Source organism: Neolamprologus brichardi, chromosome 11, assembly GCF_056152115.1.
Source record: "Neolamprologus brichardi isolate AB-2024 chromosome 11, ASM5615211v1, whole genome shotgun sequence".
In the NCBI taxonomy this organism is placed as follows: Eukaryota; Metazoa; Chordata; class Actinopteri; order Cichliformes; family Cichlidae; genus Neolamprologus; species Neolamprologus brichardi.
The window spans coordinates 24118402-24695117 of NC_142114.1; the positions used below are offsets into that span (position 1 = coordinate 24118402).

General features: G+C 38.9%; 16 protein-coding genes and 2 non-coding genes across 23 annotated transcripts in view; 3 read left to right on the forward strand and 15 right to left on the reverse strand.

Annotated features, from left to right (window-relative positions):
• Positions 1-1482: 1482 nt before the first annotated feature.
• On the reverse strand, positions 1483-4216 carry LOC148100568 (uncharacterized). Its single transcript, XM_087847826.1, has 7 exons — positions 4030-4216; positions 3391-3483; positions 3089-3304; positions 2738-2884; positions 2184-2338; positions 1858-1976; positions 1483-1621 (listed from the first exon to the last, which is right to left on the reverse strand). Exons 1-7 carry the CDS (start codon positions 4214-4216, stop codon positions 1483-1485), a joined length of 1056 nt encoding a protein of 351 aa, XP_087703952.1.
• A 4570-nt stretch (positions 4217-8786) lies between these two features.
• On the reverse strand, positions 8787-18051 carry LOC148100569 (uncharacterized). The gene is made up of 4 exons (XM_087847962.1): positions 17985-18051; positions 16639-16731; positions 15215-15562; positions 8787-9181 (listed from the first exon to the last, which is right to left on the reverse strand). The coding sequence occupies exons 1-4, from the start codon at positions 18049-18051 to the stop codon at positions 8787-8789; spliced, it is 903 nt and encodes a 300-aa protein (XP_087704088.1).
• Positions 18052-22782: 4731 nt separating this feature from the next.
• LOC148100570 (uncharacterized) lies at positions 22783-26445 on the forward strand. Of its 2 annotated transcripts, XM_087847828.1 has the most exons (3): positions 22783-23029; positions 25693-26025; positions 26241-26445. In XM_087847828.1, exons 1-3 carry the CDS (start codon positions 22960-22962, stop codon positions 26246-26248), a joined length of 411 nt encoding a protein of 136 aa, XP_087703954.1. In that variant the 5' UTR covers positions 22783-22959; the 3' UTR covers positions 26249-26445. The 2 variants fall into 2 exon arrangements, with proteins under 2 accessions (XP_087703954.1, XP_087703953.1); XM_087847827.1 differs by lacking the exon at positions 26241-26445 and having other exon boundaries at positions 25693-26072.
• LOC102784066 (tripartite motif-containing protein 16-like) lies at positions 23372-24904 on the reverse strand. Its single transcript, XM_035908126.2, has one exon. It carries the CDS (start codon positions 24902-24904, stop codon positions 23372-23374), a length of 1533 nt encoding a protein of 510 aa, XP_035764019.2.
• A 679-nt stretch (positions 26446-27124) lies between the features above and the next one.
• Positions 27125-32005, reverse strand: mettl6 (methyltransferase 6, methylcytidine). Its single transcript, XM_006791780.3, has 5 exons — positions 31535-32005; positions 30935-31069; positions 30614-30784; positions 30197-30338; positions 27125-29904 (listed from the first exon to the last, which is right to left on the reverse strand). The coding sequence occupies exons 1-5, from the start codon at positions 31823-31825 to the stop codon at positions 29762-29764; spliced, it is 882 nt and encodes a 293-aa protein (XP_006791843.2). The 5' UTR covers positions 31826-32005; the 3' UTR covers positions 27125-29761.
• Positions 32006-32207: 202 nt separating this feature from the next.
• Positions 32208-38583, forward strand: eaf1 (ELL associated factor 1). The gene is made up of 6 exons (XM_006791781.3): positions 32208-32492; positions 32866-32960; positions 34088-34224; positions 34342-34514; positions 34756-34977; positions 35148-38583. Exons 1-6 carry the CDS (start codon positions 32390-32392, stop codon positions 35195-35197), a joined length of 780 nt encoding a protein of 259 aa, XP_006791844.1. The 5' UTR covers positions 32208-32389; the 3' UTR covers positions 35198-38583.
• On the reverse strand, positions 37206-74135 carry bmper (BMP binding endothelial regulator). The gene is made up of 16 exons (XM_087848406.1): positions 73254-74135; positions 67644-67729; positions 57344-57443; positions 53319-53401; positions 52624-52714; positions 51491-51573; positions 50323-50422; positions 49857-49966; positions 49634-49768; positions 47490-47594; positions 43242-43287; positions 42332-42501; positions 41437-41638; positions 40651-40993; positions 40347-40477; positions 37206-39964 (listed from the first exon to the last, which is right to left on the reverse strand). Exons 1-16 carry the CDS (start codon positions 73357-73359, stop codon positions 39783-39785), a joined length of 2073 nt encoding a protein of 690 aa, XP_087704532.1. The 5' UTR covers positions 73360-74135; the 3' UTR covers positions 37206-39782.
• Positions 74136-87319: 13184 nt separating this feature from the next.
• bbs9 (Bardet-Biedl syndrome 9) lies at positions 87320-261867 on the reverse strand. Of its 2 annotated transcripts, XM_087848407.1 has the most exons (23): positions 261832-261867; positions 260082-260200; positions 258895-259045; positions 255062-255126; positions 254570-254683; positions 247266-247440; positions 242513-242597; positions 241877-242060; positions 237547-237676; positions 234419-234600; positions 233363-233439; positions 233199-233252; positions 232988-233090; positions 218529-218633; positions 211425-211439; positions 204949-205089; positions 203973-204068; positions 201837-202009; positions 201496-201648; positions 170573-170755; positions 161790-162039; positions 152584-152694; positions 87320-89978 (listed from the first exon to the last, which is right to left on the reverse strand). In XM_087848407.1, exons 1-23 carry the CDS (start codon positions 261861-261863, stop codon positions 89650-89652), a joined length of 3027 nt encoding a protein of 1008 aa, XP_087704533.1. In that variant the 5' UTR covers positions 261864-261867; the 3' UTR covers positions 87320-89649. The 2 variants fall into 2 exon arrangements, with proteins under 2 accessions (XP_087704533.1, XP_087704534.1); XM_087848408.1 differs by lacking the exon at positions 211425-211439.
• Positions 261868-262505: 638 nt separating this feature from the next.
• Positions 262506-262577, reverse strand: trnap-agg (transfer RNA proline (anticodon AGG)). The gene has a single exon. It is a non-coding gene; the product is annotated as a tRNA-Pro (tRNA).
• A 426-nt stretch (positions 262578-263003) lies between these two features.
• Positions 263004-263075, reverse strand: trnap-agg (transfer RNA proline (anticodon AGG)). Its single transcript has one exon. It is a non-coding gene; the product is annotated as a tRNA-Pro (tRNA).
• Positions 263076-263594: 519 nt separating this feature from the next.
• Positions 263595-279104, reverse strand: nt5c3a (5'-nucleotidase, cytosolic IIIA). 2 transcript variants are annotated; one of them, XM_006791785.3, is made up of 8 exons: positions 278860-279104; positions 267946-268044; positions 267346-267415; positions 267094-267226; positions 266884-266973; positions 266626-266788; positions 266133-266333; positions 263595-265610 (listed from the first exon to the last, which is right to left on the reverse strand). In XM_006791785.3, exons 1-8 carry the CDS (start codon positions 278995-278997, stop codon positions 265509-265511), a joined length of 996 nt encoding a protein of 331 aa, XP_006791848.1. In that variant the 5' UTR covers positions 278998-279104; the 3' UTR covers positions 263595-265508. The 2 variants fall into 2 exon arrangements, with proteins under 2 accessions (XP_006791848.1, XP_006791849.1); XM_006791786.3 differs by lacking the exon at positions 278860-279104 and adding an exon at positions 270995-271045.
• Positions 279105-280992: 1888 nt separating this feature from the next.
• On the reverse strand, positions 280993-284880 carry dctn3 (dynactin 3 (p22)). The gene is made up of 7 exons (XM_006791787.3): positions 284707-284880; positions 283339-283423; positions 282807-282893; positions 282557-282640; positions 282285-282343; positions 282139-282198; positions 280993-281914 (listed from the first exon to the last, which is right to left on the reverse strand). The coding sequence occupies exons 1-7, from the start codon at positions 284806-284808 to the stop codon at positions 281828-281830; spliced, it is 564 nt and encodes a 187-aa protein (XP_006791850.1). The 5' UTR covers positions 284809-284880; the 3' UTR covers positions 280993-281827.
• Positions 284881-284908: 28 nt separating this feature from the next.
• On the forward strand, positions 284909-331281 carry atg5 (ATG5 autophagy related 5 homolog (S. cerevisiae)). Of its 2 annotated transcripts, none has more exons than XM_006791788.2 (8): positions 284909-285192; positions 285628-285786; positions 289720-289847; positions 291104-291182; positions 291518-291680; positions 295102-295196; positions 307775-307892; positions 329507-331281. In XM_006791788.2, exons 2-8 carry the CDS (start codon positions 285679-285681, stop codon positions 329641-329643), a joined length of 828 nt encoding a protein of 275 aa, XP_006791851.1. In that variant the 5' UTR covers positions 284909-285192; positions 285628-285678; the 3' UTR covers positions 329644-331281. The 2 variants fall into 2 exon arrangements, with proteins under 2 accessions (XP_006791851.1, XP_006791852.1); XM_006791789.2 differs by having other exon boundaries at positions 285631-285786.
• A 20623-nt stretch (positions 331282-351904) lies between these two features.
• Positions 351905-366235, reverse strand: prdm1a (PR domain containing 1a, with ZNF domain). Its single transcript, XM_006791790.3, has 7 exons — positions 366098-366235; positions 362739-363068; positions 360749-360868; positions 359249-359501; positions 354595-355673; positions 354324-354452; positions 351905-354207 (listed from the first exon to the last, which is right to left on the reverse strand). The coding sequence occupies exons 1-7, from the start codon at positions 366122-366124 to the stop codon at positions 353602-353604; spliced, it is 2544 nt and encodes an 847-aa protein (XP_006791853.1). The 5' UTR covers positions 366125-366235; the 3' UTR covers positions 351905-353601.
• A 128089-nt stretch (positions 366236-494324) lies between these two features.
• Positions 494325-496535, reverse strand: LOC148100571 (protein S100-A1-like). Its single transcript, XM_087848409.1, has 3 exons — positions 496430-496535; positions 494995-495144; positions 494325-494649 (listed from the first exon to the last, which is right to left on the reverse strand). Exons 2-3 carry the CDS (start codon positions 495133-495135, stop codon positions 494503-494505), a joined length of 288 nt encoding a protein of 95 aa, XP_087704535.1. The 5' UTR covers positions 495136-495144; positions 496430-496535; the 3' UTR covers positions 494325-494502.
• Positions 496536-497541: 1006 nt separating this feature from the next.
• Positions 497542-513465, reverse strand: tlr18 (toll-like receptor 18). Its single transcript, XM_006791792.3, has 4 exons — positions 513332-513465; positions 502057-503052; positions 500070-501252; positions 497542-499544 (listed from the first exon to the last, which is right to left on the reverse strand). Exons 1-4 carry the CDS (start codon positions 513373-513375, stop codon positions 499098-499100), a joined length of 2670 nt encoding a protein of 889 aa, XP_006791855.3. The 5' UTR covers positions 513376-513465; the 3' UTR covers positions 497542-499097.
• Positions 513466-517837: 4372 nt separating this feature from the next.
• On the reverse strand, positions 517838-559331 carry si:ch211-113g11.6 (semaphorin-7A). Its single transcript, XM_006791793.3, has 14 exons — positions 558890-559331; positions 547653-547792; positions 544976-545038; positions 541554-541649; positions 541104-541209; positions 536762-536869; positions 536362-536501; positions 535423-535601; positions 533499-533607; positions 533105-533315; positions 525924-526039; positions 523828-524000; positions 523316-523371; positions 517838-521946 (listed from the first exon to the last, which is right to left on the reverse strand). The coding sequence occupies exons 1-14, from the start codon at positions 558966-558968 to the stop codon at positions 521600-521602; spliced, it is 1923 nt and encodes a 640-aa protein (XP_006791856.1). The 5' UTR covers positions 558969-559331; the 3' UTR covers positions 517838-521599.
• Positions 559332-564128: 4797 nt separating this feature from the next.
• The window catches only part of lingo4b (leucine rich repeat and Ig domain containing 4b), an 18118-nt gene continuing 5530 nt past the window's right edge, over positions 564129-576716 (reverse strand). Inside the window, exons 1-3 of one of the 2 annotated variants that reach the window (XM_006791795.2) lie at positions 568690-568786; positions 567423-567528; positions 564129-567269 (exon numbers count right to left, since the gene is read on the reverse strand). In XM_006791795.2, the coding sequence (XP_006791858.1) occupies positions 565443-567257 (1815 nt within the window). In that variant the 5' untranslated portion in view covers positions 567258-567269; positions 567423-567528; positions 568690-568786 and the 3' untranslated portion in view covers positions 564129-565442. Of the gene's footprint in view, positions 567270-567422; positions 567529-568689; positions 568787-576716 lie in introns of those variants that run through there. The other variant, XM_006791794.2, reaches the window with a different exon arrangement.

Here is a 576716-nt window from a genome sequence, read left to right on the forward strand (position 1 = left end):
CTTAAGAAAGCAAATTTCCCTAAATCGGCGTATTCTGAACCTTTGGCTGAGTATTATCTGTTTGTGTCACTCCCGCCACTGATGCATCAAAGTCACTCTGTAATCAAACAATATTTGACAACCTGGTAAAAGAACATGCAGCAAAATGTGCTGAAGAACAACATGGCAACTATTTTATAGGGTGTTTTCTACAACTTGCTTCAAGCTCCAGAATATCATCAAAAGAAAGAGGGGGGGGGGGGGAATATAATTAAATACATGTTTAGTTCTCAGAATTGAGTGTGACATCCTTGGCAGCTAATTGATTTTCTTAATCCCAAAGCTCTTGTAGCGTTACCTAGAAGGTCATCTTATAAAACAGTTAATGATAGCTAACTGGGTTAGCTGTTTCCAGGAAGGAAAAAAAAAATCCAGAGAATTGTTCCCCTTTCTGGATTAAAACGTACTTTTCTTAGAAGTAAGAACCAATATATTCTTTGAATCATCCACTCTTTACTTTCCTGGGGATTCATAATGTTGTGAGTTTGCTTTTTAATAACATTTTGCTGTCAGAGACAGAGAAAATTGAGAAAAAGAAAAAACAAAAGAAAAAAAAGGGAGAGATCTGTCTCATAAAGACTAAACAACTGAAATATCAGAATTACCTTTGAGAATTATTGCATATGATGTTTTATCATGCAATCTACAAACCAAAGTACAGCACAGAAAAGCAAGGAACAAACTGCATTTAATATCCAATGTATTGTTATTTGTTTATTTTTGAGCACTGAAAGAAAAAGTATAATCTTTACTTTAAAAAAAATAAAGGGTTTCAGTTTCTTTTTCTATCATGAAGCATATAGAAAATGGGACAGGCTACAGGTACACCCTTATTAGATCTTAAAAACACAGAAATAAAACCTTGTCAAGTGGCCACATATGGTCAGTACAACTATTATACAAAGTCCTTTATTATCACTTTATTTAAAATGCAGTCTAATATAAAAGAAAATGGCAACAACGAGCAGTGTCAGATGTACATAAGAAATAAAGCAGCTTTGTCATATTACACAGAAAATTGAAATAAACTGCACAGACACATTTTACATGTATCAACATGCTGCATGTACAAGTGATTTAGGGGTTAAATGATAATTAAATATTCTGGGAGTGTTTTGGATCTTTATTATTGCAATTACTAACGTATACAGTGTCCTTCATCAGATTCTACTTAGTGACACACGCTTTTGTCATGTGGGCAAGGTTAGAACTCTGAATTCAGGTATCAAGTATTTACATGTGAATCTGGTATGTGTATGGTTTAATCACAGATCAATTATACTCTCTTATTTCAGGGCACTATAATATTTGGGAGATTCAGAATGGTGTGTGTGTGTGTGTGTGTGTGTGTGTGTGTGTGTGTGTGTGTGTGTGTGTGTGTGTGTGTGTGTGTGAATAATCAGTTTTGCTGTTCTATGCTTTTTTCTATTTACTAAAGTCAAGCTAGAAGTTTAACTCCTTCTCACACATCCAGGAGTAGTTTTTGTTACATTTAGCAGTATCCCAAATGTACCAAGTTGCCCTTTGGTACGCACAAGTCCAGGATGTAGGATGTTTTTCTGAAGTTGCTAGAAGAAAGTTGCTAGAAGAAAAAAACAAAATGTGTTTTCAGTGCATGAGGCTTTGGAGTGTTGAAATGAGTGGCTCTACTAAGGCTAAATGGTTAATAATCGTTGCTTCTCTGCTGCTCTTAACCAGCTAACTACAATTGAAAAAGGATTCCTTTGGTGTGTAGCTCTTGCCTCAGTGGGCAATCAGACATTTTATAGTGTAAAATAACAGGATCGATGTGGTGATTTAAGATTCAAAGGGCCTCACTTATAACACAGTTGGCTTCCATCCACCCATTTCCATGTCCCCATACTGCTCATGTAGTTCCACTCATATTTGAAGCCGATCCAAAAATTTACAGCCTGTCCATAAGAACTGACAAAATCCTGTTTTGAGGGAAAGTGGTTTTAATGTTTTATTCACTTTGGTTGGAGGATGACAATAAAAGAATTCAGACATTTCAGAACATGGGAGTGCAGAACACACCAGAGACGAAATCAAATGATAACTATTGTTATTGGAATACAAATGAGAGTGGCTTTATTCTGCTACACATTTTAAGTTTATAGGGGAAAAAAAGTTTATCTAAATACCTTTTCTGCATCATCACTGATAATCACCAAATGAGCTCCAAGCCTCTCACAGTTTTGTTTGGCATTCCCCCAGGTGGATGTAAAAAAGGAAAGGTGGTAGCAGCTTGACCTGAATCTTTTCCATCCCGGGGAACAACTTGGAAGGTTTTGTAGCGCTAAATAAATTAGCAAAGGAAAAAGAATATCAGGATACTGAATGGAACAGAAACAATCCAATGCAACAGGGTAAAACACAAGTCAAATTCAAGTCAAATACAAGTCAAATAAAAACAAGACTGAATCTTTATGAAACGGTTTCCATCCCATTTATCACCAAATAAAACATTTATAGCTCACTTGGTGCAGAATTTTCAATCACATTCATCCATCGCCATAGGTACTGGAATAGACAAGTAATGTTTGAATTTTCTGATTTATTTCTTTTACTTACTAATTTTAACTTTAGCTTAGTTTAGCTAATTTTCACTGAAGTGTTGTTTGATGACATTACACGTGTACGTGCCTTTCCAATTTCTAATGCAAGTGGCTTGACTCTTGAATCAGTTTTGTTTTACCTTGATTCAGTCTGCTGTTTTCTTCAAGCAGTTTCTCTTTCTCTTGAATGAGCTGACTTTTATCTCGATTCAGTTGACTGTTCTCTTGATTCAGTTGACTGTTCTCTTCAAGCAGTTTGTCTTTCTCTTGAAGGAGCTGATTTTTATCTCGATTCAGTTGACTGTTCTTTTCATTCAGTTGACTGTTCTCTTGATTCAGTTGACTGTTCTTTTCATTCAGTTGACTGTTCTCTTGATTCAGTTGACTGTTCTTTTCATTCAGTTGACTGTTCTCTTGATTCAGTTGACTGTTCTTTTCATTCAGTTGACTGTTCTCTTCATTCAGTTGACTGTTCTTTTCATTCAGTTGACTGTTCTCTTCATTCAGTTGACTGTTCTTTTCATTCAGTTGACTGTTCTCTTCAAGCAGTTTGTCTTTAGTCTGCAGCAGCTGATCTATAAATTGATTCAGCTGCTCTTTCTCTCGAAGAAGTTGGTCTCTCTCTAAAAGCACTCCTCTGATGTCATCAGCTGACACTGAGGTAAAATTGCAAGTTGAACTGTTTTTTGATTTGTTGGAATTCTCATCTACAAAGTGAATCAGATATGGGTTTGTTTGTTTGTTTTTTTGTTTAGTTTTTACTGTGATTTGTAAAATGTGGGCTGATACATACCGACTTGTAGCCACATATAGACATTGAGCGATGATTGTATGACACATAGCAAGCCGAAACAGATTCCAACCAACTTGTAAATTCTTGATCCTCCTACAACACACACATCATTCATCAAAAATTTATCATCAGCATAAAGAAAGTTAATTTTTTTGTTTTCTCTGAGTTTTCATGATGTTTAAATCTAATTATAGAATCCAGCTGTCTTGCATGTACATTTTGTTAAAATTGCTGCATTGCATATTTTTCATCATCTTAGCTATGGGCCTGGTGCCCTACATTCTTCCATTACATTTATACAACTTTGTACACTAAATTATTTTTATTGTCATTTCTTAATGTAATTATGCTAGTATGTAGCTTCATTTTTTAAACACCATATAACAACATTTTTATGTGGATGTCCCTCACACTAAAAAAACTTTTTGCCTTTGAATGCAGATGGCACATATCTGGACCCAGATTTCTCTGCAGTGGTTATTGTTCACAAAAGTAGATTAATTAAGAATAAAAGCTAAAACTATAATCCTTGATTAATTTGCCTTTTGTCAAAACTTTTGTAAACTATCAATTTAGAGAGAAATGTAAATTATAATGATCATACCAGAGATGAAAAGAATAAAATAATTTAAGAGATACCTGGCTTGTGATTTGCTCTTGTTGTTTCTCTGCTATCAAGAGCTGAAGTGACAGAATATTGAGTTTCCATTCTTCTTACACCGACGATCTGAGAAAGCACTGTTTCATCATGTAAGCTGAATCTCTTATTGTGGCTGTTGCCTTTAGTTTCCTTTAGCCTTTTATTTCCTTGTGGTAAATTAATCATCTCCTTTTTATATTCACTGATCTTTAGATAGTATAGTTATAGCGGTTGTGTCATCAACCACAAAAAAAAGTGTAAACAAAGGAAATTATGATAAATCTCCCCATTTTTTTTAAAAAAAATATAGAGCAAGGCCTATCGGTGCTTGCATAATTATTTTCCTATGTTGCCTTGTTTTTATGTTGCCATAAATAACCTATTATGTTTTTCTTAATGAATAAAGAAATAAATAACATTTACAAATTTAAAAAGTATCTATACACACCCTATACCACACAGTCATGCAGTTTTACTTCCTATGAGTTCATATCCTGTCTTTAAGTTATTTGACATGTTTAACATTATTGCACTGCTATAACTGTACACTTCTTATTTTGCAGTGTTTGGGTTGTACATATACATTTAACTTAAACAATTTTCTACCAGATTTTTGTGTTTGTTGCTTTTTGTTGACCATGATGTAGTATAAAATAAACCCCAGTTTAAAATGCATTATATATCTTGTGGTATGCCTAACCTTTAAATCAGTAGAATACAGCTTAGATTATGTCCAACAGCAGAAAATTACATAATAAATTCTACAATAAATGAGGTGCATTAAGTGGTATAGGCATAGGAATATTGAACTTAATTATATAATACTTTGTATTAATATCATCTATGTTATATTTACTGTACGTTTTATGTTCATCTGAACTTGTTATTCAACGCACACTTAAACCTTACTTTAAGTCTTAAACTTAGCAAAAATCCTCACAGGAAAAGCTTACTGCTAAAGATTCAATAGATTTTAAACTCAAACTAGAGTCCTGAGTGCTTGATAAACTGGACTTCTTCTGGGTCTGTGAAGACGTTTCGAGGTTATTTCAGTTCTAAAACAACTGATGGAGAGTTATTATAACTCATAGTGAGGTTGTAGACATGTTCCTGAGGGTCATTACCCACTATGACTCATGACAGTCATCACATCAGTTAAGGCATAAAACGGGACTTGGATAATTGCAGTCCCCACTCACCAGCCATGAGCCATATTTTTCATAACATACGTCTGTGTTATGAAAAATAAGTTTTCAGAACTGCATGATGAGTAATGAGAATGATTTTTCTGTTGTGAGAATTGATTGAGGAAAAACTGTAATGAGGAAGGTCTTCAAACCTGCATTCTTTCTAAAAGTCATGAGGGGGTGACTTCACCCCACTGAAGTCAATCCCATGGTGGTACTTTCTGGTTTTTAGACAACATCTGCATGCTTTTTCACAATTTAACTTTAAGATTCTGTTACGTCCCCTGGCTAGTCTAGGGGGTTGAAGGGACGAACATAAAGGTGGATAGTGAAGGAGGAGCCAAGATGGTAACTTTAAAAGGTTTTAAAAGGTGCTGGTGATGAGATTTGGGTTCAGACTGAGGTATAACTTCAGGGAGAGCTAAGGCCAACATAACAAACAAAACATCCCTGATATAAAAATAAAAGAAACTTACCTAACTCCAAAGAAAACAAAATACACAACCTATAACCATAACCTACCTAACAACACATAAACAGGAGAAAACGGGATGTCAAAACAAAAGGCAGCTCTCCCCTACAAGCAGTCTGAACATGAAAACAACAATGCACATACAAATCAGAAAGGCATGCAAGCCTGTACAGGTATGGCAACCAAAATGGCCAGAGGGCACAGAAGCACAGCTCCACAGGCCTTAAGTAGTGCTCTGCTGATTACCAATTAGCTGGACTCTGAGCAGCATCCAATCAGGACAGAGGAGGTGGAGCCTAGACAAAACAAACAGTTAGTAGGGAGAAGAGAAATCCTCCTGTGGGATGTAACAATTCCATAGTCTGCCTTGTGTAATGTAATTGCTATCACTGAACGGCTGTACTTCTCATTTTTGAGCAGCGTTTAGTTTGTGAATATTTACCTGAGAATGGATCCCAGCTCTTTTATCCTTCTTGAGGAAAAAAAAGTCTTTGCTGGACTTTCTTTACCAGGTGAAATGTATTCAAAGCCAAGGTCAGATCAGCTGCGATGTCAAGGCCCAGGAACTTATTGGCAATCTGTTCTGCTTGGAATTCAAGCATTCCTGTAGTCTGCAATGACCTCCTTGGTCTTGCTGGTGTTAAGGACCAGGTTCTTTGATGAACACCATTGGGTCAGGCGCTGAACCTCCTCTCTGTTGCGAGTCTCATCAGCAAAGCCAATGGAAAATCAAACTTGTGGAGTTATTCAGTAACGTCTTTTATAGGCCAAACATTTATAAAAATTAACATTAAATTAACATTAAAGTATTAAAGTTGTTGCAACATAATCAGCTTCCTAGAGAAGAATCAATATTTAAAATTGCCTACTGTATATTCTATACGTTCCCTCACAGCTATCTTTGGCTCTGCTCATACACTTATTGACAGAGTGACTAACTGACAGCCATCTTTCTGTCATAGATCCCAGTTCTATGACTATGGTAATATAGATAGTATAATTCTAATAGCTTTCTTAGTAAGGTAAATGGGTTCAAGGGTGCATTGTGTTCCCAAATAAATTTTTGCAAATCTGAGTTATGCGAAGTATTAACTTGGTAAATTACTCTTACTACAATCATGATCCAAATTTGCCTCGAACAGCAGGTCTATTTAAGAGCTTTGGCTCCTATTTATGGAACATGAATGTTCTTCACATTTTTCCTGATGATAATTTCACATAATCCAATAACACCATACCATAACCATACTGTATATAAAGAGTCTAAGCATCTGTGTGGTTGACATGCTAACTTGTAGCTAACTGGCAAACATTTAGCAAGTTACAGATTTCCCCACAAGGGGAGCTATTTGTATTCCTCATTGCTGGCGGGGTTTTTTTTTTTCTATGAGTCAACACCACGAGATAAAGCTGTATTTTTACTGCATGCGAGCCACATAGAACTAAAATTCCCATGATGGTTCTTTTTTTCCACTGAAACCAACATCCAGATATGTATACACACTCTATACCCCAATGTCATGCAATCTTACTTCCCTTATGATGTCATTTCCTTATTGAGGGTATTTTAAAAAATATCTACTATCATTGCAGTGCATTAATATGGTTGCCCATCTTCAACAGGTTTCTTTCAGTGGAAGCAATTGACTGTGTGGCATGTTAATGGCGTAAGGAAACAAATGCAGACAAGTGGAGATTAACTGAAAGTATGCTGTTTATTTGGCTGAAGGCAGATAATACACAAGCAAAAAGGAACTGAAGGCTATAAGTTAATGAATTCCCCAAAAATTGGGAAACATGCTAGAGCTGGAAACATTGAGGCTGGGAACCACTGGGAGAGTGTGGAGATCGAGAGGGGTGGACCCAGGCGCTGACAATGAATCGGAATAAGAAACAAAAACAGTCCACAGAAAACAGTGGAGCACACAAACACAGTTTATATATAGGTCAGAGGGCCGGCCCGGAGATTGACAAAGCAGGGGTCCATTACGGAGCAGGTCCGGAGGCCGAAGGCCTGTTTTACTTTGAAGGTCCATGTGTGGTATTCTGTTTTGCTTCCTCCCTGTGATCATTTTAATTATTTACAAAGGCGTAAAACTATCTAAAACTACATATATATTAGTAGTTTTAAATGCAGACACTTTATTGTCATGAATGAAATGTCATAATAGGGCACAACAGAAAGAAAGATTAATTTCCTTTTGATCTAACTTAATGGTTAATGGTGCTGCAGCAAGAGTACTGACAGGGACTAGAAAGAGAGAGCATATTTCTCCTGTTTTGGCTTCCCTTCATTGGCTTCCTGTTAAATCCAGAATTGAATTCAAAATCCTGCTCCTCACATACAAGGTCTTAAATAATCAGGCCCCATCTTATCTTAATGACCTTGTAGTACCATATCACCCTATTAGAGCACTTCGCTCCCGCTCTGCAGGCCTACTTGTTGGTCCTAGAGTATTTAAAAGTAGAATGGGAGGGAGAGCCTTCAGTTTTCCGGCCCCTCTTCTGTGGAACCAGCTTCCAGTTTGGATTCGGGAGACAGACACTATCTCTACTTTTAAGATTAGGCTTAAAACTTTCCTTTTTGCTAAAGCATATAGTTAGGGCTGGACCAGGTGACCCTGAATCCTCCCTTAGTTATGCTGCAATAGATGTAGGCTGCCGGGGGATTCCCATGATGCATTGAGTTTTTCCTTTCCAGTCACCTTTCTCACTCACTATGTGTTAATAGACCTCTCTGTATTGAATCATATCTGTTATTAATCTCTGTCTCTCTTCCACAGCATGTCTTTTATCCTGTCTTCCTTCTCTCACCCCAACCTGTCACAGCAGATGGCCGCCCCTCCCTGAGCCTGGTTCTGCCGGAGGTTTCTTCCTGTTAAAAGGGAGTTTTTCCTTCCCACTGTCGCCAAAGTGCTTGCTCATAGGGGGTCATATGATTGTTGGGCTTTTCTCTGTATCTATGAAGCGCCTTGAGGCGACATTTGTTGTGATTTGGCGCTATATAAATAAAATTGAATTGAATTGAATTGAATTCTATTATGCTCTCTGCATGATAAATCAGGTGAGATATTCAGTATTGGTGGCAAAGGCATCATTAGTGGCACAGGCAGCATTCGGGGGGCTCAGGCATCATTGGTGGGACAGGCGGCATTGGGGGGAAAGGCATCATTGGTGGGACAGGCGGCATTGGGGGGAAAGGCATCATTGGTGGGACAGGCGGCATTGGGGGGAAAGGCATCATTGGCGGCACAGGCGGCATTGGGGGGAAAGGCATCATTGGTGGGACAGGCGGCATTGGGGGGAAAGGCATCATTGGTGGCACAGGCGGCATTGGGGGGAAAGGCATCATTGGTGGGACAGGCGGCATTGGGGGGAAAGGCATCATTGGTGGCACAGGCGGCATTGGGGGAACAGGAGGCATTGGGGGGACAGGCATCACTGGTGGGACAGGCAGAGGGTTGCACTGCAGTGGGCGGCACAATTCTTTCACTGAAAAACACCATAGAACACAATGCATTTTGTCATCAATATCATGTCACATTTAATGTTCATGTTCAGCTAAAATTGTTATGCATAGGACACTGCAACTTAAAATTTGATAATTTTGCCTTTGTGTGACTCAAAGTCTTGCAGTAAATGTCTGATCACTGAACTTTTTCTTCAGTATAACACCATATTAACATCAAACTGCAATGTGCTACTCATGGATGATAAATGAGCCAGAAAAACACTTTGAATGTCTGCTTACTTTTTAAAATGCAAAATTACACTCTTACTTTCTGAATTTGAACCTTTCCACCAGTTTTCAAAGATAGTGCAAAACAGAGAAATTTCAATTTATCCCCTGTGGATCTGAATTAATTCAGTTCATTTCAACTCATTTTTATTTATACAGCGTTAAATTACAACAACAGTCGTCTCAAGGTGCTTTATATTGTAAGGTAGACCCTACATTTACTCCTCCATAAATCACTACCTTATTGTGGTGGAGAGGAGTATGCGTCCTATTGATCCAAGAAGCTATGTTTTTGAGGTCAATTTGCCCTTGTAGTGTAGAAGAATTTGTTCTAGATGAAGTGTACTAAGTGGAATTCTCAAGACCCTTATTGAAGGTAAACCAATGTACCATAACATCTTGCCTGGATAGGGGTTACCAGGGCCTTAATACTGGAACTAGGCCTGGGCAAGAGGCTCATTGGTGAGCATTGGGTAGTTGGCCCCTAGGCCATAGAGCCTGGCAAGGCTCAGCCTGAATGAGCCACATGGGCCAATCCTACCAACAGGGCAGAGATAATAATAATAATAATAATAATAATAATAATAATAATAATAATAATAATAATAATACATTATATTTAAAAGGGCCTTTCAAAACACCCAAGGACACTGTGCAGAGCAAATAAGACAAGCATAAAAACAGGAAATAAACACAATAAAAGGCAGAAGTCTTGGTGGTCTGATGCCAAATTGCTGAAACTGGCTTTAGGTACATGGAATGTAAGTTCTCTGAACTAGTGTTTGAGACCAAGCGATAGCAGTTGGATATAGTATAGCTCACCATAACACACACTGGGGGATCCAGAACCAGTCTCTAGAGAGGGATTGAACTCTGTTCCACTCTGGAGCTGCCCTTGGTGAACGGCAACAAGTAGAGGTGGGTATACTTGTTCAGCATCTATGTGCTGGAGTTTCCCAAGTGGATAAGAGGGTTGGCCTGCTCAACCTGAACCTGAACGGTGTTTTGTTGCCGGACTTCTTTGCCAACCATGCTTTGTCAAAAACAAATACTATATATATATTTACATAAGTGCATGTGGCACCAGGGCACCATAAAAGTGAAGGTCGATTTTGTAATCGTATTACCAAATCTTCGTCCACATGTTCTCGTGAAGAGCAGAGCTGGAGTTGGATCAAGTGGGCATCTTTTGGGGGATTTCACTTCTCAGCTACTTTTACACTACCTTTGCTGGAGCTTGGTCCGCATTTCCATCAATAATTCAATCATTCAATCATTCTCGATGGGTCTTGAATTCTGCTAGTGCTGCTCATTCAGTTTTAAATTTTTATGGACAGAATTGGTCACAGAATGTCATCTTTGATTTTTGCAGATGATGTTATTCTGTTGGATGATGAGAATTAGAATCACAAAATCTGAGGCAATAATTCTCAGTCAAGTTGAGAACAAGTTCCTCCCCCAGGGTGGAGAATTTCAAGTACCTTGGGGTACGTTCACCAGGTGGGGAGAGTTGAATGGGAAATTGACAGATGTATTAGACCCTTGTCTGCAGTAATACAGATTCTGTATCTGTCATGGTCCTGGGTCGGTGACCCAGCGCTTTGAGTTTTGTTATTAGTATTTTCTAGTTTATTCTGTTTTGTATTGGTGGTTGGGGTTTGGTTGTGTTTATCTTCCCTACCTGCGTCTCCCTCGGTGCTCTGTTCATGTCCTCGTGTTGTTATGTAAAACAGTCTGTGTGTTTCCTGTTTTACTTTGTAGGGTTGTGTCTCGTTATGTCCATTAGTTCCAGCTGTGTCCCCTCCTGTGTGCCATTTCCTGATTACCTGGTGTGTGTATTTATAGTGGGTGTCGGTCTGTGTTCGTTGTCGGCTCGTCTGTGTTTCATGGTGTCTGTTCCTCATCTGTGTCTCTCTGCCTCCCACCCCATTTGTATGATCCGGTTTGTTATTTAGCTCACCCAGTTTAGGTTATGTTCTGTCCTGCCCTCAGTTCTGTTATTTGTACACTGTAAATTAAACCCTCACTCTCATCATCATATCGGCTGTCTGCATTTTGGGTCCTCCGTTTCCTCCACACCACACGGCTCACCCCGCCAGCCGTGACAGTACGAGCCGACCACAAGATGGATCCAGCAGCTTTGTCTGGGGAGAGCGACCTCGCACGCATCCAACGCCTAATGGACTGGGTAACCCACACCACCAACGCAAGTGCGAAGGTGGTGGGGTTAAAAGCCATCGAGGCGATCCTGGAGGGAAATTCCTACCTCTGCCGGTTCAAGGGACTTTCGGACTTGATTCGCAACCTGCATAAAGCCCGGGAGGTGGTGCAAGCTCGGGAATCCACAGACTTTGTCCAGCAGCAGCGGACTACGGCCGCCCCGGAACAGCCACGTCAGCTTCTCCCGCCGGAGGTTTTGCCCGGCCCGCCGGAGGTTTTGCCCGGCCCGCCGGAGGTTTTGCCCGGCCCGCCGGAGGTTTTGCCCGGCCCGCCGGAGGTTTTGCCCGGCCCGCCGGAGGTTTTGCCCGGCCCGCCGGAGGTTTTGCCCGGCCCGCCGGAGTCGTCCGCAGGGAGGAGGCGACGATCGCGCCGTCGGCGCGTCACCCCACAGCCGGATACTAGGACTATAGCACTACAGGCTGTGGTGAGTGAACAAGACACTCTTTTGGTTTCACCAGAACTAGTGACTGTTTATACCGGGGCTGTGTTTTTTGAGCCTGCTGCACAGCCGCACGCTCGTTCAGCTGCACAGCCGCACGCTCGTTCAGCTGCACAGCCGCAAGCTCGTTCAGCTGCACAGCCGCATACAGCTCGGCCCCGGTATCCCCACTAGCCCAGTCATCTATGCCATCTTCACCGACTCCCTCTGTACAGCAGGCTGCGTCTCTGCCTCCCGTTTTGGACTCTTTTTCTAAGTATTTTTTGCAGAGAGACAAACCACACAATCCTGAAAACACTCCTCAAGAGCTGGCCAGTTCTGAGATGCACTCCAGGGCCTCCCCAGAGGCTGGGTTTCAGCCCCCAGCAGACTCTGGACCCCTGGAGGTAAAGAAGCCAGCTGAGGACTGCACCCGGCTGTCGCTGCCTGAGCTGAGGCAATGCTCGGGGCAGCTGCAGTCAGCCTTGTGTTTTCCAGAGGCCCGTGCGCCTGCTGGTTCTGATCCGTTCCTGCCAGAGGCCCGTGCGCCTGCTGGTTCTGATCCGTTCCTGCCAGAGGCCCGTGCGCCTGCTGGTTCTGATTTGTTCCTGCCAGAGGCCCGTGCGCCTGCTGGTTCTGATCCATCCCTGCCAGAGGCCCGTGCGCCTGCTGGTTCTGATCCGTTCCTGCCAGAGGCCCGTGCGCCTGCTGGTTCTGATCCGTTCCTGCCAGAGGCCCGTGCGCCTGCTGGTTCTGATCCGTCCCTGCCAGAGGCCCGTGCGCCTGCTGGTTCTGATCCATCCCTGCCAGAGGTCCCCACGCCTGCTGGTTCTGATCCATCCCTGCCAGGGGCTCCAGTGCCCACTGGTTCTGAGACTGTTTTCGCTGGGGGGCCCGTGGAGCCCGTCCAGCCTCCTGTCTCGTCCGCTGGAGGGCCCGAGGAGCCCGTCCAGCCCCCTGTCCCGTCAGCTGGAGGGCCCGAGGAGCCCGTCCAGCCCCCTGTCTCGTCCGCTGGAGGGCCCGAGGAGCCCGTCCAGCCCCCTGTCCCGTCAGCTGGAGGGCCCGAGGAGCCCGTCCAGCCTCCTGTCCCGTCAGCTGGAGGGCCCGAGGAGCCCGTCCAGCCTCCTGCCTCGTCCGCTGGAGGGCCCGAGGAGCCCGTCCAGCCTCCTGCCTCGTCAGCTGGAGGGCCCGAGGAGCCCGTCCAGCCTCCTGCCTCGTCCGCTGGAGGGCCCGAGGAGCCCGTCCAGCCTCCTGCCTCGTCCGCTGGAGGGCCCGAGGAGCCCGTCCAGCCGCCAGCTGCAGCCTCATCATCCTCGCCGGCTGCCGCTCCATCCACACCGCCGGCAGCAACAGCAGCTTCATCCACACCGCCGGCAGCAACAGCAGCTTCATCCACACCGCCGGCAGCAACAGCAGCTTCATCCACACCGCCGGCAGCTGCAGCTCCGGCTTCACCCACGCCGTCGCCAGCTGCAGCTCCGGCTTCAGCGTCGCCTGGTCCAGCCTCTGCAACAGCGTCGCCTGGTCCAGCCTCTGCATCCGCCTCGCCTGGTCCAGCTTCGCCCGCATCAGCTTCGCCTGGTCCAGCCTCTGCATCCGCTTCGCCTGGTCCAGCCTCTGCAACCGCTTCGCCTGGTCCAGCCTCTGCCTCCGCTTCGCCTGGTCCAGCCTCTGCCTCCGCTTCGTCTGGTCCAGCTTCTGCCTCAGCTTCGCCCGCTTCGCCTGGTCCGGCCTCAGCTTCCGCCCCGTCTGGTGCTGCGAAGGCCACGCAGCCTTCAGGTCCCCAACTGCCGCCTCAACACCGTCGGTCATCTGCCAGGCCGCATGATCGGCATCTTTGTCACCGTGGCCGGCCCCCGGACTTGCAGTCCCGCCGTCGGCACGGTCGGCCCCCTGAACTGTTTCCACGTCACCGCCGCTGCCGTGTGCACGGTCGGCCTCCTGACCTGTTTCCCCTTCGCCGCCGCTGCCGTGTGCACGGTCGGCCGCCTGAACTGTTTCCCCGTCGTTGCCGCCTTCCGCACGGTCGGCCCCCGGAACTGCACTGTTTTGGCCTCCGGCGCTGTCGGCCTCTGGGTCGGCCCCCTGAACTTGTCCGTCTGGGCCTTTTTGGACTCTGTCCCTCCGTCCTGGACCCCCGCCACCCGCCCTGGTCGGGTCGTTTTTGGTTTTTGGGGGGGGGGTTTTGTGTTTCTGTTGGGCTGTCTGGAGCCAGCCCTTGAGGGGGGGGTACTGTCATGGTCCTGGGTCGGTGACCCAGCGCTTTGAGTTTTGTTATTAGTATTTTCTAGTTTATTCTGTTTTGTATTGGTGGTTGGGGTTTGGTTGTGTTTATCTTCCCTACCTGCGTCTCCCTCGGTGCTCTGTTCATGTCCTCGTGTTGTTATGTAAAACAGTCTGTGTGTTTCCTGTTTTACTTTGTAGGGTTGTGTCTCGTTATGTCCATTAGTTCCAGCTGTGTCCCCTCCTGTGTGCCATTTCCTGATTACCTGGTGTGTGTATTTATAGTGGGTGTCGGTCTGTGTTCGTTGTCGGCTCGTCTGTGTTTCATGGTGTCTGTTCCTCATCTGTGTCTCTCTGCCTCCCACCCCATTTGTATGATCCGGTTTGTTATTTAGCTCACCCAGTTTAGGTTATGTTCTGTCCTGCCCTCAGTTCTGTTATTTGTACACTGTAAATTAAACCCTCACTCTCATCATCATATCGGCTGTCTGCATTTTGGGTCCTCCGTTTCCTCCACACCACACGGCTCACCCCGCCAGCCGTGACAGTATCGGTCTGTAGTGGTGAAGACAGAGCTTAGTATAAAGACAAAGCTTTCGATTTACTGGTCCATTTATGTCCCAGCCTTCACTTATGGTTATGACCTTTGGGTAATGACTGAAAGAATGAGATCAAAAATACAATACAACACAGTGGAAATTAGCTTCCCCCGAAGGGCGACTGGGCTCAGCCTTAGAGCAGCTTGGCTAATTGGGCAAACCTCAGAGTAGAGCAGCTGGAGAGATTATATCAGATTATATATGTCTGGCTAGGGAATGCCATAGTGTGACCATGAAGAGCTGGAGGAGATGGAGGCCAGGGCATCTCTGAATCATATTACTAGCATAGATTGCAAAATTTAACTTTGTTTATTTAATTCACTTACCCCTGTCTATTTCGGACTGAAGATCCCTTATCTTAACTTGTTGACTGATGATATTGTCATTACACATCCTCTTCTGTTCAATTAGGTGTCTATTGGTGGCCTTTAGCTCATTGTTCTCCTTCTCCAGTTGTTTTTTCTCTTGAATGAGTTGTGTTTCATGTTGATACAGCTGGCTGTTTTCTTCAAGCAGTCTTTCGTTATATTGATTCAGCCGATCATTCGCTTCACTAAGTTGTTTTTTCTCCTGAAGCAACTGGTCTCTCTCTAAGAGTACAGCTGAGATGTCATCAGGTGACAATAGGGTGATATTGCACGTTGAATTGTTTTTTGAGCCATCTGAAGTCCCATCTGGAAGAGGAATTCAAGGAAATGTTTGTAATTAATTACATGTTATACATTGACTTGCTACTCAGTGTTATGGGAAACGCATTTGCATTGAGGTCGGGGCTAATTTAACACTGTTCTTTCTGAAATTTCATCCAGGACTCATAGTCTTCGAAACTAATTAAAGGGTGTTAGCTGATTGAATTTAACGAAGTCAACAAGGAAAAATAATGTAGTTAACTTGAAGATAGCATCAGATCGTGTAGCCCACTACAATCAGTCAATAGAACTCCAGTAAGTGTTTGCTGTGTTTTTATATTTAATGTGATCTAAGGGGTATGTTACAAGTGAAGCTCAACACAACCAGACGTTTTTGTGTTTCTTGTGTTTGCTGCCTTGACAAAACCTAAAGCTCCAGCCAAAGATAACAGCTATTTCTATGATGTTTATCAACTTTCTCTGTTTCTGCCGTACATTCTGTGTGCGCTTAAATAAGAACAGGTGTTTTATGAGTGATTTGATTCTTCTTCTGCACAAAATGATTCCTAAGCCATCTCTCCAATCAGACATCAGAACGTGATAATGATGATGGGATTTAGTGCAGAGTGGTAAGATAACAACTTTAACTGAAGTTAATTATTTTATTGCTCAGTGCTGCTGTTTATTTCTAAGGTTATGGCTACAGATTAGTGCTCTAAAGCCTAACACTGGATACATTTAGACATTATAATGTCTAAAGAATAACATTTATAACATTTATAAATATAAATAACATTTATAAATGTTATTCTTCCATAGCTTAATAAAGGAGGCTTTTTTTAGCTGACAAACTAAGATGAGAATCACTTTTCAGCAGATTGAACTGAAATAAATTTTATTAACTTGGCATGTGCTCGTAGTGCTTCCAGCTAATTTTAGACTCAGACATGGAACATAACCTACTCCCAGTCAGGTTATGTGTTTTAAGCAGGTTTCCAGCAAGTAAAAAGATAGTGACCCTAATGATACAGAAAACTCCTACTTTAAACACAACATCGCTCGTTAAGCCATCAATCTGGGTTTGTAGTACATTTCTGTGGAAGGTGTGGGCTGATACGCACCAGCCTGGAGCCAGATATAAACATTAACAGCAGTATGGATGATGCACAGCAGACCAAAGCTGATTCCAACCAACTTGAAGATTATTGCTCCTCCTACAGGTAGGCAAAAACACACATATACAATCCAACAAGATTCTGTTATTAGCATTATAAAAAAAAGAGTAAATGTTACTTTTCAATATTTTTTTGAAGTTATTAAATCAAATTATGCAATCCATGTCTTGCCTTCACAATTTATTCATAATTTTTTTTAAAAACTGTGTGCCTTTGAAGTTCTGTGGTGATTCTTTACTTGTTAAGGCCTGGGCAACATTTAGCTATTTAGCATTATGTTTGATCATAATTTTATGATCTACTGTCTTCCTTTTGTTGTTAATCTTTTTCTTCTTGGGTTTTCACTTCCAGGAGGACATCGCCCATTCATTTTTGTTAAATAGATTTATAGTTGTTTATTGTCTTCCTTCCCTCAACCAGTCACAACAGATGGCCGCCACTCCCTGAGCCTGGTTCCGCCAGAGGTTTCTTCCTGTTAGAAAAAAATAGGTTTTTCTTCCCACTGTCGCCAAAGCGCTTGCTCATAAGGGGTCATATGCAGAGGTCTCGCACTCCAGGCCTCAAGGGCCGGTGTCCTGCAGGTTTTAGAAATCACCCTGGGTTGACACACCTGAATCAAATGATTAGTTCATTGCCTCTGGAGAAATTCAAGACATGTGGAGGTAATTTAGCCATTTAAATCAGCTGTGTTAGATCAAGGACATATCTAAAACCTGCTGGACACCAGCCCTTGAGGCCTGGAGTTCCCCCACCCCTGATCTAAATATTTTATGACTGTACTCACCAAAAAAGAAAAAGAGCCTCAGGTAAAATGAAGCTTTTCCAAAAGAAATGACATTCTCAAAGACTCAGAGAAAGTCAAAGTTTTCTACTTTCTCAAAACATTATTATTATTATTACTACCCTTAATTCATTTTTCTGCACTACAAATTTAACTTAAAACAAAACACGCTGCACAAAATATGCTGGTGGAATAAATATTTCACTGGCTGGGTTTGGAAAAACACAAACCAGAGCTTTTTTGTGGCATTTGGAATTTAAGGAATCCTAAATGTATTACAAGCATATAAAAATGTATGCACTTCAAATAAGCACAGACACACATTTAGTAAATTTAGTAAACTACATAGTTATTTTTGTCTTTTAGAGATGGAGCAAAACAAAAGAAGCTTGTAAAGAATGATTATAAACTGCTTATTTGAAGTAAAATGTAAGTTCTATAAATTACAGCAATGACAGAAATGGTTGACATAAACAAAACAAAACAAAGTTTAATTATTAAAGATTTAGACCTGACTGATTGTCTCTGGTCCTCGCTCTCCTACCAACAGATGAATTGACATAGTGCCGTAGTTCCATTCTTCTTTATTGACAGTCTTGAACTGATGTTCAGCGAACGTGTTCTGGCTTGTAAATTGTGACTGTAATAGTTTCTAAAGTAGTTAGTTCCTTGATTTGTTCAAAGGGGAGGGTAAATTCATCATTTCCTTTCGTGGCCAAGTGATTTGAGACTAAAATTAACAATGAGTAAATGTGACATCATCACTTGCTTTTCATTTTGCTTTGAGTTTTTCAGAGGGGCAACTTATTGTTTTAGCTTGTTTTGTATTGCTTAAAAAATGTTAAAAAATTTACCAAAGTGAAAGCTTTGAAAAGAATGTTCCGTCATAACATTTACTCTACCATCATCGGTAGCACGTGAAAGAACCTTACACAACCACAGCGACTTTTGTTGTGATTTGGCGCTATATAAATAAAATTGAATTGAATTGAACCTGGCACCTCCTCCTTATGCTGGTCACCAGTTTGGTCCCACACTGCTGTGAGATGGTATCCAATTCTTCAACCAGCATTAAGCGCAAGTCTGCCAGTATAGCTGTGTTGGTCGCTCTTGCACAAAAGTCAAGCACAAGCTGATCCCACAAGTTAGCACGGGACTGAATGCAGTAATTTTTTACTCCCAAATTCTGGAGGTAGTCAGTGGTAAATCCTGCTTTGTTGGGGCAATGTTGCCATTTTGGAGGATAGAGTTTCTCTGGTTGAGGAAATGCCATATCCCATCTCAGTATTTCTGTGGATGAAATCCAGTGATGACAAGCCTCGTTTTTGGTGGAGATGAGAAAAACTGTTACCCTAGCAGTCAGCATAGCACTCTCCGTGTCTTTTCCACGTTTTAAACCTGCGATCCAACTGCCATAGGCCGTATCTGGACTCATCACTCAACACAACATTGATCAACATGTTCAGGTTTCAGTGCACGTGTTGCAGACACCAGCGCAAATGAGCGTGATGGTGTAGGGCAGTCATTGCAGGCCTCCTGGCAGCCATGTGAGACCAGAGACTGGCTGTGTGCACTCTGTTCTGGATTGTCTGCATAGAAAGCTCAAAAATGCTCCCAATTTTCATCTGATAGTAAGTTGTTTTTGACAGCATTGTAGATATTTATTTAGCTATACAAATAATGATGTTTTCTAATTCTTCAGCCATGAATAAATGAAGAAAAAGGGACGACGTCATTTAGATGACGCAGGAGGCTGTCAGCATAAACAAAACACAAAGCAGTATGTTTTCATGTAGTAAAAGTAGTGGAAGCAGATTTCTGTGTGGATGCGTGTTTTTGTGTGTGTGTGTGTGTGTGTGTGTGTGTGTGTATCCTTTCCTTTCTGCAAAAGTCATTGCATGCCATTACTCTGTATCACACTGTCATGCAGTTTTACTTCCCTATGAGTTCATGAACTACACTGTTGGTATTTAAAGCACTTAATGTTGTCCTGCTATATATACATCTATATATAATGTTAATATATAGATGTAATTTCTGCATGTTTTTACCAAGCCTAGTGTTTATTTGCTGCATTTTTGTTAAACATGAGAAGAAGAAAAAAACAAGATAAACTAATTATATACTCATCACATCTAATCAGCGGTAGAGTAAATGTTGTCTGAGTCAAATCAACTGTCTTCCTTTTTTTGTTCATCTTTTTCTTCTTGAGTTTTCACTTCCAGGAGGATATCGCCCATTCATTTTTGTTAAATAGATTTATAGTTTATTGTCTTCCTTCCCTCAACCAGTCACAACAGATGGCCGCCACTCCCTGAGCCTGGTTCCACCAGAGGTTTCTTCCTGTTAGAAAAAAAGAGTTTTTTCTTCCCACTGTCGCCAAAGCGCTTGCTCATAAGGGGTCATATGCAAAGGTCTCGCACTCCAGGCCTCAAGGGCCGGTGTCCTGCAGGTTTTAGATATCACTCTGGGTTGACACACCTGAATCAAATGATTAGTTCATGCCTCTGGAGAAATTCAAGACATGTGGAGGTAATTTAGCCATTTAAATCAGCTGTGTTAGATGAAGGACATATCAGGAAGAAAATATAGAAAGAACAGATGCTCCTTTTGGATTAAAACTGTTTCTGAAAACATGAAAAACACATTTTACTAAACTGTTCATACCTTAATTTTCTTAACATCCAACATTTTGCTGTGTGATGTGGAACATGAGGGTGAATACTCACTTCCTCTAATACAGTTTGGGCCCTTTTTAAATCTGTCTCTCACATCTGACCAAAAATATTGGAAGTAAAAGAGTAATAATAGAAAGTAGCAAAATTATCATTAATTATGACATGTAAGACAACATGGATAACATGTAAGGTGTTTTAAAGTATAATTTCAACATAGAACAGAATATTTATTTTTTTCAATTCAGTGTTTGTTTATTCATCACTCAAATTATGATGTAAAATGAGTAACAGAAGCAAGACTATAATATGCATATATTTCAAGCCCCAAACCAAAGTTGTTACAGTTATGACGCTATATGTCATCTGAAGTAACCTAATCCATACTTAGTATTTTAAAACTGCAAAACTAGTATTTACTAACATGAACTGAGGTGAATTGCCACAGTGGTTTTCCGACTGTCGTCTAAAAATATTTAAATACAAACAGCCCCATCTAGTGGGCACATGTGCTCAGTACAACTATTAACTTGCACAAAGCCGTACAAATAGGTTTGTTTCTTTATAACGTATAATACCTCTGTATTGGTGAGCAATTCATTTTTCCAAGAAGTCTTGTGGATGACTGCACCAATAAGGTTATACAGAGTAAAATTAATACTGGACAGAAATTTGTTCATTTTAGAGGTGCAGCCCTCAACAACAGTCCAAATTTCTCATGTGGCCCCTTAAAAAAAAATTAAGCCTCAAGTTGTTTATCAGTGGTTTATGTAATGTAAATATTTTCAAACTACAGTTGTTTACACCAACAAGATGGGAGATTAATTGATCGTGTCTTTATTTTTTATAGATTATTAGGTAATAGTTTTTGTTGTTGTTGTTGTTTGGTCCAACCCTGCTTGAGTTTAGATTGGGAGACATGTGGCCATAAAATAAAATTAATCTTAACAGGCCTTCATTTCAAAAGTAAACATTCTTTACTGATTGAATAATTACTTAGAAACCTGCAGACATATGAGTATAAAACAATGTGCGGGGGCAGTTGTAGACACGATAATTGGTGCCCGATATCAGTCACCTCTTAGTTCAGTGCCTCCCACTCCCCACCAGTTTTAACCAGTTAAATAGATACACAGTCTCATATAAAACCATGTGAACTGTTAGCAGAGGTTAGTCTCTTCTGGGAAGTTGGCTGCTAACAATACATAGTGATTTCATTTCAGGCTAACATATTATTTGGGACACAATGATATGCCTAGAGTTATATTACTGGAGCTTGCTGGAGGCAACTCTGTACAGTCCACAGCCACCATGGTGATTCACAGATAATGTGGGAAGGTTTGGATCTTGGGCTGTTACTTCATGCTTCCACATTGTCATCACTAAGCTCATTAGTCACTTATTGCCTAAATAAGATAAGCTAGGTTTAATTCTTGCTGTCACACTAATATCAGAGCCATGACTATGGTGGTTTAAATAATGTGATTCAAATGGTTTTCCTAATAATGCCATGTTATATTCAAACAGTAACTGAGAACCAACTTTTCTGAGTTGTTTTAGGCAATTTTCACTTTAAAATATGTGTAACTGCCTGATGAAACTAATAGGAAATAAAAAGTGTCTGAATCATTATGAGCTAGCCCACATATTGGTAAACGTACATGGATGCTGATTTTCTGGTAGCAGCAGAATCCTTTATCATATCCTCTGTGGATACAGGACTGTTGTATGCAGTGGATCTGGAAAAGGTATACAGAATAGAATAGAATAGAATAGAATAGAATAGAATAGCTCTTTATTTTCACTGTTACAAGAACAATGAAAGGCAGTTTGGCATCTCTCCATGTGTGTGAAATACACAATAGCTTAAGTATTTAAACAATAACACAAACAAATGTACATTTACACAAGAAAGATATGTGCAAGTTATACACACACATGTGTACATATGGATACACCCAGTATTCTTCTATACAGTATTCTTCACTAAGATTTATGTACACCTACTTCTACTAAAAATGAGATCTACTAGCTCGAATATTCTGACTGGCTTGGCCATCAAAGAATATCTAATTTCTTTGCTTTGAGAAACACTTGGGCTGCTTTAGTAGTATGGATTGGGTCATATCCATTTACAATGTGAAGTGCTGTCTGACACTGTACACTACTTCTATCAACAATTTGCTTGAAGTCACGAGTTGTTCTAGTTCTTCCCCACACCTTTCTCTTCCATCAGCCTGGTGCAAGTTATTCTTGGTTTCAACTGACTTAGAGTTCAGTCTTTGCAGTGCGATCCCCAGTGAAAAAATAAAAACAAAACAATTAGTCACAATTAAGATGGTGCAGGGATTAAAAAAATAAAAAAATAAACAAACAGTCCACCTCGGGTTTGGGTAAGGTTCTTAAGAAAATCAAATGAAATTAAAATATTCAAATACTTTTTTACGTACGGTAATGAGGCTGTTATATCATACACCGGGTTATCTGTAACAACACAGACAGTGGCAAGACAGACTGAATTTTAACTGTAGTGCACAGTAAAAGTGAAAGCTGCATTCAAGGCAACAAAAAAGTGTTTTTTCAACAGAGCGCAAAGAGAGGCAGTAGGTTTGTGGTGGTCAGATGGAATGCAGATACTCACACATAGCTGAGCACAGAGTTGCATATCCTCCACCCACGCATCTGCAAACACACTCACACATTGCCAGTGGTGTTCATGCATCTTATGTGAAACCTATAACCTAGCCTGCCATTTGTGCTGTGGTCCTCGTGTTCATCTCTGGTGATTCCTGCTGTTGTATCTTATCAACAATGTCATGGTTTACTGGCTTTGCAGTGGTGCTGTTGATGACTTTTTCGCTGTTGTTTGCTCAGGAGACAGGTTAGTAAACAGTTTTTAATTTTTTTCTCTATATTTTATTTTCTTGTTAATGGATGGTGTCATCGCCAGAAAATCTATCTCAATAAAACCATACACGATACGTCATTTCTAATTATACTCATAGATTAAGCCAAGAAAATCATCTAAATATAAAAATATGTATGTAGAAATATCCGTGGCAGTATAACCTTGTTACAATCAAATGTGTGTTAATAACAGCTTGTAGTCTGACCATTAACCGTACTTGAAAGTGAGGCTTAAAGGTTTTGGGACTAATAGAAAATGTTACAGTATGTGAAATATTTATTCTAATCTTTTCACTGACTTAATACCAAAGAAGCATCACTCATAAATGTTATGTCTGAAATAGTAATTAAAGTCAAAACATCCTAATGCCCAAGACTTGTCGTTGTTTCCAAATCCACTCTCATCCCCAGTTCTGCTAATGTCCTTGTATGCAACAGCTACTAAAATTCCCCCACCGCTTCTCTCAACCTCCCAGTAACAACGTCCAGTCAGACTCTCTTTGCTGAGGCCTTGAAGCCAGTGAGTGAATCTGTCTGGGTGACAGTCATATATTTGCTTTTCCTTCATCACTGTTGCTTTTGTGTTGCCTTCAGATAATGATATCCACGGGTTGACAGTCTGGGGATCCAACGTGATTTTACGAGAATATTGTAGGAATTCTTCTCTTGTCTCTGGCTCTGGGATTGGCAGTAAAACATCCACTTCAGTCACTTTTAGTGAGATTTTTGGCCATTCCTCATTTAGAACATTTTCCAGCTTACCTCTGATCTCTGACAAAGCCTCTGTCACATGCTCAAAGTACAGAAGAGGATGGACATCTGAGCTGGGCAAGTCTGTGGACTCACTTAAATGTGACAGTGAAGGGTAATTAAGTAGAAACTGGATGTGGTCATCAGTATTTGAGAGCAGCTCTAGTTCCGCATCCTTCACCCACAACTCAGCAATTTCCTGCTCCAGTTTCTCCTTTAACTCTGTAACTCGATTAACTTCAGCTTTCTGCCGGAATCTGATTTGTTCATTTAAAGCAGAGCTCATTTTCTCAACAAGACAAACTAGTTCTGCGAAGATCTTTTTGCTGTCGTTCACTATTTTATCTGCAGAGAAATTGATGGCCTCAATCTCCTCCTGAAGAACTTTCAGATCTTTTTCTCTGTTCTGAATTCTCATCCGGATTTTTTCCCGACTCACCCCAAGCTTCATCTGCTTACTGTTTCTTTCTGCTTTAGCTGAGACTGTGTCGTGATTTTTGTGTTCATCAACGGAGCACAAAAAACAGATGGCCTGCTGGTCAGTGCGACAAAAGATCTTCATCACCTCATCATGATGAGAGCAAAATTTCTCCTGTAGATTTTTTAGCGGTTCAACCAATTTGTGCTTTTCAAAGGCAGAGGATTCGTAGTGAGGCTGAAGGTGGAGCTCACAGTAGGAGATCCGGCACACCAAACACGACTTGAGGGCTTTCAGCTTTTTGTCAGTGCAGAAATCACAGGCTACATCTCCATGCTTGGCATAGCAGTGATCAGCTGGAGCAAACTGAAGTCTTGTTTTCTTCAGGGCTTCAACCAAATCAGCAAACATGGCACTTTTCACCAAGTCTGGCTTTGGTGCAAAGGTCTGTTTGCAGTGAGGGCAGCTGTAGCTTTTATGTTCCTCTTCAGTCCAGCGGCTTTCAATACAATTCATGCAGTAGCTGTGCCCACAGGGAATAGTCACTGGCTCCTTAAGTAAATCCAAACATATGGAACAGCAGAGCTTTTCTCGGTCTAGCTGCAACGCCATTTCACTTGATAATACATTTGAATATAACTCCGATAGGGAAAAGGGTGTGGTAGTCAGCTTACACAACATTCCAGTAAGAGGAGTGGTTTATTAGAAGAGGAAGCGTGCTTTGAGTCCCTATTTTCTCAGTGAAAGTTGCATGACCTCATAAGTCTTTTTAGTGGTAGCAGAAAAAAAAATATGTCTACATATCAGAAATGATCCCACTTTTTAAAGATACAGTTTCACTTTTCTTGATTTATTTCTGTTAGAAAAAGTAAGCAATTCAAGGAAGAATGAAATATAACCACAATTTATCTGACAATTACTGATCTGTTATTTTGTTATGAAGAAAACCTAGACTTCTGGTTTTTACTCTTGCTGTAAAAACATAAGCAATAATATTTTGATTAGTAATCCTTAAAACTGCAGATAGCAGTTGAAAAAAAAACACGCACTGTTTGATCGACAAAGCGCACAGCAGTGAGTAAACTTCCAGACAGCTGTCAGGAAATTCAACCTGCCACAACATGGGTGGTGTCGTTTTTGAGAGTGTCCTGACCTATAATGTCCTGATAATGAGAAGCAGTAGCTCTGGGGCTCACAAAAAGGCCCTTCAGAGAGTTAATATAACTGTAGAGAACACAACACACATACCTGCTCCGAACAATATCATAACATCCTGCTGTCTCTGGAAAGCAACAAACATCATAAAAGACCCATCACACTCAGTTTACCATCTCTTTGAACAGCTCCCATTGGGCAGATGATATTTTAACACACACCAGTAGCACTGACTTGAAGTGACTCAAAAATGATTTGGGAATTCAATTTATTTTCATGAAGTGAGATATTAACACTGTTTTTTTATGTTCTAGATAATTTGGAAGTCCGCTACCTACAGAAGAGATTCACTCCGTCTATAGGCTCATCAGTCACACTAACTTGTGAGGCACATTATAACTTCGAATCGTGTGGTGTGGTGCATGTTGTGTGGCATGATGTCACCAGTGGAAGTGTTGAGCTAATTAACCCCAAAAAGTACTTCACAACAGTGAGTGAGACAATCTCTGAAGGGAAAAGACGCAGACTGGTTGTGACAGAGATCCTCAACGTGACACCAAATGACACCGGTACCTTTCAGTGCAAAGCTATGTGTACAGCAAGTGGAGAGACAGCCATGGGCCATTTTATCACTGTTGATGTCAAAGGTATTTTCATGATCAGAGTCACTAAATATGTCATTATCAAAAATTAGAGGATTGTCGTTTTTGAACTTTGAGTATAACAATCTACTCCTCAGTACAGCTTTGTATTTGAGGAGTTGAAATATTTGTAATTTTTTAACTTTGTGGGAAGATGGGGAGATAAACTCAATTTCTACTACATATGGATTTGATGTCTTATTCTGTCTGTTCTTTTACAGATCAGTGACTGAGGCAGCTGTTTTTTTGGGATGGATACTTTGATGAATATTGTTCAAAAAGCATTTCGAGAACACCTCTTTGCTCTGTTTTGGCTGAATGAAGTAAATGGATCAAACATATTTTTCACCATTTTTTTATAAGTTTAATGTTTCATCATAGAGTATAACTGCTTCAGTTGCATATTAAAGATTTATCGTATAACTATGTCTCCTCTGTCTGTAATCTCGTTAATATACAGTAGTAGTAGTCCCAAAGCAGCTACTTTTTATTTTAATTGTGTCATTTATAATAGGGGAGGCTCATATTATAATACAAATCAATTTTACTATGCATATGTTAGGTTGTATTTTACTGGTGCTGTGAATTTTGGACTAATGTAAGGGAACATTAAAAATACATTGAGAAAGAATAAAGCAATATGTTGCTAAACTGACCAAAATAAATGCACTTCTTTTTGGATATCAGATTCAGTCATCATTGCCAGAATAATTTAGTGTGGAAACTGAAATCAAAACTAAAAAAAAAAAAATGTAGTTTGGAAGAACAAATTAACAACAATCAAGTGTTAAAATTGCACCTGGAAGCCATGCTATGAACACATGTTGAACGTGAAAGCAGAGAAGAAAAGAAACCCAGGCTGCTGCAATGTGGAGAGATTCAGTGGAACAAACAGACCTTTAAGTACGTGCTGGTTTGACTGTGTCGGTGCAGTAGCTGGTTGCAAAAAAGGTGTGAAAAGCCACAGCAACCATCACCAGGTTTAAAAAAAATATCAAGGTTGGAACTTGCCTCTATCTCTCAGACCACAATGTCATCATGCAAATTCATACTCACAATTTTATTTATTTTTTAAAACCACACACTACAGAGCACGTAGCCACGGCAGAAATAATTAACCTGAATGATGATTAATAAATCATAAAGAAAGAAAATGTAATAAAAAAATAAAACTCAACAATACAGATAATCCCCACAAAATATAGCAGAAAATTAATAAAACATTAATTTCTCCAACAGAATTAGTTAGTTGTATTTATTTTGACTGATCAAAATCATTCATCATATTTTATTTAATGATTGTAAAAACAAAACAAAACATAACAACCAAGAATGAACTTGTGCTGCTTTTAGCATAGATCACGAGTAAACGTGCAGGTACGAGCATCTTTAACTGTCTTGGCACTTTCATTTCTCGCTTTACTAGTAGAAAGCTCGAAGAAGCCAAACCACGGGACAGGAAACTGTATCAACTGCACTGTACTGCTTTGAAGTCAGTCTTAAAGCAGCATGCATGGTCAGATTAAATAGGGCACCTCGCTTAACATATCACCGGATCTCACTAATCACAATTTTCAACATTTTTAAGGGTGACTGAGCAGTTAAGTCATGAAAAAATTTGTTACATAGAACTGAAGCAAATGGCAATTTCTCAGGAATGAAACTAATTTTAATTTCGTTACATTTTTGGTAACCACATCTTTTCTTCCAGAACCACAGAAAACGTTTTCAGAATATTACATTGTGTTGTTTAATTAATGACACAATCTTCATGATCGTAATCTAGTACTAGTCCAGCTTTACTAATTAGCAAATTATGAAATTACTGTCATGAAAATGAATAATATTTGTTCATGTTTAAAAACATACATGAACTGTTTAAACAATATAGCCCACTTTACTAGCTCAATATATTACAAGATTGAATTGTGTTTTAATATAAATATTTATTATTTTAATCTTTACCCACATCCCATTCACTCAAATAATTGTCATTTTGGTTTATTTTATTTGACTACATTAAATTTTACTGGGATTCATGCAATTTTGATACTCAATGTGATTTCTAAAGACGCCCAAAATCTTTGACTTTTCACCACTGGATAACATATAAAATCTGAAAATGGTAATTTCATATCTGTGACATGAAACACTGTGATGCCAATAAATTGCACTGTGTCAAACACCAAATTACATTTCTGTTTTGAGAGGCACAACAAATCTTTAATGTGTTCTAAACTGGGAAAGTCAGTGGGCGACACAGCTGCTGAACAGGAAGCCACATTTAGTGCATGTTGCAAGTAGCTTGACAGGCCCTAAACCGATTCACCACAGTGGTCTTTTCTTAGCAGAATGTACTGTACAATGAAGGCAAACATACATGAATGCAAAACTTAACTAAACTGCATTCACATATAAAAGCTCTTATATTTGTTGTTAAATCGAAACAACGGCAAACATGTTGATCTTGGGAGCAGCTTATGGTATTGTAGTAAGGGCAGTTCTCTTTTAGGCCTTTGTGTGTCACAGTTGAGAACCTTGATAGATTTGTGCTCATACTGCTTACAGGTGTTTATGCTTCAAAAGACCTTTTCCAGTGCGATCAATGTAAATTTTTTTATCAACTAAATTGTTTAATATGGAGTCCTCCAAATGGGTACAAGGAAGAAAAAATAAAATAAAATAATTTTCCTGTCATTAATTTTTTGTTATTGTGTTTTCTCCATTAAATAGATTTTTAATTTATGCATTTTTAGTAGCCCGTGTTACTGTCTTTGAATTGATTGCTACTCAGAAATCAAAGGAGGAAATAAAGTGTCTTCACAATAAATATTTAGATTCAAAGGTTGTTCACACACTTGCTCATCTAGTTTTTCATATAGACTGAAATGTCTTAATCTACAAGTTGAAAAAACATTACAGAATAATAATTTAGAATTCAAAGATAATTTAATTATCTATTTTGTATTTATGCTTTGGGCAATGTGGGTTTCTTCTCTGTTTCTATACAATGAACATTCAGTGACATCTGCCAGGCAAGACATTTTCATTTAATCGTCTGAAGGAGAGATAGTTAAGATAGTTTTTAAAAAAAAAGGCTCAAAATTTAGCATGTTTATTCTTAAACGTGGAAATATCCATACATCCACCACAGGGATTCATGGCCCATAAAATGTGAACCTCAAACAGAATGAGAGACTTTAAAATTTCACATAAAAAAGTGGGAAATTATAAAACACAGATTACCATGTCCTCTCACAGTATATGTGGGAAAATAATAAAATACATTTATTTTAAAAAAAATACATTTTTAAATGATGACTTGAAGTCAATATTAGGGGAATGAAGGGCAAGAAAGTCATAATTCTATTAGCAATCCTATTACTGGTTTATATTTAAAGTGTTTCTCAGAACAGTATCACAAACTGTGAACGTTTAAAAAAAAAAAAGTGACTTCAAACTGTTCACGCTTAAACAACCATATTTAATGCCTTTTCTTTCCTCTGAAAAAAATCCAATCAAATCCCTTTAGATGTTGGCAGCAGAGCTTTTCTGGGAGCCTTCCTCAGGTGGTTTGGTCAGCAGATAGCAGGAGTACATACTGCTAAATTACCTTGATGGCCCATTCTGGTAAAGTTTTGGCACATATTTCCCTCACCTTTTACTGTCCAGTTTTTATCTGACATTTCAGTGCTATGTTTTGCCAAACCTCTGTAGATCTGTGAGACGACAAACGCAAAGTTCAGCTCTCTGGTTTCATAAATTTGCTCTGCAGGAACACTCTGGGTACACAAAGTCCCTCCTTCTTGTTGACAGTCTCTCTAAGAACATAGTCATTAGAAACGCACTTGAAGCCCGTCTTCTCAAACAGCTCAGCCAGGAACTCTGAGGGCAGTTATTAAAAAAAAAAAAAAGGTTTAGAGATTTTCTGATGTGTCATAAAAAGATGAAATGCATAAATTGAGCATTCTCTACTTGAAAAGGTTATCTCAACAATGAGTGACCAAGGAAGGAGAGGTCAATGTTCTTGCATATGAATGTGCTGATATTCTGAAATAAAAGGTGTGAAGCCTCAATTCACACATTTCTAAACCGGTAATATATATCTATCTCTAATTATACAGATAAGCTAAGTTAGTATCAACAAAAAATAACTTCCTTAAAATAAACTACTGACCTTTAGAGAAAAAGTAGGACCTAGTTCCATCTTGCCGTACATAGAAGTTCTCTCCCAGCTTATTTCCGGGTTTAAATCGGAGCATGGCATGGTCATAAAGTCCGTAGTCCCTGAAGAGGATAAATCCCCCAGGCTTCAGCACCTTAAGATCACATGCAAATCACATTAAACTATTTCAATCTGACTAATGTGGCACATTAAAAGCATATCTAGAAATTAACCACCAAATACATCATCATATTAAAGGCTTCTTTCAATCAAACATTTAGTTTTATCTACATTATGAGTACAGAAAGCAAGTGCTTGTGTAGTTCCAGTAGGAGAGAACTCTCCCACCGATCATAACATTTAAACTTTACAAGCTGTTGGGAGTACAGACTTATACTAAATCTATCCACACGCCATCTCTGCTCTCACCCTGCTAATGTTCTCCAAAACCAGCTTCATTTTGTCAGGATGGACAGCTGACAGGACAAAGATGAGTGTGATGACATCCACACTGCTTTCTGGCACATTTTCCATCAGGTCATCTTTAGTTAAATCACACTGGAAGGCACAACAGCGGTCGGGGCAGTACAGAGGGTTTTGCTGTTAAAACAAAGAAAAAAAAGGAAAGAATGTTATTTACAAAATTCAGTGGTTTTTTTTTCTCTTTTTGTTGATTCCAAGATTCTCAGGTTAAAATGTCTGAATCCATTGAATGTAAAGTAGTATTACAGCTTCACTAATAGAGCTTACTCTGACAAATTCAACAGCTCGTGGTGAGAAGTCACAGGCATAAACAAAGATGTTGAGGTCATCCTCGAGCAGAGGGAAGATGCAGTTTCCAACACCACAGCCTGCCTCCAGCAGCACCAACTTCTGGGACTCAAACTGCAAGCCAGATGGGACAAAGATAAATTAAAAATAGCCACAAACACAAGGTATTAGTCTACTCATGTCTCTCAACTCAGCTCAATAATTTTTAATAGTGAAAAAACTCACTTAAAAACTTTTACAATATCCTTTATGCTAAATTACTGTTTAAAGTTGCAAGCTTTGTGTTTTAACTGACCTCTAAATATCAGCTCTAGAGAAAAGCATTTACTTTATTAGGTGGTAATTAAGTAAAATCAGAAACTACACAGCTGATAATGTCAAGTCATGTCCTGTGAAGCCTCAATTTTCCTTTAGGGTGTCCATTGTACACGTTAAAATCAGTACATTTTTTATCTATTTCACACAATACCACATGCATGTCAGTCATACAACTCAAATATTTCAAAACATACAGATGTTATGTTTAATATCCTGTAAAAGAATCTCCTCTGGTGTCGTCTGTTGTAAATATTTCCTCACCTCTCGGCATGCCTTGAGCTCTTCAAATTCCCTGGTGGTCCAGTGTCTATCCTTGAAGAAATTAGTTGTGTTTCTTTTGTAAAACAAGTCCCAGTTTTTCTGCGCTTCTTTCTCCAACTTCATCAGTTTGAAGTCAGACACCAGAGCCCGCTCACCGTTCAGTCTTTCCTGCTCCTCCAGAGTTAAAACCCTGGCAGTGGGGGTGTTCGCTTGGTCTTTTGACTCCTCTTCTTTTCCAGGATGTGTACAGTTAATATCACCACTCAAAACCCCACTTTCTGACAATGCCATGATAAACTGCCACAAAGTGTCTCCACGTTCTGTTTATACTCGTTTATGAAAAATAGACCTTTCAAACATGCTAACCCCAATTAACTGATTTAGAGTTTTATTTTAAAACCAATTTGAGGGTAGCCGTACTTTTTCCACATTTAATGCATCCATGTTGTCCGTTAACTAAATAATGTCGTGTAGTCTTTACTACTTAATTCCGTTTCTCATCGAGTGGCGCGTTTTATATAATTACTCGTTACTGACTAAATTAAAGCACTGAAAACATTTTCATAGGTTATTATGTAGTGAAATGCTTTGTTTGTTTGTTTTGAAAAATCTTTTACTTTAATGAAAACAGGCTAAGTTGCTAACACAACCCGCTTTCGGCGATATTTGAGAGCCGGACCAAAAGCGGAAAAGGCGTGGCCACGTGATGTTTTGCTAACTGTTAGCCACAGCAAGCTAACTTTGTGTTGTAGTTGGCATCTTATTTTGATCCTGCTCAACTTGCCAGATTGCTCTCGGCTCTTTGTGGGATTTGACCTAAATGCGAGTTTTAGTAACTATTAAACCAACGGAGCCATGAACGGGAGCACGAATCCGCTGCTGGACAAAGAGGAGCATGTTTTGAAGCTCGGAGAAAGCTTTGAGAAGAGGCCAAAGTCTTCCTTTCACACCATCAGATGTAAGTGTGACAGACTGCGCGATGTGTTAAATAAAACTTTGGCACCATACAAAGCGCACTGTTAGATTACTGTTGTGTCAGACTCTCTTTCTCACATGGACGGAGAGGCTGTGTCTTACACAGTCTGTGTATGGATAATTATATGGAGAAAACAATATAAGTAAGTATTTGTTGCAAATGGTGTGGCAGCATTATACACAATGAATTTTATCGTTTTACTCCCCATTCTCAGGTTTTAAGTCTGGGTTCGTCGGCTCATAATTTTTCAATATTTGTTTAAGAGACTTAATAAAATGTCTATGTATTTGGAATTACCTACATACAATGTCTCCTAAAGCATCTGATTAAATTATCTGTTGCATCTCCTTTTCAGATGACTTCAAACCAGCATCGATTGACACAAGCTGTGAGGGAGAGCTTCAAGTTGGGAAAGGAGATGAAGTTACCATAACACTACCTCATATTCCAGTAAGACTGCATGATGTGCACTTCTTTCTGTAAATTAAGCAAATAATAAAACAATTTCCATTCTTCTAGCATCAAATTCATCACCCTTAAATACTGACTGAATTGGTACTACCAGGAAGTGTGGCACTTGCATGTCAGATGAATATCTGTTCACAGTCTGTACTGTGCAAAAGTTTATAAACACCTTTTCATTTCCTTTTGCTTCCAAGCTGTGAGACTTTCTTGTAGTTTTTTTAAGTTGGTTTGAGCAATACTTTTCCAGGTTTTGTCAAGGTCTTTTTGATTGTTCTTTTGCTTGTTTTTTGTTTTTTTTAAATACTGGCTGCATTTTTTTCCAGTCCTTGTATCTGACCATTTCCAGAGGCAATTTGTTTCTAGCATTGCTAGTATTTTATGCCAGTCAATTTATAACAGATTGCCTGGCATAAAATACCATAACATTTGCACCAATTAGGTGATTCCCAAATAGCTATTAGGTGTACACTTGACATATCTCAGCATGGTTTGCAGGGAGTCCTTAGAAAATTAGTTGAAAAGTGAACATTTAGAAGATAAAAGAATAAGTGGTAGGCCTAATAAAACCCCAAAAAACTACAATCTACATCAGATGAACAAAATCTGAAAGTCATGTCCTTAAGAACAAGTTGTGGAATGACCTGGACCTCAACGTTATTGAAGCAGTGTGAGATTATTTTGACAGAACAAAACAAAAGGCAGCCAACATCCAAAAAGAGCTTTGAATGTCCTTCAGGAAGCATGGAGAACTATTCCTGGAGGCCACTTGAAGAAATTACAAGAAAGCTTACTTAAGAGAGTTCCGGCTGTGTTGAGGAAAACAGTGGTCATACCAAATACTGATTTTTCAAGCTTGTTTGATTGTACAAAGTCTGTTTTTACCTTAGATACTACATTTGTATTTATGTTTGCACATTTAGAAATCCAGTATCTAGGGTAAAAACAGACTTTGTACAATCAAAGCAATTCAAACTGAAGTCAGTGAGTCAGTCACACCAGGAATAAGCACCGTATAATGATACCTTCTTCCACTGTTTTAATGTAATAGGGTCTGGCAAAATTAGCCAAGACTGTCCATATTTAATTCTTACATTTTCTTTTTTTTCTTTCAGGGCTCTACCCCTCCCATGACAGTATTCAAAGGAAACAAGCGGCCATACCAGAAGGACTGTGTGCTCATCATTAACCACGACACTGGGGAGTTTGTACTGGAGAAACTGAGCAGCAGCATCCAGGTCAAGAAAACTAGGTGAGATATCAGTGATTACAAAATTAAGGTTATTGAAGTGGGAAGTTCAGACTGGCTTCTATGTTACTCTTAAATAAATCCAGGTGAAATCCCATCTGTTGTGTGTGTGTTTTACAGGGCAGAGGGCAGCAGTAAGATCCAGGCCCGGATTGAGCAGCAGTCACTTCGGTCCAGCCAGCCCACCTCTCAGTTTAGGGCCCCCACTAAACCCGGGGCTGGGATCAAAACCTCTCCTTCCCCATCTAAGGACAACCCCTCCCCAGAGCCTCAGCTCGATGACATCAAGAGAGGTAAGGAAGGTGATGCACGGCCACAGCTCATAATAGAAGAGATTGTTTTCCTGGCATAACTATAGTTTATGACTAACATCACAAATAACATATTCTATATTAAACATATGCTACGTGACACACTTAAGTATCACATAGTTCTAGATAAATATAAGGACATTACAGTTTGTTATAAACAATTTTTCAGTAAATGCTGAATGTCTTTGTGTTAACTGTAGTGATTCTCTGCTGTTCTTAACAGAGCTGCGAGCAGAGGTGGAGGTGATAGAGCAGATGAGCAGCAGCGGCAGCAGCAGCTCCTCCGACTCGGGCAGCGCCTCAGGGAGCGGCGATGACAGCAGCAGCAGCGACGGAGAGCTCGAGACCCCCCGACCCCTCAGCCAGACGTCACCCAGCCGCCACCCCATGGCCAACGGAGGACCTGACAGGCAGCAGGGGAACAACCAGCTCATGAACACACTCCGTGAGTACCTTTGGGTCATACTTAGACTTGGTCAGGTCAAGAGATGGAATTTATGCATGCGTGCATTCGTTTTCTGTGCTGCTGCTAATCTTGCTCATTCACTGCCAGTGACTCTGTGCTACCACACTGCCTTTTTGGTATTATGGTCATTTATCTTGTGCTCCCCACAGGAAATGACCTTCAGCTCAGCGAGTCAGGCAGTGACAGCGATGACGACTGAGCTCCGCTGGTCAGTCTCTCTGTCCACACTCCTCCTCCTTTCTGCCTGGTTGACTTGTTTCTTTGCTGTGATAGCTGACCCCAGCTGTGTAGGTTGGTTTGACTACATATATTTTTTTTAATTTGCTTTAGTATATCCTGAAAGCTGGCCAGCCTGGAACTTAAGAGTGTATTTTTTATTAGATGTATATCTTGTTTTGTATAGCGAAACTGGAGACAAAGAGAAAAATTCTTCAGAGGTTTGGAAGATTATATATTAGAGTGCACATACATATTTTCTGTACTTAGAGCAGCTAGTTTTATTTACTTGTATCATTAATATTTTTTTTTTCTTTCAGTTTTGTTTATGGTTTGGCAAGCAAGATTTTCTGTAGCTGTACGATCATCGCTGTAATATTTGTTTTTTGTTTTCATTTTGCTAAGAGTACAAAAATAGCAGAATTGCACAGATGAGCTGCAAATAGCAACAAAGCAAAGAAAACAAATGCCGCAGGTATTTTGTCATCCACTAAGTTTTTGAGGTCATTGTGGAACATGATGCAGAATCAGTATCAGTTGCTGATGCTAACTTTAGTTTGCTGTTTGCTGGTCATTTTTTTAAGTAGCAACACTACACTCACTAGATGTCACCTTTTAGCAGGTTGAGATTGTGGTTTGCTTATCTACGCTCATGGAAAATTAACAGGGCAACATGCTGCATGTTGTTTTAAAGCTCCAATTAGTTTGTTTTATGTCCACAAGGGGGCAGAAAAGAGTCAACAACGAGCAGAAACTCAGATTGCTGGTATGAATAACATGTAAGTAAGCTATAGAATGTAAGTCTAGTGTTGTAGCTCTCTTTTGATTTCAACTGCCACCCCCCCAAAAAATGTCAAACTAATTAGCTGCTCAACTTTCCTCACCAGCTGCGTTTTACTTCCACTGTCTACTCTGTGGTGCCAGACACACAAGCTTTTATTTTTCTAAGCTTATTTATATGAAACAGTAGTTACAAACACACATGTTTGCTTTTTTTTCCTGATGGTCAGAGGAAAATGCAGATTTTAATCCTCCAGTCGGTCTGTGAGGCCATAACTGACAAGTTAATCATATTTGAAAGGAGACAGGTGCATCGGGGTCGGCTTCTACAAAATTTCTGTCAAGATTAAAATACTGAAATAAAATCAAAGAACCAAATTAAACTCGCTTAAAGGGGGAAACTAATTTGCCCCAGAAGCATGCAATGTATTAATCATCACTTTCAAGTTTGTTGTATCAGCTATGTATCATTTGCAAACAGAGAACATTTTATTTTTTTGCTCCAGTATTTTCATATAAAACCTATACCATTGTACCATTCCACGCCTTAAAGCATTCTAGCTTGGAAAAAATAAGTGAATGTGTCATTTTCTGAAAATGCCAAAGAGTTGAAATGCCCCTCGTCATGTGCAAGATGTACAGGAATGTTCGCAGTGTAACGCCTTTTCCATGCATTGACTGCAGCTCTGAAATGTTTCCAGGCATCGCCTGCAGTGGTTGTATGTGACAATGAAAATGTCTCAGTCGGTCAAACCACAAGTCAAACAGACTTTAACTGGTCAGATCCCTGTTGCACTGTGGTTGTGTGTGCATAGAGCTGGTAATATTAATTTTCTATCATGCTTCCTGCACCCTCTGAACAGGTGCCACCCATTGTATAAACTAAACATAGTGTTTCCAGTAGTTAGAACACAAACAGATCTCTTGCTGTGTCCTAAATGTGTGAAAATCACTTAACGACACCAGTGTGTAATTGTACTTTTAATTTTTTTCAGTAGTTTATGTGTAATTGTGATTTGTATCAGTGATTTTCTTCCAATTTCTGCTAGAGACTGTGAAGATACTGTTTGTGATTATGAATGCAGTATAACAAGCCACAGTGTAGAGAAAACCGAGGAGTTTTATTACAGAATGATTAGACTTAAAGGTCACAGTATTCGTTGTTAAAGAAATTTTGACGAATGCAAAATTTTAGGATGAAACTCCAGATGATTGTCATTTTTGAAATTGGTAACAAGTTTTGGGTCATATTTAAAGGAAATTTCCATAAAAATAATTAAATAGTTACTCTAAGATTAACATTAGATGTACTTTATTATAATTGGTGTGAAATTTGAGATTGTAAGGGTCTATTTTAATCAATACAGCTGTCTGCAGAGACCCGCTTTATGTGACCCAACGCGTCTTTTTAGGTCTATTTTCTATTTTTAAGGCTATTTTCTTTGGTTTAATGCTTGCAACCACAGTAATGTGTGTGGCCCATATACCATACTGTGGTTCGGGACCGAGGCTCTGACATGCTACTTTTTCAAAAGCTTTTTGTGTGACTGCATTCATTTGCAGAGGAAGAAACAAGTGTATTCAAATAATCCAGCTGCCCCTTACATACACATCACTCTGTACAGACGGCTTAAAACTGAACTTTCATTTACTTAAAAACCACATTTAACATAAGGAACAACTACAGAATGACTTAGTGTATTTTCTGAATCCCATGCAGACACATACAGATGCTGTTAAGCCTCTTCTCAGGACTGTGTGGGAGTGGATGGACCATTCTCCATCCACTCCAGCCACCACACTCACATTTTGCACCTTTTAATGTTGAACAAACTTTGAAACAGCTGACCTCATGTAATTCCCAGCATAGCACTATCCCATATACAACCTCAGCAATACAAGGCTTGCAAACTGAAAACATCAGCAAGGAGTTGAAAACACGTGTGACTGGCATCCCAGTACTTGCATCATTTATTCAAAAAGATGTCAGCTACCAAAAAGGGTAAATTTGCTCTAGTTTTCTGCTATCCTGTACTCCTGAAATGAGAGATTTTATGAGTGGATGTGCAGCATCAACATTTTGATGTTTGACATCGACTCATAGCTACGTTCATTTTAAGGGCAGTGTTCTAAACAGAAGCTAGTCTTTTCTTCATTAACTCACATAACAAAGCAGACATGATTGTGAGTTATAAGACTGTCATACTGTGCAGTACTAGGAAGAGTTACAGTAGCAGGTGAAATGTAAGTATTTCTTCTTGAACAGGGGGAAAATTCACTATCTTCCATGTGTCAGTGTTTTGTTTCTCCACCCGGGTCAGACTGCAGTCTTTTTTTTTTCTGCTTTTGAACATGGCTTGAAGTGAAAGAGGGTGGCGAATTGTCAAAGTGAGTGAAACCACTGAAACAGGTGGACACACGTCGAATCCCCTAAAACCTGTACAACCCTGGAGACTCAGTTTGCTGTTGAATGAACTCCAATGTATTTGGTGCTTTTAGTCCTTATGTTTTATTTTAGAGATGTGTTCATGTGAAATATGTTTGTATAAATTTGAAGTGTATTAAAGCTGTGCAAATGTATTTAAAATAGTTTTGCATCTTTTTTTTTTTTCAAGATTCGTGTCTTTTATCTTTAGTGGAGATAAATCTAAGGAGCCACAGATAAACATCCAAGTATGAAATCAGCTTTACTTCAGTTTTTCCAACACTGGCTTCTTTTGGGATTTGAACTAGCAGCCGTAATCTCGATTTTTCTCCAGCACTACATAGATGAAGGACGACAGTCGAAAATGAACTTCGAGAAAAGATTATATTGCTGGTCTTAAATAATTATCGTCAAGTGAAACATATGCTTACACGAACACCTTCAGTTTACTAACCACTACAACCTGTACACTGAGCATAATACAATACAGTACTTAATCCCTGCGATGGTGCAACAGCTGAGTCACATTTGGGCATTTCTCTTCAAACAGTAACAAAAAATACACAACAAATACATAAATAGCTTTTGTTTCCCTTTAAATCATTTATAACACAATTATATTCATGATTCTGGCTCTTGCTACGACATTTCATTTGACTGATATATAAATTAACATCAACAACAAATAATAACAATAATATTAATAATTAGAACAATAATTATATAAAAGCTTGTCCGTCTTTCATATAAATCTGGCTAGCTTACAGTATGAAATGATGGAATAGAGATGATAAGTTCAGTTTTGATATGATGAATCCGAGTTTCTCTGACTTTGAATCTCACTATTCCAAATGCAGATGCTCTGTTGTTCACTTTAATGTGTTTGCGAGAGAAACTCAGTCGCCATGTTGGCTCTAACAGGAGTCCGCTGGCCCCAGACTGTTTCCTGGGGGGCCATGGCAACATGCCGTAGTTCCTGTAATTCGTGAGTTGTAAAATCTCCAAATGCCACTTAAGTTGTCGCTTGAGATTTTAGTTTTTATTCTCCAAAACTGTAATTGGTGGCGACTGGTGTAGTAACAGTGTGACAAAGAGGCGTGAGGAAGTCAGAAATCGAACGCTCCGTGATCAGATGATCATCTGAGTTTCCCTTCAGTCCGTCACCATTGGTTGGATCGCTGGCATCGAAGTCACGACAGCGTACTTCCTTGTGAAGTTATGGACCCTGAGTACCTTGTTGCATCTTATCTGTCAACTTGAGACCCTTTAGTGTCTTCCCAAACTCTTCTTTGCTAGTTTGGACCCTTAGTTTTAGTTCAGATGACCCTCCCTAATTCAGTCCCCTTCCCCCAGCTCATAGGGGTCACCGTCCAGGGCATGCTGTGGGTTTGATGCACCGTCCCTGGAACATCACCAGGTTGGCGGGGCAGTGGCAGCCGGCCACGCAGGGCTTACGGCACGGTCCGATCTCATTCCAGTTGTCACAGGTTTTGGTGCAGCCTGGACCACAGGTGTCGTACACTGCGTCGTGTTTACACTGGGTGGCTGATGAGAGGAAGAAAAGGTAGAAAGGGGGGGAAAGTTAGGACTTGATTATGTCAACGTGAGCAGATTCTCAGCAGCTTCTCATTGGAATTAGCTGTTTCTCATGCACTCATACCAAACCCAATGCATACTGTTCATTTTATCAAGGTTGAACGATAATGTCATGCAAAAGAGGGAATTTAAGCATACATAAGGTTAATCCTTTTCTACTTCTCTAAAAGGGAGTACTATGAACTGGAATGGCAGCTGCAGTAAGTGTCAGGTTTGCTCAGAAGTGAGCAGAATTTTCTTTAAACAAAAAACAAAAAGCCAAATAAGACTGGCTCCAATAGTCAAGAGCACCTCTCAGAAGGCTCTGCGATTTATGAGTGTTGCCACTCACCCATACAAGCAGCTTCGGGTTTCCAAAGGACGGGCACACCTTCCCTCTCACAGGCTCTGCTGTAGGCGATGAAGGTCTCGCAGTAACAGTTTTTATGGACCGGACACTCACACATGTCCGTCACACACGACCTACAGAGGGCAGAATTTGGTTTTGTTTAAGATTAAGTTCTTGTAATGAAAAAAGATTTTACCGAAAGCCTCGTACAAGTATGGTTATGGTAGGACAGAGAAATGGATACGTGTGACAAGCTACAGTGTTTGGCACTTTAACAATTAAGTTGTCACTTGAGACTTCTCCTCACCTGTAAAAAGACCCGAAGTCCACCACACTGTGGCACTTACTAAAAAGCCACGATTTTATCTTCTGGCACTCCCGGTGTGCCCTGAACTTGACTTTAACGCTGCCGGGGCACAGGAATGAAGTCGGCCTGCGAGGCGGGTGATGTTTGGTGCAAACCTCATTTCCCTCGACCCTCCACGACTCTGCGAACTCGTCCACGTCAAACTTGAACTGCCCGTCACCGCCCATGGTATCGTCACGCTTGTGGCCATTGTAGTTGCCGCAAAGGCCGCAGAGGCGCCCACGCAGATGGGGAGCAGCTACAACCTCCACAAAACTGTCACCATCCCATGTGATCTCCAGACCTGCAGAAAAAGGTGGAGGTTAGAAACAAAATCTTTATTATTTGTAACCATCTCTTGTAAATTATCAACTAATTTTTCAGATATGTGGTTTTCATCTGCAAAGTTTGTGCTGTTATTCTTAAAGCTGCTTTAATTTTGGACAAAAAATTCATAATAACCTTTCTGCATATTTTATTTGAGTGGCATGAGAGGGCAGAAGACTCCTGCGCTTCTGCTGACGCTTAACAGAAGGCCACACACAGGTACAGTCAGACCAAATCAGGTGAAAGGTCCACACAGAATGTTAAATAGACGATCATACATGGAAAACCAGGCTCCACTCACTGAGCTATGCCATATTTTATCAAGAACTCTCCAATGATTAATTCACCTTCAGCTGAGACCACAGATAGAGGTCAATATTTGCTGATTTAAAAACTTGGATCAGAAAGACGTATACTGACCTGCAATGGTGGTGAGTTTGAGCAGGTATCCATCCAGGTCTACATGCACCCCAGGACCATGGTAGGGCAGGGCGATACGAGTACCATTCTTCCGTACAGTTAAGTGTTGGTGCAGGCTGAGGATCAAACTGCCCAGCCTCACCTCGACAGACTGAGTCCAGGAGAAGGAGCGAGTCCTCCGGGCGTGATTCTTCACCAACACCTAAAATCAAAGTAATGAGATTAAAAGCCAATAAAACAGGACAACTCAGGATCTATTGAGGTCTCAGAAGTCCTGATGTCTTTATAAATTTTCAGCTTCTTTTGGTTTCTAATGTGTGAAAAAAGTCAGCAGAGATGAGCAGTTTCCCAATTTTTTCATCCCATTCTGAGTACACATGTGATCAAATCCTAGTGTATTCCAAATTCTATCAATAACATACTATAATACAGCTTGGCCTAACTTTCAGGTATTTCACTCCTTTTGAAAATTATATTTGACCAGTGATGGTGAAAGAAAACCATCAAAAAAGTTCCATCATTATACTGTAACATTTTGACTGTATTTAGTTTTTTGTTGTAAGTTGGTAAGATAAATGAATAATTGAATAACAGGACATCCAGCATGCACATCAACATAACAAATATAAAATAAAGATTAATTCGCTCTGTAATAAGGCCTGCGGCCTGAAAAGTACAGCATGCTTATGATATAAGATGGGGAAATATGGTTTGTTTTCCTCCGGCATTACCATGAAATTGCACACTACTTAAAATTACCAACCCAATATCTAAATTTACTTACAATATAATTATTTATTTGTTTCCTGTATATACACTCAAATTCCATTTAATTACAGAGGAAGTATGCCCTCAGTTGTGGGCTATATTATGAAGTGATACCCTTCCATTTTACCGTGAAGCTCGAATCTGGGCTGTTGAGGTTGATGTTATTCCCAGGCCCTCCAGAGGGAATGCTACCACAATCACGAGTCAGAACATACTGACAAGTTCCCTGAAAGTTAAAGGTCCTGCCGTCAAAGGTGTTGTAGTGAGGGTCGCCAAAGACTGTACACACGCCTGGCTCTGAAGTAGGACAAAGAAAAAGAAAGCTCTTGATATGTTTAAACAAGAAAGATAGAAAGAAGTCAAAGAAAGCAAATGCCTTTTTTAACCTCAGTGGCCTACAACATGAACTTTGGAACAGCAGTAGGTCCCTGGACAGCACGAGGCAACCCAAAGTTAAGCACTTTATAAAAAAGGATACATGTTGAAATCTGACAGCTAACAGCGGAAAAATAATTTACGATAAATGCTGAAATATGTGGCACTAATATGACTCACTGTGGTAATACATCTGCCTGACCAGCTAAATCTAAACTCTATATTATACACAAGTGGGGTTTATGGAGTATTTGTAGTCCTGAAATAGAACATTTTGGGGGATTTTTTGCTGCAGTTTGAAGCCAAAAGCTAAAGTAAAATCACCCAAAGGGTAAACCACAGTCTGGACTGAAGTTCACGGGGAACACTCAAGTGAAGTGCAGAGGCCAGACTGAGATTTTATTTTTTATTGCTCATAAAAAGAACAATTCATAGGTTCTGACGTATAATTAGCTTTCTAAACATTCAGTATCAATAACTCTGATTCTTGTGCAGCCACAAACAAAATATATATATATAAATATATTTGAGATATTTTAAGACTTTGATGGGCTCAAATTAAAGGGCTTCCCTAGATATATAGATTAGAAGACACTGCAGTGAGAATCCCACAAATCACTGTGTGGAGGGAGAAGGATACGGGTGGAGAAGGACTTACTCACTTTCAGTGCAAACTGGGCAGCAGCCAGTTCTGTTCAGGATTTTATTCTGCAAGAGAACAGACACAGAAACACTGGATTAGATAAGTGACAGAGGAATAAGCTTAAGGGAAGATGACAAGAAGCCTGAATGTGGAAAGGAAACTTGTTTTGACAGAATGTGGAGCAGTGTCACGAGCAAAGCGTAGACACATGGAATAAAAACCTAAAAGAAAATTACAATAAGAAAAAACTGTTATGCTTCTGACTAGCTTTGCAGTTTACAAATTTCAACTGAACTGTACATGAATCAGAATGTCCAGGAAAAAAGCCTCTTTTGATAAATGTTTCTAAAAACCATTCACTTTTTTGCCCTTGTTAAACTTTCTTCTACTGATTAAAGTCAGATTATTCCTAGTTTTCTGTATTTGGGAGAAAAAGAAGATCAGAGTTTTGTAAATGCAAGAAAACTAACAAAGTAAAATAAAAATAAATAAAAACAGTAAAATAAATCAGAATCAGAATACTTTATTAATCCCGAAGGAAATTGTAGGTTACAGCAGGCAGCACGCTAATGGCGCATGCACACTTACAAAGGAACCTTCTGACCAAACTTTACACAAACCCAAAAGTTGATTCCTGATGGAACCCTGTTATTGAATGTAGGTCTGCCACATAAAATACAGTATTATAATGTATGACTTAGAATATGATGACTATTATTAATAATCTCTCATAATGTTTTAACTTGTTCTTTTTCCTCTAATTTAAAGTCTTGTTTCCACACAGTTGAGAACCAAGTACTGGTGGTCAAACGATATATATATTTCCCATTTTTGTTGGTAGAGATTATCAACAGTTCTAATTTTGTGCTGTCATTCAAGCAGAGGTAACAGAAGTTAAATGAAAGATGGCGATACAGGAAAAGTTCACGTTTTGACAAGTTCACAGCAACACCGGGAAGGTTTCAGAGACACACATACTCCAACTTCAACCGCTGAACTTTGTCTGTGTAACAGGACCCTCTGTGTGTGTGTGTGCGTGTGCGTTCGCTGTATGTTTCAACTTCCATCAAAAGTGCAGATCACAGGGCTCTTTCACACACCTAGTTTTTTTGCCTCAGGGAAGCCCTTTTTTATCACACACACACGCGCGCACACACACGCACACACACACACACGTAATTCTATCTTTGTGAGGACCTTCGCTGATACAATGCCCTTAAAACTACCTTAACCAGCCTAACTAAATGTTTTAACCCCAGCCCCTACCCCTGTTAACCACCCTTTGAGTCTAGACTAACCAAATACCCTCCCTTTTGAAAAATGACTCTACTCCCAAGGTCTAAAACTGGAACCAGTCCCCACAAATAGACATAAACGTATACGCAGTCTTTTTCCCCTGTCTTCCAGACATACACAAACACACACACACACACCACTCATCTGTCATCTCATAAAGAAGTTCTCTGTACCCTCAATGCAGACTCCAGAGTCCTAACCTCGGCACAAAGGGCATTCTCTCTCTTTGAAGAGGGCTGCCTTTTGACAGACTGATGACACAAACAAGCACACACACACACACACTCATTCAGGCACACACAGTGTCAGAGATTGGTTTTCAGGGGCCTAAATATAGGGAACCTCTTCTTTGCTGTCACTCAAATGCCACACAGACAAAAGGCTGTTCGGAGACACACTGTCTCCAAATGGGACCCACACGCTCTGTCGACCTGCTGCTGACCGCAGGATGATGGCATGGGAAAGAGTATGCGTGAGTGTATGTGTGTGCGTTTTGAAGGTGATGTGGACTGTAATGACCTCTGTGAGAGTGATAAACCACACTAGATTACATTTACTAATATCTTTTCATATCAAGAATAGTGCAAATGTCAGATTTTTCATTGTTATTTAACTGTGGGACAGATTGTTTAAAACACCTGCCTACAAATCAAACCTGACTTTCTGTTTTCATAAGAGAAACATTTTCATAAGAGAAACATTGCAACAATTTTATTGCAATCAGAATTTAATAAATCCACAAATTATGCTTAATATCAACATATTTTTTTACAAGAAATGATGTTTACTTTATGTAAAGAGCAGAAAAGTCAACCCAAGGGTTTAGCGGTAACCTCTCCACTGGTCCTGAAGTGTCCGATTTCACTCACTGATATCAACCTCACAATGCAGCACACACGTGTTATCCGATATCGTGCTATATATTCCCCACTGAAAATCTGTTTACATCCTTTTGCATTCCTTTACATACAACTACAAGCATCTGGGTAACTTTTTCCTGTGTCACTTCTTTCATGTTGTTTTTTCTTATACAGCTCTCAAAAAATGATGTCACATACTGTCTCAATGTTGTGTCAATGCTCTAAAAAGTGCATTAATATGTTAAGAATAGAGACTGTAACTGTATATAAAAGATGGCCACTGTGAAATCACTTACTAGTTAGGAAAGTGCCGGATTTAACCAATTAAAACCAACTGGAGCATCTGTTCTCCCATAGGTTTTAGGTTAAACTTTTAGGTCAAACTACCATAACTCTTACACCATTTGTGCAATCACAAAATTTCAGTGGTTTCTGAAAGTAGAAACTGTTCTTTTCAGTGATATAAAGGTCATTACAGTAATCCCAAGCAAGGCCCACATTCAGTACTTGGCAAATAACACAGAAAACAGGAAAAAGAAGAAGAAAACAACAAAAAAGAACCCCAAAAGATCAAAAGAAAACAGATAAAAAGGTCTGTTTTCTGTTGAGCTCTTTCTCTTTTTTCCCTCACTCTCTCTTCTCTCAACCAACCTTCATCTTTGCGGGGCAGTACTTGAGAAAAATCGCAGAGTCTGTGCTTTCAGGAAGTTTTGGAATTCTTTCAATTGAGCATGAGGTTAAGGAGTTACAGGAGTTACAGATGTTTTTAAAAAAACGCTGTAAAACACCTGTCTGACGCCAGCGATGGAAACAGAAATATAATACACACCCGTATGGCAGCAACTTGCCAATCTCCCTCTGTTGTTTCTTTTTTTCTCCCTTTTTGATGAGTATGTCATCAAAACATCTACATCATTTTGCAATCAGTAAGACTAGAAACTTGTGACTGAGACCATAGAGGAATCAGAAAAGTGTTTTCTAGGATCACAGTTTAAGGAAGCAGGAGGGTTATTTTCTTACAAACATTTCAACAATCTGGCTTTTTTTAGCAACCAGGAAAGTCGCCCCCTGCAGGCCACTAAAAAGAATGGCTTCTGTATTCACTGCACTTTTTCAACATTGAAGATACAGTCCTTAAAAAACTATTTGCCCTCTTCCACATTTAAAGTGACTTATAAAACTGCTTTTTCTCTGGAGACTAAACTGAATGTGGACCACCAACGGCCCTGTGCCTGTTCTGACCGCAAACAACAGGTGAGGGCTCGTTGTAACCACTGGAAGCGTGTGAACTTAGACCAACATTGACACCGGCTTTGACTGCGTGACGGCCACCGGCATGCCAGGAATCCACTCCATCACGAAACGCACGACAGATAACCTCAAAGCGACCTCTGCAACAGGTGAACGCACCATAGACCCTTCTCTTGCCAGCAGTTCCCCGAGTTCCCAGCTAATGCCGCATTTCAGCTGTGTTACAGAGCACTAAGTGAGACCTCTTTATGTAACAGGCTGTGTTACTCTTTGATATACCCTTATAGTTATTTTTCTTATTTCTTGCATATGTCATGTAAAAAAGAGGATACATTTTTACATGACATGTTCAATGTTTTGATTCAAGCTGATACTCTACACCTTCATTTTTAGGTGAACCTGTTGAAATTGAGAGTCGGTTATGGCAGCACTGCCGATAAATCTTGACAGTATTGTCATTTTGAGGCGTTACGCATGTGAAATGAGAATCACGAAGTTAGTCATGGGCTGTAAAGTATGAGTGTGAGACAGGTCAGATGGAGAAAAGGAAAGCAGATAAAGTGGAGTGACAAAGACAGGGTTGTTGTAGGTTAAACCACCAGGGGTATGATGTCTTTTTGTTTGTGCCACCAAACCTACATCGTAGGCAGTCTCACTACCTTCTTATAAATCTCCCCTTGACGCTCATCTCCACCCACCCCATCACCTTTGGATGACTGACTGCTCTCAGCCTTCACTAGAGATTGCAGTGTTTTTTGCAAACATTATAGTCCAAGAAATTAAAAAGACAAATACACAGCACAGCACACAACACACTGCTATAAATAAATGTAATCCATTGATCAGCTGGTGTCACTCACCGAGGGGCAGCTGGTGATTGGTACACACTGTTTGGGCTGACACTCAATGCTGCCTTTAACGCAAGTACAGAGAGTACAGTTAACTGATGACCACATGTCTCCTTCCTGCAAAGGAAAAAAGACACAATAGGGTTAGAACAACATCCATCAAGATGTAAAGGCACTTATCATTTCAACAATACCCAAGAATACAGCTACGTACAGTGGGGCAAATAGTATTTAGTCAGCCACCGATTGTGCAAGTTCCCCCACTTAAAATGATGACAGAGATCAGTAATTTGCACCAGAGGTACACTTCAACTGTGAGAGACAGAATGTGAAAAAAAAATCCATGAATTCACATGGTAGGATTTGTAAAGAATTTATTCGTAAATCAGGGTGGAAAATAAGTATTTGGTCAATAACAAAAATACAACTCAATACTTTGTAACATAACCTTTGTTGGCAATAACAGAGGTCAAACGTTTACTATAGGTCTTTACCAGGTTTGCACACACAGTAGCTGGTATTTTGGCCCATTCCTCCATGCAGATCTTCTCAAGAGCAGTGATGTTTTGGGGCTGTCGCCGAGCAACACGGACTTTCAACTCCCGCCACAGATTTTCTATGGGGTTGAGGTCTGGAGACTGGCTAGGCCACTCCAGGACTTTCAAATGCTTCTTACGGAGCCACTCCTTTGTTGCCCGGGCGGTGTGTTTTGGATCATTGTCATGTTGGAAGACCCAGCCTCGTTTCATCTTCAAAGTTCTCACTGATGGAAGGAGGTTTTGGCTCAAAATCTCACGATACTTGGCCCCATTCATTCTGTCCTTAACACGGATCAGTCGTCCTGTCCCCTTGGCAGAAAAACAGCCCCATAGCATGATGTTTCCACCCCCATGCTTCACAGTAGGTATGGTGTTCTTGGGATGCAACTCAGTATTCTTCTTCCTCCAAACACGACGAGTTGAGTTTATACCAAAAAGTTCTACTTTGGTTTCATCTGACCACATGACATTCTCCCAATCCTCTGCTGTATCATCCATGTGCTCTCTGGCAAACTTCAGACGGGCCTGGACATGCACTGGCTTCAGCAGCGGAACACGTCTGGCACTGCGGGATTTGATTCCCTGCCGTTGTAGTGTGTTACTGATGGTGACCTTTGTTACTTTGGTCCCAGCTCTCTGCAGGTCATTCACCAGGTCCCCCCGTGTGGTTCTGGGATCTTTGCTCACCGTTCTCATGATCATTTTGACCCCACGGGATGAGATCTTGCGTGGAGCCCCAGATCGAGGGAGATTATCAGTGGTCTTGTATGTCTTCCATTTTCTGATGATTGCTCCCACAGTTGATTTTTTCACACCAAGCTGCTTGCCTATTGTAGATTCACTCTTCCCAGTTGGTGCAGGTCTACAATTCTTTTCCTGGTGTCCTTCGAAAGCTCTTTGGTCTTGGCCATGGCGGAGTTTGGAGTCTGACTGGTTGATGCTGTGGACAGGTGTCTTTTATACAGATGATGAGGTCAAACAGGTGCCATTCATACAGGTAACGAGTGGGGGACAGAAAAGCTTCTTACAGAAGACGTTACAGGTCTGTGAGAGCCAGGGATTTTCCTTGTTTGAGGTGACCAAATACTTATTTTCCACCCTGATTTACGAATAAATTCTTTACAAATCCTACCATGTGAATTCATGGATTTTTTTTTCACATTCTGTCTCTCACAGTTGAAGTGTACCTCTGGTGCAAATTACTGACCTCTGTCATCATTTTAAGTGGGGGAACTTGCACAATCGGTGGCTGACTAAATACTTTTTTGCCCCACTGTATATCTATACATTCATCCTTTGCTGTCTTAGTCTTTCTGATCACTCAGAGTGCTTTAAGCCACTACTTTACAAATTCTTGCACATGGAACTTTAGTCACATTTTAGCTACCATGCATCCACACCTACAGCCTCCAATGTATCTAGCGTGCATGTCTTCAGACCTCTGAGAAGTCTGAGTATGCAGAGGATTGTGACACAGGAAACATGCTCCACACAGAAAGGTCTCAGCCACCAGAAAGATTTTAACAAGGAGGCAACAGAGCTAACCATTACCATCATCCCACTCCATAATCCACCCATCTATCTATCCATCCATCCATCCATCCATCCTGCTCTTACTCTGTAGATCTTGTTCCGGACTCTGCAGTACTTCACCTCCTCCACCTTTACATAGGACAGACACTCCTCACAGCAGTGGCTGCCTTGGCAAGTTCCCTGCCGCGAGCAGCGTTTCTTGCACACTACAGTGGAATTCTAGAAAGATTATTTGTATTAGGATTTTTTAAATTTACTAACTGACCATTGCTTTGTTTAATGAAGCCTTTGCTGTTCAGGCTGATACCTGGCAGGTGCAGGTGGTACAGTTGTCGTGTATAAAGGAGGTGCCATTGTCATAGACCTGACTGTAGAACAGACAGCTTCCCAAAGAGAGATCGAACACCTTCCTCTGACCTGGAGGAAAGACAGAGTCATGTAGAGAAAAATGGGGATTAAAAACAGAATTGATTTGGTTGTATTTAAATAAAATTCTGACTGCTTCAGACATCCATGAGTGCAAAACAAAAATTCCCCTGCAAGATATGACTAAAGTTATGAAATTAAAATTAATGGAGGCTGAGGATAAAAAAGATATTTAGTGTTATTAGGAGCAGCATTAACCCCTACTCTAAGGAGATTACATGTTTCATTGCCTATCTATGCTTCTGGCCACAGCTGTGTAATGTCTGCCACCTCATTTTAACAGGAGTTATGTTTTTGTGGTGTTGCCTATCACTATGATCCCCATCATTGAATTTCCCAGTCTTTACCGACACATCTGGGACAACACTGTCCAGGCAGGGTGTGGGTGAGCTGAGAGGGGCAAGAAAGGACAGGACACACCTCCCTCGTGCAGAGAGTTCGGCCTCCCTGAAACAAAAACAAAATAACAGCAGAATTAACCTTTGAATGAAACCTCACATTTAGTTAACTTTCCTAGGAAGGTGATTTGTTTAATTTTGTTGTCAATCTTTAAGCGTTTTATGTATCACCGGAAAAAAAAAAAAGGGGGGGGGGGGGGGGGGTTGTGGTTGAATGTGTGACTTCATATTAACTTTGCAAACTACTCACATCTGACTTATGACTCACATCTGACTTGTGAAATATGCTTAGATATTTGGTACAAAGCCTTCATCAGTGTAGAGTCTGCATATTTTGGTACAGTTTTATTAGCACAAGAGCCGAGTTAGTACACAGCTAATGTTTGAACCTAGTTACCCGCAGAATCAATAACTGGTTTTCTGTCCCTGAATTCTTTTCACAGAGGCCAATAACAAATAGATAACTGTCTTTAGCCCCCATAAAATAAGACTTCATACACTGCCATATTTCTCTACTTGATGGCTTCAAAAGTACATTTTAAAACCCAGAAAATCCATCCATCCATCTTCTTAACATTTGTCCGGTTCAGTGTCACAGGTGGTCTGGAGGCTAACCCAGAGTGTGAAAGGATATCACAGGACGAGGTAAATTCAGTGTAGTTATAGTTATGTTGACAATTGGTTATTCATATTATTTTTTTAATTAAGACAAAACAGAAAATTTAACAGATCGATTAGTAACAACATGCTGATTTCTATTTGGGAAACACCTCTGTATGTGTGTATATGTGTTAAAAGCTTACAGGTTCTCAAACTAGGTGTCAGCACATTAATGCTTTAATGTGTTTATGGACAAACCTGTAGGGTTTGTTTGTCTAAGGTGAGGGAGTGTGTGTGCGTGTGTGTGTGTGTGTGTGTGTGTGTGTGTGTGTGTCAGAGAGAGGGAGAGAGAGAGAGAGAGAGAGAGCAAAGAAGTGATGGGGGAAAAACCAGGGAAAGGGATGTTGTTCCAACCAAAAATTTGTGACTCCCTGGAGAGTCCAACACTAACCAACTGGTGGGACAGAGCTCCTGCTTTGCTCAGAGGGGGCTGTAAGTAGAGGGTATGTGTACTCACAGTGCAGGTACACTTGATGCAAGGTTTCCCTTCTGGACTGAACTCCTGATTCTCTTTATATAGACGACCCTCAAAGATACAACCTGCAGGGAAATACGTTACACCAAACAAATTATTTTTTAATCCACTCACGTTCACACAAATCTTTTGCCTCTTCCCCTGAAGCTTTTATTACTGCACTTTTAAAGCAATTTAAATATAGACAACAGACACGGACACAGATCCTTCTACCAGCAGAACAAATACACATAAGTCAGAATTCAAAAAACTGCAGTGCAAGTATGTTGACTGTTTGCGCACATTGGCAAGTCCAAAAAGGTTACTCCCAATTTCAACATAAGTGGAATTTGTCATATCTCATAAATAAATAAAAACTCTGTTATGAAATAAGATAAAAGATCCTGTTTCATCAACTCTGATCTTTTTCTCTCCCGTTCTTCAGGTCAAATAAAATGTAGTTCAAAATCCCACCAAACTGCATGATGTTCCTCTTCTTTTTTGACCAGAGAGCAAAGAGAAATTCATAACTATTGTTTAAATTTTCCTCATCAACTACAGGAAGCTTTGGGCTTAATGCTAGTTAATACATTTCCAGAAAGAGAAAGAAAAAGAGACAAAGAGATATGACATAAATGTAGCACCCCTGGCTTCGACCTTCTGAAATTGCCGAGCACATCGTGAATTTGTTTTACTTTATCTTAACTATTAAGCTTGTTATCAGTTCCTGTTTAATATCTATAAATATTTCATTTCTGGGTTTCCTTTCAGCCAAACGGCCGCCCCTCCCTGAGCCTGGCTCTGCCAGAGGTTTCTTCCTGTTAGATGGAAGTTTTTCCTTCCCACTGTCACCAAAGTGCTTGTTCATAGGGGGTCATATGATTGTTGGGTTTATCTCTGTATGTATTATTGTAGGGTCTACCTTACAATATAAAGTGCTTTGAGGTGACTGTTCTTTTGATTTGGTGCTATATAAATTAAATTGAATTTAACTGAATTAAAATAAACCTTATCTCCACTAATGTGGATATAAAGAAAATGAATAAACAGAACAATTAATCTATGAATGTACAGTAGAAATAAAACTGAACCCCCAATTGTTTCCAGGCTACACTTATGTTAAAATTCATACTCACCGGGGCAGGTCGGGCAGCACTTCTTTGGGTGGTTTTTGGGGTTTTTGCAGTGGATTACACACTGAACCTCTGCTTCAGTGATGACACCTTCCTGTCACAACCAAGTGGAAAATATTTTCTTCAGTTTGTGCATCTTTATAAGTAACATGTTAATGTATCTTTAATGCTGCTACTTTAAAGCTTATTGTTCCACCATATTTCCTTCCTTTTCTTGTTATACATATATCTTTCCTCGACTTCTGCTTCCTCTATTTGATTCTGTTCCTCATCACTATGTTTTTCCTACTTACCTGAATTCCTTCTGTCCAGTGCTGCGCTGTTCCTTTTTCTATCCATACCTCTTTTGAGCAGTTTTCCAGACCCGTCCGTGCTTACTCCACATTTCTTCTTAATCTTTCTGGCTTATTTCCTTTCTTCCATCCCTCAGTTCTCATACTTGTTTTGTTTTCTTCCATGGCTACTCACTTTCTTTCCTTCAGTGTCTTTGTTTACTTCACTGCCTTTTCCTTTTCCAAACCCTTTTCCTTTTTTCCCATCCTTCACTCTTCTAGCATTATGCCTTCTTGCTAACAACGTGTCTGTGTGTTTTTCACATCTGATTTGGGATCAGTGCTTTCAACTCAAAGCCCGAGCTTTGCTTCCATTACCTCTCATCTGCTAACAGTGCAGCTTGGTCAGTCAGCGCATATACACACCTGACAACGTCTTGTTATGCAGGGTTTTGTGGAGGTGGTCCAGGATACTGAACTGTTATAGGAGCATCCATCTAACGTACAACCTGGGAGAGAAAAATACAACCTTAACTTGCAAGACAAGGGAGAAGCTGGGGAACAGGAACAATGTCAAGAGCTCAGTTGCTCTAATCGTGTTTCAAGTAGTTTCTAAATTTCAAGGATGTGTCATTTCTAAAATACCTACAACTTCAGACACATTTCACTTGTAGCTTGTGGCCGAGAAGACGGCATGGAGAAGCCAAAGTCTTTTTATGGCAAATGATCAAACTTTTTTCCAATTTGTTATTTTTACAAAGGGAATTTAAGACTGCCATCCTTCAGATAGTAAAGATAACTTTTTTAATCTCCCAGAACTTTGGTCCCAGTGTAGAAATGCAAACTATCCATGCAAATGATCTACTGGAGGAACATTCACTTTCCTGCCAATGTTTCTGTGAATTCATTTTTTGGGAAACAGAAAGCATCCATTTTCAATTTCTGCAAATGCTTTAATTTTTCTGCCATGCAAAGAAAACTTTCTTAATCTGAAAACTTAGATTTTAGTGTGGAAAATGAGAAAGCAGTGACTATAATTATGACTACAGCCCGCAAAATGTGTCTGTTCATATGTTTATAGCGGTGTCATTTCTAATGTAGAAAAATAAAGTGTGATCTAATCTTGGCCAAAGCTCACGGAAGTGACTAAAAACATCTGGCAGACATGTTTTAATTAGCTTTATATATTGTTTATTTTCCTTCTCTTTGTTGTTGGTAGCCAAAGTTCCATTGTAAGATGCATTAAAATATCAAGGAGGTCAAATATTACAGCTGTGAGGTCAAAGTCAAGTCTTCATTTTTCGTCTCGAGTCTACAAATAACCACATCTGATTATATGATGTGAATATTTAAACTCTCTTTCAGTTTAATGTTAAATTGAGTGTGTACACACTGATCTCTACCTCATATACTTGGATGAGTCGCCCCCTGAGCTGTCAGCAGCTGTCTATTCAACTCTAAATGAATAGCCTATTCATTTCATCCCATTTGCAGAAAGTGGGTTCAGATCAATACAGAACTTTCCATACAATGAAACTTGATCACACCCATTGATCTACTTTCCTCAGTGTAAACTAAACCCTGTGATACTGTAATACTGCAGCAGGAAGATGTACAGTGTATATTTTATTAGTACGAGTACAAGATCCCACAGAGACCAATACCCTGGCAAAACACTCAAACTGTAAATATACTGCATAAATATGACCGCAGTCAGAAAGAAGCACTTTTGCATTTGTATACCAATATGTAGAAGAACACTCATGTGAAAAACACAGTACATGCTGTGACTCAGAAGCTTTGGTCCCTGTGGCTGAAAAAAAAAACCCTAAAACATTGCCCCTTGACCACTGTGCTCGACAGTTGGTATGAGGTTTTTGTGCTGATATTCTCTTTTCTGGTGTTAGCCAACTGTTGCCCTGTGGATTATGGCTCTCCACTTTGGTCTCATCTGTCCAAAGAACAGTGTTGCAGAAGTCTTGAATTGTACGACAAGATGGTGGGAAGGATTTACTGAACAATCCAGTCCTGGGAAGGCTGTGGCATTGTGTTAACACACACCTGAATGCTCCGAACCAGTAAAGTGATGATGATCAGTTGATCAACTGCATTTGATTATCACTGACTGGCTGCTAGCAGTAAGGGTATCCCCGCCGAAGAGAATGTTTAAAGTCCTGTGGAAACTTTCTATTTTACATGACTGTGTTTTAACCCTTTAAAGCCGGTCAGAGCAGCACGCTCCTTTTTGCGTAACTATTTTTAAATCCCTGTAGAACCGGAACCGGATAAGCTAGCGCAATAATTTTTTTTAGCATATGAAACCGGAGGAGTTGTACTTACATCTTATACCATCAGCTTGTCCTAGGTCACAGTTTCCTTCCACATAAAGCTTTGCAAAAAATTGCATAAAAAGCACTTGCAGCAACAAAAACATAATATTCCAGAAACAGGCTTTGCCAATCCGATCAGCTGTTCATAACACTTCCCACATCGCATGTCCGCCATTTTTTGCCCGAAACCGGAAGTGACGTCATTTTCGTGGAACATGTAGTTTTTTACTTGTAGGCCTTAAAAGCCTATACTGGTGTTTTTATAAGTCATGTTTGACTTTTCTGAATAGTTTCTGGGATGCTTAGGACTCGAATTGCACTGCTGGAAATAGTTTATTTTGATGCACATGTTGTTTTCTTTACAAATTTGCATCATAGGATTGTTTTTTGTTTTTCCAGCAGTATATAAAAATTGCTGTATCTCCAAAATAAAACTATGAAGACACTCAAAATAAATTTCCTGTTGTTGTAAACTATTTTTTGCAACTTTTTTGTATTTAAAGTTTTGAGGGATAAGCCTCTTAAATTTCTCCAAGTAGAAATATATGTAAAAAAAACAAAAATGATTTTCAATTTTTTTGTGGTTTATTGCACTTTTTTGCAATTAATGTAGTTACTATGGACTTAATGCATACATATTATTAAAATATGGGCTATAACAGTTGTATTGATGTATAGCAACTTGAAATGCTCCCAAAAATGGCACTACAACCTGTAAAAAAAAATAATATAAGCTCTGGCGGACTTGGTTCTATGGTAGGTCTTAAAGGGTTAATAAAAACCTGATGACTGTTGTGTGGTTGTTTGGTGAGGCTGCTGAGGAAGTTCTGACAGCTATACTCCTAAAAATACGTATTTTTCAATCTCAAGTGCACTTGCTATTACACTGCTGCATATATAAACGCCTTAATTAAAGCCGCTTTATAAAGCTGTTCCCAATAAACTGATGCAGTCAAGCTGTGATTCTCTTTAACTGTCGGCATGATTTCATAAAAGTGAGAAAATGGTGATATGACATCTAGGAATTAGTGTGTTTTAAAAAGCAAAGACACAAAGCAGTCCTAAATTTGGTCACAGTGGCTACAACTTAACCACACAACTAAAACTAACACCGACTGCTGTGGTGACGTGGGGCTTTCCATGTCCGAGTCGAGCATGTTCTGTCTCTCTTAACGAAGTGCCGTGTCGTAAAATGGCGAACCGCAAACAAAAGGGCCCCCTCCCTGCCGAGAGCTGGGAGGTAGGTGTGACAGTTTATGTATTTCCGCAGAGCCACATGAGCTTCATAAGCACAGAATAAGTAAGAAAAGCCATCGTAGTGCAGACTTTGTTTAAGGGTCCCCTTTTGGGTTTTTATAGAGGTTAAGTGTCTAAGCCAGTACAGTGGGAACTAAAGATTCGGTTCCTTTTATACTTGCTGGATATTGAAGCTCTACAGCTATGCAAAAATCAGCTACAGTGGCTTACTTTGTCCAATACAGATCTTTTAATTCTAAAGAGGGCAAAAAAATACAACAAGTCAGGGCTCACAAGTGTAAATGATATATTTATGTAGCTATAGTGTGCAGTTGGAATTTAGGTTTGATGATTGCTTCAGCATTATGTCTCTGTTTTAGCCTGAATGCATGTATCTGTTTGTCTTAAATGTAGTACATAAATGTGCACGGAAAGGGTTTTTGTTAAAATGCCGAGTTTAATTAGGCTAATGTAAAGTGACTAAAACCTTACACAGAGGATGAAGAAGGAAGGTATATAGAGGAGTTCCTGCCTCATAAAAACAACTGTATTTTTGTGGGCTGTAAACCCAGCAGTGAACCCCTTCAGCAGCTGCACAGTCTCCTTGTAGTGCAACTGTGTATATGTGGCTTACATGTGAGGTAAATAATGAAGCTTTACTCTCACATGCTCTCCTAATATAGGCCTCGCTGTTAGGATACGGTGAGATAAAGTAGTCCCTGAAGGGTCTGTGTGTGCGTGCGATTAGCATCTCTATATTTCCAGTGTCTCCCATCAGTACAGAGGACCTACAGGCATACATAGCTTTACAATAAATATAAAAAAGCAAAGGCACACAGATATTCTCTTATAGTCGCCTGACCTCTGTCCACTTGCTTGTCTTACCTTTACACCTTTCACAGCAAGCTCCAGTCTGTTTCACCACCAGAGCACAGTCCTCTGAGACAACTGGACATTTCTCCTGTTTACAGTCTGCTTTACCGTCCTGCAAAAGAGACAGAGAGAGGAAAGCAACACCCAGGGTTATATTTTTCCAACATTTTTCTCCTTTTACTTTTATCCCAATTTTTACTTTCTCACAAATTTCTCTGGCCGTTATTTCTCTCTGTGGAAATTAAAATGGGATATAATACCATCATAAAGTCAAGGATTAAAGGATCTGTCAAGTACAGGAGAGGAGAGCAAATGTTAAATTTGCTGAAGAACATTAAGGAGAAATATAAATAATGTACTTGCCAAAAACCAGGGTGTGATTATTACTGGCAAACTGTTTTTTTTTCCCACAAGTACCAAAATATCTGGGCTTTACAATTCCTGACGGTGAACACGTGCATTGTTTAAGGTATCAAAATTGAATGAATATAGAGTCAGCAGTGTGTCTGTTATACCTTAACCCAGTTGACCAACTCTGAAATCATAAAGTGAAAGTGTCTAAATTTGTGACCTCAACATGTGTCTTGAATTATTTTATCCTTTTTAAATCAACAGCCCCTAAAAAGACCAAAACCAGGAATTATTTATTCTGTTAACACTTCTGATTTTTCGCTGCCATCCATCTTACATTGCTTTGATATTTCAGTCTTTAAAGGTCAACACTTTCATCTATCTAGACATGCTCATGGAGTGAGTAAAGCTAAAGCTCAGGATAATTGTAATATAAATACTTTTTGTGTGTATGTGGTTTAGGACCACTCTTTACCTAATATACCATCTCCGTTCTCTGCTGTCAACTTCATCTAATGTGAAAAGGCTGCAGGTAAAGTTCCTACATAACAAAGTGACTCAGTCTTCACAGTTTAGCTGTGAATTTTCACACCAGTTCAACAATCCTCCTGTCACCTTCAGGAACACTGCACACTGTATCCGTCATCACCAATAACTGCACCGCAGGACTGGACAGAATCAGCGCTTTTTAAAAATTCACTCTACTTTCACACCCAGCTTTTATTGCAGATTTTATCCACATGCTGCGTGTGTTTTATTTTACACACTGTGAGGGTTCATAAAGTGGAGGCTGGCAGGTCCCGTGGCTCTGCAAGCACTGTGGCGGGCGGCTCTAACGAGAACGGATCAAAGGAGGGCGAAAATATATCAGTGTGGTTTAATATAGCTGCAGTGCTCCAACTAAACCCCAACCACACTGAGGACAGATGATGTCATGACATAAGAGCAGGGAGGAGAGTAATTGAGATGGAAAAGAGGGACAGAGGATGTAAAGAGGCTAGAAGGACAAGGAGAAACACATGAAAGAAAAGAGACAAAGAGGGGCAGAAGAAAGACAAACGTCACGTCTTTATTCTGGAAAAGTTGATTTGAGAATACAACAGTTAAATGACGGTGGATTAGGCTTAATTACTTTTTTCTTTTTGCTCCATGTCCCTGGCAAATCAGTGTGTTTTATCCACCCAGATTAGATGTGGGATTTCTTCTACACTTGTAGGCTCGTAGCAGTCAAAACATCATTTACTCACAAACCCAGCCCTGATCTTAAATCAGAGGTGAGAGATTTCCCAGATGAACATCACAGAAAACAGACATTCACAATGGTGAATGAACGAAACCATGTGGATTTTACCTCTGAGCAACAGGCGTTACCAAATCAGTCAGTCAAAGAGTTTCCGTTTTAAACACTGAAAGAAATGTCAGGCAGCACGAAACTAAAAAAAAACAAACAACCAATGCATGATTTGGGATTTGAAATATACAACAGATTAAAATACAGTTAAAAGTCCAAAATTTATGCCCATCTTTACACTTTCCAATTCTGTCCCCAGCCATTATATTTGACACCCCTTCCTTAGAGGGTTGGTCACTGCAAAATAACAATGTTGTTCCGCGTGATCACCTTGATTTCTATACTGATCTGCAGCGAATAGAACACCCACATCCATATGTCATGAGGGGAGAATGAAAATAGCCGTATGTTAAAGCCTTCATATATACCAGTTCTTAATCCAGAAGACAAAGGTCCTGCTCGGCCTTACCACTTGAAAATAAAAGCAGCAAACAAAAGCAAGGGAAGCAATTTGCTATCTGTTCATTTCAAGGGTTGGACTTGTGTGCATTTTTTCCAACAAAAACAAAGAAGTTCATAACCTGAAGTAAAGTCATGAATGCATTAGGATAAATGGAAATGGCATTTCCACTCAGCTTGCCGCTGTTTTCCTAGTATTTAAGTACTGCAAGGAACCAGAAGAGCAGATTTTCATCACAGACTAAAAAACCTGGGGAATCACTAATCACGCAGCCACACAAAACAGGAAAGTGCACAATGCAGTTTTTTACATCCACAAAAAGTCTTGGATGACATTTGGTTTCTATGGTACAGAATGATCTCAGCACAGGCAGCATGGAAGAAATAAAAACATATGAAGAGATACTTCAGACTTTGATTATGATGGCAAACAACAGCAGCAAAAAAATGCTGTTGGGTAAAATATACACAATGTTTACCAAAAAGCAATCAAAAATAAAATGGAAAAAATAAAGAAACATAGAAAGATTTTGTTAAAATCTCACAGTTTGGTCAAATGCTTCCAAGGTCATGTCCTTCTCTCTCTCTCTCTCTCTTTAGTCATTCATTAGCAGAAAGTGGTGTTAGTAGACCTCCTCCACCACTACCCGTCTTGTCATGAGGTCAAAGGTCACAACAGGTCACCACACCTTATAAACACTCGACATACCACCACGGCACCAATGCTGGCCAACTGGACGTCTGTTGGAGAGTGACGACCCCCTCGACATGTGGAGGGGGATAAAGCTCTGGTATGCTCATAAGTGTGTGTGTCAGACAAAGAGAAAGTGAGCGTGATAATGGCTTTGTGTTTGTGTTTCTCTCTGTACACATGCTACTACAAGGGCTTCCACTTTAACTAATTTACAGTGAACGCATTTGTGTGCAGATCAGTAAATTGTGGTAAATGAACACTGTTGATCAAAAACATGCTGATCATGAGGCATGACATAAAAAGGTGTTAGAAATATCAGATCCAGTAAGGTGTGCACCATCAGCGTTATTGTCAGTTTAAATAACCTGTGAAAGACTTGATACGTTCTTCTAGAATATTTTCCTTATTTTTTTTTTGTCTATGTACATGAAGGCCAATAATCTTTTATTAGTACAGTTTAAAACATAGTGTGACTACGGGTCATTGAAGATGGTTTTTGTCATTCATTTTTTTGACTTGGAAAATAGTTTTGATGATCACTTTTGACACTTAAGTTATTAAAAGTGAACAAAATGTAAATACTTCTCAGTTCTTCACCCTTTTTTTATGAACATTAAAGATTTCTTGAATGGACAAACAGTCCTGAGCTGTGCCAACAGGGTTGGCGTTCCACTAGGAGGCGACAATGTTTGTGTTCAGCTTTGCTTCCCCTCATTAGTCTTTTTCTTCTTCTATCTCCACATCAATCAAACCCTGCCTTTCTACCTAGCTCCATCACTTTTCTTCAGTATTAAATTTAATAAGCCACTCTGGCCTAAATATATCTATCGTGTCTTGTTTTGTGTTTTAATCATTTCCACTAATGTGTTGAATTCATCAAAAGTCAAAGCCTCTTTCTGGCATTCCTCACCTTTCTTTTTGTGCTTTTCCTCAGACACCACTGTGGAGGAAGAGATCAGGTTTTGTCAGGTGCTACAGCACAGGAAAAGAAGCTCTCGAATTAATGGCCCACTTAAGCCCTTGGACTCTACACCCTTCCGACCTCACAAAACTTTACAGCCTTTGCCACTGCGACCTTTCACCTTTCCTACAAAACAGACCAGTCGCAACCTCCCACAGACAGAAGGAGACACGGTACTTTTGGGGACGAGACAGCCGTGGAAAGACGCTGATGTTTCCAAAACTGTTTCCACGGGTTGATCTTTCTGACAGGAAAGAGCTCAGCATGACAGTCCTGCTTCTGTGGCCCGGCTGGTTGTAATAGAGGATGGAGTGGCAGGCTGAGTGTACTGGCATGTCTTTAAGTGAAGTGGCATTTTTATAGATTGGTCTAACGTGAAATGTAAAGCACATTCCACCTTTATAACCACTGAGCCACTGACTAACTGACTAACATTCATTTCCCTTTAGCAGCTTTGGGGATTTTAGCTTTTTAGTTTTATATTTATTTATACAGGGTGGGCCATTTATATGGATACACCGTAATAACATGGGAATGGTTGGTGATATTAAAGTCCTGTTTGTGGCACATTAGTATATGTGAGGGGGCAAACTCCTCAAGATGGGTGGTGACCATGGTGGCCATTTAGAAGTCGGCCATCTTGGATACAACTTTTGTTTTTTTCAATAGGAAGAGGGCTATGTGACACATCAAACTTATTGGTAATGTCACAAGAAAAACAATGGTGTGCTTGGTTTCAACGTAACTTTATTCTTTCATGAGTTATTTACAAGTTTCTGACCACTTATAAAATGTGTTTAATGTGTTGCCCATTGTGTTGGATTGTCAATGCAACCCTCTTCTCCCACTCTTCACACACTGATAGCAACACCGCAGGAGAAATGCCAGCACAGGCATCCAGTATCCGTAGTTTCAGGTGCTGCACATCTCGTATCTTCACATCGTGGACAATTGCCTTCAGATGACTCCAAAGATAAAAGTCTAAGGGGGTCAGATCGGGAGACCTTGGGGGCCATTCGACTGGCCCACGATGACCAATCCACTTTCCAGGAAACTGTTCATCTAGGAATGCTCGGACCTGGCACCCATAATGTGGTGGTGCACCATCTTGCTGGAAAAACTCAGGGAACGTGCTAGCTTCAGTGCATAAAGAGGAAAACACATCATCATGTAGCAATTTCAAATATCCAGTGGCCTTGAGGTTTCCATTGATGAAGAATGGACCCACTATCGTTGTACCCCATATACCACACCAAACCATCACTTTTGTTGTTCCAACAGTCTTGGAGGGATCCATCCAATGTGGGTTAGTGTCAGACCAATAGCGGTGGTTTTGTTTGTTAACTTCACCATTCACATAAAAGTTTGCCTCATCACTGAACAAAATCTTCTGCGTGCACTGAGGGTCCTGTTCCAATTTTTGTTTTGCCCATTCTGCAAATTCTGTGCGCCGATCTGGGTCATCCTCGTTGAGATGCTGCAGTAGATGGAGTTTGTAAGGGTGCCATTTGTGAGTAGCTAATATCCGCCGAAGGGATGTTCAACTAATGCCACTCTCCAGTGACATGCGGCGAGTGCTACGCTGTGGGCTCTTGCTGAATGAAGCTAGGACAGCCACTGATGTTTCTTCATTAGTGACAGTTTTCTTGTGTCCACATTTTGGCAAATCCAACACTGAACCAGTTTCACGAAACTTAGCAAGCAGTTTGCTAACTGTAGCATGGGAGATGGGTGGTCTCGTAGGGTGTCTTGCATTGAAATCTGCTGCAATGACCTGGTTACTGCGTTCACCTGGTTACTGCGTTCACCAGATATCAACACAATTTTGATCCGCTCCTCACGTGTTAACCTCTTCGACATGTGAACAAAGACAAACTTGTAAATAACTCATGAAAGAATAAAGTTACGTTGAAACCAAGCACACCATTGTTTTTTGTGTGACATTACCAGTAAGTTTGATGTGTCACATGGCCCTCTTCCTATTGAAAAAACAAAAGTTGTATCCAAGATGGCCGATTTTTAAATGGCCACCATGGTCACCACCCATCTTGAGGAGTTTGCCCCCTCACATATACTAATGTGCCACAAACAGGACTTTAATATCACCAACCATTCCCATGTTATTACGGTGTATCCATATAAATGGCCCACCCTGTAGATTGAAAAGTAACACATACTGGTTTTGTTTTAGTGGTATCAGCAAGGATCTGTCTTATCAGGTAAACCTCACCCCTCCTGTATCGATCAGCTACTGTTTGAGAGGAGACACTGACAGGAAATGACCCCTGACCTTTCTCTCAGATCGATCACAGCTAATGGGTATAAAACTCCACACCCTGAACTTTTACACGCAGCTCAAGCGAAATGTTTGTTTAATCAATGAATGCAGTGCACGTACCTCTGATGTTTGACCTTCTGAATGATGATGTTTGATTTAGTGAAGGAATGGAGGCATGTTTGCTGTGATACTCACATTACATTCCAACAGCATGAGAATAACAAAAGCTGTTTCACACGGGCACTACAGCTCTGAATGTTTTTAAACACTACCTGGAGCAGCTGCATGTGAGAACCGGACACCAATCAGACTTTACCCTGCCAAAGCGTTTCCAGAAGTGAGAGCACATCTGACGCGGGTAAATCTCCTGCTGTCTGTTACACATGCTGACTTGAATCTGCAGAAATTGTACCGAGTTCATGTGTAAAAACGGCCAATGTATTTAGTCTGATCTGAGTTCACTGAAAAACGAGGAACTACTTTATTCCAGCTCTTCAAAGCTGCCCACTTCCCTACAGCTTTTTAGGGAAATAATCACCGTAATCATTTTGTATGAACATTTGTCTTTTTAATAGTGTTTCCACTGAGGTCTCAAGTGAGATTTATTTACTTTCTCACATAACTGTTTCTAATCAGCAGAAATACACAGTCTTGTTTCCTGTTCTTATTCGGATCACATGGATATAGAAAAAGCCAAAAAGATAAAGTCTGGGAAATTCTGCAAAATCCTGAATAACATTTTAAAAAAATAGTGCACGATAACAATACCTGCACATGCAACTGTGACATAAATGAAAGACTGTGGACAATTAAAAACCTTTGTGAAGGTAAGAGAGCAAAATCATGGTTGATAAAAATACAATGTTAAAATAAAACATGCGTGAAACCCTCTACCCATACAACACAGCAAAAAAGACACTAATGCCTGCTGAATGTTGGAATTTGGGTCTGTGGCTCTGCGGAGGAAGATTTGGGAAAAATATGCCACAATTATTGAGTTATTTGTGAGTTTTATGACAAAATGTGGCTCGTGAGTTGCCGTGCATCAAGCAACTTTTATCAGTTGTGTTCATGTTTAAGCACAAGGCCAGTCTTGAATATCTTCAGACAACTATTTTTCATTATTGCCTGAGGCAAAACTGAGTTCTGTTTCCTTTCCACGCAATGCTGAGATGAAATCAAACAGCAGATACTCATAGGTTGCGGTAGAATGAAATTTTGTAACAGCAAAATGTGACTGTGCTGCTGTTACAAAAAAAATGAGGGAGCCAACAAAAGGGTGAGGGAGGGGAGGAAGAGCTGATGAGAGAGTGGAAAAAGACATGGAGATGGACAGACAGATAGACGAGGACGATGAAGAGAATGACGGCGATGAACTGACTCGTTTCACGATAAAGGATCGTCATGGCGACCCGCCTGTCAGTCAGTCTGTCAGCCACATCCACTCCTGGCCGCATTACAGCTCTCTGCCTCACCCGGACACACACAATAGATCTTCTGTGTGTGCATATGTGTGTGTCCGATACCCACAGGGCAATTAGCAGGTACTCTGGACCAACTAAGGAGCCAACCCCCTCCGCTATGTTTCCATATATGAGTGACACTGGAGCCCGGATTCCCCCCCTCGACCAGCACTGCCACACAGGACTCTTTCTGGACATGTAGAACTGTCCAGAAAGAGTCCTGTGCAGAGGTCATGTAAGTATTTATTTTGACATTTCCTGGTACAAGAGGAAATTGATCATCAGAGTTTGGAACCAACAGCAAGAGTCCAGAACAAGGATAAGACAGAAATTCTTCCTTTAATGCTACAAATCAAACAGAGAGGTAAAATAATTTTAATATTCATGATAATAGTGTCAAATGACAGAACATTAGGTTTTATGAAAACCAGGTCAGTATATTGATTAATAATGTTGCTCTTTTATCACCTGGAGCACAAAGAAATGGAAAATGTTTGCCACAAAAGCCAAAGTTGTGCCTTTCTACTGCAACCAACGTACTTCAAAGGGCACAACTTTTATTTTGTATCACACTTTCTCAAGTTTCATTACAGCTTAGGCAGTACTGAAACTTAGGAAGCCTATACATCTTTCATGCAAACTCGAGGAAACCACAGTGATCCACTAGCAACCACAACAACCACAAGAAGGTTTGCAACTGATTTGACCTGGCGAAAGCCATCAGCCCCAAGCAACGTCTCTCCAACCTTGCACATTTTTTCCTTAGCAGCCAGAGGTTGCCAGCAGGGTCGCCAAACAGTCTCTATGTCTGAGTCATTGCAATGCATGGAGTAGGCAGGGCAGAGAGCAACCATTCATAACTGCATTTATGTCAGTGAGAGTGATCCTCTCCTGAAGGAAGAGAAGCCATTAATTGTTTGTTACATATACATTTTGGCAGAACCTTAAATTTAACTACTCTAAATTGTAAATTCAGATTTATATTAGGAGGGAAGAAAAGCCGCATACCTCCAAATTCAATAAAGACCGAGCCCTAAGTGTATGGAAGTGTGTGTGTGTGTGTGTGTGTGTGTGTGCATATGCAGGGTGGCTTAAAGTAGAGATGAAAGGGTGGCCATTGCCTCCTGATGACTGATAGCATTCAGCAGGGCTTTGGCTGATGTCTGCCTGATAACACAGAGGACGGCTCATTCAGTCTTTAGGCAGAGGGCAGCATTAGAGCAGCCAATCAGGAGCCAGTGGACAATCAAACATTAGCTGGGGCTTAATATTGTTTTAATTCCTAGGAATCGTGCATTTAAAACCCATTTTATTCCCAATGTGGACATGACAATTTGGCTTAACGTAGACGTTAGCTTGATATGTACAGGTAACAAAGTAGACCTGTTCTACTACTCTACTGCCCTCCTTCTGTGACCAGCATGGTTGCTTTCACATTTACTTTTTTTTATAAATTTGGCTACTTAATTAAATGCATTGAGACCCATCAGTAAGCCACTGGTGGACATGGCCTACCATCAGGCGACTCATACAAAATCTCTATTTTCGGAAATATGCTTATAACCTTTTGTAAAGATCAAAAAAATACTGCAGACTGCTCGCCAGCTTTATGGTGAGACGACATCATGAGGTAAATACAGCGTGGCATGATGATCCATGATTTGTTACTGCTGGACACTGCCATGCTATGCTTATATTAAGCCAAGATCAATGGCTGCTGCTGTGGCTTTATATATAACAATACAAAAGCAGAACCAATTTTCCCATCAATTCCTAAATAATGAAATTAAATTATTCCTTTTTGTAACATGTCTATTGCAAAATCTAAACTGTAATTTATTGCCCATCTGCAAGAGGCATGGTCCCGATTTTGGGCTTTAACGTCTAACCAATCATAAACTTGCATTTTTGTGATGATAAATATAAAAAGGATTACAGTGTGTGAAGCTTATGTAAACTAACAAATCGGCACAGACGCACACAACACGCCCTCGAGCTCACGCTTGCATGGTAAACTGTGTTCTGGTGGCTTTTAAAGAAATGTGAATGAATCTTTCTGCCGGTGTCAAAGCAGTGACACAGAAAGGATTTGTTGGTCCATTCTCATTCTCTAAAACAAAAGGCTCTACAGCAGTAAAGGTTTGGAGAGGGTGCAGGGCAGGGGTCAAAGAGCACATGTTCCAGGAAAGAGTTGCCCCCTAACGTTTTGTTGGCTGATTTTAACAGCCAGGCCGAGCCAAGACAGCGTGACGACAAGCATGAATGTTAAAATAAACAATCCCCACTTCATGTTTCACTGATATTTTGTTGTAAATTTGAAGAAAATAGTAAAAATCCCATTATGAAGTGGTTTCCTGTACTTGCAAATGCAACTGCTTGCAATCCTCAGGTCATGTGAACAAAACATTATACACTGTGATAAAGAGGTTGACGCTTCAAACGTTTAATACCGCTAAAGTGTTTTAATCACAAAGTCGAACATCAAATCAAAGAACAGATCCATCAAATCTGACCTGAAACTTTGTTAGAAACTTGCGTTACAAAGTCCTGTCAGTCTGTTACAAATCTTTCACAACCTTCTGATAAGAAACACCTCTCAAAGCTCAATAATCGGCTTTACAAATACTCCTATCAGTGCTCGGAGAGGTCATTTTATCCATTCACTCTGAGTGGAAATCCTGTAGCAGCAATTACATGTCAAGGAGGCGAGAAAAAACAGCGAGGGCAGGGCGCCATGGCAGCCAGTGCCTCTCTATCATTAGACACACTGCGACCTCTGCAACATATCTGACAGCGACGAGAAGGTTAGTCTTACCAGACAGACGCATGTGATGCAGGGGTTGTCGGTGATGTTGGGGATGTGGAGAACCTCTCCTTCATTGTCACAGCTGGCCTCAGTACCTATAGAAGACAGGAGGAAGGTGAGATGTAGGAGAGTGAAAAACGATGACGATGATGATGATGTCACACAGGCTTGTATTAAATACTTTTGCACAACAAGCGATGCAAAGCAGAAAGAAGCTTGGATTTCTTCTACGCCAGTGTGGAGATATTTGATACGTCCTAAACTAACACTTTTTAAACATGCAACAATTAACATATAATAAATATTTAACATACATAAAGAAGCAGCCTAAAATACATAAATATACATATTGTGACTTTTACTACACAAGCATACTGAACTGGTCACTTTAAGTCTAATTTATCTGTCCGGTTAAGAGCAGTGGCATTATATCTCAGATTATTAAAAGTAGAGACCCCGCTGCCAACAATCCAGTCATTAAAAAAATTATGCCAGATGAACCAACTGTTTCCAGTGGCTGTTACTTAGCACTCGTGGGATGGAGCATGTCCATCTTCACCTTCATCTTTATTTCTTGTTTCAATCTCAGTTACACACTAAAGGTTTTGTAACTGTATCTTGCCCAACTCTGGTGGTATCGTGTTGACTAAATTTGTTCACAGACAGACATAAAAACACCTGCCACAGTATTCAAAACTGTCTTTGTTGGGTTTCTGCTACAGTAGATGTCTCCAGGACCACAATGATGTTGTGATGACAGACAGACTCATAAGAAAACAATGAAAACGATGTCAGCCATGCTAAAGAGACTGGTAAACATGAGTCAGTCGGTTTGTTACGAGTCCAATGTAATCTGAACCAACGACAGGAAACGACCCTAAATCCATGGGTTTATGGGTAGAAGAACACAGATGTCAACATCTCGGAGGCACCAGTTTCTGCTGCTTAGAGAGCTGCAGCAGCAAAAAACAAAAAGACTGATACTCGGCCGTTTGTTCATGCACTATATTTGTTTTGACTCTCTGAACTAAAACCTTCCTTCTTAATTACTTTAGAGCTGAATGGGTGTCATTGAGGTGAAGTTAAAGCCTGAGTGTGAAACTACTTCCTTCTTCCAGTAATTTGTCGTGCGTCTGCAGTATCTCCTCCATGGCTGAATGAACACAGTTTCAGAACTTACAGTTCATCCAAAAAACTGTTTTCTAAATTGCACGATGATGAAAAGCATTCAAAACCCAAGAGTTTGAATGCTTTAACTAGAGACCATATTTCAGTGGTTTCACACCAGCTGCAGCAGTTCATGCACTAAATACAGAAATCTCATGGGTAATTACAAATCTCAGAGAATATAAAGGCATTAAATGAGGCTATTGTCCCTGTACTTTCAGTAATTAGTGGTCAAGTACTCAGCTACAACTATCTTTGAACTCTATCTTCATTTGGACCTCAAGTACGCACGTGTGAAGTTTCATGATTGTACATTTGCGATACTATCACCTTGACAAAATCTATCCGCCCAAACATCTGAACAGCTGTCACAGGACTCATGGCCTCCTTCTGTGCTGGTTTCTGCTGCCATAGGTCTCTTTAGGACCACATCTTTCCATGAGATCGCTCACGGAAACGGACTGAATTAAAACCAGGCAAGCTGTTGTAGGTAATGACTCAGGACACTTTGATATTTTTGGTTGATCTCCTATCAGTGTGACCTCTGACTCCTAACTGTTTGGTTTGTTGCAATGTTGACAATTCAGGAATCTACCATCCCCTAAACGCCTTCCATGAAACAAAGCAATGTGCACGAGGCACAAATCTGCTCTACAGAAACAGATACTTTAGGGATTTTATCTGCTCATCACCCCATTGAATTTACCACCTACCAACCTATTTCCAAATGCAAAAAATCCCCCGTCAGTACCTAGTTTTTGTGATTAAAGATTATATTATAAATCCTAGTTTCCTGTGGAGCATTTCCCCGCTCTGTGAAAGCCTCACCTGGATGCTATTGCAGTTAAATCACTGCAGCAGCTCTGTGCTGCTCTTTATTGGATTTGGGAACGTTTACATTACCCGAGTTAGTGTTGCGCTTGCCAAACACATCGGTTACAAGCAATTTAGCTAAGTTATAGAAAGACAAAACAGGTTATGTTAACAATTAGACATGAATTCTTGCACACTATGATAAAGGGACTAAGCAGTTCTAGTTTTCTCCCTAAATACACTGAATTTAGTGACAGTCCTTTACTTTTTTTTTTTACCATGCAGTCCAGCCATCATAACCAAATATAAAGACTTTTTGCAAGATTTTTGTCCCCAAAATAAGCTGACTAGATACATCTGATAAACTCTGCTGGCAACATGTTTCATTTCACTTTGGGAAAAAAAAAAAAAGATTTTGATGGTTGCTGGTAAAGAAAAAGAGCTCATGTGTTCCCCTGGCTAAAATCAAGCACCCAATAAGACCAAAATGACACTGGATTTTAAACCCACTATCACTGTAAATTAAATATGGAGCATGATTGAATGAAAAGGCCGAAGGCCGTAGCAACGGTAACATCAGCTCATGTCTAAAGTCATAAAGATCTTAGCAATGTTTATATCAGGCTTGTAATGCAGTAAACTTAGATTCCACGCTGCAACAATAGTTCCTTATAGCAGCGAGTCATGCCGTCTGTTTTTGTCCCTCTGAGTTCAGCAGTAAACCAGCCTGAGCCTGTGGATTCGGGCAGAGCAGACAAACCCTACCGACTCCGCCACTGTAAAATTTACAACCTTTCGAGTGTAATTAAACTGGTGGACCTATAAGTGTCGGGGGGTGAGGGATGGAAGGGAAAAGGGGTGTAGGTGGGTGGGGGTCCCAAGCCTTTTTTTTACAGTGCCAAAAAACCCAAACTCTCATTTTCCAGCTGCTAGATTTGCCTCATATCCCAGCACTGTCAATATAGACATTATAACTGATGCATTTATATAGTTCCTCTCTATTTCAACCCTCTGCCAAGTGCTGCAAGTAAAAGGCAGATGAAGTAGTTCAGAAAGCCATTAATAGTGCCGGAGCTCAAGCTGACTCAGATCTGTGGCCTGTCTTCCCTCAGAGATCACTATCTGACTCTGATCGGCAAATCGGCAAAAACACCACAGCTGAGATTAAAATCTAATAAATCTTTTGTTTGAATTGACAGAGAGACTGCTAAATGTCAAATGTATCTATATTAACCCTTTCAGCTCCTTGACAAACAATTTCACAATCTGTTGCTACTTGCTCTGTAAAATCTCTCTAATTAGCTTTAACTGTGAATGTACTGCACATTGTTATACAAACAAAAAATAAAACTAATGCATTAAAGTAATTTCCGGCACAGCAGGTGGAGCAAATGTTAACTGCTTCCTATACTGTCAGGTGGTTTCATCTAATAAATCTTACAAACATCATGTTTTCTGTCTGTTTTGCATGTTGAAATAAATCCTGTCAAATAAATGTGGCAGTTTTTCACTTGAAATAAAAAATGAAAACACTAAAATATATTAAATTAATCTACCTTATTCCATCATGTTTCTGAAGAGCTGGGCCTTTTTGGTAATGCAGGCAACTTGGTGTGACTTTAAGACTTATGATACATAATAAACATTTATATCTGAGTTTTGTTAACCTTGAAAAAAAATTGCCAGCAAATACACATTCATGCAATTTTGGAGAAACAGTTCTCAGACTAATCCGCGAAATATCGGTCTAATAAATAATAATTATAATTATATTTGACTCAAAGGTTTTCTCCAGACAATTAAGTCACTAGCCTCACTTACATGTCAATGCATAGCAATGCAGGACTCATATAAGTATCATTAACAGTTCTGATTCAGTAAATGTTTGCAAAAAAATGTAACAAGTGCTGCGAAGTGGATTTAAACACGTTCTACTGTGGCTGTGGACACTCTAGTGGTCAGGATGACCTCTGAAGCGGCTGCTCCACCTGCTGCACTGACACGTTCAATCATCTGACTGCAAGACCTCAAACAGCTCAGAAACTCCTGGTCTGTGGTTCAGCAGACAATAGGCAGATGATACAGCGCGTGTTTGGGATGCCAGGTGGGGGAATCTGATCTGCTGGGATCGTAATGGTGCAAATGATAAAGAGGCTGTTGGTTCTCAGGGGTTTCTCACGCTGTTTTATGTCAAACAGATACACTAGGGATACCCATCTGGTACACGTTTTGTCCCTGATCTGGTTCTCATCTATCCGGGTTTGCTTCAGGAAAATAAGATAACTGCTAAGAGAGGGGGACCCCTAAAACCAGAACTCGTTCTTATCAGGACCGCAGCGGATGTGCATAAAGTCATTTATGGCGCTCCTTGTTATGCTGAGGTCTGTATTAGTGTTTAAAGCTGAAGTAAAACGTCTGCTCTAAATCACATTTTCTCCTTTAATTAATCAGTTTGTGATGACATGAATCCACTGTGGCCATGGCAACACTACCAATGACCTGGAGGACACAGAAGAAAAATAAATTATCATTATCAAATGCCAGGTTAGGTCAGTAAAAGCAGGTCAGCAGCAGAAGTCTCGTGCTTCACAAAGCTGTTTACCCAGCGATAAGACGCACACACGCCGGGCTGACTGGCTGAGGAGCCCGGCCAGCGCGCACCACCACATCCACCTTTCATTCACTCCACTTCTATTTTTCTCACACTTTGCTGTAGGGCAAACAACCGATATCCTATGATGCAATCTGGCTGTCAAAAGAGGGTGAGCAAGCCGGGGAGAGAGCGCGCGTTTAGCCCCAAACAGGGAGGCCGCTCAGGAGGGAAGACAGAGTGCTGTTAAATTAGAGCTGGTTAAGGAAAGTGGGTTTCACTTTACAGCCTGCTTGTAACTAAAAACTGGGTTAATTACAACCCAAAGTGACACAAATATCAATTTGAGTTAAAGTCACTTATAATTCTACGCAGACCTTGCATCATAATGATCCGAATCATCGTGTAATTTTTGTAAGTTTGATGTAAATCACTTTGATATTGGCTCATCGTGATAGCTATGACAGAAAACCACTTCCTGCAAATAACAAGGTTCTTCAAATAGAAGCACAAGCGTATTCCCCGCAGGGTGGCACAGAGAGGATAATCCCGGGTGAAGTTTATAATCGCGTGATAGACTTTCCCGTAAAAAGCCCAGATAAACGTTGCTTGTTCGAGAGAAAAAATAAGTAAAATCAAAATCTGTAAATACTATTTTCTAAAAAACTTTAACATATACACATTTTGGTGAGCTTAAAAAACAAAATAATTTACGGTGATGCTAAGGAAGGGTTAGGAAAACGGGTAATAAAACGGGTAAAATAAAACCGCTTTTCATCCTTTTCTGCTTCCTTGTGATCGTGAAACAAACTGAAGGTTATCATCAGCGCTTCCTGAACCCTTCCCTGCGCTGCCACATTACTGGTCATCAGATATATAGAAGCTGGAGTGACTTTGGTTTGGTGCGCTACTCTTGGAAGAGTAAAAAAAGACCGAAGGAGCAAGGAGACGCGGCAGCAGACTAAATAACCAGGGGTTTGGGTAGATTTTTACGCACGGAGGGAGTTGTGATGTGTTATTATGAAGCCTTATGATCCCTTTAATCTTACCTGTAATTAGCGGAGAGGAAGACTGGGGCGTTTGGAGCAGCAGCAAAAAGCAAAAGAAAAACCTACAGGTGGACCAGGAGGGAGGGTTCAACCAGCGGAACAACATCCTCGGGTTTGCTCCAGGAAGGAGAATCAAAGAGCTTGGGGGGGAAATGAAGGGATAAATAAAATCAATCCAAAGGAAAACAATGAAGATAAAAAAATTCCACAATCAAAGCTAATCTTGAAAACGTCTGGTCTGCATGTCAACCAGGAGAGAAAATCTCCTCAGTTTGTCAGTTTGAGCTGAAATGTGAAGTGGCAATCAGCCAGACGCGCGGTGATTACAGTGATATTAAAATGACAAAGACGCGCCGGCAAGCAGGAGACAGCTGTGCCGCGCACGCCCTGCGGAAAAAAACACAGTCTGCGAACGAATTGAAAATATTTACATAGAGAAGCAGTCTCAGATTTTGCAGGCGTGAATATCCTGAGAGGAACGGCGAGCTGTGAGTTGTTAAAATGACTTTTGCTCCACTCCGACTGTCAGAAGAGTCCAGACCGAAGTGTCCGAGGTAAATGCAGCTCTGATGTACACGTGCACATTTATATCAACAGGAGAGTTTAAAACTCAAACGTCTTCCAGCCAGCGAGTCAAATTTTTTTCCCAGCAGTAGACTTGTCTTAATCTGCGCTCCCAATCCCAAAGTCCGCTTGTCACATGGATGCTCGATGCCGACTCTTTCGGGGCGGAGAAGCGGTCTGCAGCCTCTCTCTGGCTGAGCGGTGTAAATAGTCGACCTGCTTCTCCTCCTCCACCCCCGGTATTAAAGCGGACCTCTGGTGTCGGAGCGCACCACGGAGCCAGAAAGTCCTGCCTCCTCTGTGAAACCCGGACCTCCTCCCGTCTCCAGATCTCTCCAAAACTTCCTCCATACCCCCTAACCCAGACCCTCTCTGGTCCCCATATTCAGGTTTCCTGCTGTGACCCCCAAACCCTGGTCCTCCTGCTGCTACTACTTTAAAAAATAAATAAATAAATAATTAAAATAATGAAAGCTACTACTTCTGTTTGACTGCTTCTGAGCGTTTGTGCAGCTAATGTAAATCTCCCTGTATCTCTCTCTCTCTCTCCCTGTGTGAGTGAGAGAGAAAGAGAGAGAGATAAAGTTACATTACCAACAAGCCAGGAGAGCTTTATGTCTCCACTCTGTAAGTTTATGGACTTAAAAAAGAAGAAAAACACCGGAGAAGAAAAAAGGAAAGGAAAGAGAGATGATGAAAAAAATCAAGTGCAACGTGTGTGTTTCTTGAAGAAGCCAGCTTTCTTCTAAAATGTCATTATTTAGCACACTCACAAGTTCTAGCCTTTATTTCGCTTAATCTATCCTCGCTAAGTGGGTTATTGTGACACAAGTTCCACAATGATTACCCTAATAAATGTATTGATAAGTGAATATTAGAGGCAAGGAAAAAGGATTTATCTCCGTGACTGTTACTAGTAATTAATTGTTTCATTACTTCCTTTTTTATAGATTGTTATTGTGTCCTGTTTAGTGTAAAATTATGTCACCATGTTTACTTTAGGTCTGGACCTTTTTTCCCCTGTTTTGTCTTAGGCTCCTTAATCACAATGAAGGGGAATTTTAATGCTCTAGCATCACATCAGAGACAATATGTGTTTCAACAGCTTTCCTGTTACAACATGAAAGTCCTCACAGCACAAAGCTAACTACACAAAGAAATCCATTTCCCAGTCTGGTGATGAAGAACCTGACTGTCTTGCACATAGCCCAAAATTAATTGCAATCCAATAATTTTGAGATGAAGTGGAGCATTGGTTGCAAGCTAGACCTTGCCCAGCAGTGATGGACCTCATTAGCACTCTTATGACTGTACAGGAGCAAATCCGTGCAGCCAGATTCCAACATTTGGTTAAGAGTATTACACAAGAGAAGTAAAAGGTGTTACAGTACAAGATTAATCTCAGAATGTTTACATTCTTTTATTCATATAATGTAGTTGAGCCTGCGCATATGTATGCTTTGGTTTTATGATCAAACTTCACGCCGATTCCAGGGGTGGGCAGTAAACTTTCCCAAAGGTACCACATGAGAAACTGAGACTGTCCCGGAGGGCCACGCAAATAAGCTGAACTGCTCAGTATCAATTTTACTTCTTTATAACTTTATTGGTGCAGTCCTCCACAGCAGTCTCAGTTTCTCGTGTGGTCTCTTGAGGAAATATATTACCTAGCCCTGAATTAAGCCATGCTGAAAATTAGTTTCTATCTCAATTAATTTCACAATAAACAAGTTCTGGTTCCTGACACAGGACTTTTAAGGCTCCATTAGTGGCTCTTGAAAGGGTCAAAGGTCCACAGTTGCCAAACTGGGGTCTGGTGGATTCTCTAGGGGAAACAAATGTAAGCATTATATTATGAGGAATGAGCAAAGGATTTCTGGCTTTTGGTTCTTTCTGAGACTGTTTTCCATTTAAAAATGCACATTAACATTTTATTCAGTTTTCACACCCATATGTTTACGATCGAATGATTTCGCCCTCTAGTGGCCATACTAACAAGAGCCGTTGTTAGGAGGCTACTCGGGAGGATGTTGGGGTGGATTAATGGGCTGATGCTACATGAAGTAAAGAGCATGCACAGTACCTTCTTATTTTGAGCATAAAGATTCTCTCCACATCTCTTGACCATAGCATTGTCAAATTATATAAATACTTTCTAATGGTTTTGCTACTGTTTATTTTACAGCCCTATATCAATGGTTGCGTCCTGAAAAGTCCCCGAAAGAAGCAACAAACCACTGATGTGGTTGTTTAGGTTGTAAGATTAGTTCTGTTTTTTGCTAATTTTTGGAAACACCCCTTCCCTCCTTTGTGTCAGACACAGCATGCTCCTTCACATCATAAATGTCTCTATATTCCCGCATTAAGTTCCCATAAATCTGCAGTCTGGAGTCAGCATTTCAAAGCCTCATGTGACAGATCAGGCAGGTTGCATGACAGTGTCTGTGTATGTGTGTGTCTGGCCTCTTTAAAGTGAAGCTCATCAGATGCTCAGACGGGGAGGAAAAGCAAGTCTTCAAAGAAATAATTAGGACCCACCCAGCAGCTTTTAACTGAGCATCAGCCGCTGCTCCAAATGTGCTGCTGCACACTAAAAACACACACCATGCACAAGCAGAGCTGAGGTGTGCATCAGTCAAACGAGACAGAGAGGAAGAGAGTCCAAAGAGTAAAGTGTGTGTTTGTGTGTGTGTTGCAGAGAGAAAAAAGGAAACTGTGCTTTTAAAAGTAAGCTTGTGAAAAAAAAAGCATGCTACATGTGTTAAAGAGATAAAGATCAAGACATAATGTGTGTGGCGAAAGACTTTATGTGGTTAAAAGAGAAAGAAAAAAAGCACAGTGTGTTCAAATGAGACCATGAAAGGTCCTGTTAAAGGTAAAGACTGTTGCAGTGAGATTGAATTTCAGTAATATTAACCACTAGATGGCAACAGGGAGAAGAAGGGGGTCTACCTGATCTGACTGCAGATGGTCCTTTAATGATCATCCACACACAAACGCATAAACACACACACAGACTGAGGAAATGTTGGAGAAAGTCATGAAGGATGCTGCAGAACCCAAAGCAGGTGCTACTGGGACTCAAATATCGGCTATACTTTTCTTTAAAAACTATATAAATATATTGTCCCATTTTATGGCATCAGTCCTGATTTCCTTTTTTTTTTTTTTTTTTAAATCTCATCAGTTGTATTAGGTGAATCAAATTTTTTGTAACTTTTACAAAAGTCTGTTATCCTGGGTTTTATTTTCTCCCTCTTTTGAATACAGGCTGCTTTGAATGAATTTCCTCAAGACTGATTAATCAAGTTGTGCTGAAGTGAAATTAAATGCTTCAGTTTTATAAAAGTCTGAAAAAGCTGTGGGATTAAAAACTGCTTCATACATCTTACAAACCTCATAATTTTTGTTAATTTGCTATTTTCATGTAACCACTCACAAACTCGGTGAAAATATCAACAAATGAGAAAGTCAGATGTATACAGTATGTGTTCAAAAGCAAGGTGAGGAGACGAGAGGACATTTTCTTATGGTAGTTGGATGGCTTGTGGACACAGGAGGTTTTCAGGGTGTGTGATGACCCTCCTGCATTCAAACTGGCCGCAGACGGCAGCCGGGGCCACAAAAGCCCCGAGGTTAAGGCCCCCCTGCAGTCGGTAGGTCTGGCTCAGAGGCGAGGAGGTGACAATGACGATGTCAGGAATGCTCCTGGTCAGGATGTTGTCCAAAGTCACGCTTTCTCACATATAACAACACAACAGGGGACAAGGCACTATCTCACAACTGGAAATCTTCCATTGAGTTCAGGAGGAGGAGCTGGAACATGACCCAGAGGCAGCAGCACACATGATGCCCACTCACTCACTGTAAATTAACAACATGAACTTTTCACACACGGACAGATTTCACTGACCTAGTACTCGGGAGCGGGCTCGTTGCAGATGTTTTAATGTCCAGTCAAACTGTGTTGGATGTTTGCATCATTTGCTAGAGAAAAAAGAGAGAATGGAGAAAACAACAGTTTAAGCTACTTAATTATAAAACATGTCACCTTACAAAGTGGTACCTGTGAGAGGGAATAAATAATGAAAAAAGATCACACATTTAATATTTAAACCACCAAGACGAGTCAGATGAATGAGTTGGATGTCGATGTTGCCAGTAGCCAAAATGTTGATGCTTCTTCCTGCAGCCATGGATCACAGCTGGCAGCACATAAGGTGGAGCTACACAATAAAAACCCAAATTGTGACATGAAGTTGTTGCGTTTTACATCCTTGTAATGAACTAAACTGCAGATATTTAAGATGTTCATGGAGGCAGTTATGAACAGCCTCAGACGAACACCCTGGAAACTGTGTGTAAAGTGTAAATGCAAAATGGAGGGTTTGGTGGCTTGTATATTTCAAGATGTAACTAACAGCTCAAGCTGCTTATGTGAAGAAGTGAAGTGTTTTCCATGTATCATTCAGAGAGCAGGAAGGTATGTTTTTAGAGAGCTGCTGAATTAGTGCGGGAGCTCTGGGATCTATCACGCTGCGTACTCTTCTGGTTTTACAAGTTTCTTACAGGGAAGTCGGGCTACAAGCTAATCTCTTGGCATGTATCACTGCTGTCGGACAGAAGCCACATATCTGCAGAAAGGACATTCTGCAGGAAGGAAGCAAGGAATGCTGTTCTTATAGGTTTTAAGGGCCCAAAGGTCATGAAACTCACTTGGCAGATAATTGACTTTGTAAATTTCAGCTCAAGTTAGAAAAAGAAAAACAGTCAAATTGCAGTTGCGAGGAGGGGTTTTCCATGATTGCAGCAGAGATTAGTTTTCAGCTCATTACCTGCTGCTCTGGACCAGCACAGGAACACACACAGAAGCAAGGAACTGTGCTGTGATTTTTGCACTGTGGCCAAACAGCATTATTACAACTTTCTCATATCACGTGACGAACGCTGGCGCAAAAAGTCTTTTTCCTCCAAGAGACAATAACACTGGACACGGGAACAGTAGTTGCTGTAAAATGGTGAATAAATCTTTGAGTGTATTACAAACCTCAGGAAATGACTTGTTTTATTATTAAAAAAAAAAACCCACCTTTATCCATTTATAACATTTGGAAAGTGTAGAAGAGACTTTATTTCATCCCATAGCTATAAAGTGCATGATCAAAAGGGGCTAAAATTGTAGAAGCAAGCAGAACAACTTGGTAGATTATGTTATCCAGCTCTCTTTATTACACCCATGACTGAGGGAGACCTTCACATGACAATGCCACTCAGCTGGGCCAAAAAGCATTACCTACAAAAACCATCATTATGAAAATACAAGTGCTGCTATGGTCATTTTTGTGTGTGTTTTTAATCAATGCAGGCTTCACAGTGTAGTGGTTCACATATTTGCCTAACAAGCAAAAGATCCTGAAATATGCTCTTCTCTTCTTCTTTTAATCCATGCAGGTTTCAAATATGTAAAGCATGTCTAGCATTTAGAAAAGGGAGACTTGCGTTTTTTGTTTTTAATACATCATAATAAGGTAAAGTTTAGAAGCCATGCAGTGACTTGTGGAAATAGTCCATCAGGGGAAACAATGCTGAAGCAAACCTGGAAGCTGGCTCAGACACTAAAGAGAGCAAACTATAATTAAAATGTGGGGATGTCGTCTTTGAGATCAGTTGAGAGTGGCTGTTTTTACACGTCAAAGAAAAAAAAAACATGATGAGTAGGAATTCAAACTCAGCTGATGTGAGACAAAGTGAATTGCACACATTCAGCAACAGGTTTGTTTATGTGCAGGAGAAAATACCTGAAAGTACAGCCAAAAATTATTAAGCTTCACTATGAAAACAAGAATTGCCAGAGTGAAAGATAAGGCTCACAAGATGGTAGTGAGACCTGCTGTGATGTATGATTCAGAGTCAGTGGCACTGGTAAAAAGATAGGAAGCTGAGCTGCAGGTGGCAGAATTGAAGATGTTAAGATTTCCACTGGGAGAGACCAGAATGGACAAGACTGGAAATGAGTACATCAGAGGGACAGCTCAGGTTAAACAGTCTGGAGACGAAGTTGGAAAGCCAAGGCTGAGATGGTTTGGAGATACTGGACAAAGGATGGTGAATATGGGTAAAACAAGGAAGACCTCAGAGAAAATAATGGAGGTCATGAAGGAGCACATGCAGAGGGTTGATGTGACAGAGGAGGATGCTGAGGTGAGATCGAAGCAGATGATCCACTCCTAAAGAGAGCAGCTAAAATAAGAAGAGTGGTAGTTCTGAAGCTTGGAGTCATACACGTATCAGCCACAACATTAAGAAATACTCACTTTGACTCTTATGATCTACCTAAACATCTCTGCAGGCAGAGCAACCCCTTCTCCATGGCAACAGGGCTCCTTGACGGCAGCAACCTCTCCAATAAAGACAACCAACGTTTAATATATTTTTATTTTTATGTTGCTTAACTAAAAGGGTCTTTCACATTTAGTTTTGGTTTTATATAACTTGCCAAAGTGTCATGAAAACATGATATAGACAAATCACCAGAGAAATGATCAGAGAGATGCAAAGAAACTTGAATCCAAGTATAATTTCAGGGGGGACAAGATATTTTTCATAAAAGTTATTATTGGAGAAATTTTACAAACCCTTCACTCTGACTCATGACACTGACACTTGTATACATTATGATTTTCAGTTTTTATTTCCCATGATCACAAAAATTAAAGACAATGCCTACATTTTTTTAAGAGATAAAATTTGATTCGGTGTAATTCAGGGAATATTATTGCACTAAAACTGTGTTTTTATAGCAAATATATTGAAGACGTTTGTATTGAATATCTGTAAATAAATCTGTAAAACAAGTAGATAAATAAACACATTTATTTTAAATAATTTTATGGCAAAAATGGACACAAAGATGAATTCTTACAAAATGGAACAAATCATATCATAAATACTATTTTCTATTGTCCTTTCACATAAAAGACTGAAATGCGATAACATCACTTTGTGAAGTAAAAACACGATGTAGCTGCGTTACCAAGGAAAGATCATTTCTTGTAATTTTCCACTGGGATCAAAACACAGGATCAGTATTGTTCACACAAAAAAAGAAATCCGAGCTTAAGTTCCCCGTGGCAGAAATGAAACGTTGCTGACGCTTCAAATCTGCAGCGAGAGTAAAATGATGCGGCAATTATCTAATCCAGTTTGTTTACGCCTTAAACCCAGAGAGACAGAAATAAGCTTGGAAATAAAACCCCAGAAGAGACGTCTGCTCCTCGGTGTCTGAATCCCAACTCTGCGCTCTGTCCAAACTGCCACTGCGGCCCCCGTTACACTTTGATTGTTGAAGTATTGTTTGATGTTTTTAACAGTTGGGCGTGTGCAGCTACGTTTAGTGGTTCCTCACATCAGTGCTGATTTACTACAGGCGTGAAAGAGGGAAGAAGTTACTGATGAGGAAAAAAACTAAATCTGGGAAAGTGTTTAAAACACATAAACTCTAAGCAGAATGAAACAGAGAAATGGCAAAAGTAAAGAAAGGAGGAGGCAAGGAGACAGGAAGAAAAAGTGGGGACTAATTCGTTTTGTGATGGAAAAACGAACCAAATGGTGGAACAGAAAGTAGCTTGGACATCCAACAGACCTGGATTTGGCACAGCACAGCATCGTTTAGCTGTCTGTTCTACAGCAGCCTTTTTTTTGGAAATCTTCATTTTATCTTCAACCTTCAAGATGAATGCTGAGTTTGAAAAAGAGGGAGCAGAAGAAAAAAGAACAGGACAGAATGAAAAACTCATCCGAAACAATTACAGGCACACAAAAAATGCTCCAGATAAACACACTCCATTGTGAGACTAACACGCTGACTACACATGTGACCGATTCTTGTGCAACATTCATTTCGCAGGAAGAGCTGAACTCTGTGTGACTAGTTAACCGGATTTTGACATACAAAAATAAGTATTGCAAGAACCACAAATCAGTGGACGTGTAACATTTTCAAACACTCCTCGAACCTTATGAGATATTTTTCATCTGTGTCTTTAGTTGAGTTTAATCCATTTCTTTTGACCATTTCCATTTGTTTGTACCCGACGCATGTTTATTATTCTACACAAATATCGAAAACTATTTCTGTTTGTGCTGCAGAGATGCAGGGAGTCTTTTATTCTTTTCTTTGTAAGGTCAGAAATATGTCCAAAGATATAAAGTTGGAACGTCATGTGGACAAAGGGGGTAGAGTTTTTGAGTTCCTGAGCTTTTGAAAAAGTTTAAGATTTCCAGGAAAAGTTGCTATGGGTGGAGAAGGAGCTGCAAAGTGCTGAAAGACGAAAGAAAACAACAAAGAGAGTCAGATAATTCTGTGAGGGATGACAGATGGAGGGATGAAGTGGTGGGAAAGAGAATAAAACGCTAAGAGAGACCGACCAAAGGGTGAAAGTTAAAAGGGACGATGAAAGAAGATAATCAAGACCATAAGTAAAAGATTGGGAAAGAGTTAGTGAAAGAGGAAATGGAAACCTAAACAGAGTTTTAAAAAAAAAATACAGAAAGGAAGAAACTGATAAGGAGTGAGCAAGAGCGAGAGATGTAAGATACAACAGAGAGAGAAAAAACATTGGGAGAGGAAAGAGGGATAAGAACAGAAGAAATTCACGAGAAACTGTAAAGACAGATGACAGCGGGGATAAATATAACTAAAGAAAAACAAAGATCACGTTTTTTGAAAAGAGAGACGTAATGGCAGGTATGAGCTGAAAGAGTGAAATGAAAATATTTGACCAAATGAGAAAAGGAAACAAAAATTGAGAGAGTTTTTGTGGCAGTGTAACTCTATCTGTAGCGCTCCTACATGTACACACACTGGGAGCTGCTGCCAACTTAAACAGCAGCAGCTCTGCTTTAGCACCGTTACCCAATCTGCAGCTGATCTCGCCCGCGCAGCCCAAAAAGAGGGGAAAAGAATAAACAAAAGGGGATCACTTCAAAAGTCGTCAGACTGAGCTCCGTTTCTCAACTTGACAAGTGTTAGGTTGGCTTTCACTCTTTGTCCACAACTCTCTGTGGAAACACAGAAATGTAAGAGTGTGAGAAATGATGGAAATTTGCACATTTAACCGTTTGTCCATGTGAAAAGGTCATCTTTGCTGGAATTCAAAGAGGAAAATGAGAAAAAGTTAAGCAATCGTTGCACTAAAAAGGTGAAATTGAATGAAGCATGCTGAAATACCTATAGACACGTCTTTGCTCCAAGGTGAAGCTTTGGTAACTAGTCTAAATGAGTGTTTTGTTTCTTGTGCATTCGTCTCTGCTACAAATACAAGATTAGAACTTCATTCATCTCAGAGGAACTTCTGGTGCATTTTAAACAGAAATATAAACACAACAGAATGTACAGTAATGAGGGTGTAGCTCTGGATAGAGGTAGAGTACCAAATCTACAAACTGGAAGGTTGGTGGCTCGATCCCTGGCTGCTCCAGTCGGTATGCTAAATATGCACAAGGTGCTGACCTAAGTTGCTGCAACAATTATTATAGACTCACTGGCAACTTTACAACTGCTCATTAACACAAATATCTTAGCAACCAATTACATGGCAGTAACTTCATGCATTTATGCATACAGACACGGTCAAAACAACCGAACAACAAACTAAGGATCAGAAATGGGAAGAAAGGTAATTTAAGTGACTTTGAACACGGCAAGATTTTAGTTGGTCTTGGGTTACAGGCACACAAAACCCAAAGAGTTGGTCTGACTCTTGGGTTTATGGAAAATGGTGTGAAAATATCCAGTGAATTTCCAGTCAGAGGAGAACGGCCAGACCGCTTTAAGCTGATAGGAATAGTAACTAGTAACGACTGGTTACAACCAAGTCATGCAGAACAGCATTTCTAAATGCATCAAATTTTAAGCAGATGGGCTACAGGACCAGCTGAAGACCACATTCAGTACTATGTCTGTCAGGTAAGAACAAAAAACTGAGGCTACAATTTACAAAGGTTCACCAAAATTGCTGTTCAGATTTCTGCTGCTTCATTTTGGTGGCAGGGTCAGAATTTCACGTAAACAACATGAAAGCATGGATACATCCTGCCTTGATCCACCCCCAACTGCTTTGTTACAGGATGCTGGTGGGTATATCTGGGCATATTTTGAATGCACATTTCGGTGCTTTTTTTCCCTGAGATGTCATACACTTTGGATTCTAGCCAATCATTTTACCTTTCCAAGGATAGTAGGTGGGCCCAGGTACGTACGTTCTTTTAGAGCAGAACTACAGATTAAAAATGCCCAAGGCAAAGCGGTCAAAAGTCTGGCTGTACTTCACTGTACTTCTCAGCAGCCTGCAACAAGTGCTTTAAGGTGATACTGTGATACTGTGCACCTCGAATCTGATGAAATACCTGGTGACGCATAGCGTTTTTTTAAAAGCCGAGAAATGCACCGTATTTGATAGCTTGCTGCAAGACCTCACACCGAGCACATCTACTGTGGGTGTGGTGCCTGTTATCGACCCGGAGTTAGCAACATCCCCCAAGAAGAGGAGAGTCCTGGCCCCTAGCCCTGCCAGTGTAGCAGAAATGATGACGGATGATGATGGCAGCAGCAGCCGTTCTTCTCTGCGTGAGTAGCTTAATGTTGTTCGTGTGTAATTTACGCTGAGTAGGCTAACCACGTTATTACATTAATGCATGTAAGGTGAACTAGCAAACACCGTCGTGGATACATGCGGCTGTCTTCTTGTTTGATGGCAGGTACTCCCTTCACCCTGGCCAAAAAAGGCTAAAATGACCAAAGAAAAAGTGGAAGACAGTTAAACATGAGAGGTTTTTGGACAAAGTTTGTGGGGTTTTTTTCCATTGTTTAAGCACTGCTTCCAGCCAAGAGTGATACCATATATGCCCTATAGCTGCAGAAAAGGCTAACGTTGTTATCTTATTACAATAAAACAGCTAAACATGAGACGTTTTTGGACAAAGTTTGTGTTTTCCATTCTTTAAGCACCGGTTCGAGCACCGGTTCAAGCACCGTTTAAGCACCGGCACCGTTTCAAAAGTACCGGTTTGGCACCGGTATCGGATAAAACCTAAACGATACCCATGCCTAGGAATGAGTCCAACACTGTACTGAAGTTATCCTATGAAGAATTAATGCAGTTCTGATTGCAAAAGGGGTCCATAACGGGTATTATTCACAGAACTATCATAAAAAAATGGATGTGAGTTTTCTGTGTGATAGTTGTCATTTAATTTAGATTGTATCCATCTATTATTAGGCATCACTGTATATAAAAAAGTGGTAATAATTACACCATAGCTATAGACCTCTAAATTAAAATAAAACAACTTATTATGTATGTATGTTATCTGATATGCAGAAATACAGAATGCAGAAAAAGATGCCTGGGGTAATTTAGAAATGGTGCCAAACTAACTGACAGAGGCATGACTGACCCCACTGGATGCCTTTGTAAAATGTGGAAACTATCTAATGTTTGCAACATTATTAGAATGAACATGAGCTGCTAATTGAACCAGAAGTCTTAATCACAGTCAGTTTTGAAGCCTTTGTACTGACAAACCCATCTCACATGGTCTACCATACCACACCAAAGAAAGAAAGGTTGAATGAAGAAGCCATGTCAGTGTATTTCTTTGTAATGACGTTGGATGTCTGACCGATGAAAAGCTGTGACATGCTATTGAAACTGGTATTATTTTTCTGAGGAAATGGGAACTTTCTTTGTTTTTTTTAAAATGTGCTGTTTTATACTAAAAAGTCATTAAATATTGTGAAGCTGAAAAAAAGTTGGTGTTAAAATCCAGGAAATTTCTAACAGTTATGATTTACTTACAGCTTCAGCACCAAAGGAAGAGTAGTGGAGAACTTCTCCTTGCAGGAAGAAAAATGACTGTTGTTGTGTTTCTGCAAAGAAGAGTTCAGCTCAAAGTGACATGTCTTGACCATATTACTGCACAAGGAGAGCAAAGACAAATATACAGTGGTCCTTCGTTTATCATTCTAAAAATAACCCGCGATAGGTGATATCCGCGAAGTAGCCAACTTTATTTTTTACAATTATTATAGATGTTTTGCGGCTGTCAAACCCCTCACTACACACTTTATACAGTTTTCTCAGACAGGCATGAACATTTGCACAGTTTTCTCTCTTGTTTAAACACTTTTAAAGTTTAAACCTTTGTAGAAAAATAAGTCCAGTATTATAGAATGAAACCAAAGATCAAACCCTGTTTTCAGGTCCCGAACATGGCAATGGAGCAGCTGTAAGAGAATTCAACATTAATGAATCAATGGTACGGAAGTGAAGGAAGCAAGAAGAATGAGTTGAGTTGAAAAGTTTGACTTATCGGGCTGTTTTGTTTCGCTTAATGCGCCTTATAATCTGAAAAATACAGTAACTCCTACCTTCCTTTAGCATGTCCAGAAGTCCAGCTTGTTGTGCGATAGTGTGATGGCTGCACTTACAGCCACACAGTGGTAATATCCACCATGTTAGTGTAGAGGGTTATACATAACATTGCATTCACATTTGTCACATTTGTCTTTCTTTACATATAGGAATTAATTTACAGGACAATGAATAACTGGTTTGGTTCAGAATTAATTCACATATCCACATAACACTGCATTCTAAAATAAGTGCGCACATTTTATTTTACACTGTTATGTATGATTTAATCTTTGTTTCCTGAGTTACCTTAGCTGCAGCTGCTCCGGTCCCTTGATTGAGGAGCCAAGAAGTGGAAAAGGGGCGGAGCGAGCTTTAAAGGAAGACTGCAAATTGGTTCATCCCATAACTCGGGTCCTTGGGGGGGAATTGGAGTTCATTATGTTAGGTTTAGTTAGATTTTGTGTGTTTTATCCCTCTGTGGTTTTGTGGGCTGATCAGCCACTATTTAAGTTTCCCCTTTGTCTCAATAAGTTAGGTCAGTTTGTTTGTGTTATCAGTATTGTTGTCAACTTTGAGTAGAGTTCTGTTATTTTGACCTCTTTTATGGGCCCAAGATTTTGATTCTTTTTGCATGATTTAACCAATTATGTTTTCCTTTGCTGCTCGGTCCATCACAGACAGTTAGCATCTTCCTCTGCCTTTTGGGTGCTACCGCAGGTGCCTTTGACGGTGCAAAATGTTTCATCTACATTGTTGTGTTTGTTGGGGAGAAAATTTATAAATATGCAGTACAGCACTTCAGAGTCATACTGCTAGTGATCGCAGATTTATGTAAATTCGACAAGCTGAACGCATTCTGTACTGTATAGGAGACATGGCATGGAGGACATTGATTGACAGTGGTCTATAGCCAATGAGGACGCAGAACACAATGCGCTGTAAAAATTGCACACAAAAAAATTCACGAAACAGCAAGAATGCGAAAGAACAGCATTATAGAGAGGGTGCACTGTAGACGGAAATCACACCGCATGTATAAACAAAGTTCACCAAACACAATTACAGCACTACCTTTGATAACTTACAGCTGACTACTTTTATTAGTAAACATTCATAAACATGGGTTATTTCATTCACATCGTTGGTGATCTTGCACCTGCTGCAGACTAATGACAAAGTCGTGACTTATTCTGGAGTACAGAAACTTTCTTTTTTAAATGAACTGTGGCTACAAAAAGCAACCTCGGAACGAGAGCTTGGTAAATCTGCACCACTAATACAACAATTACAAAACCTAATGTACATTATAAACATTCAAGGTATTCAAAAACATTGCCATGTAGTACCTTGTGTCCACTGGGAACCCTTTATAACAGCACAAACTTAACCTAATTGTCCTTCTTGACAAGGATGAGCTGATGCTGGTTTCGGCTTATCTGTTTTTACCTCTGCTCAAAGTTTACATTTTAAAATATTTACATACAAAAATAAGATATACACCCATACTATGTCATTTTTTGATCAGATCAGTCAGCAGTAGCCGTAGGCACTGCTGCAAACAGGGACTCTGTTACACAATACAAACTAAATATAAATTTCCCAGCAGACAGTAGGGCTGAAACTAAACATAAAGACATGATGCTTACAGTTGACTTGTAGAGGAGTGCAGAGCCGCTGGGATTGCTGCTGGCACAGATCATATGGCTGAAGTCTATAAGCTTCAATTCTGACTTAAATATAGCTCAAAGCTATTAAATTTATGTGTTTTAAGTGGATTTGTATGAGTGAGTGTGTCCAAAATTATATATTACAATATAATATCACATATTTGTTTTATAAATCTCTAAACCAGGGACGCAACTATATGTTTTAACAAGTAGTGATTGTTTCATCTGGGGAACAAAACTCAGCGAACGGCTTTTTGGTTTATATTCAACTGTCCAGACAGATTCGCATCTCCACCCTTCAAGCTCAGTGTTGCACATACAGTATGCTGTAAATTTGATCAGCCAGTACAGACATTTAAATTCTAAGCTGACCAATAAACTCTCCAGTCTGTACATGCCAGTTCCAGTATGATAAACTCACCAAAGAGCCTCTGTAATTATCTTATTTTGCGTCTTTTTATGAGGACTGGCTAACTCTATTTATATTGTATATTATTTTCAAACTTCCCTTTCCTGGTGCCTAAATAATGCATACTTTTTGACTCGATAATTCAAAAATGTTTGAACATGGTTGCATTTGTGGTGTTTAGAGTAAAGAGAAGATGTTTCTGACTATGAAATGTAAAGGGACCTATGCGCTTAGACAGAAGTGCTGTCGGACATCTTTGGAAACCCCTCCGCACTCACACACACACATCTACTTTACAAAGACAAGACACAACCCAAAGTAAGACAATATGCAGTGTTGCTCTACTGTAAATGAACTAACTCTTTGACATCATTTAGTACAGTGCAGTAAGACATTTCCTGCTCTGGTGCAAACATCTTGCGATAACATTGCTGTACGCAGCTGTTAAAACCAGCCTGCCCTTCACAATGTTCCTGACTATTTAAGGATGAGCAGAAAAGGCTGGAGTATTAAACTGGCCGTGTAGACTCTGGACTGCCACGCCGCTTTTTCAGGAAACACCCTGTTGGTTTCCATCATACAAAAACAGTCTCAGGTTCGACTCCGCAGCAACAATTATGTGTCCATCAGCCACCGCATGTCCTTGAGTATCCCGGCTTTAAAAAAATAAAACCCCAGGTCGGAGGGGGTGGCGACGGAACCAAATGTAGGATGTGGCCTTGATTTACCCGGAAGCAGCAGGATGGCTGAACGCCTCAGGCGGTTTATTCTTAGTGGACAGACGGGGGAGGCTCAGGCAAGGCCTGGTGCCATGCGAGGGGGCGACAAGGCGGGTGCGACGTCACAGCCAGAAGTAAGCGTGGGCCGGGGCGTGGTTGGGGATTAGGGAGGTACTGGGCTGTGGGTTCAGTTGCTGCTGAGGCGGAAGGAGAAAGTCAGCAAAATGTCTGAGAGGAGGACAACTTTGCCTTCCTCCTCACTCTCCATGGGTACAGTAAAACTATTGGATGTGGTGGATCAGCAGAGTGTGTGTGTGTGTTTTTGAGATCAGCTATTACTAGAACATGTAAATATCCCAATAGGAGGAAACTGTTTTGCTGCTAAGACACGTGACCTTGACCGAGTCGATTTACTGTATTTATTGTGTATACTGAGTATAAATGTGTATTTGTGTCCGATTGAATTACATGGCTTTGTATATGTTTAAATGTGAACTGTATATAAACACATGTATATTTATATGTACGAGCCCCCAGATGTGCATATTGTATCTGTATATGCTGTTTAGACATGTTTTGTTTCTGTATGTGTGTGCATATTATGTTATCGCACTGTTTCTATTAACCCTCCGCAGCCTCTGGCTCCTTCTTCTTCTCTTTCACTTTAAGTGATGATCTCCTGGACACTTTTTTGTCTCCTGCCTCCTTCCCTTCCTTATCTTTTTCCTTCTCCTTCTTCTCCTTTGATGACTCCTTCTTCTCCTTGGAAGAAGATGATTCCTTCTTGGACTCCTTCTTTGCCTCCTCTTTGGGCTCCTTAGTTGATTCCTTTTTGGATTCCTTCTTCTCCTTGGATGACTCCTTCTTCTCCTTTTTTGTCTCCTTGATCGGCTCTTCTTCTTTTACGCTTGCCTCTGATGGTTCCTTGGACACCTCTTTCTTCTCTTTTTCTAGAGAAGAAAATAAAAAATATGTAAATTTCCTTACATATGATTTAATATCTCTACTTCTTTATTCAAAAACATTACATTCATGACATTCAGTCTCAGGTCTCAGCCAAAGTGATGCCGAAGTTGAGAGTGACAAGGGAAGCCTGGGAAGAGCTGTAGAAGCCTGCTGTCACCGTGACCCAAGCGTCAGAGAAGGGTAATAAAAAAGATGGCTAGAGGTTTGGTCTGATCAGAAGGTCACAAATAGTAAATTTAAGCTTGATTTGACTCTCCAAAAAGGTCCAAAAAGTCTTAATTAATAACTAAGCTGAGTCTAAATTGAATTGTCACTTATTTATTCTCACTTCAACTAACTCATGAAGGCCAATCTTGGCATCATAGCAAGTTTAAACCCTTGATTTTAGGCAAGAAGGCAGCTCTTTCCATCCTCACTTTTGAATTAAGATCGAAAAACAGTCCTAAATCCATCCATATGGCTGCAGTTAACAAGGGGCCTGCTGCCAGAGGAATTAAACTGCAGGCACAGTTGTTTAAGATTGTTAAATTATTAAATGCAATGAATGAGACGGATTAGAAATAAAACAGAAGACGAGCAAAAGTAGTAATTGTATTATTTTGCAAAACCATGTCGATATAAGTGAAACTATTAGTTGCACTTATATTATTCATTTAACAAAGTTAGTTGCACTTACATTGTTAGAAAAATCCTAAAACCCCTGATGTTTTAGTGGGTATAAGGAACCCCCAAAATAATGACATAATGGTACTAGAGAGCATTAATGTGGAAAAAAAAACATCCAGCATCTATCATTTTAAATACCAGTTCAAGTCAAACACTCAGTGTAGCTATTACAATAATACGGGGTTATGCTGATGTTGCTTTAAGATGATGATGCTAATGCTATAAAACAAAGATGAGATCAGAGTGGCAGCGGATCAGTGCCAGGATAATTGTTTTTCTGCTGTCTGACAACAGGAGCCGAAAAATATGAAAATAAAAATTCTAAAGTGAATCTGTGACCACAAGAGAGGACTGACTGGAGCAGCTTTCACACAGGTGGTGGCCTAGATGCAGTTTTGTTGTTTACAAACTGCAAAGAGAATAAAGAAGAAGAAGGGATTTAGCCATGTGGACACACGCAAAGACAATGGTGCTGTTCAAAATGTTAATGGGCCACAGATTCTCTTAAAATACAACTTTAGATGGGTTGTATTTTAAGTCCATTAGGAGTAAGAATGAGGATTAACTAACGTTTACCCAATCAGCCTGTGTTTTAACAGAGTGATGCAAATACACTGCAACTCCCACGGGTCTTTAAAATTAAGACAAATTGACTGACAACAGCACCTGCTGCATGACAAAGGACCCCCACTTAACTCGAGTCAAGGGTGGGCCCTTGCAACCACGCACACACAGACACTCACACACATGCACACACACACACTCTGCAGCGCTGCCTTCGCTGGATTGGCTTTCTGATAAGGTGATAACGGTACGGGCGTCTGCCAACAAAGAGACACGCTTCTTATCTCCATGAGAATGGAGAGGGTTTTTCAGACTGGAGACTACAGCCTGGTATCTCACTGTGTGTGCGTGCGTATGGAAGCGACAGTACAAGAGCCACCTCTTAGAATATCTGCCAGTGTGTACGTGTGTGGATGAATCTGTCTTTGCATGCATGTGGTGGAGACTACAGACTGCTCCCTAAAGACTGCGCATGTTCACAGACTCCAGAGAGAAGCTCTAATCAGACAGTCCATCGTCTAGGGCTTAAGAACGAGAGACTCTGGTAGTATGTGTGTAGGTGTGTGTGTGGCAGATGGGTGTCTGTCCTAAGTGTGCTGCAAATAGCTGAAAAGTTTTTACTATATCTTTTTATAAAGTCACACTTTACATCTAAATTAATCCATTAGATCACGCACTGGGCTTTCGGTGTGTGCTAAAAAACAAATTAATGTAATAAAAAAAGAACTGACTTTGGCTAAAATACCTTAAATCTCTTAGTGACTAGAATCGGTAGTTTAGTGTCTTTTTCATATCTTAAGTATGTTGTTTTGTATATTAGTCAAAAGTGGCATTTTTGCCCCTAATTTCCTTTAATTGCTAAATCTGCTCACACAGGCAAGAAAATTGAAAACACACGTGGATGATAAGACATTAGATGTTATGGTCTGCAGCTCCATTGTTTGAGTTTCAGTTGAACTGTTTAATGGGTGAGACGGTTGATTAAGCCGCTTGTGTTTCTAAGTACACCCACCCAACCAGGTCTAATTAGATCCAAAAAACCCACAAAACCCCTTAACTGTGCCAATCCACTTCACGCTCTAACATGCACAAAATCTATCGGCTTCTACAGAACAAGTGAGAACAAATAATTTGGAAGCACAAACAGAGAGAAAGCTGACCGCAAACTGTTCTGCAAAAGAGCAAATTTCCACTTTGGCATGCAAATTCTCCCCCTCCGCCTCTCTCAGTGACCTCAGAAGTTTTATAGTTCAACATGAAAGAAATGTTGGGTGAGGGTGTGTCTCTATCTAAGAACTGCAGCTATAAAGAAATAAAGACCAGAAAGAAAGCACATGCATGTGAAAATAGCAGAAAACATGTGCACATCTGTGTTTTTGCAGGTGTGCTATGCCAAAGACACTATGCGCTAATCAATGATTTTCATGTGCATCAACAGCATTGGGGTCTCTGATGGGAGTAATCCTGTAGTGACCACCTAATCCCAACTGGATGGTAACTATCTGGCTAGCATTGCAAACACACTTTCCTCCACATCACTCCTCAGCAGCTGAGCCAACAGATTCCAGTTTGTGCTTGTGTTGCACATGTGCATCTGTATCTCTTATGTGCACATTTTTGGGTCTGAGAGATCATTTCATGTGAATAGAGACTCTCTGCAGACGGCAAGACCGAAGTTGACCTTTAAATGATTTTTTAGCATTTTAATTTTAATGTTTTTAATGAACAAGAAGTTAAAAGTTAGATGCATATGACAAATTTCCCATAATTTAAGCAAAGCATATCTGTGCTTGTATATGAAAGCCAGGAGCTTGTAGAACCACCTTTTGCAGCAGTAATTGGAAAAAAGTCATTTGTGTACGACTTTATCAATCTCTTACATCATGGTGGGATTTTGGACATTTTTTATAACGCTGCTTCATTTGATTGCGGTCTGCAGATATTCATTTATGCAAATCTCCCCAAGTGTCCTGCCACAACATTTAAATCATGCTTAGGCAAACTTCAGGCCTGAAGTTTGCCTAAAAACGTCAAAGAATCAAGCAACATGTTGATTTTTTTTTCCAGCCATTCTGTTGTAGATTTGGTGGGATCACTGTCCTATGGCATGACCATGGCCATCACATTAAAAAAAATTTAAGGTAATTTGATTTATGTGTAACTTTAACCTTTTATTGGTTTGTAGATGTCACCCTCGCAGTATGGTTCTCCTCTAATCAAATTAATATGAGGACTGAATGGCTTATGTATCATCTAATGGATATATTCTACAAAAGGTCACAATGAAAAATTAATTTAATTAAAATCCTTGTAAGATTTGAGAATAAAGGTCATCACCAACATAAGAAAAACCAGTTGAAAATTGTTTTTACAAAAAATGTTTGGTTTTTCTCTAGATAAATAAAAGCTACAAAAGACAAAATGTCAGTACAAATGGTTTGACCATTAACAGGAAATTGAGTTCAACCTGAAACTAAGCCTAGTAGCACCCAAGTGTTAAACCTGGGTCAAACATCTCTGTTTGATGTCAGAGTTCACAATTTAACCCAATATTGTCCGTTCAGATTAACGCTGATGGTAAATCTGTGGCTACAGATGAAGTCAGAACGCACGCAAACAATCATCATGTGAGGCATGGGTCAAACCCTGATATGTTTGGTGTCAAAGGTCCACAGTCCTTACCTCTTAGGTTTGTTTTCACAGCGCAAATAGGTCATACATGTGAATTACAAAAAGGTGGGGCCACACAGCAATTTAACGTTTTTCTTTTGTGATTAAAAAGATTAACTTGGCTTCTAGCTTAGCAGAAAGCTGAAGCTTCTTAAGTTGGAAATATCTAGCCAGACAGATTTTATTTTTTGTTCTAGGTATTGAGATGTCTATCATTTTTCACTGTTGTGAAAATTTACCTCGTAGTACGTGAGTGAAGGCATATCTTGGCCACTTCAGGACTAAAACCAAAACTTACTGCATGGATAGAGCTAAGCAGGAAGAAAGAAAATGTTCCTTTGTAAACAAATTCGGCTTCTAACAATCATGTAAAATGGGAAACCTGTGAAAGAATTAGGACACTTCAACGTCTTTTGACAAAAACAAATTCAAAATTCAGTTTGTGTTTATCTTTCTTTCTTTCTTTTTTAAAGTGCAGGTCAGATACAGTAAGTCTAAGTTGGAAAGATGAAAGATAAAACTTTCCAAATGACCCAAAACAAATCTTCTGCAGTTCTGTGGTGCACTTTGTTGTTACTTCTGAAACACCTCGTGTGTCCATACTTGTATAAAAGCTAACAGCTAATAATGACCAACATACCACTTTATTTTGCTTCTGTTATAGTTTTGTGGTGCTGAATGGACAGTTCCCTAAAAATGATTTTGCATGCATCTTACAGCTCACTCCTGTTATCATGTATGCTTCACTGTCACAACACTTTTTTCATTAAAGTTTGACTATAATAGATTTAGTGCTGTTAATTTTTTACTTTGTTCATTTGCCATCTTGAATCACTTTCATTTTTTAAAGCGTGGTTTCAGTTGTCTGATGCCAGTGTTTTTGGGTCTCATTTCCGGATTCACAAAAAAGCAGGTCTTACAAAAATGTTAATGAACAGGAAGTCATAGTCAGTATGAGTTGTGACAGCAATGACAGAGGATACTTTCATGTAATCTGAAGCATAAAACTTCTTTGTAACACTTTAAAAATAGAGCAAGCAAATCTGTGGAAACCTTCCAGGCATTTGTATGTCAAAACCATTTCCCAGCTCTCATGAAAACCACCGTCCTGTCTTAGGTTTTCATTTGTACTCTCAAAGCAGGAAATAAAAGCGTGTGTAAAGCCAGATCCTCGCGGGAGCAGTAGCAAGGAGTTGATAAACATTGACGTTGTAAGACAAGAAGTCAGCTCCCCTCCTCTATGGAAACCTAAAGGGGTCAGGTCACATCTTGTCAGTCTGCTACTTCAACAAACTAACAAAGTGGAAGTGTGCAGACTAAACAATGAAGAAACGTGTACTCTACATCACTCATAGCCACGGGGATCGAAGTGACGTTAAGCCCTTTTTGCATGGGACACGAGCTACCTGGAAAGCCTGGTGGTTTTTGTCAGAACTTAAACAGGCACAGCCTTTTTTTAACCCCATGTGAATCTGCTACAGCTGTGTCTGGATGGGACCTGTTTGGCAGGAAACCAGGGGTAATATATTTCTTGCAATGCACATCATTGGTTAGACTGAATGGTCATTAGGGGGAAAAAAAATCTATTTTAATAGTATTCTACCAAATTACTGAGGAGGTGTTTCATTTTAGAGAACACACTTTTCTGCAAGAAAAAAAAGAAATAATGCAGAAACTAGGTTTCTTAATGACATGATTGCCTTTGTGTGGTTTTTTAGTAGGTCCTATGTAACTAAGTTATGCAGTGGCGCGTCCCCTCCAACCCTAGTTTGGGTTTCCATATTTCCAAATTCAATTTAGAACATCTTAATTTGAACAAAGACTGTTTATTGGTCCATTGTGGTAGCTTAACCTCGGCTGCATGATTATTCTTGTGTCATGAAATCATTTTTTTGTACACATATTACTCAGATTTGGGTTTGTGGTTGCCAGTTTAAATCCCATGATAAACTGTGGATGGGAAAACTGAATGAGCAACACTCTGTGAACACAGCTGCTGCAGGAAAGCTGCTGGATGGTACAGGGCAGCTTTCAGTGCTCTACACAGATGGTATAGAACAGGAAGGTGAACTTTTTTGGAATATAAAGTCATTTTCTTTAGTGACTTTTCTTAGCCTCTTCATTCTTTAAAACCAAAGTAAAAGATCGGATTTATTAAAGACAAAAAAGGATGAAAAAGTTAAATGTATGGCTAGCACAGAAAGATCAGTAACGGGTTTAAATCATCTGCATAGGTGTTTAATAGTGTGGAAAACTACACTGTACACATGATGTCACTAGTGTTAGTATGTTTTGTCCTTCATAAGCAACAGCAAATTTGAAAAAAGGGTCACCACTGCAAACATTGTAAGCAGTTTTGAGTTTGAGTGTACACAGAAGTTATAGGTCCTTTTTTGTGGGAATCGGGTTGAGGGATTGTGCTTGCTAAAACTAAAGTGCCTTGACTACCCTGCCTAATGAGGTTCTGAATGACACTGCTTTCTGTACATTAATGTGCTTCACCACCGGAGTTTAGAATGCAACACTTGTTTGTTCCTCACGGAACAAAAACAAAAACCACAGCAACAAAAGTCAGTGTGTTGATTAGATAAGGGGAGTGACGCTATCTGCACCATGTTCAAAGCCCACATGTTCTGCCTGGCTTCACATGTTAGCGACGGATCACGACTCTGCATTCATCTGCAGGCAGCCGTAGTCAAAATAGAGGAGGCCGCACAGATCGCCCGCACCCCGACCCCGTCAGCATGTAGGACAGTGCAGCAGAAACCTGCTGATTTACAGAATCCACTCTGCAGAGCGTGTATGAAAGAGAGGGCCAAGTGCTGACTGATTGGATCTGTGGTGGAGTGTGTGTCTACAAGTGTGCATTTGTAAGTGTGCATGCCTACTCATATGTGCCCGTGTGTGTGCGCGTTTGCACCTTCCAGACAAGGCGGTAGAATAGGACACAACAGGATTATGTGAAGTTGAAAAACAAAGCTGTGTGGTTGGTATTGTGGGGAAACGATAGTGTGAGACACGAGAAATGCAACACATATAAGACTGAAAAAGACAGAAAAATCATTTAAAAATATTATTCACAAGCCAGAACATACAAAACCACTAAACTAAACAGATTTACTGACTTACACACGGTGCACTAATTTATTTCCTCTTTAGAGGGTTAAAACTTTGCTTTTCCTTATTTTCTTTATTATGTTTCCGTCTGTGCATGTATCTCCTCTGAGGCAAATTGTCAGGATTCAGATTGCTCTAGACCCTCAATTTCAAGGTAACTTTCTCTACTTTTGCATCTTTAGGATGTCATAAAGTGTGAATATCGTTAACATACTGCTCTGCTTGTGAGCACATAAGCCCCTCCCACCAGCTGTCCAAACCTTTTGTTTAATGAGGGTCAGCCAATAAGACGAAAGTTTACTTAAAGTGAGGGGGGAAAAGAGCTAAAATGGTATATTGCAGACATTGGTTAAAATGAGGGGATTCACCAACATCCAGTATGAGAAAAGCAGCATCATGTAAACTACTTTGGTCAGAATCAGCTTCATTTTATGATTTCAACATAATTTTTCTACTGGAGAGACAAAAAGCAGACTAAGAGCAATGAAAAGTCAGCGAGAGAGAGAGGAGTTTGACAGCAGCTGGACAGGCAGTGTTTAATACTATTCTTGGTGTGGAATGTGCTGTTGAAGCACAACAGGCCTTTCCATTGGTGGGTGTATGTGTGTATTTGCAGACCACTGACAGCTCAGCTAAGACTGAGCCATACACTACACCTCCCATGGAGCACTACACACACAAACACAAAATGTCTTTGCAAGAAAAAAAAAGCACACATATTTATGAGAAACTGGTCATTTATACACGGGCACAGACCGGCTATTACTGTAGACTGTTATTCACGTGATGATGGAGGATGTCTTCACCAAATGATATTGCTATAAATATTCCTCAAACAGACAAAGGAGTAGTGAACCTGTGTTTAAAATCTTAATCCCTATAAATCATTTATTGAGTATAAATAGTTTTAATTTAAATAAAGAAGTAAAAATAAAAGGCCAACCTCTTTGGGACTAGAAAAAATAGGTGGTTGTCCAGTGATTGCATTGCACTCTCAACCTCTTGGCAACCACTTTCTATCACAACGCAGTTTCACAGGTCACCAGGTGGGAGGCAATTTGTTTCCACTTGCAGTCTGACTTAGATTGACTACAACCAGTTGCAGACAGATTGGTGAAGGTTTGCAAATAATCACTGCCTAATTTATAAACACAGACAGACTGTCAACACATTACAGTTGATCTGAGTTAGTCTGCACCAATGAAGCCAACTCACATGCACCGCTTCTCTTTGTAGTAGTTGACTTGACTCAACTGGTTGTATTCTGGTTATTTTCCATATAAGAAAGGTTGCAGAGTGCCTATGTCATCTTACAGTTAAATTGTTGATGAGGATTATTAACCAGGCAACCGGTGGGATTTAAAATACTATTGTTACTTTAAATTTGGGCATTTGCTATAGCAATGGACACATATGTTGTCAGATAGGTCACACAAACTAGTTTCAAGATTTGACTCAGTGGAAAAATTTGTTATTCTGAACAGCATAAACCACCTAAGCTACTTTAACTTTTCTACTTTATTTATTTGCACATATGTTAAAGATTTAGACCCTCACAGCGTTTATTAATATGGAATTAGTACATTTGTTACTGAGCTAAACACAGAGCAGAGGGGAGATGGGAGTTAAAGAAAACTGGAAAAGAAAGGGAAATGCTGAGGTCTGTGTAATAACAGTATGAATTAAGGAAGAGACACAGACAGAGAGGAAGATGGTAATTCATGTTTTTAAAATGAGACAATAAAAGAGAAAAAAGAATTGAGAGACAAAGATTTATAGAGCGAGAGAGAGAGAGAGAGAGAGAGAGAGGGAGAGAGAGCAAGACTGACTGAGGCTGCTGCTTCCACTGCTTGCTCTCTCTCTCTGGGTGTGGTATAGTGGGTGGGTTCATTCCCGTGGTCGGCTAAGATATTTTCTCTCTGCTCAGCTACGCCCTGCCACTAACCAGCATGCAGGCACACACACATCCACACACAAACACACACATAATGTACAGAAAAATATACAGTGGCCAGGCCGAAGAACCAGTCTTTTGGCCTGATACAAAAGGACATGAAGTTTTCCAAGTCTGGTGGTGACACAAAATCTCTTCCTCTCTGTCCCTCGCATACACGGACTGATTCGCACAAACGCACAGATGCACACATACACGCCTCCGTCAACTTCCTCGGCACTCTCTGCACTCTGCCTTAAATACAGCCAACCACATCAGAAAGGGCATTTACAAAACTGGCTAACTTACACACACACACACACACACACACACACACACACACACGCGCGCGCACGCATACACACATTAGCTCAGTTTGCAACACATCTCGTATGAACATGTGTCACGATCCACACACATAAGCATGATGACAATTTGCATATGTGAACACAAACACTCCAAAAACATAGGATGCAAAATCTAGTGTTTGTATGTGTTGGCTTTGATGTTTTGTTCTGCCCATTGTTCTGCTCTGAGACACAACAGTTCATCCCTGAAGAGTGTTTGAACACCCACACACACAAATACCCGCATGCACAGTATATATAAGGTGGATACCATCTACACACACAGTCAGCTCACAAAAACAACCTAAATCATTTTACACTTTATTTTCATATTCATACCACCCTACTTCTGTCAAACTTTATCAACTCTACATTTGCACAAAGATTTTCAAGGTAAATGGAGATCACGCCAAAGTCCTGTGGATCTCTTTGCAATGATGTGTATAATGAATGGATTGCATTGAGATCAGGACTTCTTTCTGTCAGATGTCCCTCTTAAAGTATTGCATAGACATGTGTACCTAAAATTACACACAGTTCTAGACTGATATCAACCAGAGGTGTCAGCTCCTTACACACTGTTTCCATCTGCAGTCTAACATTGACTCTACCTAAATTGATTTCCAGTGAGTGTGATTTTCCAGTCACTAGAGACCAACATATCCACCCAAATTTCATCATTTCAAATAAACTCGCTTCAGCTGGCCTTGAGATTGGAGTGGAGCAAGCTAAAAATGATTCAGGATGTTCCTGCATTTGTTTGTCATTCCTTGGTGTTGCCAAAAACAAGTGAGAACAGGCCATGTTGCACCACATTGCTTGACAAAGCTTGACAACAGCTTGTCAACAGCATTAGTCCTGCCCAGTGTGCTGAATGGCAAATCCTTGGTCTACCATGGCTGCTAGTACACACTGGAAAGTAGAATAAAGTATCCTTTCAAGTGCTTTACGACAGAATGCTAAAAACATAACAACAAATAGCAACTCAAAAGTAAACCAAAAACCTAAAATATCTTATAAGTGAAAAAAGCAAGAGTTCAATAACGTTCAGCGACCTGGTTTCTGACAGAAGATCTAGCAAAAGTGGGAAGAGAACCCAGGGTTTCCATTACCTTAGACACAAGTCTGTCAGTGGCACAAACAAGGACTTCTGTTATTTAAACATTAAGTGAGAGAAAATTGTCTGCTACCCAACATTTAATAGGGTCTAAGAACCTATAAAATATCTGTAACTTAGGTCCTAAAGAGACACACAGCTGAATTAACATCCTTAAAACTATGTGCCAAAAAGGGAGCAGCTATAAACCGTAAGGGCCCAAAACAGAATCTAGTGGCATGCCATAGGCAAGAGAAGTGAGAGACCCATAGAAAAAGATTGTTGTGTCAGATGTCTTTGAGCAAAGATGCAGCTAAAATGTTGACAACAGGCAGATTCTTTCACTGAATTTAATGATTTGACCAGATTAGGCAAAGAAACGGGTAAGAAACTTTCAAAATCCTTTCTATAAGCACAGTCCTTTACATTGATACATTCATGCCACTTACGCAGACAAAAATATGCCCAGTGTGCATTTATTAAAAATATAATATGTGCATTTGAAAACAGCCAGTCTGGTCAAGCCCTGTACACTGACACACACATGTTCACACTGTGAATGTAACAGGGCGATGAAACGTGAGCTTTCTTACTATCTGTTCAACCCGGAAACACATAAATAATATGTAGTTACTAAAGAAACCATTAAACTTGTAACCAGAATATGCAAAACAAAACTAGAATTAAATGAAATTATTAATAGAAAAACACAATTCCTTGTACAAAGACTTCGCTTGCAGAATTTTGAACACAGTAACAAATCAGGTCGATTTCTAGCAAACCAGTTAAAAATAAATAAAGAAAAAACAACTATATGTGCTACTAAAGATTTATCGGGGAACACAATATATGACCCTGGAAGAATAAACAACATTTTTAGGGATTTCTATGAAACTTTATATTCACCACAAATAAACCCGTCTAAAAATGAAATTGATTTGTTTCTTGACAACGTAACTCTTCCAAAATTACTAGACAGTCAAGCAATAGCACTGGATTCGCCACTGACGCCAGGTGAACTCCAGGAAGCCCTGATAAGTATGCCCAATAACAAGGCTCCAGGTCCAGACGGCTTTCCTGCAGAATTCTACAAAGAATTCTGGACAATTTTGGCACCAGTATTCCATAGATTGTTGCAGGAAATCAAGAAAAATGGCAGACTACCACCAAATATGAATTCTGCCAACATTAATCTCCTGCTAAAACCAGGAAAAGACCCTTTATTTCCCTCAAGTTATCGTCCAATATCCCTTATAAATGTAGACCTTAAAATAATCTGCAAAGCTCTCTCAAAGAGATTAGAGAAAATAACCCCCCTCTTAATTCATCCTGACCAAACTGGTTTCATAAAAGGTCGGCACTCCTCAACAAACACTCGTAGATTATTTAATTTAATAGACTACTCATACAATAAAAACATTGAAACCATAATATTATCTCTAGATGCAGAAAAAGCATTTGACAGAGTTAACTGGAAATTTTTATTTGCAACTTTACACAAATTTGGTTTTGGAAACTCTTTCATAAATTGGATAAGAATATTATACAATTCCCCAACAGCTCGTATCAGAACAAATGACCAGACATCCTCCAGCTTTTGTCTCATGAGGGGCACCAGACAGGGATGCCCACTCTCCCCTTCACTTTTTGCAATTTTTATCGAACCTCTAGCAGCAGCATTTAGACAGGCTACAACAATTAAGGGCATAAAATGTAAGAACGTAGAACATAAAATCAGTCTCTATGCGGATGATGTGTTGCTTTTTCTGCAAAACTCACAAATCAACCTCTCTGAGGTAATTACTCTAATAAACTGGTTTTCAAGAGTTTCAGATTATTCAATTAATTGGCCAAAATCTACAGTTCTTCCCATTAACTGCTCCTTCCATAATTCATCTTCTGCCCCACTACAATCTGGAAATATTAAATATTTAGGTATTAATGTTTCTCCTAAGCTTTCAGACTTAATTAAATTAAACCACATCCCACTTCTAAAGAAAGTAGAAGGCGATCTGACTAGATGGAAATCTCTACCCATATCACTCATGGGAAGGGTCGCCACTATAAAAATGATGATCTTGCCAAAAATAAATTACTTATTTTTAATGATCCCCAACAAACCATCACAAGATTGGTTCAGATCTCTGGATTCACATATTTCTAAATTCCTTTGGAAAGATAAACCCCCGCGTATCAGCTTAAAAACACTACAAAGAACCAAGGATAGAGGAGGATTAGATCTGCCTAATTTTCACCAATACTTCTTAGCCAACAGGCTTCAGTTCATCTCAGAATGGTTAAAATGTACCCTCTTAGATGAGCCCTGGCTAGATGTTGAACAGGCACTATGCAATGATCTAGAGATTTCAGACCTACCATTTATTAGCTCAAACATCAAAAGACATGAATGCTTTAAAAGCATCAACATCAGCTTTTCTCTGACAGCATGGTGGGAGTTTCTAAAAATAACGGAGTCTTCATTAATCCCATGCAAACGTACACCTATCTGGAATAACCCTGACATATTACAAAACAATAATAAGATTAATTTCCCAGAATGGAGTTGTAAAGGAATTAAATACTTAGAACATATATTAGAGGGAACAGAATTTATTCCATTTGACAGACTAGTTACACAATATGGGATCAACAAGAAAAGATTTTTAGAATATCAACAAATTAAATCCATAGTAAAAAAGAAATTTAACCTCAGTCAAGTTGAATTACAAACACCACCAAGTGTGGTTCAATTTCTTACTCTTAAATCCCCCAAACTATTATCTAAAATATACAGAACACTTTCTAAAATAGATGAATCAATATCCCTTCCTATTGCAAAGTGGGAAGCAGATTTATCAGTCAGCTTAGACCAAAACGTCTGGTCTCAGATGTGCTTAAAAACCTTTAAATTGATTAAAAATCCCAATCTGCAATTAATACAATACAAAATACTGCATAGAGTGCACTATACAGGTCATCGAATGTTCAAGATGGGCTTTACATCCACCAACAACTGCTCACACTGTCAAGGCAATACACCAGACAATTACATCCACGCTCTTTGGTTCTGTCCACCAGTGCAGAAGTTTTGGCACGAGATATGTGAAGACTTATCAAAGTGTCTGAAATGTAAAATTCCAACCTCCCCTTTAGTATGCTTGTTGGGAAATTTGGATGATGTCACTACAGAAACTAATACAGTCCACATGGTTTTTACTGCCCTATGCATCGCCAAGAAAACAGTCCTCACGAACTGGAAAAATAAAAATAATCTTAATTCTAGCCAATATAGAAACTATCTAATAGATTACATTAGTCTCGATATAGCCTCTGCCACCACATTAGATCAATCCCTCTGGGCTCCTTTGATCGGCTCCATCACCTAGCGGGGTTGGGGGGTCGTGGTTTGGTCCCGCCTTGGCTATTGTGGTTGATGTGGAGGTTGGGATGGGCTTAGGGCACCTGGAGGACCCCTAGAGACGTTATCCCTGGAGGGCTTAACCCGGGGGTTGTGTTCATAACCTGGTTAGTGGCTCTGGTCGCTCTCAGAGGGTGTTCTCCTCGTGGCTGCGTGCAGCGGGGCTGGAGGATGGTCTGTGCTGGCGGACGTAGGTTACTGGCCTGGTGGCCTGGCTGCCCCTGAGTGGATCCGGGGCGGGCGTGGGGGTTTGGGGTTCGGGGGTGCTTCGCCTCCGTGCTGGGGCTCTGGCTGGGCCTTGGGGGCTTCGGTCCTCGTCGGTGTGTCGCTGAGGTTGTGGGCGGGTGGGTGCACGGGGGCTCAGCCCTGGCGCAGGGGGCCTCTTGTGCTGTTGGATTGGATCTATTGTCAACAAGTTTATCCAAGTGGCAGAGATGTTTAATATTACAGATACTAACACTAAAACTTGAATTACAGCTTTGCAGCTGCATGCCTGCACCAGCCAGTCAAGTGGTAGCTTATATCATTTTTTGGTAATGGGAGAAATTTCCTGAGGCAAATTTTGATTTATGATAGAAATATATCTGAATAAAACTTGAACTAGCTAGATGATTTGTTTGGGTTCACGTGGTTTGTGAAGAAATGACGGTATGCTTCAAATAAAAATGTCTGCAACACACTAAAACATGAATGCTTTGCACAAATCATACAAGGTGCAGCACAGAAGATCTATGGAATCACAATTTCCCCTTCTGCTTCTGAGTTATGGCGAAAACAATTTCTTTTCAGAACATTATGATTATCACATTGAAACTATCCTATTACATTTCTGGGTTATTTTATTTCTCAAGTGCCTGAATCCTTAATTTATGGACAAAAAGGCTTTTTTTCAAGTCACAGTCTTTGACTACTGAATTCTAGAAATGTTATCCTTGAGTTCAAGCTGATGTTTGTGCCAGACATTATAAAATTCCCTCAAGGCATTTCTGAGATATGTCATTCACAGGAATGGGACTGATGGACTGCAGCAATTGGACTTATCTGTGTTTTCTGCTCCCACCTTTGCAGTACTGCCACAACACGTGATGATAAAGGGAAAGGCACCAAGGATAGGAGCCAAGTTCCCCCTGACAATATATTATCAAAATCCATCATGGCTGCTGCCATCTCTACATCATATCTGACGGGATCATTGTTATTTATTTCAGTATCTCATTCAGTAGTTCTTTGTTTAGGTTTGTTTTTGACAGTCTGTGACATGGGCATGAACCCATTAAGAACCCTTGTATTTCTAATATTTCACGTCACAGATGTTAAATTTACAGCTTATCCTGCCAGTGCCCCCACACTAACTCTCTCCTGGGTGACAGCATCAGTGAAACTCCCACCATGTGAAATATAAATGGAAAGAGCAGAACCAGCATGGCTGTGACCTTGGCTTCTCTTGAAACAAATTATAAAAATATTTACAGATATTTTGAGACCTTTTCATATTTCAGGGCGCTCGGTGTTTTCCTTGTCACTCATGCAAAGCGGAGGGAGGAAGGGGCAACACCCAAGCTGGCTAGCCACAGACAGAGCACCCTGCTGGGGGAAACCCTGCACACAGACACCCTCTTCCTCAACCTCCCAACCAAGCTGAAAGACCCCTGAGGACCTGAGGGACACCACAGTGTATATACAGGTAGACTTTACAACATGTACACAAAACCGCTTGAGTGCCTACAAATTAAATGCTGAAAGAGTCTTTCATACTCGCATATTTACGCACAATAAAATGCAGCAATGGAAAAGTATTACACATACACCACGCACACAATTAACGTGGGAAAACTGTGACTTCATAACTAGTCTGTCATAAAAAAATACTACCATGAAAACAAACAACCGCAGTAAAAAGAGAAATGTATTCTTCAGCCTGGAAACAAAATTCAAAACACAGTCTCAAAATAACATCCATGTAGGAAATGTTCTGATGCATTCAAGGATATCACATGATCCTCATCAGCGAGGGAGATGTGTTTGAGTGTGCTCCTTCCTTCTTTCTCTTATCCTAAAATCTCATATCCTCCTTAGCCCACCACCTTTTACCGGTTTCTCCCTCATCTTTTACTTTTCTTTGCTTGTGTTTCTTTCTCTTTTTTAATCCTTAATTCCAGCCTCCTTCCTTTTCTTGTGGCTACTCCATTCTTTCCATTTTGCATTTTTGTTTTGTTGTTTTATTTTTTGTTTCTTTGTCTCTCTCCATTCCTCATACCTCCTTCATTGCCTTCCATATATGCACCTGTTTGGTTTCCTTTTAGACGCCGCAGCAGCTCTGGCTCGGTGAGCATGTGTTTATTAAATGTACTGTGGTAAACCACCATTTGTCCTCCTACTCATCCACTTAACTTCCCCTGCTGAAGATACATTTTACCTTGCCACATCTCCGGCAGGAAAGAAGGAAAGGGAGGAAATGCAAAGTATTTGGACTCCCACTGATTAAAAACAAAAGAGGCTTTATTCTCGAAAACCAGAGCTCAGACAGCCCCCTTTTCTCACCAAAAGCCACAAGCATTCAAAAATGCCCGCATAACACTTTCATTCTTCAGTCAAAGACTTTAGTTTTAAACCACTATGGCTTCCAAACCATGACCTAAGGTAATAATAAATAAATAAACATCAGTACTAAAAAGACCAGTAATAATTTTGATAACTGATTGCTTTTCTATCAAGTATTGCTAAAAATGGTCTAATTGAAATCTAATAAATTTCAAATTCCATAGGAATCTCTTTAAAGAAGACACTCTTTTAAAGGTAAGGTAATTCCCTGTATTGCACATTTAGCTGGTTGTATAGTGAATAAACTGACAATCTTATGAAGTGTTACCTGATTTTTAATTATCAACTGCACTTATTAAAAAAAGAAAAAACTGCATTTGAAGTTAGATGAACTTGCTCTGCCTCAAAATATGACACATGTTAAAGAAGCTTGTTTTCATTCTATTGCATGGTAATTTAATATTTTTCTACGGTTTTCAGTTCCTTAAGGCCAAATAAAACATCATAAATGACAGACTGACAGTGTGAGTGCAAACTGTTCAGGGACATTCACACACAGTGTTTGTGTGAATTTCTGTGTGGTATAAAGTTTGCCAAAATTATGTCTGACTGATTTACCCAGCATTAGTAAACCGCACGTAGTACATACACATATACACTCGCCGACGCGTGCGCGCAAACACACCAAATTTACTGCAAATACACACCAGGGAATTAACTGGTGGAAAAGTTCTTACAAGAAACACATGGGGCTCTTTCATAAACACACAAACACACCAGATTAATTCCACAAACATACTTTAAGTAATGCTTAATATAATTTCAGAGGTAGTCACTTATTTTAATGACATTTTACCTTAGAAACACACACACACACACACACACACACACACACACACACACACACACACACACACTACATTCCTACTACATTAGCTTAGTAAAAAAGTGAGAATCAATTAAGCTGATATAAACACTGTGATGTTCTCATTGCCATGGAGGTGTCGTGGAGGCCACATACACATTTACACACATACATGAACACACAGGTAGCAAACATCCTCCACTGTGTAATCACACAGTAACTTTGCTCACTCTTTACTTTCACGCTTCAGCTTGAGCTCCCTCCTCCTCCCCTTCTGCTTCCTCTCATTGCTCTCTCCCTCTCTCTCTCTCCTGCTATCTCCTCCACACCAGCAAACTCTCAGTTGTATGTAAATTGTTGCTGCAGCCCTGTAATCACAGTTCAAAACAGCCGACAACACGGCCACTGCTGTGAACGTGAGCCAAACTGTAAACAGAAGCAGGAACATCACAGCTGATTGTAAATGCAATAATTTAGATAAAAGTGGCTATTTATAATTAATTATCACAGACTTTTAGTCAACTTCAGCATCATTAGAGTGCTGAAGGTCAAACATCACAGACCTTATACTTTTGTCAATTAGCATGAGTCTGAGACATAGAAGAACAACCATTTTAACCTACTCATGCAGACGGAGACATCAGGTATGTGTCTGTCACTTTGCAGAAAAGGTGCTAAAAATGATTTTATAAATATATATTTAATTAATGACTATACAGTGTCTGCTTCTTCTTAGCATGCAAAAGCTGTCTAATATATATGTTTGTTTTATTCTTGAAATTGATGTATGATGGTAATTATTAAAGTGCATATATAATATACACATCATTTGACTACACTGTCACTGTGCTGCAACTTTTATTTTCAGTTCCACAGCACTCAAATGAAGCAAATATTTTACATTAGTAACTTATTTGTTGGTTTACAGCCACTCTCATCTAAGACCAGCGTTTGAGAAGCAGTAATGAGTGGAAAAAAAATACCAAGAAGGTCAAACAGTGAGTTTACAATCTCCACATCTTTGGCAAACTCATCAAATTTCCTGTTACCACAGGTGTGACTGTGGGTGGTTCAAGGGTTTAAGTGATCCAGCAAAATATACTGGTCACCAGAGTTTGTGCACACTTACACACAGGGAGGGTTACGCTGGATGTATAACTACAGAATGTGCTCACTTTTAGTTTGCATACACATTCAAAGTAAGTCAGCCACACCCACATACCACACACACACATTTACACTGGCTACTCTTGCAGGCCATGCCTCATTGCTTCTATATTTAAAATAAGCTTCTGCAAATAAATAAATAAATATAATAATAATAATAATAATTAAAGAAATAAAAATTTTCATGAATCTTTGCAAAATCAGTTTCATTGTCTTTTCTAAAAACTGTCCATTAGCACATCTACCTTCCCTCATTGTCATCATTAAAAAACAGGAGTGTGCAAAAGTTTGTAGAGGTAAAAAATAATGTGATAATGCCATGAAAATGCACTGTATGTCTGGGCTTGTAGTAATGCTGCATAATTATTTGTGATTCCTTCCTATAATATGGCAGGATTGCATTCATGATACTCCAGTTCAGGGTTTGCACACAACTGTATTCTTTTTGACTTCTGACCACCTCACAATTTGTATCAAAATATTTGGTGAAAGGATGGAAAAATACTGCATAAAGCACTGCTTCTTACATAGGCAAAACATCTACACAGATATTGAAACTATGTCACAAAGTAAAGTGACAACTTGACAAAAAAGGCAACTGGAATTAATATTCTGTCATAAATCAATAGCATTATGGAAAAGTCAAACGTCGAGACAAACCAAAATATACAAATTTGGAAAGACTGCAGAAAATCTGTGAAAGATGCATTAAAACCTAAGAGAAACATTTTGTTTTCTCAGAGCAGTTTTGCATCTAAGGGCAACTTCTACAATGGCTGCAACTGTAAACACACAGACAAGTGATTAATCTGACCACTCCTGCTCTTGGCAGTGTGTTTCCGCCAGTAAATCTGGGCTCTGGTGGCAGTCTGCATTCCACAAACGCACACATACATCATGCACAAACTAACAAGGCCAAATTTAATGAATACAACTCACACATTCAGATCCACCCATGCACACACCTGCAGAAAAATACACATTTGACCAAAGTATGCTTCTGTCAGTACAAGCATAATGCACACACCTGGTAAATTTACAGTTATGTGCTCCTGTTACACAGTGAAATCTCATGCTGGCAATGTTTATATCTGATGATCTTGTTCAAGGAAATTCACTTTTTTTTCCCTTCTTTTTTTTTTAAATAAAACACCTCACCAGAAAAGCATTACTTTACTGCATGACATACAGCAGCAATAGTTTATGTTTAGGTAGAAGAAAGTGCCTTACATGATGTTATTAATTGTCACTCATTAATAGCTACTGGTGTTCCTATAAGGAGCTGTGTTTAAACAACATAGCTAGCTGATATTATAAATTGGCCCAACACAGTCTTTCCAGCATGCACAAGGTATCCTTTACTGTTGTTGCTTTAAAGCTCTGGCCGCAGCTATACTGGCTGCTGAGAGATAATAATCATGTTTAAAAGAAGTGCAAAATCTTTGTTGACGTGGTTGGATAGCCAGACAGAAAACGCCGGTTGATGTCCCATCATGACCTTTATCTTACACATAACTCACTGGTTTGGTTTAAGAACAAAAAAACTATTTGGTTAGGTTTTCATACTGAAATCCTCTTGGTCTGGGCTAGGAAAGGAAAGAACCTGCTCACCGATAAATGGTAAGTTGCCAGTGTTGGACCACTTTCGATATAACTATAAACATTATGTGAGATTGCTAGGGGTGAGTGAATCAATCCATAGTGCCAACATTAGTATTGATATCATATCGATACAAAATGATGGGATCAACAGTTTGGCTTCTCTCTGTATTCCAAGTGTTTCTCCAGTTTCATTAAAAGTAGACAGGTCTGTGCAAACACTGCTGCTCTCACATCTCCATGCAGACTTTTCTCCTTTTCCTCCTCTGCTGTTTTTTGTTGTTGTGCTGTAATATGACTGAGCAACGCTGAGCAGACACATGAATGCTGCAGTGACATCTGTATTAAGGCTATTTGCTACTGTGGCAACATCAACAATTTACAAGAAAACATGAAAAAGAGAACTCAGGGTGAAGCGAAAGAAAGAAGAAAAGGAGGAAAATCTTTTAGACAGACCCAGACCCCTGGCACAGAGGCAGAAGCCACCAGCAGATCCCTTTCAGAGAGGCAAATAATATCCAGCTAGCTCATATAGCGGTGAAATTGATGTTTGACACATGACTTGGATCTTCAGTATTAGTTAATGTTAATTTTCAGAGTGTGACTGGTAATGACAGGTCTTACTTTAGGAGATGATTTCCCACCACTGAAACGTGTTGCATTACTTACTTCAGTGGAACTGAAAATAATCACCTCAAAAATGTAATGTGAAAACATCTGAATATAACACTCCATTTGTGTTAACTCAAGTCAAGATAAGGCAATTTATTTTAAATGCACATTTGAAACAACAGAAGCTGATCCAACGTCATTTCCAGGCCAACCAAAAACAAAAAACTGGAATGTAAATGTAAAATTTTCAAAAGCTGAAAAATTGTGAAAAATGCATTTTGATGTGTTAACAAATTAACAGCAGAAAGCAAAAACCACAGTCAGTTATTTGGTCATTAAAATGCAGTTGGCAATACTGGCCCTGCATTTACTTTTTAAATGTATTGCATTGATACCAAATGATGCAGTATGACCCCACTAATCATGACATCTAGATTTTTACTTTTTTGCTGCTTAGCTCTAGCAGTCCAGAAACTGAAGGTGTCCTAAAATTTTGTTTCATCAGCATGAAGAGATAAAGCTTAAGTTGCAAATTTCAGATCTCAGATCAGTATCTACATTTGTGTGTGGCAGTGTATTTATACTACAAGTGAGGATTTAGATAAAAAGTAACTGCAGCACGTATCCAGGGTGTGTAGGTTTTGTGTTGTGGCCAGTGTAGTCTAATTGTAGAGGGAAGTGTCTGGCAGTCTGCCTGTCCTCTTTTGGCCCAAGGATACTCATCATAACAAACCAGTGGTGCATCCTATCATTTCACAACACCTCACATACGTTCAAACGTACCAAAAAAAAAAAGCATCAGACAAACTACAAAGAACTGCACAACTCACTCCATTCCTTAAATAAGTTTAACAAAAGATCACACAGACGAGCCAAAAGCTGCGTGCTACTGAGCTCATTGTTTGCACTGTTTGGCTAATTTATTTTAACCTTAGCTAATCTAATCAAGGGAGGCAAAAACCTAAATACACACAGTCTCACGCAGAGTACTAAATTTATAGTTTGAGATAAGGTTGGGAGCTAAACAGGAAACAGGAAGTGTGTGGAATTGTGGGAACAAACAGACTGTCAACCCTACTTCGGCTGGCACACAGTGTGGCTGCCCACACACCAAAAATGACTCACTGGCAATTTGCTAATGTAGCAGAGCAAGAACTTGGAGAGAGACATACTTTGGTTTTCAAATGAAGAGTGACGTTAATCTGTAATTTAACGTTAGCTTTAATTTTAGCCTCATCACATACACACTATGTGCACTGTGTGGGGTATCTGAGCCTTTTTAGTCCAGAGAGCTGGTTAGTATGGCCAACAATTAGAGCCAGAATAAGTTATCAGTCTGTGTAATTTATGATGACATTTCTGCTCCAAAATTAAAACTTCTTTTTACCGAACATACAGCAGAGAAATGGACCACTTATTTTCACCATTTCCATCCTCGTATTAAAGACACCACAACTTCTGGGGCATGCCTTGCTTTGGCATCATTTTGGTTTGTTGTGTGTACAAGTTTACAACCTAGGGAACCTTTATCTCCATTTCAGCTGGTTGCAGCAGATGTCTGCCCCTCCCTGATTCTGCCAGAGGTTCTTCCTGTTAAAAGGGAGTTTTTCCCATCCACTATCACCAAGTGCTTGTAGAAGCTCATCTGATTGTTGGGGTTTTCTCTATATTATTGTAGGTCGTTATCTTACTGACTGCTGTTGTGATTTGCTGCTATAGATAAAACTGAATTGAAATGAAAAAAAAAAACTTTGAAAGAAAACTTATTTCTCTTCCTGTTTCAAATTCTTCCATTCCTGCACCAGCATTGACATTTCTTTTTTTTTTACTGAGCAGTAACACCGATTGATCAGGAGAAGACTGCTGTGAGTCCTGCACACCTCAAGCACCAGCAGAAGCAGTGACTGTCAGAGTTGGCACACGCAAAAGCCAACATAGTGACCATGAATGAGGCTTTACGGTGATTTTGAAATGGTATGACTACATAGTTTGTCCAGCAGAGCCATTTCATCATTTATAACAAATGTAGCAGATGCAGCATCATTGGTGAGCAGACAGATGGTGGTGTAGAATAAAGTGGCCTTTTCAAAACTTTGAGCTTGATGTTCAAAGTGCTATTATTTGACTCATAATGTATTTATGAGTCAATACCTTTCTCGTTGATATTTACATAGCACACAATTCTTCTTCAATTTTAAAGTGACAAACTGCTACATGCCTCTATAGGCATTAGGGATAACAGACATCTATGCAAACCTAGGTGAAGGTGCTCAAGACTTTAGGCCCTTTTCCATTAGTACCTACTAGGACTGACTCGCCACGGCTGTCAGGGTTTTCTATTAGGTCATAGTACCTTGTACCAGGTACCCAGCAGCAGGTATATAGTCTCCTTAATGTCCATCTTTGTTGTAGCATTCATGTCGCATACTAATTACGTCACAGGAAGCTCAGCTGCTTTGCTATAATGACGACAAACCACCCACATTAGGTGGTACTCAATTGTAATTAAAAACCAGTTGATCAGAGTCAAGCCGTAGTGAATTGTGGCGAGTCAATCCAAGTAGGTACTAATGGAAGAGAGGCTTTTGTGCTATGGCTTATCTTCATGCTCACTCAAATAGAATACCAAGGTGTAGCAATCATTTTAATTTTCTAGTCTTCATGAATAGGAAATCAAATTATATTTAAGCCACAGTTCTTGAACCCTGCAGAAAAGACACCTCCAGACCAAAGAAAGTTCAGACTCCAACGTAGTTGCAAAACACAACACCATCAAGTTTTCTGGCTACTGTGTCAGTTTATCAAAAGACTTTTTCTTTCTCTTTAACTTATAACAGTGGCCACAAAAACATGTATATATGTTGATGTAAATGACTATATAAAACCAATAATTATATATTTTACTGTTTTAAATCATGTCAAGGTAAGAATGATCATTTCACCTGAAACTGCAGCTTTATGATGTGTTGGCTATTAGAAAGTTAGTTAGAAATTCCTGATATTCCAGCATGAAGCATTAGTGTGTTTAACAAGAGTCTCTTCAAGACTCCTGCAGGGATATTTTTACCGGAGGGAGGAAAGAAAGAGTTGTTAAAGGCAGCGCTGACACAGCAGATAACACAGCCTCACAACCTTATCACACACACACTTCTCACCGGAGTGTGTGCGGCTAAGTGAGTGAGTGTCAACAGCAGAGAAGCCGGTAGTCTTGTCTGCACGTGTGAGGAGATTCTGAGTTATGGCTGTGTGTGAATGTGTGAGAGAATACTGCTGTCTTTGTGTGTGTGTGAGTGTGTACAGAATAAGACTTATGGGGCATTTGAGTGAATGTTTGTCCATTTAAGAACTCAAAGAAAACAAGCAGTGTCTGAACAGTGGTAAAAATGAAGTGTGTGAATATGTGTGTCTGTGTGTGTGCTGTGGGATGTGGGCTGTGAAGATGAATAAAGGTTGTGACACTTTTTGAAAGCCAACAACTCTCTGTTTGTTCTCCCTCTATCAATTTAGCAGCCTGCCACCAGCTCACAGTGTGTGTGTCTATTTGTGTGAATGTGAGCAAACACAATGGGAACGAGGTTCAGCAATTATCCATTTAGGAAGTGAGAAAAGGTTATTTTCACTGAGAGCTTTATGCATGTTAAAATTTGCAGTTTTAAATACTAAGGGCACAACTGTCAATAACAACTTTAATGATGTCTGGCTTTATCTTGTTTGTCTTGATTTTTTTCTCATACTAAGGAAAGGTTTAAAAGTTGGTTGGTTCAAAAGGTCGGTTCAAATAAACAACTTTTTAGTACTAGACTGAACATGATTCCTTCCACACCGTTGTTTGTTAGCAAAATAATCTTTCAGATATAAGAGAAACGTGGCAATCATTAAAAATTACCCACAAACTGCTTTATTTATAGTACAGCATTTCTTTTAAATAAAACTGTAGACAGTTCCAGCCAATTCTGCAAACAGCCTCTAATCCAGCTGCATAAAGTGTGGGTGTTTGTGGTGCTAGTACAGACATCTACGTGCAGCTTTACTCATCAGTAACACTCTGCCCTCCAATTAACAAAGACACACTGGGACTCTTTGTGTGATCACACTGACTGTAATTTATGTGTGTATGTCGGGGGGTGCTCAAGATGGGAGGGTTAAATGCAGGTGGTGTTTTTTTCTTCCTTTCTGAACATTCTTCATTCTCCCTCTCACTGTTTCACATGGCTATTGCATTTTCTCAAAAGGAGGAGGAAATGTTTCTTAAAAGAGAAGTCTAGCAGATATAACTCTGCTTACTGACAAATATCTTTTGACCAGTACATGTATACAAAAACAGAAAGTCAATAATTTAACTTAAATGTTAGTCGATTCAACTTGAAGGTTCCCGCTAACATCTTGACTTGTATTTTTCTGTCTGTAGGTTCCTGTTTTGTTTATTTAACCTTGTGTATTTGCATAAAGGCTGGCTAAACAATGCTAAATTCTAAGAAAAGAAATGCCTGTTAGTGGGTTTTATGGCAAGGGAAATGTTTGATATAAACAAATCATTTTAGTGATAACACATCAGGGAAAACATAACTTTTTGTAAGTTTACCAGATAACTCCAGATGGCACCTTTAATCATGACTCTTTAACAATCTTTCCAAGTAATATAAAAATTTACTTTGCTATTTTACTTCCTCTTTACTACCTCTTTTACATACCAGTACTACAGTTTTATGATCCAGTACTGTGTTAGGGTAATTTTGAAACTGTGTTGTTACACAGTACTGCATTACTTCCAGAGCTATAGGTTTAGAAATACATCAGGGATCTGACTTGGTGGTCTTCTCTGATACATGTATGTATTAAACACATATGACGGGACGGCTGAATGTATATTTCTATTTATTTTTTTTGTTAAACACTTCAATAGATCCCTATCAGTGATGTCAGGACTTAACAGAAGCCAAGCACGTATTGTATAAAAATCAAGCCCATGTCCTATATTTCAATTTTTCATGTGTTTATAATTGTGATCTGCACCCTGAAATCCTAAACAGCTGACAGGAAAATGTGGAAACCACGGTTCCTGCTTTGCATGTGTGTTTAATGTGTGAAACACATGAATCTGCCATCGGACTTACAGACGGACACAGACAGTGAGAACTGGGGAAGCTCTGAAGCTGAACCTGCTTGACACCCTTTCCTGTGGTTAATGCGCACAGTGGTTCATATGATTACTTAAGTGATTTCACCCAATTTTATTTCTTCCAACACAGAAACATCTGCAGGTTTCTTACCGCAAGAAGGCAGATCATCTAACGAGATGGTGATTTTGATGGCTTCTTTTCTGAATACTAGATATTGTCCAGTTCATCAGTGGCCTAAGGAGCTTGGAAAGAAACGCGTCTGGACTTCTTTAAGTTGCTTGAATAGGTTTCACCTCTCGTCCGAGAAGCTTCTTCAGTTCTAAGGTCAAATGGTGGAGAGTCCCAGATTTAAGCCCTATGGCAGTGTCCCCCAAGAGGGACATGGACCCCCTATTGATCCTCTACCTAATCACACGAGCCAAGGTGTAAAAACAGGTGTAGGTCACAATCAGCCAAGGTTTTGGGTGAGCTCATTGTGAAACCTAACCCCACCCTATCATGTGATTTCCTGAGGTCATCAGTGAGTACCCTTGATATGGAAGTGATTTTACATAGTGGGCCACATACAGATCACTTTGATCTTAAGTGGGCTGGACCAGTAAAACTACCCTTTCGATATGAATCAGGGTTTGAACTGTAAGAAATAAATGCATAAAATACAGTAAAAGATCTGTTACCTCATAAAACAGTCATTTAATCGTTCTGCTTCTTATTTACTTTAGTGTAGTATGATTGACAATGGAGGAAGTCTTTATGAATCAGAGAAGCCTTAAAAGTTATGAAAAAACTGTTAAAAGTTCATAAATTTATTTACACATTTTCCAAAGCTGCCCAGTGGACCAGACTGCTGTCTTTGGAGAGTTGATTCTGGCCCCCGGGCCTCATGTTTGACACCCCCTGCCAGTAAATTCATGTAAATGCTCCAGTGTTGTAGGGACTTTATCTTACAATAAAAAGCTCCTAGTGATGGATCACATTGTGAAATGCTGCTATAAAAAAATTGAACTAAGCTAAATTATAAATAATCTAAAAAAGTGCAGCCAAAGTGGCAAGCTTTCACTTTGTATATGTAAAAGGCAGAATGTTTTAAGGGAAGAATTTATGTTGAGACTACGATGTCTGTAGAGATGATTGATGTGTTCAACTTCAGTGACTGACTCGAACATTTATATAAAAATACACAATCACCAGTCACGAACACAAACACTACAGCCACAGGGGTTTAAACTATATGCTAATGCATAACCAGCACATTAACACAGCACAAACAAAAGTACTGATTAGAGCAAAATATGCAGCACCAAAATTTTCTGAATAATTTCAAAAGTTTTGTCGCTGTAAGTGTATTGTATATTCTGCTGGAGTTGTTTAACCAAACACTCACACAGCCTGTCTTTCTCTCTCAGTCTTTCACCACCAACCCTAAACGGTCTGTTCATTGATGTGATGGATGGCCAGCAATGTGTGTATGAGAAATTGTATGAATACTGAAATACAGTCAGGCAAGTGTATTTTAGTGTTTCCAATGTAGTGAAATACATGAACACACACACCCTTGGAGCTAAGTATGTTATATCTAGGAGAGGCCAGGAAGTTTTCACCACCCTTATTTAATGACACCATTTATCTCTGACCCTGTGTGCATGTACATGTGTGTGAATAGCTAGGGCTTTGTTTGCAGTACAATAGGCAAGGTGTCATTTAAACAGGGGATGGATCTCTGAATGCGCCTATAAAGGAATTCTAGAAAAATAGAAGTAAAGAGGTCAACCAGACCCCATGTAAGTGAAAGTCCAGGTGCTCTGCAGGCAATAAGATGAATGGTTGGTTGGTCCCAGATGGGTTTTCAGAATTTGTTTATGTAGGGTTATAATTATTCTCATAATCCTCCCTCTCTCAGACAGTTAGCATGTTGCATCGCAGAGGTTGTCATTTTTCTGCAGACTTTGTGAACTCATAGTGGCACATGAACGCTTTAATCCACCTGCTATGACTTGTGGTTTGGGTATCCTTCAAGCTCTCCAGTGCAGAAAGAAGACTACCTTCACCGTCTCCTCTTCAGAACAATTATTGGAGTCAATTGGAGAGGTGCACAGACTCTCTGAAGAGGCAGCTGAGAGCCAGCAACCAGGTCAGCCTGCTCTAAGAAAATATATGTGAGAAAGGTTGGGGCTAGCCTGTTAGCAACTGAAGCTTCAAAATACACAATTAAATCTATCAGCGCAGGTATCCAAGAAAAGGTGTCTTGGATTAAAAACAAACAAAAAAAACTAATGAAAATGTCACAAAACATACTTTAATGGTAGAGGAAACACTGACCGTATTCTCCATTTATTGCCAATAATATTTACAAATTCTGTATTTTATAGGATTGATGATAAAGACGATTATGATGTACTGACTCATTCAGTATATGGCTAACAAGTATGCTAGTTGGTTGGTAACTAAAGTAGTAACAAAGGCTTCAGTCACTTTTTAAATGTAAGCGAGCACTGCATGCTGAAGATCTATGAGGAGATTGTGTGTGTTTTCCTCTGTATGGCCAGATCCACTTCTGTATATAACAAGACACTTGTGATGAAGGTGTTAGCTGTGCAGTTCTTAATTAATGCAAAACACTAAACTGTAGTTGAGATTGTAATCATTCATTAAAATGATTAAAAAAAATTGCTTTTTTGTGTATTAATGCTAATGCAAAGAGCATATAGTCGAACACATCACATGCAGTTTACCTCCAGCTCTTAAAGCAGAGCCCGAAGACCTGAGACAAACACAGAACTGCAGGTAAAAAGACTGAGAGGTCTCTAGGTAGTGAGGCTGGTCATGGGAGAGAAACTGTGCTTACAGAGGAGAGGAAATCATCCCTCCAGTCTTTATGGATGCTTCACATATACACACAAACGTATACATACACTACATCACACTGAACGGAGGAGGTTATGTTCCCTGTGGTCACATTCCCAGTCAGCGGAAGAGAGGAGTTTCCTCTAAAAAGCCAAACCTATGTGTAAATACTTTCAGCGTCTTAATATTTGTTTAACCCATTGAGACATTCAAAGTAAACGCAGTGGGTATAGTTTAGCTGATAAATGGAAAAAAAAACTTATTTGCTCATGCATACAATAGTTTCATCTACCTAATGTGCATGTGTGCTACATAGTGTAGACTTACTGTAATTTTATTCTCTTAATAAAAGTTACAAAATGTGAGACAATGTTCCTTCAGTATGGATTTAAGTTGCACAGAATACTTAATACATAAAAGTGGGTTGTGCATTTTTAGGGAGTTGTGAGCTGTAACTATTTCTTAGTAAACTTATAACTTGCACATTATTATAACTTGCACATTTTTTTCTCAGTTTATATTAAAAAAACCCTATACTTTAATCTTAATAACTGTACAGTCCTCTGTTTTTGTAACTATTGTCCATGATGTAAATATTTTTTTCTGTAAAAATTGTTTGTGTTTATGTTCTTTGTCCTGTCCTGTTTGTATATGTGCATTCCTTCTGCTGCTGTTACAACCAAATTTCCCCTTGTGGGACAATTAAAGGATTATTCTATTCTATTCTATTCTATTCTATTCTATTCTACAAAAACCCTGAAAATACAATCACAGCACACTTTATTTGCAATCAGAATGACTTAAATCTTTGTGGATTAGATTCAACAAAGAGCTGGATACATTCCTCAAAGATTTTGGTCCATATTGAGAAGAGAGCGTCACACAGTTGCTGCAGACTCGTCAGCTGCACATCTCTCATTTCACCACATCCCAAAGGTGCTCTGTTGGACTAAGATCTGGCGACTGCAGAGGCCATTTGAGTACAGTGAGCTCGCTGTCCTGTTCAAGAAACCTTAAACTTCATGACATGGCAAGTTATGCTGGTAAAAGCAGGCATCACACGATGGGTACACTGTGGTCATAAAGGAATGGACACGTTCAGGAACAATATTCATGTGTAGGAAAATCCCAGTTGATCAGCAGTTTCTGAAATAGACCAACCCATCTGGAACCAACAAACATGCCACATTCAAAGTAACTTAAATAACCTTTCTTTTCTAATCTGACCTGATGAAGTTTAAATTTCAGCATGACTCTGTTCATGTGCCTACATGCACCTAGCTGCTACCATATAATCAGATATTTGCAATAAAGAGCAATTGAATCAGTTTACTTAACAGAGTGTAATCGCTGCTATTATTTTGAGGTTACAGTTGAAAATATTTTTTTAACCTTTGTGTACAAATTAAATGAAGGAGACACGCTAGTATGGGTAACTTTGGAGACAGCAGGGCTGGCCATTCAGTTAAAACAAAGACAAGCGCTACTGACTCTTTCCTAGCACTTGGCAGGCAAACCCAATATTAATGTAACTTGTGAAAATCACTAGCAATAAAATTATTAGAAAATGATGAGAATGTAAGTAATTTTAGGTATGTGATATTTATATGCATTAAGCAGCTTTTGAACTACCTCAGCTATTAGTCTGTTGCACTTAAAGTGTCCTAAATTACAACGTTGCCTGTGTTTTCTATGAGGAGGGTACCAATCATCTAAAAACATATCTCACTACAAACACAGAGAAGAAAGAGAGGAAGAAGAGGGAAGGAGAGAAAGAGCGACAGGGAGAGGAAGTGTATACATTCCAGACTAATCCTGATATGATATACCCATTGGTTACCAGGCAGGAAACAACTACATTATCATGCAGCACACACACACATACAGTTACGCAGACTTGGACAGTACTGATTATTTATGAGCCGGAGATTTAGCATTGTTTGTTAAAGGCTTGTGTGAAAGGATATTGGTACTTAAAAGCGCACACATGCATTTGTGCAAACTCTGGATATTTGTTGGTTAAATATAACCCTCGGAGTATGAAGCATTTAAAAGTATGAATGAGAATGAATGAGTGTGTGTGTGTGTTGCGGTGCTGGTTCAACACAGATCCTATACAGTATTTACTTTGGCACAATGAGAACAAAAATGGTGGTGTGTGCAGGAGAGAGAGACACTGAGATAATTCAACTTATTTCCCAACACAGTACTTTTTTTTAAATTCCATGTGCCATAAATCTGCCCAACTATAATAGACTTCCCACCCTGTACCCTCAAAGACTCTGTTTCTCTCTGTTTCTCACACACAAACACACACACACATCCTCTAATGTGTTAAGGATTACAGTGTAGTTTAAAGTAAAATACTCAACAGGACAAAACCCATCTCACCCTAAGCTTTCTGTGTTGAACAAGCTGACAAATGAAATCTTTTTAATTTTTTAAAGGTGCCGGTATTTGATGGAAACATCTGGTGAGAAAGTTGAGTTGATGACATATTTAATTCTAGACATTAGTTTGAAAAGGCAGTTACTTAAATTTGAATTGAATTGAACATAAAGTTTGGACTTGGTGTCCTTTAAACATCAAAATTTATGTTACTTATGTGATAGCTTGTTTATTTTAATAAATGGATGTGGATAATAAATCCTGAAGTGAGCCCACACACTGAAGAGAAGGAGATGTGGTCCATTTCTCTCAGGGTTCCTACCTGCAGAGCTAACTGCAGCATTGCATTTTGATGGTCCTTAGCAGACAAGAGACGTCCACTTTATGCAGCGTGCATGTTTTCTCACTTTACTGTAAAGGTATATTTTCCCATTTTCTTCAGCTTCTCTTAGCCAGTACTTTCTATTAATATTAAATGCTATGATACGCTAAGCTTTTCAATTTGTGAACGTATTTTAACCATCAGAAAATTGAACATACAGTCAATTTAAACAAAAAAAGGAAATAATGGGTCAAACCTTTCGATCCATGTCTCCTAAAATGATGTTAAAATAAAGTTAAACCAGTTTAACATGCAGCATTTTCTGCCTGATCCATCAAGTGTGACAGATTTCTGTTTCTCGCAAAAATCTTAGGGAGGAGTTAAGTGTAGATAGATGGGCACAAAAGCCTCAGGAGTGTGACGCTAGGCCATGGTTCGAGTCCTATACAATTTAGTAAAAGCTTACTTTTAATGCAGTTTTCCCCACTAGATTTAAAATAAATAGATACATTTTTTTCTTCATCAGTCATGTTCCAACACTCCATCCTTTTTTGGATCCTTTATTCAAAACATTTTGCCATTAACTGATGGCAAAATGTTGGATAGAATAGAATAGAATAGAATAGCCTTCTATTGTCATTGTACAATGAGCTGCTAGTGAATTGTCCAGAGATATAAGCTGCAAAGATCTTGATAAATTAACAGAAAAAGTATTATGCTTGCTATAAAACCTGTTGGCTGATAAAATATAAATGAGAATATAGCTTTTAGGAGGTTGTCATGGCTGTAAAGGCAGTATGGAGGATTTATTGACAGTGTGGGGTTTAACCTGTTAAACCTGAATGATAGAAGCCCTAAAAGTGCAAGTGTCTTGTTGATCCTGACTTTTGACCTTTGGCACAAATGAGGATAATCACAGAAGGCTGCTAGCATTTACTCAGTTGTAACTGGTCAGATGCAGTGAGACAGAACTGAAGATGCATGAAGTGAATTATGAGAAAATGACCTCAGACACTTTCCACATCTCCTTTTCCTCATTTGTTTTATATGGGGTGACATCACAGACTCGCCCTCTCTTATCAGTTCTTTATTTTCCACCTGCCTTTCACTTCATTTCTCTCTCGCATTCATCTCATCTGTTTCAAGTCTCCGTAGACACTCATTTGTGATTGTGTGTGTCTGCATGTGTGGTTATTTATGGCACCTGTGTGAGGAATGGGAGGGGAGAGAGAGGGTCAGAATATGGAAAGGAACAGGAAAGGCCAGATGACCTCATCTTCTCAGAGGCTCTCAAGGCCATCTACTGTCACCTGTGTGAGTATTTAGGTTCCACATGAGTTCATGTGATGACTTTAGACACTTTCCTGTTTAATCTCTTCAGTATCTTGGAGTTAAGAGTGTGTTTGTGTGTCAGCACAACATTTTTGTGTTTGTGTGTCAGCAGGACACCTGGCTATCAGAGTGGGAACATCAGCAGGACTCTCCATGCATCCATAAAAACACAGACAAGGACAAACTCCTCTCTTTGTGGGAAAGAAAGATGGGTGAGAGAGGCGCAGAGTAGGAGAACTACCTGCTGTTGTGATAATTAAAAACTGTCTGTGGTGGCTGGAGGCTCATTAGGGCACATTACTAAAGTAGTTACCATGGACGCCATGCACAGACACACACACATTCACACACAAAGGATAAAAAAGAAGAGAAACCAAAAAGACACTTGACAGAAAATAATAAATTAGGTTAATTATAGGTATGTGGAGGGATAGAAATTTAAAGAGAGGGAAAGAAAGTGAGGGGTAAATACTATATGGGACAGGCAGTGTGGAGAGAACTGGGGGAAAAGGAGCAAGAGGAATTGAAAGGTGGGTTGGGATAACCAAGATGTAGGTTAAAATGAAAATTGAGAAATATAGGAAGAAGAGGGAGAAAATTAGTAAAAATAAGCAAATATAAGGAAACAAATGAAACAGAGTGAGACACAAAATTTTATCAAAGTGATCTGATAAAGATTTGTAACAATAAAGATAAGTTGAAGAACTTCATAGGATATATGACAATATGAATTACCACTTTAAAATTGCAATGAATCACTCTTTTAATATAGTTTTGATAAACAATGTAAATCGATCCTTATCAGTTAAAAGTTATGGACAGACTCATTCACACATGAATGCTCTCAGCAGGTTTGCTCCAGCTTTCTGAGGACTGAGCCAAGTTTTACATGTGGTGGGCAGTTTGTGGGTGTGCGTGAAAGGATCACCCGGAGGGGAATGAAAGAGAGATAATATTATATTTGCGTGAGAGAGAGAACATCAACCCACAAGAAAGAATGATGTGAAAAAAGGCAAAGGGATTTAAAAAAAAAAAGAAGATGAACATTTCAGAGAGAGTGCAAAGTGAAGGAAAAAAAACAGACAGGAAGTAAGTAGGAAGCAAAGAAGAAGAAGGAGGAGGAAATGAGTGAAGTGAAAACCGATAGATGAAAAGAGAAAAAAAGAAGCCGCCTTTAAAAAAAGAGCGCTGCTGCATTGGATGACAAAGTAATGACACTGCTTGATGACAGGTTTATGTTCTGTGCGCTGTAAAAAGCTCTAAGCTCAAAGTTGGCTTTATGAAGGAGTAGCTGAAGGAAGAAGACGGGGTCAGGAGAGCTAGGAGAGGATAAAAGGTGGGGTGAAGTAAGAAGAATGAGAAAAAAGGATAGAAGGAAGGAGAAAAAGGAAAGAACTAGGTATTGGTTGTGGGAACGGATCAACATAGAAAGCGATGGATAACAGACGGATACGACTTTCAGCAGTAAAGTAAATTACCTCAAATAAAGCAGCTGCATGATGGTGTATCTAAATCATGCTGTTGTTTGTGTAGAAGAAGGCTGGCAGCCAAAGAAACATTTTTTTTGTGCATTGTAGTAAGATGCTACATTGAAGAGCAAAAAATGTATCAGTTTCTAAGATATTTTCAATTTTTTAACTCTAATAAATACCTAAAGGGAAAAAGAAGGGTGTGTGAGCACGCTTGTATTCAAATGTGTGTTCCTAACACATAAGCATCGCAATGTGGGGAGGGTGACAGTGAGCTTTAGCGACATCTGCTCCATACCAAGTACAGCACTGAAAGCCTGATCATGACCCTATGTGTTTAACTCTATCCCACGAGTCCATTACACCCACACAAATACGCACTGTGTCGCTGTCATAGCAAACATAAACAAGGCAATCTGCTCTAATCTCTTAAACTCACAGTGGAACTTGAACAGATTCGGCTTATACCATTTCTGACTTCCACAGTGATTAAACCAAATAGTTGATTATTACTATTGTTATTATTATCAGAGGAAAAAGAACAGTAAAAGAGCATCCACACAGGAAGTGATTAACATGGATGTGGCGATCAGAGACCACTGAAACGCTTCACTGACTTCGAGCGACAGCAGGCAGAAAAACGCCTGAGGACGCAAAGTGGGCGGGTTCTGAGTTTCTACTGTACCAATAAGAACAAAGGATGCTGTTGATTTAACATACGGCAGCGTGGTAAATGTATTAGAGGGTTATCCAGGCAACCGGAGCCTGGAATGTCCACTAGTAACCAAAACTTTCCACCGGTGCTTTTAGAAAGTCTTACAGTGTCCATTTCTCTACTTGTTGAATGTGTAAACTGCATAAAAACTTGAATCTTATTTTCATGGGATTATAAAGATAGAAACAAGCAGTGAACTGGAATGATACAATAAGTCTCCTTCACAATGTTTTACACAGTGTGCAGGCAGAAGAAGACAGTTCACAGGTTCAACATCAACAGATTTTACAGAGACAAGGTCTGATGTGTTTGCCAAGATGTAACCAAAGCAGGATCACATACACAGCAACTGCAATGACATGCTTTTCATCCACAGCTCATAAACAACTCTCCTGCTTCTCTGTGGATCGTGTCACAAGAGTGAAAGAGATCAAAGACAGAAAGAGAAAATGAGTGCGTAGAAAACAGACTCTAAATTGTCATCTGTCTCTTTGAATAAGGAAGCTTAACATGTAAAGACAAAACACACTCATACACAATATAACTAGACATAACACTGTTTAGTTTACGAAAAACACAAAAGACATGTAGCACACGCAGATACCTACATGGTGGAACTGTCTATAACTTGTGAGGAGTGGAGAAATCGACATTCCTTTGCTTTTATTGCGCAAAAGACAAAACGGCAAGACAGAAACAACAAGTAGATGCACCTGTGACATTTATTTATGTCACCTTGTCCTCAAGTTATCACATTCACAAGGTTTGCAGAAAACTAACAACAAAGAAAAGGAAATATGTTTTGTGAATTAAAAATAGTTACAATGAAATATATCCTTAGTTTTGCAGTTTGTTAAATTGGTCAAATTTGGTAACGCAAACTGTCTGATGGGGCTTTGATGGACATGTTTACTGAGGCTTTGGATGTCTACAAGACTGTGAGTCAAAACCCTAGTTTCAAGTTTTGTTTATATTGAAACATCTATTTTGATTTTCCAAAATCTTGCCTCTTGTTATTTTCCATAAACACAATAATAATTTAAAAAAAGACTACAACTAACACTAAAACTAATGCAGCCTAAACTAAAACTAAATGATAACTAAACTGAAACAAGGAAACCCAGTCTGGCAAAAACTGTCAAGCTTAAAAAAGTGTGCTAAACATTGTAAATTTGAGCATTAGTCAGTGAAACATACCATATATCACATAGGTCTACAAATACTATTACACATTACAAGAATTATTACACTTCAGGATGACACAAATTCCAATAAACGTGGTTTTACTCAACCATACGCAATCTTAAACACAATCCAGGCTAATGGCTGATGATGATGAATAAGCTCCATTTTAGCCTGTTCACGGCCAATGTGCTCTTAAACTAGCAGTGAGTTGTTATCTGATTGGTTGAAAGCCAGGAGGCAAACCAAGGTCACACCAAGCAGCAAGATTGGATAACTATCTGCTTGCGTGTAGCACTACAACTTGGACCTCTTTAAAAATACACATTTGTAATTCCTGTAATGAAAAACTAGTCTTACAGCTAAAAAGATATTTTTAAAAGAGTCCTGGTTTTACTTTTGGTATATTCTTATTCCATTTTCCACCAACTTTATCAATTATTTCTTGGTCTTTTTGTTTTTGTCCACAGGATGTAGCACATGACCTGGTTATCAAACAACCCATATGAAACAATTTTTACAGTTTTGTTGCATTATTGCTCTAGAGGAGAGTCTTTGTAGTGTCTGGGCTGTTAAATAACATGACATTATTAGACTTTATGTTACAACTCCAGCAATAAAAACAAGCTATGCCATCTCTCTTTTGTCTCTTCATAATTTCTGGATGAGCTGCTCAGTTTGTGTGTCTCTGTGTGTGAGAGACAAGGGTTAAACTATGTTCTCATAGGCAGGTCATGTCTGGGTCAATCTCTCTGGCTCCAGCATTTCCCTGCTTAACCCTTTCATATCCCCTCTCTGTCTCTCTTTCTCTCTCTCTCTCTCTCTCTCTCTCTCTCTCTCTCTCACACACACACACACATACATATATCCTTTAAATGACCTCTAGCTACTGTATATTTCAAACAAATGTGCAGGGGTGGATGTGTGCGTGTGCATGTGTGTGTGTTTTTATTTGAATAGATAAAATTCGTTGTGTGAATACAGAATAATAATAATGGATTGCATTTATATAGCACTTTTCGGGGCCCTCAATGTGCTTTACAATTCCACTATTCATTCACTCTCACATTCACACACTGGTGGAGGCAAACTACAGTTGTAGCCACAGCTGCCCTTGGGGCAGACTGACAGAAGCGAGGCTGCCATTGGCCCCTCCGGCCATCACCAGTAGGCAGCAGGTGAAGTGTCTTGCCAAAAGACACAACGACCGAGACTGTCCGAGCCGGGGCTCGAACCGGCAACCTTCCGGTTACAAGGCGAACTGCCAACTCTTTGAGCCACGATTGCCCCAGAATCTGCATCATACACCATTTTTTTTTATCATATCAAGAGTTATATTACTTGTTTTGCATATTTAAGTTGAGGTTATCGACATTATAACAATGCAATCAACAATACAAGGGGAATATTTTAAATGTGTCTACTGTGCAAAAGTCATTAGCCACTACCTTATATTTTGCTTCCAAGGAGTCAGACTCTATTGTGAGTTTTTTAAAGTTGTCTCGAGTAATAACTCTTCAGGCTCTCTGAAGGTCTTTCAAATATTTGACATTTTCTTTGGACGTTGACCTAAAAAAAATCAGCAGCAACAGGTTTTATGGAGTGACGAATCCAAATTTGAAAAGGTTCGTTTGAATTGTCATGAATATGTACGGCGGATGTTCAGAGACAGGTGTTGGCTTCATTTATCAGCATGACACAACAGTGCACTGTCAGTCATGGATTGGCCTCCCCGAAGAAGAGCTCTAAATGTCCTTCAAGAAGCCTGGAAAACTATTCCTGAAGACTATGACGGCGGCATTGAAGAGTAAAACTGATCTTACCAAATATTAACTTTTCTAACATTAAATGTATAAACTCTGTTTTTGCCCTATAGATAGTATTTTCATGTATGTTTGCACGTTTCCGCAAACTGTTAACACCTATTTCCTTTTTTTCTAGCAAAATATAAAAAAATGAGGAGTTCCTCAAGACTTTTTCACTGTAATGTACATTGATAAAAATTTAAGCCAGAAGGTCTTGACTGCTTTAGCTTTAATTTAATCTGACATTTCTTTCCTCTTACAATAAATTCCTATTACATAAAATGACAATACATATACATTCTCAGTTTGGCTGTTTAAAGCAGTTTTACACATGAATTTCTGACAGTTTTGAGAGAATGTGATTGGGATGTTTTCTGCAGTTGTCACATGTTTCCCACCATTAAAGCCCAGATATACTTCACTTGAGACACGTCCACCATGCTGGGAATATCATGTGTGGTTTAGACAAGGGAGAAATAACAGGGAAAATACAATAAATCACAAACAGCGCAAACACCATGGCATCATAAATATCTAACAAAACCTCATCTTTCAAATGTGTGATAACTCCAGTAAATAGACAAATAAATATTTTGTTATGGGTACAAAACACAAATATACCCTACGCACGTGTGTTCACAGTGTCAGTATGCAAACTCCCTGCAGACATTCCAGTGGTTGCAACAGATTGGCTTTGATTGATGGAGTCATTCAGTACTGGTCCCACTGGGATGTTCCCAGTTAATTACTGTCTGACGCCACACACATAACAGGCATTGCAGGCTTTGATGTGTACATCTAATAGTGACATGGTACTCAAGGGATGAACACAAGTGCGTTCAGTGTGTGTGTGTGTGTGTCTGCATTCCACCAAAATAACAACATGCTTTGACAACTAGGCCCAAAAGTGAGTTTTAGTGTCAAAGAATATGTTTGTGTGGGTGCACTGTTTGTGTACGAACTACAGCTTTGTGTGCAGTTGGCCAAGGATATTTATCTCTCTCGGTACACTCTCAGACTACTTGTAAGCTTTGAAGTGTTCGCCCTTGCTGGAAGCTAACAACGAAATTGCTTGCACCCAAAGTGACAAAGTATTCCAAGGAATATAAATGTATGTGTGCGGTTAGCCCGCAAAAAAATACTGCACAGGAATGCTCAGTTTGGTGATTTGACAAAGAACCACACATATAATTATACCTCAGCTATCTTAACCTCAGTGATTCCAAAAATTTGTCTGAGCCACTTCCAGAGCTGCATGAACCAACATGGAATCAGTGAAATGAAACCCACGCAAAACAAAGTGACTTTGGTTTGTGTGTTTGGTGAACGTCTTTTTTACGCTTAATTCTGTTGTATTTTTCAGGCCAAAACCGCCATTTATGCACATATGGAGGAGACCAAGTTCTCTTGGTCTCTCTAGGCTTTGCAGGGGCAAAATAAATCACCAAAAACTAGGTAATGCATATCTGTATCATGAAGGTCCCTCACACCACTAGTAATAAAACTAGAGTCATGTGGCCAGTTCTTCAAGGCTACTTCTACACTAAACTAAGCATGCTAACATTTATACAATAACACTGCAGAGGTAAAACATTAATTCTATTTATGTATTTAATTTCATCTAACTCTCCATCTAACCATACCATCCTCCTTTGTCACACCAATCCTGTGGATGTCATCCTTCACTCCATCCATGAACCTTCTCTTCTCCTCCGGCCTGACAGCATAATATTTAGCATCCTTTGTTCAAAGTATCAACTATCTCTTCTCTGCACATATCCAAACCATTTCAGCCTTCTTTCTCTAACTTTGCTTCTAAAGCATTCACCATGAGCATTCCCTCTAATACACATATACAAATATCTGAGTGGGTCACAATTCTATTTCAACTGGCTACTGTGAAACTTAATTTAAAATGACTCTGTAGCATATGTTCTACATAGTGCAGCATGTGACTTTTCTGTAATTTTATCTAAGTGTATCAAAGACAGCAAAATACGTCACAATGAATCCCAGAAACAATACAGTCAAACAAGGACAGAGAAGCAAGCAGAAACAACAGCAGCGAGTGTGGTGCTCCATGCTGTGAAGACACTCCCTCTTCCATCAATTCCACCTGAATCACCAGAGCCAAACACCAAAACACAGGGCGGTGACGAAAACCCGAACAAGCCCAGCAACCCAAGTGGTCGCAACCAACACCAGTGTAATCTACAACTGTTCAATGACTCACTAGATTACAACGTTACATTATAGGAGTAAACTATTGCATATTTAAAGGTAAGAGTACATTGCGAACTTTTCAAAAGAGTTTCAGACACAAGCACAATAAAATGGGATTCAAGCTTAGTTTTAATGTAAATATCTGCTGATGTGAGTTGACATTGGCTGATGAAAAACAGGAAGACAGAGGTAAAGCAGCAGAGCCAAACCTTTTAACCAACTACATGTGAGTAGAGATGGCACGATACCACTTTTTTTATGTCCGATACCGATATCATAAAATGGATATCTGCCGATACCAATATGAATCCGATATAGTGTGTTTTTTAATCAATAAAACTGTTTTTTAATATCTTGCTGCATTTTGTATAAGTTCAAATTCAAGTAAAAAAAAAAACACTAAAGCTATTCTGTTATACCTGTATGTAAAAAATACACTGCACCCAAAATATTTCATAGTTCAGCAATACTGATCAATTTAATAAACTTAAAACTACTCCATCCTCCTTATTCTGGTATTTTAAAGAGTAAGCAACCTAACTAATAGGGTTGCAAACTCCCAGCAAAAAAAAAAAAAAAAAAGGGAACCACCCCCCACCTCATGATGCTTAATCGACGTAATCAACTTTAATTTGATGCAGTGTGGAAAAAAATGCACAGAAATCAATTATTTTTCAAGAATAATTAAATAGATTCAACATCTTTCTTCAACAGAATTGCAGACTGCACAGATGGTACCTTCCCAAAGGAAAAAGTAGTATAGCTTACTAGGGTATATTAGACTTAACAGTTACTGTATACAGTAATGGACTTCTATACATTTTACATTAGATTAAAACTTTGGGTGTAAGAGTCAGATAATTATTTATTAAAAGCTAGACATTTTAAATGAGAATAAGAAAGAAAAGTATGTCTTTGTGCCCCCCTTTTCCCTGTTAATGCCTTATCGGCCCCCCTGGCTAAACTTTGCTAGACCCGCCCCTGCACAGTTACCAGCCGTCAGCTACGTAGAAAAGGATCCTGGTGTAGAAAGTAATATTAAATAAATTCTAACAATAGCTTATCAAGCTTAAACGTGCTGCTGTTGTTCAGCCGCTGGTTTCCTCTTTTTGGCGCGAAGTGGGCCAAAAACAAAGAAGAGAGACGGACTCGCGACAGAAAAGCCGATCAGCTGATCATTGATCAGTTTCATGATTGAAGTAGCAACAGGAGAGGGAGGGGGAGAGAAGAGAGACTTGCTCCATATATCGGTTGTTAAGCTTAACGCTGGAATGCTTTACAAACATTCAGAGATGAACTTACACACTTGCTTTACTTCTCTCTGGGGTAACTTCCTCAGAGATGAAATGCCGGTTTGGTAGTGAGGCTACAAATACTCAACCAGCCCGCTGATAGGGCACGCCACAGCCGCTCTATCACGTGAGCACACTGCTCCGACTGCTACGGTTATGAGCTGAGTTAAGCCATGTTGCAAGTTTTCTGAGGTGCTTTTTTGATATTTAATCGATCGGATTACATTTTTTATTTTTCTCCGATATCGATCCAGTAATTTAGGTCGGTATCGGACCAATACCGATACGTAATATCGGATTGGTCCATCTCTACATGTGAGTACACACTTTTAGAAGGGAAGACTAATTTGACTGCATAAACACTTTCTCCATAACACACAGCGATAAAGAGACTAACACATAAACCAAGCTAGACATACACATACCACAAACGCAGACAAATGTCAAAGCTCGGTGCTTCCAAGAAAACTGTTCCTTCCTCCCCACACACTCCCACATCCTTACACAGAAACTTACAAACACAGACATACACAACATTGCATCTTTCCAGACAGGCTTCAGTGCCATAAACATTGGGGCATAACTCTGTACACCACAAACGATGGAAAAATACCTCAGTGTGTATTTACACTGTATGTGTGTGTTTGTGTGCATGTTTCAGGGCTTCTATCTTTGAGAGTTTCCCTTCCAAATCTAAACTTACTGTACACCCAGCAGCTCAAAGACATGGGTGTTTGTTAAAAGAATTCAGATGAGCTCATGCACACATATTAGGCTGACACTGTCTGCAAAACATGTTAAGGTCTAATTTTGAGTCCACCTCAGTGGTCTCTTCCTGCTGGTGGGGCTTGGCTGTCTTTGTCTGTGTTAAACCCTCTTCCTCCTCCTCCAGCTAGCGCAGCACCAGCTCAGCACATAGCTACATTGCAAACATGTGTGTCTATGTCGGCGTAAGGAGTGGAATAAAACATGTGTTCAGAAATTAGAATTATTTGTGTATATATCATGGAACAGATCAGGAACAGGTCAATGTATCTGTATTGTAGCAGTTACATTGTATCTGCTGCTGGTATTCTGACCAATGCATCAGTGTGTGTCCCCTACAAGTCAGTGGAGCTAGTAATGGTAGTAAACAATTAAAATTGACATATTTCACTTTCCCTAACCTAAAAAGCATATCTTTGGACTGTGGGAGGAAACTGGAATATCCATGGGAACAGTAGTAGTTGCTGTCAGAGCAGCAACGGCAGTATTAATTAAAGTGGTATTAACAATGGTAACAGCAGCATTCCAGGATACAAGGGACACTATTATGCTTTCCTTTATTTTCTGTCATATATATATAGTTACTGTTGGATGTTAATGTAAAAAAAATGCAAATTCTTCAAATAATTCAAATAATTAAGTCATTTTAGGCACAAATAAACCCTATAAGCCAAAAGGCTTCTCTTTCTAACAGCTTCTCCTCTACTATTGATTGTATCTCTTGATTTTCACTATTGTCAAAGAGGGAGGATGCCCTTAAAATAGTCCTTTAGTTAGCTGTAAGCATAGCTCACCTGTGGTTTAAACCATCTGTTTTCAAGGGGCCAACAATCAGAATAAAACTGGCTTAAAAGGAGAGTGGGCTTAAAAAGAAAAAACGAGTTAAAATGTCTTGTTTCATAAAGTGGATAAAGTTGGAGGCCAGGTTTAAGATAACTAAAGATTTATTTTGAACTGTGAGTCAAGCAAAGCTTCTTCAGCAGAGGCCAAGGACGAAAAATATGGAGCCGGTAATGAGAATAACAGGTCCACCTTGAAAAGAAATAAGGTACACCTTGCACACACATTTTAAAATTATTACAGGAGCCCCGTTTATTCACAGACACTCCCTAATATACAACCAACTTTCATCAAGGTGTGTGTTGCTGAGAGGCAGCTCTCAAACCCAGGGCTGTGTGCCCAACTCAGTCTGGAACTGATCACGTCTCATTAATCGCTGGAATTAATTAAAGCCGCAGGAACACACTGCTGTGCCACAACCTGCGCCTATTTGCTTTGGCACATGTGTGTGAGTGTGTGTGTTTTCCATGGGGATATATTTGAGTGTGTGTGGTGGGACTGGGCAGTGTGTATGAGGCCAGAATGCGTGTGTGCGTTTCTCCCTGCATGAGAGGGAAAGAGTCAAAATGTGGTCAGAATGTGTGTGTCTGAATGTGTGTGTGAATATGACTGTATTGAATGTGTGTGCATGTCCATTTGCTGAATAAATGAGGAATGTCCTGTCCAGGACTCAGAGCCCGTATTAGACGAGTGTTAGAGGTGTGCCCTTTCAAAGTGCATGTGTGTGTGCAAATGTCTCATTTCCATGGCCCAATATTTGCTATGGAGCAAAGCCCGGCCTTTAGCCTAATGAAGGAAACTAATCATGTCCTCTGATCACACACATATACACTACTCTTATTCCTGCGCACACAACACCAGACTGCGAGAGATGGAAGGAGGAATGGAGGGCGTGAGGAGGAGAGAAAGGATGGCGAGGAAAGAAGGCATTATGTAGCCATAATGCTTCTGTCTGCGGTCGAAAGCCTGTACTTTGTTTTGAGCAGTTGCCAAAACAGAAAACTGGCCTAACTCTTTTTACTGACACTGATCACTTCTCGCTCTGCTAGAGAAAACACTTAAGCTCTCAGAGGAACAGGTAATTTCCAGACCTCTAGAAAGTCTATATGTGAACTTTGGAAAAGTGCAATGACCTCAGAATCATCATTTAGTGTGACGGATTTAACTTTTCCTTTGTTTATTTATGAAATATTTAACGTAGGCTTTCTTAAAGGATAAGTGGGATCATCAGAATCTGGACCCAATTCTTGCACTTTCTGCCCATCTTTTCTGTTAAAAGCAGTAAAAATCAGTTCACCAAAGTATGGCTTAATTTTAACAACAAAATCAGAAACAACAACAAGAAACAAGTGCAGTCACTCAAAAAAGCTCCAAACAAACCAAAGTTTTTTTAAAGAAACAAAACCAAAACCAAAAGAATTACTAGGATCAGTTTAATATCTGAATGATAGTATTTCTGGTTCATGGTATGCTGCTCAGCCCTTCCTTCTTTCATTATGTCAGTGATACCAGATTTTTGCTGTCATTCAATTAGTGATATAAATGATGATTCAAACTACTAACTAATAAGACTGGAGTTAAAATTAAACACTGAGCAAAATCCTGTCAGCAATGTCAAAAATAATTAGAATAATAGATTTTAAAAGATGTTTCAGATAAAATTGCTCACATTTAGGCACTTGGCACCTGTTACACAAATGAACAAATCCCCAATAAAACTATGTTTAATAGACGTTTAAACGAGTTTGAACTTGATGAGCTGATGATGTCTGTTTTTGACTTTAGAGAACTTTCCATAATACAGAATACACCGTTTTGTGTTTTTTAAAAAAGTTGACATCTATAAATATCACATATATAAGATATATCTAAAAGCTAATATTTATATTATTATTATTATAAATAATTGTTATATCATATATTTGTGCCTATTTTAGTAGCTTCAAGGAGTACACGGTGAATACCATTTAAATAAATGAGAGACAGAGAAATAAAAAAGGACTGTCTTTCAGAGGAGACTGTTTTAATTTGTGCCTTCAGGCTTGTTGCAGGAGAAGGTGTCACAAACCACACACAGGGAGCTGTGTGTCTGTTCCCAGTCTCGGCTCAGTGGCTTCTGACCCACAACGAGGCCCTCCCAATGACATGCACGCACGCACGCACACAAACACACAGACAAGCATTGGAACACAGTAAGTTTTTATAGTTAGTGACAGCTGACGAATCCCCCCAGCCCGACCTATAACCTTTGCCTCTGCCTTCTGTACCCCCCCGCTAATTGACATGTCTCCTCTGATAAACTCTCCTCTCACACACACCCGCACTTTCCCTAAACAAGAACACAAACACACACAGAAGCTGCCCAAGATCCACACATTTGACAACAAAATATATAATGAAAACATTCAATTTAGAGAATAAAGAATTTTATTGCTTCATATTTTTGTGCTGCAAAAAGATGGATCATACTTTACACATTTAAACTCTGCCTGGGTGTACCTGATTATTGCATATCCCTTTTTTATTAATCGAGGACTGAGCACAGAAAAGAGAAAACAAACAGAATTAAAGGGACATGGATGACAAGTGATTAAGAGGAGTGCAGCAGCAGCTCAAGTACCACATGTGTTACCTATTGGGTTTTGCATTAGGCAGAGTGGAGGGACACAGAAAGAGGTCCACTCTTCCCAGGCCGTTGGTGGAAAAGTGTACTTTACAATTCATTGCTTCCTTCTCGCCAAATTAAAGGTCCCTTGTTAAAAAACATCGGAGAAAGGGGGGAGGTTGAGGGAATTTAAGGGGGATGGAGCAACAAAGAGGAACTTTTATTACAAAGAAAAACAATCCCGATCACCCCAAAAGTGCAAACTTTATCCTTTTAAAGCTGTCGTTGTGGCAAGAGCAGAGCCATTAACACCGGTGAAATATTATTTTAGAAACATCACAAACAAACATGGTTTTATTTTCTAATCTCCATGGGTGCTGGTACATATATTTGCTTTTAATGCAATATCATCCATCAATTGTGTAATTATTATTTAACAGATACTATTTCTATGCTTATTTTCATTTATTTTCATCTTACACTCAATAACAATTCATGTTTATACTAAATAAATGCATAGTATTACAACAGAATTCATAAACAAATATGCAAGTTAACTGGAACTACTGATTAATAATACTTTGAGGAATAGTACGCAGAGCATGTGTTTTACTAAGGCTGAGGTATTTTCCTCCTTTGAGTTTGCAACTTTAAAATGCTGTGTTAACCTACCATATAATCATGTAGAATCATAAATTAATTAATTTTGAGTCTTTTTTATAATGCTTGTTAACTCTACCTTGTAGTTTCACTGCTTCAAATAGATATACACATCTTCCAGGTGTGCAATTTATTTCATTTTGTTTTCTTGGCTAAACCTGTGGTCACGTATGTTGGTTTATAGTGCTGATAAACAAACAATGACCAGGACGTTTTGTGGACGCATTTAGTTTGAAATTGAAAGACAATTGAAAGACAAGGTTTTTACTTGAGCTTATAGTTTAGTAAATGTTGATTAAGTAAATGTTGATTACACAATGTAAAGGCTAGACTGGTTCCTTATTTGGCTCACCATGTAATATACAATTCTTCCTTCCATCCAATAAGACATTTTTCTTAAGTAAAAGAAAACATGATTGGCCAACAAAAACACAAGTTGTCATGAACAATCTTTTACTTCCCCCTTTAGTAAATTAGACTAAAACACGCAAAAGTAATTCCAAAACTGAAAGACAATGAATGGATTTAATGTAGAAAAAATAAACATTATAAATATTTGCTTATCGTGAACTTTCTTTCAGGAAGAAGAAAATGAAAGTGCCAGAATTATGGCAACATGCATTTATAGTTCTTCCGTGAACAATCTGCTTTGATAGTTGTTAAAATTGAAGTTTACTAGGTTGGCCACTATCTTATTCAGACAGTCAAATATATCACTCTTTTCAAAGAGTATTAAAAATCATGTCCATTTCCTTATTATTAGTTATGGCAGCCAAAACCTGTATAGCAGGAATGACCCAGAATAGCAACCATAAAAGTATTAGATTAACGGTTATATCCCATAACATAGCTGCCATGGCCTTAATGTGAAAAGCAGCAGGGGGTGTGAAGGTCAGTTCCACTAAGCTGGAAGCTTCACTTCCTACAGCAGTCTCCCAGAGGAAGCGTGTTCATTCCTTCTGGAAGGTTCCCCCAGGAACCAGAGCCTGAATGGACACTACCGCAAAAACACAGCCTCCTTACCACATGTTACATGACCTGAGGGGAAACACACATATACACATCTGGGTTTCCACCTCTGAAAGACTGTCTGGTTTGTTGATGGCTATCATAGCCAGAATAGTTCCTGCCCCTCCTTTTCTTCCTATTTCTCCCTCCAAACCTCTTCCCAAAATCTATTTCCTCTTTGTTCCCTCCCTCCTTCTCTCCCACTCTCTGTTAGCCATAATTTACAGAAACTTATCAACACGCCTTTGATTAATTAGATTGCTTTGATGAAACTCCCTATTGCATCATACCGGTTTAATAAGAGTTGATATATTTTTCCCAAAGTGGCTGTTTTTCCCGTTCAAGTATTCCTTCTTTCTCCTTATTGAAACCAGAGAAACTCAAAAAATTTGATGCTGGTTTGTTGAAGGATGAAATCTTTGGAGATGCCAAAACACGTGTGTTTTGAACACATTAAGACTATATAACTATGAATCAAATGTTACTTGATATCACACATTAATTGGTTAATCTTTTTTGATTGTTAAGCCATAAAAAGTCTATTAGACTTCACTATTTAACCTAAAGGAAAGCTAATAAATTGTTATGGTGTATGACAGAATGCATCCTATTTTAAAAGAACAGAAGAAAAGAAAATTACAATAATTTGTTTCCATGAAAAGTCTGCTTCTATAATTGTCAGAATTTATGTTTGGATGCTTGGCCATTATAGCTCTTGTGCTTAAAGAAAAATCAGGCAATTACCCAACTTGCCATTAAATCAAGATTTCCCGTTTTAAAATTTCCTCAATATTGCACATTAATTGCTTGTAATTAGTAACTAGTAATTAATTATCAGTAATTAGTAATGTGGAAGGAAACCTACTAAAACTGTGTATCACAGAATATATCCTATTTTGAATGAAAACACCATAATACTTTTAACTGACTTAATTTCACTGTATAAATACAACATGTAAGTCTCATACATTTTTCAATGTTTATATCAGTGTGATACCAATGATTTTGTATCTGTTGGCGATGTATTAAAACCTATTTCCTTCGGCCTAAAATGTGAATAGAGTAGTACATGTAATTAATGTGTTAATGTGTACATGTAATTAAAAAAAACCCCCAAACACAACCAAAAAAAGGTAACTGGTTCATTAACATGTTTGGTTTTCCCACAAGCTTCAAGACACTCTCCGGAATCCTGCTTTTACAGAACTTTATCACCATCTCCAACACAAATAACACTGAATAAGCTATCCCAACACAAGGGCAATGACAGGACTTAATGGCTATTAAAAGGCTTAAAACTCTTGAACTTTCCATTACAGGGTCCAACAAGGCCATATGCATTAGTCCAACCTGGTACCCGACCAAACAACAAATATTTGGAACAGCGTCCTCATTTATATCTGCGAGCATTAGCTTCTGACCAAGAATAGCATATCAGATAAAGCTGCTGCAGAGACATTAGTGGAACATTACATACACATTAAACAGCCAAGCATCTCATCAGTGCTCCGTCAACACAACCGGAGCCAACAAATAGCTCATGAGATGGTCTGATAGCCATGCGGTGGGGATTTTGTTGGCATGCGTAAGCTTAGGAGTTACAGTATAAGAGCAAATGTTGCTACCTAAAAATGTTGTTGACAAGTTACAAGCCTGGATATTAAAAGCAGACAAGAGGTCAGAGCGATGATGGGATGACCTTTCTTTCCTGTGCAGTTAGGATCAAAGAGGGGAGTCTCTGTTCCTTCTGCAGTTGCTTCTTATCTCTGACAGTGACCTCAGATACGGTTTCACTTTTTTCATAAATAAACCCTGATTTTTGGTGAGGAAAATAAATTAACATATTTGGAAATGTGTTCTCTTAATTCTCTGGCTTTTTTAAATAACCTGAGAAAATATTTGCCTAAAAGGAAACGCTTGTAGCCTTTTGATGGGTATTTTGATCCCGGATGGTTTTCATACTTTGGTTTACATTTGACCCTTGGAAAAATAAATTTAAGAATAGTTTTAAATATAGTTTTACTTTTTAAAAGGTGTTACCAAATTACATTTGGTGCAAGTGTTGCAATAACTTAAAACAACAAACACTGAACAGGGATGTAAGATCTGCAGAAAGTAGGAAACAAGTTCAAGACGTTAAAAAACAGGAAATCAAGAAAATTAAGGAGTTTTTGTTGGGAAAGAGAGAATCTACAAAATCCTATCTTTATTTTTGTCCAATAACCTTTTGTCTTAGCTGAATGTGGGACACCTGAAAAAGATATGAAAGATACAGATGGTTGTTTTGCATCTTTATCTCAGTTGATGATGCCATAGATTTAAAAAGACAAAAAAGTGCATGTCTGAAGGTAGTCTGAAGTGCCAGCTCACACTTGACAAACTGACATTAAGGAACTCTGACTGAGGTTCAAATGAATTTCCGAGTTGCATATGAGGGACTTAGACTATTACACTATAGTTCTAGGAACTGACAACTGCGGAAGATTTGACTTTAAATTGGTTGACAAACATTTGGATGTGTAGAGCTCACGAACAACACCGAGCTGGACTGGAGGAGCACACACGTGATGATTTGGAATAAGGGAAGAAAGCAGTTTTATTTTGAGAACACCCATTTGACATGTTTGACTTCGGGGACACGCGTTTAAAACCCAGCTGTAATTTAGTGAACACGCCACACTAATTTAAATGCCATGTAACCCCCGATTAGACAAAAATATAAACTCTTGTGGCACTCCAACGTGCCTCTAAATCTAAAAACCCAGAAGGGGAATTTTTTTTTTCTTCCAGCAAAGTACCAGAACCAATCCACAGCTGAATTATTATCACTGGTTTGCATGCAGATCGTAAATGTTTTCATCTTTTAAGTCATGGTGAATTTGGCTGACAGGTCACAGGTCTGGCCAGTTTGCTGTGTTACTGGTTGTGCTGGCAAGAATAGGAACACTGCTAACCTCAATTTGCCTTATGGGATGACACGAAACAAGTGTAAGAAGAACTGCAGTGAATCTGCTGCAGGTTTTATGCACAAATACATAGTCGCTCATGTGCACAAACACAAACAGACGTTCGCACACATTCCACAATGTCTTGCTCTTTCCATAAAGGAGATAATGGAGGCCTAAACAAATCATTCTAACTGTCAAATATTCAGATTTTGTAGTTCTGTGCAGTAACTTTATTATTGTTATTACTCGGCTTGTTATATTGCTATATATTGTTAAAATGGGCTTTGGTGTAGTCCGTCAGTTCATCCACCAAATCGATCCAAATTAGCTGGCCTCCTCTTAAGGCCACCCCCCCATAAGCCAACTGTCTTTAAAAGTAGAATTGGAGGGAGAGCCTTGTTTTCAGGCCCCTCTTCTATGGAACCAGCTTCCAGTTTGGATTCAGGTGACAGACACTATCTCTACTTTTAAGATTAGGCTGTGTGCCTGTTCGTCTGTGTCTATATGTCAGGTTGGGTCTTACACTCCACCTCTCTGGGAACATCTCAGGCTCTCAGAGGTATGGAGGCCTATCTCTCCTCACCACACTCCCTGCCAGTGGCTGATCCCCTTAGACGTTGGTGGTTCTTGGTGTCTGGGGCTGGGGCTGGGCGCTCATGTATGTACCGACTCACTCCTGGTGGCTGATTGGCGGGGCCTGGTGCCTGTGGCCCGGCTGGGCCTCTTCCAGGGGGTGGGGTGCCCTCAGGCCTCTGGCCTCTGGGCCTGAGGCTCGGTCCCCTCTGGCACAGCTGGCTGCCGGCAGAGCCCACGGGCACGTCACTGCAACCCCCTCTGGCCTCTGCTCCGTGGCTGCTGGGTGACCTCTCGTTTGGGGCTCTCCTCAGCTTTTCCCAGGAGAGTGGCACGGTTGCCCCTGTGGTGGTCCTCCTTGGGTCCTCGTACTCTGGGGCCTCTGGATGTCTGGGGTACGGTGTACATTTTAGGACATCGTCAGGTCTCAGGAAAAAAGTTGTCAGGTCTCAGACTCACATGAAAAAATGTGAGTCTTTTTTTCATCTTTTTTCAGGTCTGAGACCTGACATTTTTTCGTGTGAGTCTGAGACCTGACATTTCTTCATGTGAGTCTGAGACCTGACATTTTTTCATGTGAGTCTGAGACCAGACATTTTTTCATGTGAGACTGAGACCTGACAACTTTTTTCCTGAGACCTGACGATGCCCTAAAATGTACACCGTACTGGGGCCTGGATCTCTTCCATACCTGCTTCATGCCCTGGGGGATGGGGCTATGGCCTCACACTCCCTAGCAGATCGTTACATGGAGAAACCTTTTGAATACAAGCGTGCTGATCCACACAGGTGTACACAGAGGTGTTCACAGACACAAACTACACCTTTCTTGGCTGCTACCTCAAAGCACATTGTGCGCTGTCAATCTTGCGTGCTGCACAATAACATGTAATATTTAGTATCTACTGTTATCTGCTGTTAGCTAGTTTATTGTGGTGGTGTTGTGTTTGTTATGTTACTCTTTTTTGTTTGTTTTCTCTTCTGTTTTTTTTATCTCCATACAGGTGATCCAGGTGTTTTGTTTTTCTTTTTTTTCTCTTCCCCCATTTCTCACCATCTCTTCTCCCCTCTATTTTTCTTTCTCTCTCTCTCTTTCTTTCATTCTTTCTCCCTGTCCTATCCCCCAGTCATGTCTGTCCCGTCTGTAACAACCTAAAATCAAATCAAATAAATACATAATTATAATAAAGGTCAATCAAATGGACCAATATGGCAAGGCCATGATGATCCACTTGGTAAAGTAAATCTGTTTGGCATATTTTTTGGCCTTCAGACAACAACTGATGGCTAAAGATCCAAACAGGACAGGCAAAAAAAAAAATAGAAAAAAAAATTAAACTTTCCTTTTTGATAAAGCATATAGTTAGGGCTGGATCAGGTGACCCTGAATCCTCCCTTAGTTATGCTGCAATAGATGTAGGCTGCCGGGGGATTCCCATGATGCATTGAGTTTTTCCTTTCCAGTCACCTTTCTCACTCACTATGTGTTAATAGACCTCTCTGCATTGAATCATACCCATTATTAATCTCTGTCTCTCTTCCACAGCATGTCTTTATCCCGTCTTCCTTCTCTCACCCCAACCGGTCGATGGCTGCTCCTCCCTGAGCCTGGTTCTGCTGGAGGTTTCTTTCCATTAAAAGGGAGTTTTTCCTTCCCACTGTCGCCAAAGTGCTTGCTCATAAGGAGTCATATGATTGTTGGGTTTTTCTCTGTATCTATTATTGTAGGATCTACTGTACAATATAAATCGCCTTGAGGCGACTGTTGTTGTGATTTGGCACTTTATAAATAAAACTGAATTGAATTGAAAAATTGATTGGCTGTAGATGGTTGATAGTGGCTGTGCTTACAGACAACAAAAAGACCCCAAACATTCATGTTAAAAACAAGTAATCACCACGGTAACAATATATAAAATTTTCCAATCTAATTTTACTTATTTATGAAGCACATTTAAAACAACAAAACTGACCACAGAACTATACACATAAAAGGAGGGCTATATAATAAAATATCAGATGCACTATACACACATGGACAGATACATATCAATAAATATATCTAATGGATTAAAAAAAACAAACAAGTATTTAAGTAAGGGTCAACTCTTACTTTGGGTTGAAAGCCAAGAATAAAAATTAGTTTTAAGGTGTATTTTTAATAATGTGCAAGGTGGCCACTCATGCTAACTGTCACGGTCCTCACCCAGCATTTTGAGTTTTGTGATGTTTTGAGTTTTCTGTGAGATAATGATTTTTTCCCTTTGGATTAGGATATGTAGTTCATGTTCTAGCTCAGCATCCAGTCCTTTCAGTATAATGTTGGCTTGTGCTTCAGTCTGTGTTCCTCATTAGGTTATGTAATCTTTAGTTATCATCTTTTGTGATCCGCTTCTGTTTCTCCAGTCAGTCATGTTTCCATGTTTATGTATCTCCTGTAACTGTGTCAAGTTCACATGTCTTAGTTCTGGTCTTTGTTTGTTATTTTCTGTTTTATTTCCTCATCCTGTGTGTTGTGTTTACCTCTGCTCTTTTTAGTCAGATTCCAGTCAGCTGTGTTCCCTGGTGTTTTCTATCTCCTGTAATTAACTACTGTGTGCAGTGTGTATATATTGTCTCAGGCTTCCCTTGCCCTTTGACGTGTATTCTCTCTCTAGACTGTCTGCTTTTTGTTTCGTGTGTTCCTAGTTAGATTCCTTAAGTTTATTCATTCATTCCTGGACTTTGTCATATTCCCTTTGTAAGCTTCAGCAATAAAGTGTTTTTTGAGTTTTACTTGGTGGTTTTGGAGTCCTTTGTTTAGGTCTTAACCTGCCTGCCCCACAGTCACCTTGTCACTAACATCAGAGGCAAACTCACTATACAGCTTCTGTGGCTGAAAAGCTGATCTCCTCATGTTCTTAAGTCCAGTCTTTAGGACATGGAGGAGTAACTGGTCAGCAGACCTCAGTAATCTCAAAGAGGCATAATATATTAAGAGATCAGTAAGACATTTTGGTGCCAACCCACTAAAGAATTTAAAAACATAGCATGAAATCTTAAAAATCAAAAATGGAAAGTCAAGCAAGACATTTTACATTTGGATAATCTGCTCTCATGTAACTAATTTATTAATCTATACACATATACAAAGAGTAAATCAGACTGCAAGGAGGATGATTAATGTGCTATCATAGTGTCCGTCACCAGTGGCAATAATTAACAAGCTCATAAAGTTGTAACTTTATAAAACATGTGCCCCCCAAGCAATATGCATTTCCTTACACACAGATTAGAGGTTTTAACTTGAGTAGTGACCACACCCATTTTTACAGGCCATAAACACCATTAAACATTTACACTGACACATACTTCATCTCCACATGCACATCCAACATTCAAGGCTAGAGCCATCAGCCACATATTTTACTTTCCATCTGTAAGGACACTTAACATTAACCCTGGTGTGTGTGTGTGTGTGTGTGAGTATGGAGGGCCAAACAAGGGCTCATTTTCTGTCTGTGTTTTTATTCATGGGGGGTGAGCTGGGAATCCAGACCTCTATCTGTCACACCCATCAACAACCGTGAACACGTCTACAACAGAAATCCTTGGGTCAGAAACTCTGGCCACAGCCCCAGAGAATCCTGTTCAGGATGAGGAAACCTGCCTGCTGAGAGTGATGTGTGCATGTGTGTGCAGCTTCTGGATGTGAGTAGCAGCCACCCTGTGTGACAGTAAGTTGATAGCTCTGTTCACCGTGCTTCTGTAGTCTGACAGACAGATTGACACAGCAGGACTGTGTGTTTCAGCCATGTTAGTACAAGTTTCCTCTGGTTTCTTAACACTGATTCTCACTGAGCCACAACAAGTTTCATTACCTGCGTGGCGTCACTCTGTCGCTGACAACACAACTTACTTGGGAAGGAAGCTGCAATGGATGGGTATGCTTGCGTAGATTTATTCATCTGTCTGCATGTAAATTCGGTGGAAGTAACATCATATGTTGTGTGAATCATATACAAGACCTGAAACCACCTTGAAACTATTCAAAATTAAATTCCTAAATATAGACACCTACAGACTCAAAGCTGCTGATGAGCATCAACTCAATTTCTGCTTATACTTTCAATCACTTTCCAAAGTTCATGGCCATGAGTGATAGTAGGAATACTAACCAGTAAATCATCAACTTTGACCAAAAGTCTGTTTCAGCTACAGTCAAAGCTGCACTACCCTTAACCTGCCCCTGATTTCTCTCTTTGCGACAACAGATAGTTACAATGATTTAGAGGTGCTAGGTCTTATCCCCACCACTTTTCATTTTACTGCAACCCACCCCAGCATAAGCTGGAGGTCACCACTCAAATGAAGTGGATCACATCATCCACAAAAAGAAAAGACAGAATATTGAGTCTGCCAAACCTTCCACCCTTTGGATATACCTAGAAATTCAGGTGACAAAGAGCAGCCCTGAGAGAATCCAGAAAACACAGACTTATTGTTGGTAATGACAGCCATGCTCTCACTATGGTTTTACAAGGTATGAATAACCTAAGAAGTCCGACACCTTAAAGGTCTGGAAGCACCGACCACAGAACACCCTGAGAGACAAGGTCATACGGTCTCTCAGAATCAACAATCAACAAGTCTACTGCTTGGGCAAACTCTGACTGCCTCAAGAATCCCGAGGATGTTGATGGTTGTCTGATCTGTGTGGTGATCCAGTGTTACACAAACAGGATGTGAATCAGCAGAACTGAGGAGATCTCAGTATAATATATTATACAACAGAGTACAGTACCTCAGCATACAATATCAGAAAGTATTCTTGTCGGTGATTAACTACGCCCCCATGTGAGTTAAGCAGCACTTTAGCCTGACTGCATCATGTGGGCAGAACATCCCTTCCCTCTCCTTAGCCACCTGACAACTTGCCTGAATCGCTTTGAGGATGACCAAAAGTCTGTTTCAGCTACTGCCAAAGCTGCACTACCTTTAACCTGCCCCTACCTGTTGGCCACCACAAATTCCCACAACCTAACTAAGCACAGGAGGATTATTTCCTCAGCCTCTTCATGGCTGACTTGACATCTGGTGTCCAACATCTATTTCAGGGGTTACCAACAAACAGCACCTTGCAGCGACCTCGGCGATGAAGTTATGGAGCATGGCCAACTCGGTGTGTGAATACAAGAACACTATGTGGGTGGCTGTAGCTCAGGTGGCAGAGCAGGTCAGCCACTAATCAGAAGGTCGGTGGTTCGATACCAGGCTGCCTCCTGGCTACAAGCCAAATATCCTTGGGCAAGATACTAACCCCATGTTTGCCTACTGGTGGTGGTCAGAGGGCCCGGTGGCGCCAGTGTCCGGCAGCCTCGCTTCTGTCAGTGCGCCCCAGGGCAGCTGTGGCTACAATGTAGCTTGCCATCGCCAGTGTGTGAATGTGAGTGTGAATGGGTGAATGACTGAATGTAGTAAAGCGCTTTGGGGTCCTTAGGGACTAGAAAAGCGCTATACAAATGCAGGCCATTTACCATTTACCATGTGCCAAAAAAGTCACATAGTCGTGTGGATTACAAGCTTATCTGTTCCAAATCATCACATAAAAGAGCTTCAACACGTCTCTGAATTGAACATTACTTGTTTTTCTGTCAACACATCTTGCTGATGAGCCGAGCAATGAAATGTTGACTAAAATATTGAGCTGCTCAGCTGCAAAGTACAAAGAAACGCATTTGCTGTCTTTGATGTGTGCATTGTTTTGTTTATTTTTCAATTACTGATTTATTAGACACATTTTCACAGTTTTTTGGATGATGTGAACACAGGGAAATGCTAATTGTGTTTACTTACTAGGATGTCTTGTTTGAAACAAGGTACTTTTCATTGGGAGTTTTACATGACTGATAACCTCGAAGGCTGATTCATCCGCTTGTCTCATCTGTAGGGGTTTTCACAAATGCAATGCAGACATTATTAGGAATACAAATGTCTAAATCAGCAGGATGAGAAAATTATAATGAACTCTATCTTGCAGCTCCCTTGTGTAATGACCGACTGGATTCAAACTCAGCACAAATTCACACAGTGAGTGGGAGTAAAGTGTCCTACAGTGGGAATCCATCTAAGATGGAAAATCCCTTGTTGTGCTCTACATGTGAGAAAGGGCAACAAGATTTGGATTTTGTCCAGACCTCATGTGTGAACGCAGATTTTCTTTCCGCTCGTTTTTGTTTCTTTCTAACTGTTACAAAGAGTCAATAATGTGCAACAGCCTTTATCTGGATTCAAGGCATAATCGACAAATCTCTTCAAGCTAATACAGAAAGTACGTTCAAAGGGGTGAAAGTAAATAGGTAATGCAAACTGCCAGATGCACAAGCAATACTGACATGCCAGAATGACCTTTATCGATAACCAATAGAGCACGCTAATGATTGTGGGAGTTAATGGCTGATGTTTGATGGCAGTATACACATCCAGGATTTCTGAAGATCTGAGTAAAAAAGGTCAAGGCCCTATTATGGTTGCTAATTGCTGCTGCTAATAACATAAATCTATAATGGTGTGGCTAAAGAAGATCAATGACCACAGACTGACACTGTACCTAATGAATCCTCTACTGACTCAAGGACAGAAATGAGGTAAGAGACCGAACTCACAGTTAGGGCTGAATTCAAGTCCAATCTTCTCTTCTAATAAAGAAAGATATGTATAAATGCATGTGTGTAATTTCTTGTGTGTTCACACAATCTGTATATAGCTTCCTAGTTGGTTGTATGTGCCTACATGTTGTCATTTGTGTATGTGTGTGTGTGTGCGTGTGAGTGTGTGTGTCCTTGCTCTGGATCATGTCTGTGATCCCAGGTGGGCTTTAGGGGTGGAGCAGCAGAGCAACAACAAAAAAATAGATGCAGCACCAGGAAAGAGAAGAAGGTAGACACTCTCTCTTTCATCTCTCTTTCATCCCACCTTTTCAAGGAAAGGAAAGAGAGTTTATTCCACTGTTCTCTCACCCTCTCTCTCCTCCTCTGTCCTGCTCTCAGATGCCTTTTGATGCCTTTCAAGTCAACCAAATGTGCTTTCCGGCTGCCATGCACTCTAACAGAAAGGCCTGTGTGTAGTGTGGGCTTTGGCACAGTGCCTAATTACTTTTAAGTCATAGACAGGTAGGCGGAAGACGGAGGTAGTTGTGTGTGTCTTTGTCTGCATCATGTGGGCTTTAAGCTGAGTTGTTCTCTACCACCCTGCTTTTTAGTTTTATGGGATTTACGAGCCAGCCTTTCTACCCAAAGGCAGTTTTGGCATTTTGCCACCATAAGACAAAAATACTACTGTACGTGTTGGGCCAGACATAAACCATTGACAGAAGATCACCAATATACTGGCATGATATGTAATAAGCAGATTGTGTCTGATACCACAGACACAGTATTTACTCCAGGTCAGCCACCAGGTAATGTGAAATTTAGAATAGAATAGAACAGAATACAATACAATACAATAGTTCTTGAATAGTTGGTGCTCCACACCAACTGTGTCAGAATAACATATAGATAGTAGACAGCAGAAATAAATAGGTAGTGCAAAGAAAAGACTTGGTCTGACTAGAGTATGTGTGAGTGACCTGAGTGATGAGGGTAACTCGGACCATGGCTCAGATTGGTGAGGTTGGTGGGCATGGGTGGGGTGTGGGGTGATAGTGTTTATTGACGGTCAGAAAGGCCCAGGGAAAGAAGCTGTTTGACAGGTGGAGGTGTGGAACTTGATTAGCCTGAGGCACCGACCGGGTCAAACAGATGGTGAGCGGGGGTGCTGGGGGTCACCTGTGATGGCCCTGGTTTTCCTGAGACAAGAGGATCTGGCGATAGTCTCCAGGGGTAGCAGAGGGACCTTTTTTGGCGGTGTTAATTACCCTCTGCCTTCGTGTTTCAGTTATGGCTCCTGTGTATCAAACAACCAGGCAGTAGAAGAATACGCTCTCCACTGAGGAGCGGTAGAAGGCCAGCTAGAGCTTCTGGTCCAGGTTATTCTTCCTCAGGACATGGAGGAAGTGCAACCGCTGCTGGGCCTTCTTTACCAGGGCATTGCTGTTGTGGGTCCAGGTAAGATCTGCCCAGAAATGAAGGTTGAGACAGATTCTACCCGTTCTCCATTTATAATGAGAGGGGAGTGGACCTGTCTGAGCCTCCTGAAGTCTATTATGAGTTCTTTTGTTTTAAGGACGCTCAGCTTCAGGTTATTTTCTGAGCACTAGTGGCTATGACAAATAAACTGATTTATCTGCTTTTGCACAAGGCAGTACTGATTTTTTTGTGTGTGTGTGTGTTTTGGGGTTTGTTGTTTGTGTTTGTTTTGGGTTTCTTCTTAGGTTTTGTTTTGTTTGTTTGTTTTTTCAATTTTATTTAAGCGTGTGTGTGGGTGTGCCTGTGTGTGCCTGTGTGTGTATTATCGTATCTGTTCATATAAGAAAAACTAAAAAATATGTGAGGGGAACAGATTGTATTGTCATTGTAAACTAATGTACACTTGTCTCTCAATAAAAATATGAAAAAAAAAGGCAGTACTGAAAGATTAATGGTCATTGGTAAAGTTCATATTTGGGTAAAAAAAAAAAAGAAACCTTATGTTTATTTGTGCCATGTGTTTGTTTTCAGCATCATCTTATTTATACGAGCTGACAGAAACAAAGGTCACTGACTCAACACAAAACAAGGATGTGAAGAATAAACACTCAAAACCTCATGTAGGCTTGTGCATGAAGCATAAAAAAGAATCTTGTAACAACTTAAGCATGATGCTAACAAAATTAGTTTTTGTGGTGGCACAGTGAATTGTTATAGTGAATTGCAGGCAGTGTTTTCCAGAGTTAAGCTTTTAAACATGGAAACATCCTCTATGCTGAAATGTCCTTGAGCAACACCAACAGACTGCAGAGACTTTCACTCCAAAGTTTAATAAACAATCACATTATTATGTAAAAGGGCTTTACAAGCCACTGCTGTTTCTTATTTTCTCCCTCTGTCTTTCTGTCTGATCAGGAGGAGGAGTGGCAGCTACAGGACAAGTCTGGACATGATGGAACCCCCCACTCCCTCCTTTCCCCTTCCTCTCTTCCCTAAACCATTTCCCTCATTCCCTTCGTCCCTCCTTCCTCTTCTCAATTTAAGCGCAAACCACAGACTTGCTGTGGAGGTTTCCATGACAAACATTACTAATTGGGGATCATTTTCATTTTGCTTTTTTCAATCATGTCTGGCAAAAGTGACGTGTGTGTGTGTCTGTGTGTGTGTGAGAGAGAGAGAGAGAGGGAGAAAGAGAGAAAGCCACAGAAGGGAAGCACTGTTAAGTCTCTGTTTTGATATAAAACCTCTGGCTCATCAGACAGACAATAATGAGCTCAGTGCAGCTAATAAATGCAATATTACAAGTGCTATACTGCTTTCAGAAAATGAGCAGTTGTTCCGGAGCAGCAGGTTGGCGGCAGCAGGGTGCATCGCCACTGCAAGTGACCTCTGATCCTGCTGGGCTGCACACACAGCTGGTAACTGTGGGTTGTTGCTTACAGTCATAAAATCTCACATCAGTATTTCCTAATTCATTTACTCACAGTTGCCCACTGGCTCATTGAAATGCAATATAGTAATTCAATATATTGATACTTACAGATATCACATTTGTGAAATAGAGAGCACTTTTATCAGACAGGCTCACACAAGCAAGAAAAGAAAAACTTTGTTGCTCCAGGTTGAGGACGGGAGAGAACACAGACATTTTCTAGTCTAATTTAGTGCCTATATGCTTTTAGCTGGCACATTTCAAAGACAGCAAAGCTGGTTTGGTTTAAACATGTAACCACAATTAATGAAAAAAGCAGATCCCAAGTATTTCTTTAAAATACAATGAGATTTTATGTCACATGCATATTTTGGTGAGGTTTGAGGGGTTACATAAATAAAGTAATTAAAGAAACCTTCATTGAGGAAAGAGTGCATTCATAAAGGGAAAGAAATATTTAGAGGAAATATAAATGATCTGCTTAAGTCATTTAGTTGTTCCAAGGCTGCAGTTTACTAAAGTGTTTTTTTTTTTCTTTAAGTCACATCATTTTAAAATTAATGCAACTGTTGGATTTTTTTTTTTTTTGTTGTTGTAATTTTTGCAATTAGTAAAGTGAAATTCTTAAAGTCTCTAAACAAAAATACATGTTTATTTGTAATATTTATATATTTCTTGATTGTAATTCCTTCATGGTAGACTTGAATTTTCAAGACTTAAAAAGTGCCGAAACACATTTAAGAACAAAGGCATATTATACCCTCAACATCTACCCCCTTGTGTGCCTGAAAGCCATATATCTAAGCTCAGAGAGCACAAACTTCTGACAAACATGCTGGCTGTGCGTGTGCGTGTGTGTGTTAGCGTGCGTGAGTGTGTATAGCTGTACTGTATGTATATGTGTGGGTATCTAATGATCCCTGTGTCGCCTTCTCGGTGTCTCCCACACCTCCCCTTCTCATTAGCGGTGACGCCTGAGTGGATTAACCGCACGCGTGCACACGTACGTGCACGGTAACACACACGTCCACCCCAACCGCTAACGAAAGTAGAGCTCATCAAAGAGAATCTATCCACCCTGGTTTAGGAAAGACAAACTGTCATAAAACTTGGATTTGTACTCAATGCAAACCAGAAGCCCCTTTCTGGCAGGACGCTGGGTATGTGGGTCCATGTGTGTGTGTATATGTGTGTGTGACAAAGGCAGGAGCTCAGAAACAATATGTATTTATTGTTTTTGTGTTAAGGCCAGTGTATTTCTGTGTGGGTTCAAACGATGTGTTATATCATCTCAGATTAAACTAATTTGGTAAGTAAATGAGAGAGGAACAAAAGCAGAGAGGAAAGGAAAGAAGAAAAAAACTTGAATGAAAAGAAATAAAAGGATGATGAATCACAGGAAGAGAATGAAAGGAGAACTCACTTGATTAGAACAATAAATATAGTCACAATACACAGCTTTACTCAAGACCACATATCTTCTCTTCTAATCAGATATTTCCTGTGCAGGCTCATAGATAGAAGAACAGACTCAGAGCAGAGCCAGAAGGATGGAAACATAAAGAAAGTGAGAACTTAATACAACCAACACCCAGCACAAAATGAGAGTGAAGTCCTGGTAACTGTAAACCAGATGGACATGATCTAACATCTCCTGTCATAATGTGGGGGGGGGGGAGACCACTGAGGTGTCCGTCATTCTGATTGAAAGAGACACTCCAGACTTTTGTTTTATAACCAGGATCAAAACCTTACTTGCCAGTCTGGTGGAACTGTTCTCTAGTACATTTTCAGTTTAAACCTGTCTGATTCAACAAATATAAATCCACTGCCTGCTGTAAGCAATTCAGCAATGGAAGAAGGCCAGCCAGGATTTAGCTGTTAGCATTAATCTAAAACTTTGCCCATACTGTAAGTCACACCAACAAAACTGCGCGAGACAGGTTTAAACAGAGACAATCAACAAACCGAAGGAAGCACAGTTATTTGTGTTGTAGCCGAAGAACCAAATTTGCTGTTTGATTTGATCTTTTGGCACAGATCAGAATCAAAACCATGCAGATTCTCCAGACCACGAGCCAATGGCAGTCAAAGCGTTACATACAAATAACAGATGAGAAAGCGCATGATGCTGTGAGGAAAACAGAGGTGGATTACAACAGTGTGACAGACAGAGAACAGATATCACTGTCAGGCCTCCGGTTAGGATTCAGTAAAAAACTGGGAGCAATGTACTGCTGGGGTGATATGGGCTGCTTGGAAGTGTGACAAGAAGAAGCAGAGCCACGGATGAGTCTAAGAGCTGGAGAATATCCAGCTCCAAATAAAGAGACAAAAGAAGGAAATAGAGTTTGTGATCCTACCTTTCTTGGTTTTCTTAGATGGTTGTTTCTTCTTAATGAACTTGGTCGCCTCCTGTGGAACTTCAATCTCCTCCCCATCACCAGCCAGCTCTGCTATGGGCTCAACACCTCCTGAGTGAAAGATATGAAGGAAAATCATTACAAAAATAAGTTCAACAAGTCTTTTTTTCCTTTCTTTTTTTCTTAAAAACATATTGTTATGACACACACGTGTGATGCAGTGTCTCTGAAGATAAAGTTTGCTTTCAGTTTTTATCCTCTGAGCTGCAAAGCCATTGGGTTGCCAGAACAACATAAACCTTTGTATCCAAGGAGCAGCACAGTCCTGATTAGATTGTCGGTGTATGGAATAACTAGGAATTCCTATAGTCTTATTTCATTACATTCATTATTTAGTACAACATTTACTAATGTGTTCTAAATACAAAGCAGCTAATCCTTCCCTACACATTAAAAGCATAAGTATGTCTGCATGTTTTTCCCAAACTCCTAACCCTAGACAACATGTTCAAACTTGATGAAAACTAGCCTATATACTGCCTAGGGCATCCACATCTGTAATATCTATATTTTAATCGATTAAAATATTTACTTCAAATACATTGCAGTTATTCTGTGTACTTGTATCCACAAACTGCATGATCGAGGGAATGTACTGTCATTTTTATGCACGTAAATCCAACCAATTTTTTGTTTTTGAAGTTTGAATGTTCGTGTACATGTGATACATATAAAAATTTGCATGTTTTGTCCAATGAACCATCATCGACATAAAACTCTGCAAGTGGTTCCTGCAAACGATGGATGTGGCTGTTTTTTCAGTCATTTCCATCTTAATTTATCCATCCATCCATCCATACTTTTCCGCTTATCAAATTCAGGGTCGCATGGGGGCTGGAGCCCATCCCAGCTGTCTTAGGGCAAGAGACGGGGTACACCCTGGACAGGTCGCCAATCTGTTTTAGAGACAGACAACCATTTGCACTCACATTCACACCTATGGGCAATTTAGAATCACCAGATAACCTAACCCCACCAATTTAATGTCTTTGGCCTGTAGAAGCCATTTATATGTTACCCATTTAAAGCCCATATGATTGGTAATAATCCAAGTGTTATAGTGTCTGACCTGTAACAAAATGTTGTACCAAATCACATTTCATAGCAATTGGGTAATAATTAAGCTATTTAGTCTTATGTTTTCTATTTAGATCAACATTTACAAATAACAGAAAAGACATGTATAACAATCAGCGCAAGTAGCTGACGAGACAGGACTCATACCATATTTAAGATGTCACCGTTAGCATTCTTTTCCTATAAGTTGAACATTGCTTTTGCCTTTTCATTTCTAATGGTTTATAATGATTCTGAATTGTTAATAGCGTTATGTAGGCCTGCTGCTATGTAGCAGGCAAAAGGTGGACGTGAATGCAGGACACGAGAGACAGCTTTAATGCTAAAATTAAACAAAATACAGAACAAACTCTGAGTAGAAACAAGGCATCCAAAAACCAGAGGAACACAGCGCTTAAACACGCAAAACCATGGGGAATGAGGGAGGACGTGACAAAGAACTAAGACAAACTGAGAGAATAAATACAAGGTGATGAGGGGAAACAGGAGACACCTGGGAGGACAGCTGAAACTAATTGAGAAAACACGCGAAGGCATGTAAAACTAAATCCAAAGCATAAGAGACAAAAGACTAACAAACTAAAACGGAAAGCAATTAAAACATGAGAACAAATATGCATACTTGACAGAGAAAACACAGGAGGGCAGGAAAAGTACAAAGTGCAAATTATAAAAGTAGACTGAACCAGGACTGAGAATAAAATCATGAAGAGAAAGGAGCCAGAATACAAAACTGAAAGTGCCCAGAACTACCAACAAACTAAAAGCAGAAAGACAAAGAAATGCAAATCTAAACCAAATGTGAACTAAGAAACAAGAGTTATTTAACAATATGTTTTCTTGAAAATTTGCATTTGTAAATGTACCAAGTCTGATGCAAGACATCAAAATATTCATGTTTTAATTTTGCATTCTTGTCAACCATGAAGAAAATAAAGCTGAATAAATGAAATGAAAACCTTTTTGCTACAAACATGTAATAGGTATTTGTTTTCCTAATGCAAGTAAAATGTGGCTCAGAGTTCAACTCTAAACAGTTTTTGATATTTCTTCATCCGTCCAATTGTGTAAGAATTTTTTTTCAAAATTAACTTTCACTTTTTGACTCTTGCATCGAGATGAAATTCTCCTGTTTGTATACATTTGCACCAACATATGTAATATAAACAAAATCTTTCAAGATGTTTTAGAGAAAGGTAAATGTAGCAATGAAATAACAGCATCAAACATAAGGTTTTAAAGTGTGTGTGTGTGTGTGTGTGTGTATGAGAGAACCTGGATGTGTGAGAGGAGTGATTGTGTCTGCGTGACGAAATCCCTGCTAGAATCCCATGGATCAGTGTGGATTTAGGGAGCTCCTGAGGCCGATGAATTGGACGCCTTGTCTCTCTCTGTCCTACCTCACAGTCTCCTCATCAAGCCTCCCCCTCCCTTTCCATCCCTCCCTTTTTGTCTCCTCTTCATCGCTTCTTCATTCCTCTACCCCCTCGTTGTCTCCTCTTCCTCTTTTCATCCCTGTCGCCATCTGATCTTTCGTTCTTTCTACTCCTTTACTTCCTTCTGTCATTCTCTGTCCACTCCTTATCCCTTTTTCTTTTCTTCAGTTCCCTTCTTTTTCTGTCTCCTTCCAACTTTATTTCTCATCCTCCCATATTCTGATCCTCCTTCACTTCCTTCCTTCCTATCATCCTTCCCTCTCTCTCCATTTCTGCAGCTCCCTGAGGAATCTGTCCAGTTTCACGGTACTTTCATTTAATGTGCACGCCACACATTGTTTCTTTGTCTTGTGTGTGTGTTTGTGCATGTATGAGAGCAGAGTGTGCATGTGTGTGTCTGCCATTGAGTCTACCTTAAGGTGTCTGAGAATGTGTATGTCACCATCTCCCCCACCGAGTCTACATCTGTGTGAGTATGTGTGAGTGCAGATTATCCTAAGTCCTCTCTAATATTTATCCTGGCCTTTTCTAAAGCCAATCTTGTTCTCTTTGGTGAAAGCACAGCCTGTGGCTTCACATGCACAGAGAGGCGTGCACACACACGCACACACACACACTCCCAGTTGTTTGAAATGGGATATGCCTCACTCTTAATTGGGAAGGTGTTTTGCTAAGGCTGTCTTACAATTTCACGGGGAATGTGTGGATCTGTGGGTGTGTGTATGTGTTTTAACCTCATTCTCACATCAACATAAGGTAAGGAAATAGCCCACCTCTGGAGCAACTTACTCTGAAACACACAGACTGTCTCTTACCACTGACCTCCAACACATTCCAGCCTGTCCCTCATTCTGTAAATAGTAGGAATTATACCACCTGGTTAGAGTTGTGACGTTGTGCTCTGTTACAGTTAGTCTATATTTATATCATTTGATGAGCTATCAGTTTTAGAGAATCTTAAGACTTAGACACTTAAGACTGCTTTATATTTTGCACGCAAAGAAGCAATAGAATATAGAATAGATGTGACTGCCTATTTAATCATTGTTTGGATAGGCCACCCACAAACTATAATAACAAGTATATAACTACTACTACTACTACTAGTACTAGCAATAGCAGAAAAAGTGTAAGCATGAGTAGTATTAGCAGTATAAATAACAGTTATCATAATCTATACTTCATTCTGAATGGATTCCCAAATGGGAACAGCATGGTCAGCTCTTCTGCCTGTTAAAGACACAATGGAGCTTCTATTTTCTGTGCTTACACAATAAATATCTACACAACTCCTGAATCTGAAAAAAAACAAAACAAAACAAAACAAATAGAAGTTTAGTGCTTATTAGGAGGTACAAGAAAAGTTTAGGAGACATAGTTGGGGAAATTGTCAATCTGAGCATTTGTGGATCTGTTTGTGTATATATATGGGAATGGTTTGGGTCACTTAACAACAATTTGAGGACAGCTTGAAGAAAGTTTAAGCCATTTTGTGATGATTTGAGACATTGTGGGACGGCGTGGGACCATTTGGGCTAGTCTGTGACAGTTTGGGGCTGCTTTAGGACAGTTTTGGAACAGCTTGGGCAGCTTGGTTGAGGGGTTAAGCTGCTTTCAATAGACATTTCTTTCTTGGTTTGCAGTACGGAGACACCAGTGCATTCCTGCTTTATTCTGGGCTGCGGTTTGAAGATGGGGGTGATACTATGCCGCTGTGGTTACCAGCAATTTGGCTGTGGGCTTTAACGTTTCTTCCCCCCGTCAATATACATAATTGTACGCACATATATATAAATGTTCAGTACATTAGACCTGCACATTTCTGCACACACACAGCCTCAAAGCAACATTCTTTTGAAAACACACATCAAAATCCAGGAAGTGTGATTCTTTAAAAAAAAGTTGTGTGCTTGAATTAGACACCTGGTATCTTTTGTCTAGTCTTCAGTCTAAACTTACAAACCACATATGAGTACGGCAAAAGCACCTCGAAAAAACATTATGAGTCGTTCCCGCAAACATTTTTTTTCTACAGCAATAAAATCACTAAAAACTAAAAACAAATGTAAGCAAGCAATTTTAGGCAACGAATATTTAACAGCTCAGGAAACAATTCTTATAGTTTCCTGCCTAAAAAACATAAAAGTCTAACTCTAAGTGTGAATTACTAAACAAATTTCAGTAAACAGTTCAATCTCTTCTAAAAATAGAACTCTGCTGTTTTATATATAGCATTGTGGAGGAAAACTCTTCAATTTGAACACCACAGCAAGAGAACAAAGACAGCTGAACAGGAACACACACAAAACATGACCTACACTTACACACAGTGCATGTAGTTCAATCTCTGCTGTGTCTTCTGACCTTCCACATGCACACACAGACATACATGTGTGTGCACGCTCCTGCAAACACAGCCCATCTTTTCCTCTCTCTTTAAGTCTAAAATAGATGCAGGCCCCAAACCACAGCTACCAGTGGAACACTGTGAAAATAACTGCGACACACTTGTGCTATAGGGGTGTGTGTGTGTGTGTGTATATAGAGTGTCTGCTTGCTTTAACTGGACTGTGGATATAAGCAATCTCTTCTGAGTTCATTAGGAGAGGAGTGTAAAAGAAAGAAAAAAGTGAGGATGTTAAAATGCTAAATGCTAGAAATAAAACAGGGTTTGATTCATTAGTGGAACATGTGGCATAACGTAAAAAGAGAAGAGAAACAAAAACAGCAGTGTTCAACAGAATAAGATAAACAAGAGATGAGCCATTGATTAAAAAAAGACTAATATACAAGATGAACTGCAGATTCCTCAGTGAAGAAACCACCAGAATAAACAGGACATAGCGCACAGATGGGATTGACGACAATAATGAGTTTTTTGTGGAAAAAAAAAATATTGCTCATGCAGTCAAATAACTTATTCATCTTGTCATCTTGTTTAGATAGTGTATGTATGTGTGTGGGTGGGAGCAGGCATCTATATACACACCTCTTTAGCTGAAGGAAGAGGTATGCTGACAGCGCGCTGACTAATGAACCATGTGATAAACAGTCCTGATTTCAGCAGGTGTGTGTATGTGTACAAAGTACAGCTGCTGAAGCTTCAAGTTGGTCCAAATGATGTCATCAGGGTAAGACACAAGGTCATATGACGCAGCGAGAAACATATAGACAACCAGAGATACGGTGGGATACATGTTAGCCAGATAAAACTACACACCCAGTTGGAATATACTAATGTTCCTAATATGTCCTTTATGTATTGATATACTGTAATTGTTATACCTGGCTTGCATATGCTACTATACTACAAGATTTCGATCTATACTTCACAGACTACAGTACGCGGAAACCAATAAACCAAAACATACAGTGGAACAAGTCAGATCAATGGTTACAGTAAAACTAGATTAACCTTTTTAAAAAACTGCTGGTTTGTGTTTCTAAACATTGCCGCCTGTGTAAATAGCAACCGGTAATTAGTAACTGGAATACTAGTATTTATAGTGTATATGGGATATGCATCACCAGATTTCTCCGAGCTCCCACTCCACGGCCCGTTCCAACTCCTGTAATTTTCCAGTAGCTGAAGTGACGTCCAGAACAAGAATTTATTACAAGAGAGATATTTTATTATCCATTGACCAAATGGGCTCTATTCTCATTAAGTGCTCAACTCATTAATACATTTTGCATACTGCAACAGATTTTATTTTTTAAATGAAATCCACAAAGATTTTAAAGTTTGCCTTCAACCAGATTTTGAGCATTTGACCAACCAGCATGAACCAAACCTGGTCCTCCCTTCTCTATACTAAAGACAAGCAGAGACGATAATGTGCTTAGAAGTGTGTGTGTGTGTTTTGTTGGGTTTCCCTACCAATGAAGTGAGACTTATTGTGCGGTATTTCAGTGTGTATGCGTTTGTGTGTTTTTCTGTGGTCTTGGAGTAAAACAGTTGCTGTCGGTGTTGTTGGAAACGTAAACAAGTGTGCATGTTTACGGCCGGGTGAAAAAGCAACATCTGAGAGGGTTAGCGAACGCCTGTTTACTGCAGTGCAGCGTGTGTGTGTATGTGGTGTCTACATCTGTGTCAATTTTGGCAGAAGACCAAAAGAGAAAGGAGAAACCGCATGACAAGAAAACGTAAATACAAACACATTCACTCTCTCTCTCTCTCACTCTGTCTTTCTCTCACACACACACTTTATTGACCAACTTCTGCTCCACTGAACTATGCGCCGAATTACTGTAATCACTATAATCACTTATAAACATGCCTTTAACACTTTATAGACCTCTTTCTCTGTTTCTCTCTCTAACACACACACACACACACACACACACACACACACACACACACACACACACACACAGTACAGTACTAATTCTCAAAAACAAATGGATCCACAAATCTCATGGTGTATTGTGGAGGATTACAACTTCCTCATGCGGCCATGCACATTTACACATTTACCTTAAAACTGCTGGACAGTAAGTGTCAGCAGCACTGAGGAAAGAGTTGTGGATCAAACAAAGACTCTGCAGTAAACTCAAATGAGCTGATTTAACATCTGGCAAGGGAACAAGAATTTAAACTAAATACTGCGGCTATGACTTGCATATTCATACACTGATTAATTATGTTGATTAACGTGCCTTGTCCCTAGACCCTAGAATGTGCATAAATAAAAAGCAAACAAGCAAACATGGTCCTGGAAAACCATTTGGCACCACCAGGCACTGTCATGTCCCCTATGCTATTATCTTCACTGATAAATCACACCAGCAAAATATGCTGATTTCCAGGAATTAACCACTTCTTTTTATAAGACAGAACATGTCTTGACTGAAAAGAATCGAACTGTCAATTTTAAATGAAATTTGGTTGGTTTTGGTCAAACAGAACTAGACATAAAAAATACTGAACATACAAAAGATGTTTGTCTGTCTGTAAATACAAATATCTATTGACCCAATGATAAAGGATTGAGAAGTGACAGGAAGTCAACAGTAACTCAAATAACCAGCAGAAGACCTCAATGGGTTCTAATCCTGTCAGCTAAAAACAGAAAACTGAGGCTACACTTTGCACTGGGTTACCAACAGAAGACTGTTGAAGAGCAGAAGAGCTGATTTGTTTTGATTTTTGCTGCCTCAGATAGCACGGTCATAATTTAGCATAAACAATATGAAACCATGGATTCGTCCTGTCTTGCATTAACAGTTCAGGGTGCTGTTCATTTTGTAAGGGCGTGGGGGACCATTAGTACCAACTGAGCATCGTTTAAATGACACAGCGCCCCCTGAGTATTGTTGCTAATTAGTCCATCCCTTTATGACCACAGCGTACCCATCTTCTTTTAGCTGTTTCCAGCACCATGTCAAGAAGCTCTGGCCTCCAGATCTAAATCTAATAGGGCACCTTTGGGATGTGGTGAAATGGACCACATCATGAAGGTGCAGCTAACAAATCTACAATAACTGTGTGATGCTATCATGTCAATATAGACCAAAATGTCTGAGGAACATTTCCAGCACCTTGTTGAATCTGTGCCATGAAGAATTAAGCCAAAAGAAGGTCCAACCCAATATTAGCAAAGAATACCTAAAGTGACCGGTGGGTGTACATTTTGGTTTTTACTATAAAGGAGAGTTAAGAGAAGGAAGAGTACAAGGAGGTAAGAAAGGCAGTAGGGGTTGGGCTTGAAGAGTGTAACTGATGATCTGTCAAAAGGTCCTTTAAAACTTCTGCCAAGAGTAAATGATCCATAAGGTGCCTGAGTGAGAGAGTTTATGTATTTGCATGTATATGCATGATTTTACGAGTGTCTACCTTGCAAAAATTATGTGAGTGTATATTTTTTATGCATGTGCCTGCACTGTGTAACTTATGCAGCTGTGTATGTATACCTGTTTGTAGTGGTATTATTTATTATTTTTTTCACATACCTGTGTATATCATTTCAAGGGTGCGTGTACTGATGCATTTAAATATGAGTCTCTGTGTTGACTGTAAGGTGTTAAATGAATAGGGTCCATGTTTTTGCCTGCTGAGCCTTAAAATCTGCACCAAGGGACCAGCTTACAAGGCTGTCCACCAGCACGCACACAGTATAACATGCACAGATTACAACACATGGGTACACACACACACACACAACTGATTTTACCACTGAAACTGTTCAGTCAGCAATCTGGTAGCAATGCAGTTCCCTCCCAAATTCTTTGATACTTTAGTTGGATCTTTCAGTATTTACATTGCTGGAACTGTTTGTTTTCTGCAAGAAACAGCAGAATTAAAGTATTTTGACTAAAATGATAAATGGGAAGTTCCCATCCTATAATCCCATGGTTGCATTTATCTAAAATACTAAAACCAACAACTCAACAGAGAGGCAGAGTAATAACCTTTAAATAGGGTTACCTTAAATTTAATTCATTTTTATTTATACAGTGCTAATTTACAGGAGCAATGGCCTTGAAGTAGCCCGGCAACCTGAGTATTTAGTAGCATAACTGAAAGATGGCTCAGGGTCACCTCATCCCGTCCTAAATGTATTAAAAAGGAAATTTTGAGTCTAATTTTTAATCAGTCTAAGTGGAATGTAGACAAGTAAACCAATGACTCACCAGGAACAGCAAGATTCTGGACTTGAGCAGGGACCTGGACATTAGCCTCAGAGGCCAGGGTGAGACGCCCTCCTTTGCCGATTCGTTCACAAAGCAGGGTGATGTGCTTCTTGAGACGGGCAGTGTCACTGGGGAGGCCCAGCACTGATCCTCCTGTCTGCGCCAGAGAAGTAGCCTGGTCCTTGGGGTTCTGTGACAAGCAGGTCCGTAGGAGGTGGGAGACGGCGGCATCACAGCTCTCTTCCCAACCCTGTGGAAAGAAAGAGAAAGCTTACCTTATACACTACCACTCAAAAGTTTGGATACACCTTCTCATTTAATGGTTTTTCTTTATTTCATGATTATTTACATTGTAGATTCTCACTGAAGGTGTTAAAACATGTTCAATATTTTAGATTTTTCAAAACAGCCACCCTTTGCTTTGATTACTGCTTTGCGCACTCTTCTCTCAATGAGCTGCATGAGGTCGTCACCTGAAATGGTTTTCTAACAGTCTTGAAGGAGTTCCCAGAGATGCTGAGCACTTGTTTGCCCCTTTTGCCTTCACTCTGGGCTCCATCTCATGCCAAAGCACAGATTTCACTGGTCTAATGTCCATTCCTTGTGGTTTTTGGCCCAAACAAATCTCTTCTCCTTTTTGCCTTTCTTTAGTAGTGGTTTATTAGTAGCTATTTGACCATAAAGGCCTGATTCACGCAGTCTCCTCTGTTGATGTAGAGATATGTCTGCGACTGGAACTCTGTGTGGCATTTATCTGGGCCCTAATCTGAGGTGCTGTTAACTTGCGGTTTCTGAGGCTGGTGACTCGGAAGAATTTATCCTCAGCAGCAGAGGTGACTCTTGGTCTTCCGTTCCTGGGACAGTCCTCATGTGTGCCAGTTTCATTGTAGCGCTTGATGGTTTTTGTAACCGCACTTGGGGACACATTCAAACTTTTAGCAGTTTTAAAGTAATGATGAATGGTTGTTTCTCTTTACTTAGCTGATTGGTTCTTGCCATAATATGAATTCTAAAAGTGGTCAAATAGGACTGTCAGCTGTGTAACAACCTGACTAAAACACAACTGATGTCCCAACCAAGAAGGCAAGAAAATTCCCTAATTCCCAATTTCTTCTTTGCTACATAATCACATATATCTTGCTTCATATATTTGATGTCTTCAATATGTATATACAAAGTAGAAAGTAGTAAAAATAAAGAAAACGCTTAAATGAGAAGATGTGTTCAAACTTTTGACTGGTAATGTATGTTTAAATTATTGAGATACAGACTGAAAGAAGAATGACATAATGGACACAGAAGGCCTGTATTATAGTAACTGTCTCAGTAAGTTTTCAGAAACAAGAAATCAACATTCAGACAAAATAATAAATACTATCAGATTGCTAGTTAATAACAGAAACACAAGTTTACAATGTAGAACTAAGACTGGGAGGTGTGAGGTTCGATTTTTGCTTCACTAAAGTAAAAAAGGGATGGCGCAAAAAGAAGCTAGAGCAAAGAATAGAGGATACAAATTATGCATAACAGAATACATTAAACTCTTAATTCAAGGCAGATCCACTCATAAAAAGAGTGAGAAATGAGGAGGAAAGAAGCATGAGTGCATAACTTTGGAAAGGTGATGGAGAAGAGACAAATAGTTAGAATAAACTATTTTAGCCTTTTAATTTGATGCCCTGTTTAATTTTGAATTTATGAGAGAGCAAGAAAATGATAAGACATTCAGAATCGAAAGAAACGAAAAGACACACACACACACACACACACACACACAAAGCCACAGTAATAAAACAGTGAGGAGGGTTTGGTCTTTTGCTGTCCCCGTTCACCATCTCTCATCCTTCACCCACGCATGCATACACGAGTATACCCAACTCATCCTACTAAAAACCAGTGAACCCAGAATCTCTCATTTGAATGGGTGATTTAGATGGGTAGGTCTGAGGATGATGCGGTATGTGCATGAGTGTGTGTTGGGAGGGTAAGGGTGTGTTGACAGGTACCTCTCCACCATCTCCCCCCCACACACACACACACCTCTCGTTCTCCTGCCTGCCGCCATGCTGATAGGCCCCTAATGAGCCATAATGACAGGTAATCAACCCTGTAATGATGATGACAGAGAGATACAGACAGACACAGGGGAAAGAGCGAGAGAGCGAGAGAATGCAGGAGTGTGAGAGAGAGAGCAAAAGAGGACGAAAGAGCGAGAGAGAATGGTCGGGGGGGGTTGAAGGAGATGAGATGATGATGGAGGGAAAGGCAGACACCAAAAAAAAAATTAAACATGTGGAAAGCCGAAAGATGAGCAAAGACAAGAGTAAAGAAAAGACACTGGACGAGTCTGGAAGGAGAAAAATTAAAGAGGAGGAGTAGGAGGAGGCGAGATAGAGGTGGGTGACCTATTCTTACAACAATACCTCACCAGGTTATCAAATACTTGGAACAACATAACTGCAGGTTTCTGTGGAAACTTGGCATGCTCATGCACGCGCTCGCTGAAACATACGTTCCACATGCTGCGGAAGAAAATTAAACGTCTCTAAACCTAAAGTGCAGACATTCATCCTCCTGAAGGAGAAGAAAGGAAGCAAAGAAAGGTGGAGCTGAGCGGCTTTGGATCAAGGCCAGAGCGATAAATTACGTCAAAGTTCCCACTAATGCAGAAATAGAAGAGGAACTTGTTTTCTGTACCAAGAAACAAGAGAGGTTTTGTATTATTGGGTCATCTTTGAAGACTTTTTGAAAAGAGAAGTTGTACAAGTGCAGCAGCAAAGAAGCATGACAGAGCTTCTATTTTCCTTGTGTGTTTATGATATCAAAAAGGAATCTTTTTTGAACTTTTACCAACACTTCAGAGTGGAAAGCTTTAGTTTTGTGCATATTGACACTGTATAGACACGGATTACATCAGTAAATAAAAGTACCCTGTTGAATAAAACTGAATGTATGATTATCCAAAATGTTAAAACGCCATTTTTACCTTGTTTTTTCTTGAGTGCACAAAAAAGCTGATATTCAGTGAGAACAATACCAATCGCATCACTGAGTGAGAGAAATTGATGCTAAATTGTTAACAGTTTGTGACTGAAAAGTATTTTTTGAGTCATGCATTAACTCCGCATTATGCCGCATTACAAACAAACACATTAAAATAAAGCACATGTGGTATTATTAGCTTAGACAAACAGAACCAGTTACGAATAGTTTGACCTTTAAACCTGTATAGCTTCAATGTTCCACTGTTGAAGTACCAACAAAGACAAACCTTTTTTTTCTTATTAAATAGTTTCCTCAAAAAGCCTATGGACTGCATCAGGAATATCAGGTCTGACAAAGGGAGAAACCCTGGGTGTAACTGCAGAATTACAGGCTAGCAATACATAAATTATAACAGAGTCTAGCACACAACCTTGGAGGACTCCCAAAGAGACAGGTAAAGGTTCAGAAAGCAATCCCTCTGCAGTCCTGATATCCTCATCAAGACTGCGAATGTCATTTGAGAGACCGGAGTTACGGCTCTGTGAGAACAATGCCATACAGTCAGTCTCAGGGGGAAACATTACCCACACAATCATCCTAAGACCAAATCAAGAGTGGATTTAGTACAGTATCAGCTACTTTCCTTAACTTCTGGGTATAATCAACTTTAATACATCTATTTACTGTAAATGCTTAGTTACTGACAATCAGAAGCTCTCAGAGTCAGAAGGCCTATTATGTTATAAAGAAACCTGTGGTTTGACTATAGATCCACAATATGAAGCAAGAAATTATGGACAAATATAACCTCGATACACAACCTAGATACACAAAATCTAGTTCAGTCTGAGTTATTAAGTATAACAAAAAACAGGTATGGAAAGTGGAACAGTTTGTTTTAAATTGTAGAATTATGACCTCTGACCTTGTCCTTGAGGTCTAGGTCACTGAAACTTGAACTCAGGTAGGGTTTTTAAGAAGAAGCACCTATAGTATGAATGTAAAAATACTAAAATCAAAACCAAATCACTTTTATTGTCACATCACATGTGAATTATATGAATAAATATATGTACAATATAAGAGTGTATGCATATTACTGAATGTGTATACTAAATATGTATGTCTACGTGTGTGTATATATGTGTGTGTGTGTATACATATTTTACAAATTAAGAAGAGTAAACAATGAAATAAAATATATAAAATATACAGAGGTTGGTAGTTGGATATTGTGCAAAACAAGTGGCATTTATAAACAGTATGTAGTGCATAATGTTGAATTTCCAGTAGTGACGGTGAGGTGTCTATGAAGTGTTCAGCAGTCTGATGGCCTGGTGGAAAAAGCTGTCTCTCAGTCTGCTGGTACGGGACTGGATGCTGCAGAACCTCCTTCCCGATGGAAGTAGTCTGAACAGTTTATGGCTGGGGTGACTGAAGTCCTTGATGATCCTCCCTGCTTTCCTCAGGCTCTGCTTCCTCTAGATGTCCTGGAGGGAGGGAAGCTCACCTCCAATTATTCGTTCAGAACACCGCACTACTCTCTGGAGAGCTTCGCGGTTGTAAGTGGTGCTGTTGCCATACCAGGCTGTTGCGCCTTCTTCACTGTTTTGTTTATGTGTACTGACCACGTGAGATCCTCAGCCAGATGTTCACCAAGGAAGCGGAAGCTGCTCACTCTCTCCACAGCAGCGCCGTTGATGGTGATGGGGGTGTGTACTTCTCTGCACCTCCGGAAGTCCACTATCAACTCCTTTGTCTTTGCGACGTTGAGGGTGAGATGGTTGTCTTGACACCAGTGGGTTAGGGCGCTGACCTTCTCCCTGTAGGCCGTCTCATCACCGTTGGTGATAAGACCCACCACTGTAGTGTCATCCGCAAACTTCACAAGGATGTTGAAGTTGCTAGTGGCCGTGCAGTCGTAAGTGTAGAGTGAGTACAGGAGAGGGCTCAGTACACACCCCTGTGGAGCACCAGTGTTCAGTGTGATGGGGGATCAGGTGATGCTGCCCAGTTTGACCACTTGGCGTCTGTCAGACAGGAAGTTAAGGATCCAGCTGCAGAGGGAGCTGCTCAGTCCTAGATCCTGCAGTTTCCTGTCCAGCTTCGAGGGAACGATGGTATTGAATGCTGAGCTGTAATCTACAAACAGCATTCTCACATACGTGTCTCTCTTATATCGCCATGTTTTCAGGTTATCGCATTCGCAAACTTTAGTGTCTATGCTGTCTACCCCCAAAATTATGGTTGAATACAAAAAAACCCCCACCATATCATGAATGGGAAAATTCTCTTTCAAATGTCTTAACATTGTTAAAAGGTTTATAGAACCATTTGACTTGATTTTGCTGTGATTTAAGGCTACAAAACACTTTCAGGAGCTATATCTGTATATCTGTTGGGACATGGACAGGGAGCCTTGAGGGGTGTCCTTAGGTGTCTGTCACCAGAGTGTGAACTAAAGATCAGAGCTTCTGTATATGTGTGTATATATATATATATATATATATATATATACACATACACATACATACAATTACTGTCTAATTACTTCACCTATCACTGGTTTTAAAGTTACGGCTGATAGGGTCTATAGTGTTAGGTTCAGAGAGTGAGAAGCCTGAGCAAGACTGGCATTGACTATGACTGTATCAAGAAACTGGGAGGAAAATAATGAGAGAAGGAAGGACGAGATAAGAAACTAAAGCAGAAGCAGGAGGTGTTGAGACAGTGAGAAAAACAGGGTAAAGAATGCACTATGGTATAAACAGAAAAAAAGCAAGAGGGATGACGGAGAGTGGTAACACTGCTGGTGTTAAAAATCAAGAATAGAAAAACAATGAGGAGTGAGATGAGGATGAAAAGTGGGAAAGAGGGCAGAGTGGGAGGAGAACATGGAGGGAGGAATGCATGAAGAGAAAAAGGAGGTGGTGTTCTGCTTGGCTGCAACTAAATGAGACGTTTCGTTAGATACCCCACAGATGCATTTCCCCTGGTGTTCCTCCCTCTCCTTTTTTCTCCACCTCCTCCTCGTTTTTGACCTTGTTATTATAAATATTTCTATTTTCTTTCAGATAAAAAGCAGTGTAATGAGCCTGCACTCAAAAGAACTCCTCTTCTTAATTCCAAATATCCTGAGAAGCATAAACTTTGCCACAGATTTTTGCCATTCTTGGAGTTCTTTGTGCTTTCCAATCACATAATATGAAAGTGACATGGGTCATTTGGTATTGTATTATATATTTTAGTTATTCTGCGTTTCAGTGAGCAGAGATTGCTGTGTATAGTATCTCCTTTGTCAAAATGACTCAACTTTCATATTTTAGTCTTCTACAATCCTTCTGTCTCAGAGGTGCAGCAACAGGTGCATGTTCAATGGTTTTTCACAGAGCTGTGCACCATGATTTTTTTTAAAGTGGACACCAATTGTTGTTCAATATGAGCTCCACTACCTGTGACTTCATCATTATCCCCAAAAAAAAGTTCAACTTCAAATGTCATTGTTTTGAAACCAAGCTTAAAACTCCAGAGCTGAAAATGAAGCAAATGCACAAGTGGCAAAATTTACAGTTCCTCTAGGTGCCACTTTATGCTGGCTCCAGAAGGGAGACAATTTTACAGCATCAAAAAGCATATTTACAGCCTGGTAAAAAAATGGTTTTGGCCTCTATGGACAGTTATCCTATCATAAATACTCTGGTGTAGTCATTAAACTGGACCTCTTTACTGTGTGTGTGTGTGTGTGTGTGTGTGCGTGTGTGAGTGTGTGCAGCATTTATGCCTTTTTGAGCATTTTTAATGGATTACCTGACTAATGTTATGGCTTACACTGCGGTACAGAGCATCCAAAAAGTTATTGCTTTGGTTTTGGAGAGTAAAATTCCAGCATTTTTTTTAGTCTGAGCACCAGTTACCTGATATGCATGTCTGTGGATTGTAGCCATATAGTTTATGAATTTAGTTTGCTAACTAAGCTAATTAGCATCAGCTGATAAATTATAAATCCATCATCTTGTGAGTGATGTCAGCGTAGCTCCATCCATCGTTCACACTGACAATGAACTGTATGCACAGGTATCTGGGTCAGAATGGCAGCGACCTATGAATAGCAGCCACATTGCTGTCCAGTCCTAGGACATAGCTTGCAGGAAAAATTTTAATTGCATGTTTGTTTGTTTATTATTCTTTTTAATGAGTGGACTAACAGAACTTTGGGATCATGTGCTGTGTGCTGGAGTTTGCTCTCCAAAAACAGTATCTCGATCAGCATCATCTCCGCGGGTAAAACTGCTCAGTGAGACTGAACTGAAATGATGAAAATTGCATTTTTAAGATCCAATAAATGGGTAATGGGTAACAGAAGAGTATGTAGGAATTTACTAATGAATTTAAGATGGAGAAATATTTAACTAAGTTAGCCAATCGTTCATTTTGGCTGAAGAATTGATAGCATCAATAGAGAATAAATGCTGGAAAAAAAAACAGAGTTGGACTTGGATTATGCACGAAACTATAGCCTTGACTCTTCTACCTCTCCTCCCTCTGTCTTTCTCCTTTAACTGTCTCTCTCTCTTTCCTTTAATCCAGCTGTTCCACCCCCATTCTGCTCAGAGCCTTTATTCATATCTGTGACAATCCTGGAACTAACTGGAGTGACGGACTTGTACTCACCTGGAATGACCTCGCCAGTGCACCCACAGAAACGGTAAAAAGTCAAGATGAAGATTTAGTGTTTTTGACTTTTGACTTAAATAATAAAAATAACAATTCCCTCTCAACAAAAGAAGTGCCTAGGTGTAATAAGCCAAAATAACATGTTACATAAAGAAAAATAAATGTTCTAATAACTTAATAAAAGCTCCACCGGAATCTCGATAGATGTTGTCACAGCACTGCATCAGGTAATGTAAATTTCCTAAAATAACCCTTCAGTCCACCTGTTTGTCTTAATGTTGTGGACATGACCCTGATTACTACTAATTTACTTAATGCCATTAATCCCATTTAAAATAACACACACACACTTAGTTTCACAGTCCCTCGAGGCTCATCAACTGACCCTCTGAAGCTATTTCTGTCTACAATCACAGTGTGTGCGTACTGTTAGATATTTTATGCACAGTTGTGTGCATGTGCCGTTAGCGAAAGCTGGAAATAGACACGGTGGTAATGAGAGGTTCAGGGGATTGATCAGAGCTATGGAAAAACTAATACAAACACACCCACAGTGGGCACTCGCCGTCTCGATGGAGTGACAAATCTTTCGTGGTCTGACTGCAGCAAATGGAGGAGCTCTGTCAACACGGCAGTGCACAACCCACGCTCACATAAGCACAAACACACATTCAAACACACTCTCACACAAAGCTTGACGTCTGAGTCAGAGGCTCTTTAAAGAGCAATATGCCATCTATTCACACTAGGACCTTTCTTTGACCTTGACCTTTTGCGTGTATTTGTGTATTTTATACATGCACACATGCATGCACACACACTCACTCACACACACATAGAAAGCTTTAATGGTCAAATTATGAACAGGTACCACAGAACACACTCTGACTCTGTGCAGAGCTGACGGGTGAGTGTTGAGTGCTAAAAACTGAATGTGTGATTGAGTTTGTGTGTGTGCCTTTGTGTGTGTATTCCTCAGAGAGCAGAAGCACTTAATTTTAAAAGTTTTTAGAGAGTGTGTTTAAGCTGGGTCTATGTATACTGAGCAAGCTGCAGATGGATGGACAGATACTGACATGTTAATGGCCACCTGTGTGTGTGTGCGTGAGTGAGAGACTGTGTACCAGCTGCGGTGTGTCCTGCAGCAGAGGAAGCAGTGTGGCCTCCAGGATGCTGGTCTGATCGGGGGTCAGGCCCTGCCACAGGGACAGCAGGAGCACGAGAAGGTGTGTGGCACTCCGCAGACGAACAAACGCCTCTTCCAGCAGCGCCCGGTTCTCCTCTGCAGCCTCTGCCAGTGCCATTACCTGGAGGAGACAGGAGCTGGTAAATCTCTCCTAATCATCACAAGAATCACCATTGCATACAGAGGTGATGATAATGCATTCATACATCAACAGTTTGCATTTAAGGAGCTTTGACTTCACCTCTGATCTTGATCCAGTTTGTTTTATAAAAAACTTGAATACTTGTCAAAAATTATAAACATGCTTCAAAGTCAGCCAAGTGAAATATAAATCTGCTGGCTACCCAACTTGACCTCTGGTTCCAGTCATTTTGAATTTTTGTGTATTTTCTTCTGAGTCATCTCCAAAATTATTATATTTTCTTAATATGACACAAAAGCCAGATTTCCCCCTTTACTTTCTTGCTGGACCAAATGACGAATCATCCCTAAAAGCCTTGCTAGGTCACTTTCTCTACAACACACCCATTTATCCACAAAGACTTGAAACATCAGCGGCAAAACCTGTGTAAACAGTTTTATGAGCATCGAGTCTGCAGCTTCTTCATCACTCTCACTGTGCGTTAGCCTGAATTCACCCTGAACCACTTCATCTTTGTGTGTTATTTTTATAACGGGGGTCACAATTCCCTGCTGCAATATTAAGATCTCACAGTTCCCTTTTGGCCTTTAAAATCTGAAATTACATTTTAAAATAATGTGTAGAGATGACATGTGTGGCAAGATTTTTGATGGACTACCAGTTACAACGCAAGTCAAACACACTGCTTTGTCAGAGATGAAAGAGACAGTCAAATCATTTCTTAAACTGTTATAGACACAGGATGATTCTTCCTTCCTTTCTTGTCTAGTTTTAGCTAACCCGATATATTTACAATGAAGCTAGAGCCTAAATCCGCATTCTATCTTAAGGCCACTAGAGGGCGACAGCTGTAGTTGCAAAAAGACGTAGAAGTTTATGGGAAAACAGCTCTCTGTTATTTCCTGTTTAAACATGTTCTTGCTCAGTCTATGGGCTCAGTCTCTTATTTTGGGACATAATGAATAAAAAATGAACTCTGTTTCGTAAATCTTGATCATACCGCGTTTCAAAAAAGAGGATTATCTCATGTGTGAGGCTACATGACAAGCAACCCGTCAATGACAAGTTATCAGCCAACGGGTTTGTCCCTCCTCATCACATCCAGGTTTTTGCAACCAAGTTCGCAATGGTGAAAACGCTCGAAGGTGTCACAGTAGGTATGTGGATCTGGGTCCAATTCTAGTTCCCTTGAATGGTTAAGACTCCATTAGACCCATATAAGCATTAGTTTAGTAGTAGTCAGTTAAGCTACACTGGAAGTGATTCACAGCATTGTGGTGACCAGAAATTATAGGAAGTGACTGACATTTCGCAACTTCAAGATACTACAGGTGAATTAACCGCTGGGAACAGAAAGATTTCAACAGATTTCAACATTTCTCAACTTCCAGGACAGCAACTGAAGAAACTAACTTAACCTGGGAATGAAGAATAGCACTGACTGATATATGACCTGTTAGTAGATATATGTATATTCATTACATAACTAACCAGCTCTCAGCTTAAAGGTAATGCGTAATATGCAAATCACACCATTTTACCACTTTAGGACTCATATCAATTGGAAGAAATTGCATTCAATATCCTTATTATAACACCCACTTAAAGTTCCCACCTGTATGCTCGGTATGTTTTTAAAAATCATTGCTTTGACAATAACATCTTAAATACACTTACAGGACAGTTCTGCAACAATTCTGTAAATTAATTAGATGTCACCAGTGGAAATCTTCCTTTTAGGATTTTTTTCTAATATTTCTTCAACTTCTTAAAAATTCTTTCACTCTTTCCTTTACCAATATATTCTTCAACAGGAGGAAATAAACCCCCGTCCATTATTTCCATGCCCTTCAGCCTTTGTGTTTTATGGCTCTTTCCTGCAGACTACTGGATTTAGTTTTTTTTCTCTGAACAAACTGCACTGCTGTTCTCCTGTTAGAGCACTGGAAATCCCATTTAGAGAATGTTTATTACGGATTTGCTTCTTTCACAAGTTTAAAAATAAACTAAACTAAAAAGACGAAACACAGCAGAATTCAAATAAATTGTTCTCTATATGTAGAGACTGCTTGCTCTGATGACTTGCCCATACACTCGGTTGGCAGTATTTTCGAAGGCATGTTTTCTTAAGAATTGTAGGAATCAAAAACATAGACGGGGAGCAAAGAGGAATAAAATACTTGCTTTGCAATGAAGATGAGGTTAAACAGCACAAAAGTGAGGGTTAAGCTCTTCTAACGTTTACTCAAGTACGCAGCTCAGCAGTAGAAGGCAGAAAGAGAGAGAATACATATATGAGGTGTGGTAGGACCAGGCGAACTCTGACCTTCAGTGAGGGGTCAGTCCCTTCATCCCTGTATCATTGCAATAACAGAGGAGTGGAGATGAGTAGAGAACAAGCGATGAAAGAGCAAGACGGATGAATAAGAAGACAACAAGAAAGGGCAAGCCGGATGAAGACAAGGAGGGAAATGAGAGAAGCAGGAGGAGGAGGAGAGAGATGAACGGACAGAGAGAGAAAAAGAAGAGGTGAAAGCAGATCTGGGACTAATGGAAGAGTGTGTATTCAGATAAATGAGTGATCTGCAGGCCTGAGTGCCAACGTACGCCAGGAGTTTGTTTGACAAATGGATTCAGCGCTTGCCATTTGATACTGCGAAAACAGAGATGGAAGACTCAGAAATGAAGTGTGTGTGTGTGTGTGTGTGTGTGTGTGTGTGTGTGTGTGTATGTGAGAGAGGGAGAGAGAGAGAGCGACAGAGTCAGTGAGCGAGAGAGTGAGTGTATATCTGTGTGCATGTTAGGGTAAAGCACCAATTGCTTAAGTAAGCCGTTTTGATTTGCGTAATACTGAACTACAAACACGAGTACATGGGAACGAGAGCCTCCTCTAAGACGTGCACACAAAGTGTAAACAGTCAGAGTTAAAGTCTTAATTCACTTCCTTTCATTTGGTGGTAAACCTAAAAGGACTCAAGCACTCATTCAAGGCTGAGGTCATCTGTGGGTGCCGTGTCATTCACAACTCTCAAGTTAGACACACATGCACACACATGCACACACATTCTTGCCAAATGATTAACTATTTCTCATCACTGTCTTGCCAGTCTAACCCAGTCTAACCTTCATGAGTACACAAAGACATAAGCTTGGCTTAAGTCTTTTAAAGAAGTGTGACCGAATGTAAATTATTTCTGACTCGCTCTCTTCATTTTTCCCCTCTCTTCTGCCCTTGCATCTTGTACAACCATATGGTAAAAAGCTGTAAAATTCTGCACACTTATTGGGAACACCACTCAGAGTATTTAGATAAATAAACCAGAAATTGCAAAATTCTGTTGGATCTTTGGGAGTCTATTTTTGTGAATTGTGAAAAAAAATAATATACGTTTAAAAACACTCACGAGCTACAACTCCAAGTACATGAACTCTTTCTACTCTAATGCCATGCGCCACACAGACACACACACTGACTACCTTCATCCTTCTCGAGATCCAAACAAAACCCCATCCACCTTCCCCTTGAGATCTCTGAAAATGTGCATGTGTGCATGTGTGCACGTCTGTGTGCGTATTGATAAAAGGCTGCAGGTTTGGTGAAGGGCTTCATTGTTGGCAGTGGGTCGACTCCACACACACACTCTGATTGATGCCAGCTGAGAGAATACAAAGACACATTTAGCCTAAACACCCCCCCCCCCCCCCCCACACACACACACACAGAACAGAGATATAAAAACATGCAAACATGAACACACATCCATTTACACACAGATATGTACAGAATATATACACAAATGTTAAAAACAAATAACCAATACAAATCAGCTTCCAGGAAGCCTGGACAGAAAAGGTGCTTAAAAAAAATTATAAACTTGGACATCAACACCATCTCCCTCTCACAGCTAGTTAGTTGTACGTCAGCAGCTGAACTACTGGTGACCTTAAACAACCTGCAGTTGAAGCTGCTGGGGTTACGACCTCCCGAGGTGTCTGCAATAAAGTCTGGAGTCTATTTGAAACACATAAAGGGACATTCTGCTGCATCTTATGCACTTAAACCTGGTTTACATCTCAGTGACAAGGCACAAGTTTGTGACAGCGTCATGGCCCTTTAACCTAGACCGTCAAAAAAAAAAAAAGTCAGAGGGAAAGACTGAAAGTCTATGAAAGATGTTATTAAAGAAAAATTCCCTCTATTAGAATTTCTTCCATCCATTCACTTGTTCAGATGCAAACACAGAGTACAAAGCTTCCAATACAAGCCAACGTTTTACGTTACTCTGGGGATTGCAAACCACACACAGACACATACACAAACAGTCATGTTTATCTATTCACGCACAAATGCACAAAGATATGCACACACATGTACTAAGAAAAGTACCTAAGAAAAGTACAGAAAAACACAAACAGAAATGAGCAATACCCTTATCTACCAAATCTATGGATTTGGATGCAGTATTTAGAGCACACACTATATATCCATATACATATAAACACACACACACACACACACACACACACACGGACACATAAAAAAACAAAACAAAAATTAACCGTGTCTTAAATTTAAGCTGAGATGCAACAAACATTTAAAAAGTTAGAGTTAAGAATTAGCTGCCCAGGATTCACATTTGGCTGCCATGCTGTTCAAAGGAAAGAAGAGAGGAGAAAAAGCATCAGAATGAATTCTGTGCTTGACTAATGAAGTTTATTCTCAGTACATAAACCAACCTAGCACCCTTAAAATCATGTATATATGATGAGCAAGATATAGCTAATGTCATGTTCCTTTGAATTAACATAATGTGAAGATGGTTACAGTGATCATTCCAGTGCGCAGCGTTTAGGTCAAAGAAAGCAGCATTTTGAACTTTTTTAAAATAGACAGGGCCAACTTATCTCTCAGAATAACCAACATGGCCAATAACTTAAAATAAATATGCCCCATGAAGCAGAAAGAAAACACAGGAAACGCCACTAATGTAATTTCATTTCCTTGTGTTAATGCAGTTATATGACTTATAAAGGGAAAAATAAAAACTATAAAAACAAAAAAACGGACTCTAAAGTCACCATCATAATATTAACTAAGACAATGCACAACAGCCCTGTCACAGTTCAAAGTGGCGCTTGAGCATGTGCCGGACTTGTTCAGTATTCTCCTGAGCAACAGGTACCACTACTCGAAAAGAAAACTTCACATCAGTGCTGATGAAGGGGTACAAGAAGTCAAAATCATATGCAAAGATACTGCTGTGTTTTTTAAGCTTCCTCCACATGTGTCATCAATATATCACTGAAATGGTGGTAAAAACTGGCACAATTGTACACTTGTGTATTCAAAACAGCCATGGCCACACATCTAATGCCAGCATGACAACAAGGCATGAAATCATGGCAAAGACACCAACTGTGATGTCACTTTTAGTGCACGCCTTTGTTTGTTAGGGTGGTAGAGCAAGCATAAACTCAGTGTAAGATGTCAAACAAGCCACTGGAACGTCAACAATCACAGTATTCATCCTGTAACCCAATTAACATTCCCAGCTTCTGACATATGCAATAATGAAATTGCACACCATCATCATTTTTAACCTGTGTAACTGCTAGAGTAACTCAGACATATTTCTTTGCACCACATTTAATATACGGGGGTCGGGTCAGTCACTCACTAGTAACATTAACAATACTTTTCTTTTCAAAAGCACTATTATACATGCTGTTAAATATTAACAGATATGATGTCAAACCTAAACTAGTCAAACTATGTCCTTTAAAAAACTGGTGGAAAAGTGCTACCCAGTCCATGACCTTCCACCGTGCAGCGCTGCAGTTGATAATTTGGTGTAGAATTTGTTCCTGTTTGACTTTCAACAGCTACAGTATAACTCAACGCCAAGTTTGGGCAATTTTACAACACAAAGCGCAAAAGCACTTGTGTAGCAGCTCAGATATCAAGTGGTGAAGTCTGTGAAAGGCTCCGCAGCAAATGTCGAGCCAAATACACACAAAATAATGCATTTCTGTCAAACATCGCTGAACGTTAGTAAAAGTCAACATGGCGGCAAGTGGAAAAATAAAATAAAGGTATCTGCTGCCAGAGTTTTATCCTTGCATAAAGTGAAACAGACAAGAAATAAAGCTCAGAGTGTTTTTGTGTGTGTGTTCCTGTGTGAGCGTATCCTCCACAGAGTCGACAGATTAGATGTTTCCTGCTCAGTAAGCCGCAGCAAACAGCATGGATGAACTCCAAGCCACAGACACACACATGCACACACATGCACACACAGTCCAATATGAAAACACATATGCATACATACAACTTAAAGCTAGGTGCGCCTACAAATACACAATTGACTTTGTGCACACAGTGCTGCACTATCTGTGCAAGTGGAAAATAACAGCAGTCCGTTTGGAAGAAGGCAACGTGGCAGAACACATCGCTCTCAGCCCGGGGTATTATGGGACGATCCATCAAGGAAAAGAGAGACAAGCTGGGTGAGAGTGAAACACAATGTTTTACAGGACAGGAAAGCAAAGGAGAAGTAAAGGAGATGGGTTACAGTATGAGTATAAAGAAAGAAATGAAGAACGAAGTTGAAAAAGTTCACACTAAGGTCAAATGAATGTGTTACAGTTGGTTGTGTGTGCACGTGCATGCGTTTCCGTGTCTTAATTAAAGAGCAAATTAGAATCTCCGTTTAACGACGGCTGGAAATACAGAGCCCATTTCCTCACGCAGGACGACTAATAGACATACTCACAAATGGATACAATTACATAGACAGGCACAAGCTCCTGAAATCATCTTAAACACACACACACGCACACACACACAGTATCACTTACACAAACACTCATGATCGCACAGACTTCCGTTAACATCCGTTCTGCTCACGATCAAATGTGCTTTCACTAACACAAGACCACATTTCCTCAGTACTGAAAGAACAGTAACAGATTCACTGTTTCACTTATGTGTGTCGAGTGGTGAGGCCCAAATATCTAAATATGTGTCTCATTAGAGTTCCTTTGTGCTGTTGCAGAGCCTGATGTTGGCTGCCAAACACCTGCAGACACGCACACAAATACAGTGCAGGGGTGTACAAAGACCTTCAGGGAGTTAACCTAAACAGTGCAGTGTCAGACACTAGCTTATGATATCATACTACACAAACATAAAGAGGTACCAAATACTTTTGATGTCTTCAGTCCATCACCAAAAAACATATTCTGCTTTTCACTTTGGTCTTTACCTCCTTAATCATCGTAGTCAGCTCAGGAAAACGATAGCGCTCATTGTGACTATTAAACGTACACTTTGAGTTACTTTGGCTTGGTTACCGAGCATCATTTAGCAGTGTTTGTCATGTTTGCAGCGCAGTGTTTGATCCTCTGCAGGTCAAACTGTCTGAGGGAAAAACTCATTATATGAGGACTGCAACCAACCAGTTTGACCACCAAAATGTTGAAGTGAACAAAAGAAACCTGGGCAATAATGATTTCTTTAAAAAAGCAGATTGAGCTAAAATGAAAGAGTCAGACAGTTAGATGGTATGTTGGGAGGTAGACATGCCGAGGACGGTGGAGACAGAGCAATCTGGTGGATGAGTGACAGAGTGATCAGCATCTCTTCTACCAGTGTCTGATAGACAGATAGCCAGACAGACAGACAGTAACCACTATTGTCTGTGGTCAAAACAAGCACACACACACACCGTGTTGATAACACTGTCTGTCTACACTCCCACTGATAAGACAAGAGGAGAGAGCAAGAGAGTGTAATAGACAGAAGGGGATGAGAGAGATGAGGGAAGAAAAAACTTGGAGGCCACAAAGAAATTGAATAAAATACAGAGAATAAAAGGTAGGGTGAAAAAAAGATTGTTTACTCAAGTCTGAATGGAGTACCGAATGAGGAAAGATGTAGAGGATAAAGTGATAGGATCTGGCAACCAAACCTGATCCAACCTCTCATGGTTTATCATCTGCTGGGAAAAAGACTTGGAGCATATCCACCAGATAAGCATGAACTCCAGGCTTCCACATCCTCTTCTTTTGTTTGTCTTTATATCTACGCTTAACTTTATATCTACTCAGGCAAATTAGCTTTAGTAATCATGCACAAAATGTCTCATAGAAAAAAATCCCAATTAATTTTACTGCATTTTAGTGTGCAGGTCATTGAGCCTATCATCTTAAAACAATAATTTGTTAGTATATATACGGACAACATGCCATTATCGGCTGGAGGAAACCATCCGTCCAACTATCCGTCTTTTAGCACTGATCCAAGTCCTGGTCGCAGGAGCAACAGTCTACATAGACCTGCCTGAACATCCAAAGCCACTACCAGCTCTCCTGAGGGGATACTGAGGAGCTTCCATGAGTTATAGTCTTTCAAGATGAACCCAGAGATTGTTTCAGGAAAGATCTTTTCTGAGAATAAAAAAAAAAACATCACAGATTCAATTTTTTTAACTTTTTTTGTCACCACAGCTCAACAGATCAACAGATCAATAAATAACAAACAACCCCAAGAGATGGATACAGTGTCATTGTGACTGATGGCACTAAACCACTCCATTTGTCAGTTTCCCACTTCATATTTCACCAAACTGTGAACAGGTGCCCTGAGATACTATAACACCGCCATTTGAAGCAACTAGGCAACTAGTCATACCTGGAGGAGGCAGTCCACTCCTTTTTAGATAAGAACTGTGGCCTCAGTCTTAGAGGTGCTAATCCTCATTGTAGATGCTGCACTCTCAGCAGTGTTAATCTGGATAACTCCAGGACTGATCAAAAAGTGCAAGAAGTACATTCTTCAACAAGGGCTTCTGAATTGCTTCTGATAGCGGTGTGGCAAGGGACTAAACTGAGGAGTGGTAAATATGCAACTGCCAATAGTGTTTTCACAGACATTACGGACACTGCTGTTACTGTGAATACTGGATTTTCTGGACAGACCTCAAGTAAGGCAAGCAAATCATTATTGCAATATTATGCAGGTAGGACATGCCTCTTAAGTGCCACTGAAATATTTTTCAAGGAAATTGTTTTAAAATGTAAAATGATATCCAGTTTTATAGAAAAATAAGTAAACTGCATATGTGAGAAGATGTAAGTAAACAATTATATTTTTCATATACCTGATAAAAAGATTCATTTTGTCTAAAACAATTAAATCAACTGTTTTGGGCAATTTAGAAAAAAAATTGGGCAGTTTGAGGAAAAACAGATATAGGGCAAAAATGCCTTATAATTATTAACTAATTAGCTAAAGAAATTCAATAACATTCTGAAAATTACTTGATCAGTGACGATGAGCGATGTATATCCAGAGGCTGATACCCAATCCACTGTTTCACTTTCTTTGATACAATCTAGATGACTGTAAGCAACAACTAAATACCTCTAATGTAAAAAAAAATACAAGACATGTTAATGTTTATGTGGTTTCTTTGGTTAAACAAAAAACTAAAAGTCTACTTTTTTGACCTCCTGCCCAATCAAGGCTGTCAGAGATGCTTTAACAGGCCGTCGTTCAGCGGTATGACTGCTCTAACCCTGTGCAGTGATTTATGAGGCTGTCCCACTCCGACAAAGAGTCAGCTGAACTCTTGTGTTTTTTCTGGGCTGGTGAGACTGAGAGAGAGAGGCCGTCTGCTTTTCTTTGACACGTGTGTTCACACGGTCATGAACAAAGAGCTTTATTCTCCACTGATAAGTTGTGGGTGGGAGAGCTGCACTCCCTCCCTCACTCCCCTCATTCCTCTTACTTATGGATGAATATGTCTGTCTTTCTGTAGTCAGAAAATGTCCTAAATATGGGCAGATCAGTTTACAGAAATGAACACAAATCCTTAAGAACAACATAACTTCAAACATACAAAAGCAGGATACATAGCTGAAAATATGCAAATGCAAAAATTTTGCAATCACACATGCAAATTCAGACTTAAGGTGTCTACTGCTTAAATGCATTAAGGCATTTGGCTTTTATACACTGGCAAAAAAATAAATTGTATAATTCAATCCAAACACCCTCTGCTTCCCTGTGAAACACACACACAGATACTGAGGTCAACAGTTGCTACAGTGTGCTGGGTGGTCCTTAGGGGCCAGAGGCCCTGGATAGAGCAGGGGACTAAATTGCAGAGTGTTACCCACCGCAGTGACACCCAACCTAGGATTAACACCCAGGCCTAGCCCCAGACTGCCAGTAGCCCCAGGCTGTGAGACCTGACCTTGACAGGTTCAGAAGTGACCTCCAGCACCCACACATATTCGCTTGCTGGTTGACTCAAGGCCCACCCAGTGGTGACATAATGAGTGGGTTTGGTCCGTCCAGCTGGATGGAGGAGGGAGTGGGTTCTGTGTGAAGGCTGGACTGATGACTTTGGCTACGATTAGACGGCTTATCTTGCTTCCAAAAAATGTCTAGATTGTGTCTACACATAAATTTGAGACAGCTCTTCGGTCACACCTGCAGCACATTAAGTCACAAATGTGTTGAAAGAGCAGCAATAAATAACTTTAATAATTTCCAAAACTCGAATCATAGAAAATATCAAAATCAGAAAGGATTTGACAATGTGTTATAATAATATAATTGGAATATTAATATAATAATAATTTTTTGTGTGAAAGTTCACCCCTAAATTAAAAACAACAACAGTATTTTTTTTTACAATGTCTCTTTGTAGAAATTGTAACACATGTACTCAAAAATGACCCACAAACCTTGTCACGAGCTTTTTTTAGTAGGAGCTATGCCCAACAACTATATTACTCTGCAGAAGAAAATATCCCTCATGCGACAGGAGATGTACTGCAAATGCCACAGTTAGCAACTATCTGGAGAGGTTGCAAGAAAAAAATATGTATTTCCTGAGTAGTTAGCTCTATGCAACTAGTGGTTGCTGGCGGCTGAAAATTAAAACTGATCACACTTTTTTTTTTTTTTGCTGCACCAAAAATCTCTCCTTTGGTAGCTAGCAGATTGCAACAGTTGCCTGGAGCTTGCATGGAAGATATCTACTTTTCTGCATACACTTGCCAGCTATTGTCTGAGTGGTAGTGAAAACTGTGAAAGTGCTGCGAATGTTTTGGTGAGATACAACTTTTACTCTGGTTTTACTACCCCTTCCATGCCAGCGTGACCGAGTTGTAAGCAATCAGGAAAGGAAATATTTCAAAACACGCCCTATAACAGCCGGGATAGGCTCCAGCCACCCCCGACCCTGGAAAGGATAAGCGGAAGCGAATGGATGGATGGATGCTTTGAACAACATTTTTATATATCCAAGAGAAGGCAGACATGTGTCAAAAACTCCACAACTGGATAACTGAACCAAAGACAATCCTGGATAAATAATAATACATGCTGCGGTAAACTTAAGAATAAAAGCCTAATAACTATTAGTTAGAGCATAATAAAATTGATCTTTAAATTACAATAGGAGGTGATGCATTGTCTTTGAGTGACACTTAAATGAATGATGTCATGTGTGCTCACCTACACACTAACTACATGTTTTACATGCTACATACCATCAGACATTTTTTTGTGTTCGACTGAAACCCAAAGGTCTTAAGCAACACGAGTTGTTGTGATACTTACCAAACAAAAGTGTTAATGTCAAATGAGAAGAAGGTTTTAAAATAATAAGCATCGATGAGTTTTAAATAACACCTGAGTTTACTGTAAATGACTTTTACTAGAAAGTCAACAAAAGGGCAACTACGTGAGAGGCGTTTTATTTATGTTTTCATGCAAATTGTAAATCAAAAGCCATAACACTAAGACCTTACAAAAATACATATGAACATTTTCATGACAAACTGAGTCTCTTTCTAACTAATGAAAAGCATATGTATGATATAAAATGTTCTTACTTGACACACACACCAAAAAAACATGCCATAAAGGCGTTAAAGTTTGAAAACACATCTTGCTATATTCGTCAAATAATCTCTGAGGATTTATCAAATTTCACAACCTTCCGCCTGGAATAAACTCTTGTTAGATCTAATATATCAAACTTGTAAATGTTTGATCAGTTCACTTATGCAGAATATCTACAACACTTTTTTTTACTTGCGTTTCCCAACATTTCCAAATGTGCCTTTAAGAAAACAACTGATATTGTTTCATCCAGACTGCATCAGCAGTACTAACAGTAGAGAGTTGAGAAAAAGCTGGATTCGATCATTAACTAAACAATGGTTCATGTTTTTATATCACAGAAAATGTGTCTGTAATGAAAGAACACTGGAAAAGCTGGAAACATCTGGATGTGACATCACATTGTCTGAATGAGGAGGTCAGCCCAGGTGAAAGAAAGGGAGAAAGTGGAGACGGAGGGCGTAGAACTAACGCACACATGAATATAATACACACACTGACAGCCACACACACCTAATAAAGAGGGCAGACACAGCTGTTTGGAAGTGTGGTTGAGGTCAGAGTTCAAACAGATATACTGAGACACTCGTGCCCTAAAGCAAGGTACTTAAAACAATTCACACTGAAGCACGCATGCACATATATGCTCCCCACACGAAATTCAGACATTTTCCCGAAGAGACCTGCATGCACACATGCAACGCACGCTGTTAGCGAGATTGTATTAATAGCATGTGATGTGACTTAGCTCAAGGGCCCTTTTCACCAGAACAGCTGCAAATGCAGTGTGTGTGTGCGTGTGTGTGTGTGTGTGTGTGTGCGTATGTGTGGCTTTAAATCTTCCTCAAAAGCCAAAAAATATATGAACTCTACCAGCCCGACTGAGAGTTCAGTGGTGCAAGAAAACACAGGCCTCACACACTTTTTCTCACAGTCTGACTCTCAGCTGCTCAAAAGTAAAATCAAATATTTACTATGCACTACAATACAATTATTTAATTCAAATGTGTTAAAACAGACCAAAGAGCACAAAACTCTGCAGCAAATCGAGACATTTAAGTTGTGTTTGGTGAAATCTATTGAGTCTCACTGACACAGACCATTCTGTTTCCTTTCAAAGCTCTGTTAATCATCTTTTACATAACTGAGAAGTTCTTCCAAGACACCATAATAGATGATGATGTCCACTTTCAAGGTGGGTGGTTATGCAAGACCTCTACTTCTACCTCTACCTCTACCTCTACCTCTATTTTCTCACATTTCATAATCCACTGGATTATGAAATGTGAGAAAATCTAATCTTTTTGTTCCTCTGGTTTCCTTTACATTTTCCTCTCATAATACAAATCTTTAGCAATCCTAATCAACAATCCTAATGAACAAAACTGTAGGTGATTTCATTTCTGTCAGTCCAATAATTTTAAGTTTAAATTAGACTGGGACAAATAGAGAAACTATACTGAAGTCTTAAAACTGAAATATTTGAAGTCCATAAATAAGGAGTACTATTCCAGTTTGTTATCAGTTTGTTGTTTAAAAATCAGCATTCTCAGTGTTACACGAGTGTAGGGGACACAAAGCATGCGCGACACGTACATCTTTGAAGGCCAGAGCACTGCTATGACTGCTATTCAGATGATATATATAAAATTTTTGGAAGGACTGTGTTTGCTTCAGCAAGACAATGCCAAACCACATTTGCACATAATTCAACTGCATGGCTCCATAGTAAAAAAGACTGGATGTTAAACTGGGCTCCTTGCAGAGCAGCCCTGTCATCCAATAAAAGCACGTGTAACATGAAAGGAAAACTACAGCAAAAGAGGAATATAATTAAGAACAACACGTAAAGAAATCTGAAACATTAGACTTTTTTGTTTCCTAACTTTTCATTTGTTGTTTTTCTGTTTTGTTTGTTTGTTTGTTTAAACTTTTAGTTTTTAATTTTAAGTGAAAAGCAAGTCCTGTTTCCCATCAGCCATCTACTGTACACCTACTGTACTACTGTTTTTATCCAGACCTCAAAACAACCATCTACAGCTCCATTAAGCACCAGTTTTCCAAATATCATCAATTTAGGTTGAGTCACAACATAACAGCTGAAAAACCTAAAGCTGCCATCATGAGTTGAATTCCCCCTGCCCTTTAACTTAAACTATATTGTGAAAATGTATAAAGCGTTGTAAATATAAATTAGTTAACAAATACTTTAAGCTATAAGTTTCAAGCTTTTCTTCAAATGGATACTGCTTTCTGAAGTCAAAGCTTTTAATGTCCAACTATAATTGTCTAAGCTGCAATTACAAAATGAACATGAAGAAACCACATGACAACTTACTACTGGACTTCAATAATTTGTAGTTTAGATTTATTTTAACACACTTAGAGGAACACAGAAACACACAGGATGAAGATAACTCCTGTCCTGTCTGATCATAAAAATATCTTCAAGTTATTTTCAGACTTTTCTCTTCATATGTGCTGTATGTTGCCAATGTGTATGTGGTCTGTGGTGTGGTGTGTGAGCATGTGTGTGTGTGGAGGGGGACAGTGTTTAGTCTGAAGCCATATTTAGTCTCTCTGGTCCTAAGAGGAGCCCTATAATCACACAAAACCTTTCTCTCTACTCATTACACACACACATACAATACAGGCACACACATGCATACACACACAGTGGCCTGTCATTAACAGTTCACACTAACCTCCCAGGCTGCACATGTGCACACGCATACGGCGCACAAACACGCGTCAGGTTGTTTGCATGAATGCGGACGTACTTACACACGAGTATTGATGCGCAACCACATTTGTAAACATGAACATGTGCATCAAGTTTGAAAGCCCATGTGCATGTGATCTCACACACACACAAAAACACACATGCAGAACCAGATGTGTGTCCAGCTGTGTGTCCAGCAGGCATTCTGCCGCATGATCGTATTCAGTCTGGGTGATCTGTCATCGATATTTTAACTTGACTTTAAATTCAATATGACACACAGACGGGATATTTTGCTGATCAAGAATGAAAAGCTAAACGATACATTCCCAATCCCACCGTCACACTGCATATAAGTCACAGATGTTCAGAGAAGGTCTCGACAAAGAGCAATCATTTTAATACGACAAAACAGCTGATCTGAGATGAGCATGCTTGTGCTTCAATAGTGAAAAATCCTGGCCTTGTTGTTGAGACATTAAAGATGCTACTCCTTTGGTGGGTTGCTAGTCAACAGTTGGTAAATATCGTTGACAGGTCTCTGCGCCTGGTGTCCAACTGCCACTTTAACAAAGCTGTTTATTAAATTTCTTTGATGTAGTAAAAAAAGGGAAGTAAAACCTTCATTATAAAAAAATGTAAAGGGTTATAAATAATAATGTTAATTAAAATATTTTACTACAGTTGTTTCACAATGAGAAGGGAGTGGCAATTCTCATACTTTACATGAGCCATGTTGTAATTAACTTCAGCAAAAATTATGTCAAATGACAAGAGATATATGATTTAGTTCAAATGAATTAAAGCAGCAGAGCTATGTTCCCACTTAAGAAAAAAAAAACTTCTGTGATGATTGATATTATATAGAGGAAAATACATGTAATGTGGAAATTATATATAATGCAACATAATATCAAGAAATGTATACACTTATTTGTACAACATGCATGTTGTTAACTTAACACACCCTGAACCACAGTGAGTGCAGCAAGCTTTTTGCATTCAGATATTTAACATTCTTTGCAAAACACATAATTCAATTCCAAACTATTTACATAATCCCGAATCTTGTGGTTGACATGTCATACTTGTGCTGGAAGCAGAATACAAAAGGATGTCCTTTTGGGGCTGTTTGAGTTTCTTGTTATGGCAGTGAAGTATAAACTGACCCCAAAAACCCCTTTTGATGAGTGTCAGTTACCAGACAAAAAAAAAATTATGTCAAATTAAATGTAATTTTCTCAAGCTTGTTATAATACCACTGGAACATACCGAATATGTAGCACTGCTCTGTTTAAACACGTAGATACATTCATTATCATTGCTGTATGTATGATTTGAACGGACAGTTTGCGTTTGTCTGAGTGGCTTATGGGAATTGTGGGACAAATATCTGCAATAATTTCAAGTTTGCGTCATTTTCCCCGGACTCTCTATGACTAGACCACTGAACCTTTGGGAATGATCTAAGTGATTATGCTTACTAGTTACTCATTCAATAGCTCGGAAACCGTGGCTGTAAAAAATTGTAAAAAATTAAAAAGACAATCTTAGGAACAATCCACAGAAATGGGTTTAGAATCAGCCAGTCAACTGCAGATGTGTTTTTTAGGTTTTTGAATCCGCAGCTTTGAAGGTCCAGTACAGCTTATTTTTTTGCCAACTGAAAACTGAAAATGCCTAGTTTGGAGGGCTTATGAGCACCTGGCCAGCACAGTATTTGGAAATGCCAATTTTTTATGCATTGTGAGTGGAAAATGATTTCACAGGTGCAAAGTGTTTTTTGTTTTTGTAAGAATACTGACTGTAAATCATTCAAATGTTAGGTCACTATAAAGCTGTGAAATCCGATGTTAGTTGTATATAATAATATTGTTATATAATAATACACGAACACAGAGTTAATCTCTCTTTAACAGCTACAAGTCACTATTTTTCTCTTCTACTTTAACACAATGTGCAAATATTACACTAAAAATCCACATAATCTTAATATATATTTATATTATATGTAATATGTAACTTGACAGTCAATAGTATAGCAGTATTTATATATATTTGTAATTTAAAATAGAATTGTAAAGCCGTAGTTCTTTCTTTCGTTTTTGTTGTAACTCTGTTGTTAACTTTTTTAATGACTAAATCTTAATTTGTTTCCAAGGTTATGAAGAATATAATATTTAATAAAAAAATATATATATACTAATTATGTCAGTTCATACGTGCATATTCCTTTACACAAACTCAGTAACACAACATGTTCATACAGCGTCCCCTGGTCCAACACTGAACCACACACTTGATGCAGTCCAGACCAGAGAGACCTGAGAAGCCAACAAACACACACACACAGCGCCAGGTCTGAGGTGATGGTTTTGGTTGTGGTCCCAGTGAAAACGACACTAATTTGGGGCTAAAGAGCTGTGGCAAGCTGCATCAAAATTCCAAAATCCTACAACTGTGAAAGACAAAAGCTCACTGAACGCTAACAAAGTTAATGCAGAGCAAATGAGATCAGCGTTAATGCAACAGTGATACTAGCAGTGATAACACAGTCCACGTTTGCTTTAATTGTTAATCCAATCAAACGCACTTGTAGCTTTGTAATGTGAGCTCCACACACACTTAACCGAGGACACGCAACACACTTTCATAATTATAAAAGTCCACACACACTCACATTTGCACAAACTCCAAAAACCACACTTAATAATTTGCAACTAAAAACACACTCTTGGCATTGCTGTGTATATACCTGAGTGTGTGTGTGTGTGTGTGTTGCCCCCACCATGTCTGTTTGCTTTTCTCTCAATGGCTTCCTTTGAAGGAGGCAAGGGAGGGGGGAAAAAAGAGGGAGAAGTGAGTGAGGGAGCGAGACAGAGACGAAAAAAATGAGGAGAACTCTGGGAATTCACTGCAACAAGATAAATATCCTCAGCTTGGCGTCACACGGCCGCCACACTCTCTTTTACAACACACACATACACACACACACACGCTGATTACAGAGTAAATATGTGTAATCTTATAAATCAGCCATTGTTTGGGAGGCGGAAGAAACAAACGCACATACACAACATGCAGACACAGACATGTTGACTTTGGAGAAAGTGAACTTGTGAGGTGATCAGTCAAGTAAGGTCACACACACGTGTTTTAATGGCATAAAGAATAAAATGTACAGACATTTCTTCTATTTATTGCCACCAGTTTGCTACTTCAATGGTTAATGGATCAAATCATTAGTAAAGGAGCCTCTGGTGTTACTTATTCTTTCTGCATCATTCCACACAAAGCAAAAAAAAAAAAAGCATGGCAATCCAAGTTTTACAAACCTATTGTTGTCTTTAACTGTCCAGCTAACTGTAAACCAAAGTCAGGATAAATTATAGGAACACATAACAACACGGTTCAGAAAGCAAAGTGGTAATTGCATGTCCGAGCTTACAGTTTTAGTGCGCAATACTCTCAAGGACTGATAAAGCATGATCCCATTATACTTTTTCTCTCCCTCTCACATTTGGTTCTATTAGAGGTAGAGTCACTCGCTGATCACTGATACAGCTGTTTTACGAACGCAAATGCAGGTTTTCTAGCATTTTTCAGACACGAAAATGCCTAGTACAACATTACACTGCCAAACCACAAAATGCAGCACTGATTTCATACACTGTTTAGTTTGACTGCTCTACACAATGGTTTTCATAACCATATTATCACCTCCTTTTTCAAGACTGAGCGTGGAGAAGTTCTATTTAACAGAACAGAAATATGAACATCTCTTCCACCAAGTAATGAAATAGTGCCAGAAGATCAACAACTATCAGTTGTTACTAGGACCCACGTATTTTGGCTTATCTGACCGTCTCTACTGACCCTTCATTTGCTAGCACAAGGCAACTGTTCTGCATGGTGTAGCTTGCCAGTGAAATTCATCTTTTTATTCATCAGCTTTTGCGGTCTTTATAAAGTAATTAGCAATATTCAAATTGTATTGTAATAAAAATGTATCAGCAACATTAAAAACAAAAGCAACCTATAACATCTAGTGAGTCAAGAGTCAAAATAAAATCTAAAAAGCTGCTCAATATTAGTTTATATCTAAAAAAAAAACAGATGTCACCTGGAAATTGCCCTTTTTTATATATAGTCATACTTGTTACTGTTTCTGCTTGAAAACCGGAGACAAACACACGCACAAATGTTTTCATGTTATGTTCAGAATCCATTAGTTACAGCTCTGGATGCAGTCTGCGTATATTGTTCCACTGTATTATAATTCAACAGACTGCCAGCTTGTCCCTTTTTTGCATATGGTCTCCATATATGCAGAGGATATCATTGTTCCATACGCACTCTATTCACAGCTAATTGAATCATGTAAAGACATACGCACACGCAGGGATCATTACTGCAATGGCATTTCCTTAATGAACAGGAATTTATTCATGAAAAATCAGATCCATGTGGCAAATTTCCTGTCATGTAGATATAGTGTATCGGCAAGTTTGTGCCTGCCTGTATATGAAAAAGAAAGTTTTCACAACAATGCAAAAACTAATCACACCCGATGATTCAATACCTTGTAGAACCAAGGAACAAGTAATTATTTTCTGTATGACTTTATCAGTCTCTCACATCATTGTGGAGAAATTTTGGCCCACTCTTCTTTACAACTTTGCTTTACCTTTAAGTTTGTGGGCATTTGTTCATACACAGCTCTACTAAGGTCCCACAGCAACATTTCCATAGGGTTGAAGTCGTGTTTTCTGTTTATAATGGTCTGATAATGGTCCTGTTGTTTTGTTTGGATCATACAACAGGACAAGCCCAAAGCATCACCCTTCCACCACCTTGCTTAACAGTTACTATTGAGAATTTGTGCTGGTATGCACTGCCAAACATTAAACATCTTCACTTTGCCTTCTTTGTCCAAAGGATGTTGTTCCAGAAGTCTTGTGGTTCGTTCAGATCACAATTTGAAACCAAAGCCATGGTGCCATGTTCTTTTTACAAAGACGAGACTTTTTTCTTGCAACCTCACCAAACGTGCTATACTTGCTCAGTCTTTTTCTAATTGTACTGTCTTGAATGTTAACATTTACCATGTTAACTGAGAACTGTGCAGTATGAGATGTAATGCTTGGGGTTTTGGAAGATCTGATTTTGGGGTGAATTCATTGGCGCAAAGATTGTTGATTTGTGTTGACACAAACCTGAATGAAATGCAAACTGCCAAAACTTAATGAAGCACATTTGATTAACAACACCTTGTTGTTTGTCAAATAAGCCTATTACTTTATTTTTCTCGCTTTTTTTTTTTCTTGGAGAATGTTTTTTAATGGAACAGCCCTTTCTTTGCGTAGTTTTACATCCCCCCACCACTGTAGTCACTGCCACTAGTTCAGACCACAAAGCACAAATGAACATTTTCAATCACCACTCAACTGCAATCTTTTGACTCATAACATCACTGAAAGCATAAGTTTACAGTTTGTGGTCGACAACATAAAACTGCACACATTGTGTTGTGAGCTGCAAAGCTGATTTCATTTACTCTTTGGCTAAACAACAGCTTCCAAAGACCAAAGCAGAATGTAAACAGCACCCTGCTGTGGTTTTATATGTTGCAGTTCAAACTCTTGTGCCAGAGAAATGAGGTGGGAACTTATGAAACCATGACACAAGACCAAAATTGACCTTTGACCGCAAGGACAATTAGCAGTGTGCCAGGTCTCACTTGCATTGAAGAAGATTTCTCAAGTCAGTGTCCAGTATCAGAGTGTAAAATCAGAGCTGGGCCCATGCCACTGAACTATCAGTGTGTTTAATTAAAGCCACAGGGGGAAAAAAGCCTTCAGTCTATAATCTCTGCCTCTCTAATCTCCTCCCAGCATGACAGCTTTCCAACATGGATGACTTATTAAATCTCAGCTTGGTGCTCAGCAACAGAACACAACGAGAAATGATGTGGTAAGCACAGTGAGAAGCCTTTCTATATAGTTAAAACCTTTTAATATTCTACCAGTAAGCCCAATATCAGAAGCAGGGTGAGATCGCACTGATGAAAATCTCTTCATCATACAGTTAAATTACTATCTTGTGCTTTTTTTATTATTTCTTTGTCCTTCCAATGTAGCATTTCATTGTTTTCTCCTGTGCTTACTTCATTTCCTAGTTCTTCTACTATTTTTGTTACTAGTGCCAAACTTCCTAGACATAATAAATTCAAATTTCACCCTCTTTCCTTACACTCTGTAAACTTTCGCTGCTCTTTTCCTCTTTAGTCTGTCCCTTTGTGGCATGACGGAAAGATTGTATAACTCTGTCATTTGCAGGACAGACAGTAGACAGATGAAAGCAGATGAATGGGGAAAAGACAATAAAAGTCAGATCTGTTCTTTGATTCCGTCAGCTGTGGGATCAGAGGACAGGATAGAAGGAAAGGCGGGGGGGAGGAGATGGTTTACGACTTTCCCTCCATCCGCCTAATTTATTTTTATGTGACTTCGATCTCTGTTCTATCTTCATTGCATATGTCTCTTTAGTTTGATCTTTCTACATAGTTTAAATTTCTGACTCATTTCTGCATCATTGTTTGCATCCTCACAAAAGTTATTTAAATAGAAATGCTGTATTTCCACTGTTTAAAAAAACAAACTGCATCATAATCCCTGTGACTAGGATTACCTGTAGTAATTTATACAAATTGCATCTGTGATTTTAATCCCATGTAAACCTGCTACTTTCATAGCCTGTAAATTAAAGAGTCCAACATACAAATGCATCTCTGAGATTTTTGCCAACTATTTCCCCACAAGAGTTATAGAGCCTGTGTTAGCCATTACAAAGTAAGCAGGCATTTTGCATTTTTGGTGCAAATTCAGGAGGGCTTCTGCTGTTACACAGCATGGAAACCCACTGATAGGAGGAATAAAAGGAAAAAAAGCTCAAAACCATTAGAAGAGTTTGAGCAGGCTCATTTGTTTCAATAGTTATGTGGCGGGCTATTAATAATAACGTAGCTGCGGCCTCAGAAGATCCTAAATCGGAGTAAAATGGATACTTTGCTTTCCCTGCATGAATCTGCAGTATGCACACAGATGTCAGAAGGTCATTTCTAAATTATATGTTTTTATGCTGTTTATGCACTTGTCTGTATTCTTTCCTCCATATTTCAATATCTTCAGTCCATGACATGCTATGGTTTCACATTTGGCATATCACAATTCTCAGTTTTTATTAAATTCTACATCCTTCTTGTGTTTGCCTTTTCATCTCTACATTTCTTCCATTCATTCCTCTATGAATTTCACCCTCTTGATCCCCTCCCTGACAGTCTCTCACCCCTCCCACCATTGACCATATCCATATGTTAATAATAAGGTCTCTTCCAGTTCAACCACATCCATGAGGAAATCCTTTGGCAGGTCATCTATGCCTCTCTGATAAAGAACAGTACAGATGTTTCATCCTCACTTTTCTCTTCCTCCCTCAGTGTTTTCTTTTCTTTTACATGACTTTCATACAGCAGCGTATGCTGGGTCCAAAAATGTGGCCTAGTGGAACCGATGTGGATTGTGCGTTATCCCACCCAAACCACTGCAGCATTTAATGAGCCCGAACCTGATTAAAATCTTGGGAAGATAAATAAAATGAAACTCGACCTGATCAAGCCTGAGGGAATAAGAAATTAGAGCCAGACTTGGACCAAATCCACGTGGTGGTCAGGGCAGGGCACATTTGTTTTGGGCTGGGAAGCAAAGCTTCATCACAAACATTTATCTGATCCTGCTGATATGACCAGGCTTTACACAGTTAATCTGAAACATTTTAACTTTACACACACTCAATGATGAGCTAGTGCTACCTGGAATTAAATGGAAGGCCTATTTGAATCAAAAATAATTGAAAAAAGCTGACAAAATAATCCAATTTGTTTGTTCATGACTAATCAAAGTTGGAGAGCAGACAAAGCAATTAAAAGCAAAACTACAAGAGGTAACAGTGTAACAGAAACATATGCAATGCTATGAGAATGGGCCACAAAAAAGTGGACAGCCAGCTTTAAACTTTACACACATGCAACGCCACATGTGGTATAGCTGGCAAACGTTTTAGGAGAGAAAACGCTTGTTTATACTGAGCAGACAGCACACTGGGAATCTTTAACATTCATTTGTGGAAAAAAATATCAGACTTTTCAGAAACCACATGCTTCATGTTTATCAGCTAGTCGCTAATGCTGTCTGTCTGCCAAATGGTGATGGGCAGGTTGCATACAAAGGGGTTTTTAGGGATTTTGTGCAGGAAACAGTTTCCTTATGTGGTTGAAAACTATGCTCATGATCAGAATGAGAGTAAACCAAAAACGCTAATGATGCAGGCCGCAAAACCACAACTGTGAGCTCAAAGATACTATAAAGTTCCTCAGAGCTGATTGGAACGGTATAGATTATTCTCTCTAAGATAAAACGATGAAGCTTGCACATTTGCTTTACTGTTTATATGAAAATATTAACCAAGATGTTCTAGCTGCTCAGGTTTAATTATAAATATGTAAAGCAAATGCATTCAAGATAATAAACAGTTAGATCATGAAAGGACAGGAATTAAACAACGGCTAAAAATAACTTTCTCTTTCTTATTGGGCTGACTACCTGCCTGCAGGCCATCACCTGGAATCTTCACCTGGAGGCTCTAACAGTCTATATGCAGGTGTGTCGTCTGTGTGTACCTGGAGATAAAGTAGGCTTTGCTAAGACTCCTCCTAAAAATATTTTAAAAAGACAAAATCTCACACCTAGGAGACAAGCGTCCCCAATCACGCATGCACACTCACAGAATCACGTACAGAAAACTGAATCTCAGTCAGCTGAATGAAAGACAGCCATTCATTGATAAGACAGTCACATAAACAGACCTTCTGAAGGAAAACAGTTTTCTGAAGAAAAACAAACCAGTCCACGACCGCCCCTCTGTGCTCCACAGCCTCGAGAAGGGTCTCAGTGTATGTGTGTGTGTGAGGGTGAGAGAAGGCATCTAATGAGTTTAAATCTGTGTGTTCTTGGGGCCAAATATCTCCTGGGGGAAGAAAATTATTAAGCGCGAGACAGAGAAAGAGAGAGGAAGTGGAAGTTTATCGACTCCCATCGTCCCTTTAATCTCATACGTAAGAACACACACGTGAACTAAGAGGCTGCCAGTTACATCAGAGAAATACACATATTCTACCTCTCCTTGTTAATGTGTATAGATACACAGAAGACAAACAGATGAAAGGAGTACATAAAGACAGATCTGAGAGCTTCATCATAAAGCATGCTTATGATGTATAGGTTTCATTAACAAAGCAGCAACTTTAATAGCTTGTTTCAGGATTTTCAAATCCTGATTTACATAATTGACTTTTTCTAGTACAAAATGGAAGATTAACTTCACAGAAATATATCTCTTCAATTTTTCTCTTAACACAAGCACACAAATGTATGCAAAATCTGTGAGACTTACATTTGAAAATAAGTACTGTGCAAAAGTTTTAAGTAGGTGAGGGGAAAATGCAGTAAACAAAGAATGCTTTCAGAAATAGAAGTGTTAATTACTTATTTTCATCAATCAAAAAAAAATTGCAGTGAATGAACAAAAATGAAATCTAAATCAAATCAATATTTGGTGTGACCATCCTTTGCCTTCAAGACAGCATCAATTCTTCTGGGTGCACTTGCACACAGTTTTTGAAGGAACTGGGCTGGTAGGTTGTTCCAAACATCTTGGAGAACTAACCACAGATCTTCTGTGGATGTAGGCTCATCACATCCTTCTGTCTCTTCATGTAGTCGCACACACACTCAGTGATGCTGAGATCAGAGCATTATGGGGGTCATACCATCACTTCCAGTAGTTCGTGCTCTTCTTTACACTGAAGATAGTTCTTAATGACTTTGGCTGCATGTTTGGGGTCATTGTCCTTTTACAGAATACATTTGGGGCCAATAAACAATCATTTATATTTCTGAAAGCATTCTTTGTTTACAGTACTTTTTCACACCTGCCTAAAACTTTTGCACAGTCCTGTACCTAATCCAAGAAAAAAGTAAAACTTACCAAGAAACAGCCAGAGGGTTAAGTAATAGATTTTTAGATTAAATTTTCAAGGGCAACACATTGAAATTTGATATCCAACCATAGCATACTGACTTCAATCTGGTTCCTCATGGTTCCTGGTAACAGAGAGTAGGAGTATAGTTGCATTACACCCAAATAATATTTAGTTTTCTTCAGTTCATATTGTTGTATCAATGTTGGTAAATGTCTATCTTTACTTTGTCGATTTACCTCTCCATTACATGTGTGATTACATACTGAGTCACAAACGTCAAACAGAAGGTCGGGTTAGAGTTCTTCATGACTTTATGTGTTACTCTTTTCGATTGGCTGTTGGAAATTTCTGGAGTCTGAATTTAATTTATTGCTGTGAATTTGGTCTAAATCGCTGGTTCTATTTTGTTAATTTATCAACTTCAGAAATCTTGCACAGCCAAATAAAGGGGGAAAACATGCAAGTATAATCTTGTAAAGTGTCTGAACTTATATAGAAACATAGCATACAAACACAGCCAGCAATCTCCATCACAAATATGTATCTGCAAAATTATGATTACACATATTAATACACTTATAGGTACACAAACAAATGGCCAAATATATACACCTTCCTCATGCACTCTTTGATACACACCCACATAGATACATGGTGTGAGAAGTTTTGCTGTTAATGGCGGTGGTCCTGTTCTCCACAGTGGGATCAGTGTTTAGCCATGTTTAGAGCTCCATTTGGGGCCAGATAAATCAAGCTGCTGTCTACTAGAGGCCTCCATTAGGGGCCCTGCGAGGCCAATGTATGGCCTGTCAGTCACGCCGTCAGTCAGCGAGCTGCCCTCTTTCAACGTTTGAACTTATAATTACAGAGAGACTCAGCTTGGCTTGGAGCGGCCTGGCTCCCGAGCCCCCCACCACTTCCCAGACAGCCGTGCTTGTTAGCCCAACGCTAATGCTAATACTAATACTAACAAACGGCGGAATTTCACCTCCAGAGGAAACAGAAGAAAAAATTTATGGAAACAGAAAAGTTCCCTTTGGCTTTTTTCTTCTTCCAATTCCACAAACTGTTTTAGGGGATTTAGTTTTTACTTCTATGAATGACAGTCCTGAGTTCTCCCTTGAATTTGAGAGGCAGATGAGGTAGCTACAAGGAGGAGCACTGATGCCAGTCAAACCTCTAGTAGCCATAAATTAATCAAACACCAGTTAGAGGGGGAGCGTGTAAAATACAGGGGATGTGATGACTGATGACTTTTTAAGGAGGGACCAGGGAGGGAGGTGGAAGAGAAACACACCTCCAACCAGGACAGAAGACAGAAGCGCTCACAGGGCAGAGCTGGAAATTTCCTGGAGCCACCAAACAAACTGGTGGATTTTGTCCATAGCTGGTTTCTCTTCTATACGAGCCACTCTGACACAAAAATAATCATTCATGGGTCTTACTCTATTCTGAAACTCATCAATCATATTCGGCTAGTTCAAGCACTTGGTGTATTTTGGAATCAAGCCACTGTATTCGGCACATGAAAAAGTTTACACAAACACATATAAAGTAAGACGTGGCTTGCTAGCTCTTAGGAATTCATGAATAAAATATAGGCCCATAAAGGCAGCATGAACAATGGAAATATTATCCTCAGCTGCATAAATGCACAGCCGACCACAGAGTATTCTCACAGGGAGCTCATTCCTCTTATCTCTGACGGCGCGTCGGCGATTGCCGGCCACTGCATGTGGAGACACACACCGCTAACGAGGGGGAAATCCCCCCATCGTTTGCCCAAGATTGATGCAGAAAATTTACCCAGCAGACATTCCTCTGAGCCAAAATGAAAGAGGTGCCTGGTTCACCAGCATTCCTGTTTAGCCGCACATTCCTTTGCCATCCTAACAACAGTGTGAATGCACCCATGGAGCCGCAGCTTCAAGGGATAAACCTCCACAAAACATCTTATGTTCTTACTCCAACAAGGTTTTACCTGGTAGGCTTTTGACCTGGTTAAATGACCTGGTAAAAATCATGAACAATATATTACCTTCCTACATCAAGAACACTGAAATGCCTCTCAGCAAACTGTTGCAACTATTGAAATGGAAACCCAAAAGGTGACTCTACATTTAACCAAATGACTGTTAAATACTATTTGTTGCAGAAAAGTTTGAACTGTAAGAACTTTAAAAATGCATTTTAGATAGAAAATTAAAAATAGAAACAAGGATACATGCAAATAACACTGGTTGATTAGAAATGACAAGAACATGAAAAAGAATTCATATCCCTTAAATCTATAAACAGAAACTATGATTCAAAATTGAATAAAAGAAAGAAAACAAATAAATAAAAGAACAGATAAAAAACCAAATTAATAGCAAATTAAGGCTTATCTAATGTCCTTGTCAAGCCTTCTAATAAAAATGAAGATATGATGTATCCTCACAAAATTCATCCAATTACAGAATTCAAACTGCTGAGTTGGCCCTGGCATCAGCAGCATGACTCTTAATACTGACATGAATTATTAATTTGATGCATTCATCACTCTTCCGACCAGCCCGTCGATAGCCTCCATTATGGCGGGTGTGTATACATTACAGAGTGTATAGTGTGTCAGAAACTTCCCGCATACAGGCCGCTGGATGGCGGGAAGAGAGGAAGACACAGAAAGGGAGAGAGAGAGAGAGAGAGAGAGGGGAAAAGTGTGATGGGCAGGAGTGACACCAGAAAGCATTAGCTTGAGGAGGCAGAGTCAAAATTTCAGAGGTATAAAGAGCTAAAAAAAGAAAGAAAGTGTGAGCCAATGGCTTTTTGAGAAGAGATTTAAACTCAGGTCTGGAAGTCTTAAGAGAGTTATAAGGTTACATGTCAAAGTCAAAAAAACAACAATGTCCAGTAAATCTATGGATGTGATACAATGTGATATCATCACATTACTGTAAATTGAAAGAAATTATGAATTTAAATTACATTAATTCACTAAAATTGATAAGTGACAAGTTATTTTCAGTTACACCAATACTTTTTCTAAGTACGGCTCTAGCAGGGCAACAAGTCAATGCACGACAAACCATTGATTACAGTGATCATTTAAGTCAAGTTGCTGGTATCGTCACTGATTTTCAAAATGAGTAAATTAGTGACTAAAAATGAAGTATCTGTGTACCGCTAGCAAAGCAATTAGTGCTTTGCTAGCAGTACACAGAATTATTTAATTTTACATGAGCTCACCGTATTAAAAAAACAGAAAGAAACAAAAACCTGCAGATTAATGATTACCAATTAATTAATCAAAGGTCCTCTCTAAAGTTTTACTCACCAAAATTAGTAGCAGCAATTAAAAACATTAAATATGTTCCACAATGCTGAAAAATGATCACATCTTACATCTTAGACTCTTGAAGGTTCCTTCCTATAGAAACAGGTAAAAACTTTTTTTTTTGCATTTGTGGATATACATTTTATAACCACAGCTGTAGTCACATCAAGACACTATAATAATACAAAGAAAACCCCAACAATCAGATGAGCCCCTTTGAACAAGCACTTGGCAAAAGTGGGAAGGATCAACCGCAATTTCTCAACAGTTATTCGAAATTTAAATTAAAAAATGTTTAGTTCTGCGTGATATGTCATGATGTTATCAGGCTGCCTGGCAACCACTAAAATGACCTGCTTTTTGCTTTATGCAGCTATGACAGCTTATGAAAGCAATTTTATGATTATAATGTCATAACAATAATATTCAATATACATCCACAAAAATGAATTATATAGGACACATTATAATGTCACCATGTTGCCCAGTAAACAGCTAGAAACGGGCTAATGTGGCTCACTTTCTGCATTTATGCAATTTTATTAAAGCATCAAATCATTTTAATTTCACAACCAACAGCACAGAGAGCCCAAACAATACTGCAGTATAGGCATGTGCTAATTAGCCTAATTTACTACAAAACCGCTCTGAGCATGTGGAATGAGCATGAAGTCATATCAGTACAGAAAGGTATGTGAACACATGCAGCATTCTTCTTATTTATTTATGATTATTATTATTTTGATTACCTTAAAATGATCAGACACTACTCCCCAAACCACTTATCCAGCTGAGGGGTGCCATGAATGGTATTTTAAAGCATGTGAAGAGCAGGGAGAGTGTGGGGTTCATGACATGCATATCATGTCAGTAACCTACCCTCTCAATAGCCCAGATTTTTTAATGTTATAAAAAAAAATAGATAAATGTTCTGAAATTACCCGCTGATGATTTTTAAAAAATTTCTTTCAGCATGTCTAAAAACGCTGCTGTTGATGTATGAGCACAATAAGTACTGCTGAATAAATGGTTAAGGTGGTAGACATTCAGCAGACCCACACATTAACATTTAAGGCAGACATGTTTAGATCAGGCTCTCTGATTGCTTATCCTGGCAAGAGTCAAGACAACCCAAGGTGAACACTATTTATTTGGGTTAAAATGGCAATTAGAACTTCAACAAGCTCATTAATTTCCGCTCATTAAGCTCCAACAAACTCTCAGAGCTCTGGAAGTTAATTTGCATTAAATTAAGGTATTGTTAGTGCACGCTGTTGGACTGAGAAAGCGGCTCTGATCACACAAAGCCAAACAGTAATGTACTGAAAGCTTTAACAGCTAATGAAGAGATGATGTCACCTAGCCCTGCTATGTTAACGAGAGGCTAATGGAAGGTGGAAGTAATGACCGCCAAGTCAAGAATTAGAATAAACAATAGGGGCAAGCAACCATCACTTTGTCTAACAAACACATACGTGCAATATCACGGTTACACTAGTACTGCTCCACCCTCCAATACCTCACAGTTAAACAAAGAGAGAGACAAAAGCTGAACAGCTGCTTTGTTTTAAAATCGACTTTATACGGACCTCAGCTGCACATGCCAGTGTGTCTCTACAGTCTAAACGACATTCACTTACACTGAGCCTTCTGCCCAAAAATGAATAATCTCAACTGAATGGCCAACACGTTCTCATTTCAGGGTGACAAATACTTCAGTTCTGTCAGCCGCTGGTGTCACATTGACACAAATATCTATATATCTATAAATATAAGAGTCTTTCATTTCCTGATTAGGTCTTAACACTAAGCCAACATGTTGAAAAATAACATTCAACCACTGCAAAGAAATAACCTGTTGAGAAATCCATGTACCCTACATCGCCCAGGCCTGGTCTATTAGAAAATAAAGCAAAAAGACACTTTTCGCATACCTGACCAATGTAACCATCTTTGATAAAACTTAAGTATCATATAATCTTACTCATATCTAATACTAACTCTACCCCTGAAACCAATCTGAACCCCCAAACACCCTTTAAAGGTGCCAAAATGTGAGCACTGGCCAAAATGTTCTCACCTTCCACAAGTATCCTCATGAGAGCTAATAGTCCAACTGGTCCTCACAAATATACACACAGCACACACAGAGACACACTGTGATGATGTGTTAGTGTAGATTTATAGTGTGAGGGCTACATTTTGGAGATTTATAGACTTCCTCTGTTTAGGTGATTAGCTGTGTGCTCACACCCAGTTGGACACACACACACACACTTTAAACAGACATGGCACTGGGCTGATACTTTTGTTCCCAAGTACATATGCTCCCTTTCGTTCTTGTGTGAGTGTGCTTTCAAGATGACACAAAACACAAAGCCGTACTGAAATCTCAGTAAGTACCCAGCCCTAAAGTTTCTTGTACCCACCCCTCCTTGAAGTTTCTAAGGTACCATGAGGTCATATAAGATGTCTTGCTTTGTGCTTGTTCCACATGCCTGAGGGTCTCCTCTCAGAGTTGTCCCGAACAGATGCTGAACTACCTCAGATGGCTTCTTTGAATAATAGCTTCTCCCTCTTTAATATTGGCGTATGGAGTTACATCAGACAGTGTGGGTATCTAAGACTCCAAGCAAAAAAGCAAACCTCAATGCATGTGTCTGACCTGGCTGTAAGTGGCATCCATTAGCGTGTCAAGGTTCTGCAGGGGTGCTGGGGTTTTGTCCTTGAACCGAGTCAGCAGGCGGCGCTGGATGGCTCGGAACTGGACTGCTCGCTCCGACAGCAGGTCCTGATATTTCTGAGCACTGACACGCAGCTAAGAGACAAAGTGACAAATATTTAACAGACAAATTGTGGTTTAACTTAATAAAATTAAATAAAGGTGACAGGTGACAGAACTGATAATAACTAAATTGACTGATATTTAAGTCATTTCTTTTTTAATCCCTGACCCTTGACAATGGAGGATTTACACCTATGGTTGGCTTCGGTGTGTGTTAGTACCTGGAAGTGATTGTCTACAGACAGGAAGTACTCCTCCAGTGGGAGAGGTCCACTGAAACTTTTCTTGAAATCCTTGATTCCCAATTTGGAGAAATGCTGGTCAAACCTGTGGACCAGCTCCTTCACAACCAGCCACATGTCTTCAAAACTGTCGCTCTGAATACGGTAACGTTCTGACAAACACACACATAAAATATATAAAATATTTATGCATATCTGGAAAATACAATTGATGATACATGCTAACGAAAGATGGTTAGAGATCTTAAATAGTTAAAACTATCTAAACCACTGAGCCTTGTGTAGTGTGTAAATGTGTATGCGACTAAGAACATATATTTAAACACCTGGTACTAAAGTTTGTTAAGAATGAAACACCAAACGAATATAAGTAGTGACACAGTGACAAGTGATACTTATAAAAAGATCTCTAAGAACCAGAAATGGATTAAGGGGATATACAGTTTTAGAATCACAGGTGCCACTTTAGCTCAGTGGATGAGCAGAAAACCACATGTTGCACGGCCGAAGAGTGGCGGTCTGGGTTCAAATCCTATCCCGGCCCTTTGCTACATATCTTCTTTATCTTTCTCACCCTACTTTCCTCTGTGTCTATCTTCACTGCTTCACTATCCAAAAAAAGGAAAAAACAAACAAACAAACAAAAAACCTGAAAATAACAATAAAAAAGTTTTTGAATTGTCTTAATATGAATGTCTCCTATTAACTCCTGAAAGCTGTCAGTGAATACAATTCAGATCTTACAACTTATTAGTACACAGACCAAAGAGGTTTGTAAAAGTCCATAGAAGTGATGCAAGAAGTCAGACTTAAAGTGGTGTATGTAAAAATTAAAAGCTCAGTATCAGGTATATAGAGCCTATCTCAGCTGACACTCAGCTAGAGGTGGGGTACACCTTGGGCAGGTTACTATAGAGACAATCCTTCATGCTCAGAAAAGAAAGAAAGAAGGTTCTTAGTGAGGGTACTCATGGAGCTACTCAACCTTTGACCAACCGGTTGCGAACCTACAACGTTCTTGCTGTAAGATTATAATACAGTGGTCCCTCGTTTATCGCGGGAGTTACGTTCTAAAAATAACCCGCGATAGGTGAAATCTTTGAAGTAGCCAGCTTTAATCTGTACAATTATTATAAATGTCTTACAAAACCCCTCACTACACACTTTATACACTTTTCTCAGACAGGCATGAAAATTTCTCTCATGTTTAAAAACTACCAAAGTTGAAAACCTTCGGCCAAAAAATAAGTCCAGTGTTATAGAATGACACCAAAGATCAAACCCTGTTTTCAGGTCCCGAACATGGCAATAGAGCAGCTGCGAGAGAATTCAACATTAATGAAACAATGGTACGGAAGTAGAGGAAGCAAGAAGAATGAGTTGAGTAAAGTTTGACTTATCTGACTGTTTTGTTTCCCTTAATCCCGTGCACCTTATGGTCCGAAAAATACGGTAACTTCTACCTTCCTTTAGCATGTCCAGAAGTTCAACCTTTTGTGCGATGGTTAGCATCTTCCACTGCCTTTTGGGTGCTACCGCAGGTGCCTTTGGCGGTGCAAAACACTTCATCGACATTGTTGTGTTTGTTAGGGAGAAAACTTACAAACGTACAGTACAGCACTTCAGAGTCACACTGCTAGTGATTGAAGATTTATGTAAATTCGACAAGCTGAATGCATTCTGTACTGTACATGAGAAAGGCACGAGATTGACTGACAATGGTCTACAGCCAATCAGGATGCACAAAATGCACTGTAAAAAAAACATGCAAAATTGCGCAAAAAAATCCGCAAAACTGCAAAGCCACGAAAGGTGAACCGCATTATAGTGAGGGACCACTGTACTTACCATGTGCCACCAAACTACCTATTCTCTTTTAATCCAACAGGTATCAATAAAAGGTCCTCAAAGACTCCAAGAAATACAAAAAGGCATGATTTTCTATCACAAGTAATTGAACGCTATCAAAAAAAAAAATAGACACCTGGAACAGGACTGTATTAGAAACAGATAATTCGCAAGACTTGTTTTAATCCCACAATTAAACAGCTTTAACGGAGCCAAAAGATGAATCTTATTAAAATCCCGTTCATTATCTGGTGCTGTTAGACTTACGGGAGGTCTTGGAGGCTAGCACAGTAACCTTGGCTCCTGACAGAAGCTGGAAAGCCAAACTATTCCCATCCTTATCTTCTGATTTTGCTGAAAACTCTGCAGAGAGAGACAGAAAGACAAAAAACTATGAGATGAGACAGATAGGACAGGCTATCGTGATATAGGACGCCAACAAAGCAGAACAAGATACAGTCGAATGTACAAACACAAAATAAGCTTACACAAATCTCTATTCACACAAAAAGCACACACTCAGTATGAACACTATGTGTGTGTGTTTAGACGTCAGAGCTGCTGACTGTGGCCGATTGTTAGATAACTGGGAAGCAGAACAGACGTTCCCAGAGCTCAGACCTACACACACACGGAATCACAAATAAACACGCATAAACAGACTCGTATAAATACACAACCACACACCAATACATAACCGTTGATTATTCATATAAATGTATACACATTCGCACAGCTACACATCTCTCATTGCCTTGACTAGCTTTCCATTCATGCTTAAATCATCTGGCTTTGTGTTAAACACTTAGGTAGCCACGTCATTGATTATTGGCTATTACGAATCATTAACTGTAAGATGTAGCCAATTCAGAAGAACTAAACAGACACAGACACGGTAAAGTGTGCATGAAAAAAATTGTTTAATCACTGACATTTTACTGATTTGTGCTTTATATAGCATTCTTTCCCTATTTATCACTTATACCTAGAGCTAAGCTTTTGCTGTGGGTTTACGTTTCAACGTGTGCACAAGCCAACCAGTTGCAATAGGTGGACAACCCACTTTAAACAAATGCACGTTAATACTGCATACCGATCTCCACAGACAATGACTTAAACAGAACAGTGCACTTTGGTTTCTGGAAATCTGTGATTCAAAGAGAGAACCTTAATTGTTTGGGAAACAGAGCGCCACCAGCACATCATTGTCAAGTGTTTTCATACAGAGTGAGTGTGCTATTACCTCGGAAGATGGAGCTGAGGTCAACTGGTGGCTGGTTGGTGTCCACAGTTATCTTAAACTTGGTGGCTTTGGGTGGAGGACAAGCGACACACACCAATGATGGAGGAAGATTGAACCTGGACTGGAGGACCTTGGGAACTCCTGCAAATAAGAACCATCACTATAGTCAGAAAAATATCTTAAAAAGATAGACTATTTATTACTATTATTATTAATAATAAAGTAATTCTGCATTGCTCATCTTAAAATCTTAAATCGAGTTTCCCTCCTCCTGTTGCTCCTTTCCAGAAATAAAACCTTAACGTTAGAGACTAGTCCTTCAATTTATACCCCCCACCGCTGTGACTCAAACGAGGCCTCGATATCGCAGTTAACATTTGTTCACACAGTCAACAGTTCAGGTATTCCTATTGCATGAGCATCTGAGAGCTAGGAGAACGAGAGATTCGACATCAACGCCAAGTGTGGAGGTGAGTTTGTCGAAGATCAGAAAGGGAAGTTTTGTAAAAGATGGTGGGGACTGACAAGAAAAAAGAAAAAGGAAGTGAGGAGGCGAGTTAAGGCCAACTACAACTATGTTCAGAGTGTATGGAGTGCTGAGCTTGGCAGAAATGTACACTTAGCTAGAATAACAGTGCGAGGGAAAGGAGCGATGGAGGAAAACAGTTGTTAGGAAGAGATGGAGCGAAGTAACCAGAGGAGAGGAGGTGAGCTAATGACAGGAGAGTTGAGCAGAAAAACAAGTGGAAATAAACCAACATGTGAGAGAGAGAGACTGAAAGGAAAATAATATGAGAAGGGACGGTTTAATTAGGGAAAGTTCCAGGTTATTACAGATAGTAATAATTACACACAACTACTGTGCACCTTTTCCTCCCAGACAAGCAATTATTATGTGATTATGTGAATAATTCAATTTGGTTTGAATGTATGCACTGAGGCCTAGAGAGAAAAAGCGAAGAGGCAAAGCCAAGGAAAACAGTAGAAAACAGGGGAAAAGGAAGATGGAGAGAGAGAAAAAGTTCAAAGTTTTAAAGCGCAAGACGGACTGAGGCCTGCTTTCTTCTTTCCTCACTCAGCTAAATTCTCATTGACCCTTCGTTCTGGATGGCTGGATAGTTAAACAACACATCACTTCCAACAAACACAACAAAGAGGGTTAGATATACATGTTGTCAAAGTGAATATGCTGCAGATTTACTAAATATAAAAAAATCAATCTAAACGCAAACTATTCTCAGCGATGTTAAGTAATGTTACCGGTCATGATACGTCGATCCATTTTTCACTGTTTTATCATCCAGCTGACTGTTCAGTTCCTGCCTTTGAACATGATCGCCTTAACACAGAAAATATCCAATTCGGATCTCCAAGAAAATACAATTTCACGTTTTGACTCTATAAAAAAAACAATTTGATCATTTTTTTATGTGCTTTTGCATTCAAGCTCATTTAATAAACATCACAAATTTTTTAAATATATAACAGATGACCAATGTGTTTTAAAGTAACATTGATGATAATCAGGGCAGACATGATGTGCGCTGTGATGGATTGGCTGACTCAGGCAAGTTTCAAGTGTTTCCAAGTTGAATTTCACAACATACTGAAATGAATGAAAGCACTGGCTGCCCGAAAGGAAGGAAGGAAAAACATTAAAAAATCAAAAACACCAAGGTATCAAGTAAAGGTCGTTATAGCTTTGGAAAATGATCCCTACTAAGGTAAAGTTTATAGGATATATAGTGAATGGTGAATGCAGCCACTCAAATCCTTTTATTATGTGTTCTGATGGTATTTTTTTTTACCCTTATGGTCCTTCCTTACTAAGGTAATAATAAGGGATGTTTTATGTTTAAAACACAATTCAAACACTGTTTGCTGAGTCAGGCTGGTTTTGTTGATCTTACCATTTAAACAAGAAACTCTAAAGAAATGCTAAGATGGAATTGGAAAGCAAGAGGAGGAAATATAAACACATAATAAAAGTTACAAGTAGGGAAAAATGACAAAGAAAGGACAAAGAGATGGAGACAAATTAGAGGAAAATAATGCTGACAAAGTAACAAAGAGAAAAAAGAGTTGAACATGGAGAAGAAAGGACGGTGAGAAAGACAGGGAAGAATGAATTGGACTAATAGGAGGTGGCATAGGTGTGTGCACACTTATCGCCAACTTCATACATATTTTAATCAAAAAATTTAAATATTAGACAAAGATACGTTGACTAAATACAAAGTGAGTTTTTTTAAATTAGGATTTTATTTATTAAAAGAAACAAGCTACCCAAACATACGTCACCCTGTGAGAAAAAGTGATTGCCCCCTAAACTTAATAACTGGTTGTGCCAACCTTGGCAGCAAGAACTGCAATTGGCAACAAAGACTGCAATTAAGCATTTGTGATAACTGGCAATAAGTCTTTCGCAGCGCTAGACAGGAATTTTGGCCCACTCTTCTTTGCAGAATTGTTATAACTTAGCCACACTTTTTCTGAGTTTCTGAGCATGAATGGTCTGTTTAAGGTCATGCCAAACCATCAAATTGAATTTAAGTCTGGACTTTGACTAGGCCACTCCAAAATCTTTGTTTTGTATTTTTGAATCATTCAGAGGTAGAATTGCTGGTGTATGTGGGATTATTGTCTTGGTGCATGTCCCAAGTGCTCTTAAGCTTCAGGGTATGAACTGATGGCTGCACATTCTCCTAGTAGAGAAGAGAAGTCATGGCACCGTCAATTACAACAAGTCGTCCAGGTCCTAAAGTAGCAAAGCAGCCCCAGACCATATTATTATCATGTTGGCATGATAATACACAAATGTTTTTCCCAAAAGTCTTCGGGATCATCAAGATCATTTTTGTAAGATAAGCCTTTGTGTTCTTTTTCGTCAGCAGTGTTTTTTGCCTTGGAGCACTCCCATTTTTGCCCAGTCCCTTTCTTATTGTTGCGTCATTAAGACTGACCTTAACTGATCCAAGAGAGGCCTGCAGTTCTTTAGATTTTATTCTGGGTTTTTTGTTATCTACTGGATGAGACGTCAATGCACTCTTGCAGTAATTTTTAGGCCAGCCATTCCTGGGAAGGTTCACCACTGTTCCAACTTCTCTGACCCTGATTCACTGCAGTCCCAAAGTCAATCTATCTACATAATGCATAATGCATCTACATAATAAGACAGATGTCTTTAGATTGTGGCATTATGTGTTACTTTGTCAGATCTTTTTCTTTTCAGGGGGAGGGGCTACTTAACCTCAGGAAGGTTTTTCTCCTTAATAAATAAATTCATTTATTCATTCTCCACCAGAGTACATCCTGGAGAGATCGCCAGACCACCATTCACACTGACATCTATGGCCAATTTTAAATTATGAATCAAGCTAACCCCAGTAAATGCACGTCTTTGGACTGTAGGAGGAAGCTGGAGTTCCAACACAGACACCACTGGCCCAGGTTATCTTTGTCTAAAATTTAAACTCGGTTGATTATCACAGAAAAATCTGGAAAACAAACAAATGGGAAACGAGGAAAATACTTCTAGTCACCTCCAGTCCAGTGTTTTATGCATGGAGACACAGTTAGTGTGTCTGTGCTTGTGTCTGTGTTGCTGTACTCATTACTACAATTGAACAAGGCCAAAATTTAGTTAAAAAAAGATCCCCATAAATAACCTGTTTCTCTTGAGGCTTTCTCAAAAAACAAATAAATCTCCATAGACTCAAGGTAAAGTGTCCAGATGAACAGGATTAAAAAGCATGTCTATAGTCTGGTACAAATGAACAGTTTCTCTTAGTTCTTAACAATTGTATTAAACTCATCCAAGTAGATTCTGCCACAGGCAGCTGTAGAAAGTTGTAGCTGCTAGACCTCACTGACCTGGACCTCTCAACATTATACGTGATGTTGGTGCACTTTGGAGTAATATATTCACATACATGAGTTCTACACAGTCCTAATTATTTATTTTTACTGCATATTATTTATATTTGTTTATATTATTTATTTTTTTCTTTTTATTATATTTGTTTTTTACAATAACCCCAGGGATGACTAAAAACAATTATCAAAGAAATGCATACATGACCTTTAACTAACATTGAGATCAGTGATTTTGACTGTTTTATTTCAAAAATGATAAATTAGATGAGGTTAAACTGCATAAAGTGATTAAAAAAGTGATTAAGCGAAATAAGTGAAAAAGCAAAGAAAGGAAGGACTTTAAGATGATAACAACTCCGATGTTAAAGAGTTACAAGAGGCAAGCATTGTTGTGTGGTCTCAGACACACAACAATGTTCATTTATGAATGCTTTCTAAATGCAGGCTCTGAACATACATGATACATGTTTTTGTAGATGCATATCATAACTATTTTAAAATAACTCAAATACAGAATATCTCTGCTAAAGTTGCACTCTGAGACACGCAAAGTAAATGTTTAATATTGTAGTTTGTTATTTTCTTCTCGTTTTTAGTCAGTTTGTATGTTGAGAAGGATGTCAGCAGAAAGAAAAACAGCAAATTGTTCAAATTGTTGTTGTTTGAGGAAATGCTTCAATTCAGAAACTGGAACTGAGGCCGCAGTAAGACTAAAGCCAAAGAATAAGTGGCTAAACACAATTTCTCAGCTACAGTAAACTGAGGTTTCCCTGTTTTTCTTACAGATTCTTTAATCCATCCACTGCCTCTCCTGAGTCTTCTGTAAGCTGTTGATGTTTTGGGGATGTATAAATTGAAAAAAAAGTGTAGCTGCATTTGAATCTACAGATCAAATCACACATTGTGACCTCTAACCCCTTAACTTCCTTTCTGATAGCTCCTAGCAAAAACAGGTGGGGTTGGGAAGTGAGATAGAGGAAATAAAGCCATAAAGTCATTTCTATTATCAAATGTTAAATACTTAAAGTCACAATGTACTGTAATGGAATGGAGGTGTACTTCCATCGCACTGTAATATGAGAACACTGATTCCAACAGATGTATCTTTGCGGTACAGTATGTCAGAGACAGAGGGGGGAGAAAGAAGGGGAAAGGAGAGAGAGAGAGACCACAGAGTTTATTTAAGAAGGAGACCACTGTACAGAATCAGGTTCTTACCACAGCAGTGGTGATGTCACTCATGTGTTTGTGTCTATATGCATTCAGAGATGTGTTTGCATGTCAATCGACTCTGCATTTCATGCACATATCCTCTTGCCTTACTTGTGTGTGGACCCAAGCAAAACAATAAAAGTAAAAAAAAAAATCACCGCACAGTCTGGTCTTCAATAAATCATGTGCACATGCTACAACTAACCTGCACTACATGTTGGCATTAAATAACCAGGTGAGTTCCTACGCCTCTCTTATAGTGTATTAGTAATCTGGCATTTATGCTCTGCATAAATCTATACACTGTTATTTAACAAGGCGTGATGGTTTAAACAATCCTAAAACTTTTGTTTCCCAAAGCTACGGTCCAGTTTGTACTGAAGGCAACAATTAACTAGGGCTACCCATGACTCGGGACAGGAGATCCAGTGGATCAACCCTGATGGTAGGGCTGCTGTTTTGTAGTTCATCATATTCAAAGGTGTTTTGTGTAGAATTCTAGCTAGCAGACTAGAGTTTCACTTATGTCCTACATATTTTAAATCAACTGACAAGAAGTTCTCACAGGCCTGTCAGAGGGACTCCCATAACCCTACACCAATATTTCCTCTCATAACCAACAGGTAAACTAAATTCTTTAATTAATTAGATTTCTTTTCCTAATTACTAGATTAAATAGTGCTCCTGAAAAAACATGCATCACTGCCCGAGAATCACTAGTCTAGTGAATAAATATCCTCAACAAATGGCCATACAAACATGTGTGTGTGTACTGCTGTAGAGCCACTACAGATCACAGGGGTCCAGTTCTGTATCAAAGCACACAAACTCACAAACACAAACACAAACAATCTTAAATAAATGCCAGCTGACAACTAGGAGCACTACTGCTGGAGTGCATGTGTGCGCAGCAAGTCAACACACTTTATGCTTGTATTTGTGAGACAGATGATATTTCTGTGTAAACTCAACACAGTTTAAAAGAATAAATGGATATAAAGGGATATTTACATTTTCTATAAAGCGGGAAAATGTGTGTGTGTATAAGTGTGTTTGTGTATTTGAATTAGAGTATGTGTGTGTATAGACTCTTGCCAAGTATATCACATAACAGGAACATAAACAGTAGGCAACAGGCTCTTCCTGTATATACAGCTCTGAATGTATGTGTGTGTGTTTGGAAAGTATATGGCGTAGTTTTGATAATCTTTACGTTTCAGTAAGTGTAGAAGTGTACACGAATATACAAGAACATGGGTGTGATCTCAGTAGATCATATATATTTAGATTTATTTATGTGTATATCTAGAGTACATGTTTGTCTTTTTAATAAAAGACTGTGTTTCTACTTGCTCTAGTCTACGAAACTCTACGAATAAAGCACTTACCTTTAGGGTTAAGCTCTGCAGAAATGAAAAGGAAAGAGTTAAATGTTATAATATGAAAGGTGAATGAATGAAAAAACAGGAAAAAAATAAAGTGTTATCAGTTCTCCCATCTAGTTTTATTTGATCGGACCAGTAACAAAGAACTGGAAGAACTGGCAAGGGAATTCCCTGAGAAAACCTCCATCTTCCTTTATATGGATATAGACAGACCTAAAAAAAATTCCTCTCAAGTGTTTGGTTTGCCTTCCCACACAACTGGAAAGTACAGCTGGAGGAAAAGGCAGCCATCTGACTCAGCCATACCGATCGTGAATATGATAAGATGTCCAAATCGAAAATTAAATAGTCTATCGTCATGAGGTTTGTGTGGAAATCGGGCTGACGGGATCAACAGAAAGAGACGTCTCTTCTTATAACCTTATTAGTATTAACTCATTTAGAAGAAGAAAACTGTGGAAGGCCCAAGTAGAACCAGAAGGAGCATTCAATAATGATGCAGCAAAACAGTTTTGGTTGATAGTTTTAACCTTCAAATGAAAATATATGAAGGATTTTTGTGTGTGTGTGTTCCTTGTGGTGATAAAAAAAAATACTTTGGTTTGTGTCTGTCTGTTTATGTGAAGGAAGTCAGGGTTGAAAAAGCAACACAAAAATATTTGTGATAAGACAGCATCTCTTCTCTGTGCTCCTCAGTGCTATATTTTTCCAGCTGCCCTGGGATTTAAAAAGTCAGCGTGCTGCTTCTCTAACCTTTAGTTCACAGCAACAGAAGTCTGGCAGATTAAACTCTGATATGATTGGTTGAAGAGGATTTCCTGTGAAGGTGAATGAGAAGCAGATGGCAGGTTGCAAGCCAATGAAAAGGCAGCGAGGTGCTGAGTCAAAAGGTTCACGTCTTATTAAACCTGATGAAAGTCGCGCTTCCTATGGCTGCCTCTCCTTCCTGTAATAACTCTGCCTCCATCGCTCCCTCTCGTCATAACTCTGCCACTTCTTTAAGAAGCAAGATTTTTTACAGTTTAAAGAGTTTGTATTTCAAAGATAGAATTTCATGCCAAGTGCACAGGATATATACTGTTAACAATACAGGGTACCTAACAATACATTTAGTTGGGTCTGAATCAATTCAATTCAATTTTATCTATATAGCGCCAAATCACAACTAATGATCAGTTGAACTAATGTCTAGTTGATAATATTTCCTATGTTTTATTTATTTATTCAATTTTATGCGAAATAAATAAACAAATGCAGAGGTAGCCCTTGCTTTTAAAAGTTTAAATTCTCTTATTAAACAATCATCATCACCATTTGCGCATACTGACTTCACATGCTTTCGTATATATGCACAAACATAGCCAAATACAACACAAGAGACTGGAGTTTGATCCATTTCCTGACAATATTATAGTTTTGCTTTAACTGCCTATTTGTTTTTGTTAAAAGTGCATGGTTTTCCTGGCTCTAAAATGTGCCTTTAAGTTTCTTCTCACAGCTGCTTGAGGTTCTTTGACTTGAAAACATAGCTATGGGTCACAATATTACCGCACCCAAATTATTACCACAATTGTTTCCTGGTAATAAGGCAGTCTACAATACTCCTACATACATAAAATTTCTTTCAGTTCTCAGCAGTAATGTTTCTGCAAGCATATTGGTCCTCTGTCCCGACTCACTGATAATGTAGCTCTGCTATACGGAGCATTATTCAAAAAAAAGAAACATCGGCGCTATTGGCAGTTTGATGGCTAATCTACCTGAAATGCAGGATCAGCCGCATACCTACAAAATCCCATAATGTCTTCATATTGCGCAGTATTATCTAATCCTGAAATGCTAAGTCCAGTAATTACTTTGTCTGGGGCTCAGATTACTACTCTACACTGCCAACAAAAAGAAAGAAAAACCATAACGGGGAGGGAAGAAAAAGGAAGAAAAAGACTGGATAAAACAACACAAAAATGGACGAGAGAGAAAGAAAAGTGAGAAGGACCTAAAAGCACCCATTACATTTTTTAAATGTAAAAGACATGTCAAATGGAGCGAGGAGGCTCACACAGCAAAAACCCACGCACACACATACACATGCGTGGATGGACACACACACACACACAGTAGTGTGTGTAGCTGCTTCTGGCCAGCTGCCAGGCAATGGTCAATCAGTCTTCGGTTTTCAAAAATCTCCTTCAAGTGAAACTCTGGATCCATTAGCTGCTGTGGTAGAATTAGAAAAGTTTAATGTTTCACGGCTGTAAGCCTTTATTATATCAATAATAGCCGAAGAAGCTGAGAAGGTGTTCTTTTTATAATTAATTACAGAGCTCAGAACTGTTTTCATTCTTTTTAAGAGTTTTGGAAATAAAATCTCTTTACTTTCAAAAAATCCATTCTCCACTTTGTAACATCCCTTTCGCGCACAAACCAATGTTTTTATTTGTTTGTTTTTTTTCCTTAGATTAACAAGAAAGTACAACATCAGGATTATATTTTCCTCCATCAGTTCACAACTGACTTCTGGTTGACAACTGCGGGCTCGTGGACTGAGAACGTAACAGAGGAGCATCCTTGTAAGGCGCTACTTTTCCCACAGGAGATTCACGGTTTGAATCCATGTTCCACAGTGCTGCAGTGTCCATGAACAAAGCACAATGGACAATAAAAGGTTATTATTCTTATTTTTCTTCTGTCTGCACTGATATATGAGGGCTTCTCATTGAACAGTCTTTGCCTTTTCTGTGGTATAATCTACCGTAATTGCTTTAGCAATATGCCACGAGTGTCTGCTGCCAGCAAAAATTCTGAATAAATGCGAAACTGAAAACTCATGAGGGGTTCAAGATGCCATCCAATTAGTTTGTAAAAAAAAAAAAAAAGTCTGAAATTCAATGACTTGAGTAACTATTTTCGCCCCAATCAAGGTGTCTGCAGGGTCTCCACCAGTTTTAATAGCAGAAAGTCCAAGCAGTATATAGGTACAATTATTAATTAATTTAAAATAACCTGATGCCAAATAAACATCCAAATAGGAAGCACAAATCAGCTAATGGAAATCAATAAGTTCAATGATGCTCATTTAGGGTTTTCGCTAAAACTGATATTTCAGGTCTACTGACAATAAAAAAATTAAATTAAATTAAAATAAATTAGAACAAAATAAAGAATATCTAATATGCATGCTGTCCAAACACACACATTTAATTAATAGATGCAATTCATCTCGGAACACTCTACAATTGCATGCAAAATATTTGAAAACTAGCAAAACTATAATGCAGGAAAAAAATATTTTGCATGCAATCTAAATTTTCAATAAAAAATGTTTTAAAAGTGCAGATGAGGTTTTGCCCTTTCTAAAACGAGAAATCATCAAGATTATTTTTTTTTCTTTTTATATTAACTCATACATAAAATACATTTTGGCCACAAATAACTGGTAAGTGCACAGATTTCTGTTAGTAAAGTAACACTGAGTCACTGCCTTATCCACACGTTGACCAAACACAGTTATGTGCACAGTCCCCCTCAAAGACATATTTTGAGCCAGGAAAAACTCTGCCATCTAAGGTCCTTTCAGATAAACTAAATCCAGCTCTATCAAGTTTTTCAATTCCTCCAAATACCCCTTTAGTGGAACAGAAATACAGAGTAGAGATCTCTAAGAAGCCTGAAAACCCTGAAAACCTGTTTTTGTATAAGGTTAATAAAAAAGTTAAATTAAGGGTTATTAGAATATGTTGTATGCATTAAAATACTAATAAAAATACAACAACAGACAAATATGGTTCTGTACATATCACATGATCTTGCAGCTCATGAGAAAATATTAATTTGCTTCTTTTTTTTTTTTTAAATCTCAAGTTATCCTGTAAAAAAAAAAAAGGAAAAAAAAACTACATTACTTGTTTCCTGGCCTGTGGCCTTGAATTCCTCCAAATCTGTTACTAAGCTGTTGTAATACAGAGCACGCTAACAAAGAGAGTTTAGAACATGATCCGCTTGGCAGACGTAGCAACCAACATCAGCATCAGCTGGCTTAACAAAAGTTCCTTACAAATGGATTTCAGGCCTGGTAGTCAAAAGAGGAGTGACCCAACAAAAATACTGCATTGTCCTGGAGACATCAACATATGGAGATGCTGGTCATTCTGGCAAGTTCAGTAAAACAGAAGAAAACAAGAAAGGCTGCCAACTAGCTTCCTAGGTTTCCACACGAATTGGCCTAGCAACCAGTGAATCACGGCTGGCTGGCTGGGTTTTATGGAAAGTATCCGCACAGTCACAATGTATCTTTGCCTGTTCAGATGAAAATGGCCACTATACTGTTAGCTTGTGTACGAGCTAACAGTATACTGTAAACGCCAACTTGACCACCTGATCCTTCTCAAGTGTGTTTGTGCAGAGCTCTCTCTCAACGTATTAAGAAAATCAAAGAGGGCCACTAATGAAATTCTTTCTAGATTGTAACAACTCCTGACACCGTCAAGCCTCCTTTGAAGGGCTTAAGAAGTCAGCAGTCTTCTTAAATGTCAGAGCCTTTGTAGGGCTTAAAGAAGGGCACAGTAGCCCCAGGGTGGGATGGTGTTATATAAGTGGGTGGTGTGAAGGCATAATCATCACCCCCGGGTGGGAATGAGGAAAGAAGGAAAGGAACAGAAACAAAGTGATGCATTCCTCCCAAGCCAAGACAGCGTTTAGAGGATGAGAGAGGATGAGATAGGATGAGGCACTGCTGGAGATTAACACACAACCATGGAGTTACAAGGAATGGACTGGTCATTGTTAAAAGATACACTGACAAAGACACAAACAGCAGTGTCTCACGTTGAATGTTTTTAATCAAACCTGTCAGGACATCTGTTTCATTTTTATTTGCATGTATGTGACCAGTGTTACACTTGTCTGCAGGCCACTACGCTGAAGCTTATTCGGCAGCGCTGCACCGATTTGCCCTTCTTTCTGATCAACGAGACAGAGTTTTTTCAACGGGGCAGAGCCGAAGTCGGCCTGAATGTGGCATGACTGCTGTGTGTACTTGTGAATCATTTTCATATAAATGCATCCACCTGCATTGTCGTCACTGCTCCAGCAAAAATAAAGTTTTACTCACGAATAAAGTACAAGCTGTGATAAATGTAGTCATTTACTAAAAATCTAAAGTAGTTCTGGTGACTCACAGATTAAATTGCACCTGGTCATATATCAAAACTGAATGAGTGGTTTTTTTTTTTTTAAATAAATCCTGGAATCTTGTTGAGAAATATTCTGATTCAGTAATGGCAGTGCTGTCTACTAATCTACTACCCAGATCAGTTTTGAGGTCCACATTCCCCTCAACACTGCCAACTCTAATTTACATTACATGGCCAAAGGGGAAGTTTTTTAAGATTTTAGGTAAAGCTTCTTCGTTCCATTCCCAGGAAATCTTAATGATCCCTGATTTCAGTCCAACACTTGTTGGACTAATGCTCTTGTATATGAATGGGAACAAGTCCTGCAGCCAGGTTTTAATATTTGGCAGACAGTGGTTGTAATGCACAAGTGTCCTCATAGTTTTGACCATGCAGTGAGAATAAGCTTAATTTACTTCCCTGCTTTTCCTTCCTCATTCTAACAAAGATTGCCTTCTTTTAGTTTATACCTAGGGCTTCTGTAGTTCCCATTTTCCTCTGCTTTTGTCGTCCTCCTCCTTCCCATCCTTTCTCTCAACAATGTTTACCCTCCCTGTTTCTCTTTCTCCGTTCCATTTAAACGTAACTTGTGTGTACCTCATTCATGGTCCCCATCCTGTTCTTCATCTGTCTTCATCCTCTAACCTGCAGTAAACTTTTTTCTAATTCTACTTACAGTCCACTGGCTCTCTTTCCAAACCCAAGATCAGCTCCCAACATATTCTCTCCAAGCTGCTTGGCTATTAAGATCTGCTGAACTACTCCAGACTCCGTATTTTCAGCTATTTTTAGCAGCACAATAAAGTTTAACAAAAAAGAAACACTTCCCAATATTTCCAGACATTTCACGTTAAATGTGCTTCTGGGGCGGAGAGACTGTTCCACCAACAGAGGCCTGCCAAAGCAAATGCAATCCAAAGGAAACAATAGCAAGAAAACAGGGTTTTTTTCATGACCTGATTTCTGAACAAATATTCAAATAAATCTTTTTTTTTTTTACTAGGAGGTCCATGACATTTGAAATAAAGAGTGGTTTTGTTGGTTTGCAAGGGGGAAAGTAATATCTTCCAAAAATATTGCCGGGCCTAGAAACAGATGCCTGGAGGCAGCAGGGGGATGAACTGGGCTTGTCTGGAAAGTGCCCAGATGTCATTACCTCAAGTCAGCACACTGTTAGCAGCTGGTGTTCAACACACAACACTGGAAGTGATGTTATAGACCAGAATGCTTCTAACGGTAATGCTGGAACAGATAGATTTAACTGATAGATTTAACTCCATCGCAGGAAAGCAGAGTAAAAAGCCAAGTGGGAATAACATCGCGCTTGGCTTTTCACTCTATTTGCAAATTTATGCTGCTCTTTGTTAGCTAGTGTTAAGTCGTTGTCCAATTTCTGGTAACTTCTGCCTCCGTGAGCTTGTGAGGGTCCACTTGGGTCTGAGAAAGTAAATTTTATCATCAGACAGTGAACAAGACTCTATGATAGAGCCCGACCAATCAGGGATTTTTAAAAGATTTAAAATACTGATGGAGAGGACTTTATTTACCAGGATAATATGTCAAAGCAGTTTAAAAATAAACTAATTTTATTGTTGCAAGTTGCGGATTACTCTTGTCTTCTTGCTACCACTTGGACCCATCTGCTATACTACTCTATCAATTGTGAATATGTCCTTCAGGAAGACTTCGAGCTGATTGGAAGGTAGCAGGACTATCAGCTCTTGCATGCGTTTGGAGGTTTATGCACCCAAGTTAAATATTAGCACAGCAAAGCCTGATCATAACTACTTGGTAACAAATTTAACAAAAAATTAATTCAACAACATGTAATAATTAGGATAATTGTGTTGTATTCTGTGACATTGTAAGTTTTAGGTTAAATTAAACATGTCCATTCAGAAAATTTGTCACATGGTTTGGTTTGGGTTTTTTTTACCTGTCGGCGAGCTGTAGGACACAGTGATGTCTCCGGTGAGGTCAGCAGGGGGATAGTGGCCATTGAGAAACGCTGAAAACACCACGACTTTGGATGAACCAACACCTGAAAGCAAAGCACAAACACGTCGCCATTAACACATGCTGTCCTGTTGTAAATAGTGTAAGAGAGGGCTCTTACACTATTTATGCATTTATTCCCTATAATCACAGAAAGTGTTACACTACCTGTGAGAATAGTCCACAATCTTCTGTACATCTAAAAAGGTTTAAACAATAATCCTAATAATATTATCTTTGGCTACATCCACACGTACACGGGTATTTTTGAACGGAGATTTTCCGTTTTCGTTTTAAAAAATAATCCCGTCTACACGTAAAGGCAGAAATGAAGGAAAACGCTGCTAGGAACATGCCAAAACAACAGGTGGCGATATATTCCTAACCGTGCAGAAATGTTGGCCAATCAGAAGTCTAGAAGCCTCGGTGGGAAAAAGTAAACAAAGCTGGGGCATAGAAGCAGAACCGAGATTTATTTTTTCGTCGAAAAATGTGCACACCTTTGATGCTGCGTTTTCTCTGTTTTTTTCGTCCACACGTAAATGTAAAAACGGAGTTTTCAAAAATATCCACCCTTGCCGGAGTTTTTAAAAATCTCCGTTTTCAGTGACCAAAAATGCAGTTTACGTGTGGACGAAAGGTTCAAACGCATAGAAAAATCTGCGTTTTCAAAAATACCTGGGTACGTGTGGACATAGCCTTTGTTACTTTGATTCTGGCTTGAGCGATAATATTATTCCTTAGCAAGGATGTGCATTTTGAATGTAATCTAATGAAAGGCCGCTTCAGAAGTAAATACTGGATGCACTGTAGCTTGATCCGCACCGTGGACAAAAAGTTTAAATATCTTGACCTTTCTGCTTCAATTTCGAGTCTCACACAATTTGCTATGAAAGTGCCATAATAACTCACTGGAGTTTCCCTTCAGCTAATTTGTGTTATTACAAATGTCAATGTAATTTTGAGTAAAACTTTCTTACTTTTGGAACAGAAGTACCGATTTTATTCCAGCACTCTTTAAAAGAAAGACATTGAATGATGAATGAGGAAACGGGGTAGTCAATGAAACGCGCACACAAAGTGTAAGTGTCAGCTTTTTCAAGATACGTACAGAACAGGACGGAGTACGGTTAATACAAACCAGACCTTTTAATGTGTATACACACACATGCGCGCGCACACACACACACACACACACACACAGTTTGAACCTCACCGTGGAAGGTGACTTATATTATTAACCAGATTTTTTAAAACTGTGTGCACATACATACACACAACACAAACTAATTATATAAGCATGAGGCAGAGGTGATGACTTGTAGCTTCCTTTTGAATACCCTAAATCCAGAGAGAGCAAGATAAAGGAAAAAAAAACAAAGGCAGAGAGCGCAAATAAGCTGGAGAGAAAAAGCAGGACTCAAATATAGATGGAGAGGAAAGGATACATTACAGCTAATGGCTCCATGCAGCAGCACACACACACACACACACATATATATGCACACACAGGGCGGTGAGGTGGTGTAATGGGCCGTGATGTTTCTGAGCTCACTCTGTTACAGGTGACTGAATCCCAAGTATGTGTGTATGTGTCCTAATGGAAGCGCAACTTACAGGAATTCTGCAGGTAATGAATGACAGCGAGGAGACGATGTGCCAAAAGTTTGAGACTATGTCACTGTGTGTTTCAAAATATAACTCAGAACTGTATAAACTCTCATTGACCACATTTAGCAGGTGTGCGCACACGCAGACGTAAGCGAAACGAGACCGCTCCAGCTGAGGATAGACAGAGAAGGAGGGAGCAAGATGGATGAGAGGAGATGAAAGGCGAGACGGCGACACCCACCCGCCAACTGACAGAAGAGAAGATAAACGATAAAAAGCAGAGAGAGAGACTTTCTCCGCACTCTTCAGATGTACTGACAGCATGACCTCCTCTCTCAGCTGATCTCATCCTTCTCCCACACTGCTCTCCTCACTTCTCCCACCAAGCATCCATCTCCTTTTTTCCCCGCTCTCCTCCCATCTCAGCCTCTTCTGAGAGATGGATCTTCTGTTTGACCTTTTCATCTTTTCTGTGTAACAGCTAGACCCCAGCCACTTTGGGGATTTTTAATATCAGTGGTGACACTAACGATAAGTGTAAAAACTAAAAATCACTAGTAAGACAAAGAACCCTTGAAGGCTACATTGTGCAGAATGGGCGTATTAAGCTGAGTATGAGATTGGACAGCTGGTACCACTCATGCCTGTATATTAAATATAAAACTTGAACACAGAATCAAAAATCTAAGATTGTGTGGTTTTCATGGGCTGGAAGTTGAAGAACTTATCACACATTTTAACACACATAACACTTGAAAATGTTGAACTATTCTTTTCTGTTGTGTTATTACGGTTGTGACCTGAAAGTCGGTGATCCCCACATGCTTCAAGGAGTCCATCATTGTTCCTGTCCCGAAGAAACCCCACCCTGCTTCGCTCAATGGCTATCGCCCTGTAGCTCTCACCTCAGTAGTGATGAAGTGCTTTGGTCAGAGAATTCATCATTTCTTCACTACCAGACACACTGGACCCACTACAGTTCGCTTACCGTCCAAATCATTCCACAGACGATGCCATCTCTCATCTCCTCCACACATCACTCACTCACTTGGACACTAGAAGGGGGAATTATGTTAAAATGCTCTTCATCGACTACAGCTCTGCATTTAATACCATAATTCCCTCCACACTCACCACCAAACTGGAGCACCTGGGACTCAGCTCATCTATGTGTCAGTGGATCTCCAACTTCCTAACTGGCAGACCACAGGCAGTAAGGATGGGCGGACATGTCTCAGCCTCCATCACTCTCGGCACTGGAGCCCCCCAGGGGTGTGTTCTGAGCCCCCTGCTGTACTCTTTATACACATATGACTACCACTACCAGCTCCACCACCATCATTAAGTTTGCTGACGATAGTGGACTTCAGCACTAAGCACGAGAGGAACTACCGGACCCCTGTCATCAACGAGTGCCCAGTGGAGAGAGTGGACAGCTTCAAATACCTCGGAGTTCACATCACGCAGGACTTGTCATGGTCCTGTCACATCAACACTGTGGTGAAAAAGGCCAGACAGCGTCTCTACCACCTCAGATGCTTGAGAGACTTCCGACTGCCCTCCAAGGTGCTCAGGAACTTTTACTCCTGCACCATAGAGAGCATCCTGATGGGAAACATCTCAACCTGGTTCGGGAACAGCACCATGCAGGACAGACGAGCTCTACAGAGGGTTGTGCGATCAGCTGAGCGCACCATCCACTCCGAGCTCCCTGACTTGCACTCAACCTACAGCAGGCGGTGCTGGACCAAGGCCAGGAAGATCGTGAAAGACCTCAGCCATCCCAACAACGGACTGTTCTCTCCGTTGAGGTCAGGAAAGCGATTCCGCTCCCTGAAGACCAACACAGAGAGACTGAGGAGGAGCTTCTTCCCGCAGGCGATACGGTCTCTCAATCACACCACCACATAATACTGACCCACACATATGGTTCTTACACACACACTGGACATTCTGGACTTTGTTTACACTAATTCGATTAGATGCGTGGTCATCTAATCGAATCACTTCATCACTAAATCACTTTAAGCATATTTGCACTGCACAAGACACTTACAAATGTGGATTGCACAACACTGGACATTATATTTCTTCATTTCCATTTAATACTTGTACAGCTGCTGTTATTGTATATATATATATATATATATATATATATATATATATATATATATATTTCTTCATACATTCGTATATATTTCTATACTTTTTGAAGCAGGACTTCACTTTATGGGGTTTTTTCTGATGATCAAGTGCTTATGTGTTGAGTAAATAAAAAGTTTGTAGCAACATATTCATTTTCATAAATGTCAGCACTGTAAAATGTAAATTTCAGACTAAACTGGGCAAGGTAGTTGAGCAAAAGTTTGGCTAGGAACAGACGGAGGTTCGGATAGATGTGGACTCCCCAGCTGAGTGACTGTTATACTTTTTGCTGGATTATGTAATGTATTGGTGCCCAAATCTGTGCAGACAAGATCACACGTTCACAACTGGCAGGCATGTGAGTGTACACACATAGAGTCTTGTATTCACCCTACAATGAGGAGAATTACAAGTAATTTGTCTGGAATTAAACAATGACCGTGCTGAGGATTTTACAGACAATATGATTAAATAAAGATTGCAGATGAAACAGTAATGCCATCAGGCTCTAATAAAGTCTCCTCTAGCTTTACTTTTATTCTCTTCCCTTATCTGTGTTTTTCACATCCTTGTTACTACGACGCTTTCCTCCACCTCAGTGTGTTACCATTCTCTCTAGCTTTCTTTTCACTTCCCTTGGCCCCTCCCTCCCTGTCATTCTGTCTGTCAGCAGAAGGCTTTTAACCCCTGTGCCCTGGAGGTCACACTGGTCAGACTGGTTTAAGTGCTTTAAGTGTTCCCAGGCCCATTTAGACTAACAAACAAGACCAAAAAGACACAAAGTAATCCCTCTTCTTTGCTTTTTTTCCTCTCCTTTCTTTCTGTCAGTTTTCTTTTTCTCACTTCGGTTTGTCATTATATATTCAGGCACATCTGGACAGGTTGTGGGCGTCAAACCTGTGAGCATCAGGTAACGTGTCTGTGTGACCCCAAAGACCAACCCAGTCAGAGACTTTAGACTGGTTCAAGTGTTCTCAGGCACATTAAACCATTATCAGTGTTGCCAACAACACTGATAATTGACAAAGCAGACTAAAATCCCCCACTTTACCACCTTTCCTGCTCTGCCCTCGTTTTAACCCGTTTCTTTCTGGACCTTTCTTCACCTCTTATTTCATCCTCACTGACTGTTTTCTTTTTGTCACTTTTTCACTGTGTATTCTCCACCCATCTTCCTCCCACTCATTCTTTCACTAAAAAAAAAAAAGACTTGATCTCTGTTTTGCTTTAATTATGTGAGCTTACATGTGAGAGTTCATTCTAGGTTCAAAGGGCGCTGTAGCTATCAGGGTTCAGGTTATAACACTTGACAGATTAGGTTAAACTGACCACTGACTTTAGAACAAGAGGTCAGAAGTCAAGAGGGTGGAGATGAGCTCTATGCCACACAAGCAGATGGGAAAAAGGTATGTATATTTAACTGCATTTTGATTTCCACTGAGAAATAATATAAAAACAAAATACTGATATTCAAATCTGAGGGATACCTGGCTTGAGTGCAAGTATGAGTGTGGAGCCACAGATGTCACTCTGTAGCAGAAAACACCAACAGTGTGGTGTTAAACATTGACCATTGACCTATTCAGGTCAGGATTAGGTCACATTACTATGTCGGGTCTGTCCACTTAACCTAATGTCCACTCAGAGATACAAAAATTGTACTCGTAGAAGAATTTGCTTCTTTAGATTAAAGCACAATAACATAGGCTTTGATAATGTGGATGACTCTGTTGCAACATGTGTGCAAATGATCTAATATGGATGAAGACAAAAATATAGTGAAAACCTCTTTATGTATCCATTTTTTAATCATTTGTATGACTAGATTCAAAGATGGGCCAGAGCTTATCCCACCTGGCACACGGCGAGAAGCGAGATCCACCCTGATTGGGTTGCCAGTTCATCACGGTGAAAACACAAAAAGACATAACTATTCAAGGTCATAACATTACTTACTACTAATTCAGAATTACAAATTAATGTATTTGGACTGTGAGAGGAAGCCAGAGTACCAGGGGAAAACCCCCTCAGGTACATTACAGGGACAACATGTAGTCGCCACATAAAAAAGCCCAGCAGACCAACAGGTTCAAACCCGAAACTTTTTTGCTCTATAGCAACGGTGCTAATCACTGCAGCACTGTGGTGCTGCGAAGGATCAAGAAGATTATTTGCAAATTCAGAGACATTTAAAAGACCAGCAGCAGCTGAGACAAACAGGGTTTTGAGTGTATTTGTTTCTGTATCAGCAGGCAGACTCAAGCAACTTGAACTGCTTAGACAAAAGAGTGGAACAGCCGGAATAGACCGGCAATGGTGAATATCCATTTAATGGTATTAAAAAAATAAAATATGATAGCATATAAATACAAATCCATCATATTATAATTGACTGATTTACTGCACTTGAAAAAATAAACTGCACATGAACATGTACGGTGATAAAAATCAATTGAATGTAATTTGACTGTTCCTAATTTGCAAAAGTCAACACGTGTGAGTTCCACAAGAAACATACCTCACAAAGACAAGCACTAATCTATGAATGCATCCCTACTGAACCCTAAAGAACAGCAGCTGAAATAACTGTAAGCAGTTGTAAAAGTAACAGCTACAGAAAAAGGAAGTGTGCGGGTGTACAAAGACTGCATTAGACCATCAAAACAACTAAAACACATTGATAATTAATGATTTCAAATAAAATACACACAATCAATGCCAAACTATTAAACTACAAAGTTGGCGTGTGTTTGATTTCTAAGTTAGTTTAAAATGTTGGACTTCTTCTCTACTTTAATACTGTGTCCCACGCTAACCACACAAAAACACATTCTCTCCAAACAGAAAGATTAGCTCCAAAGTTTTTGATTGTATAAGAGTTGTATATATTTATCTTAACTGCAAATATGTTTGAGTATATTATTGTTATTGCACACAACTTCAATAACAAGTTATGTATTATGCATACCTAAATGTTTAGTTGTCACTCTAATTTCAGTCCAGCTAATTGCATGTTCCAGCTGATAAAAGCCATCTAATCACTCCTTTGCCATTTGACACTGACCTTAAAATGAAAAGAGCTACAGCCTAAGAGTACGTCAAATTATAAAAAAAATATGATATTATCTGCATATTACTGCATACAGTCAACTACAGAGAAAAGACAATGAACAATAATGAAAGGGATTACGGAAAACAGGGGAAGTAAACCGGAATAACAGGAGGAAGATGGCATTTAAAGTCACTAAAGGGCAAAATGACAAATGAAAGAGAGGAGGAAAGAAAAGAAAAGATGGAAAGGTAGAGAGAGAAGGGAGAGAGCGAGAGTAGGAAGGCGAGAGTGAGAACAAAGGAGGCAGTGTGTGGTGAACAGGGGATTGAGTTGCCATCTGAGACGAATAAAAACTGGAATAACAATAAAAGTCAGAAGGCGCTACCTCCCCTCCTCTTTGCACAACCAGTCCTCATGCATGTTTGTTTGTGCGCGCGCACGCACACATGCATCACCACTGGTCGTTCTTTATTTGCAGTAAAGCACTGTGTGACAAATCTCAGCAAAAAAGTTTGGAAATAAACTTGTGTTGACACTTGCACTTACAGTGAACACACACTCTTGCAAACAAGCGTGGACGCGAACTGAGCTGAGAATCAAAGACACATGGGGCGGCAGCTAACACACAAACAGATACGCAACAGCTGTAGCAGGGAAAAAAACATACTGTTTCCACGGAGACGAATCCTGTATGCCAAAGATTTTAGAAAGTGCATGCGATGTTTGCATGTTTACATCTGAGCAAAGACAAACCTTGCATGTTGCATTGTAGGGAAATAATAAAGGAGGAAACAAAAAAAGAAAAGTGATGAAAGGCAGACACGCGAGGTGTCGTCCCTAACACTGTTATTGTTTTTAGTGTTGCTAGTGTTTCTCAAAATTGCAGCCACATTTCCTTATAACACCTGCTCCTTCGTCACTTGTATTTGTAGCTGTTTTTCCCTCCGGCTTTGTTTCTTTTATGCAAAAATGGTCAAAATGAGTCATGAAAAGAACAAGAGAAAAAAAGAGAAGCAGGGGATTTGTACTGTACATAACTGAGAAATAAAGTTCTCTAAAGCTCTAGATGTAGTTGCTAAAACACTAAATAAAATAGACTGGAACTACACGTCCTCATCTTAGATCAGGGGATTTCAGTTTTTAGTTGAATGATGACCATTACGAAAACCTTTGCTCCTTAAAATTGGCTTCATTTTTGCAGTAAAGTCAGGACATCCTCACTGGAGGAAAACAGTTTTTAATTTAAGGGCATCTGTACATTTTGTTTTTATTTTATCCCAACAAATCAAAACCAAGTGACACATCTGTCCCGTTAACAAGGGATTGTCAGCAGTTGATGGGAACGGTTAATGTGTATCATGGCAGCAGATTTAGAAATGTGATTTAAGAGCTGTTATTTCTGTTATTCAGCTGCAGCAACCTTTATTGCTGCACCAGTCTCATCCAAACTTGCTGTTTCTGTGGTTATTTGTTTCTGCTTCTGGCATGGGAAGATGACATGGCATTTATTAATCTCAGCAACAAAGTTCTGACTGCCACAGCTATTTTTATTCCAACTGGTAAATGCTTTTAAAAACAGGAGACCAATTTAAAGAGCTGGGAAACAAAAACAGAAAAAAAAGCCCCAACTTGGGTGCGTTAAGTCCAGAAGTCTGACTCAAAGCTACCTGTTTTTACCTCAACAATAAAGCAGTAAAATTAATTAAACATTTCCAGGTAATGGAAATAATTTTTTTACAGCATTGTATTTTTAATGGTGATAGCCAAAATGATTTACTTCTGTGTACATGGTGCACTGTTTACACCAGGCGCTATTCCATCTACAGCTCAGCAGCCACTTCCCCTGCAATCCATAAAGCAGGGTGCAATTTTCTGGACAAATCACAGAGTAAACTCTGGCTATGTGACTGGGATCCAGCTCCTTTAAGTCATGTCCTGGTATTCATTACAACTCACAAAGCTTCCATTAATCTATTTTTCCTTATTTCCAGGACTTTAACTGATGTAAAGCACTCGCCTTAGGGCCAAATCTGACCACTGAGGGTCAGCAGAAGTGGTTCAGCTCTTGCAGTGCTGATGCACGCCAGGCTGGCCCAGAGCAGGCCAGCGAGAGGCAGAGAAGGGAGTTAAGAAAGGAAAAAAGAATGACACAAAGTGTATATATATACACTGTGTGTACATAAGCAAGCAGTGGGGATGGTTAGGGTTAGGGTAAGACTCCATGAAGTGTAATGTAAGTCATGTAATGTCCTCTGCAGCTATGGAAACATGATTGTATGCAATGTGTTTGTGTGTGTGTAGCACCTCTCATGTTTCGCAGCAGAGAACTGCTGAATGACTACTGAAAGCCAGCGCCAGATTTCTGTGTGCAGGAAAACAAAAGAGCGTGACATAAACACACACACACTGCTACTTTACTTTGATTGTGTTTGTGTGTGTGTCTATATTTGAACAGTGCACTGTGTGGCACGTGCATGCATCCATGGTTATGCATGTGTGAGTGCTGAAATGAGGTCTGTGACAGTATGTGTGCCTATGTGCTTGACTGCGGGCTTCTGAATCTGACCCGTCTGACCGCTACCCAAACTCATGTAAACAAAGCATCTCTTTAGTGGTGTAAACGTGACAGTGCAGTGAGTCAGAGCTTCTGATCTTCCATATAAACGGTGAAAACTTCAAAACAGCTGCCAAGAAGAAAAAAAACAGAACAAGCAAACCATCCAGATGAGCCTGGATTTTTTTTAACCTGTTTTGGCTTCATGTCCAATAAAGTTGCTTTTGATTTTGTTGGATTTTTTGGGGGGGGCAAACGTTTTATTGTCTGTTCAGACATGGAAGTATTTATCCAACCAACTTATTCTTAAGCTTTTAGTTTGTTTATTCACGACTTGGGAAGCTTTAAATAAGAAGTCGTTCATGACCTTTGCATACTTGCAGTGTGTTATTCAATTGCAGCAATATGTTGACCGCTCCAATCAAAGGGTCTAAAACCATCTTGTAAAAGTCAGCCACTGATTATGTGGTTCATTGCACAACCTTGTTTCCAAAGAAGTTAAAAATTAAAAACAGAAATGCAGTCATTCACAAATCGTTTAAAATTAAATGTAATCAAAAACACTAACAAGAAAATGTACTAAATGTAACTGTTTTAAAAAATGTGTGTTGATTTAAATTTGATTCAAGCAGTGCTGGACGGGGATAATACAAACTAAACCAGGAGAAACACACAGCCGTGAGGGAGATCGCGACACAGGACAAGTTTGACACAGGAGTGGAGGAAAGGCAGACAAGTGAGGGGACACAAGAGAGAGGAAGAGACAGGGTGTGAGGGGGGACAAGAGAGCGAGAGGGGGACACATGACAGGCTGGTAAAACATGGATAAACATGACAGACAGGAGAGCCATGGGATGAACACATGGAGGGGAACATGGGAACAGAAAAGGGAAACAAGAAGGACACAGGACAGAGACACAAGAGGAACCTAAGAGGAAAGGAACCAAACAGGGAACATAAGAAACTCAAAAAATGGAATAAATTCAAGACTACTAAATGAACCTAAATCATAATATAATACAAAATGACACCAAAAACACATGAAACTCAAAATGCTACATCAAATGACCCAGAACCATGACAAGCAGAACTTCTAAAAGAGTTATTAACACAAGAAAAGTCCTCTAATGTAGAGAAACTATGGAATATGGCATATTTCAGTCAGCAACAATACTCAGGTAGGCTGTGGTACTTAAACAATGTTCAGGGTGCCAAAGGGTGACAACAAAATGTTGCACAAACCACCAGAAAACCATTGATGCAAGGCAGGATCGATCCATGTTGCTTACACCAAATTCTGACCCGACCCGACCATTAAAGTTCATAGCAGAAACCGCAACTGGACTACGCAATGTTTTTCCAATCTTCTTATGTTCAGTTTTGGTGACCCTATGTGAACCGTAGCCTCAGTTTTCTGTTCTTACCTGACAAAATAGGCAACTGGTGTGGTCTTCTGCTGCTGCAGTCCATCTGCTTTAACATGTTGTGCATTCAGAGATGCTCTTTAGCATATCTCGGTTGCACTGAAAGTTTTTTTTTTTTTTTTTAATTAGTGTTGCCTTCCTGTCAGTTCCGAAGATGACTGGCCATTCCCATCTCTGTATTTCTGTGCAGAGAAGTGATTCTCACTGGATATTTTCTCTTTTTAGAACATCCTCTTTAAACCCTGGAGATGGTTGTGCAGGAAAATGCAAGAAGTTTGTGAAATACTGAGACCAGCCCATCTGTCACCAGCAACCGTGTTACATCCAAAGCTCCTTAATCCAACTTTCTTCCCAATTCTGATACTTGGTTTAAACCTCAACAGGTCTACATTCCTCAGTATATTAAGTTGCTCTCATGTGATTGGCTGACTAAATATTTGTGTTAACAAGCAGTAAAATATGTGTACAAAAGTGGCTGGTGAGAATTGAGCAAATGTGGTCCACCTGGAATCTTATATACATGTTATTTTCTCGAACTGCATTTTGAATAAGTTAGGATGGAGCAGTAAAAAATGTGAAAAAAAATAATAATAATAATGATTGGAGATATCCAAATGAGGATACTGCTGACATACATAATATACACTTCTAGCACTGTAGCATTAGTAGTAAAAATATACATATGGAGAAAGTCTGGATTAAAACTGATAGAAAAATAGAAAAGGGCGGAATTAAATGTGTAGCATAAAATATGGCAAATATTATGAAATACAAGACATATGAAAAGGGATCAATATTAATGAAAGCTGACACAAGAATTTAATAGAAACTGTTGTTCAAAAAGTGCATCATGGTTTCATTAACAGCTGGACGGGTCATGTATAGTATATGTAGAGATAAGAATGCCTGTGGTAAAATGCATTACATTTCTGCATGACACTTTATGAATCATGGTAAACCAGTGGTCACTTTGAGTCAGAGCTCAGAATAAATGGATGGTGTTCAAACCGCCTGAGAATACTGTTCACATCTTGAAATCATAAATTCACAGTCCATTCTGGTCCTTCTCAAAAAACTCGGGGAATACTCCTCTGTGATGGATGACTGTTTCGGCAAAAGCCGAGACCAGTCTTAAAGTTAAAAAGAACCATGTTCTGGAAATAAACCAGCTTCTGTGCCTGTGTGCATAGGTTCGAAAAATGACAGCCAACACCATCCACAATAACTTGCACAACCTCTTGTGCGTCATTTGACATATGACCACATCTCTAGTGAGATTTACACCCTCACAGGGACAGTTCTGTAAATCACAAGACAACTTGAAAGTGTTTGGTTTGTACAAAACATTAAACTGCAAAATGCCAACTAACCAAACTACAAAGTGAGGCAATAACCTCAGTTACCTTTCTGGAATGAGATAAAAGTGCCATGATAAAGCTGCTTTTTTTGTTTGGAGCAGCTTATTCAAGGCTGCATTTTGGGTGTTGTTAAATTTGGCACACTAGTCAGTTACAGGATTCATTCCTAAAAGTTTGTTGTCACACACAAGAATTCTTCAGAGACACACCATCCGTGTTGATACTGCATGCCATCTGCGTCATATCAATGAATCATGACTTTTTTTCTGTGCTTTTTTTTTTTTAAAAAAAAACAAGAAAAATGCTTCTCATTATTTTAATGACTTAGACTTTGATTCCACTGACAACAATGCTCATTTTAGCACCATTTACAACAAGAAATGACTGGGTCCATGCTATAATTATGTCACTCCTGACTTTATTCTTCACTCAGTTGCAGATTGCTAAAAGCAAAATATGGACAGCACGTTTGTATGTGGAATGGAGTCCAATTTTGAGTCTGATAGCAGATTTTAAAAGATTTTTCCTAAGCTGTCTTAGCGTGAAGACATATTCTGATTTTCTGTGTTTTTGAAAAGTGACACATTCTTAAAACTCTGGTGGACAGTCTAAAAGAGCCATAACACAAAAAGACTCTGGGTGGCATGAAGACAAACAACATCTAAATGCTTGGAAAGCTTTGTGTAACCACAATAGCAAGAATCTGGACAGATGCTCATATGCAGCTACTTAGAAATATGATCTCGATACCACAGAAGAGAGTGACCAGAACAGCGAGTTTGAAAGACTGGCCGTTCTTGTGGTTGTTGATTTATAAAGAAACATCTAGCCTGAGAAAAAAACTGTTGCACAAACTCCTACTGATCCGACTCCTACTAATAGTAAGAAACTTATTACTCACTTGTATTGTTTTTATTGTCTTGGGAAGCTTATAATTAAGCCTCTTAAGAAGATTAAACAGATACATAAATGCAGCAGAAGAAACCACTGGTTCAAACTACTGGCAATCTGTAGGCGTGACTGAACGCTGCTAAGATGAAGAGTCCCAGTCCATATGTAGACTAACAGGCAGCGCAAAGCACTGACACCAACAGGGTTAGAGGTTTAACTCCCAATAGGCCCACACATTTTTAAAAAGTATGTTCTCATCGCACTATAAGGATGTTCTGATAAAAAATAAAAAAAAACTCCCTCCAACTGTTTTACATTATGCACACAGAGTACATGTTAAAAAAAACCAAACATAACAAAACAGAGGACATACAGACAGCTCAAAGTGGATGGATGGATGAACATTGTATTACAGGATGAATAATGTTCTTTTAATGAGCCGACAGAAGATATCACTGTTTGGGGTTAGTAGGCTATGTGTGTGCAGTGTCTGGGTAATTCATTTCAAAGTTACCGCTGTATGGGCTCAGTGGCCAGCAGCTAGACTAGAGAACACATAAGACTAAAACTGACTGATAAGAGCTGAGAAAATAAACACACACCTCTCACTCTGTTGAGGCCAACGCATTCATCTGTAAAAGGAGGAGGATTGGATAAAATTTGTGTGTGTGTGTGTGTGTGTGTGTGTGTGTGTGTGTGTGTGTGTGTGTGTGTGTGTGTGTGTGTGTGTGTGTCCTCAAATGATTCAGAGATGGACTGAGGCTGCAAAAGAACAAAAAGTGATCGATGACACTGGATGATGAAAGATCATACACCAAACCAGCTGCTTAGAGTTTCCATAAAAATGCAGTCATTGTATTCCCCTACGATCCACCCTTACATTCTTTCCTTGGCACTTCTCCTTTAATTTTGTGCATTTCGCCAACACTGCACGTCTCCTCAAGTAGAAAAAGGTACTAATTACTGCTAAAGGTTATATGTCAGATTTGCTATTAAACATGTATTCCTTTCTGTAAGATGGTTTTTCTTTAGTGCTGGCATTCTGTTTCATATGTTTTCCATCAGGACAATCATGATTTAAAGGAACTAGTTCACACAAATTAGAAAAGGTTACTTTCACACAATTTTCAAGCATTAATAAACCCAACCCAATCTACCACCTCTAGCCAAACCTGTCTATTTGTCAATGCCACTGTCTCCAGTGGAAAAACATGGACAAAGGCAGAAATCCCAGAAACAGATCAGAATGTCAGATAATTGGAACCAACAATAGGAAAAAGAAGAAGAAAAGGTTTTACAGGCATACACATAGACAGACGCCCAATCATAACTCGCATATAAAGACTACAGCTACAATTAACTGACCCATGGCCTCAAGGACAAACTGCTCCTGAGTAACTGCCAGAGGAGGCTGGACACCAATGCTCAGCTTAGATGACTTCACCACACTACTGGCTTTCACCTTCACCTGAAAAGAGAAAAATTATGATGGTAGATGTAGACAGGATACTGGTAAAGGGCAGATAAAATTCTGGCACACAAACTGAGAGGAGAAACAATAATTTTAAAGGTTCACCTGTACGGTCACTGAGGGGACAGGCAGACCATTGATATCGTGGATCAGGGCTTGCTATGGACAGATATTAAAGGGAAATATGACTTTCTATGTTTATTATTGCATATGCATCTACATGTGCGAATGTGAGTTTGTTTTTTTATGTGTGTTTTGTGTTTGTTTACCGATGGGTTGTCCATGCTGGAGGAAACAGTGGTAGTAATGCACAGGTCATCCTCACTATCAGTTTTGGGCAAAATGTCTGAAATACCAACAGTTTAATCTCAAAACACTAAACCGATGTGTTCATTAGTCAATATAGCATTTCACCACATTTTGAAAGAAGGCATGATACTTGGTCAGTTTGCAAACAAATCAACCAGCATACAGAGAGGACAAAAGATAAAATTCCCATTGACTTGTTGTTAAAGGCAGTTTAAATTAAACCTTGTGTGGCAGTCTTAAATGTATTTTATATATACACACACACTGTTACAGTCATTGATGCTCATATTAAACATGGCCAGTCTCAAATAATGAGGTCAGTGTATGTACAAGAGCCAGAAGCTTCAGACTGCTCTAAACCTCCTGGACCTGTTAGATGTCAAAAAAGGTAATTTCTTAATTATGGTCATCTCATACTCTCTTACTCTCTCACACAGACCTGGCTATGAGCACAGCAGCCCCTCCCACCTCTTTCCAAGGCTTCTGTTTCCCATTCAGAAGGCAGTTAGCTTAAACCAGTGGTTGTCAAACTGTGGGGCAAACCCAACTGGTGAGGTATGGATGCACTGCAGGTGGGGTGTTGACAACCAGGTGACAAATATCAAGTGAAACTAAGGTGGATATTTTTAGCAAAAAAAAATTTATTCTTAGCGACTGGACCAGATCTTAGTCTAAGATAAAAAAAAGAACTGTGAATCATTTTGAACTGTAAATCAAGCAAAGCCACTCTAGCAGAGTCCAGGATTTCAAATATGGAGCTAAAAATGGACATAAAAGGTCACCTTAAGGAGTAAAAATATCAGATACTTGCTGCTCAGATACTCCAATGGGAAATTTTACCAACTTTAAAGTGAATGTAGACAGTCAATTGATTCAAAGAACTAGTCATTTAAGAATGACAATATGATTAGATAAACCTAGGATCAGACAAGAATGATCAAAAGTTGCCTCTTAAGGGCATATGTTGGTATTATGATAATTAGAAAATCTGTATTATGCTTCCAGCAGTCTCCTACCCTGAGTCCTGGTGGCTTCTCGGATGAATTTCTGCAGTTTCTTCATCTCAGCTTCCACCTGCTCGTAGTCAGCCTCCCTGGCATCCACCTTCGGAGTTGAAAAGAAAGAGGGATCTGTACCCATGTAAGAGCACAGAAGATGACCATCTGAACTCAGACTGACCACGACTCCCTTCACATCCCTGAGAAGAGCAGAGAAGAGGAACGTTAACTTTTTCCTAGTGTGCTACTGGTCGTTAGTCAAGAACTTCTGCCAAAAAGGTCTACTGTAGTTCAAAATTAGTTGTTTGCTCCTTTAAAACAAGTAAGCTAAATGCTTATTTAATCAATAGAATAAAGCAATAGAATATTTAATTTAGAAAAAGCTGAATATAAAGTTCAGAACTAATTTATAATATAGAACCAGATGAAACGAGGGAGAGCATGAAGAAATGCTGAGTGATGCAATAATGTGTTTTAACTGTGTGTGTGCTAACTGGTTGCAGATGTGTTGTGTGTGTATGTGTGTGTTTTCTGTTCCAGTCCAGTGAGACGATAACACATACACTCAGACCCACACATGAGGGGGTTCAGGTCAAGAGCAGCAGCCGGCTCCACACCTGCACAGGAGGGCGTCTGAGGGGGCATAAAACTTTCACTTTACTGCTGCGGAAACACTCTGTCACGCACACGCACGGGCACACACGTACACAGAAAAATTTATATTCATAGAGCCATGACCAACTGCTACAGAAACGCATTCATAAAAGTGATGGTTCTCACATTTATTTAAAGCCCACAGACACACACACACAGACATACACAGACATACACACAGACACACACAGACATACACACAGACCATGCTGAATAATAGCTCAAAGTTCAACTGAGAGAAAGATTGTTGCGTACGCATCAACTAAAGGAACTCACATAATCTACCAGCAGTGTCAGGTAATACATACATACAGGATATGTGACAATACAAAACTATGTTGCCAGAATTTATTTCAATCTTTTAAAAAAAAAAGTAATAAAAAATGTGGCACTGTGTACACTGTTTGTTCAAGTGTCTTATTACCTTGCACAAATCAAGGTTTGAAAATATTTCTCAAAATATTGTAGTAGTGTACAACACTAGTTCTAAAAAAGGTCTATAAAAACAGAATGCAATGAAGTGCAAATCTCATAAACCCATATTTTATTCGCAACAGAATATAGAAAAACATTTTTTATAATGAGAAATGTATGGTTTTAAGATGTAATGTGATGGTAGCAACATGTCATAGCAAAGTGGACCAGAGGCGAAAAAGGGCAGGAAAAGTTAGTAGTACCAAGGAGAACATTTTGAAACTAATTAGCTTAACTGGCAACCAGTCAGTAACATGAGTGTATAAAAAGAGCATCTTAGAGAGGCGGAAGTTAACCAGTCTGAAATTGTTGAACTATTTCAGAATATTGTTCTTCAAAATAAAATTAGAAAAACTTTTCATCATCTAGCACATAGCATCATTAAAAGATTCAGAGAATCTGGAGACATTTTTGAAGAAAAAAAGGCCGAAAATAAATTAAACTCAGTTCAACTTTTATCAGAATCAGAATGCTTTAATAATCCCTAAGGAAATTATGTTTTCCCTGTCATTCCTATTAGAGTCAAACCATAACAACACCTCAAGGTGCTTTGTACTGTGAGGCAAAGACCCTACTATAATCAAAAATTGAGTCAATATTGGATGCACATGATCTTCAGACCTTCAGGTCACACTGCATTACAAACAGGCATGGACATGGAATGAGCTCAGGAACACAGTGTATGAACCCTGTTCACCATGTCATCCACAAATGCAGGTTAAAGCTTCATCATGGACCGAAGAAGCCATGTGTGAACATGTTCCAGAAACGATGCCGACTTCTCTCGGAGCCAAAACTCATTTAAAATGGACTCAAAGTGGCAAAGTGGAAAACTGCATCCTGAGGGGCGCAGAATACGAAGCTGGATTTCCACCAGAAAGGTTGTTAGGCCCAGCAGTGCTCGGAGGTTAATGGAGCACTATCTACCAACAATAACACATAGTATGTTTATCAAAGTGAGCAATAGGTTCAGCTCTTACTGCTTCAGATTTCAAACATACAGCTGCCATCGGAGCAACTGAAGGTAAACTTTTGTCTGGTTCATTTCCCCCCTTTTTTTTTAAAGTTCTTGAGTGCTACAAATGCTTCTTGAGGCTATTTGCATAAATGATCATTACAGGTGACAGCAAGTATGCATGAGATATCTTAACAATTGTAGCTTGTGTCAAAGTTACAACTGTTACACTGCTGATGGTGCCTGGATTCGATTTCTATGAATTAACTTAACATTCTATTTAATAACAGTCCTCTCAGATCAGTTTTAACATAAATATATATCAAGTTCTGAGTCTTCACAGTTCTGATTCAGATTTGGTCCATGTTAAACTTGAAGGATCCCAAAACGGTGAGAATATTTAATCTGGGGTTGGCAATAAAATGCAATACTGCCTCCAAAACACAAGAACTCCTGGAGCACTGCTATCAAATAGAGATAGCCAAAACGAGCTGCTGAAGTGATCGTATGTTGTTTTTGTGTGTAATGGTTTTGTTTTGTGTGTTCCTATCCCACACTCTGCACGGTGTCCCACCAACACACTAAATCACCCGATGATTATCAAATGCTTTAAAACAACACAGCCTCAAACTAAACCAAACAGCTACCCAGACACACACTATCTCCCGCATCTAAAACACACAGGCACACACACAACCAAAAACCACATCATTTTTCAACCGTGTTTGTGTTTTGCATTGTAATTGTATCAAATTGTGCTTTGATTGGAGTTGTTTGGAAAAAGACAAAGGATTGCCTATGGCTGGCCCCTCCCCACTACGCTCTGATTGGCCAGCTGGAAGACATTGTCGAGTAGTTTACACACTGGATTTCACAAGCTGATAAACACAACATTATATTTGTTATAGGTGTGTGTTTGTTTACATGTATAATCACTGCTGTGTACACTACATGCACTGAGCTGTCCTAAGCTATCCTTCATCTTTATATTCCTCAAATGGTCATCTTTAAACTAGGAAAATTCTAATATCAGATTCCTTCATTTGCTGGAGGTTATACTCACAAATAGTTGGCAACACGCACAGCCACGGGGATAAAGGAGAGCTGGGATGCCCACTTCAAGGTCACATCCTGGTAAACCAGCAGCATGTTGGTGTGATTACCTAGCAACAGGTTTGTACTGCCATCTGTCACTAAACACGACCACAAAAAGAAGATTAGAAACAACAGACCTTAAATATCATGGCATTTTATTTTAAAAAATAAATGAAATAAAACTGGCTTTCAGAAGTTCAGACTCCATCACCTAAAAAAAGAGAGAAAAACTAAACTAATTTGCTAGTTTTGTGTCCGATTCTCAAATTTCAATTCACAAATTTTACCATGCAGCGTAGAAATAAATTCCTCTGGTGGGTGGCATTGCCCTGTAAGAAGTTCCCACAGTAAAGAAAATCACTTTTCACGTCTGGTTTGTATATAGAAATTTTGTCATCTCGATTTTTCATTTTGAGACAAGGTCACCTTTTATAGGTGTATATACAACTGAAGTTCCACATACACTTTCTTTCATGACACATGGCTTGAAACCTTCAGTATAAATACTACTTACATTTTAGTACTTATGTTTCACACACACACACACATCCAGCCAATCCCACCAATGGCGCAGTTACCACCAGGAGAGATCTGAGGTGACGGCCACACGCAAAACAAACACACCTCACTTACACTCACACACACACACTCGTACACATACTCACACAGTGGAATACGTAAGTTATAATATAGTAACAGCGGTCAGCAGGGCGGCAGAGTGCAGGGGTCGAAATGACAGAGTGTGTTGGTGCCACATTAAAGCAAAATACACACCTTACCGTCTCCACATCAGCCTTATAATTACAACCATATTATAAAAATTTCCAACCTGTGTTCTTCGTTCTCCTTCCTTTCTAGGCTTTTTTTTTTACCCTCCTGGCCCACTGATATCTCCACATCCCATTCTTTTCTTTCTCCTTTTCCTTATCCTGACATCTCTCCCCACATCCATTCTGGCCTCCGCATCATAGGTGCCACATCATGATCCTATCTGAATGAATCTGTCACCCATGTTATCATGTTATCATGATCCTAGAATATCATGTTCCTAGAAGTAGGAATCATTAAAAATCATGCAGGAGCTGGTCTTTGATTGTAAGGCTTCAGATAAGCAATGAAGCCAATAAAGTTAAATGACAAAATAAGATACAAACAGCATAAAAGAGGTAGACTGGGAGGGCGAGGGAACTGGTCGAGCAGGCAGCTGTGAAGATGAGCGCCAGAAAGAAAGCAATAGGAAATGCTAAGGAGAGCACTGTTGTCTATCCTCGTCTACTCCAATCTCTAGACTATGAAGACACTATAGAAATCCACTGAATGGCCCTGCATAATAAAAGAAGCCCTTGCTGCTTGTTGGCTGGCAGCTCCAGCAGTTAGACTGTCACTAAATATCACACTGTTAAAAATAAACTCTAGAGAGGACTTTTGTTTGTTTTTGAGAGTGAAGACTGCAACAGCAGTCTTGCTCCTGGGAATTGTCATCATCCCTCAGTCATGTGGGAATTTTTATGTGGTTTTGACTGTTGACAGCAATCATGTCCCAATAAAAGTTGCTTTTGTTGAAATGACACATTGGGGATTGAGTTTATAGACAATTTCCAAGAGTAATTTAAATAATCTAAATAATATTCAGAGTAGACATTGGAGGGAACTTTGAAAGCTGAGATATTTTTTTCTAAAATTGAAAACAGATATCATGGCCACTTTTTGCAGTCAATCCACAAAGCCTTCATTCTGGATCCTTCCTCCATAGAGTCAGAGTATTTTATATCAAACGTAATACCCTCAAAAAATGGGTCTATAGTACATTGTTGCATAAATTAAAGTGGGCAGAAGCACTTTTGACGTTGTTTTTGCTCCATTTTCAGGAGGTTATACAGAGAACTGTATTGCTAACTAAATTAATATAATTAGTGTTGCTTATGGTTGAAAGTGACAGTTAAGCAGCAATCGATAACCACGCAGGTAAGGCATACCCATTTTCTTCTTAACAATTTTAATATAAAAATCACAGCTGTCCCCAGCTGCCAGTGCAACGTAATGGGACAGAAACAAGGAGAGCAATACTTTATTGAAGTGCTTTTGGAAGCACTCCAATTAACAAGTTTTATCGGAAACTTATGGTTTAAAACAGAAACAAAGCCATGAAAATGGTTTCTGGATACAGATCGATTTTATGCACTTGAATCAAAGGGTTTCTGAGTCATACTGGTTTCTTAGGCAACCACAACATCAACCCAAATAATGGATGCGTGACCATGCAGATCGTAGGCCACTATGCATGGAACTAAAACTCATAAATTCACCGTCTGTGTGTGAGAATGTGTTTATGCACACCTCTTTTTGTGTATGTTCTCATATTACTCATTCTAAATGACCACAATCAGGCTGCAATCTGATACAATTGTGCCGCTAATTGCTAATTATTGAATAATGGAACTTTGTGAGTACGTGTGTGTGGGGAGAAAATCGATTCATTTAGTCAGGTGCAAGCTTTCAGTAAAAATGACAGCAGAGTCGGCCTCCATCGCCTCCTTCTCTAAGACCAATTCAACATCTGTAGCCAGGCTAACACACATCCACAGCATATCCTGTCCATTGTGTGCATGACAAGCAGTAGCCTCTTGCCTCAGATGTGACGCCTTTCAAATGCAGCTAATAATCACCACACTGTACACCTCTTTCTCTTTCTATTTTCTCCCCATCAGAGGCGAAGTCAAGGAGAGGTGTTCAAAGCTGGAACCCATTACTGTTTAACAAACACACACACACACACGTACCCGTGGGTGTACCTACAGTAATGCCTATGATTTCAATATGCTGCATACTCATTATGACAAAATGAATCCTGTGATCACGGATCTTCCCGTACCTAAATATCTTTAAATTACTTCTTGCTGACAACAAAAGGTACTATTGAAGCTCGTCATTTCCTGCTATGTTTTATCGTTGCTGTAGGTTGGACATGGGAACAGTTATGCCAAGCGATTCAGTGCATGCACATCTTAATCACTGAGATGCTGCATTTAGCTAAATCTATTCAAAAACGGTTGGAACTGATGAGCAATGTGGAGAAAAAAATCGAATCACTTGAACTGAGCAAGTTTCATTGTTTAGATTCAAAACCAGCACTTGACTTGCACAACACAGCAGAGAGCAGTTTTCAACTTTTTTCATTAAAAAAAAAAACAAGAAAAAAAATCATGTGTGCTGGTTATTTAGCATCAAACAGCAGCCAGAGATTAAGTAAGACACAGATTTGCCATCATACTTAGTGACTATTTAAATGCTAAAGAGCCAGATATCTTATTCAGCCGTTCATTAAGAGTAAAATTGAAGGTAAATGGAGGTTTAGCCTAACTCACAAAGGAGCAGGAGCAGAAAGAAAGAAAGAAAGAAAGAAAGAAAGAAAGAAAGAAAGAAAGAAAGAAAGAAAGAAAGAAAGAAAAAGAAAAATGCACTAGACATAAAAAGTATTTTTGGACAAAAGTACAGTTTATTACCTGTATGATTCTGTATTATATGTGCTATTCATTCATCTTTTGGCACATGTCTATAAACTCTATTGTTCAGCAGTCAGTTTTATTTATGTAGCAGAGCTATTCGGTTTATTCCATCACATTCTGCCAAAAGCAGCTTCCTGTAGAGCCATTCACATGGCAGTATGCCATTCCAGTTGCTTTGTTTTTTAGTATTTTATCCAGTTAGTCTTTTGGAAGTTTGCTTATGGCAGGTGCACTGAAGCATACTGAATGTTGTGATTCTGTGTTTCACCTCACTCCAGGCTGAACACATCTGAACTTTGCCTCTGCTGCTTTGGAAACATATGAAAACTAAGGGAAAAGAAAAGCCTTATCCCTTAGCTTGCCGTGTGAACCTTTGCTCTTTGTTACAAGTGATGCTGACAACAGGTCCATGTTTTTCTATAAAACTAAAACTAATCACTACCTTTGAAGAAAAATATACAATTTGGACCTTCTTCTGGAAACAAATCGTTTTGTTTCTGCATTATGATTTGTCCAGAGAAACATGACTGGTGTTTGCTTTGCTTTTTTGAAACTCAGCATCCATCACTTTCCATCCTATTCTCAATTCTCTGTGTCTAACATGTTTCTTAAATCATTATTATTACACATTCCGCCTAAATAAGTGCTGCAGCAGAAATCCTGCCAAAAACCTACAAGGAATATTGTTATTCCTAGTACGAATAAGAATAATAAAAAAGACTACAATAAGGACTGCAAAGGAGAAATATCCCTTTATAGTGTATCAACTTTTTGTCTGGTGTCCTGGGTTACCTGAGGCATATGGCAGGAAGCAGCTGGGGTTGAACTCCAGCTTCTTCATGAAATGGATCTGCCCATTGTCACGGAGACAGTAGATGTTTCTCTCACCCAGGATGAAGATGTGGGAAGAAGCATGGGAGAAAGAGGGCACACAGAGATCCAGGGCCTGCTCTCCCAGCACAAATACCCAGTCAGGCTATGGGAACACACAAAGACACAGAACAATGTCATTTATTGCACAAAAAAAAAAAAAATTGTATGCGTGAATGTCAGCCTGACATGTGCGTTGTCTGAACACATTTGATAAAATGTTGTGCGGTGCCTTTTTACTAGATACTTAATTTCCATTTACCATAGAAATGGGTATCAGCAAAACTTTAAGCTCTGCAAATAAAGATTTTTATCTTCAAATTCAAGGCAATAGTGGCGACTTTTGGTGCTGGTAGAGAAAAATTCAAATAGCATGAACAGTACATTCATAAGTGCTCTGACATTTGGATTCTATTATTCACATTTGACTGAAAATGAGGGGATCCCCGAGAACTATCGAGATTCAGATATCACTCAACCCACAGTCTTTAAACACTAATCACAACACAGATAAATCATGTCAAAGAAAAAATAAAATACGTGTGTGTTAGAGCTCACCGTCAGCCTCTTGCCTCCAGTCTTAAGGGGTAAGTTGGGATCCTGTCGACTTTCTGCTTCTGTAGCCACAGCGAGAGTCTCATACCTGACAGTAAAAAAGACACAGACAGCTACTTTTTCTGTGTACGTCGTCTCAGACAGAAAACAAATAACTTTTTTTTTTTTTAAACACACAGTAGGAGAAATTTAAATTGTGAAAAAACTGACAGTGTTGGTCTAGAACACTTTCCATTGTCCAAAAAGTAGTAGATATTCCCCAGCTATTCTAAAAAGCCAAACTACACAGTTTCTCAACCATTAGAGCAAAACCACAACACCAGCACACAATTCATGTTCAGAATAAACAAACCCCTGCAAGCATTTTATAGTCACCTTGTCTTTTACAGGTTCTCTGTGGTCAGTCAACACATCATAGACCTACCGTTCCCTCGAACCGTGATCTATCAGTTTTAATCAGTGAGCCGCAGGATAAAGTGGTCAGACTGATCGGTGGTCAGTTGATTTTGGCATCTGCATGTTAGGCTTTTTCCAGTAAGAAGCTGGCAGTCATAGCAGCTTAGCGGGAATCTATCCTTCTTCCCAAACACCTGGATGAACAGAGCTCCAAACCTGACTGACCCCAATTGCACACCACAGACCAAACACTAAATAACTGCTCATTTATCCACCAACCTTCTCACTCTGTTTTGCATGTTTCGACACAAAGCTTTTGTTTATCAAAGCAAGCAACCCTGAAATTGGCCTTTATTGGAAAGAGCACAATCCAACATGGCTGCTACTTTAAGGGTACTAGTAATACTTTATCTTAGCCTCTTTTTTTATTGAGTCCTCAAATATTTGTGCAAAGCAACAGCACTTTCAGTACACCATATTCATTATGTATACTAGCCACACGTGGAGCTGCTACCGGGTTAAAATTGTAATGCTAATAATTTAAATAACAGCTTTTTTATTAATATGTTTTTATGCCCATGAAGCTCTTTGAATCTAATTTTGGGATACATAAATAAAATTTTATTTACTTACTTTAATTTACAAATTGCATCGACTATTGTCTCATTTGTACTTGGTGTATCTTCTAATTAACTGGCCTTATCACGTTAGCATTTAAACAGCAGACAGGGAAAAAATCTCCAGCTAAACACTAGCATATAATGTAAGTGAGTGAGTTTTGACTTCAGGGCATACTTAGTTTTGTTATGCTTTTCAGTGTCATTCTCAAAAATGCGCTTAGAGTTAGTATGTAACCTAGTATGAAACTGCGGCAAAGCTTTAGTATATACACTGTAGGCCTTTTGGTCACTTGAATTACGAATTTCTATTTGTAATTTCTAACCCAGACAAAAATGTAAATAAAAAATAAATCAAATTTCAAGCTCTGTAACTTCACGTGCAGCTCAGTATGGCTTTCATAAAAAGACTGTGACTGCCTTCTTTTGGTTGAATTTTACTTATTTCATGTATCACTCACTGCAGAGAACACTCACCTCTCTCCCCTTTCCACTCCTCTAACAACATTTTCATTTTATACCTGGATAAACCTGATTACCACATGTGACTCGAAGAGTGATGCTAATTCCTCGTAACATTTTGTATAAAATAGTAAATGAAGTGTTCTAACCTTTGATTTTTGCAATACAATGCAAGATTTATAGTTTTGAACTCATCCGTACAGTAGCGCTACCTGCTTAGCCCTATGAGAAACGGCGAGCAGACTAATGAGCTTTATGGATGACTGCCAGTAAAGAAACCTTTTCATCACGCCATGACCATTTCCTGGGAAAGAAAATGGACTAAAAAATATATTAAACATGTCAGGGGTTTTAAGCTTTTAAGGCAACACTCAATGGATCGACAGACCAGCTCCTGCATGAGTGAAGGGATTAAATTCAGCCTAATAATACTAAAACAACACTATAAAATAACTATATTCTTTCACTATGCTTTGATATTTCATAATTATTCCACCCTTCACTTAGATGTTTTACTAATCATGGGATAAGAGGTCAAATGAATGAATTAAAACTGGACATGCATGCGCACGTGTGTGTGTGGGTGTGTGTGTGTGTGTATAATATGAAAGCCAAAAAAGAAGAAAAACTAAATCACAGAAAGCCTTGTGTTTGAGAAAGAACCAAAGAAATCTGGTTATTCACCTGCATGAGCAGCATGTAAGGAGGAAGACAAATATCACTGACAGTGATATACACATACACTTTTTTCTATTTGTCATTAAAATACTGTTTCCAGTGAACATGGTGTGCGGGTTGGACTTTGTGTGTACAGGAGTGTGTGTTTAGGCAGGATCAGTCATCATGCAAGTTTAGGACACTGAGGTTGAGGAAACAAACATCCCATTTATATGAAAGAGGATCTCTCAGAAAGGAGCACACACACACACACTTACCTTCAACATACAGATCAAATAAGCATATACATACACGCAAACTACACAAATACACACTAAGCATGTACGCTTTCTGAGGTAACGGATAAACACAAACTAAAAGCTGAAAGCTGACGCCAACACACACACATACACTGTAACCAAATCAAGCTCTCATTCATCAGGGCAGGAGAAGGTCCAGCAAGCTAAATAAACTGAGCCAAGCAGAACTGTTTGACCAGTCATATGATATTAAATGTATAACAGTCAGCAAGGCTTTGACCCCGTCATCTGATATGGTGTGTCTATATATATATATTTCCATCACTCTGACCACATTCAAAGATTAGAACATTTCTAAAGTATCTAAATCAAAATTGGGACTAAGAAAAAACATTTAACCCATACATAATGACTGCATAAATAAACAGATAACATTTTTTATCCATTTATTTATTTGATTTTGCTAATTGGTAGGGTCTTACGTCAATGCCAGTGATCTTGATCACAAAGTATTTTAGTCGAAAAGCGATTTGTTAATGCTCTCCCTGAACCGCATCATTAATGCATCCACTGTTTTAGTGCTAATACATTTCCTGCTGCTATTGTGTGATATGAAAACCATTTATCGTGCATTTGCAACAGGAACTGCTCTGTGCTCATCACCAATTCCAAAGTCCACATGGAAAGAGATGCTTATGTAAGAGCGGATGCTTGGATGTGTGTTTTTATGTACTTTATGTGGCAAATGTGTGTGTTCAAATGTTTATCCAAACTGTGAGGCACTTTCTAACAGTTCCTAAAGTCCCATACAAATAAAGCATTATTTCTATTAAAGCCATCACTTCTAAAATTTAATGCACAAAATCTTTTTTTGATGCTATATTAATTTAATTAATCTTCAAGCAGAGTGATCTTTGTTATGAAAATGTTTAGTGACACACACACACACAGACACACAAACACAGTGATAACTTGGACTTCCTGGATGTGCGGCAAGCTTGAATATGGGGACAGGAAGAGCAACGTATAAATCATAAATTGTGTGTGTTGGTAGAGCAAAACACTTTTACTTCTAGCAATTTTTTTAACTTTTATTTTTTAGTAGGTATCCTAATCAACTGATCATTTATGTAGCACTTCATATCTTTAGCTAATGATGCTCATCTGTACTGACTGAACAGCTCTGACTGCATGCTATTTAATGTTTACATTTATTGTGACGCATCAAAGTCTTGTTCTGGCATTTTAAAACTCTAAAGTCTCCACTAAATGTGAAGATCTATTTATAGCAGAGACATTACGTTGGTTAGAGGTGTTTAATGCACAGTGTAAAGGAAATAAGTTTGTTGCATTTGTAATGCTGTGCTGTCATTTATGGAAAGCTTGTATACGTCTGCTGAGCTCTGTCTGAGTTACTGCAGTCAGTACTCTGCAGGGCTGTGTTTGTGTGTGTGTCCAGTGAGAACGGTGACGTCAGGGTTTCCACTGTGATATCTAGTCTGGAGAGTGTCTTGATACTGGTGGGGGGCACCCAGATAACAAACAGCTGGAAGAGAAGACTGCACGCATGCACAGCGTACACCCACGCAGTCTGTAAGACTTCTTAACGATATGCAGTCAGAGTGAAGTGTACATGTGCTTACATTAAAATGAGGTACTTTCCGACCAAACCATGTGTGCGCAAGTGCGTCTGTGTGTGTGTTTCGGTCCATCCAGACAAGATCTGCACTGGGAGCAGATGGTGTTCGGATGGTGGGGATTTAGTCAGCACTGCTCGTTAACCATCAGCAGCTGATACTGAAGACTGTGAATCAGATAACCTTAAGAAAGTTTATACTGTTCAAGCCTAAAAATTACTTGTAAACAGATGTGAATTCCTTTTTAATAGCAACTTGGGGTTTTTTTTCCATCTTAGAATAAAACTTCAGTATTTTCTAGCAACTAATATATAGGCCTATATCAAGGATCTTGCTGTTAGAAATCAGTTTCATACATTCCAGTATACAACATTACTACTCTCATAGTGCATACATACAAAGTCTATGCAATGAAGGAAATGGACTCGAAGCTGTATTGCAAAAATCCCTCAGCTGGGATTCTCCCACAGACTATGGACTCCTCTGATGCCACCAACAATCAGAAATGAAAGACAAGACTATTGATGCCATTTGAGGGCATCTGGAGATGTATGTTGTAGAAATTATTACGTGATGGACTTCACTGAAAGCTGTGAAAGTATTATACTGTAACTTTATCCCAGCTATCTCACTTGAAAATATTTGTGGGATTACAACACAGCAGTCTTCAGGCAAGTAACACAAGATGAAAAAGGTTATTAAATAAATGAATTATAAAAAAGCCTACTTGTAGCTCTCCAGCTCTCGTGCAGAGGATACAGTGAGGAAGCTGTCTGTTCTGGGGTTGTAGGTCAGGGGACCAGGCAGCAGAAAACCAGGGAGGAACCTGCCAAAAGAGTAGCTGTCCTGCTCGAAGAACATCAGCATCCCGTCCATAGACTGGATACAGAGGGAATGGTGACCTGATGGAGAGAGTGGGGGGCAGCAAAATAGATTTATTCACAAGCTAAAATGTTTTGAACTGATAATAGCAAACAAAAAAACAAATAAAAACAATGTAATTAAATACAATGTTATACTGTGAACTCAGGTATGTTTTGCTGGGCATTTTCCAGTTTGGCTTTCAGAGAGAGGTTAATTTCATGTAGCAATTAGCAACGTCGGTGGCGTAAAACAGGTGGAGCTTCAATTTTTAAGCGTCTCCTAAGCTTTCCACCATGTTTCTCTAACACAATTTGAACAAACAACCTAGTCTAACATCATCAATGTCACTGAACAGAAACCATCTCAAAGTGTACAGCATTATCTACATTTGTACAACTCATCATGTCCAGTCACTCTCTGGGACTTTTAGCTCCACCTTTCGAAACACTTTGGCCTTTAGACAAGGTCAGATTGCACAGCAAACAAACTAATTCATGTAAAGAATACAGGCTGCTTTTTTGGCTGCTTCATCTACATCCCTCAATAAAAACAAACAAACAAACAAACAAAAAACACTTTTTTAATAACACAAGCACCAAAGATCCTGGAGGACTTTTGTGGCTTTTGTTTAATTTCAGCCCTGATGTTGTGTTATGCTGTGAGGTGCATTACTCCCTCTGCCTGAATCTGATATCTCCATTAACACCTCCATACTCATACACACAGACACCTGGCTGTAAGTATAAATGTGTTCAAGACTATGTGTTTATTAGGAAAGGCCTGGTGTAGGACATACTAAGCCCCGACACAAAATACACAGCAGCACACACTGCCATAAAGCAGTGGGGCTGTGTGACCAGAGAACTATAATTAGGCCTCAATGCGCTATTAAAACTCACACTGCCATCAACTAGAGGTCAGGGAGACAGCCACCTACAGTGCACACACACACATACATACATACTTAACATCTATCACCAAGGATTTAGACAGAAAAGCCACACACTCCTACACACCTATTCTGTGTCAACAAGTATGTGTGTGTGAGAGTGTATGTGCGCCTGAGTGATGAGCGGCCATTCAGGGTGGCCATTAACACACTGAAGGACAAGGTCTCATACATCGCAAACACACCCTGTGAATAAAAGTGTGTTAAACACAATATTTGATGGACAGCCAACGGCAAATGTTGAAGCAGAATGTGCATGTCTTCATATGGGTGGATTTACATCCAGCCACAAGTGTGTATTCTTGAGTGTGGAGTTTAAAAAATATATCTGAAAAACAAATGTCGTCTTCTGAGGACAGAGTGCATTGTGTTTAGTTCAAAACTGTAAGTCATGAACGTCTGCTGTCCAAATGTCCTTAATGTGGAAAATTTGTGGAAATGCACAAGCTCCAGCCAATTATAGTGTTGACAGTGTCTCTTAAACACTAGTGTTCTGTATTTTCTTAAAACAGACCCAGACTGTGATTGTTTTCATTTATATTATGTTCAATATAATTAAATTAAAGCTAAAACAACCCTAAATTCAGCTGGCTGAGGCTGCTATTAAGAGCAATTTGTCCTAAATGTCAGCATACGTCATTTATGTTTAAAATTTTTAATTGAATAAATGGTGTGCTGTCATGAAAGGGTGGATTCATTGTCTGTTTTCCACTTTTTTCTCTACTTGCATTTGCCTGTTGCTGTGTATTGTTTTCCTCATTCACACAGGCCTAGAGACCTGTTGGTGACTACCCAGAAACCTTTGGGGGAAAAAAATGCAGATTCCTGAACAGTTGTGAGTCATTGCTGGAGGTTGTTGGCTATTGCATGCAACTGATTGCTCAACTCTCTTTCATACAGGCCCAGAAATCTATTAGTGACCCGGTGATAAATGCAGTCACTAGTTAAAACTGTGTACTCCACAACTGGTTCATGCATTTTCATGTAGTTTTGTGATCAACTGAGGAGCTTGGGTAGATAGCAGGTTGTGGTGGTTGCCAGTAGTTTCCAAGAAAGGTACAAACTTGTCTGCAAACAGTTGCAGACTACTCACCAGGTGGTAGTGAAATTGTGAAACATACAATGCAACCTGGGAATGTAGAGAGTTTGCATTTGAAGAAACAGTTGTGCCTTTTCACTGGAACCAACACATTTCAAAAGGCAAAGCTTTTACTTTTGAGGGAAACATTCTCGGTTTCCGATTTGAGTATGAAAGTAAGTGTTTGCAGGCAACTCAGTGTCTTTCATGCAAATTATGGGCAAACAAAACAATTTGCTAGTGACTAAAGGAATCAAAAGGAGGTTTTTGACACCCTCTTTGAGACAGATTTCACCTGGTGATAGCTAGCAACCTCGATCAACCACACACCAAGCATTTTGCCTCTGGGTTACCAACTGGTCTCTAGGCCTGTGAGATGAAAACTTCCGTTAGAATGAATAGTAATGTCAACAAATGCTGTACCATCCAAAATGGTATGCTGTGGTAGGCAACTTCTTCTGTTGGTGTGAAAATATCATACAGTATAACATTTTATAAAGGTCACTAAGATTTCTTTGAAAATGACTTCTGGTTTTATAAATTTTATTTCCTTGAAATTTTCCTAAAGAGGAATATTTTGTGTATTTTTTATAGATTAAAAGAAATCACTAACAATATATGCACTTAGTCTAACCTACAGTACGGACTTAAATAATGACTATTTGAAAAATACAAATTTTCAATTAAGTATGTTATAATATAAATTCAATCAATCACTCAAGGAAATTTTTCTGGAAAATTTTACATCACCTTTTCTCCCGCAACAATAACAGATACTATCGGATGTTCAAGATACTAGCTGGATATTATCATGAGAGAGTAAAACAAAAAAATAAACTGCTAAAATATTTTCACAACCTACTGCATTATTGAAATCCATCAGCCAACAAATCAGATTTGGGAACAGGTTACTGCATTATAAAAGGGAAAAAAAGACAACAGCATTGAAATGATCAAAGTCATTTTGGTTTCTTAAGTCATTGTTCTACTCGAAGCAGACCAAGACTGTGTGAACAGGCTGAGGTAAAGACCTGTCTCAGACAAACACTTCACCGATTTGTCAGGTTTCTGGATGTCATTTCCGACCCTCAAAGGCAGCTCAAGGGTCAAAACAACAGACACTCAGCACAGCCTGACATGACTCTGTATCATCAATAATAAGAAATACAGAGTGAAAACGAGAGCCAAGCTGTTTCATAACAGCAACTGTCCAAATGTAATTTCACACGCCCACGGCCAGGTATAGTGTGTCAAAGAGCCCAGTATGAGAGCCACTGCTCAGACACAGTGGAGGAAACAGGCCTGTATTAGTGTCATTAATAAGACTTGTTGAACAAGCACACAGAGCAGCCAACAAAGCACAGAGGCTGGCCGCACACTGCTGTGGGCAGCACCTCGCCTCTGTGTAAATATGAGAGAGAAAATGTGAGAGTGTGAGAGAAAGAGGGAAAGTCTGTAGGTACATGTGAATGTGCTGGTTCGGGGACCACAACATGTGTGTGCATGCATCTGTGTGTGATTATATGTGCATATATATATATATATATATATATATACATACATACATGTATACATACATACATACATACATACATATATATACACATATCTGTGTGTGTGTGTGTGTGTGTGTGTGTGTGTGTGTGTGTGTAAGACCAGTCTATACTTTGACTGTAAGTGTGTGGCCTGAAAGTGACCCAAACCAAATGGCAGCCCAGCTATTAGAGTAGTATTAATACAGAGCTGCTATTACAGTGCCTACAGCACTGCTAAATGGGTGCTATTATAGACCGATACATGCAAACCCACACACACGCACACACACTCACGTGTAACAGCAGACACGACTTGCAAAAACACTCCCACACGCACACACACTAGTTTCCATATCCAAACCAAGCAGCAACCTCCACGGGTGACAAATGAACCCACATGTATGTGCCAAAACTGCAGTACCTCTAGTGGCCACTTGAGGCTGGCTACAAAAGTGAGTGAGTACCTGTAAACTCCAATGTTAAAATGACCAACTTTACAGCCTTAAAAAGCATTCATACAGACTGGTGATAAAATGTTTTAGGCCACTACATAAGTTTACTTCCTTCACAACAGCTTTAACGTGGATGAACCTTATTATAACTCCTCCATCTAGAAATTGGATTTAAGGGGCATGGCCACTTTGACTGACAGGTCTGTCCCCAGGCAGGCAGCCAAAAGCAATTGGTTTCTGCTAGTCCTCAACTCTGCTAAATGTCCTTAATGAGCTGGAACTCTCCACTAAATTTGTGCTGTTGGTGGCTTGTTGGGCATTTTAAGAGAATTATCTCATAATTAAAATGGATTGCTGTGTGGTACAGAATCACCAGGAAGTCTGTGTATCTGTTTTGATACATTTTTAATATTGCAGTAGTGTGTTACTTAGCACAAATTTACCAAGATATCTGTGTAGGGCGTTTATTCCTTACAGTGTATGCATGCAGCTTACTATCCAAGCTTTCTATTGTTAGTTGGTAACATGCCACCAAATTAATTCTCATCAAAATATGGTTAGTTGTGGCTCCAGAATACTCCAGAACACTTCCACAACACAAGCAAATGTTAAGGTTTCAAAATACAACCACAAAAAAAGGATGACGTCATAGTGACCAAATCTGTCTATTATAGTTATAGTATTATGGAGTCTTATCACACAGCATCTGTGGAAGAAATACATTTTCAGAAGTCTGCTCTTGCCTCAGAGCTGTGACTATCACTGTCTATGCAGTAAAACTACACAGAAAATACTGTCCAGTGTGTGTGTGTGTGTGCGCGCGCGCAAGATAATCATTACGAATATGTGTATGTTTGTGTTTCATCCAATCAACTGTGAGATCGGCTCATTTTCTTGTAAACTATGTGAAATGGTGAGGAAAGAGCAAACGGTGAACATCTTTTCCCAATAAAACGCACACAGATCAAAAACTCATCTGCCCTTTAAAAGGAAAAGAGAAATAAAAATAGACTCTTTTGTGTGTATGTAGTCAAACAGAACACAAATATCTTCAGTTATAAATGAAGCATTGATCGTTATTGGTATAATTTAGACTACAAAACTAAACAGCTGCGCCAGTAAACAAAGAAGACAGAAATAATGCAGAACAGTGCAAAATAAGTGGGGAGCACTTCTGTTGCACATCATCCTTTCCCCTCTCCTCTGTTTCTACTATATCCAATCTAAAATGCAAAAAAAAAAAAAAAAATCCCTCCATAACAATCATAATCAAAAACAAGGTTTAAAAAAAAAGGCAGGCAGCCAACCGAGAATTTAGATGAAGAGTTGCAACATCGAAATAGATTCAGATTTCCCCAAATGTCATTTATTTTGGGGGATTTTTCTCTAATCATTTTTTAGGATTATTGCCACATATATATAGTCTTACACTCATAAACATTTAAAAGCATTAAAAATTATCTAAAAATGTAAAAAAAAAAAAAATAATAAATATTTTTTTTTGAAAGAATAATAAGCATTACCATTATCTGCAAAATAAAGCATGTGTAAACATGCACACCATTCTGATGAAGCCGTTCTTGAACAAGGCACTAAATCTCTACTCAGACCTCCTTACTTGGGAAAGGTGGGAAAGGGGAATTCCCATACAAGAATTAAAACAGAACCTCATTCATTCAGTATCAAGGTGAAATAGAAGAGCAGTTCTAGGGCCTGCACTGCCATCTACTGGTGTACACTATAGGAAAAGACTAGAGATGTAAAGTGAATACTAGTCTGCTTGTATGGTTTTCTGTGTTTACCGAGTTTCCGGTCAAGGGCTGTTTAAGGGATAAGACTTGGTTTAGGGGTTAACCAGAGATTTAGGTTAGGAAACAGCATTGGGTTAAAACATTTACTTGTGGTTATAAAGTTTAAGGTCAAATGGTCGGGAATGCGTGTCTATTTTTGGTCACAAGTAAGGATCGCTAAAACATTTAGGTACATAGATGTCAAACTTGGACATGGACCCAGTTTTATTTACACCACACTACTTCACAACAATCAGCTACCTCATGCCATTTTAGACTGCAAGAACCCCAGAGATCACAAGTTGCCGTATGAGGAAGCACTTGGCGACAGTAGAGAGCATGGGTGAAAGAACACAAGTTTACATGAGAGCTCAGCTGACATCTGAAACGCATCCTGCACAGTGTGGGGAAACCAGAAAACACGTGGACACAGTCAGAGTTATTGGTTTGTTGTATGTCCTACACACGTGCACTCAGTACAGGCCAAGGTATTGGTTTTGGTTTTAATTAGCCCACACTGTTCTTTCTATCAATCAAATACACACTCAGATGAGCACTTGCACACAGACAGACAGACAGGCTCTCTAAACATGAAGTGAATGACGGATTCATCATGCCAGGCCACAGAGTCTGGCAAGCTCTCTGTTCACACACACACCTTGACAATACAGGCTTTATTTGGAAATGTCATTTTCTCTCCTTTAAAGGGGGTTCCCTGTGTTTCTGTGAGTGTGTGTGTGTTTCAGTGTGTGTTTCAGTGTGTGTGCGTGTGTGTGTGTGTTTTTCTTGGATGCTTACTCCATTAGGGCTTTCCCCTACTTGGTTTTTCCAAAAGCCCAATAGACTAAAGAGAGCGCAGCTACATGACCTCTCTCTTTCTCTCCCTTTTCCTCCTTCACTCTTCTTATAGACTTTTATAGTTTTATGTATTTGTCCAGCGCTGCCAATTGCCTCTTATGCCAAGACACATGCACAGATGTTCACTAATGCACACCGCTTGCACGTCAATATATTTGCGAGGTCCCTCGCTGATGTTGATGATAATCAACACAACTAAATGCCTATACTCAGCCTTTTGACTTTCCTTTATTAAATACTCAAAAGAAAAACCCACACACAAAAGCTGACACACAGAACTTGTAAAGCACTAAAAGTACCCTTTATAGCCAGCCACTATTCCTGGTGGACATAAAGTTTTCTTTGGTATAAATGACTTACATGTGTGTGCATGGCTTATGGCACTGCTGTCAGAAAGCTGTTACTAAGAGAAGTTATTATGCACCAAAATTCTTGTGTGATTCCAGGACAGCTTTACATCTCTCTTGTTTAAAACAATATTATGAAAAAAGTGAATTTAGTGTACCCGTGACTCCTCCAAAGGTGCCGTAAGTCATGTTGCAGGCTGTTCTTTGCAGGTTATGCTCATAAACCAACTTGAGCTGGTACTGGTCACCATGCTCCACGTTCCCTGCAGTGCCTGCATAAGGTTAAAAAAAACACAAAAAAACCCAACTTCAATTAAGAGAAGATATAATGACACCTTTAAAAGTGAAAACTGATCCCAAAATGGGTGCCTGTGGCTTAGCAGGTAGTTTGGGATTTGAAGATCAGTGGTTCATGTTCTCCAGTCTGCATGGTGAAGGGCAAGATACTGGACCTCAAATTAGCCATAAGGCATCCATAAGCATGTGAGTGTGAACGATATAGGGAACTTAAAGTGCAGAAAACAATCTGTGTATGAATGTGGTTTGTAATGTAAGTGCTTTGAGTGCTCCGTAGCGTAGAAAAGCATCTTATAAATATCAGTCCATTTACTAAACATAAATAATGAAAACCCTGTTTATATAGATTTTACCTGAAACAGAGTAGACTGACAGCTTTCTAGGGTGGAGAACAGCCAAGTGAAGAAGCTCTGAACACCTGAAAAGACAGCAAAGGAAGTACTAAAGCAGTTCAATAATACGATAACCTACAAAACTAAAACACTTTTATCAGAATCAGAATACTTTGTGTGAAATTATGTGTTACAGTTACTCCAAGATACTGAACCAAATTTAACCAAAGATACAATATATTACAAAGTTACATAATATAAAAAATTGCTCTAATAGATACAAATAGCTCAATTATAAATATCCTGAATATTAAATATATATGATTGACATTTTACTCTAAACTGTAAAACTTTGTGATTTGCACTGTAAAGCATGTCCAAAAGGGTGTACTGTGCATTCGATGGAGAGGAATTATTTCCTGTGTTGTGCAGTGGTGCATTTGGGTAATGTCCTTTACAGCTTAACAGGACCCCATGTTGATTATTATGGATGGATACCTCTAAAAATCCACAATTATAAAACAAGACCACCTAGTTATAAGCCAAATAACAGCTAAAATCACTACACTAGAATAGCACTAGAACTGCGGCCCTGCAGCTGGTAAAGATAGTTTCTTTCTCAGACACCAGCATTGCAGATGCTTCCTGCCACTGTGGCTGAATCCATGTTCTTAGCTCAAGGGTGGCATCCACTCTTATTCTCTCTCATTCGTCTAAAATAATTACTGCAACAGCTGGTGCATTTTTTTAACATTGGTTATGGTTTAGGTGTAGATGATGTTCCAGTGATGCTGATCCTAGATTTTTCACTTATTTACCTTGCCGCAAAACCACTGAGACGGAATGTGTCCGCTTTCTGGACTGAGAACAAATGTGTCTTACTAAGTTTCAACCACTGCAGTTATGTTTGCTGAGAGAACAACAACAAGGAACTAGAAAACTGAAAACCCACAAGCTTTCCCTCTTTCTTAGAAAACCAAGAAAACAAAACCTTTCACCATCTGCCCACCTCGGTCTGCCCCGACAATATTTACAACGTGCTTTGCTATCAAGGCCAGCGTCCAAAATGTCCCACCAGTCTCTGAAAAATGCTGTGCCGCAAAACCGCAGGTAACTAAACACAACGTCTTCCAAACAGACTGATTTAGTTGGATTCTGCTCCCAGTGTGATGATGTGGGAAGCCTTCGAGACAGACCACAGCTTTTCCCAGAAACCTTCCATTCCAGGACGTTCCTGTGCAGCCGCAGCGAGGCAATGTGTGGTATTAATGTTGAGATTAATGTTAAAGAAAGGCAGCATCAATTTCACAGACAGATTCAAGTCCTTGATTATTTTAACAGATAAATGAAGGTTTGGATTTTACTGTGTATTTACTACAGTAAACAATGAGTCCGAAATACTACACATATTATATGCATCTCTAGTTTCTTTCATGGTTCAGGACTAAATTGTCATGGTGGTGACATTACTGCATGAGCTGTACAGCAGCTGATTTATGGGAACTACAAAACTCCCTTAAGAGTCTGTGCCACATGCTGCTTGTAATGTTTTGAGCACTTAGGGCAACATTTTACTATATTTACACAGTGCATGTTCTTCTTTTATGTCTTATCCAAAGAATTTCCACAATCACTAGAGTCAGAAAACATTATTTGACTTTGCTTTCTGTCTCACCTACCTTTTCCACATTGTCTTGTGACCTGCCGTCCCAGGTACAGCACTTTTGGATTTGCTGGGATAAAACTAAGATTTGCAAACCATGCCAAATGTTACCAGTACCTTTCAATGACAATGACTGTATCTCTAGTGTTTTGATTTGGGGGGGGTTGCAGCTACATCAAGTAAAAATTGGTCCACACTGCAATAAGTCATTGTCTGGAGCCCTTCAAGTTGGAATTAAAAAAAACATTTACACTAACCATCTATATTTGAACACTTAAGAATATTTCACAAAGAACACATCTAGCAAAAATTAAAAGTAGGGTCTACAAATTGTAATTACAAGCAGTTAAAGGTCCCTCACTTTCTCTTCATTTGTCGAGGTTTTCTTATCTCACTTGATTAACCGTCATGGATTAAAAAGGCATGGAGCCTGAGAAGGAGTGAATTTGTTAAGTCATTTATTTGAAGTTTTTTTTAATGTAGCTTTAAATCAAGTAAGCGTGTGTTTTAGTCATACCTTCAACTTTTCAATCACATATATAATAGAAAATCTGAGATATTCAATCCTTCAAAATCTTTATAGTCCTGCTTTAATTTCCTTTTGTTCCTTTTTTTCCAGCTCTGAATAATTACCACAATAATCCTATATCTATAATCAACACTGCCCTATCCCCCATAATTGCTTTTATCCTCCTTTCCACATTTAAATAGTTTTGAAACCTGATCAATGTCTCTTCAAAACAAGTGTTTTTTTCCTGGACACATCTGCACATTACACTTGACTGACTCGTAGTATCCAGCAATGCACTAACATCGCTGGAAGTGGCCCTGGGTTTTAAAAATATGCTAGAAACTCAGTGGTTAGCCTGACATTATAAGCACAACTATGTTTGGGCCACTGATAGATCATGTAAATCATGAGTCGGGAGAGAAACTCCTGGCAATCTTGGTTTGAGGTTAGCATACTTTGCAGTGGAAAAAGATGTTAATGTGGTTGTAAGTAACAGAAGGGATGCTTTTTTCTATGAATGAAAAAGCAGAGCATTAAGCTACAAATGGTTATTTCTGCCCAGCATTTTAAAGTAAGGCTTTATTACAGGCTATACTATGAATGCTTATAATTCACATGAGGTCATGACACAGAGTTCAAGAAAGCCCTGTGATTCATTACTGCAGAAAGGCACACATATGTAACAGATGACACTGAACATTCAATTACAGGGCAGCTCCTCTGTGCATCCTGTTTCAGTTCCTAAAGCTCTATCAACTGCACAGTATCCTCTCTAACTGTGACCTCTGACCTGTTCAGCCACCAAAGACAATGCAAATATAAGACTGGTTACTTTTCAAAAAGACCCGTCTCGCTTTGCCTAAATCTGCAGTGATTGCTGGAATGGCTCACATCAAACACACATATTTGCAAGAATGATCTAAAAGCTCAGATTTCCGATTGATTTAAATGCTTCAAATCAAGCATGTCAGCTCGGTATGATGTCAGTGAGAGTGGATGTATTTAAAGTGGACATGAAACACTAAATGTCATTTCTATTTTGTACCATCAAGCAATGCTCTGTGAATGTATGCTCTCTGCGAAGCTGGATTGAGGACATACATGTTTCAAGTTAAAGCTTTTAGAGCATGTGTTTAGAGCAAGCCCCACCAAACCCTTGTTTCAACCTTTTTGTGAGAGGCAACCAATCAGAAGCAAGATGGTTTAAAAAGATTTGATGTTTGCATTAACATCTACTGTCCACAAACTCTTTCTGCCTGCTTCTGTCCGTTTAAAAGAGCAAATCTGTAATTTGTGAGACAGCGCTTTTGTGAGACTGTGAGTGGGAGTGCTTATATCAATTTGTCCTACACAACACCACCACAATGGTCAAGGCCTGACATGGTGGAAGGCAGACAAGAAGGCAGGAGATAAGGTGCAGGGAGATTAGCAACATAATCAATGGTCCTAGTGTTAGAACACAAGGCTGTGGTGATTTGACTTGACTTATCAGGAGTGACACTAAAGACCAAATCCATTTTAGTTTCATTCAGACAAACTGAAAAGAAATGTTAACAAAACTTTGACTCAAAAAGGGGAAAAGAGCTTAATTTAGAGAAAGAACCAGCAATGACTACAGTACATTGTCATATGTTTCTGGTATGCTTGTCCACTGTTTGTGGGTTAGATTTGCATACTTACGAAACAAACTTGCCCAGTTCGACTTGGATGATGGCATTTTGAAGCTGAACTTCAAGCAGCTGGGCATCAGCTTGACCTCCTTCACTAGTCTTACTCGCATGCGGGGAGAAGATTCGCAGCATCCCCATGTAACTTCCCACTACAACTTTGTCTGCAAATTTATCATCACAAAGAGGGGAAACAGCAGAGAGAAAAGAGGTTATTAATCATTGGTAGCAGTCTAACTTTCATTATTTTGGAGTTTGGCTGACATACTCCAAAGAAAAGAGGTCCAGTGGCTCAAGCAGTGTTACCATCAGCTCTTCTTTCAACCAGCTTGAAAAAAATACAGTTTATCAACACATATTATAATGCAGAGTTGAACTGCAAATCAAAATGAGAAGGGTTTTATTTATGCTCCCATGCTTCTGTGTTTTGGCTACTTTGAGGATATCTAAATGGGATATTTTATGCTTTTGCTTTTTTTTGTCCTAAGCTTCAAATAGTGAGGTGACTTTGAAGGGCCATGAGTGCCGCTATCTATGAGTCAAAAGCTCAAATTTCAGATAGTCAGTAACAGCAGGTGTCCATATTATGGCCATCTCAGGTGCACACCTCTCTCACTTTTGTGCTTTTGGATGGAGAAGGGCAGCCAATAAGAAGAGAGTTCATTTAAAAGGAGAGGAACTAAAGTGTTGTTCACACAAAGGACTAAACTGGGAGCCTTCACCAAGATAAATAAAGATAATTCAGGACTCTGAAACATCCATCCATCCATCCATTCGCTTCTGCTTATCCTTTTCAGGGTCACGGGGGGCTGGAGCCTATCCCAGCTGTCATAGAGCGAGAGGCAGGGTACACCCTGGACAGGTCGCCAGTCTGTCACAAGGCTAACACACAGGGACAGACAACCATTCGCACTCACATTCACTCCCGCATTCACACCTATGGGCAATTTAGTCTTAGACTCTGAAACAATAAGAAGAAAATCTAGTTCAGGTTGCCGACAATCACAATTAAATTTAATAATAACAGTTTAAAGCTTCAGTTGGCAGAAATCTAGTAGTAAGTGTGTACACACAAATTATATCCAGTAGACACATTTAACTTAATGTGTTTCTATCCTGACAGAATAAACTAGAAGTGACGTACTAAGAAAGATAGATAAATGGGATGGCTAGTGTATCAGTTCCTCACAACACACTGACCGTGTCCAGTGCCACTGTTGTCCACGTCTCCAACACACAGGCATCCCTGGTCAAACTCCTCCCCTTCGCCAAGTGTTGCTGACCACCAATCACGTGCCTTGAACAGAGACATGCTGCCTCTATTTGACCAGAGAGGAACACAGAAGAAGTGAAGGATTAGATGCTGTGAACAAAAAAAATAACCACAAAATGTCCAGTTAATGTCCAGGTAATGACTTTCTCTGTATAACTGAATAACTATAGGTACAAAAACATTTAAGATAGAAAGATGAGCAAAGAGACAGAGCAGAGTATGCACCTACAAGGCATTAACTTTTTACAGCATTAACTCCTGTTCACTGAGCAGCTCTAGGTAGAACAACAGAAATGTTAAAAGCATCACCACAGCAAGTATAAAGAAGGGTTAAGGACTACTTATTCACAAAATCAATCCACCATCTATTTGCCTTCATAAATGGCTTGCCTTGAGCCATTTGCATAGTGACAGCTTGACCCACTACCCCAGGAAGCCCTAGTGCTCTGAACATAACGCTTACAACTACAGCCAATGGCAGAGAAGGGAGCCAGTCACGTGACCTCAGGATTGCGTGTGAGCACAGAGGGGGGAATAAGGAGGTGTATAGTTGGGGGCAAGCAGCTTTTCTACTTGCTAAGTGCTGAGCAGGTGGAAAGGACAGATAATCCATACAAAGAGAATCCGACCTATTCAGAGTGCACTGCCATGCAGGAAGGAATACATTGCAGAGTCATTGCATAAAAAGCAAGGTTTAAAAGGTTAAGAATCTGATCAGTATTACTCTATGTTCAGAATAACTTACAGTATCATCCTGTGACTATTTGCATGGCTTTGTGCTAATTTACTGGTTTTGCTTGGGGCAGTCTATTGCTCATCAATGTCTCCAGCTTAGATCAATTAGCTTTAAATATATTTTGACGTTCCTTAAGTAATGTTTTCAGAATAGATGAGTTATTTTTTAAAAATAAAAACCGAGAAACGTTAAACCCTTTGTTAGGCAATTGTGGGTTTTTTTGTTTTTGTGAATGAGACTTTAAATTATGTGCATATATCAGACAAATAAAAGTGGAATGGGAAACATAATTTTAGCCCATCATTTCCAATGGTTTCCCTAATTTCGGACTTAGTTCCACGTATTTTGGAGTCTTAAATGTGTGCACAATGCCTATAAATATTAAGAGAAAATAGGATCTTTCTCGAGTTAAATGCTACAGTAGAGAGTCAGTCCAACACTCAAAGAATAGAAAGGAAAAATAAATCAAGAAGTAAATTTATTGTTCTAGTCGTCGGCTGATATTAAACTTTGAAAGCTCTTGGATTTTAGACTTTTGTAATAGCTATTCAATTGTAGATTTATTGCTTCACACCCATAAGGACTCTTGTTTGGGCAACAACAGTCTCCATATTTGTACGTTAAAAACAGTAAAGTTAGTGACACAAATTCAAGAACGGTTTTAAGTCGTTGTGAACCTGCACAGGTGAATTACCCTGCAATTACACTCAAGCCGGCTGAATTAACTGTAGCTTAGCCGGCTAATTAGCTAGCCCTTCAAGTTCCCTAGTTACACGCTAGCAGATCAGAAACAGGGTCGCTGCTGTTTTCACGGTTTCTCATTTGATAACAAAATGCCTTTGTTATTATTCCGGTTACCTCTTACCTTCAAAGGAATGACCTAGTCCAAAAAATGTCGAAGATTCGTTACTTCTCGGTCACACAAACATCACATTTCTCACCCTCTTGCTTGCAGCCATCGTCCTGTTGTCATGGCACTGACGCTTAGCAGAGAAGCCGGGGGTTAGTGCGCATGAACGGAAATACAAGGGGGTGGTGTTTGGGAAAACGAGTTTTTTAGAGGACCAAAAAAATCTCACTCAAACGTCTTTGGGCAACTCCATGGGGAGTATTTTTTAAAGCATTATTTATTTTAACTCTGTTTAATCACTCTGTATTTCGAATCACAAATCAAATGTGAAAAAACCTTTAAACTTCATTAAATTTGGACAAAAGCAATGTTTTTAAAACTTTTAGATAGGTTTTTTAGATGGTGATTATTCTTCTGCCACCATCTCCGTGGCTGTGGCATCTGTCACAGATTTAAATCAGAATTCTAATGGTGCTGTTCCTATCATTATTGATATTTTTTTCATTATTTCGTTTTAATAATTATTTCCTTTTAATAATAATAATTTTATATATATAATGTGTTGTTTATTTTATTTTCATTTGTATATTGATAGAGATAAAACCTGTAAATTTTATGACAGTGACATATGTGCAGTAGGTAGGGTATTTAGTTTGTTAACCAAGGAACTGTTGTAGAGTGCACTTAAACCATTAGTGTATCTCGGGAGATTCATTACACTTTCTAAATGTGGGAGGTTAGAAGTAGGATTCGCTTAAAAAGGGAGGGCTCGTCCGGGATTTGAACCCGGGACCTCTCGCACCCTAAGCGAGAATCATACCCCTAGACCAACGAGCCATATAACCATACATGAGCCTAGCCGATTCTGACGCACACGTGTTATCATTGCTGTTATTTGATTTGCATATTCAATGTGACCAAAATGATTCTGTACATCTGCACGTCGCGTTTTCAGTGGGAGAAACGTTTCGTCACTTATCCAAGTGACTTTTTTTCATCTTTATGTCAGCATAAGCAAGTATTGCAAGTACTGTATATCAGTACATATCTTTATTTTCTTTATCGACATATATCACATAATAACATTGCAGGAAAAGCATTGTAATGGTTTGCATTTGGCTATCCATTGACTCAGTCTGACAGAGTAGTAATTCTGTATTGACCCACTAAAGGAAAATTAAATATGATTCCAGATGTCCACTATTTGTACTTTATAGTTTATGCCCCTTCAAATACAACAAAAATTAGTTTCTAACAAAATATGGGCTCGTCCGGGATTTGAACCCGGGACCTCTCGCACCCTAAGCGAGAATCATACCCCTAGACCAACGAGCCACGACTCCTTTATGTGAACACAACAATTTCTGGGATTCAAAGATGCCACGTTGATAAACTTTAAATTGCATCCCACAGTTAATCCACTCCTTGTCCACTGCCGCCATCTGCAGGACGTCTTGTGATACACCGGCTAAATCATGAAGTCCTTCTGATGTGCAATTGTCAAAATGAATAGTCCATATTCTTAAACATTCTCTTTGTGTGCAAATTACATATGGTGCAATATCATTCACAAAAATAGGTAGTGTGCACACATCACTTCAAAGACCACTAAACATATTTGTAGAAATGCAGTTACCATTTTTTTTTAGAAACTTCAGATTTTCTTTCTTTCTTTTTGGAAACTCTGTTAGTAGGCTTAAATTAGAAATCCAGTGGCATACTGTGCTTTCTTCCCAGTATAAAGTAATTCTATAGTTGCCTGAGTGATACATGTTTGTCAATCTTGACCTTTACAATTTCCTGCTGACTTTACTGAATTATAATTATTCAAGTAATTGTAATTATTCAAGAATGTTCTGTTTTATACAAGGCCATATTATATTTATTAGTAAATTTGCCATTTTTTGATAACTCTGATTACAAACAGGTGAATACAACATTTATACGCAATAGCCACATCCCAATGTATCTGTTTGAACTAACTGATGGATCACAACACTTCTTCACAATTATGCAAATGTCCCATCATTTAAAGCATGGTCTAGTAAACCATAGCGAATATTTAAGAGAAACACTTGTCCTACATTACATGATCCACATTAAAATCCCAATGAACCCAAAGCTTTCAGTTAAGTTAATCCAGTCTGCTGTCCACGCACGGCCTGACAACAATGACTTTATTATGTTTTCTTTTCACACCATAAAATAAAGCCTTTCCGCTTATAAAAATAAAACACACCAGTCTAAACTTCTGAAAATATCTCCAAATGCAGTAAAATAATATACATTTTGATACAATGCCCACATTTACAGTATGCCAGTATTCTATATTTTAGTGATATATCTTTTTAAGTGTCCCGTGTCTTTAACATAAACTGAACAATAACAAAAGGCAACATGCAGGTGATAGCAGCACATTTAAACCACAAACAAATTCAACATTCTACACAACATGTTGAGACGTTTTAGTTCTGAACCTCCCAAAACATAAAGATGAATATTTTAGAGGTAGTGCTCATTGAGAATGTAAAGGTGATAAAACACATTACATTTAACAGGTCTTATGCTGGGTTTCTGTGGGCCATAGACAGCAGGTGACTTCTTTCTTTACTGAAACTGTGAAATAAACTATATTTCTTCATAAATAATGTAATATTTATTTCAATAGAGAAGCTTAAGGTGCCATATTTTCGGTAATTATCATGGCTCTTTAGTTCCCGGTAAACCCGGTAATGACAACTACAGGTATACTTCAGCATTAGTTAATACTTCTGTAACCTTTATCTCTGGCACAGAGAATACTTGAGTAAGAGATCCGTGTAAGCTATCTCCTTAATCAAAAATGGCATTTGCCATAAATGTTTCAGTTGTAGCATTACAACAGGTGGAAATAAGTATGAATGAGCACATTTGGATAAAAATTGAACGCATGTAAACATGGCCTTAGAACCTGTTCCAACATCCATAAATCAAAACAGTGCCACCTCTGCACATCTACAGGAGACTTGATTTCCCCATACATAGAATTTAAAGTGCTTTTCATCTCATTTCTCATCATCACATGAGTTTCATTTTGACACCCCAAATCTCTCTTCTTTATCTAAAAAAAACCCCCCCAAAAAAAACAAAAACCCAATACTGGCTGCTGATGCTTCTGTAACCAAGCAAGAGATTGAAAAAATGGTATTACTGATAAAAAGGTCCGTTACTAAATGTTCTTAATTACTTTCCCAACCTTTAAGCTTTACCTGTACAGATATGTGGCATGTCTAACAACAACAGCTTACGTTGCAAGACTGGCTAGAATGACATCTTACTGCCAAGTCGCAAAAGTAGAGTAACTGAGGTGACAGGCATGCTGGGATAGCTCAAAAAAAGAAGAAAAACTAAACTGTTTCATCCATCTGTGGGCATCTCATACATGGTATTGAAACATCACCATAATAAAAATACTCCTAGAAAAAGCTATGATAACAATACTGTGCAAATATTCAGATGTTATTATTTCATAAAAATATATATAGAGAAAAAAAAACATCAGAAACAACTGCAACAGACAAAACACACCAGAGACAGTCTGTTGATGCTGAGTGGACTTCATTTACAAGATGTGAAATGTCTTTTTTAAAAGCCTGTCAAAGGGTGATGTCCTGAGACATGAGTGGAGCTGGTTAAAAAGGGTGTCAAGCCTAACTGGCTCCAGATTGAAGGGGGGACAGAGAGGTGGACTGGGTGTGGTGTGGGTTTGCGGTCAGCTCAGAGGTGGACTTAAAGGATCTTCTGGAGGATGGCATTTGGGACTTCCAATGTCTCGTCCTTCACCAGAACTATGTCATAAGAGTCCAGATATTTGTCAAGTCGCTCTTCCACCTGGACAGAGAAAAGGTCAGGAGACAGTTCATCTAATCAATCTTCAAGCAGCCACAGCACCTGCCTTCAGGGAAAGTGAGCCTGACTAAGCAGTCTAAAAACCATGTTTCCAATTGTTGGGGGGTAAGCTCTTAAGTATTCTGTGATTTGCATTAAGACATTATTTATCCTCAAATCTGAAAAATGGCATGGACTTAGAATTGTTAGGGGGTTTTTAAGGAGAAAAGGAATCTTGGGTTAATTTCACTCTAATAATCTCTGGGTAATAATCTCTCAGTAAATAAATTAATAAAATTCAAAAGACAAATATTTGCTGACAGTGTGCAATATTACAAAGTATAAGGGCTAGATGGCAGAAAGCCTTCAACTTGGCATTTCCATAACCCCAGACAATGAGACACTGCTATTCTATTATTCCCTTACTGACTTCGAGTAGATGTAACATTGATAACACAGCCAACTCAATGTTCAGGGACATTTTTACTATGCTTAAGGATCTGTCTATGCATGTCATGGTTGTACCTTGTCATTGAGGAAGCCAATCTTTAAGACGTTCTCCGCATTGGTCACACCATCAGCCATGCTTAGGTCCCCCAGTGAGTCGCCCAGCAAGATGATGTTGGAGTACTCTTTGATTTGTTTGAAGTACTCTGAGTTCCGCAGGGCACCGTCGTGTTTGTTGTACACATGGATCAGCTCACCTTTAAATCCCTTCAAGATGCCCTGCGAAACAAGGAGACAATAAAAAAGTCCATTCAGTTTTATTTCCATAGCGCCAAATCTCAACAACGGTCACCTCAAAGTGCTTTATATAGTAAAGTAAAGACTCTACAATAATACAGAAAAACAATATTCAGACAAGCCCAGACAAGTGGAAAGAAAAACTCCCTTTTAACAGGAAGAAACATCCAGCAGAGCTTGTTCAGCCAATGTGCTTCTATTTCTCTACAGATTAACTGTAAACACCAGAATTAAGACTCAAAAATGACGACTTTGTCTTTCATTAAACACTCACATTTTCATCAAAGTCCATGAAGTTGGAGACGACCTTGACGTTGGGGTGATACACTCCTGCCTGGCGCATGATTTCCTCTAGGACATCTCCTAGGCCAGCAGAGAAAATGAACACAGGCACATTGTGCTGATGCAGGCGGTCAAAGAACTGCTCAAAGCCGTCTCTGAAACCAAACACAGGCAGTTTATCCTTTACACTGTGCTCAAACAGGATTCACACGTGTAATTCAGTTTCCTCCACATCTTCCTCCACAGTTACCTGAGGGCAACATCAGACTCTCTGACCACCTCTGGCAGCTTGTCCCTCTCTAACCGCTGCTCCACAAGCAGTCGGTGAGAATTGAAATACCTGTAAACATGCAAAAACAATCTTTTACTTTTAGAAAGATACACCTCACAACTTAAGCAACACACAGCAGTAAAGTAATCGAGTGAATTTGTACAGTGCGCTGGTGTGTGCAAGACTCACCACTCCACCATAAACGGGTATTTCTCCTCCATGGTGAGTTGAGGGTCGATCTCAATGGGATAATATTTATTCTTCAGCGCTAGCAGCTTACCCCTGCACTCTTCTGTTACCAGTTTGCAGTTATCAATGATATCTGTGCAGAGTAAACAGAGCGTATGATTCACACAGGGGAACTGCGATTTATGTTTACATTTCTTACACTGTAAAGTTCTGCATAATAAAAAGAAATGTCTGTTTTTGTGTTTTACTTACTGTGACACGTTGGACAACGCTTGCCGTTAACTGAGAATTTGCTTAACGTCATGTCAAAGTCTGTGATGATCTGAAACAGTGAAGAACACTTTGTTTACCAGAACCATAAAAGACCCTGAATCAGACACAAAAAGAAACAAAGGCCCTCAAAAGGAATGCCCTGGAGGTGATAACGGCCAACTGAAATCTTTTTTAGTTTAGGTGGTGTAAGACAATTAGGGAACCCAATAGCTAAACCTGTGACAAAGTCAATTTGGGCTAATGCCCTTTTTCTGGAATACCTGAGTCAAGACTTCCTGTTCTCTGTGAAAGTTATGTTTACAAATGATACATTTCAAAAATAATAAAAAAGTTTTACTAAATTTTAACCTGTCAATAACCAAAGGTTAGATATTTGTCTCAACGTGGACTATTTTACCTGTATTCACAGCTAAAGCCCAGTGAAACCTGCTGGGCCAGTAAAATACAAGCTAACTGGTGATAATTGGAAAAATATTTTTCCATTTGCTGCAGCCTTACAAGCTTCTTCACCACCAGGTGGTGGTGTTTTACCAAAAGACACACAGACAGGTTTAGTATAATGACAAACTGATGTTTTACCTGCAGTTTGGAAGCTCCTCCTTTGATGAGACCGCAGATGATGTCCTCCACCTTCCCATGGTCCTTCATGTGGACCGTGGTTTTCTCAAATTGAGGCATCTGGAGGGACAAAGAAGAGGAGAGACACGTTAGTGTGGGCTGACTTTTAAAAATTCCTTTAGTGTCGATTTGGGAAAACGTTAATTTACCAACATAACCGTTTCAATTCTCAGATTCTTCAGCTTTAGAGATTTTTGAAAGGCTCTGGTTCTAATAAAAGCACCTCCGAGTAAACGTATCTGGTTAGACCTGCCTCCTCTTTTGGGTATAGAGAGAAGAATGAGGACACTGCAGAGAAGTTTGTGTGTTGAGAACTTTGGGTTTATTTTAACTGAAATTAATTACATTTGAAGCGTATGTGTCAAAGAGAATGCCAAAGGAAATGGAGACATGTGCTGTCTTGAATGCACCTCCTATATGCACACGATACTCACTGGCATTTTTATGCATCAACGCCTCGAGCATATCTGAACACAGTGTTCCCTGATCAACATGCAGAGTTTGCGGGTCATGAAACAGCTGATGTGTGGAATCTGTCAGTGTTGTATAACGAACTGAAAGACACACAAACAGCTACAGTGACTCTCTGCAGAGAGGGGGTGAACTTCAACCTTTCTTGTAACTTAATCATATCGCCATGAGATCTGCCTAGTCAGACAAGACTGTCCTCAAAGCACCTCACCACCTCATAACTTTTCTTTGTGAGTTTTCATTCCAAAGTACTGGTAATAATGAGCTGATAAGAATTTGCTGACATTTCTAAATGTCACACACAGCAGGACAGCTCAGATCAGTTTGTGTACATTAGAGCTACAATATACCAGACAACCTTAGAATTTGGCTGAATCAAGGGGAAAAGAAATACTTTGCAAAGAAGTTGAGCATTCAGTTATAAATATAAAGATGTTTTGATCACTTTTTACAAGTTAGCAACAATGTGGCTGGTGGTGTGTTTTCCTTGCGAGTCTGAGTTTGTGTGTGGGTCATGTCAATTTGCGGTCCCTGTGACATCTACTGTAGCAGGAAGTACCATAAAAGTGGTTATGAGTAGTCTGGCAGATGTTTATACGTCTGTTTCCGGATTTCTGTGGGGAGCTTTGTCAACACAGTAACACTGCAACTGAGCAGGAGCCAGCAATGAAACCTTAGAGGAGTGCAGTTGAGATAAAATATAGGTCGTCATGATGCTTGTCATTTTTCTTGGTAATCTGTATCCATAACATGAACTGGCATGGCATTAGTTCAAGTGTTGTGTTGGGAGGAGCTAGTGTCAGACCAGCATAATCAACATGCTGATTTATAATTTATACCTTATTCCGGGGAAAAGTCACCAAGTAAAGTTTTTTTTGTTTAATTTATATATAAATCAAATGATTGATTAATGAATCTCTACATGCATTTTCTCCCGTGTATCCATCTCATCATCCATTTAGAACGAGGGCTTTATCTTGTCAGCCCAAATTAACTGCTCAAAGGTATTACCAAGATGGGTGCTAAGTGGCAAGATGCTCTTGGGCACGCTCTAAGATATTCAGTGGGTTGAACTATATCTAACATACTGAATAAATGACATATTGCATGTCTCCTCACACTCCAGACGTTGAGGTACGAGGCAGTTTTTTCTTGAGTATAAACATGTTCCTACTAGTGCATGGTCACTAATAAGTATTTGCATATAAATGTTTGATTCTTCACATTCCAAACCCAACTGTATCTTTATACAGTCCAAATCATGGAGTAATTTTAATGCTTACAGTTTAAGGAATTATACAGGACAGGAAGGTTGAACGAATAATGAAGGAGATTTAAAACAAACAAAAACAACCACTAACAAAAGAAGCAACAGGAAAATGCATCACTTTAATAATTTTAGGGTTTTTCAGAGACTTAGTTTAAACACAGCCTGGGCCTCCACTGTGAATGCAGCTTTCACTGAAAATATATATAATTTAGTGTTTCATAGACCAACTAATAACAGACATAGTCCTGCAATTAGTCTCTAGTGGAGGACAGTGTTAAAGGTTGTTGGAAAGATGACCTCATGTGTTTGAGGGAATGAGTGTATTTGTGTAGATATGTTAAATGACCTTGTTGTGCAACAATTCAGCTTGAATAACACCACACCCGTTATTTCATAAGTAAAGAATAGTTACATTAAACCAATGATAGGTGATCATCCATTTTTGTTTTTGCTCATTTGTGTTTTTGTGATGTCTCTTGTGCAGCACAGTTATGTGTTTGGGTCTCAACCAAACAAACAACCAGAGAAGGAAGAAGAACCAACTAAATGCACACAGACAACAGTTTCACCATTTCACAAACACCCCCACCCAACATAATTTACACTTACAGTAGAATTTGACTCGTTACCACTTCATAAATTACTCTGAATCTATAAACACAACATTATGAACATAAAAACATTAAGAAGCTAAAATTGACCTTGGCTCATGTATTAACTACCCTCATCCAGGAATCTAAGCAAGGAAACAATTTATCTAATCCCACATCTGTTGAGTGACGACTATATTCTGGGTCACTGTTAAAAGGATAAGATTACATTTGTTTAAAAGAGATTTAATAGGCTGCCAGAGGGGTGACCTACTAAAAAGCACTCAAACTATGAAATGGCAGTTTATGGGTATGTTTCCTTGATGGCAGTGACATCTAAACCTGTTTATTATGAAACGCTGCTTCACAGCTTACATGTTATGTGTCTAAGACTACTTAACGGTCATGATCTTCTTAGCAACAGCTGATTACAAAATTACAAATCAAGTTTAGGAAATGTCACAATTTCAGAATTGAAGCCAACGTTTTAAACATCAAAACTTCTAAATGCTTAGATTTATTATTTTTTTTCGTGAACATTGACAGCAAGAATTTGTTACACTTAATGAATTTTTGCAATGAATGTGTAATAAAACTGCATGCAGCCTGGAGTACAACCATTTGAAACAAACACCCCTCCCTCCCTTCCTCCCTCCTACACACACACACATAAACTTACCTCCAGTTTGGCGTCTCAGCTAAAACGACAGTGAAGAAAAGATTGTGTGTCTGCAGAGTCCTTATATATCTACAGCAACAGCAAGGGAGGGAGGGGTTCTTGCTCAAAATAGATTAGAAAACATAGGCCCTCCCCCTATACAGAAGGGCTCGAACACTAGAATACAGTGTCCCTGTCAACACACACAAACACACAAAAAAAAACTCATATAAACAGCTGTGAAATTGAGCCGGGGGAGGGAAAGGGCATTGGTAATTTACCCTTGTTCCACTGATGTGACCTTTGACCCCCTTTTTAAAAAGGAAACCTTTAAAATCAATGAGAATGGGTTGATGACTGCTGCTGAGCACACACATTTTTAAACACACAGCATACGGCCCTCCACGTGGAAACACACAAATGCAAAATGCTTGACGATGCATTAAAAGTCACAGGGGTCAACGTTCAGTGTGAGCATCGAGCTGCTTGGGCGTTCAGTGGTCAGTCACACATGAAAGATCAACTAATAGACGTGACGCCATGCAAGTTAACACATATTTCACGTATCTTGTGCTCATCTTTCTGGAAATTCTCATATATATATATATAGATCATGCAGATCTACACACATGTAGAAACATGCAAACTACACTGTCTTTACATTTCTGGATGCGTCTGAACACATCCAACTTTCTTTTTGAAATGTATGCACACAAACTGGTACTGTGGCTGAGCAAGTTCTTGCATTAAAGTCAACTCCTAGATAACTTCTCATATCAGTATGCAATCATGCAACTGATATGCAATTTATTTCATCAATAAAATGTCTGTTCAATGCAGCTATCAGTAAAAGTCCATCACTGGCCCTGGTATTCAGTTGAGAAACCTGCAGTTTGCGATGGATAACATTCAGAAACTTGGTCAGCTGTCACATGTTTGTCATATTTTTGTCAACAACTCCAAGTTAAGTAGCTAAGAAGCAAAGAAACTAATGCTAAGTAATTCGATGACTATATAAAATTACAAATGAAAGTTAAGAGTTGACTTTAGAATTGAGCTTTAAAGGCAGTGTCATTTTAATTGTTTAAGGGCAACTGTTATTCTGAACTGGCGCTATATCAAAAAGAAAAATTTAATTGAATTCTCTGCCAGTTATCACATCTTGCATGCACCAAGGATCACAAAGCATGGGAAAAAACAGCATTGGATTGGTGAAGGTATTATCACCATATAGTCAGCATACATGAAACTCAATGACATATCTAAGTTTCCTTGAAGCTCATAATCTGGAGGGACCTTAAGTCTGTTTACAGCTTTCATGAAGTGGGTGCAGCCTCTAAGAACTCTATTATCAGCATTTCAGAAAACATAAAAGGGAATGTTGCATAACAACATTTGGACCTTTGTGCCACACTGACACGATACCACAGGCTTGATTTTCGCTGAACAAGGCTTGGTTCCCTGCTGTCTGTGCTGCTGGTGTTGTTGCTATAAAATGGGAGAGACTGGATCGTGAGATGACCTCGTCTTCTTTTCTGATCACCTCGACTCCCTCGCATACCACAACACCCAAAAATTAGGTCAACTATCTCCGGTTACATTTCACCCCTATAACAGGTCCCTGCAGCACAAGCATGAGCCTCACAGAGACACAGCACCAACAGCTGCCTCACGGCTTTATAAGAAAAGGCCCAGGGACTGTGTAGTTGGTGTTGGTGTAGTTGCGTGGCAGGATAATACTGTTTCTGTTCTAACACATTTTGATTTAACTCTGCCTTCGCGTATTTTGGTTGCACAAACCAAGTGACAAAAAGCCAGTGGAAATTGGTGCCATTACCTTTAGTTTGAAATGTGCAATTTCACACTTTCCAAAATGCAAACCTTCAACTAACATCCATCCTTGCACCATCAAGCCCCTTCTAATCAGATTCACAGCTCCAGGGGATAAAACAATGGCAGGCTCTGATATTTTTAGGCATACACTGGGATTATTGTCTTATCCATACAGATCATATGATATTAGAATGATATCCTGAGCCATGCACTGCACAAAGGTTTCAGTACTTCAGTTTCAGGTTTGTTTAATTTCACTGATTTAATCTGTGTTTGCTTAGAAAATATTGCATATTTGCATGTGGCCATAAAGACCCAGAAGCATTTTTAATATCAAAATTCACACAGCTAGTCCCCCCATAGCCTTGGAGAGACAGCACACCCACCCAAGATGCTGCATGAAATAAATAAATACAAAAAATAATAATACGTTATTGTAAGATCAGCCAAGCACCCCTAAAAGCAGTCAACTTCACGGAAATGATCAGGCTAACAAAAACATCTGATCTTTCAATTAAATCTTGACTTCTCAAATAGGCAAATGATGGATGAGCACCTCGCTTTTAAAAAACCACAGACTTTCAATCCCCTGTTAGGAGTCGGCTGAAATCCCACATGTTGAGTCTGAACAGGTTAGGTTCAGGATGCTGTGATCCAATCCTGGCATGGCCAGGTCAAAGTTCATTAAGGATTAAATGCACAGCCTGACTGAACGTAACCCCCTAATGTTCATGCACTAGGATTTCATCACCTGTGAATGCAACCTAAAAATTGAGTGATCTCTAATTAGAAATAAGACAATTTCCATGGTATGAAGCTCAAATTTTGCATGTCTTCATTAAATATACTAACTCTGCGCAGAAAAATGAGCTGATCCTGATTGATGATGTGATTGATTTTTTATGTTATGACCCTATTATGTTTTATTTTATCTTCAACAGTTTCATTGTCTTCTCAGAGCTGTAAACAATGTGCTCAAATTGCATTTATCTCCCCTTTCTAAGCGCAAACATTTAGACTCAGGTCTAATAAGGATTTTACAGACTCTGATTTCAGCTCTTCTTTAGCACAACAGCAGGGAAAGTAGTGTTCTCACTAGCCACAATCCAAACTCTAACTACTGTAAAATCCTTTACCATCACAGTAAAAGCACCCAAACAATCATCATCTTGAACATGAATAGATGTATCCAAGCTAATATCCCACATTAATCCAATCTTTACTACTTTTATGACAAACTCGAAACGTGTTTTTGATAGCAATACCAGCCTGGGTATTATTAATGTGTGACATGGTGCCAGCTTTAAGGAAACCCTTTAGTGTCCCATTACCACACCCACACTGGGAGCTGCTATGGCTGTCAGCGTGACGGCAATCTGTTCCTAATGATAACAAAGTTTGTTCACTAGAATAAGTGCTTGCCAACCTGCTGAGAGACTGAATGCCAAGAGCAGTCTTAAAACTGACAAACCAAAACTGCCTTTTTTTGTCTTGACAATTTCTTCTTATGCAAATCTAATAACTGAAAGTGTAACACATGTTTTCATTCATTCAGCATAACACATTATAGGCCATTTATTTTAAGTCGCTACACAACCTTAGTCTCAACTTCTCTCCCTCGTGTTTTTTTAAGATAAGAATCAAGTCTATGTATGCATTCAGCTGTGCTATCCAAACTGTCACGCTTTAATACCAACAGACAGTCTGCAAATATCATAACACATAATAGTAACACCTGTATAACACCCTATATATTTATAAACCCTTCAACGCTCTGCTAACAACCAGCAGTAGCATGTTCAGCTTTTTGTATAGGTTGTCTTGTTAAAAGTATACCCAATTCAGCCAGTCACTTGAGTTACTTTTTCTGCACAACATTGTATTCATCATTAAAGCCAATATATATGTCCAAACCCGAAGTTGTTTAGTTGTTTTGGTCACATTTTTCTCTGCAGAACTACATTATAGAGTATATTTTTTTAAAAAATCCTAGCATATATACATATATACAGTAAGGTTTGGCAGAGATGGAGAAGGGAAAATTTTCACTGTTGTGCCCTCTAGTGGTCACAGCAGTTAAACACAGTCCAGCAAGCTCCTTCACCTAAAAGAGCAGTGTGTAAGTTTTGGTGGCATCCAGTGGTGACAGTGCAAAATACAACTAAATAAACGCCACTTGCCTCAAACTCCTCTTTTTTTATTACATTAGCAACAGGAAAGGCTCTAGAATCAGAGTTCCATAAAGTGCAGCAAACTGCAGCACTTGGAAACATATACACACAACTACAAATGCCTGCTGAATATGATGTTACAAACCTAGAAATGACTGTCATTCATTTAAATGTTTTGTTCATATTATCAACTATCAAGGCCACTAAGACAACACAGTAAGTGTAATCAGTATCATCATGTAGATAAAAAGAGGAGAACAGACAACAAGGCAACTTCCAGAAGACTGCATGTTTATCTGCGCTTTTCTCTCTCTGCATTTAGTAAACTGGAAAAGCAAATAAATGCTCACATAAAAATAGAGTACTTCTAACAGCCGATGACAGAGAGAGGAGCTCTTTACAGATAACACTCTGCTTCTCTGTTAGCATATAGGAAAGTTGCTGCAGATACCAATAATTCTGTTGCACGCTTGCTTCAATGTAAACAATTAAAGCCTATGGATAAAAAAACTTTAACTTTTTTCCTTTTACAAACTCTAAGATGTCTATAGCGTAACCTAAAATCAGATTTAAACTTCTGCTGTTTGTTAATACAACACATATTTATGCTAAAGTCAGTAAATATTAATGAGATACTCACTTGATACCACTGAGGACAATACTACGAAAACTCAATTCCCAGATGCATTAACAAGTACTCAGTTTCGTGTCTCATCTAGTACTATCCTGTCAGGGATGAACACACTGATATCTCTCATTTGTGGTCATTCCATCACATCAGATTACTATGATGCATTTAACAGATTTAATTTCACAAACCAACATTTCCACACAGGTGTAAAGCAGTCAAGGATCAAACTGGAACAATGAAAAGAATAAACTTCAAACCTGTGAACTGAGGAGCATATCAACAAAGGCAGACTAAAGATTTTTGGACACCACTCAAATGGAAACATTTTCCTTCGCCTTGTAATCAGAAGGTTGCCGGTTCGAGCCCCGGCTCGGACAGTCTCGGTCGTTGTGTCCTTGGGCAAGACACTTCACCTACTGCCTACTGGTGTTGGCCAGAAGGGCCGATGGCGCGATATGGCAGCCTCGCTTCTGTCAGTCTGCCCCAGGGCAGCTGTGGCTACAACTGTAGCTTGCCTCCACCAGTGTGTGAATGTGAGTGAATGGGTGGATAACTGGACATGTAAAGCGCTTTGGGGTCCCTAGGCGGGACTAGTAAAAGCGCTATACAAATACAGGCCATTTACCATTTACCATATAAAGGAGCAATTATGACATGATGACAAGAGGATATTTGCTATGAAAATTACAACTGGCAAAACTGTAAATCTTTATCTGAAGCCACAGCAAAAGTCAAAGACATATCTCCTGTGTGCACCAAAGGTTTTCTTAATGTTGGACAATTATATATTTGCATGTGGCTACAAAGACCTTACTGGATGGTTAATACCAACATTAGCAGGGTTTCTCCTCAGAGAGATGGAACACCCACCAAAGAAGCCATGTGGAAAAAATAAATAATCGTGCTACTGAATTAATTTATGTGCATTTGATTTATTAGTTAGAAAACTGCAGTTTTCTATCATTTATGGTCATGCCAGTGTGTCTGCCTCTAGTGTGTTTTTCTGCACATGTTACTGTAAAACCAAAAAAGTCTGACAGACAACTCACTCAAGCAGAGAAAACCATCCTTGCAAAAGGGATGAACTTTGCTATGACGCAGAGACAAATCCCACTAGTGGAACTGATCACAGCCACAGAATCAGCAATATGAAACAACAACAATGCAGATGTGGAAGCAGTTTCCAACATCAGCATGGAGGAGAGGAAGGCACTCACATCACTTAGTAATGGCAACAGTATTAGCATCCTTCCGGCAGACAAGGGCAGGTGCACAGTTTTGCAGAAAACCAGAAAGACAACCATGAGAAACTTTTGTCACATCTTAGTGACAAAAATACTTGATGAAATGAAATGCAGGTGGTGGTTACATGAAGATGACAGATTGTCTGAAGCAGTTAGAATAAGAGAATGCTATTGACCGGAACTCATACCACAGGCTATTCCCAGTGGATACTACACCAAGTCTGTATGGTTTACCGAAGATACATAAACAAGGTGTACCTTTAAGACCAATTGTCTGTATGAGCAACTCGGTCTCTTATAACATCTCAAAGTTTTTAGCTTCGATCTTTAATTCGATGTGGTGTTTAGGCAACTCTAAACACAACATCCAGAACACTTTGAATTTCGTTGAGAAGGTGAGAGATGTCATTATGAAGGCAGATGATCAACGGTCATAACGATTTACTTATTAATGATCATTAAACTGTCCATTGACACATTTTTCTTCAGTACACTATGAGAGTTTTATACAAAGCAGACAGGACAATGTTGCAAGACAAAGCACATAAAGAGGAATTATGACTAAATGACATGAGGATACCTGCTATGAAAATTACTATCAGCAAAAATGTAAATCTTTATCTGGATCCAAAGCGTTTGACTGCTGCTGCAGCCACTTCAGAATGTGAATGTGCCAACTGAATTCCAGGGGATTCTTTCTAGTAAATTAGGTTATAAGTATGTGAATGTTTTGGATAGAAACTGTATACAAACAGCTTTGACTAATACAAAATAATGGCTCAGTTCGTGTTTCATATATATTACATTACTTCTGGATACAATCTAGCATGAAAGCTTGTTTAATATAGATTTATACAGTGACAAAATATGTACAGTCAATCTCACATTCTTTGCTGCACCAACTACCAAATTTCAAACTATGTATCTGTAGAACACATTATAAAAACACAGTTATAAGTAAATATTTCTTTTTAAAAAATGAAAGAGAAATATGTTGTGTGTGGTAAAGGTTTTCCTAATGCTGGACAGCATACTGCATACCCAGGATTTTCCCTGCCTCAATATTATCTTTTAGGAAGTCTTTCAGGAGGTGGTTTAAAAAAATATTTTATTACACTGCTGTTTATTTTTGGAAGGGAATCTAAAAAGCTCTTTGGTGGTTGACACCAACTTTGGAAGGCATATTTTTTCCTAAAATAAAAGATGTACATACCTCAGTGTGAACAAACTAAAAGAAAAATCATAATTATCAATGTGTTTGTTTTATATAATGGCTCATACATAACAAAGTTATGTGCTTCTTTTTCCCACCTTTTAAACAACACAGTCATATGACTTTCCCCCGCACATTTCTTTCCTTCATGTTTGTGTCAACTGTTTATGTTTTACCAGACCATTCTGATTCCTGCTAGAATGGTTAGAGAGCTGGATCTAGAGTCCTACCTGCGCTCCTGATGATTGCATAACCTGCAGTACACAGTAGCACTCAGCGTTTTTCTAATGTTGAAAGAGCTGCAGAGCATCACTGACACAGAGGGTCAGCTGTCACTGCATATAAGTGGCTCCTGCTCTTTCTGTGGGAGAAAAGCTGCCTGGTGACCTCTAAACAGCTGCTGTTTTAAGGAACTGTCGCGCACGCGTACAGCATCGTGTAGGCCCATTAATGTCAAAATAACAAGAGCATAGCTTCCCATTTCCGGTCGAAAATTTTTGAACGCATGCTCCAACCTCCTGTGAGTGTTTCAGTGGACAAAATACAATGTCATAACAAGTTTTTTTTTACTACATAAATACATTAAATAACTCGTCGGACTCACGCGTAATTTTAAGCAACTGTTAAATCTTAAACACTTCACACAAAAATGCTTTTGCAAAAATACAAAATAAAGAAGCTATTCTGTCTTTAGATAAAGACGGAATAGCTGTTATGCACCTTTACTTTGAAGTCCTTGCGCCTCCCTTTCCTGTTTCTTACCGCTCTTTATACAATCGTCTACTTTTACTCACCATTTCTATGATCCTGGTTTTCTTTCCAGCTCGCTTCTTTTTGGCGACGATGTACTGGGCAAGAACCACGCCGCCGAACAAAGCACACACACTAGCGCTGGCCGCTGCTCCGACCTTTACCACGGCCGTCCTGTCCATGACGGTCCGCTGCTTTCTCACCGACCTGCCCGCCGACCGATCAGTCCCGTCCTTCCTCCTGTCAACAGACGCCTGCCTTCTGGCGCAATCACGCAATCAAAGATCGTCTATACAGAATGTGACCAGTCACTATGGGGGCAAAATGTGTGTGATTTTTTAAGGAATTAATATAAACCAGACCTTAATTTGCCGGTTCCTAAGCGGCAGCAGATAAGCTAGCAAACTTGCTAGATCGAAATCTTTCTAAACTTACATTCAAAATAAACTCACCTTTTTTGCTTCTGGTGTAAATGTACTTTCCTAAAACTTAAATTCCGCTAAAAAAATAAAAAGAAGAAAATAAATAAATTATGAGCTCTTTTTATCTCTGCTCACGTATATTTACAAGAACGTAAGTAATTTTTGTACTGCGGTTGTCTCGGCTTCTTGAGTTCCTAGTTTTCAAAATAAAACACTTCCGTTAGAACAGGAAGTACCAAAATAAAATTTAAACGTAATCACCAAAATGTAGCTAAAGTCAAAGTTTTCATACCGCATGTCCTCCAAAATTCCAATAATAAGTGGAATAACAGTGCTTTGTCTACATTAGCATCATAGTGTGTACTTATGGCCTTCAATCATAATAATAATAATGTACATGATGCAATTTCCTTAGACGTTATGATTTAACTTGAGCAAGTCTGACTGATTTTACCGTGTTTAGTATTTACAGCATATATACATGATATTTCAAATATTATTAGTCTATAAAGGTTTTTGAATTTTCTGTGCATTTGTCTTACAATTTGTGGACAATATTATTTAAGTGATGACTTAATGACAGCTGGTCCAACATCACTATAATAACCATTGTCCATAAAAGATGTCACTCGTTGGTTTATCATGTCCCATTCAGGATTCCTCAGTCTGAGCATTTTGGTTTAAGGTTTTTAAACCTAAAGATGTTACAAGCAAAAGTTGGATTTACGCTTCTGCATTAAAATTACACCATAATCCCCGTGAAAACTTGCGCTACAGCAATAAATTGATGCGCACCGCCCTAGAATTGTAAACAGCGTTCCTTCAGCAAAGCCTGTAACAGCTGTGACTGACCCTTTCAGTATCATTGTTTCCTTTTATGCATTCAGAAGTCTGCAAATTTTAGGGCATCTTGAAAACTAAATCTATGCTTATATTATCTTATGCTTATGGTAATTATTGTGATGTTAGCATGGGTTATCGTTACAATAAGCCACTAAATCACAGCACTAAAATATAATATGTTTTTTGTTGCTTTTGGGGTTTTTTTTGCTTTTTGTAAACAGAGTGAAATTATTTAGTTTTATGTCTGCAGGATTGTCCTTGTCCACACTGATGTCTTCCAACCGGACAATAAGGGCAGCTAAAAATGTAGTAGAGAATTACAGTTAAAAAGCCAGACCCAGACCCTGTGTGAGTGGAAACCTTGCAACAGCACTCAGCCAACATATATCGAGAATGTTAGTAGATGTTTTAAGTTAAATCATTTGAATGAGTCAATTTGCACATGTGGCATATATCATCTTCTGCTGTATTTCTCAGAATCACATATAACAAAACATTTAAAATTCATTTATTTTGAGACATACTTCTCTATGATAACTACTACTAATGAATTGCTGTGTGTCCTATTTTTACATGACAGATACCTTAAAGTGTATATACTCCCCTTAGCCCAGTCTTTATATTTATTTTTATTCTTACTCTTACTATATTTATTGTTCTTTTACACTGAATGGAACTGGAGCCTCGTCGTCTCGTCTCTCTATATACTGCACTGTATATAGCAGAGATGACAAAGTTTACTTTGACTTTGGTTACATGCCTTCATTTATGCTGCGCAATTTTCAACTAGAAAAAAAAGTCTCACCTTTTCTTTGAGCTGTTACGAACAAAATAAAAAGTGATGTACTCTGTCCTTACACAAGACAACAGCAGAAATAATTATAGGTCATTGTTCAGTCAGCGGTGCAACATCACAGACAATATTATATTGCTTCTTGATGTGGTTAATTTTTTCCAAGTTTGCAATGTCATCTATTCTGTGAAAATGTGAAAAATGGCTGAGTAACCTGTTAGAAACTGACAAAACATCATAAGAATTCACAAACAGACTCATATATACACACACACAACATGCAACACCTTTGAATATCCAAAAAAAGTCATATTTATTTATCAACAACATTTATTTGCTGTAAGATAAATCAGATATAATTAAAATGTTCAAACCAAATATTGGAAAAAATACTGAAGCTAATTTAAGGTTTTATAAGTCATGTCAAGAAGCATCCAGAGGGAAGTAACTAGGTGTGTGTTTTTGAACTGGGGGAAGAGCAATTTAAGTCTTGTGACATGCCTACAGTAAGGAGGACAGGAATGCATTACAAGTAAAGTACTTTTGTCTGACAATAAACAGCATAACAACTACAAGTTGAGTGATAGGAGTGAATTCATCCACAAATAAACGGTTACAGGAAACCCATTTCTTCCTATATGAGTGTCAGTGACAGTATTACTATGTTTGGGCACCACCAGCATTAGCAGGAAGACAAACCTGCCTTCAATATTTTACAATCTGCAGTGACTATTTCTGGAATTGTTAATGTACTGTTTCTTACGCTTTTGAAGATTTCTCACATCGGGTTAGACTATCAAAGTTATATCACCTGATTCAAATAAATTAAATGTTTAAAAAGAAAAGAAAAAAAAGAGAAAGAAATGTGGTGATGCCGCTGCCTCACATATCTGACACTCCCACCACAGTGCAGTGTTTTTCCACTTTCGTCATCTGAACGGATGTTGACAATCACTATTCCACAGGTCGGATTCCTTTGGCCTCTTCCATCTTTCTCAGGGTCTCATCCCACTGGGTGAACTGCTTGGACAACAGGAACATCTGGCAATCAAGAGGTCAGCTGTCAGTGGGTGGAGCTTTATCTCAGCAACAACTTGTGTATCCATGACTGACCAAAGTAACTATAGATAAAAAAAACTGTGGTAGTTTGCTAATTAAGTTTAAGATGTTTTTGATTGATTATTACATTTTGTTTACCCTAAGAATATACTTTGCTTTGTTCTCATAATCATTGTAATCATAATCATAATAAAATTGAAGTGTACCATTTTGTTGTATTCTTCAAAAAGCTTCTTAACTTCCTGTGATTGAACCTCACTTTGGTCCTGTAGAACAAACAGAATAATAATTACACATAAAACCTAGTGAGAGACAAACTCAGGAGTAGATGGAGAAAGAAAGAAAGGGCTACCTGCTGTTTGATGTGAATCTGTGATAAGCGCTGCAGCTTGGTGGCATGCTCTGGTACATCTGTGAACAAAAAAAACAAAACCTAATGAGGTAAAACATGGAATACTACAATAGGCACATCTATCACCCATTTAAAACAGGCTAAAACCCCTGGCTAAAAGTAGGTAACAAACCTAAGAATAAGATCCCTCCAAAATTATGCCAGGAATTAAAAAACAACAAAACAGACATTGTTTTGTTGGATCCTAATGTGTCCTACAAATTGAAACTTACCTCTGATGTAGGTGCTGTCCAGCAGTGGCTGCAGGTTGCTGACCTGTTCCAGTAAAGCAGCCTGTGAAAGCAAGAAGTCCTCCTCTGCAAAGAGACACAGAGCAAGAAATGGATTCAGCTCCTACTTGTTTTCAATATATAATAAATTTAATACTAATACAATTTGCACATATGGCAATTGACATTAAAGTTAATGCCTGTGTATCCTTCAGTAATATTAGTTTTCATTTACATTTTTAAGAGTTCTTACCAGCAAGGATGAACTCCAGCTTCATGGCATCAGGCACAGTGATGTGGTCTGTGAACTCAGGGTCCAAGTACTTTAAGAGGTCCTCAACTGCACCACAACAAAAATGAGCATGATTAAAAGTTCAATAGACTCAGTCTAAAATCTAAAAGATTATGCAAGAACTTTTGGTGTCTTGAAAGTTAAAGGTTGTCACAGAAATTTAGAGCCTTTTCAAGTTTTTCATTTTCAGTAGCCACATTACTAAACACATCAGTTTATTAAGGAATTAGTGATATGCATCTTAATGGTTAAGATGCATATCACCTGCTGTTTGAAACAGCATCTGCCGATGTATCTGACTATACTTTATTACACTGAGTAAATAGTATTTGAAGAAAATGAAGGTGAAACACTGAACAAAAAAATTAATTACTGTATGTATCCGTGTATAATATGAATAACCACATCAGTGTAAAGCAGTTGCTAATTTTGTAAGGTTAAAAATATATATTCACAAAAATACAACAAGCCAGTAATCTAAAGTGTGACTCACTCTTCTTGTGCAGAATCTTTACTCGTTCTCTCTTATTGGCCGTGTTGGTCAGACCGGCCTGAATCCTGGCCAATGACTCTGCACACTGCAGGAGAAAAGTTTGTGGTTATCATCCTGATACCAAGGGTTTTTTTTGGTGGTGTGATATAGAGTAATATGCTAGCACATAACATGCATACAAGAGTCAAGTTTATATGACATTGGGAGATATAGAAGGTACCAAGAAAACATAATTGCATTTTAAAACAAATATTTTCTACTCTTATGCTTATGAGGACTGGAATCTTATTATCCTAAAAGAAATGTGAGAATTAGCACGATGCAGGCTAAATACATGCTGTCTGTATATTCTGTATATTCCCTTACTACATTTAAGGTCTTATTTGGCTTTTTGCAGTACATATTGGATAATGGTCTCCACCGATGACCATTGGAAAGCAGTATTACATCACATGTCACAGGCTGTGCAGCATCAGGACCAGAAAAAACAGACATTCTCTTCTTCACCTCTCTTGTGCAATGTCTGTTACTTTGGATGGTTAAACCACGGGTATTTAAACTCATCTACCTTCACTACCCCTGCTCTTCCATATGACGCCTGTCTCCTTATTCACATACATGCATTCTGTCTTGCTTCTTATGACTTTCATTCTCCCTCTCTCCAGTAGAGGTACATACTACCTTTTGCTTTTCTAAATTTAGAAAGCATTTTAAATCGTATTACTGTTTTAGTCGTTTAGCTTGTTGTAGTGCTGTCTTACAGGAACCTCATTCCTTAGTTTCGTTCGCTCTTATGCTACTTCATGTGTTGAAATGGCAATAATACTCTCAAATCTTTGAATTTAAACTATATTAAGCCTAACAGCACACTGTAGCAATATCTCCACCTTTGGAATTACACAATCTAGTGGAAAACAAACCAACTTAAATGCCTCTTTGTAAGCCAGAGAGTTTTTTTTCCCCCAGATCACATGATACCCTGCTGAGTCCCCTCGCCTCAAAAAGCATCTCACCACTAGCTAGCCGAGGTTTCTTCGTTTAACCGTGTCAGACTATTGTATTGTTGATTATGATTAAGTTGAACAGACACAAAAGCACAGCGCCACAAAAACCAGGTTACAACGTACAGCTTTTTTAATGTAAACAGATGAAAGCTAAATAACCAACAGTTATAAAAATAAAGGAATAGCTTCTTGGTGGGCAGGAAAATACATTTCTCATATTTGTGCGAAACTAAATTGAACAACTAAAACAACTTCTGCTAACATTCTAGTGTATACATTAAAAAAGGGCGTTTACTCACAACCATCGTTAGCTCCGCAAGGCTAACAACTAGCATATATACAGATATACATAATATAAGCGAACCTTTGCAGGTTTTCCGCTCTTGATTTTTCTCTCGCCATATATACGACTCTCTAGCGCCCGGAGACGCATTTCCAGGTTATCCATCTCAGTTGTTTTATCCATTCCCAGAGCTGCCGATGAACACAACAGATCCCAAACAGGCGGAGGAGAAATACGTAGTTGAGAAGGGCCGTCGCATACTGATGATGCGTCGTCCCCCGGTTCTCTTTACCACTCAGCTATTTGGTGGGTGGTAGATGCAAAACCTACAACGCTTTAAATACTTTAAGCATTTAATATTTATTTTTAAAATTTTAGTGTCTTTTTCAACGTAAAATTGCAGATCATTTGGTATGTTTCTGTAGTTGGTTTAGTAAAGATAGCTGTCGCCAGTGGTCGCTGTTTTGCAGTAAACGGGATATTTTTGCTGTTTTTCCGGTGTCAGCGGGGGAATGACAACATAGGCCCTTTTTCCATTCAATATATCTACAAAATATCGACTAAAAAGTAAGCCTTACCCATCTCCTTCTCATAGAGTAAGAATTTCTGTCTGTGGGAAATATTATCAGTACCTTTGTAATTGGACTTTAAACATTTCTTTATTAGGTTTCCATTGGTTAAGTTAGCCTACTTAGCCCTCGAGCTAACATCAGTTTTTGCTCTACAGCTGCGTAGTTTGACAGTTTTGGGGTTCTTTTGGAGGTCTAAGAGATAGGTCGCTACCTATCACCGAACTGTAACCTAGTAATAACTTCACTGGCAATTTACTTAAGAGATATCTAAGTTACCCAAACCTGAAGTGCGCCAACGTGGTGCTAGCTTAACTTGCATTGGTTATTGAACTGAGGCTCAGCATTTGTGATGCTGAAAGTTTTGTCAGTGTTTGCTTGTTAGCCATGCTCCGATCTTTTGCTGACAGCAGGCGATTTATCTCTTCTGAAGCAGGCATCTGTTTGGGGAATTCATTCTTTATGTGCCACTGGGAGCAGCAGCATGGCAGATGACAAGGACGTGTTGAGAGACGTTTGGTTCGGCCGGATACCCACCTGCTTCACTCTGAACCAGGATGAGGTTACTGAGAGGGAAGCCGAAGCTTATTATGTAAGTACAGTTGTTCTCATCTAACATGATGCAAAATCTAGGCCTGACTTAACTTTTGTTTTTGGAGATTAATGCTTTCTGACCAAACATGCTTCAAGGAAGTCCTTCAGACAACACAGTCAGTAGGAAGCCTCTTATTTAACTTTTGTAAGGGTGCTTACAGAAGGATACATGGCCCATATTCATAAGCATTCTGAGGATCCACTCAGTAGCAAGGAGTTCAAGCGTAAGAATGATGTAAAACAGTTGTCCAAGCAAAATGAAGGAACTAACTACCTCAGTGTGGAGGTGTAGCTGACCAGGCTGTGGTCTCACCTGAACCGAAAACATTAGTGAAATAGTCAAACCTACATAGATTATAGGAGTAGTTCTAAGTATCGTCTAACAAAGTGTTTTTCAAACATTTTGTTCTTGCTTGCAATAATTATATTTCTTTATACTTCCAGGTAGCCAGACATTATTGCAGTTGCTTTTTTTGCTTTGGCTTTGAATGGCATTGAGCACTGTGCCTCCTTTTGCTCTCATTTTTAGTCCAGTCCCTGTAGCTGACCATTCTCAAAAGAATATATATATATATATGTGTGTGTGTGTGTGTATGTATATATACACTGTCCAATGAATCATGCAAACATAAAAGAAGCAAAAAAAACCTAACTCAAGGAATGAATCACTGTTGTATCTATGTATAATAAATTTAGGAAGGAACCTGTTTTAGAATAATATAATGTGTTGTTGGGGGAAAACAAATCATTTGTTCACATCACTTTATTTTGAATCTATAAAACTGCCAAGAGTAACACAGTTTGACAGGCATAAAATAGTATTTTTGCACCAATAAAGTGATTCCCATATAACTATTAGGGGAAAACATGACTTACCTCAGCGTGGTGCACAGGAAAATGGTTAGGTAGGTGGAAGGCAGAAGAGGAAATTGTAGGCCTAAAACACTATCTGGAGCAGATAAGAAGCATCTGAAATTCGCACCCTTCAGAAATAGAAAAGAAAACAGCAAAGACTTGACACAGTAGAGGTGCAATCTTTCATTTGGTCTATCTGCTGTTCACTGAAGCCTCATCAGAAATTAGTGGAAGGGTGGCTGTCAAGAAGCCATTCTTAAGGAAGGGAAATGGGGAGAAAAGGATGAGGTATGCCAAATTACACAAGAAATGGACTAAAACACATATTATGGAGTGATAAATCCAAACTTGAAATCAAACTTTGTCAGTTTGTGCAGAGGAGGTCAGGAAAGACGTAGAACAGTGTGTATCTGTAAAGTGCATTGGAGACTGTCACAGTTTCGGGCTACATTTCAGCCAGGTGTGTTGAGTATCTGGTCAAAATTGCTAGAATTATGATTGCAGAAAAATGCCATCAGATTTTGGTTCATTAGGAAAGCATCTGAGTGGCTATGATCCCACATAAAAAATGCAGTAGAAGGATACCCGAATAGACGAGATATACCAAATACAGATTTTTAGCTTGGTAGAAGTGTGGAAACTCAATGTATTTCCATGTATGTTTGCACTTTTTTCAATAACTTGCGGCTCCCATTTCCCATTAATCTAAAGAAAATACAAAGAAATGAGGGGTGGCTCATGACTTTTGTATATGTCTGCTGTATCAGTGTTTGTTACAGACTCAGTGGTTTACAAATAAATGAACAAGTAGACAAAAATCATATAGAATAAAAAACAAATACAAGTACATATAGATATGTCTGTGAAGGTTCTCAGTCATCCAGGTCATTGTAGTCTAAGGAGCTTGGAAAAAAGCGTCTGGACTTCTTTGAGTTGCTTGAAGACGTTTCACCTCTCATCCGAGAAGCTTCTTCAGTTCTAAGGTCAAATGGCGGAGAGTCCCAGATTTAAACCCAGTGGGAGTTTCCCCCCAAAGAGGAACAAAGGACCCCCTGATGATCCTCTACCTAATCACATGAGCCAAGGTGTGAAAGCGGGTGTGGGTCACAATCACAATTTCGGGTGAGCTCATTGTGAAACCTGGCCCCACCCTATCATGTGATTTCCTGAGGTCAGATGGCCCAGGATGTGAGTGGGCATTAAGGCGTCTGGGAAGGGATCTCAAAACTGGATTATAGATGGTAGACAGTTGGTGTCGTAAACCACCGCCTCTGTTCAAAGATGGTCGCTCACAGTGGACGTAAATGGCTTCTTTCACTCCTCTTTCAAACCATCTGTCTTCTCTGTCCAAAATGTGAACGTTGGCATCCTCGAAAGAGTGACCTTTGACCTTTAGATGCAGATGAACTGCTGAGTCTTGTCCCGTGGAGGTGGCTCTGCTATGTTGTGCCATGCGCTTGTGAAGTGGCTTTTTGGTCTCTCCGATGTAGAGGTCTGGACATTCCTCGCTGCACTGTACAGCATACACCACATTGTTAAGTTTGTGTTTAGGAGTTTTGTCTTTCAGGTGAACCAGTTTCACACCTGAACTTCCCTTAAGGAACACAATTGCGCTTGCACTGCACACCAATTGGGAATCACTGACCTAATGTAATGGACATTTCAGTTGAATACACTAGCTTTTAGACAATATTTACACAATATTTGGAATTACAAACCAGTCTGTGCCGAAGTACAATGACATGCCTATAATTTTTGCTTGTGTTTATACACCGTTCTGGGATATTTTGTAAGTTACTCTGTTTATCCTAAGGGAACTAAATGATGAGCTTTTAAAACTTACACCAGCAACACCGTGGCAATTTAAATTAAGTGTGTAATAGTTTGAGACTGTGAAAATGCTGTAAACGATAATGAGATCACTGTGGTTTAACAAATCAAAGTAATTACTGCTACACTATAACTCCATTTTATGGTTTCTGACACTTCTGATACTACTATTTCTACCTTGTCTCAATCAGCTGCTGTACAGACTGTAAGAAAAAAAAGATACAATTGCTCTGCTGTTTAAAGGCATCCAGCAAGTGGAGTGTTTTCTTGCATGAAACTAAGTACATTGACTGATGTGAGTTAATCAGCACACCATGAATATCAATATGGTAGCTTCAGTTTGTGTTTATTGATCTTTTATGCTAGTCTTTAGTGATAATTGGATCTTCTCAAATAAAAAAAAAGCAAACCAAAACAAACCCATTAATTAACTCAAATATGTAAACTGCGAATTTGTTCCTCACTTGGAGGGAAAATCGTTGCACTACACTTTGTCTTTCTACCATTTCCTTCTCTGCTGACGAGTCTCCTTCTAAAAGTCCTCCTGTCCACTGCTAACATTTTTTCACATTAAGAGTTCTTTCAAGGGCTGTGGTGCTTTGTGAAAAACTTTTACCTCTGTCAGGATTTATTTTTAGGGTAGAGCATACCGCAGTTATCACTAGTAGCTACTCTTAAGTCCTAAGAAGTCTTGTGAATACAGGCCATAGATTATGCAAAAATTTCCCGACCAAGTCCCGACCAACTTGTACTTCAAGTCTCAGGGTATCCATGTAAATTAAGTGTTAAGAGTCTTTGAATGTGGTTAATTCTAGTGAATTGAGGGATTGTGATCTAACAGCAGTTACTATGTAGTTGCCGTAGCTATTCCATATAGCTCACATGCACCACAAAAATGTACAACATGACGCTACAGTTACTCCACAGATTGTTGTCTGCAATTTTTCAGGGATTTTGTTGAGTGTTGTTATGTGACATATATGATATGTTACAGTAAATGGAAAAAATAACAAAATAATGCATTCATTGTTTATAGGTGTCTTTAATTCATAACTGTGTGAGGACATTTTACTCATCTGTAATATTGGATGTTAACACACAAAGAACCAAGCAGACACGCAATATATCTGCTCATTATGTCATTAATGTGCACTTTCTAAATTTAGCCCACGGCTACCATGTAGTTCAGAGTAACAGACTGTCCCTTATTGATGCACCTCTTCCCCTGTTCTCTTGACTTTATCAGCTGCTGTTACCCAGGGTGAGCTACCTGACTCTGGTCACAGACAAGGTGAAAAAACACTTCCTCAAAGTGATGAGAGCAGAGGATGTGGAGGAGATGTGGTTCGAGTACGAAGGAACGCCACTCAAATGGTGAGAGAATAACTGCTGTTGTTTGAACTCATTTCAATCAGTGCATCAATGGAGTTTTACTTTTCCAGGCATGAGATGGTGGTTTGGCATTCGTGGAAGACATATGTTAAAAGAACAGAATCTCATTCTCTGCTTATAATGTTTAAAGTTTGTTACTGTCATGATTATTTTTAGAGAAATGTCTACTGATGAAATGTCTTTTGGCTGATCCAGTTAGTTTATTGTCCTACTTTATAAGACTGACACCATATTACAGCTAGCAGTATTATCTGGAAACTGGGTTGGGGTTTAATGTTATATTTAGGCATCATCTTGAAAATAAATTTAGTCAAATCTCTTCATTGGGAATAAATAATCTATTTGATGTAATTGTCTTTTGCTTTGCTGCCTTGTGTAAACATATATGTTCTCTAAAGCGTTGTGCAGTCAGGACTATGTATTCATGCCACTATCAACTTAAGCATTCAGGAACAGCACAGAAGCTTTTGCCAGTATTTGCATTTCTTTTCTGCCTACTGACTGCTAAAATCAGAGCCAGTTATAAAGATGGAATTACAGCACGTAGCCACAAGATGTCAGTAGTGCAACACAAGTGATTAGCCTATTTCACAGCCTAAGTAATAGTAAATCGCTAAATAAAAAAGTAGTCATTAATTACTTGTTGTCATATAGAAAAGTAATTTTATCTTCTTAACCATTATGATAACCAGTATGATTAGCATATGAGTACAAACATGAAATGCATGCATTATTTTGATGAAGAAAAGCCTCTTCATTTCTGAAACATCGAAGCGTGTTACGAACCCCTTTCTAAACACTGGAAGTTAGGATTAAAACTGTTATAATTATATGTTATGGTTAAACTTACCAAACCGCTGCGTAAAAGAAAAAACATAGGATTATGTGAAACAATGTCATGATAAAATGATCTATGTAAAGATGTGACTAGACTCTCTAGCATAAGTCATAATCTCTAGTATAACTCACCAGCTGAAAGGCTTCTACACGGGCTTGGATTTGAGTCAGTCCTGGGCCACCTCCAGTGTGTTTTCCTCCCAGTCTCTCTCCCTACTTCCTGTCTACTCTACTGTCTACAGGTGATGCAACTGATCAGTTTAAACATTTCCAAGCCCAAAGATAGGGGTAAAACTAGTTTCTTGGCTTTGGGAACAGATACTCCCTCTGATGCTGAACACAAACATTCAACAGGTTTTTCTATTGTACCATAATTTTGTTTTTGCATTTCATGGATACAGGCACTATCCAATTGGAGTCTTGTTTGACCTCCATGCTTCTAACAGCGTCTTACCCTGGAGCATCAGTGTGCACTTTAAGGTAAGAGCTGATTACAAGTTTATTGTTTTGATTACTCCTATCAAATTTGTTTCTAGAAGCATGACGTTCTGTTAAACCTTACTTGCTCAGCTACAAATACAATACAAAATATTGGAAATAAATATACAACAAAATATTGAAATAGTGATGAATGAAGAGGATTGCTCTGGTTGGTGAACCAAAGCAGAGACAAAAAGACTGTGTTAATTGCCAATTAATTATTTTGCTTTGTCTGTAGATATGTAAATAAAATGGCCTGAGAACATGTTTTCCTGTTTCTTGTGGTATCCCCATCATCGAGCTTTAAATATTTTTGCCCTGTGAATATGTGTCAGAATTTTCCAGATCGGGACCTGCTCCACTGCCCATCCAGCTCTGTGATAGAGGCTCACTTCATGTCCAGCATCAAGGAGGCCGACGCCCTGAAGCACAAGAGCCAAGTTGTCAATGACATGCAGAAGAAAGACCACAAACAGCTGTGGATGGGCTTGCAGAACGGTGAGACACACGCACATGCCCATTTCAGGGTGTGGCGTTGACATGCACACAAAGAATACATCCAAACAGATTGGCAGATGATCATGATGCACAAACAAACCAAAGAGAGGGGCGGTCTGAGTTTGCAAACTTCTTTCCAAACGCCCACCAGTTTGTATTTCCACACCATCATTCCAAGCGGATTAATCTCGTACCGGCTTTATAGAATAGTCAAAGCTTGTGTTGGGAGAGGTGTCAGGGAGAACTGGATGCCTCTGATTTGTGGTTTGTTGTAAAACTTGTGCTTGTTTTTGAATTGCAACCCAGTCTGCAACATGATGTGCCTGGAATGTCTACTGGTCAAGCTGATTAAAATGGTAACTATAAACACTTCAACCACCAGGACGGCAGCCACCCTTTGGACCACTCAGCAGCAAATGTGTCATCTTGGTTTTCTGTATAATTGCCTGCTTCTTAGTTATTATTAGAGCACACAAATGTTATTCCAGACCAGTCACGCTTATATCTAAATGTCTAAAGTGGAATTTATAGTTCTGCAAATGTGTCCGTCTGTGTACACGTTTCCATTTCGAGAGGGTGGAGAGAGGGATTTATACCGACTGCTGACGCACTCCCGTGCAGTCCTCCGAAATGCTACATCTACATCGCTGGAAGTGGATGACATATGCGTCTCCCAGATGCTGACTGGTTGATAGTGGACCAAAACTACAGCAGAGTTCACCAGGAAAAGAAGAACTGCAAAAAAAACCCCTTAAAGATTAAAAAAAAAAAAAAAATCCAGGATGAAAAGCACAGAAAGTGGCTGCAGTGAGCACTTCTCGACGTTGTCAGCACTCAGTTTCAGTTCTTTGTATGTTATAACTTCACTCTTCTCCATGGCTGGCTGACATGGAGAAGAGTGTTTTTGGCTGATGGAGCAAAGCAAGAATGACCCACAGACTGGTTGTGCTTTTCCCCTGCCTCCATTTATTAACAGAGCTCACTGCAGTAAACACACCAGCCATCCTGAACAATAAATTCTGCTTAAAGTAGCAAAAGCCATTTATATGAATATTATTACAAATAAGTCTGCATCTAACGGTTCTTTTGGTTAGTTTGCATACTCTATGGATGTGAAAATTGTTAATGCCTATCTCTCAGATAGTTTGCTTATAGTTGTTATTATCCCATAACTGTCAAAACTGCACACTGTGCATGTGGCATTTGTAAGAGTCGAACAGGTTTGCAGAAAAACCCAAGGGTGTCAAACCCGCAAAACTTCAGCTGCTTGTCTCTCTCCCACTTTCCCCTGAAACTCGTGGTGTGAAAATAACAAAATATCACATTACTATGAAAAGGCAGATAAAAGTGAGTTTAGAAGAATCTTAAAAAGATAAGGTTATGAACTTGTTTTTTTTAACTGAGGGTTTTGTTTAAAACTGCATTTAACAGAGAAGAAGCAAGAGCTTTTAACCTATCCAAAAAGAAGGAGTTGGCCCCAGACATGAAAGTGAAAGATGAAACTTAATCTGAACTAAAACTTTCACATCCAAAACAGACCAGAAACAGAGAGGTCTCAAACTTTCATCCAGGAGAGAGAAAAACAGACTGTTCATGTGAAAGTAAGGCAGGGATGCAGGTGGGGGGTTTGACATTAGCATATGCTGTGTGGAAAACATTTTGATGGTGAAAGATCACACGGTAACTAAAAAACTAAATTCTTGTGTTATTTTGACAGTTGGCCCGAGTAATACTGACACTAAATTTCAGTTTTAGTGACGCGTCTCTATCTTTTACTATAACCTCCATGTGAAGATGCTGAGGTGTTTGAAAACTGGTGTTTCTCAGAGTTAAAGAACAATTTAATTCTCATTCTAGCACATGTCTTAGGCTAGGCATGTATTCAATTCAGTTCAGTTTTAATTTAAGTTACACCCACTCAAAACAACAGTGCTTTATATTGCACCCGCTCCAGCTCACTTAAAAACCAGAAAATCCCATAGAGTCCATGCACCCAATCCTAAATCTTCACACTAATTAAAATTCAAGTGAAAGTGATGCATTTCCTTGGAAATTTTAAGTAGTAAACATACACAACACAGGCTGTTGATTTTGTTGTTTATGTAAATTGCTAATGATACCCAGTCATATGTGTCCCTCATTGCCACTGCAACACAATTTTCAAAATAAGAGCAATAAATGAGGGCCAGACTAATGAGTTAATCCACAAATTGACCACCTCCTATGACCAGTTTTCATTCACTTTTTATATAAGTAAATACATTTTATATAATTATGTCACTGTGAGTAATTTTAATCTTCACGGCCCACACTTTGAGAATCATTGCCCTAAGCATTTGGGGACAGAAGAAGAGACTACAAGCAGCACCATCCCAGCCCACTAGCAACCCAGGACCTGTTAGTACTGTTGCTGCAGTGATCTGGATGAACTGAAGACTTTTAGGACAGCTCTCTGAGGCAGATGTTTCTCATTTTAATAGTATTGCATATATTTAAGGCTATCCTACGCATTTGTTTCGTGAGTGTTAAGAGACACATCCTGGTCAAAAATGACTCAGAGATTCCTCAGTGCATTGCTGGAGGCCAGATAATGTTATCCAGAGTAAATGTCTGGATAGACGCCATGTTTCTGTTCAATAATCAAATTTTCTTTCTTAATTTAGAAGTAAAAACGACAGATGTAAGATGTACCTGTAGTTTAAAAAGTTTATGTATGTCACCTAGCTTTAGAGATAAATATTACAAGGTAATCAGCATCAGCAACATCAGCACAGCGTTTTCTAACAGTATAACAAACAGAACCATGTGTGATGTTAGAAATATTGGTCACAGCAGAGAACCCCGTGGAGCCACGTTGCTAACTTTTGTCTGTGAGGAAGTGAAAGTTTGCATCTATCACATTAGTACAATTGAAAGCAGCACAGTACATTTCCTTTAATACCAACGGTGTATTCTACTCTCTGTAATAAAATGTATTAGGTGGTATTGAGTGCTACACTGAGGTCGCGCAGGACAAGCACAGATCAGTCCACTGTCTAAGGTCATAAAAAATAAATAGTAACCTTCACTAGTGCTGTTTTTTTGTTATGATGAACTCTAAATTATGACTGAAACTCTTCAAATACATCATTCCTCTGCAAACTATCGCATAGCAGATTTACAACAAGAATTGGAAGAGTTTTCAGAATGAAAGGAAGGTTTGAAATCAAGTAAGGGATTTTTAAGGAATTACTTAGGAACAGCAGCCTGAATTATTTTGTGATACATATTTTAAAAAAAAAGTGTAATAACAGTAATTTTTATTAATGGTAAGACTTATTTGAGTAATCTTTTAGGGGTCTAATAGGCATACTGATGACCTATTAAAAAGTTAGTTTTATCTTTGTGTGATTTTTATGTTATGTGTCTGTTTTTGTGTCAGATAAGTTCGACCAGTTCTGGGCCATGAACAGGAAGCTGATGGAATATCCCACTGAGGAGGGAGGCTTCAGATACATCCCTTTCAGGATATACCAGGTAACATACATAAGGACACACGAGTAAAACTTTAAAAACCACAAACCAAACTCAGAACACAGAAATATGCTTTGAACATAGTATTTCCACTTTGCACCATGTATTTTTAATTCATTGAAAGGGAAATTTTCCTCTTCTGCCCTGTAGATGGTGCCAAAGGGCTGTGCAAAAGTAAAGAGTGTTTCTTTAGCAGATAAATCAACCAAAGATTCCTCCAGCTACTCACTGCCTCTCTTTGTCTACTGTAGTCTACTGTTGAGGTCACAAAAACTATTACTTGGAGTCACAATCTGTATTTAGAACGGCCTGTTGATTTAAAAGAAAGAAAGAAAGAAAGAAAAGAACTCTTGATGAAATGAAAGATGAACTCTTCTTTCCTTTAATTTTAAACCCTCAGATAATAATTCCTACACAATTTAAGAATTGTACCTAAGGATGGGTAAACATTGCTTCTGCCTGCTATAACTCTACATTAACAGTAAAAGAAAATCTTGTCAGTCATCCATGTTAACCTCTTCTTGGACCTTTTCTTGGTATATTCATAACTTTGATTAACAATAAGAGCCTTGGTTCATTCAGTTTAGAACACACAACCAACAGCATACATGCCAGTAATAATATTCACCTGACACCTGAGTGTAGGTGGTTTTAATTTCTTTTTATTGCTGCCCGTAACTTCACTGCTTTACATGTTCCTACTTGTAGTCGTGACCTATGATAAAACAGTCGCTCTGTAAATGACGAAAGCAAATCAAAAAAACAAAATATTTCTCGCAATATGCATGTAATCTGTTGTGCCTGGGTTTCTGGGGGAAGTTATTCATTTGTTCATGTACATTTGATACCTATAACACTCACAAGTTTGTCTGGAGTTTCATTGACCCATGTTGAGCCAATGTGTAAGCCTAAGGGTTCAGTCTGGTTTAAGGAGGTGCAGGCAGACAAGCAGCCTCAGGTCGGGTGTTTCCACTACGCCGATATAGCTTAATCCTGACTCAGGTAAAAAGTCCCTTTGGAGCACAGAAACAAGAAGGGATGAATAAGCAACTGGAAAACATTAGCCGTCGCAAGCCAGACAGTGGGGGAAAGCGCTTTGAGTCAAGTGTTGGGGGTTTCTACACCGATCACAAATGGCCAAAAAAACATCTGGAAAATGAACTTTACAACTTCTAGAATACTTGGTGCAGTTCACAGAATGAGTAAAAATGCATTTCTACAACAAAACATGGCATGCTGATGGACGAATCTGTAGCACCGCTGTAAACATATATAAAACAAGTCTGTTTTTATCTTTCTTGTTACCGAAGAGTATCATTCAGTCCAGTCAGGGAAGTAAATAGCATGAACACATCTGGAATTTTGTAGCAAAACATGTTGACAGTCTGCTTTGAGTCTAATGCCTCATTGTGAGTGCAGAAAGTCCCATCACTGTTGTTCTGTGAACAATTTAAAACTTAGTCTGTCAAGGCAAGTTAGGAAATATAATATGAAAAAAATGGAGTGGCAAACAGCGCAAAAAATAGATCTGGTCTTAAATGACTGTGTCAAGTGTTATGTTATGGAACCGAAAGAGATTTGTAGATGTTAATAGCACAGCAGGACTTCAGTGTAATGGTAAGATGCTAGAGTGAACTTTCCTACTAAGCATATTTTTCCGTCACCATATCTGCTGTGACTGCTGGTAATTTCCCATCATGACGATTTATTATCAAGTGTTTTAAGTTTTAATTAGACGTGCTGGGCTCCACATATGGCAGCATTTACATTCTGCACAACAACAAGGGCGACGGAGCAGCTGTCAGTCACTGTCAGCGCTGACTGTTTTGCATGAAATTCAAAGCTGAAAATGCTTGTTTTTACTTTCACATCTTCAGCACATAAATAAAACATTTTACACTTCAACAAAAGCATTCTTGTTTTCAGTAATAAAACATTAGCGACGCTTTAAAGTGGTGTACAGAAACATGCAGTCCAACCAGCTCAGCCCGCCCTCTCAGACATGCACTTGTTGCAGCCACAAAGCTATGTAACTTCTCGTGGGTAGAAGAAACCCAAACCTTTCTACTTTTGGACATTTTTCATGACTTAATTGAAAGTTTCAATGGTCATTTATAAGCTGTGTTGGTTTCATGACAATTGTAGCATCAAAGCCTGTTACGAGCTCACATTATAATTTCCAAATACACTAGAGAATGTCAGCATCATTCCTGAAAAGTCTGGTTTGTTGTGGAGATGGTGTGGTTTTAGTCTTACAAACTGCTAAATATTTACAACCAAAGAAAGTCTGGAAAGTCTAAAGAAGAGTGGGAACAGAATCAGTTCATTATGATCTTAAAAATGCTGCAGCTTTCTGCAGTGCTAGGCAATTACTTTCACGGTCTTAAAGTGCTATGAGTGTCCACAGAAGTTTGCAAAAATTGTTTGGAGAAACCAAAACTCATGAATGTCTGTACTGTTTCATAGCACAGCTTTGCTGAGCAGTAACTGTGGCTAAGTAAGTAGCCTGCTTTTAGAAAGGCAACATTTTGCCTTTATCTAGATGACCAGACACCTTTTTGTGTTTGTTTGTTGTCGTTTCTCTCAAATGCTGCGTTCTACGGTGCTGCGTCTACAGACTGTAATGCTTCTTTATGACATAGTTTCTTACAGTTTGAGGTAATGAGGCTAATTGGGGATAACTCAGTAATAATTCCTAATTGACAAAGTTAGCGGCATTTATTCCTTTCTGAGTTTATTACATGCTGATTACATACCTCCAACTAGGTGTGGGCAATATAGACACAAAATTACTTGATAGTATTTCAAGGAAATTTCCAAGAATGATATTTCTGAAATTTTAAAAAATCAATGTTTTGTCATGATTGCAGCTTGTAGGCAGCAGGGTTATTCACGGAAACAAATGAAGCGCATTTTCCATCCTTTTTTTCCAATGAGCTTCTGTCATTGGTGACAAACTACTTAAATTAAAGTGTGAATTTATTTTAATAAGCTGCCAGCAGCAGGGTAGTGCAGTGAAGTAATATAGTGCTATAACTAAAGTCACTTAACCTTGTAACTCTTTAGCGGCATGCATATTGCCACAAATTAAAAAGTGAATTAAAACATCTCAGGTAAAAAAAAAAAAAATTTTAACCAGTTGCTTAAGGCCTTGATTTTCCACCAGGTAACCGCATCAGTAATTTCTATCCACCGTTTGTCTTCCTGTCATATGGAGTGCAACGAGTGACTGATCCAGAGATGCTCGGTTGAGTCATTTGTTTACTTTTGCTAATATATCCTCCTCGCGTGCTTTCATACCTTGGTTGTGCTCGACAAGTGTGTCTTTACCTCAAGTGTGTCTTTACCTCGAGTGGTGAAACAAGCGTTGTGTTTGCACCTTAAGCGGTAACAGTCTTCTTGCATATTTTGCGAAGTATTGTGTTTTTCTAGAGGTTGTTGATGTAGCTATCTTTATAGCCACAAAATCATCATCAGAGGCTGCCACACAGCTCTCGTTCTCAGACATGCTTGGGCTTGTCTCGTTGTACAACCATATCATTAATATTGCAATATGATACTTTTATATCATGTAAAAACGTACATTGACATCACTGGCGATATGACATGGCACAGCTGCACCTGTATGATCACACAGCATAGCAGCAGGAACAGTTTTGTAATAATCAAAATAGAACCAAGTTAATAACACCTCCTGGTGTATTGTTAAATCTTACACATAGTTTACATGATGGCTTGTTCCATCACTTCTAGTATTATGTTTGCAATAATGTAAGACTGGTCTATTTCACTTTAAGGGTTCAATTAAGCAATAAGTGTTACATATCCAGTGTCTGAAAATGTCTGGCTAAACCTGATCATCTTAAGTTTAATGTTTTTAAAAACTCATCGCAAACCCAGAGGAGTAGAATGAAGCTAGTTCAACACAGCCAGACCTTTCTTTGGATTATGCTTCAACAACACAGTTGTAGAGGACTGTTCGCAGTCATCTGGCAACCACTGGTATCAAGGGAAAAATGCATGTTTCTGACTGGTTGTGAGTGGTCGTCTGCCGAGCTCAGCTGCAAAGATGATGCTGCACCAAAAGCCGCCTTACAATTGCTTTGGTCACTAGCTGATTGCTGCGGTTGTCTGTCGTTAGTGTGAAAGACACCAGCTAATTTGCAACGACTCACAATTTTCCTCTATGAGTAGCACAAACTAAACCACTTTTCACTCTTTCACTACCACTTGTTGAGTAGTTTGCCTGTATTTGCAGCCAGGTTGCTGCTGTCTGTCATACAGAACAACAGCAACCTATTAGCAAATAAAGCATTTACAAGGAGGTTTTCAGTGCAGCACCTTATACCTCTTTGCAACTAATTTCATACTAGGAACTTCCAGCAACATCCAGAAACCACTGTCAGCAGCCAAAATACACGCTTTCCCTAGCGATCAACATTTGGCAGGTTGCTGATGAGTCTCTAGGCCTGCATGAATGAGACTTAAGAAGCTGACTTGCCAGGTAGCATTAACTCATTAGGGAATGCACATTTTTCCCATTTGTGACTGGTGGTTGGCAAATGGTTGCTGACAGGTCTCTAGGCCAATGTTAAAGAAGCAGTGGTTGGCTCAACAAAACCTAAGAACCTTATTAGACATAGTCAGCATAACAACAACAGTTACTACCTTTCCTTCTTAATCCAGGATTTCTTCATCAGGGTCATAAAAGGGCACATTTGTTTTATTGTTCAGAAAATGGATTATACTCAGTTTGCAAAGTACATTTCAAATGTCCACAGGCAGCAACTTGTAAATTTGTAAGTTAACATGTTTATTGTATCACTAAGTGCTCTTTCATTGCTGCCATTTATTTCTAACACCAGGGGAAATGGCTGATATATAGAAATAACATTTTTTTTATTCAAGCCAAAGTGAAAGTCTTTTTTTTTTATGGTTGTTATCTGTGACAAAGAAAGATGGCTGCTTTGATTTTTAAGCAGTATCACAAGTGTGGAACATACCAGGCAGCAAATCAGGAGCTTGCATAAAAATATACTTATTTGTTCAGCATTCCTATTTGAATATATGGATATTGATCTAGCAAAGTTTGGCTCAACAGATTTGGAAATAAAAATATCCCTACAACTGAGAATCTGTATTGCTCTTGATAATGTCATCAGGAAAAGAACTAGTGATTTGTACAGCTGATTTCAGTAGGAAACTCTAAGAATAGCTTGCTCTGGAGGAAATAAATATGCAGCATTATGCATCTTTAAATATGCAGTTACCATGGTAATCTAACCAGGTCAGAAAAGGTCCTCTTAATGACACTTAAAAGTTTGGCTTTGGTCTCTACACACACAACTAACTCATTAATCTTGTTGGAGTTTACGCTCCTCAGATTTGTCTTTTTGAGTGGAACATTAATACTTTTGAAGAGTGAGTCCTAGAATTAGGGGGAAAATATCTAGAACTGGATTTATCCTTTAATTAAAAAGCTTTATGCTCCACTACAAAGGCCAAAACAAAGGAAGGAATTAAAGCAAGCAAAAAAAAAAAAATTACAATTTCTTTGAAAAGTTTCAACATTTGTAGCAGCTCTCCAAGGCATATTTTGTTGCTATGAGTATAGTATTTTGCTAGCTAGATTTGTTATGGCAAGACCGAGCATGATAAAATCAAACTAAGCCACAAGCTTTAGAAAAAGAAGTAGATAGACTAGAATTGAAATGGTATAGACGCTGAGAAGAACAAAGCTGCTTGGCACTCAGGAGTCATTGTGAATGTCTTAACACGAGGCTGCCTTCAACTGAAAAAAGACACCCCTACCCTCCACCTACAAACACGCACGCACACACACAGACACACACACCCTCCCTCAGTGAGTCCTTCAAAGCCAGATTGTGGTCTTTAGTGTAAATAACATGTGCTGGGTTTGATGCAGACAGAATTAATGACAACACTCAGTCCAAATAACAGAGGGCTCATTTCCGTCTGGCCTGCTGTCCTTATGGAGATGAAGACACCTCATTGGCATGAACAGCACATTTGTCTCTGTGTGTGCGTGTGTCTGCATTGTCTCCCACAAACATCATTAATAATTATTATTCGTAGAATTAAACTTCTGGTTTAGTATGAATGCTGCTTTGTTTCTGTTCTGGTCAGATCAAATTTGCAGATTTATATTTTAAACCCTGTTTTCCCTCCAGGCTGTAACAGTGTAAATTATTTAGGTAAGGTTAATGAACAACCACAAATTCTCAGAATAGCTTTTTGATAGTCATGAAATACTTTTCGCAACTACCTTTCTGTGTGAACTTATACATCTGCCTTTTCAAGCTTCTGTTTTTGTGTTGCAATTTTCATTTATTTGTATTTGTCATCAAATTGCTTCCACTTGAGCACTTTTCTCGTGTAATTCAGCATGTGTGTGTGTGTATTCCTGTGTGCACATACACTGGAAACCAACGAACCAAGTGAATCTTTCTGCTCCAGCAGTGACGCCACTCAGTGATTTAAAGAGGCAAACGGGGCCGACAGTCTCGCTGCACGGAAAGTGAAAATTACTATCCTGCTTTTGAAGACCGTTTACATTGTTGCTGTACAGGTACTCCTCTCTGTTCCTGCTCTGTGACTAAGTGCTGAGTCACAAGCCCCTGATGTGAAAGCAGGCAGTCCGCCTCCAGCCACCTCTGTTGTGGTGTTCGGAGGGTGCCTGCTTCGAAGAATACAGGTTTATTGCCTCCGAGATATCTTGTAATGGCTGAGTGAGAAGAGGGGGAGGTGGTGACTACACAGACAATTACAAAACTTGGGAATGCTGGAAACAGTTGTGCGTAATCTTGCCACAGGCAACAGGTGATTTGCTTGTTGAACTCGGGAAGAATGTTTTGCAGCATTTACAGTAATAAGTTTCCAGGATTTCTAATCTGCTGTTACTGCCAAGCCTTTTGGAGCAGAAATTGTGCAGCCATTGAAACAAAAAACACTCCTACGAGACAGTAAAATACCCCCTGGTTTTTTCACTTTTAGGGGTGGGACTCGATTAAAAAATCTAATTAATTAGATACTTTGTAATTAATTAATCTTGTTTAATCGCAAAAGAAAATTTGCCCAAAAGTGCAAATGTTTTGTTTTTTTAATTTTAAAGGGTTTTATTGGGCATAACTAATAGACATGGACATAAATATTGTAAACTCAAGCTCTTTTAATCTATGGGGGAAAATCCATTGAAACTGCATTTCAATGCAAAACAGAGAAAAAAATAATATCCCTGGCCAAAATTGCGCAGACTTCAAATTAAAGTGTTATTTTAGGAACGTTAAGTACATTTTCAAAATGGTATTGTCTTTAAATAATAATAATAAAAATTTTAACATAAAGTTCAGTTTTTCTTCTTAAAAAAATAAGGCAGAAACTTAAAAGGTTATTTATACAGCTTCACCTTTAAACTCTGAATAACCTTAGCTAACATTATTTTGTACATTAGGCTAAAACAGTGTGAACATTAAACATTTTGTTGCAAAAAATAACAAATCTGTTGGACTCACAATTTACTGTCCATCTCTTTCAGCCAGTTACTTAGGCTACGTTCACACTGCAGGTCTTAATGCTCAATTCCGATTTTTTGATCAAATACGATTTTTTTTGTCTGCTTGTTCACACTACAAATTAAATGCGACAGCAAGTGCGCTCTAGTGTGAACCCTCAAAGTGGCCCGCATGCGCAAAAGAAGACGTCACAAGAAGACGACACACACTCTGTTTAGACCCAGACCAAACAATATTGTTTGACTGATGGCCCTTAATATAAAGACTTCGGACTTTACATTTTCCAAGTTATTTTGTTATTTACATAATAATGTAATTAACCTAATAATTATCCTTATTGCTGTTTTAGAGAGGAGCGGTGGTTCAAAGGATAGTCACAGATTCCTGTCAGAATCTGCAGATTATACAGTATAAATAAAATGTTCTCGTTTCTCCAGTGTTGTCTTCCCAACAGTTTCACTGACATCTACACTGGATGGCTGGTCCTGAGGCCAGCCATTTCATCAAGTTTGGTCTGCCGACACTTTTTGTTGGTACTCAAACCGCTAGTGTAATCGGTATACCAGGAAATCGTGCATTGACAAAAGTTTTCCTTTGCAATGCAAAGTGCATTTAAATGCTTTACTTTTTTCAAACTAATTTATCTAAATTAGCACGTTAAATCCCCACCCCTAGTTATTTTGTATATATCGCTTGGTGTTAGGGTATTCTCTGTCTGGGATAACTTTGGATTCCAGTTCCCATTTAAGTCATGGAATAGGCAGCACTAGCTAGCTATGGTAGAATGAGCTGCTAGCAAGACTACTAGTTGCCATAACTACCTATTTTTCAGCATGACTTTTTATAGCTGTGAGCACAAAAGCAATAACACGTTGGTTTAAAGGTTTAAAGGTCATTTATAGCCCTCGTTACTCTAGCCTCATGCACAGACTAAGGTACTAGCAAAATTTATATTAACTGATATGTTTGATTTTTTTTTTCAGAAGTAGCCATAGTTGATGTATTATGTTATCTTCTAGATTATTAAATTAATGCAAGAAATTTATGGAAAACTGCTGTTTGTAGTTGTTGTTTTTCAGTGCTTAAATGTTGGTGATGCCACAGAGACCAAAGTAAAACAGTGAGCACTGTATCAAAAGCCCTCTTCTGTCAAACGTGTCAGTGTCGTGTGATAGAGTTTTTCCTCCGTAGGTGTCCATGTCAAGCTCTGAGGAAAATGAAGTTGGAACTTTAATATACCAATGGATGGTCTCAGAGTTCAGTGGTAATCCTTTGTCTCACCCCACTCAGTCTGTAGAAACACATATGGATTGACAGTGCTTTAGCCGTCATCCATTGTTTTGCCTTCAATTAGGTGGATTGAATCTCCTCCATCAATTAGCCGACGTCTTGAGTTCCACTGTTCTTTTCACTCAGCGAGAGCGGTTCATCTCTTTTCACCTGAATCCCAGTGACACCTCGCCCTCTTTTTGTTGTCATGGGCTGCTGTAGAAGCTAAGGTGTCATGCCAGCTGAAAAGAAAAGTGTCTTCATCCAAACAGTATCACGCTTCTCTCCCAAGGGATCAATAGCTCCTTCTTTGTACGCCAACTGGCTCAATAATTCATGATGCCAATTTAAAAATGCAATGAAGTAGCTGTCACTTAGCACACTCTCTCTGCTCTGGCCCTTGGAGATGATCCCGCACGAAAGGCCATGTTTCCTGTCAGTGACTCAGTTTTTCTGTGTAACTTGAGCATAGGCTTCGCACCTCTACTGCAAGCTTCTTCTTGCTGGTTCACGCCTGGCTCTGTGGTGCGTAGTTACCACTCGGTTATTCGATCCCTGTCCTTGCTGGTTTCCTTTTTACGGCTCCATGATTAGCCCTATAGTGTGTCAGACTCTCCGTTTGACACCTCAGGTTGGGTATCTGCCTGTACTTGGTTTTTCTTTGTGAGGACACATTTCTTCCATTGTCTTACAATGCTCAGCAGGTAGAGAAAGATTTCCCAGTGGAATTTAATTGTTATAAAATGATTGCATAGTTTTATGCAATACAATGCATACAATTAAAAAGATGCTATTTTGTGATGTACACACATGTTAAAACACTGACTTTATGACTACAGCTGTTTTCATTCTTTAATAATTGGGGATAGGCAATAATCTAATTAATTTCAAAATTTAAGTGAAAAGGATATATAATCTTTGCAGATGATTTTTTTTCATTGTCCTAGTCAATTATTCGCTTTATTATAATACTTGATACAAAAGCGAGCATACATGGGAGTGCTTTTCCTTTTGATGATTTACAGATTAGGACAACATGTAGCAAATACAGCATTCATGCTTTGTTGCAAACGGGTGTGGTGCATAAGTTTGCTTCTCTTGATTTCAGTAATTGGTTAATTTTCAGTCAAACATACAACCATTTTAAATAAAATTTTATGGTGTAATGTTTCGCTTCATCAATCAAATGGCACACAAAAGTCACAAAGAGTTGCTGACATCTGGATTGAGTCCAGCTCCTGGCATCTTCTCTCATGACCTAAGGACATGGGTCACGGTAACGAGAACTAATGAATTTTTAACTTGATTCTGAAGCGATAGGGAGAAAAACATTTACAAAGAACATAGATGCTTACGTACTAGAATCACATTTAATACACTTCAGGGGTATTCCTGGGGTGTCACAATATTTTTATGGTGTTGTGAATAAAAAATTGTGCAGTTGTGCTTTTTATAGGTTTTTTTTTACAGATATTGCAAGTGCATGGAAGTGGTATATCACTTTTAGGCACACAAATATTTTGCCCTAGATATTTATTATTATTATTATTATTATTCACTAATAATGATTTAAAAAGTGAAAATACTTTTTTTTGGCACTTTATATAGTTGGGTGGAAACCAGCATTTCCCTTTTAGTGCTTGGCAGTAGTGGAGTGGAAAAGAATCTTTCAACAAGAAGAAACCAAAGAGTGGGTTTCTACCTAGACTGGTGTAGAGGAGAGAAAAAATGTTTTTATATTTTGAAGTGTGGTTTTAAGTTAGGTGATTTCTACAGTTTAAAGTTTTTATCCTAACAGGTAAAATGATGCCATTTACCTGTAAATGTAAATGTATTCTTATTTGTGTTTATTTTATTTGCTGTTAACATCATCTATCATCATATTGGGGTGGCTGTAGCTCAGAGGAACGAGCAGGTCATCTGCTAATTTGAAGATTGGAGGTTTGGTCCCTGGCTGCTCCAGTCTGTAAGCCCATGTATTCTTGGACAAGATACTGAACCCTAAGTTGCTCTCTGATCCAATTATTCATGTATGAATACTAGATAGTATTTAGGTGTAGAAAAAAATGCTCGTTTGGGTGAGGGAGGCATGTTTTCTATAAAGCGGTGTGGTGTGAGTCTACATAAGAGCCAGCCCATTTACCATTTTAAAACCAATCTTGCATTTTTCATCACTGAAGAGAAAGTTTTGTTTTCATTGGCTCACTATTTTGAAAATAGTGACAAATTGTTGCAAGCCATCATTCATTTGTGACAAAGGGCAGGAAAGACTCTCTTGAATCAAAGTCCATTATCGGCTCCTGACACAGTCTACTGCGTTTTTTTTGTGCTGCCTCCTGGTAATTTCCCACACATCTCACTCAGGGAATGTGGTGGCTGGTTGAGCAATCTACAGCATCTGAAGACCTCTGATGAACACTCGCGGGGATATTTGCTACATACGTCACATTTGTTCACTGCCCTATAAATAGTTGCTTAGTTTACATGTTGGGCTTTTAGCGGTCACTGTTACCCAGAACTGTCTCACTGAGACAGTAAATCTCTTATCGTAGAAGGAATGTACAAAATGTGGGTAAACGGAAAACAAGGAACGGCGGAGATAAATAATAATTAGCGAGTTTTCTTCAGTTTTTTGCTTTTGCACTTTTGTGGAACAGTGAGAAAGAACCCAGTTTACTGAGAAAACCACCTTCTCCATAACCTCAAACCATCTCTTGGAGAAGAGTATTCCTATCATGAAACAATAAAAGATGTCACATTTAATTCTATGGTTCCCTAAACTATTCTCTGCTTCTGAGAACCTGAGGATGAGCCAGATGAGCTTTTAGTTTTGGTAGAAGCTGATTTTTCTGCCAAGTGCATACTAAAGCTCTCTTTAATGATTTCCAGGCTTGTTCAAATCGGTAAAACATGTCAGCATCACTTGTAACATATGCTGAAACGCAGTAGATTGCTAAATCACATTCTAAGCAGTCAAGCTCATCAAAGCAACACATTCTCAGCTGAGCTCAGAACACTGTTTATTCACAGCATTTGCGTGCTTAGTGTTTTGGACTCCTTTTCTCCGTCTTAACCTTGTGAACTCTTTCTTGCCTTAAAATTTCTACTGGTGTTTTCTCACGTTAAAATGGCCCACTTACGGGATATTTTGTCTGCATTTCCCAGGAATTTTTCAAATTTATATCACATGTCTAATGAGTAAAATATTGAAATTTTATTTGTTTTCCTTAGCATGGAAGTTGGAACGAATATCCATATTTAATGTCTGACTTGAAGTTATGGACTAGCAATGACCTAACATCTGAGCCTCTGGTTAATTCATCTAGTGTTCACTAAAGCCTCGTCAGAAATGGTCTCATTGGAAGGGTAGCCTTCAATAAGCTATTTTTATGGAGGTGAAAAGGCTGAAGTATGCCAAAGTATACAAGAACTAGATTGAAAATTAGTGGCAGCAGGTATTATGAATGGGGGAATCTGAATTTGAAATTTTCATCAGTTCAGCAGTGAGTGCCTATACTCACTGTTGTCCAAACACAACACCAGTGCAGTAAACGTGTACCTGGGTAGAACAAAAAACAATTGAACACTCAGTCATGGATTGGCCTCTCCAGAGGCATTACTGAACAGAACAGAAGGCAGCCAACATCCAAAGAAGAGCAATGAATGTCCGTCAAGAAGCCCGGAGAACTATTACCGAAGACTTTGATGTTAAACTCAAATTTCATGTTTGATATACTATAGTTATGATTCTATACTTTCCTCTACTCTCATTACTTACAGGCAATGAGCGATAGGCCATTCATCCAGAAGCTGTTTCGACCAGTTTCACCTGAAGGCAATGCATACACCCTTGGTGACCTGCTAAAGGAAATGTACCCAGCTGCTATAACAAATGATGGTAAGTGGTACACACGGGCGAGTTCGAAGTGAGGGAGTGGGTGAAATGTTTTGTTTTTGTAGTCAGCAGCATAGTCACATTTTCACTCATCTCCTTAATAACAGATAATGGCAATGCCATCAGGAATAATACAAGCATAACATCACTAACATAAACACACAAGACCGACATCGCCACCAGTTAACACAAGAAGTAACAGAATGTGTTATCTTTGGTTTTCTTATCAAATGTGGGTCATGCCATATTCCAGAAGTGAGAGGAGAAAAGAAAGGATCCCTTCTTCTTCTTTTTTTTATGCTGCTACATGAGACATGTCTGAGATTCATTCTCAGAGATAATAAAGTAATATAACCATGAGATGGTCTCGGTGAAAAAAAATAGTGGTAGTTGCCAGAAAATGTGAATAGATATGGGGATGGGTAGATAAAGAGTTGTGAGTCATTAAGGCTATATTCACACTGCAGGTCTTAATGCTCAGTTCCAATTTTTTGATCAAATCTGATTTTTTTTGTGTGGTTGTTCACACTGCAAATAAAATGTGACAGCAAACACGCTCTAGTGTGAACGGTTCACGGCTCTCAAAGCAGCCCGCATGCGCAAAAGAACACGTCACACACAACGCGCTTTGCTTACGGAAGTAAAAGTGGGGGCTACAGAGCTAGTAGGTGTTGTTGCAGCCGTCTAACAATCTTTGCACAGTCGAAACCAACAGAATTTTGACAAATTAATTAGAGAAAGAAAAACACTGAGAAAAAAGAGAGCCCATGTTTTAACAATGGGCTTGTTTGGAGCAGGGGCTGCTACCTCCGTGCAGAGGTATATATGGACACGGAGTCGTTTAGCTTGAATAGAATTGTCTCCCCATATGCCTCGCTCCGTCTCCAGTTTCCGCTGCCATGCTTTCTCTTTTGTCTTCTCCGGCGCTGATAATTGGCGCCTGTCTTGTGTCAGTGACGTAAAAGACGGATTTAATGCGACACGACCATTCAAACAGCAGTCGCTTTCTAAAACGTCAGATATGTATCGGATTCAGTGACCCCGCTCGGATTTCAAAATATCGGATTTGTGCTGTTCAAACTGTCATACCATGATCGGATATGGGTCGAATAGGGTCAAAAAAGTCGGATTTGATGCGCTTTCGCCTGCAGTGTGAACGTAGCCTAAGAGACAAAGTCATGTGACGGTAAAGTCTTGAGGTGAGCTGTAATCTTAATAGGGGGGGGGGGGGGGGGGGGGGGGAGATGTTTGGTACTGTATTAATAATAAATGTACAAATGACAAACACCTGTTTCTCACTGTCAAATGTATGATTTTTACAGTGGGTTTTCAGTAAAAGAATTTATTTTTATTTTATGTTTTTTAAAAAGAACATATTCTGCCATTTAACAATAACTTTTCACAGGAAAGTGTGCAATGAGCTAACGGAAACTTTTCTCTTCTTGTGCACATTTAAGAGTCATGCTGAAAGACTTCTTTCATTTCCCACAGCAGAATTTCTTCATCTCTAGAGAAAACTGAAATGCATTGTTGAAATTAGACTTCTTTTTTATATTAGAATATACCAGGGATTCAGTGTGTTGTTGAACCTCTTAACACTGACAGAAAGCGTCATTTTCACTGGTCTAGTCCACTTGAGATCAAAGTGGGCTATATTTGGGCCACGATGTAAAATGAGTTTGACATGCCTGTGTTGCCTGTGTTACAGTTTTAAGAATAAGGAGAGAAATGGATCAATATGCTGAGATTTACTTACTTTATGTCCAGGTTTTGGGGCAGTAATCTGAGATGTCTGCTAAGGCCACAATATGATATTTTGAGCTCTGGAACCTAAAGATAATGGATATGTTCTGTAAAGTGACCACTTTTTTATTATTATTATTATTATTTTTTTTTAAATAAAGTGAACTGAAAGAGCAATGCCAGTTGCATATACATAAAATGACACCTAGTGTGGTATAAAGGCTTTGTTCACCTGTGGCATACACAGTTTACTTGCAGCTGTGATGGAGGCATGGAAATAATGAAAGAAGAGATAAGAGGAGAGGAGGAGAAAGAGAGCAGCAGCAGCAGTCTAAACAGGCAGTGTCTGCGCAGGAGGAGAGAGGAAGTAGATAAGGACACAATAGTGTGTTAGGACAGAGGACCCACAGGAAACTCACCTGCATGAAAGAGACAAAACCATTAACAGCCCCCCTTCTCCCTCCGTCTGCCTAACTGTCTATTTAACATTCACTCTCTTTCTGTCTCGTCCTGATTGTTTACATTTAGGGCTTTCCGCAAGGATATAGAGCAGCCAATGAAGAAAACTAGCCAGCTAGGGACGTGTAGGTCCCCCAAAATAAAAACATGGCCTTAAAAGTAAAAATCTGGCCAATATGTTCACATGGACCTATTACTTTTTGTTAAGTTCTCTCTTTCTCTTATATTTCAAATAACTAAACTACGGACGACAAGTGACTGTTTTTACTTTGTTTTTAGCAACAATGACGGTAAACCCAGCGTGTGGCTCTGCCGTCCACTTATTTTCTACATAAACCTTTCACAATAAAGCTGAAGATCTTGTTGAGGTTTTTCAAAATTAACTGAAATGATGACAAACAGAAGGACCAGTCAAAACAAATCAAGAACCTTATTTCTAAACGAGGGGCTACCTCTGACATGGACATGGTTTGGTTCTGAAAAATGGGACATGGACAGAAAAGAGCCGTCAGGTGCTCAAAATAAACCTTAGACTCAAATGTTAGAACAGGCTTTTTCCAGCAGCATGCCATGTAATAAATATTCACAAAGAAAATGGCGGCTGTTACAACTTATGTCTAAAATGTAGTTTCATGTAGGGCTGTGCAATATGTCCAAAATCTCATATCCTGATTTAAGACATCTATCGTCCCAATAACGATATAAATCACAAAAATGTAACATTTTCTGTAAATTCAGTGAAACTCGGGCAGCTCGACTTGCGTGAAGAGTTTCCAGCTGGGCATCGTGTACCTGGAGTCGAGTGTTTTAACCGATGCATGAAACAATACATTTTTAGACACAAGTTGTAACGGCCGCTGTTTTCTTTGTGAGTATTTATTACACAGCGTGCTGCGGGGAAAAGTCTGTTTGAAGGTTTGAGTCTAAGGTTTATTTTTTAGCACCTGGCGGCTCTTTTTTTCTTCTCATCGGTAAACACTCTGCATACTCTTTCACGTGATTCAGTTTATTTTGAAAAGTCTCAACAGGATCTTGAGCTTTATTGTGAAAGGTTTATGTGGAAACTAAACAAGCGGACATGCAATGGTTTTACTGTCGTTGTTGCTAACGACAACACATAAAAACAGGCGCTTGTCCGCCTGTAGTGTGGTTATATTAAATATAAGAGGAAGAGAGAACTTTAACAAATTAATATAGCCACTACAGTGACCATCAAAACCATGAAAAAATATTGCCGTAAACAGTTTATTTTGCGACACCACGAAACAAACGATAGTTTTAAATGAAACGATAGATGTTTTTATATTGTCATCCGATGTACATCGTTATATCAAACAGCACTAGTTTCATGCATCGGTCAAAACACTCGACTCCAGGTAGACGACGCCCAGCTGAAAACACTTCACTCAAGCTGAGTTGCCTGAGATTCACAGAATTTACAGAAAATTTTTGTGATATATATCATTGTCGGCATGATAAATGTGTTATATCGGGATATGAGATTTTGGTCATATCATATCCTAAATACACCCTTTTTAAAGAAAATAAACAGGATTAAATGCACAATAGCACTAAAAAAGCTTGATTATCATCATATTTTAAATCTCCTAAAGTATGTAAGTAGTTTTATTTCGGCACCAAGCCACTGCAAGATTTGCTTGTATCAAAGTAACCCAAGATGTTAGATTTTCCCAATTCTATACAACAAATAACACAGCACACAAAACACATCTTTTGCAGCTAGTACACTCAAAAATAATTCAAATAAAACAATAGAGTAGTGCTTTTTAGTATATGTCGACAAAAATGGTGCTAAGGGTTTAGGGTGTGATGCCAGCTTCTTCACTGTTTTGGTTTACCCTCACCCCTCTATAGCCTCAAAGCCCAGTTGAACAAAGCCTTTAACATCCATTGTACATTACCCACTTATCAGTAAATGGGAAAACACAAAGCACAAGATATTTCCTTTAAGAGTTGGTTAAGCCCAAAAGCAGACTTAAAAGTAAGTAAATATTGGAGATAGAGAGGTAGCGCCCTACCTGCTACAGAGCATAGCCATTAACTTTACGTTCCAGAGCCAAAAATAAGGTGTTGGGGCCTTAGCAGCAATATGGTCAAATATATTGTTTGGAGCGCCCAGCATGGACAGGAATTGAAATCACTATATCAGAGGAACAGCATAAGTGGAGCAGTTTGGAGACAAACTAAGAGAGGCAGGGCTGAGACTGTTTGAACTTGTATAGAGGATGGAAGAATGTATAAAGTAAAGGATGCTGAATATGGAGCTGCCAGGCGTTAGGAATAGAAAAATGCCACAAAGAAGATTTGTTGATGCAGAGAGCCAGTGAAGGAGAACATGTTAGTTGGTGGAGCATGTTAGGGACAGGCTGCTATGGATACAGATGATCTGCTGCAACAACCCCTAAAGTCAGCGGGCCAAAATCATGAGTTGTATGAGTTCTTAGAGTTTTAAGATTGGATAGTGTTGTAGTGTGGCTGTAAGGTTGCGCACTGCGTTTCTGTGGCAGATTATGAATTGTAACAGAGAATGACAAAAGTGGATGGTGTGCACTTGTCATTTGTTGTCTAACAGAGTCTCGGGATTACCAAGAAATTCTTCTGACCTAGTATTAATAACTAAAGCTTTAAGTGAAAAAAGTAATTCAGAAATCATAATCTGTCCTTGTACAGTGCATGTCTTTTGTGTTGTCATAGTTTCACAGCCTTTAGAGGCTTGAAACTCGTCAAGTACAATGTCTTTGGTTTCAGTGAAATAAAGCCAAGACGCGGCATCTCTGTACTGCGCCGTAACAGCTGTCATAGTTTCCGTCACAGTTTAAGAAAGTTGTTAGAGGTTCATTTTATATGCATTGTAGTCATTGCCGTATTTTAAGGTTTGCTTAAAAAATTTTGACTGTTTGAAGAATGGGACGTAGTGGCAGATAAATCTTCTTCCTTGTTCTTCTTTGCTTTTTGTTTTTCTGTCTGTATAGTTTTCCTAATCTAAGGCTCCTTTTTCCTCTTTGATCATCTATCTCTATCTCAGGTGTAGTCTTCATCTTCCCTGTCTGCTTTCGATGTCTTTCATGTCTTTGACGTTAAATCTGCTTTTCTTTGCTCTCCTCCCTCCCAGAGGGGTCCGCCAGCCTGCTTTCTTGATCAAGGTGAAAGTGGCCTTTTGTCTCTTGTCGTTTGTTTGGTTTCCACGTCTTCCTTGGCTGCTAGATGAGTTGGGTGATAGCCAGGGATTATGGCGGCATGTTTGGATTAGTGAGACCGGGACTTGTGTTCAGCAACTGGGTGGGGTGGTGATGTTTGGGGGGAGGGGGTTTGCTGGTACTATTCTTGAAGAGTTCAGAGAACCTTTCTCTTTTTATGCCGGCACTCGAACAAAAAGAAAATCTGGGGTGCTCTACATCTGTGTGATCTTTCAAACATCAAATAACAAGGGTTTTTCAAACAAACTCCTCCTCTGTTATGTCTGAGAGAGGATTGGTGCTGACCCTGCTAGGATCCAGAAACCAGTTGTAGTAAACAAATGGAGGTGGCTTGAATTAAGACATACAAAAAGGGGATTCCCAAATCATTCTCTGTGGTGGCCGAAAAACCTGATTTGCCGTTAGGCTTTCGTTCCCTCCACACTGCGGGAAACAAACCCAAAGCAACATTTTCCTGTAAGCAGCGGTCAACACTGACGTGTGTTGAAGCTGTCTCATCTATTTAGGTTTTTTTTTTCTTTTTTTGGTCCCAGGTGTGTTACTGAGCAAGCTTTTGTTAGGAATTTAGCTTAGGTTTGCCACAGAAATCACAGCCTGAAGGGTGACGCTGCCCACACATGACATGTGTTTGACAGACAGTTCTTGTAAGTGAAGTTGCAGGTTTTTATCGGAGGCGAGCACAATCATGAAAAACCCTTGCATTGATTATTGTCCATGAATAATCGTAGGAAAACCCCTACCTCATCATAGCCCCCACAGCCCCACCCTGACCAACCCCCCTCTTATTTGAGTGACAAATCCACATAGTGATCTCTCAGCGCACCCTCTTTCCTCCTCCCACATTCACCCATTTCAGTAACATATTTGGTACAGCCCACTCACTATTGGCAGGCTTCCCCATACGGTTCGGCTTGGTTCGGAGGCTCGAGGGGAAGTGTAGGTTTCGGTGTCTGTTTTGATACAGCAGATATAGTGGGTTATGGTTCATGTGCGGGGGCGTCTGAGATGTGCACTAGACAGGGGAATTCAGAATGGCTTGAAAGCCTGCTTGATGACTCTTTCTATTGTTGATTAAAATGTGGTCAGCTGAGATCTTCTGCTTTCTAATTCTATCCGTACAGCTTTACTGTAAAAGACTGCGATGCCTGTGAATGTTTTGATAAAAATTTCTATTGCCTTGTACACCTTAAGCAAATGGAAACACAAATGCACTGCTGGTGCTGGTAGGATCGGTGATGTTAAAATTTGGTCATGTACAAGGTTTTTCCACCTCCTTCAAGAGTCTTAAATATGCATTTATGAATAAGAGGAGCTAACAAAATACTGTATTATAATTATAATACAGTATTTTGTACTGTATTATAATTACGGTACAAGATTTAAATGTTTTAAATCTAAATTTTCAGAGTAAATTCTCAGCACACAATGCTGCTTTTTTCACCCCCTGTATAGATATATATCATTCATTTTGCATTGAGACCATGTTTCTGTTTGCCTAATCCTTTCAGACTGTTTTTGTCTAGTCTTCACAAGGTGTTAAAAAGACATAGCTCAGATGAAAAACACATGAACAAAATATTGCATCTTGTCATTATTTATTTAATTAAAATATCAAGACAAAATGCACAAGCACATACCATGATTCAGTTACTTGTAAAACCACTTTTAGCAGTAATAACTTGACGTAAGCCTCATTATATATTATATAGTAATACAGCCTCAAAATTACAGCACTATATTTAAACGAAATTGATAATAGTATTTCTGACAATATGGACGTTTTGGACGTGATGTCACGGGCACCATATTGGATGTGATAAGTGGTAGCGATCATATCCTGTCACTCATAAAGTTTACATAGAAATTATGGCTACTTCTTTTTTTCTGCCTCACAATCTCCCTATATTCTGCATCAAGGACAGAAAGAGGGTTTTTTAATCACTTTTCTGTTTCAGTCTCACTCATGAACTGAAGTTTGGGTTCTAACATCAGAAATCTTATATGAACATATTTAATTAAATTTTGATATTATCACAATAAGTTATCATCAGCAGATAAGTCATGCAACCCTCCCATCTTTGGACAGCTGACTGTTGATGGCTAATCAACAACATAACTCTACAAGGTAACATCATGTCAGCTAGCATTAGACTCTAGCGTCTTAAAAGTTTTAACTACTTTACCTTTGATCAGCATTTTGATTACGTCTCATCATTTATTTGTTAAGTGCAAGTCTGCTCATGATAGAGCCACGTCAAAAAAGTTCCTGTGTTAATCGTGAATAGGGGTGAACTATTCACGGATAATACGGGTAAACTAACAGCAGTGCTTACTGACAGAAAATTATGGATATCTTTAACAAGTTACCTCAGTATTATTGTTGTTAATCACAAATAAGCTATGTTGACAGTTTAAAGGATAATGCACAGATGTATCAATATCAAAATGGAATAAAAATTAGGTAAATACTAGGGGTGCAATGATACACAAAATTCACGGTTCGGTTCGATACTTTGGTGTCACGGTTCGATATTTTTTCGATACAAAAAAATGTTCATGTTTTTTTAATTTGTCATTTATTAAAATTATAAATATATATTTTAACTCAAAAGTACAGTTTTTAAATTTAATGTTGCTGAAACAACAAAGTAATAAAAAAAAATAAATCTATCTGATCGAGAAATCACTCATCTTTGGAAAAGAGAGTTTATTACAGAGAAATGGCTCTTTCCAAAATAAAAGCTATACTATACGCTTCTTCTGGGGTATACTCTTAGCAGCATATTAAACATATCAGGTCCCCATAAGGAGAATCATGTGCTAACGGCTGTCTAAATGACTCGGGTAAAGTTTGTAGCATGCGTGCTTGTTGTTTTTGTCTGCTTCCACTTGTCTTTGCACTAGGATGATGTCTGAGTAAATGTGTAGTCATATTCATTGTGTTCCCACTAGTGCTGTCAGCGTTAATCTGAAATGACGTTAACACCACAACACGGCAAATCTCCTTTAACGAGCTACCGCGGATTGCCCCGTGCATGGGGCTGGACAGCGACAACACTTTAACGAGCAAACTGCGCTAACGCAATAGTTCCCACCCATGTAATTGAGCATTGCGTGGCACGCAGTGAACATTGTAAAGTGAATGGCAATTTCCACCCATCTTTTCCAGTTTTACTGTCAATGATGACGCAATTCAAAGTGTGAATTTTTTACCACAAGGTGCCACCAGCAGCAGCAGCAGCATTATGGTGCAATAGACACTGCAACTTCAAGTGTAAAAGTATAAAATAACACTTTAGTTTTACCAGCCTGTGTAGGATTTTCATATAATTAAAAACACAAAACAACAACAATAACTCTTGCACACTGACTCACGTTCTGTTATCACATTGAAATTACAAAATTTGGTCCTGCTGGCCTTCAAACGTATTAGCAGTAAATGATGCAAGAATTGCACTTTTTCTTTCTTTTAGCAAACCTGCCATGCATTCAGGTGTGAATGACTAATTTGCCACATAATAAAATTGAAACTGGGATGTTGTAACTTGAATTGAGCTCTTTAATCAGCTGCTTTTCTACCGTGTAATTTTGTGATTAATTTCCAGCTACAGTTTGTTCTTACTGTCATATGAAGTGATAATTTATGAGCTCTCCAGCAATGGTCTGTTGAGTCATTTGCTTACACATGGGCCGCACATCACCAGCTTCTAGCGTCTCTTCTATGGAATTATTGACATAAATATGGTACCATACTCCTCCCTCATAATCTGGTTGTACTTGATGTTGAGTCTTTGCCATCTGTTGAAACAAATTTGTTGTTTACACCTGTAGTGGCAACACTTTCTTTGCATATCTTTCAGAGTATTGTGCTTTGTCAAAGGTTCAAGAAGCTCACTTCTAATTAACAATCATCACAGGCTGACACATCGCTTTCATTCTCAAACATGTCTGGTTTTGTCTTGTTGTTTGTGCGCAAGCAAAAGTAGATACACAGAATCATTATATCACTGATAACTTTACTTAAATTGTTAACACTTTTACATCACGTAAAAATGAATACTTTTATTAATGTGGACAATAGGATCGGGTTATAAGCACTGCTCTCTTGAGGTCCTGCATCAGCATTTTAATTAAAATTGATTTTACGATTAAGATAAATTATAGCTTGAATAAAGTGATATCGATGCATTAAATCCTGAATCGATTTTTAAATCTAAATGTATTTTCCCAGAAACGCCAGAATCTCAGGTTAAAGCTCACAAAACTATTTCAACAACCACCAAACAGCTAAAATGGCAAATGAGAGCAGGTAAACGGATTCCGCACAAAGACAAAAACACGGATCGTTCACCCGATCGTTTAAGCCGACATCTCACAGATTCTGATGCTGGCGGTTTTGTCACTCTCTGACCCAAGTTCAGTGAACCAGCTGCAGATCAAAACTACACTTCACATTTGATAAACATTGTCATTAATTCCCTCTTACTTTTGCTGTTTTGCTTCCACCATAGTAAAATCACACTTCCACCATTATGCTGCTGTTTTCTTTTTCTTTTTTTTTTAATGACCTCCCACAAGAAAGGCTTTATGCTTTTCAATATCCAAGATATGTAAACTTTTACAAATTATCCCAAATTGCAAAATGCTTAGCTTTTTAACTTTGCCCTGCTTCACTTCAGCAGCATCAGTTAATGTTCATATGTTGATTCATGTTTTCCTCCATTTTGGATCTACTGCAGAATATTTTTAACACAGTTATCTGCTATAAAAGGCCAGACCAGGAAAATCTCCTTCATGCTTTTCTGTGTTTTATCCTCAGATACTTTGACACAAAGGCATCTGCCGTGATGCTCACACCTCTAAAGTCTCACAAGTGTCAGCTTTGTTTTTATACATTGATATAAAAATATGCATATGTACTGATAAATGATCAGAATTATAATATTTCTGACTGTCTGAGTCAAAATTGCTCAAGCAACCCAGCTATAATTTCAATCCAGCTGAAGTCTGGAGTTCAGGCTATTACAACATATTATTTCTTCATTTTATTGGTTGTTATGTATATTTATTGGTATGCTTTGGATTATTTTTCTGTTGCATGGTTTTTGGCAAGTTTTAGTTGTAGATGGCCCCACAGTTGACCCAAGGATTCTTTGGTATACAGAAGAGTCCATGGTTTATTCAATGACTGCAAGGTGCGCAGGTCCTGTGGGGGATTCCCCTGGCAATCCACACTTGTTCATTCCTTTTCATGATTTGACTGTCATGAATTACAGGATTTAACATGTTAACTGAGGCCTCTAAAGTCTGAAATGTAGCTCTGTCTTGTTTTTGGGTGGGTTTTTTTTTTTTTTTTGGAAAGTTCTCTTTCATCTTTCTCACTTTATAGCTTGATTTTTGCTAAATAACCAAGGTCAGAAAATCCTAGAAAGTCAATTTGGTTCATCTATAAACGGTGTTATCAGTAACAGAAATGTTTCATTCAAGTGACTTCATTAGTGTCAGCTGACTGCAGCTTTCCCCAGCCTCGTAAATAGCATCGTTGCACAACATTTAAAACTAGCACCATTGCTTAACAGAGAATTCTCATGGTCATTGAACAGTGATCATGAGAATCTGCATATTGATGATCATGAAACTGAGCTCATGGCTCATTGTTAGGTAACGGCACTAGTTTCAGTTGTTGTGCAACTGTACCGTGTATAACTTTGGGGAAACCTGCTGTCAGCTGAGACTGAGGAAGTCACTTAGAAATGTGATACAGCGTTCCTCTCATTGAAAATGCTGCGTCCAGATGAACAAAACCAGCTTTGTGGGACTTTTTCACTGTAGGGTAACAAACTTCAAATTGTGTGATCTGTTATAACCCCACTGATGGACAGCAACAATTGCTTCTCTAAGACCATGTCTTTTCATTGTGTTAATACACATCTGAATGCTGCAGACCAGCAACACTGCCACCATAAGTAAAAGTAGCCACTTCAGGTCATTGAAGTATTACTATGAGTGATACGTTTAACCAAAATGTAAACTCTGTAGGGACGTGTTTCTTTTGCAAAACCATGGCACTAAACTCCTTGAGATAGGGTTACAGTAACTTATTCTAAATGGATATTTCTCAGTCTATTTTTAAATATACAATCACATTTAATTTGATTTGTCAAAGGAGTTATAAACTATGGATAATGGGATATCATTTAGGACAGTGAAATTTTCATTGCAGTAATCACAATACAGTGATGTTAATAAACTCAACCACCGTATTGCAGATTTTAAACAGAGATCATTTTTAATGTGATTGCAAGTTTGTGCTTGTTTTATATTTAAAGCGGTAATCAAAATGTCCTAAAGCTTTTGTAGTGTTGCCGACCAGTTTATGTTATGCTGAGGTTGCATTAATTCAAAAGTCAAGTCAGTTTTACATGTATGGGCTAAAATTAGGTTTGTATTTTTCGTACATTAAACAAATAAAAACTCAGTCCACAAAAAATAATGTGGATGGAGTGTTTTTGTTTCTGACTCAAATGTGTCTCTAGCAGTGTTTTCAGAAGCTCAGTGTGTGGTAAAGATGATTAATTTCTATCAACACACTTATGATTAAGATATATTATTTCGCATTGTTTCTAATCACATTTCTTGTGCTGCTGCAGGTTAACGGTTAACATTTGAAAACCATAGCTTTTATCAAAGGTCAGTGGTTTTGTAGAAAAAGATATTGAAACTCTAGCGTTCAGGGTCATTATCTAACATACTGCCTACTTTATTTCTATTATGTACAGGGGCTTCATATACCCATATGACTGAGCAGAAGTTAAAAGATGTTAGAATTATAGTTTAAAGAAATAATTTGCTAAATCAAAAGTTCACAGTAAGATCCAATAAAATGTTTTAAGCAATATTTTTCTACATACAGTGGAACCCCGACTTAAGAATACCCCATTTAACAAAAAATTCAAGTTACGAAGGCACTTAACGGCAATATTTCTACCCGTGTTACGGCAAAATGCCCGCGTAACGAAATCCGCTGGCTCTGATTGGCTGAGCCCAGAATGCCTACAATGCCTTCCGAATCATGTGACAACCCCCTTGGCTTTCGTACATGCGCTTCACTGTTCCACTTGAACGACATATTGTTGTTGCAGTTAGCAATTAGCCTATAGCCTATCGTTCACTCAAAAGGCGCAATGGGTGCTTCGACTTACGAAATTAATTCGTTCCCGAGGGTCGTTCGTAAGTCGAAGATTTTCGTAAGTCAGGGTTCCACTGTATTGTAAATTTTCTATACTATCTGTGGTGCTAAACCCAAATCATATAGGTACAATGTTGAATACCTAAAAAGAAAATGGATAGCATCTTCACAAAACCTAATAAAAATCAGTTTCACCAATTTATTTTGGCCATGTCAACAGACATGTTAATAGTTCAGCCTTGCAGCCTTCATCAGAACATTAGGTCATTTTATTTGTGTACACCTTTGTTTTTAATTACTATCCTATTTTCAGAATATACATAAATCTTTGAATCTGTGAAAATGTCATGACATAAATTACATGAATAACAAATTATTAACGGTGTATTAAAATGTGTCAGACAGTAACATTACATGATGACTTTTCTTCAAACATGTAATCAGAGGCCACTTTATTAGGTACACCTCGCTAGTACAGGTTTGGACACCCTTTTGTCTTTATAACTGCCCTAGTACTTGGTGGCGTACATTCGGTAAGGTGCTTTGAAAATTTTTTAGAGGTGTTTTTTTCATAATATTAACATCCCACATTTACTGCAGATTGCTTGACTACACATCTAAGATGTGAATCTCCCGTTTCACCACATCCTAAAGATACTCCATTGGACTGAAATCTGGTGACTGTGGAAGCCATTTTAATAATTATGTTCAAGAAACCCGTTTGACATTATTTGACCTTTGTGACATTGTGTTTCATCTTGCTGGAAGCAGCCATCAGATCATGGGTACATGAGCAACAATGTTTAGGCAATGCTGTGGTGTTCACCTTATGTCACCCCCAAAGGATTTGTGTCTTTGTTTTCAGGGATTGAATAGGTGAACTTTGTTAAGCAAGTGTAGTAGTAGTAGTAGTAGTAGTAGTAGTACCATTGTATGCAATGAGCACTGTCCAAAGCAGACGGGCCTCTGACCTCTGACACCAACAAGGCATTTTGACACAGGTATACCTAATAAAGTGTCCATGAGCGTGCACTATACTGAACCTTTTTTAAATAGTCACACAGCGATCTTTGTGTGTTGGCTGTCAAGGCATTTTTCAGTTATTGTATTTATATGTACTGTAACTTGTTAGACGAAATTCCTGCATGCATACTTCAGTACATCAGTAAGATTTCCAGAATACTCACAGAAAGTGTTTCCATGTGGAGAGTTGGACTCGCCAGCTTTCATTCAGTAGCTAGGTAGTCATTTTTATCCACCAGTTAGTCATTAGTAATTCATTCTGTCAGCCAGAAAGTCTGACCAGCTGCCAGTCATGCAGTCAGCCGCTGTTTGCTGTGAGGAGACTGCAGCATTGCGGTCTTTCTAAATAGTGTTTGGCCGCGCTTGGTTGACAAAACATGTTCTCTTGGCCAGCAGTTGGGTACTACTCAACCACAGGGTGTGTGTGTATGTCAGCAAACAAATTACTCTTTTTTTTTTCCTTTTCATATAGATACTGTTTATTTGCTGTGTAAACGAGTTATTATTAATGAACTGATTTGGATTTGGAGTGAGCCAACTGAGCACTTACTATTAAACCATAAGCTCTCTGTTTGGTCTTTTTAGCAGGTGTGGTCATGATTTCTGGACATGGAAAATCTTCCACTAAGCAACTTCCACTACAGAGATTTAAAGATATTTACAATCATCACTGATTACTTTTCTTGGATTTTTTTTCCTTTGGACAAAACATTTTTCCAAACATATTTTTCCAAAAATACTGAAGTAATGGATCGTTATCTTGTTGTCTGTAAAAAGTACTTATGAAAATCAGAAGCTGGAATTACACACTACAGTATAGTAATGTAGTTTAATTATACAATTTAAAATGCTGATGACAGGGAAAAAAAGCAGGTGATTTATTACTTAACAGTAGAGCTGCTGGATATTGATGACTAGATCTGCGTGTTAACTCTTGTCAGCTGGCTTCAAAAAGATCTTTTCCTGGTGTTAATGGTCAGAGCTGTCACACGAATAATTCACAGAACTGTATTAGTCAAATCCGGAAAACACCACTTTTAAATCTCTATTCCTGTACGATATTCCTCAGCATTGTTTTTTTTTTCTGTACGTGACACATCTTCTGACGGTTATACCTGTACTTCTGGTTGCTTGAGGGGGAATCAAACTCTCCACCTTGAATGTAACCACCTTTTTTCTTGGCATTAAAAAACAGGTTAGTGTTGTTGTTTGTGTCACTGCCAGAATGCTTGCTCATGGGTCATTTAACCTCAGTTTGAAGGGATTTCTTTCTAACAAGACATTGTGGACAACCCATTCTTACCCTTTTTAATGGTCTTTACCTCACAAATAACTCATTTCACCTTTTGCTTCACTCAGCAGTTCATGACAAGTAACTTGGTCTTGCTCTCATGAGAGAGAGCTTAAGAGTTGCTGGTTTTACCATGACTTCATTTTCCTAGCTTGTGTGTCTTACTGTGGTGTTTCAAAATGTTAAGCAGGAACCAAACTAACCTGCTAAAATGCCACAACCTCACAGTGGTAACCAGCAACTCCATTTTCTGCGAGGTAAATGGAGTTGCATGTTTCTACAAATCAACAAACTATGCAAAACTTATGTAAAACTATATATGCATCCATATTGGCACACATGCATTTTTAACATCAAGTTAAATTCCAATTTCAATATTCAAATGTTATTTACCACTATACCTGTGTTGTGCTCCTTTGTGCTGCAAGGGAACTTTGAGAGCAACCTTGAGATTGAGAGGGTGTGTGGGGGCGGGGTGTGAGTCAGACAGGGTAGTACGCTGGCACGGCTCTCAGAAAAAAAATATGATAATATATTATCAAGCTGTAATAATATAAACTGTAAAAATGTGTCAGCCTATCTTAGAAACTCATTTTCTACCCTGCTCTAGTTCAGAGTTCACATTGTGTGTCTTTCATAACACCTCCGTTTTATATAATTTCCTGGTAAATACCCATGTTTTTTTCAGTGGTTTACTACTAGCGCCTCACAGCGAGAAGCCTCTGGGTTTGAAACTCCTGGTCGGCTGGGGCCTTTCTGTTTGGAGTTCACATGTTTTCCGTGTGCCTGCGTGGGTTTACTCCGACTTCCTCTCCAAATCTAAAGAAATGCATGATTGACTAGTTTTTCTACACTGGTTATAAATGTGTAAAAAGCGCATACTGGTTGGAAAAAAGATGATTGTGGCATTTAATTTGGGTTTTAAAGAGCTCTTTATTAATTATGGTCCATTCCATAATTCTTATGGCATCATCTGAGTCACTAAATGCTTTCTTATGGCTCTGTCACACTAGATTAAAAATAGGATGGCAACCTCCTGGTTAGTAGTTTAAAAAAAAAAAAAAAAAAAACCCTCATCAGTAGTTGTCCGGTGATTGCATTAATTTTTTTTTGCTTTTGGCAACTGATTGTAATTAATTATGGTGATCAGCTGGTCACCCAGAGGTTGCTCATGCTGCCACCGCCATATATCGATCACAAGGAGATTACACGGGTTGGCTGGTGAGAGGCAGCCTGCCTCCAAACAACTGCAATGGCCTTGTGAGGATAAGTTGTACTTCATGCGCATAATAAAATGAACTTGATGAGCAAGAATGTTAGGGGCAAAAGGTAATTTTACTTGCTTTGACAATGTCCTGGTGGCTAAAGGCTATTTTAGCACTCTACAAAGTTCAATTCCTTTGACAGTCTTTTGCTGCATTTTGTGATATTTTGATGTCATCTTAGAAAGTTAAGGATTAAGTGGGTTACATATGCGCTATTTCTATTTCTCTATTTCCTTCTCATATAACACTGGTATGACATGTTTCTGTGGTTCAAAGGAAAAAAGCTTGTTTTAATTAACTGTGTCAATTGTTTTTGGCTTAACATGTGTCAGCTGTTCCAGTGGTGCAGATGTTCGATGTGTTTTTTGCAGACAAAGTCATCCACCCAGGTTGACCTTACTGGCAATTCAGTTTGCCTTTTCCTGCTTTTTTGCTCATGTGTTTCCCAAATACTTTATGAATTTGTGTGGGTTTTAGCGTGACACTGCACACATTCGTCTGACTAATTTGGGTGCAGGTGGTTAAAGTGATGATCTAAAGTAATATTTATGTGTTTGAGTAGCGTATGGATGTATGAGAGTTTTTGGGGGGTGTGGCCCATTGCAAATTTCCCCGATTTCTCATAGTGATACTGTGATAATACGCCTCCTCCACCCCCATCTGCCTTTCTGTTGCCAGGCAAGGGGTAAAGGTTAGTGATGGTTAAGAAATACCACCCAGAAACGTGTTGTGTGTGTGTATGTAGGCGTGTGTGTGTCTGTGTCTGTGAGTGCGTGTAAAGCAGAGAGAGCGCAATTAAATGAGTGAACCAGGGAAAGTGTGTTTTCACTCTTGCTGTCACTTAAGCAGCATCTCACCTTTTACTTTCTGTGCTTTTGAACTAAATTGCACTTTTTCTCATGAATTTTTTCGAGACGTTTTTGCCAAATAGTTTGTTAATCATTGCTCCCCACCCCCCTAACATGGTGTCACAATTATGTACTTCGTTTCACTGTTCACAGTACAAATGAATGCAGATTCAGAATGATCAATTTCAGCCTCTGACGATTTTCACAGGTTCATTGTTTTTTTGGTTTATATTTTAACACATTAAAGATTTCCTGCTCATAGAGGACACTATGGAGAGGATTGTGCATTGTAGGACCTTAATAGGACCTTACTAAAAGGATTTTGTGTGAAGTTTAAACCGAAAGCTGACCTTTCTTAGTTGCATGCTGTACATTCATTATTTCTTTTTTTTTTTCTTTTTTGCGTAACATTTTTCCCCTTTTCAAATTCCTTGTAACACATTTCAGTTCAGCTGTTTTTTTCCTCAACAGCTCATCTGTAAGTAATTGACCTCCACCCAAAGATGATTTTCTTCAGAGTATGGACTCTTCAAATCCCGTCATCAAAGAAGAAATAACATTTAAAAAAGAAAGAAAAGAACAAAAACTTTTGTTTTTTTATCCTCTTTCTTTTTCAGATTGTGGCTAAGTGGTTTGAGCACAGTTAACCAGAGGTGCAAACAACACATCCTTTTAATTTCGCACTTCTTGAATCTTCAAACATTTTTTATTATGTTTAAAATGCATTAATAATGCTATTGTGAGATGATTTATTTAATTAATGAAATTAATTAATTAATTTCATTAATTAATTTAATTCCACTGGAAATGAATGGTGAAAATCATAAATAAATTAAAAATTCAACAAAATAGTTATCACTGTTTAGATACAATTGGTAATGTTTTTTTTAATTATTTTAATTTTACCAACTTGTTTTTTTCCTCTCACATCTACATGGTTTGTACTTTTCTCAAATGCATTTCTAGGTGCTCAGAGGTTTAAAAGAAAAAACACTTAAAAAAAAAAAGAAGTTTTATTTCTGTAAAATAAAGTCCTGTTTAGATGCTTACACATGCACAAACTGTATTCCCCAGACTTCCTGCATGCACATAGCATCAGTTAAAATAAGCATGCAGAGGCCAAGCCTTTCCTCTTTTTTTTTTTTTTTTAATCATCTGCTGGTGTAATCTTATGAACCGTTACTCTAAAATAGCACCTTAGCTATAATGATTAAACAATTCTGGTTTGTTTTGAAGAGTAGTACCAATACTGGATTACATAAAAGCAGTTAAAGAGCTTTTAAATGTAAGTTCCAGCTGCCACCAGTAGAGGCAGCTCACAGGTCTGGCCTAAATGTGCACAGCCTCCATCTTCAGAAGCAAACCTTTGCTGAGAAGTTGCATTGCTTTTTCATTTTAACTTATTGCATGTTTCTGTTTGCCAGTCAGTCAGCAGGTGTGGGGTGGAGTTGCTTCTCAGACCGGCAGTTAACGCTCTGTCTTAACCGTCCTCCTGATATTACGTGGAACTGAATGAGGACAACAGTGTGTGTGTGTGTGTGTGGGTACGTGCGTGTGTGTGTGTGTCTGTGTGAGGACAACAGTGATAGACAGGAAAAGGGCAATCACTGTCTGCCTTTCTCACGCAAAGACAAATGCAAAGTACAAATGGTAAAAAGCTCAAAAACGGTTTCTCAAAAATAAGTTCATGTTTAAAATTTCAAATCTAAACTAAAAGAATTGCAGTGTCATTTCTGCCTGTACGATGAACTGGACCAAAAAATAGTGACTGTTTTTATGTTAATTGACATATTAAACATAGTTTCTGTTTTATGGCCAATTAAAAGTTTGGTCATCTTCTGGCCTGCTCACTGCAAAAATATGTCTTGAAGCATGAATATCAGTCAGGAAGGAATTATGTCAGAGAAGTCAGAATAGTTATGACTTTAATGAAATTAAAATATGAACAGATAATATAATTTGAGTTGCTTTATATAAACTGCCCTGCACATTACAAAAATGTAATGATTTATTATATTAAAACTAGAGGTCAGTTCCTTACTCTAAGAAGAGATTATCATTAAAGCTCAGTGGTAGAAAATATGCGTGCATACTTTTTTTTCTAGACATTTCTGGTCTTCAGAAATATGTCTGAGGCTTGAAATGAGTCTGATCTGAGCTGCTGTATGCATGCATCCAACCACTACTTGGATACGTCTGTACTTGCATAAATCTATAAAAATTCAGAAACTTTTTAACATTTTAAAATATGCTAAAACAAATGCAATGGTGTCTTAAAAATTGTTGGAAAGAATATAAAATGTACTACGTATTAAGGCCTTAGTATTAAGTACAGCTAAAAGTAGTAATAAGGATGGTCATCTTGACGTGGTTTCCTGTTCGTTGCTCTTGTGTTACCATGATTATCTTTTCTTATTTTTGTGCCATTTTTAATTTTATGACATTGAGGTAGTTTAGATCAGTGGTCCCCAACCCCCGGGCCTCGGACCGGTACCGGTCCGTGACTCGTTTGGTACCGGGCCGCGAGAGTTGAGGCTCAGGTGTGAAATGTATAGTTTTCAGGGTTTTTATCGGTTTTCAGCATTATTTTGTGTTCGTTTCTATTGTTTACTCGGTTTTCCTGGGTCTTTTCACGTGTGTTATGAATAAATCTTCTTTTATTCGGTACCGGTACTAGTTTTATTTTGTTGTATTTATCCGCGACACCTTAAAGGCCGGTCCATGAAAATATTGTCGGGCATAAACCGGTCCGTGGCGCAAAAAAGGTTGGGGACCGCTGCTTTAGATGAAAGGAAAAGGCTAGTGCTTTTAATTGCTAAAGGAGTTTTATTCTTAATTTCCCATATTAAAATGCAATAGTTTTCCAAATTCACACCTCATTTCTTCAGACTTGACAGAGCTCCTTCAGATGACATCATGCCACTGCTGATAAAGAGATCATTGGTTAAACTAGAGGAGTTTACAGATTAAAAGTTGTCATTTAATCTTTAGAAATGTACACTCGACGAATGATCTGACCTCCGCAAGTTGAAAAGGTCGAGGAAGTTGTTTCTCATAACGTTCGTTTTTTGTGTTTTTAGTCGTGGTCCTTTGAGGGATGGGCGTTACCAAAGGACGCTTACTCTCACTCACCACGCACTGTCAGAGTGAAAGTTTAAAATTCGAATCCTGTGACAGGTTAACAAAAACAATAAACTGCCACTTTACTTTTTAACTGAACACACACTCACATTTCCACTCATACTTTCTCTCTTCTCTTTCTCTCTCATCCACCACACCAGTGGTATTACTGTACTATCTGATGTGGTCTCTCTCACCTCATGTTAGCATCTCTTTTCCTCTCTTCTCCTGCATTGCTTCCTAGTCTTTGTGCTTTTATCTTGTTTCTTTTTGACACCGTTGTCTTTTCTTTTCTCTTCTCTGCTCTGACTTTCTCACGTTATTTCATTTTTTTTCATCTCTCTTTCTCTCCTTCCTGCTTTTAAATTGTCACATGATGTTTTTCTTCCTTTGTTTTTTCCTCCTGTTCATTAATTTATGCAGCACTTTCCCACTCTTTTGGGATGTCCTCTGTTTGTTTTATATCGGCACCCGTTTTGTTCAGAGTTAAACTGCAGACAGTTTATCAGGCAGCCTCTTTTACTGTAAGCCATGCTGTTGATGTGTGATGTGTGGAAACAGTGGTTTAGCATTTTCTTGCTGTTAACAAGCAAAAACATGTTGGACTGGATGCCAGCAAAACCTGTTGAGCATTATTGGGACTGCACGAATGTGCACCTTACCCACATTGTTGTGCACCGGTGCATCCGCTTACCATCATCAGCACTGTTTTTTTGCCCTGCGGCGTTCTTGGTTCCATTGCTCACATAACAAGACACCTTTACACTTCGGTTCGTCTTAATGTTAGTGACTCAGGAGTTTCTGGATCTCGGGTATATTGGTTTAATTTGCATAACAGAGCATTGATGGGTGTTTGACTTCATTGACTGTGGCTTTCAGAAGGGTTCCTGTGCCATCGCAGTGGTTTCCTTTACAGAAACCTGTCATTTTGTTGTGCAGTGCATCCTCAAGGCCTAAGAATCACATCTATTTAGTATTTCGTATCTATTTAGTATTTCTTCGGGGACCTAGTTGCTTGCATGCTGTGATCTTTCCATATTCTCTGAATCCTTTCATGATAAAAATGTGCAATCCCTTAACCTGCAATGCCACATTGGGGGGAAAAAGCTATTCTGAACCGTTTTCCTGTATAGTTTTTACAGATTGATGAACTTTTTTACTCGCTTGGATGCGCTTTTCAATTTAGACCTACTGGTCCGTTGCCAGTTAACTTAATTAGTTATCACTGTTTTGTGTATTGGATTTTTTGTTTTCTTTTTTTGGTCCAAAAATCTTTCAATATTTGTGTAATTGTGATTGAAATAATTTGCATTCTTTTGGGAGTGTAATTGTATATTACAGGAACAACGGCAGATTAAACACTGAGTTTGGAAAACCAGCACTGAGAAAAGAACATATTGTAAATTAGTACTTTTAAATAACTGATGGTATTTACTAACTGTCCCCTCTCACTCCATCTAGGTGAGCAGAAACGTTATCAGGTGGTGATCCACGGCATCGAGCCGCTGCTGGAGACGCCTCTGCAGTGGCTCAGCGAACACCTTAGCCATCCTGACAACTTCCTGCACATCTGTGTTGTTCCCACTCCGAGTGATTGAGGCCACTTCTGCTCCTGCAATGTACTGTCACTGTGATAAGACACTGGCCAGCCAGTTGACCAGCGTTTTCTTTTGGTGGAAACCTTAACGTAACAGAACTCTTTAATGAGAAGGAGGTCAGAATCTTGACAATAAAGACGAGCAAAGGATGCAAAAAGGGATATTTACTAACCCTTTTCCAGCTTGTCTATATATATTTATATCCTCTTAAAATTACTACTGCTTCTCCTCTTTCCCCCTCAAAAACTTGTTTAAAAAAGGAAAGAACTTTCTCCTCTCCTACAAGGAGAAGCAAGAGTTGAATGAGCAAAGGATCTCGTTCTTTTTTTCTTTTCTTTTTTATTCTTTTCCCACATCTTCTCCTTCCACTCCTCTCTGAACAAGCAAGCATCTCAATGGGAGAAGAGGAGGTGAACGGATCCTTTGTTTCGCCAATCTGGCACACATCTTCCTCCTTGTCTTGTCGGTAACTTTTCTGTAGACAGGGAAATGGAGTTCTAGTTTGGGGAGCGGTGTATCAATTCCTGCTGAAGTTGCCTTATTTACTGCACATTATCATCTTTATCCTTATTGTCCTCTCATCAATGTGTGGACGTGTGCACATGAAGTCACTTTAAGCTCACATCACAACCTTTTTGTTGGTTAAAAATACGGATTCATTTGACAAAGTGGGCTTGAATAAAAAGAGGATAAACTGTTTTGGAGTTTTGGCAGCAGTGACTGACATAATTATCTCCTTTCACTGATCTCAGCAGACCCAGGAGGTGGTTTGGGCTGACTGTTTACCATTGAATTTTGAGTTATTTGCAAAAGCAACTTAGCAATCAGAATGTCCAAAGTGTTTCTGCACTGTTGCTGAATTAGCATTAAATTGTAGCTTTGATTTTAAAATTATGAAATTCCCTTTTTTTTGTTTGTTTGTTGGCAGAGAAAAAAAACTGCCTTTGCACAACTTAAGGTATTTAATTTTTTAGATTTGTTGCCCAGTGGATGGTGGGAATCTGCAACACTCAAAACCAAATGTCCATAAACTAAAGATGACATAGTGGCATGGAAAAAGCCTGTTTTTACTACTAAAAAAACAATGGAGATGTTGAATTTTCACAGAGTTAACATTCAAAAATCACGTAGCTACTAATGAGGCTAAAGCATTTACTGAGAGACTCATGGGGGGAAAAAATCCACATGTGTTTTCAATAGCAGGTGTTGATATGTTTCCATCAGTACAACACTCTTTAGCTGTTTTTACTGTCTGTTTTTGTCAGATTTGGCAAGAGCGTCTTTTCTTCACTGCCAAACTTAAATGAGCATCTGGTTTTGTTTCGTTTAAAGAACTCAGCTGAGATAATGAGACGGCAGGCGTACTTAGCACTAAGTCTGCAGTCTGTTGGGGGCAGTGGTGGTTTTACATGTTCTACATATGCTTTAAATAATTTTGTTTGTTGACACAAAGAGAATTGGCAATAGTGGGCAGCACTTCTTTAACAGCATAATGGCAGTAGCTGAGGAATGCAATGACTAGATGAGTTTGTAAAATGTTGCCATGTTTCTCTCTCGTATCGGCATCTTGACTTTCTTTTGTTTGTTTTGATTGTGACTTTTACTGTTCACAGTGAAATAAATTGCCATTAAAAATCAATCTGACATTGTTAATCCATACTGATTTAAAATCAAACTGAAATCTTCTATATGTATTTAAAGGCTCTATACGGAAGTAGGTTTCATGTCATAGCTAGAGGGACATACCAACTCAGAGTTTCTCCACAGCAAACCTGTAGGAATGATTTACATGGCATTGCAAAAATACTTGCTCAACCCTCATAAAACAACATTATGTTATAATATGTGATAATTTTCTTGTTCTTCGCTTCATACATGTGGCATTATTTACTCAACCAGATTGAAAATACATGCAGCTCTCCATACTTTGAAAGCTTTCACTCTGGCAACAGTGTAAGGTGAGCATTCTCTACAAGATTCACATAGATGTCGCGGAACTGGAGCTCTGGGAGAGACGTCACCGCTTACAGGAACTTGGATAAACCTGCTGGGGCAGAATTAGTCCCCAACACTTGTAGTTTCCCTTCATATCTTTGTTTTTCCTCCATGGGTAGATGATCCAAGTAGTCTTGGCTTGAGATAGGTGGTAAAAACCCGAACACTTTTTCTTGCAGCACTACTGACTTTCCACTATGGCCCATTATGATAAAGTAATGCTTTGCCTGCCAGCGTGGTGAGACAGTCAAGTGACTGAAAACTATGAATACGAGTAAGGAAGTTAAAATGGCAACAAACTACGACTTCCTATCAAACTTCTTGTGTCTGCATTAAACTTAGCTTCTCTGTTTGTTGTTTGTTCATGTGAAACTGTTTGAACTCTTTTTTGCAATGAGAGAGTGTAGAGCACAAAACAAGTTCCTCATGTGCAGGATATCTTTCCTTTCTCTGGCTATACTTACCAGATTACCAATCAGGCTAAGCGGTCAAGCAAAGGTTGCTGTTAGCTAAAATCTATCTGAGTGCAGCCATGTGAAGGAAGTAGTGTTGGCAGGATACAGTATGACCAATCAGAAATGGGTCCACTGGCAGCAGAACAACAAAGGGAGATAAAAGTATAATGTTAGAAAAGTATTAAAGGTTAAACACAAAACAAGCTAAAAGTTCACTGTTCGCGCACTGTGATCCAAGAGATCTTCCGAGAAGGGTGACAATATTTTTCGGAGAATTGATTTGTCAGCCAGAGGTGACTTTTTTTCTTTTTCTTTCTTTCTTCTTATTCTTTTTTTTTTTTTTTTTTTTTTTTTTTTTTTTTAAATGTTCCTCTCTTATATGGGACATAACCTTCTCCCGATCAGGTCACATCTACAGCATGAGTCACCAGTACTCCAATGAGAAGTGAAACACCTTCGTAACACTGAAAACCCAAGGTTAACCATAAAAGTTACCTCACCATTGCCAAAATCCTGCTTTGCAATTCAGGTTTCAGCATCCAGTCAGTGGCTCAAAAACCCCCAAAGCAAACAAAGAAATCAGAAAAGCAAAGTTCATTTAAGCTGAGAGTTTCTGAAGTTTGTGTATTTGTGCAGATGCAAGTGTTATGGTGAGACATTGAAAAAGTCAGATTGAAAGAGCTTTCCCATAAATTGCTGAATAATTTGCAGAAAGAAAACGCTGACTGTTCTTCATATAGTTGTACATTTTTACATTCATAGTAACGAGCCTGATGTTTTAAAACCAAATGTGAAATCCTCCTATTATATAAAGCTCTACATGAACAGGCCTCTGCATATATATAACAGATCTTCTGGGACCTTAAGTGTCAGTGTCTGACAACTCCCAGGGATGATGGCAGGTAAGAAGTAAAAGCATAAAGGGCAGTCAAAAATCAAAGTAATGAACTGGTATGCATACATAAGTAAACTAAATGTGTGTGCTTACAAGTAGAACAAATGTATCCAAACCAACCAATAAACTTATTAAAACTAAAGTGTGTTGTTGTGTTCAAATAAAGAAATGAAAATACACAAGAGTTACCGACCTTTAGAGTGTGGCCATGGGTTTGGCCATCACGTAGACATACCTTGAAGGGTCCACTTTTCATTGTAAAAAGATACCTTAATGGTATCAAACCTCATGTCTGGATTATCCAAGGTAATCAACAAAAGGACATTTTTATTTTAAATATACATGATTTTGAAGATAACTTTATTTTTTTCCAAGAATACAAATTCAGTTTGTGACTTCTTTGAGACATGGTGAGAACAGACACGTTGAAACCTGGATTAATGAAGCTATAATGCTCTGCGCCTTTAAAGCACTGGAGCGAAATGCTGCCCAGTGAAAGTGTCTTCTGTGTCTTTTGGGTTTGAAACATCAGACAGGACAGAGTCATCTTTGCTCCCCTCTGGTGTTTCACTGGCTTTTTTACTTTATCCACCTCATAAAGAACATCTCTCTCTTATGTGTTTTACTGCTGACACTCACCCTCCCTCTCGCTCTTCATCTCTTCTGGTTAATTACCTGTTGGCATTCCACCCACTGCTAATGAGACCACTAAACTGTCCAGACAAGCCTTGGGCTGCCTTGTCACTGTGTGTGTGTTTGTGTATATATATGTGTGTGTCTGCTTGTCCTATTTTTTTCTTCTTTTTTTTCCAAGTAATTGAAATATACAGTGTGTTTGTGTGTATGTGTGCACATAATTACAGAGATCATTTATAGCCCCCTACAGGTGTGTATGTCTGTGCTCTGAGACATGCATTTGAATTTTTCCCTCTGACACACACACACACACACACACACACACAAACAGTCTTGTCTTTTGTCACACTGCCAGTGTGCTAATCCAAACTGTGTGTTTTGTGTGAGTGATGTCACACATCATGTCATCACGTCAGGCTTCCTCAGCCGCCAAGTGCGATGGGACGGTGGGTTTATGGTGTTGACTCAAACCCCGGGGCTCGGCGTGGGGTAATGTGTGCATTACTGCATGTTTTTGTGTTAGTGTGTTTGTATACTGTACACACACTGTGGCCGTAGACGCTGTGATGAGGAGTCTGTCTCACTCTGTCATCTCCCTGACTCAGACGTTTTAATGGGATTTCCCAAGCTGCGATCCAACCCCCATACTCAATACAGTGAGAAGATGGAGCCGTAGGAAATAAAATTCCAGGCAGGGGGAGTGAGATGCTTGGTGAAGTGTATGGATGGAATGAGCTAAATTGTTAGCAGAGATACTGTCTGTGTGGTGTGTGAGATTTTTTTCTTCCTGAATCAGAGTTGGAAAGCTTTGTCTAGAATCACACTATGTAGCTTTTAGCAAATAAAGAGGCCTTTTATATATGGACACACACATAAATATATACATAATATATATACATATTTAATTTTATTTGATTATAGATATTGAAACAGGTTTTAATCAGGTTGGTACAGCTGTTGTTGGGTTAGTTCTAAAAAGCTCCACTTTAGCTATTAGCAGTGGCTCAAAGTAGGCATTCATTTTAGCTGAATCCTTCCAAATTATGTCACTTCATCTATTTTCTTACTATGTGAATTTCTTCTTCCTCTGTCGCTTCCTCTCCACAGCTGGTGCCAGCAGCACAGACAGCTGACATGTTGTTAATTTGACACATTTTTCTGCACCTTCTCGCCACCTCTTCCATACTAAACTTTTTAAACTTTGCACACAGTGAAGCAGGGGAGGTAGGGGCCTGTCGCTTTAAGAGACAATCGGACAATACAGTGTTAATAATGAAAATAAGCGAATGGGCTGCTGTCACTGCTTGTACGGCTGGTGCAAAGCGGCCCTTCAGGCCAGCCGATCGGCCTAAAAGTGCATAGGCCCACTGGGAAAATGCCAGGTATGCCAGATTACCAGTCCAGCCCTGTAGTTAGGTCTGGATCAGGTGACCCTGAATCCTCCCTTAGTTATGCTGCAATAGATCTAGCTGGTGGCTTCCATAATGCTCTGAGTGTATTATGTTTCACTCACTGTGTTTATGCACCACTTTGCACTTAATCAGTACTGATTTCATACCACCTTCTGTGTTTAAACTATCCTAAGCATTAGGAGGGAACAGTGTTAACTGCTAGGTCAGCATACAGCCAAGTTATATGAATGAAAATCTCCAGACAACCCTTCAAAGCACCTAAGAGGGAGGTTGTCATGGAAATAATCCAAGCAGCACTCGTTTTCTTCTATTGTTATCATTTCTCTCTGATGTTTTCTGATAGTCTTGCAATTTTTCATTCAACTTACATTTGGCTCAAACTGTAGAGGGTATGTCATTATTATTATGAGAACAAAATTAAGCTACACCTTTATGTTGCTATCCCTCAAAAATGTCCAACCTCTCGGTGTTGATGAAGCAATGATGAGGCTCCATTTTTGTGATGTTTTTGTTTGTGCAAATGTTTTCTGCGTGAAATATATGTAAAAGAACTGCAAATACTTTTAAAAACAGTGAAAACAGCCGAAGGCACACCGAAGAACCGCATTGGACATCTTTTTATTGTGGGTAACACAATAGGCGCGTGTCAGCGGGCTCTGAAAACATGATGATCCCTCTTTTTTCTTAGTTTGCCAAGACTGTTTAAAGATTTCAGTGAGAAGGTAATTAAAAAGTCAAAGTTTTTCTTTGTTTCTTTTGTCAGAATCCAGAATTTAGTTCATTTAATTAATTTAGTTCAATTAAAAAAGAAAAAAGCTAAACCTGTCTCTGTTTTATTTCCTAATATAAATTGCATCATAAGGTTTAAACAACCGAGCGGGCAACTGTTTAGTCATAATCTGATTTGTATCAGGGCGATTTCATCACCAGTTTGTTAATATTTCCATAACAACTGGAAACAATTATTTGTTTGTTCCAAAAATAGGCAAAACTTTACCGGACAGCTGATTTCCACAAGATTCCGTGAAACAACTTTTTGTCATGCACACACACACTTTTACCATCAGCTCAAACCACAAACTATGCCCTCCAGTGCTGCGCGATCCCCTATAGTCTCATTTTGTTTTGGTTTTTTGAGATCACAATCTTTCTTACTCAGAGAGAAACTAAACTCTTAAAATTCAGTCGTTTTAAAGTTGCGTTCCTTAACGTAAGCTAAATGAATGCACTTAACAGGTTTGAAATGTATGTTGTGAGAGTGCACTCTGACTACAAGCAGCCATCAAAAGCCTACACAGGATCATCCTCCAGAGCCTGTGAAAGAAAGCCTCATGCAGGATAATTAATACCTTAATCTCTTCTTCATCTAACATCTAAATATAACTTTAAACCTAAACCCAAGTCTCAATCCTCAAACAGCTCTTTGAAAGTATTTTTCAACTCAAACTAGTCACAAACATAGACAAGTACACACAGACACACACATGCACACACACTCATTCGCCCTTTTTGTAAGTGTCTCAGAGGGCCGCTGTATATCAGACAGCAGAACAGAGATCAAGCAGATCAGCAGATGAGAGTGATTAGTGATGAAGAGGAAGTCACGAGTGTGTTCCTCATCCGAAGCCACACACACAAACATGTAACGCAGCGCAGACAGAGAACACATGTGACAAGTGCAAATGACAACAGGCTGTCCCAGCACATTCATGCTGAGTTAAACACTTTAAATGTGAGTATGATGGTCGAAAAATGAGACAGAAAAAAGAGAACATAGAAAAGAAGAAGCACCCAGATTAAGTATGTTGGCGATAAGTGTGTGCTCACGTTTACAAACCATGCTTGGCTACATATCTTGTAACAGATAAAACACAAAAACTACTTTAATAAAAATATCCAGACAGTCCTCAAGCCTTTAAGGTATCCTTTAAGAGAGTTTTAAACTATAAGGTTACATTTTATATCTATTAAAGGTTTTTAAAGAAAACCATTTCCATCAAAGCTTTTATTTCATTCACATCTTTCCTGCTTCTGTGTCCTTATTTTAGCATTAAATGCTTTTAAATTGAATAATGCTAAACTCATTCTCAAAATGTTAACACTGTTGATGTCATTTTTATTTAATTATCCAGGTTTTTTTTTCTTGAAACCTACAATTTTCTCTCAAATAACTGTTGAAAGTACAAAACAGGAAAACGTATTTTTAACATTTTCATTTTCATGTCATTCAGAGCTAAACCTTAAATGTCACCTGTGTTGGTTTATTTATCAAACAACACTATTGAACACTACTGTTAATAGCAGTCTGTTTTCTGTTTTGCCACTTGGTGTAAAAACCTTTTGTGTTATGTTTAATGGTGTTGGAAAAATTAAATATGAATACCTATTTTTTTTTGCTAAAATTAACCAGCAGTTATTTTTCTCTTCTTGCTAGCTTCTCTTATCTTGGTACAAAAGTGTTGCATCAGTGTCTGATAGGGAAACGTGCTGTTTTTTTATTTAGGCTGTGCGGTTACATGTATTTTCCTGTCAGGAAATCAGAACGGAGCCAAGTTTAGTCTGTTTATTAAACAGTAAGAGGACGCTAGATAGATAATTGTATGTCTGCTTGGGCTAAAAAACTTGTTTAGCCATAATTTATTAAAAAGACGGGCACTTAGAGCACACTGAGCAAACAACTCAGTGAACACTGATTCTATAATTTAAAGAAGAACACAAAATTGGCCTTTAATGTAAAAATAGAAAAACACTGTCAGGTTTGCCCTGGTTTGCCCAGCGTGTCAGCATGTAGCGTTATTGCAAATTAGATTGTAAACAAAACAGATAAACAGTACATTTTAAGCCAGACTTTGCATTTGTACCCTACATAGATGTCAACAGATTCTTACAATGTATATGCGCTTACATTCACAATATCATTTTAAAGCTGAATCCAAAAAAAAGAATCATATAATGAAATGTTCTTTCACTTTTCCTTTACAGCTACAAGTAATTTTTTTTTTTTTTTTTACCTGTTACAAAAAATTGTCATGGAAAGTTTTAGATGACATCATAGCGGCTAAGTGATGAGACTCGTATGAGAAAAAAGCATCAGGTTTCCTCACAAAGAACCTGTAAACAACTGAGAACCAGAAGTGTGTACGTGTTTCTTTGTCTCCCTATTCCTGGCAGTGTGACACACACACACACATACACACCCTTCTCTCTGTGGTTCTCTCTTCTCTTCCACAGGATGGAGGGCTTGATGTCCATTTTTAACGAGAGCGACAGCCTTTGAAGTTGGTAATGATTCAAAGGACACGATTCCGCTCTTTCTCTCTCTCTCTCCTGCCTCAGCGCATGCACAAATATCCACTACTATGTGACGTAGTTTTTCTTCCTCTTTAGGTTTTAATACCCGATTTGTTTTTAATGCTAAAAAGGTGCAGTCACTTCCCCTTCACATTTTCTTATGCAGTCTTCTCAAAAAACTTTAACTTCAACTTCCCCTGCTGAAATTCACACAGAAACCTATATATTGTACATATATAAACACCCCCCACACTTCCACTATAAGAACCAAAGCATGCAGACTCTTTAACTTTACACTCACAGATATCTTATTTCAACACAGTGGATGTTTATGTGCTGCTATAACATTCCCTAGGGAGGTCAGTCAAGTTCTTCCAGACTGGTTTAGGGGAAAAAAATTAATTTATTGATGGCTTTGTACCCATGGGAAATGTTTTGAAGTCTAGAGACAAAGAATGCTGAAAAAACACTGTTCTCTGAAGTGTTGCTCTGTGCTGCAGCACTACCATTTTCCCTCATTTAAACTCTTAAAAGTAAATGAAAAATGAAAAAACAGCCAAAGGGACGTCCATATACTTTTGGTGTCCAAATCGGACATGCAGACTTGCACATACACATATGTATGTTCATAGAACCCAGTTGTAAACATACACACACACACACAACACACACGGTCTAGTTGGTCTGAGAATGCAACACAATTGCTCTCTGGAGATGCTGTCCGTTTCCAGTTATTCCCTTACAAACACACACGGGGTGCAACCTGTTATTATTAACCTCGCCGCCCTCTAATAGGCAGGTGTTCGGAAGAGACAGGACGGGCAGACCCACTGAGAGAAAAAGAGAGAGTATGACGGGAAGATGTGGATGATAGGGGCAAGCGAGCTATTACACTTTGATCTCTGCCTTCATCCCACAGACACTCTTGCACACACACCATTAATAAGCACCGTGTGTCCCTTTCCTCCTCCTGCCTTGGGGTCAGGACATCAAGTTGGGTACCTAAGTGTGTGTGTGTGTGTGTATTGCTGTGTGGCTCCTGACTGTCTGGTATTGTCACAAACAAGGCTGTGTTCAAAATGACATTACAGTCTGTTTAGTATTTCCTCTGTTGTGTCACAAATGTGTCCTATAACCATAGCAGCCTTTAGGATCTCACTTTTAACTCACTCTGTACCCCTGAGGTGTGTTAAATAGGGCTTTCCAGCTCACGCTCCAATTTCATTGGCAATGTCTTTGGCTTAAAGTCGTCACAGGTCCTCAGCAGTATGTATATTTCAAAAATTCAAACAAACTTGTCATTAATTACATCTCTGTATAACCTGCAAGAAACATGTTAGTATGGCTGATTGCACTGTGCTGTTTGACAGGTGAGACAAGGGGTCAAATGATAAGAAAATATATTGAGAATAATTACTTGTCCCACTACACAGACACATTAGCATTAGCAGGATCCACATTGCAGTGCTCATGGAGACCAATTTCAGATGTTGTTCAGGGCACAGAGACAAGAGAATTAACCTCAAAGTGGGAGGTTTTCCATGCCTTCAAATCCATGGAAAACCACCATGCATTTAGGGGAACTCATTTGCCTTGTTTTTGTACCTCCTGCATTAGCATTAAGGCTACAAAGCTTTAAGGCTGTGAATGGAATGGATGTAATCCTCAATTATTGCGTTTTAAAAATGAAGACAACACATCAGCTGCTAATGCACAGCACAGCAGTAAGAAAATATGCAAACAAAGGAAGATATTCTTGTTTTTCTTATTTATTTTATATGGAAACAACAGGTGGTCCTGCTGTGGCACAGCTATCATTAGTTTACTGTTCAGAAGAGTTTTTTTCATTACCAGAGGTAGTTAGGAGAGTTTTGTTTTTAAGTACACAGAAGAAGGAAGGTTAGTTAGAAGTACTTACTAAAAAGTAAATTACAAATAACTTTTGATCACTCGTGAAATAACTCCAATGGAACCACCAAACGGGTGCAAATGAACCAAAACCTGAACATAACCCCATGCTTGGATGGGTCTTGGTGGATGTAGAGAAGTTGAGGTTTCCCTGTTTTAGACAGAAATTCCCAGCTGGGTTAAACGCAGCTGAGGGACTGGGCAGCGTCATTGGTTCTGCCTTTTTAAAGTAGTTTAACATGATTCTGGTTAAGATAGTTATGGTCTAAAGTGCTTTGTGCAGTACATTAATTTAAACATCTTAAGCTGGCTCCAAATGAAACACACTGAACAAAAGCCAGATGGAGAGTGGCTGCTGGGATAAATACCATCTGACCAGGTGAGATGAATTTTCCTGATGACTTGACTCCAATACCCAGACACCAACACACCCAACACAGAAAGTGTGGCTAATTAACAGAAATGCTAATACATAAAAAAGGGATAAAGTAATGCCACTATTAATGTTTTCCCCCCACACAAGAGTCTAGTAACTGCACAAATATGTGCAGTCTTGTGTCTGGACAAGAGCAGACAGGCATGATGATGCAATACATACTGTAATTTAGCTGATATCAACAAGTTGTCAATAACTAATAAAATTAAACTCGGGTTAGTGATAAACATCCTCAGAGCCATCACGCACTCCCCCTGTGTTCCAGTAACCGTATAAAACACTTCCTCAGTGACCACATCAGACGTTTTGTAGAAAAGTTGTTGATATGTAAAACATGTGAATGATCTGCAGGAGAAAACGTTGTCTGCTGCGGTTTTAAGACGAAGAGAAGAAGAACGTAACTCCATATGGGTAAAGAATAAGAAGGGGGTGTACGGAGTAATATTACTGCTTTCTGCTGAGTCACCTCTTCATACATGTGACCATATTCTGATGGCAACATGCAGACATGTTTGTAATCACAGCAAACCGCGGTGATTCTCTAAACTGGTTCTGGATGAAAATAAGAAATAATTAGAATATATTTAACTATTTAAGTTGAAATATTATAATGAGCAGACATGGCACTTACAAAATCCTGGATATTGCAGGATCCTGTAAGACTGGGTTTGTATGACGCACACCCTCCTTTTCCCCTGAAAAGCCAGTCATCTGCTTTAGAGGAAACCTTGCAAGCCAACTGTGTTGTTGAAAGCTCACAGCTGAGAGTTCCAAGTGGCCGGAAGCAGGATGGTGATGGGAATCGAATAGAAATAAATAAGTGCAACAGACCAAGTGTAATGGCCTTAATCAGTAGTATATTAAAAAGCAGACAACAAGCAGAACTCAGATTAAATCCAGAATTACAGTTTTCATGAATAAAGCTGGGGTCAAATAACAGTAAGGAGTCTTTAAAAGGCAAGAGGGAGAGTACAAAATTCAAACAATGCAAAAATTGACGGGAAACAGAATCACAGAGAGGAAGGACAGCCGATGACAAAAAAACCAACAACAAGATGAGTCATTTCACAAAAAATAGGAAAGCGTCCAGATGGGTCATCAAACAAAGGACAGAGACCATTTTGTTGGCTCTCTGTGACCTAAGTCACAGAAATAATTTAACTTTCTCGACAGAAAATATTATTACCCAGTGACGTCCTCATGCATGAGATCAGCAGACACATGTGTACGACTACACGGCCAAGTGCACAAAGCAGCCATCAGTCTCACAGCAGCTTCTGCTGCGGTGAGTGTTAATCACATAGAAAGTAAATTTCTTTGGTTGGGTAACTCGCAAACAGTCAGCTGTGGACACCAAGAGTAAATAATCCAATAATTACATTTTTTAATTGCTTCCAGATGCTCTATATTGTAAGGTAAAGCCCCTACGCCAATACAGAGAAAACCCCAACAGCCAACCATTCTCCCATGAGCAAGCACTTGGCGACAGTGGCAAAGAAAAACTCTTTTTAAAGGCCTCCAGCAGAACCTAGCTCAGGAATGAGCAGCCATCTGGCAGGCAGGTGAGGAGACACTCAATTTGGAGCTTGGCTTACAACCATACTGCTGCACTGTAGCACCAGTGCAGCAGTCTGCACAACAACAAAAAAGAGGTCACAAACATCAGAACAGAGCCTCATAAATTTACGCCACTCTGACCCATGTCACACCAGTGGATGTAGAAAATCTGACAGTGCAGTGAAGGTCACAACACCAGCGCACATTTCACACGTGCTTATTCACTTTAACATGTAATCACAAATGATCAGGAACACTGGGTGCTTGTTTCGCTTGTTTCCTTCTCATTGTTGTACCGCCAGCTGCTGATTTGAGTGTGGAATTGTTTCTGTTTTATAATACGTGTGTGTGTGTGTGTGTGTGTGGGGGGGGGGGGGGTGGCGGGTATTCAGTGATCATTTCATAACATCCATGTAGTGTGCGTGATAAAAAGACTGAAGGGGTATGTGCGGTTTTTATGAACCACATGAAGTAATACACTCACTTCCTGTATGTGTGTGTATATGTGTGTGTGTGTGTGTGTATAAGTGTGTGTGTGTAAGATGATGTGCTCTTTTCTTTACATACACACACACACTTATACACACACACACACACACATATACACACACAAATGCATAAAAGTTGTGGTTGCATAATTTTGGAAAATCCGTTAAGGTATTTTAGATAACAGATATCTTACCACATCTTTGGCAGTACTTTTGGATATTGTTCATTAACATAATACTAAGTATGAGAGAAGATCTGAGGAACACAGCTGTGTCTAATCAGTAATATTTTATTTCGAAGGAGGAACCAAATATGGAGTGGGAGTGTCTCAATACACACTGAAAACACACCTTACTAGGTAAACGACGTTAATGCTTGCCTGTTCATTAATGTAGTTCAACTCCATTTGTGCCATTTTTTTGTGGCATTAACTAGTAAACTACAAACAAGGAAACCATACCACTGCTTTGCTGCTGTAATTTAACCCCCTCCAACAAAGTCACTGTTAAGGCATGCCGAGACAATGTGTTCATCGAACAGCCACACCACACACTTGTTCAGAGCATGTGGGAAGCATGTGCGCAAGTCAGTTTGAACATTTACAAAGTAGTTTTATCTACATTTTCCAGGAAACTATAACCAAACTACGTGTGACCCTAATGTAGTTTTCAGGTTGTTTTTCACTTGGAAGCAATTAGTAGTTTGAAAAACTAATAGTAGTAGTTTTGGAGTCAGTGGGGGGAATTTGTCGGGGAAAAATGGATTTCAAAACTTAATGGCGGCCCTAAAGGAAAAGTCATGTGTTGAGATTTTTTTTTCATGAATGTGTACTAACTAACAGACTGATATATCAATTCAGTGGGGGATCCCATCAACATGGTTAAAAATACAACATATGGCATTAGTCTTTATTGATAAAAAGTTGCTTGTGAAGAAAAGATGGAATTAAATCTTGTCCAACATCTTTATTCTTTTGATTAAAGACAAAGAGGAAACCATTAGCCGAGGAAGGAAAGCTCTTATTGGTAACAGACAGCAACAGGATTTATGGAAAATGTGATCTTAATTTGGATAAATATTTGGCTCCCAATAGTCTTGTTTGTTTAGAGTGTGTTTTGATGATGTAGTGGAGTCAGTTTGATAGTGACACACTGATGTTTAAAAGAACTTCCTCCTCTTTAAACTTTGACACAAGACGTTGTTTATTAGTTGGCTGGATATCATCTGTCAGCAAGACATAAAAAAAAAGCTTCCGGTTTCAAATTTTTGGGAAATAAAAGTGGATTTATTGGAAATCAGGTCTAGGAAAAGGGTGGGGGCGATTAATCTGAGTCAACTGGCTGGACAAGTGACCCTCCTCTGCTGCATGTGAGCGGCATAATGACGCGCTGTAATATGTTTACTGGAAAACAGCCGTGGGGGACGCCACTCGGTTTCTGAAAACGTCACTCTGGAACGGAGCTTGAAGGAGATTGAGAGTATGCTAGTGTGTACAAGTGTGTATGGCGTGGGTGTTGAAGGGTTTGTTTGGTTTTTGGTTACATCATGATAGAAACTAATCACAACATTTCGGGGGGAAATGATAAAATCTCCCAAGAGACAAATGGTTTAACAGTAAATGGAGACGTGAAAGAAGAAGGTTTAAATCGCTGCATGTGTACATGAACTGTAAGCTTGTGTGGACATCAGTTTGTTTTTTGGGTTTTTTTTGTAAATTTATAGTCGTACAGTAAGTACATACATGTTTCCAAGTGTCTCTATAAGTGTGTTTATGTTTTTCGTAATAAATGCATGCACTTTATGTTGTTTGAGCGAGAACATGTGTGGGCGTGCATGAGAGCATAAATCAAGAGTATTTTCATGAAATACTCTAGCAGTGGGCAGCACGGTGGTTAGCACTGTTGCCGCACAGCAAGAAGGTCCTGAGTTCAATTCCACCATCAGGCCGGGGTCTTTCTGTGTGGAGTTTGCATGTTTTCCCCGTGTTTGCGTGGGTTCCCTCCGGGTACTCCGGCTTCCTCCCACCGTGCAGCTTGTGGGGATAGGTTAATTGGATAATCCAAATTGCCACTAGGTGTGAATGTGCGAGTGAATCAGAGTGCGAATGGTTGTCTGTCCCTGTGTGTTGGCCCTGCGACAGACTGGCGACCTGTCCAGGGTGTACCCCGCCTCTTGCCCTATGATAGCTGGGATAAGCTCCAGCGCCCCCCGCGACCCTGAAAAGGATAAGCGGATGGATGGACTCTAGCAGTGCTTTTGCTGTTTACTGTCACTTCTTCGCCACCTCGTATGTCTGTCTGGCGCTACGTCACGATGAGAGAAGTCAAGGAGAATCTAAACACCAGGTATGCAGGATGTTTCAGCCTGCTGCTGGATTATTTCTCATTCTTGAGATTGTGTAATGAATCTTGCGGCCATCTGTGGGCCATTTGCCTCAAGGTGCATTAAATTGTAAGTTAAAGACCCTACACCAACACAGAGAAAACCCCAACAATCACATGACTCCTTATAGGCAAGCTCTTGGGAACAGTGGGAAGGAAAGTCTCCCTTTTAACAGCAAGAAACCTCCAGCAGAACAAGGCTCAGGGAGGGGCGGCCATCTGACATGCAGAGACGGGACAAGAGATTATATCATATCATATGTATTTACGTGAGAGACTATTTCCAGTTGTAAGAATCTGTTTGAGGGGGTCTTATTGTGTGCTAGATGAGAGAAAGTGTGAGTGAATGTGATTCTATTGGTATTTTCTGCAGTTTATGTGTGAAAACAACTTCAGCAAAAAGTTGATAATTAGGTCATATATCACCCTGGATAGATAAAAAACAAAAACAACAACAAAAAAGGGGGCAAAGAGTAGAGATAAAAAAAGGAAATTCTTTTTTTATTTCTTTATGTGTTCTTGTTCGTAGTGATACTGGCAGTCGTGTGACAGCAGACCACTGTCTGATTGTTCTCTGTGTCACACTGAAGTTATTCATATCTCACTTTCAACGGTCAGTTAATTTCCTCCATCTGTGACCTCAGCAATATTCAAATTACTCAACAGTGTAACACACAGAGCGACGAGGACAAAGTGCTCCCTGTTAGTACTGCTTCATGAACAGAGACAATTTTTGTATATTACCGGACAAAGACAGTACGCTCTGTGTAGGACGGGCAAAGTGGCAAGGCTGGTTAATAAGCAATAAAACCAAAACATAAAATATGAAGAATAATAGTGGGTAGTGATATACAATAAGGATAAAAAATGAGTCAACATTAAAAATAATCCTTGATTTCCTGTTGTAATCAGGCCGGCTAAGGGACACAAGCCGCTGACCTGAGGATCACATGCAGTGGCTTAGTTCATAAGGTGTGGCTAAATTTATCATATAGGTGGGAATAAATGCATATAAGGCTTTTAAAAATAATTACTGAAAGCTTAAAATCAGTTCTCTCTCTAACAGGTAGCCAGTGTAGAGTAGTGTAGGGTGGCCCACTGTGACTCTTGCTGGGTAAGAAAATGAAAACATGGTAGGAAACGTGCCAAAATTGTAATTGTGTGGACCTCATGAGAAACATCTTCACTAAAAAATGTCCTGATGGTTAAGTAGTGGGAGAGCATACCATCAGTCTCTGATTAGACTCCATCCAGCTGGACATTGATATTATTCTGCTGCTCTATTTTCCCCACATTTAATGTAAAAAAGTATATGTCACTTTGAAATTAAATTAAAAAGAGGTGAGAAAAAAGACTTTAAGTAGAACAAACGGTAGGTTGTTTTTTTCTCCTTTTATCTTTTCTTTGTCTTGCAGATGTGTCAAAAATGTAAACTGAAATGACTCATAATAATTCATAGTTGGATTTAAACACGTCTAGTCAAGGGAACATTAAATGAAATGGGTTATCTACACAACGGAATAATTTTCATTTTTCACTAGAGATTACATCACCCTTGTTTACAGTAGTACCCACTCAGCAGTGGAATGGTTTTACAGCAGATTTCTAAGACCTACTTCCTTCCAAATACCAACACTGTTTGCACTCTTTCATTTCAGTGAACCTCCTACCACTTCACGCCTCTCCTCCCACTTGTCTAACATGGCAGCTGGGTATCAAATTACCACACGGACAGGTACAATCAATTTCAATATAAGGGAAATATAAACATGTCTCAGCTTCGAGCCTTTTTTTTGAGTTTCCTGAAAAAGAGGACCCAAGGTATTTATTTACCTGCTCAACATAAAGGAAGAATGGACCCAACATTAACTATACTCCAGGTTTCCACTGACAAAGTTTGAGAAAAGTCAGGTTATTACCATGCTACATGTGGCAAATAGGAAATATTCGTGACGTGTTTAATCTAAAGTAATTTACATGTTGCCTGACCCCTTATGATTACTTGATATTAAAAGAAGACAATCTCTAAAAATGTACACCGTTGAAATGCAGGCTAAAATCACTGCATGATCATCAGGTAACTACCGCATGCTTGTGTAGAAATGTCTACATTTCTCCAGTATTTCCCCCTAACTGTCCTCAGATGGACGGCATTTTCCTTTAACGTTAACCCGTGGGCGTCCCTTTTCTTCAAAACTGTGGGTATCTCACTTTGGTAAGAAGCTGTTCTTGTGAAAGGGAGGGCTGTGTAAGATGAGATAAAGTTTGAAACCTTATCAAACGTTGTGGGGAAATTGGATACCAGATAAACAAAACTCACCTCAGCCTAGGCAAGTGGAAGGCGGGCCTGTCGTTTCGATACGTGCATCTGGAACCGTGGGATATCCCCCCTCCTCCAGAGCTGGGGTAGTGGAACTCGCTGTGTCAACGGGTGGCTTGAGAAGTTTCCCTGATAGTAATAATAAGATTGAACAAACAGGAAAGAGCGATGAAGTGTGCAAAAGTGAAAGATGCTTAGTCAAAGGGTGGGGGCGCACCGAGTGTTTTTAGTTGAGTGATGAGGTAATGGATTCATACTGCTTTCTCATACAGTGACTTTTTACTCTCGGTGGGATCCTTAATAATATGGAGGTGGAATTTGTTTTATCACTTGTTTTCTGCTTAAGTCAGCTGGCTGCTGTTCAGATTAATTTCAGAAGAAATTAGTTTGATGAAATGACGAATGACTAACCAAGTTGGGCTCCTGACTTTAAATGTTTATTTTTAAATGTGATTTTTTAAAAGAATTTTGGCTCTCCTAGTATGTATTTCATAAACGTTTCATTCATATTATTGTTTATTATCGGCCCAAAACTTCATATTCCGCCCTCGTTCAACTACCATTTATCTCAATTGAAAGGAAACATAAACTTTAATCACATTTTACATGGGTCTGTGATCTTTCAGTAAAAGATAAAACTCATTATTTCATCATGCAGAAAATACAGTTTAAACCTTGAGCCTCTGGGTGTATATTTCTGTAAATTGAGTGACTGAAAAACCTACTAGTGTAAAAGTCAGAAAACAGAATTAATCAATAATAATCCCTTTACAGCATTAAACATGGTGGAGGGCCAAAATGCTCAAGGAATGAAAAATAAAGCCGGTGTGGAGTTGCCAAAAACTGCAAATCCTCTTATGTCCACTTCTGCTTTTCAGCAAAAATTCTCATATGTTTAGCATACTACAAAAACATGTATTTCCTCTTAAACCTTACTGTTTAAATGTACAGGGTGTGTATTTTTAACATAAGAAATCACAACTTCTGTGTCATATTTTCAACAGGAATGCCCCTGAATTTCCCACTCTGAATGTCAAAGAAGACCCAACAAAGTGCAATCTCACAGTCCAAGATGGTGGACTTGCAGCTTTTCTGTGCGACCATTGGTCAGTATTTGCAACTCAGTAATTTAGCCATTTGCTAACCCGTCATTGTCTGTGAACATGCTGCAGCAGGCATTGCATTGTATTGCTAGCGACGGATGAATGGCTCTGTCTTGAAAAGGAGCAAAACAAACCCTGTTTTTTTTTTTCTACTTTCTGATTACTAGTACTCGAACTTGGTCAATTCAGAAGTGATGTCACTGCCAGCTTCAGTTTCCAAAGTAAATGGAAAGCATTATGTGGGTGTTGCTGCTTTGAGTGTCAAGAGGTGCCAGGATAGGCAGCTAGCTGCTAGCTAGCAATGAAGTCTACTGAACCAAAATGGACCTCTCTGCAATGTTTTGGGTATTTTGGATTTTAAATGCAGGTGATTTTCAGACCACACAAGACATCTGTGACGTACTATTACAGTTTATGGATTTACTTTGCTGATTAGCATTAGCTAATTAATTAGCAATTTTCCAGCTCAGCTAAATATGATCACATCTGGAGCCACAAAAAAAGAAAAGAAAAGTAAAACCAAAAAGCTTCAGTTCCAAACTCCAACACTCCAGAAACACAAGTCCACACACCTGTTGATGATGTCATGGGTTTGTCTATCTTTTATATACCAGACACATTAGGTTTTCCCTTAAGACAGCCAAAACTTGTTGGTTGACCTTACTGCTTTTGTACAGACTGTACTGTCCTTGTCCTGTAACATAAAAATGTTTTCCTTCTTCATTATTTGATACTAACAGGTTGTCCGTTGTCCTTAGCACTCCATGTGTTGCACAGTTATGTGATTTCATACAGTGAGTAAACTTGCTGACTTGAAAATGGGATGCTCTGACTTATTTTAGTATCACACAGAGATTGCAAAAACCACACCGTGCTATCACAACAATGTCACTTGTCACAACAAAAACGAATATATTAAAACATAAGAATTTCCTTTTTCTAACATGTAGCACATATGGCACTCCAATAAACCATGTACTGAATTATATTGATTTATTTAACACTATCGTTAGTCACCCTTTCAATAAAACAGAGATTCTCATTACTGGAAATACTCACTCACTTAAATACATGTGATTATCGTGCGGGTTAGCTCCTCCAGACAGGACATATGACCCCCACCCGGCCACTGTAAATTTGTTATGATTATCACATGGGCTTTGTGCTAGAGAGCTGGAAGGTTACAGACTGTTTTTATTGTCTGATCCAGTCCAGATAGTTGCGTTCTCACATGCAGCTCTATGTCTAGAAAAGTTTGAGGCTGTGGTGGATTTCTGAAAACAGCTTTGAGTTTAAGATCTAAAAAAATGACTCACTTGTTTGCCTGTCTCCTGCATGGCAGGATAAAAGACAGACCACAGTTAGTGCAGCCCATAGGGCACTGGGAATTGTGTTCCCATTTCCTGCTCTAGTCTTAAAGCTTGGCATTGCACGGAAATAGACATAAAGATTCATGGCTTTCCACTTTTACTGCAGGTTCAGTGATAAAAGCTTGAATGAGTGAGTTGATATGGTGCAAAAAAAAAAAAAATATTAAAAATTAAAAACAGTAATGTAGCCTGTGATGATTTTTCAGCTGTTTGCATAATATAACTCTTTTCGTTAGGCTGCCCTTTCCCTTAATGTTCAGACGTCATCTTTTACTGCTCTTAGTTGATGGGTTTCATCTATGACTGAGCTCTGCTTGTAATGAAAGTAACAGTCACTCTCACACACACATACACATGCAGGTGTTTTCAGTTAATCTGGATGGTTAGACCTTTACTCAGGTTGAAGTTGAGCAGGGCTGTGGTCGGAAATGTGCAGTGTGAGGTCACCATCTTAAATATACAAACAAGAAAGGGGCTACATCAGCATTATTATGTTTTAAAACAAAAGTGATCTCTGTAATCTCCATATGTCATACTAAGCCACCTGAAAACCATGATGCATGACCAGTCAACAGTCATATACACAATACGTGGTCATACTCATTTAACTGTCCCAAAGAAGCACTGTGACAAAACAAGAAAAGGACACGCACTGCTTTAAAAGGCCCACTCAAAACCAAGAACATGGGTGCCTGTGTCATCGTTTCCGAGGTCTCAGTGTCTGCTTTTGCACACGTCAGGACTAAACATTGAGAATATCTTTATCCTGTCTGGTGATAACTCATTTCTGTAGATTAGATTTTCTTTAAATGCATATATGTAAGTATGCATGAACAGTTATAAGAACATGTATCTGATTGTGTGCTTATGTGTACTGTTTGAGGGACATTTACTGTAGCAAAGTGCTTCTGAAAATTACAGAAAAGTACCTTTACCGGATATTAAAAGTAAACTGTACCAGCTCATAGGTGTTAAGGAGTCTGAGAGACCTCGCAGTGCCTTAAGATGACATTGTCACGGTTCTGGGTCATTTTGACCCAGCATTTTCAGTTTCTTGTATTTTGGTATTTTTCTGTATTGTGGTTCATTAGTTGTCCTGTTTTGAATATTATAATCCTAAGTTTCAGTGTTATTCTGGTTAAGAGTTTTCCCTTAAGTTTAGTTCAATGTCTAGTCTGTGCCTGTCATGTTTCCTGTTTTACTTTGAAGGTCCATGTCTCATGTTAGTGTGTCCAGTGTTACTCTCCACTGTGTTGTCATTATGTTTCATTGGAGTCAGCTGTGTCCTCATGTGTCGGCACTTCCCGTTTGCCTTCGTTTGAGTTGTATTCATGTTATCAGCCACAATAAAGGCTTGTTTTTGGTTTGCAACTCAAGTTCAGTCTCCTTGCCTCTGTCTGTGCCTGTGTCCACCTCACTCACTCCACAGACATCAGGCAAATAAAGTGATAAAGTATTGGTGATGGGCTTTTATAGCCTCTTGAAAGTTCTGGGGTTTTGCAGTCTCCAGTCATATACATCTATTCAGATATTAAGGAATAGATGTTTGCAATTGCACCTATTTTAACTCAGTCAAGAATTATAATAGATTTTCAATTTCTTGTAGACAAAATTGACAAATTTCCAGAAGCTCAGGAAACATTAAATCAAAATTTCAGTTTATACTTTGAAAATAGATTTAAAGTTTCAGGTTATACATTAATTTGGCCCATAAAAGCAATTGTAAGTAGCTTTTTCTGCTTCTTTTAGGCAGGAATATAACTTGTAGATATATAGTGATGTACTTTCAAGTAATGATTGTATGAAGTGTTTTTCGATGATTAAATATATGCTGCAACTACAGCACATACAGCTATAAATTCAGATAGTAATACAATTATAAAAAGTAAGCATTGCTATTCACCTTTTATCAGATTTTCTGTACAGTTCATGTATAGTTAATGGGTTTTTTTTCAACCCCCAAATTAAAATAAAACACACAGAGCCACTTCATTTAGATTTCAACAGTGAAGATTTATATCATAATTTACACATTTTGACATATTCGCTCATAAATAACTATGTAAACAGAATGTAAACAGAGACAGTTCTTAAGGGTATCTCCTCTGGAGTTAAAGCTCTGAACGAAGAAAGACACGCTTTGGTCGAACATTAGTTAGAGAAAAAGACGATGAAACAGAGGAGGAAGCTATGGAGATCAGGGTGTTGGCGTGTAACTGCTAACGAAAACCACAGTTGCACCGTTGTAGTAACATTAAGTTGGGTCTTAATGCCATGATGACCAGTATCATATATATTGTACAAAGTGTGAATGGTGTGAGCATCGGCACTGAAGATATAAAGTAGGACGAGGGGGCCAGTGCATGAAGGAAGGCCGAGGTGCTTTGGTGTAGGCCAGTTCGGTAACGAGATAGTGGACGGGCAGGGTTGAAGAAATGGGCCATTGTTTCTCAACCAAAGTATTAACAAATAACATTAACAACAATAAAATCAAAAACATGAAACACAACGAAAGACCACAGCTAAAGAGTGAACACCTCACCATGTACACAAAATACATCCCTTCCCTTCTTCAGCATTTTGATTTCTCAAGTCCTTCCTTTGTTTGGATCTTTCCATTTTTTTGGTGCGCATTTAAAATAAAAGCCAAGTGAACTTTGGTTTCTGGTGTCAACTGTAAATCCCTAAATGTGAGGACGTTCACGCCTCTGTTGGGTGTTGAAAACGTTAAATAGAAGATAAAACAAAACAAGAGGAGGGACGAGGGAACGGAGGTGGCTTACCAGCCTCCCAAGTCTGTTATGTGCTACATGTTGAGCAGGCTGTGCCTCTTCTTTGGACCACATGAAGAGCTGCACTCCAGTTCAATTTGGTTCTTCTTCTTCAAGTAGCAAAAGAAAGCAAATAAATACAAAACTCCCATCTTCAGCTGTCCTTTTAAATGCAAACACACGCAGACACACACTCATCGCATCCACACTGAGGTAACCGTTGTGAAAAATATACAAAAAAATGCCCTTTCTTGTTTCATTTAAATTAAGTAGGCATCAGAAAAGGGCGTAGAGAAGTTATTAAGCAGGGCTGAGTTAAACGTCTTCTTTCTAAATTAACAAATTGCTCTGCCACGCTTTGGCAAGCTCTCTTAAGCCTTTCAACCTGCTATTATTGGTTTCTACATTTAAATAGGTAAAACCCTGAAGAATGGATACCCCTGGTTCTATAGGTCAGAGGTCACAAGACAGATATATGCATAGGGAGAGTGACTATCTACAAAGAAATGGCCACAGGAAAAAAAAACTATAGAAAATCAATGTAACCATCCCTTCCACATATTGCTTTTGAAGACAACAAATAAAAGTAAAATAAATTAAGTATATAACAACAAAACGATCAAAAAAAAAAACCCACGGACATCTGAAATTAAAAAACAAAATAATACAAGAACAATAATGATAAAAGCATTATATTAATAACATTACAGGTAAATCCTGCGTACATGATTGTCTCTAAGTATAATAAATGCTGAAACCATTAAGTAGTCATGGGACAGTGCAGCCCTGAGTACGTGAGTCCCTGATAGGTTTAAACCCTGGAGTGGTCATGATGTCACTACTCATGACAACCAGGTAGACATATTTACAGTTGTTGCTCCTGGCAACCCAGTCCACCATGCAGTCTTGGCTCTATGTCTCTCAGGTGCAAAAGGTCACTTAAGCGTGATCCTCTGATTCCTGCTTGACGGTTATGTTGGCAGGAAGTGGGGGGATGGGACTGCTGTGCCGCATCTTGATGACCGACGTCTCGTTTGGGGACTCGTACGCACCATAACCTGCAGACCGAAGCTCAGTGGTGTTACTCTTGTGGTGGGGACGGAAGTTTGAGGACTTAATGTCAGTCTCCCTCCACAGCATCCCCAAAACCTGCTTCTCCAACATGGCTTCCATCTCCACCCCTCCCTGCAACTGCTCCAGTCGCTCAGCGTGTTCGCTGACGTCAAAGCGCTCAATCTCCTCATTGGCGCGGTGCACTTCCTCCAAGGCAATCTGGCTTGAAATGGCTGGGCTTCCAGAGCTGGAGCTTGCAGCCAAACAATAGCCCTTCAGGTGAAGTCGCAGGCTACACAGGTGGATGTAGTGGCGATGGCAGTGGGGGCATTTGTGTGGACGCTCGCGGGAGTGCAGGCGCTTGTGCAGCTTAAGGTGGACAAACTGGGTGAACTTAGCAGGACAGAGTTTGCAGTGGTAGGGCTTCTCCCCTGAGTGAAGGCGCAGGTGAGTTTTCAGGTTGCTGGTGCTGCTGAAGCGCTTGTGACAAACCTGAATGATCAGAAGCAAAAAAGAAATGATGTCAGAACCCTGTAGAAACCCACCAGTTAACAGTCATCTATGCTCATTAGCACTCCGGTAAAGCAATAAATGTGATATTTTCTCACCTGACATTCATGTGGCTTCTCCCCAGTGTGGACCAGGTAGTGTTTCTGCAGGTGAGCCAGCTGAGTGAAGCCTTTGCTACAGGTTTGACATTTGAAAGGTCTCTCCCCACTGTGGACGCGAAGATGAACCTGCGTGACAAGAAGAGAAAAAAAAATCAGCTTAGACCTAGTCCAGAACCGTCTCTACATGCTAATGACAACATTTTGATTCAAAAAGCATGCAGGACTAATAATAAGCTAAAAACACATGACTTTGACAGCCAAAACCTACCTTCAGGTTTGACAGCTGTCCGAAGGTCTTGCTGCACACGTTGCACTCGTATTTGATTTTGCCATTCTGCTTCTTCAGAGGGTAAGGCAGTGCCTTGTAGCCTGCTGAGCCTGCACCACGCTTCACCTTGCTCAGGTTAATTGCCTCGTCATCGGTACAACGCTCGCTGGTGTTGCCCAGCAGGGCTGAGGTAGGCTTAGTGGGCACCTGCTCACTGGGAGGTGCTGTGCCTGCAGTCGGGGAGCCGCTGGAGGGAGCGTGGGCTGAACCATGAGAGTGAGGGTGCCTGGGATAAGTGCTGTGAGGACCTGTTGTGTCTCTCAGAGAAGTAGCAGCTGAGAAGGCACTTGTGGGCCCTGGAAGGAGGAAGTCTCTGTGGCCAGAAATGGAGGAGGGATGCACAGGGTCAGGTATTAGGAAGTGCCTCCCTGTTTCAGAAGGCAGGAGGGGCACATGATGGGGCAGGATGCTGTAGAGGGGATACGTCCTGGGAAAGATTCCTCCTACAGTTGGGATGCCACCGCCAGGGAGAGGATAGTGATGGGGCATACGATAACGTGAGTAAGGGGCCCCTGGAGGGTAGAAGGGAGAGAAGAGGGGGGCAGATGGTGGGGAATAACCAGGATAGGTTCCCAGTCCGGTGGGATAGAAAGAAGCAGGCGATGGTGCTGCACCAGAGGGGCTTCCGTGAGGGCTGCTCTCTGGGCTGCTCCTTGCTGATGGGCTAGGTGTGGCTGAGGATTGGTTGCCAGGCGAGTGAGTTGAGGGGTAAGCAAGGCGGGCAGCTTTGTGATTGAGGAAGTCCTCAGATATTTGAGGGTGGGCCCTGAGAGGTGGGTAGAGGGCACGAGGGTACAGGAGACGATCGGGGCTGTCGGCACAGCGTGGACGTGTGGGAAGCGGCCTGTTGGGCTCCCTCTTTGTGGACGATGAAGATGAGGTGCCACGCAGAATAGAAAGAACACTGTGTTCTTTCTTTGGTGGGGTGGGGGTCACTGCGACAGGGGATGGGCTGGATGTTTCTTGCACATGCTCCTCATTGCTCACCTGCTGCTGCTTTACCTCCAAAATAGACTGCTCTGAAGGGACAGACAGAGAAAAAAAATGGTCAGGGAGGGGTTTGTCAAATCAAAAAGATGATTTTAAAAACATTTGGCATTTAAATCATGACTTCTTTATAAGAACATAAAAATCTCTGTAGTAGAGATGTGTGCAACTCTGTGTTAAGAAACACCATTAGTAACTCAGTGGGGCAATTAGCGTGACAGATTTGACGAACGAGTGTGGGGGCTGCGAGGCTGGGGCCAAAAGACGGGAAGTGAGGCGTGACAGCTCCCTTTAGGCATTCTGTGTGTGTGTGTCTATAAAATCAAGATAAAATCAAATGGTGGCAGACCGACAGAGAGGGCTGATGGAAGGTTTCCTGCTAAAGATATACTAAGAAAAAACTTGGCCTCCACCTGCCCTCCATAAACACACATACACACATCTACACCATGTGACAAGGTACACACACACAGAGGCGCCTCCAGACAAAGGCCTCTGTCTGATTTGTTGACTCTTCCACTTTTGGACAGCACACACACACGTTTGATCAAGCTCCTGCTCTCCTCATTTTCCTGGCCACTTGCTATTGTTTCCGGGTCAGAGGTTAAATTAAAGCGCTTCCTCCTCACTCACTCGCACCTACTGTCTTCTCAGTATGATGAAAGAGTAGATTAGGAGGCGAGCTCACTCGCATACACTCTAAAAGCCCCGGGATGTCAGTTCGCAGCACATCTCGGCTGTTAAATTGCCACAGATGGGCTCTTAAAATGCCGTCGTGTATTACCTACAAGCTCATTTAGTGGGCAGTCAAGTTTTTACTACGAGGTCGCCCATAGGGACATGCGTGTGTGTGATTGCAAGTGTGTGTGTTTGAGAGAGACGGATCATGTCAAAGTTAATCTTAAGTGCCAGTACTGGTGAAATTTGCTCAACTCCTCCTGATTCAGCCCCTCACTCACAGTTGCACACATAGTCGGTGACCCTTTTGTCAGCAGTATAGCGACAGTGTGTAAACACTGAGGTTATCAGTTAGCCTTACTCCTCCTTCTCTACCTCCTCCCTCCATCCCTCTTCTGAAAAACAAACAGGGCAGCCATCTTGGAGATATCAATCTGTCAACACGGCCCTTCTGCCAGGAAGTTCAAGTAGTCAACAGAGGGGGGGGGGGGGGGGGGGGGGTAGGAGGTGCAACTCTACCTCTCTCATTCCCTCCTCCACCTTCTTTCTAGTCTTTTTAAGTGGCAAATATATCAGTGCGATTGGCTGACACGCTCGCACACACATGAGCAGCAAGCTTGTGTGCATGTGTTTGAGGTGAAAAGGGTGGCTGTAAATATGGTGGCATGTCACGCTCCTGACTGTGTGCGTGTGTGTGTGTGGGAAGAGAGAGTATCTTTGAACACAACGCATGTACACACACACACACACACACACACACATGGATGACAGGTGCTCTCCTGCGCTAACACTTCAAGAGCGCATATGACGGCGACAAAAAGAGAAAAAGGAGAAAGTGAGGGAGTAAAACTGTGGTGCATGCTCACTCATTTTGCTCACACACTTAAACACATACGTATGTCTGGTTTTGCTATGACTGCGCTAGAAAGAGCTAAAACCAGAAAGAAAAATATGATACAAACAACTGTCATCGTTGCGCTCCTCGGGAATAAAATACAGGTTGTCGCTCTGGTTTGGAGCAGAAGCTCTAGTGCCTCCTTAAGGACACATGTAACATTTTACAAAGAGCAAAACGCAAAACTTTGATGAGAATCTAGTGGGCGGTATCAGAGATTTTAGTTTTTGCAGTGCAGACTAATTTCTCTAAAAATGAAACTGTTTGAAAGCCCCAAAATAATCTAGTGGGTAGGCTACCAAATTATTGCAAAGAGTTAGTTTATAATGGTTATCTAGTGCCTAGATTTGCATTAGCTAGCTACCCTACCAAAACTTGGAACTTATTTAGTATTTAAGCGGTTCATTTCGGGCGCATCTACTTGCATTAGTAGCGATCAAAATAGGTCCACTTCCTCAAGCAGCAAATTGGTGAAAAATAACAATTTTTTACAACAGTCGATGCCGGTAAAGCAACGTTAAATAGACTAAAATCACTAATAAACTTCGATGACTTAATGGTGTCACATTCAGTGCGCAGCATGACTATTAAAATTCAGCAAAGCAGCTTCCTCCTCTTTTACCTTTTGCCCTTTTAACTGAGTTTCAGTTTAACGTTACTTAGTCAGAAAGATTGTGGTTTTTCTTCTTCGTTTTACTCAGCCAAAGACATTATTTCTGACAACGTTTGTAAAGCTTAACTGTAGTGGGCAACACCAACAGTCAAATGTTTTACTCATTTTAGGAATGAAAGATCAGTAGAAGTGTAAAAAAAAAAAAAAATGAAAAAGGGCTAGAAACTTGTGTGGTAGCTCCAGGACAAAAATGGAGTCAAATGAAACAACTGTTTCTGCTGCAGGTAAGAATCGGTATTCAAGTCACTGGTAGGTCAACAAAGCCTGTGGGGCTTAACTGACAGGGGAACCTAATTAAAGGCAACACTTCTACTGTATACACGCTGAGTTGCGCGGAGGGGAGGCAGGCAGAGGGATCGTGGGTACCTCCTGCCTCTGTGCCCCAGGTCATGCGCATTTTTCCCTGGGCTGTGGAGTCACTCTGGCTGGGTGTGCTAGTTCCTCTGCCAGCTTAACACTACTATTAGCCTGCAGTCACACCTGGAAACCACTCAGCTCCCACTCTCTGCCTTTGTTTTCCTCTTAGCTCGGTCTCCCTTTGATCAGCTCAACTACAGTGAGTAAGCGTAGTCGGCCGTGTTTAAAGGTTGGGATTAAGCTTTATTATTGGTTAGACTGATCAGTTAAATACCATTAGTATGAAATAAAGCACAAATATTTGAGAACTCTTTTTAATACTTGTTAATGTGCATTTTGCATATACTCTTATGAGAGCAAGTTTTTCCCGTCAAAAGGTCACCGAAAACGCGCAGTCAAGCAAACACACTCTCCGACTCTTCTGCAGAGGTTGAGCGAGGTTTTGTGCGTGCACGTGTGTGCGAGCTTTTATGTTAAAAGCGGGTCTTTAAGCGTGTAAGACTGTGGCATTAGGGGCCGTATCCCCTGTCTGTGTAATTACACTGTCACTAGCACACACACACAAGCAAAAATACAACGATGATACTGACAGAGATGAAAGGTTGTTGGTCTTGTACTTTTGAGTGTGTGTGTGTGTGTGTGTGAGAGAGAGAGAGAGAGATAATGACAGGCTAATGTTGAGAGAGGAAGGAGACACAGCTATATTCAAAAACACTGCTAGGGTTTAAGAGCGGCGACAGGACACAGTCAAGACAAACACACCTACACTGACTATTGATTTCATGTTTTCTATGTGTGGTGGTCAGTGCATCAGGTGAGTAATAATGCATGCTGCTCTTTCACAGCAAGTGAATGCTGTAGTAAGTTTTAACCACACGAGATGTCAGATAACAAATTATGATTAACTTCAGAAAGAAAAATTAATGATTAATGTTCCAGTGAATGTCACTACTTCTACTCATCAACTTTGTGGTTACAAAAAATGTCAAATCACAGGAACTTACTAAGTTTCTGCATCATCAGCTCCCCAGACGGTGGGTAGTGCAGGCGTCGGGCAAAGTCGTGGCAGTACCAGACAAGCAGCTCGGCACCAGCTGGGACAGGCTTCACAGTATAGAAGTAAATCTCCATGCCATTCTGACACGCCGCCAGGTTCTGCTCTGCTGCCGAGTGGGCCGGGTTCACATACCGCATCCAGTTGGAGCGAGTCTCATCCAGGCCATCGACAAAGTGATGAAACTCTTCGTCCACATAAATCTGAAAAGAGAGAGCAAGAAAAAAATAATAGTGAGTTAATTTACCTGAATGTAAGATTACACTGAAGTTAATTTAACAGAAAAAAGGGAGAATAATATAAATCCCTTGTCCTTTGTTCCTTTTTTATGCTTATTCAGGCCTTATGAGAAGAAACAAAGCAGTAACATGCAAAAAACTTATTTCACTCTTATTTCACCCCCTCCTTCACTTACATCTTAACTGAAGGAGGGGGCATTGTAATTACATCTTAATTACAATGCTAACAATTTGATGAATAAACAGGTCCGTTAATTTAAGTAGCTAACAAAGCAAATATCTAAATAAGTAACAATATCGCTTAATTAAAATAGTGAACTAGCAAAATTAGGAGAAGAAGTTAAACAACTGGCTAAAATCCTGGTAAAGAAGCAATTCATTGATAAAACAAGTAAAAACAGCTGCATGTTTGTCAGAATACTTGATTGAAGTAATAAAGCAAAATAATTTACTTATCATGTAGCAAAGAAGTAGCTGCCACCAAGCAGACACCACTGGTTATAAACTGCATCACATACATACATCTTAAATCTTTTCTTGTGTCTTTCTTAATGGTTTCATTCCTTACCATTTCCCTCTCTTCACTTTCATCTCTTTGAGCCAGAAGAACAGACAGAGACAGACAGAGAGTGGTGAGGAGGAGGAGGTCCTCTTTTATATTGAAAAGGGAAAGGAAAGACCAACTCATTTTCTGCCTCTCCTCCCCCTTTCTCTCTCTGTCTCTCTCGTTCTCTATCTCTAACTCGTTTTTTTCTTGGCTTGGTGTGTGTGTGTGTGAGAAAGTGAGATATGAGCATGAATGGAACTGTGGTTAGGTTCACATACTACACACACACACACACACACACACATACACCACACACTGTGTAGGCGGTGGTCAGGTAGATGGTTTTTGAGTATGTGAAGTCGCACTGTCAGTTACTGGTAGTGATGGAGCGTCTTCTGGCGAACAGTGTGTGTCAGTGTGTGTGGACTTACAGGAACGGCAGCGTGACATGCTATTTGTATACGCTGACATCACATCCTCATCTCCGTTCCTTGAACAGACTCACACACACACACACTCACACACACACACAGAAAACAGCAAACCCAATTTCCTGTTCGGTGACTGACTTTAGATGTGCGTGACGTCACAGGAAGGGGTCTCTCCGGCTTCTGAGGAAGTATGTGTTTCTGCTGTTGTGTGTATCTTTGATGTTTGTGCTCACCCTCCAAAAGTATTTGCGGTTGGCGTCTTTTGGGACGCTGTCAGCCGTGTAGATCTCGCCCACCAGGGGACCGAAGCGAGTTCCTTTGGGGATGTACTCCCTGCTGCACACGCCAGCCACCTGCACGATGACACGCACATATAGACAGGTTAGGAAAAAACACGGCAAGGCCAAACAGGATGTTTGAAGTGGATTGCGTGATGATGATGAAGTCTGAAATGTTTGAAGAGGACGTTCAGGTGTGTGGAATATGTGTTTTCATAATATCTGCACAGCCATCTGTGGTACATATCATTAAGTCTCATTAAGTCTTATTTCAAATACAGACTCAGACACACAGCGTCAACCAGCTGTCAACAGAGACAATGATTAATGAACCAGCTCCACACTTGAGTTCATCTGGAGCGTCTGTGTTGGTGTGTGACTGCAAATGGCTGAAGACAAAACTAAAATCTCTCTCTCCTTACACCTCTACTGCTTGCCACATCAAACCAAAACCACCGCCACTTCACATGCTTCAAGAGGAAACATTCAGATACTTGGGTAAAAAAAACCCAACAACCGTGTTTCTCCTTTTTTCTCACTCTGTCATCTGATTCAATCAAAGAGCAAGAGGCGAGAAGAAGAAAAGGAAGAAGAAGAAAAGCAAGGGATTATGTGGTGACTAGACATTTGGCTCCAGCCATGGATGGTAGAGAAACGCACTCACACACATTTTCTTCATGCTTAACCCACACAAACAGAAGTCTTTCCCAAACCCCCTTCTTCCCTGATGACATGGGAAATCCCCATTTTCCCTTTTTCTCTCAATAGGACCAGACATGAAAATGCGTTAGCATGTGATTTTAAAAAAACCAACTTATTAACAGGCTTTTACAAAGCTCTCTCTCTCACTTTGAACATAATGTAGCTTTCTTTCTAGAAACTGCCATCCTCAGCCTTACCTTTTTTTCCTCTCTTAAATATTATCTGATAGAATATCAGCTTGTAAAGTTCTCTTCAGCTTCCCACTGCTAATCAATGCTGCTGAAAAAAATCAATGACATCACGCAGCTTTACTGGGAACCTCACAAGTGCCAAAACTGACATTTTCTGAGCGACAGTCATGCATCTTTAAAATACCTTGAAACACAGCATAGAAGTGCTGTGGCTTTTCTACTTTAAAATATCCTATCTGTGACAATCTCTAAAGTGGAAACAAGCTTTTTTAAAAATTTCTTATTTGTGCTCTTAGTCACTTGGATATCTGATTGTTTTCTGGAACATTATTAAATGCTTTTTAACCCTTTGCTGCTGCAAACCACTCTTATCACTCTAAGAGTCATGGTGGTTCTGTGCACTCTCCCTGTTATCAAGTTTCATCCATTGCCAGTTGACATTTTGACTTTGCCACCCCCAGTTAGATCAGTGAAAAAAAATCTATTACTTTAAGCTTATCTATAATCATGCAGTGGGCGATTGGTTAGTAAAGAAATATTTACAGTACAGGAAATCGTCAAATGCTTCATATGAAGCTCAAATCACACTCTGACACTTTCTCATTCAGCAGTTTTAAGACGGAAACAGTCTGATGCACTGTGTTGGATGAGAGGCTCGATGGTGCCCCCTGCCTGCATGGTTCGGTATTTCAAGTAGTATTATGACTTGAAACAATTGCGATCAAGGCGCCATAATTTTTCTCAGATGACACAATCCTTTTCATGGATAGATACGAGCTGATAAAACAGCACTGTAAGTCAAATCTGTTTCTGATGTTTCACACACCCACGCACACATAAATGCCTCTATGTGTGTGTGTGTGTGTGAGAAGTTTTATGAGACCTGACCCCTTTTTTATTACATGACCCATGTCTGACTCACAGTTGTGTGTATGTACAGATGCCTTTCTCTGCCTCAATGTGTATGAAATATTCTGGCTGGAGAGAAAGTTTGTCTGTCTGCCAGCATGTGCCCGTGTGTGTGTGTTCGCGAGTGTGAGAGAGAGTCTGACCTCCTTGCTGCCAGCCAGGTGTTTGAAGGCCAAGTTACGGGGCAGCGAAGCCTCGGCTCTGGTCGTCGACATCATCACGGCATCACCGTCTGGGCCCGCCTCACATGCCGTGTCTTTGACAATATACGTGCACTTCTCTTCAAACTCTGCTTCTGTCCACTGTGTCATGTCTGCTTCCTCCATGTCGACGTCGTTATCTGTCATCGTGCGCGCTCCACCTGAGCCTGTGCTGGTGGCAGAGGAAGCCATCTTGGCTCCGTGGCGTGCGTCGTCCTGCTCCATGGTGTGCGCCCCCTCACTGGTCAACATGGCCGAGCTATGAGAGGTCGCCTGGACAGGAAAGGCAAGAGCAAAAAAGGTTATTTCTGATCACTTTTATCTAAATATTTCCACTAATGAAAGCTCAGCAAGTGAAAAATAGTTGAAATTAAGAAAGACGTTGCAAAAATAGAACAAAAAAAAGAAAGAAGTAGGAGAAAGAAAGCCGAGTAGATGGAAGAAAGGAAAAGGAATCGAGACAGACAGTAAAAAGGCAACAGAAAGGAAGAAGGGACAGCAAGAGGCAAATAAGAAAAAGAAAAAGTTAAAAAAGAGAAAGTAGAAACTGGGAGTGGTGGGAAAAACTACCACAAGAGAAGGAGATATGGGAGGAAATGATAAGAGGAAAGAAAGAAAAGGATTTGGAATGATGTAAGAAAGAAGAGATCAGGAAAGACAAAGAGGAGAGGAAGAGATGTGATTATTATGTGTGGTGATTCAGTGAGAAAGGAGGGGGTCTGACTAATGCTACAGTCACACACACACAGACATACGCACATATAGACACACTTACACACACGCGTAAATGAACATGCACACTAAGGGAAAGACAGGAAGCTGTTTGTCTTGTCAACTATTTAGACTAAATGTTAACTAATTTGGGAAACAATTAGGGGGAAGAAATGACAAAATTCCAGTCTTCATTTTGTCGTGACTCTAGCAAAGACCAGCTCATTTGAATAATAATAACGATCTAATAATCTAAATGCATACCATTTTCCAAATAAAACTCCTAATCCAGCATTGTAATAATTCATTCCTTTGACTACAGTCCCAATCATTTTAATCAGCTGAAATGGCCCTTCTGGTCTTGCTGGTGTTTGTATTACAAAGCTTTTTTGTTATCAGAATTGAGTGATGTCTTCAAAGTGAAACTGAACATGACTCAGGCTGATATAGGAGCGTAGGATACTTCAGGGGACGGCGATCAAGCGCGGTAACGAAAAGCAACTGATGAGGAACTGAGCTTGTGTTCTCACACATAGTGACGAAATATGATTATGAAAATCCCAAACCATATGAAGAACTGTGTGTAGTTTTTACAAGCTGCGCTGTCGATGAGATTTTCCCCGTTACAAAAGATCAAGCGTAAACTAAGTTCTATGCTTGAGCCTCAAAAAATCGACCCGTTTTTTAAATGAACAATATAACAAAAAGTTATCAACGGTCTGAGCAAACTTTCCAAGTGACCTCTTTGTCTTTAACTTTCTTTCTTTTCCTGAAGCAAAGAAAGTTTTCCTGTTTTGTTTGCGGTCGTTTTCTCCCATGCTTTTTTTTTTTTAAAAAAGACAACGACACTGCAACTTGGAGCTTAACTAGCTTACACATGTAAGAAATTTGGACTTTGCTGGATAATGTGATGAATCTACTCAGATTATGTGACGCTAACATCTTCCGTATTTCCTCCCTCTTCATTCCCCCCTCCTCCGTGTCTCTCCCTGGGGTTGAAGACAGAGGAAGGAAATGCTGTCTGTGTCTGAATGAAGCTAAAATTGGAAGCAGAGTGGCACTGCAGCGGAACCGGCAAATCATCCCGACTCCCAGCTTGTGTGTGTGTATGTATGTTAGTAATGGACGGGGGAGTGATGAGGAAGGGAGCGTCAAAACTTTTCCATTTGGGGGGCCACAGCAGCGCAAACAAAACTTCAAACGTGATCCCACCCAAGACAATCCCACACACACATACAGGGACAGGCAGATATCCACAAAGGGACAAACATGCTGCTTGTCCCACGCAGAGCAGCAGAAAGCAGCAGATCTTCAGTGAGCACACTCAGGTCTGCAAACGCTTCTGAAGCCACAAAAAAGAATATTCCCCTCACATTCAACAACTTTGTGCTCAAACAGTCAGCACACTAAAGTGACACATGAAAATAAACTCTATAATCACCCTTAGTTACTGAAAATGTAGACTTATATTTTCAAATTTCAACACTTTTATAGAAGACAACACTTTTGAGCACAACCAATGCAACTGACTTTCCTGTTCCAGACTTGCAATCAAAAAGTAGTTTCTAAACCCAGAATCTTAAAGTATGTTGACTGTAACAGTCTGACTTGCCAGGCTGTAACAAAGCAAATCACCCAAAATACATTTAAGTACCTTAAAACCACAAAATCTAATTTTTGACTAGCAAAACAATAAAAACTCCAGTGAGAAAGATTTTTCCCAATCAGCGGCTGGATTTTATTTTTTTTACTACAGAGGATACGCCAAGCGAACCACAGGTTCTGCCCGATATGTTATTAAAATGAAGAGCACTTAAAAGTGATCAGTTATGAAAATACAATATTTGATCTCTCTTGAATCTACTTTGCATAACAGCTGCAACATTGAAAACTAATAGTGAAACCAAGAACCAAGAAACAATTCACTGTTTGCACATGTAGAGCAACTGAAAAATATGTAAAAGGCGAATCTGCATACAGGCAGCCAGATTTCACATTAAAATGACAATAAATTACAACATTAAATTCTAAAAACCTGAAAAAACTGACATGAGGAATTATGCCAAGACTGTTTTGTTCTGAAATTCATGTGGGGAAAAAACACTACAGTTATAACAAAAATCACGTTTCTATGAACAAACAATGATTGATTTGTAAATATATGTAGAAAATATGTGAAAATAACTGAGCTGCTAAACAAACATTGTAATACCTCAGTTTTTCAAACTAGTAAAAGCATCTGCAGCAGCAGCTAACCATTTTAAGAAAAATCTTATTAGAAAAATGAAGTCACGTTGGCTGCAACCTCAAATTTTTAATTAAAAATCGTCCTAGTGTTCCGAAAACAAGGCTGAAAATGAGATTAAAATAAGCTTAAAAGTATATTAAACTGGATTAAAAAACACACACAAAAAAACTCTTAAAGTTTTATTTCTACTCTAAATTTTGAAATTTTTATTTAGTTTCTCTAAAACTAAAAGAAGAAGAAAAAAAAATACAAAAGCAAAAAAATCAATCTTTGTTCTTCTGTATCTTTTAGTAAAAATGTAAAAAAAAATAATTGATCATACAAACAAATGCTCCACACTTACTGTATAACTCTGGTCCCATCCACACATAGGGACGTCCGGTCAGATCCTTTCTCCCTGTGTATGTCTGTGAAGATAGTGTGTGTGTGTGGGACAGGTGCAGTAGTTCTCCGCTCCTTCTGTCCTTCCAGCTCCGGGTGCTGATATCCACACTAATGCGAGTGTGTGTACTCTGAAGTGAGTGTATGTGCGAGACAGAAGTCTATAGCTCCTCCTCTTGGCTCCACCCCCCTCATTCTCTCCTTCCTAACACACACACCAACTTTTCTTTGGAAGGAAGCAGCATGTGCTTTCACCTGAGGCCATAAGCTATACACACACAGAGACGCCGACATACACACAGCACTGAAAACACAGCCTTTTGTCCCCCTGCCTGTTTTGTTTTTTGCAGTGATTATGATTATGTGTGAATATAAGTGTGTGTTTTTTGTGTTTAGGAGTGTCTTTCTCTGTGAGTGTGTCCATTCAAAGCATTTAAGGAGTAAACAACAACAACATATGTGTGCGTGAGAGTGTGTGCATGCGTGTGTGTGCATGTATTGGGGGAGGAAACTTTGAGTCACTGTCACAGGACATCCCTCTCTTCCTCAGCTAAACACACACAGTAACACACGCGCGCGCGCACACACACACACTTTGCGTATACCTCTAGGGGGCAGGACTGGTTTGCTCTTGCTGCTCTTGCAAAAGAACTTAAAAGTACTCTCTCTCTCTCTCTTTTATTGTCTCTCACCCTTTCTCTGTCGCTCTGCATCTTCCCCTTCAAATAACTTGCTCTCTGTCTCTGTCTTTCTCCATATGCTTCTCCCACTGTCTTTCTTTCTTTTACGTTTTACTACTTCATTTCTGTTTTAATAGAAAATGAATTTTGCCTTATTGGCTCACATGCGATTGCACATGTCTGACAGGAAAGAAGAAGAAAGGGCAAAAAAAACAAACTCAAGCAATTACAACTGGTTTATTTTAAGGACAATATGCTGTATCCACTGTATCCTAAATGTAAGGAACTCTTCTTTATCTCCTTAGGGCCACCATCACTGGTCAAAGTAATTCTGGAGGAGATTTGAATGTAAAGACATTAAGGCAAATAAACTGAAGTTAGGGTATGTCACTGGTAACTAAGACACTGAAAGACAACACTGTAGTTACATTTAAAACACATGGTAATATCTATAAACAGATATCAGCATATGAATATGTATAATCAATCTGCAACTGACAAACACCAACTTTACCACTGGAAGTGGTTTGGTGTTCATTGTTTAGCTCAAGTAACCCTTTACACTTTAGCAGGCTCTGGTTGCATGCAGGTAGATATTTCTTTTGAAGAACAAAGTGTACTAACTGTAACAACTATTGCCTTACAGCCACTTAACGTTTTAATACATCGACATTCCTAAACAACGAGTAGATGACAGAACAGGAAATCTTATCTCTTCTGGCTTCACTGAAAGAATATCGGTCTTTGCTTCCGGACGTTAAGTCATCAGACAATAGCTGACAGACTGGATCTACAGCAGCACTGGCTGTAGATTACAAAAGAGAAATTGTTCTGTATAATACCCAAAGGTCCTAAGTAAAACAATACACTCTCTCATCAGGATAATTCTGCTGCTTATTGTAAAATATGCTCTCAATGGCAAGATGTTTCTGGCTATAGTTGACATGGGGAAAAATTAAGCCTATGCAAAGTGCCCTCAAAAAACTGCAGTTAATCTAATGGCCACTTCAGGCTGGCTCCGAAACCAAGTCGGCCCTTAAAGATTGATATATTGAAATGCCCAACTTTGCAGCATTTAAAAAGAACCTGCTACAAAAATTATTTTGGCCTTTGGATAGTTTGATAGATGTTTGCATCCCTGCAGTTGTAGCTAGTGGACGTCTGCCAGGCCTCACCTTCACTGCTTCTCGGCAGTGTTTGCGGTGCTGGTGCTGTTTACAAATGAATTAACTAAGACAGCAGCAGCCAGAATAAGTTTTCAAAATGAAGAGTCCAAAATCAACGGGTGATATTACGATGGCTATGCATGCATCATTTATACAGTCCACAACGGCTTTCGCTCAGTTCTCTCTTGCTATGCATTTTGTATCTACTGTCTTTCTTTTTTTCTTCCTATACATCCTCTCTCAGCTACCAGTTCAGTGGCATGAATAAAATAACGCACAGCTCTCACTCATTCGGCTTGTTATAACAAAAGCTCACTCTCTTACTAACACTGGAAATTCCCATCTAATTGTCCCCCTGACTCCCTCAATTTACCTCCTACTCATTTGCCTCCCTCCTCTCCTTGTTTTCTCCTCATTCCCTTTGATTTCCACATTGTATTTACAAAAATGATTTTCCACACTGACCTCTAACTCTAGTTTTTCCATCACTTTTCCCCTTTTAAAGCCTCTGTTCCTCTCAGGATTTTCACGTTTTTTTGCTCAGGTTGCAGAAGTGTTTTTTTTCCTCTACGAAATGAAATTCAGTAGGTAAGTATAAGATCGGAAACTAAATCAACAAGTATATTAGAACTTCACAATAGAATTCTAAAAATATATGCAGAATGAGTGTGAGAAAGAGACTAAATGAAATTGTTTTTGACTTTGATTTTTCTTTTTGCATAAATGAGAAATTCTCCATTCATACTATGAAGTTTTGAGGGCAATAAATTTGATTATTCTCTTGTCTGGAAGCGTCTGACTTTTTAGTCTACAATGCAGACTGACATTAAACTGAAAGGAACCGAGTGTACATGATATGAGTACTAGTCTGACAATCATCAGTATCAGCCCTCAGAGGCCTAAATGAGCTTCCTTCTGTTTGTGTTTTTTTTCCTCTAATGAAGAATGATGATCAGGAAAAGAAAACAAGCAACAGGAAGACGACAAGAAGAAAGCACGAGAGAGAGAGAGAGAAGGAGAGACAGACATCGGACCTCTCTCGCTCTGTCTCTGGTGACAGAGGGTCTGACCACATCACTCGCTGCCTACTGCTTCCTGCCAACGGACGACCCCGGCATACACACACACACACACACACATACGCGCACACACACAGAGCTGCAAATCTGCCCCACAGCTGTCGGACATGTTGATGCTTTACAACCAAGCAATTCCTCCCTGTGCAAAACAACCGGCGACAGAAAGAGGGAGAGAGAGAGAGAGCAGATGAGAGACAGAGAAAGCATGAGGAGAAAGAGATATTAAAAAGAAAACACTCTTTTACTCAAAGGAGTACATTTTTTATCTTCTCTCATCATTCTTATGATAGATGATTCACTTAAAAATGACTACTATATTTGCCTTTCAAGTTTCCTTCACACTCTTTGTGAAGGGGTGAGGACATTTATATAGCTATGGGGTATCTGAAGTTGGTGGGGAGCAGTGTCTGAAGTTACCCTGAAGTCACACTGAAATGTGCTTTTTTTTTTAAATTGTATTGTTTCCACAGTGGCCCTGCATGCATACCTGCAGGATACAGAGAGGACAGACAAAAGAGGGTCCAAAGACCTCCTGGGTCTCTGTTGGTTTAACAGAGGGCCTCTATCACAACCATGCTCACACATACAGTAGCGTGAGCACACACATATTCTCCACTTACACAAACTTTCTACTCAGCTTGGCATTTAAACTCTTTGAGTTTTCTTGAAATCTGCAATTTGTGAGAGGTTTTCAAAACACAAGGAAGTACAAGGAAGAGCAGAGAGAAGAGGAGAGTAGAGAACGAACAGAGACAAAGAGAAAGGTGGGTTTCAGGACATACATGTGGGATTAACACCTCACATTCCTTTGAGTAAACCACAACCTCTCTGTCTGTGTTTATCACCTAATAGCAGTCAGGATTTGGTGGTCTGCATGCTCTATGGCCAAAATATATGTGCACACATAAACATGCATCTCCATCTTTTATGAAAGATTTTCTTCTAACACTAAGTGGTAAGACTTTGCAAGTTTCAATTCACAGAAAGGGTGATAGGAAGTGTTAGGACGACTAAAACTCCACTTAGCTTTGGTTACATTTTTAGAAAGATGTTAGCTCTTTCATCTCTTAAATAGCTGATCTGGATATGAACATGATTGTTTGGTAAGAGTGAAAATACACCAAGGTTACAATCCCTTTTCAGCTTCGAGTAGGAACTCAGAGAGGAGACAAGGGTAGTTTTTCAGTTCTGTTTATATAAATTGGTGGCAGCAGTTTAAATCGTTTGGTTCAACAGAGATTTGCCTTGAAAATATTTCATTTTATTTCTAAGTTCTAGAAAGAAAAAACACGTCACTGTTTGTATTTTGGAAATAGTTTGGGCCAGTAAAAACATCCAAACACGAATGCATAGATGCTAAAGAGAAAGTCCCTATAAAGCGAAACACACACAATCAATGGGTCTATGGGTCCTGTTTGCCACTTGCCTAGAAATTCTGTCCATAAAAATTATGAACAGAATTCCAACACATGACAACTCTGGAAAAGAGCTGGTTCAGCTTTCCATGATCAGAATGAGATCTGTCTTGTTCCTCCCTAACCTGAGGTTTGCCAAATGGTGCAGCGCTTTCCAGGGAGTAGTATGATATCCTTATAATTAAAGCACACCCTCTGGTCTCCCTTCTTAAAGATGAGAACCGCCACCCAATTCTGCCAGTCCGTAAGCATCACCATGGGTCTCCATAAAAAAATGTTGCAGAGGTGTATCACCCAAACAGCCACACAACATCCAGTCCATCAAAGATGTCAGCGTGAATCTCACTCAGGTAATCAGCTAAATTTACTCTGGGCCCTGCGCAGAAAAAGTTGTTGAACTTCTTAAGTAATCTCGCCCCCTTGTCCTATTCTCTGCCTTCTCTATGGAAAGCGTGTCAGTGGGGTTGAGAAGAACCTTGCAGTCTTCCTTCCACCACCCAACTATACAACTTGGTTGAAGGCAGCAGCATCCCACTCGCACTATAAACCGCGTGAGTATAGCAACACTCTCCCCTCCTGGGTTGCCTTGCAGTTTGCCAGTTTTTAGGTGAGCCCAACTATATCCAGACAATATCTTTCAATCTCAAACACTAGTTCAGGCTCTTTTAATAATAATAATAATAATAATGGATTGGATTTATATAGCGCTTTTCAAGGCACCCAAAGCGCTTTACAATGCCACTATTCATTCACTCTCGCAGTCACACACTGGTGGAAGCAAGCTACAGTTGTAGCCACAGCTGCCCTGGGGCAGACTGACAGAAGCGAGGCTGCCATATCGCGCCATCGGCCCCTCTGGCCAACACCAGTAGGCGGTAGGGTAAAGTGTCTTGCCCAAGGACACAACGACCAGGACAGAGAGCCCAGGGATCGAACCGGCGACCTTCCGGTTACAGATACGCTTCCCAACCCCCTGAGCCACGGTCGCCCTTTTCCATGTGTCAAAGGCTAGTTTCAACAGTCTGGGATCAGACTGCCAGTATCTCTGCCCTTAAATGCCGCCAAACACAGACTGCACCTGACCGACCCCTCGGCATGTCCTGCACATGGTGAACACATGAGAGGACAGGCCCAGGTCGCCCTTTTGGGTTCCAAAAGCTAAAGCCAGCCACCAGTTGCTCAGCATTGAGCTCCCCAAGCCTGAATCCAAGAGGTCCCGAAAACCTTGTCCAAGGCAGGATAAACTGGTCCCTTAAATATTTCCTCATAGTTGTTTTTTAATTGCTCTTTGTCTTGCTCCTCACCAAGGACAAGTTTTCATTGGGAGTCCCTATCAAGGCAAAAGATGACAACATAGCTCCTGGAATGTCAGGGACACACAAGTCCTGCCACAATGGTAAGTTGGTAATTCCTAGAGGGTCAAAGAAAGAGTTTATCCTGATAAAAGTTAAACACTTTCTTCCCCTTTCTCTCAAAATCTTCCCCCCTCCTCTTTTCTTTCTTCTGCCTTCCCATCTTCCCCCATTCTCTCCCCTCAAGTCCTTCCTTGAGTTCTAAACATTTTAATTGAAGCCCACAGGCCATTTGATGCCTCGCCAAATTACTGCAGAGATCAGCTATTGTCCATTTCTTTTGTATTTGTGTGTGTATGTGTGTGTGTGTGTGAGAGAGAGAGGGGGAGAGAGAGAGAGACAGTGTGCTACTATGACCGTTACACTGTAGGCCAGTATATGGTGGACCCTCTAAAAGTGTGTGTGGGTTATAGGGAGTTAATCCCTGAATAGAGAAGCCATTAGAGAGAATTAGGCAGGTTAGACCTAACCATGATCCCCTCCTCCTTATTTGTGTGTCTTCTTGTGTGTGGGACAACCACGAACGCGTGGCATGCAGCAGGTTGAGGGCCTCAAAAAGTAGGTGGAGGTCCATCAGGGATGGAAGGGGGAGGGGTGTGAGGTAGCCACCTCTCCTAATCTTGCCAATCCACCCCTGCTGTGTGTACAAGCACACACACATAAATGGGCTCATCTTGACACCATCAACAGATGGCTATAGCAGAGAGGCCGAGGGTAAACTTGAGCAATATCCAAACCAGACAGTAACCCTCCACATTATCCCCTCCCCCAGAGTCTATAGCTAATCAGACTGCACGCAACCAAATACACTCTGCTCATCAAGAGACAGCTAAACAATCATTCAGGAGTGTGTTCAGAGGTCATTCATGGTCAGGCAACAAAAGCTATGTGGCTAAGGTTAGAAAAAGACGTGTGTCTGAAGTCTGTGTGAGCAAACTGTTTTTCCAAACTTTCAGTAAGTATTGCCAGTGCCTAAATATAGCCATGAAAAATGTCACTCTGGCTAATTATTTGTGTATATGCATAATTTATAATGGTACAACCCATTTCGCCTTTGAAATCCATTCAATGTGTAAACCCCCCTCCCCCAAAAACCGCAAATGAAAACTCAGAGTTCGTTATTTTCATGAAATCTGTTGCATAAGCCACAACCGTTATTTAAAGTATGAGCACCACTTTCTTCCTTATAACAAATTAGATGACCAACATAACACCACTAAGGTGGCTAAGCCATTAAGGAGCTTGCTATTGCAAAAAGAAACAGATGGAAACAGTCTAACTAGTTGTTGTCAAAACTCTGAAGTCCAAATGTCGGCAAACAATAGCCAGACACGATAACTGAATCTTGAAGTAATTTCTCCTTGTTGCTTTTTCTCAAGAAATAGCATAACGTGACATTTTGTATACAGATTAAGTAACCACATGCATTGTCTTCATTAGCAAGTTTTCGAGGGGTTTTCTTTCATCTTTGTAAGAGGCTAGGATAGTTGTTTTCCCCAACTTCCAGTCTTAATACTAAGCTAAGCTAATCATCTCCCAGATCAAGCTTAATGCTTAATACGCAGACTTTGGCGAGGTATTGATCTTACCATGGTGTTAAAGGCACAGGACGCAAATTACAGACTGTTCTTCTGTCACTTTCAATGGTAGCTACCCTGGTAAAATATTTCCATTTTGTTTTCACCCTGTTTAACATTAGTAACCTGATTTCTCTTTCTGTTTGGAAAATCAAAGAAAATTCCTTCCAATCAAATAAAGATATCATAAAAACATCTGGAATAAATGATTTTGATTAATCTGGATGCAAAAAACAACCAACAATAAACACAACAAAGCTTTTTTAGTGACTTTGATAAGTTAACAGAGCTTACAACCCCTAATTGTTGTGTTTGTTCTTCTACTTGTCATTCATTTTCCAGACTCCAGTCCAGGCATGTGAGTCAGTTTCACTGCTCCGTACGTCACTTGCAGACAACTACAAACGTCAGCGCCGAGATGAGCTGAAAAAACCTTCTAAGAAACAAAAATAAATCAACTTTTATGAAGCACTTTTGCAAGAAAAAGGGACACAGAGTCTTTCTGCAATCACTCTCAGGTAGCCATTAAAACCTGAGGACATAAACATGTTCCAGCAATATTCCAGTGAACAGCGGAAACTTGAAGTGAGTCACCACATGAGAAAAGCGCCACTGAGATAACGCTCACAAATACACATGCCTCATGCAACACCAACCTACATCCTGGTAGTTTCAATTAGAACAAGCCTCAGGAAAAACCACTTTAGTCCAATAGTTGGACTAAAGTGGTTGATGAAATCGAATTAATAGTCACTTTTCTTTCTCGTGTTTTACGATAACGTTCCCAAGTTTTCTCAATATTGCTTAAGAGCCTATTACTGTAGTATAAAAGTAAATTATGTTTATTTAGCTTCTACCTTTATTTTTGTAACTGTTGCAGTCTTCTTATGTGCTTTACTCTGCCCTTGCTTTAAGCAGCTGGTATTCAATTGTGATGGACTTAGCAGTGAATACTCTGGAGATGACCACAGATATGAATAGAGTTATGAAATGAAACCCTATGAGCACTTATATGCAAGCAGCATGGAAATGCAATTTCTTTTTTGTTTAACAAGATTTATAAATCTGATCTGCTCCAGCTCACCTCCAGTCACTCATTATGAAGAAGCTACAGGTTGCACCAAATTCATTAAAAAGAACCGTGACTATATTTCATACGATACCGTTAATTCAAATCTGGTATTAAAAACACTGTATATGTTTTAGTTCATGTAAAATCTGAAGAACTACACCCTCTAAACTGGGTGCAAAATAACTGGGCTGTGCAGAACTGCTGGTACAGCTGCATTGGGTCAATATCGATCTAAACTACCTCACTGGTCTTAACTGGAGAAGACTTATGGATTGCTAAACTGACTGAACTAGCAGAATGCCAGAATCCTGTGTGATATGAATTGTGACTGTTGGTTTTGTTTGATATCTGAAGGCATTTTGACTCCTTGTACAGTAGGAGAAAACTGTAGGCTTGGTTTATGTGGACACTTATAACCAGCAACTGTGAGCACTTTTAGTTGACCAAATACTTCAAATCTATCAGGACAGAAGAGCTAAAAACACAGTCGTGACATGTTTGGAATTTTCTTCATCCATAAGCCTTTTCCCATTTCTCATCGACTGTAAGCTGTAAAGCTAATGTCACTCCCCCTGGAAATCAAAACTAAAAGCTGTGTAGGCAGACATTTTTTATGCTCTTGGCTTTTAGATATGACAGCTTGGTCATGATACCGCTGGAGTGCAAGGCCGAGTGCTCTAGTCATACTATTTATTAAATATTCAGGACTTTTAAAACAATGAAACTAGGGCCCACAGGATGAAATAGTCCAGATTCCTTTTAAAGCACTTAAAGATTATTGCATTAAAAATTACATTAGGTTTTTCATACTAGGTTATTTTGTATTTTGATCATTTCTTTGACATATCATGGACTTGAGAAGACCTAAAGTAAAATGAAATGAGTGTTGCTTGACACAGATGTGCAGAAAAAGCCCTTTTTGAATCCGTCTGTGTGGAATTAGCATGTTCTCCCTGTATCCATGTGGACTCTCCTTGTACTATGGCTTCCTCCCACAATTCAAAAATCTGCAAATTAGTTCAAGTGGCAATTTGTTGGTGTGAATGGTGTGTTGGCCCTGCAACAGACTAGCAACCTGTCTAGGGTATACCCTGTATTTTGCCCCATGACTGTTGGGATATGCTCCAGCTTTTTCTTAAAATGCTAAGGCAACAAGGCATTTTTTTAGTTGGGAAATTTTCTTTCAGAATGATTATGAATAATATTGTATATTCAGGCATGTACCTATCTACCCATCATTCACATCCTTCCTGTAAAGCTCTTCCAGGGCACAATCTGTTTAGACTTTCCATTCCTCTCTGAACCATAACAGGGTTTACACTTGTCATTGGTGTTTATGCTTTTAAATTAAGATCAAGCCTCCTCAAAATCCGGGAGAAAGGAATGAGAGGAAGTTATAACTTCTTGGAAATGAAGAATTACTCTGTGGAGTAAAAAACTAGCACCCAAAAGTCTAACCTGTTATACATGTGTGACAAACGGCAAAATAACACGTTTATTAATCTAACAACTTCTAACCGAAATAACTCCAGGGTGTGTAAACTCCAGGAATCGGACTATTATAGAACTACAGTAATATATCAAAGCAACCTGTTACACTTCAGTGGAATTAAACTCACAGCTAATGATGGGAGGATGAGTGAAAACGTGGCTCTTATCTGCGGACTACTACCGTAGCAAAATCTTCAATAAACTGATAACAAACCAATTTCATTACAGTAATCGCAAAACAGACTCACACTTCACGCGCGCCTCCCCCTCCCCCGCGTGCCTCGGCTCTCACCTGTTACGCGGAGATGCCCTCCCTCCTCGTCTGCAGGATTCTTTTGATTATATCAAACAGATATATTCCTTAATACCACAGCTCTATCTCGGGCTGCAATATGTTGCTAAAAACGCTAAATGTTGTTTTCCAATTTTCAATGACAACAAACAATCTGGCTTAACCCCGCCCCCTTGCCTTTTTCAAAATCCTTCCTTACACCGTCCATAGAGGGATAGATGATTCATGTCCTGGTGGTATTTTTCTTTTCATCTGTTTATTGATATTTCTTGTCTGGCTTTTAAAATGAATGGCTTCCCTAGGCTAACTGCTGTTTGCAACTCTTGTTTCCCACTTTCCTTTTTCTCCTTTATCCTGTTTCTTCCTCCTCATCGAGTCCTTCCTTTGACTATAATTCCTCCTCATTCCTCTCTCAGGCCCATTTTATCCTCATGCCTTCCTGTTTCAGTTTACTACACTGGCATGTGTCTTAATTCATCACTGATCATTTATTTTACTGTAGGAGACAACTTATCATTTAGCTGCCAATGCTCAAACCAGGGACATTGCTGATGGGGCTTGGCGCTTTAAATTAAGCCAAAGAGATGACCCAGTTGTCACTAGCTTTTATACAAGAGTTAAATAATCTTGTATTGTACCTACTGAACCCTCATGAAACCTTTCTTTTGTAGGGAGTGTAGGATTTGTCTGCTAATTAGCTTTAAAGAAACAATCTAGTGAGTCTATCTGGAAGACTAGCATGCAGCAAACATTAGTGTCAATGGGAGGGAAATGTAAATTTAGGCTGGTCGCTAATGCAGAATGTATTTCTTGCTCTCAAGTGTGTGTGTGTGTGTGTGCTGGCGTAAATGAAAACAAACACTCAATACACAAGTTTTACACTTAACATGTTATGTTAATTAGTGCTCACACCTCAGAGTTTAACTGTCCACTTAACACTTTCTACTTTCACTAATGTGATCACCCTGGGCACACACATTTCCTAACAGGAGGGAGAAAAACTGTTGACACTTCGTTCACACCCTGCATCTTTTTTCTCCTAAAGCCTGAAATGAGACAAAGTGGCTGAAGCTTTTTATTATCTGATTCACAAGGTGATAAAAGGAAGTCCTATTAATGGACTTTTTCTTCTGAGTAATGATCTGTGGGAAAAAAAATGCAATTACAAAACCAGCAATTCCAGCTTTTAATCTTTTATGTCTGGGCTGCATATTGTTTAAAAAATTAATTGCATTATGAGACTGATCTATTAATCTTGTTTGTGCTCTAACAAATAAACTGGCTGCTTTGGAAAGAAATATCAAAACATTATTAACAGAAGAAAAATGTTTCCGTACAGCTGACCTTTTGTTGTTAAAAAATGTGATTGCAATGTATACTTTCGCACAACAATGACTCCAAACCTAGTGACACACAGACACATGGGGCAGGGACACTGTTTTGTTAAATCAAGCAGAATGATCTGAGACAATGACTACGCTGACAGAAAGTGGGTCACTGTGGATAGATGGAGTATGCTTAAGTGACAAATGTGCAGCTCAACACACACACATATTTTTCAAATCTAAGCACAGACGCAACTACAAATTAGGAAACGGACTTGCATTTATTGAGCGTTTGATATTTAGAAGTTGATAACTGTTGCTTCACTGATTGCAACTAATCACTGTTGCAATGTAAATAGTGACTAGATTAGATGTGTCAGAGCCTGCAGCAGCTCAGTGCACTCAGCTGTGAAGTCTTAATTACATTATCTGTTGCAACAACCAGCGCGTCAATCGTTCCTAAGTCCATGAACAAGAAATCAATAAAGGGATGAATGGGAGACCAGCGGGGAGCAATGATTACGTGTGTGTTCATGTCTTTGTGTTCATTCAGCACGAGATCTTTAAGTGTGCTCGTGTCAGCTTTTATTTTTGTGTGTCTATTTTTGTATTTTAGTCATTTTATTTAGTTTCCTCATTTCACACTGGCTAAGTGTAGCCCCTCTCTGCATTTGTGTATGAGTCTGTGTGTGTGTGTGTTCACACTGATGACCAGTCATTAGGAGGTTAAATGGACTCTCTTGTCCGAGGGCTCTGCTGATTAAGCTAGACTGGTCAGAAATGGTGGGCACCTGCCATAACCAGGCTCAATCTCATCCATCACCCGCTGACCTGGCCGTAGCCTGGCCCCTGGACACTGCTGAGGCCCGAAGGCATCGATGCCCCCTCTCCACGGAACTGACCACCACCATTACCCCCTGGACCTGGAGCCAGGATGACCCACAGGCCCCTTCTTCTTTCTAACCTCAGCCACAACCCTAGCTGTGACCCTCCAAGATGACCAGTTGGGTAGAAATGCCCTACAGAGACCAGGAACTCCAAATGCTGACAGTGATGACACAACTAGTCATAGTTACAGCCAGGACCCTCTCTGGCGCCAAACTTTCTGCCTCTAAACTAAACTGCTTGATGCCATTAACCCCAGAGTGAGCAGAGCATTTCTAAAATGCTGTGTCCTCTCACTAACCTCTAAGACTCGCCTCTAAGGATGGCTATATAAACCTTACCAGTGATATCTAACCCGACACAACCAATTTGCAACATTCAGATGCCCCACATAGTCTGACACAAAATCCCAAACTCCTTGAAGTGGAAAAAAGTTATACCCTAAAAATGACTTCCTCCATGTGGTTCTAACCAGGTACTTACCCAGCCCTCAAACCAAATCTGAAGAATGCTATAACCCCGCTTTGGGGCATCTTTGTCTAGTTGCTGAAGTTCTAAATGAGCTAATTTCTTCCTTCAAATGTGTACAATTATTCAGAAGTCTTGTTTTGTGTTTGGTAGACAGAGTCACCTAATGACTTTAATACCACCAGGCATTAAGGTTTAAGTCTCTATTTCCACTCTTCTAGAACAAAGCCGTACCCAGACAAAATAAGCTCAAGTAACTCACCTAGCCCAAACTCAATGCTTTAATATCACTCGCATTAACTAAAAAAAATCAATAAAAATAATCAGTATCTCTCACAGCTCCAGCTGTCAGCTAGAATCAGAATCAGACTAATAACCTGATTAATTACATCTAAATTAAACAGACTCTAATAGTGTTCAGTTTGCAATTAGGCCAAAAGACACTGGGGGGCTTCTCCAAAAATAGCCTGCAAGAGCTATGCTGACAAGAGCTGGATGTCCCATCATAATAATTCAAAACTGGTCACGAGTACAGTAGCAGTAATTGCCTGTGTGATTGTGAGCTACCTTTGACTGGTTCATAGTCCATTGAGGTCTGATAAAAGTTTAGTTCAGTTCTGTTTCTGGTATGTGTATGTGGCTTCTTATCAGGAACCTGTGGGGCAGCAACTGGTAATACCGATCCAGTTACCTGCTGGCCTTGAAAAGTGAAATGCATTTATTACTGTTATATATCAGCCTTTCCCTGCTTTGATTGCTTCACTGTTGTCATTTTGAGATTTTATTGTATAGCGAGTAATGTTTTGCATATGTACGTATGTCAGCTGTAGAATATGCAATGAGGTTAATGGGGTTTTCAAGGCCAGAGTCGAAGCTTATAGCAGTGTGGGTCCCGAAAGAAACCATGATAAGTGTCATAACATGATTAAAACTTACACTGTGGCTGCATTGAACCAATTTATTTTGTTAGCAGAACCATTCATGAAGCAGCTGGTCCAAAGCTATGCTTCCACTAAACGGCTTCATACAGTCCACACAACCAGGAGCCAGAATGTTACAAAGCTCTTGAATCTCGACCATCACTTCTTAAAAATATGTGGTTGTTATTGTATCAAACTTGGCTGTTGAGTTTTTGTCCTGGTTTGAAACCAGTCACACCAGAGGCCAGTTTCAGCAGCTGGATGGAAGCTCTAGGTCAGGCTAGCTATCCATCACAGTGAAAATCGTTTTAACTGTTGCATCATCCAACATCTGGAAGCTGCCTGACACCCTCCAATGGATAGTCGCCATTGTTCTTCATGTTAATAACATTGCAAACTTAATTTTCACCAACAGTACCACTTAATAGAAATGTATGGAAATTTTTTCTGCACAAAGCTGCTAATCTCAGGGGTCATCTAATGTTTCATGTGATGCAGTATCACAAGAATATAAGTGGGCATGGAAACACCAGCGCAATTACAGTTGCAGTTCACATGAACACTTTATAACTGTGAGGGGTTTTATTAGCTTTTGCAGAAAAACCTGTGGGAGAGCAGCTATTAGAAGGTGGGTATACTTTTGTCATAAAGAGATGGACAGGCTCAACAGTGGTAACAGTACTTAGATTGGCTGTGGTGTTTAAACAATGCTCATTTAGTACTTAGAGACCCAAAGTGTGCCAGAAAATTTCCCCTGACTCCATTACACCACCACTAGCATGAATAACTGAAACAGAACAGATGGATACATTTTTTTCAAGTTTTTTATACCAAATTTTGTCTCTAACATCTGACTCTTATAGCAGCAATCGTGACTCATCAGACCATCAGACAAGGCAGCATTTTCCAATATTTTCTTGCCCAATTGTGACGAGTCCATGCATAAAGTAGCCTCAGTTTCTTAGCTGACACGAGTCAATAGCAGGTGTGATCTTCTGCTGCTGTAGCCTATCTGCTTCAAGGGTCAACTTGTTGTTCAGAGATGGTATTCTGCATACCTTGGTTATAACAAGTAGTTATTTGAGTTACTGTGCATTCAGGTCAGAGCACTCTGACCAGCCTCCTCTAACTTCTGTAATCAACAAGGCATTTTGACCCAGAAATCTGCCAGTGACTGGATATTTTCGCTCCTCCAGACTATTCTTTTACACTCCAGAGATGTTTATGTGGGAAAATTCCAGTAGATCAGCAGTTTACACCTGTACATAACCATAAATAATTAAATTAGCTGGTTTAAATACAAGACTGAATGCACATTTCTTGCAGATATTATTTAAAACAAATCCTCTATTATTATGATGGAAAAAAATTACCTCAGGTATATTTGTTTCTTTAGTATAATTGTACTAGTGGGTAGTGCAAATAACATCACCTAATGCAATGAGTTTTACAGCTTCAGTTCACCCAAACGTTACCAGATTTTCTAAGATGATTACCTCATAATCAAGGCATGACAAAAAAGAACAAAAACAAACTAACAAAAAAAACTATCTGTGTGTCCAGCTAAAATGAAAGACCATTGCATTGTTTATTAAGCAGTAACAGATATTTGATTCCCATTGGCACGTAGAACAATAACTCAGTTGTCTGTAAAAATTCTCACTGTGAAACTGACTGGGAAAACTGACAGTAGCAGGTGTGATGTTGTTCATCCTCACCATCTCTAACTGGAAGCTAGAGTCAAAGTATCAGTTTGCTTCAATTAGATTGGTTTACTAAAGAAATATAGTGTATGGTTATGTTGTTACAACCAATAAAAATGTAAATGACGACAATATTAGAAAGTAAAGAAGAAAACACAGCTTTGCCATATGTGATGGGACAATCTATAACATAAATATCAAGATAGAAACACACACATGCACATAGACACTAACACAGCAGGCTCTGGCACGTGGCTGCTATTCCAGGGAGAAGTTTGGCTTCAGTCCGATTTCCCTGGCAGCCTGCCAAGCTAAACATATACATGCACCCCCCTGAACACACACACACACACACACACACACACACACACACACACACACACACACACACACACACACACACAAAACCATTCACAACTTAGCGCCAGGCTCAGATAAAGGCTTCCCTCGATCTGGCTGGGTGGTTGTATGTGTGTGGACAGAGAGAGTGGAAAGAGGAGGTAAGTTTAAGTACAGTGAGACAGGAGAGAGTAAACACTGATATGTCCCAGCTGTGTAGCTGTGTGTGTGTGTCCATGCGACCATGTGTGTATGCCACCCCCAATGAGTGCACACACTAAAACACTTCCGAGCCCCCCACCTTTCCATCAAGCCCATCGTCCCACACACACTTCCACCACTTTGATGAGGTGAAAGAGTGTGTGTCCATGTTCTGTGTGTGTGTGTGTGTGTGTGTGTGTGTGTGTTTGTGAGGGACAGCCTGATCTGTTTCATGTAAAGATCAGAAGATTCAGCTCATGGGCACGACGGAAGTAAAACCCACATAAAGAAACAGAGAAAAAGAGGAAAACGAGGAAGAAGGAGGAAGAAGGAGGAGGATGAAGAGGAGGAAAAAATAGCAGCTTAGTTATCAATGGATCAGTCACATTGATGACGTTATCATAAAAAACCTTTTTGCTGCTAAACTAAAGCAATATGATCTTAATTAAATGAATTTTTTTGTTCATTCAGTTCAATTTTAAAATTATTTATTGTCAGTTGGAGTCCTGTGGTGCAGCTCACAATGCTGCCTCTATAATTAACCCAGTCATTCAGTTTGTTTGAACTTTATCTTGCAAAAAACCCATGTCGGTATTCTTCTTGCTTAGCAGTCCAAACACATATAAAATTTTAATTTCATTTCCAAATAAATCCAACTCTCCAAACTCTTCTTACGATCAAAATGGCAAATCCAGTATGGACAGGTCCTCTGTTATATTCAGTTGTGCGTGCTAGTGCTAATAGAGGAACGATGAAGGAAACTAAGGGAGAAACACAGAAAACTTGGAAACTCTTAAATGAAGGCAAAAAAGGTATGAAGGTATTGAGGTAAACCATAACTGATGATTTGTTTTGAAAATGCTGTCACCACTAATTTACAACACACACGATTAAATATTGATGGGAGAATAAAGACTTGTCATAAAAGCTGACAGTGATCACACGTGCGTTCATCACACACACTATTTCAAAGTGTTTATCTCTTTTCAGACTGAAGCTGGATTTTCGGCTCCATGGTGGTTGGCCTGATGACACACAGCTCTGTCTGGCCTGTGGTTTCCTCTCAAGTGGTCAACAGACCCCCCCACAGCAAGGCACATGCACACGCTCCCATATAAGAGAGAAAAAGACATAATGCACGTGCGTATGCGTGCGTATACATAGAAACACATTTAACATGTACACAGACTGCTGCAAGCACACACAGGATGAAAACATGGTGATCAGGAGCACACTAAAACACACATGCACACACCCACGCACACGAATGCACAAACACACACATGCACCAATGAACACACGCACAAACAGCTGTTTCCAACATGCTGAGGCAGTCTGGAAAACCACTTCCTCTCAGTGGGTCAAACACATTTTATTCATTTACTGTTCACTCAAACAGGCAAGCAGAGCACTTTCACTGCACACACATGTTTTCTGTGTGTGTGTGTGCGCACATGTGGGTGTGCGTACATAAAAAGGTTTAAGAGAGACAGAGAGAGAAATCTGTTCTTCCATGTTTGGATAAAAACAAAGTGCACTTCCAGAAGAATCTGTGCACTTGTAAGTTGCAGGAAACCTTTTATGATGTGTTTGTGTCTGTTTATATACGTGTGTGAACATGTGCCTGAGTACCAGAGCTAATGATTGGTCTGATACGATTTGTAAAAAGTTTTTAAGTGAGTGTCAAGTTTTAAAACCGATGTGCCTTAAATTTGTGAGTCCATTGTGATGGAGAAATAGTGTGCAATCAGTCCAAACTCACACAAAGACAAAAACACATAAAGACCCATGCCCGATGCACTTCTGCATGCCGTGGCTGGTGGCCAGTCTCTGCTTGGTTCTGATTGGCCAGTCCTTTGTAAATATTTAGAGGAAGCGGAAGGGTCCATGGTCTTGCCTGTCGCCATGGGAGACGGATCATCCCTCAGCCCCTCCCCAAACACACACACACACACTCACGCATATAAAGACATGCACACAATCATCTCCGGTCGTTGGGATCTATATGGCTATGGCCACCGGGTTGAACGGATCAATCACACACACGTACACACACACATATGTAAACTGCAAGGTAGATACGGGACAAGGTGTTGATATGCTCCCCCTACAACCCCTGCATGACCTCTCACCTCACCTCTGAGTCACTCCGGCCAATCAGAGGTCACCTCTCCCTCCTTCAGTCTGTCACATCCACACACATGAGAACCAGTTGTTCCTTTATTCGGAATACAAACACCCACATGAACCCCAGTGTTTACAGGCTGCAGAATGAATTTGTGTTGCAACAAAGGAGGACATATTACAGGAACATGCCAGTTTTTAAGTGGGTGACCTACAAACTGCTTAAGATTACTGAGCAAACAAAGCGTTCGTCTTTCCAGAATCAAAGATATGAAATTTTGAACAATGTGAGCGAGACAAAAGGAGCAAATCTTCACATTTCAGGTCCTAAAATGTAGTGTAAATGATATAACTGGAAAAGATTTATCCCAGCTGTCTTCTTGCATGCAAGTTTAGGCTATCTTAGAAAATGAAGTGCTCCAAAACAATAAAAATATATTGGTTAAGCTCCTGCATCCCTGAACTGGTTAATTAGTTAGAGAGATGGATGGCTGGAAGCACATACATATTTAGTTACAGACAAGATGGAACACAGCAGGAAGTCTAAGAGCAGGGCAAACAGGTGATACAAAATAATATAATATTAAATAGTATTTTCCAAATAAAAAATATCTAAAAATGTTCAAAAAACCCCAACAAAATGCATGAACACAACAGAGTTTTTTTAAAATTTAAATTTGTCGTTCAGGAACTGAAATCAGAGCAGCACAAAGACACACACAAACACACGAAAGAAACCACGCCCACATCAACGCCATTATCCCTCTACCTTCCGTTGCAATCTCCCTCTGTCTTTTTCTCTTCTGTCAACCAGCCATACATCTTCTGATCCCCACCACACACACACTTCCATTACTGCTTCATCATGCTGACCCCACATCAACCCCCCAGCCTCTGCTCTGACCCCGTTCTACCCTTCCTCCACTCATTTCTCTTTTCTTCTCTCCTCCTCCTCTCCCACAGTACCTTTATCTCTTCTTCATCCTTAGCCTAGGTCTCTCTTTTGCTTCTCCACTTTTTCCTCTTTTCAACTCCTACCTAATGCTCTTGTCTTCCTCCCTTCGTCACTTGTATATTCTCTTTTCCACGCCTGAGTCACTGTGTGGTCATATTAAAGGACAGAAGGGGAACAGTGAGGCAGAGTAGATACTTCAAATGGAGGTGCAGGAAGAGGATAGGTAACACAGGGAATGAGTGAAGGAGTAGTGGCGTAAAGGAGGGATGAGGAAGTGAAGGAACAAGTAGATGCCTGAGAGAAAAGAAGGAGAACAACTTGGTAACTTAATGTCCATCTGTTATGTCATCTTTTAGCATTTTATACAGATACTGCAACACAATTCATATCTCCCCAGATTTCCATATAGAAAACTAACCTACACAAAGATAGTTTCTCATTACTTTCTCCATCTCTGTGTCAGTTCCCACCTTCACCTATATATTCATCATCCTACACGGTATGTGGAGGGAGGTTGAACCTCTTTGTCAGCATCTACAAGAGTTTGATGTCATCTTTACGAGCTTGCCTGGGCATTCCTGAACGCTGTTCACAGAGTTTAACACACTCCTAATTAGAGACACGAAAAAGGACAGGGAGGAGAAAAAGAGAAAGACAGGAGGTGGGGTGAAGGGAAGAGAAGAGAGTGCGAATAAAAGGGCGGGGAGGAGAAGAGTGAGTGTAATAGCTCCTATTAGCACATACCTTTAAAGAGCAACATGTTTTACAGACTCACTGTACTTTATAATGTCTGATGAGGCATGGAAAGGGGAAGAGAAACAATGTTCTACTAAATATTTCCTGTTCAGGTTTTTAGTTTAATTGGAAATGTGAGTTTTTTTGGGGGGGATCAACACCAGAAAGTTTTGACTTATGGTATGCTCGATTATTTACTTACCAGCTATCATCAGGTTCAATTTATTTTCTATTAAATTCCACTCTGATCATATGAGTTCACAAATAAATAAACAACCAGTTTGCTGTTTAAACAAGCTGGAAACAAGAAGGTCACACTGTCACAGCTTTTACTAACACATCCAATGTCCTTTGTCAAAAACCTGCTCAGATATCAAGATGATTATTTTGTAGTCTGGAAAAGTGAAAATATGGAAGAAAGGCAGTTGGTGCTGAAAGGGTGGTGATGAATAAAGGGACAGAAATGGGTCTGAGAGCAGATGACGCGATGGAAAAAAGCGGTGCAGAGTTTCTTTTCCGTGTTATCTGTCACATGGTGCAAAAACCAAACCGCGACTGCTGTCGCTCCTGGACCCTGACATGACCTCGTCTATAATGTTTAAGCACACGCTCGGAAAAGTTAAAGGGTCAGGAAGAGCTTTCATAAGTGATTACTCATGCCAGAGAGCATTTTTTAATAAATCCTGCCACTAATGTGTCTAGTTCATGTGCTTCGAAAATAAAGGATGTAATTCATACAGTACAGCTGAAGTCACACTTTTAATATCACTAAATCCTGCAGGATAGTCCCACAGAGCCAAACTGGAATATCCCATGTGAAGGTCATAAAAAAAATGTAACTCTATGTACTGGTTATTGTGACCATTTAGATATCACTGGAACAATATAAACCTTGTGGCCTGTAATCTTGGGCTCTTGATAATTAAGACAGTATTGATTATGGCTTTCAAGGAACCCTGAAGTGTTAATGTTACCAACTGACAAAATTAAGTTGTTAAGCCTAAGAAAATCAATCACATTCAATGCCCCATGATTTGGCAGACAGGTGAAAAGGTGGACACCTCCGACATCTCTGGTCTCAGCTGACTAAAACGTTAAGTTAATCATCTGAAAAACAAGACAAAGAGCCGCATGGATTGCATAAATAAAACCCAGGAAATACAAACAAAACTAATTAGTCCTCTTACAGATTGACTCTCACTTTGGGTATAAAATCTAAAAAGATATGCTGTTGTCATTCAACACTTATTTGTGCATTATATTATGTTTATTTGGTTTTCGTTTGGGGAGATGACACAGAGTTTTAGTAACTCGCTAATGTACAGTTTCACTTATCACACATCAACCTGAAGACACCTTTCAACACCAGTAGCGTGCTTACACTGACTACTTCCTCCTATCTTCCTCTTCCTACCGACCTGTCATCAGGTGATTCCTCGTCCCCTGCTACCTCCCCCAACTCCATTTCCCAGCAGACAGTCCTTATCTGACCTCTGACCTATGATGAGCAGAGATAGAGGAGACAGTCCACACTCTCTCACTTTAAAAACAACAAATAACCTCTTAGTAACTGTGTAGCCTTGGGTGATAGCTTACTCACCGTGTTCATGGTTATGGTTAGTTGGCTTTCAAGCATTAACTGGAACTTTTTAAATATTACTTAAAAAACTAGACTAAGTGATCAAGTACTGCAGTATTCTGTGGATATGGATGCTAGATCTTAGATTTTAAAAACGTTTGCAATTTTGCAGGCTAGTCTCCACTCCACGAACCTCATCCAGGCTGTTATTATGTTTTATTATCAAAATTAGTATCATCATAAATAAATAGACATTTCCTGTTCTCGACAGAAAAAACACGTGATTGCAGACTTTTGTAGCGTGCCGAGTCATTTAAAATGCATTCAGAAAATAATAAAGGAAATTTACAATGGAAACAAATTAAATAACCTTAACATGTTTGGACATTTTCACTTTGGTTAGCAGAAAACAAGATTTTATGAGTCATTACAAGACTAAATGCCAGGGATATTTTTCTGTGGCTGTGTTTCTTAACTCGAGAGGAGCAGTGGGTGTGTGTCTCTACGTCCGTGTGCGTGTGACGAGTGTATTTTGTTATGGTCTGACCTGACTGAGCTCTTAGTGTTAAGCAAGAGGTTGAAAGGGTGGAGAGAAAAAGAGAGGTAGAGGTAGCAACATAGAGTTTGTATGTATGTATGTGTGTGTGTGTGAGTCTGTGTGTGATCCTCTGTAATTTGTCCAGGCCTTACACTGAGCCTGTAATTACCCCCCTGGCATACGCACTCACACACACAAACACACACACACACTTGGAGCACCACCGCAGGATGTGTCTCACGATAGGCCAGGCGAAAGAGATAAGTGCAAAACAAAGATACCCCGTACTGCAGATAGCAAAAGTGACAAACAAGCACAGCCAATCAGGTAAAGGTGAAAACCGCAGCTCTTGTGACATACACATACCCACTGTCACGGTGGTGAATAACTGCTGTGTTAGACATAGTCACACAGTGGACTGACTGCCTTTTCGTTCATCAATATTTGGTTAAACTAGCAAGTCACATGATAAGATACGTACGGTGGGAGGCAAGACTGATGGATTTACAACAGCTGACAAACTGTGAGTGAGTGCGAGAGAATGAGCTGAAGGGGAAAAAAGACAAATTCAAATAACCGTAGTTGGAATGAAGTGAGCAATAAACACTAATTTGTCTTGGTGTTTATTATCCATGTGTGTGAGGTAATCTCTGCCTGCTCATTCTTAAGAAAGCAGTCATCCATGACAAGGCAAACAGGTGTGTTAGACTGGCTCCAGACAAGCACACTTGTATGGCATTACTCAGGTATTACATTTACTATAAAAGACGTATTCAGACACAGATTAAAGCACTTTTTTTTTCTATTATCAAACCTGGGCTGAAATTTTCCACGCACTTTTTGAAATCTAAATGAAACAACAAAGACTTCAAAATTTTGCCTTCTTGATTATAGGTCAAGCATGAGGCTGCATGATCTATTCATGATGATGGGAGCTTTGTTTGATTTGTTAAAGTCTAGCTGAAAATTGCAGTTAAAATACATGCCTATAAAGCTATCTTTACTTTCTCTGTTTAGTTTAAAAGTTTTGTATCACTTTGATCAAAGCAAATTCACAAATTTGTGAATTACCAACCTCACAATATGAACCTCAGCACCACGGCTAGGATTTGAAATCTTTCAGGTGGGGTTTTTCCAAGCTCAGAGTGCTCTTTCAGGAAATGATTACGCACAGCAGTAAACATGATCCCTGTATACATACAGGCAACCAGTTTGTGTTACCTTATTTGATTGGAAACTTTGCATAATCTTGTTATTTTGAGCAGTTTGGCTTGATTAAATTAAACCGGAATCATCAAAACTGGTTAAGAAATGTTCCTATCATAACATAGATGTGTAAGGTTTGGTCATTTTCTGTATTTTTCATATTGACCAGGAACCAAGGCAGTGCAGTGGCTCAGTAGATTGAAGTGTGTCCTCACAGCAGGATGGTCGTGAGTTTGAAGTTGGGCACGACTCTTTCATATGAAGTTTGCTTGTTGTCTGTGTGATTATCCTGGTTTCTCCACCAAATCCTACTAAGTTAAGGCTCCTATCTTGAATCAGAGAACTGCTAAAAAATTAAACAAAGCCTAAAAAGAGGCCATTTAAAAAAGGCCTAGTCTTTTTTTTAAAAAAAATATCAGTGACCAATACAGTGGATGTGGGTGAGATTTTATTTTATTACCAAGAGCACACGCAGTAGAGTTTATTGTGGATTCAGCCATGGCTTAAAACAGTCTCCTACAAATTCACTATTAGCTGGGGCTCAGTAGGTATGGAACGCCAGGACTGCCATAATGAATTAATTAAATACACCATTAAATAATTAATTAAATGTGGCAATAATTAATTAATTACATGTGTCAAAAATATTTATGTAATTAATTATTTAATGGTGTATTTAATTAATTCATTATGGCAGTCCTGGCGTTCCATAAGTAGGTAGACCGGGTCATTTGCTAATCATAAGACTGGTGGTTCGATCCCTGGGTTCCTTAGTCTGCGTGTTGAAGTATTGTTAGGCAAGACCAACACTAATTAATCATGAGTTTCCTCTACTGCATTTACTGCAGTATGAATGTTAGGCAATGCGCTTAGGTGAAGAAAAAAAGTGCTTGTGTGAATGAGAGTTGCAGCAATTAATGGCTTTGAGTGCTATGTAAGTACAGACCATTTAACTTCTCTTAAAGCAATTTTTACAGACACCAACAATATATTTAAGACCTTATTTTTTGTCTCTGATGGCTGAGAATGAAAACACATGGTTTGTCTTAGCCTTTTCATAGTGTTATTTGAGAAATAAAACCACACATCCTTGCCTTCTGCTGTAACACTTTGAGAAGACAGTGCAGTTAGTGGACCTCTGAGTTCAGAGAACAGCTATTAGAGGAAAAAGTTCACTTCAGTTTCACTTTGTTACTCTGCTGTGAGCATGTATTTTTGTGCGAGAGTCTGCATGTCCCAGTGTAACCCCAGCTCTCTCCATCATCACTAGGTTTAAACCCACAGGAAGCCACACATACACCAAACCATGCAATCATTAACCTGCATCACACACATGCACACTGGCACAGAGTGACATACACACAAACCCACATACCTATGCCAGCTCACAAAACTGCTGCACACACGCACCGAGGCATGCACAAACAGATACACAGGTTTATATGCAGACACATAAAAAGACCAACACAACTGGGCATGTGACAGACACCACCAAAATATCAGCACAGGTAGCACAGGCATTCAACAAAACAACACAGAGTCATGCAGCCGACCAAACCACCGCGAGTAGTCATCGGCTCATCAGCGAACACACGCTCCTCACGCGTGTGCGCACAAGCACGCACACACATGCTCAGCAATTAGGACCTGGAGATATGGAAGCTGCTAATGTCTCGGTTGAGGCCCGAGCAATCCATCACTGATAAAACACAGCAGCTTTATGGTCTTGGAACAAGGTGAGCACTGTTTACACTCACACAGACAGATAGAGAGTTTGTGAAATAGAAAGTATGGAGGCCAAGGGCCGGTCCTGCAACACCCTGATAAAATATGTCACCAGGTCACCACGAACCACCACAAACACACAGCGAACAAGGTAACAGTTTTATTCTCGTGAAGCCCTCCTTACTGCTCGTATCAGCCCTGTTGAGCAAACCTGGTAAGCTCTTACCTTTAACCTTTAGTGAGAGGCATGCAGTGGCCTTGTTACCAGAGACGTTCAAAATATATATATATATATATATATATATATTTGTTTTATTAAATCTACTCAACATAGACCATAGTCAATCTCTTTATGTTAGCTGGATACCCTGTCTAAACTATGCTCTAAAACAGCAGTCCCCAACCTTTTTTGCACCACGGACCGGTTTATGCCCGACAAAATTTCCACGGATAAATACAACAAAATAAAACTAGTACCAGTACCGAAAAAAATAAGATTTATTCATAACACACGTGAAAAGACCCAGGAAAACCGAGTTAACGATAAAAATGATAACAAAATAATGCTAAAAACCGATAAAAACCCTGAAAACCATACATTTCACACCCAAGCCTTAACTCTCGCGGCCCGGTACCAAATGACTCATGGACAGGTACCAGTCCGTGGCCCAGGGGTTGGGGACCGCTGCTCTAAAACAAGGCCCGTTAGTCTAGGGCAGTGGTTCTTAACCTTGTTGGAGGTACCGAACCCCACCCGTTTTATATGCGCATTCACTGAACCCCTCTTTAGTGAAAAATAAAATGTGATTTTTTTCAAATTCAAGACATAGATATGTTTTTACTGGTGCACAAAATGAGCCGTGCATGTCATGGCGGAGGCTCTGCCGAACCCCTGAGACCGACTCACCAAACCCCTAGGGTTCGATCGAACCCAGGTTAAGAACCACTGGTCTAGGGGTATGACTCACATACATGCCTTCAGTCTTATATAGGCAGTCAGGGCTATTGATAAAGGGTTCAAGTTCTACCATCCAGAAAAGCTCCCTTTAATGGACCATTGAGCAAGGCTGTATTTCCATTCTGCTACAGAAAAAGTATATTGTGATACATATGTGACAAATCTTTATTTGTTCTCCTTCATTGATCTGAATAGACCTAAGTAGAGATTGAGCCACTGCATTGTGCTTTATTATGGTGCTTTTCATCACAAGTAAGGTGTTGTTAATCCATGTTATAGCCTCTTTACTCAACAGTTTATTCATCCATCAGCCTGCTTTTCTCCTGAAGTGACAAAACACAGAGACCAAAGAATTGATACTGTCATCCGCAGGTGTAAATGGTAAAGGCACTGATACTTTTGTAGCCTTTTCCTGGTCTAATAGAGGACTGAAAGCGTTTTTTACTACAAGCTACATTTACGCATTCACACACAGATTTATACCGTGCGTTATTTTATGCATCTAAGTGGGGACTATTCAGTGATCAGTATCTTGTGCAGCAACATTTTCCCTCTACTGCAGTTCTGAAAAAGTGAGATCATGTCTGTATTTTTTCATTCTATGTGTGTAATGTGCAGGCGGTACAGATTTCAGTAGTTGTAACATATTGTGTTTGTTTATAGAGTGTGTTTGTGTGGCAGCTCTGACTCACTTCCGACCTCACCAAGAAATCCGGTTCTGTAGTTTCTTTGGGTCATTTGGATTTTCTAGTCTTCTCAAAGCACTTAACACTAGAAGCCATATTTCACTATTCACACACTAACATTCAGTCCTTTAATTTTTTTGCTACACGTACAGCGGTTACACTCTCACACACTAACACTGATGACACATTCCCACAGTTTTAGTGCCTTGGAAAATATGCTGACCTACTACATGGACTGAATGAGGTGGCAATCAAAAAAACTAAATCCCAGTTAATGGACAATTGGATTAAAACAATCTTCCCGATTTGCTGTCTAAAATTTGGTTTGCATTCACTGTTTAAGTTTACTGTGAAAATACATACTAAACAGAATTTCCTCTACTGTTTCCCAGTGCAGAAAACTGACAAAAGAATTGACAAAAATATCAAAAAAGTAAAGGGTTTGGTTAAAAAATATACATGCAATTATAATTGTTTCACCCCAGCAGCAAAATTATCAGCAAAATTCCCGTATCCTCCCCAATACCTACAAAGCATTCAAAATGTGCAACTAAAAACTAAATAACGTTTTTTTGGAGGGACTATTTAAAAAACATAGCAGTTTCTGTTAAAATAGAAACTGTGTGGACCATAGACTGTGATAACAGATCAGTAGTGGAGAAGTGGATGCAGGAATGGTTTGAGAAAGGTGGAACTTTTGCTATGTTCTTTTTATTTGACTCTTTCATTTGTAAACCTAAATAGATCTAAACTATTACTAGCTATTTTCAAGACTACAAAGGCCTCTATTTTATTTCAGACAGAAAGGTCAATGATCAAATTCCCCAAACATCGCCAGAACCTGACTTTTACTGGTAATTCAAATGAGTAAATGAAACAAGTAAGGCTGAAGTTTTATTAGGGATTTCTGCTTGACCAACCCCGTCCCCTCACCCCTACCTCCAGTCTACCACACACTCTGCAAACACATCATACACACTTTGACCAAACTGACCCACACACAGTGACCAAAGGGACCCACCAGCACTGCAATAACAAGGTAACAAGGTGACAGACAGACACACAGACAGAGGCATGTAGAAGATGGGTGGGAAGGAGGGTGAAACAGCTGAGGGTCCAAATTGATTCTAATCTTTTGCACATACACACACATGGAGGGACACACACACTTAAGTGAGAACACACACAGCCACACCCTGACCCCAACCCCAATTACAAACAGGTAATGAACAGAGTTACACACAGTAGAAATGACAGAGCTGTACGGAGACAGAGTGTCTGGCTCCATATGTAAAGTCCACTTTGTCACTGTGTGTTTGTGTATCACGCAGCCTCTTTGCTTTATTACTCTGTTATTTATCAACAGTAATGAGCCCAGAACTTCATGGCCTCGCCCAGCTTTTATCAACAGGCAGACTGAGGAAGAAGACAAATATTTCCATCAGTCATGTTTTATCACCTATAGAATAGCAAAGTGAGAGACGTGGCTGCTTATATGAACATTATCTTCTGTTATAAATATTCTTTTAATATTATTCTGAACAAAGAAACTTGAGCATGTCCTCACTGATGAAACTTCTCTGATGGTGCCATTAATTTGACATTTCTTTCTGCTGAAGGAAACTGAGTGGATGAAAAACCTTTTGGTCCCAGCTTTTCAAGCATACTTTCACAAGTATGGCAATGGATTCTAAATATAACATCATGTAAGCAGCCCTAATGGTGCTTCAAGTGGGGCCTTGTTTTATGTTTGAGTCCATTTGAGCATCATCTTATGTCTTGTATTCACCTCAGATAAAGTACCTTCTAAAACTTATAATGTATTATCTGTATTTTTCTCCTTTTTTAAAAATCATTAGGATGGAAATTAAATTCAGGGGGGTTGAGGCACATTTTCTGTTTAGTCTAAACACACACACTGAAACTATTTATACGAAAAATGGACCCTAAAATGATAAAGAACTAAGTGATGCTCTGTTTCTAAGGGGAACAGATTCTTGCAATAAGTAAAACTTCTTTAGAACTTACAAACTGAGGGGCACTGCAACATAAATGTCAGGCAGCTGGTAAAAGACACGCTTGGTCTCATGCGCACAAAACCAGAGCAGAAACTTTCCAGGTGTGGCACTTGGATAACCTATTTTACTCCTTAAAAACTGGACTTTATGGATTTTACATTTTAAAATGGGAAAGTTCTTATACAATTACCAAGAGGATCAATTGGAAAAAATACAACACAAATAAACAAAGAAGAACTGTTATTTAACATTTTATTGATCAGTCTTTTGAGACTGAAGAAACATGTGTTTTGATATTTGATGACTTTAGACTGAACAACTCAACGCTGCCAAGGTATTTTATTAGTACGATTTTTTAATAACATCAGAGTAATTACCCACCATCTGAAAACACTTTGCGTAAAGTGTTCAAAAGACCAGAGTTTTTTCCTTTTTCTTTTTCCCCCAGAAGCCTGACTAAACCCTTAGTGACCTTTATATTGTACAGTGAAACCACACACACACACACACACACACACACACACACACACACACACACACACACACACACACACACACACACACCTACACACACACATACACACACACACACACACACACACACTATCTGTTTGGTATCGTGCCAGCAGCTCTGCAACATTATCATTCATTTATTCATTACATCAGGCTGTAATATTTACTGGAAAGCTGCCAACAGCCTGCTGTGTGTTAGTTTGTTGTACAATGAAGGAAGGAAATGCCACCATATTGTCTGACTTAATCCTTAAGAAGCATAACACCATGTTCAAACATATTTTTTTCAAAGAACTGTTAAACAGTAAGCTCTTCTCAACCAGGTGACAGATGTGTTTTACCCGGCGTTGGGATTTCCTGCTTGTTTGAAGTACTTACCTTAAATGTTGTGCAGGTAAATTAAAATGAGGTGAAAACAGGTAGAAACACCCAAAAAGAATGAAGCAACAGTAACTATACTAAACAAATGATTAGACAGCAAATCAGAGAGCTCTCTGTTGCTTCCTGTCCTGGATGATGAAGCGCTGAGCGCCGCCTGTGCGAAGGCTGGTTTTGTGTAATCATCTGATTGAAATTTATATTTAAAATACATCTGGTAAATTTACAAATGAATATAAAACATCTTTCATAAAGGTAGCTTTATGCAGTGTCTTTGTGTTTATACCTTTCTGGCGTGTTTATATGTTGTCCTCTTTTTTTTAACCGCAGCTAAATCCATTGATGGTGGATCAGTGTGTGTCACAGTGAGAGTGACAAAGAGGTGCTAGCCTTTTAATTACACAACTGACACATGTAGGAATGCAGGGAGTGGTGTGTGTGGGTTTGTGTCGGCCCCGACCCGGCCCTGGCCTTGTGCCACTGTGTATGAATGTACACATGAATGCTTTAAACCCTCTTTGTCGGTGTGGGTGAGTCTGTGTTTGTGTAATGCGATGCGTCCCAGCTATCCCAAACGGCCGTCAGTTAGCTAGCTCACCTGTCGTGCGGCATGAAGCCCAAAGCAAGCACGACGGCAGCTGAAGGGGTCAAAGTGCGTCCAAGAGTATGTGTGAGTATCAGCTATTGTTGTTCTTTCTCCTTTTTTTTCCACCCCACCTTGTGTTCAGTAACTCTAGTCTTTTTATAGCTGCTTCTTTACCACACACACGCGCGCACACTGATGTTGGCAGTGAAAGCTATGCTACTGCTGTCGATTTTCAATTCTCCCTCCTTCTCCCTGCCTCTCCCTCGATCAGCCACAGTGCAGATCGGCTTTCACACCCATCTGTTCTCTGCTTAGCACTAAAGCACCTTCACTTCACACACGTACACACACACACACACACACACACACACACACACACACACACGGAGAGACACATGGACTTAAATGAAGAACAATTAAGTGAATCAGCACAAGCATGTACATCGATGTATATAACACATAACATATTAACATTATTACCATATTAACATTTTTCTGCAGCAGATATAAGCAGGGAACAAGGTTGTAAGGTTGTAACAAGGTAATTGCTAATTTAAGCAATTACAAAAATCTGTTTTAGTTAAGCGGGGCTTAATTAGATAAGCTCTTTGAGCGATGAGTGTGGATGTGCTTCATCTTGTAGCCTGAACTATTTCAAAGATTTCTATTCCAGTAGTCATAACCTTTTTGCACCTCGATCAACTGGAGAAGGGTATCTTGCTATCTATCATACCTTAACAAATTACATTTACAACAACCGTGGTTTGCTTCATGTGAACAGATGTCTCCAGAAAACATCACTCTTCTAGGATTGCACTGAACTTAAACCTTGAGTTTATCAGCTATCGCTAAGCATTACGGACCAGGTAGCAGACCTCAAAGTGATGTCTCCAAACAGCTATAGAAAATTTAGAATGTTGTGAATTATGTTTTGATGGAAATAATTGTCTTTATATATCCAAATCAAAAATTCTGTTAATTTCTCTCAATAACATTTTTTTTAATAATGATCCTACTCATACTTTATACTTTTAGGTAGCACACACCCATGAACACACAGAAGTGAGGACATGAAAGAACTTGGCGTGTGCAAACTCTGATGGCGTCTCTATTCCTGTCTTGTAGCAGGGGTCAAAGGTGACAGCGGTCCTCACGCTGCTTTTACAGGCAAGAAAAATCTGCAACTGAATACACAAGTCAAGGTGATGGGAGAGGGGGCGAGTGTGGGCTGTGTAGCATGTCTTCAGACTCCAGGTTAAAGGCTAAAGAGATAATTAATTTAAATTAATATCAGGCAATGACATGATGATTGTAAAGGTCTGATCTTGACTTACCTATTCACAGAAATCTAAGGTTTGGCAAATGCATACTAAAATTATATATATATATATATATATATATATATATATATATATATATATATATATATATATATATATATATATATAAATAAAAATAATATATATATTTTTGTATTTTTAACACAGCTTTTCCAAAAATTCTAGTTTTGTTCTTTGTTTATTCTAGTTTTGTCCCCAAAGACAACCAGGATCAGATATTCTTAGTCCCCCTGATGCTAACTATCAGTTATTTTTTATCTTCCTGTAGTTGTTTATTGTGGTAGTCAAAAAGCCTCATGCCCATCTCCTGAGCAATCCTAACAAATTCTTCGTTGACAACTCTCTTAAGCTCTTTGAGATTTCATGGTCTTTTGGCATAGATGTTAGTCTTTCGTTCAACCAACACATTTTTAATTCAAATCAGGACTTTGTGCAGGCAAAACAACATCGTGCACTTTGTTCTTCACCAGGAGCGACATATGTTTTAGGCCGTTGTTGTACTGAAAGACAAAACAATGAACCAGACCTGGTTCTTGCTGCTGACTTCTTGAACTTTTCTTTCAGAATCCCACCATATCCTTCTTTCTTTGTGATTGCTTCCACCTTGACTAGTTTCCCAGTTCTGGACGCACTGGCGCACACAATCTTTTACCAAGTTGTTCTCAGCATACTTCAGTCTGGCTAGTAAATTTTTCACTTGTTCACTAGTGTCATGGCAGTTGGTAGGTGGGTGGTAATCCTGTCCCCTTCTATAAATGGAAAATGGGAAGCATAAATTAAGTTAAACAACACTTACACAACTGAAGCTTTATACACAAACATTTCATAAATATTTAAAAGAAAACTCGAGAAACAACAACAATAAGCCATGGACTAATTTAACTAAAAGAAACATAATAAATAAAAAACATTCCATTCTTTACAATTTAAACTGGAAACACAAAATCCTAGAGAGACAGACTGAAATGAAGAAGAGAGGAATAAAGAGGAAGAGAAATTCTCTGAGCGCTTGTCTTTCTTTTTAAGTGTGAAACGAGGAACATCTCGCACGCGCACACACACACACACACACACACACACACACACACACACCTGTCTGAGCAGCAGCTGTACTGGGAATCGATCTGTCACTCTCGGAGTGTGAAGAGGATGATTTGTCTTTCTGTGTTTGTAAAAAGAGCCTGTTGCTGTCTTAGTCTGTGCGTGTTCGTGCGCAAGTCTATATCAATGCGTGCTAATCTGTAACTAGTGAAAAAGAGTGTGCATTTATACTCTATTTATGTTCTGTAGCCGTGTGTGTTTCCGCTCTGGCATTCGACTCTCATTGGAGTGTGAAGTTCTGAGCGGGCCAACATAACAACTGACAAACTCACATCTGTATCTGTGAAAAACTCAGCGCATGTATGTATGTTCTCTCAACCTGATGAACTACATGAGTGTGTGACTACATGGCATAAATACAGGATTAACTATGTCAGTCAGTGAATGAGCAACGCCAAAGGATAAGCAAAAAACAGAGACTGTTGAACAGTTGCTGGAGGTTACTTACAGCAATCCCCGGAGTCTGTCTATTTAATGGAAACCACAACAGCAGAAATGAGTAACAAACGGACTAATTTTGACTCTGAAGTCTACCACATTTTTCCTTAATGTGATAGTCACAGCTGAGCAAGTGCAGAACCAGCAGAAAGTATGACTTTTGCTATGTTTTGATGGTCGCTGGGATAACGAATTCCCAGTGAATGAGGCAGCAATCTGTCAACCAAATATGCTTTATAGTTTAGTTAAAACCAATAAATCGACATGCACTTTATATATACTACTATTTCTTATAGCCGTCTCACAAGCATACTTCACCGTGGCTCAGGTGGGATAGCGGTGGTTAAATAATGGGTTGATACCTCAGTCTGTTTTTTGCCTTTTCTTTCAACTGTTCATTCACTGACTGTCATTGTTAATCTAAAATTATCCGCAAATTTTAAAGGTTGGTGATTTAATACTGCTCTCTTGTAGTCTGCAAAATGGTCCCTAATGTGCCACCGCTGTGAGTAATAGACACATAGATACAGTGTTTTCGTTCTGCTTTGCTGTATGTGGCCTTTAAAATAACAGTAACATATAAATGTGTTATTATATGACTTGAAGTGTAAAGACATTTGAGCGAAGATTAAAACGCTCCATATAAATGCAGTCTATGCAGACAGATGTACTGTGACCGCACGTAAGTCTGCACTCAATGCCTCATCTTTTTGGGCTTTAGCACCACCGCTCTTAGTATTTCCAGATGTATCTCAGGAAACACACCTCATTTGTTCACATAATGATAAATATTGAAATCACCCTGACTCCAGTAAATGTCTTTCAATTTCCAAATAAATCTCTTTTGCATTTCATCAAAAACAGTCATAAACAGTGCCAGTAAACTTAGATCTCATTTCCAGAGAAAAATCTGCATTTCTGTATATAAATCACCATTAATTAGTTATCCCTCTAAAAGCACACAAATATACAGAGTGTACGTGTAAATCCATCACCTCAGTTTTTTCATGGTGAACCTGTTCTTTTTTTTTCAAACCCATACACTCACCTGGTGAGGAGTAATATTTAGCAGAAGGGTGATACATACAGTATGTGTATCATTTGTAATGGAGCTGTCATTCACACAAGGTCGCACACATACACACACAAGTATAACCTGCTGTTTAACTGACAACCTGCAGCATTTAAACGGATGACAGATGCGTTATCTGACCTGATGAGTGTGTTAGTGTGTGTGTGTGTGTGTGTGTGTCATGGGGTCTGATTGGGCCTCTGATCACTACACATACTCAGCTGGGCCCCAGCAGTAAATCACATATACACATACACGCACAAGCGCGCACACACAGACGGCTTCCCTAAATCTCTAACAGTAACACACCCTGATTAGTCTCATCCGACAGTTGCTAATGAAGTCTAATTAATGAGCACAGTGTGTGTCTACGTGTACGGCTCTTAGCGGCCAGCTGCCCCTACCCTGTCCCGCACCCCCTGGGAAATCTGTCCTCTATCTCGCTCTTTCTCTTTCCTTGTTTTCATTTCTTCCTCCCTTATTGTTTTCATTCTCTCCCCCTTTCCATTGTGCCAAACCCTCATTTTTCTATGAATGTATATATCACTCTATTCCACTTTCCTTTACTCTCCAAGATACACTCCTCCCTCTTTACTTCTCTATTTTTGTGGTTCATTTCAGTCGAGCCAGACAAATTACAAGCAAACTAGGACTGTAAACATCTGTCTCTCTGTCTGGGACAAAAATATCCGCAAAACTAGAGCCAGATTCAAGTGAAATTTGCTGTGCATGTTTTCACTCTTAAGAGGAAGAGATCTTTTTTTTTTGTTTGTTTTTAGCCATTCTCTTTATAACATCGTTAAGGCAAACTTGGGTTAGATGTACATTTACAGTGTGATGAAACCTTTCATTTCTTCATGCGCTGACACACACTAAAGTCGATGCTGGACCAAGTCATTTCCAGGCTGTGTCAGTTTTGTTGATGGTCAGAGGATAAAAAGATCAAGTGGAGGTTAAAGGACCTATTAAACATGTTTGATACTGGTCGTACTGGAAATGATACTCCCAACATCATGTGCAAACAGGAAGCAAAAAAACAAACAAACATTGTTAGGAGCAGACTATATGTGCTTATAATAAGAGAATAGATGTTATTTTTGTGTTGATTCAGTCAGTTATATCATTCACATTAAATGTATTTCCTCTGTTACTCAACTCCCTTTCAGTGTGGACTCAAGAGTAAATTGTTTAAAAATGAAAGGATAGAGGATGTATGTAGAAGGAGGATGTTGACCAGTGCAACTGTTAATACATGTTTTTACTGGAAGGTATTGCCTAGATTACAAGGAATGCGATGTTGATATTGTTGTAAACTGAACATGACTTTCCATTTCAGGAAGAGATAATCATGTTTACAATCTTGAAAAGCAGGAAAAAAGGGTTGGAATGGAAGGAGGACATGATGTGTGAGTGTATGTGTGTGTATGATTGTATCTAGTTAACCTTGGAGGGTTTCATCAGTGGCCCAAGGCCAGCAGACTCACGATGAAATAGGAGGCCAGGGGCCACAAATTTATCCCGGACAAGGCCTTCTCTGATTAATCCTTTTGGACACACCCATAGACACACGCACACAGACACACACACACACACAAAGAAGTAAACACATTTACACATAGACTGTGCTGGACAAAATCAGCCATGTAAAAACACATGTAACAATGTATTCAGCAAAAAAATCAACATTGACCTAATTTCTTTATTTTCCTTGGAAAATATTGAAACATGTTGATGGTTTTATCAAAGTATGTGTATATCTTACAGAGCATCAGGCTAACTGATGACTCAAAGTCTATGCATTATATATGTCACCAGCATTTTAGAAGGTAATTATAATTCATTGACTAAGTAAGTCTGACTACATTTATTTTCCTTTTTAATTATGTAGCTTTTACTACAGTGATGAACAAAAACTATTCAAAGTTGGAAATTATCCTCTGGTTGCAGGAAACTCCAACCCCCAACCCCAAAGTAGATGTCAGTTACACTTCAGTGTAACTGTGTGAAGAGTAAAAGCTTAAGAATAGCTCAGTGTGGACATGTTTTGCTCTGTGAAATCAATTCAGATTTTTTTTTCTTTATTTGGTTAAAATGTGTTAAAACATGCTTTTGCTTTATATGGATTGTTTTATCTGCTCTACTTGCATTACTCTTTGTTAGTTTAACTGATTCAGGAGGTTGGACTGCTGACTTTGGCTGTCGGCCGCGTGCCTCCGTGACTGCCATGTTGATCTCCAAAGGAACAAAACTCCACTGACGCTCTTTTTGCCTCGATCTTCGCCTGCGGATCCATAAGACAGGCTTTGTAGTCACAACGTAACTCTCCTACTGGATGAACCTGGATGTGGGAGTACCCAGAGAGAACCCACAGAGACATGGGGAGAACATGCAAATCAATCAAACCCCACACAACTCCTGGCCCCGGCCAGGTGGTGGATTCAAACTCAGGAGTGTGCTTGGTGTGAGGAATCAGTGCTAACTACACCACCGTGCTGCCAAGTTAGTGTATAATAATTGAAAAAATAAAGCTGGGCATTGACCAAAATAACAGCCTAACAACCTTACATCTTTCGCAAAGATTGGGAGGTTACAAAACAAATTAGTAAACATCATGTGAGATCGTCTTGGCCACCACTCCCCCAGTCATTCAATGTAATCTGGCTGATGAGGGGTCAACGGGTTCTTTGTACAGTTTGCAACGTGACCGAGGTCACTCCTCTCTGTGTGATATTAGCCTACTTTTACCCAAGCTAGAGCCTAAACCCTGTAAGTAAAGGATGACTATCAATCTCTGTACACACGTACACATACACTGAAGTTGCTGAAGTTCACTTTACATTGGCTTCCTTGAAATCTCCCAGGTTAAGCAGATAATGGTCGGTGTTGTGATCCGAACTGGGTTGAGATGAAGGTAACCTTAAAAGGGCTTTCTTTAAGTAGAACGTAGTGAATGCATCCCTACACAACTTCTTCTTCCTATATAAAAGGAATATTAATCATTGGTTAAGAGGGAATTTACCAAATTAAATCAAAGAGGGTCAAGAGGAGCTTCTGGTCACCAAACCCATAAACAATGGCAAAATAATTTCTGTAATTACAAAAGTGAAGAGTACAGGAAACCTTTGAGGATTCTAGTGAAATACGTGTCTTAGGTCTTGTTTATGAATCAGGCATGTGCTTCAGTTACAGTCTGAAGAGCACTGAACTTTGCTTAATAAATAAAGAGAGAGTCGTTTACACTGCACTTGGTCTAGCCCCTCCATCTTAAGGACTACAGTGATTTTATTATGACCCATTTTAACCCTTTCATCGTTTTTGCTAAAAATAAATGGTGACTGATAAACGTATATACAGAGCAGTGCAAAAGCTTGAGTCAACGCTTTATATTTTCCTATGAAAATGGGAACTGGAGCAGCAGTTTGTGGAAAATAAGACAAAAACGGAGTTCGTACAATTCTGTTGAACTTGAAAATCAGTATTTGGTATGACCACCTTTATTCTTCAGTGCAGGTTGAACTCTGTCTTGACATTTCTTTAAGTAGTCTTCAGGAATAGCTCTACTGGCTTTTTGAAGGACATTGAAAGCTCTTCTTTGGATGTTGGCTTCCTTTTGTTCTGTTCTCTGTTGAAGCTCAGGCTCTAGGGAGGCTAGTGCATGGCTGGTAGTTATCAACTGTGTGTTTTTCTATCCAGCTTTTACTGCAGTGTCAAAGATTTGATTCTTTCCAGATCTAACCCAATGTTTCTGAATTAATTCCATCCATCCATCAAAACCTGAAATGTAGCCCAAGACCATGACAGAGCCTCCACCATGTTTTACAGACGGTTGTAGACATTTGTTGGTCAGACCTTTTGCCCGAGATACATACATAGACTGATTTTTAGCTTAGTTCTTTTTGGCCTTTTCTCCCTGTTTCCCTTCTTCACCAATGGCTTCTTGACAGCCACCCTTTCACTGAGACCATTTCTGATGAGACTTCAGTGACTGGAAATGGCTCAACTTTCGCTCAGATTTTTGGACATGACTTTCAGATACTCCTTTTTAGGCTTTCCACTTCCATTTGTCCTCCATTTGTCCAGTTCCCCCATTTTTAAGGATACATTGCACAGGAAAATAAGACATGCTGAGGTTTTTTTTGGCTAAGAGAGCTTTGGGAAATAAATTGTTGGCGCAAAAATTAAATTTTATGCCTCTCAAACTGTGTTATCTTGGGTGTCTGAAGACAGTGGTTCTTTGCTCAGTCATTCTAATGCTCCACATGCACAGGTTCCATATCCTTAAACAGTATGGCATGTTCGTTTTTGTGACAAAATGTGCAAAACTAACGTTCTTTGTGAGAAAGAGCTAGTTGATCAAACATCAACCAACTCTGGAGCCTAAAGGTAATATCTCTGACCCACTCTAGTTCTTGTCCCATGTGCATGTGGATTTACAGCCCCTTCCAGACTTTGTTGCAACATCAAAAGAGGAAAAACCCCATCAATCTTACACACTTTCCCTCTGTGTCTCTTTTTATTAGTTTTCTTCTCTTTTACCTTCTCTCTCACACATACAAAGTGAAAGACATTGCATAGGTTGGGTGCATTTGATTTATCCCGCTGTGTTTCCTCCATGGCTCATTTCCATAAATCACATGTCAGTGTGTTTGTAGCCAGAGGGACGTTAACAAGAGGCCACAGTCCAAACACAGAGTGCATAAAACCCTGAAAACACTTCCGACACACAGTGCTGACCAGCTCCATGGCTACATCCATCAACGCAGAGAGGAGGTCGGAAAATTTCATGTGGAGACAGTGAGGAAATGTTTTGTCATCTGAAGAGCGCTGTTGAAAGAAAGCGTGTGTGCGTTTGAAGTGTGTTTGTGTCTTCCACTTTCTCAAGTTGGACCACATGCTGAGCTGGGAGAGGTCCTGTGAGTTCATCCGAAATCTGCGCCAAAGTGAATTTCCTTACTGTGTGCTGCAAACACACACACACGCACACAATCACAAGTTCTGAGGTAAAAGTTCACATACAACCAGGGTTATGGCTCGGGCGGCGGTCCTTGCTTCCATGGTAACGACCACTTAGATGATCCTTCCTGTGTTTTTGTCTTGAAGGCAAAGTGGCTGTTTGTGTGCGTTTCCCACGATGCAGTGATTGAATCAGCTTTAGCTACTATCTACTGTCCCTCCTCCCTTGTCTATTTACTAAGCACTTCCTCTTTGGCCTCGGGGGTTAAAGTTCACAGTGTAAAATGGGGCTGGATTTTGGCCTTGAGTTTGGCCTGGACTGGTTTTACATGGTTTTACAAATCACTCATTGCTTTTGAAGAGGCATCCACTCTAAACATCTTATTCCTGTTCTGCCTCATTCCTGCAGTAAATCAGCCGACTGAATGCTTTTGAAGCCATTTAGCCAAGTACTTACTAGCCTCTTCTGCTTTAGCCACCTAAAACAAAGTAGTCTGTTCTTTCTGTCCATTATAACAAGTAAAAGCAAGGAAGAGAGGAAAGTCTAAACACATTTTCACCACTTTGCGAAGCAGAAACAAGACCCCTCAAAATTTATCTCAAGAATTGCTGATGCACCTTTGCATGCCTGGCCAGAGTGATGGTTAATTTACAGTGCAGCAATTGTGACTGTTTGTGGAAATATTTGCCAGTGGAGAGTTTATTGCGAGAGGATTCCAACAAGTGCTCTTGTGCATTTCTCAAAAATCTACCCATGGCTTGACGTGGATGATGCTGTAAATGTTGACTTTGCGACAAATGGGCCAGAACAGTTATGAAGGCAACGGTGGAGTTCGTGAGGAATGGGTGAAGCTCACAAAAAATATCAAAGATTGAAAACTAAATAAAAATTGAAATATGGAAAATACAGAGGGTGGATACTTTTCATTGTTTTTAAGACTGAGTTTCACTTAAGCGCTTTGTAGGTTACATCGTCATTCTTCTACAACAGCAGCCCACAGATTTGTTATACCACAGCTTTTTGACACTGATTCCATCTGACAACAGACACTCTGTAAAGGTACACAGGCAGTCCTTAGCTGCCCACACACTGCCAAAACTGAACCATAGTTTCCCTAGAAAGCTAACTTGATTTCTGGTCAATTGATTGGTAGTTATATAACACTTTCTGCTCTATTAGAGCAACTGAGGGTTAAGTATCATGCCCAAAGATACGTTGATATACAAACTAAAGGAGCTGGGGACCAAAATACTGACCTTCTAATTAGTAGATGACCTGTTCTTCTCCTGAGCCATGGCAGCTTAATTTTGTAAACTTTGGAAATTTACAGGCACTCTTAATTGCGGGGTCAGTTTCCACAACTTAGAATAAAATAGAATAATCCTTTAATTGTCTCACAAGGGGAAATTTGGTTGTAACAGCAGCCAAAAAGACAAATATACTACAAACAGTACACAGGACACGGAACAGAAACATACACAATTTTTCTTACATATTTACATTAAGGACACTGGTTACTATAAACAGAGAGTACTGTACAGTTATTAAATTAAATAAAAATAATTACAGGTAAGAGGCAAACCAACTTATTTAAAGATTAACTAAACATGCATCTTTGTATCTTTAGTGATACTAAATAAACTAATAGCAGTTCCCAGCAGTTATCACCTGAATAACTGTATGGAAAAGACACCTAAAAATTGGAAACTTTAAGTTGTTTGTGATTTGATATCATCACTACAAAGTGATTAAGGTAAGACTACACCGACTGGCAGATAACTATTTGTGTTTCTTTAAAATTGATTACGCACTATCACAAACTGTTCCTCACAGGGGCACATGTGTGGCCCTGAGCAATGTCAACATATTGACTTATTAACTGCCTCTGTGACAGATGCGCGTGTATGTGCTGATTGTAATCCGTGTTGCTCCGATTAGCATTACACAATCCCTGCATTCCCAAGAGACAAGCTGTCAAAGCGAGAGAAAAGTGGAGAAAGAGGAAAAAGGTTTAAAGAAAGAGTATGGAATAAACATCTTCAAAAGTTAAGAGGTAAGTGGGGAAAGAAGGAAGAGGGAAGAAAGAAGACTTTGCATTGGATTGTTCTGCATTACATATCACAGAATTCTTCTTAGTAATATATTTTCATTTTAATATACAACCATTTAAAGCAATATAACACAATGGAAATAAAAAAAAGACTAAATATAAAATAGGAATTAAAATTAAAATGGTTACATTGTAGTGAAAGATGTGAATGAATAGACTCGAGCTTAATTTAATATGAATATTAAAATTACAGTAACAAGTTTTTATCATGATGACGATAATTATAATAAATAAGAGCCTCTGTGCTTTCTCTGATGGAAGTCATTGCAAATTTTAGATGAACATCAAAGACATACTAAGAATGGAAAAGAAACAACACATGGAGATATTAATAAATCATTTGGATAAAAAAAAAGGAAGCAATACCGTTTTGACTGCAATGACGACTCAAAATAAATATGAGATTCCCCTTAAAACCTTTGTTCAAATATCATTTTCTCACAGATCACAGTGGGCGTGTGGAAGTAAAAATGTGGAAGTAGTGCAAGATCACTAAAAACAAACCGAGGATGTCTAAAAACAATTAACAGTAAACGTCATACAAAATACAATAATGGGATTTCGAGTAACATAACCCACTCATACGGTCGCATGACATTTGGCAAGAAGGTTCCTTTCATACACTGTGGAGAAATTGTCACATTTCAATTTAAGCTGTCTAAGCCATCTTTACACATGTTCTGTATAAGATGTCACCAAATTGGAGGTGCTTGATAGAATGTAAACACATATATGATGGAAAATCCAACCAACTTCAATGCCTGACACCATCATACAATATACTCTACATTTAAGAAAATAAAACAAAACAGCTGCCACAAAGGTTTTACTATAATTACAGCATGCTATATGTGAAGAATGAGCAATTAATTTTCCCAAGGGGTCACACAGTTCTCCTCATGATTCATTTTATCTCTTTATAGCCTTGTTGGGGTGGCCCTTCACAACAGTCCCAGTTTCTCACATGGGCCCTTGGGAAAGTTAATTACTCACCCCAGTGCTATTGTGTGCCAGGTTGTAAGCCAGCATGAAAAAAGGCTATCTACTCTCAAGGTAGGTGTAGGGGAATTTGAATTTAAAAATGGCATGACATTAAAAAAAAATTAAATCATTGCAGCAATCGTGTTTTTTTTTTCTTTGAAGATAAATAGACAAGATTTTCAAAGGTTAAACGTCATATGACTCATATTCCAAGTATTTTGTACACTGCTACGTTTTTCTGATGTTGTGTTTGTGTAACATCTGATGTAGACTGGTTGTGTTGTAAAATCTGAGATGTTCAGATTGTTTCATTTACTGTTTCTTCTCTGATTAAAGAGCTACAGGACAAGTGAATGAACCATAGCAGACTGGCGGTAAAGTACACTCAGATCCTATAACTGGTCCTGCGCTCATGTTCGCTCCCCTTCTCTCCCAAGAAGGGTTCTTGACCTGCTGTCTTAACTCACTGGCCTGTTTGCCCTCAACCATGTCACTTTCTCGCTTGATTTCGGTATTCTACACTTCTATCATGCCTCCAAACCAGTTAGAGGCAATTTAGAGCCTCATTTAGGACCAATTCAGGAAGGGAGAGTGGGAGAGAAAGCTCGTTCATATAACACAACCTCATGTGATTGTTGAAAATGCTTCAAATTTTATTTAGCCCTGCTCATAGCTGGTCTTTCAGTTAATCTCACAGGTGTTTGACATGCTTGTGGTTTGGGCTGTGCGCCAGTGATTTTCCACACTTGGGACACAATTTATGGATCTGTTTTGACACACACAACCGCACCATCATGTTGAAACAGGAAATGGCCCATGCAGCACACACACACACACACACACACACACACACACACACACACACGCACAGAAAGACTCGAAATCACCTAAGTAAAAATTACAGATAGGGGTGTTCACATGCTTTTGAAACTGTAGTTAGAAAGAGAAAGACGGGAGGGTAAAAAAAAGGGTGGCAAGAGGAGGACAGCACAGTCCAGACACCAAAAGCTAAAACAAAAACAAGAACAGAGAGAGCAAGCCAGTCCAGGTGATAGTTACCTGCCCATCAAGTCTGTAATTTATTCCTTGACGACAGGGCTGCGCTGGCGACATTTCCTCAGGGACTGTCTCCCGCGGCAACCAAATGGAGCCATGGGACCACACCCCCGTTTGTCCGGCTCTTTGATCACTGATGCCCTGGTCCTTGTAAATTGAGGTTTTGTTTGCAAGCTTGGAAAACCCCCATTTCTGAGTGTGTGCCACCTAAACAGGTAAAGATTGGTGACTCAGGCTGAGGTAACAGGAGCTGTTCAACCGCACTGACTGTGTTGTTTCTAAAATTAGCCACGGTGAAAATACGAAAAGGCTTTGAACTACTAAAAGACACATTCAGTATTTAAAAGGAAAGGGTAATCTTCCTCAAATGTCCTTATTTACAAGAAGAGTGGGTTGGAAAAATGAAATAAATATTAAATGATAAATCATACAATGAAAAGCAATATGCATATAACCTGCCTAAAGAGAATATGTAGCTTTTGTAATCATCATCAAAACAGCAGTGAAATCAAAACTGCACCTAACATTTTATTTAAGTAAATTGTCTTGTCAAGAGTCATCAGATAAGATAATCATGATGACTTGCTATTTTGAAGCTGTCACCAAAGTATTTAAGTGCTTTGTTGCTATTGTGCAGAGGAGGGAGAGTGGATATATTGGACAAACAGTACAAGAATGTTGAAGATGGAGTTTCTAGTCCAGAGGAAAAGAGGAAGACCTCAGAGGAGGCAATCCAGTGGATTGGTGTGACAGAAAAGAAGGCAAGGGATAGGGTGAGGTGCTGAAGTTGTATGTGACAGCGGTGCACTGTTATTAGCACTATATGTGCTGATGTGGGGTGGCTGCAGGTGAGGTACTTACTGGAAAGTTGGTGGTTCGACCCCATGTTGCTCTCCGTTGCATCCATCGGAGTGTGAATGTGTATGAATGTTAGATACTAAGCACGTAACAACCTAGAAAACGTGCTGCTGTGATTGGGTGAAGAATTAGTGTTATAAAGCGCTTTGAGTGCTCAGAGTAGAAAAGTGCTATATAAGAATCATTTAGTTACACATTTTGATTATTTCATCCAAACAACAGTGAGATGAAAACTGTTCTTTGGACCAGTCTGTACCATTTGTTAACTTTAGTTATCAAATAATCATGTTAAGGAGCAAACTGCAAAAATTGTCTGTTTAACCAAGTCTTACAATCTTATATCCAACCAAAATGTCTTTTTAATCTTGCTTTGAGAATATATGACTTTTATTTTATATTTAGTTTAAAAATCTTACAAATTAGTTACTTTACATGCACATTAGGCTAATGTATATCACCAACACCAAGACAATGAGATCACATTGTATTTTAAAACCATTTTTACCTGTGAAATCTTGTTTCAAGACCTCTCAGTAACAATTTGCACACTGGTGTGGCTCTCGTCCACAGTCCAAAGGCATGCAGTTACTGGAGTTAAGTTAACTGCTGATTCCAAATTGTCTGTGGTTGATAGACTGGTGACCTAAAGAAGCTGACTGTTTTAAGATCTTTTCTCTCAGAGTGAGAAAAAAAGCAATGCTAAAGCACGACTTTATTTGACTTAAAAAAGATTTGTTGAAACACTCATTCCAAGTAACTTATTAAGATTTTTCCCACTTTTCCCCCAAGTCTAGATATTTTTTCTTATATCAAGAAATTTCAAGAAATTTGGCAGATTATTTCACTTGATTATAGTCTGTGTCTTCTCAAATTAAATATTTTTCCCCTTATATTTAACTACCCAATTTTTGCAGTGCATGTTAAAGAGAGTTTGAGAGCTTTCTACTTCTTCTCTGTTGCAGGTATATGCACTCATTTGTTTTTTTAAATGGATTTACTTGCCTATATATTCCACATTTCTTTATTCAGTTCATGAGGTTTTATATAAGTAAAACTGTATACGTGCAAACAAGGTCTGCTTTGATCTCTTTTAATCAAGGAAGGGAATGATGATCCTTGAGCAAACAAAGAAAAAAGAAAAGGACTTGTTATTTCTCCATAATATTAGACACTGAAAGCAGCTTTAGCAGAACAGCTCTGTCAATGCTCTGCACTCCACCCAAATTGTTAGTGTGTCCGAGGGTGGAAATAATCTGTTTAGCAACTTTCCTGGGAAGTTGCAGAGTTAGACCTACTACAGAGGCAAGAGAGTGAATAAGCATATTTCCAAAAGTATTGAAACATTTCTTCAGTCCAGTGTGGACTGCACATAAAATGTAGATACATGATAACTGTGTGGCTCTGAAACAGGGTTGCTTAAATAATTAATCGTTTGTGTGACATCTTTGTGATTGCATCCATAATTCGACTGACAAGAAAACCACAAGAAAAGAATCACATGCAGTATTTCAAAGACGTTTTCAATACTGCCCACACAGTGTGTTGGAAATGCTGTTTCTGAGAAGCGCAGTGCAGTAAGCACATAACCACTGGACACAGCGCAGTCACATGAGCACTTCATATTAAACTTTAAGGTGAAATATTTGTTCACCTGACAGCGGCAGCAGTTTCACCTTCAGTCCAGTTTAAACTGTGAACAATCTCAGTCAGATATTTAGCAACAGTGTCTGAGTATGTGTGCGTGTGCATGATTGTGTGTCAGTGTGAAGTGAAGGTCTGGCATCCCCCTTTCCCCTCCAGGGGCTAAAACCAAGCTGTCACCTCATTCATCCCTCAGTGACAACCGAGAAAGAGGGGAGGAGTGAAGAGAGTGGATTTAAAAAAAAAAAGAAGTGACTGTGGCACAAGAGGAAGAAAGGAAGGAGTGAAAATGGAAACGGAGATAGGTGAGGCAGAGAAATAAAGTAAGAAATATGGGGGCAGGGGGGATTGAATAGCTGAAAAAAGAGAGGAGATATTTGAGCTTGATGATGGGAAGAGACACAATATTGCAAAAATGGAGATGAGAGAACGGGGAGAAGGAGGCAGGCAGAAAGAATGGAAGTGCAGAGAAGAGTTGAGCAACAAAGAAAGATAAAAAAAAGAGGAAAAAAGAGGTGAAATCAGAGGAAATAGCAGAGATTGTGAAAGCAAGATGACGAGATGGGAGTTATTGACAGAAAAGGGATGTGAACATGTGGATTTGTTTGCTGCTGACAGAACAAGACAGTGGTGGTCATGTGATTAAACAGGGCCGTGAAAATGAGGAAAAACTATGTATTTCTCCATTCTATGAATATCCTCATTTGTTGACAGATGTCTTTGTTCCACTGAAGATTAAGATCCAAACCATGTGCTAGCACTCTATAAAGGACTATAAGAGTGCTGTGAGATGTTTAACATAGAAAGCAGAAGTAGGAAAAATGTGCTCAATCAAACCAAGATCAAGGAAAATGTATTACTGTGATCACAGCAGGCAAACAAGGATTGTGTCTGCCCACAATTTGCAAGTGGAAAGGCTGATTATCGTGGAAATTCAGATTGTGATTAAATTCATGTTAAGTACTCTAGATAATATAATTAAACTTACTGACTTACTGTCCCATGATCTTTTATGTCCCTATCCCAAATCCAGGAAATACCAAAGGAAAGAAGACAAAACGTGTAAAAACTAGAAAAATGTCTCCTTGCTGATTTGTGCTTATTTTGCGATATTTGAGCTAATCTGCCTTCTTGAAAAGCACGAGGTAACGCGGTTCAGAACTGACCTGCAAAAAAAATCTCCAAGAAGCAAAGTTTGTACAAAAGTCAAACAAACAAGCAAACTGGAATCTCAAACATGTTGACAGACAGGCAGAGTGGCAACACCTCCTACTGTCCTCTCTGCCCAGAAGGGAGAATTTACACGCACATCTTGGGGGTCCTCCTCCCCTCCATATTGCTACCGTGCCTCTGGCAAGCTGTAAAGCAGCAGGTTTGTGAGTTTTTGGGGTGTGGATGATCCAAACTATTGACCACTGCATTGCAATCACTACCATAGCTGAATCAGCAAGATGGCCTCTCCCTGGGAGCGACATATGTTTTACTGTCTGTCTGTGTCTCAGTCGTCCTCCTACACACACACACACACATGCACGCACACACCACACACACACATACACCGTATCCCCTGCTAACACCTCCTCGGGTCAAACAAATCCCTTTCAAATCTGGGCCTGCAGCCGCCACGCAGGGGGTAAGGCGGGGTGACTCTCAGTGAGTGAAGCTCAGTTTGTGTGCATTTGTGTGGGTCTGGGTGTGTTCACATGACTTACTATGTGTGTATGAATTCCTGGATGTTCACGTAAACCATATCATAAGAGTCATAAGATTCTCAAAGAATTTTTTGAACCTTTCAATTTCATTTCCTCATATGTAAATGCAATAGGAGGAACTTGTTTGTTTTAAAATTAAAGTAAAATTAAAGGGCAAATTATTATTTTTGCAATTTGAATATCATTGTTTTTCATTCATCCTTCTTCACAAATATAAGACGTCACATGTGTTAACAGCCGGTCAGGTCAACATAACTGAAGCTGTCTCATTGAGATGCATTCAAAATAACAGTTGGCTTCGTCCACACATCGTGAAGATAAAAATGAAGTGTCTATTTAATACATGAACTAAAATTCAATCCTAATTTAAGTAGTTTAAAGTAAGTGCTTCCTGTCAAGATTAATTTAACTGAAAGGAAAACTTGTTAAAAGGAAGCGTGACATTCCCCACAACTCACTCATGGAGTGAAACACTGTGTGTGTGTGTGAGCTTACCTCAGATAATCATCAGGAGAGAACGGGGAAATGGCCTGCAGGGTGAAGCGACATATCCCACATGCTTCTGCCACCAAAAAAGACTCAGTAATACTTTCCATTCTGTGTGTGTGTGTATGCCTCTGCAGCTGTGTGTACTCTTCACGCACACTTGCATAGACTCAAGTGCACAGGAGCTCTGGCTTTGGCTATTTTGACTGTTTTTTCATTAGTTAAAGCAATTTACTAAAAAGTATTATGTATTAGGCATCTGCTATAGGAAGGAAAGATCTAGTGACTTGAATACAATGACAAATGACCTCAGACTTCAGTGGATTAGACTGAATTTACCAAAATAAATAAAGCTGGGAAACTCCCGTCCAGGTTTTCATTGCCTTGTTGTCTTAGAGCTGCCATTTTCATTGCTATAAGAGAATTGGTGTTGAGGATTTTGGGTGGAGTTTGCTACATCTGTAGATTCGGTTGTTTGACTAAATCGACAGAATGGGGCTGCCACTGGGGGATTTTTGGGGCTGGGTGGAGGATTTGGGTTGTGGTTTGGTTTTTCTGCAAGCTCTCTATCAAAACTTGGAGAAGTTTAACAAAGATTACATGAAAAGATATGGGAGGTAGGATAAGAGGCCTTTTTGTGGTATCTTAGGTAGATTTTTTACTACATGGCTGCATTACTGGACCCTTCTGGATCTTATACACTTGTGTGTCTTTTCTCCAAATTATCACTGTTAAAAAAAAGAAACAAAAAAACAAACATCAGAACATATATGGGGATCTGTTTGTCTAAGGTTTTCCTGTTGCCTTCTTTAACAGTAACAGGGAGAGTCATCTTTGTTTTGGCGAGTCCCGCTCTCCTTGTTTATAATCCTCTAAGGCCAATTCACTGTCTCAGACATGGGAATTAGACCGGTAGATTAAACTAAAAAGAATTAGCCTGTTGAGTTTTCTCAGCAAACACAACAGCCCCCAAACTCCCCCAACATATAAGCTGCTCACAAGCTCTTTAGGTCTGAGACACGCACTAAAAGACATGAATATATACACACACAACCAATTAGAGCCACACACATACACATAATGAGCCTCACTCACAGTCACCCAGCCTTCTGTGTTTGCATGTATGTATGTAAACATGTTATGTGAACAGTCATGTGAAAAAGAGTTTTTCACAGGAAAAACAGTCCACAGAACAGAATCTTTCCCTTGGCAACCCTTGCGAACAATCGATATTTAGTCAGTCTTTTTCTAATTGTAGTGGCATGAACTTAGGTTAGCAAGCTAACCAACGCCTGTAGAGTCTGTGATGTAGCTCTTGGTGTTATTGCAATGATGATCTGACTCTTGGATAATTTGCTGCAACATCTACTCCTTAGAAGACTGAAGATCGCATTGTGCTTAAACACACCTTGAATGCTCCAGACCCATAAACTGCCAAAACCTGTGGTTTTATAGAGGTGGTCACACTTGCTGATGTTCAGTTAATAAAGTATATTTAATTAGCAACACCTGGCTACTAGGTACCCTCTTATTTTTCTCACATTTTTCCTCAACCTAACGGTAAAGACGTATGGATAAAATTTACGTGTACCAACGCTAATGTGACAAAGCTTTGTATCAGTAGGATTTTTCATTTATCTTGAATGTGACTTTTTTTGTTCTTCCAGTGTCAACACAACACCGGTTGACAACAGCAAAGCAAACAACGAAAGGCAACACTGCTGCTCGGTGTGTTAACATCCCCTGAACAACTGCACTCTTGAGTAATCGGAGCTCTGTTAGCAAGTGCTAATTGACTTGGCAAATGTTAGTTCACTGTCATTTAGTTGACACTTAATTTCCTCAGTTACATCAGTTACCAGAAACACTCCACACTCTTATCCACTTGATTAAAAATGTTCATCATTCCGTCACGCTTTAATTGTCTGTCAGTTCTCCAGTGACTTTTGTTGGAAAGCATAAATGTACTTGTTACAAAGAGACAACTGATATAACTCAAGAGGAATGTTATCTTAGGAATGTGTTGAATTTTTTTTTAAAATCTCTATTAATTGCTATTACGCCCACATTTAACTGCATGTTTTTAAAGACTCTTTCTGTTTTAAGGTTTCCATAGTTCTGCAGAAAGTTTCAGAACATCAAGAATGATAAGATCTCTTTTTATTATTAAATACCAACCGTTTCAAGGAAATCAAGAAAATCAAGAAAATCAAGAAAAGGAAACTCCACAGCTTATGCAGAACAACAACAGCGTGTAATTAGAAAATTAAACTTGGAGTGATTCTAGTGAATTTTGCTAAAGGATAATGTGTCTACTAGTTCCATGCAGATACAACTAAAACTGACTACATTGTGCTTTACACCAATCAGGTTTGGACAACAAGCATAACACAGGCTTCTACTGCTGAACTGTTACCTCTCATTTGCCAGTGTCTGTATGTTAGGACACATCATTAGTCATTTGTACTTTTAAGTGCAACTTTAAAAAAACCCACTTGAACATTCAGGCAGTGATGTTCCTTCTCTGACATCAGATTGATCCTGATGGGCTCTTTTGCTCCCCAAATTGCATTGCAAGTTTTTATTTATTCAATTCTTTTACATAAGGGATAAACTGAAACCTCTGTTGAATTAGTGACTCTAACTCAGGTGACTTTTAGCTTGTATCAATAGACAGTTCAGAGAATGCTAGTACTGGCTCATTCCCAGGCTTTGTTCTTTAGCTTGTTGATGCTAATGCTAGTGGTTTTGGGACATTGGCTACATAAACAAACAATGGAGGGAAGCTGATTGCATTTACCTATGTATGGTTGACTTTGAGTGTGTGTGCGTGTGTTTGAGCTGTAAAACTAAAGTTCTCTTTAGTTAATTCTCATAAGCATACACATTCAAACCTCAGTCTAAGCAACAGAAAGAACCGATGGTCATTAGTATAAGGTACTCTTTTAGCAAAGCTAGGATAGTTGAGTAGAGCTTTGATCCAGAATTTCTGCACATCTGAACTCTATAAAGCAGTTATTTTCATAAATAAGATTGATTTAACTGTTATGGAAATGATCCCACTTAATATTCCTTCCTGTTACAGTGGTGTCTATTTTTTTTACCTGTTTGGCTAGGGATTTCGTTTTCGTTTAATAATTACTGTTTGTTTTGAAACTACAGTTAATAACTGTGGGCTATAATTGATGCAAATGAATAGTTTTCTCTGAGAAGAAGTTTGCATATTGTGTACCATTTGGTTATTATCTGATAAAAAAAACAATTGCGTTCTGAAAAGACTACGTTAACCTCTATCAATTCCAGTCTTGTGAAACCCGATTTCAGCTTCCAATGCAAATCAGTTTTAGAACTTGCTGTTACATCAACCATACAGTCTTACTTTCTCTGTCAATAATGTGTGAAGTGACAGTGAAGAGGCCAAGGGTCAAAGTCACAAGGCTTCGACAGTACAACCTCACAAAAGATATTCACAGCTTTTTTTCACAATGATGGGCGAGCTCTTAATGATGATGGACATTGCTGTCGTGGAGAGTCACAGCATTGTTCAGCTGACATTCCTGCCAGTCATTTGGGGCTGCGTTTGCCTGCCCACCTCTTTCCATAACAAAGACCTGGGTCACCTGACGCCCCAACATCACCCATTTCACTCAGCAGCCTCCCAGCTAAAGTAAACACACTGTTAATTCAGGATAATTCACCATAACCTATAGCCCCGGTCATATAAATTCCTCACCTCTGTACCTCCTCTCTTTATCTTTATCTCCCTTCCTTCTCTAGAATGTGGATATTATGTAGCTTATGCTTAACGTATTATGTAATACATTTCAGGTCAGTTTATGGAGTAACAAGAAAATAATATACTGAGTAGTGTGATGAATTGTCTCTGGGGAGTAATTAAGTAACTTAGTGCTGAAAAGTAACAAGTAATGTGCAATAACCTTTTTTGAGTACCAAATTCAACACTGGGAATTTGCCTTATCCTTATCTCTATCGATGCACTGAGCTATGGGTAAGTTCAACATTACATAGGCACTCTTTTAAAAGCCACCTCTAATTGGGAACTGGTTGCTCACATTACCATTTAAAACAACAAAAACAAAAAATCATGCACCATTGTCCTCAAATTTGCCAGTCCAAAAAAAACTGGAACCACTTACAACACAATCGGTAGGATCTGGAGTTCCACTATGTTGATAAAACATGAATGAAGTAGCAGCTTCTGCTATGTACAATAAATAGTTTGGCTCTCAGTACAGCTGAACTGCTGGTTCTCAAAAAGCATTTGGCACCAGCTCTGGTACCAGCGTTAACACCCACACCATCTTGAAAGACAAGAAAGGTATTTCGGATTTTTCATATCTTTATTATACATTGTAGGTTTTTGTGTTGTGAATTTGGTTTAATTTGAATTAGATTTCTAAAAAAATATAATAAAACATTTCTAAAAGGTTGGATTTTGCAACCAGCATGTGTGAAAGTACAGCACCAGACAGTACTCATTACTGCATGCTGTTAAACACTGTAGCTAGTAGGCATGAAATACCAAATGAAAGTCTTAGGTGAGCAGTGGAAGTTGAAATACAAAGCAGACACAAATATGATAACAACACAACCATGAAAGAAAACAAAAGCAAAAAAGCTTTGTATTCCTTAAAAGGCTTAAAGACAACTGTTTACTGTCCTGCATTTTATTTAATGGGTTACTAGTTTGAGATCTCCAGTGACTTTCCACTGGACTCTGATTCATGCTCTGCCTCATAAAAGTGGCTCCAGCAGTGTTTGTCGTCTACCTATTAGCTTCAGCAATAGGGTAAAAAGAGCCAATGAAAAACAAATGGAGCGATCCATAAAAAAGCAGAGGAAACACACAGAGAAAGCCTCTAGTTTTGATGCCCGTTCAGGTGTAAAATGTGGAGAAAAGCATTTGTAAAAGGGAAATCCAATTGCCTGCAAGGAAATGTGGCAAGTTTGTATTTCATAAGTTTCATATTCTCCTTGTCTGTTCACAGACAATCGAATTGCAGTGAAATAATCAGCAGAGAACGCTGAATGTTACAGCAATTAATGACAAAGTCGTAGGTCAGAGAAGGTACTTTTTAAAGTTTCCTCTTCCAAGCTGTTTCCAATTTACATTTTTTGTGCAATACCTTTATTTCCCTTAAAGATAAATATTTATTTATTTCCCTTCAGCTACATTTTCTCTTTTCTTTTCTGCAGAATCTCTTTTATGTTTTGCTTCCATGACCTCACTTAAACCCCGACTTTTTGTTTGTTTTGGAATTTGATACTAAAATAGAAATTTGAGATAGGTTTTAATGTGACAGTTTAAAAGTGCAGGGAAAATATGGATATATGTTGGCTGTTTTTCTGTAAGAGGAGATGCACATCATTCCCTTTTCTTTTCTCCTCCTCATGCCACAGTGAATGGATCATTCATCCTCTTATCAGGTGAATCCTTCCCCCCCCCTCACACACACCTACCTTCGACCCCCATTTACCTCTCTCTTTCTCGAGGCCTTTGTCCCGTCTGACAATGGGGCGATCAGGGGTGAGGGGTGTATAGAGCGGTGAAGGGGTGGTAAAAGAAAAAAAAGAAAGGTGGTGTTGATCCCTCGTTCTTTATGGAGAGGTGGTTCAGATAAATAGGGGCCTTTTTCCCCTCTTTGCTTTGTCGAAGGTTCGGAAGCACAAAGAAGGGGTTTGTGCATGTGCATGTGCGTGTGAGAAAGACCCTGGACCCAGCCCCCAGCTCAGCTATTTCAGGTCACCTACCACATAAGGGAAAAAGGCCTAAAATCTCAACTCTCACCAAAACACTGATTTTAAATGTAAAAGTTGAAACTGTCCAGGAGGAAAAAATTGAGGTGAAAGTTTGGAAACTGCTCAAGCACTCACATTAAATAATTAATTAATGAATTATGTATTTGAAATAAATATTTTCATGATCATTTCAATAATATATATATAATAAATTCATATGTAATTACCTTTATTTGTTATTTTAATTGTCAAGAGTTGTTCATTAAGTTTATATTTGATAAAAAGGAATGATGTTTGAATTTGAGTTACATATTTCCCTTGTCCCTGCATATTCATTTATACAAACATTGTCAATGGACCCATCTGGTGAATTACTGGTGGTTTGCTGGTTTATGTTCGACAATATTTTCACAGACTGGCCTGGTGTTGCGGATAAATACAACAAATAAAACCAGTACCGGTACCCAAAAAAAGAAGATTTATTCATAACACATGGGAAGAGACTTAAACCAGCGGTTTAAGGTACTTTAAGTAAACTTGGTGACTTTTGTTCTTAGGATTGGTTAAGAACAGTGTATTTTATAGTCTTATATTATTGCTAGATTTTACCCTCCTTGATAGAGAACATGAGCTATAAAGGGAAAAAAATACTTCTCTCATGGTTGTGTCACCAGCATTTCATTTAACATTGGGTTTTGCACCAATCATCTCCATCAATCACTATGAAACTAATTCAAGAATGAAGCTCATTTACAGGTTTTGAACTTTTCAACAACTACATGCAGTCAGTGTAGTCTCCAGCTTGACATATTTCTTTGTGTCCTTAATTGAATGATTGGATTTAAAAATGTTGTTGTTATTCTCATTTTCTTGTCATTTAGTAATAATTAAAGAAATCTGTGAAAAACAGTTTAAAAAAGAGTTTTTATAATGCTTTGCACACAGAGCTAGACTGTGAAGCGTTCTGACTTTTGTCAGGTTTTAATATATTATGAAAAAAAGTCAAAATACAGTGAATCTAACATTTTTCTAGAACTATAACACTCACACTTGTCCTGCCATTTAGCCTGAGGTTAGCTTTGCGGTGACCCAGGGAGGCCTGGAGCTGTCAGCACCCCTGGGAGGAAGCCTGACTTCTGGGAGAGAGAGAGAGAGAGAGTCACCTGTGTCCCCCCCCCCCCCACCCCTTCCCTCCTCTATATTTTCCCCTGGAGGAGATCAGAGAGCTGAGAGTGGAAGGTGAGGACAGAGGGCTGCTTTTCTCCCACACTACACTCAAAAATCCCCAACCCAATTTTATGACTGAAAATTCTTGAAACACAAAAGCAAAAAATGATTTAATGTTTATTTATGTCATTTTTTTTTTTTTTAGCAGCATAGACTCAAAATAAGGGAACAGTTAGAGGAAGCTTCATCTCTTGTAGATTACTGAGATCACAAGAAACAAACACCAAAGAAGTCAAAGGTCACAAACACAACAAATCAGCCATGAAGTCCCATGAGTATTTAAGACATTCTGAAAAACCCTTCTGTGGCAGAAGGTACAACACAAATGCTGTGTTTTACATTATGATTACATAAATATCAGGTGAATATCATAAAAAAAAAGGTTATGTGAAAACTGCAAAGATAAATGAAATGAATAAATCAGTCAGCCTTATAGATCAATGGTCTGTGGCAAGGGTCAGAGAGAAAGAGCGATGGTATGCAGGTATGTGTGTATGTGAGTGAGTGTGTCTGAGCACTGAAAGGGAAAGGCTCCATTAAAGCTCACCTGTTCTAACCCCTGCAGGTATGTTACCTTCCTTTCATTCATTCATCCATTCTTTCACTCTCCGGCTTCCCCCCTCTCCCTCCATCAGCGGCCCGAGGCGGCGCTTTGAACTCACAACTGCACCTCTGTGTGAGAGCGTGGGCCTGAGTGTGTGTGTGTATAGTCCTTCTGAGACATGGGATACATAACATTGCTGGCTTAATTAGTTTGTTAAAGCGATGGCGTTCTGTCATTCAGACATAGGCTGGGTTTTTTTAGTGTTCTTCAATGCTTCATTCAAATATATCCATCATAGTGATGGAGCGAGAGCTGCTGTATACGGCCAAGAGTGACACTGTGTTTCTGAAGCTGACACGTTCCAGTGCTGTCATATTAATGGAAAGGAGTGCTTGTCTGAAAGAGGCTTAAGTTTCAGAGAGAAAAAGGGCAAAGTATGCAAGTGAGACATTGATGAAGCGATGAGGCTAAAGATGAAAATAGGTCATTTTCCCAATTAATAATATTTGTTTAATGAACCAACTTCACTTACTTATGTCGTAAAGCAGCGGTTCCCAACCCCCAGGCTATGGACTGGTGCCGGTCCATCAGTTGTTTGGTACCGGGACGCGAGAGTTGAGGTTTTTAGCGTTGTTCTTTTAATCGTTTTTATCGTTAACTCGGTTTCCCTGAGTCTTTTCCCGTGTGTTATGAATAAATATGCTTTTTTTGGTACCAGTGCTGGTTTTATTTTGTTGTATTTATCCGCGACACCTTAAAGGCCGCTCTGTGAAAATATTGTCGGACATAAACCGGTCTGTGATGCAAAAAAGGTTGGGGACCACTGTCGTAAAGGACTTTATGGCACACAAACTCAGGGCCTTACATAGGCCTCTAATGGCATAGAGAGAGAGCTTTTCTTGTGTGTGTGTGTGTGTGTGTGTGTGTGTGTGTGTGTGTGTGTGTGTAGGTAACATCCCTGGAAGCAACACAGATCTTATCTCAGCTTTTGTCCAAGCTGTTAAAAGGTGTGTGTGGGTGTTTACATCAGGCTACATCCCATCTACTGCTGATCAATTTGAAAACCTTGTCTACCTGTCAAATCCTCCAATCACAGTGAGACAACGTCGTCATTAAGACTTCCTTTAGACACATAGATACAAACACTGAGACAGTACGCCATTCATGTATGAACAGACCATCAAAACACCAGGCAATAAGGCAACATGAAAAATCAGCAGTGGAAAAAGAGCTTCATAAAAATGTTTGCTGCAAATCAGCAAGCTTCAGGCTTGTGAGCGATGAGGGACTTTGGGCGCAGTATCTTCAGCCTCAGCTCTTGAGTGATGCGTGATGTTGCAGATCCAAGACTATGATGCCAGTCAAGCAAAGTTAATGGTGTGTGACTGCAAAGTTGTAAAGCATCCCTAAGCAGTATGACCAGGTGTTGACTAGAACTGGGAAGAGAACTCTAACCTCTATAAGGTCACTGGATGAGAGGCCTAAACAGAGAGGCCTTAATTAGGGAAAGCAAATTTTCTCGCATTTATGATATCTCATAAAAACACTTTTGCCTAAAACTGATGACTCAGCATAATGGATTTTATAGTTTGTAGCTGGGATTTGGATCATGGAAAATATTTATCACTAATTTACTTGAATCACTTTAAATCTCAAACACAAATTACATGCCATAGTCTGGACGATACCTCCACCTGGATTACTCACTAGATCACTAAATATCTTAGGATCCATGACCTCCCACACTTTTGATTTTGGATGTCAAACAGTGTTATGGATTATGCCCCCTGAACCCAACAACAGTAGTTTGATCTTTGATAAAGTGACTATTGAACCTCCATGCCATTAAAGCTGAAAGGTGGGCATCTAAGGTCACACCTGTCTATCCTAAATGGACCTATCCTTCCCATCATCCTTTGCGATTATGAATCACCTAAACGGAAGTACAGACAGGTACACAAACACACACATGGCCTTGTTTCAGGAGAACAAGTTGAAGGATTGATTGGAAGGTTGTCTAAACAAGTCAGTGAATGGAGAGACGTTAATGTGCGGAAGCGTGAGCGCGCTCTAGATTCCCATCTCTGTGAGACTAAATTAAGAGTTTTAGACCTTGAGAGTGAAGATATTTTCTATGTGATCAGACACCTGACACCTGATGAGATTTGAGTATTCTGCCAGGTTGTGCGCCATTCCTCCATTCTTATGTTAAAATGCATACCTGCTGTGTCCTCCCTGCTGACGGTCCATTGTCAGACCTGACCCACTCAGCGGGGTTGTGTCTACACCAACCAGCAGGAGTGCTTGAGTGTCTGTTTGAGTTTGTGTGTGTATGTGTGTGTGTGTGTTACCTGGCTGTTCTTAGAAAGACAGACCGTCAGACACTGACGCCTCTGACGTAGATAAATATTCAGAGTTATACCATAAAATGTTCCAGCTGGTAAAAATAAAGACAGAAGAAAGACATAATGTTGAAATGAAAAACTAAGAAAATGGCATACCTCTCAAATTATCACAAGAAGAGGAAGCTGATAAGAGAATGAAAAGTAGGAATACAAAGTTTTAAAAGAGATAAAAGTAAAAAGATCTTAGACCTCAGAGATAAGATTAACTACACTAAATCTTATTCTTTATACCACTTTATAACCAAAGACTGATTTATTATTATGAGAAGGAAACTTTAGGACTCTGGATAATGAATGTATGTGTACCATAACAGTAACTGAGAGCACTTCCTGTCACCTTTCTGTTCCCCTGTGTGAAGTGCAGTGTTGGTCAAGTTACTTGAAAAAAGTAATCAGTAATTAATTACTGATTACTTCCCCAAAAAAGTAATCCCGTTACTTTACTGATTACTTATTTTCAAAAGTAATTAATTACCTAGTTACTTAGTTACTTAGTTACTTTTTAAAAACATGATTTACAACCTGAATAGTTGATAAAGCGATAGATCTTTCAGCCCAATTCTACTTTTTCTACATAATCCATCATACAAAATGTAATTAAATGGAAAAGTCTCTTTTTAAAACTTGTTTTGTTAGTTTTAATCTTTTAACTTTATGCATGAAGCAAAATTTTTTTTTGTGTTTACACTCACTCCTTCAGATGCAAGTAAAACACAGCAGAAAATAAATAAAGTCAAAGACTAGGGGTCCTTTTGCTCTATTTTCACCTGTAAAGCAGGAGTAGAGTAGGCGGAGGTTTATCCTGGTGCAGGTGTGCCGCAGCGGTCAGTGGAAGGATACCGCAGTTTCTCTGTGAGTTTGTCATTACGTCGTAGCTACTTGGTGCTTGCTTGGAAGTTTAGGGTTTTTTTCGCTGTAAAAAGAAGTTTTCACAACGGACACTAATGTTTTTGTCACTTTTTACGGAATCAAACTCAAAATAAGGTCAGTACTTCTACGCTTTAAACGCTGCACGCTCATACTCTCTCCCGCACTCGATATATGATCCATTGTTGATCTGCACACAGCTGTTGTCAGGAACATCACACTCGCTTACGTCACTGTCATGAGACATTCTCGCAAGAAAATCACGGTTTTAGTAACGCAGTAACGCAGCGTTCCTACGGGAAAGTAACGGTAATCTAATTACCGTTTTTGCAATAGTAATCCCTTACTTTACTCGTTACTTGAAAAAAGTAATCGGATTACAGTAACGCGTTACAAGTAACGCGTTACTGCCCATCTCTGGTGAAGTGGCACATTGTTTGATACCACTGGTATATGGGATCATATGCTGTAGATAAGTGGCACAGTATAGGTGTTACACTGTCTCATGTGCAGTAGTGGAATGAGCACTGGAGCACTGCAAGGAGGAAACACAAAGGGTTTATCTACAATGTTTTGTTGTTTTTATACTTCAGTGTAGACTTGGCAAAAATCACTTGAAAACATGTTGTGGACACATGTTGCACACAAATGAATGGGGTCATATTTAGATGGCTCAGAGTGAGTGCAGTCTGAGAAAGGAAGTGATAGAAAAGGAAAAATCAAAATGGAGACGAAGGAAGAGTCAACCACTCTCTCCCCCTCTCTCTCTGTTTTATGAGTGTGTGTCTCTGTTCTGTTTACATGTTAAAAGCTCTTTAATAAGAAGCTGCAGGGGAAGCTAGCAGACAGAAACCTTTCATCTCAACCTGTCCTGTCACACCCAGGGGTAGGGGGGTAGGAGGGGAACTTTATTTATGGCTGTGTGCAGGTTGGCTCTTTGTATGGAGCACTCACACAGTCGTCTGAGTCAGACTGCAGGCTCCAGAGGAAGACGAGTAGGAGGGTCTGGTAATCCATTACACAATACATATTACCTGCTTGGAGTAAAGTAATACTAATGCCATCCACATGAACTGTAGGGAGGATAATTTAAGATATTCTTCATTCTTCAATCAAAAACTTTTTTATCATGCAATGAAATATATCCTTTACATAGTTTACTGTTTTGTCACTTTACTACTTAATGCAAATTATGTTGTATTTATTGTTTATTTATAACTACTTGCGGGACGGTTGTGTGATCTCTGCTCACTGAGCAACAAATTACCCTTTAGGGTCAATAAAGATCCTTGATCGTTGCTTTTTTGGAATAAAATGTATTTTTAGAATTTTTTTGCATGTAACCTTTACCAACCCTGTTTGATGGACTAGCCTATATTTCACTTAGCAGGTATCTCTTTTGAGAGAGAGAAAAAACGTAAACAAAAAAGCTAGACACACTGATAAAGATCAACAGATGTTTTTTTTTCTTTTTTAAATTTGTGAACATGAGCGTGTCACGTTCTCCAAACCTTGTTTTTCCCCTCAAGTACTCAAGATTGGATTTAGCCTTTATATAAATTTATTTTCAAAGAGAGCAAAATGCACCACAATGAAAATCACAAAGAAAACATTCAAGTAAGGATAAAGAAATAAGCAGAAACTTTAATAGGTAGTATGGTAAATTATGTTGTGAAGATACTTTCTGTCCTATCAAGGTCACTTGAATCACCCGAGTGGTGATGAGAACCTATATGAGCTCAGAAACTCCAAGTTGCTGTAATCAATAGTGAATATTAAGCCACAGAAGCTATTAGCATGTTAGCGTCTTGAGCTACAAACACACAGGAACGTCTCCATTGGTGGTTTGGGCCAGACAGCACATCCCAGTCCCACGGTCAGCATGAGCACCCAGGGAGAGGAGCCAAATGGAACCGCAGGAGTTAGGGACAGTAAATAGTCCCAAAGCCCAGGAAGGAGATTTAGGGAATCACTTCAAATTTCATATTTTATTCACCAGTAAGTCACACAGGCCTGCTCAGCGCCCTCCTGGCAACATCTACAGCTTCTTGGAAAAAATGTTTTGGCAAGTGGTTGCTGGATGTTCCTGGCTGTCGCCAAGAAAAATCAACTATTTTTGGAATGGTTTTCAGAGGATGCTGTATCAGAAATGACACTGCAAGCTGATAGCCACGGTCACCTGCAGTTTGTATAGATGTCACCAATATATGTTTTTATTATTCCAGCAGCCATAAAATCCTCCTGTGGCTCAAAAGGGTCAGATAATGAATTCATACACTTATATAATGCAAAAAGGATCCTAAAAATATACCAGATTCATATGTCTTGAAAATACACTAAAGTTAAAAAGAAATCTTTAAACTGCATTTTAATATCATGTTATTATGAAGGTCTAGTAAATGTAAAGTGGAGTAAAATATTTATTAGGGACTAATCATATCTTTTCCATATTAAATTTGTAACAAACTGGAACATAAAGAGTTCCACTGTGAACTCAGATTAACTTAGTGCATGATTAGACAGTCTTATTGTGAACTAACACACCATAGAGCGCAATAGTAAAACTGCAGACTTCTAGTTTCTGTAAAAATGCGACTTAATCTCATGACTGTGTTCATGTGGATCCCCATTAGGGTGGCACACGAACATAGCAGCGTGAAGGAGGAAGCTCTCAGGTTGCAAAATGTAAAGGTAAACAGAGGACTTGTCCTAGATATGAAAAAGTTTTGGAACAAGCTGACAAGATACTATTGTAATAAGTTCAGAAGCTTCCTCTTTTACTCACATTTTCTTGTTTTCTTAAACTCTGTGGAAACAAAAAAATATTCCAGCAACACAGACAGTAATATAATAGTTGTGATGTGGAAACGCTGAAACATAAGAAATGAGTTAACATTTAAAACATTTAAATAATGATGGAAACATCCCTTAAAAAGGTCAAAACCCCCAAAAGATATTTCTTAAAAATCACATGTTAGGGAAAGATGGGTTACTTGATCACGTGATGATCTGTTCACATCTAATCAGCTTTTCAAGAACCAAAACTTTTATTGTCAATGTACAAGCACAACAAAATTACCAAATTATAGTTATCCTAACCTCGTGTGGTGCATAACATTAAATAGGAAACATGTAAAGAGTTTCAAACTGCAACATGAAAGCTGATTAGAAAAGAAAGAAATGTTCACGCAGACATGCACACTTTTCAAAGCATCTTATTCAAAGTAAAGTAAAGGGAAAGACTTCATTTATACTTTCCAAATGGAGTTCACTTTTCTTTCTACATATTTTCTCTGGTCATCTGAAATAGTACAAGGGTGGCCAAATCCCAACACGGGGTTAACACCGTGTGTGTGTGGGACAAAGTGGGACATGTTAACAATGCTAAAAGGTAGTCTGAGATTTATTTCACTTTTATTTCAGCTGCTCTTCTGTCTGTTTAGAGTTTCTGGGTTTCAGTTTGGGTGTATCCATCGCCTGGCATAATGGTTTTTGAGCCATATCTGACAATTTTAGCATTTTTGGCCCAATTATACACTGTGTCCCTTTACACCATATTTTCCCTATGTGCAAAAGTGAAACACAACTCTAGTGAAAAAGACAGAAACTCTATTTCTGAGAATATACTGCCTCTTCATTTTCTTTCATGATAGTTTCCATCATATTATCCATCATCTGATCAACCTGTGACTTTTTGGTCACATATAACCTTCCCTGATGAGAATGGCATTACACAGTATGACCTTTGTTTGATTTTAATAGAAGCCATCCTTTCATATGCACTGGACAAAAGCCAGACTTTAGAAAAGTGTATGTCCTGCAGAACCAATCAAAATGCGACATTGTCTCAAGTTGTGAGGCAGGGAGATAAGGACTGTGCAGTCCCACATAAACAGGGTTCATATATTTGATTCATATCCCATTTAAACCACAGAGTATTTCAATTTCTCTGACAGTTTTCTTTTCTTTCTATTAAGAGTGTCTCCTAGCAGCATTTTAGACCTTTCAGATTTAGGATATGAGATAGGATTTGACATTACCACTGTGGCTTAGTGAACACCAATCAGCTGACAGACCTACACTCAGTTGGGCTGGAAATGCTGCAAAACCTCTAAAACCTTTTGTTTTACTTCACACACTCAGAGAAAAGTAGTCAGAAAAAACATAAAAAAACTTTTAGCTACAATGTAACAAATAATTTATGTAATTAATGTAGCGATAATCTGTTATTATCAGATGGCCAGTATGTCAGTCCAAGTCTACATTTCTCAGTTTTGCAGTTAAGAGTGTAACAAAGACAGAAGCTGTTATGGGAAAATGAGACAGTGATAACAGCATCATGTGTTAGAGGCTAAAAATCATGTTTGGAGGTTAAATGTGACCCTTTGGATTGTGGGTCAGATGATGATCCTCCTGCTGGAACCACAGACAGATGACTTCTTTGTATCCCCCACTTCAGGCCTCCTGGTTAAAATCATCACTACTCCACAAAAATATTTGGGAGAATCTTGAATGATTAGTGACTGGCGAGCTCAGAACAACTGGTGGTGAAAATGTTAATAAAACCAGCCAAGACAGGCGACACATTCACCTTTAATGTCATGGATCTCGTCATAAAGCTTCACCAGTGTTTTCATTTTCAGTTTTACTCAGTCATACTCATCATTTCTGTACTTTTGCATTGGTCATTATTACACTGTCAGGCGCAATGTTCTAGTCTTTCATATTCACACATTTGATGTTTTTACTGTTTGATGACAACTTTTAAACAGTTACTCAACGAATATATTTATAGAGAAGGGATTGGTTTTACTCTCCCAAGACAGTGATGCAAAAGCTTTTACTTATACATGAGTAAAAAGATAAAAGTTAACCCATTTTGTCCTCTGACACTTTCTTGTTCCATTCTAATCTGAGGCCAATGGAGTGACGAGCTGTGGGCTAACTTTCCCTTCTGGGGCGAGATGAACTCTTAACTCTTCACCTAGCTGTGACTGATCCCCCCTCCCTCCACCCCCCCCCCACACACACACACGCACCTGCTCCAAATAATCACACAGACTGACAGCCCAAGGCCAAACCTGCTGTAAATCTGCCTCAACACAGTGCACAGCATACCGCGTACACATTGGCAGCAGCATGTCTCAACAAAGACAATCCTGAAAAAGACTTAAGAGTTTTATTTTCATCTCTGACTTATTTATCTTACAATTTCCTTCAGTTAGAATTAATTTCTTAATGTAGTCTTAAAGTAGTAGACTCATCGAACAAGCATTAGACATTTCTGGATTGATGAATACCTTTACGTTGTGGTCTTGTCTTTCTTCATTCTGGTTTTTAGAATCACTTGTAAAAGTATGGAAGACTCAAAAGAGGGGTGTTCACACAGGAAGTGACTTGAAAGTGACGTGGGAGCCGGAGACCTTCAGAAGTCAATGACTCATCTGTCATTCAAGGGACTGCACGTGAAATATCTGCAATGAGAAGTGAGCAGTTCTAAGTTAAACTTTCATCAAGTTTGAGGTGAGCAATTTAAGGATTGGGGTTGTCTACATGACTATGTAACAGACTGGGATAACCTAGCAGACAGTTTGGCACACTCTCAAATAAAGAATGAGTTAGCTGCATCAGCTAGAACCAAATGAAACTAGCTGTCCCACAGTGACCCTCAAAATATTCCAGTCGTCAGATTTTTGACATACATATATACACAACAAAGATATAGAGAATGATTTGTGAATCGTTAGTGACTGCCAAATTCACAACAATACTGAAAGGAAAGTGTTAAACTCTAAAGAGCCTCAGTTATTTCTACCATCTGCAGAACTGACAGCCTAGGGGATTATTTGTGATTTGAAGCCAGTGTCCCCATAGTGATAAAAAAATCCCTTTAGTTTTGTATTTACATAGCGCGTGGCTAGTGTTTGACTTGTGTTACTATCTATTTTCTCCTCTCAAACTCTTTTTAATAAAGCCAAATTATAAAGTTGTGTAGAAAACAGAAAAACCACATAATACTGAAAAACACCCCAGTATTTAAACCAACCAATAAATAAGTAAACAAAACTTTCATTTCATTTCTCTGTGCCCTGCTAAGATCCTGATGACACTGTGGCTGTTTGAGAAAAACAGCTGTGATTTTGTCTGTATTTACAAATAAAATTATCAGGCCAAGAGGCAGTCAGTAAACCGATTGGATAGTGGGGTTTTGGGATGGCCTTAAATGAAAGATTGCAGACAGTGAGTACATAGTTAGCAACTTTTTGCTGCTCCCTCATCACAAGGGGTCACCACAGGAGGTAGCTCTGCTTGTTTTCATTTGTCAGTTTTACCCAGGATACCCTCCCTAAAAGAAACCTGAAGGGATGTGTACATCACTACACTGTGTAGCCACTTAAGGAAGAAAGGCAAACAGACAAAAAAATTGTACATTTCAAAGTATGTGTTAAGTAAACTGGGTGGGCCTGGGGCATTCAATCTGTCCAAACATGCAATTGACAGCTGAACCCCTGCAGTGCTTTTCTCTGCTGTGGTCCAGCCGTCTGGTCTCCACCTACAGGGGCACCCAAAAGCTATTCAAAGCTCTGTACCATCAGAACAGGACAGGGAATTAAAATGTCTGGGGCGATCGTGGGTCAAGAGTTGGCAGTTCGTCTTGTAATTGGAAGGTTGCTGGTTCGAGCCCCGACTCCGACATTCTCGATCGTTGTGTCCTTGGGCAAGACACTTCACCCGTTGCCTACTGGTGGTGGTCAGAGGGCCCGGTGGCACCAGTGTCCGGCAGCCTCGCCTCTGTCAGTGCGCCCCAGGGCAGCTGTGGCTACAATGTAGCTTGCCATCACCAGTGTGTGAATGAGTGGATGACTGATTGTAGTGTAAAGCGCTTTGGGGTCCTTAGGGACTAAGTAAAGTGCTATACAAATACAGGCCATTTACCATGTCTTTGGTGCTTTATCAACTACAAATGCATACAGCTTTACTTAAGAGAATTACACACCAAAAAGAACAGAATGTTGATACTGGTAAAAAGTAAAACATTCTTCTGAGCTGACTGAAAAGAAGCAAAACAAATGTTTAAAAAAATCATCACCGGTTTGTTATCAGTTTATATTCCTGAGCGTAAAAGCAGCAGCACTGCAGCTGCCACAGAAAAATGTGAAACTCTGTTACTTTCCATCAGAGCCACCACACACATACATGCACCGATACGGCAACGACACCAAAGGGAGACAATGCTACAAAAGGAGCCTGTTGTCACCTGGCAGGGTGGCCTGATGGTTACTCTGGGTGCCATAACAAAGAGGTGACAGGCCGATCACAGCAGGTCAACACACTAAACTGAACCCAAGTGCGCCAATGTGGAAGAGAGCGACATCTAAGGCCGGAGACACACACTACACCACTAAAGAAAATAGAAAAGGGTAGAAATTGTCAATTGATCAACAAACTTGATTGCCCAAAAACCAGGCCGAGGCTGGATCACAGTAAGTGTTGTTTATGAAGCCAAATCATACATGTGAAAAGGGAAGGAACGAAAGAAAAACAGAAGAGAATGAAATACAGTTACTTAACACAACATTAAGTTTCCCAGTGTCATTTGTAATTCATGCAGTGCACTGACCACAGCCTCACTCACTCCTGACATCCAACATGTCGCATCATTTTCAGGAACTGAGCCAGATAATTGCAATAACTTGACACTGACGTCTTTTTCTAGAATAACATGATTAATGAGTGATACAAAAACTGAGTAGCACATACATGTCATACTGTTGGTACCGTTTAGCTAAAAGTTAGGAAGAACTACTTCTGTTGGCATTCATGAGTCTTAAACCTTCTTCTGTCATACATGGAATAATGGCAAAATAAACTTTAAGACTCTTTTGGTCTTGAGTGACTCAAATTTGAAGGTTGCAAAAACCAAATGTCACAGCGATAATTGTCTCTGAAAGTCAGGCAGTGTGTCATCGTCCTCAACGGTCTGGGGTGTAAATCTTCAGTCGGGAGCTCTTTCTTTTCCAAGCAGCCAACAACTGTGCTTCGATCTGATGGAGAGCTGAGCCTGCAGTAACATTCCTCACATTGCCAAGATGGACAAGGTATAGGGTCTACTGTCCAAACACACGCACACGGTCATCTCCTTGTCTTTCTGTCCCACCTGGGGTCCTCTGCAGCTTTGTGGGCTTAAGAAACAGAAACACACACCCCTCATTTTAAAATAACCTCTATCTTGTTCCCTGCACTGCCGTCCTTGTTATGATAAGGAGTGTGTCTAAGATGTCCTGACTCACACGCACACGTAGACACTAATTCCCCACATGCTCTGGAACAGTGGCCTGAATAAGCAGAGTGTGGAGGGCCGAACATTCAGCAAGCGGCTGCAGGAATGCCAGCATGTCAAATGCAGCAACACATACTCACATACAGCAACCTGAACCGAGCAGCATTGTTCTGACAAGACACTGACAGCTGCTGTGAAATAAAGACAAAAAATAATCAGGACAGGAGACAGGGAAGGAGGAAAAACAGAAGAAAAAAAACAAGAAACGAGAGTGCAAAATGGACTGAAAGTGAAAACCCACTGTCAGCTCAGTAAAACATTAGAAATCATTAACTTACAGTAAAACGATCATATGGATATAAAGCTCTTTCATAATACATTTTATTTGATATTAGATGGGCATTACATAATTTTGTAACACAGGCCTCTTGCATTATATTATCCAATACATCAATAAACAAACCAATAAATAAGAAAAATATAATAATACAGAACTGCAATTTTTCCACACACAAGATTAAAAAATTATTGTCATAAATTTAGTGATGATGAAATCTTGGGGAAAATGTGTCATATGCTTTGTTATTCCATGTGTGTGCACCAAACTACACTTGACCTATTAGCTCAGTCCCTGGAGGCTTGGAAGTTGGACATGATGGGAATTACTGGGATGAGTTAAGTGTTTATATAAATTAACTGTGGTGTAATTGAGCCTATTGCACTGAAAATAAATAGATAAATAAATAAATAAAAGTACATTTGAAATGTCAGCTTTTTTTAATCTCCAGCCAGAATGGAATGGAGAAATCAAAACCAATCAAAACAAAACTTTTTTGGTTAATCACAGCCTTATGAACCGTTTCTGATGGAAGGAAAGAGTGAGAGAGGCTTTACAAAAGGGAGGGGGATTACAAACACAGGACGAAGAGCACGGATTAGCGAAGGACGATGAAGGCATTTAGTTTCACAGCTAAAGGTGTCAGCTGTGAATATTTCATGTCAGCATTTTCTCTTGTTTCTATTCATGTTAATTTACTCATCTGCTCTCATTTCACTTGGCCTGCCAGCTCCATTTACACTACAGAAGCATTTCATAGGCTAATATAGGATCCATATGGCCCCAGCCTTGTGATTTGTGGGCTTAATAAGAAGTGTGCCTCTAGGTTAAAACTGGACATGCATGCATTTGAATTCAGGAGCGAGATACTTACACTGAATTGATGGATATGAATAAAATAGCCAGTGCTCTGAAGCTAAACACTACATTGGCTGTCACACAAAATAACTTTAAAACTCCTGAATGCAAACAACACAACAAAACTGAGCAATAATGACAACATGAAATAATAAAACTCATAAAATAATGTTACAAACAATAACGTGTAGCTCTCCTCTTGCTTGCTTAAGGTTGTGAGTAGTCTTGTTTAGAACATGACTGCTTACATGTATTGTATAAAAGCTTGGCAGCTGAACACATCTATCCCATCCATCAAGGCTTTAGTTACATACTTTCTAGAATAGCATGATAAGGGTTTACTACCATTTCTCCACTGTAAGCCTGCACTTCAGCTAGATCTGTATTTGATGACACCATGCTTCCTCTTCAAGTATCTCGTGCTACAAAGTTACAAATTCGATGAAACAATAAACTGCCCATAAGGCACATAAGTAGCATCAGTTCCACTAACAAGCACATCCATGAAAGCATACCACTCTCAAGCTCTCCTTTACCTTTACATGTGTAAATTCAGAGAATCTAGTAATGATACTGACTTGTATCTACCGTGAAAACTGAGACATTTGAAGTCACGCACATACACACAACTTAACTTATGAGTATGTTCCACAGAGACATGGGCATTCACACACTAAAGTGTACATTCGGTGTGCATAAATACCTTGTATAAAAGTATTTTTCAGATACACTGCGACATTTCACTGTTGCGTGTGATTGAATCTTTAGCCACTAAAGTTACACTGAAGCATTGTATCTGTGACCCACAGAGAGTGGGGGAGAATTGGCTGCATTGTCTTGGCAGCAGACACAAGACATGACATGATGACAGATTACTTTGTGTGCGCATGAACGCAAGAGAGAAAACAAGAAGTTGTGCAGTTATTTATGTTAGTAATGTCCTTAGCAAGAATTTCAGTCAAGCATGTTGCATATACGTGTACTTAAGTAGCCAGCGTGCAATTGGCTTTCTGCCATAACAGTATTCCCTAAAAATCTCGGTAAGCAAAAAACGGAGCACATTGTTGATTCAAGTAGGTGAAAAAGTTCCGCTGCAGATTACAATAACGATGCCTTAGCCGATTCTAAGGTGTTTGGAAAGTTTATAGAAGGTTACTGACAATTTCTGTACTTCTACAAGCTACTATGCAACCCACTTCAGTTCCTTTTTTCATACTTTCATGAGTTCATCTGTGTCACAACTGTTGTCACTGATGCCTGCACTGATCTGTGCTGTAACTCTCTCTGCCTTTTCGGGTTTCTGAGTATAGTGGACAAAGTAATTATTTAATTCCCTTTAATTCGTAAGTCTGCTCACTTACAAAGAGATGCACAGTGTTACATAAAAGCTGTGAATGGATTTGCATATCATAGTGAGAAACAATTATTTGATCCTCTAGCGAAAATTCTGGCTTCCAAAGATTGGCACATGGATTACAATCAATTAATCAATGAATCCTGGACAGCACGGTTGCACGGTGGTTAGCACTGTTGCCGCACAGCAAGAAGGTCCCGAGTTCAATTCCACCGTCAGGCTGGGGTCTTTCTGTGTGGAGTTTGCATGTTCTCCCCGTGTTTGTGTGGGTTCCCTCCGGGTACTCCGGCTTCCTCCCACTGTCCAAAGACATGCATCCTGGTTTTGGCTTGTTATCTTTTAAACCACACCCTTCCACAGAATCAGTTTCTTCCAGAAGACTAAAGAGCTGTCAAAGGACATCGGGGACAAGACTGTAGACTGGAATGGGCTACAAAACCATCAGCAAGAAGCTTGGTGGCAGCTAATGCAATTATTTATAAATGGAAGAAATATAAAACGGCCATCAGTCTCATGGGGTGAGGATGATTATGAGAAAGGTGGTGGCTCAGCCTGAAACTACACGGGAGGAGCTTGTTAATGATCTGAATGCAGCTGGCACCAGAAACAACACTGGTAACATACTACAGAAATCTTACAGTGCCTGCAAGGTCCCCTTGCTCAAGAGGGCACACGTACAGGTTCGTCCTGAGTTTGCCATCCAAATGAGTCAGAGAAGGGTTTGGAGAAAGTGCTGTGGTCAAATGAAACCAAAATCCAGCTCTTTATTTGCCCATTGTGCACCAAGATGGGAAAAATATTTCTTTAACAGCTGGGTAGTGGCATGAAAATAACTTAACGTGACATATTAGACTTCATCAAGTACAGGAGAACATAAAACAACCACGCTGTCGCAAGCATTTACATAAAATAGAAAACTGCAAGTCACAATTGGGTTTCAAGTTTCAAGCGCTTTCATGCTTTTAATGTTCTAGTTTTTGCTCGTTTGACTCAAAATCTTGTGAGACTGAATAAAGTTGAAAAACACCTTCAGCTTTATTCCTGGCATAAAAACGAATTGTGAAAATCTCCTGATTTTCCTTGCTTCCTCCTCAGGGTTTCGTCACTGCGTTAATCCAGTGCAGAAATTCTGACCTACAATAAAACAAAACAAAACAGAAAAAACTCAATAAAAATGCTCGTTGGCAGTGTCTATTTTATATCTATATTTGGAATAAAATCTTCTGCTTTCAGTTCCCTGCTTAGGATGATAGACGTGCATAAACACCCACGCAAACTGTCAAGAACCTATGTTGAGTAACAGAACTTTCAGCTGTTTCTTAATAACGGCCATATCTCATCTTATATGTAAACACGGCCTGTTGACTTGCATTCATACTTACACTGTAATGTCATCGTTGCAGTAAATATTTTTTACTATAAGTTGGTATGTTGCTTGTATATATTCCAATGTCTTTGTTTGTGTGTCTTTGGTGAGTACTGGATGAATAAGTTCACAGTAAGGACGTCAGGAGTATATTTGGTTCTTTCCACTGCGATATATTAGTCAGCTTGGCCTATCAAAAAGAGGGAAGTATGGCTATGTTTATAAATCCCCATGTATGTGTTTTTGTATGTCTGTGTATTTATTAGTCACTTTCTGACCAGTTGGTCTTGGCCAAGCAGTGGTCTGCAAACAGCTCACCATAGAGACATAAGAACGAAAAACTCCAAATGTCAACATGTGCAATATGTTTGATCAGAACTGCTGTGTCATAACCTGGCAGAGTTAATGATGGGAAAAGCAGGCAGATAAAATTGCATTATGAGTCATAACTGAAGTGAAAATACGATCCCGAAATCACCCCCATGTGATAATTACCGACATTCTAATTACTCAGTTTGCCGTAACTTGAACAGCAGTCACCAGCATAGCAGTAGCAAAGTAAAGGAACAGCTTTGTGGACCTTTTCTCATGTAATTAAATTTTTACTTGTAGCATGAATTGTGTTTTATTAATAAAAAGGAACACATACACAACATGAGACAGAGTACGGAAAATAGAAAAATGCAAACAAGAAGAAAAGCAAAATATTAAATTATAGGAAAACTTTACATCCTTTTTGTTGCTGTAAGGATATTTAAGAGGCGGTATGAATATACATATATTACCACAAACTCAATACAGTGGATGCAGTCACATCCAAAGGAAACAAGAGATGATTTTTAGTGTTTTTAGTGCTGTTTAAACAAAAAAACAAAAAAATCCAACAGAACAGCAAAACAGCAGCATGTAGGAAATGGAAATGTCTGCTATTTTAAGACAGTCACATTAAAAATAGAAACTATATGTACCCAGTATTTTTGCAGAACTTGTGACAACTTCTTTTTTTAGCAAGAACTTTAAAAAAAAAAAAAAAGTAATTACGACTTAAAAATAAAGCTTCTTTTTGACTCTCAAATTGAAAAAAAAAGCAAATCCATGGAGGAATGCAACCGTCCATGACTTCAAGGTTTTTATGCAAATATCAAGTGCATAAAAATTGAAATGTGGATACCACAGAAACCTTAGAATCCCAGCTAAATGCTCACATATACCATTAGGGTTAACTATCAAACACAGGGGGAAAAAATTCACAGCAACTCGTAAAAATTATATTGAGGATATTTTTATTTCAGCCTGATTTAACAGTTTGGCAAATTACACATCCACCATGCTTTAACCTACCTGTGCAAGCTGCATTTTAACAAACCTCCGTCCCTGCTTGTCTTTCTTGTAAGTCTTGCTGATGCCCTGTTTGTGCCAGGCTTATTGTGTTTGATGGCTGGGGAGTTTCAAGGATATTACCATACCTTTAAATATAAATGACTGCAAATGGCAATAAGAATTTTCTTTTGACTATAATGGACCTAGCTGATTTCTTTTCATAAGAAAAAAATGGAATGTGTAGAGCTTTACATATATAGATTATTTTAAAAGTGGTGTATGGAATGGTGACCTGGCCCTTTAACTTTGTAGTTAATGTAAAATAAATAGTTTCTTTAGACCAAATTTTCTTCTTGCATGTTATGTTAAAACAAAGGCAAAGGAAAAAGAGCTTTGTGCTAACATGCGTGCCCTCATCCAGGCACACACTATTCATTGGACTGTCAACCTCAACAGATCCCCTGACACATGCATAAACTATGTCAGCACTTATTACTTTGTTTCATTAAGTCAGATTCCTTGAAATTGTTCGTCTGCCTGCTTATCGATCCAGCTTATTGGTTCTACTTACGCTTGCACCTCTATCAGCTGATTTCAGATTGTGCACCAGAACCTCAGTTTCCGTCTCTTTATGTTTTTAAAGTGGAGTCACTGTGACGATCACTTTAAAGCCTCTTTGCAATATTTTATGTTCTTAATCTTTGCTTTTTGCTCTCGGCCTTGTGTTCATACTTATGTGCTAAGAGAAAGATGATATGTGTGTCCTTATTAGGATAGGAATTTCTGTTGGTTGTTGTGTGGGACTGTAGCCTATAAGTTTTTATATTGGTAATTATGAGACAATGAGTAACAACAACAACAACAACGCGAAAGTATTGTAACAAGTACTATAACAAATGACTTTCTCCTGGGAGTAATTAAGTAACATTACTTTTAAGAAAACATGTTTTGTATAACATTTGTAATACATTATTACTTTTGGATAATTCCACTGACCACACAGCATGCAAATAATTTGCACAAATGTGATGTCTGATACACTAGTTCACAATGGTGGTGAACGCAATGAGAATTGATAATAGATTTGATTCAATTAGTGATATCTCGAACTAATTCTTATTAATTCCCATTTCTAACTCATGCATAAGCTTGTATTAATATTAAGGCTCACAAGTGCGCATATATGAGCATCTGTGTGCACTTAGATTAGTACAACTCAGCCATGCAGTCTGCATGGGTACTGTGTGCAGAGCCAGAGTGTGCAACATGTAAGTTAATTTATTACAAAGGTAGTAAATTAACAACTTTAAATGCATTAGATGATCCCTATAGAGCCAAACTCTGATGTTGTTGCTGGACAGTCCAAACGTCAGGCTTGGTGAGAAAACATGACAATACAATTTAAATGCGTTTAGCTGCAGGACACACAGACCTCTAAATGAATGCTGGTGATTCTTATCTGTTAAAAAATAAAATTTTTGTATCATTCTTTTTGCATATTCCTAAAATGTGTGAGTTTTTTTTTGTCTTTGTGTCCATCAGCCTTATCACCCAAGCTGAATCATAGCCAAAATAAATTCAAAGTTTTCAGTACCTTGATATTAATCATCTCACACGTATTTAACGATTTTGTGGTGGAGGACTACAAGGAGACAAAAGATGAAGTGGGATTTCTGGGGCAAAAACTAGATTGCACGTGTGATAGTTGCTAATAAATGAGATATAAATAACTGCAGCCTTTAAAAAAGAGCTCTGAAACTAACCTAATTGCCTGCATGGCATTTCTAGCTATATCCAAGTGGCATTCGTCAACAAAGATAAAGTATTGTGTTATTTACTCAAGATTATATAAACATATTTTATATATGCACATAACTCTAAATTAAAGCCAAACATTTCAGTACTTTGCAACCTTTGAAGTCTTTTAAGCACAACTTCCTTGGATTAAATAAATCTTACAATGCGGTTATGTCTTTAACTTAAGTCTATTCTGGTAATACTACCTTTACAATATACACCATCTTCAACTGAGAACAAGAAATATTCAAAAAAACATAGTAGATGAGCAGATAAATTGCACATATCGACAGTTAAGTAACTACTAAAGAAAAAGGAAGTGTTAATGCTCTACGTGGCTGGAATTCACTCTCTCAGGGGAAAAAAAGTCAAAGCAACTCCAGCTGCTGAGCAACAGCTGCTCACATAAAATGTATCTTAAAAACCATAAAAATGAAATAATTGAAACCAAGTTTAAAATTATATGACGACTCAAATGAGTACTTATGTGCATTTAGTGCAATGCTTTATGGATCTCTGAAGTTTGGATAATCAACTTAAAAGATAACCAAACTGACTTAAAACAGATGTCTTTACTGGCATTTACTGTGTGACTCATGGCTGTGATCCACATCTTGATAATTACCAGTTACAGGTTTGCTTTTCTCCAAAGCTGATGAAATGTAAAAATATGTGTTTACAGTCACTTTATTAGTTACACTGCCAGTCTTGGGTTGGACCCCCTTTTGTTGGGTCCAACAAATTTAGATTTAGTAAGGTGCTGGAAACATCCCTGACAGATTTTGGTCCATACTGACACGATAACACAGTTGCTAGAAACTTCATGTAAATCTTACATGTGCAGCTTTGTTGCCACCACATCTCAAACGTGTCGTGCTGTACTGAGATCTGTGGAGGCCACTTAAGTACAGTGAACATACTGTCACATTCAAGATATCAGTTTTGACATGAGCTTTGTGATATGTTGTGTCAGTGAGTATAAAGAAATGGACGTGGTCATTAGTAATCTTCAGGTGGGCTGTGGCAGACATTGACAAAGCATTTTCATCTGCTTTTTCAGACATTTTTTTCTGTTGCCATATGCAGGAAAATTCCAGTAGCTCAGCGGTTTCTTTGTTCAGATTAGAGACCAAGGCATTCAGGAACCAAAAACCATTCCAGGTTCAAAGTCATTTAAAAAAGAAAGTCATTGTTCTTCCCCATTCTGATTCTTTGCTTTGAACTTCAGCAGATAATCTTAAGACTGCATACTTCCCAAAATGAACTGAGATGCCGTCATGTGCTGTAAAAATACAATGGCCACAGTAAAAAATGGCAAATAGTGTAATTCTCTAAATAAAACTGTACAGATTTTCCTCAGCAGTATGTTCTTCTTAGATGTTATCATGAACAGGAGCCTATCCCTGGAGCCTATTTCAGCTACCATAGAGAGGTGGGGTACACCCTGGACAGGCCACCAGTCTGTTGCAAGGCTAAGATATATAAACAGACAACCATTCACACCTATGGGCAATTTGGAAGCACCAATTAACCTAACCCCACAAATTGCAATGTCTTTGGACTGTGGCAGGAAGCCGGAGAGAACCTGTGCAAACACGGGGAGACTATGCAAACTCTAGTTGGAGTTCAACTCAGAACCTTCTTGTTGGGAAGTAGCAGTGCTAATCACTACGCCACTGTACTACTCCAATCCCGATTCCAGCATTTGAATGCTAAAATTCACAAGGAAGGAAAGAAATTTGAAAGAAAACACTGCAAGGAAAACTTTACATGGTTAACAACAAACTGGTGGCAACCAAATCTTTCACATAGTTCAAAAAGGATTTCCAAACATTTTCACATTTTGTGTATTTCAATATATAGTGACATACGCTATTCCTTTCGGTGGAAGGCTAGCCGCTCTTTGTTTTATCCGGTTCATAACACATAGTCTATGAGTTTGTTGCCACATACTTCCCCATATTTGCTGGCCAAGTAAACCATAAGTTTGTTGGTGCAAGACCCCATTCTTGTCCACCTGCAATATCCCTTTACAACATATACATTTTCATGACATTATGAAGAAACAGATGCAGACTGATCGTTATTTTATTAGTGAAGAAATTGGAAATTTGTGCACTGCTACTGAATCAACATGAATGTTGGTTGATTAATATTTTTCCTAAATGTTATATAACACACAATAATTGAAATGTTTCGTCTAAAGAATTTCATATAATGAATATGTTTGGGCTGTTAGTGCATAGCAACGGGCTGTTTTTTAATCAGGTCTAGCAGGTTGAGTATGTAAAGCGGGTTGCTGCAGTGAAAGGGCTCAGTCAGCAATCAGACCACACACACGCACATACATATGAACAGCAATCTGACTTCCTCTGTTCAGTCCACTATCTCTCTTGGCTTCCTGCGTATCTGACAAAATAAGTGAAAAACATTCACTTTCAACATACTTTCACTTCAGCTTCCTAAAATCTCTTGGGTGCTGAACAAGCTTGCAATATACAGAGAGAAAGAAAGATAGCATGGGAAAGAGGAATTAAAAAGAGATGGTTCATTATTACTCTGCAAAACCATATTTGGTATGCTCTGCACATCATTTACCCAGAGAAAAGTTCAGGGTGAAGATTTCCTTTAAATGGTAAATGGCCTCCACTTGTGTAGCGCTTCCTAATTGTACTGCTTCTTTATTCACCCATTCATGCTTAAATATTTAGTGGTGACTGAGCTGCAATAAAAGGCATTGACCTGGCATTGGGTTTCAGTGTCTTGCCCAAGACCCTTTGGCAACTCAGTGATGTGACAACCTGCTTCACCACATAAACCACGGGTGCTCCATTTTAAAAGTTACATTCATGAACCAAAGAATCTTTTAAATGCAAACACATTTAAAAGCTAAAGTTATTGGAACTTTAATCTGGTAAATGTAGCATTTAAATGGGAAAGAAATTATGTGAATATGAAGTTGATTTCATAGATTTAGCAGTAGTGTTGCAAAACATCAGCCAGACAATTTCATAAGCTATTGTGGTGAGACATACCTAAAATTCCTAATAGCAGACACCTTGTGTCTGTCTAGTGCTCACAGGTTTCCCTGTCATCATGGTCCAGTCTGACCAGACTCATGCCATTCTTTAAACCACTGAAAGATACAAAATAAAGTGTGTTGTTGGGGTTTCTGTTGTTGGTGTATGAGAAGCACCAATCATTATGACACATAAGTACTCTGTTCTAATTATTGTACATCTGTTCTTCTTACGCAAACGGCTTCTTTTATAAAATTCCTTATTAATCACTTGCACCCACGCCTCATTGGCAAATAAAGGTATCTCCTACTTCACTGAAAAGTGTCTGCTTAATGTTACTGAATGCTGATTTGACTGTGTTGTTTTAGATCCCTTCTTTTGAGAAGTGCAGAGTACTACAGTGGCACGTGCAGCAGGGTGACAAGACCCCACACTGAGAACAAAATGACAGTGCACAGAATAAAATAAAGATAGGACTGGGCACACAACAAATATACATCACCGTGCGTAGCAGAGCAGTAAGTAAACAGTCAGGAAACAATAAAAGTGAAGCAATGACTGGACCGCTTTACCACACGGTTGTTATCACAATGGGATCCATATGACAGCACTCTGACGGGCACGTCAGTTACTGCAAGAGTTGCAAAAAGATGAAAGAAAGAAAAGTAATATCTTTGTTGTCCAAACTGTTTTTCAGCGTTCTGAAGGGGGACTGTGCTTTCACTTTCACTGTTAACACCAAACCTGCGACACAAATTGGAATTGATTTTGTCCAACAAATCAGCAATTTATTAAGAGGAATGTTGATAGAATTTTATGCAAATTACATGTGCAAAGAAGTTATTTTATCCAATGCGGCCCCAAACTCAACAGTCATATCACAAACACACCAGACTTGTCTGGGACTTTTGCTTTCGCTTCACTTTCTGCTTGGTTCAATTTAGGGACTGAAAAACTGTGATTTTTCCTCTTATTCACACAATTTCTAAAAATCACCCATGGTTTATAATAAGAGCTTGTACGACCAGTCTGTGGGGGAATGCAGTCTGTTATCCAACGTGCAGTTAACAAGAAAACACAGAGCAATTTTTGGGTCACGCTGTTTTGTCCTCAGATCCTAGAAAATATCTAACCTACGATTGAATCCCCAAAATAACTTGTATCATGCAATATGCAATATAACAACTATGTAATTCTGAAATAACTGAACCTGTATTGTCTACTCTAGGCCTAGTGTCAATTGAAAATAGTAGCTGTTCATTAAAATAAAAATTTGGCCATTATGTCATCTTTAAATTGAGTAACTTTATTTATGAAGTTTTCACAACTCTAAACCTGCATTCAATAATGAACAGTTTTTCACAACACTGACTGAAAGTCGCAGATACATCTAATAGTGTGTGGAAGTGTTTGGCAAACATTATGCAGAAGAGTTTGAGTATAGCTGTGGCTGCAGGTTGACTAACCTTGTGTTGAAAGTGAGTGAAGACACAGCAAAGGACAAAAGTTGGGTTTGTGTTTTGACATAACCAATTACACAAACATCATACGGTGCCTTTCTGCTTCCTGCTCAGGACCCACAGGAAGTGGGTCAGTTGTTTGCTTTTGCGTGAGAAGAAAAGGGAACTTTTTTCGGTGACGTTATTCTCACGCAGACAAACTGAAATAACCCAAGCTGCATTTTTTTTTTTTGGCTTTTTCTCTCTCAAACTCTCCATCCTCCCTAAACAGAAAAAAGCAGAAGGTGTTGGTGACTCAATGTCTGTATGGTTAGCTCTGTCTAGCATTTTTGCTGCAATTAGTCAGTGGCCGTTATTATTTTCACATTTTTGCAGTTACCATGGAAAACTGTAAACCGCAGAAGGCAAAGAAGTTGTGCGAAAAAGCATTAGTAGCTCAGAAGCTAACTACAGATACAGGTCTAGCATATTTAAATTCTAAATATTGTGTGGAAGTGCATCATCATAGGAAAATTCTTTGATAGTTTTGCTAACTGGACAAAATGTTAACTTATGCTAATCTATATTTTATGACTCACTGATGCAGTTGATGCTTTGCTAAATGCTAATTAAGCTATATGCTAAATTGACGGTAATCCGTAGATGATGAGTCATTAGGGTAGCTTATGCTTTGCTAATTGCTAATTGAGCAAAATTCATGGTAATCCTCACAGAGCAGTGTAATGAGTCACTTCAAGATGCCTCACAGAGACGTTTAATCCGTGGGAAGCAAATTAAGGAAATTCCTCTGCAGCTGCTTCGTTCGTCTTAATGTCTTTGTGTGTGTGTGCGTGCGTGTGCATGCGTATGCAAGAGAGAGAGGGACAATTGTGAAATAATCGCAGATTACAGACGTGTGCTCGGTGATCATCATTTTCGCTCATAATCAGTTAAGTTCTCATCAGCTGTTAACACTGACGTAATGAAGTAGATAAGGCAGCTAAGCTTCTGTTAATTTCCCACCAGCTTAATTCACATGGGCATTCTGTTTTATGATTCACACATAGTTCAAGTCAATTTAAAGACCAAGAGTTGGGCTGTTTTTTAAACATTCCCAAAATTTTACATGTCATCATCAACAAGTTAAATTCTAAAAAAAATAGATGTCTGCACATTGTTTGATTAGTCTGGATGGAGAACAAAAAAGAGATTACAATCTAAGACCTGCCAGCTGTTCTCTGACATTTAGCTATTATTCGTTTTTTATTAAACTTTGCCTGTATTTTTAAATAATCATCAGTGGTCAGAACAGAGGCCTGTAGTATGAAGCAGGATTTGGAATTATGCAGGTAACCTCAGGTTTAACTCTATGAAAGTGGTTCATGTCTTCCCAGCGTACATCACCATGGTAACCTATACTGTGATGGAGCATCTTATGTTTGAGATTAGCAATAAACAGATATGAAATCAGTACCTAGTGACCTCTCAAATCTCTAAAAATATTCCTGGAAAATCCCTTGAAACGTTGCGCATGTATTGTGAAAGCATATAAAATATTTGTCTTTCCTTGATTATCATCAACAGGAAATGCAGATTCTTACATGCTGAAATCTTTACTCTCTGTCTCTTAAACACCATCAGGGATGCAACTAAAAAAAAACCTAAAACTTGTCCATCTAAATATTAATTTAATGGAATAACAGCTGTAATCCATCAGTGTCTTTATGGCAGAGCATTGATAGTCTGTTAACTTTAAATTATAGACATATTTTATCCATGTTTCTGATTGGTCAGATGCTGCTAGCACTACCACTTACATCTGAACTCGGTCATTACTAGACTGGCAAAGCCTGGGTTGGCTTATGGAGTTAATAACCACCTTTGTGTTAATGCTTAGCCTGATTGCCGATGGTTACATTGAACTTGCTTCACAGTGCAAGGCACTGGCTACACCAGAAAAAAAAATCCATTGCTATCACAGTTAGCAGACTGTTGGATCTTAGATTCTCATTGACTAAGTGACTGTAACAAATTAAACTGTTAAGTAGCTATATTTAGAAATTATAGTGTCAAGTGTTGTAAACAACTGTTGTAAACAATTCTATACATTTGTATCTTTACATGTATAGCTTTTATTTTGTATCTTGAATGAGTTATTCATACTCTTAAGCTTAACTGTAAGCACTTGACCTTTTTTAAATTTATATTGTGGGTTAGACCAGTGGTCCCCAACCCCTGAGCCACGGACCGGTACCGGTACGTGAGTCATTTGGTACCGGGCCGCGAGAGTCGAGGCTCGGGTGTGAAATGTATGGCTTTCAGGGTTTTTATCGGTTTTTAGCGTTATTTTGTTATCGTTTTTATCGTTAACTCTGTTTTCCTGGGTCTTTTCACGTGTGTTATGAATAAATTTTCTTTTTTTCGGTACCGGTACTAGCTTTATTTTGTTGTATTTATCCGCGACACCTTAAAGGCCGGTCCGTGAAAATATTGTCGGGCATAAACCGTGGCGCAAAAAAGGTTGGGCACCACTGGGTTAGGCCATGTCAGTAAACCCTATTTCATGTTGGTACATGCTGTTCTCAAAATATTTACTTCCTTATTTAGTCTATATTCAAATGACAGGTAACTGTCTTAAAATCTTTCATATGGGAACATTAGTCAGCCACTTTTTTGCAATGGCGCCAAGGTAATTTACTTTTTTAACACTGTAATGCACCACAAAAGTAACATTTTTAGCTTTAGTATTTTTGTGTATATTCTCTGTGCATGTTTTACTCAAACAGGACTAATCACAGAGAGTTTCTGTGTAAAAAAAACTGGAACATGGAAAAATATTTGGCAGTCGGGATCTTATTTGTTTATTCAGGACACTTTGTCTTCTATGTCAAGCGCTGCATTAAACAATGGATGCTAGAATGAATGAGGCACATATGACATGAAGATCTTAGTCCTTGTTTCTCTAAAAGTTGCCTGTATGAAATAAATCAACTGGTACTGCAGTGAGTCTGAATAGAGAATATTTTGTCATCAGCTTGTCTTAGTATGAGATTACTGCTAACAACAGGCAAACAGCGGACCATGTGAGAGTGATTTACCTCCACGCCAACTCGCACATGTTTGTGTCTGTTTTGTAATCTGCATTTTAAGACACGCAAAAAGGAACTTGACAGTATTGCCCACACCACATGTCACTCACTGCTTTCTCCGTTTTCGGCCTCTGCAAGCTTTTTTTTTTGGCAATTGTGGTCGCCGGATCTGAGGGGGAAAATCCCCCTTAAATGCAACCAGGCTATTGATGGTAAAATGTCTAACAGATCAGAGAAAAGGGAAGACGTGGAGGAGAGGAAGCGACATGGAGCTCTTTGATGGCAGCGTCGAGGACGGCGTCTGCGTGTGGCATGTATATATCTGTCTGTATATGTGTATATATGTTGCTCTTTGTGTGTGTGTGTCTGCATCAGTGTGGGTGAATGTGACCATATTGTATATATGTGACTTTGCACGGCTAGTTGTCTGTCATTCCGCCCGTGAGCAACCGCAGTTTAGATACACAAAGCTGAGCAGGGGTGGTACGGTGAGTGTGTGTGTGTTTGTGTTGGTGGGGAAGCAGGGGTGTTAGCAGTCATTGGGTTTCAGCGGTTAACCCCTAAACTTTTTATTTTTTCAGAGGAGTTTGGGATTAGTGGGGGGCATTTTAACATCAGCGCTGGTGTGTGGGCACATTATGTTCTTTATGGGCCCAGAGCAAGCAGGAGGGGAGGAAGTGAAGGGAAAATGGAGTGGGAGGAGAACATATGAGGAAGTAACTGCCACCAGTGCCCCAATACCAAGCTTGTACCCCCTATCCTCCATTCCCTCTCACCACCACTGCAGAGAGAGGAGAAGGCTGCTGGACCACAGACCACCCAGAGAGATGGAGACACACCGACACAGACAAAAAGACAGACAGACGATGAAGATGTAACATAGTCACAGAGAGACGAGAATCCATTGTGAAACTGAAAGAATCAGACCAAAAGCATTTGGTAAAAAAAAGTAACTGATTTATAAATTTATTGAGACACGAGCAGTCAAGCAATCAGGCAGTTAAAAAAGGCCATTGATAAACCAATAATAAATAAATGAACAGAGAAGGAATGAATGACAGAAGAAAAAAGAAAGAATAAGTTCATTATGAAAGTCATGACTAAATCCTCATAACCATCCAATTAACACCAATCATAGTGCTGATATGGCTTGCCTGCTTCGATGTTGTGATAAAACACTAAAAGGAGAGAGATAAAGTCTAATCTTAAGCCAGGTATTGCAGTCAGCTGGTTTAACGTAACAGTGAAAGAAAAAACTAACTCCAGGAAAGTGTGATTAGAAGAACTAATACTGCTGGATTTAACCCACTGATCCTAATTTATAAACACACAGAAGATGTAAAAATAAGCAGTACGAAGAAAAATTGTAACGTTTCTAAATCAGATATCACCCCATGAAAACAATACATTTGCCAGCAATCATTTTAGGTAATGGAGGTAATTAAAAAAATATTGCAAGAAGTGCTGGCAGAGCTCAAGGACAGACTGAAAGTGAGATGCAAAACCCAGTTAAATGCTGGTATGACAGGACACACACACACACATGCACACCTTTTACTGCTGATGGAGAGACATACTGAAATAAATCCAAAGGATACATTAAGGCATTGATGCTGTTAAACTTTGGTGTGCAGGTGAAATTGACAGGAACAGTCATTTAGGAAATGAAAAGAGTGAGTTTAGGGGAGAAGCACGTTTTGAATCTACTAACATATCATACAAATCACTCAAGTACAAATGCTGGTGAAATGATATTTGTATTCATTAAAAAAATGAATGAATACTCCAGAGGAAGACCCAGTTTTTGCACTCCAAATGAGACAAACCAAGGCACAATTCTTAGGTTGAGCTGGGGTTTTCCCTGAGCTGAAAAAAAGCCCCACTCATTTCTACATGAAAGAAAGGAATGAAACAATTACACCATGGACAACAACTGAATGAATGCATTAAAAAGGAAAAATATGTGGAGAACCTAATATAAATGAAACAAAAGGTAACTAGAAAGAATTTTTACAGACTGTCACTCTTTAGGGAATCATTGCTGTGACTTTTGTTTTCATGTGCTTTTGGTCCCAGGAGTAAAGGAAAAAAAAACCCTCTATGCTGTTGTCTTTTATTTCAAACATGTTCTGGAACAATAGAGGTCTGTCTATCCACAAAGCCTGTTTTCATTCTCCGCTCATTCTGGACAAGAGCTGCACTTCAGACAAGATACAGAACTTCAGGAAGACAGAAAGGTTGAGCAAAGGTCCACATTTATCCTCATGTTTCTTTCACATTACGTGCATTGCTGCAACAATGCTCTCACACACCAAGCTTCCTGTGTGTCCAATGCAAGGAATAAGCTCAAGGACAGATGATTTCACTAATATGCCGTTTTCTTATGTCTTTGCAGCTCATCATACATGTATCACATACTAGAAAACCCTTACGGTGTCTGAAGAAATCCACAAAGCTCTGGTTTGTATGCTGATGTCTCTGTTCTATATGTATTGTGAATATGTGTGCATGTGTGGGTAGATGACAGAGTTCTGAGTTCACCACATCAGTGTTAGCAGTGTGTTTGTGTGGTTTCCTCCACTTCACCGCTGCCTCCTCCACTAAGTGTCACTGCTCCTCTGTTTTCTCTCTTTCACCCCAATATTGTTAACATCATTAAAGCTTTTCTTTTGACATTTTTTTCATTTTTTCAGATGGTCAACTGGCCAATGGAGAGTCTAAAAAAGGTTTATTTACAGTTGAAACTAAATCTGCCTAACTTGTACTACTGTTTATGTAGGTGTATGTGGTTCTTAGAGAGAGGACATCTTGAAAATTAATATATCATCCTTATTCTCAAAGGATTGCAACACACATGGGTCTTCTTGACAAAGCTCCTGGGAACTAGTAGGAGTACCCCTATGTAATGCTGCCACAACGGTTGTGACAACATTTGGATTAAAAGGTGACCGGATAAAGTAGGTGGAGATCTCAACAAGGAATTCAGCTTTTTCAGTATTGTGCAACAGTTTTGAGCCACCACTCATCTTTATATTTGGCTAGGGAGAAACAGTAGGACATAGGTACAGTGATTTTTTGAAATGCGTTTAAACATACATGGAAATAGAGTATATTAGGAAAAAAAAAGTTTATCTGTGGTAAGTATATCTATCCATTATCTATGCCTTAAATGCAGCCCCAGAGCCTTCACTCTTTTTACAGAAGACATTCACTGTTGGACCTTCCAACCTTCTGTGCAACAATGATTTGAACCAAAAGTTTGAATTTTGGACTCATCCCTCACATCAGTGAATGGTAGATGGATCAAATGAAGACCTACATCTGTCAGGTCCTGTATCAGGTCTTTGCTGGATTTTTTTTTCTTTTCGGTTTCTTAAAGATGTGACTTTCAGATACTTTTAATCTGCTGTAGACAGTTTTTATGCTTGCGACTTTTTGTTTTCACTGCTACTTGTCCAGTCTCTTCATTTTTTTTAGGAACACACTACAAGATATGCTAGGGTTTCAGCTAATGGCTCTTTGGGATTCGCCATGGCTGTGTAGACACAACAATATTTCATCCCTTGAGTTAGGTGCCATTCTTATACTTGAACAATTCATAGATTAATGTAAAATGGCTTAACAAAAAACAAACAAACTAATAAACAAAAGTTATGTAAAAGTATAAAAGTTGTGCCAATGTTGGAGATGTAAATCTGCGGTATGCTCTACATTCTTTACCTGGTCGTCCTTCTGGGCTCTTCTAGCAAGGAGAGATTTGCGTACAATGACGTTTATATATTATACTCTTTACATTTAGAACCAAACAAAATATTGTAAGGTCTGAGATGAGTAAGAAAACCATGATAAACCTGTCAGTTATGAGGGTGACTGGAGTCAGTGACTTCTCACTCTGTAGTCCATTTCATATCCTACTTTGCTAATGGACTACAACACAGGAAACAGATTTATAATCCCATCATGAGGGATAGAGAGGCAATGCTTTTGACAGTTCATCCAAATAAATTCACCATGCAACACATAATGAGACAGAATTTACACATTAACATAAATGGGATAAACTGGTGGGGAGAAGCCAAACTGGTTGTTAATTAGAGTAAAGAAACAAAACTTTGCTTTCTGTATTGCACTAATGTCCATTGCAGTCACATGACCACAATCCATCTGATCCATCATTTTGGATGTGTGACAGTCACACAGACAGCCCTAGTCACACAGAGTTAGAGACCAACCCAGCACCATATGGCAACCACTGGTTGTAAGGGGGAAAACGATAATGCCCCAAAAGGTTGTGGTTGCTGGAGACTGATCACAGTCGCTGGAAGATGATTGCTAAAGTCCCATTGACGCAGTTCTAAAGATTGACCAGCGACATGCTAACAACCTAGTAGTTATTGAGTATTTGTAGACCAACATTAAAAACTACAGCCAACTGGGGCAACCAAAGCAATCACTAAAAGCTTTCTGATTCTGCACCTTCTTTGTAACCAGTTTCACCAGATAGAGCTAGCAACCTCCACACACATTCACACACACATGCAAATTAGCTGCAGATATGGCTCTTTTATAACTATATTATGATGTGTCTACTCATTACAACAGCACCACTAATGGTCTGACTGATTATTTTATCGTCCATGTTTAATGATTAAAAAACATTGGATACTATTAGAGACCGAGATTTAATTTTTACTTAATAAACTCCCCAAACCCGTTTGTCACTGTGTTTCTCAGTGCATTCATAATTTCCCACATTACAAACGCTCCATTTTAGACCAATCGCTAAGCTGCCATTTTTGTCCAAGGTTCTCGAGTAAGTTGTCCTCCACCAGTTATCCTCATTCTTAGTCACAAATAATATTCTGGGTAAATATCAGTCTGGTTTCAGAGCTTTCCACAGCACAGAGTCTGCTCTACTGAAGGTGTTCAATGATGTGCTTTTAGCTGCTGACACTGGAAAAAGTACAGTTTTAATTCTTTTAGACCTGAGTGTAGCATTTGACACTGCCGACCACACAATCCTATTAAACCGTCTAAAGACGTGTCGGCATTCAAAGCTCTGCTCTAAAATGGTTTGCCCCTTACATGGAGAGCTGATCCTACTCTGTGATGCTGGGTAACTAATACTCTTCCCCAGCTACACTCACTTGTGGAATACCTCAGGGCTCTATTCTGGGCCCTGTTTTATTCTCCTTATATATACTCCGATTAGGCTCCATTTTTCGGAAACACATGATCTCCTATCACTCTTATGCAGATGATACACAGTTCTACCTCTTTCTAAAACCAGGTGCTGATAGTCCACTGCAGACAGTCTCAAACTGTCTTAGCGACATACATTGCTGGATGTCTCTGAACTTTCTCAAATTAAATCACAACAAAACCGACATTATAATTTTCGGTAAGCAGAACTCTATTAGTCTCATAAGAAGCAACTTGGGCCCATTATCAGCTAATGTACATCCCCACGTAAAAAATCTTGGTTTCATTTTTGATTCTACCCTCAAGATGGACAAGCAAATAAATTCAGTTGTTCGTGGCAGTTTTTTCCAGCATCTTAGGAGCATTTCTAAACTCAAAAATATCCTGCCATCTAAAGACCTGTAAACTGTTATCCATGCTTTCATATCATTACGTCTTGACTACTGTAACTCTCTCTACTTAAGCATCTGTCACTCAAGCCTGTTCCGCCTGTAACTTGTTTAAAATGCAGCTGCAAGGCTCCTGACGGGTACTAGAAAGAGAGAGAGTATTAGTCTGATAATCGCATCTCTACATTGGCTGCCAGTTAAATATAGAATTGATTTTAAGGTTTTATTATTTGTTTTCAAAGCTCTCCGTTGTTTGGCTCCAGGTTACATTTCAGATCTTCTTAGCCTGCACTTACCCACTTGAACTCTACACTTCTCCAGTCAGATGCTGTTGTTAGTTCCACGCTCCCAGTTCTAATCTAGAGGTGACAGGGCTTCCTCCATTGCCACCCTGAAACTCTGGAACAGTCTTCCCCCTTTCATAAAATCCTCTTCATCCTTGGAAGTCTTCAAATCAAATCTGAAGACCTACCTATTTTCCAAGGCTTTCGGATCTCTCTGACACCTCTTTTATTTTGGTTTTAGCTGTTCTGGTCTTTTATCTCATTGGATGATGTTTGCATATGTATACATGTATACATGTATTTTATGTTCACGTATGTGTGCTTGTGTGTGAATGTGTACATTTGTGTATATGTATGTGCATATTTGCATATACACATATTTTTTACAAACATGTATGGATGTCTTACAATGTTTCTATAATGTTTTCATCTTATCTATTTTAATTCTTTTTATTATATTATCCCTCTGTTCAGCACTTTGGCCGACACTTGATGTCTTTTAAATGTGCTATATAAATAAAGATGACTTGACTTGACTCCATTATGAGGCAGTGTCAAGCAGCAAACCAGGAACTGAAAAATGTGAACTGAAAACATCACAAAACACTAATCGTGCAGTTTAGTGGAATATCACAGATTATCAGTTTATAGCAGATTTTAATGTGAAAATTAATAATATAGATTTTTTGCAGTTGTATACACCTCCTCTAGTGAGTCCTGCACCACCTTTCTTTCTAAACTGTCCAATTAACTCAATAGATTTCAGTGGATTTGATAAAAAATGGAAAATATGCTTGCAGTAGGTTACTGTGCAGAAACTAAAAATACTAATATAAAATCAATTCAATAGTTTGAAATAAAGTATGTAATGCAATTAAAAAATGTTTAATGACGAATGCCAGAAAAAACTCTTTAAACTTATTTTTACATCTGCTAAAATATTCAGAGAAGGCAGAGTTATACATACATATATCAAAGGTCTGTCTGAAAACCTGCATTCATCAATCCATTTTCTTCTGCTTATCCAATTCAGGGTCTTGGGGGGCTGGACCCAGCCCAGCCATAGGGCAAGAGGCAGGGTACACCCTTGACAGAGCTATCCAGGGAGACAGACAACCATGCTGACCTATGGGCCTTTTAGAATCACCATTTAATCCAACCCCACTGTGGGAGGAAGCCAGACTGCCTGGAGAGAATCCATCCATGAAAGCTTTAGACAGAAAGGCCTCGGCCAGGTGGTGGATTCAAATCCAGGACCTTGTTGCTGTGAGGCAACAGTGCTAACCACCGGGCTGTCCTTGTGTGAAAATCATATTCTCAGGGGAATTCTGGAAGTGGAGTTCTACAAATGAGTCACATAACAAAAATAAAGCAGAATGTGCTAAATGAACTTTTTTTGTACATTAATTTTATTTAATTGTTAAAAGACAAGAAATTCAACATGAACTGGAAAGAAACCATATTTTTAGTCAAGAAAAACAAGTCATGGAAAATCTTTCCAACCTGTCTCCCTTTTCTGCTAGCACCTTCTCCTAATTTTCTTCTCATTCTCCTTTCTAATTTAAAAAGCAGAAATTATTTACTGGTGTGTGTGTGTGTGTGGGGGGGGGGGGGGGGGGGGGTATGAGGAGAAGGAGGAGAGGTGGAAATTCCCTGTCTGGATCCAGGTCAGTTACTTCCACATGTCCATCTGTCTGTCTGACTGACTCACAATGCTATCATACAGTTGAGACATTAGTCAGGTGATACATACAGGCGGTTACATACATATATGCATATATCCAAAGAATGTATGTAATTGTGCAATATTTCCTAGAAAGTCCCTGTCGCGTCTCTAACAGCGCATTAATGATATTTAAGCTTTAACATGTGCAGGCATGTACAGAATTATATCCAGAAATCTTCATGTCCTTTGGCTCAAGAGGGAGAGAAGTTTGTTCATGAATCAAAGTGCTGTTGCTGTGGTCCACATTCTGCATCCTGATGTGTCGATAGGAAAGTACATTACAAGTGTAAAGAACAGATCGTTATGTGAATGTGAGCAAAGGTTTGACTCTGAGTGGTCAGTTCACGAAGAAGCTGATAAACTATTTATTTTAATGACAATGAGACTCCTTTAGAAACTACTCAGTCTCAGTTGCACACACTGTAACTACAGTGTTGTTGTTGTGTCTGTTTTTGTATGTGTGCAAATATGCCTTTGTTTTTGTGTCTGTGCGTATACGTGCTTCCCTGTCTGGACTGCAAGCCCTGTGTGCAGACATGCTTTGTGTTTGAAGATGTGTGTATCCAAGGTTTTCTGTGTACAGATCAGGTTCTGGGTGTGTTTGTGCGTGCGTGTGTCTACAGTCACGTGTTTGTCTGTGGCTTTTCTGTGTGTGTGGGCTTCACTTTGCCGTAAGTAGTTGTTGCACATGATCTATGACGGCAGCGCTCAACCTCGCCTCTATCTTTCTCTTTCTCAGTGTCTTTGTCTATCCTACTCTCCTTTATCTTTATAATTGGATTACACTTTCACTTACCAACAATAACATTTGGTCTTTATTCTAGTTTGAGTCTTTTTCAATGTGTTGCATGCTATGCTACAGTTTTGGTATTAAAGACAATGTGTTAACGGGAAGAAGATGCCGGTGATCCTGATGGACAGAGTGCGTCTCTCACTGAGCAGGAGAGACAAAAATCATGCTTAAATACTTTAGATTATACGTGCAAATTTAAATAATGTAAGTAGAAACAATCACCTGCATTTCTTTAATGAAGATGGCTTTTCTGTCCTCATTATTCTTCCTAATCTGATGACCTCTTACTCATCTCTGTGATATTTGATTTCTTCCTCATTCCCGATGCTATTACCGTTTGTCTGCCGGAACCGCAGCTCGGTTTTGCATTTGTGCAATGAAACTCATTGGAATTTTTTTTTGGTGTTAACAGGTCTGGTTTTTATTTGAGCTTTAAAAATTTCAAGTAATAAATTGAAACTCCCATCTGTGGTTAGGTTTAGGAAGATCATGGCTTTGATTAAATGTCACAGTCTTTCATGACCTTTCCTAACCGTAATCATAGTTTCAGTGCCTAAAAATAGCCATAAAAGAGATCCATGATGCTGGCGTCACCATGAAGCCAGATTTATTGTGTGTTCATTGCCAAGATATTCGGGTTTGCCAAAAATGTTTAATAATATTTTCTCATGACATTAAAATAAGTCACAATTAAGTTTACTTCAAAAGGTGGTTGCTGCTGCAGTTCAGCTGAACATAATTTGTAGATTTCTAGGAATTTGTTGCTCTAGTGCAAGGCCCTCTCCTAGAATTTTCTCCTTAATTAAAGTTTATTTTCCCAAAGACAGAAAGGGGGAGAGGTTTCTTTTCCATTATAGTAACCACAGGATAAAGAAAGTACATTTTTCGAATGGGAAATAAGTAGCAACCTGCAACATTTGCTGATTTGTGTAACTTTTTTTTTTTTAGCATGATTACAGCTCTTTGTGAGGACGAGTGCGGAGTGGGCAGTGTGTGTGTGTGTGTGTGTAAGCCTGTCTTTGCTTGTCTGTCTATCAGTCTGTCTGCATCTGTTTTTCTCCTATGTTTGTAACGGCAACTGACACCTACTCAGGGTGTGTTAAGGTGTGTGTTGCACTTTGTCAGTCTCTGCTCATTTCATTTTGTCTACCATAAGTGTGTGTGGAGACTGAAGATCAGGTTATTAGTTCTGAAATCCCTCTTGCTTTCGATTGTGTCTATCTTGTTGTGACTCACCGTGCTGCACTTTACCTGGTTAATCACCACAGCATTAAATGTGATTAGTTTTCATTGTTGCTCTGCTTCGCTAACAGACAGTGGTTTTGATAGGGAAAGGAGAAGCAGTCAGCCAGACAGTCTGCTGTGGTGCTGAAGTCACAAAAAATGTGATTTTCAACCCCGTCTGACTTGGATTTTAGCATTTCTCAATAAGGCTAGACTTGCTCAGTTGCCAGAAAGACAATGGGTGTTGTTGATACACACACAACAGGTGAAACCTAATAATAACCTAATAATAATACAGTTTAACATCTATTGAGTCTTTCAGGATTTATTAAATGCATCATCCATCTTGCAGTGGTACTTATTTGACAGAAAACGTATGATAAGGTCCTCAGAGCCTCAGTAGTCTTTAAAGTAAACCTGGCTGAAAATAAGCATTAAAAACTACGTTCACAAACCTTTTCAGGATTATTAAAGAGATAATTTCAAGAAATCTTAAGAATACTTTCATTGCAGGTTTCGGAGCATGCGGCTAATCCTTCTAACACGTGTGTGTGCGTCCACAAACACATCAATGAACATCGCTGTCGTACGGTGTGGCATAAACACACCATTTTGATTCTTTTCCATGTACACTTAGCTCCTACAATAAAAACCTACAAAATACTTCATACTGAGTCTTTTTTAAAATAATAATAATAATAATAATAATAATAATAATAATAATAATAATAATAATAATAAAAATAATGAACAACAACCCCAAAACGCTATATACTGTATTATTGGTATTCATCTATAAAAATAGACATATCTTCATTTTTAACTTCTGGACTCAGGTTAAGAGAATGTTGGGAAGCCCATTTTTATTTTGTGCAACTATGAAAAGGTTTATTGTGTTGTCCAATTTGTTTTCTATTTAAGTTTGTGACAGTGCAAGACACAAGATTTCCATAAAACGAGAACCAGAGTCCAAATGCCAGTATTTTTCTTCTCTGCTTTACCAGTTTCGTCTGTTGATCTTGGTTCCAGCACCACAAATGAACTTTTTACTGACCCAGTCATTATTTATGATTTGATGGTCACCTCTGAACAATATTATGAGACAATCAAATTGTGGCAAGCTCTAATTGGGTTTAGATGAGAGCAAACTGGACACAGGTGTTCAGACTTTAGTAGAAGTGGGCAAGCAGAAAAATCAGTTATCAGGAATTGATAGTACAAGGGGTTAACTGTCTGTTTTTCTGAAGAAGGATTACAGGCACTGAAGTAAAAACTCAGGGATGAAGATGAGCAGTGATGCATGAGTTGCAAACAGGCTTGTTTGCGTTCTCGGGTTGATGCTGTTTAGTATCTTATAGCAACAACTGGGATTCCATCGGGTTGTTAACAAAGGGGAAATTTACCTGAGCTGAACTTCTGAAGAAAACCCACAGCACAGGTTGTGCATCAGAAAGATTAACTTGACCTTGATACACCTTCGATACCCAACACTGTAAAACTAGAGCAACATAGATTTGATAAGCACATGTCTCACCTCTACTTGCATTTTAGTTGAGGTACTTTTAGGAATGAAACTTAATCGCTGTTAAGTAGAGTTACAGGCTAAATCCAGAGCTCAGTAAGCTCATCGTTTCTCAAGCACCACCACTTATTTTTTGTTAAGCTTATTTCATTAAGTGCAGTGATAATACTAGCTGTGCTAGACAAATAATAATTATTTTTCTTCCAAAGTATAGTGTGGAAACAGTAGAAATTAAGGAACAAACATCGGATTTTGAAAAGCAAAAGAACTGAACGGATTTATAGAGCAATACTTTATTTCCATCCTCATTTTTTTTAATTAGATCTTTTATAGACGTTTTACTTCCCTTTCCTTCCTTTCTTGTTTCCTTTAATTCTGCTACTCTCCCACCCCACACCCAACTCCTGACCCCCTTCCTTCTCCCTCTTCGTCTGTGTTATGTCTTCCTGGTTTGTCCTTTTATCCTTCAGAGGACAGAGAAGAGGAGGACGATGAAGTTCCCTTTTGAAGTTGGCGTCTGTCCCAAAAACAGTGGGCACACCTGGAGGCCAAATTGGTGGTGTTGTCCTCTGGTGGCAAAAGTGTACACACACGCGCACGCACGCACATGCGCGCCCACACACACAAACACTAATGCACACGCAGTCCCCTACTCGTTTTCTCACAGACACTCTCTCTCACATTCACACACACATTTCCATCCTCACATCAAAGTCCCGTGACTACAGGGCTTGGAAAGACTAAATACCGTTTACCTTCAGCTCCACTGACGGATCAGCTTCCTCTCCACTTACACACCACCGGAAACACATGTGTGCACACACGTACACGCAGACTGTACACAGAAAACTTGATGACATTATGTTTTTCAACTAAATAGCTCCTCCAAGCTATTAGAAATGAGTGCATCTTGTGTTTGTGTTTCAGTATCTGTCTCTTTATACTTGTCTCTGTGTCACCCTACACCTATATAGGTTTCAGTGCCAGGTGTCCAGTTCTTGTGTCTGATTGAGAGACCACTGTATGTGTGTCACCATTACCATTATAGCATGTCTACCCTGATAGTGCTCATCTTACATGTGTTTGCAGTGTCTGTGCTTTGGCGATCTTTCACTTGTAAGGTAGTTATTCACCCTGATTACAGAAACACACTTATGACTACAGTATTATATTAAATAATAAAAGGGAGTTTTAATAGTCTATGGATTTAAAATGACATCAAATGAATAAAATAAACTGTGTAAAATACACCAAAGTTCTAATCAATACTAAGAAAGGAAAACATAAAATCTTTTTTTAAACAATTGATTTCTAGTTCACTAGACTCTAACAGGTTTACTATCTCAAAAGGATTTAGACCCACTGTAGTTAAAGCTGAATCCAAAAACAGTATTCATATTTAAATATAAATGTAAATATTTTCTATAACTATTCTTAACATAATTTATTTAGGTAATGTCAAATAGGGACATAAAACATCCTGGCTGCTTCTGCTTGTGCCGACATGATGACAGACAATAGGGAAGCCAAAGAGATAGAGAGTGAGCACAGATTAAAAAGGAGAAGCTCAGCTTGAATAAAATATAGGCAAGAAAGTTACACTGACACATTACATAGTGTTTCATTACATAGTTTTCAAACTTAACTGTACTTCATTCGGTACTAACTGTGATTATTGCTTGAAAAAAAAAATCATTACCTTATAATCTTGTTTTTAAGGAAAATGTAATTTATTTCCAATCATTAAGGTGCTCCATTATTATGTTTTATTATATTTTAGGCATTATTATGTATAGATTGCTATATTAAAAATCCATATTCTTTTTTTTTTTTGTGTCCTGTTTGGATCTTTAGCCATCAGAATTGTTGTCTTAAGGCCAAGAAAGATGCCAAGCGGATTTATTTTACCAAGTGGATCATCATGGCCTTGCCATATTGGTCCATTTGATTGACCTTTATTATAATTATGAATTTATTTTATTTTCGGTTGCTACAAACGGGACAAACATGACTGGGGGATAGGAGAGGGAGAAAGAATGAAAGAAAGAGAAGGAGAGAAAGAAAAACAGAGGGGAGAAGAGATGGTGAGAAATGGGGGAAGAAAGAAAGAAAAACAAACAAAACACCTGGATCACCTGTATGGAGAAAAAAAACCCAGAAGAGAAAGCAAACAAAAAAAGAGCAACATAATAAAAACAGCACCATCACAACAAACTAGCTAGCAGTAGATAACAGTAGATACTAAATATTAAACAATATTGTGCAGCACGCAAGATAGACAGCGCACAATGTGCTTTGAGGCAGAAGCCAAGAAAGGTGTAGTCCGCGTCTGTGAACACCCGTGTGTACACCTGTGTGCATACCTGTGTGGATCAGCATGCTTGTATTCCAAAGGTTTCTCCATGTAACGATCTGCTAGGGAGTGTGGGGAGCCATAGCCCCGTCCCCCAGGGTATGAAGGAGGTATGGAGGAGATCCAGGCCCCAGATATCCAGAGGCCACAGAGTACAAGATCCATATTCTTTTTCCATGAAATTTTAATTGTACTATTCACATAATTAAAATGTCTAGTTCCTTATATTTGTATCAAGACAGAAAACTCAGAAGACCCCTCAGATTAGAGAATCTTTGATATTAATTTAATACAGTGCGCTCTTTTGCAGTGTTTTAAATAATGTGCTGTAAAGACAGATTCACCTGCCATAGAGGAATAAAGAGAAAGAGTTGATGACAACAGTCTGCTGTGTTAAAGTCAAACTTGAATTGCAGAACCTTAAGCCCTCAGATTACCGATTTGCGCTCCAGTAATATGACTCATGTCATACTTGTAATAAATAGATTTCTAATATTTGCAATGCACACTTATTAGTATTATATATCTTATTGAGAACATCTGATGAACGGAGTTGTGCTTCTGTCCCACAGGAACAGGATAGGCTGTCTGTAACTATTACGTATTGGTGTTTATGTCTTCTGTCATACAATAAACGCCTGTCAGATCCCAATGTGTAGGAGATATCCTGTCACAGCTCATCCTGCGTCTACTGTGTCAGTTCTCTTTTGTGTAACAGGCTTCAAATGTGTCAACATAAGGTCACGTGACAAGGATCCTCCTGACACGTGACAAGGATCCTCCTGAATATGAAGGCAAGTCACTGTGATTCAAAAACTGTAAATAAATAAAGTACGGCAAATGAGTGAAAGGTGAAGCAGACTGGTCAAGTTCGTATCATAAACAGTAAAATGATCTCACGCTATCAATCCCACAGAGCAAATAAAGCGAATGCAGCAGGTGCAAGCTCAAGTGACAGCAATCACCAGAAAGCTTCTCACAGGGTTTCACCACAGTATCATAAGCTCAAATCTAACTCATGACATATTTCACAAGTTATGCCTCACCCCATCTCCTTCTCGCCAATTTGAACAATGTGCATGCACCAATAATACACATACAACTAACAATGCATTACCTTTGTATATCTTTAGTTATTGAACACAAAATTAAGTGTTGACCTGATGCAATCACACTTGTTTTTTCTGCATTTCATAAGAAAAATTTTACCTTTTTTCTGAACAAATAGAAACAAAAAAGTCTGAGATGAACTCAAATATTAAACAATATTAGCCATATCATGTTAATAATTATGTTATTGTTCAGTAAATGAGTAATGAGTAATTTGGGCCCGACTGGTTTTCATCACTGGTCAGTAAACTAACAAAGAGCTATCAGATGATGCGGCTCATCGAGATTAGGGACTCAGTTGTACAGTGCTGACCTGTTTCACTATATCCCCTAATCTACTAAGGGATTTCTGTCTAAATTTGATTACAAAATCATATACATAGTTGTGAAATAATGATGAAATAAACACAGGCAGTCAAAGAAAGACAAAGATTTCTCACATGGGTAGGAGACAATGTTACATAAGCTGAAAGGCAATTCAAGTATAAATTTTGCAAGTCACATGTTCAGGTTTTAGTTCAAATGTCAGAGTGTGAATTTCCAATGGTGTCATGAGACAGTTGCTCCTGACATGAGATGTTTGTGTCTGCTGCGTGGTTTCACTCGCTCGCTCGCTCACACACACACACACACACACACACACACACACACACACACACACACACACACCTACACACACACACACACTGAAAGCAGACAGGCCTGTAGGAAATGACTGGATGAATGCCTTTTATTTTGTCAACATGCTAATGTTCCACCAACCAATCAGAGCGCAGGTCAATCAAGCACAAAGATAAGGCAAACTTAGACATACATAATGTACTGATACACACCTTCATGACCCAGACATAAATGCTTCAAGGGTTTCATGCACACCCAAACACCATCAAATATCTCGCTTCTCTCCTGAAACGAGAAACACATTAAAAACAGTTAGCCACCGGTTGTTTCTAGAAATCACACCCAATCACAGAGCGATGACAGGTGAGGCCCTCGGGACACACAACACACAACTCCTATGAATGCACGTAAGCAAAGGGCAAACTACTGGTTTCAGTGATACAGTATAATTCACTTTAAATACATATGCATGTGCCCATTTACTGTATGTGACTTTCTCAAGCTGCTGATTATCATGTTTAATCACGCTATTTTCCTTTTTTCCCCATTAAGCAACACTTTAATGTTCAACTCATGCAGAAACATTGAGGGCTAGGAGTGTTTCTAATAACTGCCGGTAACATAAATTCTTACTTCAACACTGGCAAAGATGTAATTAGATATTTAAAAAGAAAAATGAAATAACAAAACAAAGCTGTAGGTGTTCACAAAGCAGGATATTTTTTTTTCTTGTCACAGGAAATGTTGCAAATCTCAGTAATGACTCATGGCTTTGAGGATGGAGGTGCCACACCCCCACATTTTCCAGAAGTTCCAGATATTCTGTAGTCACCAGTTGTTGCAGTTGTAGGTGCAGACGATGAAAGAGCCTGTTCTTTTGATAAAACCTTCAGAAACTTCAAGAAACCCTATTTTGACCCTTCTGTTTGAAAAAGCATGAATAAACCTCTTCCAGAGTCAGAACTAAGGGCACCTTGAGAAGTTACTGGGTGGCTGTTTCTCATGCTTTAAATAATTTACTTAATGGTTTTCACTGTCTTCACAGTTTCAGTGAACTCTTGTATTATTGTACTATCACTTTAGATGCCAGCTCACCATGATATAAGTTCAGCCATCGTTATTCACATTAGGAGAGTAATCAGACTTTGTAATGCATTTTTTAACCATTATCAGGATATTTATTTGCATCAAAGGCAAACCCACATGTGAAAAACTAAATCATTAATCAATTAATCATATAAAACACATTTCTAAGGTGCCCCATATCGGCTCCAAAATATCACCATTTTTTACCTGTTTGAAAGCAAATAATCAAAACCGGGAACAATTTTAAACACAGTAAGTAAAAAGGATTATTGTGTATGCATATATGGTACATAACAAGATCATATTACCTACCACAGGGGTAGGCAACTCCAGGCCTCGAGTGCCGGTGTCCTGCAGGTTTTAGATTGCACCCTGGGTTAACACACCTGAATCAAATGATTAGTTCAAGAAATGCTGAGGAGTCATTTAGCCCTTTAAATCAGCTGTGATGGATCATGGACACATTTAAAACCTCCAGAACACCGGCACTCGAGGCCTGGAGTTGCCTACCCCTGACCTACCATATTCATACTATTTAAGTGAGACACATGCACATGCATTGTTTGTGACCAACAACCCATCTCCAGTCAAATAGGTAACTGTACAGAAATGTGCTTCCTCACACTGTAGGACGATAAATAAATAAATAAAACCTCTGACATCCACAATGACAATCAGAACAGGAACTCATATCCTCTGTGTGTGCACACGTGTGTGGGTGTTTGTATGTGTGTGTGTGTGTTGGTGTGTCTATTTGCTGATGAGAAGGGACTGTCCTATTGCACCTGGAAATTACATGGACTGCTATGCGTGCCTGTGATGACAAACAGTTCACTTGTGAGTCATATGACAACATAAAGTATCTATTTAGTGGTTTCACCGTGCTGATTGAAAAGTCATCATAGTCATCATAATCTGATTCCAGTCTGTTCTATTATTAGATCCTCTTATGATAGCAGAATTTTGATTTCTCCGTTTCTTTTTTCTATTTTGGTTTTACTTAGTGAGGTATTAACATACTGAGGTACATCATCGGTACTGTATATATTTTGACTTTTTAAAAATCATTCCTTCAAAATAACCAAACAATTTTGAGGAGTATTCTAAACTAGGTGGTGGATAGAAATCACAGTCAGATGTTGTAGGTGGGCTGCTGTGCTCAGAGTACAGCTCTTTCTTTTGAACTTTTGGTCAGAGAATTATTTATAGATTGCTCTAAGGTTCATACAGTCCTGATGCTTTACCATAATGAATCAAGCTACATGTCTGTGATATCTAAAAACTTCATTTCTAAGTCTGCTTTCTGTATTTATAGTGGTGATGGAACAAAATTCTGTTGCAGACACTGATCGTGACACATGGAAAAAACAATTGGAGAATGTAACATTACTTGTTGAGTGAGATGATAAAATGAATATAACACAAAAAATGGGATTTATAATAAATCTTTAAAAAACATAGAGATATTAATAAATGCTGCATATGTGATGATATATGTAGAATGTTTTTTGAGTCTGGCCCACTTGTTAAGGAGGGTATATATATATATATATATATAAATATATAAATATATAAATATATAAATATATAAATATATATATATATATATATATATATATATATAAATATATAAATATATAAATATATATATATATATATATATATATATATATTTATATATATACTCACAAATACACACATGGTGAAAATATATGAAACATATGTGAAATTAATCCAAATATTTTGTGCATTAAAAAATATTGTTTTGCAGGGCAAGTTTCCTTCATTATTTTTCAGATCAAGCTCAATTGTTCTCATGCAAATAAAGATCTCACCAATCAGACTACTGAATTTAGCAACAAGTGTGTCATACCTCATAATGCTCATTCTGCTAATAAAAACTCAAACCTCCCCTCTGACATCCTGAAGATGTACAGATGTGAAAGCCTCCCTGCTTCTGCCTTGTCTTAAGAATTGGCAGAAAAAAATCCCAGTTTTAGTCAGTCGGTTGGTAGTGCATTTTTTCACAAAATCAGATTGTTTTCAATGTTTATATACGTTACTCAAAAAAATTCACGTCTGAAAATAGTGTCACTTTTTCTCAACGCACTCAGTGTATGAAGGATTTAAGTTGGCAGGTGTGTACGCTTTAACAGTGAGTGTGTTCATAATGTCACAGCAATGAATTACGCCTGCCTGTACTGTATTGTATGTCAGTGTGTGTCCTTGGAGGTAGATGAGTTGTGAGAAAAAGGGGGGTTTTCAGCCCAAACCTGATCAGGGCTGGCAACCTTTAAATCACCCCACACTTTTGGCCCTGGGGTCACGGAAAAATCTGGGATGGCAGATTAGATGAAAACCCACTCTCTCTATCCATCTCTCTTTATCAGTGTCTGATTAGGCACTGACAGAACAGTGAAGGAGATGGATAAATGAGGAGAATAAAACCGTTGGGAGGTGGATGGAAAAATCAGGATAAGAAAGGACAAATCAGTGAGAGTAAGAAAAGATGGAAGGAGAAAATTAAAGGAGAGAGGGATGAGAAGAGAACACTGACATCCTAAGGCAAGAAGGTAGAAAGAAAAGGTGAAAGGAGGAGTGAGAAAGAGAAAAGGGAGAAAAGAATAAATATAAAAGAGGGATTGTGTAACTATGACAGGAACTTGGCAAATGAAAAGGATCAAGCTGTTGAGAAAAAAGTGGAAGACTGATTACACCCATAAAATAAATAATAGCTGCTCACACACACACACACACACACACACACACACACACACACACACACACACGCGCGCGCGCACACACACACACACACACACACACACACATTTGGTATGAAATATTGTTTTCAAAAGCCACAAAACCTTAATCATTTAACATGTGACAGGACATGTTATTTCATTCCTGCATGCAAATGGATCACACAACCTGATCAAGGGGAAGCAGTGCTGTTGTATCTGCAGCATTTTCCACTGGCTGAAATGTTCCATATTTCCTATGAAAAGGAGAACATTTATATTAAACTTAGATCAAACCACACCAAAAGTTGCATTCGGATCCAAGTTGTCAAGCTTCAATGCCTTGAACCAGATCTTTTGTTTGGTACCTGTGTTCCAATCCTTTGGGTAAATTTAGATTGACTAAAGAAAACAATACCTGTACCATGTCCCTTAAATGGCTCTTCTTCTGCTTCCAAGCATAATGAATAAATATAAATGTATGTGTCACTGTTGCATGCATATATATTCCGTTAATAAACAACTGACTGAGTGCAGTGGTAAAATTAGGATATTCAAAATAACAAGGTAAATTAACCATACATGATTTTCTGTACAGATTAAACCCCGCAGGCTGGGGTTTTGATAGTACAGAGATATTTCAATCTGGACCAGAGTAGTGGACCAAGTGGCATTCAACATATTTATTTATTTGTTTGTATATGTATACATATCAAATATCAAATAATTTCAAACTAACTGCTATGAAATAAAACTCAGTCCTGATTTTTAGCTAGTGGAACATCCAATGTACAGAAAAAGATTTTCAGCTTTCTACTTTCTTGTTTTCTCGACTCTCAGTTCTCCTGTTGGTGGCCTGTTTATATCTTTACTCCATTAGTTTCCAGGTGTGGCTATCAGGGAAAGCCCTGTTGATGCCACTAACCTGTGGCTCTCGATATCAGCTGTCAGACTGACTGACTCACTCACGCACTCGATGCATGTCTGGTTATTAATGACTCACATTCAGTATACACATAGCGGCACCCACGCACAGGGAAATTTGCTAACTGCGGTATGGTGAAGGACAGACAAACACACAAACAAGCACTCTAATATGCACGAACAAATGCACATGCACACTTTCGTGTACACACACACCTTACTGACTTGTGCTAATTTCCTAAAGACCTACTTGACTCTCAGCCTTACTTGTCCAACTTTAACCTAGAATACACATTACCATAATGTGACTGTGCAAATGAATTTAGGTCTGCACAACCCAAGCAGTACCTGGACCACACATACACACACACACACACAAAATTGAGGACATTCCCGTGTGTAGGTGACTCAGCGTCTGTGAGCGATAGACACAGACTGAGGAATGTAAACAGCAGTGATTGCTGGTTCAAATCCCTTCAGAAAGCAAGAGAACATGTTGTGGCTCTGGCTGCAGGAACAAGACTAAAACCAGTTGCTGTTTACACTTTATTTACTCTTGGATGCTTTTGAGCATCATCCCGCACTTTGACACCACCCTAATGCATTCTTTTGTAGCTGGGATCAGTGAGTACATTTCTAAAAGACTGTTGAGAAATTAAGTCTGGTTCACAAAAACAAGCAATCATGTCTTTGACAACTTCCTTAACAGCTTCCTAGGAAGTTTCCTGGTCATAATAAGCACATTATATAGTTTTGGAGGCAGTACTCATATCACAATCCTGTACAAAAAAAAAAAGAAAGAAATTATGTAATTTGCCTTAAACATGGAGTAAAATGTGTCAATTTCCCCAAAGGCTTCACTGAAAGATATTAAAATTGGACTTGCTATGATAATAATGATCCATCTCAATATTTTGGACAACATAAAACGACATATTTCTTACATTAAATGCTTGCGGTGCAGCAGCTGACTCCAACTGTACCAAATAAACACAAAAGTAGAGGTAAAAAGATGAAAGAGTAGTCAGCTTACATTGTACATGTGGACTGGCCTTCACATTTCAGTGAATGTAAATCTGCAGCATGTAATTCCAATAAATGATGGCATTTATTACATTTACATCATTTTACAAACAACATTTATAAGTGAGCCACAAGTTGGTAAAAAAAAAAAAATACAATAAAAATAACACTAGCACACAGAAAGAAAGTATTATATATATATATATATATATATATATATATATATATATATATATATATACACACACACACTATTTTAAGTGAGGTGACATTAACATACCTAACACAGTAGCTGATAGCCTCTCTGGTGCTCATAACACTGGAAGCGATGGCACTTATCTTAAGTGTTAGAAGAGGCTGTTCCTACTGTAGTTGTTGTCATGTATGTGGAGGTGACATTAAAGTTAATTGTTCTTTCCACTTCCTGTGTGTTCATGCTCAAACAGTTGTATGGACATGTGTGTGCTCCCGTTCATTCATTCACTTGTTCGTTCCCATCTGTACTGCTGCTGCTGCAGGTGCTTTATTCAGGTCAGACCTTCATTCATAAAAACAGGCTGGGGGAGAAAAACAAAAGGAAGGATGTTGCACTTCAGCGCAGAAAAGAATGGATGCATTGTGTCGTCGCAATGCCACATCCACCACACATTTCTCACACTTTTCATTTTAATGTGGACTTGACGCTCAAGTTCACAATGTTGGGAAACAATGACTCTCTTTATTTCCACACTGCACATAGTGTTTTTTTTGGAAAGAGACAAATCTCAGACCACAGCAGTTTTCACTCTCATTCACTAACCAATCTTTGTTGCAGTTTTGTTTTTAACTGTTAGTCAGCGGTTTTCAACCAGGTGTCCAGAAATACATTTAGGTAATAAACCCATCTATGGTGTGAAAAAGTATATTGTAAAAATAAACTGATTCACAAAACAAATGATAAACAGTCTGATATAGGTTTAGAAAAATAAGTGTGATTTTAACAATATTTTATGTTAAATTTTACAGGGAAAAAAAATCATCTCATGATCCTTAACAAACATAGCATGCTATTTATTTCTGATTCCAACAACTTCTGAAGTAATTTGAACTATTCCAGTCTGCTCCTGTGCAGTATTGGTAGCAGTCATAGCGGTTCAATTTATTTAAAATTTTGAATTACTACTGACTTCACTGCAATTTCCAAACTTCTCAAAGCCATCCGAAAGCGAGATTGGATCCTTTGGTGTTTCAGTTATGGCCTACAGGTTGTATCCTTAACACCAGAGGGTTAAATCTAATTTTTTTACTGTACGTGTGCCATTTTCTCATTCTAGAGCACAAAACATGTAAAGTACACATTCCCTCCTATCTTAATGGACCTAGTTCTGATAACATCCCCTATTGCTGGTCCTAAAACCCTCACAATGCTCTGTTCATCCACACCCCAACCTACTGAAGAAAGACATATTTATATTGTAGCAAGCCCTCTGAAAGGCTTACAGGTAAACAGCTGGACTTCAGCGCTGAAACATTTTGATGAAACATGACTCCACATTGAGTCACAGAGAGGCTGTGACTGACTCAGACAAACAAAATTGTAACAGTTACCTAATATCACCAAGTATATTCATTCTTGCCCCTCCTTTCTTTAGATATGACTCAAATATGTCCCAATCAGACTGTTTTCCTGATCCTAATAATTCCAACTCCCTTTCTCCACACCCTATGGACACTCATGACCACATCAGCCACGCTTTAACCCTAGCCTGAGTCACCTTGCCCAGTACCAACCAACGCTCTAGCCCCTGGCTCAGTGGCCTTGGCCTCTAGGATAACCAGTCCCGCAGCCACAGGCATACTAGCTTAAGCTATTCTGAGTCAACAATACCCTTGAGGATTACTGTGTGATGAAACATTGGTTTGGTGAAGTATTAGTGTATTTGCCCCCTTTTCATTTTGATCCACAAGGATTGTTTTTTTGAATAGTTTCAACTTGCTAATGTGAAGGCTGACTGATGTGCGGTCAGACTGCATTGAAAGCAATGCTCGGAATTAGCTAACTTGGGTTTTGTTGCCGCTAGGTTGAGAGCTATGGTGTCATTTCTTCTTAAGTGTCTGATGAGCTGTGTCAAACACAAACACATTCACTGACTAACACAAACTCATACACACAAAAATGAAAGAACTCTTGGATAATTACAGGAGCAGTACTTTTGAATCACACATGAGTTGCCGCACTTAAAAATATTTACTGTTGTCTTTTTTTTATTCAGAATTTCTATATTTAGAAATTGTGGGATATTTATACTTAGAGCTTTTTGTATCTATTAGAGCAATTTTGGTATGTTTTGTAACATATCAAAATTTGTAATTTTATTTTTTAATTTAGTTTACGTAGTTACTGTTTTTATTGTCTTGGAGCTACTGTGGACACATATTTTCCTCAGGGATATAGACATGCAATAGATTTCTTATTAAGCTTGTGTTTTCATAGTAGTCAGGTAATAGTCGTGTTAAATGCTGCTAATGATAGAATGCAAATTTTTAGATTTTTCAAAAATCTAAAAGAATTCTAAAACAATTTAGAAATCAGAGTCACAGTCAATACTTGTTTGCATAGGTATTTGCCTGTATAGAGCAGCACGCAGCTCTGTGTGGTTAACACCAAGCAAAGCTGACCTTTTGTAAAGTGGGCTGAAACAGGGAAGGGAGTGGCAGTGGAGTTTGCTATGACCAGAAAGACAGCCAAAGGACCCAAAAGACATGAAAAACATACAGCGTGAGAATCGCAAAGTGGACACTTTTCATTGTTTTTAACATTTAGCATCACTTCAGTTCTTTGTAAGTTATAATTTCACTCTTCATCAACAAGCAACAGTAGTCTACAGAGATGTTATTTGTGAGGCTGCCCTCTGGTTAACGTGAACAGCTACAACATGTAGATCACAGTGTGCAAAGCAGTCAGTAGGCTGTGGGTAGGACCACCATATAACCATGTGTAGTGATCAATACTGTAGACCACAATAAGATTAGAGCTAAGAGTAGAGCGTGTTGTAGTTGGGGCTTCTTCTTCACATGCTAAGGGTAATTATGGAGCTCCAAAGGGTTCTGTGCTCTATATATGGTTTTGTCCCTTAGGCACCTTAGAAACATGATGTCTAACCAGATACATACTCTGGATGGCATTACCTTGCGCCTTCAGTAATGATGTGAGGAATCTTGGAGTCAATTTTGACCAGGATATGTCCTTCAAAATGCATATTAAACAAATATATTGGACTGCTTTCTAATAATTTTGCAAGATTTCTAAAATTAGAAACTTGCTCTCTAAGAGTAATGCTGCAAAACTAGTTCATGCATTTATCACTTCTAGGCTAGACTACTGTAATTAGCCATTATCAGGATTTCCTAAAAGCTCCCCGAAAAGCCTTAATTTCATTAAAAATGCTGCATTGAGAGAAATGACTGGGACTACAAAGACAGCAAATTTTGCCCATACTGGCTTCTCTTCATTGGCTGCCTGTTAAAATCGCTGAATCAAATTTAAAATCCTTCTCTTCAAATGCAAGCTCTTGAATAATCAGGCCTTATCTTATCTTTAATACCTTATAGTGCCTTATCACCCCGATAGAGCTCTTTAATCTATGACTGCTGCCTTACTTTGGGGGTCTTACGATATTTAAAACTAGAATGGGAGGCAGAGACTTCAGCCTCTTCATGCCCCTCTTCTGTGGAACCAGCTCCCAGTTGCGATTTGGGAAACAGCCACCCATTTTTTTTTTAAATTAAATTTGTACTTTCCTTTTTGATAAAGCTTATATTTATAGCTAGATCGAGTGATCCTGAACTCTCCCTTAGTTATGCTGCAGTAGGCGCGCTGGGGGCTTCCCATGATGAATGAATTGTTTCTTCTTCACCCACATTTTCTCACTTTCCTTGTGCTTATACACCACTTTGCATTCAGTCATTAGTTCCACTGGCTTGACACAGATGGCTGCCGCTTTCTGAGCTTGGTTCTGCCAGAGGTCTCTTCCTGTTAAAAGGGAGTTTTTCCTTCCCATTGTCACAGGGGGTCATTTGATTGTTGGGATCTTGAGGTGCTCGATATTGTTGTTTGATTTGACACTATATTAATAAAACTGAAATGAATTTAACCAAAATTAATGAATGAATTCAATCAAAATAAGTTGATGATGATTAATGACTGAATATATGTGATGACTGTGTAACTTTTTTGGGATCACTCATTTTTTTCAACGATTTGGAACAATTTATTTGAATGACAAAAGCGTTACAATCGTGAGAGTGCTTCTTAAATCGAAATGTAAAAACTTGCAGAAAGAATTAACTAAGAATAAATCAAACAAGAATACAAACCGATGCATTGAAGGATATAAACACACACATGCACACACACACAGCAGATCTGTGGTAATGATAGAGCATTTGGTTGACGGTATCCGCTCTGTCCAGCCATCCTCCTCTTTTGAGAGCTTTGACTCAGACTCACTGTGTGTGTGTTTGTGTGTGTGTGTGTGTGTGCGTGCGTGCGCCCTTGCACTGTCTTTCAGAGAACCCGTTAGAACTTCAGATCTTTTGAGTGATGACATTTTTAGAAAGTGATGACATTTCGTCCAGTCCTAACTTCTTCAAAGGGCTGTTTGAGGTTTGGTTGAGAAGACTTGGTTATAGGGTTACGGTTTAGATTTAGGTTTAAGGTTAAGGGCTATGATGTGTTTTGTCAATGAGAGTCTCCACAACTGCAGAGGTACAAATGCGCTGCCAAGTGTATGTGTGTGTGTGTCTGTGTGGGGGGGGCAGGATGTCTGAATTTTCCTTTTTACTTTTTGCTTTGAAGTTTCAGCAAAATCATCCCACTTCTCTGCTGCACCAACACACACAAACACAAACATGCAGATGTTGTGAACATAGTCATTCATCAGGACGATCAAAAGACACAAGCACACACGCTCACACATGTACATCCACGCATGCACAAAATTCATCCATCACATCGTAGAAAGCACACACAGACACACAACAAAATCTGCGTGTGTGTCTCTAATACACAGGCCTATAAATAACATGAGAAGATGAGACACACTACATTTCTGTTGTGGTTTCATGTTTTGTCGCTGGAGGATCCTGCAGACACACAAACATCCCCAAAAGTAATTACTGACTCCATGGACAATGTTGACTGATGAAACCCCCCCCCCCCCCCCCCCCCCCCCCCCTACACACACACACACAGACACACACACATGTGCAAATCGCAGGCCTAAGAGTGGATGAAAAAATTTCTAACGTTGCCTGTCGCTGGTGGGTCTACTATCTGTACTACTACTACTATCTGAGTTTACGTGAATGTCAACTTAAAAAAGTTCCTCAAAGTTAGTTAATATTTGTAAAGTTAATTTTGGTATCCATCAGTTAAATTACACACAACGCATGCACGTTTTTCTTGACATGTTATCTTAATTTAACTTTCCCAGGTGAACTGGACATGCTCAAGATGATTATACTTATCACTAATTCACAAAAATCTTTACTATCAATTTCAGAAACATTTAATGTAAAAAAAGTAAATCTAACACAACAGCATATACTGTTATGGTGAGAACTTAAACTTCTTCAAGCTTCTTCAGCTTAAACAGTTTCATATTTTGATAATCTGAAGGAACAAGGCCAAAGCTGTGTTAGTCCGCAGAGGTATGAGGGACAGAAATTCGTGCAGGTGTACACGTGCAACCTAAAATTTGAGACCACACAGGGAGCACATTAAACACACCAACTGCCGCTTTCACCAAATCATATCGGTCTGCTAACACATCATCACATCAGCCTGGAAGGGGATGACTGATCTTAATGTAGGAGAGAGTGTCGATGGGATACAATGACCTGAGAAAGAGGGGGTTCTTTGTTTATATAGGTAAACAGGAAACACACATGCACTCGCACACAATGAAAGAAAAAATGAATTCCTTTGATTGTTAAGGGCTTGTGAGAAAAGCTGGCTTTAGCGCTTCGAGCTTTACGTGTCTGTGCTGGTATTGTTGTAATTAAGCACCTGCTGCTGTAAGTTATTAAGATGTAGTTTATGTTTTGATAGTTTGATATTTGTATTGTAATGTATTTATATGTAAGGATGTGCACTTAATGTGTGTGTGTGTGTGTGTGAGGGGGCGAGAGAGAGTGTGTGTGCTCTGAGAATAGCTCCAAGCAGGAAGTCTAAATCTAGCCTGGACCAGGAAGAAAAGTGTGTGAGAGGAACAAACAAATCTGGATACCCTACTCCCCCCCCCCCCCATCTATGCTGCACAAACACACACACACACACACACACAAACAGTTATTAGTTTATTACATAAAGTAATATCTAATAACCTAATAACGTAGAATAGAAAGATTTTTGTGATGAACATGTATTTGTACATGTACGACAACTGTGAGCAGATTGGATCTCCACAAAACGGGTAATACCTGGACCATGAATGAAACATAGTGAAACATGAAAAAGTCCAAGACAAGTTCATGGAATTTAGTGCTTGAGATCTTTGGATTTCTCAAGGTCAGTTGGAGATTTTAGGGGACTTTCCCTTTGTCCAACATCTGTGTTTTTTAGACTGATCAAGACGAAGCATATTTGCATAACAAATCAAAAGAAAGTTGCAGTGGAATGGCATGTGAACTTAAACCCAAAATTTCATTCAATGACAAACAGGTTCATGTTTGTTCTGGCATTTAAAATAACTGGGGAGTTCTGACATCAGTTACTACAGTGAGTGTGTGTGTTATTAAGGCCTGATTTAGCCTTGTAGTTGTTTAATATGTAAATAAATTTGGAAAAACACATATCTGTAAAATGGCCTGTATTTGTATAGCGCTTTACTAGTCCCTAAGGACCCCAAAGCGCTTTACACATCCAGTCACCCACACATTCACACACAGGTGATGGCAAGCTACATTGTAGCCACAGCCACCCTGGGGCGCACTGACAGAGGCGAGGCTGCCGAGCACTGGCGCCACCGGGCCCTCTGACCACCACCAGTAGGTAACGGGTGAACGGGTGAAGTGTCTTGCCCAAGGACACAACGACCGAGACTGTCTGAGCCGGGGCTCGAACTGACAACCTTCCGATTACAAGGCAAACTCCCAACTCTTGAGCCACGATCACCCATCTGTATCTGTAACACTAGCCTGATATTTTTAAAAATTGTGTATGCAACTAAGCTTAATCCAAACACACACACGCACATGCACACACAGGAGGAAGTAGGATTCAATTTTTCCCTGAGGAAGCCTGCATGTGTGTATGAGACAGGTTCTCAGGCTGGCCGGTACTTCCTCCTTCTCCTCCTCCTCCACCTCTTCTTCTTCTTTTGTCGTTTGTTCCACCTCCAGCTGGACCCCAGACAGGAAACAGATGCTGTCCCCCTCTCTTCCTTCTTTCTCCCTTTTCTCTTCCTCCTCTTTTAATCTCTCTTCCTCACTTTTTCTATCGTCCGTTTTTGTTACTTTTTTCCTAGCCATTATTTATTCTCTCTCCATTTCAAAATCCCTACATATATTTTTCCCCATTTTTATTATATGTTGTCTCACACTCCTTTCACTCCTTTCCTCCATTTCTTCTATACTGCGTCTTGTTTTTCCTCTTTTCCTCCTCTTTCCCTTCCTCTAACTCTTTCCTTTCCTCATCCATTTCTCCCTTTAGCACTTTTTCCCAAGTTTTCTGATCTGTTTGGTAATTTACACTCTTTACTCTGATGATCTTGTATCTTTTCACGCTAAAAATTGAGATTTAATTCAGTGCTATAAATCTATAGCATTAAATAAATGTACTGAAAATGAACCAATAAAACAAATAAAGTAAATTTAAAATACACTGATTTTGTGTCTTTGTGTGTGTTTGAGTGAGTATTTGTGTATGTGTGAAGTAGGGAGACAATGAGAGGTTTTGTGTTTGTAACTGTGTGTCACCACCTAGTGTTCATTCTGTGTCTGCTCTGTTCAAAATATGAATTTTCCCTTTCAGAAATTTTGGATTATTTATAACATACATTCAAAGCAGCATCTTTCCAACAAATCATGCTTGTGAGCCAATATCTGTCATATCAGGACTGTGCAATGATACAAAAAGAAAGAGATGAATGAATGCAGTTGTTCTTGATGACTTTATTGCAGCGCAATAGTGTAACCAAAAGTGAACATAGTTTAAGAAGATTCTTTCCTGGCCCTCTTTTTTTGCTATCTGTGTGCTGATCTTGTCATCTAAATGAACACGCTTTTATATTTATACACATTTCTGGCAAATCTCATGATATCACTTGGTTGAGCATGCAAAAAGAATATGATATGAATAGCATGCTTACACAATTCAGTTTTAATTAGTGTAAAATAAGATATTACTTTTTTTAAATTTTAGAAATTACTAATTTGCTTGAGTTAGTTTATTCATGCACACATGAAAAACATGTAAAACATTAATCTCTTGTTTCTCTCTTTTAGAGAGTGGATACATACACATACAGTTTCTCTACTTTTGTCTTTAACACAACATCATTAATAATAAAGATCCAGCTCAACAGAGTAAAACATTTTTTCACATCTGTTCAAAAATTTGTTTATTTGAATAAACTCAACTTTCTTATTTTTATAGGCATCCAGGTCAGGCTCTCTACCGAGCTACGCTCATACAACCTTTGTTTACAGACACAAGTTGCCTGAAGTGAACATAGAACACAGTGTTATGAGATGTGGGGGGTGTCTTCTGGTTTTATGATGCCATGTTACCCTTCCAGTAAAACCAGTCCACTGTAACTGCTGTAACTTCAATCTGAATGAATCAGAGTTTCCAAGCATCCTGCTCAAATGAACCCCTCCCCTTCTCTCAAAAGCACACACAGTCATGCCCTCTCCTTAAGCACCACAGCAGTGAGAGGAAGTAGCCTGTGGCTCATGGCTGTGGTGAATTATCATCTAGTGGTGACCATACTCTGTGGGATATTCTGATGGGATGCTTCTCTGTTGGTACCTTCTTTAACTTTCCTCTACCTTAATTAATTTTCTTCCTGTTCTTCCTGCCTCCTTCCCTTCTTTTTCCAACTAGTTTTTTCCACTGCACAAACACAAAAATGCTGCATGCATCAAACAAACCCTAGTGAATGTTTGTCAGTGGATGTAGTGCAGTCAAATTAAAATGGACACTATTATTCCATCAAGTGAATTTTTTCAGCTTGTTTTGTTCATTTAAATTCCAGTTTGCTTTCATATTGCCTGCATATATATAATGCAATTTTAACTTAAAAATTCTTAAGCGGAGTTATTTTCTTCGTGTATTTCACCTGATCTCATGGGTTAACTGCTGGTCAGGGGCTGATCACAGAACTCATACATCATGTCTTTATTAGGAGGAAGTCATTAGGTTTCTGTGTGGTGTCCCAGCCTTGACCCTGCTGAAGCTGCATTAAAATCCCAGACTTAGAGGTCAGGGCATGGGATGGTCAGACCATGCATCAGCCAATCGCATATGATCTGGAAAGACATCCAGTACTTTCCAGGTTTTTCTGTGCATGTCTATGTGCCTTTGTGTCTATACATGTCTTCTAGTGTTGTTGAAGTTTGGCAGCCAAATCTTGCATTTCATCTGGCTTAGATATTTAAGTATTTGCAGTAATTTCCACCCCACAGTTACCAAAAATTACAGGACAGCCTGCTGAAGCACACTGAGTACATTCATTCAGTGACAGGAAAGCTTTCCCAAGAAGCATTTATTCTTTCACTTTCACTGCCACAGGTCTGCTTGAATTGTGGGTAGTTCAATTCTAAGACTTTTAAAATGCTCTGCATTCAGGAGAGCTGAAGAAAAAAGCACAATGTTCATGATAACCTTTGATGGAAAGTTTGGCTGGGAACTGCTCAAGTCACATTTAAATCCTATTCTTTACTAACAAGGAAAATGCCTGTTGAAAAACCTGCTGCACAAACACTGTACAAAAATACTGCAAATATTTTAAACTGGCCTTTGCCTATTATTCCTTTAAAGGTTCAGATTTATTTGAGAACATATTGGCTAGATAAATAACTAAATAACTGTGTGCTGAATGTGCTTAACGGTTTGTGTGTTGACAAGTTGCAAAATACACTCCTGATGATATATTCTGTCTAGACAGTCAACTAAATGTTCAACTTCTAACCTAAGATGGTATAAAAAGATGGATGTAGCCACCATGACCTCACTCACCGGTTTTGGACATGTTGAAGCTTCAGTGTTAGTGTTTTAGCTATACATGACTTTATATGAATGATGCAATGCCCTTTTATCATCTGACGCTGCCTGGCTTCGTTAGCTGCATGGGTGAAACACACACACATGCAAATAGGCTAATTAGTGCTAAATAACTGACTAATAAAATAGCAAAACTGAAGCAAAAACTAATTGGATGGTCTATGCCACACAGCAAGTCTTAATATTAGCCATGTAATGGTGAGGAAGTCCAGTTAAGTTTTGCTTGAAGTAGTGGATGAAGCCTAGTTGCCTAAATGTTAGGACAACCTGTGAATTAGTGCAGCCACATCCCTAAATCACTTACACAGGAAATAAGGTACAAGCAAAACTGGTCCCATGCAGAGTTGTTATGAAGAAGGAAGCTATCCACATAGGACAAAAGTGCATTTTGTACCCATCTGTAAATATATCTCCACTTATTCTTAATGCTTAACTCGTCAGCTCAAGAAACTGCCCCTTGCTTTTAACATGAATGCATCTATGATCTAATCAAATTTACAATGTAAGAAATGCCTTTGTGAAAATGGTTTTTTTTTTTTTAAATTTTAAATTAGTTTCTACGTGACCTGAAAAAAACATTTCGGGACAGTGACCTTTAAACTCCAGTGTATTTTTTTAAAGCATCTTTTCTAAGGTTGGTGGTTCTCACTTTCAGTGGATGATCCCTCATGAGTGGGGCAGCAGTGGGTGTCTGTTTGACTGACAGGAGGTATAATGTGGCGCCTGGCGCCCCCCCTAGCCTCCATCTCCCCTCTTCACCTCTCCCCTGAACTTCCTCTGTCCGGTTCCCCTTTCTGGTGGTCAAAGGTCATTCATTAGGATGCCCTCCATTTCTGATAATACACACACACACACACACACACACACACACACATATGTATATATATATATATATATATATATATCTCCATATATATATATATATATATATATATATATATATATATATATATATATATATATATATATATCTCCATATATATATATCTCCATATATATCCATATATATATGGAGAGAGAGACAGACACAGCTTGTGTGATAGTTATAACCAGCAGTGGACTCTGCCAGGGGTGGTGAGGGTAGCAAGGGTTGACAGCCACCATCAGTCTTTAAACAACTCTGCAAAACCAACTCTTTAACACACACACACACACACACACACACACGCGCACACACACACACACACACGGACTTCTCCCTGAGGGGTATTAGTGTCCTCACTTTGCCCTGACCAAGAGTTGTACTGACCGGTCACAACGATGACAGAAAACGTAATGCTCCATTGGCTCGGTGCTGCTGCTTCAAACTGCAGAACGATTTTAAGCTTAACAGCTGTTTGGTAATGTTTTTCACCTTAAATGCACACATTAAATTTAAATTGAGTCTTTTAGTTAACCAAAATTCACATTCAGTTAATTTGTCGCCACAGTTAGATTGGACTCACAGCATTTCAAATTAATAGCCAAAGGGTGACAGAAGCATACTGTGAAACAGGGTGGTGCTGCTGGAAACAAGTTCAGTGTTTGTCCACAGTGAGTCTTTGTTTATTAAACAAAAGTCAGGTATTGTATGTTTACAAAAGCACTTTTTTCATTACATTAGAAAAGTTTTTAGCACCCACTGGTGACTCTTGGTACTGGACAAACTGGAACTCAGTAAAGTCATGGTAATGTATTTATTTATCTGTAATTATTATCCACACAAAGGAGGACACTAAAGATTCGATTTGATATTTGTCAAACAAAAGCAACTTTTCATTTCTTCTCTCTTCTTCTTCTGGTCTCTGCCTTTTTGTTTGTTTGTTTGCTTGTTTGTTTTGTTTAAGAACTTTATTTTCCTTTGATTGGTTCCACTGATTTGTCCTATCTTTACAGTATTGTGGTGCACGTTCAGCATGTTTAACATTTTTTGTAAACTCTGTAAATGAGCAATTTCCTATCACCTATACTTTCCAAACCAAAGGAAAATGACCATAAAAAAGATCTTCCTTGTTTATAATAGAGTTTTCAGTTATTTGCAGATGTATTATAATCAACCATACCACACACAGTACAGTACACCGATCTGAGTAGGTACTAATGTAAAGGAGCTAATAGTGTACACTCTTAAGGGACTGCCAGTATTTTCATATGAAAATAACTAACTAACTAACTAACTAACTAACTAACTAACTAACTAACTAACTAACTCCATACATAAATAAATAAAAATAAATAATGAATGATGCCCTTCCAGTGACTGATTACTCTTGGATGGTCTGGGAATGTCTGATAATCAGGCTGGAAGAACACACTCACTATATAACTGAAAGTTTTCAGTGTTTCCAACTGGGGGAGTTTGAGAAAAATCAGACTTTAGTGACATATCTCAAGAATATGTTTCTTGAGAAATGTCTCCAGCTGGGCTACATCCTAACACAGTTTTGTAATGCAGAAGGCGAGTCTGCAGAAGGCGAGTCTGGCTTAAATGAATCTTAAATAAGACTACACAAACCCTGGTTTGTCTCCATCATCTAGGGAATATTGCTTTTATTATGCTGGATATATACAGTAAGTGTGATGTTTGCACATGAAAGTTAAATGATTTGTATTAAGGAAACATTCATTTGGTCCATTGGTCCTCACAATGTAAAAGTGTAAACAGATTTATATCCAAACAAACTGATCAACTTCTGCATGTAAATTCATTCTGTTCTTTCTACACAAATGTGTTTGCAATTATGAAAACTGGCCCAGGTAGTGACTCAAGTTCAACAGAGCTTCCAGTTCTAGGGAAATCCTACACACAACCTCTGTGGGTACAATTTCCATGACTTATCATGCATAATACTAGTGTAAAAGGTTTTATAAGGACTCAGTAGAGGAGGAACTGCTGCATTGTTAACCTAGAAATATTTTTTTTGCATTTTCTTACCTGATTATTTAACAGTTATATTAAAATCTTCTAAGTAATTTGTAGTAAACTACTTCTTTACATGATGCGAGCCCCCAGCCAAGATACTAATATATTGTTGCAGTCTGTTTGTAAGCCGAATAAAGAAGAGAAAGTTCACACTGTTGACCTTAGCTGTTTTGAATACCATCAAATGACAACCTTCATGTCCTGCAGTCAGATATCAGGAGACAAAAAATATACATTCTGTAGTGCTAGTAGAGCTTAAATTACAAAGTATAAGTTACCAAAACATCAGAGCAGCACATTACTGAGGACATCTCTAAAACGAAAATAGTTTAACACAATTGTAAATGCTAAAAGATATCTTGCTAACGCAAAGCCGGCCATGACCTAAAGGGTTGTGGCCAAGGAGGTGCGACAGTCATAAATGGCTGAAAGACTATTACAAGTACAGAAGCTTTTCTTATTCAGGGTTTCATTTTAAAGCTGGAGGCAATTCTCAAAGAATTTACTTAAACTTAATAAACACCTACTAAAATAATAATGTATAAAGTTCACTAGTTGATCTAAGGGGTGGAAAATGTCACCTCGATGGACCTCCTCTACTTGATAGTCACTGTAAATACACTGGATTCAGGTGCACCATCGTTATTCAGTTAGAGGAAATTAAAGTATTTATGTATGTAAACTTTCTGCAAACCCAAACGAGGCTAATATCTCTACTGCAAAGAGCTTCCTCCGTTTTTGTTTTGTGCAGTCTATACGTTGACACATACAGTGTTACATGTTAATCACTGAGTGAGGGAAGCCTGTACATGCTTTCTCTTTGAGCAATTCTGAGTGACACGCATCCGCCAATTTAAGTATAGTCTTCCTTTTGCTTCTGTGTTATCTTATTATTATTCTGGAGTTGGACAGTGCTGCGTGCATTGTCTTGGCTCAGCGTGACAGTTTGATGAGCCATTAGTCGACATAATTTATCTCTGTGTTCACTCTAGCTGCAGACTCTCTGTCTGCTGTGGGATGGCATGCCTTTGTCCTGACTGCTGCATTGGCTAAGGCCAAGGTTTGTCACGCACACACACGGATCCATACACACAGAGTCACGACTGACGTAAAAAATATATTGCTATTTGGCGTGTCTGTCGACATGGTGACGTCACAACCTATGAGTACTCAGTAGTCACAGGTATATGATTATCTGAGTACTCATAACTAAAGGGTTTTATAAAGGGTTTTATGAAACACACCTTTAAACTTGGCCTTAATTTCGATCTTAGCAATGGATCTGCAGAGGTTTATGACTGTATCTCGCATGTTTGTGATACCGGTGTGGTGACAATATCTATCTATAGGGAAAATAAAGCCAGGTAGCCATAAAAAGATCTACTAAAGATCTACCAAAGAATGGCTGCCTTTGTAGTTATTCCCGCAACCACTGAAGGATCACATTTTACCATCTCTCTCTCTCTCTCTCTCTCTCACACACACACACACACACACACACACACACACACACAGAGAGAGAGAGAGAGAGAGAGAGAGAGTTAGAAAGAATACCATCTATGCTATTGTTCATTGTAAGAACACAAAGCAAAGACTTTGCAAACACTAATAAATTACCGGTCATAGTTAATAGCTACTTTCAGCTGCTCCTTGTCATACGGGGTCATGGCAGGTCACTCCACATGTTTGATTGGGAAGTTTAATATTCATGTTCATATGGTTCATATGAACATCACAGAACATAGTTTACATTAGAGTAATACATGTTTCTGGCCACCTCATGACTGCAACACACTCATCACCGTATCCTGGCTATTACCCCCAGCAGCTAATAAAAAACATCTAACTCCAGTAACCCCAAATATGGATCATTTTCTGAGCAGTGGCAAATATGAGTGGTAATAACTGGATGCTGGTGGGCTTTGAGATCAAGCAGTTATCCAATTACAATAAATCTAATCTAAAATAATTTATGAAGTCCTGTCATTTTAGAACAACCTGTTTTCTTTTAGCTGTTTTCTTTTCTTTTGGTTTTCTCAATATATGTATGGATTTCTCTTTTGTACAAAAAAAAGATAAGAAGTAAATGGTAAATGTTATGGATTAAGGTTAACCTCCCAGAAAAAGGTTAATAGTTGACAACACAATGCGCAATCTTTCAAGTTCATAATACACATTCTTCCACTGTGCCCTTTAGTCTGTTTTCCACCTGCCATAGTTAAACATAAAATCACAGATATCTCCTGTTTTTGTGGTTTTGGTTCTCATATGTCTCACTGTGTTAGTGTTCTAATCAGACTGTTGCTCAATAGTTGGACATGCAACGAAGAGAAGAGAGGAAAGGCTGAGGGTAGAGTCAAGGAGCTTTAAGCCTGGGTGGAGTGCAAACCTCCAGCCTGATAAGAAAGGTGAGAGGTAAACATTGACCTGAGTCATATCACTGCTTGTCCAAATCCATCTTTTACTAGAGAAACTATGCAAACAGCAAGGATGCATTGATAACTCTCTTTCACTCCAAATAGTAAACTTTAAGTATGGTCTGATTATGAGAACTAGACCCCCAGAACCTACCTTTTTGTGTGTTTTATTATTAGGCATTCAATTCAAGAAGTTTAGTTCAGATAAAGTGTTACTGCTAGTGCTCTTCATGTTTCCATTTATGAATGCACAGGTGAGTAAATGGCTTGGGCTGCCAAGATACCTGAGCAGAATAGAAATGTATGGGAATGGATCCTCCTCCTTATCAATATCAAGTCCTGTGGAGGCATTTAACTGTACATAAGCACTGGAGGTGACACTCAAAGGATCCATAGATCTCTTCAGAAGTGATTTTGCACCAGCCCTGGTAACCTGGAGGAAAAGGGTAGTGGAAGCGATGTCCCTCAGACAAGTCCAACATGCCAGCAGAGGATTTTGGCTGGGAACAACAGTACCCACCTAGCAAAGGGCTACAACAAGTGAACTAGACCATCTGGTGTGTTGATTGGACGAGTCAAGATGTGCCATAGCAATTTCTCAAGCCTGACACGGTTGCAGGGGCAAGTGGGAAGGAAAGGAGGCACTTTGATTATGAGTTCCTTTATCAGGGCTGTGTGTTATTTATGTGCAACTCCAAACCGTTTATGGTAGGTAGCAAAATGACTCTAACAGAAAAAAAATTGGACCCTGGCTCACCTGGGAAAGAGCATACCAAACTCCATCTGAAAGAGGCCTACTGCAGTCAGCCAGAGATTGGGAAATGAGGGGTGATCTCAATAAAAACCTTACCTTTTCACCTGAAATCACAGTTACCAACCTCCACCCAGATCTGGTGCTCTGGTTCATTTCCTGCTGGAGGAGGCATACGAAAGGATGAATACTGCTACTTTTTAGCCAGCTCTACTGTAAGGCTGCTGAAAGAGGTTGGTATCAGAGGGCATGTCCCACTGAAGGAAGCAGGGTCAGCAGCTAACTTAACCCATCTAGAAGGCTTCCCCAATCCACTCAGGGCAAGTGCTGTGGTATGCTGATAGGGATTGTAATATATAGATCGACTAATAAGCTGAAATACAGTGAATGTTTCTCCTTAACTAAAAGGCACTAAAGTAAGTTGTGGTTGTTTGAATAATTTGAATAATAACCGCCCCTTTCCCTGACACAGGAAAATAATAGAGATATGGCTATGCTATATATTAAAGAACTCATCAATATACATTATACTGTTACTATAGCATCTATATATTATTATGACACATCTATATATTATTATGACTGATTACAAAAAAGGGCTTCTAGTGTAATCTCCCAGGTTAGAGCTGTTCCAGTGTGCAGTAAAAGGTAAGCAGCAAGCAGAGAGCACATGCAAACTAAAATGAGAGGTTGAGCAGTAAAACCACAGACTAGGGGTTTACTTCAAACAAAAGAAGGAAGGTAATACAAGATGACCCAGTGTGTCTGTTAATAGGTAACTGGATCAGTACACACTCTGCCCTTCTTCATGAGCCCAATGCAAACTTGTAAGCAAATAAATGAATGTGCACATAAAAATACATTTGTACACAATTTTATCACCCAAAGAGTAAAACAGCCACAATGTAATTTTCCAATTACATGATTTACAACCAATATGTTAGGATGAATATAGTCTTTCTCTGAAATCTCACATTAGTTGATTTTTTTCAGAGAATTGTGTTCAATCTAAATATTTCATAGGTTCACTTTAGTAGTATTAGGTTGGACCACCTTTTGCATTCAGCACAGTCTTAAATCTTGTGGCATAGATTCAACAAGGTGCTAGAAACAATCCTCATAGAGTTTGGTCCATATTGACATGAAAGCTTCATGCAATTGCTGCATATTTGACATGGGTGCATATCCATGTTGTTCTATTCCAAGATATTCTAACAGTGCATACCTTGATTTTAATGAACATTTATTTAAGTTATAAAACCCTTGTTTGCCCACATATACATAGAAATCCATTAGTTTTATGGAATTTTGTGTTTATGTGTCTACACTGCTGCTGCACATATACAGCTCCTTAAATATGTTTTATTGCAACCTGATGTCAGAGAGCTAGCATTCATATATGCATGTGCAAACACTTTCTAACAACCATTGCTCCACATATGCAGTCAGGATATTGAATTTTTCATTGACTCTTTCTGTTAATAACACAGCACATTTCCCGTCTTTTTCAGTTGTAAACCTGCTAGTTCTGTATAATTTAATGGCACTTGAAACCAACTAGAAGTGAATAAAAATAGACAATTTACCTAAATGCTCTTACTGTGTATTATTGTAATATCTCTTGGATTTTGTAAAATTACACGAAGAATGCGTCAGACCACTTACACTACAAAACTGTGTGTTCTGTGAAGTTTCAATCAGTGACAATTTGGTAACAGCCCTCTGAGCAGAGCAGATCATCATGAAGTCTTTGTCTCCATCTGCTGGTCCATCTGCAGGCTTTTTGGTTTTCCCCACTCAGTTTAAAAAACACCCACAAAACAAACAAATTGTATTAAAATATAAGTAAATTAAAGTAAATATAATAAAAACAATATTAATAATATTAATGAATTGTCCACCTATACATTTTCTGCTCATTCAACAACAATACACAACTATATACTGACAGGTACCAATGGTGCTACTGTATCACACAAAGTATATTAAATAATGCAGAAGGAAACTACCTCAGGATGTTTCAGCTTTATCTCAGATCAGAGGTTAGATGGTTGACACAATTGGGTGTTTCAAAGGACAACAAAACACCCTCTAAAACTGGTTTTGGTTTAGCTAAAGCAGACTAAAGAAAGGTTGGAATAGCCTTCCCAAAGCCCTGACCTCATCTCTACTGAAAATGTGCGTGCTACAGCTAAAGGCCACGTACAAGTAACCACAAAACAGGAAACCGATTTAAATGAAAACTTCTAATTTTTGCCAAGAACAATGGTTAAATATCCAAGCAGAATTTTGCCAAAAGTGTCTGGTCAATGTGCAACTTCCCAAGAGACATTTAACCAAATATTAGTGAGGGTGTATGTATATATTTGCGCCTGCATGTATCTTTCTGACCCTATGTGGATTTGAGAAAATGCTAAATACATTAAACTTCTGCACCCAATGCTTGTTTCTTTTCTTTTAGTCATTAAAGACTGTGCAGTCATTCATATAAAAAAAGGTAAAAGCCCTAAATGACCATGACATTCATGCCTATGGTAAGTATAAACTTCTGACCTAATCTTTGGTTTCATATCTTTGTGGCGACATCTAATTGACATAATGCTTTCCCTAGCTGCTTGCCTTAACCCTAACAATCAAAAATGAATGCCTAACCCTAACTATAATTGTAACCCCGACACTAAAACCACATTTTGAGTTTCAAAAATGCCTTCAAATTCGTGGGGACAGGCATTTTGTCCACATAAGGACTCTTCGTTCCCACAGGCATAGTGAAATTCCAATTTTTGGTCCCCACAAAGATATGTAAACATGGCACACACACACACACACACGCAAACTTCAGTCCACCAGGCTACCCATATCCTGGGTACTATTACTGACCATAATCTTTGCTGCTGCTTAAAGGTCCCAGTTGGCCTTTATAAAAATGCAACAGTAATCAGACTACTTGCTACAAGTCGTGAGTAGACCAGAAAAAACTAAGCTATATGGTAACAGATGAACCAGAACGTCTGAACAGAACAATGCTATAAATCAGGGGCGATTTTAGCCCATTTTTGGGGGTGCTTCAGCACCCCCAAAATGAATCAAAGCACCCCCAAAGATTTCTTACTTTTTTTTGACAATATTTGCTGTTTGTGTGACACACTACTAAAAATATAAAAAGCATACAGTACTGTACTTGTTTGAGACGTAACATTTTAACAACAAAAGTATAGATAACCCCCCCCCCCCCCCCTCTCCCAAAATGGTTTGTTCCAGATCTCTCCTGCTCTGGCTCTAGCGCTCTTGCTGCCAGAGCGATGGTGGCTAAGACACAGCAGACCGGAGGTGTGAGTTCCTGGCTTAAAACAGGACATATTAGCTGCATTTAACCTTCAGTTACTCTTTATATAGTTAGATAGGAGTCAGACCATGTTTCTTTTTAACTGAAGAACATTACACCAGGTAACCTGCAGTGTTGAAAACGTGTTTTCCGACAATGTTTGCTACCCTACAATCCGTCCTGCTCTGTAGTAAATTCAGCGACATTTCACCGTCCTGTTCCTCCCATTGAAATGTATACAGCCTATTTAAAAATCTAAAACTTTAAATTTTCCGTAGCCTAAAGTTGTTACCACTGTCCTGTTTTAAATGGATACTAACTAGCTAACTGACTGAATGCCCATTAACCTTATAACTCCTGTTGTGTGTGTGTGTGTGCGTGTGTGCGTACAGAGAAACAGCCAGGTTCATAATGGATATGAGGAAGTTTTTTCAAAAAAAAGGAGCCACATTCAGGTGTGTAAAATCAAATGATCCGTCAAACAAGAATAATGTTGGATCAGTGTTTCAATATTTATATCTTTTATTAGATGTTCATGTGGTTTGGTTATTTGCCTTTTGGTTGAAAGTACACTGAGAGAGGACTTTTTTATTAGTGATCTTAATAGTATTTTTTCATATTAATTTAATTTTCATCTAATTTAATACAATCTATTTGTGTATGATTGTCAGTCCAAAGAGGGAGAGAGGAAAGAGGGGAACGTGAGGAGAAAGGGCAAGGTCAGGAAGAACCAGGTAAGAAAACAGACAGGGAACAGTGACAGGCACAACAGAAACTCACACAATCTGGAAGTTGTGTCCTCCCTATATTAAAGCTGCTAAACAGAATCTGCAAAACAAACTGGGTTGAAACATTTTGACCCTCTTTAACAACATTCCAACATAACATTATAATTGATTGGGGAGATTAAAATTAATGATATATTTTTATGTGGTTCAGCCACAACTCTTCTAAAACCTCAGCCAGTAATAGGTAGGCCAGCTTTTGGACCATCCAGTTGTCTGTATGACTGCCGCAGTACGTACGTCACATTTGCACACTGTCAGAAAGTGCCAAACAGCCCTGGTGGAGTGAGGAGCTGTAAAGAGAAGCAGAGTGCTCTGCTTATATTCTAAAAATGTTTTAAGCTTGTTTCAAAGATTCTGTACAGCAGCTTTAAATGTTTTCCAAAAGCACACATACACTTCTCAGTGTTTCTCAAACTTTTTACAGTGTGTACCACCTGATAAAATGTCAAGCTCTCCTAAGTACCACTATGAAAGCATGAAACTCATAAATCTTACAACAGAAAATTAGTATTATTAAATTAGTAAAATTGGTATCTGCATACATTGTACATATTGTATACATTCTACCACAGGCAAAGTTGCCTCCATTTTTGTAGTTTTTATTAATATTATGTAATAATTTATTTGTAACAATTTATTCTGTTTCGGGAGTGTTTTTTATGCATCTGTATTATATTATACATACACATTAAAAGTGAATCTCTGTCCAAAAAATGCACTCAGTTTACTTCTTACTCACTATGAGCATCATTCATTATTCTCACCCAGTAATTAAGGTTAGGATATGTATTTTTTTTTATTCCAATCCATTCTTCTTTAGCAGCATTTAAATAACCTTGATCAGATTTGATGGTTTTGTTACAGACTTTTCAAAAAAGTGTTTTGCTTTTCTTTCACAAATGTGGGATTAAACTGTGTTAAAATGTACAAAACAGTGATGTCATGTTCTGTGACGAGGACCCAGGCACAGAGAGACTTGATGAATTTAAGAAACTTATGATTTAATAAAGAAATTTGCAGACTTGCACAGAGATGGTAAAATTATGATGACTGATAATGGAGATGAATACAACAGATGATGAGGACAGGGAGGAACAGGGGTTTAAATGCACCAAAGTGACAGTCAGAGAGAACTTGGGACAACATTTAAGGATGCAGGGACTGACAGAGACAGGTTTATCTTGCCTGGCTGGGCAGCTCTCTGGGTGCTCAGCACCCCCAAAGCTCTGATTCTAGAATCGCCCCTGCTATAAATGATTATGTCACACGTAAAAAAATTAACTCCAACAGTCACTAGGTGGTGCTCATGACTATCTTGCAGGGACGTTTTTTGTTTGAAACATTACTCCATCCATCCATTCACTTCCGCTTATCCTTTTTCAGGGTCGCGGGGGGCGCTGGAGCCAGCTGTCATAGGGCGAGAGGCGGGGTACACCCTGGACAGGTCGCCAGTCTGTCGCAGGGCCAACACACAGGGACAGACAACCATTCACACTCACATTCATACCTAGTGACAATTTGGATTATTAAATTAACCTATCCCCACAAGCTGCATGTCTTTGGACGGTGGGAGGAAGCCGGAGTACCCGGAGGGAACCCACGCAAACACGGGGAAAACATGCAAACTCGACACAGAAAGACCCCGGCCTGATGGTGGAATTGAACTCAGGACCTTCTTGCTGTGCGGCGACAGTGCTAACCACGTGCCACCGTGCTGCCATTGAAACATTACTCATATTATCCAATTATTTTTTAAAGACTTTTGTCAAATGAACCATCACATTTATTACATATATTAGTATCTTTGGGCCATAAAATGTTGGAGAACAGCTTTAGTAACAGGATCGCTTTGAGACAATAACTTATTTCCCCTAGAAATAATGGCCCTACCTTTTAGTCGGCCTATTAGCCAGTTATAAGCAGGGCCATGCAGAGATAGTTGAAGGGGGGCAGGTGCTCAAAGTTAAGGGGTACTTAGAACCAGACTGAATAACAACAACCCACATTCATCAAGAATCTAATATGTAATCGCATCATGCTATATCGTTGTTATAGGGTGAGGACAATGCAAAGCAAATGGAGCCTATGTTTTACTGATGGGGTGCAATGTTGCTGTTGAAGGGTTGCTGCTGCTCCTGCTGCTGATAGTGCTGGAGGGCAGGGCTGTGTTGATCTGAGACTGTAGACATTAAAAAGTTCATAGGAGAGATGGTAGCTGATTAAGTAAGTATTATGAGATAATAATAAAATGCAAAGATTGATGGCAGCGCTTGTAATCACAAGTCAAGCGATTAAATAAACTGACTCACTCTTTGCCTCTCTTCCTCCTTCCATCTCCTCATCTCATCTATTACTCTCCACTTGCTGTCCAACTGAGAACAAGGCATAATTTGCTATTGCATTAACCTCCTAGGACCTGGCGTCCATATATGTGGACATCACATTTTGGGTTATTTAGACCAAAATACTCAATTTTGCTCTACAAGGGCCTGATATCCACTTATAAGGACATTATACTGCTACTGTTCTATCAAAATTTTAAAATTTTGGTAATTCTTTGTTTTTACATTCATCAGGTCCCAATCAGCCCAAATATGAAAGAGAAATTATAAATGCATGCCGTGGAAGAGTTCGGGTCTTAGGAGGTTAAACTAATATTTAATTATCCACAAGTCTTGGACCTAATCCTTAATAAAGTAATGATAAAAAATGTTATAGAACCAAAACATTGGAATTGTGTTTATTATTTGTTTTTACTTGAATACCTCTGCAATGCAACTGGTACATGTGTTATTATTATTACCTGTACTCTTTTTAATCCATTTGATGAGGGATCCACTGACATTAGCAGCCTCACATAGCTCCTTTTGTCGCTGTTTCCTGTTCATGTCCTTAAAAGGCATGTCTGACACACACATGCACATACAGTGACATTGTATACCTTCTCCAGAATACTGTATATACTATGGCCACAAGTTTTTTTCGTGGTGCTTATCCAGAGTCCTTCCCTTATTATTTATTCCTAGTATTACAATAATAAAGTAATGAAAATGAGTAATCCTCTACCAGAGGTCTACCCAGGAACAACATCGGAGAGCTCTCGGGAGCTCTCCGATGTTGTTCCTGGGATCTGCTGGAGCCACTGGCCTAGTTTGGGAGTCACCACACCTAGTGCTCCGATTACCACTGGGACCAATAATAATAATAATAATAATTATTATTATTATTATTTTATTTATTTATTTATTTATTTTCTGTACTACTGAGAGACTTGTGTTCTGCTCGTCAAATACATTTCATTGCAATAAAGCGGAAACTGAAATTACAGTTTGGGAATTCTGCTGCATTCACTGTTTCAGAACACTGTATAGAAAGGGTGGGTGAATTGTGTGAAATTATATCTTGACATTTTCCAAAAAGTGCATTCAGGACAATAATTTGTTTAGCTTCATCAGTTATGAATCTGCATTTGTAGCTTAATCCACTGCCACCATGTGGCAGCAGGGTGGACCTTGACAGTACAGACAAACCTGCCTTGTCTGCTAGCAGCAGTGTCATGATACCCGAGCTTGTGCTTCCGAGGAGAACGTCAGTTAACCAACCTGCTCTTACAATATAAATGAAGCTTTACAGCTTTATAAGGAGCTGTATTGAGTTTCTTTAGACTTCATTGTGTGCAGTTTCATTGTGTTTAACCTTAAATGGTTGTCTGACCTACTTGTGTCAGTGTGAACAAGGAGGCAAAGCTAGCGTTGCTAGGATAGGCAGGGCAAAGCAAAGCTTCTTTTTTGAGGAAAATCAGATTTAATTGTTCAGATTTACCTAAAAACGTAGGTCTGTTGATCTGTATACATTTTTGGCTACGTGTCAGGGTAAACAAATCACTCAATTTATTTAAATTGAATAACATAAAAATGAAGCAATCTTGAAAGCAATTTCTTGATTCATGCTTGAAAAGAAATTTCCAGTGGAACACTGCTGTCCTGAGCCAAAGTGAAGTAGTGATTGTTTTTCGATCAAAGGGTATTATGCTAATTCAAACATTTTTTTCTGTGTGAATTTTTTTTCTACATGTTTAGTGCTTCAGCTGCAGAAGTGAGGACAAAGATTTTAGGAGTCACAAACACCCAATAACCTTGCACCTGTTCAGGGACACGCATGCATTCATGGACAGCACACTTTGACTTTTTGCCTAGATGAACGTTTATCAGTTTCACAATCTTCCTCATTTGAAAAGGCATGCAGCCATGTAATGAAAAGCCCCCTGGAATGATGCCATTTACTATCCCTGATCCGGATAATCCTTTCAGAACAAAAAAAGACCAGCACTTGTAAGCCCATAGTTAAGGGCACTAAACACAAAACGGATTAAATAAACTAGAGTCAGTGTTGAGGCTAAAAACAGCAGAGTGTTGTTTTACGCCAAATTATCATTGGTGACTAGAGCCGCATTCTTATTGGGTTAAGTATGGCAGCTATCACCACCTTCCCCCCCTTCATTTACTGAACTGCACAACCTCAACTCCCCATCTCGTGTGCTTGTTGCTCCTATGATGATGAAGTGAGGAAGAGACATGAGAGTATCAAAGTATGAACCAAGATAACCTGTCATTTAGGAGCTATACCAGTTCAGTATGACATTTAACACCACTTCATTCTAAGTAGGGTTTTTATAGTCCACTTTTGTCTCAGGTGTAACAATGCTCTTGGTGTGTTTTATAAGGCCACTTCACATTCACAACATGATACAGCAGCTTTATTCACAGAAACCTGAGCTGAGGTAACGCACAAATTTCCCCGCCGTGGGATCTATGAAGTCCAAATCAAAGGGCAGAATATTGATCAGCTAAATGAAAGATGTGAATGAGAAGGACATGCTGTTAAAGAGCTCCCCTTCCCTCACGGTTCGTACGTTTCTTTGTATTGAAGGTAGAAATATTTCTGTGCATCCTCGATAGTGCAGATTTATTTTAGGATGAGACGCATATGAAATGCTTACCCTACTTAGATGGATTCCAGAAATCAGAGACAGGAGGCTGAAGATAGACCCCGCCCTACACTCCAATTTGAAAGATGATAAAGCCCATTGTGGCACGGCTATTATAAGTTTTTAAACCCTGTCAGTTTCTTTCCAGGCTTTTTTTTTTTTTTTTTTTTTTTAAAAATATGGGCGAGATACAAAAGCCAACTTTAAAATTACTTTTTAGGACCAACGCTTTTCCTAGCCAAGACTTAGCCATTAGGTGGTGCTTGAAGTTGCTAGAAAGCTTATGAAGCCAATTAAACCTGTTGACAGGTTTTATTATACGTAAATTATGTGGGTAAACTTATTGAGCCATTACAAATGCATCCTAAGGACAACACACACATTTAATTACTTTTATTGGATGGAAGCATTTCCAAGGACAGAACAAAAACATTGATTTATTAGCAGTAGTGGATCTTTTGCAACATTCTAGTGTCCAAAATGATTGAAACCTCTGAACCCCTGACTGACTCTGCCGTAAAAGTTATTTAGTAATAAGCATTTATTTTCCCCCTTTTTAAGAGGAATCACTTTTAAAGAATTCATTGCAGGCGACAGTCAGTGCAGCGACCAGACCAACAAACTCCTGGAAGTCCACCACACCATCCTTATTGTCATCCAGTTCACGCATAATCTTCTCCACCACGCAAGCATCATTGGGGCCCTAAAAGGGGAGCAACAAGTTTAGTTTCCCCAAGTGCAAATCCTAATGATGGAGCTGGTCATTTTCAATTTGCATAGTCTGGAAATAACTTCTACTTTAGACATAGGCATGTTCTCCTCATTTGCCCAGGTACCAACTTTTTGGCCAACATTATAGAGTTGAAGAAAAAAAAAAAAGCAAATAAAATACTTTTTCCTCAAAATATAGCTGAAACTGAGAAATCATCAGGTTCTTTTGGAAATCACCATGGTGATTTACCTTTGTTAAAACTTAAAATACATTAAAATTATACATTATTCATGTCAGCTTCAGAAGGAAAAAAATGATTAAGCAACAGATACTTACTTCCAGAAACTCTCCAAGTTCATGCTTTAACAAATTCTTCAGCTCCAATTTAGTGAGCGTGTACTTGTCACCTTCTTTTCCAGAATACTTGTGGAACACATCAATGAGGTCCACCATTGCTCCTTTCAGATTGGCACTCATTTTGCAGTTCTAAAAATCAGAAGAGGGAAGGATAAATTAACCACAAAAGAGATCATTCCAAACATGGAATATACCATTTAGATTTAGAGCAGGGAGCACCAGCCATCATTTGATATACAGATACAAAGAGGGACTAAAAGTCATTCAGTTTCTATAAAAGCTTAAGAGAAACCTTTCATTACAATTGTTTTAATACACTGGCACTCAGATTGGGATGATTCCAGCAAAACCAAATTAGAAAAGGAATGAGGCAAAACTGTGTTTCACACACTTGCTGTGTAGTCATAGAAAAACTCAGGTTACATGATTGTGTTTCACGTCCCTCCCTGCATTTTTATTTCTCAATGACAGAGAAAGATTGGGTATGGCTTACGGCCATTTGTACAGTGGACTATAGCCAGAATCAGATTACATTTTGTAGATTAAAGGGCAAGTACTCAAACAAGTAGCAAGCTGGACTCACTGAGTAGCCCCCCCCGCCCCACATACTTTTTTCAAGACATTTAAAATAGAGAGAGAAAAAAAAAAAGGGGGGGGGGGGGGGTAAAACACCCGCACACGCGATGAGGGACCACTTCTTGGTTAGGCGTGTTGATATTCTATATCATATGGCACTGCTGGGGAAGCATGATGTCTCATGAAACAAACATATTTCAATTGATGAAGCCTGCTAATAATGCAGCATGGTAACCAGACAATTCTAGTGTCTAACCTTATACCAGCCTTTCACTATCAGACACCTGAGAAGCCTATACAGGAGAGCAGTTTCATTTCACACACCCCTCCTCACAAACCAGTAGCAGACAAAAGCCAGACCCCCTCCAGGACAGGTCGCACATACAGTAAGATAAATATAGATTTTGCTCTTGGTTGCATTACATTATATAAATAGCCTTTAACCTCAGATTAATTTTAGAGTATGGTCTTATTTCCATCATCAAAACTATTAGATGATATTTTAGCCTATATGAAGAGTAACATGTTTCTCACGAGCTATAGTGTACGTGAGAGATTGTGTGAATATCTACAGTTTGCAAAATCACTTCTCCAAATGATGTGGCATCAGATTCCCCTAATTATTCTCAATGATTGCTGTTAATCATTTATTCCCAGCGTGATCAGGGAGCTAATTAAGTCTTTGAATGTCAAATGAGAAGCTGGTGTTAATTAACTGCGACTCCAACTACAGCACAAGTAGTTCTACAAAAAAGAACATTTATAAAAAAATCCTTCACATTACCACTGCACATCAAAACAATGGATGAAAAAGAAAAGAAAAAGATCAGTAACTCACCTGGACAGTGACACGTAACAGGTTCTGTTGAAAGTAGATCAAATTGAGCTCTCACCACAGCTCTCACTTCATTACTTATAGTGACTCTCACCTGTGTGCAAATGAACCTTAATCAGATAGGCACCTCCCTCTGAACAGCATCATCAGCGCTTTCACCACTGAACTGGATTGCCATTAATGGCAACAACCTCAGCTCTTAAAACTTTGCAGGACAAACACCACTCACTCTTTTTCCCAACCTTATATAGTTATGTTGCAACAGGGATTAGTTACACATTAAGTAGATACTCAAATGGTTAGTGAGGGTACATGTGTTTATATGTAATTCAGGGTAAGCTATATTATATATACCAGTTATGTATTAATGTTGCATTAGAAGCACAAATATTACTCGAGTGAAACTTGAAAAATCTATAGAAAAGGTTTTTCAATTTCCATCTTAAAATGCAAACGAATATCCCGGATTTCAGCCTAAAAGCTGAAAATTTGTTAATCTGAAACAACCAAAATTAAAATCAGCAACATAAAGAATAAAACAAATTGGCTGTAGTATTCCTCCCCTTTTCCTCTCCAGGGTCTTGTGTAAGCTTATCAAGCACTAATGCTAATTAACTAATGCTTTTTTAAATATCATTTGCAAGTCAGATATTGATTGTATTAGAATTTTCGACTTTTGCAGAAATGCAAATGAAATGCGGGTCAGGTTGTTAAGAGTTGATTTGCATCAGTATCTCCTGGTAGCCTGTGTAATGCCAATGCTTTTTGCATGCTAGTTAAAAATTTACCAAACCGACTTGCATTTGGTATCTACAGCAACAGTTTTTAAAAAAAAGGTCCTCTCTGGTCTGAGACAGCAGGTGAGACCAGACTGGCCTTTTATTTTTGGTGTGAGGAACATACTACTTGGAGATTAAACACTCTGTGTTTCGTGTGGGGGAATAAAACCATCCATTATCGATTACTCATAAAAGCTGTTCTAAAAAATGTGCCTATGGTGATCACTCTTTTGCCAAATGAAACTAAATATGTTTTTATTCATTAATTTCAACATCTGCACAGTATGAATTATGAATGACCAGCATTATACAAGACATTAAAATAAGGCACTGGGTTATTTTAGAGAATGTATAATATGACTCTTCATGAAAAACAAACATGTCCTTCATTTGCGGTTTAATACAAAAACACTTGAAGTCTGTATAGACTACATGTTAACATTACTTATACACATATGCAGAGGGAAGTGAAATATATGAGCTTACTCCCAGTTAAAGTTCAAGGGTGTCATCTACTGGCCATTTTCAAACTTTGTTATTGCCCGCATATGTAAGTAAGCAAGGCTGCACAATTACCATTAATGGTAAAACCCATATCAGTTAAGTCATTTTTAAAATAAAATTTAAATTAATTAAAAAAAAACCGTTTTAAAAAAGTTAAATTTAAAATGGCCCAACATGAATCAAGTCAGAGCACAGCAAAAATAAATAATGCTGCTTTTTTAAAAAAAATCAAAGTATTACATTACTGAATCCAAATGATTAAAAATAGTAGTAAGGTAGACATGATGACTCAGTATTTAGAACAAAAACCTTCCATCACAAACAATTTGTAACAAACGTACATTCACATTTATCAACTGGCAAAACCGTTTTTGCCATTTTTTCTTAATCATACAACAGCTTTTATTTTATTTAAAGCATGTGTAAAGACAACTAAATCTAACTTCATTCAGTCACTGGACTTGTATCTGCTATCTGTCTGTACAACTCATTCTAATTCCCTTAGTTATATTATACCTGGTGACAATGATAACACTTAACACTGTCAAATATTTGATAAACATTAGCTATTATACGAAACATTGATTCATAGAGGACCCAACGAAAGTATGACATGTGTCAAGTGAGCAATCTCTGTGAGTGTGCTTTTGCAATGTATGCCAACAGCAAAGCTAATAATAACTCATGAGGGATGGATTTAGGAATAAACAGAACAGCAAGCACACAAGTTCAGACTGACATTTGGCAGTAACTTAAATTGGTGACTACTTGTGTCCAGTATTCACTAAAATAGGAATAGTATTCAGCTTGAAACACATTGAATATTACACTGAAAACTTCAAAATGACTAGTGCTGATACAAACACTGATGGGGCATTACCATTCTCCAGTTTCTAAGCTCTAAGCTCTACAACTTGATATCGCTTGTATTGTTACTATATGGTTTCATTTGACTCGGCTTGATCTGAGTTTGAACATTCATGATCTCATACCTCTGAGGGCCAAGAATGTAACAGTGCACAGTCCTTTCACAGTGTGGCACCTGTCACCATGGTTTGCTGGGACCTTGCTTGTTATCCAGAGTGCAACATGGGAGATCTCATGTGAGCCGGCCTTTCAGCGCCTGTCAGCAGGGCACCTGGCCCGAGACACTGAGGGAAAGTGAAGCAGAGGCCATCAGCTCAGCTGTCAGGGATGACATGACAGACTGCCTTGGGCAGACAGATTGTTGGGCGGGGGTTGTTTGTTTTTTCTTTGTTATCACAATGAGATGCTGTATTTTGCTCCCTTGTTGGCATAGCCTAAGCAAAAAGGTTACTTGAGGGGAGGTCTTTACTGAGAAAATACTGAGAAAGGCATTTGTTTAATAGTTCTTTTTAATTTAATGGCTAAAATGCCGCCAGTGGTATTTGATTTAATGGCTCTTCATTTGCTTCGTTTGTGGGTTCTGCTTCTTTTTCCACAGTCATCTTATCTTCTTCTGGCACCCTTTCTTCAATAGGGGGACCAATCACAGATTTTCTTTCCACAGATAGGGTTCTTCTCTTAACACTGTTTGCCCGCTCTTGCGTTGTTGGCTTTCCCAGAACACTCCTCAGCTGTGCCCAGAAAAATGCCTGCTGGTTAACCTGCTGGGGCCACTCCAGGTATGTCTTTGTACTCAGCATCTTCTTGAGCTTGCAATACTTGCTGGGCAAGGAGTTTGGATCAATAGGCTCCTTAACCACTAAGATGACATCACTGAAGGTTTTTCCCATTGCTCTCTGCTGAGCAAAGTACAGCTCATAGTTGCACCACTCACTGTTAACGAAGTGCCGTGAGAGAATAAACATTACCTAGGAATAAAGAAAACAACAGAAAGGAAATTATTATAGGATCCCTACCTTATGCCTTCCTACCAATTTCCAAACAACAATGATGAGATCCTGAACAACAGGGCAACTATATTCATCAACCGTTTAGCATAACTCATATCACCATTACTTACTTTTTTAGACTTTTAAGACCCGGTATTCCAACAGTCAACAAGTTGTCAGGCAAGTTTTGAGATGATGTTATCATCATTTATAATTGCAATGTAGTTTAAAAAAAATGAGAAGTGTCCAGGAGAAGTGGCAACTACTGAACCAGGTGACTATAAGCTATTTTGTTTTGCCTTTGAATGAACAAAATTATGTGAAAATGACACACACTTCCACTGAGTGATGTTGCCATTGATCAACTGACTAAAACTGTAGCTCCTAAAATAAAATGTCCAAGATACTTAGGTTTTGCTTTGTGTTGTTTCTCATTTTGCAAGACTTTAATTTACTGTAACTTTTTACAACATAGTGCTTTTACTACATAATACATTTTAGTACCTTACGACTGCTTTCAATATTCTCAATGATGTTATCAATGATCCACTTTCCAGGCATGAAGTCCCTCTCATGAATGCATAGACGATAGGGGTTCGTGTTGTTCTCCAAACAGGGTAAGAGCTGGTGCCTCACCCAGTCAGCATCTGAGTGACTGTAGGATATGAAGGCATGGTAGGTAAAAGTTTCATGATCACCAGCTGCTTTCTCCTTGTGAGCTCTGTATTTAGCTCTGATGATCTGGTATGTTGCTTTAGTGTACCATGGGAGGTCAAAAATATAGCAAATCAGCATAAGTATTAAGATCACTGCTGTGGTGGTTGCAACACAGATGATGATAACCAGTCTGATGTCACATGCTACATGACCCGGAAAGTATTTGGCTATGACTGTGTTGAGCAAAGCCTCTGGGTGGTAACACTTGTAGTTCTCAGGCCAGTTTGTGAGGTTTACCTTTCCTTTTGAAATCGTGTCCTGGATGAAAGCATGAAGCTCACATGTACAATGATAAGGATTGTTCCCTGCCTGAAGTTGAGACAACTGAGGCATATCTTCAAAGGATTTTTTGCTAATGAGGCCAAATGAATTCCCATCCAAAGCTAGCGATTGCAGTGATGCACTTTCCCATTTAGATGGGATGAATTTAATTTTATTCCCACTCAGTAGAAGGGTTTTGAGGTTGGTGGTTTTCTCCAAGTAGTTCATGTCCAGCTGGTCCAGATCACAGTAGGACAGATCCAAGTACTGTACTGTGGTTGGTAGACAACTGAGAGCTTCACCTACAAAGTTATTATGGTGAGCAATAAACTTGGTGATATTTTGTTTCCAGACACAATTTTGGCTATCTTTAGCAGATCCTAATTTGTTGTAGCTAAAATCCAAAACCTTTAGCTCCTGGAATTCTTTTGTGAGGGATGATAAGTCTTTTAAGCTGGTCAACTCATTGTTGCTTGTGTTGAATGTATGAAGATTCGGCATGGTGTTCTTGTAATCGCATCGCTGGTTAAATACAAACTCATTTTTTAGTCGATTATTGGAGACATCTAGTAATTCCACACCGTTCATCTCAACCCATGAATCACAGGGTGCAGAGTTGAAATACACATGTTGAATAGACAGTTGCTTAACTTTCTTGAACCAGGTGAAACGCCAATCAAATCGTAGCACATCAGGATTGCTGATATACCTACAAGAAACAGAGATATTTAGTTTGCGTATTTTTGTATGACCTTAGTAGTGAGCTTCACATTCATGTAATTTCACTTTGTAACAAGGTATTGGATTATAACTATAACAAAATACTTGTCAAACCCACTATTTCATAGCATCATCTTCTTGTGCAGCTCTACCGTATTTAGTGCAGCTGCTGTTTTTGGATCATTAATTTAAAGCCCTGTTATGTTCCTTTATAGTCATGCCCTATGTTGTGCTGCACAACCTTGTGACTAAAATTGCTTGTTTAAGTATAACCATAATTTACAAGATAAAAATCATGACGCACATTTTACGGTCCATTAGAATAAAATAGAATTTAACTTTATTGTCATTGCACATGTCACACGTACAAGACAATGAAATGCAGTTTGCATTCATACAGAGAGTGCTTAGTAATAATATAATAATATATTTGTAATATAATAATTTGTAATATAGATATATTACAAAATATATATTAGCAATAAAATACATATATTACAAAAATGGGTCTATTGTGGGTATGTTGCAATGCACACGGTATGAAGGTATGTGATGAATATGCTATAACTATAAGTATGTACAGGCTGTAGTGAGTGTACAAGCTATGTACAGGCTATGAACAGGATATAAATATGAAACTATACAGAAATATGAACTATACAAGTTATAAACAGTTGTAAACAGTTGTAGAACTATAGTTATTATTGTACAGAATTATGCAGTAGTGCAGTTTAGATCAGTGAGATGTGTAAACTACTGTTAGAGCAATCTTGTAGGACACCAAAATACTCACCAAAGATCCAGTTTATCCAGTACAAGGTCTGTGATGCTGGAACTTGCACCACTATCAACAAATGTTGGCGAACGGGCAAAGTCAATGTACTGAAGTCTTAATCTTTTGATGCTGGTTGCTTGTAAATTGATTAAAGCCATCCTTAAAAGGTTCTCATTGAATTTTCCTCTGTGAAAGATGAGTTGCTTGGCTTTAATGTATTTTAAACCCTGAAAAATGTCCTCCTGTCCCATGTAGTATGTGAATTCAAAGAGGTTACGAAATTGAATGACTGTGAATGTTTTGTTAGCTAGGTCCAGTAGCATATGAACAAGAGCATTTGGGTGTTGGTCTATAGCCATGTCAAAGCCCATCTGACTTGTCTGAATGACTTCTAAACTTCCAGGCTCATAGTAACGGAGGTGGGAGGAACATTTAATAGCAAATCCTTGGAGCTTAAGGTTCTTCAGGGGCTGAAAATCTTTTTTTTTTAGACCCATCACCAAAGGGCCGCCCATGGAGAGAACCTGGAGTCTGGAAAGCTTGGAGAAGCAGTCAGCCAAAGTTGCAGTTATATAAAGGTTATTAGACATGTAGAGCTCTTTTAGATTAACGAGAGGTGTCAGAGCTCTGGCAGGAATTTCCTGCAGGGAGTTATTGAAGATGTCAAGATACTCCAAGAGTGTGTTGTTTCTGAAGGCATCATTGTCAATGTATGAAATGTTATTGTACTGAAGCTTGAGGATACGAAGCTTAGGGAGGTGGAAAAGGTCATCAGCATAAACAGCTCGAAGTTTATTATAGGAGAGGTCTATTTCTTCAAGTGTGGGTGGAAATTGTCTCCATGGGATACTGTCAAGCTGTCTTCCCAGACAATCTGCAGATCGGTCAGAGTTGTAGATCTGACAGGGTCTTTCCTCAGTGTTGGTAGTGGGGAGTGAAGATGGAGTTGGGAGTGTGAGAGCTCCAAGAAAGAGACCACTGAAATGGATCAACTTCCAAATCATTGTTTTAGACCTGGAAATGAACAAGATCAGGCAAGATTATCAAAACATTTCATTGATTTTTGTAGACAGTAAATGCCAGATACACGTAATATTTTGATTAACTTTCATTAAACATTAACATTAATGCTTTCAGTAGAAAATGCTCATTCAGATTTTATTCTGTGTTTGAGTGCTCTTTTAGGCTCCCTGCTTTCCCTCAATCCCCTTTCCTGTATTTCTTAGACTGTACTTTAAAAAACCAAAAAATTCAATTTCATGCTTCAGGTCTCTTTGCAATTTTCCTTGTTTTCACTTAACTGAATTGAGGGCATAAAAAATCCAAGTAAACTGAATCCAAAAATTTTAGTCTTAATGAGGAAATCTAATTGACATAATGCGTTCCCTAGCCACTTACGCTAACCCTTAACATCAAAAATTAATGCATAACCCTAACCCTTAGCCTAAACCATAAACCCTAACCATAACGTAATTGTAACCCTGACACTAAAACCAAATTTTTAACCCTCAAAAATGCCGTCAAACTCGTGGGGACAACCGTTTGTCCCCATAAGTGACTGTTGGTCCCGACAAGTACAGTGGCATGCCAATTTTTCTGTCCTCACAAAGACGTCTAAACATGCCCACACACACATGCAAAGTATATAAATCAGAGAAAAATGTGTACTTTTGAAATTGCATTATCAGTGTTGGGCAAAATTGTGACACGTAACAGTACACCACTTCTACAAAACAGTAAACAAAACCAACGTTTAATTCCTGTAAGATGGATGAATGCAACACTTTTTTCTGATATATTTAATTTCATAATTTCCTGTTGGGTTATAAGTGTGTCTGGCAGTCACTGATTTCTAGCTTCGTTTTAGGTTAAGTTGAACTAGAAACCGCACACATCACCGCATTTATTGAATGCACTCAGGCAGCAAAACTGCATTTAAAAAGACATTAGTTTCATCCATTTACAATATACATTTCCACTGGTCCCTCAGTAAACATCAACAACAGCAACTTTGTCATTACACAGCACTTACCCTGTGAAGTCTACCTTTCTGCTAAGGGCTGGTAATGCAGACACTTTCAAATTCTCCTGCCCTTTTATAGTAGTAGCTCAAGGTTACACATTGTTTGTGCCCTTACGTGAAAGCTTTATAATGCTCATAAAACAATGTTGTTTTATCTATTCCAGAATTGATGTGAGTTGATTAAACAATTCTGCATGGATATGGCTAGTGTAGAAAAACATTGTTGCCCTGTTTATTTTAGATAATTGTAGGTCATTATACTGTATTAGAGCTCTGTCTGTTCATTTGTGACAGTCTGGATAGGAAAAAAAAATATATATCATCATCTTGTCAAACATAATTTTTGTTTAATTAATTGACTCAGCTACATCTAACAGATTGATGGTACATGATAAACTGATGCGTTAATTTCTGAATAATATTTCTGGCAGAAACATAAATAAAAAATACAAATATATAATTTATCCACAAATATATTCATTGGGGAAATTTAATTTCTCATAACATTCCACTGACATTTGAGTCAGTTACTCATCATTTCTAATTATTCATGTGAATGAGTGAATTAACATATTGTTCTGAAAAAGTGTCACATGACAGATGAGTTCTTTGAATCAATATCGGTGTTTGTTACTTTGGCAATCTTCTTCCTTATTTGTCAGTTAAACATTGTATGGGAAGTAACACAACAGTAATACTGTTTAGCTATCTGACTTGGGCCTCAGTTGACAGCTGTTCCTGGAAATTGACAGTCGATTAGAAAAACATCAATAACATTTACTTAGTAAGACACGTCACATAAAGGCACTGTTGTAAAGTAATGTTTTCCATGTAAAGCAGCTGTGGTACTTTGCATTATCAATATTATGCTAATATTATAACAATGCTAATTTTGTCTTAAATGATTTGAAATGCAATCATATTTCAAGCCACGAAACAATGTTTTCATTTTCCATTTATTTTGGTCATTTTAGTGCCAAGTTCAAGTTTAACCCCAAGTTGGCACCAAGTCTTTCAGATCATTTGCCAGATATCACTAAAAGAATATTGATAGTGTTAACATTTTAATTTCAATTTTGATTTTGATAGTGTTAAATTGTGAAATTCAATTTTTACTTTAAGTGGACATGGTTAATGAATACCCATTCATGGTATGTGAACATGAAAGACCTGCCTGTTGCAGGACTATTAATAGGTAACTGTTTAACCATCAAGGTCGAAACGTAGATTTTCTTAGATATCTGTATTCATCTAATGATAGTTTAAGGGAATATGCAAGATTCTGTTGTATCACTTTTTGAGTAGACTATTGTCCCATATATGTTTTCCTTCAAGCTTCAGTGGCCTAAAGCATTTGTAGAAATTATGACTTCTCTGCATCTGAAGCAGGGACTGGGGAGTAAGTGTAGGTGGACTGATGGGTGAAAAAAATATCAAAAAAATATAGATCATTTTTGGTTAACTAGTAAATGTGATGTCATTTAACTGCGATTTAATCTTAGCTAACTACCAAACTCTTGCCTATTAACGGACCATGCAAGATCTTTCTTTGATCCCATGTGTTGTCTTGTGATAACTCCATCAGGGTTCAGAAGCACCTATCTGCATTCCTCTTGCTTTTTCTCTTTACATTTATCTTTTGGTTTGCTGGCCTGCCTGTGTGATACATAAGTGGTGAATAGTAATGCTAAAATGTGAAAACAATGCTAATCCAGACAAAACACAAACTCACGTCATTCACCAGCTGCTCTTGTATATAATGGAGCAAAAACTAATTTTTGACTGTACATGCAATTTAGTTTAGTTTAGTTACAGTGGCCATACTTTTTATTGATTGCCTAGATGTAGATATGGAACACAGCAGCAGAAGTCATGAGTAGATCTGATGAATCATTTCTATTGCTTATTGTTGACCTTTCAAGTTGTGGGACTGATGTTTTGTTGGTGGCAGAAATTTCATTTACACATAGCAGCAATTTAAGTCTGATTGTTACCAAATATAATCAGGCTGGTGTGACTGTGTGCCTAGCATTAAGTTAAGAATTGCCCCTCCTCAGATTACTCATCCAGATACAGATCAGTACACCAGTTGTGAAAGGGGATAAGTTTGCAAAAACATTAGAGTAGTCAGCAACTCCCACAGTGTAGTCTCAGATAGCTTTATCTTGTGGTTGTTAGGCATAAATCTAAACAACAACAGGTCATTTTGCAGTCAATAGGATGGTTTAATCAAGTCAGGTTTTTTTTAATTAGAACAACCTAAAGGTCTGGACTTTTTGATCTGTGTGACCTGTTGTACTGTCATCTTCACACATTGCCTTGCATCATTTTCTCCCTCACAAACCTGATAAATTCACTGCTTCTTTTAGGCATTTTCTTTTGGTTTCTATCACTTCCGTAGCTATTCTGCTGTCTCCTACAGAACACTTCTGTTTTGTAAAGTTTTCTTTTTTTTCTACTGCTGTTGTGTTTTATTCAGCTTCCTTTGCTTTTTATTCAACATCTATTACATTTTGTGTGCCTTTGCAGCATTTTTCTTTTTTGTTAGTGTTTCCTCAAGTTCCACTGCATTTGATCTCTCAGGGCCACCGCAGAAAACTAAAACTTTTTACCTCAGGCAAATTCCTCATTAATGTTTCCAACAGAGGTAAGCCAAATTGCCACGTTCCTGCAAACACTGAGAGCTTTTAACTTATGTCTATCAGATTTTATATTAACCAGTAGGTTATGAGCTTCTGTGTTTAACTCCTCTTATGAACTGCACTTTTGTTCTGTGTGACCTCTTGCTGAGTTTTTTGTGGTTCTCGTGAATGTACAATTCCAAGAGAAATGTTTTCTGTTCTGCGGTGTACAGTCTTATCGGTGAAAGGAATCTGCACAAACATGTTGGCAAAGCTGCAGACTTCTCTGTTCAAATTTTTAGTATTATTTTCGTTTGTTTAACAAAGTCATGTGGTGTGTCAAAACAGAGTTGTACGTAGTGCAGTCAAAACACCTACACATAATCTCTTTTGTGTACTCAGTATGCTGTACAAAATATTTTCAGAGTTAATTATTCTCCCCAGGCTGGCTCACTGCCAGATTCATATAAGACAAGCTGGAATCTCCCCAAGCATGTGAGAAAAAAAAAGAAAGATAATTTGTTATCACCGTTTGTGTCACATTTAAATTTTATAACTATGACACTGTTTACATTCTAACTATGACCAAGTGGAAGTGCTCAAATTATCATGGACAACCAAATAAGAAATAAGATGAGTGAATGCTTTTTTCTTTTTTTTTTCTTTGCTTTTGCTCCATAATTGCTGATAAAGGACACCATGTAGCTGCACTGGCTCATCCGGTATCTAAAACAGGTAACAACAGATAAGAGCATAACAAGGACAAGGTTTCCATTTGTTGTTACAAGAAATGAATGGTCTACTTTTTAAAAGATCTTTTGGCAATACTTTAAAGACATGGATCCAATTGTGTACAGTAATTGAAAGGAGAAATGAGGTTAGTATAAAACTCCTGGAAGAATAAAACCAACAGAAAATGCACAAAGATGTGCTCACAACACACCAAACAACTCTAGTTAGGACTTGATTGATGATGTAGAGGCCTTCACATCAGATGGTTGCTTCAGTGGGGTAAATACATTTCTGATTATTAAGGCCGAGAAGTAGATCATATATATATATATATATATATATATATATATATATATATATATATATATATATACCAGTACCAGAAAACTCTCTGGTACTCTCTCGTACATAAAGTCTATAAGTACCAGAAAGTACCAAAGACAAACTCAGAGAGTATCAGAGACAAACCAGACACAGTCTTCATTTGACTCGTTTAAGAAGTAATAGCAGAGCTATCTTCTGACCAAAATCTTTACCAAATAAGCCTCAGAGGAAAACTAAAAAGAACATTTCTTCTTTGTAAACAGGACAAATCAATCGAACTGCATGACACCTGCTCTAAGAGTAATATTTATTGCACTATTGTTGTATTAGACTGAGTTAGTATTAATTAGGTCAGCTGACTAAAGTTTATCTGTATCTTTATAGTCCAAATTTGACCGACAATAATGCAATGGTATAATGGATGGAAAAAAGTGAAAAGTTTATAAAAATGTTTCTTTTGGCCTGAAATTCATGAAATGCGCTGTTGTGTTTACTTTTTTGTGTCTTGCATTCACTTTCAAACAAGACAACATACAGATGGTTACTGAATTGTGGGAATTCTTATATGAAGTTAAATTGCATAACGGTTTTGGATCAAATCCACATCTATCCATCCATTCTCTTTTGCTTATCAAATTAAAGGTCACAGGGGGGCTGAAGCATATCCTTGCTGTTTAGGGCAAGATGCAGGGTACGCTATATCAACAGTGCTAGCCACTGCATCACTGTGCTGCCACATGGTTTGCTGCATGTTTTTTTTTTTAATTTTCAGTTTACTGTGTGGGTTGTTAGGGTTCAAATGCAAGACAAAGGCACACTTGGTAAGAACAGGCTAGCCTATTTATTAATGCTCAACAAAAAAACAAAAAAGTAAAAACAGATCAGGATTACAGAGACAGAGGAGCTTGGAGTAAAACCAAAACCACCCCCAAACCCTGGAACTGGACCATAACAGTAAGTTATAGCTTGCTGATAAGAAGATGATGAATTAATATATTACATTATTAATTAATTTTATTTCTGTATTTATTTCTGTATATTTAACCTAAATGGATGATAAAATTAATATCAACAAGTCATAGTCTTCTCCTGGTAATATATGATTTCTACAATACAATGTAAGTACTACCAAATTTCCCCCTCGTGGGACAATTAAAGGATTATTCTATTCTATTCTATTCTATTCTATTCTAAGTTTTCGACAAGGGTAGCTATGCACTAAATTAGTAACCAGGTTGCGAAAGACACAGCAAACAGTTCTATCATTCATTAAGCTGCGATATCTCTCTGATATTCCGTGGAAAGCGTCATCCAGTAAGTGTAAAGATCTATTACTGCATCTGATATTTACCCAGCAGTCAATAGTTGGTGGCAAACAGTTCTTTCATTGACATGTGTTGGCAGTGCTGGGCCCACTGCCCTGATATGACAAATGTATCTGGCAGCAGACTTTTTTCACTGATGAGTGTTCTTTACTCTGGTTTAATGAGGCTGTTTACATGCTATGCACAAACACAGCTGCACTTGGTTGATGATTCTGTTTAAGTTATCATGTTCATCCTCCGCAGGGACAGATGCTGCACATGTTTATGCACACAGGTTGTTTTCTATCATATATCAAAAGTTCTTTACCAGCACTGTTGCTGTATAGACAAAGAGCAGTAAGATAAATACAGTAAAGGAAATTAAGTTGCTGTTATCTAAACTATAATCTAAAAAGCACTTGCTTATCGTCTTCTCGCTTTGACTCTGACAGTTACTTTTTTAAAGAAACCGCTTGTTGTGAAAGTTGTTTTCAAGAATCACGACTTTCCTGTAAGAATTTCCAATAAAAGCTTTCTACCTTAAGGGAGACAGATAGGGAAACTTGAACAAATACCAGCAAAAACAGCTTACTAACTTGACACTTCTAGAGGGAGATATGCCAAAGAAGGGTGAGCTGAAGAACTAAATCACAAATTATACAAACAGTGAAAAACATCCAATCCATTAACAGATGACTGGGAATAAACATGGCAGGAATGCCTCTTTCAGAAGGGAAATGACAAGTTAAATCACAAAGCCTTTGTATATTCCCATCAGCATCCCTCAAACTAGGAAAAGAAAAGTAATAACAAAAATTATTCAAACTTAATACAGCTTTGTTACAACAGACATTTAGATTTAGAAGAACAGAAAAAGCATTCTAGTAAATGCTAAATATTTGATAGTCACAATTTGATAGAAGTAACACCTGTGCTTGATGAGATAAATTCTTTCTATTACCACACGACAAGTAAAGAAAAAAAGAGTGTGATGCTAGATTGGGGCATTAGAGCAAAACAGAACAAACGTATTCTGGAGAGTCTTGAATAATTACTAAATCATTACAGTCTGCTCTGTTCAAATCAATACTCTGGTCAGGAAAGCATTAAAGAAAACAATACGAACTTTAAATTCAGCTTCCGCGTTGCACTGCTAGTGCTCTCCAGTTGCACATGCTCGCTCAATGTTGTGGTAAATGACTACATTCAAGTGGAACATAACAATTGCAGATGTTATTAGTCACACCCAACAAATCAAAGCATCCACCACGTAAAAGCTCTATTAAACAGGATAGTGTGGGTAGATTTGTGTTTTGTTTAAGTGCTTTGGTTTCAGGGATTTTTAAGGAGGAGTTTACAAACAAAGAGCAAGAGGGATTTAAAATAAATTCTGTCTTATTGCAAAACCCAAAAGGAAAAACTACTCAGCAAAGAGAAATGTGTGCTGTCTCAGTGGCATTTGACTCCACCTATAAGCTATTGTTTTGTGTCCTATTAATGCTGCCAGAGAATGAGTAATCAATGAATGGTCATATTCAGTGACTGACTAAGACCAGGCACTGAATATGACATGAAACATATGAAAAAAATATCAAAGTAATGTCATTAACTAGCAAAGGACTCATGAAAATCTTATTGTTTACTAAAGAAACTTCATTTTAACTGAAGTAGCCTTAGAGTGATCCAGCACTCTGGGGATTCAGGGGTTCACTTTAGTTCATTGAGCAGCCTCCATTGTTGCTTTCTAAAGCCATAAATGTGTGAATATGTATGTGTGTGACCACAACACACAAGCACAGAATGCTGCTTTGTAGTAAATGTTCCCTCTTGAGAAACATGATAATTCTTGTGTTCTTGTCAAACATCTTGATCATATCTTTATATAAGTCATAAAATATGCAATAACATTTTAGATCTTGCCATGAAAATTGACATTAATTATAAAGATAAAACAGTAGCTATGTGATAATTTTACTTTACCCCATAGAGATAAAATCTGATTACAATGAAAAGCTAATTAGATACAGTGGGAAAAGGGAGGCAGCTGCAGAAGGGCAGAGCTGCAGCACTCACATGTACTGCATTCATCGTCTCTAAGCTGCTGCAGTATCAGTGGGCACAGGTCCACTACTGCATCAACTATTATATCTGCTCAGGATGAGCTTCTCTGGACATCTTCTCAGTTAAAAGATAAGAAGATTAACTGGGTTGGCTTCTGAGCATTCAGCATTACAGTTAAATAATAACTGAAGGTTCAACATAAGTTGAAGCATTAAAGAACTAAAATAAATCACACTGGGAAAAGTAAAACTGTTTAAAAAACATTTAAGAGGGCAGAGCAGCAGGAGACATCCAGTGAGTTCAGTATACAAACAAATCCCTGAATAATCACCACATACTGGACACTACTTCTACTTTCTCTAAATATACCTTAAAACCTGTAATCTCAAAATGACTAAGCCGGTCAGATCTTTAGAGAAGACTTTACATACACCATCGGGCAGGCAACATAGACACCAGCAGCTGTTCAAATCTCCCCAATGTTAGCTTATTTACCACTGGGGCTTCACAGGTGCCAGCAATTAAGGAGGCTGCTTGCCTTAGGAGTGTCTCTAAGCATACAGTAAACCTGAAATCTTTATCTTTTTATAATTATCAACACAACTCATTAAAAGATGAAAACCAGATATAAGCAGATGCTCTGTGTTATATCACTTCCTTCCTAACACAAGTGCTTATGCACCTTTCATAGCACTGAAATACCTTTTTCATTCCTTTATAACACAGCTGAGGTATTGGAAAGAGGGATTTTCAGTGTTTTTCTATGCTCAGTGAATAACTGGATAAATACATCTCTTTAGGATCTTTAGCCATGCTACCAGCTGTGTGAGGCTGTACATAAAAAAACCACAGTAGTGCTTTGGTGTACTTTTGGTATCCTTGAAGTGAGAGTGTGCGAAAGGGAAAAAAATATTTAAAACAATACTAATCTAAAACTGGCAAGTGTAACTTGCATGGCTGCAAAAATGTGCCATTCAAGGATGTGAATGTTGTAGGTTTGTTCCCTTAATATACATTTAAATAGAGGAAGTGAAAAATGCACACCTTCCTGCTTTCCTATACTAAGGAAACCTTAAGCAATGCAACCTTAAAAAAGGAAAGAAAACTCAGTTTCCGACTCCAGCATGTCAGTCTGGGTGAACAAACTGTCACATGACTGAAACAGGCTCTTCCACACTTATCTTATTTATAATGTGGCTTAAAACCCTGAACATTACAGCAAACACATGGATTTTCCTGTTTGAATGCAGCTAGCCATCAAACATTAGAGCCAATTACTGCTAAAGAGACAGAAAGTGAAAGTGGACAATATGTCCTTTCTTGACATAAAACTTATTGTTGCAGCCAGGGGCAGCCCAAACGTGATCCCCTTAGACTGATTTTTGGTTTTAGTGTTCTGATTTTCCTCAGAGTTATCCATTCTGTCACTAGCTAGCAAACATAAACATACTGATAGAAGATGGCACTAAACATGTTTAAAAACTTATTTCTTAATTCCAAATTCACAGACAGTGTTACATCTATGTCAGTTTTTGAGAGGTGTAGTGTAGTCTGTTTCATTTCCTCTTTAACCCCCATTTATCCAGGGAAGCTACTGCATGACCACTGGAAGAGATTGTTTTTGTTAGTTAGTTATTTTTGTTTGATTGATTTTTTTTGTAGTGGACAACTAGAGCTGTGTCTGGGCTCAAATATTTAAGCCAAGATAGAGTCAATATGTCAAACGACCTACAAAATGTTACTACTGGGCATTGAAACCTGCCACTTTTCCCACTTCCTGTCTAACTGGTGTACTGTTAAATGATAAGTATGGGAAGCTAACAACTGACGGAGTTATTTTGGCTGGAACACTGTATTGAATTAGAATTACTATTATGAAATTTCCCCTTGTGGGACTAATAAAGGTATATCAATCAATATCAATCAATCAATCAATCAATCAATCAATCAATCAATCAAGTAGAGTAAGTCCATCAAGTTGACATTTTCCACCCCTTAGAGCAACTAGTGAATTTTATGTGCCTCCATAATAAACTGCATCTCTTTAGGATCTTGAGCCATGCTACCATTCTAATATATTCTAATTCTAATATAACAATTACAATTGTTATTCAACATTTAGAATGTGCTGAAAGATTGGAACTACAAGTGATCCAGGTAGATTGTTTTAAATGTTAAGAGAAAAAACAAGCTTGAAATAGACATGAAAACAATATGTTTACACTCACCTCATGTTGGACAGGCTCACGTCTTCCTTAGCTGGACTTTTCATAACACATTCTAACCTGTTCTGTTGTCATTGCTTAGTGAGAAGTGACTCACCACTGGATCAGTAAGCTTATGGGCACTCTGTTAGCTCTGCTAGTCTGTATGTGTTTTTGGCCCTCCCTCTCTGTCTGATTCTTTTTCTCTCTCACTCACTCTTCAGTCTTTGTGCGTGAGCATGTGTGTGTGTGTGTGTGTGTGTGTGTGTGTGTGTGTGTGTGTGTGTGTGTGTGTGTGTGTGTGTGTGTGTGTCGCTCAGGAATGTGGAAAGTAGTTTTTTTGCCTCAGAGGCTCCACATATTTTTAATCATGTTTGCTATGCTGTAACACGAACATTAGAGCCAGAACTGTTGGGAAATATCAGTTTCATCATAGCCATTACTCTGGTCATGCACATACATTTGATTTTATTTTGTTAAAACCTTGAGATATTGGGTTTTGTTTGTTTGTTTGTTTTTAAATCTAACCCAATAAAACCCACTTAAAAATAAAGATTGAGTATGTGCTAGGACTATTTTGATAGCAAAAACAAAAAAGTTAAATATAACAACTGCTGAAAAAAGAAGAAGCAGTTCAGTTTCATATTTGATTATCTTACTGAGAAAACTTGGCAAAATCATGAAAATGTCCACGCTGCCAAAAACTGCCTGTGTAATTAGACAGGCCCATGAAGATAATCTGTTGGGTGGAGGAATTTCAGTTCATATCTGCCCTCGGGCCATTTTCACAGTTTGGTTGTCTTATTCATTTGTATATTTTATTAGTTATTATGTAATTTCCTCTGTGGGTTTATATTCCTATAAAACTATGAGTGAGGTTTTGTCTCTAAATACAGCAACACTGCAACAAACTGAGAAATATAGGAAATTAGAGCGTGTCCAGAAAGTATTCACAGCACATCACTTATTCCACATCGTGTTAAAGCCTTGTTCCAGAATGGAATGAATGATTTTTTTTCACCTCAAAATTCTACACACAGTACCCCTACACACACATATATATATATATATATATATATATATATATATATATATATATATATATATATATATATACACTAGTTCGTTTCAAGCTCTTTTATTTGAAAAAACAAAAGAAAAACCAGAGTATGAGTATTTCTCCAGTAATGTAACTGTTTTGAGAGAGTCAGGACCTTGCTTTTTCTGATAGTAGAGGAAACAGAGAGCACATTCCACGGGAGCTTCACCCCCACCGTTGTTGAAGGCAGACAAAATAGGGAGCCAAGGCCATAAGTCAGGCTCGCTAGGAGTTATATGGAATAATAAGATTTGTATGGAATAAAAGATTGTTGATTGAGCATTTATACACCGAGTATTGTCCTTCCTTCAGCCCAAAGATTAAAAGAATTGGGAGGCAATATCACCTGAGAGGAGGAAGAGTGGGGTTGTAATTCCAGGGAGAGTTATTCTCTTTTCCAGTGGTAAACGATCCAGAGATGGTAAGAGATAGCTGGGCAGAGACCGACTGACTAACACAATGAGTAATAATAAAACAAGTGCTAATTCAATCACTAAGCATGGAAGATTTTTACCACAAATATGGCAGCAGTGGTGAAAATGGATGCTATGGCAAATCCTTAAATACACTGCAAACTAGTGAGCTGGGTAGCAGGTGCACCTGTCTGAAACCTTGCTGAGACTGGTATGCAGCCACACCTTCCAGGGAAAAAGGAAGGTGGTAAGAACCTGCTTACTAAAAATCAGTGGAAAGAACAGGAAGAATAGAGAAGGGAAAGGGAGAAAAATGTGGACCTCAGAAGGACTGCAGACTATGGCAGACTTATGTTTTATTTAATGGCTATTAATGACTATTGGTTTTCCTTGTTTTATGAAATTAGAGCGTTTTATGAAAATAGGTTGTCGATGGAGAAAGATTTGCATAGCGAGTTTCTGGAATAAGACAGCAATTCATATTCAAGATTCTTGATGATAGTGTCTCTTTGTTCTCAAGTGGAAAGTTGAAAAAAAATTGACCTGTGGGAAAAAAGTCCCCTTTTAGCTGTGGAAGATCTCAAGTGGTTTATATTCATATTAAAAAGAAGACCGAAGCATGGGCCAAATTATTGCTAAAATCAAAGGTGTGACATATGCTCATTTTACTGCACACTTAGGTCCATTATCTTTTATTATTTCACATAGCTAAGCAAGAAAAATAACTTCAGGTCAAAGGGGGTTCTGCAAAGCTTTACTCCAGCATAGGCATAGGCATTATTACAAAGAATTCACCAGGGAATTCCTACTAAATTTGATGGCAATCCATCCAGTAATTGCTGAGATTCACAAAGGGAATGCCACAGTGGAAAGTTAGATAATCAAAGTCAACAGCATAATTCCTCCATGGAAGATAAATGTCTGTACACAATTTTATTGCAGTCCATCCATTTTTTCTCTCTGGATTACAATAATGAGCTGATTGATCAGCTGATAGATGATGAGTCCTTCTTGAGCCATTCTGCTGCAGGTGTGACTTAATGTGGCACAGCTGGTTTGACAATATTGTGTTTGGTATTAAAGCTACTTTAAAGGTATTTCCAGTAGATGCCATTTATTATACTTTTTTACTAGCTTTGTTCATTTACTGTGCTTCCTCTCCTTTTGCAAGGTCACTGCCGTATGCTGACTCATTTGCTTTCATTGTAATACCTTCTGTTTTATGGTATGACTCACCTGATTGCAGACATTTTCCAGAGGTTTCAGTGAGACTGATTCAGCCCCGCTTTTACACTACCAACTGTAATACTGTCTGCCTGTTCAGCTCACTGAGTCTGTGCTTAGTCACAGGTTTTCCTGAGCCTTTTGTGAGTGTAATGGTTTGAAGTCTGTGATGATGCACATTCCAAAAGTAATCTGGATTTGTTTGTAATGGAAAGCTCAGCTTCTCTACTGACCTAATTTTTGTTTTATAGTTAGTTTTGGTCATAGGAGGGAGTTTACTGCTTATAAAAACCTTAATTTTTTCCTTTATGTACAGCTTTAGTTAGACTTACTGTTCTTTAATGATTGCAGTCTATTAGAGAATGCAGCGTTGGAGACAATTCATCGGTGGCCTTCAGAGAGAAACCTTCGGTGAACATTTTGTCACAATTCATCTTTCAGCACTAGACATTTATTTTTTCACCCCCTTTCCCCTCCAATATTTGTAGTAGTTCAAATATGGAGCTGAAAGCTGTATAGTAATGTAAAGGTTATATATAATTACATGTACATTTATTTTTCATAAATCAGACTCAGAGGTCTTGAAAATTAACAATGAAAAGTCATTATTTATGTGTGCCTATCATGCACATGCCAAGGTGTTGATGCAGCGCAACGTCGCCTCACTGTTCATTGTTTTTTTACATAATGGCCCACTGTGATGAGTAAATGAGGTGATGAGAAATCAAAACAAAGCCTCTGTGCTCTTTTCTGTCAAATACTTTACTTCCTGACTCACCTAAATACCAGCCCACACAAACAATGAAGCACTTGAGGTTTTTGTGGGAGAAATGACCTGTTTCATTGCTGATTACTGCTGAAGCCAGGTTTGACCTGCAGATTATTGTTTTATTGATTTAAGGATTTTAGCTGAATGCTTTGAAGGTACATAATAAAGTTAAACGGCATGCAAACAAAAAACAAACGAGGAAATAAATACTATAGACTGGTTTTATGAATCCTTTAGGGCTGTAAAGCCTTTTTAATACTCTTGTCAATATGCCAAATATTGAGCAACAGATGACAAAACCTGCTTGTCTTGACAGGCAAATCCAAATGAGTGGCAACCTCTTGTGAACTGTGTGGAAATCTGTAAAACGTGGTGTAAACAACAAGTAGATTTTGAATGAACTTGAACAAAATGCAAAAATCTATCAAATAAATAGTAACGGTAGCATGAAACAATTAAGACCTTTGTAAAAGAAATGTATAAAATATATGTAAAAATAGTTATTATGCTTCCTACATCAATTATTTATATTTATACTTGTTGCTTTCGAATAAAAACAATACATCATTGATTTATACTTATATTTTATTAATGTTCACCACACATGTTCAGGGAAACACATGTCAAATATGGATTTGTTACATGAATATCTATTGTACTATAGATATCATTTATTTAAAAATACATGTTATGAGATGACGTTATGTAGACTGGCATGGCACCAATATAAATCTCTTTTTTATATAATAGAGTTTGGCATGTTACTTTTAAAATTAGATATATTAAGACACCGAATCATGGGCACACATCATGTACAGTACAGTGTACTCAAAACCCCAGAGCAGACAAAACAGCGACCCGCCTCGCTCATTTACAGCAAACAGCATGATCTAACCAAAAATGGTTTCCTGACGCAAATCAAGTGCTTGATTTGAAGGAGATTAGCCTTGATCAAACTGGCTCCAATGACAGTTATGAGTGTGAAATAACCTAATTTCAGCATTTGTATGCTATAATATGTGTCCATATTAAAGCAAGACCTACAATAAACTGCAGATGTCGTCTCAAGATGCTATTTGGGTTTAAATGCTGTACTACCTTCATTGTGGATATTTGAATAAAGGAAGCCTGAAGAGGGGGAATCAGCTCCATTGAACAACAAATCACTAACCATGTTTAACACATCGTAACAAGGTAATCACTCCTGCTAAGTGAGTGAACCTTGTGTCCCAAATCCATACAAAAGCAAAGTTGTGAGCAGTGTAGTATACTCTAGAAAAACTAAAGGCTGAGAATGAGAGACTTAACAACCTCTCAGACTTGAACATAAAAGTGTGGTCAACAATCTCAGACTTTTTTCTTTTTATCCTATTCTCAGATGCAATGATTAAATATACTGAATTCCTATGTAGTCACAATTGTAGCCACCAGTCTATCAGAAGAAGTCATTGGTTAGGTAAGTAACTATTGTGAATGCATCTACTGCAGTACTGTATTTATTTTTGAGTTATTATGCTCATTTAGAAACTGTTGTTACAATTTACCTAGCAAACTAAGAGGAAAAATATCACTGCAGGATCAAAAGCTTGTATACAAGGTTTGCACCTGACTACAACAACACGAATAAAAGAAGAATACATTTAACAAAGTCGTTTTTAACAGTAAAAGAGCTAGCAGTTACACATAAACCAGTCTTCACTAAGAAGATCAAACAATTTTCATTCTCATAACGATTTTTCAGAAGTTTAATTTGACACTTTTCATCCACAACTTCCTCTGAAAATGATATCTGCCACCTTCGATCTTCACATTCATCTTAAAATTAACCAGTTCTTCACTCTCACAGTGACATGAACCATATGCCATGCTCTAGTAGCAATGTCATGCTACGTCCTTCTATGCTACTTGTAAAGGAAAGCAATTATCCATAAGGTAAGGTAAATTTGAGAATATAAACTGATTCTTAAGCATCAGAACAAATGACCAAAGCTTTTCTTTATCTGTTGCTTTCAGTAAGTAGATTGTATGGACAAGGGCCGCAGTGATGAAGCTTAAGATATCAGGATCATTTGGCTTGTTAGAACTGGACAGAATAGGCAATTCTTCTTAAAGTGTCCTGCAAAACAACTATCTGGATGAAATTACATCGACCCATACAGTACTTATTAGTCGAAATATAGAGAAGGTTATCGAGGAAATTATTTTAACACATCTTTGTATGCCGAGTTAGTTTGATGCCAAAATTCTCTGGCAAGATAAAAGTTGTTAACAGCCTCTACTAACAGTTTACCAGGCTGGTGGCTGGTGTTATATTCCAAACCTGGTGTTAACACAGAGACACAAAGACAACTAATATGCATGTTAGACCTGCAGTATATCTGTGTATGTTGTTTGGCTGAGAGGAAGACCGATGTTGTACATGTGCTCAGGGTTTGTCTGACAGGAAACATTATGCATGGTATGGAGCACGGGACTTCACAAATAAGCATAAGAGGAAGCGGTAAGTGCCAGGCGGATGAGGCTCAACACAGCTTTGTTTTTTTTCAATTGTTTTTTCCTTTTTAGCACAGTCAATAGGCTGCATCAGTGCAAGGCATAAAATGAGCAGATCCCTGAGCAGCAACACACAACCAAGAAAAGTGAGAAATGTAAGTCTGTCTCACAATTTTCACATTTGGGAACATGTCTGCTGGTCCTATCCCTCATGGTATAAAATGAGTTCTTTAATACAGGACATGACAAGCCAGCTCTATTGTCTAATTAGCTATTAATGACATTTCTGCCACTGTGGAAAGCTCGGCATGGCTAGATTTATGTACCATTAGTGAATGATAATTCTCAAAGCTCTGGAGGACATGCTAATCCACTGCATTCATTACCACACAAGTCTACTTCTTTAGTCAGCTGATCAGTATTCATAAGGTTGGGCATAGTTTTGGGCACTTCAGTACCGCTCAACTGCAGCTACATTGACAAATCGTTCATTTTGCATTTGGCTTTAATTTGTTTTCCTCATAATTTCACCCCAATGTTATCAGAAAAAATTAAAAGACGATGCACTAGGTGCATTTCAAGTGAGACGTTTTGTTCTAAGCCCATTGTTCTCACCCCTGGTAGTGGTTGCTGCTGTACATTAGTAAAGGATATTTTTTGGAATATGTCCAATAAGCCTTTTGTTTCACAGCATACAAGTGTGGAAAAATAACAGTTGTCTTGTCTGTTTGCTCTGATGTCCCTTGGAAAGAGGTAAAGCAATCAATGGTCACATTTCACATTCTAACTATGGTATAAAAACCCAAACCATCAAGACAAATCATCACATATGTAGGCAGCAATGGTAGAAATCAGCATTTGCAGAACAATAAAATATAGAACACATATCTCACATCTAAGTACAAGCCTTTATTTCTGCTGAAAAACAACTGAATGCAACTCTGTTATGCTTTCCTTTGCTTCATCTGCCCCTATGATAATGTAAGTATGTCATTCTTAAAGTTGCAATACTGTAACACCTTGTTCACATCTTTACACATTGCCAGGCTGGAAGATGTTGTATTTAATGTGCAGCGCATTAGCTTTATTTTAGAAGAAATAGCTCTGTTTCCAAAAACCTAATGGACACAGGAAACTAATGACCTCCAGACAGCATACCCAAAACCAGCTCAATGATGATTGTTAACATAACTTTCACACAGCGTTTAGTTATTTATGCAGCTTTGCAGAGATTAATGTCTTTACTGAATACTTATATTTAAGATTTAAGATTTTTCGGTTAAAAGCTTGTAAATTGCAGTTTGCTTCGCAGTTCTCACAAAGTAACCCTTGTATGCTATAAACAATGTTGTGATACTTCTCACATTCTGATGTTTAGGGCATCAACAGAAAACAAACCAAAAAATGGACAAAGCTGTGAACAAGGTGTAATAATGTCTGATAAAATCTTCTTAAAAGATGCAAGAACTGCTTTGTCAGAAGAGGAGGTGCAGAGACACAGTGATGTTCGAGGGTGAGCTCGTGCTCACCCACCTACTTCCTGTCAAAAAGCTGACACTTCCTCCCAGCAATGCTGTTAGACTCAGCTGCACTAATTATAGCGCCAAGTCCAACTGAGTCTGCAGTATTCTGCCTCAACTGCAAAATTGTGCTTAGGAGTTTATGTCCCAGAAGTGTTAAGGCTTTTGAAATCTCAATACCAGACATTTTTTCTAAGTACTAATGAGCTATACCAATGTATAGCTCATTACAAGTATAACAAGATGAATGATTAGATGCAAGAGCAGTATTAAAGGTTTACACATTCACAAATAAGCACAATCAATCAATTTCAAAATAAGTAGATAAATGGTAGAAAGAAGTGGCCTGGTATTGGTGTTTTTTTGCCAAACTTATAAGATATGTTTATCTTTTTTTGTCAGAGAGGAAAGGTTCGCAAAGCACTTTATGGTTGAATTACGTTTAAACTTGCAAAACATGTGAGTTCATGGACACTAACTCCTAATCACTTTAGTTTAAATGGCATTGTATCCGTCTTCTATTTTTGATCTGATTAAGACAGCTAAAGCTGCGGCTATTTTGTTTTATTCTAAAAAATATAGAATAAACCCCGTATTCACTGATATTTTCTGGACCCTCTCTAAAAACCGAAATAGAAAAAGGCAAATTGCCGCTGTACAACGCAACTGTGCACTTTAATGCTCTGCGAACCTCATCTCTGAGCAATGGCTCCTTGTCTTTCCTGTCATTGGGAGCCAGTAAGGATGAGGAGTTAGCATTAGTTTTAGCTGCAGTTAATGAAGCCACAGGGTAGCCATGGCGAGCAGGAGTGATGGCCCCAAGGTGAAGGCAAGGGAGGCAGCCAGAAGCCTCCCATCGTTTACCAGCCTGAAGGAAATGACCTCCACCTTGAATCCGTCTTCGGTGGCCATGCAGCGAAAGACACCTTCCTTTAGGGGTGTGTCAACAACTGGCCCCAGGACACAGAAGTCTCCAGAAAAAAGGCAGGGGTAGTTCTTAATGCAGTTGTCCTTTTCCCAGCGATAAGTGGCATGGAAGGAGTGCACAGGGCAAGGGAGAAAGACTGATGTGTTAGACTGCACGAATACTTCTCTAGGGGAAGTTCGACGCAGCTTCAGAGCTGTCAAGGAAGAGAGATAAGGAATTTTATACCTGTAATTCACAATTTAACATTACAGCTGTAAATGCTGAGTGAAGATCTCTCCGTGGACACCTGATAACCGAACCCACGTAACGCTTTTTCATCTTTCATATTTCCAGCTCTTAACCTTTAGCATTGTTTTATAAATTGTTGCTGAGGGAGAATAAAAAAGCAACAACAGTAAAAAAAAAATCTGACAATTGTAAAATGTTCAGGCACCCAAAAATCTAAAGTCTGCATATTCATTATGCCTCCTGTTTGTTTATAATTATTGAAAATCAAGTGCAAATTTGATTGGGAACATTTACACAGCACAATATTATTATAATTTAGGAGCCCAAGGCAAATTCTATATCATTTCCTGTCTCTTCAAGTATTCAAAATGGACCCACAGATCATTTTTGGGCTGAGGCCTCTGGTGAGTTCATCTAATAATAACTTTGCAAGAGTTCAGTTACAGTAAGCAGAATAAAATGCGACTGGTTCAACAGAAGTAAAAACCAAAAGATCTTGAAATACACATCATATTCAAGACCAATAAGTACTGAAAAATACCAAATATAGAACTCACATTACTCACATAACGTCATCCAGCCTCTGGTGGTTATCAGATTTCAATATTCACTATTTTCTCATTTTTTCTTGTTGACTTGTCTAATTCCATATTCAATATTTCTTACTGTTTTCCACTACACAATTCACAGTTAAAACAATTATAATGTAACCAACTGTCCAAGAAGTCACTGAAAATGATAACAAACCCCCTCATCTGAATTTTTCAACCTAGTCATAAAGATGAAGGAAGCAAGGCTGCTTTGTCTTAAGACCAGAAACTAGATCTGCATTTTGAATGTTATCACTGTAAGCAGCATGCCCTTTGAGGCGAGAAAGCCTGGCAGGCAGTAGCGTGCTATGAGATTTCACACTGCTTTGCGATACTGCTGTTTCTTGGATTAATCCTGATATGAGTTTAAAGGCGTTTGCTTCTCATAATCTTTGTATACTGTTTTTCAAGAAAATAGATCAACGTCTTACTGTATTTATAGGAAGGTCATTTGACACCAGTGGCACAACTTGGAATAAATGCAATGCTAAGGTCAGATCACTTGAGTAGATCGCTTTCTCTTGAGAGACTACAAACTGCAATCATTTTATGAGGTCATAACTGGATTTGAACTCTGAAACAGGGCAAGCTATAATATGCTAAAAAAAAATCTCTCCCTTTGGGTTTTTTGGAATCTGCTCAATTATATGATAATCATCTTTTTTACTGTAGCTGCTCAGAAAGGTTCCTATTTTGGTTTAATTAAGATGGAAAGAGAGAGGGAGAAAGTTGATAAAGGCTCACCAGCAGCTTCCCCGCAAACTGAGGAGTTTGAATGGTCCAAATTCTGAATGATTCCCCTGTTGGAAAATAAGACAGAGGACAAATTTCTTATTAGTGCCACTAATGGTTTATGAGCCACTGCATTGTTAAAAATTAAAACATGCAGACAAATGACTCCAAAATGTGGCAGAGGAAGGACAAAGGAGTTAAAGGCTTAAAACTCTATACAATTAACTTGTGATTTTTTTTCTAACTGAAAATAAACAACATGTATTAAACCAAGTGAAAACTTATTAATCATGTCAAACAGTGGAAGTAGCAGTAGCATGTCATCTCTTACCCCCCCCCCCCCCCCCCCCGAAACTGAAGCTACTTTGTATTTTCAGCCATTTTATTGTCAATCAAAAAGTGTGGAATATGTTTTGTCTGCTGGAATTGATGCTGTGTTGTTAAGATTGCTAATGAAAGCCTGTTGTCTGCTCAAATAAAAACAGACGATAGCTCTGGAGCAGTAACATCACATGTAATCATACCCAGTTGAGGAATTGTACGCGGGTGGGATGGCGACGCACTTCCTCCTGGACTTGTCCCAGCCACAGTATGGATCCCGGGAAAGGATGCACTCTCTGCAGGTGTCACCATAGCGACCGCAGTCAGCCAGAGGCAGTCGCTGGACCTCCATCGCTGTAGCAACATACAGGTGTCCCTTTGGAGGATGATGCAATATAGTAGCATCAATATTAAAGCCATAAATAGCAGACAGAGCTATCTTTATACTTAAACCACTGCAAGGAGTCATCTTGATTGACAATGAAACTAATACCCAAATTAACATAATTTCATGGGACAAACTAAGGACAAATGACTATTTAATATTAACAATTTCAGCCTCAATTATATCAAATTACAATAAGAAAGCAAATAGAGAATGTATTTGTAGATTAATTATACTTAGAAAATGAAAAAAAAGGCAATTGACATGTGGGAAACTTATTCAGGGAACAATTTTAAACGAACTATTCCTCATTGTTATTATTATAGCTCTTGTTGCATAATATCCACCCAAAAAAAACCCCAAGGAAATAAAAATGCTGATGGTGGGAAGATGTCTTTGCTATTTCTAGATGTTTTCTGCACTGCATAGCTGATGAGGTGGCACATATATATAAATGTATTCCAGTGCGTCTTTAATTATCTTGGAGAAAAGGATGATTAATTTGTTCAACATGTATTGTATTATATATATTGTTCAAGCTACAATATATATATATATATATATATATATATATATATATATATTCCCAAGCTAGGCGAGTGGCTCCAGCAGATCCCGGGAATAACATCGGAGATCTCTGTCCAGAAGAGCGCAGTCCTGGGAACAGCTAAGATACTGTGCAGGACCCTCAAGCTCCCAGGCCTCTGATAGAGGACCCGAGCTTGAAGGATAAACCGCCCGCAGGGGCGTGCTGGGTGGTTTATATATATATATATATATATATATATATATTATAAAAATAATTTAAAAAAAAGGATTGTGAGCTGCACAAAGCTTGTATAATAATATAATATCCCAAATCTCTCAGTGTAATACACTCATTGACCACTGTAGTAGATACATCTATTCAACAGATTCTTAATTCAAATATCTAATTAGTCAATCACAATGGTTCCACTCCTGCCAGCTAAGAATAGAAAACTGAGGGTACATTTCACATGGACTCGCCAGAATTGGTCAATAGAAGATTGGAAAAAAATTACCTAGTCTGACGAGTCTCAATTTCTTCTGCAACATTTAAAAAGTAGGCTCATAATTTGGCATAAACTTTATGAAAGCATGTTTCCACCCTTGCTTGTAAAAATGGTCCCTGCTGGTTGGGGTTTAATGGTGCGTTGGATATTTCCTTTGCACACTTTGAGTACCTTAGTACTAACTGTATTGTTTGAATGCCACAGGCTACATGTTTATTGTTTCTGACTATGTTCATCCCTGTATGACCATAGCGTACCCATCGTCTGATGGCCATATCCAGAAGGATAATGCACAATTTTAAAAAGTTAAAAAAGTGGTTTATTGAACATGACCATGAGTTCACTGTATTCAAATGGACTCCAAAGTCACCAGATCTCAATTCAGTACAGCACCTTTGCAGCTGACAAATCTGCAGCAGCTGTGTGATCATGTCAATATGGACCAAAATCTTTCAAGAATATTTTCAGTTACTTGTTGATCAAGCTAGTTCTGAAGGCAAACAGGATGCCCCGCCCACTACTCATAATGTGTAAAGTATTCACATTTACCATGATTCTCTGAAAACAAACAAACAAACAAACAAACAAACAAACAAACAAACAAAAACCCTTAAATGCAATTTCAAAGAGAAACTAGATCCATCTTAACATACTGGGGACTGTAAATCATGTAATTTCTAAATTACTACTAGAGAGGTGTACCTAATGAAGTAGCTTGTGTGCTGTGGCAAGGATAACCAGCTCTAGTACAATTAATTTTCTTTGAATGTTTCACAGGCTGTGGCCGTTCCTAGCATAGCCCAAGCCCTAATGCATATTTATAATGACAAATGTAGCTAAAATCACACTCTACCACACAAATCAACATAATTACTCATACCTTTTGGGTATCAATAGCCATGTTTAGAACAGGGCCCTCATTGTGAAACAGAGAGTATTGAGATATGATGAAGACATCCTCACTGGTATGAAGAACTTTGAGAATTTTGCCTTGTTCTGTATAAGACAAAGGAGAAAAGAGGAAACGATTACAAATGAAAAAGCTACACATTCTTTGTGGTATTTTTTTTCAATGTATTTGTTAAAACTGAGTTCCAGCCCCTGTTATGCTTCTGTTGAGGTTTTATGACAGATAGGCGGTCCAAATGCAAAATGGCATTTTGAATTTCAGCTCAAAATAGCTTTTCTTTAGTTGAACTGTGCAAAATGATTACCTGGAAAAATAACGTAATACAGGAAGTCATGTTACCAATGGGGATGTAACCTTAAATGTCTGAGTTCTATGGGCAGCAGGGGAAATCAACCCAGAGGTTTGGATTCTGGATGAATTTTGGATCGGTTTCATAACTTAGGCACTTTGTTTTGTTCTTGATAAAAATGTCACAGCTTTCAGTAACCGATAACATTTAGTATCCCCTCTGGATACTAAATGTTCAAAAGGAAAGGATGCAGTTTCGCATTAAAAGTATATTTCTTGCAAACTGAGCTGAAACATTTTGGCCATAACACAGACTTATGGTAAATCTCAATGTATTGCCCTCGGTTTGCAAAAATCAGGTTCCAAATGGTCTGTCCTTATTAATTAAACAAATTACATCAACATGCATCAGTAGAACACAATGCCATTTGGCATTAATAAGGTCTTAAAAGGGCCCCATGTCAACAGTTTGTTTGAAGACTTGCATTATTTCAACTTTATTCTTACATATCTCATCATGCATATCTCCTCCTCTATGAAACTACCACTCAGCAATCCTCATGCCAGATAGTATTCCAACATCAAAAAGAACATGGATTAAAAACAGCCAGTGGCTGTGGGAAGATTAATCCTCCAATATATAATAATAATTACTGCAAGTTTAATGAGTTCAAGAATGAGACAAGAAGTCATACTTTTAAGTAACTTTCAAATTTGAGCTTTTAGTGTGAAAATGCTTCTGCAAGCCTCGATTTATTATTGTTCTATTACTATGAGCCACCAAATTTGCTGCAAAACAACTTACTTCTACTAAACATCTGTTTTTCTCATTACTGCTGCATACAATAACACAGAGCTCGAGTGAAAATGCACTGAATATGTTTTTTGTATTTCATTAACTGTATCCTTGCTACTAGATGTTAGCTGCTTGCTCTCTCTTCTTTTGGATTGTCTGCATTTGTGTTTTCAACATGGAAAGGGGATTTTTATTGCTGCACAAATGAGCAAAGTCATGTTCACAGCACATCGTCCATGTAAATACTTGATCCACCTGTCACTTAGAGCGAAGGAAGTAAGCCCTATTTGGAGGATTTAGTACACCATTCTGTAGCTTTGCTAATTTATGTTGGTTAATAATGTTGCTTTGCATTCAGCTTGAGTTTGAAAACTGACAAGTCACTATTCGAGCTTTGAGCCACTTTGATTTGTACAATCAGGTTACACTACTAAACAGCCACGTTTTTCATAATCTCTTCTGCATATTTTCCTTGTTTTTAGTTATTTTTTTGCTGCAAACTGTTTTATAAAAATTGAAATGTAAATGTTCTACCCTCAGTGCAGTACATGCACTTCGATGGGCCTTTGTTGCTGCCAGAAAACAAAACAGTTCAAACTTGTTTTATTCTTTTGTTGCATCTTTTTTTTCCTCTCTCAATGTTTTTTCTCACTACTGTGAAAATGTGATTACTGTGATACCTTGTTTTTTTTCTCACATCCTCATTTCCTGAATGCTCCTTCTGCGAGGCTCTTTCTCATTTATAATTAGACAAGCAGGTTCTTGCTGCCGCTTGGACTTCCTTTGTCCTCAAACTGCCTCGTCTCTTTTTCATAAACTTCAAATCTTTTATCCCCTGTTGTCAAAGATAACATTCCACATTTTATCTAATTTATTCTCATGTGGTTCTTTAATCCTGTCAAATGCTATTTTCAGCTCCTTTATCTAAACAGTGTATATCAGCACAAAGACAGCCGCAAGATATTCTGATGGGGAAAAGGGTGACAGTGCTGAACTCAGTGGCATCTGCTGAGCAAATCAGTTTTTTTCTTGGTATATTTAGCTTTTTCAGATGAGGTCTGCTGACACATCATACTCATTTACTGTAAATTCTTATCCCAGTACCCTTTTAAAACTTTGCAGTTATGTGCACCTATTATATAAAAGCTTTCCAGGTATGATAACGATAATTAAAATGGGCCTGTTTTTGGTAACAAGATTTAACTCTCTTCTCTCTAAGTTTCAATACATTCAGTACTTTTACTTCCCCAGCTTGTTTTTCTAGTCAGATAGCTCATTGGCCTGTGTCTTACCTTTAAGTTACTGACACTGTCTTAACAGAAAATAACATAAAGTCATTTTGAAACAAGTGCATGGCTCTGACATTTCTTCCATCCCTCAAGGGAGATTTCTGCTATATCACCTCAATGACTGAAGTGATCCAGGCAGTTCTGCATCTTGTAGTGTTCACTATGTCACTGAGGTAAAGCAGGAAAACAAATCTTCCACTACTGTCCTTTATAGTTGCTCCATTTCAAGTAGTCCCCTGTAACAAAGGCTAAATGCTCCACTTTTCCCACTGCCTGTCAAAGGTTGCAATCTATGTTTCCTTTGTTGCTTTTTTGGGCTATTGAACTTCAGGGGCCAATTGCAGCTCACTTTTTCCTTCTCTCCCCTTTGTATACATGACTAACACTGAGTCTATATGTCTTTATAGATATCAGAATATCTCAGGAATGTTTTTCATATTGAATAAACCTCTACGGTTTTTAGGCAGGATAAAACAAAGAGAGTTCTTTGTGAACAAATGATTCTTGGGGTGGTAAATAGGAATCTATCACATCCATCATAAGCTTCCCTTGCCATAACTACAGTCTTTCTTAAACATTAACATCTTTGAATTCCCTCATTTAAAACTCATCCAAAACTGCTAACTTTTATTGTCTGCTTACATGAGCAGAAAAGGTACAGAGAGAATACTTTAAAACACTGGGATTGGAGAGTGAAACCCGTGTTCATTCATCATTTTTCTGAATCAATTATGCGATTCGGGCAGCATGGTGGAACAGTAGTTGTTGCCTCTCAGCAAGAACGTCCTGGGTTCAAAACCACCAACTCTCCACGTGTTTTTGGATTAATTGGTGACTCTAAATTCCCAATAGGTGTTGGGAATGATCTATTTATCTGTGTTAGCCCTGTGACAGACTGGCAACCTGTTTAGGATGTATCCTACCTCTCACCCTATTGGAGATGGAATAGTTTTCAGCCCTCGTTTCCACCCTGAATTGGATAAGTGGAAGTGTCCATCACAGAGAGAGAGAGACAACAATTCATTCTCACATTCACACCTTCAGCTAATTTAGAATCACCAATTAACCTTACATGCATGTCTGTGGATTATGGGAGGAAGCTGGAGTACCTAGAGAGAACCCAGAAAGGCACAGGGAGAACATCGAACTCTGCACAGAAAGGTCCCAGCTGGCAGCCTAGTTTAAACTGTGAACTTTCCTGCTGTGAGGTGACAGTGATAACTGTCCCAGTGTGTCTTAAAACAGTGCTATTTAATCTTACAGTGGATTCGACAGAATTTCTTTGTGTCAGTTTCCACATTTAAGCTCTGGCCTTAATGTGTTTCCTTCTAAGGTGTTAGTGTTCATGCCTTTATTAGTTTCTTTTGCCTTGTTTTCGTTTCACGTTGAGTGTTAGTTTTCTATCATGTTTTGTTTTAGTTCCGCTTCCTACATTTCTCTGTCTGACTTCGTGTCTATTTTCATAGTGATTGAGTATTTTGTTCTTCTGTGTCTTAGATTAAGTTACAATTTTTGGTTTAGTAAACAGCTTTTGCTTGACTCCTCCGCATTCTGCATTCTGGGTCTACCTTTTTACTCTACACACAGCTATGTTGAGACAGTTTTTCTGCTGAAGGGGTTATTTGATCTCTCCTTTTACGCCTGATGCCTCAGCAACTTTCAAAGAATCAGTTTCCCGCCACCTTCGCTTTGTTTCAATCAGATTGGGATCAGGCTGCAGCTGCCCTCGGCCAAGACTTTGACTTTTATCTTAAATGCAGCCCTGGCTCTTGGTTTCTTCTCTACATGTAGCTAAGACTGTGGGATACATTTTTTAAAAAGATTACTCCATCAATTAGGTTACTACTAAAACGGCATCCAAATCCACACACAGGAGCTAGAGACAACATTTTGTCTATTCCAAGTAATTTTCTTCCTTGTGAAAACCCAGCACCTACTGTACATTATCAGACTCAACCCCTGGCTGAGATTTGGGTACATTATCTATACCACTGTAGCACTACAATGACTCTGCTGTATGAAAGCAGTTTTGCAGCAGCTTGCAGAAAACATCATGTTACAGTTATTGAAGTAGCCAGTTATTATATGCATAAATTCTGTTGAAATATTTATTGGCTAGAGATCAAAAGACTAAGAAACTCACTCTGTCAAAAACTGTTGTGTTTTGTCAGTTTATATCTTATAGTGTAGTCCCACTGAGACTAGTTAGATGGGTTTAAAAAGCAAAATATACAGTGCACTACTTAGCTAATTAGGAGTTGGGCACCACCCTGTCAGCTTGTTCTAGGTCAACATGTTAAAGAGAGTTCAATTAGCCTTCAAATACATCACTTTGGCAAAGAGCTGTGACTGGAATAAACAAGAGGTTGATGCAGAAATTAGATGAGAGGAAGTTGAGTAAGTGATGTTTTCCACTTCCATAGAAACTGCCATCAAATTGGTGTTTTGCATAACAGCAACAAGAGTCTTGTCGTTCTACTTGAGCCTTTAAGTGTGAGTGGGAGTGCTAAATCCCTCCCTCTCTTCACTTTAATTCCCATGGTCTTTTAAACCCTAATTTTTGTTTCGGACCTATTGCCAACAACCTAACTATTTTGTTGCTGTTGTTGCAACGTTTTCTTTTGCTTCTGTACAATTTCTCTTTGTATAATTAAAAAAAAAAACAACAACAACTTTTCATCAGACAATCCTTTTTCTAAATGCTTTAACATATGTCTGTGAAGGTTCTCAGTCATCCAGGTCATCGTAGTCAAAGGAGCTTGCAAAGAAAAGCGTCTGGACTTCTTTAAGTTTCTTGAAGGCGTTTCACCTCTCATCAGTTCTAAGGTCAAATGCTTTAAGATATGTTTTTCTAAATATTTTTTCTAAATATACTATTCAGGGAAAAAAACATAAAAAAAATAATAACTGTATTATGTTGTTACTCAACAAAACTCTTTGCAATCCTTTTCTGACAGGACAAATTATTTAACCTGACTTTTTACCATCACTAGGTATCATTTTAGATTGAATCAAAGTGGTTGTTGGTCTGCTTTGGACTTTGAATTGCAGCATTCTTATCAAACTAAATGAATTTGTCCAAACAATAGCAAATACAACATAACAGATTTAAAGCAGACTAACAAGTGTACAACAAAGTGTAAATGCCAGCTTCAGCTGGTCTTCCGCTCAGTCTTACTGGGAGTATTTATATTGAACATTGGAGCACTCGTGGTGTTTTTGTCCTGCCTACTAATTATTGCTTTGCTTTTCTTTTTCTTTTTCTTTTTTAAGCTCAGCTTTGTAAGATATTTTTAATTTAAATGATTTTTTAATTTAAGAGGAACTTTGCACATAATTAAATTAAAGCAAGGTATATGAGGCAGAATAAGTTAAATGAACCAAGAAAGACTAATGTCTGAAGAAAATGCCTCTCTATGATTCCATTGTCTGTGGTTTCAAGGTGGACACGAGCTCATTGCTTGTACCCCTTTTATTAAATTAAGACTGCAACTACCCAACTATGCATGAGCTGCCTGTCTTCTTCACTCACTAAAGACTGAATTATTTCAAGAAGGCAGCTTCTCACCATCATTTACACAGATACAAGAGCATGTATGAAATAATTTATGCAGACTGATGAGCTTGACGAGTTACACAGAATGAATATTTATACCCAGCACTCTAAGGTGGAGGTGATGCAATATTAAACCGAACGGAAAATGAACGCTCTTAAACGACAATTCAGAAGTGATCACAAAGGGAATCTGAAAATTGCAAAAGCTGAACTGTAACATATAACCTGTGTTGTAATGGATAACACAAGCTCTGTTCTGCATGCCAATTACTGTCCCTGAAAGTAAAAACAAGAAACAGGAAATATTTTGTCAGTAGGAAACAGCAGTACAATGTGTTCCCACAGCCTCAGATACCAGTGTGACTCAAACTGCTCTACTTTCTTTTTAGGCCACCATAGAGACCCTTTGCTGCTCATAGCTCACCATTCTTTCCCTCGTATTACTGGCACAGTTAGTAGAGCTCATAGTGACAAGACATCAACCTGCCTTTTTTAATACCACCAGAAAAGCTTTATGAATGACAAGCACATATACACTGCAGCAGTCACAATTTGCAAGATGACACTCGCTCATCTTTGGTGAACTTGAGTGGTGAGACAATCATGCACACAGGAGCATATGACTTGTGATGGTTGCCATAGTGATCTCCCTTAGGCACAACACAATTTTTCCAGTAACTGCTACGGGCAGCAGCAGCTCAGAATTGCTGCTTTGATCAAATAGAAATAGTCTTGTGAAGGCTATGGATTGTTTGACTAGATTTTGAGAAGAAAATATTTTGACAGTTTGTCAGTTTTTCACATTTAATATTCACAGCTTGTATTGAGAATTTAAGAATATCTTAGCGGTAATTGTTTTTAAATCATATTTTAGTCTGTGTTTGTTTTTCGTTTTTAATCTAGTGTTGCATGTTGAACCGGGACAGTAGAGAGTGGCTAATATGCAAATGCTGCTCATCAGAAGCAGTATTTGCTTTTCCCTAACCAGCTGAAGTGAAGCGCAGAATATTATATTGTAAAGAAAAACAATTCTTAAGGAAAGGACTGCAGAGGTAAATGTGAATACTACTGATGTGGGGACAGTGCAGCTAAAGAACAGAAAATAGCTACTCATTAGTTGCTTTCAGATGGCTAACAAAACCCTTTAGCATGACAAGCGACAACACACATAACAACACACAAGCACATATGCTTGTACATAAACACACACTCAGACACACACCTGTTCCAAGGTAAAGAACGCTGTAGTGTTCTTCGTTAACTGCCCGTACGATGTCCGCCACTGTATGTGTGATTTGGTCATCTGAGGGCAGGTCAAGTGGAGCCACACCAACAGGCCGGATCACATCCTCAATTTCTGGGTGGTATCTCATCACCCCAAGAGTTTTCACGTTGTTTTGATTCTCCGCTGCTCCGGGGATTTTGCGGAGACACTAAGGAAAAAAGTGACGAACTCTATTCCGATTGACTCCAAATCATTTATTTTGTATTGATTCATTCCATTAAAAATAACACCTGAATTATATTTAAAAATATGAATTAACTCATTACATTTTTTTGCACTGGGCATTAATTTAAAAAATTAGCAGGATTGATGGTTGTTAGGTTTTACTTACAGTCCCAGGGCGTGTGCCAGTGAGTTGACCGCTGTAGCCCTTCAGCTTAGATGTGGAGAAGGCCTGGTCAATATCTTCAATGGAGTAGGCACAGATCACTGTTCTGCCCCTGAACAAAAGCAAGGAAGGAGTAATTACAACCACAATAAAGGCATGGAAAGTGGATTTTAAGTAGAAGACATATGTGTCTGAGGTCAATGTATTATAGATACAACATTTCAAGTAATTATATTAATTGTACAAAGACTGAAATTGCTACAGTTCATGTTTTCCGACTTTTCTCCTTTGTCTATGTCTATCCACATTCACTGAATTTGATAATATTTGTCACTACTGCATAGTCAGTAACTGCTCCCCTATAATACCTTCCAACTCTAACTCTTTTGTTTTGAATATTGCTGTAAGTGAGCTTTAATCCCGGCTATGCAAATATACACACAATCAGCGCAGACTTGGGTTGAGCTTAAACTTAAGTTTGTGTTTGTTACCAAATTATTGTGTTGATGTTGTAATCAAAACTGGAACAAAAGAGGGTACATGTGTTTGCACCTAACTCATGGCTGTATAGATCAGTTGTTCAGTATTATAGCCCAATCCTCACAAAGAGCTTTGCATTTCATTAGAGTGTTTAATCTAACACAGGGTATTTGTCAATTAACGATTTGATTAAATGCTTATCACATTTACATTGAGCAAGCCTATACAACTACACTTTTCATAATTAAGGTTGTAAAATGTCTATAATACTGTAAATAAGGGCAGTCACTATATATTGTTCATGTTTAGCTGATATATGGATTCATATACGTTACAGTTTGCAAACTTGTGTGCATTATTTTGGAGATTCCTTTGCACTAAATTTAATATGAGCAACAATTAATGTATGCCTCCAGCGGTGCATGATATTGTTTTGTGTATGCTGATATCTCTGGAATGGAATATGCACATTTACCGAAAACTATTTAACGGACTCGGAATCCAACAGAAATTTTCTCTTGCAGTTAAAAGGAAAGAAAATGTTCTCTGACAAGAACATTTCTTCCAAATGTGTGGTATGTGGTGTGCACTGTGTGGGTGGACAAAAGTGGGTTACTTTGTTATGTTATACATCTGCTTCATTTTATTTTCCCTGATCCTAAAAGCTTGATCAGTACGTGATCACATGATCTTCCTCTTTTCATGGATGTATGGATGTAATAAAGGCGGACATGCAAAGGAGTGGTGTGACAGAGGATGCTAGGGATGGGTGAGATGGAGGCAGATGATCTGCTGTGGCAAACCCTAAAGAAAGCAGTCAGGAGAAGGAGGCAGAGGAGGAGAAGATGATGAAGACAATCACAAAGATGAAGGAGATGATGATGATGATGAGTATGACTGGTCCGATACTGACCAAAAAAGCTAGATCAAATATCGGTGACAATAAGCTGATCCATAAGCTAAGCAGAGCGACAGCAGTTTGGATTACTTCATGCTGCTACACCAGCAGCTTCTATTTGTATGTTTATTTATTTATTTATTTTTAACTCAACTGTAAACTGTGGTCAAAGTGAGCTGGCAAGAATAAAAAAGATCCAGTGCTGTCTCTCAAGAGCTCTTTCATTTTCACTCTATGTTCAATCAGCGAGCTTATATAAGAAGCTAGAAGGATGTTGGTTTGATATAACACTTGTTAGTTAAGAATTTAAGTTACATATGCTAACATAGGGTTCTTATCAACACCACGTTATATAACTATTTCACTTCTGCTATCTCCTTTGATGTTATTCTACAGTGGATTCAGTTGTTACATTTTATTTCATAAGATGGGAAAATTGAGCTTAATATTTCTTTGCACGTGAAAGATAAATTCCCATCTCTTCCTCACAGTGAGGGACATACCAGATCTGGAATCAGAAAAAAGCAGGATCGGGTAATTCATACTCACCATGCATTGGAAAAGAGGCCATACAGAACCCCAGCCCTTTTATCCTGAGCAGTCAGCACCACTGCCTGCTTCAAGTTGTTGTACTGTTGCTGAGTGTTTCCTGCACCGCACATCACCCGTGCCTTCAAGAAGGTGGTCCAAGAGTCTGCCATCAGGTTTTTGACACCCCCTTCATCAACCTTGAAATATAAATAAAGACAGCCATAACAATGCCCTGAAGGCGATTTTTTTCCTTTTTAATTTTGGTCTGAAACCAGAACAAAATTAAAGTGTCCTCTGCAAAGATATTGTCCTCTAATCCGGGCCACCAGCAATCCTTTTCTCTTCTCTCTGTCAGTTTGGGAAAGAGTAATTTTGCTTGAATATACAGGATGGTCCTGTAACCTATAGTACGCAGTACACAGGTGGGCACATCAAATCTAGCTTTTTAAAACTTGCCCTCTAACAAATTTCTTTTAACGCCCCCTGATATGGGGGCAAAAGGCAGGAGATCAGGTAGGCTTGGGGCTTAAGAGGTTAACTGAATTATGTGCATTCGGCAAAGTGGGACACAAGACAGAGCCACTGAACAAGCAGTCAGCAAACACATTAATGCTGTTTATTGTAACTGAACATGCACACCAACTGATGGAGAAGGGTGGACTAGCTCTCCTAAAAGTCACCTCCACAGTATTCTAAAGCTGTCTGTGGAAGGATATGACTTTGAATTATTGAGCACTTGGCTGGAGTCTTTGAGCCTCTGAGCTAAAGTTTCTGCTAAAGTTGCTGCTAACTCCTAATTGCAACGGTAATCAATGAAAGCCTCAATGTTTTTCTTTAACCATCAATAATTTCATTAAGGATTATTTACTTTGAAATTCATTTAACAATCAATTGAGTGGGTCAGTCAGGAATCACATAGGAGAGCAGAAAATATCCAAAAACGAGCAGGATGTTTACCATGCATATTCGGCCTATGCGAGCCCTGTATGGCTCCTCGTCCACTCTGGCTGTCTTGTTGAATTCACTGAAGAAAAAGTAGATTTCCTCCTTGTATTTTTCTGAGGAGGGGATTATAGATGCTCCAGCAAACTGTGGATCTGATAATGAGCCAGATAAGCAACACTTGATTATTTTACATAATAACATATTTTATTAGTGAAAAAAAAAAGAATTGGGAGAATCAGAAGCTGTGTAAATGATTAATCACAGTAGTTAGATTTCTGAGAGTGAATACACCTACATGTTTTTTTTCCAAGGGAATAATAGTAGATGATTTACAGACAGAACCACCCACCATCTCCATATGCATTAGTCTAAACCTGCACGGTTTCTGCGTGACTTCCCTCCTCCTACTCACTTAACAGCCAAACGTTCTCTGTCTTCAGGAGTTTCTGGGAGCCAAACGTACGCCGTATCGAGCCGGAATGACCTTCTACCGACGACATAGCAGAATACAGACTCCCATCTGAGACGGCGAGGAAGAAAAATGGACAAGAAAATAGAGGGTGAACAGTGGGTAAAAAAAATAGAAGGCATACTGCGAGCTTGATGGATTTGTACAAGGCTCAGGGGGAGAGGAAGAGAGATTGGAGTGACACAAGAAAAAGAGTGACTGAGAAAGATACAGAGAAGAGAACATTAAACAGAAAGCAGGGGAGTAGAGAAAAAAAAGAGAATCAGGGGACAAAGACAGAATAAAAAAAAACGGGGGAGAGAAAGAAAAGCCAGAGCAAAGAAGACATCAAGCCAGAATAGCTCACTGCACTGATGAGCAGCTACCAATCACCATGTTCCTAGAAACCCCACTTAGAGCTCCGTCTCCATAGCAATGCAGAGGGGAGCATTTGAAATCATGGCACTAACATCTTAATTAGGATTGATCTTTATTTGAATGCTGCTCAGCTCAAGCAAAGGGCCGGCTCGTTGCTTCCACAATCGATCCCAATCTGAAAGAGCATCCTGCAGTGCGACCTCTCGCTGATTTGAGTGTTTCTTCAAACAATCCCTCTGAAGAGTGTGGTTTAACAAATAGTGTCTCTCATCAGGCAGTATGACCAATGAAATGTTAGTTTAATTAGAAACATCTCTATTATGTTAATGTGATCCCAAATAATCGCACAACCAGGAGCTCTATTTGTTGGGGAATGAAGCGGGGCCTTTATGTCTTGTAAATCAGTCTCATGAAACGGGTGAATTATATCACCGAAATTTGCCTTTGATTTAGGACAAATGAAGAGCATTATAGTTCATTAGCAGATCTGCATTTTCACCAAATATTAACTGGGATTGCCACTCAAGAGGGTATGTAGAAATCCATCATCACTGCTTTGAACAGAGATGAGATAATTCGAGAAAAACAATAAATAAATAAATTCACTCACATAACAGACACTCACTGGTCTGTGGATGTTTAATTATGTGTATGATCTATTAAGGCACAGGAATACACATTAAACTTTCCATTTTCAAACAATTTTGAAACCTTTTGAGCATAGTTGGTGGTAGCAAGAAGACACGAGCTTTTCAGGGTGTCAGATGCAGCACTTTACATCAATGCTTTAGTGTTTGTGTCCTCTTTTACGTGCATCTAAATGCTATAGGTATTATTGTGTAAGTACGACTCGTAAGTGATTGATGTGGTGAATGCCATTATTCATTCAACTGCCTTCCACTAAGCCTTACTTTTAACTATATAAAATTGATTGAAATGACTTATGTTGCTCAACTGTGATGGATAAAAACATACAAAAAAACATTTAACAGCTTTAAGTGCTGGAGGCATTAAATTAATAAATCATTACTTTCATTACTTCCTTCATTGATTTATCATTAATTCTTTAATTAATGGATGACATATATTCTAAGGCAGGCTAATTAGTTTTACTTTTATAACCTCAAAACCAATATACTGGCCTATGGCTCCTGTCCACATATAGCATTTTATTAATGACTGGCACATGGTGACAATGATAAATTGCACAGTAAGCTTTATATAATACATTATGTGGTTGCACAAGTGGGTCTGTACTTGTTTGATTGGAGTCATTAGAAATGAGTCATGATTTATTTTTGTACAAAAATGTTATGCTGAAGAAACTATTTAAAATGTGAACAATAAGGAATTAACCCAGATGGTAATTATTCATTCTTAAAGTACAATAATAGTTTCAAACCTATTTTCATTTACGTCATTTTGATGGCGCAAACTGAACAGAGGACTCAAATTGAATACAGACACCATGTGCTCTAGAAAAGTAACACATTGGCTTTTAAAATCTGCAAACACATCAGTCTTATAAAGCACCGACTCTTTAAAACACTGTGAGGTACTTCAGATAAAAGCATTCACTCATTTGCATTACATGAATAGAGGTTGATAAAAAGAGACAGATGGCTCCTGGGAGTCAGAGGCACACAAGTGTCACACTGCTGCTCCTGTCGCAAATGAGCAAAGTTAATATAAAGATTTGAAGGTGGCTTTGTTCTAAAATAAGATCTTTGGCAAAGCTGTCACTTTGCCATAGAAAGTAAGAGTTCTGTAACAGTGTCCCTCTTACAAAAATGAACCGAGTGAGATTTGAGAAAAAAAAACAAAAAACAATAACATTAATTCGTCATTACTACCAGTTTCTTCTTTTATTATCCCAAAACAATGATCACTGGGGATAAGCAGTCAAGTTGCGCACCCATAGTTGTTTTAGCCTTTTATTATGGCTGTTGCTGTTCTGCTCATGTTTTATGCCTTTTGTTCATTTTGTTAGTTGAATTTATACCTCATGTGAGCTGGTATGTCATTGGTTTTTTTCTTAATTACATCTTTTATTTATTCTTCTGTACAGCACTTAGTAGTCGTGGTTGTTTTAAAGGCATTTGCAAATAAAGCTGGTATGGTATCATTTTTATTTGCCACTCAAGTCGTTTTTTATGCTTAAAAAAAGTCCTGCAGTGCCACCAGTGGATGCAAGGTTAGCAAACCTTTCAGTCACACGCCTCATTTTCAAAACACTTTGGCTCAAGAAGCATGGATTTAATTGCTACTATACTTTTATTTTCCATGCAGCATTTTATATATAAAAAAAAAAGAAAAAATCTTTAAATTTAAAAATGCCATGTCTTTTCCAAATATCGGATGAGATTCGATACAAGGTACTTTTCTAAAATCAGTTGTCAGCCACAGTCACAGCCAGGCTATTGTACTTTTAAAAAACAAAACAAAACCCAAAACAACCCACAATCTCGTTGTACATGTACAATGACAATAAAGGGCTATTCTATTCTATTCTATTCTATTCTCAAAGCCAGAAGCCTCAAGATGCCCAAAGGCCAAATGATTAATCCCAAGGTCAACTTGTGATGTAAGCTATATTGAATTTTCATGAATAGCTGCCGGATGTCAATAATTATTAACAGGTCACATTTATTCTTCAGATCTTTATTAAAATTGGATTGTATTATCTTTAGGCCAACCCTCAGTGAAGTTATAAGATGGATTCAAGATTTTCAAAGCCATTTGTTTCCTACTGCCAATGAAATTTGGCAGCAAAACTACCAGACAGAAAGTGAGATCAAATTTCAGCAACTGTTTCGTGTGTTGGTACCAAACTTGGTCCACAGATGCAGCACTGTTCCCTGACATTCGAGATTTCTTGGGAAGCGCTGCAATAAACACAAAAATGCATTTTCTTTCTTATCACGTGCTTGCAGACACACGTTTAACAAGATCACATCAGTTGCCATGGCGACTGAACCCTGTTGAACCCCCTGCCCTCTTATTGCTGCTTGCAGATGAGTTTTTCTGTATTTCACTGTTGGTAACCATCACACCTGTAATCATCATCCAGTCTCATTCTGATTACAGGCTTCTCTGCAGCACAATTAATTTTAAGCTTTGATTGCTTTCATAAGATGCTAGTTTGATGTCCAGTTCTAACATCAATACTGACAGTAAAATGAATTGAACAGGATATATTTTTTTATATAACTAAACTAAACGCTAGTATATTTAATTGACTGCCTTCAAAATTTGAAGATGTATTTTATTTTACAGCTATATAAATTATTTTAGTTACCTTTGCACCATTCTCAAGCCACATGCTCTTATGGGCTCAGTAATTCACAAATGTCATATGTAGTTTTGCTCTTTAAAATATAGGCGGGATTGTAGTGTCATAGTAAGACACATGGAGTATATAACACCTGCGCTTCCTGTAGCCTTTGCCTATACTCTCTATGTTGATGCAGTTGAACCAAGCTCATCATAGTAAACGTGTTAAGTGAATCCCAAGACTTTACTGTGATTTAACTAAATAAAAGAAAGAACAAAATGAAGCAACAAATCCTAATTGAGCGCTAAGTTTGGATTGTGGATTTCGTTTTTAGTGTAGTTAATAGCTACCACCACTGTACTAATATTCTTATAGTTGTAAATTATATTCTTTTTGTTGCTGGTGTGGATGAGGGTTATTCTCTTCAAATCAAACCATCAAAAACTACCCCAAACGCTCCTTTGGTTTGAACACTTAAGCCACATTGGACGCCAGTATGCTGTATGCTGCCTATAGCTGAGATCTATTGGCTCTACTGAGTCTGCTTTGTCAGGCATATTTTATTGCAGTACCTTCATTTGCTAGTATCAAAACAGTAGTCTTGTCTCTCATATACACATGAACTTACACTACTGCAGGTCTTTTTTGTGTTACCTGCAGGCAAGGTGATGGCCCTATGGGAAGGGAATTGCGGTGATATGTGAGAGGCTGAAGATATCTGCCCAGCACCCTGTACATCAGTCAGCACTGTGTCATTAACCTGCAGAAAGAAGGCAAAGACAATCAAGCCCAGTGGAGGTGTAGCTTTTAAACTCTATTCATTTCATTTTGTGTCTAAATGTATTGCACCCAGCACCCACTTATCTTTCTACTACAACACAGAGTTTAGAACATTTCAACTTAGCCATGGGGTAACATATTCATTACGAAGTGAAAATGCCCTCTGTGGAAAGAAAAACTCCCAGCCCTTATCTAACCAACTGAGGAAATAAGAGAGAAGATAAATAAATTCTAATTACAATTGATCCATGGATTACTTAGACTCTAAGTGAAGCACTCACATCACTACAAAAGGAAACACACGTACTTAAAGAAATCTCTTACCAGCATCCAGCACCTGGGGTTTCCAGCATTTGTCCCACATACTATGAATGTGTCATTTACTTTCTGAATGACTGTGATGAAATTATCACACTCCAGCTGTTAGAGAAAAAGGCACATGAGTGAGATAAACAGACATAGACAAAGGCAGAAAATGATTCAGAAGCAAGATGAAAATGGGGAAGAAGTGCAGATAGGTAGAGGGATTACAGATTAAAATGAGAAAGGGAAAAAAGAGGAGAGTATGTGAAAAAGAGATTAGAGAGAAAGGTACAGCACAAAGGGAGAAAGACAACAAAAAAACCCACCAAGGGACTGAAAAAGCAAACAGGGAAAGAGCCCAATGTGGAATAGAGGGCTTGAGAAACAAAGCAAGAGCACAACACACGGCAGATTATGAGAGAAAGAGTGGATTACCAAAAGAGATTTAAGAAAAATTGGAAGCCATTCATGCGCCAAACATTTTTGGCAGACAGCACTCAGGAGGCTTAAACCGGCAGTACATCACTTCAATATTCCATATGCATGAATTATTTACTAAGCACAAAAAACAGACTCCTATCCCAAATCCACTGCTAGATGGAAGATGAAAATATATTCCTAGTATCCTCACAATTAATAGATGTTTGTTGGAATGTGCGTTTAATAAAAAATGAGATGTATATTTTTTTCGTAAGCAATCTATCACAAATCCAAATGTGTCTCTGGAGACAGTGAAGGTGCATCGCAAAATCCAAAGACCGGGGCCAGAGCTTGTGTGAGTGTGAGTAGGTGGATATGTAGGTGGTTGGGTAGGCAATAGTGTGGGCTGACATTTATTTATTTATTTATGTTTGGTTTTCACTGAGCATATGCAAGTTTCTATTCTTCTGAGAACTACTTTCAGCAGTGATTTTCAGTTGTTCAGGCTAAAATGCAGGAGTGAAGTCAAAGTAAGTGAGTTTAAATGTCAAGTTACATGCCTGAAATGCTATAAGCTATCTGGCGGAGGAACAAGCAACTTTTTGTTCCTCAAGAAGCAAGCAAGAGGTACTTTTGAGTAAAATACCAACCATTCTTCACATATCAGAGTCCCCAAGCCATGCTATACTAACTGATGGGAAGTGAGTCATTTCTTCAGAACTAACAAAGCTCCTCCAGAGGCACAAACCACATCATTAAACTACTTTATGGAATGAGTGGCTGTCCTTGGGTTTGGTAGATTCAAGTTTAAAATCAGAACATTTCAACATGCAGAAGATTTATTTGTAGCTGACCCATTCAGAACAGTGTCAAAAAGAGCTTTAGTTTCTTCTTGTTGTGTTCAATATGGTTTGTTTCTGTTGTTGTGTGTATTCATTGTGCATAGCTTTTGTAAAATGACTGTGCTGTAGACTGATGTTGAAGTGGACAGACTCTTTAAAACCTTTTCCACTTGAAGTTGGATATGCAATCAGTCTGTGAAATTACACTCAGTCTGCTACCTACGGATAACTTTCGACCTTCATCTCACTTGTTTTTCACACACTCAGTCGTTGTGAATTACTGAAAATGTGGCCTCTTGTCCTTCATGGGACAAGGTTTTGCTGCATGACTCAGGGTATTTCATTCTCCACCATCTGTCGTTATCAGACTTTCTGTAAGCTTTAGCTCTGGTTGCCCTTTCTTCTGTGCCATAACTTCAGCTACATTTTTTTGTTATTGATTTTTGCCTTGTGATATGAAGGGTAATTTTTTGCTTTAGTAGAATTCTAGGCTGACTAAATGTTACCATCAGATACATTCAGAAGTGCATTTTTGCACACTATAGAGTATGCAATGAGAGTAATCACTATAGAATTTGTAATTTACCTTATATTTATCCCATCTAGGGAAAGAATGTAAGAGGGTGCTGAACCAAAGCGCTTGTTGTGATTTCTTTGGTTGCTAGCAGATTGCTGGGGTCACAAATGGTTTGCACTGACTCGTCTGTAAATATCGGCCATTTACTTTCTGGGCTGTAGTGAAGCTTCTTTAAGTTTCACTACAGAAATCAGAAGTGGAGCACATTTGCCTTCAAACTTAACAGTGTGCCTTGCCACTGCAACCAACACATTTCAAAAACTTTTTGAAGCCAGTAGATCTCTAGCTTGAGTCACACTTTTCACAGTTTCACTGGAACCTGGTGAGTAATTTGGCAGTGTTTGCAGACATGTAAACTTCTCCCATCTATAGTAAGGGCATCTGCAGCAATCTGCTACTGCACAAAGCTAGTGCAAGGACATTTTTGGTGCAACACTTTATATCTCGTTGTGACAAGTTTTAAAGTTTTATGGAATACACTCTTTTCCCTAGTGATCGCTTAAAGTGGGTCACTGATTGGTTTATAGGCCTGTGTGAATGGGGCTTTAGCAGTTGATTTCACAGAGACTGTTAGTTACCTCCTGCAACCAGTTGCAATGGGTTTTCACCGAGCTGGTGGGTGCCTCTCTCTAGACCTCTTTGACCGGGGCCTTAGTTATGCTACTGTAGGTTCAGGCTTCTGGGGACTTCCAGTGAATACTGAGCATTTCTTTTCCATTCCTCTTTTTCAGCATCATAACATTTGCATGCCACCACTGCGTGGCAGCTTACTTCTCACCACTCACAAGTGGTTGCTCATAAGCGGTGTTGTGAATGTATACTTCATTAACACAACTGCATTGAACCGAATTCACAACTTATTTAATTATTGTTCCATAAAATATTGAACTGAGAGACTTTCTCTGTCTGCTCTGGTATTGTAGTGCTTCCATGCAGCAGGAATTGAATTATTTCTTTGTACAGCACATGGACTCTTGTGGCATCATAGTCCCAAAGCTATACGTTGACCTTTACATTGCCTGCATAATGAAAGCTGGTAGGTGTAGGTGGTGTAAGTATTCAACTTAAGGTTTATAATCCCCTTATTTCCTTTACTTAACAAATGCAGATTTTGACCCTCAGTATTTAATAGAACGCATTGTGTCTTATTCTCAGAGTATTTAAACTTTCAATTGAAGATTTATCTTGCCACTTTTTTGTTTTAATACTGCTATTCTCTCATTTTCTCTGTGGAGTCGCAAATTATTCAATGCAATTATCCACTGCTCACTCAGCTGCACAGTGTTTGTTTATCGAGGTGGCAGTGTCTCCTGTGTAATTTTATCTCATCTGCATGGATTATCATTTTCTATGCTGTTGTTTGTTACTGCATGTTTTTACAATGCTCATTTGAATTATTTGGTGTCTTAAGTTCTTAAGATTTAACATAAGCTTTATGTGAATAATTGAATTGAAAAGTCAGAAGTGAACATTCTGACATTGGACACAAACCTTGCTGCGGATGATAATAATGATGATGGTAATAAGAAAGAGGATGATATCGATTATGGATGAGGGGTGTTGCTGAAATGATGGAGGTGCTGACGGTGAAGAGGACTTTCTACCTCGAGTGGCGCAGCCTTTTCCTTGCAGGTATCAATTGCAGTCTGATCCGATACCGCTGGGATCTGTGGGAGGAGTGATTGTTTAGTTTGTGCCAACTTACTTCACTCTTCTCTGTTTCAGCATGCACTGAGCTGGCTGGAGCTTCTAAAATACAATACACACAATATTATATGACACGACGGCTTTTCAGTGCCTTCAAGAGTCACTTTATAATTTGACAGCTTCACTTTGGAGTCCTCGTCTTCCTTACCTTGCTTCCACATTTTCACAGAATATCCTTCAACAGCCCTACAGAAATGGCCATGAATTTGAAAGGAACATTCTCAGGGGAAAATACACTGTTTTACAACAATGAAAACGTTGAAGCTCAATTCTCTGCTTTGAATTGGCAAGTTGTGGACCATCTAAAACGATACCAGTGCATATTTTATATGCATTGATTTAAACAATTTACAATCGCTACACTTACTGCACACTGTAAGTCATACTAACCTTATTGGACAAATGACCAACAGTCAACTCCCGGTATGCATGGTGATTGTTGAATATTCCCTGACTAATTTGGAGTTACGCTCTACAGAAGAATCCAGGAATAGTGCGGAGGTCAACTGTATAGTGTAATTCCTCCACTCTTACCTGGGACAGTCCTTCCTCAAATGAGCAGTGTTAAGTTGCATTGCAAAATTATCCTTTTGAAAAAAAATGCTTGTGCATTGCATCTGTCAAACAAGCTTTGGTTCTTCATTGCAAAGTAACTAACTGGGTTTTTTGACCTTTTACCACAAATGTCTGACTCTACAAGTGTTGAATCTCAATAAACAATCCCCCACTGTTTCATTCTGTGTCAGTGATAGCAAGATTTGATGCATAATGCTCTTAGGCATTTATTTTATTCTTTCTATACTCTTTGTCACCATTTGGTTTTCCATCCCTGTTTCCTGTTTCATTGTGTTAGGTTTTTGTCTGTGGCATTATGTTCATTTCTGCTTCCTGTGTTATTAGTCAGACTTAGTTCAGCTGTGTTCTCACCTGTTTTTTTCTCGTCAGTGTATTTAAGCCCTCAGTTTCCCTCTGTTCATTGTCTTGTCATCGTCAATCTCTTGTGTGCTTCCAGGTCAGCTCATCTCATTCATTCAATCACTCACTCACTCACTCACTCACTCAGTGTCTTATGTTCTGTTTTTCTCGTGTTTGTAATAAACACTGTCCGCATCCTTTACCAGTCTGCGAGTCCTGCATTTGGGTCCTCTCTCTCTCCACACACTGACATGACAACTCCTCTAAGCTGCACTGCACGTAACTCATCCTGTCAAACTGTCACTTACTGTGAAAGTAAACGTAAAAACACACCATTTCACTTCAAAGCATCTCCTAATTGCCAAATACATCACCTCTCTCTGAGTCACAACCACCAAATAAGCCTTCGATCATTCCAAAAAGTAGGACATATTTATTTTTAGCAAACTACATATTTGAGTTTACAGTCAATTTCAAATTTGCTTGGCTAGTCAGTGTTTATGCTGTAGTGCACACAGTGTAACCTCGTGCCTATAGTATCCTCACCTTATTAGCTCAGTGAATTATGTTTTCTATCCTCATAGAAAGAAATGAATGTATGCCTGACCTAACTGCCTTGGCCTTGACTAGATTTGCTTTACTGGGCCAGCAGCAGACTAGTGATCTCTCTCTCTCTCTGCCCTCTTTGGCTCTCTGTGTCGTCCTCACAGCAGGATAGCAGCTATATTTGTTTTCATCCCACAGCTCATATCAAACAGTAACAGGGTTAGCCATACTTTCAAAAGCAAGAGACTTTTGTGAATTAAAATACATTTACAGGGTGTCTATTTTCAGCAGGTATAGGAATTCTGGTTACATTTAATTCCCAGTGCCAAATACAGTTCATTTTCCAAGAAAGGCAATAGAAACATCATGTAATGCTTACTAGTACCACAAACAGATTTCTTCAACAAATCTCATATGCTACCTTATAAAATAATACCATGCAATAATGTCCACCTCCTGACAACTTTGGTAAAGCAGTTCATTAATTAGACCTTCATTCATTCCAAAAAATTGAAACCAGTGATTTTAAGAATAAATACACAGTTGTCCATTAAGAATTTATCATGAAAAGGTCAGACATCCCTGTTTTCCACTTCTTGAGTCTTTATGCAAAGTTAAGCTCACTATCTGCTAGAGTAGCTGTGTAAAGAAAATGTTCCAAAGTGACTAAACAAATTTTAATAGCTCACTCCTATTCTATCCAGAGTAGACTGGCAGGTCTGTGCTAACATTGACTTCCCTGTTCACACCTGGAGGCTGCCCAGTAACTGGTGCAGAATGGCTGTGGAAAAAAAATGTTTCTTCATTTGGCTTAAAGGTCTGGATAGAGGTATTTAGAATCAGTCTCCCTAATTAAATCTCTACTTAGATCAATATTCTGCTCTGAGTCATGCAACTTTTAAGGACATCACGTCCAAACTCAGTTGCTGAAGTTGCTTATGAAGGTGGTGGACAGGGTCAAGGTTTGTCTTATATTTTATATTTACTTTACAGTTCCATATCTAAAATAAAATAGATAAATAAAATATACATAATAATACACCATCCTAAAAGAACCACTTTATTTAATCACCTGGATATAAGTCAGAAAAATCAGCTAAAAGCAAACAGTACCTGCAGGTCGCGAACCCCTCTGTATGTGAACGTCAACATGTAGAGCATTGCCTTGCCGCCTACGTAAAGGGTGTCACTCCCTTCCTGGTGGTACATGCTGATATAGTTCTCTGGTCTGTTGAAATGGAACCTGGAGGGCTCTGAGGGACAAATAAAAGGGATGAGCCAACAGATGAGAGCTTTGCCAGAGTACATTGTTGTTTTTATTATGAAAATTTATGTTTTAACATGTACAATTAAAATACTCCCTGTGGTAACAGATTTAAAAAAAACAAAAAAACAAGGACAACAGCAAACATTTCAGTTTTAATAAAATCCATTCCTACTGCTATAAATATGTTTGTCAAGCTTTTGAATTCTTATTACTGCTGTTCATCATTTCCTCTCCTTTCTTGCTTGGTTAATGCTTGGTTATTATTCAGTAGCATAGTTTTGTGCACCCCTTGTTTACCCGTTGTATTTCCTTTTACCTTCAAAGGAAGGCCTTAATTCATCATAGCGTATATGGGCACACTGTGGTCATAAAGGGATAGACAATAGTCAGGTAATAGGCAAATTTGAAATAACATCTAATTCTGCTGAGCCTGTCAAATTTGCTGCCTCAGTTTTTGGGTTTAGCTGAGAACAGGGAACCCAGTGTCAGTCTGATTTATTGTGTATTTAACTATGTTCGTCTGTATACCTTGGTTGTAATGAGTGGTTACTTGAGTTACTGTTACCTTCCTTTCAGCTTTGAGCAGTCTAACCATTCTCCTCTGACAACAGCAAGACAAGAAAAAGGAAAGTTCCCCCATAAAACTGCTGCTCACTGGGTATTTTCTCCCTCACACCATTCTCTGTAAACCCCTAGAGAAATAAGGTTCAACTGTGTCAGCAGTTTCTGAAAAAGTCAAACCAACCCATCTGGCACAAACACCCACGCCATATTCTAAGTTTCTTCCCCTTTCTGTTTTCTTTGCAGAACTCTTATAAGGTTGATTTCATGTTTTTCTTGGATTTATGTGTGAAAACATTCAACTTTTAATTCTGGACCTTCCTCCTTATGTGTGTCTTTTTACCTGTTAACTATTAAAATACCACAGCTACTACAAAATAATTAAGAATAAAAAGGAGAAGTAAGAAAATGTAGATTTTTCAAATCATACTTTAAAAGCTGTTTCCAATTCATAAGAAATCAATAGAAAAATGTATTATTGTAAGGTCAAAAACAGCAACAAAAGCTCAAGAAAGTAGTTTAGAAAGTACTGTCTAAGAATGCTTTGATTTATCAAAGCACTTGATCCAGTAGTACTGCCCTTTGTGGTTTTACATTAAACAGTGAGTCAACCCTGCTAATGTGTCAGAGGAAAAGGGCATCTGGTGGGAGCACAGAAATCTCCAGAATAATCATGTGGGCAAATCCTATCACAGATTGTTGGTTGAATCAAAAGTACATTCGGGCATCTCTGAATCACAGAGCCAATCAGACTCACACTTACCTACACTGCAACTGTGCCTGTGTTTAGAAATAGATTAAAAGCCCACCTACTAGTTAAAAGACAAATTTAAATAAAGAATGGCACCAAATGATTTTCTGGAGTTCTTAAAAGCTGTGTCTGATAGTGAATGCTATGGAACCAAAATATTAGAGTATAAAACATCTCATACAGCCATCCTTTTTCATTTTGATTAGTCTTTGCTCCGGGAGATATTTCATCATTTTATTTGCTTAAAAGATGCTTCGGAAAAACATCTGAAAGCTTTACATCAAAAACTATCATGCCCCCATAAATGCTTCTGAGAGACTAGATGTTCTTTTTATCCCTGAAGTGAAAAAGACATCGAGTTTGATAGCAGGAACCAGGATGCAGTAGCGGTGAGTGGTAGCAATACAGGTTGCTGGCAAGTTTCTATGGAAACAGCGGCAGCTTTTATTGGCAGTAATCTACTTGATGAGCCTGGTACTTCACAAGGAAGTGAGAAACATACAAAGAAGTGGCTTATAGAGAAACTAGAGTATAGTTTCACAGTGACAGTCTTAAGGCAGACATAAGAGCGTGCAGATTTGAATAAACACAATAGATTTGTATGAATATTTGCTTTAGCAGTTAACAGAAGCGAAACAGGTTCCTAAGGCTATGTTACTTCACTCTTTTTTCGAAAGAGGAAAAAACAGTTAAGCTTCTTGGATTGGACAACAGCAAACATTTTTAAAAAATCATCAGAAAAAAATTGAAAGGTGTTCACACAAATACAGCTTTACCACATGCAGTGGCCCTAATCCTCTTCTCTAATATGGGGACTTCCAAAAATGTAAAATTAGGAACCTTTGGTCTACATCTGAGACACTGTTTCAGTAAACCCAGCTTTCTCTACTCAGCACAACAATTTTATTTTGTTTTTTATGAAAGCCACCAGTCAGATGATGTCATTTCCTATCAGCAGCGTAGCCGTTGTTGTTGAAGGTCACTTTGCACCCCACAAGAATAAAGAGTGTAGAAGATCTAAAACAACAATTAATCTCTCAGAGTTGTTTTCCTCCTGATTATTACGTGGCATAATCTGAATATACCATGAAACAGAACAGTAGCTTTATCAGTTTTCCGTTAAGTGTGGTTTTCCTTAGCTAATGGTCTAAAATGTTTCCCCTGATAGTACAGTGCTAAAACTGTGGGCACGTCTTTGCTTGATTAAAAAAAAAAAAAAAAGTAATTGGACCTTATATATAATCATACATTACAACACATCAGAGCAGTGTTTCTAAGGTTTTTGAAGTGTTTTTTTTAAAAAATACCATATGACAAATAATATTTGTCATATGGTTTTATGGATTTAATCAGGCTGGATCTGTTTTATGGATTTAATCAGTCACAACAACAGTGACCCTCACAGATCTGAATGTGTTAATCTTCTCTTTGCTGTATTGGATTGATGTACAAAAATATACATATATATTTTAAATATTATCATAAGAATATGTAATATTTATTATTACATGTCACGTCCCATCTAATAACAAGGCTTAAGTCCCAGTCTTAACCACATACTATCCACACAACCGCTTACTGGGTTCATATTATGTGAAGCGCTAAGAATTATGGTGTTATATTTAAGTCTGGTCTTTTACATGAATTTTGTAATACAGCTTCTAAAATTGTTGCAGTTTCATATCACTTGCACATGTATCCCTTGTAAGACAGGTCATTTAAATGACTTAGGGCACAGTTGTTCTGATGTACTGGAATTTTACCACAGCCTACTCTAGTATTTACTGAGAATGGCCCAAAAAAGAGAAGCTATCCAATGAGCAGCAGTTCTTTGTGTGAAAATACGTTGTTGGTGCGGATGTGTCTAGTGGGAGAAGACATTGCCAAATCAAAAACCTTAAATTATCTCAAATCAGTTCATTTTTTTTTTCCTGTCTTCCTTCTCTCTTCACAACTGGTCGCAGCAGATGGTCACCCCTCCCTGAGGCAGGTTCTGCAGGAGGTTTCTTCCTCTTAAAAGGGAGTTTCTCCTTCCCACTGTTGCCAAAGTGCTTGCTCATAGGGGGTCATATAATAGGTGGATTTTTCTCTGTATGTATTATTGTAGGGTCTATCTTTCAATATAAAGCGCCTTGAGGTGACTGTTGTTGTGATTTGTGTTGTATAAATAAAATTGAATTGACATCCACCAAGTCTTGATCCAATAAAGCACCTTTTGGATGTAGTGGAATTGGATATTTGCATCATGGATGTGGAGATGACAAGTCTGCAGCAATTGTGTAATACCATCATGTCAATATGGTGAACAAATATCTGAGGAATGTTTCCATGTTAAAACTATACTACGAATCATTAAGGCAGTTCTGAAGGAAAAAGGGGGCCCAGCCCATCACTAGCAAGGTGAACCTAATGAAGTGGCCAGTAAGTGTAGTAGTAATGGCTTGTTTGTAAAAGCCAAAATAAAATATATGATTTAGCCTTGTACATTGTACTTTTTGGGTCTCCAAATGATAATGAAAAATATTTATTTTGCATCTGTAATTGCTTATCCAATTCATGGTCGTGGGAGAGTGGATTTAGGCCAACTTTCATAGTACAAGTATTACATTTTGGTTTTAATGCTAAAGAGGAAAATGTATTAAAGTGTGCTAAAAACCTAAATCTTAAGTTTTTGTCCGTACAGTTGGAAATCACTTGAGAAAGTTTTGGTCTGCTTTTCTACTAATTGGGAAGATTCTGCGAAAATATGCTGACAGTCCGAGGAAAGATTTGGACATTTACTCACAAAATAAAAGACATTTTCCAAGTTGAAAACAAAAAAAAATACTTGTGAATTCCATGGTTGTTCTGAGTGTAAGTATTGTTTATATGCTCAGATGATGCCTATGCTCTCCAAAGTTTGACTGTACGTAACAATGTATAATTTCCAACAATAAATGGAGAAAAGTGATTATTACTGTTTTATAGGTAATATATGAAGTCAGTTGAATAGTGAAATGTCCATTATGCAGAAAATTACTTAAGCAGTAGTTACTTAGGCTGCTATGATACTTAAAATAATTTAAAGTACAATTTGCATCTCTTGTTGAGGATTCTTTTCTTCTGAGATAAAAGTGGGACGTAGTCTCAATTCAGTGTTTAAGTATTTATTTGCCTCAAGCAGATAAATACTTAAACATGTACATGGATTCCCCCTCTGGCAGAAAACCACAGTCTACAAGCAGTTAGCTGTAGCCAACTTCCTGAAAGGGAAAACCTAACTTATCATTACACAGGATTATATATTGAATTGTGGTTCTATCTAATTGGTAAAAACTTTGGGGAGAGGCCGTGGTTAAGACTTGGCCTTCCCTTGTTGGTGGACGGGCTGGTCACAACCTCTTGTCATTCCACTTCCCATGGTCAGACGAGGTCGCATCTGGGATACTAACCTCCCTCTCCTATTTCTGTATAGTGACTTTTACCCTGGTTACGTGTCTACATCTCTGCACTCAATCTGACCTTCACCTTTTTTTTCTCCTAATCTAGACAGTCTAAAGATGCATGGCCCTCAGAGATGTAGGTGTAAAATCTAACTGTGTACTTGCAGAATTAAACTAAGAGCAACGGTAACAGCGGCCTGCCAAATTTGGGCTTCATCACTGCCAACCAAGCTGCAGGCAATATCACAAAAAATGCACATAAAGTAAGATTTATAAAAATGCTCAACCTCACACTCTTTCCCTGTAAAATACCTGGAAATTAGACAAGATTAAGTATCTCCGTAATACGGCCTGAACCCCAGAAAATGCACGTTACTTACAGCGTAATTGTATCCTGCAAAAACCTCAATTGTTGCCTGCAAATTACACATAAGTACGTTGTACTAGCGCCTTGTTGCCTGCAAATTTCATGCACCTTAGTCGCTCTCGAACACGTCCCACACCCCAGAAAGAACAGGGTACTTACAGAGTACTTGTTTCATTGTGTCTTGCAAAAACCTGATTTGTGGCCCTGCAAATTGCACATAAGTACAGGTTACATGCACTTTGTTGCTCGCAAATTGCATGCAAGTACAGGGTATTTGCGCCTTTATTGTAGGTTTTACAGTGTAATTGTTTCACTGTTTCCTGCAAAAACCTGACTTGTTGCCTGGAAAATGCATGTAAGTACAGGGTACTTACACCTTATTCGTGGGTTGTGTTATAACATTTGATGGAGATATTGTCACACAAAAAGTTCTTTGGTAGGCAAATATACAAAGTATATAATAATTGAGAACATGAATTTGCACCATATTCACTATACTTAGCTTCTTTTTTTCTGTTTATTGAATAAAATTGTATTGTACAATTTTTTTAAATTACATTAATGATGTAGACGTCTCAAAAGCCCACCAAAACTAATGTATTAAACACGATACACTAGACATTAAGGGTTTAACATAATTATACTACAGGTAGTCTCCTCCCCCACCTATCCTTTATTAGAAAACATTTTTGAATATGAGTGTCTGTGGCCTGCCTCGAGAGCAAAAGCAGAGTGCAGGAACATATTGTGCATTCATATTAACAGCATCTTTTTCCATGTCTCCACACAATTTTTCAAAGAGCCAGACACATCTGGGTGCAATCTGAGCTCCTAAATGTTCTCTGCTGTGCTGTGTCAGTGTGTATCTTTCCTTTTTCTTTACTCAGACACTTAATCATGACTACTGGTTGGAAGTCGTGAATTTTCAAAAGGTCAGCTTTTCAGAAACTAAGAAAAACAACCTTGTTTTTTAGCTGGTTGCTTAAAAAAAAAAGCTTCATTAAACTCCGTGGCTGAGCATGTAATATTTTTTTTCATATTAGTGAGTCACTTTTAAAGAAGCTAAGTTCTATTTGCACTAAAACGTGCACATTAAAGAAGAGTAGAACACAGTTGTTTATTTAACAGCATCTTAAAATTAGCAAGACAGATAGCAGCAGAGTCAAGGTAAGGGATCTTTTGAAGCTTTTCTGTTTGCTGCTTTTTGTTTGTTTGTTTGTTTTTACTTGCATAGAAGCTTTTAATTCAGTTTTTTTTTAAAAGGTGGATCTCAACGTCTCACATTATTAACATGACAAGAGAATATCCATAAGACTCATAGTTCAAGAGTATTTTGTATTGATGTGTTTAAGTCTCCAAGAGAAAGGTCAACACAAAAGGTCGCTGAACTTCTGGGAAATTGTCTGATATTTAGGATGCTGTACATGTCAAATTATATTTGACAGGAGGAGCTGTTCCTCTCTCTCAGGGTGTTTCTTTAAAATTATCTTTCTGTGTTCACTCTCTTTTGCTGCTGGCTGTCTTCCTCTCTCTCTCTTGATTTCTCTGTTTGTCCTACTTTTCCAATATATGCATTTTATGTAATTGCCAAATGTGACTGTCACTCATTAGGTATGTACACACAATATAAAGGAAAGCATGGCTCAAGCTTGCTTTAAAAAAACAACAACTAGTGTTAACCTTATTTCGAATCCTTATTATGTTTCAGTCCCTTAAGGAAGTGAGGAGAACAGAACAGTTTTTCCCCAATTAAACAATAAAATGCAGACAAAACAGTGGGTGAATATTGATGGTTTCTGTTTTACTGATATGATATTAAAGCAGCTGTTATGACTATTCTACATAAATATCTGGCTTAAATCTCTATGTGTAATGTGCTGTACACTCACTAGTGCATTACACACTAATGAGTGGGTACACCTGTTCACTGCTCATAATCCAATCAGCCAATCGCATGGCAGTGACTCAATGCACATGGCCAAGATGCCTGCTGAAGCTGAGCATCATAATTGGGAAGAACATGGCATTTTTGTTTATCCCAGATGCGCTGGTTTAAATATCTAAGAAAATTCTGATCTACTGGGACTTTCCCACACAACCATCTCTAGGGTTTATAGAGAAAGGTCCAAAAAAAGAGAATATCCAGTGAGCTGCAGTTCTCTGGACAAAGATTCCTTTTGAATGTCAGAGGAGGATGGTCAGAATGCAGGAAGGTAACGGAAGTTAAACTAACAGCTATCACGAAGTGTGGAATTGGGACCCAAATAGTGACATTTGATAAAGTAGTTGAAAAAGTCCAAAAATACAAAATCTGCAAGGGAATAGGCAAAATAGAATCCAGAGTTTACAGGGAGCACACAAGTGCAGGTTAATAGATGCTGAGACAAAAACTGAGGGGAAAAATTTACCATACAAGAGAGCAGTTAAGGAAAGTGAACACAGCTGGGTTATGAGACGCAGGTGTTAATAATGAAAGACAATGAGACATGAGGGGAATTAACCCAACAAAAGACACTAGAAACAAGGAACAACCAAAATAAAACAGAAAGTGAGAACCATAACCAAACATAGGGGAGATGACAAGTTGTTACAAGAAATACTGAGGACAAAAAATAAACTCTAATATAATTTGGAAATAAGGGTTTGAGGCTCAAAAGAACAAAGAAATACACAAGATGGAAACTTCAACAATAAGCAAACTAAGAATGAAACAGAACATATTTATCAATAAACAGAAATGACAAAGCAAATTGGCTCAAAATAATAGGCAATGATGCAGGACCATGACAGGTCAGAATTTGGCCTAAACAACATGAAAGCATAAAAGCACCATTACACCACAACCACCATCATCCTGTCTAATATTAACATTTGAGGCTGCTGATGGTGGCGTCACTTTGTTGAGCATATGTTCTTGGTGCACCTTGGACCCCTTACAATCAATTTAGAATCATTTAAAGGCAACAGCCTTCCTATTGTTCCTTTGCATGTCCATCCCTTCATGACCACAGTGTGCCCATCTTATATTGCTGCTTCCAGCAGGATGACATATGATGTCACAAAGCTCAAATCTTCTCAAAAGTGGTTTCTTAAACACAACAATGAGTTCACTGTACCCAGATAGAATCCACAGCCACCAGATCTCATTTTAGTGGAACACCTGGAATTGTGGTGGAATGGCCAGTTAGCATGAGGTGGCAGTAGGTGACCTGCTCAGGAGGTAGAGCAGGTCACCTACTGATCAGAAGGTTGTTGGTTCGATCCCTGGCTACTCCAGAGTGCATGCCAAGTATCCTTGGGCAAGCTACTAACCCCAAGTTGCTCTCCGATGTATCCATCAGAGTGTGAATGTGTGTGAATGTAGTTAGAAAGCACTCAGTGTAGAGAAAGTGCTTGTGAGAATGGGTGTGAATGTTGTCTACAGCGCTTTAAGTAATCCAGGAGAGTAGAAAAGCGCTATATAAGAATCAGTCCATTTACCATAATGGATGTGAAGTGGACAATTTTGCAGCATGTGTAAAATGTTATCACGTCAACATGGACCTAAATCTGTGAGGAATGTTTCCAACGCCTTGTTGAATCTATGCTTAGAGAAAACAGTGTCCAACCCTGTACTAGCAAGGTCTACCTAATAAACTGTAGTTTTTATGTACAGCTCACAAAGCATTATCATGCTACTCTGCAATTTCCCTCTGCTTTGTTTTTTGGCATATTTCAGACAGCTGATTTGGTTTAACTGGTCTTTAATTTGATCATTTTAACTTGTTAGTAGTTGTTGTTAAAAACAGACAAAAACATAGAGTGACTCCTCAATTTAGAATCATCAGCTAGTCAGAAATACCACTCTTAAGTAAAAAAAGCAATCCAATAATTTTTCACACAGTAGGCATATTAACATCTTACAGCACTCTGCAAAAAACCATGTAAGTTTTACTATAATTGCACTGGATATGATGATTTATTAGTCGTTCAATTCTCTGTATCATCCTTGGTAGTGTCCCATCCACACAAAAAAGAGAAAGAGAACAATGGGGAACATATCGACTGACTGATTTTAGTGACTGTTCTAAGAGGTGTTTCTTCAGCCTAAAGATCTTTCTGGATGCTGTATTTTATTGGGCAGTAGCATTGCTTTGATTCATACTGAGATATGGATATCGCAAATGTGTAGCCAAATTAAATTAATTAGGGTCAAGACTCTAAAAACCACAACTTAAAATTATGACCACCATAAAATTCAAATGTATTGTACCTGCATCCTCTTTGTCATTTGGGGGGAAGATATTTACAGTTTGGATGAAAGCTTGCTGTGCTTAGCTTGAATGCACTTATTGTAATGGACTTGGACAAAGGTGTAGTCTATACCAAATGAATGCAAAGTAATTCCAACCCTTGCTTCTATAATATCGCAATCAAAAGCACCAGGTCCTATCTTAACGACTAAAGGGAATACTATTTTAATCTAAAAGAAAAAAAAGAAAAAGAAAAAAAACAGCTTATAACCTTCAAACAACTCCTTGAAGATATGAAACCCTGTCAAATGTCCTCATTTGGCAAACGCCTACAAAATGAGGACATTTTCACCATTAGAGGACCTCGGAGCTGTCCGAGGTGCTGAAGCTTCAGTCTGCGCCTTTGATGGATTTCCTCTGACAGTGTTCCATGTGTAATTGTGTGTGTCTCTGGGTTTGTGTGTCCTAAGGATAGGCGTTCATTGCTAACCCTGAAATTGCGTAACAATGAATTTGATTGATATGACACGCACGTCCAGGCCGTCATCTTGTGCGTTTTGTACATCCGCGGGGAGGGTTAGAGATACCAATACCTTGACACACAGCACCAATCTCTATTGATTGCTGAATATATTAGAGGACTGTGTGAGGTGTAAAAAGGCGTGAGAGGAATAGATAACAAGAAGGCGGGTTGGAATTTTCCATTCGTTGCTCCACGCTCCCTTTCCCCATCTTGGCTTTTCTGTACATGTGTACACATATAGGATATATTTATTTATTTTGTCTGCTACACTAAAGCAGTTCTCTTTTTCACTGAATAGGACGTTTCCTCTGCAGTGTGAAGCAGCTGCCGTGTCCCGCATTGCAGCTCCGCAAGGACGCGGGAGGCACAGTGACTGTGCCAACCTCCAAAGAGTCATATTTCACAGTAATGATGTTTTTCGGCGGTGGCAGACGGGTGTTTAAAGGGTACAGCCTTGAGGTGCGTTAGGGGAGGAAAGGCGCCATGTTCGCCAAATGTTGCTTTTAAGCACTTGTGGTTTTATTCCGCTCTGTGCGTCCGGAAGATGTGAAGATACGGAGGGACAGCAACTACAATAAGAGTCTATGCAAACTAGACACGAACACACCGCTAACTTGTAATGCTCTGAGATAAACGGAACACACAAGTTGGCAAAAAGACGGATAGAAAGGCACGAGTTGCACAAATTATATCCAATTTATACAGATTGGACAGACCGTGTTCACGGAGAAACCTGAAAAAAATGGTAACACAAAGAAACTGATTTCAGTAGGCCTACATTAGATTAACAGTTGTTAAAACTGAGATTTATACAGAAAAAAATTGCTTTCTTCTTGGTGCTCGTCTTATCATAGCCCGGGGACAAGTGTGCAGGGCCTCAACGGCGGAGCGCGTAATTTACTACTTGGACATCGGGGGGGAGGGGGTGTTTTCAGAGATTAATCCAGAGGTAGCCCTGTTTTTATTTATGTGTGCAGGGTTTTTTTTTCCAATTAAAGGAAAACAAAAGATAATAGGAAGTACTGAAAAACGGGTGCATTACCCCATGACATAACTCACATCTGCTCATCCCTCCATCCACTCATCCGTCCATCTCTCCAGCAGTGCAAGTATTCACTCATTCATTCCGTACACAAAATAAGAACACAAAACATTCTTGACTCCTAAAAATTATTTGCTGAATGTATTAGAACATCACGATATATGAAGGTTAGAGCAGTTACTTACCACGCAGAACAAATTTCAGCCGAGGTGACTTTCCGACGATAACCGTGGCGAAAAGCGACAGCAGTACGAAAGAATTCATCTTTCCCGTCACTCTGTAGCGTGAAGTCGATTGTGAAATTAACTAAACCGTACGAAGCGCTCCCCCAAACCCTTCTTCTTCCTTGCAGCCGCCTGACCCCCCAGATATGCCACGTCCCAGAGCCGTGAGAACGACTGCTGGTTCCGGTCCTGTCTTGTCCGTCTGTTTCTCCGGCAATTCACTTTGGTAAAGTCGGGGTATCAGGCTCCACCTCAGAAACAAAAGGCACAGGGGGGAGCGCAGCCTTTCAGCAGGGGCGCTGGAATGAAAACTCGGACTGCAAAAACGAGCGCAAACACGTCGCTTTTGCTTTACAGCTGGCGCGTGTAGGCATTACACATTATACCTGTTGCTGATAAAAAATGATTTTCATAGATATTTTGAATCGTACACGGTATCTCTTAAAGGTATAATGCACATTTGTGTCATCGTACAGCCTTGAAAATGTTCTAATGCCAATTAAATATATGGCAAACTAAATAATTCAAACGTCCTTAATCATAAGCAACCCAATTTTAATTCCAGTCTATTATGCACCTATAGGCATTGTAACATGATCATTACATGTCTGCAGAGGGTTTCCTTGAGGTTGATAATTCTGCAAAAGAGTCAGCATTTTCACTTAATGAGTTTTCTTTGAAAGCCTATTGATATATTTTACCCAAGATACCCAGAAACCCATAGCAACCATCAGAGAGACCCCAAATGTCTGGGATTGGAAGTTTAACAGAAAAAGTATCAAGTTTCACCATCAACCAATGATGATATTTCAGCAACTCCCTCACTGTAATATCTGATCAATATGTCTCCATAAATTGCCTAAGTGCCTGAATAAGAATGAATCAGCAGGTTTACTCTGCTGCGCTTGCATTACGGAAGCTAATTGACTCAAATTTGAAAAACTGAACCACTCTTAATGGTGAATGCCTCTTAGTGTAGGCAACTAAACAGATGCTTCCATTTTCATAAAATCGTTCTCGGTAGGCACTATCCAAACCTTCATCTGGGCTTCTGTGAGAAATTTCTATGAGCAGTGAGCTCCTTGGAGGGAAATCAGCAGGATAGCACATTGAGAAACAAATTAAAGGCATTCCTGTGTTTCCTTCACTGAGAAAGCACTCTATGAGGCACACAGGTGGATCCTCGAAGAAACAAGCCTCTGAAATCCCGCCCACTAGGGGGGCAATTTACCATTTTTGACTTCTTTCAAAGGCCTTTACTGTCTCCTTGTGTAACCCCTTATAATCAAGGCCTTTGAGCTTAGTCAGAGAGTCACCCTCACTTGTTAATGGAAGATCAACTACACACTCATTCATAATTGGCTTTTTTTATTGAATTCACACAGGGGGACATGGGGGATATATTCTGATCCATATGTGGATTATTTATTTATTTATTATTTTTATGTTTATGGTTATTAAAAGCATATGGAGATTTCAGATAGACTGTACACAACATACACAACTTAGGACACTCAGGCCACAACAACTTACCATCAAATGGCAACATATTTTGCACTGTACGGTACTGTGTTTGGTCTGTATGTTTACTTATGATTATCCTTAATGGATCCACCAGCAATTTTTTTGTAAGATTAAGGTTAATAGTTAAGGTTAAATTTGCATGAAATATTTACTAGAGGTATGGCTTGGCCCACGCTCAAAGTGATTACTTTATGGAATTGATCCAGATCTCAGTCTTAATCTGGATTCATGGAAGAAGTCTTTAACTAAATAATACAAATTAGGCAACATCATCTTGCTTTGCATGAAAATGCCACAAACCACTTCAAATCTAGACATATTTGCAAATCCAGAGGCTCAATTCATGTATGACATGGAGGGAAAAAAAATGTCTGTTTGAGGTATGCGTTCCACTTTGGTATCGGTAATGCACTGTATCTAGATTACAGTTAGCTAACTGGTTTTCCACTCTTTATGCTTTCACTCCTTATTGATCAAATAGCAATTTAACACAACTTCAGCTGTAAATAAACCCTTATGTGTTTGTTAAACAAATCTCCTCGCTTAACAATGAAATAATGCATGTACTCGTTTATTTGGGTGTATAATGTTCAACCTCCAGATGGCGCCAAAAGCAGGGTTTTTAGTCTTGGCTTCATTAATTCAAACTAATACTGAAGAAGTCACTTGGAACAGTGAGGAAACGTTTCTCCCATTGACAACGCTGAACAGTATCAACCTTTTGGGAAGTACTTAAAACTAAGGATTACAACAAGGCAGTCCTGTCAGTTTTAAGACCGCCTTTCTGTCAAATTGCAGTTTACAGTTAACACAATTTACAGAAGCAAGATAAATCTGATATTTAATGATAATGAATTAACCTTTAACAGATATTATGATTACTTTGCTTGCTCATTTTGTTTTCTCCATAGTTGGACAGAAAACAAGCCTAAAAGTGTCACATAGATATTTCAAACACTTTCATCTGCATCACAGGGTCCCAGTCCATTAATGTGTGAAGCAACCAGTTAACAACACAGTTTGTAGTCGTGGCAAATAACAATGATTTCTGACTGTGACATTTTAATAACTTATTAATTATTTAATATCTTTTTTAATTAAAATAAATTAAAATTATTTAAAGATATTTTATTACCATTAAATAAAACTCACCAACTAAAATGAATCTAGTTAAGCACTTGTTTACATAGATATAATGATCAGTTTTAAAAGTAAGCATATTAAAACTTGATTTGAAAAACTTAAAGTTCCATGTAAATTAATATTAAATTAGCAAATACCTTGTGTGAGTATGTGCATGTGCCTATGTCTTCTTTGTAATTAATTTAATTCTTCCCTTTTAGTTCAAAGGTTCTCAGGCTAAATGATGCAAAATGGTTATTTAGAGAGAGATTTACTTACGAAACACTTAAAGATTAGTGAGGGAAATAACAGTATGCTTACAGTAGGAGTAACTGCAGAATAACAGTGGAAACAGGCAATACTGAATACTTTCAGTCTTGTTTGGTTATTTCATATCACAGTAATAAAGTGACATAAAATTCTGTAATGTATTATTACTGATAGCATTGCTCATTAGTTCTTTGAGCAGGTGAAATAAAAATCCTGCACACCACAGCACAGTAATGTCAGTCAGTCCAGTGTGGCGAGAAATCTAAAATATTGAATGGATTGTGATGAGATTTGGTACAAGTCTTGATGCCCTAAAGAGGATTAGGCCTGAAAGCTTTGGTGATTCCCTCACTTGACTTTATTTTCATAGTGCCACCAACATTTTTCAACTGTGTTGCGCTGGGAAAAGACCAGGATAGAACATAAAATAAAAGAACATCTAAGAGTTTAGGGTTCAAACAGAGTCAGTAATTGTGACTAAACAGTCAGCACAGTAATTTACTTCAGCAGCATAAAAAAGCTATGAGTTGCATGGACAAAACATCAATAAACAGAGCTGATGCCTGCCTTTTGACTGCTACTCACTCAATGTTTTAACAGTTCTTTAAAGAAACGTGTGTAGAAAGTCTGAAAAAATATTCATACTGAGCATGTCAGTATTACATATAAAGCTTTGTTGTTCATTTTCTAATGAAATAGCAAATCTTGCAATAAAATATCTAGTTGTGGTAACAGCATTTTGTTATACAATGTAGTTTTACTATTTTTTCTAGTATGCAATCATCATAAGGAGTAATCATATTAGAAATTCACTCATATCAAAAAAGCCTGCTATCTGTCTTAAGCCACCCTTTTTCTGTTTGAAAATGTAGCATCATGTTCAATTTAGATAGAGTAATACTGCCAGCGAGGTCTTTTCTTTCTCTTTCTTTTCTTTTCTGAGGGTCTTTTATCTAAAGGGCTGCAGAGACTGTTTATGTCCACACTAGGACAATTGAAACTGAGTCACACCTGATAAAACAAGAAAATTACAGCAGTTAAGGCTACAAAGCCAATTTTAAATCAAGACTGAAATTGTTAAGAATGTCAGCCCCAACAAAACATCATGATAAAAGTGTTTTCTAAATTAATGGAGCTTGACTTTTCACTCTTTGAGGATAAAAATAAAGAACAATAATAAAAAAGACCCAGTAATCTGCTTTGAGACTTTTGTTAGTTGGTTGTAGTTTATATGGTCTGGGTGTTAAGCCTATTCCCGTGTCATTAAGGGAGGTGTCAAATAAATACCAACGTCATAAATTTTAAATGCACCTTATGTTGTAAAGAAATGTTTCCATAGTTACATTAAAAATAGAGGAGTCTGAAACGAACTAAGAGCAAAGACCACGGTGTTCTCAGTGGTGTGAGCATGCCAGTCATGAGGGGAGTGACTTATAAACACCACTTTAATCTGCCTTTTTGGCTTTCTGTCCAATGGGAGCACATAGTTGTATTAAAATAGATAATATGACGGGCCAAGCTGGGCTGGAGGATAGCACCCGCCAGACAGACCTATATAACAGATTGAGACATGCAGAGGTAATCCAAAAGGGTTTAAATCTCTGCTCATACACGTGATTATCATTTTTTGTCCTCCATTTTTCTGGGTTATTCTGGGCAACTGCATTAGACAAACAAAATTATTTTCTGTCCAGTGAATTTACTGCAAGTCTCTGAAGTGTGCTAAGGTGAAACGAGGGTTCATTATTTAACATTTATCTCACACTCAGGGACAATATTGTGTTGTGAACAGAGAGTCAGCATTAAAAATTATGTATGCAGGTAAGGAGGAAGGAAAAAGACAGTAAATGTCTAACTAAATAGATTATTTGTAATTTTGTATGTGGTACACGTGGCTCTGGAAAAAATGTAAAATAAATAAATAAATAAAAGGCAGTCATACCAGCATTCTTCTGTACACATAATCCTTCAACTTCACAGAAAAGAAAAAGACAAATGTACATCTGTGTGGCTGAGTGCCAGCTGTAGCTTTGCGGTCTTACAATGAGGCAACAAGGCTACGTTTTGTATCAAACTGAAACACCCATTTCTCACAATAGACTTACAGCAAAGAGATTAAGTGCTTTCGTTATTCAAAAAAGCTAAAAGCTGGCAATTTTTTCAACAATAGAATAATTTCAGGTAAAGATCTGCTGCCAGATATAAGATGCTTTTTTAACACTCTAATTCAATAACATTGCAAATAAATCATCGTACATTGATACACACCAGAATTAAATGTAGGCTTTTAATGACATATCACTGAAAAGTCATTTTTACAAGATATCAAATAATAGACAAACATGTGGATGCTGCATCCTTAGACCTACATCCTTCTCTCATGGCATAATAAAGCTTTGTGCGTAGTGCATCTACACAGTTCAGTTTACACACAAAAAGAGTGCATTATTTGAGTGACACTAATCCCCAGAACTAGATAAAATGACAGAATGAACAGTGCACACACAAACGCCCTTGACCTAAATATTTACAAGATGAAAATGATCAGGTGAGCATTCTCTCTGTCAATGGTGAGAATGTTACTGAGGCACATGTTTTTTTTAGCTTGTGTGTGTGTGTGTGTGTCTTTAAGGGGTGAAGGTGGGGTGGGATGGCTAGAAAAGAAATATATATATAAAAAAAGCTAACTTTTTTCCTGCTGTATATATTTATATAAAAAGCAAAATCAATGCAATTTTTGATAGAACAAAGATTCATCAAATGCAATCACATGCTAACTACATCTGTAAAAAGACTGACAGACCTGAAAAATGTGTTGTTTGAAAAGGGAAAGGATACATTCCTATGTACATTAGGGTTAGCTATCAATTCCAAAGCAGCAACCTTGAAACGTTCTAAAAAGTTCTAATGTCCAAAATGTAACAATTGAATTAAGAATAAGAAATTATTTGGCTACTCTACTCCAATAATTTATTGCATGTATCAAAAGCTTTATGGCTATATATGTACATGTTAAAGTCTTACAACCAATGCTGAATTGACAGTCTTTTACCTCAATTGTTAAGCAGAATTAACCAGAATTAGCTTGGCTTATATTGTGTTGGCAAAAGAAAACAAAAGTTAGCACATTAGTACAATACAGATGATTAAACAAGCACCTGGTACTTTTTAAATATGATAGTTGTGAAATTCTAACTGTGGTCTCAGTCACTACATAAACCTATGAGATTTATAACTGTTTAGTAAATACATGCTTCAAAAAAGAAAAAAAAGGAATTGCTTTTTCCAAGTACAAGTCTTTGAAAATAAATGCACAGCAACCAGCAGACAGCTCCACCTACAATCTGCTAACATTATCCAATCCCTGGATCATAAGATATTCATTAGTTAGATAACACAGCCAAGTTGGTGCTGAGATGGAACTTTCAACTCTAAAATTAGAAGAGGACTGGCACAAGTGCATCACACTGGCTCCGACTTGCCTTCTTAAGGGGTGTTTAAATAGTCGTGTTGATTTTTGAGTGTCTCAGTGGAAATCACCAGTGATACAGAAGAACTCAAATTCTATATGAACACTCCTTTTAATTCTAACTCAGCTTTAAATGAGTTTCATGGTAAACCTGCCACCATCACCACCATCCCCTCCCCCTCCACCCATGGAAGACCGAGGAACAAAGTCAATAGTTGCAGTGTGTTTAATTTGACCTTTGCTCTGGCTCCAGAAAAACATGAAGACAAAACAGATGGCAACTGAGCTAAGGAACGACAGGAAGCCCATGGTGGTTGCAATGATCAAGGTCTTTGCATCGAATGGGTATGGCTTAGCCATTTGAGCTGAGGAGTTTGCAGCTTGGGTATTTGAAGGTTCTACCAAGCCCTCCTCTGTGACGAAAGACATGTTTCGGTTGCGTGGGAGCCCCTTCACATACAAGCTGACAGTCAGACTGTCATTGCCAGCTGCATTACTTGCCAGGCACTGATATGTGCCACTATCCTGAACTTGGGCAAAACGCACTTCTAAAGTTCCATTTGGTAAAACTCTGATTCTTCCTGTTGGAGAAATCACATTTTTATGGGATGAGATCCAGGTGATAGATGGTGATGGATCCCCATCAGCCTTGCAGGAAAAGAGAACAGTAGTGCCCTCCTCTACTCTTTCCTCTTGCGGCCTACGGTGCATGATGCGAGCAGGGCGGCAGGTAAAAACCCTTGGAAGTTCCTTCTCTAAGAAGTCTTTGAATTCACGCTGTCTTACTGTATCAGGAGAGGAGCAAGTGGGCTGATGTCCATCGAAGTTCAACCGCACTCTGCGACGAAACACCCAGAGAAGCCGGCAGTCACATGCTAGGGGATTCCCATCTAACCGCAGCACCTGAAGGTTCCCAACAGAATGGAAGGTGCTCTCTTCCAAAGTAGTGAGCTGATTGGATGTCACATTAAGCATGCGAAAATAGGCTAGTCCCCTGAAGGCCCCCGGCTCTATTCGTAGTAGGCTGCCACCTGCTAAGTGTAGCTCCTGAAGTCTCAAGAGATCCCCAAGCAGGTTACCTTGGATAACAGTGATGGGGTTATAGGACAGGTCCAGGAAGCGCAGATACACCAGGTGACGAAGTGCAGAATAAGGAACTGCACTTAGGTTACAGCTACTGATAACAAGCGAGGTCAAATTTAGACCAATTAGGCTGTTGCCAGCTATAGTGTCCAGTGCAGGCCAGTTTGTGATCAGGAGGCTGCGCAGGTGTTGCAGTTTACGGAAAGCATTGTTGGGAAGTGTAGAAATGGTGAGGCGTAGCATTCGTAGACGTGTCAGGCTCTGGAGCTGGGACAATGCCTCAGTGGGAATTGAGGTCAGGTTGCTACGGTCTAAGTTGAGCTCCTGTAGATTCTGCAGACCAAAGAAAGCACGCTGGGAGATGAAGACCAAGTCATTTTCACCAGCTTCCAGTGTCTGCAGATTTACCATTTCTTTAAAGGTATAGTCCAGAAAGACCAAAATCTCATTTTGGCTCAAATCCAGAAAATTCAGACTGGACAGGCCAGAAAACACCCCAACTGGGATGATCTTGAGGCGGTTATTCTTAAGCCGAAGTGTCCTGAGATTCTGTAGGCCCAGGAAAGCCTCTACCTCAATCATGGAGATTATATTATCACTGAGGTCCAACTCTTGAAGTTTCACAAGGCCAGAAAATTGGCGGCGTCCCACAGTCTTAATCCTGTTGCGGGATAAATCCAAACGTCTGGCATCACTGGACAAGGCCTCAGGCACCGAATTTAAGTGTTTTCCAGAGCAGATCACTTCTTTGGGCTCAGGTCGACACAGACAGCGTGGAGTACAGCCTCCTGCAGATACGCCCAGTCCAAACTGGAGCAGGATGCTCCACAAGCCCCATCGGACGACTGACTCCACAAACATCTTACGCCCGGCCTGAAAAGAGATGCACATAATTACCTTTTTAAAAAACATTTATAAAGATGTTTTTCTCTATAGGAGCTTTATGTTTCTAAGACAGAGTGTAAGCAAAATGTATTTGTATTGAATTCACTGCCCTCACAAGCTTACATTTTAATCAAAACATACCGTTTTAGTTTTGAAGTGCAGATTTTCATAACCAGTGGCAGTCAAGTTGGAGTCAAGCTTAAGTCCACTGATGATTGTCTGTCAACAACATGTCCTTTTGTGTCACCTGAGGATAAAAGAAAATCAGAAAAACCAAGGTTAACTAAGTGAAAAAAATGGCAACTCCACAACAGGCTGAGTTGTAAGGCTGAGTAAGTTTCAACATTTATTAGTTGTAAGATCTATTAACTCCATCCATTTAATTAGCTTAGTGTTCCTAGCAGGACAAACCAAATGGATTAAAAACCACCACAAACATAGCTTTCTCAGAAGGCAACCCAGTCCTGTGAGTTAAATGATTCATTTTGTAGCATCTGGCAACACACAGAACCAGTGTGCACCTCACATGAGGGGAAGACAACCATTTGACCAGTGTGTTAAACCAATCACTGCCAAAGTGGAAGAAATCAAGATTCAAGATTGTGTGCATTTTGAGTCCTGCAATCAGTATATTGCATTATTAATTCTGCTTGTCATTAGGTGCATTGCAACAGCATTTTTACATAAGGAAGTGAACAACAGAAAGTGTCTATTTTTATAGCCAATCTGTTCTAATTACTCACAACTATGAACAGAATATTATTGCAGTCAGTGTTAGAGCTATTGAATCAATCAAGACTTGTGCACAAATATCTTTTGTTTAAATTGTACCTTAATTTGATCTACGGTGTTGCTTTAGAGTAAAGCACTATAATGATAAACATATTTTCATATAGATGTTTAGAAGACATGATAACACAAAGCAGCCTCCATTGTTGGTACAAATTAAGTAGGAAAATATAACAGCATAAATCTTGTATGAACATATTCTAAAATAATCAGTGAAGCTACTGAGTGATAAGTAAAAGCAACCTCCAAACTTTAGGGAGTCGAAAAAGAGCCCTGCTGTCTGTAAAATGCTGCAAAGTGAAATATCAGTAAATTACATAATGCTGCTGTCTGGCTTGCCAGTTGAATTGAAGAAAATGGTGAATGTAGAATCTAATATAAATTATGCATCCCTTCCCCAACAACTACCACTAAGACCTGCTAAAATATGAAGAACAAATCTTACCTAACAGACATTAAAAGAAACAAATCGTAATTCTTAACACTTTTCCACAGCTGCATGAAAACCTCCAAGTCCAGAAGCTGAATTGCTCTCACACAGGATATTTCCTTTCATATAAAAAAAAAAGATACAATACAAAAATAATCCTCAAAATACCAAAGCCAAACAGTGTCTGACCTGCAGCAGCTGCAGCTTACTCTTCACCATCAAACAGTTTCCAGAGTGTGGACCCACCCTCGCTGCAGCCTCTCCTCTGAGTGCCTGAGTTGCTAACAGTCCCAGAGCTCTACAGTCTTTGTCTCATCCTTGTTCTTCATGCAAACAGCTCTTATACTGGCAGGCTGGGAGCGCTGACTCACAAACCCAACACTTGTGCTCTTAGACTCACAGGGCTCCTTTTAGACCAATATATTAGAGTGCAGTCACACAAGAAAGGTACCAATAAATGTTGGACGTCAGCCAGGCATAGTTGGTGATTTCCCAGTTTTTACTCACCACAGCTAAAATCAAATCGGCTGTAAAATGCTGCGTTTTATTTCTGGTGTTTGTAAATTATTATTATTATTGTTATTATTTTGTTTCTGCAGGTTAATTCTTATGCTAATTTTATGTAGTATATGTGATCTCAAGCTCAAGTTCTTCAAATAACTATTAAAAATGGCAAAAAATACATAACATGGTATTAAATTTATATTCTTTAAAAACTATTAAAAAAAAAACCTAAAGAAATGGACCATGAGTAGCAAATATAGTATTTTACAAAAACTGTATTGGTCCATTGATGGGGTTCACAAGTTAAATATGCTGATACCCCCCTCCCCTGAGCTAAGTTGTGAGAGACAGAGACTGACAGCTGGGAGATATCCCAGGCCTTTACCCTGTCAGTTGCCGAGACCTTCCAGCCAATCAGCAATTGGTTTCACACCTCCCCTGCGTCTATCTGCACACCATAAAGATACAGTCCAGCCAAAGGTCACGACTCCAGAGTTATACCCAGGACTGACCCATCCATCAAATTAGAAAGTGGGGAAATAAATGAATTTGCTATTTCTCACCCTGTGTGGATTGTGGTCACATGAGTGTCATGTTACAGTGTTAATTGTTTTAACTATTTTCTATCATACTGAAACACTTGTTGTTTCTATTAATAATACAATTTCTCATTAGAATGAAAAACATACACAGAAATATGTCTGTGAAGGTTCTCAGTCATCCAGGTCATCGTAGTCAAAGGAGCTTGCAAAGAAAAGCGTCTGGACTTCTTTAAGTTAAACTTTAACTTTAACTTTAACTTAAAGATGTCCAGACGCTTTTCTTTGCAAGCTCCTTTGAATACACAGAAATGTGTGTCTCCACGCACAAATGGAGAACTGAGGACCCTCTTAAATTTTGTAACCGTCACAAGTGAAAATGAATCAGATATTATGTATTTCCAGGAGAACTCCCTGCATTTAAATATGTCTTACTCTGTAGTTGCTCACACATGCACAGTAATTGACTACAGCATGGTTTTTATTGGTTTAAGACACTAAGCTGTCAAGATAAACACAAACACACAAAAATAAAAATACTAAAAGCTTTACTAAATTAGAATAGATACAGAGGTATCTATTTTTTTTAAAATATTACCTTAGCATTTCTTAGTGCTGCAACTTTCAATTTAGTTTTTTGTGCAAATGACTTTCCCTGTCAGTGACTGGGCTTCTTTGACAGTACAGCTGCTGCTGCATGCATGGGGGGATATTCTGGTTGTGTTCCAAATCTACCTTGATCCATGTGTGGCTTTACAGTATGCCACTAAGAAACAATAGGTTATTACAGTCCAAAAGCTACACAGCTAACTGAATGAGATAAAGATGAAAACAGTTTAGCAGATCATCATATTTTACTACAGTACTGTTTGCAGTTATGCAGGCAAACGAGGGTCAACACACTGCAGAAGACCTCCTACAGGGGGAATTAGAAAAGACTGAAGATGAGGAGACTATGGGTTAAATTAATCCATTTAATAAAATAAATAAATACAAATCTCTGGTTACCTTTGGGAAAACACAAACAGGTTTAATAGTCTTGCCTACTATAGTTGCAGTTATTTTCATGGATAAATTTTTTTCCAAAACAAACTACCAACTTATTTTAATAGCTTTAAAAAAATCATTTATTGAAAATCACACTCTGCGAATAACTTATTTTTATTATATTTTGTTTCATTTTTGAATCACAATGAGTTGTCAATAATAAAACCGTTTCCTGCATTTCTCTTCAGTCTTTCTAAGTGTTTTATTATTTCTGGTTAATTCAATTACATATGTATATTTGTATCTTTATTATATATTTTTCTTAGAAATTCCCTGCAGTCATTTCTAAGAAGTCACTTCAGGTTCATTTCAGTTTAATTCTGTTTAGTAAGCATGCTGTTTGATCACTGTGAGAACTTGTTCCATCCAGTTCCTGGGATTTGCTTATGTTGCCAGAGTCTGGCAAGATACTGCAGACTCTGATTGACCAATATGAAGCTGCCATTTGATGACCCTGCAAAAACCTTTTTTTGCATGAGTCAAAAATATCCACTCTCCTAAAGCCAAGAAGATGCCAGCTCTTACCTAATAAACCCTCACATTGCCAAAATGCAAACAATATCAGTGATGTAACATCTCATCAGACAATTCTTTGGCAGAGTATTTTGGATGAGCTCCAACTGTCGCATAATTGTTCGACATATTTCACCTTCCATACTCTGTTCAGTTTTCCCTTTCTCTGTTCTTTCATCAGACATACATGTTAACATTTGGACTTTCTTCTTTGCCCTAGTGTTGCTGCAGGTTCACTCATTTCTTCACTGTCCAAAGTTGCTGTGTTCTTCCACAGGGATTAAGATTATAATGATTTAAATTAAAAGTATTATACCATTAATGATTGCTGTGACTACTAAAGTCACTGAGATGGCTTCATGAGTATGGATGTTGTTTGTTTATGCTGATGCCAGAAATGTGAAACACAGCTTAAATGAGACATTTTTGCTGTTCCTCTTATTCATCAAACCTAACATGATCCATGTATTTACTCACTGAAAAGCAATTTGCATCATTACTTTGCTAAAACACTGCCACGAGGAAGAAAGAGGCAATGAGTCTCAATTAACCTGAACTCCTCTTGTATCCTGCACTGTGGTTTCATTAGCTTTGAGGGACGTCTTTCTGAAACTCAGCCCTTTAAAGCTTCACCTTAGCTGAGTTCTTTTATATTCGATTGCTTTGTCACCAAAGGACTTCAAGCAAAATGTGAAGAATTGTGACAGACAGAATCCAATTACTGAGATGAAAAGAAAAGTTATTTTAGCAACAGGTGCATGGAACAGGAACATGAGCTCACATGGGCCACAGGATGACAGTTTGGCAGTATCCACTCCACTGAATTTGGATGCCCCGAGCATGAATCCCTGCGCCAAGCAGCCCATCTGACACAGAATACACAGTCTGAGCCCGGTTGAGTTTTCTGACACTTGTCAAAGGGCTATTTTTAGCTTGTCACAGTGAGAAAGACAAGAGCCTGGCTCAAATCCCCAATTAAAAAGGCTGGAACAGAACAACAGTGCAGGGATCACAGAGCATGAATTTGTGTCTTCTCTGTGTGGGTGTGTGCACTCAAGTTGTTAAAAGCACGTTTGACGGGGGAGATGGTGGAGCTGTGCGTTTCCATTTTTTAAAAGGGCTTCTGGCACCTGCTACAATGTGACGGCCCCTGAGACCTCCTGCATGCAAGCAGCAAATATTAAAGGGTTTACTGGCAGAACAGCTGTTCAGTGCATAGAAAGAAAACACAAGTCTCCTGGTCTTTCCCCTTTGGGTGTATCTGAGGAAGTCTTTGTAAACAAGCTCATGTCAGGAGGCACATCTATAAAGAAAATATCTGAAATACAAGGGTAAAAGCTCAGAGAAAAACTGAACCACAAAAGGAGCTACAGTTGCAAAAGTACAGACTATAGTTTTACCCCATTGAGAGCAGGGTCACACATTTGGTCACTAACTTATGCTAATAAGTGAAATCTTGTTGAAACCAACAAAAACAAAGATTCAAAATAATTTGAATTTATGAAAAAATCTTGATCCCAAGGTTGCCAAAGAGTATGATGTACTAAAAATATTGCAGAGATCTATCGATCTGGTGTTCAGATGTAGAAAATGCAGAATCTTGTATTGAAATCCGAAACACGCTGCACACTTGATGGAAAAAATGGCCCCAAGTGTGAAAAAACTCAAGATTTTTTTTTTTTAAACTTCTGAACTGAGCTCATTTTAATTCACAGTGAAACAAACTGAAACACTAGAATCATTCACTCACCAAGTACCTGATTTATTAATAAACTTGCAAAATCTATCCTGCAAAATATAACGAAAGGCAATTTGGTAAAAAGGCCTAGTTTAAAAGCATTAACATTTGTAGAAGAATTAGCTTCAAAAACCCAAATGACCTATGGATAAAGTCCTTTGTGCGCCTTATTGTGCAGTTATTTAAACCTGCTGATTAGCCTGCTGTACTGAGTTTAGTGTCTCACAGTGATGTAAAGTTTCAGGATGCTATTCTGGAACACGGATGTTCTTTTCTTAATGCTTCTTAGTGAGAAGGAGGAAATTAAAAAGGTTTTTAGCTGGGTGACAGGATTCTTTAGTATTCTAAATACGCCTACACTCTGTGAGATTTTAGCAATCCTATAAATTAAATGGACACTGTGAGACGTCGTACACTACTCCCAGACATCAAGCTTAGTGCACACAAACTGTTGGATGATAAGAAATGAATTGCAGCGCACAATGCAGTTCCTCCATTGTTTGTTTGTATACTGTCATACGACTGGAGCATACAAAACACTCGACTTTTAAATGTGCTGTATAAATTTAACTCAGTTTTCTTCTCCAATGAAATCTCAGAGAATTTTTCAACAAATAAATATATAACACATAAAAGGCAAAAGACAAGGTGAATTGATCACTTGTATACAAAGAGATGAAAGAAGCAAAAATATAATTTATGCATCATTTATAGTGCTGTACTCAGGGGTTAAAATGCAGAGGGATGATTTGGAACTGTGGTTTTGGATTTGTTTTTGGGATATTTATAAGTTGTGGTTGTAATACTTCAGCACCTATAGAAGAGAAGCTAGCACAAAGGCAGAAACATTTTTTAAGTGGCAGGCAATTTCAACTGCAATATTTTTATAAGCTCAAAAAATGTCACTAACTGTTTGTGCAGTGTGCAGTTTGTCACACAATGTGTCTGCTATCTGAAGGCACACTAATGCATTTTCCAAGGACAGAAAAGAGTACAGCATAACGTCGCTGAGAAAAATGTAAGAAAGACAAGATGGGGAGAAAGAAGAGCAGTTATACTTAGCAAAGGACTTACATGTAATGCCCTAATTTTTTTAAATTGATATTGGATCTGATATAATGTGAAGTTGTGTTTTTTCATGTTGCGAAACAAACTGAGGTACACTAACTTTGTGTTTTATCTAAAGGTTACATGAAAACACAATGCATTTTAAAATAGGGCAAACAGGTTAGCATGCCTTACTGTTTGGAATTTAAAGTAAAGCACTGTGTACTGTACAACACAGTTATGCCATCCAATACTGAACTTTCTTACAGTATAACAGAGCCACAAACACAATATTGACACTATTCTTTTACATTGTCATCATTCATCGAGTACATCACAAAATTGTATAATGTGAACACAGCATAACGCTCTGAGTTCTTGCATCTAGGCCACGCTATACTATGAATTTGTACGGTATTATTCAAGTACATACATGTTTCATTTTATTACTTTTTTCTTCTTGGTCTTAAAAACAAAAAGTTATAAAAAGGCTAAAAAGATGTTTGATATTAAAAGACTTAAATTTGGTGCTCCATAAAAAAATTCTGTTTAATGTCTTTGTGTATTTATAATGATGCTCACAAACAAGCTTATAATGGCCACAAAATATATGCCAATGGATGTATTTTACATCAGCTTAAGATTAGCAAGCTTGGCTCAGTAGCTTTGTAAATTGTATATAAACTCAACAGCATTGTGTATCTTCTAAAGAAACTAAAGTTGCTGTTGGCCGCACCATATAGGAGAAACCTTCCCACACGATTATTTATTGGCTGCAGTTAGCAGCCTATTGGAGAGTCAAACAGCAACACTTGGGTTTATAAACAGCTCCAACAGAAATGTTAAAAATATACATAACAGATGCAAAATGAAATATGGTTCATATTTTCTCACAGTTTTTTAGGTTTAAAATTAATAATAATACTACAATCATGTAGTTACTTGGGAACTAAATTTGTGATTGGATATATATATATATTTATATATATATATATATAGAGAGAGAGAGAGATAAAGATATAGATATATATAGATATCTATAGATATCTATCTATCTATCTATCTACATATATATATATATATATATTTATATATATATATATATATATATATATATATATATGTGTGTGTGTGTGTGTGTGTGTGTGTAATTTGCGGGACTTAAGATATGTTATGCAAATTTTAATGAATGGAACAATAATGGGCAGTTACATATCAGGTGCCAGGTGTTGTTACGTAATCGAGTTTGTGATGGTAGAATCTAATCTTCACATAATTCATGTCTACATTACGCAATCTTTTCATTCATTGCCAACATTTTACAAACTGTGTGGAGCACATGCAAGACATTTCTAATTTGATCACCTTCTAAAATGCTGGGAGGAAAGCAAAGACCTGTGAATATATGAGTATAGCAAAGGAGGATTGTTCTTGCCTGGTTGCATGTTTGAAATTAACACGTCATTCTGAGATAAAGAAGAATATATGTCAGTATGGTTATAAGCTTTTGCTTGGGACAAATAGGACTGTATTCATTGTTTGCCAAAGATCATTGATTGATTTATGAAGCTAATTTTAACATGGAAAAGATTTTTCTCAAGAACAAACTCCATTATCGCCCATCATAACAGTGTCCAAATTTTAAAAGCTCTTGGTTATAAATAATTAGTGTGTGTCTTTGTGCCTCTGTCTTCAAGAGTTGTGTATTTTTTTCTGTTTCTATTATCTCTTGGTGTATGCATGTCACTATCATTGATTTTGCCAAGAGAAAAAAAGACAGAACAAAGAACAGACACATTAAGTATGGTGTGATTGAATATTGGTGTGATTATCAATTTAATGTGTGGTGGAACTGGGTCACAGTGACAGATTCACTCACATCAGCCTTGTTCCAGACTGTGTGTTGGGTAAAGCACTTTGCTGTAATTCCTCATTCCGACAAGGAGAGAGTTAAGACTCTGTGCAACGTCATGCAAAGTGCACCGTCTGCAATATTAATAATAGCACACATAAATGAGGGAAGGGAATTAGATTCAGCGCAGCACCCTATGTGATGTGACAAATGAGGTCATCTCAGCTAACTGATATGATGCACTGGATCCATCATTATACAACAAAGAGATAATGGGAGGTCAGCCATTAATAGGGAGCTGAGGGCTCTTAACCTGCAACAGATCATAGATAAAACACTCAATAATTCAGGACAACTTACATACCGAGTGCAGAATATAGCTGCAATCAGAACAGCAGAATGGGTCTTAAAATGCTTATTGAGAGATTATGTTTCTATAGTGATGAAAGACAAAAGACAGGAGAACTACCTGGATCCTACACAATTCCAAAAGATTACTGGCAAAAGTAACGTGCAAAGAAAATTATATATAAAAAAAATACACTTTAACACATTACACATTCAAGAGAAAACTAATGTGTGAGACAAAAAGAAGAAATATAAAGTATGAAATACAGAAATACTGAAAAGTACGGTGAAAAGAACCAAAGGGAAGAGAAAATAGTAGAAATGAGTAACAGTAGGAGAAAAGAATGATCTAGAAGAATCTGGGAAAGGAAAACAATTAAGAGGTAAAATAGCTAAAAGGCTATTTTTTGAGAATTAAATTGAGAAAATTGAGAACTGAAAACTAGAAAACAAATGAAATTTAAAAGTCCTGATCACATTTCCTGATATAATATTTTTTATCTAAAGTAAACCAAATTATAAAATCACTACAAACACCAAAGACAGAATGAACTTTTACTTCACAGAAATCCACCAACTCCATAATCTTCCCTTTTGTGCAGGTTGAGCTTTTCTTTTTTAGAAGACC

Coding starts and splice junctions, on each gene's coding strand:
- bmper (XM_087848406.1), bottom strand. CDS start 73,359: ATGTTGTTCCGCTGGTTGAACCCTCCCTCCTGGTCCACCTGTAGGTTT. Junction 52,715..53,318: donor GCATAACAAGACGTTGTCAG/GTGTGTATATGC, acceptor TGGTTGTGACAG/GAAGGTGTCATCACTGAAGC. Junction 50,423..51,490: donor GCATCAAGTGTACCTGCACT/GTGAGTACACAT, acceptor TTTTTGTTTCAG/GGAGGCCGAACTCTCTGCAC.
- tlr18 (XM_006791792.3), bottom strand. CDS start 513,375: ATGAAAAGTCCAGCTAAGGAAGACGTGAGCCTGTCCAACATGAG. Junction 503,053..513,331: donor GTGAGCCTGTCCAACATGAG/GTGAGTGTAAAC, acceptor GTTCATTTCCAG/GTCTAAAACAATGATTTGGA. Junction 501,253..502,056: donor CTGGATAAACTGGATCTTTG/GTGAGTATTTTG, acceptor TGTTTCTTGTAG/GTATATCAGCAATCCTGATG.
- prdm1a (XM_006791790.3), bottom strand. CDS start 366,124: ATGTGTGGATGGGACCAGAGTTATACA. Junction 363,069..366,097: donor GATGGGACCAGAGTTATACA/GTAAGTGTGGAG, acceptor TTTCCTGTCCAG/GCGACCTCTCATAGCTCGGC. Junction 359,502..360,748: donor ACCGCAAATACTTTTGGAGG/GTGAGCACAAAC, acceptor CTCTCTTTTCAG/ATTTATGTGGACGAAGAGTT.
- nt5c3a (XM_006791785.3), bottom strand. CDS start 278,997: ATGGACAGGACGGCCGTGGTAAAGGTCGGAGCAGCGGCCAGCGCTAGT. Junction 268,045..278,859: donor AAACCAGGATCATAGAAATG/GTGAGTAAAAGT, acceptor TTGTCCCTCCAG/ATGCCTCAATTTGAGAAAAC. Junction 265,611..266,132: donor TTGGCTTCCTCAATGACAAG/GTACAACCATGA, acceptor TTCTCTGTCCAG/GTGGAAGAGCGACTTGACAA.
- dctn3 (XM_006791787.3), bottom strand. CDS start 284,808: ATGGATAAAACAACTGAGATGGATAACCTGGAAATGCGTCTCCGGGCG. Junction 282,344..282,556: donor GGACAGCACCTACATCAGAG/GTAAGTTTCAAT, acceptor TTTTGTTCACAG/ATGTACCAGAGCATGCCACC. Junction 281,915..282,138: donor TTGAAGAATACAACAAAATG/GTACACTTCAAT, acceptor CTTGATTGCCAG/ATGTTCCTGTTGTCCAAGCA.
- si:ch211-113g11.6 (XM_006791793.3), bottom strand. CDS start 558,968: ATGAATTCTTTCGTACTGCTGTCGCTTTTCGCCACGGTTATCGTCGGA. Junction 541,650..544,975: donor AAAAGGCTGCGCCACTCGAG/GTAGAAAGTCCT, acceptor TTTCTCTAACAG/CTGGAGTGTGATAATTTCAT. Junction 536,870..541,103: donor GGCCATCACCTTGCCTGCAG/GTAACACAAAAA, acceptor TCGCCGTCTCAG/ATGGGAGTCTGTATTCTGCT.
- LOC148100570 (XM_087847827.1), top strand. CDS start 22,960: ATGTCATGGTTTACTGGCTTTGCAGTGGTGCTGTTGATGACTTTTTCG. Junction 23,030..25,692: donor GTTGTTTGCTCAGGAGACAG/GTTAGTAAACAG, acceptor TTTATGTTCTAG/ATAATTTGGAAGTCCGCTAC.
- bbs9 (XM_087848407.1), bottom strand. CDS start 261,863: ATGACAACAGGACGATGGCTGCAAGCAAGAGG. Junction 259,046..260,081: donor CAACAGTGGCACTGGACACG/GTCAGTGTGTTG, acceptor ATAAATTTGCAG/ACAAAGTTGTAGTGGGAAGT. Junction 162,040..170,572: donor TGCAGGACACACCGCAGCTG/GTACACAGTCTC, acceptor TTCTTTCCACAG/GGTTGGGAAGAGAGCTGTGA.
- eaf1 (XM_006791781.3), top strand. CDS start 32,390: ATGAACGGGAGCACGAATCCGCTGCTGGACAAAGAGGAGCATGTTTTG. Junction 34,225..34,341: donor ATCCAGGTCAAGAAAACTAG/GTGAGATATCAG, acceptor TGTGTTTTACAG/GGCAGAGGGCAGCAGTAAGA. Junction 34,978..35,147: donor CCAGCTCATGAACACACTCC/GTGAGTACCTTT, acceptor TGCTCCCCACAG/GAAATGACCTTCAGCTCAGC.
- LOC148100568 (XM_087847826.1), bottom strand. CDS start 4,216: ATGATTAATTTACCACAAGGAAATAAAAGGCTAAAGGAAACTAAAGGC. Junction 3,484..4,029: donor AAGAGCAAATCACAAGCCAG/GTATCTCTTAAA, acceptor TGTGTGTTGTAG/GAGGATCAAGAATTTACAAG. Junction 1,977..2,183: donor TCAGTGATGATGCAGAAAAG/GTATTTAGATAA, acceptor CCCTCAAAACAG/GATTTTGTCAGTTCTTATGG.
- mettl6 (XM_006791780.3), bottom strand. CDS start 31,825: ATGGCATTGTCAGAAAGTGGGGTTTTGAGTGGTGATATTAACTGTACA. Junction 31,070..31,534: donor AGCTCAAGGCATGCCGAGAG/GTGAGGAAATAT, acceptor TCTGGCTTGCAG/TTTGAGTCCCAGAAGTTGGT. Junction 30,785..30,934: donor GAGCTGTTGAATTTGTCAGA/GTAAGCTCTATT, acceptor TTGTTTTAACAG/CAAAACCCTCTGTACTGCCC.
- atg5 (XM_006791788.2), top strand. CDS start 285,679: ATGGCAGATGACAAGGACGTGTTGAGAGACGTTTGGTTCGGCCGGATA. Junction 291,681..295,101: donor GTGGATGGGCTTGCAGAACG/GTGAGACACACG, acceptor TTTTTGTGTCAG/ATAAGTTCGACCAGTTCTGG. Junction 307,893..329,506: donor AGCTGCTATAACAAATGATG/GTAAGTGGTACA, acceptor CACTCCATCTAG/GTGAGCAGAAACGTTATCAG.
- LOC148100569 (XM_087847962.1), bottom strand. CDS start 18,051: ATGGAACTACGGCACTATGTCAATTCATCTGTTGGTAGGAGAGCGAGG. Junction 16,732..17,984: donor GACCAGAGACAATCAGTCAG/GTCTAAATCTTT, acceptor GCCTACCTGTAG/GAGGAGCAATAATCTTCAAG. Junction 15,563..16,638: donor TTATATCTGGCTCCAGGCTG/GTGCGTATCAGC, acceptor TTCCTCTTCCAG/ATGGGACTTCAGATGGCTCA.
- LOC148100571 (XM_087848409.1), bottom strand. CDS start 495,135: ATGAGTGCCAATCTGAAAGGAGCAATGGTGGACCTCATTGATGTGTTC. Junction 494,650..494,994: donor AACTTGGAGAGTTTCTGGAA/GTAAGTATCTGT, acceptor CTCCCCTTTTAG/GGCCCCAATGATGCTTGCGT.
- LOC102784066 (XM_035908126.2), bottom strand. CDS start 24,904: ATGTTGTGTAAGCTGACTACCACACCCTTTTCCCTATCGGAGTTATAT.